A 477,902-nucleotide genomic window follows, 5' to 3' on the forward strand; every position below is an offset into this window, starting at 1 on the left:
GTTTCGTATTTCCGGTGACATTTCGATAAACACCTATATGCTAAGTCTATTTGGTTTATAAAGTGTAAATTATTGCAAGTGTCAATAAAAAGCCAGAATCAATAAAATTTATTTTTACATAAATAATAGATAAAAGATAAAATTTTTATTTATCCAAACAGTTTATTTTCAGTTTCATTAATATTAAACATTTTATATTGACTTTATGTCTTGACACATGCAACAAGAATTTTAACTATTGCAAAATAAAGATTATTTCCATATTCAATAAGGTTATCATTTGAGATATTAATTTTTACAGTTAATTCCACTTGTACTATTTAAATCGAAAAAAGAGGAAAAGTTAGCAATACTCATGTACGTATACATATTTATATTACTTTAATATAAAAACTACTATTTTTATTTATTTTATGATTATTAAAATAATTTGGAAGATTATTTTCGAATAATAAATATTTGTTTGTAGAAAGGAATTAATACATTGATATAGACGTTTGCGCTTCTTAATACCCCTTGCATTCAAATGCCTTCAGGTCTTTAATAGAAAACAGATATTACCTTTAAGACTAAGCGTATAGAGACTCGCTGAAATAGGCTGAAGTAAGTGACGGCCACCGTGGCGATCAGAGGGGTGGGAAGAGGACTCCGTAATTAACAATCCATTTTGTATTCGGCTCACCTGATCGCGTCGTGTGCGGTCCGTGACGTCATAATTCGGGGCCCCTTCGAGGCGTACCGCCCCCTTAATGCGGGCCCCGACACCTCTCGGCTCTGCGATCCAGCACGCACTTCCCTCTCTCTTCTGTCTTATTCTCTTTTGCCTGTACGAACAGATACGTGTAAAGGAAGAAGAGCCTCGAGAGATGAACGGCGAGAGAAGAAGAGAGGGAGAGAGAAAGAAAGTGCTTCTCCCTCACCCTCTTCGTTCTCGCGATGCCTGGAGATGCCTGGATAGTATATACACCTCGAAGGCGGTCAAGGGGGATATAATGGCTCGGCCGGACTTCACACGATGCCGACTGGTACCGGCCCGGAGGATGATACAGAGTCCAGTGAAGTCGCGTGAGGGATAGAGAGAGATAGAACGAGAGTGGACCTCCGAGAGAGGTTCTGAAGTCGCGGAAGAAGCTACCACCTCCTCCGATCTTCCCTCAATTCTTGCGGATCGTACTGATTCGGTCTTCCGGGAGATGTCGGCTGTGTTCTGATTTCTTAGTTGTTTACCAGTTAATTTCATCAGTGAAACTTTATACCACTGTCAAAGATTAATGATAAATAATGATAATAATATGTTCAAGATATTAAAAAGAGAGTTGGTTAATTACAGATGCGCCGATGCAACGAGAACGAGATAAATCGTAATAGTTTTATAACGATGTATTCGCTCTGTTTTTGTCATCTGTCAAGAATATCACGGTCGTATGTGTATCACGAATTGAAATAAAAAGAAGGAAAAAAAACGCGAGAGAGAGAGAGAGAGAGAGATTAGGCTGTTTGGAGGTGTCAGAGTGAAGGGGAGGGAGATGCAGCAGAATCGAAGGGTGGGCCCGTTACCCAGCTTTGTACGAAGGGCCCCTTGCCGCTGTCAGCCCGCGGGGGCCTTATTTCAAGACCGTACCGAATCAGGCACGACAATCGCCCTAATATCCACACGAATGCCGTGCCGGAGGCCCCCACGGTGCAACGGGGCCCGCCGATGAGGGAGGCAGCCGAGTCCTCGCGATGAGTAAGAGATCTTTCCGTTCTTTCTTCTTCCCTCGCTTTTCTTCCTATTCGTCGTTTTCTACCTTTAACCTCGCGTGTCTTGAAATGTTGCTGGATTTTGACTGTCTTTCGTGAAACTAACACGCTTCCATCTCAAAACAAATTGTGAATGCTTACGAAATATTTTCAGCTCCGGTCTGAAGTTTTTTGATCTTTTGCGGTGAAATATAAACCACATTCGCGTGTTTTCAACAATCACTTGGATCACGCAATTGCCTCTTTTTTCAACGAGTAACAATATTTAACATTCTTTTACTTTATTAAGACTTAGCGATCGATATAATGATCTCAAAAATCATTTCATATTTGTTTATATTTTAATTATTTTTAGTTGTGATTATATATATTTATCCTTTTATTATAAATAATAACACATCTTAAAATATCTTACAATAATTTGCTAATTAAATTCTTGTGTAAGAAATTATAATGACAGGTCAATGACTGAAATTTGTAATATATTGAAGATACGATATTTCAAGTTAACCCTGTGCCCGTTCAATATCGCTCACGATTAATACCTATCGTTATTGATCATTAATAATGTATGGAAGCCTCTCTCCTGACGCCTGCGTGGGGGGGGGGGGGGGACCTACGTCGGGCCGGCGGTGTAAAAACACGTTGTTGCTGACGCAACTATGTCCGTATTGTCCAGGGATGCAGCGCGTCATTAGTGGAAGCTTCAACGCTACCATCGCGCGCTTCACGTCGGCATTCAGCGATTCGCCTCGTAGATTCATTCGTGGCAGAGTTGAGCGAGTAGGTAGCTAGCTGCTAGCCGGTCCTCGGACCGGGGGAAAAGAAAAAAGGAATCGTTTAGAGGGGTAATGGGGCCCACGGGCCCACGGGTCCCGTGTTTCGGTTTACCGAACGCGCCCGCCACAAAGCCCCCAGCGAGGGAATAAACGTAGTCGTTACGGTGTTTGCACCAGCATTTAATTGTTTGCCTTTTTCTTTCAGACCGTATTTTTTATCTCCTCTGTGAGGACCTTTTTTCTCGTTCGACGCGATGTAACTCTCGGATTAGTTTGTAGCTAACTGTTCTTACTGTTGGATCAGGCGATGAAAGGAACTTATGTGAATTATTTACTGATTATAATATTTGTATACTTATTGCATACCATGAATATATCTTTCATAACTTTTTATTTTTGTAGATCATTAAAACCAGATGAATGTAAATGCTGTTAAAAAATGTATTAATTGTTGAATCATAAATGGGTAGTAATCCATTCATGATTCAACAATTAATATATACAATATAAGAGTCAAGCACGCTTATATAACATGAACAGTTTGAAAAAGAAAACTTGCTTACCAATTTCAATTTTATATTTCTTTTTTTTATTATATGTTTTTAATAATATAAAATATAATCTAAAAAAGATATGGAATAATAAGTGTATATAATCAAGTGTATAATTTACAGATAAAAAAATATTTTACTTATGATTTATTTAAATTATAAATCAGATATCTATGGATTATCTGTGTCATTGTAAAATTGCTCACAATTGGAAATTTATTTTCTTCGGCAATGTCGACTGCACAATCGGTGTAATCGTCGTCCCACCTTATTCTCGCCACTGAGTTCAGAGCCCCTTTTATCCGTTCCGATGAAAGCGAGTCGTGCATCACGGCGTAGCTGATAAACGGATTAAGAACTTTGAATCTAATTGGACCCCGCGATCCCGATTGTAAAAGAAACCCCTCGTCGGGCCTTACGGTCGGCCATGAGATTAAAATTCGTATAGTTCGTGTATATATATTTATCCTTCTGGAAAACTTATCTCTCTCCCATTGCCGGCCTCCAACCTGTCGTTGGAGAACCTGCCTGTATTTATCCACATTTCCCTCGAGTTTCCAATTGCTTTACGGTTCTAATCGTCGCTTCCGCATATTTCGTTTGCTATTGGTCGTGTCGTTATCAGCTCTGTTATCGAGACTAATACCCGTGACTCGCATCGCAGGAATTTTTAATAACGAACTACCTGTTGTATATCGCGTCTCTCTTTTCTCTCTACGTCTCCTTTACCATCCGAGAGAACAGTTTGCTGTTTCTTGGGCCAAATATATTGACGTAGGTTATCGTTGCAGCTGATCATTTGGAGATACACGTTTCTCTCTCGTGAATAGAAATGTTTCTAGTTTGCTTAGGTCAAGTACTTGCGCATTTCTCACATATTGTTAACGATTAAAGCTGCAATATCTCTTGTATTTATTATATTTTATAATTGGAAAAACAAAACATTCCAGATATCTTGATTTAACAAATGTAATTTATGCAATTTATTTACGTTATTATTTCTGTTTGCTTTGACATACCTATTGTTGCTTTAAACTTCGAAATTTGAAGTTGGTATCCATTCATAAATATTAAACTGTAAGTGTTAACTTAAACCTTAACAGATTTGTGTATTCAATTCTACTTGTGATTTATAAGCCATAAATTTCACGTAATTTATGTATTATCTAATTTTAACTCCTTTTATGAAAATTTGGTACACGTTTGATTGATTGAAGTCTCCTGCCATTATTTCGATTTTCGTAACTCGAAGATTGAAAACGGTATCCGCGCGAAATTCATAAACGTGGGATATTCAAAGAAATCGACGAAGTTGTTGCGAAGGAGGAAGGAAGGAGCGAGCATGGTGCCGCGGTACCGCGGCATAATAACAGAGCGCCGCACACAGGCCGAGCTAGCTGATGACTTCATTGAACTGGACCCGCTTGGGCCTCGGGCCCAGGACCTCCCTGAAACCGCCTCAAATTATAACGCCGGCTCGGGCCCAGGCCCGCTTTTGATGGGCTCGAGACACATTTTAAGCTTCTAGCACAAACAGGTTCGGCTTCGATTTCGCAGGACGCGAATGACAGGAATTTCCATGTTCCGCGTTAATCGTTCGCTAATATTAGCTGATTTGAAAATAGCTTTAATTTCGGACAAATGCGACGTACCTATTACACATATTAAAGACGTCACGTCAAAGAAATTGTTGTCAGAAGAACATTATACTGTAAAGGGATGCGATGATTAAATGTAACAGTAATTGAACATCTGCTTTTTTAATATTAATTGTCATAAGGAATTATATAATTTATTTAATTTTACTCTTTTGCTATGACACGCTTATTATCTTTGGAGAAATAATACAGATTGTTTTATATAAATTATTAGGTGTTGGAATTAATTCGTAGCGTTTTACAAGTGATGGGAAGTACTTTCATTAATGTATTTTTTAATGCTCATGTGAAATAAATAACATTCTTTCATTAAAAAACGCTACGAATTAATTCCAACACCTAATAGATATTTGAAAAATTATGATATAGGGAAACAAAGCACAAAAATATTTTATTAGAAAAATATTTTTCAAAGCTCTTCTTATAATGGATATGCAATTTATATTCTTTTGTGAAAATCACAGAAATGTTAATTTTTTTTAGATGTTGATAACTTATAAAATCTATAATATTAACTAATTAGTTGCACTATTTTTTCAATACTATTTCTACTAAAAATTATTTCAAAATTATATCCTTTTCATTTTTTGCAAATATATTGAACTAGTCTGTTTGATATGAATAGTATTTTCAATCGTAATGTTTTATTATTACTTTGTGACATTTGTGATATTCTTAATGATTTCATGAAATATGAAGCTTTCGAAAGTTTTGTATGCGACTGTTATATGCTGTCTCATGTTGTCTTTTCCGTGACTCGCGAAACATGTTCGCCTTTCGTTGTTAACATCGATATATCAATCGGTGATTTATTAAGTTATGGGAATAGTTGCGCTGGAGCACAAGTATGGGATCGCGATCAGTATTATGTAAATCATCATCCATCAATAAAAGCAACTAAACGCATTATGACATCACTCAATATTAAAAATCGTACGCGGTAGATCGCGCTGGATTTATTTTACTCGAGAAGTATAATATATACGAAATAGTCGCGATGTAGATGCGACGGTAGATACTTGACATAAAGACGATTAGTATGCATGTCGCATGCAGTATAAAATAGCCAAAAAATATCAACATCTGAAAATATTCTCACGCTTATAACATTACATGTCGTTGTTATTACATTACAAGCAGTTTTTTCTGATTTGATAAACAAGAAATCACGAAAAAAAAAAATAAAAGTTTTTTTCTATTTATGGTATAATTTAACAAAATTTTGAAATATTAATCTTTGTATGATTCGATTTTCATTATTTTTAAATAATATCACTTTATATCAAAACACAATATAAGTGTAATCTTTGACGAATATATATGTAATTTTAATTAAAGCATTTATTCAATTTGATAGCATTACAATCCTACTTGGCTTGTAGCCCTGTTTTAATTATTTTATTTTAAATATATACAGTTTTTTTAATTTAACGAATTGTTTAAAAATGAAATGATTAAATAATCGTAACTTGAGTTAATTTTACATAAAGAGAGAAATGTATATTTTTATTGATATCAAGATATTAAAATTCCATATTCCAAGCTAGTAAATTATTTACTATGATGTATTAGCTAGAATATGTAGATACATGAGAACTTGATCACGACAATAATGTCGCATAAAAAAGAGAGGAGATAGAGAAACAGATCAAAGCAACCACGGAATAAGTGAAGAACATGTTTGCATACACAAAGTGCATCTAACTCGATCGGGTCAACCGGATTATCATCTATCTCCCTGTTTCCTTCGAACTTTTACAGAGACAAAATGTATCTCTATGTTTGTTCGTAGGTGGGAGATTCTACGAGAAATAGAAAGCGAGGTATTCGCGATCGCGTTCAACTTTTGTGAAATTTACGAGCGAGCCGTCTCGTAATTACCATTGTGGAAACTGGCATCGAAAAAAAAGAAGAGAAAGAGAAATGGTGTACGAAAGTAGATGTGAAGAAGATTTCTGATTGTAAGGTAGAAAGAAATGGAGAAAGAGAAACGGAGAGACTACACCACGTAATATATCTTGCGAGAGCAGGCCTCGAGAGACGCGTAAGTGCCGTATAATTGCTACAGCGCGCTTACTCGGGCATCTGTTTACCCACTTTGATCGCAAAATGCGCCGAGCTGTAATAAACGCCCATTGGCGATCGCTTGAATCGGTTTCCATCTTGGTAAGAGCGTGCTTATTAACCGCAGAAATGGGCTGCCGATTGGTATCTACCGCGTATTAACGACGCTAGATGAATGTTATTTCGCAACTACATGCCACTGGTGGCCTTTGGTAATTAGGAAAAAACTTAGACGAGGCAGGTAATAGCTCCGACATTGTGCGAGAAAAGAGTGTCGATCTCCGGTAACATCTCGACTAGACTTTGTAACACACTTGATTGCGTTGACAACCTGAGTTAAATAACTTCGAGTGTAACATTGCGCGTGTTTTTCACTTTGAAAGATATCTCCAAAAAAGAATGTTAACTCGTACGTCTTAACGTGAATCGACGAGTGCAAAGATTCGAAAGGATATCGGAATGTAGATGATAGAGTGGAGCGCAATAAATCGGCAAGACGTCACGATGCAGAAAAACGGGCAGATTCACTTCGTCCCGCTCTTTCTTTGTCGTGGGACCGATGACACGCCATCGGTCCCAACCGTAGTTCTCGGGGAACCGTAGTTCCACTACTCGGTCACGAGCCCCAGTTCAACCGTCCGCGACGCAGCCTTACGAAATTCACAAAAAATGTCTACGGATCTCCCTTCACCATCTCTTCCTTATCCTCATTCTGATTTGCCTCGTTCGCCTTGTCGCTCATAGATTCGCATGATTAGGACCAAGAACTGCTTCCAAGATTTTACGGATGATTCTTTGATTGCTCAAAGTTGTGACATGTGAAATTAATATAAAAAATCTATGATCCCTGTGATCGTAGAATATATATTTTAAAAGTTTTTTTTCATGGAAGGAAGAAAGTAATTTGCATATAAGTATTTACATATATCTTAGGTATGAAGAGTAATTACATATGATCATTTCCTCAGACAAAATACCTAAATCATTTTTAATACTGTTAATACATTTTTAATGTTTCAAAAAGTTTAATATTTCAAAAACTTTTGTTGTATTTTTATCACGTATTAAGACTTATGTTTAGATATTTGAAGCATATATTTCAACAATCTGTTTCTTATTATTATTATTATATGCTGATGAATCTTCTTTTTACCATTGTCACCTAATTTCTATCATTTTCATTTATAATCACTTTTTTTTATTTTTGAAATCAAACTTGTGATTATAAGTGCAAGGAAAATATTAATTTTTTAGAGGACCTTTTTAGAGGTTTATTTCTAAAATATTTACAGCTTTTCCTTGTTTTCCTGAGTGAGATTTGTTATAATTGATTATTTCATTGTATTTCTTGTCTCAAAATATGACATTGTTTCAGTGCTACTGTAATGGCTTTTCTATCTTGTTTCTTGTTAAAATTATAATTAATTAAACCATTATAAACTTAGTCCAATAATATAGAAATTATCGGAATCGACACTAGCAAATGTAATATTTTCTTTCGAGAATTTAAGATCCGAGATCGTTGCTACGAAATCCATTCCGCAAAGTCATTAGTAGCTAGGCGAAAACTCTTGCCATTCTCGCGCAGTCAATTAGCCGAATTGATTACCAGACACCCGTGACTTCGGTCGTTATAATGATCCGTTCCTATTACTTGCCGCGAATGCCAGGAGTGCCATCGGTCGAATGGCATGCAGAACAGCGAGGATACCGAGAGGCAGGGCTGAAAAAAATCATGCCGTGGAACATTCTGCAGCTTTGTCGAGGCACGCTCATCGCGCGTGTACATTAGTGTGTCTCATCCTTTTTTCCGTGTCTCTTTCTCCCTTTCTCTCTTCTTTCCTCTATACTCTCGTCATAATAAAAGAATCTGTTCCTCCCTCTATAACGCTGCTCCGCCTCTACCGTTTCGACAAGCAACGGCAGCATGTTCGAGCAGGTTCTTAGGAATTCACGACTCATGCGGCGACCGGGTGTTCGGGTGAAACGGATAATGGCATTTAACGAGAAGGAATCGTTGCACTGGGTGCACCGAGTGCGGTTCAAATTGTCGGATCAGGTTAATGTACAAATGATGCCCGATGACGATCGTGGGTATTGTTCTAACACCTTTCTCTGCTCGTAATTCCCGTAAGAACGTGATCGTCCTTCTTCCATTATTCTAATTAGATCTGGGTCCCTAATTTCGTGAATTATCGTTTCTACTTCTATCGCTTCAATCTTTCGATAAATGGAATTACACTCGTATCATCGCAGTGATTCAAATTATGAAACTCAAATTGATTAATCTAATTTTATTGTGATCATTAAAGTAGAATATTATAGTACATTGAAATTCCTCCTCCCTTCCAAAATTGATATTTTTATTAGTTTAATTAAAAAACATTTACAATTTCACGAATACACACACACACACACACACACACATTAAAAAAATATATATTGTATACATAATATTTTTTTTGTACGTAAAGAAATATGTGGAAACATCAGATAGATTATTTTGCAGAATCGATGGATATAATTAGCACGCATGGACTAACCGCGGAATTAATATGCAAGTTCAAGCGCATAAACGCTCGCAGAGGGAATACAAGAGGTCCGACGGGCAAGGGGAACGAATTTGGATGATAGAGAAAGAGGATGAAAAAGGTGGCGGGATAAGAGAGGTGGCTCTCCTCGTCTCTGAAAACTGGTCTGGTGCAGTTGCGGTCTTAGGAACAGAGGAGAGTCGAAGGAGCTGCATTCCCCGGTAATTAGTCTCACCCATAAATTACTGGCTATTTCGCGTCTGTGTTGGTCACGAGTCGGTAACACCCGTTTCACCCTCCCGCCCCGGTATACGTTCCAACTTCCCTTTCTTCTCTTCCTACGCTTCTCCATATAGCGGTTGGTCACTCAAAATTTCTCCTTCATGTAAATGACAGATGTGAGGTGCGAAAACGCGAGAGCTTAGGATCTGTGAATAAGAACTGATTATTATGTTCCGTCAATATTTATATGCGTACTTTTTGTTATTTATTTTTTATATTGATCTTTTTTTTTTTTGGTATATCTTACAATTAGCTAAATATGAGTGGTTTTTCGGGAAACGAATTTACATAATGCAGAATTATGCAGAATTGCCTGTATCTTGATGAGTTAGATATTGTATCCTTTGTATGATATCGTGTCCGAATGAAGTATCTAAATGTGAAGAGATGTGCTACTTAGCGGTAGAAGGTTATAAGTGCCAGGAGGTCCGATTCTATGGGAACGAAACGGGCTCATCTTTGCCGTAGGTCCATGGACCTGTTCTGGACCGAGTGGATCTCTCAGGGCGCCGAAGAAAGGGGCACAGGACCCCGCTGCTAAATGAGCTGTAATACGGACCCCCGCTGAACTTCTTCTCTCCCCGTCTTGCCCTTCTTGAACCATACTCCAAGATATTCCCCTTCTCTTTCATCGCTGCTTAAAACCACTCACACTGCTTGGCCCGCAGGTTATGATATGACCACACGAGACGACTTCTTCTGCTGTCGACTCTTCCTGCAATATTTTTGCTTCTTGGCCGTCCTTTATTTTTTCCCCTCTTTCATCGCCGCTATTATCGCCTTCGTCTCTATCACTGAGATCCCATCAATGACTGCCTCATTCCTGGAGATTGTGCGGTCAGAAAAAGAAATCCTTACAGAGATAATAGGCAAAGAAAAGAATTACGGCGATATAATAGCATTAATTTTCTTCAAGAAATTTATTTGCTGAATAAAGATTTTTCTGATAGATAATTATTCATCGACATTAATGATATTTATAAAAGTTAGAAAGATAATTTATTTATATGCAAAGTTATTTTGTGATTTATTTGATTGTGAGTAATATTCGTTGTTCCTATACATATATACATATATACACTAATGTTACATTTAAAATACAAATACTATATTGTTATATTATTAATAATATAGTTGTATATTTTTGATACAGTAAAATCTATTTTAATTCTCATTATCAACGATTTCAATATAATTTTCTTCTATGAAGACACTATTATTGTCTGTTTGAGCGAACTAATTTGCAGTTTGTTATTCCAACTATTATTCTGAGAAATAATGGGAAATGGTCGTGACATCGAGAACTGTTGCTCGTAAAACTATTCGGTCAACGAAGTAATTGACCCGCGACTTCATGAACAAACTTTATTGAGCGACCGATCTAACAATTAGGCCAATCGTTTCGATCAATGCTATAACCTGTATGGTCGATGGTACGGAAATGATTAATTAAGGACTCTTAATTATAATTAAGCTTTTCTTAATTTCATTAAACGCACAAGTTTCTTAAGATTGATTATTATTTATTTTTAAGAATCATATATTTTAATCATATATTTTAATTATATAAATGATGATCCTAAGTTTAAATCAGCGAACTCTTCAATTCGACTTACCTATTAGCTAGATGTGATTGCTATTATTGCGGATGCGAGACTAGCTGCATAGATTATAAAATATCGTCATGTATAGCGCGGCTGTAAACATATTCCTGAGGGCTATAATTACTGTACGTTCCGCGTAATGACGACTGTTAAAAGGCTGAACGCTGCTACCGAAATAGAACGCTGTTAGCAGCAGAAGCTGCATCTATTACTAGGCCGTAGTCTGGTGTAATAGAATTCGGAGCACTCCGATACGCACTCTCTGAAACGACGAAATGCTCGGGAACCGGTAAAGGCTGCGGCCGCGAGCGCTCGCGGCTTTGTCGTGGCGGCGGAGATGAAAAGGATGTAGCGAGCCACACGCCGACAGCTTAAGCCCTCAATAGCCCTCTACGATGGTGCCCACAGCGTGTACCGAAGCCATGATATGGTGGGAGGAGGCGAGGAGCAGGTCGCTGGTCGAAAGGAGGAAGAAGCGAGGGAGAGACCAGTCGTGACGAGGTGGCGGGACGAAGGGAGACGAGGCATGAGACTGCTACCGAGCGGAGAGCTCGCCTTCACAAAGCATCAGAATGGGACTTACTGGGGCCCCGTTATTAGTCCTTACTTGCTTCGTATTCGTATTGGTAGGGCCACGAGGGGAGATCGGATCTCTCGCGTCGAGTCGCACACACGAGCCGCTCCCGTGTATCTCGTGAAGGTGAACGGCGACACGGAAAATGTCAGGATCATCACCGATACCTGCTTTTCTTGTGGCGCTTCTCAACCTGAAAATTCATCATCCGGTAAAAGAGTTTTCTTTGTCGCGCTACTATTGGCGAAGACCGATGAGAAGGAGATGGGATAGTGATACGTTGGGTAAAATTCACTTGACAGAGCGCAACAAACTTCTTATTATAGAAATGAGAGGATAGGGTAGTGGAAGTATAAGAGATATATTTAAGTATTAAGTCGATCTCCGGATAATCTTTCAATGAAGTCCTTTATTTTTGAGATAGTAAAATCATAGTACGTAGCAATTTCTCGCTTGAATTTTGTTACGCTATAAAACGATTAGCCTAGGAATTTTTAGTTTATTAGTGCAATTTTATTATAAAATAAAGTTTTTTTGTGTAAAATATTTCTATACAACACACATTTCTAAAGAATGTATCCTACAGACATTCGAAGGACTTTTTACGTTCCAAGGATGTTCCCAGGACGTCCCTTGAATGAAGCATGTAGGTTACTATAGACATTTCTAAAAATGTAATCGTCAATATTTAGACTATATCAATGAGATATTTTAATAAGAAATAATAAGGACTCTCAACAATTAAAATAGCTAATAGAGGAAAACAAAGAGTCGAGCATGGAAACTGATATATAATACTTATTTTACAAGAGCGTAAGCGTAGTTGTATGTGGTTGTAGTAAAAATTGATTAAGCACAATCGAATATTCTTTCCAAATTCGACGTGATGAAATTGGTCAATTCTTATAACTATGTTTACGCAATTACAGAATGGGTTTTAGATCAATGTATTAAAAGTACAAAAATAATATAAAAAATTATATTACATGTTTCAGCTCATTGTTGAATCGTCCTCAGATCGAGGTATTTTAGTACATTTCAATACAATTTCAGAATTGTGATTTTAATGATTCTTATTTCACTTCATCAAAATTCATAATATAAAGCGCTTTTTCTAGAAGTTTCAATCTCTAGATTCGATATATTTTATCATGCCATATAAAAATTTGTTATACGCGCAGCATACGCTGCATCATTTTTTAAAGTCCTAAAGGCCGTACTATCTCATTGCGACCTGTTAATGATTTCTGACCGCTATTATTCATCGCGCAGCATCGCGTCTATCACCTTGACATCGCGCGTTCGAGTCGAGACGTGGTCGCGCCTCCCTCCGTGGGATCCTAGGCAGCGCGGCGCGAGAGCAGAGAGGATCCGACGACCGGGCCTCCTCGTGTCGACGGGTTCCGTAGGCGAGTTAAAAGAGGAAAAGAGGGGTTCGGTTGCGTTTCGTTGCCGCCGAGCGGCGCTCACCTGCCTAGTCCGCAACAGTCTCGTACGGTTCGCTCCGGCCAGGAGCCTCGCCAGCGATCGCAGACGGCTGAACCTCGCTGTCTCCCCTACCATCTGGAGATTTTTCCACTTACGCCAGACTTTCTCACAGGTTTTCCACCCTCTTCCCCCCCCCTCCCCCTCTTGTCTCTATTATTTTTATCCTTCTGCTGGTTTCCCATTCTCTTATAATTCTGCACGTGTTACACGAAATTCGCGAATCTACTTTTTCTGATTGATCCGTCAATCTACTTGAAGAGTCTTCAATATCTTCGTGGGGGACGGTCCCTTTCACGAAGATCGACGTTTTTCGCGACGGCAAAGTCGAAGATGCACCCGTCGCGGGCGTCGGTGGCGATGGTCTCGCGACGACGGCGATGGTGATGGTTGTTGTGGTGGTGGTGCTGGTGCTGGTGAAGAAGAGGAAGAAGAAGAAGAGGAAGAAGAAAACGGAATATATTGGTGGGGGCAGCTCTTCTCTACTCCTCAGAACTCTATTGGTGGGGATAAGGCAACACTCAAAGATTGTGGTGACGTAGTTCTGGCAGGAACGCGATGCGTTTTTGCTCACGTATCAAGAAAAGAGGACTTTACTACGCTTCATCTGTACCTTATAAATAATTGACACTTTTGGGAAAGAGGAAGAAAAAGAATAGACGGAAGTAAAGAAAGAGAGGAGAAAGAAGAGAAACATCAGGTACTTTGACAGACAAAGAGGAGAAGGAAGAGGGAGCCAGCGGGTGCATGAGAAGGATAGAGGGTGGCTGGGGAGGGGGAAAAAGAGGGGAGCAAGTGGTCCAAGGGACCGGAAGTCAGTGCTCTTCTTCCGGGTCTTTCTTGAATCGCGAGCTCCTTTTTCACGGTCTTAAAGACATGTCTCTTCCAACGAAGGGTATCTCCGATCGCCCTCAAGCATTTTCAGTGCGATACGATCATGAAGATCAAGTGTTCACCGCGATCGTCATGGCTACGTAATCTCGGCATCTTCGCTTTGCAAAACGTGTCGAAAAACGCAACGTCAAGAATAATTCTTCGATGAACGATTAAGGACGAACAATTTTGCAAGTACAGATCAATGTTCATCAAGCAATGATCATCAATGTTTTTCAACGCTTCTGTATCGATCCTGAAGAAATATATTCCATGCAATCAGAAATGATCTGAATCAATAAGAGTTTCAAAAAGAATCAGCGGTTTTTGTGTGCGATGATCTACGTTGTAATGTCGAGTTTTACTGGACCACACGATAAGGGAGTTGCGCGGTAGAGGGGACAGTGCGTACAGTTTGCGTGCCAATCTTTGGCCACGAGGTGCATTCGGAACTGAAGAATACGTACTGGTGAACTCGCGGCGGTTCGCGGTTGACTCGCCTTTGCAGCCGGACACCGCACCGGTGCGCTCACACGAACACCGTCGCAATCGACTATTTCATCGATCGTCAGTGCGCAGAGCGGACAAAGGAAACGTAATCGGTGATCGATTCAAGGGTGTTATCAGATGCGAAGGGGATGGAGATGCGCCCCGTTCTCGTGGCGATCTGCCTCCTCCTCGTCACCCCCATCACCGGCTCTTTCTGGTGAGTGACAATTTTTCCCTGTGATCTTTCCTTGTTTTGCTATGAAAATGCATTGTTAAATTTTAACAAGATTGTTTACATTGGGTTTATATGAAGTTAATAATAGCGAAATCTACAGTGGATAGAATTAAGACTATGGCACAAAAAAAACGTAAGGTAGTAAATGAATAAGCCAATCATAATAGAGACGTAAGGCATTAACATGTAAGCAGTAACATGTTGATTTAAGTTGTTTTCTTCGTCTTTTAGTTCAAGATTTTTATTTACTCACTATCTTTTTAATTACTCTTTTGTTTAACAAAATAATTATTGCCATAATAGTAAATAAATAAATAAATAAATAAGTATAAATTGCGAATAAGTATAAATTTTTATATGTGCGAGAGAGAGAGAGAGAGAGAGTGTGTATTGTACTTGTCTAATTGAAGGTATCTATTATAAATAATATATTATAAGTAATCTTTCGATTAATATTCTCTTTCGAGAAATCATATTTAAATACAAGTAATATGTTACACAGACACACATTATGCACACATATAAGACACACACACACAGACACACACACACACACACACGAATAAGAATTTTACCACATCCGGTTCATAGACTTTTGTGAAATCCTCTAGAACTTATGAATTCGAAACATTTCTCCTCTAGTATTTTTAACGTAATTATCTTAATGATTATCTTAACCAGCAGTGACGGTTGTCTGCGATAGGAATAACAAACGCGTTTTCGCTTCCCTCGTCAAAGTTTCCCAAAAATGAGATAAAGAGAGACGAACTTGTCACGTCCTTGGCGCCGGTACACATGATGGTTATAAAAATGAGAGTTAAAAAGACATAGTAGTGCTCCTCATGTTTAAATAAGAAAATATAGAACAAATATTTTTTGCATAATTTAAATCTTACTTATTTCAATGAACACACACGAGCTGTTTTTGTGATTTCATTAGCATCATAGATTTATTCACTACAATTTTTTCTTCTTTACTCAACTAAGCTTCTGTATTCTGATGACTCTTCTTGACAAATTATCGTTCTTGTACTTGACGCTAATATTGATTGCTATATTCTCGATTGTATACTTGTATCTAATTATGACACAAGTGCTGCTATGATATTACGCTTATGGATACAAAATTGTCGCTTTGGTTGCATTTTAACGCCAATACTTGGTGAACGTGAAGAACTAACGACTGCTCCAGTTTCGAGGTGCGTCATCTGGGTTATCAATTACGTCGCGCGTTACACGCACGTAAGATGAGTAATGGCGCTATAAATCCTCCTTTGGTAGTTATCCGTGCTCTTATAAGCAAGCTCCGTCTTGAGATTTATGACTTCATTTTGTGCTACGTAAATCGCTCATTATTGACGATACAAAACGCTTCTTTAAATATATCTTTATTTCTGGCTTTACATTAAGAAAAATTTCTGGAAAATGAACGAACCAGTAGATTCTGATTATATCAATCAGCATTTCGGTTATATAATTGAACATCTGATTATCTCTACGACTAGAAATTTTGATTGATATGATAAGAAAGAATCTATTTTCAACCAGAAATTTTCCATTGCAAGAAAATTTATTTTTGCCACTTATTAAGCTATAATCTATTCTAATTTATTTTTAAATTACGCTGATAACGTCGGTTGATAGAAGAAATACTGAATAGAGGAATACTAAATAGAGGAAATACTAAAATATCGAACGTAATAATTATTGTAACACGAAATCACGACAACATTCAGTAGCTGCGGTTGAATCCTAATTATCTCGACGAGTAATAATAAATTACTCGGAAGCATGACATTTTGCTGTGTACTTCACTTTGTTATGTAAATGTTTGCATGGTGATAGAACGTTATCGTGCCCGTGTCACTCGGAATTACAGCATCCGGAGACGGACTATATCGTATCTATCTAGCATAGTGTGAACTTTATACATATATCAACAAGATGAAATTAATTAAATTATATACTGAAATACCCATTATAAAATTAATTACTAATTATAAAATTAATTACATAATTAACTTTGGTGCCAATCTTAATGTAATATCCGAGATTTTTTTTTTATTTTGCTATAACCTATTTATTAACGATATATGTTATTTGTTACTGTTATATTCCTTGATATCTGGTGTTTTGATTGAAACAAATTTATTATAATACATTTATTTTTACGCGATATTTTTTACAATACTCAGTCTGATACGTGAGAAAACAAGAGTAATATCGAAGGGTTAAGATTATTAAGCGATTATTAAATTAATCATATTATACATATATATTACTGATTAGATAAATTTTTTTTATAATTAAGAATGAAATACTTTTGTGAGTATACATTTATAACGGGACGAAGAAAGCTTTTTCGCAGGAATGAGGATAAAGTCCCTCTTGAGACTGGTTAAATATTTGTTTCCGATTTAAGGATTTCTGTATCCTGACGATACTGTGAGTCCGCACCTTGTTGCTTTCTGGCTCGCTTACCTGTCGCAGCCGTCGTTCACGGCGTGTTTGATAAATATATTAGGAGGATGACGGTTTGTGTTTCGATAACAGGTACTTAACGGTCAGACTGGAAACTCTTCGCTCTTTCTTTCTGCGTGCTTCGTTCATCATCTGCGAGTTAATCTGCGGCTACTATCGCGTATGAAGACACGTGTCGCACCGTTTTATCCACTTCAGTAGTTATCGCGGCGCATACCACTGCCACAAAATTCAATCTGTAAATCTTATAAATCTATTAGAGCAATATTATGCACTGGTTTGCAAGATTATATCTACAAGTTGGAAGATTTATTTCTTTGTCATGACATTTCGACATTATCAAAAATAACACCTATTGTATATTATATGTTTATTTCGATAATGAGTACTGCGAGGGTGCAATAAATTCTTTGTTATTTCAGAGTATCAATTAATACGCATTGCTTTGATATGAATTTATTAGCGTACTAACCACATTGACTTAAATTCTTTAAATTAAATGATGAAATCTATAAATATTTCTACAGAATCGACGAAATGTCATTTCTGCAATCCTTATTCCTACGGAATGTATGAATGTTATCCTTGCTCCAAAAATATTGCGGGTATCATAAATCAGTCGCTCGTACGACCGTTCGTCATCGAGTCGCGCATTACGTCCTTCTCGCGAATCCTCGTAGGGCCCGCGAGGACCCAGAGCTCCGATTATCCGATTGGAACCGGATTCCCTTTCGTCGATCGGCATTCCTCGGTTTTTTCGCGACGAATACTGCTCTATCTTCCTCTCGTTCCCTTCTACTCGCGCGTTACCGCGTCCTTTCGTCCTTCTCACGCGGTCCTCTGGGAACGAAGGGACTTGCGGAGGAACCGAAAGAGGATGGGCGATTCACGAAGGGACAAAGACGACCAAGTGGAGGAGTAAAGAGGTAAAGAAGTGAGCGAGGATGGACAATGGTCTCGCTCAAAGCGTCACCCGTAAATCTCGTTGAGAGCGTATAATTTGTAAGTCGGCAGGAGCTCCCTCGTCCTCTTCGTCTTCCGTCGCCCTCGTCGTCCTCCGGTAACCGTTGCCTGCGTTTCTTCCCTCTCAGGATATATACGGAGTTGATTCCACGTTCCTACCCAGCAATCGTATGTCCCTGGACGATTCGTGCACTTCTTCGAAGTACTGAACGCGATATACCCTCGATTTTCGTTACAATGTGAAAGAACAATACGGTGGATCGCAAAATTATCAGATAGTACTCTTCAGTTTCTGTGGTATCACTTAAGATGAAATTTATTGTAAGTTACGATAACGCTTTCCTCTTCAATTGTCAAACGTAAATACCGAAAGATGCGTGTCCTTTAACTGTTGCGCATACATGTGTCGTTTTATTCTGAAAAGGGAAGAGTGCGGGTTCTGTGCCAATGTGCATATAATAATTATTCCGTAAATATTAAAACTGTGTAGACGAGATCTATAAGATTGGTATACTATAAGTTTTTTTAATTTCAAGATGTAAGCCGATTGATCTTTTGTAATATATTTATAAAGAAAAAAACTAGCGTTTGGCATGAAAAGGCTAATTGTTACACCAATTGAGCGCAACGAAACATAATTTTTAATGGAATGTCTTTGCCTACGGCTGTTTTTTTTAACTCTCTATATTTTCAGATTAATATATTATAGTATTTCAGGTACATCGCTTATCTAGCCGATGATTGCGCAGTTTATTATAGTTTCACGATTTTTCCTCGCCGTTAATCTACGATCTCTGCACGAGTTCCGTTAAATTTTTACGGACTTTCCATGAAATTACCTTAGAGGATTACCATAATTACCAATTACGCCACGGACCATTCCGATTTTCATACGAGGTAGGCGTTACGCGTTTCGCATTAATAAGCACCCGCTCGGCTGCACACGCGCCTTCACGCGCTGCTCCACGCCGTGGCCGTCGCTTCGTCTCCGCGAGCGACGCGATCGAGCGGCGGATAGTCGCGCGCGATCGATCGCAGGTGCGTGGTACGCAGACAGGTTCGAGAACGCGCGCGATAGATCGGTCGGTCGCCGATGTATCGTAACGGCAAGTCTCGGCGATAATACGATAGCGGGCTCGCGAACCCGGCCAATGGGCCGAAGTGGGCAGTCCGCGGCTACCATCCCGCTGGTTGGACAACTCGATCCGCTCCCCCACGCTCCCACCTGGACCATTCTCTCTCGTTCTCTCTCACCTGCTGTATATTCATAATCATATAAGACCGCGCTCACCGCGTGCGTGAGCACGCATGCGCTTAGATCGTGTATGCATCGGCGATCGGCAAACTTACGAGCTGTAGATTGCAAACGGCAGGTGGATTTATTTATTTTTAAAAAAATCCAGTGTGTATGCAATTAGATAAGCTTGTATATCGACGATGACGAGCGGCAAGAAGCGACTAGCATTAGTTAAAGGAACTGATATATGTGTATATATACTTTAAATTACTGATATTTAGTAATACTTTTGAACTTCGTTTAAACTTTTAGAAAGACTTCAACTTTCAGATTTTTAAAGTGCAAATACGAAATAAATTGATTTTTACGTATTTAACATTAGAGTTTCTAATAAATGTATTTAATATAAAAAAATTGAGTAGGCCAGTGTTTTGTAAATATTTTTATTTTATTAATATACATATATTTATATATAATTTACGCACACATATGTGGATGTATGTACAGTGAGTGCAAAAAGTATTCGTATAGAGAAAATATAAAAAAAATTTAATTTTTAAAAAGTAAATATTATCCAGCGAGAAATGAGTCATCGAATTGATGTCGAATCGATATAAATATGATGATTTCAACATCAATTTGACGTCGATTCGATGTTTAATTGATCATTTCTTGTTAGATAATTAACAATTTATTTATAAACAATAAAATAGATTGTATGTTTGTTAAAATTATATATACCAAAAAGATGTGTATTTTTATACAAAATATAGATAATTATACAAAATACATCGTCTGAAAAATAAGCGAAAATTAAAAATTATATTGTTTGAATGGTCAAAAAGTATTTGTACAGACGAGAAAAATAGCTTTTAAAATCAGAAATATATGCGAAGCTCGTTTGTTTGAACAAAATGTTAGAACAAAATGTATTCATTGTATAAAATTGCTAATTAATGTTTATTTTCTACAAATTAGACTTATTTTTATAACAAACTTCCTTGTATGAATACTTTTTGCTCTCATTATATATATAAATAATATGAAGAATGTAAAATCATTTCTTAACATTCTGATAATAGTTCGGTAGCTCGCAACTAGTGATTTATCATTTGCCAATGTAGATTCGCGAACGTAGATGGAAATTAATAGTGTTGGAACTGTTAAATTAGATTAAATTAAAACAAATTTAATTACATATTCTTATATACTGTCTATAATAATTTACGGCGCATCTTGCGGAAAGGCATACTTTACGACGTGTTTCTAATACGAGTATTATTAGTTCAGATAGCGCGTAATAATTCTTGATTACTATAATTACATGATATATGCGGTTGATCGTGTCGATACGCGAGCAGTGACGCTGGCGCTAAAGCGGTCTTAATCATAGATACGAGTTTTATTCTCAGAACATGCCAAGAAGGATCTAAAATATCATAAACTGACGATATTTTTCATTTAATGTATTCGTAACTATTCAATTAAATATATAATTCCCCCTTCTAGATTAGCATATCTTCTTCTATCTCTAGATATGATATTTACATATTTTATTTGTAATAAATAAGAAATTTATAGAGCAAGGATATTTTGAACATTTATAGATATGCAATTGTGATTAATGAATGAAATATCGCAGATATTTTTTGCGAAATATTTTCTGTATGAATGATGAAATTCTCGATCATATTCGAAGAAGGTTCGTTGCAGTCATTCGGTGTCAACGTAAACAGTAAACACGCATAATTCATCCTCTTTTCATCTCCTTATTTCTCATATGCTTGATATGCGTTCGTCGCTGCAGCTATGAGATTTCTGCGAATTAAATGTAGTGCCTCGAACTTTTTCCAGTCACGAATACACTCAATCATTCGCGACCGAGACGGTTGCGTTCCGGTACTTGCAAGATGGAAATACGATAGGTGCATAACGCACGTATTCACGTGCGCTATGCATGCCAAATTAATACATGCATACACGTAGAATGACATTCCAACGAGAACTGCATTTTTCAGTAAGAGTGTTATTTGTTAACATTATAAATATAATACAGTTTATTTAATATGAACAAATTGATCTTTACCAATTGTTTTATTTATTGAGGTTAATATTAGTATTAAAAAAAAAAAGAACAATGACTTGTGTCACGAATATGTCTTTGTACAAAGGATTCGCTTCCAGGAGTGCCAAGCGGTCATTTAACGGTGGTTGTAATAAGCAAAACCGCTCGTCGGTTATCCTATAATTACGATCATTTCCGTCGGTTTATGGTGACACTCACCATAAATTCGTCGCAGTAAGATGAATCGTAAAACGTTCGCGGGTGATAATAGCGAGAATCTGGTACTCTAATTATGGTTTTGTCGACTCTTTAATAATACCGCAACGTTTCCAGTGATTTTAATTGAAACAGATGCAAATTTTTTTCGCAGCGGGAATTAAATTTGTGTCTTTTTCACTGCTGTTTAATCTCATTCTCATTAAGAACTGATAATTACTATCCAGTAGGTAGTATTTTGATTTTGACTTAAAATATTAATATAATATAAACTTATGGAATTGTATTTAGGATATTTTTAGGATATTTTTGCTTATTTACTGGGGCTTATTTACTGTTCTAAAATTTTCAGTATAATTTTTCTAAACATATATCTCTATATAGTATATCCCAGGATATATTCAGGTTCGCCCTAAGAATGATAATACCATCATAACAAATGTATTACAACAAATGTATCAGTTTAATATAATTAGTATAATACAATTAAAATATTATGGTATACGTTCTTAGCATATGTTAGAAAGTTTATAGGAAATAATTGACGTATTGCGATACTAAATATTAAAATATAATCAATGCATTGCAAACAAATTTCTATTAAGTCCACTTGTTTCAAAACAGTCTACAGTTTGCCTTTCGTAATGTCACAGATTCGATTTTTTTTTTTTTTGGCAAGCCGGCACGCTAAAGAAATGCTCGATTTGTCACGACACGGAGCGTGTCAATCATTGCTGGGTCAAAATACGGTGAGCATAATAACGGCAGTGAGCCGGCAATGACACGGATATCAGAAACGGGGTGGTTAACGACGGGTGTCCGCGGTTAGGAAATAAGGCCCCTCGCCCTCCAGCCTTCGTGCTTGCACACTGGCTCCTCTCTTTGCGCGAAATGCAGCATGGCGTGACGCAACAACACGCACCACGTGCGGGCCACGCACAATGCTCGTAATAATTTCTCTCCTTCTTTCGCGCTATCGCTTTTGTTTATTTCTACCATTTCTTTTTCTTTCTCTTCCTCTGTCGACGTCCTCTCTTTCTCTCCTCTCCCTCTCTCTCTCTCTCCTTCTCCCTCTCTCTCGTTGTATTCCTCGCTTTGACCTTCCCGAGCTTCCCTTGGTCCTGCTCTGTTACTGTCGTTCATATACTACCGTGCCTATAAATGATTTACCGGACGTTTCCCCTATAGAGTACCGGATTGGTCATGGTTTCGCTGCGCCAATAGTACGGTATTAATGTGACTTTATGTCGGGCGTGAATGAGTACGTGGCTCTTTTTCAATATATTTTAGCCCTCAGTCATTCTTTTCTCATTTATCATTATTTTCATTCATTTATTTATCGTATTGTCTTCGTAATTAACATATATTAGGTGTTGGAATTAATTCGTAGCGTTTTACAAGTGATGGGAAGTACTTTCATTAATGTATTTTTTAATGCTCATGTGAAATAAATAACATTCTTTCATTAAAAAACGCTACGAATTAATTCCAACACCTAATATAATTGAATAAAAATCATTATTAGATATTCAGAAGTTTTTGCTATACGATTCTACGTTTATGTATATTCTTTAGAGTATATTTTTTGGATCAAATAAACAATTTTTTAAAGGACAATTTTTTTATCGTTAATTAATTTCACAAAAGGTGCAGATTTTATTTAATTATTGACACGCTATATTTTCTCAATATTACATTTATTATTAATATTCGATCAATTCAAATGATGCAATTAATATTTCTGGAATATTTCTGTATATCTCTCGGACATATTTTTGTCATAATGTTGTCATGGGCCACGATTAATTTTGATGGAATGTTAGAGAGAAAGAGAGAGAGTGTGAGAGGGGGAGGGAAGCGTATCTCTGAATGCTCGGGCATGCCAGAAGAATTTGAAATTGTTTTAGTGGCGCGTGCAGGATGCATCTGCTATGTACGGAATTTTAAGACCTCGTCACTATCACAGATTGCTCGAACTTTATCGGTCAAATCCCAATATCGGTTTTATTAAGGCAAACGCATACCACGCATAATTCATTACGGTAGGCGCAAACTCGCGTATGAATTTCGAGTCCTCGAATCTGAAGAAGCTGATTAAAAATTCGCACAATGTAGTGGCGAGACCGCGGGTCTTTTTTCTTTTCTTTGGACGCTCGATCCAGCGTCCAGGCTTAAACGGAGCACGAATTCTTTGAGGTTCACCAAAAAAAAAAAAAACTATCAAAAATGTAACCTGGTCTCGATGACCCTTGCCATCAATTTGTTCGGGACATTCTCAGGCGGAATCAACTTGCTCCTTTTTCCATCCGTGAATCCTCGTTGGATTCACGATTCCATACTACTATATGGTTCTAACTCTTATTTCTTTGGCTCTTCTTCATCTACAATTATTGTAAATTTAACATGTCATATATTACTGTAATAAAATAGTATTCATATCAAGGATCTAATCGATATAATTTAATTATGAGGAAAATTTATTATAGCGAAAGAAGAGTAGAGTATATAACGTTGTTTGTAGCAAATAAGGAAAATTGAGACAAAATATGCTAACTTGCATAAACAAAATAAGAAACAATTTTATCTTGCAAGCTTTATAGCACCTTTTTGACAGACTGCATAATTTGTGAACATTACTTATAAAGAAAATTTATGGTGGTAGTAGATAAATGATTAAATAGATTTAATGAATTCTTTTAGAAAAGTGAAAAAAAAATCTTATCCTTATAGAACATCATATGCTTATAAGAGACTCAAAAAATATATACAATGTATATATTAACTTTTTATAGATATATTTGCTTAATTTAAATTGATTTTTTTCCAAATATTTGAAGAATGTCGTAACTTTTTTTTGGCACAAAATTTAAGCTTAAAAATATATGTATCGCTAAGTTGAATTTCTTAGCGGACATTTTTTGATCGACAAGGTGACGATCGCGATAAAAATGAGTTAAAGTCGAGAGAACGGAATGAAACGAGAATGTAAAATGAGCACGCGCCAGGAACGACTTTGGCATATATAAGCTCAGTGATAGAGTGGCTTCGTTCCGTCGTAGTCCTTTTCGTCATCTACATGGCCCGATGCCGCTGTCTGCTTCACGTCGTCGAGCAACAAGACGATGATTTAGATTGAATGCGCATATTTAGCAACCGAGTTGTTGTGACTTTCTACTTCCGCTCGCTATTAATTCTTTCATAAATTGTTGTCCTTCTCCCAGCTGCTGCATCTCGTTTCAGATATGTTTTTAATATATTTATCGAAGATGCTTGCGATAGAATTTACTCCATTTTTTGCGTGGAGAAAATGATTTTTATCTATAATCTTATTTAAATGATTTCAAGTCGAAATTCTTCCTTCAAATATACTGACTTATATGAGTAACATCTCTTGCGATTGAGTGAAAAAGGTCGGAATAAAGCTCTGTTTCTTCTCCTACCTCAAACTACTGCATAAGATAGATGAAGGCTATAATAATGTTCGCGAGATTTCCAATTTTCTTTATAGCATCTTCCTATTTCATACATATACTTTCATTTGAACTCTGCAAAGTATTCAAGGAATCTGCCAGTGGGCCTATCAACTCGTTTTCTCTTTCATTCCTCTTCTCTTGCTTCTTTACGCGGACTTTCTCGTTGAAGCGATCTCTCTTCTTCTCTATAAGACGTTTCTCTCTTTCTCTCGCGAATCCTTTATTTCTCCGCCTGCCTCTCCATTCGTCGCTCGTTCTGCAAACCGGCCGGCCGAAAGAGGCCAGCAACGTTGCTCTCTCGTCACTGTCTATCTGAGCAGACAGCGTGGAGCTGCCTTCGAGCAAAGTGAGGGCGTCTAATGAGGCAATAAATAAGTCGACCGCCCTAACCGGCCTCTCCACGCTTTTCGTTCGCGACGACGTGTCCATCCTCAAGTTCTTTTCTTGCCTCCGCGTACATGAGGTGGGACCGATCTTCTCGATTCTAGTCGAGAGATCCTCTTCTCCTCCACCCCTCGAACGTTCCGCTGGCTCGATTGTCGTCGATTAAACCGAGTCTTCCCTCGTTTTTTCGTCTAGTAGCAGATCCCGAGATGCCTTTTTGCGAGGGCTGCCTTGCAAGAAAAGAAGCACAAGCGAGTGACGGGACTGTTAAAGATCGTTGCGCATATCTTCGGTACGTTGAATTTTGTTAATTTAAAAAATGATGAGTTAGCGATGTGCTCGTCTAAATGCGATCACTATTCCGTGACGATGCATTATACTGCTGCGTAATGAGTTCTCATAATTAGATATTTATGTGCATCGATATCGAAATAGTTTAGTTAAAAAATTTATATTTACATAGAAATACTTAAAAGCTATTTAAAACTTTTAGAATGAATCTCATTCTGAAGTATAAAATCTCACTTTTAAAAATTGAAAGAATGAAAATTGAGCCACTTTTTTTTAAATTAGCTCAATTTTCATTCTTTAGAGTCAGATTTCACTCCAAAGAATTTAGAATATAGAAAATAATTTTTTTACACTATCAAAATAATTATGTAGAACGTTCAAACTGATTGCTAGAATGTCAAAACTTTTTGCGATATTGTTTATCATGCTTGAATTCCCTGCATAATTATTTTATGGTTTAGTAAAATTATTTTCAGATCTGCATTTATCTACAATACATTTTTAGATACTTTAGCAAAATCGTTCTTTATAATTGTTAGCTATACGATATATACATACTACATTGATTTATTACTCGTCTAATTAGAGGATATAACATTTTTTTAAATCTTTGATATTTTTGTTTCATATTTTTTATTAATATATTTAATTTATTTAAAATAATTCATATTTCACTAACTTCTCTCCATCTCGAATGATGCGAATAAAATTGGCATATGTTAGTCTGTAGTGGAAAGTTACGAAATCGCAATCGACAGATGGAAGACGAATGGTAACGTTAGTTCCTGACCACTCCAATTCCCATTAACTTGCCTCTGGCGATATTAATAGACGTGAGTGCGAAATGTTCGCATAAGCGGCGCTCGTCAAAAGCGTGTTTGCAATAACGCCATAACTTTATTATCCGCCTCGGGGATTGGTCTTTTAGTATCGACGCACAGCGGTTCTACCGTTTATTTGACTAACGGGGTGAGATGCGCGTGGCCACTAGGAAACGGTCTTTGAAGTCAAAAGGTCGGATAAACTCCGGGAAGTTGCCTTTATTTGAACGTGACGTTTTTCCGACGAAAACTATCAATACGAATTATAGACGCAATGAGAATAGAATAAATCATGATGAATTAGCGAAACGCATTGGATATTATTTTAACTTATAGTGTGTTTTGATTCAATTCAACGAATACTATTATTAAATTCTTTAAATCACACGTTGCGACAGGAATCTCATAATTAATTACCGTAATAGCCTATAAAAAATTTACGGTAATATAATTTATAGCTGCGTAGTAAAATCTTGGAATATGAATATTACATCATTAAAAGTCAGAGATTTAACTTATATTTACGATATGAAATCTATAAAGTATATTACTGCTAGAAATAAAATACGTACAATTTTCGAGATTTACATAAGACACGATAATCTGATAATTTATTTGAATACCCGCGTATAAAGTTACGCATAAATGTTTACTATCTTTCCGACAGGCATATTCATTTCCTCTCTCTCATAAAATTTACACAATGTAAGACATTTGAACCGCGACAATAACCCACACTTAATACAATGTTTAACTTCTCATGTAGTTTCGCATACTGCAACTTCTCGGAATATAGCTATATCTATGTCGCTCGTCTATTATCTTGTGCCTAGCGGTTTCGTTGCATTCTCGTGTAGATTGATGTCCCAGTCGAGAAATAGTACATGCGTTAATTCCAGGAAGATTTCGCAGTTGGTCATGATCTAAGAGAACTAGGAAATATGTGTAACGTCCCGTCTTCCAATCCTTCTTCTTTTAATCGATAATTAACCTGAAAAATATTTGAGATTGTACGACAAAAAATTAGGAAGATATTCGAGGGAAGGAAAATGCAAAATATAATATTTTAATAGAGATATAGAATATATTAATAGTAATATTTGATAAATCGAGAAATACCCCTTATTGAGAACATCCTGCTCGATCCTATATAATGCAATATGTTTTATACGAACGGCGTTTTCGTTACGAAGGCAGAATACCGTTTTCTTCGGAGAACCCTCGTAACAGATTGAAGAAGCTTCGGCGCTTGTCGTCCGTCAGACTCTATCGGGACCAAGGGCCTTAACAGGAATATCGACGAATCGAAGTTCCTGCGGCTTGTACTCTGTCAGTGGACCTGATCGTCCCGCGAGACATTACATGCGCCATATTTTGCTCCAACGAGAGCGATGCTGCTCTCCTTTTTTTTTCTCTTTTCTTTCTCTACCCCGTTCATATCTCTTACTACTTCTCTGTTTCACTCACGCGCGAAATCATTCCACGATCTCTCGATCGAGGGATTTCTCGTGAATTCCCGTCCGCGTATCATCTCGCGTATCATCTTCGTTCTTGTCGTCGTCATTCTCGGTTATAGTCGCCACTCGAGGTGGAATCCTCCTCGCCCAAATGACGATGTCACTCTCGTGCACGACTCTCCATGTCGTACTACCTTCGGCTTCTTATTCCTGTTCGTGCAGAACGAAAAGCGGAGAAGAGCAAAGAGGGAGAAGAGGGCACATCGGGAACGCCGTGGCGATGTACATGGGCGCGCGAGCAACCGTCCTTAACGGAATTATTGCCATTAAGGTCGTTGCATTCCCGAGAGGCCGTCGTGTACGCGCCCTGGCATCCTACCGACGCAGAACTAATGATCTTAATTAACGTTTCGTAACGAAGGTCGCCCGGACTGTCCTCTTTCTTCTTCTTCTTCTCCATTTCTCCCTCTTCCCTCCCTAACCCTTCCTGGGCCCCTATCGTTTCTCTTTTTACCTTTCCGTCTTCGTGCCCTTCGCGAGTCCGCGTTTCTTTCACTTCGTCCTTTTCCCCTTCGTCCTTCTGCTGGTACCTTTCTGCCTCCGAGTCGTCTTTCTCAACTTCGTAGTTCCCACCGCTCGTAGTTCACTCAGAATCCATTTCGCTTTATTCTTCTTTTTTTTCTACCCTCGGCGCAATCATCAACCTGTCTCTTCTCTGCTCTTTCTCTCTCCTCTCTCTTTACACCCTCTTGGCATACTCGTTCGTTCTTTCTACAGGGTCCTCCTGTAGCTCCATAACATTTATTTCTTCTTGCTGTATGTCTTTCTTTTTCATTCGTTGGATTACGTCGCCACGAGTTTAATACGCCAGAGCTTTAATTATTGTAATGGTGTTAGCGTGTTCAGATTCGATTGTCATATCTACTATCTGTGTCTACTATACTTTTTCTTTTTTCTCATCTCTCGTCATCTTCTTCGACGATTTTTTGTTATTCTCTAATGGCGCGGTATCGCAAATCTCATTTTCTGGTCTCTCACAAAATTCCACCATAGCTTCATGAGATATCATTCTGATCTTGGCTTATTCTTTGTCACCTTTACGTCATTCCATACGATCATTTAATTACTGATTTTTTGTAATGAAGTTTTGTGCGTTCATTAAATGTCAGAGACGTTTAGTATATACTTGAAGTATATACTTGAAGAGAAAAAGAGAAGAGAAATAGTAACTTTCATTGGCATAATAATCTCACGTCGTGTCGACCGCAATTGCACGGCATCAATACAATTACTATAATTCACTCGTCGTTAGTAAATTACGTGTAATAAGGCTGACACCGCCACTTTTAGTAGCTACAATCGAATGAAACGTGTGCAGATCTTTAGCGCTTTTTCCTTGTTAATTTATTGCTCTATTATATAATTCATTGCATAGTGCGATCTGGTTATTCGCGTAGCGAACACGAAAAATTAGTAGTATTAAAGAATTCGTTGAGAATGACAAATCTTCCGTGTTCAGACGATGTTAATGGGGTAAATCCGAATTCTCTGTAAATAGCGAAGCTCCGACTGATTTATGAGGCACGACGGTGTGCTTAAGGAGAAATAAATTCTGATCCAAACACGAGCGATTAATCGTGAGGATCAGGGCTGCGTCGAGACACAACACTTGTGCTTATAGAGATTCTACGGGTTTTAGAAGGAATGGATAAGCATCACGGAAAAGGAGAGCTGCCGTTTAATCTCACGCGAGAGCGTTCCTTTTTCCACATTGCGCGCGGAAAGATATTGCGTAGCTAAATAACCAGCAACTCGGCCGCAGGATTTGTAGCTTCCGTAAATTATTCTGACCGTTTTCCTCTCTAGCGCGTGTCGTGTCTTGAGGGAACGTTGCTTCGAGTTCCTCGCGGTTCGCGATTATATCATTACTTTGAGTATATTGAGTGCAGATAAGTTAATTAAATACGGAAGCGTTTAGGTTACTGTTATTTTTTTTATTATTTAAGAATAAGTACGCATAACATGTATAATTATGTATAATTAAGGTCGAAACGTTTATTTAATTATTATTCAATTAAAATATAAAATATTAGCTTCCAACATTTTGCATTGTGGTGTATGCCATTGAGAAATTCGTTTAAAAATTTTACCACGTATTGACTTTGATTGTTAATTGCGTATAAATTTTTTATTTATATCAGTATTTGTCTAATCTTATCGCTAAAAAATTATTCAATTAGTTTGAACGATGCAAGAGATATATATGTACATGTGCATTTATAACAGTATTCTCATTTACTGATAATTTTTACTCTTTGAATCCTTTGGAGTAAAATTTTATTCTAAAGAGTGAAATGAATTCAGCCAATCTTGAAAAAGAGTAGTTCAATTTTCAATCTTTAAGAGCGAGATTTCATTCTTTAGAATAATAATTCATTCTAAAAGTTTTAAAGAGTAGGTATATAACAAGGTACATTAAATATATTTAATATGTAATATATTTAATAAGTAAAATATGTATAATAATAAATTTAATATGTTTAATATGACATATTTAATCGCGTATTTTAATTTTTGATTTTACAGGACTGTAGGAAGCCAGCTGGTGATGGATCCGATGTTGGTCTGTAAGAAAACAAGACGTCTGAAAGGAAAGTTAGCTGATATTTGTCGTAAGGAGCCATCTTTGTTGAAAGAAATCGCGAAGGGTGTTCAAGTAGGTACTAGGGAATGTCAATACCAATTTCGAAATCGAAGGTGGAACTGTACGACCGTCAGGAGGTCTCTCAAGAAGATTCTGCTCCGTGGTAAGTTTCATCGATATATATATATGTATATAAATCAGTAATAATTAACTTTAGAGATTATTAAAGATTGAGGTTGAATAATTATTACTCTAGTTTATTATGTGATACGTTTAATATATAATGGACTGTTTCAACATACTGGATCATTTAATGATTTTTTTCCATGTTCAAATGGATTTAAATTAAGAAAGTAAAATAAGTAATTTTTTTATAATTTTATAATTAACGAAAAATATTTAAAGACCCGAACGAGGCCTTTGCCTCAGGCACTCGATCCCGTAAATTCGTGAATCCGGTCGCATTATTCGCGAATCATGGTCGCAAGGTCGAGCAAACGCTATTCCGGGCCCTGGTCTCGCTCTCTTTTCGAGAAAGGGATCTCCGGTCCTATGATGCCCCTTTCAGGAGCGAGAAGGGGACCCGCGCACGACAATGCACACGCTAGCAGCAGATTACAGGGCGCTACTCGTTCGACATTAGGCGAACCGGATGTCGATTACACACTCCCCTACGGGGCCTGAGGGCGATTCGTTACGATTAAATGCCGGTGCCCGATCGGCACACCTCCAGAATGGGCTACCCCTTTAGGACCTTTAAGGATCTTTCTACGTGCGGGGCCTTTAAAAAATCTCTCCGCATGTGGAGCATGACGTTGACCACTCTATACCGATACGAGTATATTAATCGATCGTAAAACATGATGTATAACAATAGTATTTTTATGTTTTCATTTAGGATAATTGATTATCATTCAATGAAAAATTATATCAATAAATTATAAATTATTATATAAATTATTAAACTTTTTTTCTTATATTGTTTTGCGCTTACATATCTCTAAATTATATTTACATAAAGTTTATTGGGATAAAAAGAATATATAAAAAAGAATGCAGTTTAAGTTAGAATTTATTTAAAAAAAAAAGAGAGGTGTCGATTTTTTTATTTGATTTTTTATCTATTCTTTATATAACATATATTTTTTATTCAAATATTTTATGATGCAATTTTATTTTATTGTATTTATAACTTGGACAGGTCATGGCTTTTTTTATATATTACTTTAAGTATGCCTTTTTCGAGTTAGGACACATTACGGACGAATAAATAATTATTTTTAAATTAACCTTAATGAGATATTCTAGATATATATGTATAGTGTTTCGATGGCTAGAAAAAAGGTAATAACTACTCTCTTTAATGTTGAGATCACTTCGACGCGTATACAACTATAAAGTCAAACTGCAAGGTACCATAGCAAATAGTAGCGTGTAGTAATATGATAATAATGATAATTCCACCGTTATTGCCAAGAATACTTAACTGATCGGAATGTTGAGAAATCGAATTTCCACGAACTATATTATTATAGGTCGTTCATGTCATATCCGCGTTTGTGTTATTATTACCTATTAAAAAATTGCTTCTTTTTAACTTTCTTAATTCTTCATCAGCAATTTGCACAAAAAAATCTAGCATAATTATTGAAATAAAAAAAAGAAGTTTATCTTGTTGAAAGTTATTCTGTATAATCTCGATACAGCGTTTTATAATATATTTTATGAGATTCCAATATTTTATTGAATTATTTTCAATAAAAATAATAGAATATTTAATAGAATATTTTAAAATAAAAATAATATGATAAACGAGAAAATATCTTCGTATTCTTCGTCGAGATGTTAGATTTCTTCATTTTCAGTTATATGATATATTAGGATTATTAGCAAGTTTATATAGTTATTTTCATTTTTAAAGCATTACAAAAAATTTTATATTTCTTATTTTTTTAAAGTTTTTTGCTTCGGTAAAAATTCACTAGAGCGCTTTTCATAGAAGAGTAATGTATTATTATCGTATATCTAAAATAGTATCTATATATTATCATATATAGAAAAAAGTACTTCAAAAATATTTAATTTCGAAAGAATTTATTTTTAATATTTTTTATAAATTTAGTGCAAAAATATATTAACAAAATTTTGCCAATTTTCATATTTTATTTTTATAATTAATATTATATAATTATTATCAATGAATAGCATTTATTTATTGATCTTGCATAAACATAGATGCGTTTATCTCATCGTGGATAGTAGAGAATTTGTAAACAAGCGTGGACGAATTCCATCTTGAATACGTTACACAGTCGATCGTTTAGTTTTCACACATAATCGAATTTGGACCTTCTTTCTCTGTGCGCGGTAAATCTGAATCCGATGAAAGATGAAACTGTCCGCGTGGTTCGCTCAGTTAGCCATCCGATATATTAATTTCGGATGATTGGTTACGACAACCAAATCGAAGACGTGTTCAATAGTCTGTGCTGGTCTTCAACGCCCGATCAGATCGGTGTCCTATGGTAGCCTGACAGATTGACACTGTCCGTCGGATATTAGTGGCAATATGTTCCTTTAATTAAAGCCTTTCTGCTACGACGAACCGCGGCTAAGTCTTTCCATTTTGTCTCCCACTTTCACTCTTTTCTTTCCTTTACTCGCTCTCTCGCGATCTAAAGATCGCCGTCAATCCTATCGATCGTGATTTGATACAGGATCGTCTCTCAGGTAAGACGCTAAATGCGGACGCGCGTGGAATCCACGCCTGGCGATCGATGATCGTATTAAGCACGACACCGTCGGGGATGCCTGACGATCGGCATTCACTCGTGAGAGATGCGGGAGATAGTATATTATTAACGAGACAGCTCGTCGGCCCGAATAAATAAAGCGATAGTTTAATTAAGCGAATAGGCACCGCGCTCGGTACTTTCATTTATTTTTCGATATTTCGGAAATCTAAACATTCTACAGTATTTAGATATAGTCATTTACTTTCACAAAAAGATATGTGTAAATAATATGTGATATGACAAATTTATTATACAGAATATTACCTCAATAATTGATTGTCATATTAAATACAAAGCAGAGGCAATCATTCGACATGCAATCCTACTTTCTGTAACACAGAATTTGAGGACGACTCTTTTTTTCGTAATTGTTTTTTTTTTTTTAATTTCTTGAGTTTTATTTCTTGAGATGCATACATTCGTATTATATTTAATTTCAGAAATAGTTATTTCTAAATTGAATAAAAATTTAATTATAATTATTTTTTACGAACATTATATAGAAATATCTGTAAATTTCTGGATGAATATTTGACATCTTTCTTTAATGTAACAAATATGGCTTTTAATTTTTATATTTTAATTCTTAAGAGAATCATTACAAATATGGTTTGAATCACAATATCAGCAAGTTAATTTGCATTTTATTTGTCATTTATGGTCTTGCCTCACTTCATAAAAATGATATTGCTGTATAAGTTGATAAAGTCCAATTATACGTTTTATCAAGTAATTGTAAAATTCGTTATGTTGGGTTGTAATGAATTTGTAATTGTTGTTTCTGCAGAGTGTCCCGAATTTAAATGGCTAAAGCGTGTAAGGAATCGATAAACTAAAAAAAAGATTCCCTATATATTCCCGAAGTTTAGCCATTTAAATTCGGGACGTTCTGTATAATAAGTTTTTATTCTATGTATAGTATATCTACGCGTCTTCGTATTTGTTGTATTATTATTTCGTATTATTATGACGTTCGCTTACCATTATCAGATAGAACTACAGTTCTTTTTATGTCTTTTAGCTTCAAGATATGTACATAAATACATAAAAATTATGAAACTAATAATAATAATAATAATAACATTGATAATAGAAATAAGAAAGGTAGACGACAAATCAGTTTGTCAAATAAATATCGCTTTGTGTTGCGAAGCATTCGTAGAGTCAGAAGTTACACTCAAAAAATGGTAGGCCTCTGTCGAGAAAAGGTTGGACAGCAGGTACATAAATCTCGTCTACAAAATGCATTATTGGACGGTGCGGATCGATGACAGGGGCGGCAATGTGTTAACCGGTCGTTCCGGGTGACAATTCTCGCCGTCATCATTTATCTGTGACTCCGTTCGCGGACAGCTTACCTTAAGAAGTCCCATGTAACCGTTATACCGTTTTTATTGGGCTGCTTTGTAGCGACTCTATGTATTTCTATATACTTCCGTATTATATTCTTATTGAATTGTTGTTAGGGAATAAAATTGTTATTACATTTAATAGTTTAATTGTTATTTAAATTACTGTTATTAAAGTATTATAATTATCTACTTTTCATCGTTATTTCTTAAATTGATTATTTGAATTAAAAATCAAAATTTGTCGGATCTTTTTTTTAAAACTACATTCTTATCTCTTAGATAAAAAATTTTAAACTCATAATTGTTAATTCTTTTTGTCTTAAATATATATGAATCGTAATGTCGTATTTTAAACAAATCTATAAATGCATGCGAAGATTATATCTACTGTAAAAAAAAGAATAAATTATTATTAATCCGTCGTTTTGATGTAACACATACTATTTCTTAGAAATCTAGCTTTTGCGACATCGTAAATAGGATCTATTGATACATGTGACTATTATCTGTTACAAGCTGAAGACAGATCGCGGTTAGGTATCTAGGCGGAAGAAATATATGACTTTCTAGGCCACCCGTTTTGTCCAAAAAGATTTTAAGGAACACGTGGAGTTTGGCTACCGAATCCTATTCGAGTTATTCTTTTCTCTTTGGAAGTTTAAAATAGATAAGTTATGTATAAGAAATAAATACTTTGTTTTTTTATCAAGGAATAACAAAAATAATGGAAGCTCTGGTGGAAACTTTCAGCTTCTCACTGTTTTTATTTGAATTAAACAATTGAAGAAATAATAAGCAATAAGATGTAGTATCTAATTGTAATATTAGGTGTTGGAATTAATTCGTAGCGTTTTACAAGTGATTAGGAAGTACTTTCATTAATGTATTTTTTAATGCTCATGTGAAATAAATAACATTCTTTCATTAAAAAACGCTACGAATTAATTCCAACACCTAATATAAATAAAGTATTGAAGTATTTTAATAAAATGAATATTATTAAAATAATAACATACTATAGAAATAATTTTTATTTATATTTTGCAAGTCTTTGTCTATAAAAGTAAATACAGAATTAAAATAAAAATTCTAAATATAGAATTATAAATAAGGAAACCGGATGAAGTAACATTTTTTGCAATAAATTATTTATAGTTTTTAAGATGCTTATTAGTATCAAATTATTATATGTATAGCTTTCTAAGATGTTTATTCGCAATAATATTAAATTGACAAGCAGTTTAATATTATTGTACAAATATTACTATTCCAGCTTCGGTTTAGAACTATTTTAAGATCACCAAATAATTGGCACACATTTTACTTACTTAAATTGGTGTGTACTTATAAAGAATTATTTCACTTGAAAAACTTTCCTAAAACTGATGAAATTGCCCGATTATGTCACGTATTTCAGATTAAGTATGATCATTCGATAATGTCTAGTAATGATACACTCGCAGAGAGACAGATGCTTGTAAGTTTTTTTCCAAACCGAAAATTCGACTGATGATACATCAGAGACTTGCTTATCTATCGTCCATTCTCGGATGCATCTCTGGGGAAAAATTCCTAACGGGTGGGTTAGGGGGAGGGAAAAAGCGTATGAGGATCCATGCTACCGGCGGCGCCTATCTTAATTCCCGATTGACGTTTATTTATCTGGCGACGTTTAATTTTTATGGGCGCGATTCGGCCGATAGTTTAGGCCCAGCAGGTAGCTCCCGCTGTGTGGTCCCGGGGACCCCGGGGGCCCCCGGAGCCTGGTATAACATTCGTGGACGAGCAGCACCTCTTAATTGAGGGGTGCCGCGTGTCGCGATAAGACGAACACGGGCGTCAAAAACCCGTAGAAAGAGCTACCTCTGGAGTAAAGGGAAGCGGAGGAGGAAGGAATTTATTGTGTTGCCCCGCGCAGAGTTCTCCTCCGGCAGGTACGATCGTCGAATCGATGGGTTTCGACTAAATTAAGAGAGTGGTTTTCTTCATTCATCCCGAGATTCCACAGAATTCACGGAGTGACGAAGCAAACGGTCGTCTAAGTGGCCGCCTCCTCCAAATCAACAAATTGTCCTCTCTCTTTTCCTTCTCTTCTTTTCTCTCTGAGAGTGGAAGGAGAAGAGGGGTAGCCAGAGTCATAACGTAATGATTTTATTCTTTCATTGAGAAGAAGTCCGAGGTTAACAGGCTGCGCATTATGGCTTTCCCGAAAGAACTTTCTCGCAGCCATTATAAGTCGCAGATTTGAAGATAGAGGCAATTAGCTACATCACGTTGATTCATCGTTACAATTAGATTGATCGCTCTCATGGCAACTTTGTCTTATCGCGATTGATCATATGCTTTGCCATCTTGGGACTACTTTAGAGATACTTCTTTTCTTTGTGGTTTCCCAACTCTCTAACGAGGATGCTCACCTTGGAGCATTAATAAACTCGAGTTTAGTCGTGCCTTTGTCTGTTCGCGATGCTTTCCTTCCGTGAGAGCGGTCGCAAAATAATTTGTTTTCTGCAAATTGAAATTTCTCAGAACACATGTATGTTTTTCAATAGCGTAGTGAAAATCGTTTACCTGAAAAATGATTTTGCACATTATTTATTTTTGTCGTTGGAATGCAATACTTACAATTATTGTTATTTATACATAATAATCTTAATGTATAATAATTATAGCTTCTCTCGAGCGCTGTAAATTATTAAAATATATATATAAATTATTGAGAAAATGAAGAGAAGAATAAGAAAAGATGAACGAATCTCTTGATCCGTTAACTTTTGATGAAAATAAAAAGGACAGTTTACGCGTAATAAAAAAATGTTACCGCAGTTTCTCCACGACGGTGGTCCGGCAGTCGTTTTTCGAATGGTTCTCAACAGGGTTGGCTGAGGTTATTCCTAATAGGATAGAGGGGCAGCAAGTTTAGTGGAACCTCTATTAAATCGGGGACTAATTATTCGACAGTGAGGGTGCCGGCGATCCCGCTAATATCGCTCGTAAAATCTTCGGCTCATCCTATTTTACGATCTTTGGATGACTCTTTATAGAACACAGAAATGTGTGAAGCACGAGGAAACGCGGAGGGCGTGAAATATCAAATCTGAGGAATTCAATGCCAAGTTCCACGAAGATGATGCTTCTTTAACATTGTAAATATTAATTTTTATTCAGTCATTTTTTAAATATTTTATGCAGCCTTTGATTATGCTTCCCGTTTGATTGATGGTAATTAATATTTCTACGCGAATATTGTTGAGCGTTTTAACGATTCGTGGCCCTGACTTGTCCCTTAAACGGGTTAAGACCGTGCGTTGAAATTCACGCGAACACGAAGCAGCGATAATCAGAAGGACTGAAACGGATTTAGCGGCATAACGCTAAGTGTTTTCGTCGCCTCGCGAATGCGGCGCTAACTAATGCGCTCCATATAGGATTCCCAGCCCGTTTTCGCGCCTCTCCTGTTTCCCATCTCGCACGTACGGAAATTAAATAACGTCACGTGTACGTGTCAAACATCTACTAAAAGGCCTTTAAAAGATATTTGTCCTTTGCGTCGTTCGGGCTTCGCGAGTTTGTTTCGTACCTTGTGAATCTTTACTCGTTCATGTCGATATTTGTCGATCATTAATAAATGGGTGAACGTTTAACAATAAATGTGTGAAAAATTGATAAAATTTATTTTCGAGAATTGAGAAAAATTGTTTGATAAATTTTATTGTGAAAAAAATCTTATGTAACAGCTTTAATGATTCTTATAATAATAATAATAATTACAAATATTAAATATGGTATAAAATCAAGAAATATATTGTATTATATACACAAATGATCAAATTTATTTGAACTTTAACGAATGCAGAATATAAAAATAATTTCTTATTCTTAATTAATATTCTTAATTAAATACTAATAATGAAATATCGAGATACATTAATTTATCCAAAATATTGTGAATTTTGAAATAATTACAGATATTATCTGTCAAATATTTCATATGTATTTTGATTCTATCTGAACTTAAAGGAATGTCTCATAAATCAAAATTTGGAAAGATTTATATAAACCGTTTTAAAAACGAGCTGTAATCGCGTTAGGGCAGTACACTGACCTTGCTTCTCTAATTCTAAGCAAGGTCAGTGAAGCAAAAGCAATTGACGTGACTACAAGCTATATCTGTCGAGAGCACTTTGCTCACAGTACCCATCACCCGTGGTGCTACTTCTCAGGAATATGTCGCCATGGGGGGGTTTTCCTTGCCTCTGGCTTTCACACAATATTGCCAAAGATGTGCACGAAATATTATTAGCACAGCCGGATGCTGGCCCGTAGCGAGTTGGCCCACATGAATCATTCATAAAGCATGGTATAGCAGTGGCACTCTCGTGACAAGAGGAACAATGGCGCAACCATGAGCGTCGATCATGGAAGCGTGTTGTACGAAGGAAAAGCCTGATTTTTCTCGCTTCCAACGGTCGTAGAAACCGGTAGGAAGGAAATTATCCATGACTAAAGAGATACCTCATACGACCGGTCCTGACAGGCATCATATCGCGATATCCCAAGAGAAATAAATACAAAAAGAGAGAAGAAGTCTTGACTTCTTTCTTTCGTTCCTTAGTGAGAGGACGAAAACCTACGTCATATTATTAACACTATTAGCTTCGATGTTAACCGCATGTGAACTGTGTGCACTCCTGGCGAAACTATAAACAGCGAACAAAATACACGAGGCGCGACTGCATGCGCATAAAAAAAGTCCCATCAATTAACATATATTTCACAGTACAATTTATCTCTATTGATTGAAATTAATCTTTATAATCGATATAAATAGGGGAAATAATTAATTTAACTGACATTTATAGAAATAGCGATAATTGTACGAGTTGCATTTATTCACTGATCGCGAATTTTTTATTTTGTAACTATATATCAATGAATGTAGAAGCAAGAATGAATTTTCTGCGCGATTACGCTTTATAAGAACTGTACTTTGAAAGAGCAAATGGGCTCCCTGCACCGCGAGAACGTCTGGGCCGGTGTCGTCTCCACAAAGGATTGACAACAGCAAACAGTTTAGTGTCCCGTACGTTTATTGTATCTCGACTACCGTACGTTTAACTTCGTTCCGGATGCGCGGGAGGGTAGAAGACGGAGATAGCAGAACAGAAGAGAACCGACGAAAAAAAGTACGCCTCGGGACCAGGACAGATCTGTTACTCCGTTAGACTTCTTCGGCCTGACATTTGAATGCTTCGTCGATTCCACGTCGAGAGGAGAACGAGTAGAAACCGAGGAAGGAGAACTCACCACTGCTGTTGTCGTCTTTATATTGCCTTCCTCTCGTCGTATCTTATGGGTTTTTGTCAAACTTCGGTGCATTCCTTCGCGAGTTTTACCGACGAGATGACGATAATGTTTCTCCCCGCACAATTCTCTCGCGTTATAGTTATAAATCACGTCTGCGACATATGATATGTAAATTTTCATACTTTATCGAACATCCTCGATACGCAAAACTTGATTGTAATTTAATTAATAGGAAACTTTAACTGTTCCTTAAAAAAAAAAAAAGAAAGAAAAAAAATAGTTTGATTAATTGAAATATGCAAAGGACAATCAAACTTTACGTATGATCGATAAAAAATGTGTGTAAAAAGCGTACAATTCGAATAGTTCTGTTCTTATTATGCGAAAAGGGAGATGATAGATGAAATAATAGTGCGATCCAGCGTCGTTTTTCTCGATTCACTCCTGATATCTCGTAATTACCGCGATATCTCGTGCGACGATGAGGCGTGCTTGGTACGCCACGGCGAATGGAACTTAGAATGCTTGACGAGAACGGTGAGTGTAGGAAAGAGAAGGAGCGAGAGAAATTCCTGCAAGAGCAGAGAATCACCAGCGGTGATATGGTGCGGCAGTTCTCAAAAATCCGCTGGAATCTCGGGGAAAAGGTGAACGCGCCTGAGGAGCTCCCGCCGCAATTGGTCATTCGGCGATTTTTGCTGGCATTCATGCGTCCGTTCCTCGCGGTATTTATTGGAAAGATTTTCTCCCCTACGATCTCGGAGAGTCGAAGAGCGGGCCAGCGAAGATCTGGTACTCGCGCGAGCGCCGCTTCTCCATCCTCTTGTCCTCTTATCCTCCACCTCGCTGCAAGTGCACTCAGCTTGCAGCCCTATATGCGCGCTATCTTCTTCTCTCATTGAATATTCTCAACTTTATTTACGGATGCCCGTCGAGATTTATCGCCGTTCGCGCTGCTCTTTTCGCTTTAACCTGCTTCGTCTTGCTGTAACGTCGTCTGTCCTTTCCTTTCCCGTGTTCGCCTACATCCTGCGCGTCTAATGTTATTTCCTTTCCTTCCTCTGTCCTTTTCTTTTTCTTCTTCTGCATTGCTCTCTGGTACATCGTACTTTTACGATATTATGCGGTACAAAAATGATGCACACATGTAGGAAATATGGCAAGCTATTTTATAAAGAAAGAGATCATAAATAAGAATATTCTACATGAACATTGTGTTAAAATAACACGCCATATTTTTTTTGTCTAGCGACATCTCTAATGTTTAAATATATATTAGATAATCAAATAAAATAAATAGATATAGTAATGCAAGATATAATATTTTTATTAGTTGCCAATATTTTTAAAAAATCCTTTATAACTTTATCAACTTATGTGTTCCCCAAATATTTTTTAAATTAATTTATTTCATCATAATAAGAGTGAAAAATTACGATAAATGTGTTAAGGACAAATTGTAGTATTGTAAGTAAGAAAGGCGAGGAGAGACGTATTCTTAAACGCGAAGATCAATACTAAGTACGATCTACTGCGCATGAATCGGTGCATGAATCGGCCCGATAGATTGTCTCATTGCTAAACAAATCACCCCGTTGTAGCATTGAGAACGATCGATAGCATCTACGTGCGTCGATCGAGTACAACGGCGACGTAATTCCTACAATGGCGGTCCGACGCATCGCCGCAAATTGCTTGCATAATCCAACCGATTAATCACCGCGAGATTTACGAGGGATTTGTTAACCCTATGCAAAAATGCACGTGCTTAGCTATATATGCAATTACTTTCGCATACTTTTGCATATTCTATAAATATATATTAGATATTGATAACGTGTGCATTAATACAGCATTATAAAGAATATATTATTATAGATATGTTATTTTTAATTTTAAGACTATAAAAGATATATTAAAAAATTCAATTTTTTAAGTTACGATACGATTATAAAGTACAAATTAAAATATTAGATTATTTTCTAATGGGAAATTAATTTTTATTTAATTACAAAGTATTTGTAATTAAATGTCGGCAAAGTATTTGTAATTTAAATTATATTTAAGTTTTCTAGGATTTTTCTTGGAAAATTAGCATGTTTACTCATACAGGAAAAAAATAAGTGAAAAAAAATGTATAACCTTTAGAGAGCATTTATTTTAAAAATCTTACAGCTTCTCTCTCTCTCTCTCTCTTGAGTAAAATACGTTATAATTCGTTTTTTTTATTGTACAATATTTCATGCAAAAGCTATTGTAGGTATTCCTCAAAATACATCATTTTAACGCCATTATTGTGGCTTTCCCTTCCTATAAAAATTAATTTTGCATCTTGTAATACGTTCCATTGTCGAATTATAATTCATTTTAGCATAATATCTATCTAGATATTATTACTATTAATTTATTCGTTCTTTCAAGATTTATTACTTACTGCGCCACATATTGAAATCCTGCATAAATATAAGTATAAAAACACTCAGTGCATAAGACAGTATACCAGGGCATTACACGATCATGTGATCCACGACCGACGTTATATAATAATTTACGAGAAAATGTATTACGATCATTTCAACGGCACGACATGTATATGTCCGCGGTAAATGGAACGTTCATTCGCGACATTCCTCGCTTTGATGCAGTAATATTGAAAGAACGCCGAACGCTGATACACCGTGTATATTTATGCATACGTCAAGTGGCAACGCTGATGCAACGCGTGTCACGGGACAAGCGATGTAATTTCTTTTTACCCATAAACGGGATCTCTGTACGTCGTCTTGATCCCTCATTAAGAAGTTCGGATAATATGCCCGACATTATTAACATTACGAGAGGTTCATAAAACTGGAAAGTGCATGCCGACCATTACGTCTTGCGCGAATGCTTGACCCTCAGCGATCTTTCTGGATACTCAATGAGTATTACACATTGCACTTGTTGAAGTTAATGTTTGAAAGACAATGTTCACATATTGTTGTCGCGATATTACTTGCAAATAAAGAACAAAATTAACATAATTATTTGTATATTTTAAATTTTATATAATACTATATTAAATTACTAGTATTTAATTTCTTTCGATTAAACAAAATATTAAAATATTAATTTGAAATTATAAGTCGCATAAATGATTATGCTTCATTTATTACTACGTTTATTACTTTGTGACGTTACTCGTGCTACTATCTTTACTTTTTTACGAAACCAACGTGATATGAGTAAATTAAAAATAATTATACGTTTTAAGAAAACAGCGAAAATTCGCGAAAAAATATTCTTCGGGTTCAGGAAATAAAATGATCCTCTATACGGTTGCATTTTATTGTCGGCTGAGTTATTCTCTCATCTGGAATGATGAGAACGAGAGAAGAAGAGAATATTGCGAGCGGGAGATGAAGAAGACGCGAAAGGGTTGAAAAAGAAGAAGATGATCACTTGCAATTAAACACAGCGTAAGTCCCGCTCTGAGGATAATGCCCTGGAATGCTGATAATTGGCTGAACCGTCCGGACGACCCGAGACGAAGGGCCCACAGGTGCAGCTGGCGGCATCGCGAGATCATCGGCTTGCGATGCCTCGTGTTTAATTGATTCGAAGTGATTTATATTATGTGTCGTTCCTCTGCACCTCCAGCATTCTCCGAGCACCGAAGCGATCATCAAAATACTCAGACGAATTGTCATTCGAGAATGAAAAATATTACAAGATGTGAAATTGAACGGCCTTTGACCGTACGATTGTATTTCCACAAAAAATTTTTGTTTAATATAAATATGTCTGACGTGAGGTCTGCTTCAGTCCAAATATTAAAATCATTATATATATAAAGATAAAATATGGTTACATATTAGATTATTCGGCAAAGATAACTGGTAATAGTATAAAACAAATATTTTTGAGGTTGTGATTGTTGAAAATGAAAAAATTGAAAGTTTATTATTAGAATTAAAAGATCTTTCTTTCTATCTTTTTTTTTTCTTCTCCCTCGCGAGAAGAATTGAAGGTTTACTGCAACAGTTGTAAAAACTATGGATCTTCTCACTGTGGATTAATCTACTTCCCATCTTTTTAACTTTAAAGTTATTTCCTCCGTTTTTACGGAAAATGTGGATTAGCTCACTGTTGCAGTAAGCTCTCCAATTTTATAAATGTTATTCAGAAATATAGATCTAAAGTATTAACGTGCGGTAATTTAATAAATTAAAATAATTTTCCTGATATTTTAAAGATAAATAATTTAGACTGTCAGTCATGATTTTGAAAACTTCCTAAGTATTTTTTTTTTTTTTCGAGAGTCATCCAGATTCAGAATTGATCTTAACGGTGCCTCTAGAGGAGCGGAGGAGGCTGCGAAAAAAAGAGCAGTTCACGAGACTCTCGTAAACGATCCGGCCGCGTGAGCTCGAAAGAGTTCGATGCTTCCGTCATGTTAAAGGGCCGATGCGTCGATTCGAGCGAAGGTTGGAGTCGGAGACAGAGCGAGCGATCGATCTCCGCTCGTGAACGAAGAAGCGGTGAATACGGCCACGCCGGGAGCCAAGAGAGGAGAGCTAGCCGGACCTCTCTCCCGCTCTCAAAGTCCCGATATCAGATCGCTCGTATAAAACTATCGTATCGTTTAAATACGCACTGAAAGGTGAGGCGATGCATCAGAAGATATCGCGAGCGATGGCAGGCAGGCCTCCTCTCTTTCCTTGGCCTGCGTCCTCCTGTTCCGTCCACGCTGTCGATCCGCGCTGAAGATACCCGCCTGGAATCCATGGGAACCACAGAGAACCGGGCTTAAACGCGTATAACCCCTCCCTGGCGTCACAGTGGGGCCCACTACCCGGACCTCTTGTACCTCATCTCCGCGTTTCCCTCCGGCTTTCTACCCTCGATACATATATGCTCATTCTTCCTTTTTCGTTCGAATTTCTTTTCTTATTTTATTGTTCCATGACAATATTGATTTATAAAGCGCGCGTATCATTTGGTTTAGAAATCTATAGATTATGTGAGAAATTTTTATTAGATTAATGTAAATTTATAAAATATATGATAAAAGTGCACAAGGTAATAAAAGTAAGAGGTAAAAATAAAATAGTAAAAACGATAACAATATATTGTTATTCTCTGGCGGCACAACGACCGATATTATCGACATCGCTGTTTATATTAGGATAATTGACAGAAGATCGCGTATCAAGTTTCTGAAAAGGAGATGCGATCGCGGCACTATTCTGCATTGCCGATGCTTCGGTGCTCGATATTCACGATAGCTACCGATTCCGTTCTTCCCCTTTTCGTTGGAATCCGTAATTGGGCGGGCATTCCACGTTATGAGTTAATTCCGGCGTGTCGGTATCGGCAGAGATCATATCGACGCGAAGATCAACACGAGACGATCTTGGCTTGGTTTTCTCGATCGGCATTTCGCAATAAGATAAAATGAAAGGCGATATCGTCAGTTTAACGAGGAGACGGATCCCTTTTGGATTTTGCCTTAGACTTGTATTATATGTATATTAATGTTCATTTATTGATATATAATTAAAAATTTTAAAAATTAAAAATGATTTTGTCAGGCCTTAATGATTTGCAGTATATTATAAAATTATATGAAGAGAGTAAGAATCTTATTGGATCGTATACATGTAAATACACAACCAATAGGAAATGATGGAGCTAAAGATCCAGCTTTGACCGTTATGGGCTTTATTTCTTATTTTTTTTCTTGGTTGTGTATTTATGTGAAGACATTGGGTGTACCATATAGAACTGAATGTTATAATATATTATTATGTTTCAGAATATAATTAATGAGCAATCTGTACATTCACTCGTTTAATCAAGATAAAATAAATTAATCTTTAAACACATATAATATGCACACATTAATGTAATATGTTGTAATATATTAATATACATATATGTGTAAATAATACACTATTAATTAAATATGTATAATTTATACAAATACCTTAATTTTTTAAATAAATAAATAAATAAATATGTATAGGGGAAAGGCCCCTATTATGAGATCAAGTTCATTTTGGATAAATGCTATAAGTCTATGGGCAGAATTTAAAAAACAATAGGTCATTTTGAAGGGAATTTAATAAGCTTTAAGATAATGTCAATTATATTATAAAATTTAATTCAAATTTCATTTTTTTTTTAAATTAAAGAAATATAAAAAGTGAGCAAATCTCATAGTCAAAAAATTGTGCTCCTAATGAGATGCCCTGAAATATCGATAGTAAAACGCAAGATATATCAGTATTGCAATTAAAAAACTTTATTTAATGTTTCTTAAATACAAACCAACACAGCCAGAGTGCGCGAAAAATAAATATGCGATACATTATTTCCAGAACTCGTCTTCAGATAGTTGAAATCAAGTATCGCAGAAATAGGCATTCGACGTTCATTCCAGTTTTCCTTTTTATTATTGTATAATAACATTTATACTTTAGCAACGATTTTCACTATGCATGGGAGCATGGCTTATTTCATATTAGAAATACCTTGGCATATCGTATTACGATTTCCATGCCTTATGGTTTTGCGACCATCAAATCTATTTCTGTAATTAAACAATTCAACACATATCCCGTATTTTTCTATTAGTACGACATTACTCAATCACTACATGAAGAATTTATTACCAAATATTCATTAAATAATAAACAATGTTTAAAGGCTCATCTCAATGAAACTTGAAGATATCCAAATTCTAAAATCTTTTTTTATGATAATTACAGGCATGATCTAATAATGAATTTTCTACTAAATTTAATAAACAATTTTCAATCCAAAAGCAATAAATTCGTGATGGAACCAATAGCGTCTATTAGTTTAGCAGAAACACCGCTATCTCATATTAGGCGCCTATCTCACAATAGGAAGCTGTCCTCTACATGTTATAATATGTAGTCTACATATTATACACACATAAATATAATATATAGTAAAAATAGTAATATTTAGAATAGTTTACAAGATTATTTTTTTAAGAATTAAAGAAATAAAATGCATTTGGAGAGAATATGGAAAGAGAAATGTATATGTATATGCAATCTCCGGTTTTGCAAAAAACCGGATGTTCGTGAAGACTATATATAAGAGACAATGGCCAGGGGCGGTGGCGATCTTCCGTTTTGAAAAGAGGTGAAATTCGGCGTTGTATGCATTGTCTGCTTAATGATTGAGTGGAGACATGACAAGTGAAACCGAATACACACACACATCACGAGGAATTGCATCGGACGACCCGGGCGTGAGTCTCCGTCGTACACCTATTGCAATCAGACAAGCGTGAGCTCCGATTATGGGACCGATGGGCGTTTGCTTCTAAGGCCTTCAACGATACCCCTTTTATACTGGCGAGCTGATCTTTTCGTATGGCCCATTGGCGATCGGTACCACCCACATCTCACAGAACTACCAGATAGAATTTGCAATTCGATATCTTTAAATAAGGGTTATGTACGAATTCAAGGTGAAATGATTGAAAGAAGCTTTGAATATTTGTTCTACGTATATATATATATATATATATATATATAGAACAAATATAGGATGTTCTAGAATTCCTAATTTGAATTTTATGAAGACAAATTTTTTAATAAATTTAAAATAAAAATTTTTTTCTTAGACAGGATATATCGAGGGAAATTTTTCTTAGACAGGATATATCGGTTATATTATACTTTTTATAGCGCAATGTTAAATTTAATCAAAATATGTTTTAAACGCTGATTAAAAAGGTATAATATAATAATTTTAATATATATGTATTAAAATTATTATACTATGTTTTTTAACCAGTATAATATTATTATAGTTTTTTAACTATTATATGTAAAACCAAACAATTTCAACTTTAGAGCTAGATGATTTTTTAATTGTTTACGTAATCATTCGAAATCTGGTGAAATCCATGACATTATTGAAATATGTAAATGTTCGCAGTTGCGAATAGTAATTTCTTATATCCAAAAAAAAATTAAAGAAGCGATAATTGTGTATCATTATATCGATTAATTGACACGTACTGACTTTCTAGACGCTATATAAGTAATTACTGCATGCATACTGTATCTGATGTCAAATTATACCTTCTGTCGCTAGTCCATTCTATATTTGACACTCAGATAACGATGTACAAGGATCTAGCAACTATATGAATTGACGGTTTTCGATCTACATAGCTTATTCGCGATTGAATACTGTTGTAATTATAGATCTGCCTTCACAAATTAAGTGGCCTAGATTATTCAACCAACTAGATTATTCAACCTCTACAAGACGTGTTTATTAAGATATCACTAAAAGTTTCTAAAACCGAAGTCTAATCGGGAAGTTATACGCTAAGTAATAATTTAGATTATACACCATTCTATCACTTATTTATACTGCATGTATTAGGAAATAAATGAATAACAATTAAATAAAAATATTATTGCAAATATATATATTTTTTACTAGTATATATAAAAATTCAGGTGTATATTATATTATGAAAATTGTATAAAGAAGCGATAAATTTTATCAGAAGATTGTTACGAAAGATTGTTTTTTTATCGAGTCAAGTATTTTTGGCAGATCTTATTTAGAACGATATCATTAATTAATGTATTCCAAGAGTCTGGCACGCACATATGTAAGGAGATTCTAAATTGTCTTATTCGCCGGCTGACGCGTAATCCGATTTGTTTCTCGGGCAATCTGATTGCGCGCGACCTTCTTCAACTTTCCTCGCCTAACCCTTGCCGACGTTATCTTCCGACATCCTCCTTCGTTTGAGACTCTCTGCGACCGGGAAGATTCTTGCTGATTTTTTTATTACCACTCGTTTACCGCGCACATATGCGCGCCGGGCGCGCCTCTTCTTGTTTCGCGATCGGTGATTTACGTTGCGGACCACGCTACCACGGTAATAGTCCATTAATTGATCTCGGATTCCCCTCCATGTGCTTGCAGATACGCGAGAGACGGGTTTCGTGAACGCCATCACCGCCGCTGGAGTTACTTATGCGGTTACCAGAGCCTGCACTATGGGTGACCTCGTGGAATGCTCCTGCGATAAGATGACGTCGAAGGGTAAAAGCTTACTCTTTCAGTCTTTCTTTGTGATTTAATTCGCATATCGATTTCTCATTAATTTCTCATCGGAATTTATAGTAATTTACAGGCTTTTAAAAATCCATTATAAATACTGAAATTATTATTACTTTTTTACATAAATTAAAAGGGTACATTTATATCTACTTTGAGAAAAATCGTAACACTAGCGTAACATTATTTGCGTAAGTTTTTTTAAAATTGAAATAGAAATATCAATAAACTTTTTCTTTATAATTTTAAACGTCAAACATTTCGGATTATATCATTTTCCTCACGATTAATATTTTAAAAAATAGGAAAAAATTACAATTTCCGCAGGTAATCGTCTGGCTAAATTTGCTCGTACGGTTGAAGCGAAGAAAAGTTTGCCGACAGAAGGAGACTGGGAATGGGGAGGATGTGGCGATAACGTAAACTTTGGCTTTAAAAAATCCCGGGAATTCATGGATGCACCATATCGTAAAAGAAGCGATATTAAAACGTTGGTAAAGCTTCATAATAACGACGCCGGTCGTCTGGTAAGTTATTTTTATATTTATTCTCCATATATACTTCTAATTTTTTATACATGCATGCGCTTTTATTTAATTGATTTTGTTGTCATTTTTTCATCATATACGTAATAATATAATTAAAATCAATTTTGTAATCAATTTTACGCACAATTGTCCAACGGAAGAATCATGTTCTATTATAAGATAATCTTCGAAATATTTTGCATTTTGCATTTTAAATCCGAACTAATTAGCTTCCAATTTTCTTGATAATGTTTATTTTCAAGACTCTAGCAAACATTATTTTAACAAAAAATTAAAAGATATGTTTTAATATCATTATATAGTTAATAGGCTTTATCTTAACGAGGATCTTACAGTCGTTACTTCTTTTAATTATTGAGTCTTTAATATATTTGGGTTTAATTTTTATATATCATTGTTAGAATTTAAAAATCGTTAGCCTTTGTTAGAAAGAAAAAATAGGTATATATGTTCCTACCCGACGTGCTATGTACATTCGCTCCTCAGGCCGTACGCAACTTCATGAGGACCGAATGCAAGTGCCATGGGCTGTCTGGTTCCTGCACGGTGCGCACTTGTTGGCGCAAGATGCCACCGTTTCGGGAAGTTGGCAACCGTTTGAAGGAATCCTTTGATGGCGCGGCCAAAGTCATTCCTAGCAACGACGGCCATAGTTTCATTACTGAGGGTCCCACGATTAAGCCGCCCGGTAGATTCGACTTGATCTACAGCGAAGATTCGCCAGATTTCTGCAAACCGAATAGGAAGACTGGTTCCTTAGGGACGACAGGTCGTCAATGTAATTCGACTAGTCCTGGAGTCGAGGGCTGTGAGCTCCTCTGCTGCGGTAGAGGCTACGACACCAGAATCGTCAAGGAGAAGGTCAATTGTCAGTGTAGGTTCCGGTGGTGTTGCGAGGTTACGTGCAATACGTGTCTTGTCAAGAAGACTGTCAACACTTGTCGCTAGTCGACGTAAGTGACAAACTTGTATCGATATATGATAGTGTTGAGAATCGTGTTGATGCGATAGTTTGTCCTGCATGTATTAGTGGAAGATTAGAGTGAAGTTGAGGAGACAATGCCGAGAGGAATGATTTATATTTTTTGCGCAAGTCCTATTGACGTGTGCCATAACGATGGACTAGAAAACTATATAATTGAAGAGTTTCGTAGAGTTTTAAAAGTTCTATAGAGTTTTGCAGAGAACACTGCGGTGTTAAAATATATTTTTGTAATAATGGGAAGAATATTAGGTTATCGAGCTTTCTCCCACTTATTTTTTAATAATTAGTTGCCGAAAAACATAAACGAATTAGCTTTTATTAGCATTCAGTGTGTTCTGAGATTGTTCAGTGTTAATGTTTAGCGCGATTGAAACTTTTCGACTTCTATCGTTGCCATTGATTCAATCGTCTCTTTCTCACGTTCGTGATATACGCCCTATTACGTAATAGCATTTGTAATATATCAATTTCTAGAATATGACTTGATCGTGAATATTCATTGACGAATATTCAGACGATATGTGATTTACAATTTATCATGATCACACAGGGCTGGATTAAATCTAGGTTAGCGAGAAATACGTATGTAAGATTTCTGAAGAGATTTATTGTGCGTAAATACATGTGTAAATGCGAGAAGTGGGATTATATAGGGACGTCAGTAGTGCATGCGCGAGCCAAGTCAGACGCGAGTCGCAAATGTAGCTAGGCGCGATTTATCGTGTTTTAAAGAATGAAAGAATATATATCTTTGACTATATATCTATGAATTGCTGATGATCATAAAACTGAAAATTTTGAATACAGACTCGAATATTTATTTTTATATTTGGTACAAAGCGTAGCAATTATCAATGCTGGCGATATAGATTGTGGTCAAAGATTTTTATTGTTATATAATCAGGACCAGTTCTATATAGATTCTTGTTGCCTTCTAGACTTTTATTATGCGCGATATAAGATTGCTACTTTTTTCGATGGTAAAATAATACAAAAAATTGACGTTATATTATTAATAAATGTTTTTCTTAACAAAATATCATTTTGATAACAAAATAAAAATTTTGTTATCAAATTATCTTAACAATAAAACTAATTTAAATTATCTTAACAATAAATATTGTTGAGAAAAATATAATAATAGAAATCTGTTTTTCATGCAACTTTGTACATCTTTTGATAAAAACACGTCGCTCTGACAAAGCCTGATGGATTTTCTGTAGAATCGATTCCATATATAGCTGTTATTAACATCGCCTACGCTTTCTCTCTGCGCAAGGCGATCATGTTTCGGGCTTTCCACGTATCTCCAGTGCTCGTAATATATATTAAGACACACACACATATATATATACATATATAATATATATATAAGATAACGTAATGAATTTAATATCCGTCATGATGCATATCCATTAAAGTATCGCACCATTATTCATATACGCCTAGTGAATCGCTTTTCTGCTTAAAATCGCTACGACATTGAGCGAAGTCCCAAGTGACAATTCGATTTTAGTGACATCGGAAATAATTCAATAATATTGAATTTTTGTACAAACTTTTTTTTATTATATTCAAGAAAGAACTCGGGACTTTGCTTTCGTTTGACGCGTATCATAATTACACTGCTTTCCCTTCGCGTGACCTAAGCTTTGTGCCATACGTTACGATTCGATCGATCAATGTTTACGCGTCTACCAACGAGATATACGCATTTTCTCGATTTTTGGATAAACACTCCTTATCAATTCTTAAACTATACCTCGTTACTTATTTTTCTTAGCTTATTTTTCTTGTTTGTGTATATAAGACTGATCTATTAGGTACGGATAAAATTACACTCACGGATGAATCTCGTTTGTTATTATTAAGATTGATCAATTTATCTGCAGTGACGATTTATCTTAGGATGAAAAAGAACAAATATATAAACAATTGTATTTTAAATTCCAGTTTATTCAATCCAAGTTTATTTCAAATAAATTATCTCTTTTATATTACTGAGATAAGGTAAGTAATAGTACTATATATTTTTTTATTTGAGAATAATATATGATAATAATACATAATGATTCCAATACCTATATGTATAAAATGTCTGACAAACATCTATATATTTTAATTTAAATGTATAGAAGATAATTTGCAAAAATAATAAAAGTGTGTAAAGATCTGAGCCATATAAAATTTATCTGTTTGCACATTAGTTTTATTGTTGTCCTTAGAATTTAAGCCCGTTAACAATCTTCAGTTTATTGTTGACGTTAGATATTCACTTGGTTTACTTTTCTTTCATTCTTTTTTATTCTAATGGTATTTGAATTGTTATTTGAACAGGATACTTCAAAATCTTTTGTCAAACTTAGAATAAAAAAGAGTGCTAAAAGATTAATCTCGAAAGATGTTTGACACGTTCTCGCACGACGAGGAATTTTTTGTCCCTTCGTGCTTGGAGATGTGATAATAGGGATAAATTAAGGAAACACCGAGAATTAGGAGGTCTCGTATATCAAGGCGCCGTGTAGAACATGGGCTTTTACCTGTAATTCAGGTTTATACACGACAGTCACACGGGCAGTAAAAAGGACTACTGCCATTTTTTGTAAAATAGTTTTACGGCCACCATCAAGAGGAATTTCGCATAACCATAAATGTTGCCGAAGGCTCGCGCCATATCGCGTGCATCCATCGTTTCATGGCGATAGCGGAAGCCATAAACTGAAAAAATTTCTTTCCCTTGTTTTATTTTTACATTTTCCAGTCTGCTGGCAGGACAGTTTGTTCAATTGTAAACTTTTGAGAACTAACAGATCTCATATATTTATATATATTGTTACTTTGATAAATGTGTATTATTGAAGAATACCAGCGATTAATATTGAGTTAAATTAATAAGCATTAAATATTAATAATAATTTTCTTTTCGATGTTTATTTTAATTTTATGTTTAAAACAATAAATAATTTTAGAAAGAAACATAACTTATGAAACTCATGGACTTATTTTTCAAAGAACATTTTATTTAATTTTTTTTTATTTCAATTAAAGTTTTTATGACGTATATTTTTCGTTTTTATTAAAACGTATATTTTTTTATGCATTATACATATTTGTCCATCCCAAGATAGACATATTATAAAATAAGTAAAGAGGCGTAGTGCAATAATTAAACATTAAATAGCTGCAACATTTTTTAAATCACAATCTAACTGAGAATATTTACAGGACGTTTCCTGCATATAATATCACGAATGTCTGAGATTACTTGATCAACGGCGATTTACTACCAACGGTTTCATACATTCCCACACAAGCTACCCTTCCCTCCCCTCCTCCCCCAAAAAACTCTCCTTAAAGAAAAGACTCTTAGAGAGGCGAGCTTACACCCTCCAATTTAATACGTGACGCGGCACGGCGCGGCGTGCGAGCGCGTCCGGATAAAAGTCTCTTAATAGAGAGGTCGACCTCTCGGAGGTACGAAAGTGGTGAGGCGCAATTAGCCCCACCAAGGGAGACTGTCTGGACTCGATTAGCCCATGGCCAGGAGATTGGTCTGCCGCGGGACGACTGGGTGGTCCGAGCGGGGTAATTTTCGGCTGCCGTCGACGTTCCCCTTCGGGGGAAAAATGGCCCCTCGAAATTGGCCCTGGAGTTACCGTGTGCCGTCGGTCCGCGACGCCATTTTTAGAATCTCCACCTTGCCCTCACCTCATCCCTCCTCTCGTCCCCTCCTTCCGTATTTCTGATCCTTGTCTCCCCAGGGCCGAGAAGCGGAGACTCCTCCAGAGAGAGGAGAGGCTTCCCGGTAATTCAATTTTGGGAAAAAAACGCGGTACACCGGTTATTACGCGCTGATGAAAACATTGGATCATCAGGAACGGTGTGAGAATGCGGTTTCGGTCTTGGTTTTACCATTAGCTATCAGAGAGAACAAAATGAAATGATATAATTTTATTGATTTATTGAATAAATCAGACATTAAGAAAATAAGGATAATTATAATATAGAGAGGAGTTGATATATAAAAATTATTTTATCTATCTTTTAGGAGATATTTCATAGTTAATATTTTTACGTTAGGATTATTGCTTTTAAATTAAGATGAAATCGTGAGACGTTTAAAATCGTGCTAATTAAAATCCGGATTAATTAAGTCTAATCTAATATTCTTTACTTATCGTTTTCTTTGCTATTCTACCTGATGTAGACAGAGAAAATCAGAAAACAAATATATTAAGTTGAAGTTGTAGCTCTTAAGTGAACCGGACTCGAGACCGGCACTTCAGATGGAGTGTGGAGGATGGACTCTTGCAAAATGCACATACGAGGATCCGCGCGCGCGCGAGTTTTTTTACGTACGACGGGAACTCTCCCACGACGTACGACACTGTCCGACACCGTTCCCGGAACGATTAGGCGCGGAACAATGGAGCCCGCGGAACGCACGTGGGTCGTGACGCGCGACAAAACCGCAAAATGCGACCGTGATTAATCGGCCCTGGCCGCCCTCTTCGGCCGCGCAAGAACACGTCATACCACGGGAACACGCCGTGACTCTATTTTCTTCTCTTCCGAAGCCTCATGCCTCACTCGCGCAACCCTCCCGCGTGCGCTTAATGCGCGAGTACTCGCCCGTTCTACGTCTCGTGGAAGCTGATGATAAATTTCCACGACAACGAGCGTCCGTTTGTACCCTTTCTCGCGCGTCTCGGATAGGTACAGCAACCCCCGTCGCATTTTTCGCGAATGTTCGTATACTGGCTGTAATACGGGAGCAACATTAGGACTTGCGACGCGAAATCAATGGTTATATGGTTCAAAACTATATAATATTTTTATATGTATTTACCGTATATATACTTCTTTAATTTTGATTTTAATTTTAATATGGAAATAAAACATGCACAAAAATTACATTACATAAAAAAAAATCATAATACTATCATTATTGTTATATTAAAAAAAACTTGTTTGATCTAATTTTAAACCGCCTATTTAGGACTTTAAAATGAAGATAATATATTACAATTGTGCATTATAAACATATTATGTAATACATAGAAACAATGAAATTCAGATGTATGTGTAGATTTTACTTGAAATTTGCATATAAATTTTTTAAATTGGAGTAACCTTTGCATAAAGCATAAGCACTGAAAAAAATGCCCGATTGAATTAATTAGAATTCTAGTTAAAAATAGATGAATCAGAATTTTCTGATTAACTCTATTAGAATTCTAGTTGAGATAACTAGATTTCTGATTGATATATCAGAATCTTCTAGTTTGTTCATTTTCAACCACACATTTTAGTGAAAAAATCGAATCAATCAGAAAGGAAGGAAATAAGACACTTTGATTAATTTATTTTCTTATTATATGCTCAAGTCGATCTGTGCTCTTGTCCTTAGAAATAAATTTATAGATATAGAAGAATAAAGACGGAGTGTATATTGGACGGACTCTGATTTTAGCATCTCCATTAAAAAGAATGTGCTTCATTAGAAAGAATCGAGTATATAACATCTCTTTTTAATTCGATACTTTAAAAACAGCGAGTGTTTCAAGCAATCTCACTCTTTCTAAACTGAGGTGGTAACTTCAGGAATGCGCAATCTATTCTTATTATGTCTATGAATAGATCTTATTGTTGGATGCTTCGTCACATATCCGATAATTTTACGATCCGGTGCATCTCTGATAAAAATCCTGGTAGAAATGTATGCAGCTTTCCTAGACACCTATCTAGTTACTATCTAATATTACTGTATTCTGCCAATACTGTAGATACAACTAATGAGAAATTGGACAAGAACGTTTTGGTCTGCCCATTTCATGAGCAGTTGGCTTGCTTGTTAATGAATTTAATATCTATTACTTGTTGTGTTTCTATTCAATAATGGATTCAGATTTTGCGCAACTTTCGTATGCAGTAACTGCAAACAAAGCGTTACATCCTCATTGGGATCCTAAGTAGTTTTTCTTCTCAGTTATTAGACAGAAGTTGGTACAACTGCTCAAAGAAATGCATGAAATTTCTATCAGAAGATTATGAAGATTATGAATATCTATATCGATATGAAAAAAACAACATTATCATGTTTTAAATAGCTTTCTTTCAATTGAATGATACAATAAAGGAACAAAACTTTAAAAAGTTTTAATAATTAGAAATCTGATATTAAAAAAAATTTCTATTAAAAAATTATATGATTCAATTTTTGAAATTAAAAAAGCGTGTATACCCAAGAGCGAATATTCCCGCGATCGATTAAGTGTTTGCGTGCTCACGCGAAGCAAACAGAATGCACTTGTGGAGGACGAGGGTCCGATAAGGATACCATCGAGCGTGTACCATCGCGACACAGCAAATGATCATTAGTCCCAGGACTAATATACCCGGACCCGAGGCGCCCATCGCGAAACGCATACACGCATACTACACACACGCGAACGAATCGAATCGGACGTTGTACGCGAGATTACACGTGCAAGTCGCAAACTGCAAGTATACGGGAGCAAAGATACCGAGGCGCCGGAGGTGGTCGTCAGCCGTTTCGAACCGGGCGCGCTGCTCCGATGCCAATATTAATTAAACGATCCCATAAGCGCCTAACAAACTGGCCGTACGTTAGGCGGTTTATTGGGGTCCCCGAGCGGGACGTTAAAATGTTCCAATCTTAATTAGGTAGGTGTTTACAGGAGGATAATTCCACGGGCCTTAAGTCGCTGCGCCGTTTCTACCGAGTGCGGGCCACCGGGCACGTCGCGCGGGGCCCTCCTTCTCGCGACGAGTCTTGCTGGTCTTGCGTCCTCTCTCCTTGTGTGGATCCACCTTCCTCCGCTCTGCTGTGTCGTTGGTTTCACTCCGATACGATATTACAGCGTCCTTTGCCGCTGCGCTTCTTCGTTTTTGCTCTCCCCAGGGAGAGATGATCTTCCGATGTTTCTACTTCGTATCCTTCCTCTCCTTCGCATTTTTCGCATCTCTCCTTCCTTTTCCTTCCTGCTTCTTCGAAGAGTGCCAGAAGCACACTTCGAAGGACGCGGAATACTGATTATGGTGGAGGAGGTCATTGAAATCTTTATGGTTTCTTTAGCTTCTCGGAATTTTCGACGTCACCGATATATACTGATCTTGCGTAATTATCTGCCTGCGTTTTTTTCTTCCTTTCTTTCTCTATCTTTGGATGAATCCACGAAGAAGAAAGAAACGAGTGACGCAGTGAGAGAGAAGCTGCAGCGGTTCGACAGGGCGAGTAATTTTCCTTTATTGTACGATAAGATTTTTTGCAAAAAGGATTTGCAAATTAAACGGCAATGTACGTTATATACAATATGTATACACATTTCTCTACATCACAGTAATTGAGAAAGAAATTGTATGGTAGAATCTGATAGCCAGAAATACAGATAAATGGGTTTTACTCGATTGAATATATTATATGATATGAAGGTTTTATTTTAGACATTATTATAGGTACTACACTAAAAAATAAGTGTTTATTTTAAGATATTAAAATGTTTTATTCCTATCTCCATTTTGTAAACACTTAAAGATGTTTTAATTTCAAATTTTTTTCAATAAACAAAGTACTATATGTTCGGACTTAAAACATTAAACGTTTAAGATTAAAATATTTTTTATTAATTAAATAAAACATTTATTTTGCAACGATGTTAATGTTTAAAGGTAAACATTTTAAACATACACTACACTTTTTAATGTAATATAATGAGATGATATTATTTTGATATTATTTTGAAAATATTTATTAAACAGTGTAATGCCTCTCTTATAAGACGTTTACTTTCGATGCACAAGAGTCTTGGTATTTTGTATGCAGCTATGCCACGCAGCACTGCTGCGTAAACAGCAATTTGCGCTCGTTAGAGTAGCGTTTAGAAGCACTTAGCGCTTCCTCCAGGCGACCTTCCGCGTTCTCCAGACAGATTAGGCTAATTCTCGTAGTAGGACGGTGCACCCGCGACTGCGGAAGTGCAAAGAATGATAATGCTGTGATAACGCCTATCGTATCATCGATCTTAAAGCATTAAAAGTCGAGCCTTCGGCTTATAAAAACAGAACTGTTATTATGTTTTTATTTAATGAATGTAAAATCATAATTAGAGTTTTATACGTATACTGTCTCAATAATATATAAATAGTAGATTGCGAGATAAAAAAATATCTACGAAATAAAGATACAGCGATTATTAAATTTTCTATACGTCGGAGATGGGTTATGTTTACAAATAATTGCTAAAATTAATACTTTTAACTAATATCAACAATTTTTATCAACTCTAAGATTAATTTTTAAATAAATAATCAATTAGACAATAAGTCAGTAAAAGATGGAGGAAGAGGAAAAGAGAGTGCCGTTTTTTGATTTCTACGAAATCAGAAATGATTTAATAGAATATCTATTTTAAAATAAATTCAGGTTAGTGAAAGTATATAATTGATGGTAGATAAATGTACTATTAGTGTTTTATTTTAAAACGTAACTAGCAGATAAATTCTTATTTTGAGATAATAACATTTTTCAATTAGCTCAAGGAGAGCCGCAAAGTTGCAAGGCATATAATATTATATACTTTACATTTGTAAAAATCCTAGTGTCGTGGATCGGGAATGCCATTTTATCGTATAGCACTCCTGTAAAATCGTTACGCGAAGGTAAGCAGCGATCTTAAAGTTAGAGTCATGCTTAAGTGCACCTGCATAGCTTATATGAATCGGCGTTGAATCTGCTAGAAATACAGCTTCTTATAGGATATAGGTGAATTAACCAATACATTTTCCTTTCAAGCAATTACTTTATCAATATTTGTAATAAATTATAATGCGATATAAATTATTATATTATTTATAAATATAACTTGACATAGCTTGATAACATATAATTTATATTATAAGATAATATTCACAACCAGACTGGTTATTTATTTATCGATTATATAGTTAAATTATACGTTTTATAATACATAATATATACAATTTAGTACGTTTTATATACAAATTGATTCTTGTTCGACAACATGTAATCGTTACTTGTTCTTCCTTTATATTAGCGAGTTGTATCAAATTATGCAACGCAAAAGATTTTAAACTTTGTCTTAATATTTTATTTAGGCAATATTCAGATAGAGGAACGCACGGATTAAAATTGCTTCTACGCTTAATAGCCACGTTCTAATAACCGAAAGATCGCTAAACACGACTTAATGTTCTCTTAGCGAGTAGTAAACCGATACGACGCAATACGTTCTACGAACATTAAATGTACCCTGCTATCAGTATCCCGCGTATGTTACGCTAATTGGACCCGACACACGTGCGAGATTTTCTATTTTACTCGGCAGCCGGAGCCTCTGCTAGACTGGTCGAACACGCCGCTTCCATGCCCCATCCGGGAATCGTTAATTAAGGCCCTCAATATCCGCGAGGTACGCAGCTACATAACGTAAAAGTCGAGCGTAAGGTATCGTTCTTTGTGACGAGATTGCGTCGCGTCTTTTGAATACCTGGGTCTTTTAACGTGAGGCCCCTTCACGTAGATAATTAGCGAGATTTCGGGATAATCATGAACCTGTCGAAAATGACATACGCGAAACCGTCAGCGACGAAGCTAGAGATCCTCCTTTTTAACAAAGTATCGCCATAATCTCATATTACGACCGATACACCTTTGGGACACCGCGCACATTGAATACGTCCTTATGTGCTGGAGGATGGATTATATACTCAGATCTCTTTTTGCTTGTCTGTTGTTAAGTTTTTATATTTTTGTCTTAATAGGATTGGTTGTCTGATGATGAAAAATCAACTTTTATTATTTTCGAACTTGCTGTTTAAATAGCGAATTCGGTTGGACGCACTTGGTACCGGTACATATTAAAGTTACTTACTAGCACTGATCTAATCTGAGTAAAAGTGAAATATCTCGAATGATAAAATGCCCAATACATATTTTATTAAACAGCATAATAAAATGTATTGAGGATTATGCAATTTAAAACTTTAAAACACAATTTATATACGTACTTTTATTTAAATACATTTTACGTCGATTTATGCACGACAGTTTTAAAGTGCACCAGTGCGCATTAGAGTTCAAACGAATTTGTTTTACGTAAATTATTTAGAAATTTTCGATACATTCATTTCATGCACATTCAGATTTTTCGTCTTTTAATTTCGAATAATTTTTAATTTATCATTAAGTATCTTATTGCATATTTCAAAATAAATTTTATTAATTATATCTTGAAGATTTAAATTGAAGATTAAATCTAAAAGTTAAGTTGAAATGGACGTAAATTTTGATCGAATTTCGATGGTGAAGAATAAGGTGTTTCATTACTTATTCTTTGTTAGTAAAGTTTAAATTGCGAAAGAGCTTATACCTTTTTATTTTTTTTCAATCGCTTGGAAACTGTTTTGAAACCTGGGTCGACAATGTCCACTGTATGGTCTTTGAGACGCCGCGTGAGATGTTCGTAAGGGGTGTTTAAAAAAGAAGCGACTCAAGAGCGAGGCGAGTCGGCACGACGCGTCTCCGGCGCGTATACGCGAAGCAGGACGATAAATATCTTTATGCGCTGCACGTTGCAAGCGCGCACGACATTGTGGGCAATGGTCGTAAACCGACATGTTCGTGCCCCTCTTCCGCGCCCTCATGTCGCGCCCCCCTTGACCCTTCTCGTGTACCCGATGCCAGATTATACGCGCTGGACCGCGATACAGACAACTTCATCCGCAGGGCGCCTCTGATTTATCCTTATTAATAAAACTTTAAAGTCCTGTTAACATGTCCTGGAGTGGGTGGGAAGAGAGACGGGGTTGCCCGAGGGAATGCATGATAGGGTGGGAACGTGGGCGGAGAGAATTCGTCATGACAGCAAAACTATTGCTGCTCGAAATTATTGATGTACTCTTAATCGATGTGTGTACTTACAAAAATAATTAACGTAATCTTATGATGTAAGAGAAACTGCATAGATATCAGATGTTTTAATAGAAATATAATAGAACAAGGTGATACGATATCGAACATGATACAATGCTGAGGAAAATAAGATTTGAAGGTTGAAGTTTAGTTATTCTAATTTCATTGTGTAAAGGATACTAAAAAGTACTATTAAATAGGAAAAAATCAAACTTGAATCTCGAAAATTGGATTCAAATTTTATTTCATTCAGAATTGTACGATGTTTCAAATTGTGTCCCTTTTAAGATGGTACAATTTTGAATATGATAATATTCTGAATCTAAGTATATTTTTTTATTTTAATCATACAAGTTCACATACTTGAATTAATTGTTTATATATTTATTATACAAATTATGTAATATTCTATTTATAATTAATTATGATAAATTTACCATTTGTAATTATTCAGAGTCATTATAGAGAGTTAGCTCTCTAAGAGCGAATTATTACTCTAAAGAATGAAATCTCACTTTTAAAGAATAGATCTGTTCGCGTTGCTTGCACTTTTTGCACTCAACATCTTTGCTTTTTCTCTTTTCAATGCTCAAATATCTATCTCATTTTAAGTTCAAAAATATTTGGGGATTTCGAGCAATGTGAACAGACTTATTAAAAATTGAGCCACTCTTTTTCAAAACTAACTCAATTTTCAGTCTTTAGAGTTGAAACTCCAAATTTAGAGAAAGTATATAACAATCTACAAATATGTACTCTAGTCTACGTGATATTACTGCTATAATAATATTCTACGTGATAATTGACGCCATGCGTGTTTTTTCAAACGTGCTAAGTAAGATATAAATGCGAAAGAGAGGAACGCCGTAATCGCGAGACAATATCGATTCTTCGTTCGCACGGGCCCAAAGTTTCTCGATCCGGTCTGTATTACGACCACACATCGACTCGCAGCGGGGTGCACGATGCAGCACCGGGGGATGCATCGCGGAGGGGGCGGTGCGGGTGAGTGAGCAGCGTCTATCCACGAGATATCAGGCATTATTAAAAGTACATAAACACCGCGAGGTAAAACGCGAGTTATGGCCCAGCTTGGCTGTGAATTAAGGTGGGGCGACGACGGAACGATGCGAGCATGAGATAAAGAGAGCTATCGAGGCCTCTAGGTCCCGCGTCTCTCCTCTTTTCTTCTCTTTCCTTTTTTCCTTCCGTCTCTTCCCTTTCCTTTATCTTTCTCTCATATACCATTCGCGCGCTTTGGTCTTGGGGAAATTATGTCATTTCTTCGCGCTCGGCTACTGCTCGTTCGATGGCTTCATTTCCTTATACGTTTCCACGTATACTTCTCTGTTTTTTCGTAATTCAGGAGATATAGATCATGTAGATATGGATATCTATATAATAGAGAAGTATAAAACAATTAAATTTTATTTATTGTACTGATATTAGTATAATAGAAACACGCACATACATTCGCATTCAACAGCATTACATATTTCTTTGTAATGCTTTTTTGTTTTAATATTGTGCGTCGTACGATAATGTTACAATGTATAATAATAATTTAAGGAGTTGAAATATGTATATACTTATAAAATTTAATGAGGCAATTCAAGCAGAATCGTTCATAATTTGTCAAATATTTGTAATATTTACGATTTCTCATAAATTTTATGATTAACGAGAAACTATCTATAAAGATATTGTATAAAGTTAAGCATTCCAGTCATAAGTTTTTATAAACCTTACGAGAGTAACAACAACAAGTTACGAGTCTTACGATTTTGTTTAGAATTATCTCAAAAGTTTTAATTCTTTTAAGAATTTCATAAAATATGATTTTATATATATAAGTTTCCAAACGCATCATAAATAACTATTACATAACATATATAGTTATTTATATTACGAGATAAAACGAACTTTTAATCTTCATGCGATATGTATTTGTAAATTAATTACATATATACTTCATCTTACATTATATTATCATATAATATAATTTGAAATGTTATGTTTTTTAAACTTTAATATAAATTTAACACGATCACGAAACAAATATAAATTATTAGACTGCTTATCCATGAGGACTTTAAAGATATTGTATCGAAGCGAAAAATATTCTGTCCGGCATTATATCACTCGCTACCATCATCATTTTTTAAGACAGCATGAGTCGATACATTCGTTGTGCAACGTTCACGTGACATTTGCTAACGCGAGTACAATCAGTCGACAGTAACGAGAGAGTAGTGGACATCCTTGCGTGGGGCATCCGAAAGATGCTGAGCCCTAATGAAGCCGTTTTGGTGAACGGGCCCACCATCGTCCCGTCGGTGGCTGAGGGGGAAAGATCGATCTCTTATCGGTAAGACTCGATCTGAGATCGGCGTTTAGGCTCGCGATCGGCTATCGATCCTCGAGAACTTCGTCTCGATGAAACTCGAACGTAATTCACGATCCCCTATTGTCTCTTATTCTTTCTTTTTCTCTCCTTCTCTTTCTTTCTTTCTTTCTTTCTCCTATCTTAGATTATCCGATCGCATTTGGTTGTCTTTCTGATTGAGTCGCTCGTCGGAGTTGACTATGCACCCCCGCAGATTGTACACGCACGACGATCAATGAGCCTGATAGCAGTTTCTCGTGATCGTCATTAACCATTTATCAACCGCGATGTCTCTATGTCATGACGATGCGGGATGATAGTAACAGACATTAATATGAGAATAATTACAATGAGCACTTCTATATGAGATGAACGCGCATGGACAGTGCCGCCAAGTCCGATGACAATCTCTTCGATTTTTTGGTATTCACTTTGCTTATTTATATGACTTTATATGATTCCTTTGTGAAGTTGAAGACTCAATATGTTGTAACATTTGTAAATGTAAATTCAGAAATAGTTACGATATATTTTAGTAGATTTTCAATAATTTTGTTTAACAGAGTATTACTACTCACTTCTTAAAAAAAATCTTAATTTCGAAGAAATATTTCTTTTAATATTTCTATTTTTTTTTTTAGTGTATAATATGGGAGAGCGTTATTTTTTATAAACTCGCAAGGTATTATATTTATAATTATAAAATACATACTAAAAGAATCTAAAAATTTAGCTAGATGCAAATCTGAAAAATAATTTAGTACCATCAAAACAATTAGGCAGGATGATAAAATTGGTTGCTAGAATCAAAACGTTTTGCAGCATTGCTCATCATGCTTAAGATTCCTGCAAAAATTATTCTGATGGTCTAATAAAATTATTTTCAGATCTAGTCAAATTTTTAGATTTTTCAGCAAAATTGTTCTTTCAATGGCAGCATTGATATTACAAGATGAGCTCGACTTTAGCGCTGCATTAGAACTGTTGAGTGTTACTGAAAATGTTCACCTTGTAGAAATTATCGTTCCTCGTTCAACATGCCGAGGGCAGCAACGACAGTCCGAGACGACAGCTCAATCCCGCGGAATGCAATATTAATTAACCCCTTCATCTCGTTCCTTAAACGGTCGTTTCATGAGGGTCGACAAGGATGGGCGCGGCATGCCCTGCACTTGTCCCGTCGTCCTCTCGCTCATGTCGCGCGTCCACCCACGATGGCCGCGATATGGATGCGAGCATTTAGCCGACGGGACGCTGCGCAGGAAGGTCCTGAATCATCGCGCTGCTACGGAATGGCTGCGTCGCCATTACATACGCGGACAGTAACATAATGTAACATACGCACGCGCGCACATAGTCAACTACCACCCACGTAGTGGGACGATCTCGCCATAGCGTGGTTCCGCAGATGAAAGTCGATTGGGGAGTTAAATCTCGGCGATTTAAATCTCACAAGGCGACTTATTACGACGTATTGTTAATTAATGAGTACATTGAAAAACATTGTCATCTTTGTGCCAAATTTATTGGACGTGTGCGTCTTACTTTCTCTGTTTCAAGAATAAATTTTTTATATGATTCTTTCAACATGAAGAGAGATTTTGCTGAAGTATTTAAAAATTTAGTTAGATATAGATTCGAAAATAACTTTGTTTAGATTATCAAAATAATAATGTAGGACGATCAAACTCGTTGCTAGAATGTTAACATTTTTGCAGCATTCAATGACTTTTGAATATACTACATAATTATTTTGATGATTCAATAATATTAAAATAATATTTAAAATTTGGCTAAATTTTTAGACACTTCAGCAAAACCGTTTTTTTCTTGTATATCGAAAAGTATACTTAAATGTCTTTATTTCAATAAATTTTTATTGATAATATATATATATCCCAAATTTCAATTAAATATAAAATTTCTAAGAAAATATATACAGCAATTTCATTATTTTAAAATTTTATTAAAACAATTAAGTACAAAATAAAGCTCCAATACTACTGTTATTTTAAATTGTAAAAAAATAGAATTAAATTTCATAGTTGATTATATCATAAAACTGTTTATAGAAATCCTTTGAGATTAAAGAAACTCTATCTAGATATAACTAAAGTCAGAAAAAGCGAAAGCGGAAGAAGTTCGAAATAGCAAAAGGGTATTTGTAGTTATAATTGGCGCTAATTAACCGTAGACAGTGATCTCAATGATATACGACATAATATCCTAGTAATGATATTTCCTTACTTATGATATTTCCTTAAGGATTCACGAGTGGATTATTAATAGCCGGATCGATCGGCTCGAATCTTGGAATCTCGGTATATTTATTGCGGATTCTCGATGTACATATGATATAATCTATGTTTTAGAGATCAAGATGTTAAATCCAATAACGAATCAGTGGCAAGCTTCATTAATTACGAGAGTAGAAAATCATCGTAGAATTTAATCTTCGAGATGCTTATCGTAGTTTAAGAAAATAAGCAGTATATAGTTATATCTGTGACTTCAATTGCACGTAGTTTACCTGCGAATGTAGCTTATCTGATTATGAAATCTTTATTTAATCCTAACAGTAACTTTTTTTTTATTTTTATATCTTCACTTACAAAATACAACAAAACAAAAATCAGGAATATTTTATGTCCAATGTTAAAATCGAATTTTGAGGTAAACATCTGTCAGTTATTAACAAATTGATAAGTGAATACATATAATGTGTATTATAACAGAAGAAATTATACGTGAGAGATCGTAACATATTGTTATTATTCTCTATGAAATTAATGTGAAAAGTGGATTTTCTTCTTCGTATTGTTCTTATACATTTACAGAATGCATGCATCATTGAACACAATGACGTATCGTCGATGCGTGCTAAGTGAGCGGTTAGTTAGCTGCGGCAATTAGCATCAGTGTCGCCAGTCGACGGTTGCTGATGCTTCTGTCGATGTTGCTGTCGCCATCGCTGACGCTTCTCAATTGCGGGACACGCTCGACTGCGGAAAAACGACTTTAAAGACTGTTAAAACTGTGCGTCAATAACCGATCTCTGTTAGCATTGTACACCGAACTTACTGGTGACTCAGTCGTCAAATCGACTAAAATTCGGTAAAATTATTTATCATGAGTCTTCGAACGAATCAGTAACAGTTTCGTCATTAGACTAGATTTTTGATTATATAAATTGTGGATCACATTTTTATAGGTATTTAATTAAATATATATAAAAGGTGTCTACAGTTAAAATTATGTTACATGTGTAAACAAAGAGAACTCATAAATATTTTCTATTGAGATACGAGTAATTTCACTTATAACTTTATAAAAGCAGTGCTATTTTATACTCACAGCGATTTTATCAGAATATACTTTCTGTTTCTCTTTTCCATCTCCATTTAATTCTATCGAATTAACTTTCAGCAGATTCGATGCATCCTGTTAGCATGCAAATTGCAACTCGCCGTTCGTAAATTTTTCCCATCGATTCCAATACTGTAAATTCATTTGCATTCACGCCCCAATCTCGCTGCTTGCCCTTCGTCAGACGTGAAACGATTCGAAACCTGAGGCTAGGATCTCTTTCATGAGGAAGGCTCAACCGGGTTCGCCATGAGGCCGGAACGGAGGCGAGGAAAAAATCCCTTGTGGTCGCAAAACAAAATGTCACGTAATTATCGCGGTAGGTGTTCCATCGCGGCCCTTCGTCCCCTTCATCCTCTGTGCTCCCCTCTTATACGGATAACCTTCCGCAAGACCCGGCATAGAGCAAAAAGCGCAGCGAAAAACCACCGGGAGGATCGTAAAACGGGCCCGTTTATGAGCACCAACGCGTTCGAGAGGAGAGAGGGCGTTTCCACCGGCTGCTATAATAAACATTCCCTATCGGCCGACTAGAGGCGTAGAGGAAGCACCTGCGGTTTCTCATCGATGCGGCGGTTTTCTCATCGATACGTCGCTATTCTCTCGCCGTAGAATACTACCTGAAATTTCATGGTTAATTCTAAATGATGTAAACAGGACAAATTCGTCTTAATATTTTGGGATTTAAAAATCTCTTTTGATGTCAAAAGTAAATATTGGTGTTAAAACTAATGTTGTTTTTGATATCCAAACAAATTTTTGTTGTGTCCCATGAAATTGAACGGTAAACGTGCACAAAAAAAGCGTTTTGTTAAAGTATCTAAAAAGGATCCCGTACAAAATTATGGGTTTTTGGGAATGGACTTAAATTGTAGTATGTATAGTGTTTAACTTACTGATCGAAAGTTTTCTTAGGCGAAACTATAAAAAATAAACAGATTTTGCTGTAGTACTATTTGAAAATTGCTATTTTCCAGTTCTAATTATACTAAACAGTATCTTTATTTACTAAACTTTACATTTTTTCATAACTGTATCTTATACCTTTATACACAGAATAATGAGATGAATCAACTGACGTAAAGAAAACACACGTGGTTTTGCCTAAGGAAATTTTTGATCAGTAAGTCAAAAATTATAACATACTACAATTTAAATTAATTTTACCGTTTAAAAACCCTCTATAATTTTGTGCAGGATTTTTGAGATAGAGATTTGAAAAGAAATTTTGTTAGATTTTTTTATCTGTCTTGACAACATAAAATATATCTTTTTGTTATAATTAAAGAGATTATTTATGCATGAGAGAAATGTTTGCTAGAAAGATTTAAAGGCGAAATTATCAGATTAATTGTCGAAGATATTTTGAGATACGTGTTTTACGTCGCGTGCGCAATGCGAGAGCAGACGGAAATAAAGAAAAAAACGACGAGAAGGGCAGCAACAGAAAAAGAAAGAAGAAGTCGGATAAGAAGGAGAAGAAGAAGAAAGGTGAATGAAGAGAGCAAAGGGGCTGGATGGCGGTCTCTAACGTTCGGACACCGTTAAATTATCGTTATTGATTCGTAATTATCGGGAAATAACTCAATAAAGGTTCTGTGGATTATGGTACGGACCATCAATAAAATATCAATTTCGATAATGGCCGCCAGGCCGAAGGATCACGAGGCCGAGCGAGAAGGGCGAGGGAAAGGAGAGAGGACCGTAGGGCGATTTTGACGCCTCTCTTTCGCGGCGGCCTTGCCGCGTAATTACGAGCCTCGCGGAACACGGCGGTGGGTCCAACCAGGCCCTTAAGCTTCGCCCTGTCTCTCGCTTCTTCTTCTCACCTCCCTTCTCTTCTTCTTCCGCTATCGTCTTCTTTCTTCTCGTGTCTTCGCTGCCTTTCATATCTCGCGTCTCTGTGCGCATCTCTGTTATCAATTCGCAATAACGTATTGTTTTCTTACAGTTTAGCCAATATTTTCAATAAAAATGATTAAAAAAGACTAGTATTTAATATATATGTACATTAAATACTAGAATTGTTATCAATTATATTATATTTTATTTATATTATATTATATTATATTATATTTTTTCTTATTTCTCTTTTTCTTAATTTAAATTAATAATTAAAAATATATTTATATATTTCATGAACGGACACATTGCTTTTGAGTATTTGTTATAACGTATGCAATTCTTTTAATTTTTCTCTACGCTACAATTGTATCAATATACGTACAGGTTTTTTAAGATTTAAAATTGTAGAAATAAGATTTTAAAGAAATTTATTAAGTGTATTTCTAATTTATAAATTATATGATTCCATGATTTTAAAAAAGAAAATATATGCAAAATATTATATATCTCTTATACAGAAAATAAGTAAATAGATAGTTATAATAGATAGTTTTGTAAGTTTCATAATTAAAAAGATTTTAACTTTGTCGAAAATATATAGTCCGATCATTAATTTTAATATCGTCTTCGTTGACTGAATATAGAATTTAAAGAATTCTCTTTTAATCTGTGTGTGTGTGTGTGTGTGTGTGTATGTGTGTGTGTGTGTGGTAATTCGAAAATTGTCACACGTAAGCTTTAATTTTTTTTGGGTGAATTATTCGTGAATAGGCAGTGATACTGTTCAGGAATTTGCTTCCTAAAGCGTATCTAAATATTTTCTTGCCTCGGTGAACCTTTTAACTATATACTTATAAAAGTTGTAGTATTTGCTATTCATAAGAAAATCTGTTTCAAAGTCTACATCGCAATAAGTCCACGCAGTAATCCGTTTGTGATATTAAGAAATGAAGTTAACGATTATAAATAACAGCTCTAAGAGAAATGAAATTAATAACGATAACTAATATTGTAAAACGCGATTATGCAAATTGCTCGTTATATATCGATACATCTAATTGCGTGCGTTCAATCACAGGACGATTACCAGTCTCTCCGCAGAAATGATGTTGCGAAAGGCAGCCGCTTATTACGGATAAATCTTGCGTTGTGGCGCGCGTAAAAGTGATAACAATAATCGCGAATAAACTGCTGTTACCCGTTATTTATCTCTATTTCCGTTGTACTTGTTTATCTGATAGTATCGAAATGCCTCGCGATTCAAGGACGCCAAGGCTGCGGGCAACGCAATTCGTAAGACAGTGTAATGGACTTTAGGATTTATAAAGTGGTATTCTATTTTATGCGAAATAACGTCTAAATTATTGACTCTACATATTTCCGGTGAAATCGACGATAAATTGCTCTTTTAAAACTCGTCTCTCACTTTCCGCTCGAGCGATCGAGGGGCATCTTATAACAAAAATCTCAGACACCAAGGGCGTTAGCCCGTGTATATAAATTACGAACATAATCTTTCGCCCAAAGCGTAAAGAGAGAAAGCGAGACAGAAATATATAAAGAAAAAGAGAGAGAATGGAGGGGGGGGGGGTAGGGGGAAAGAATGATAGAGGAGCAAGGAGCCAGCAACGGCGATATGGGTGTTCCTACGAGCCGATGGCTTCCTGGAGAGAGTTGCTACTCATGCCGCGTAATGCAGCCGTGCACCGTAATTTTTCGTTACCCGCGACGTTGAATCCCGTCTTCTAATGCACGACAGTTGCAGCATGCCACCTGTTGGAACGTTCGCCGGCGACGGAACCGTTCGTCGATATGGCGATATAAGTATTATCACGATTTGCAATCTGTCGTATGAGATCTCTGAGAGAAAACGTCAACTGTTATATACTGTATTAAATATTGTATTGATTTACAGCTCGTGATGCTTTGTATTTTTTTTGTATTTTGTATTTCGTATATATAGATTATTATTGTGAGATTAGTTTATAATTTTTTTGAAAATCATATAAATATAATATAATAATGTAAGTAATTGTGTTAACGGAATTATAAAACAGGACATGACAGAAGTGACAATGAAGGACTCCGATTGAAGCTACTGATCCGCGCAGTATATGCTAATTTACCAGGAGAATTGGTTTCTTTCTTCTTTTTCGATACAAGACGTCGACACAAGAATGAATCGAGTCCTCGAATTACTAGGTGGTCTGTTTCTCATACCCGATTTCTTTGCCATTGTTGATTCTGTTTAGAAATCTTTCGAAAATTGTTAAAGTTTAGTAAAAATGATTTTATGCATATTTTATAAATTTTCTTACATATTTTTTTTATTTACTAAATATAACTAATAAATAAATAAAATGATTACTTCATGGTTATTTCATATTATTTATTTATAACAACATACAATAAATGAAATTTTATTGAACGAGTAATATGAAAGAATTATTTTATTTATTTTATCAGTTCTATTTCGTAGATCCGAAAAATACGTATTAAAAGAGAGGAAGGTCGTAAAAACTTTAGTATCGTGCAATAATAATTATGACTTATTTCAAGTTTTATGTGATCATTAATGATAGATAATCAAGAGAATTAAGTTCTTACGTGGTTAGTACGTACTTTAATCGCTTGAAATGTGTAACGATATTGTTATTCTTACGTTAACCGAGTCCGATGCTCAAAGGCGCGTACCGATAAAGCAAATACTGCGATGCAGAGCGAATTGATAATTCTCGACAGAGAAATAGCGAGCTCGAAAATCGCGCAGAAAAAGTCGGATATCGACGAATCACGGTGCGGCCCACCATCAGCAGCAGTAACCGCGTCTTTGTTTTGACGCCTGGATAGATTCTGCTCGACTGAATACGAGACATTTCCAATATCGTAAAACCATTAATTATCATCCTGGTCCTGGTGTCAGTATATCCGATCCGTCGGATCCTTCCGCCCCCGACTACTTAGGTGGCCGATGGCGCCTGGATGATGTATTTCGGTGTTTTTGTCCGACATTAATAACGACGTCGCTCTTCTTTCTCTCTCTCTCTCTCTCTCTCTCTCCGGCGGTTCTCAAATAAAAGGACACATCGTTTCCATTACAGATATATATATTTTATGTGTGTGTGTTTTTATGTATGTATATTTATATATGAATCTTTGATGGTGATTCCTCCTCCTCCCTTCACTTCGCGGGCGTTGATACTGGGTCTGGTGACCGTTATAATTTCGGGGGAACTAATTTTCGAAGCCGAAGTCGCGCGAAAATCAATCCCGAGTCACTCATTACGTATAATAGCTGCCGGAGGGGCTCGCTAATAAAATCATGTCGAACGATGTAATTTTTGAAAGACATAATTCGTAGGCTAATAAAAGTCGGCAATTACGCTATCAAAGGAAGGTAACAGTGAGATTTTAGATTGGCGCTGCTATATTATATACCAAGTCTCAACGAGTCCCGTGTTTGGGTATAATTTCGGAAGGATCAATTTTTGATAATATATATTTCAGTGGGAATACACAATTATTTTCTCTTATAAATTTTATGTAATAGTCCCTTTAAAAATAAGACATCAATTTACTTATTTTAAGATAAAAAATACATATGTTAATTAACGTGCAATAATATATTGTATAATATTGACATCGCATTATTATACTTTTTATCATTATTCTTTATACGAGTATTAATTATATATTAAACACAGGCGATTATGTTTGTAAAATTGAACTTGTTGAAATGATAACAGTTTCAATCTCAACTCACTCGTCACTGTCATTTGTGGATCTATGGAAATCGGCACGAATCTGAGAAGACAAGTGTCGTGGCAGTCGCGAGAAAGATATTCAGAAAAAGGCGAATCAGCCGAGCGGAGAACAGAGCAGAACGCGGTGTGTGTTTTTCGAATTAAAGGGAGGCCAATTGTTGATTTTCCCGGGCGGTACCTCAGTGATTCGTCACGCCACTCATGGCGTCATCTACGCTTCTCGATCTTACGAAAGAGAACACGGCCACTGGACACGTATTACGCGCTTCGATCTTCTTCTTCCTCACCTTCTTCCTCGCCCTTGTACTCCGTGTTCTCCACTGATATCCACGCCGTAGCAACTTTCTGTCTCTATCTCCAGAGAATTAAGTCATTCACATCGTGCGCCGAGTTAGAAAAAAGTAATGAAGCTTTCGTAGGATCCACGAACGGAGTATCGTCCCCGGAATCCGTAACGAACGCGATACGTAAATCTACCCGGTGGTACCCGAAGGATTATCCACGGAATCGCGTCCAGGGTGGTCCGGTATATTTTTTGAGTTCTTCAATGACTTACTTACTTGCTACGACCGTCACGGATGAAAGAGCAAGGATAGCGTTAGATTTCTTGCACGTTGAGATTGTCACCTCTTTAGAATTACTTCGTAAAATATTAAAATTGCTGCGAATAATATTTTCTTTTTGTCGAATTGATTAGCCTTATCGTTAAGCTAATTTAAAAATCGATATTGCTTCTATATTTTCTTGTCATTTAAATATTTAATATTATATTACAAGTACCTATTAATTAATGAAAATTTATATAATTTTCAAATAAATTTAAGCATAAAATATTGAAACACACATACACACACGAATGAAAATTCAGCCCATCTTTCTTGTGCCCTATCGTATCGAAATCATTTTTAAATGTTAGAGCGATTACTCCAAATTATAGACTATAGAGATACTAAACTTTGCTGGAATTTTTGAATTTTCGAAAATAATTGAACAAAGTACGAGAGAATCAAAGATAAGAATATCGACAGCAATTGAAAGAAAGAAAGAAAGAAAGAAAAAAAGAGATAGAGAGAAAGAAAAGAACTTCTCTTGAAAGTTTTACGAACGAAAGGCCGGAGGATTCGAAAGGAATCCGGGTGTCGACCGACACGTTGATACACGCTGGTTCCAAGCAGCGGCCGATTCGCGATTTCGTTCCCACAGTCGTCGGAGACGCGGATTCCGCTGGAGATTCTCTTTACTGGTTCCGTGGAGGGCGGTCGGAGGAGGAATGATCGAGGAAGCGAAATGAGAAGCCAGGACGGGGTAGGAGGTGCGCTTTGGGGCTTTATAACATGCCAAAACGCCGATAATTCGACGGTGTGGTCTCGAATGTCAGCCGATATTCTTTCCCACGAATAGCTACGACGACGAGCTCCAGGTCCCGCCAAAAGAGATTCCAGCCATTCCTATATCCCGGCGACGATGTGGACCAGGATGACGACGTGAACCACAATCATGGACTACCTATTTTTGGCTTACGCGATCACAAAAACGATAAATTAGTTGATTTACGTGTGCATACATATTTTTTTTTTATTTGAAATGATTTGAAGATGGGCGAGAACTGTGTAAGATAATGAACAAAGTTTTGAAATTTTCCTAAACATATCATACTAACACTTTCCATCGCACTTTTCGTTTTTATTCGCTTAATTGAAACAAGTTGGAAATTATTTAAAAATTCTAGTACTTATAAAAGTCTTCAATTTAATGTATTATACGTGTATTTAATTAAAAAATTATGAAAAATTATAAATTTATAAAATATTGTATTATTTTTAAAGTAACACAAAAAATTTGAAAGCAATCTGGATTAAAAATTATTTTAATAAGAAGCAGACATGTTATTAAAATAAAGTGAAAAAAATTTTTTATTTAAACTATGAAACTGTATTGTTAAATACAAATACTGATCTTATTGAACTCTTTCATATGTTTGTAAAATATTCACTTTTTTGTTACAAAAAAATTTAAGTTTTCAATTCCAATGATTTTTAGCACAGACTATACATCCAATTCTTAATACTTATAAATTAAATACTGAATAGTAATTAATTACTTATTTTGGATATTAAAAGCACTTAAGAACAACAGTACTTTTAATATTCAAAATAAATAATTAATCACTACCTACTATTATTTCATTTATATATAAGGGAAGTTTTTAAACGTCGGCAGAGATATTATGAATTTAAAAATGAAAAGAAAAATATGGCATTTTTTTTAGTTCTCGTAGGTAATAATGATCCATTGTGAAGAATCCTCTGTATCAGCGCTTGCATCCGATTTACGTTTCACGAATACGAAATGCACAGCACGAGAATGACAATCGAGTGCCTCCGCGTGCGGAGCGAAGAGGAGCCCATCAGGATGCCACGCGCGTGTGTTCGTGCACGACACGCCGCGTGTCGTTCCGCCCGCCTGGCTGCCCCGATTTTATCGTTCCGGGGGGCTCTTATAACCTCTAAATGTTTTCGTCGCCTCTATCAGATCGCAGCGTCGGGGACAGGGATCGCTCTTCTCTTCGCCGGCGAGGGAACCATGCAAAAGATTCAAATAACGATAGAGGCGGCGAAAGAAGCGTTGGTAAAAAGTGTCGATGACACGACGGCGCACTTTATTTCCAATTAGCTTGAGCTACCATCATCGTTTTTATTCGCAAGCGGTATACATAAATAAATGAAACAAAAAAATCGATCTTACCAGCGGTGGAACGTCTACTTTAACGAATAAAATGTTTGTAGTAAAATTATTTATAATTTAATTTATATATCAAAGTTTTAATATATCGAAGTTAATAATATTTAATTTAGTATCGCTTCTCTTTTATAATCAAATTACTGAAACTTGAATAATACTCAAGTAAAGAATTCCAAAGGAAAAGTTTTTCCTTTGTTTTTAAAACGTAGGCTAAATCTTTAGGGTATAAAAAATAATAATGTTAATTTTTTTTTTAAATTTAAGTAGACTTCTACCGCGTGTATTTATATAGAATTTGTGAATTGCAAGAAGAACTTGCGAAATGAAATTGGCACGCGCTACTTTCCATGTTGGCCAGGATTCAAGAGCTACAGAGGGGTCTCTTAACGACATGTCGTATTTATCCGCGACTCTCCGCCTCCCAGACATCCGTTCCATTAAGCCGGCGCATCTACCAAGCGCCTCGACGGGATCGCCGGGATCCAGGATCGCATTCCCCGAGCTGAAACGAACCGCACGCGTGACGGTATGCGTAATAATAGTAAAACTGAATGAATCTACCTCAGTCGCCTCCAAGACGCGCTCGTGCTTTTCGAGAATGCGAGGATGGTGGCCAAGAGGTAGAGTGGCGAAAAGGGAGGGTTGGCTGCCGCTCAACGTCGAGTTGGCCCGGGGTAAAAACCCGAACTCGCGAGGACGGGGAAAGGAAGGGCTGGAGAGGCTGCTGGTGTCCGTTGGTCGAGGTAGGGGACCGAGGGGGTGGGTGGGTCAGGTAAGATCAAAGAGACCGCCGTGAGAAGTGGTCCGGCTGCCCGAGATTCTTGTCTGCCGGGACGCTGGACGTTCTTTTTCTCTCTCCCTCTCCCTTTTCTTCTCTCTCTCTCTCTCTCTCTCTCTCTCTCTCTCTCTCTCTCTCTTCCTCTCTTTCTCTCTCTCTCCTCTGCTCGCTCACTCGCAAGAATTTTACTATCGTGATATCCCTCTGAGTTGCATCGCTGAATGTGGATCTCAATGTGATGGACGATATAAGGAATTCGATGGCGGAAGTTGATTGGCCATTATGCAATGAGATAGACGTAAATGCTGAATCTGTGTTACATAACTTGAATTTATGTTTGATTCATTCTGAACTTTATTACTACAAACTTTGGATATATCAGTTATGTATATAATAGATAAAATTTCATATTATAAAAAAAAAGTAACATACTCAGCGAAAAATAATTTGCTTAGAATTGCCCAGACATATTATTTAGGTATTAGAATTATTATATTTATAGTGGTATTTCGAATTGGATGATAATTTCTCTTAGCTTGGTTTATAATGTATAGACAGTAATTTATTAAAGTATTTGATGTTAAGATCTTAAATTTGCTGTCATAAACTGACGAACATTTTATTAAGTAAATCATTAAGTCATAAATTGCTTTTCTTCTAATGAAAAAATTGTATTTTATTTCTTTAGTTTATTCACACGACAATTCTCTATATTAATTTATCATATATTATAATTTTTCACTAATTAATCTAAAAAGAACGTAGTATTTTTGATTCAACATTAATAGATCAATTTTTAAGCTCTTAGATACTCTCTCATTCTCTCTCTCTCACGCTTTTCCTCTCTCTCTTTCTCTTTCTCTTACAAATCTAAAAAGAAATACTTATTATTCGTGAGCATGAACGGCAGATAAAAGAACTGGTGGTCCAACGATAGAGAAAGAGAGACCCGCAACAGAAGGAGGAAGCGGCAGCAGAAGGTAGATCGAGAGAAGGAGCATGTGGAAAAAAAGGTGAAAAGGGGCGGGAAAGAGAGGGAAAGAAAGCCGGTAGGTCGGCGAGTGTTGGTACCATTAGCGCGGATGCCTGTTCGTATGCGGTCAGAGTCCTTTTATCCCGCACGGAGATTCCTGCGGGATTCCTGCGTTCGTTATCATCGCGTGCAGCATTCGCTGAAACGGTGGAAGGCAGAGATGCAGGAAGAAAGAACGCGATGAGAAAAAGGAGGAGAGGCAAGAAGGGGGGAGGAGAGGAGGGGAGAGAGAGAGAGAGAGAGAGAGAGAGAGAAGGAAAGAAGAGGAGGATGAGGAGAGCCGAACGAGTCCTCCTCGGGGCATGGGCCTCCCACGACATTTACTCGGCGCAGAAATTATGAAGTCGTCCAGTTGGGGAACCAGTTGGCTATATTTCGCGGGAGTACGTCGACGGCGGCGCGCATCGTGTAATGGGAAAATATTGAATAGTCTTGCGACACGGCACAGCGGCGCGGCACATTGACCGTAGGGCCGAAGTTCGAGGGATTGCTCGTACATTTTATCCACGGAGATCCGCGAAAGAGGTTTCAGCGTTCGAATATAGACCTCGCATTTATGAGAATTTTAGTTCCTATAAAATCAATTTATCAATTTATTCTTCCGAACGTATATTATGACAGAAAGCTATTAATCATTGCATTTAAGAATTATATCAATTTATTATTTTATTTTTAAATAATAAGCAAAGTATACTTACTCTTGTGTTGTGATTTTTATATTTCGATTAAATGTTAAATATAATATAAAGTATCGTTTAATAGATTATTGACGAAAGTAATAGACGATAGATCGATGCAATCACTTGTTTAAAATTAATGAAAGTATTTTTATAATTTATTGGGAGAGAAACAGATAGGATATAAAAGTAACAGTTTATTTAATCTTCTTATATGTTTATTTATATAAATTACGGGCAATAATTAATACATCTATTATGCACAACATTGGAATTAGCTTATTTATTAAAATTTTCTCATTCGAAGAGTAATCTTTCTATCAAGCATTGACAAAAGGTATTTCTAAATCCGTGGGATTCTCGATATCCCAGCGCTCGATAAAGAAAGAAGTGAAAAAAGAGCGGAATATGAAAAAGTTATAAAAATAATTTACCACTCCCCTTTAGGGCTTCACCTTCATCGCGTGTGTGTAAATCTGCTTGTATTTACAATAGTTTCTTACGAAGGAATATATTGGCCATCGATTGGCTCGCATTGCTGCAAAATATATCGCTATAATTTATTTATATACAAGTTTGCGATCTGTATACGAGATTGCTTGTTTCCCCGAGGGAGCGAGTGTCTAAAATGCAAAAAGAATACTATTAAAATAAATAATGCTTTCACGAGACCACGATGCTCGCGTTATAGCCAATGTCAATCATCACCAATGTGAACATCACTTAAAACGAAGACCTCATGCAGTAGGATAAAATAATTGAAGGCTTCTTCGTGCATCAGCTTACTTATCGTGATCAATAAGCCTCTATAGCGGAGAAGCAAGCTCTAATCCAATGTGATTAATAGATGAAAAGATGTAATGAATTGAATTAGAATATTATCAGCGGAGACAACAATTTTATCGAATGTCTTCGATGAGTAATGGTCGGATGAGACGTGCGAATAGCAGCAGCCTTAAATTATTTTTTTCTACCGTATAACATTGTCACAGCTGAGATGTCAGAATCTTTTATTTATGGGAGCAGTGATGGATCAATCTGATCCTCATCAGTGAATAGCGAGTTAGTGAACCGACGTTACGCAAATATTTTACGCTGGTATTTACATCGCCCTTCTACCGCATCCCATACAATCTTCCTACCTTAAAGCCTTAAAAATCTACGATCGTACGAACGCTTCTCACCATTTCAGTCTTTAATACGCGCGCGACGCAGCATAATAAATATATGTAGTTCCGTTCGTTTCGCGTAATACTGAAGACGAGGAGGTCCCGCGGGTTCACGCGGAAGACTCCACGACGACTTCGACTCCATCCGGCAAGACCTATGACAGGATCTCTCGAAACAGACCGTCGCGACAGTTTACGAGAGATTATCTCAGACTCTCCTTTAAATTAAAAGAAATAGTCTCATCCTTTGAATTCAACGTATATCGTTATACAAGGAAGTATCGCGAAAACAGGAAAAGTTCGAACTTTGATCGTTTAACCCTGTACGAAGGTTGTATCGAAGATGATCAAGATTACGAGATATCTTACGATCGAGTTTCTTTTCACAGACATGTGTGTACCGTCTTTTTCGTCCTGCACAGCTGACACTTGACTTCGCAGCACCAGTGGAAAGTGCAGGAGCACCTCTCGATTACTGTCACCTCCTGAGTCTTGTGACCCCTACCGCAGCACATCAGGTCGCAGCCATCAACGCCGATGCTCGTGTCGTTGCACTGTCGCCCGTGAGTGCCCAAGATGCCGAGTTTAGGATTCTTCTCGCAGAATGGCGGTGACGGCTCCACGTAGACCAGATCCTTCTGCCCGGGCGGCTTATGCTCCGGATTGTATGGCTTCAGCTGGAAATTGTAGCGCTGCCGACGTCCGAGACCATCACGATGCTGATGCACGGAGTTGCTCGCCGAGTTGCTGGTGATGGCATTGTTGGTAACGCGCACTCGGTCTGAGTTACTGACCATTACCCGAGAAGCCCCGTCGAAACGATCCTTCAAGTTATCGCCGACCACACGGAAATTCGGCAGCCGCATCCAGCAGGTCTTTACTGTGCACGAGCCGGACATACCGTGACACTTGCATTCCTGACGCATCTCCGAAGTCACGTGCTGTAATGAGAGAGGCGAAGTCCTGTAATTTTTCTCTCTCTTTGCAATTAAAATTAATATTCATGGTGATCTTATCTTTCTCATCTCGCGATGAATGGCTTATTGCAGGTTAATTATTTTGTTCAACACAAATATGCCAACACATAAAATAGCAAGCTGTTAATGAATTTCGAATATTCAGATTAAATATGAATATTTCGTTTTTATCTGAATTTAAATCACAAATGAAATAAATAAATATTATTTAGAAGAGTAACTTTAACATTTTCATTCTTTATATATATATATATATATATATATATATATTTAAATAAAACGAAATTGAGGAAAAGCTTACTGCTCTGCCAGCCTCATTGTTATGTAGATTCATCTTCTCACGGAGATTTCGGCCACGTTCACCAGTATCGACGAATTCGCGAGAGAATTTGAAGCCATATCCAATGTTATCCGAGCAACCACCCCATTCCCAATCTCGAACGGCAGATGATACGCGTGACTGGTGAGTGTAATCACAGGAGCACGACTGAATGCTGCCTTCGCTACATGCCCTAGCGATACTGTGAGTCACTGCTGCACTCGTGATGGCGTAGATGAAAGCAGTCTCTCGACATCCTGCAAGAAAATCACGGAAAATTCACGATGCGCGACGTGTTGTGAAACTAAATTCCTCCTTCAGCGCATGAAAAATGTGAAAACAGAGAAAACGCAGATTCAAATTCTATTAAAATAAACTATTACACGTATTATTGCTTTTATTGTAAATATTGCATCGTTAAATCTTTCAGTTTTTAGTTTTATTTGTTCAGTTGTATAATATTCTTGAATATTTCTGATAAAAATAAACCCTCAGTAATTATTTTTCTATTAGAAGCGTGACGAATTTTTGATAAAATGTTAATTTTCTTCTTGATAATTATTAATATTTTTCTACTGGCTGGGAGTGCTGACAAAACTTTCACGGTGTTTGGTCGTGTAGGAGGTGAGTGGTGACGTCAGGCAACGTCTCAATCCTCCGCGAGAGACTACCTGCGCGAGAAGTTCTCGCAGGTGGAAGCGAGGGAGAATAAGAGAATAAGGAGTGTGCATAAGAGAGAGCGACAAGAAGAACGACAGAGGAAGAGACGGAGAAAGATAGAGCGAGAGGTAAAAGACGGTACGTGACCTTAACCCTGAGTGGGCTGACCTGAAGCACCTCAACCTTATCTGCATAAGGTGCAGGTGCGTGCCGGCTCCTTTTGTGTCGGTGAAGATATCGTGCGAGAGAAGAGCGGACGAAACAATTTCATAAATTGTGAGCTCGCACCATTCCGAGACAGTGTTGCATTGTCCCATTAGTGAAAAAATATTACGTGGTGTTCTATATTTTTAAGTTAAATTTTATGAAGTTAATTATTTTAATTAATTTTTGTTATTTATAAGTATCTTTTTATTAAAATATAATAATGCATTTAGAGAAAGAGAGGAAGAGAGAAACAGAGAGAAATACACATTATCTTATGTAATTTTTAATAATAATATAATAATATATTATATATAATACAATGATTTATTAGGTAAATTTCTATATATATGGCATTTTTACAAAATAATAATTATATCACATCTGACGCAAATTATTGAATGTTGTATAGAGAGGTAAGCCAAGGAGATTAGAAAGTTTGTAGCATTTTCTATTTAAGCTGCCTATTCTAAACTACTTCTTCAGAGTGATCGACTACAAGTCGATGGGAAACTTTCCTCGGCCGATTAAATACGCGTGCGTATCGAAATGATAGAATCCGTAAAATTGAACAAGAATAAGACGTTAAACGATTCAACGACGGATCAATGGTGGCATGATGGTATCGTCCGTAACGAACCATCCTGGGTTCGAAATTCTAGATTCGTTACGAGTCTTTTGCGTTATGACAGTGACATCTCGAACTCTCTTCTTAACAGTAGTGAACATTGAGAACAGATAGAACGTGGTCGAACAAAATCATAGAAGAAAGAGAAGAAGGAGAAAAATGAGCAACGATTTTCTTTAATATTAATGCAGAGTTGGCGTTGGCGGAAGTGGGAAGACAGGTGCGTTGAAGAAAAGTAGAAAAAAGATTTATGCCGTTACACAACTCGTTGTTACGGTGAATTCTTGCCCTATTTCCTCTCTCATCCCAAATTCGATCAGTTCCAGATATTATTTATCATAATGTCAGACTACCATGACTGAATGGATTACACCGTTAGTAATCGTGTTGCCTTCTAGTCGAGACGTTCTCGCGCAATTCTAAAGACTAACAACGAGAGAGCATGAAAGTGTCACAAATTCGTTTAACAAAGACAGCTGAGGAGATCAATTTGTCGAGTAGACAGGAAGAGATATGGCTACGTGTTGTAACATAGAATTTGTTAATTATTTAACAAAACTATTCAATTTCAAAAAATTTTCCGTTATTTTTGAGACACAAAAAATTGCACATTTATTTTCTTGCAGTTTTCTTTGCTTGAAGAAAATAAATTCTGTCATTCTGTTATGTAATCTTTGCTGTTGATGTTTCATGGTATTTATTTGTATCGTATATGCATTCTTTTATTTGAGAAAAAAAAACTGAGAAAAGAAGAAGAATGAAGGGATAGAAAAAATTTACTGCAGAATAAAATAGATTTGTCACTCTTTTCTTTGGACTGAAATGTCACTTTAAAAAGTTCTTTAAATCGATTTAGTCCTGAAAAAAGTTTAATTTTCAAAGCGAAATTTCTTTAAAAGTGAAAGTTCTTTCTTCAGAGACAGTTCATTTTCTCATCATCAGTTTTTAAAAATTTTATTAGAGAGTTTCTGTTTTTTTCCTTTCCTATTTCTTTTTTTTCCGGTTCTTTAAATATATGAAGTCGTGGTGTTCGTTGAATCATGTCTTAAGAACGTGGGTTAACCATTTGCAACAAACGCCCTCGATAAACTCATTGCCTCGTCATAGATTTTGTGATTCGTGGAAACCAATCCGTTCGATTTTTCTTGGTTTCTACAGGATTTATGATTTTCAAACAATCGGACTGTCTCACTCGTAGATAAGCAAGTCGCGGTCTTGTTTCTTGAAGGCACGGAAATATACTGTTATCGGCATGCGCGAGGTCATAGAAGAACGAAACGAAGAATGTGTGAGAAGTGAGAGAAAGAATGCGACGCGGTGAAAGACACAGTACGAGGAAAGTTCAGATGAAGGATAAAAAGCGCGACTCGATAATCTCCCGGTACAGCAATTGTTTGCCGTCAACGAAGCGAGTACATCATTCTCGCTTGTTCCGCGTACGATAAATAGTTCGACGGCGGTTTTATCGACTCGTTCAAATAGCAAGTTGGAGGTGCAGTCAGAATGTATCCGTAGGGTAAACACGCGCGCACACATCGAGTTCCTTAAGTTGTACTCGCGTACTGCTTTGGAATCTGTCTCTTCAACCCGGCAGTTGGGACAGATTTAGAAACGATAAGTTTTATTATGAAACAGATTCGAAATATTTTGAGTCCAGACCCTTTTATGTAGTTTTGCGAAAACTTGCGGAAAATAAAATAGATGGGACACTTTTTTTCTAGCTAGATATGTCAATTATACATCGCTATATTTTCAATTGCAATGATATATTTTTTATTAATGTTTTATTAATAAAAAGGAATTAATTTATCTAAGTTCTTATATTAAATTCTTATTTAAAATGATTTCTTTAAATTGACGAATACAAATGACGACAATCCTATTATCTATTAAATTATTGCAAGAAATCGTTATAAGACTACAATGTATGCTTTCCAAACATTTTAGAGTGACTCTCACTCTTAAAGATCGAAAATTGAGCTACTCTTTTTCAAAGAAAAAGAGCAGCTGGCCGAATTTTTACTCCTTAAAATAAGATTTTACTTCAAAGAATTTATAAAGTACGTATTTATAAAAAGTATTCTAGATTTTATAATAAATCAAGTTTACAGACCACTTGATAATTCCGATTCGAAAAAATTAGTATCAATACTAGGGTATAAGTTTTATTATGAAACAGTTCGTCGGACGAACGGTTGGCCTTTCGATGTAGATCCTCGATGAAGCATATAGAGCAAAAAGCTGCGATCTCCACGACCACATCGTTTTCGAGATTGTCCTAAGCGGCATCGTCGCGCATCTTTACGAGGGACATTTGCGTCTCGGCTAAAATTCCACAGAGATAAAATCGTTAGGAATTATTGCTACTGTCGCGACCCGAGTATCTGTCAGGAGACAGAACGAGTTATGGTGTAACCACCTACACGTGGAATCTAAAACGACATACTGGCGATGGTGGTCCCCGACGACGATATCGGCGACGTGATGATTTATGTAGATGTGTATCGTAATACAGCCATTAGACATAAGATGGTAGTCCATGATGTCAAGTGGTAGGCTGGATGTAAAATCGCTTACAATGATTCATTACAAATGTTATAAAGAACAGAAAGATGGATTTATTACTTGTGCTGAGACAGAGATTGCCATTTCAGCAACTTAAGATGTCAATGTAAAGAAAAATGAGGGTTTAAAAGAGCGTTTGGCTTTCACTCTTAATAGACATACAGAAATTAGAAAATTAAATTGCTCATTCAAGAACAATTGCGATTTATATAAACGAGAGTAATATTAACATTTTGTCACTGTGTATTATTTTTAAAAGTTTCAATAATTTAACATCTTTAGACATTACATTCAAAATATTACAAAATTTATATCATATGTCTAAAAAGTATATATTTTTAAATTTTATCTTTAATACATTTGTGAACGATGTTTCTTGATATACGGTGACGAAGTATCTCCGACGACCTTACGAATCGTGGCGACAACTCAGCTAGGCTCGAAAATAAGAAAGGCAAAGAGTAGCGAAGAACAGGCAGAACAGTCCTGAGGAACTCGAAGATCGCGAAATAACACGGAGCGCCATATAGACTCGCAGGAACGAGTGTGGGCTTGCAGGACCTCGTGGAAGCAAACAAGATGTAAAAATCGCGAGGCCCATTGGGTCGCGGCTCACGTTTTCGCAAGAAACCGTGGCGTGCCGTCGACACATGTAGCTCATCATAGGCCGCGATTTATGGTCGTGGCAAAAAGCGCCTGACGTCGCCATATAAGACGCGTCCTGCACGCACCGGACAGATATTGATTGAATTTATCCTATAAATGGATTACGTCGATATTACGACTTATGGTGAAGATATTCGGAACGTGTCGCGACCTCATATAGTCTAAATTTATGATGAAGATTACAAATGTGTGTCCGTTAGAGAAAGATCCTTAGAGAAAGACCTTAGAGAATATCTGCACAATTAAGAGTGTGCGAATTTATTAATTCGTTGTCAAAAAGGATGGCACCGATTTTAACGTTGTGTAATGTGTGGCTCTCAGGAATAACGTGATTAATTGGTAAAAAGAGTTTGAAATTTGTTACGGATTTCCGCTCTGTATCATAAAAGTTCTTTGTGGCTCTTCCTTTTCTCGCGCTTTACAATTTGCCTTCTGTTGAAACTCGTGCTATAATAGAATCATGAAGGCGAAATGCAAACCGCGCAGAGCTGCAACGTCATTTCGTGGGATAGGGTACAGGTCCGTAACTAATCGCGAACTTCTTTCGCTGATTGGTTGCCTTATTGATAGAGCACAGTCGGGAAGAATGATGATTATTTGCATATTATGTGTTGATCAAGATTGAAACCATTCTTATATTCGTCATTCTATTGGTTACATACCAAATTTTATTAGGTATACATACGGAACAATTTTATTAAAGTATCTAAAAATTTAAATAAATCTCATTTAAGCAGATCTAAAAATAGCGGATCATCAAAATAATTGTAAACGTAAGAAATTCAAGCATGATAAGCAACGTTACATAAAATTTTGACCAATCGTAACATAATTATTGATCGTACATAATTATTTATTTTTACATCATTATTTTAACTATCTAATTAAATTTTTTAATACTTTAGCAAAATTGTTATTTCTATGTATATTTTTTAAACTGTTATTCTCTAATTTTATTTTCATTCTCTGAGTTTTTAATTAAATTAAAAACTATTGTACATGAATGAGTTTATCTGTCACTAACAACGCGATTTTTTTTTTCTCGCGATTCGAATCAAACGATTTCGGTTGTTATAATCAAAAATAATCTGGGAGAGGAAGAAACAGTGTTATGCCCGATACGGCAGAGTCTTCGCAGTTTACCGAGCAATTAGGCTGCGAGGCTTGCTTTTGCGAGCCACGATGTGTGCCGAAGAGAAGGAAGATGCGGAGGTACGAGTGAAAACCGCGAGAGAAAGGAGCAGGAGAGGAGTTGGATGAAACGAGATGAAGAATGGTGGAAGGCAAGGGTACCAATGCGGTAGGTGGCTCTTGGCGGCGAAATGATTACAGGCCGCGAACGCACTCACTACCAGCTATAATATCGAGTACAAACGCAACCAAAAGTATCGGAGTCGAGTCTCCGAAAATCTTCTCTCGTGCACAGATCCTCTGCTCAACATTAATTCCCTTTACTTTTTTATATACGCAATGATTACATATTATTTAAATTCAAATGCCGTATATATATTTAATTCTCGTGTTATTCGATGTCGACAAAAGTCGAAGATCGTATACATGTTAATCGACATCGTGTTTTTTATCAAATCGTTAATCGTGCGTTTCCACACTGACCCATGAATACATTAAGACCGTCTTACTCGCTCATTATTAAAAATTCCAGTCTGGATTGACAACTTATTCTGTACTTAATAATTATTCGTGTCGAGTAAATTAACGTCCATACAGAGTACCTTACATCCTCTAATTTAGTACTTATATTTCTCAATTAACAGTTTAAAACGCGCGTACATAAATTTTTAAAAAAAACTAAATATAAAACGAGAATCTCTACATGACTTTCTTTTTCTTATCACAATAATATGTATATTTGCGACGAAATGTCACGCAACACCCGGTAATATTAACGTGAGACCAATACGACGTAATAGATTCGTGTTATCCCGCTTGGAAATCTGTATGTCGCCATTCTACTCTCACAGCTTATATTTCCGACATGACTGTAGACAGTTTGTGCATGGTGATAATCCGGAAACGACCGTTTAAGCCGGTGTTCGACTACGAGTTCTTTCCGGACCCTCTTTTCGATCTCCTCGAATGCGACAAGTACGTGAGTGAATTACCGGTAGTAGATAGCGATCTGCGTTTCCCTTATGCCAGTGAAGATCAAATCTCGAGAGGATCCGTACGAGGACAAAGAAGATGTATATAAGAAGCGAGAGCGGCAGTGAGAAGAGCGGAGAAAACTGGTCCGTGCTCATACGGGGCGATGAAGACGAAAAGGTGAAAGGTCGAGGGCCCGGTCTCGTGGAAGTTGCGAGCGATCCTGCAGATTGTTACGGAAAACGGAAAAAGGCAAAATATACCGAAATTTATCCGCGGTAATCTATTACAAAATAAGTTAAGTTTCGTTACTTTTGAGTGCAAAAATAAAATCAATCAATTATCACGCGTTTATATACATATTTGCTTATGTAGATCTCTACGGTATATTTTATATAGGATATAAAGAAAAAGCACTGTTTTCCTTCTTCAATAATTTTTGCATAAATTTACGGTTAAATTCCATTTATTCATTTTTATCAATGTAGATTAACTTTGATCTCTCAGTTTAATTTATTTTTTATCCTTTTCTAGTTTTAAGAATTAAAAAAGATAAAGAGTACATTAAACTGAGAAATCTGTTGATAGAAATGGGTATTATTCTCATAAATTTTCTATAGTATCTATTAAACTTTATCTAATTTGCGCAATAGATTGGTGAACGTAATCATGACAGGTTTTTCGCGCGCATCAAATTAATATCTCTCACAATGGTTATTTAATCTCAACAGGAATAACATTACGATCGATCTTTAAACCGCGTGACGCGCTTTTGTATCTCACGATTTATACGTAATCATTTTCTACCCGCTCCTGACAGAACAATGTATCATAGAAGTGCGAAGCGAATGTAAAAATGGATTCTCGTCCCCACCGGCGTTATTATCCGTGAATGGCTTTCTCGGGACTTGATTAACACGTCAAGCGTTATGGATGCCACATGGCGCTCTCACTTTTTCGTTTACAGGTGTCATATAAATGCCGCACGTTACCGTGACGCGTCTGTTCAATTTACGGAATTTCTAATAGCTCCTGCGCCTCGTCTTTATCCCCTAATGGTCGCGAAGTAAAGTAATAACGCATGAGATTGTATAACTCTTTAAATAATATTTTTGATGCGTATGCAAAAAAGTGCGCATTATGCACCGAATTAATACATCAGCTTTTTTACGAACGCTTTCGGTTAGAAACTCGCAAAATACTTCGAAACGATCGTGGATTTCATAAATTCTATTATACTCAATAACATCCCATCAAGAAGATACTTAAACTTTCGAAACTGAAGCCCAAAATTTGTAACATATTTACTGATACTGATGTCTTACAGACTCGTTTAATTTACTCATTTAATTTATGTTAATTAAAAGGCACTAATTAATTTCAAGGAATTAAAATGACATAACTCGTATAAAAATGAATATTAAGTATATTTCAATTAATTCAAATTTGTACATGAAATATAACGTAATAAAATATAAAGACATATATATCATAGAGAAAAAAAAACATAAAAAAGATATACTTAAGAAAGAAAGATGAAACATAAAAAAATTGAATTTGACATTTTTGAAAAGATTTATAATTGAGTAGTTCCAATAGATTCACCGTTAGTTTTGGAAAGTTAAAAAGCAACAAGGTCAGGAAGCTTGTAATATTGCGCTATAAAGGTAACCTCAAAGTATTCTCATATAGAATAGTTAATCATTTTTAGTACGTTGGCGACAAATGCATTGTAATAACGAGTGAATACAATAGGAGGGTGAATTGGAAATAAGGGTATTAGTATATACGGAAGATACGAATCTATCTGCAACTAGATACCGGTGTTAGTCGCAGACACAGAGGGAACATCTCGTATTAACCGCTAAATCCTCGTCACCCCATTGCGACGTTACGATCGTTTCGTGTTGCAATGTTGCAATGAAACATGTCTCTGGGCGTCGAAGCGTACATGTTACAGACTCATGAAAATAACGCGCAAGCTACTCTTTCGCTCTCTACCCCTTTCCTCTCTTTTTCCCTTTCTCTCTCTCTCTCTCTCTCTCTCTCTCTCTCTCTCTCTTTCTCTCTTTGCGCCGTGTACTTCTTTTAGTTTTACTAAGTGGCCATATGGGGACATTCGACATAATGGGGTGGGAGCGGCTCGAGCGAAAAAGCTCGGCTTACAATCGCCTCGACGAGATCTAAAAGAGCCGCAGGGGAGCCAGAACTGGTACGAGAAGGTCCATTATCAGGTTGCAAAACATACATCTGGCCGGTGAGGGCACGTGCCCGGGGCCTTCGGACGAAGGGCACGCCTCCTAAAGCCCCCCTTGCCCTCTCTTCACTCCTCACCGAGGCATCATCGTGCCCTCGTCCTTCTAACCCCACGACGACTTCGAGTCTTCGCGCTCTATGGACTCGATCTATGCGATCGCGCGTTCGCATTCGAACGAGGTGTTAATGCGCCTTGTCGACAGCACCGCGGGTGTCCGATCATGTTTTAAATAGAATAATATCAGCGAATACAATTATTTATTGTATACTCAATAGAGTACTTCATATATGTATACAAATTCTATATAGAAAGTATAAATACATATAATAAAATAGATCACACATTTATGTAACAGATATTATCAAATTTTATTTTGTTTTTTAATTACAATTTAGATACGTTGAAATTATTAATTTTGTGCAATTTTATTATAATTTATGTATTATCTTTAATAAAGTTTATATAAAATTGATATAAATTTATAAGTATAATAAGTAAATTTAAGCGTTATTGTATGGTTGTGTATAATTGAGATAAAGTAAAGTTAAGAGAAGTATGATCCATTCGAAGTAATACGTATATGTTTTTCGGCCAGATAAGAGGCCAATGATGTCGTTTTAAATTAGCTGTACATCCGCTGAAAAGTCTATGGCTTATCTCGAAGGTGTCGTTTGCTTAGCGATGACGCATTGCGATGACGAGATGACGACCTTATTACTTAATCTACCGAGTGTTACGAGACGTCTCTCGAGCTTGTGTTAACTTAAGCAAATCGACAGATTTGTCACTGGCAATCTTAACGACCATGATCGGACCTCTCTCTCTTTCTCTCTCTCTCTCTTGTTACTTATGTTTCTCATTTCTTCCTCTGAAACTCGTTCCCAATGAATCTCTCTATTGGGAACATTGATTATATTATAATACGTATTATCTTTTGAAACGCAGATTAAATACGTCTTAAGTTTATGTATATATATATGTCATCTAACTGCGATTTTTTGCGCGAAAATGTTTTGCAAGAAACTTATTCCTTACTACTTCTTTAATAAATTTTATTTTAATAATTTAATCTTAGAACTAGCATCAATATTGATACAGTATTACTATATATATTGATACGTAAATTTTACATCCGAGTAAATTATTTCTAATATGATATAAAATTTTCATATTTTTATTGATAAAATATTTATCTATCTTATTATTTTTATCTAGATATTTATAAATTTAAATAACCTAGTAACTTAAAAGAAAAGAAAAATTAAGCAGATTATTAAATTTAATTCTGCTAATCGTTGAAAGCGTAGCTTGACGCTCAATGATTTCGCTCATTTACACAAATTTACATACAATAGCGCCCTAGGGTAAAACATTGCTTTTTATAAAAATATTCAGTGGAATTAACTATTAGTTCTTGGATATAGTCATATTAAATAGCATAATCGAGTAGGCAAATTATAATACTTTCGTAATGATTAATATGATATAATAATAATTCTCATTATTATTAGCTGATAATTAATTCTTCATAGCACATATTATTAAACTTGATCTTTCCTTACCTCTGTCGACGATCTTGCCGAAAAGATTTTTCCCTCTTAGAAAATTTTTCGTCGAGCAATTCCATCGCCTGTTGCGAAACTGATGTTGACATTCGGCGATAGCTTGGTTCGCACCCCTTGACACTGCCATCAGTACTCCTGGATTCTCTCTAGCGAGCCTCCTCTGTTTTCTTCTTAGGGTGGCGTAGACCGGTTCCATGTGTATGGAACCTGCTGACATCGGTAAAAAATTGTTGGGTTCGCCTGCTTTTGCAATACCCCTAAAAAAATTTAAAAAAAACGATATATTATTTTTTATATTCTTCACATTTTTTTAATAAAATAATACTTGCGACAAGAAACACATTATACTAACAAAAATGGAAGTAATATATTATGTATAATATAAATAACAAATAATTAACAAATTATTTAAATATATAACAATAAATAATAAATAATTAACACAATAAATAACAAATAATTTAAATAACAAATAAAATAAAAAGTAAATTTCGCAGAAATATGGCAAGACATAGAGACAAGAAAAAGAAGAAAGCGGAACATACTTGTATAAACAGAAAGATTTATTGAGAAAACCAATTCTTTATAATTTGTTAAAAAGAAGCAGCCAAAAATGACTTTGAGTGCAACTATTGAAGTCTGTATTCATCTTGAACATACAATTCCTCGGAGTTTTGTTAAAGGACGAAGTAGATCTGGCTAGCATCGATGGAAGCAGATTTCGATGGCATCAGGTATACGCGGAGCGTTAAGGACGTGTTTTCAAACAGGGATCGTGTTAATGAAGAGCCTTTGAGTAAAATTACTCCCGTGATCCAACGGTACGTGGTGCTCCCTTCGTCTCCCTCGGGGGAGACGTAATCCCGATCGTATATCCTCGACACAAGCGTTAAAGTGCACATAGTATGCGTGCTTTCGTGAAATTATCAATTTATATGCAGCTGCGTTTGGCCGTGCTTAAGCTAGCCCCGGCCCCGAGTAAAGAGCTTAATGCAATGCGATCGCCGGTAAATTCCCTTAATGAGCCTCTGTGTATTCGTTCTGGCGAGCGCCGTGCGCGTCGTTATCGTGTTTGTCGCGTATTACATGACCGTCGTAATGTAACACACAAGGTATCGGGCCATATCGCGCGAATAAATTTTAATTACGCGGCAATTCTGAGAATGATAATGCGCACCGTCATCCGCCGCGATTGCATTTGTCCTATCCGATCCACAGCGCGACAGGTGCGATCGATCTGGTAGAGAAACAACTTCCAATTTGCGCTAAATAGAGTTTTTATAATCAATATTCAATCCTTACTTATAAATCTCTCTCTCTCACACACACACACACACACACACACATACACACGTATACATATGTCTCATATATCTCTTATATATCTTCAAATTCTTCAATTATTTATTTCCGAGTGCAATTGCAGTTTTAAATAAATCTTTTTGAACCCTGCATTTATTTGCTTAGAATTGTCGATATGGAAAAATTGAAAAAATGTTCAATTCGTAGAATGGATGCTCTTTATCTTCTTAGAGAATTATAATCTTGAAGTAATAATATCTATTCTGTGCGATTTTGTGTGATTGTTTTAGAAACAGAGTTTAATATTTTTAAGTGTTCTTGATTTACAAGAACAAAAAAAAAGCTCAAATTGTCCTTTACTAAAACTTTAAAATGCAATTCTAAAAGATTGCATTTGACCCATTCGAGAAATTGTTTGCGGAACGTTTGAATAGATGTATAACTTATGGAGGTATTTAAGCGTGCGATTTAAACAGTAGTCGTCACCACGAAACGCCAATTTCGAGCGCAAAAAAGTGCGCTTTCTAGAAAGAACGGGCAGTGCGAGAAAGAATGGGGAGCGACGAAGGTGGATTAGCACGAAAGACGAAACTGGTTCGGCAGTTTCGATCAACGGTAGCTCGTCGTGTGTATAGGGTGTATCTGTGTCCATGGATTTATTATAAATTCCTTGATCAAATTTAAAGTTGAATTTTGGTCATAAAAATGTATAACAAAATGTTAACTAATAAAGAATTCATGTCTACCCTATAAAATATTTCCGCAACTTTCTCTATTCGTAATTTAAGATCAGAATTCTTTTTAAATAAAACTTTGAAATAAAATGCAATTTTTTATATTCGTAAGACATTAAAATTGTCTAATATTAATTACTTATATTGAAAAATTATTAATTAATAATAGGTTAATAATCACTTTAAATATATATATATATATATATATATATATTTTTTTAATAATATATCTGTTTTATATTCGACAAAATCTGAGTAGTTATGTTTGGACGGCGTAGTTCGGAGAAAGTATCCATCTTCTGATACACCCTATATATATATAAATCAAGCTGCCGCGCGAGTCCAGCCTGTGAAAGAATTCGCATCTCGATCGATCGAACATCGCGCAGAAAAACGTTTAAATGCGTTCACGGTGTGCCCTTCGTGGGAAGAGGGATGCGAGGATCCCCGAAGAAATGCTGGACCGCGCAAAATGCATACCGATCAGATGCGATAAGAAACGTTGTAACTCGTTCGGACACGAAATAATCAGAAAGTTGATCGTAATTCGCAATTAAAGATGATTTAACTAGACATTGATTTAAAACTGTATTTATATTTTTATCAGAAATATGATTATTACTGAACTGGGGCATAGTGATCCTAAGAATAATTTTATAAATAATACTTTTTGAAAAAACTTTGAATGTTTATATCTAACAAGATTTAAAAGTGATAAATTCTGTCAATAATATTGCATAATTAGATTTATTCTTATATCGGTCCAATTTTTTATTATAATAACATTTTATTTGTGCTTTTTGAACAAGCTTATCTACAAATTAAGAACGTACATAATTAAACTTGAAAAAATTCCTAAAGAAAATAAAACAAAAAAATTTTAATAGGACCTGAAGATTTATATATTCCTTTACGCCACAAAAAAATATATCTATATAAATAATGTATTTCTGTTATTAATTATATATCATTTAAAATATTATAGATATTTTAATCTTATAACATAATTCTCAAATAAAACTAGATTAGCAAAACAATTTAGCAAATAGTACGAACACAATGATATTTAAGATGATACAATTACAAGAAAATGTTAACATAATTAACAAAATGTTAATATAAAGTGTCATAAGCTTTTCCTAGAAAGAACTCCAAATAAGATCGTAAACGTCTGATTTGACCGCGTGAAAAAGCACCAAATGTGTCGGATATTTGTTGTTCTTTGGAAACCGGGCGGGGGATGCTCATGTGACTTTTATTTAAAATAGCTCGTGTGTTCTAGGATCGAATCAGTCATCGTCCGGCATAATAAACAGGTAATCACTGTCGCCGTGACTCCGTCGACGCTTCGTGGTTTGAACGGAAATTGAGGCCCTGACAGAAACCGGGCTGCATGGCGCCCACCGCGAAATGACTGTCATCCATCCGCCACCGAGATCTCTCGTTGACACTTCCGAGCGGGTTAAACAAACTTTCGTCGGAGTAAGAGGTGGCAAACACGTGGCCCGATAAAAGAAGACACTGAATTGTTCCTTGACATTGAATCAGGAAATAGTGCATACTGATTTACAACGACGTACTATACGAAATTTAGAGCGATGCAAGTACAACGCGATAATAAAGGAGACGTGAAACAATGCTTGGTGAGTCCGAATGAACGAAAGGGATATGTCACTTGGTTTATAAACGAGTCGGTATGCGACGGTATCAAATACGTGGCTCAGAAAAGGAAAATGGAGAACGTAACGTCCCGGAAGATCACTTTCTCGTATTCACTTTAGGGCAAGAGATACAAAAACAAGAGCACGGTAACGTACGAGAATCTCAGCACTGGAATTCTGTAAGTTTTAACGACGGTGTCGGTTACATTACATCGTTACATTACATAGATTATTATATATGATAAAAGAGCGGATGAGTAATACCACCGATACGTTATTAAAATTATAGAATCCCGATATAGGAAGCGTAACGCGTTAAAACGCGAGACGGTAGTCGATTAAACGAGATTATTATTGCGCGTATTGCGCGAATAAAAGAGAGAGGATAATAAACCTAGAATTTAACGGTGCGACGTGCTTTCGACGAGCATCGCGAGCCCCGGTGGACGTCCGGAATGCACGCGGAACTCATGCATGGCGGTCCTTCGATTCGTCACGCGCGATCCGCGAGCTCGCACGGCCGATGCGACGTAATGCACTCCACGCAACATCGGCGACGGTGCAGCACACGATGCGCTCGCATACGATGCATTCAATAAGCGATGTCCATAAATAAGCCGCGCCGCGGACCGGTTAGGATATATCTATTGCTTGTAATTTACGTCGGGGGCTTGAAAAGCTTCAGGGACGACTCCTCCATCTCCTCCACCTTCATACACTTTCTACCGCCAGACGATGGCCGAGACGAAAATAATTTATCGCCCCGGGACGGGAGAGGGACGGGAACGGAAAGAGAAGGGCGAAGGGCAATAACGATCCTCCCAACGTCACGCGCTCGTAGTGACAAAAGAGTATATTAAATTCGCGCCGTTATCACAAAGTATCTGCGATATATCACGTGCGTTTTAATGACCCATCGTGTCTTCTTCAAAATCATACGAGATCTATATCAGAAGATTCGTCGTAAAGATCTGTATCGGAATTCTTTGTAAAGAAAAATCAATTTAACTGCGCTTAACGTTAATATTACTCGCGTGGTTCTTTTTTTAAACGTAATTAATCACGCGGGATGTTTCTATCTTACATATTATCTTAACATTGTACGTCATTATTCTCTTTAATGATTTACAATTAAATAGAGATTGATAATATTCTATACTTCCTTTAAATAAAATTAATGCAATTCTTTTTAATTGTATGGAATTTGTGCTAATATAAATGGCATTCACATATGTAACGAACTTATAAAATAAAAATGTCTTGAACGAGTAATGAAGGGTTAACTATATATTTATTAGAATAGTTACATAGATTCACGTGTAATTAATTTGAGTACTAAAATCTTATTCTTTGCTGTCATACTCACACTGTCAGAATCACCCAGTCAAATAATCTCATCAAATGACAAACTGTTGTTTATTTTCTATCAATTGTGATGTAATTTATGGGGTCTCATTGTTTATCTTAGACGAGCTCACGCTCACAACACGATGACGCTATTTCAGTCTTATCCTTCGTGCATGTGCTCGCAGCTCTCAGATGAACAAACGCAGTTGCGTATTTAGAACTAAATTTATAAACTCACGCGATAAGATCCAAGAGACGAAAACGAGCAAAATTTATATATGACATTCTGACGGACTAATTAAAGCGTGCGCATAGTAAAAAAATAATAGCTAATTGTAAATGATTTCATTAATATTTCATTAATATAGTATTTCATTTCATGTTGAGAAATAAATGCTCGATGTGCCTTAGACCTGTAATGTTCTTGTTTGGTCCAAGCTCTAAGTGAACGCCTTTCCTCGCGTGTATCAACGTCCATTTCCAGATCCCGACGTATGTCATTTCTAACGTAAACCCATCCATATCCAGAACGACAGCGCCGTGAATCAGGTCGAGATATCATGAATCACGACAGAGATGTCGCGTTTCCGATCGCGGAGCCCGACGACGTCTTTTTCATTCGGTCGACCGACTTCTCGTCTTTCTCATCGTATTTCTATACATGTATATCCAAACAGAATAACAAGTCATTATGATATCAAGATGATGTCAAAATGACTCCAAAATAATCATTAAAAGTCATTTTTCAATCATTTCCGATTCATTTTAATGTCATTTTAATGTTCGTGGCTTGTTGTTTTGCTTGGATATTTCTCATACATGCATTTTGTGGTATCTAATTTCACATTTAACAGCTTTCTTTATTCATTATTATCTATCATATGTTGTACTTAATACTGTGTTTCTTTGTACTTGTGCTTTCTCACCATTTCCTGTAATTAATCAACAGTTTTATTATACAGCTATTAAATGAAAAAGAAACTGTTTTCATGAAAATTTTTTCATTACAAAAAACAGATAGACACTGATAAAATCAGTAGTAATTTACTTCATGATGGTTATTTTTATTATGGACTTAGGTTTTTCATTTTCTGGTTAATTTGTGATTAATTTGATATTTTATCTAATAGGCTTCATTAATGGAGGCTTTCTATTTGAATAATTTGATGCAAATTAATACAAATCGACACAAATGTCGTCCTATCTTTATTAGATTTTAAATGTCAAGAAAGATAGAAGAAAGATGTTTGTGTCAAATTTTGTCACCAAATGGAAAGTAATCTATGATGATGTCATGAGTGAAGCCCATTAGTGAAACATCAAGCTAAGATATCTACAAGTTAATCCCATTGGGCGAGTTTAAAACGGCAAAGCAGCTAGGCATGCTTATGATTGTAGCGATTGTATATGATTGGTTGGATCTATAAGTAACAACCAATTACGTTAATTTGCTCGGCGAGCGGGCTAGTCGCTTTGCCAACTTGAATGCGCCCATTGAAACGCTCTTTTAATTTGTATCACGCGCACGCTAATTTTATTATCGACTCGATCTCGAAACTGTGGGATTTATTCGTCAATCGCAATCTACGTACAAGCTTCGCTGCACATGAAGAGTACGATCACGTGGCATCAGAAATAGCGGAATGGAATAAAAACGGAAGAGACCATTGGTATGGATTAACTTAATAAGAACCTAGTTAATCGATTAGGGCCTCTAGTCTTGAAAAAAAAAAAATATAATTTCATTGCTTTTGAGATACGGGGGATAAACTGAATGTGGGAGGGATAAACTGAATAATTACCTGAAAAACTATACTATAGTGTACGTTACATACCACAGTATATCTCTTAGTCTTTTGTATGCTTTTCTTTTCAGGAATAGGCCCAGAATCTTTTCCGTTTTTGTTTTTGTTTCTGACTCTATGTGACATCGTACCATAATTCGACGTCGTGTATGACGATTTTTGCAGATACTTATTTCATTAAATCATCGTCGCCTACAACTTCAGAAGTGGGACAATGATTAGTGAATGAAAGGACGATCTTTCTCACCTGGAAATTGTCAATAGGCTGTACTCTAGATAGGGCTTTATCACTTCTGTATTGGTTCGTAGCAGACGAGAGACGCCATATTTTCTCGTTTACTTGAGCTTCGTTTTTACCGAGTCGTAACCCGCTCGAGTCTGTCATTTGATTCACGCGGGAAATGTTCTGGACACGCGGGAAATTGGCAATCTATAGAGTGAGTGGCGTCAATTAACCGGAAGTCATATTTAGCAGTATATTTATGACGCAATTCCTTGTCTTAACTTCTTCTTTATTAACGTTGTTTTCTTCTAAACTGAACTTCTAAACTAAACAAAAATGTCGGATTTTGTACCAAAAAAAGAACATTTGCGGGAAGCATTACTTTTCTGTTTTAATCTCAAGAAATCTGCTACTGAAAGTTATCGTTTGCTGGCTTATGGCGAGCATGTTCTATCTGAAACAACTTGCACAAATTTAAAAGATTCAAAAACAACGATTTTAACGTGAATGACAAGAACCTTGGTGAATCGAAAAAGTTTGAAAATGAAGAATTGAAGGCATTACTTCAAGAAGATTTACGTCAGAAGCTCATAGAGTTATCGGAAACATTAAATGTCGATGAGTCAATCACCGTTAGCAAACGTTTAAAAGCAATGGGAATGATCCAGAAGCTGGGAAACTGGGTCCCATGTGAATAAAAGAGACACGATCGTGTACTTCTCGCTCCTGATTCCTGTTCCTGCGGACCGCATCGATAAATCGACCACACTTGAGATTACCGGTTCGCGATAGATAATATTGTAATGATCGGAGAGAATCATGATTGCGCGTAAGATATTCATTTGAAATATGAAATGTGAATGATTAATAACGAAGCTTTGAACCCGTTTAGTATCTCATTTGTAGGACATAACACTTTGTTTAATGAAGATATGGAGTTCTTATCACGCTCTTGTTAACAATATGGATGATCGCTTTAAGACAAGTTATATTTAAATATAATATGTAAAAATTACAAATTTCTTTTTTTTTACATGAATTGCACAATAAATTAGATCTGTTCGCATCAAGTCGTTTAAAAATATGTGAATACAGAAAAGTTATTTGTAAAAATTACAAATTTCTATTTTCCATATGCAAATATACAATAAATTAGGCCTGTTGTGTCAAAATGTATTAGGTGTTGGAATTAATTCGTAGCGTTTTACAAGTGATGGGAAGTACTTTCATTAATGTATTTTTTAATGCTCATGTGAAATAAATAACATTCTTTCATTAAAAAACGCTACGAATTAATTCCAACACCTAATACATTTAAGAAGACTCTAAAAATATATATATATACGTTTATTTTATTTACATAAAGTAAATTTTGCATCACATGCCTTATATAATGATAAACAATCTTCAAGATCTGTCAACATTGAGAAAGGAGAAATTTATATATTTTAATTTTGATGTTCACGGAAAACCTGTTATCAATAACTATTTATACAATCTGTTTTCAAGGCAGCGAAACGATGTTGTCTGACAATACGCGCCAACAAACAATGAAAATATCACGGATATCGTTTATAACAAAATTCGAACATGTCTTCGCGGAGATGGAAAAATGCGTTTAATTAACGACAGTAAAAGTAATAATTTGCCACGCTCGCACGAATTTTAAAAATACGGAAAATCTCCATGCAAGCGCGCACTTTATGTCGTCACAAGGTGTAATTATTATCCATGTCTACAGTTAATCGTCACTATTAATACTAGATACGACCACCCACAATGCATGGTAAACCGAATCACGTGTATCGACTCTTAGCCGATCTACCGATCGTCTTAGTTGTACCTGCTAATCGATTGATTTCTACATATCTCGAACCGATATGGATAAATTCGTGATATTCTCGATGTTTTCCTTCTTACACTACTAATGTCTATTTCTTAAATCTTGGTTTAATCTTGGATTAAATCTTGATTTAATTTACTCTTTCTAATTTAATCCTTTTCTAATTCTTAGAACCAGAAAAAGATAAAAAGTAAATTAAATCAAGATTAAAGTTAATTTATATTGATAGGAACAAATATAATTTATCTATCTTTCAATCTGTGATACTATTTGACCATTTTTTTTTTCGTATAAAATATCTGTTTATGTACGCTGCTTTCTTTTAAATTAACCTGCTGTTATAACGAATTTAGTTGAATGCACTAATGCCGTCGGACATGTGTCTTTAATAAATATAGGAACAAGTTAAACCGCATAATCTTTGATATACTTTATTGTGCTGTTTGATAAAATATGTATTTTATAATAAAAAAATATTGCATTTTACATTCAGATTAAATTAGTGTATAATGGTTTTAATATGCATCAATGCGTTCAACCAAATTCGTTATTAATCTTTGATTACTAATGTTTCTAATTACAATTAACGTATCGCGAATCTAAAGAAGAAAAGGACTATTGATTTATTACCACAGATTTTTAAAATTAAATAGTTGTAAAAAATTTTCAAGTTCTGCTTGTTAAAGAACTACAAGATTTTGCTTTCTACTGTTTCAATAACGTGTATCTTCAGTAATGATCGAATGACATATATTTCACTTAACAATCTTCAATTGAAATTAATCACAGAAGGGCATTGATCGAAACATCAAGTTCCACGCGATATACAATTATGGCAAAATCGAGAACAAACATGTTTCTATTTAATTGCTGGTAATGCTGAACAATACGTCACAGTTTGAACTAACTCGATCGTCGTGAGCAACGTGCGATCCGTCGGATCGTGTCGATGTATTTAATTTAGCGATAACGAACAAATTGTCAAGCCATCGTGCAAGGTTTATGCGGAAATATATGAGTTCATGGCTGATATATCGTCGACAATTTATGTTATAGGTGGATATTCGCCGTAATTATCTCGCAGAATAGCATGCGAACACAAGCTCTCGATCGCGTTATTTATGATCGGACTAATGAAGTTAGTCATTATCTAACACATATCGTGTGCAAGAAATCGCGAATCGAAACGTGGAGTTAGAATTATGATTAATGAATTAATAACGACATGGTGGTCACGCGCGTAAACAACGTTGCTCCCGCGATTAGCGCGATAAATGCAGGGGCAGACAGGTGTTAATGCGTGCGTGCACGAGCGCACGCCGTAGTAATTAACGCACGAAGGTCAATTCGATTCATGCGGAGAATTACATTTTAATTGGAGGAAACTACGTCGAATACAGCGGTGAAGGAAAAAGTGCGAGAAACGACAATGGTCCTGCGAGACATCTCTTCATGATGTATTTCTGTACATGCTATCGTTTCTCTGGGAAATGTTAGACGTGTGCAGAAGAAAGCATAGATGTAAAGTAGAAAAAGTATTTTATATGTTAAAATATATATTTGATTAAAGTATAATTTTGATTACTTTTAGAAAGATATAAAGTTCTATAAAAGGCTTTGATGAATTGAGAGAGATTATTGTATATAATTGAAAGATTATATTTATATTTTAAATAAGTATGTATTTTATATAAAATTCCTTCTGATATTTTTTTGTTACTTCTATTACAGAATTGTTCAAAGTAAAAAAGTAACATCGTATATTTCTACCGTTTCTTTTCATTTTTACTGTGCATATAATTGAATTTTTTTATTTAAGTCGACAAATAAATTCTCAATCTTTTTTTATCGAGAGATTAATCAATAAAAGCAGTTGATGAAGAGCGAAAACAAGCGAAAGAGCTTTCGATTTCCATACTGATGCAAACTGGTCGAAGATCAAGGACAGGAATGTGGAACTGATTCCTCCAATGCGATTTTTATTTCCGATGATTCAGCGATTGCATTAATGATCTTAATTAACGCTTGAATCATTAGCTATGACGTTAGCGTTTATGAGCGAAAGAGTCTTCAAGATCCAGTAATAGAACCATAAGAAAATTTTTTCTTATTATTTATTAAAAATACCAGGTCAAGTTTATCCCTTTACGTATAATGTGCATGCATTTCAATTCGAATCATGTAAATTGTCCGTAACCATTAAGTATTGTCATTAGCTATAACAAAAAGAATAATATAAATGAATAATGTGATTTGAATGGATTAGTGAGAAAATGAGACTTTCTGTCAAGGAAAATTGAGTATTTTATAGATTTTCATTCCTTGAAAATAATTATTTTAACATATATTAAATTCAATATTTTTATTGATAATTTATGCAACAAATAATAAGAAATTAAGGAAATTTCTATAATATAAAATATGCATGTAATTCTAACACATATATTGTCCTTCTTCAGTCCCTCCGATTATTTAAGTCCATTCAATGACTTTGTCAACAGGTCTATTAACCGTTCAGTGCAACCATAATTTATTTCAAAAAACTTCGCGCGCTAATGCCGGCGATAAAATATTTTACGACGCAGTGTATTTACAAGCGTGCATTTGTGAAGAGAAAGGACAGGACGAGACGGGAATTCGACTATATACTGAAGGTGTATTAAAATAAAACTCTAAGCAACCAAAGCTCGCTCCCTGAGACTCACCACCACGTGGATCCCCTGCCGCGATTTTTGTTCCTGGTGATCTCCTCCAACGACGCGTGCACCGTCACCGAGAGCACGGTGAGAACCATCCAGAGCCTCATCTTCCGGCGTGTGTCTCGCGTGTCTCGTAATCGCAGAATGTCCCAGCGTGCAAATCCGCTCTTGTCGTTTCTTATCGTTGATCAAGGGCTAACACCGTGCACTATCACTGAACGAACATCTTCTCGCGATACTCACGTTCTTGATACTTGGTCGACGCGAACTCGGATCCTTCTCGAATCGCACTCACAGGGTCATGTGCATGACCCCGATGCTAATCGCTTGATAAGATCGTCCTGAGATTTAAGCGCGATCCTTCCGGGGTGTTTCGATAACGGTCACTGATCACCGCATCACCCTCATGAAATCGACGTTCGGCGAACCGTATCGGAGCTGATATTCGAGCGAAGAAATGTAACCATCTATTTCTCTGCAACTACTTCCGTGCACTGATCTGGAAAGCTATCTCCTTATCTGTGTTTTGCGTTAGGTCGAGTGTTCCTTATAGACTTATCAAAATGTCCGTTACATCTGGCAAACACCGTGACGTTTAGTTGACGATCCTGTTGCTGACTGTGACTGCAGGGCAATGTGAACCGCACCACGAAAATTCACCCCTCCCGAAAGGCCCTTCTCGAAGGGTGGGTGTCACCCTTCGAGAGCGTGCGACCGAGCGATTAGGTCGGTTGGTGGGAGAAAGAGACGAACGACGATCGGGCACAAAATGGCTCGAAAAGTCTTATACCTGCCAACCCTCTGGATGCTGTGTATGTCGGATCGCCAACCGTTTGCTTAGGATCAGGTAAAGCACCCAGATTCGGAAACGCCACCGAACCCGGCGTCTTTTGGGGCCTTCTCGCCTAATCTCTCTCAGGGGTGATGTATACGCGTGCCGGTGCTCTGCTCTTTCGTTCATCCGTCGACCGTCCGTGCCAACTCTTTGCTTCTTCGATGGGGAGGTCCTTCGAGTGGTAACGTGCGGCAGTGACGGCGACGGTGGCGGTGGCGGTGGCGGTGGCGGTGGCGGTGGCGGTGGCGGTGGCGGTGACGGTGGCGGTGGCGGTGGCGGTGGCGGTGACGTACGCGCGTGCATGCGTGCCTGCCGCGGGCGTGCGTGCACGCGTGCTCGTGTTGGGATACAACGATGTAAGGCGATGAAGGGGAGAGATGTTCTATTCGCCCTTTTCTGTTTTGCACCCTCTCCTTTTCTCCGTCTTCTTTCTGTCTTTTTCCCTGTCTTTCTTATTTTTTCCGTTTCTTTTCCTCGCCCTCTTTCTCTCCCTCTCTCACTCTCTCTCTCCCTCTCTCTTTCTCTGTTTGTTAGTTTGACGTTGCTCTCGTGCTGCTTGGGGGGTATGGTACAACGAGTCGGAGAACCAATACCCTTCGACGGGCAAGTATAGGCCTCGGCTAGCGACTGCACGCGCTCCTCCGCGGAAGAGCCGATCTCTCTTCAGAGAGAGAACGGAACGTTTTCCCTTCCCCCCTGATGCGGTGGAGACCACTGGACCCCCCCAAGACCGATTAAATCTTGCCCCGCCTCTCTCAGCCTGATTCCCGCCTCTTGTCTCCCTCCGTTCTCTTCCTCCACCAGTGTAAGCTACGATCTCTTCGATTTCTTCCATCCCGCTGTGCTCCTCGTCTTCTGCTTCTTTCTCTTCCTCGTCAGCGACATCATTTTCTTATCTCACGTAGTATTCGCTAATGATTATTTTTCTCATTTCCGCTTCTCTTTCCAGTTCTCCTTCATGCTTTCATCTACCTTTTGAAATGAAAGGTGGAAGTTTAATCAACTTCCATTGTTGAAGAACAGATTCCTCGTGCTGCTTGCAAGGGAGATAAAAGTAACTATTTAAATTGATTTATAAATATAAAATTTAGAATAAAAAATGTGGATTATGCAATATAAGATGCAAAAAATTGTTTCAGATTTAGAATCATAAATCATATTAATAAGCACACTTAATTTTAAAACTTTATAATTTTATAACAAGATATAATTTACTTTATAATTTATTATAACATATAAATTACTTTATAATTTATTATAAGGTATATTACAAACTTCTTCTCTCTCTCTCTCTCTCTTTCTTTTATAAATTTAACTTTCTATCGATATTTTGAAACGAATTTATACATATAATTCAGTTCTGATCCTGAAGGCATCTTTGATAATGATACCTTTTCCCGACAGGGTTATTGCAATCGCCGACTGTTAGCGAACGCAAGGATTGCACCTATTTCATCACCACACGTTCTCGTTCTCTCATAGCACGAAGCTAGCAGTTTCTGACATCTCTTATGCCTAAATTGTCTGGCAGACGTGGAGAGCACGTGGTTCTCAAAGGGAGATGGTAGGCGGGCTTTACTAAGGCTACGCCCAACGAGACTCCCACTACGGATCCTTATATTCCTTGCGCAAGGAATATCTCTACCAGAGTTCCCCACTCTCGTTTACTCTTCCGTTTTGTCTCCCTTCCATCCTCGAGCGTGCTCACCCGGTCCCTCTACCTTTTTTCTTCTCCTTTTTTCATTCACTCTTCCCTCACTACGGCCTAAGTAGTTTTCTCCTTTTCTCGTCCGCCGTGCGTCGTCGGCCAGCTCTCTTTCGTTGGGAATGCGTGAATCGAAAGGCGGAGGTGTGCACGCGCGCGCGTATGTGTGGGAAACACATCGCGGAATGCGGGACAGCGTAGCTATGGAACTATACTAGCGGGGCTTTTTTTCCTCCACCTTGATTTCTGGAGGATTCTAACGTAATGTCGTCCATGTCGAAAATTTTTTCATTCTCCACAGGATTTTTATTGCATAAGAAAGAGATTCGTTCAATGCAATACACGTATATCGATTGATCCGATTCAGAAATTTGCAAGCAAAAGTACAAGCAACCTTTCTTATAGGAAGCTGAAGGTGTGTGTGTGTATATATATATAAAACAAACGATTTTTAATTTCAAACAAATATTGTTTGTACAGAAAATGTTTTAGAATAAAATATTTTGTTTTTAATAAAATGTTTTAATAGAAAGTCACGCAATTCAATGATACTCTTGAATAAAAATAAAATTAAAAACGTTACAACATTAAAATTAAATTAAATTGATATATAAGTTATCATATAAACAATACCAAAAGATAAAAGTTAAGTTATATGATATAATGTATTATAACGTATTGACTTTATGCATTCTTCACGAAAATTATTGTCGTTATTGTTGCTGCGTAAATGTTGACGCACCACAATGTTAAACAGATCAAACATTTGTCAACCTACGTTAACAAATTTATTTATCTCGATGAGATAACCCGAAGGGAAGGAAAATGACCTGTGCTGGCCGTATCGTTTTCGCACCTATTGACGATAAGAATGAAAGCGAGGAAGCGCGCGCGCGTAGTAAATGCATTCTCTCTCGTAATGACAAATGCGATGAAAATCACCGGCAATATGTATGTTTGCCCTTTCATCAAATAACGTGTAATTTGAGTAGCTTAAGAGGCGAATCATTGATATGTCCATCCTAGTAATACAAATAACGAGGTCAGAAGAGATTGATGAAACCGAAATGAGCTGCGCGCGCTGATGCATCTAATTTGGTGCAACAATTTTAATTAATTTTTTGTCGGAACTGTACGTTTGACGAGTTGTTGACAGAGAAGAGAAGGCTGAATATTCGCAGGATTTTATCATTAATTATATACTATAAATCTGAGACACACAAATTATATGTCGTAAATATACTTCAACATTTGTAAATTTTACTTTTTTAAGGCATCGAAATTTTTATGTTTGAAAAAAATTGGGATACAGATCGATATTTAATTCAGCATCAAAGCTGTTCGAATTTAAATTGAGAAGATGTGTAAAATATGTGATTGCACTGATCAGAGAAAGACATATCGGTAGTAAAAATTAAAGAAATAAGGTTGACAGCTATGTATGTAAGTTTTATTATATATTTAGAGTTAATGTACACTCTAAATTTCTTCAGTAAAATCTCATTTCAAGAAAGTAAAAATGCGTTCACTCTTGAAAAAAAAATGAAAATATTTCACTTCTTGAAAAAAAAAGTAATAATCTTCACTTTTTTCAGAGTGAAATCTCTTTTTTTGGATTGAGATTTCACTCCTTTGAAGTGAAAATTCACTTTTAAAAGAATAAAAATTGTCACTCTTTTTCAAGAAGTAAAATTTTCAATTTTTTTCGAGAGTGATTGTATTTTCATTTTCTTAGAGTGAGATTTCATTGTAAGAAATTTAGAGTGTACACTCGTTGTTGAGTAAACTTATTGTATATAGTTATTGCAATTATAAAATATAATTTATTCAATTGTATATGAATTCTACATGTAAATCTTGTATATGTTATCTTCATAGTTCCTACTACAATATTTTTCTCTAAGTATACGTATTTTCCGTGTACGATTGAGAAAACGAAGATTAAAAATACTCAACATTTATATAACTAAAAATGCTATTTTATAAAATTCTTGTGAAATATTTGTATTTTTGGGAATTTCATTTAAGTCAATTAAATTCTGCGATTTAAATAGCTATTTCATCACGATGTCAAGTAGACTCAAAGAGTAATCATAGTGTGTTTGCGTTATTCAGAGATGAGAAAATCAAGATCGAAAAACGCGTATTATATAACTTCCTTATATTGATTGCGAGGGGAGGAAATTTTCTTGTTCGCTTTAAGGACGGCTTTCGTGTTGATTTAAAGACAGACGATGCTAATCCGTTGCTCTATGTTTCCGCGGTAACGAGGAAAGGAGCGCCATTATTTGCCGAGGAGGGAAGGCGAGGCAGTTTATCGTTAGCCAGCAAAATCCGAGGTAATTACGCGTGGAATGTTCAGCTGCACTGTCGAGAAGACACGATTGCATGTTTCGCCTGAAGCTCGAAGTTCACGATTGCGTATCTCGTTTTTTTCTTATTATCATCATTGAATGATTGTTGAGACGTATTTTAAGATTCTCATGTTTATTTAAAATATAATCTGCACGTATATACCGCCCCGTTATCTCTAATAACAAATATTTGTTGGCAATTCACTCATTCTCTTCGTGTCAAACATGGAGTGAGAAGCGTATGGCTCAATGCGTTCACCGCAAAGAAACTCGTCGCTGTAAAAAGAAAAATCGCCGTTCGCCTAGAGTCCAACCCTAATCTCGTCGCGGATGATTCGCACGATCGTGTTGTTGCTGATGCCTACCTTGCGTCGTGCAAGTTTTCCTCGCACCTCCGCGCGCGAGCGTAAGCAGAAATAATCGTTCCCGCCTGTAAGTCACGGACGAGTGAGTCGTTACTATGTATGATCGCCGAGAGCGAGGACGTGGACTCGCGTGATGGACAGCCTGTCTGTACCGTACTTAAGCCGACGCTTATGATAATTACTTAATGCCGCTCTCTAAGAGTTGCACGCACGTATAAATGCGCGCAAATGCGCCGCGCGGCTTCTACGAATCCACGGCCGATACGCCGCGCCACGCCGCCACTTTTACTGGCGACTAAACGAAGCGTCTGAATAAACGGTGTCTGGTCTGGTATTAATGTTACATACATTCGTGCCATATTTATTGTACGGAGATACATCCTGCACTCGTGGCGGCGACTTAAAATAGAATCGTGCTCGTTACGTGTTTTAAACAAAAAAAAACTCTATTCAGCACGATTTGTAATGCTTTCTCTTATTTTTTATGATAAATCCGAAGATTTATATAATCAGAATTTTTTATATACTATTAATATAATTTCTTTCGTCTTTTTATATCGAAAGTCGCTCTCGCAATAATACTCTCTAAAACTTTTAAAGTGAGTGTCACTCTAAAGAACGAAATTTCATTCTTAAAGATTGAAAATTGAGTCAGTTTGTTTCAAGGCTGACTCAATTTTCATTCTTTAAACTGAGATTCCATTCTAAAAGAATTTAGTTCGTGTATCTTTCTTATATGTAGCACGTAATTAAATGCTGCCAGGAATAAATATTATGAAGACCATTTTATAGTTTTATACAAACAGATATAGCACATGGCATTTTTTAAACAGAGATAATTCGTATCAATTTAAAGTCAGCAATTTGAAACAATATGAAAGAACACGACAATGCTGAATATTTTAAATACGCACTATTTCATGATTTTCACTGGGGTTCTAATTACACGGTGTACTTTTCTGGATACTAATTTTGCTGCCATATATTTATATTATATATGCATACAGCATAGATTATTCAGCGTTTCAACAATATCGCAATAATATTGAGAATGTTGTAGCAATGTCGCTGCAAACTTTTGTGTTGCATGGGTGGAATGATAACAATATAATTAACATATGTTTGCATAAAATAGTGTCCTTTTTCTTTAAATAAATTTTTAAATATTCATGTCTAAAATAACAGGATACTTAATATACATATGTGTCTGACGTACAAGACTTATAGGATAGATAAAATTTTTTGTTGGATAAAGTTGTTGTGAAGATCTTTTTTTCCAAGATTTTTGTGTTAGGCGAAAATGTGTGTCACGAGAGTACAACGTTGAGAATTCTTCGGGATTTAATGGAGGTATAAAAAGAAAGATACAGAAGCGATAGTTTCTTTTTTTCTCTGAGGCCTAAGGTGATGAGGTCCACGCGGCAGTTGTGAAATACTAATGGCGGTAACGGGCATTTTCCTCTCTTCGAGAACGAGGATCTTTCCTTTTCTCGTCTCTTCACCCGCCTCTTCCCGTTCCCTTTTCACAGACTGTCGACGGTTACGTACAACGTCCCGGACAGCGTAACGAATTTTATGAAAGACCCGTTATGGGCCACCATGATCACATCGAAACTTCCGTGACATTCGTCTATAATGACTAAAACCCTTCGAAGACTGGCGATTTCTAGTTAAATTAAATTTTGTGGGCTTGTTTTAATTTATATGATCTTCGAACGTTTTCATAATTATTTTTAAAAGTTACTACATAGTACATTTTTAATATATATAATATATATTTAATATATGTTAAAAATACATAATTTTCTAAACTTTATACATACCTGAATAAGTAATTTACTGAACACAATTACGTATGTATAATAATATATAGCTAAAATACTTTTATTACAATCATGGCAGCCACAATTTCAACAAGAATCAAATCACCAGCGGTCAATGGGAAGTCAGTTTGCACACGTTGTGACGGCACGACGTGTGTATTATCGTGCTCCTTTTTGGAAGCCGATTCAAAGTGAGAGAGGGAAAGAAAGAGGAAGAGAGGTGAGACCTGGTTGCTCGTAAATCTAAAGGCCACATGTTCAAGAGGGAGGCTCTGAATAGGTGTAAATGAAGTTGCGGCCTGCCGCAAACTCAGTCAGACCACCCCATATATTTTGTCTCCTGTACATGCTGCGGACCCGCCTCTGTTCCTCTTGGCCACCGCCATCTCGACAAAATAAATAGTCCCACGCGCACGGTGGGCCTACCTATGGTCTTGATAACAATGTCGACCCCCTTCTGACTTCTGACTACTCCTTTCCGATCTGTCGGGATCTTTGCACCACGCCTACCATAAGGAAAGAACAAGATATATAGACTGCTAAAAGATAAAAATGCAAACTATGACAGTGCTTTGAATTTCACCGAGATGTGAGATGCCTCAGAAAAATTTTATATGCATATACAATCTTTAATTTGGAATTGTTTAATACCTCTATAGTTATAAAAATTTATTATATATTTATGGATATATATATATATATATACATATAAAATTAATAAATAATGAAATCAATTCTTTTATTTACAACAGCGTTTTTATAATGAAATAAAAAAGATCGAGTCTTTCGCGTTCATTGTTACGATAAAGTCAACGATAACGTCAGTCAACAGATTAGAGGAGATAGGACGAAAATCACTCTCTTTACAGAAATTTTCTTTCAAAAAAGGATTTATCTTTCATTTCTTGCGTGCCTCCTCGTTCATTTGATGCATAATCTAATGTAAAATCTAAGTTTCTTGTGACAAAAGAATTTTGAAATAGATTCAAAAGTTTCCATTACAATGGAGAAGAATGAGTTTAAGAGGTTATTGAGCTAGACTTCCGAAATTTTAAGGAAAAACTTCTTTGTTGTCGGTTTACATTCAGTTAGTTAATGAGGATCAATGTTAAACTGTATTAAGATAATCCAGGATTTATCCCTTAAGGAATGTATTCCTGGCGCTTCCTACCGTTATGTGCTTTTGAATTACTCTTTCTCAAACTCCATTGTTTAGAACTCCATTGAGATTTACCTATCGGAGATCTTTGAATCGCTATCAATTCATGATATTGAAATGCTAGTTTTCTATTTTATTTTAATCTTTAAGATTAAAAAAATTTTTAAGTGGCATATTCCTAAAAAGCATCACAGTATCCCTCTCTCGTTATTATCTGACTTTTAACTTTTATACTGATCTCTCTGACTCGATTCTTCACTTCTGGCGCTAATACAAAAACTTTCGACAATTATACTTGTAATAAATCTGTTCTTCTTGAATTTATATTATTTTATTATTTTATTAACTTTCTTCATTAACTAAGTACTTAACTTATATATATGTATTATTAATTAATCCTTATCATACCAGCTACAATTTGGTGCTTCATTCATACAAACGAGGGAGGGAGGGGGGAGAGCATTAGAATCCGTTTTTTTCACCTATTCGGAATGATTAAAAAAATCTGTAAAAATTCCCCAACACTTTCAACTTTCTAGAACAAATATTGACACTTTATTTTGAAAAATGATAAAATGTAGTATAATTTATAATTACCAAAAGCTTCAAAGAAACTTGCAATAGGAATCGCTCGGTCATTAGTGACCCTCTCTTGTACGATAAGAGTTAACTTTGCTAATTCATTAACGTTCATACTTATTAAACCTTGTTAGCGTTTTATAATACTCTTTTTTACGTTGCAATTTTTTTCTTTTCTCTTTTTTTCTCTTTAATTGCAATTTAAATTAAGGAATATTTATTTATCCATATAATTTGCGATCCATATTATTAGTGTTCGAAATAGATCCGGAAAATATATTTAAGTTATTGACATAAGATGGCATATGTTAAGCGGTAATCTTTCTACTTCTTACGATAATATAAAATAATATGTGATCCTTAAATGATTTCGTGAAGTAACATGACATTTCTTATTTCCAAAATATCAATTCTCGCACGTTGCGCATCATTAATCTTGAAGTTTTAGTGATTGAATGATTATTTCGAGTTTTCACGTTTACAAGAGAGCAGGTATCTTTCTCACGTACTCCCAGGACTCGCGTGACTTTCTACGGCCACCCGGGACACCTATGTAAGATCTTTGGGCGGGGTGCGAACACGTCGGGGGACATCAAAGGACCCGTGAGAGGTAATTATTGTTTCTCGATGCCGGACTGAGAGCGGAACCGTGAGCACGGTGGCGCCTGCACGATAGGCGCTGCCGCGCGCGCGCGTTCTCACCCTGTCCCTTTTACCTCCGAGAAGGCTCATTTCTTGTTGAGGCAAGAGATGAACGCGATGAGAGGGGAAAAGAGAGAGAGAAAAATAGAGAGAGAGAGAGAGAGAGAGAGAGAGAGAGAGAGAGAGAGAGAGAGAGAGAGACAGGGCGATCCTGGGGCGCTCCTCCCAGGACACCCTTAATTAAGAGAACGCCATTCGGCCCGCGACCGATTCCTCGCAGTCCCGCATTCCGAGTTTCTACAAGCCGCAGCAAGGTCGACTTGACGATTCCACAGCCGAGTCTCAAGGACGGCGTCGATGACTAGGCTCGATCTCTCGGCGTCATTGTAAGAAGCTTTAACTGAAGTGTCGATCTTCGAACGATGGAGATATAGGTAGAATTAAAGGACAGGCGTAATCGAAACATGTCAAAGTCTATTTTCTCGGTTAGATACTAATCGACAGTTCGACTTATTTCTTAATTAATAATTTTATCGGCGATTTCGTTTTGTCGTTCAAAATAAAAGTAAAAGGAAACATATATGCAAATATATATATATATATATATATATATATATATATATATATATATATATATATACGTCGAACACTCGTTTGTCGATATAACATAACTTGATTTCTAAGATATTAAATTATCATCGTTATTACGTCATTTTATTTATAAAATTACTGGAATTTATTATCAATTATTTTTTTATTTATCTTTATATAACTTTGGAAATTAGATCACATAAAGATCTTTAAATTAGTATTTTTTACATAATTTTTAAAAACTATATAGAATCATTTTATATTAAAAGATTTATGAATATAATATTTTTATTTAAATAATCAAAAATTTATATTAAGATACACTTCTTTCAGAAATTCGGAAACGTTTGCAATTTTCTTGCATTTCACAAAAACTTAAGTATCTCAATGAACAGAAATCGAGACAAATTTTTGAAAATATCTTTCAAAGAGAAAAGGTGGTTCTATATTACATAAAAATGATAACTGATATTTTTTCAATACTTCTGTTATTCTTTGAAAAAAGCGCGCTACCTGAACAGAACATTATCAGAATAAAATTTAACAGACAAGCATTTTAAAATACACTAAGCTTAAAAATAATTTTTGAAAAAATATCAATTTAATTTTATGTAATTTAGGAACAAAATATCTTAGAGACAAAATTCAAATGCCAATTTGAAACTCTATTTTCCCTCTTTATAATGCATTTTTTAAAAACTTTTCTATGATTTCTTTTCATTGAGTTACTTAAAGTTTCTGTGAAATGTGAAATAATTGCAAGCATTCTCAAATTTATAAACGGTAATGTAAATATTTTAATACTATAAAACTTATGAAATTTCACACGTTGCATGGCTATTTTAAATAGCAAAAATGACTTCTTAGATTAAATTATCAAAGTAAAATTTTTTTTTGGTTTTTAATATTTTTTTATTTATATAAAAGATTAGGAAATAAAATTATTATTATAAATAAATATTTATAGGTATTAATGTCAATATTTTTAAATATATATTTCTAGGTCTCACGAATTGCTTTTCATTAATTTTAGAATTTTAATAAGTTAAAAATAAAAAGAAATAAAAGAAAGAAGGTAAATTAAAAGTGATAAGAAAATCAAGAAACGCATCTAATATCTTTATTTAACCGAAATATGTACATCTTTAATTTATTCAGATAGTGAATTTATTTTTTATAAGTCACATGATTTGTATGCTTTAATATTATTAGGTGTTGGAATTAATTCGTAGCGTTTTACAAGTGATGGGAAGTACTTTCATTAATGTATTTTTTAATGCTCATGTGAAATAAATAACATTCTTTCATTAAAAAACGCTACGAATTAATTCCAACACCTAATATAAAAAATATTGTGGTCAAACATCAGGTTTCTGATGGCGAAAGAGTAATGTAAAATAAATACAGAATTTATAATTTTTATTTAGAAAACGTTATAACTCATAGAAAACATTAATTTATGACGTTCTTGAATAAAGAAAAATAATATATGATAAGAGGATAAAAAAAGAAAACAAGTTTCTAAACTCGTTTTATAGCAGCCCTTTGTTTCTTCGTTCATTTTTTATTTCACCTTTTCAATATTTTATGTTGTTTTTTCTAATTTATTTGTGAGAAGAGGAGCACCAAAACGTTATAAAATTAAACATCGTAAATATCAAAATGGAAAAAATTTGTTTTATGACAATGAGAATTATAGTTATGACAGTTTGGCAGCATTCTTTTGCTGAGTATTTTCTTTCAGAATTAATAACGCTTTTTAGGATGTTGTAAAATTTCATGGGAAAAAAAATGTTACTCCTGACATTCCGAGACAATACATAATTGCTATGTATTCAGTTTTCGAATATTCCGTTTTAAAATAATCCATATTCAATTTTTTTTTTATTCATTTATCATTTATTAAGTAAGAAAAAATATCTTCGGGACTGACCATAAAATTAATTACTTTAAAAAAAATGCATATTAAAGAAAAAAATTTATATAAATTCTATTATAATTTATATAATTGTAAAGCGTCCGGTTCTGATTTCATTGAATTTTTAGAATTTTTTTCTTTCTTGCGTTTAAACTTATTTTTCTTTAGTATTAAAAAGTATCAGCATCTTCATTATTATATCTTCTAATTTTTTAAATAATAAATCTGTGAAACCACACATAAATCTGAAACTATCTGTTAAAATATTCTGTTTTTTCAATTTACTTAAATGGAGAAAGCAGAATATTATCATGTCTGTTTACAATTTATTTAATTTTTCATTTTGAAATGAAAATATATTTTTGTTAAAGTTTTATTACGCAAGGTTTTAATGGAGGAAAAACTTTTGTACAATTATACTTCTTTTGAGAATAAGGTTTACCCTATTTATGATTTTTTTTTTATATCCGTTTCCTTTTTCCATTCTTTTTATAATTTAAGATTTCTAATGGATTATCTGTGTGGTTATTGTGTTAAAATTTGCAAAGTAATAATACAGATATAAACATGTTTTTCATACAAACGTAAAAGCAAGTCGATAAGTGAGTGGTCTAAACATTTTGAAAGCAATACAAGTAGCTTGTGAACTCATGTTTCCTTTTATTGTTCAGAAATATAGATATAATTTATTAAATATAAAAATATAAAAATTTATTAAATTAAATTATGTAAACAAAAGAAAACAAAGATGTCTGCATTGTTTCTACTTCGTTGTGGTTATAAATTTAATAATACAATATGATTGAGTATAAATTATGACTTTTGAAAAATTAACACACCGTAATCCTAAAGTTAAATACATAATACAAAAATATATAATATAATCCAAATTAGTGAAAGAACATTTTTAAGATTAGTAGCTTAGAATCATCGAATTATGAATTCGGTACAATATAATTTTTCGTAATTAAAATTTTCCTACATACAGATTTGGAAAACAATCAGATTTTATTTTATCTGATGTGCATTTTATTTCTAAGTACCAATCATGCATTGTATATCCCAGACATGAAGAAAGTCAGACGGGGCGAATCGAAAGAAGAGGGGGGGGGGGGGAGAGGTAAGGGATTGTATATAGTCGGCCAGAAGGAACATAATGTTTTCATTAGGTCGCGATCATTATCTGGCCCAACTGAACAAACGAGCGAATGCCACGAGCGGCATAGCGCACACGTATTAAGACGAATGGCCGCGGCGATCTGGTAATTAATTACGGCCTCCCCAGTGTTACTAATATTAATTAATTCCGTGCGTCCTCGGGACCCACGCAGTGCGCGTGACCCCGCACTGACTGATGCGCGGGTCATCGCCTAGACGAAATCGTTGAGGATTGCGAGCCACCTGTTCGGGGAATCGTCTCTGGCGCTGCTTCTCACACACTTGAGTCATTAATTATCATACTCGGCGGTATATGTATTACATGTGTGTGTGTGTATGTGTGTGTATGTGTCTGTGCCTGCATGCGGTTCTTTGTAAATCGGTGCATGTATTTCCTTTCTACACACACACGTGTGTGTGTGTGTGTGTGTGTGTGTGTGTGTGTGTGTGTGTGTGTGTGTGTGTTAATGAGTACACCGAGAAAGAGGTCAGGTCGCTTTCAATCAAATTATCAATAGCGTTAATTCAAACAAATATCAAGCAATACTGCGTTATATATACAGCATGTACAGTAAATACATATAGAGATAGTAGACTGCTTGGTCGATTTCTTGAAAATGACCGGCATAAGACAGATATTGATTATTAGAATAAAATATGTTAGTTATAATATTGTATTATAGAATAATTTTTAGTTAGTTCCAGTCTTATATTTTATGCTGCAATATTTTATTATTTTTCTTAAGAAATATTTATATTGGAATTTCTTAGGCCCGATTTCACAATATATGGTTACCTAAAGATTAAAGGTAACCAAGAAATTCATGAATGAATTTCATTGATAAATTTGTTGGTATCCTTTAATCTTTAGGTAACCATATATTGTGAAAAAATGAACCTTAGTAACAGATCCATACAGCATGGCAAGCTTGTAGCAACATTGCTACAACGTGCAATACTAAAACATTGCAACGCTGCTGGAATAACCTATGTTATATATAACAAAATACACGTACATAATTATTAAATATACTCTTTTTTATTATAACGATAATTATCTTCTTTGATTCATGGTACTCATCTGATTCGTACAAATTTATTCCGAGTTTCAAAAACTATCGATGTGACCAGACAATAAAAAATTTTCTGAACGATAAATCCACAGCTCTTCTCACTCATCGGCGATGCAACGATCAGTGGAGCGATGATTCAAGAGAGTAACGGAGAGAAGGACCGCCGGCAAAAAGAAATAGAGACACGTCGACGCATTCTTTGTATGACAGGACGCGTTAATACGCATCCGTGCGATCTGACGAATCGATCCACCAAGAAATGACGTATCGTCGTACGCCGCGGGCTTGTCGATTCGCAAATGAAAAAACTTTTATGAGATGATGCCCTGCGGCTGATTCAACGTAACGTGTTTCTTGCGCGTGACCCTTATATTTGAGTCACTACGTGTGACCAACATGGTAGGTGATTCTATCGAATTGAATCTGGTTTCATCATATTTAATAAATTATAAACGATACAAAATTTTAATTCTTACATTTTATTTATTTTACATGACGCAACAAGAATAATAAAAACAATTATATTCATTTAAAGAAATTTGCGCATTAATTACCACACCGATTAATTTCACTTTTATATTTTGAAAATAACGCAAATTATACTGCTATATTTAAAGAATAAATTATTTTAAATTAAGAAGAAGTCTCGACAAAAAACAATTAAATTTTATCACTTTTATAATCGATAAATCAATCAGTTGATTTAATAAACCTTAATTTGTGTGTGTGTGTGTGTGTGTGTGTGTGTGTGTGTGTGTGTGTGTGTGTATGTAAAACAAATCAGATATTCCATTCATAAAGCGATCCTCACTTTTGGACCACCTCGTAGTGTTCGACCCGCGTGACTCGAAACCGATACAGAACCGATCGAGACCTCTTCCTCTTCTTCTGGAGGTGGTCTAAATGAAGAAAAAAGTAACGAATGCCGTGGGCTCGCATTAATAAATCGGCGAGGATGCATGGCGCGTAGATCATCGTGTCGCGAACCCACGATCCAAGGATCCATGCGATGTTCGAGATCGTGTGAGAGAGAAAGAGAAAGGGAGAGATCTTCAGGGAGAAAGAGGAGGAAGGAAGAGTGCGCGAAAGGTTTAGCAAGGAAGATTCTTCTCCTCTTAATTGCTCCGATTAATTAGCCACCACGATTTCGCTATGGCTAATGGGCGGTCGTACGTTTCCCCATGGCCCCGCGGACACGCGGATATATACGTTTTAATAACGTTTCGTTAATCACGCGACACGCGAGGCAAATCGGGACGCGAGCTCTCGCGCCGGAGATCCTCAAGGGGTCCTGTTTGCGCCAATACTTGTTTCACAAACCGAAGGCAGAGTTGACCATGCTGAAAAGATTTGTCTGCGATTAAATCTCAATCTGATTGAGCAGAGAAAGATGTCTTCTTAATTCTCTAATATTTTCATATTATTTCCTTTTATTTAATAAATTAAGATAATGCTTTTGAGGCTTCCACAGGTAGCCTCAAAAGCATTAATTACAATATCTTAATTTATTAAGTAAAGAGAAATAATATGAAAATATTAGAGAATTAAGAAGACATCTTTTTCTGTTCAATCAGATTGAGGTCTAGTTATAAAGATATCTTTTCACGAAGATATTTTTACAAAACGCACAGCTTCGGAATAAATTAAAATGTTACTTTATTTAATAAATTAAGATATTGTAAGAGGATTATACATATAATACGATTTTGTACATTTATATTGTATATATATATATATATATATATATATATATATATATATATATATATATGCTTGAAAAAGTTAGACTCTTTATATGTATCTTTTTGCTTTAGAATTCTCTGAGCAATTTAGAATTTTTTTTTAACAAAAAAACAATGACAATATTTATTTAAATTACAAATAAATGCAGAATAAGTTTTGTCTTCTAAGTAAAAACAAAACCGCGAATATAAAATAAAATTTAATATTTCGTAAAATGTTTTTTTATGTTAGCTTAGTGTAATATTAGCATAACAGAGTCTTTGTTATCTGACTTTTCACGCAATCTTTTCGCGACATAATACGCAAATGAATATGTTGATTTTCATCCGTTTTATATAACATACACACGCGCATACATAATATATCCATATAATGATATCCATTGCTCATTCTTTTCCTTCCGCGTTCGGTTCTTTTATCTGTCAAAATTCCTCCCGCGAAGCCTGCCGAATTAACTGCGCAGGAGGAAGAGCGCACGCACTTTGAAGGGAAGAAAAAGAAGACTACTGGTATATCTCGTGCCTTCATCTTCGCTCTCCTTCTTTTTTCGCGCGTCCACTCTTTAATTTGCTGAAGTTTCTTCGGCGGGCGGTAAGGCGGTCCCGCAAAAAAGACGATAAGGTTAAGAGCGGGAACATACCGAATGACTACCGCTCGCAATACAACCAGACGATTCGGTTCTATCTCTTAATCGATCATCGAATCGTTCTTCTCTTCCACGTTTTGGTTCCTCTCGTTTCTCTCTTTCCTTCTTGTAGACGGGATGCACTTACGCTCCGCATTCCGGTTTCTTACTTGGTTACAAACGGGACTCGTCCCGTATTTTCTTTCTTAGGAAGGAAGAAAGAAAGTTTCTTCATCCTCTTACCGCTTCTTCTTTCTTTGCTTCTTCATCGCCCGCGGGAGTCTGTCTCCTACCTCCCATCGAAATTTCTTCCGGACGAATGTGGAATCGCGCACGGGAAAGACCACCGCTACCAGCTGCGAGGAACCGGATCTTGACGGTTAATTAGTAGCTCCGATCATTCGAGAATGAATCGATCTACGTGACCCACCATGCTCACGATTCTCCTAGGTGGCGGATTACGAAAGAACGGCTAATGCCGTATACTTCCGAAATTTGTTCCTTTTATATATATCTGACGATTACTACGCAGTTCACTGTAAAAACAAATATGTTTTATTTTTGTCCTCATTTTTTAAACGCTCAAGTATTAGTTTTAAACTTTTTCAATAGACAAAACAAACTTCAATAGACAAAACACTACGTGTTTAGACTTAAAATCTATAGTGTTTTAAATCCAAACGCGTCGTGTTTTGTCTATTGAAAAAGTTTAAAACTAATACATCTTTAAGTGTTGAAAAAATGGAGACAAGAATAAAACATTTTAATATCTTAAAGTTAAACACTTCTTTTTTCAGTGTTATTTTATCAGTTAATTTTATTTTAAGTCTATAAACATTAGAATTATACAATGAGATCAAAACTCGTCATTATCGCAAATAATGATAAGCAAAAAGAATTCAGAAATTTGTTTACAATTTTAACGATAAGTTTTGTAATTATAATTTTGAGATGATGACATTGAAGAAACATTATTGCTTCAGAGAGAGATTTTATTAATGCTAAATGTGACGCATGATATGTGTATCTCTGTAAAACAATAAAGATTAGGTGTTTTAAACTTCAATGATAGAGGATGAGATTAGTCCCGTTTTCATTCTATAAAAACATCAAGAGGGATTCATGAGGGGTTGAAGGCCCGGCGGGAATTCCTAATATTGATGTGTGTGTGATGGCGTAAGATCCGTATCCTGCCGAGCGCTAATGGATTGATCCTGGGTGGCTCAAATCCACGTAATCACAATGACTATAGCTTGAATTCAAAGTCAAAATTTCATTGGATGCTTTTATATTCTCAATATGCTATACAATATATTATATCTATTATGTATATGTTATATGTATTTACAGATTGACTTTGAATTCTTTTAATTATTCTAATTCCAGTTATTAGATTGTAGGCTTGCAAGGGACAATTATATTTTTTATTACAATATGTTTAGAAATATTAAATTTTAACTTAATTTTAATACTATAATACTATAATACTTAATACTTTAATAACATTATAATTATAAATGCTAGTATTAAAATTTATTAAAATAATCATTATTTTTTTTCTCTGTTCAGAGAATAAAAAAATAAAGAAGACCATACATTTGTGTTTTTTATGATATATATTTAAAGTCTATATATATTAATGAATTAGAATTTAAGGCACAATGGCATTAAAATTGACAAAAAGCTAATCCTATACTCGATCTCATCGAAAATCGATGACGAGATAAGAATAAACCGTTTTCTACACAGGATGTGATTCATTTCTAAGAAACTTTTTACGGGACAGGTGAATCACCGTTTTCGCGGTTCCTATACCGTTTCCGGAAATCGTTTAGATACAGCCCGACCTCTTTACATTTAGAAGTTGACTTGTCGAGTCATCAAAATTGTAAAAAAGAAATCACTATATATTTTGGACTTATTATTATACATTTGCAAAGTTGAAGTCTTATATGTCTTCAATTTATACATGAATTAAATTGATCCATATTCCATACAGTTGATTGAAATTTATATTAAAATAAATTAATTTAATAAAGAATCACATAATGCAGTTTTAATTGAAGCCAAATTCTAATATGACGAATTAGTACAAAACTTAATTATTTAGATAGATATTTTACAGTTAAATATAATGTAATAAAAATGTTGAAGTTTTTAATATGTTAACATTGAAGTCATTTACATTCAAAATATCGAAAAAATATCGAACCATTGTGCAATCATATATATATCGGTTTCAACAAGTTACAATAGATAAAAAGCAAAAGGTAAAAACAGGTAAACAGGTATAAAAAGAATAATGAAATATTGAACTGTACGTTTACAAAGCACAATGATGAAGCATTATTACTGTGAAATTGTAGGAACGATGGACCATTTGATTATTTGTTGCCTGTACGTGAGAACGTATAGAAACGCGTGGAAAATTAGAAATACTTTATCTACGTGACATTTGAAAAATAAACAGGAACTATAGTAGATATTATAATGGTCCTGCTTCTTGACTTCCGACCATCTGTTATGGAAACACAGAAAGAAACAGAATTGTAAAAAAAAAAAGAAAAATCATTCAGAGTAATATGAATCTTTTATGTTTTTAATGACTTCGATGATCCTTTTACAGTTGATCGGTTTCCAGTATTATTATAAACTACAATAAAGCTTTTATAAATTGATCTTTCGGAAATATACTTTAAAACGAAATATTTTTTAGCTACATTCTATAGCGATTATCGCCCACGATCTTCGTGACCAACGAGACGGCTCGAGATGTTGGGTACGCACACATATTCGTATATATGTATTCGTGACTCGAGATAATAGCGGTATTTAAATTTTTATTTTTCTTTTATATAGATTTCTCGTATTGAGATAGTCAGTCGAACTCCTTACATTCTTTTCAATATAGATATTTAACTGCAATTATTTAGCTGCAATTATAATATTCATAATTAATTGTGTAACATCTAATTATAGCCCAAAAATTTAAACATATTCAATCGCCATGGAATAATTAAAAAGTGAGATAAACAAGAGACGGGAGAAGAAATATTTAGATGCTAGGGTGAAAAATAGGTGAGAAAAATATTTAGATGCTAGAAGAAGCAGAAAAAGTTCAGCAATAATGTGTCTCAAGAAGAAAAAGTCGTGGAGTTTGCTGCGAGATTCAATGTGTACAGACGTGTTATAATTGCCTTCAAATAATAAAACAGACATACGAAACAAGGAATGAAATCTCTTTTGCTCGACTACTCGATATCCTATTACTAAAATTTTTAATATACGATGACTGCGAAGATAATATGTTCATTTTTTTTTCATTTAACACATACATTTTTCATTTAATTTAAAATAATTTAAAATTTAAAGATTAAAAAATTTTTAATTGGAAAAATTATCAAATCAAAAGAAATATATATTAAATTGATATGAGAAAAGTGTAAAATATTTTTTCGTTCGCTTAATAATGTTTCTCCATGATCATCCACGTCGTTAACGGTTATAATGTGAAACCTTTTGTAATCATTTGTGTTGTGCCTGAGCGCAACGAATTAGTTAGACGTTGTGGTAGGTAAGATGCATGGTAATGCCAACGCCACCCAAGTTAAGACATCCTTTTTCGAGAGATAATTAAGCATCCTGTCGTAATTTTCGGTGCGAAGGAACGTGCAAAACGTCGCTCCACGGGCGGTTTTCCAGAGCCTCGAAAGGCGTGCGAAATCGTTAATAATTCCTGAATTCTTTGAAAAGGAAGAAATAACTGACGTTTTGAGTTGACTGAACAAAATGGAATTCAGCTGATAATATTATATTTAACAACATGTTCTAATTTTTAAATGCCATTATATATCGGATAATACCTTATCGAAATAATATTAGTTTCGGTAGTAGCTTTGGCGCCATGGACGCGATTTATATACTTTTTATATTATTGTATAATAGATTTTTAAATCAATTTGAACAATCTTTTAAATGTATAAATACATTAATTGCAATGTTAATAATTATTATTAACATTAATTTAATTAACCGTATATATAAAGCTTCTGCATCTAATTATAAACCAAAGAAGCTTTAAGTTTTAGCTGAAAGAATGTTAAAAACAAAACTAAGCAAGCAATATTTTATAAATTATGGCAAAAAATTTTAGCTTTTATTGGCGGATAATGATATCGCGTAATAATTTATCGTAATTATTTACTGTTTATTTGTCTTTTTTTTTCTCTGCCTTAAATAATAGTTTTTAAGACAAGCTAATTAATCCTATATCGTGTACAAAAGGTGAGATATAGATCTGGACCATAATATTCTCACATTTGTTATAAAAAGGTTGTATAGGTACAATGAGCGAATGACGGAGAACGGCAGATGCAAGAAATTTGTAGAAGAGATCGCATAGACCTCGTGCGAAATGTCTCTTCCAAAGCGGAACGGGCCAAATCGAAACCCAAATTCCGAATTAGCTATCCTTCGTGGCTTTCCATTGAAGTTACTTCCGCGACGACCGCGTCGTGCGCATCATTCTGTCCTTGGTGGACTAAACGACGAATTTTCTCGAATTTGTTATAGCCAGGTGAGAGTATCGAAGCGCGTTCTCTTTTTATCACATTTGACGGTCCGGATGCACGCTAGTTAGAATTCGGTCAAAGGGAAATCTTCCCTTCTTAAATTTAAACCAGCGACAGTAAACCACGGGATCCGTCGCCGAACCCCTGGAGGGGGGGTCTACCTGACTATGAATGGGCATAGTTGTCATCTTGTCGACACGATCATCTCGAAACTTTTATAGCGATACGGGTATTGACAATCTCCAAGTACCATAATCATCTTCGACCTCTCAATCACCTTCTTTCTCAAAAGCTTGGTGGTCACCACCGAAACGTTGTGGTTTTGTACAATATAAAGTCCAGACGTGTCGTTCTCTGCGCGGAAGCATATTTTAGCTTGCAACCATCCCTAATTATCAATTTCTGCGGCTAATATCACCAATAATAAAATATCTTAATGAAACTAATTTAATTTTTAATTAAACAAAACGATATTGACATGCAAATAAACAAAAATATATTTATAAACAGAAAATAAAATTATTTTGATCATGTATACTTTATATCATTTTGCATAAAATAAAATTAAGAAATCATATCTTTAGATTAATTTATTGCCTTATAAGAAAAATAAAAATATTCCGTATGAAAACGCTCCACACTGAAATATGAATATTATTTCACAAAAGTATATGTGATACTGAAAATAAAATTTGTTGCTTCTTTGCTGTAAATAACTCTTCAGCATATACAAGAATGAATAAGACGAGATTTGAAATAAATGGAATTTGAATAAAACATTATTCAAATTTTTAATCGCATATATGATATCTATATTGTTTCTATTCTGTTGTGCACAATCCGGGGACACTCGGTATCTAAAATACCAGCTAAGAAATTAATAATCCGTTAAATGATTGCTAGTGGACATAAATTTATCGCGCGACCGGTATTCCGAGTGTGGTCCGCTCGAGGGGAGCATCGTTCACTTTCAGCGCGACACGGCGATAAATTAATAGCGGATCGACATTGATGAGGGACGATAACGATCGACGCTTCGCCACCGCTATGCAAACGACTCGGTGGCAAGCGGTGGCGCAAAAAAAGGGACAAAGAGCGCGAACGTCCAACGGAATAATAAACGAAAGGAAGTGAGACAGATAGATAAGAGAGATGGTTAATCGAGGAGAAAAGGACTAAAAAGAAGGGAGGGAGAGAGGGAGGTGAGGGTGGGCAGAAGGAAAACGAGGAGAAGACAAACACACGAAGAGGAATACGACATTCCAGATGCGCTGTAACCAATTTGTGAGCCGGACGATAGTGACAAATACACGATATTGCCATAACGTATCGCCGAGGCATGACTATCGTCGGAATTAATAGTCAACGCTGCTGACTAATAGCCTCATTAATTAACGATCCGCGGGGCCAGATTAGGCTAATCCGGCTTAATTTAGTGATCGTGTCGTCGTTCTCCTATCCACCTACCTGTCTGCTCCATTCGGGAGGGCCAGCTTACCTCCGCGCGCAGGTAAATCTCGTCCTCTCACGACTCTCGCCCTCCACCGACCCCTCTGACTCCCTGGGCGTGATCGTTTGGACGATCGGGCTTTCATATTAATTGAAAAACACTCGAGGAATTTTCAACTTCTTGGTCCCGCACGCGATTTGTCGTCAACCCGCTTCCCGTTTCCAATTTCAGTTATTTTTAAGTAGCCGCAGATTTACTGTGCGTGTTCTGAAAGATTATTCTACCTGTCTAATTATACAGAAAATACTTTAAAAGTTAGTCATTGAAAAATCTATGTTTTCCACTAACACGAAAAGAAAGTAATTGAGATGAGATAGACGAAGAATGAGAAGTTATTAGCGCTCATGATGTCTACTTCATAGTTTGTGCTATGTGGAGATAAATTAAAATGTATTTTTTCACAATGTCGACAACTGTTTCTTTATATTATAGCATAGCTGCATGTTAAAAGACGGATTGTATATATTATTCAATATACACAATTCACTTATTACTAATTTATTGATTAATAGCGTTCTGAAGGTATTGAAGTGTACATTTGGGTATTACTAGGCATTACTGATTATTATTTAAGAGAATTATATATTAGAATAAACGGTATGAAGTTGGATTATTAGAGCATTAATGGGCATTAATAGACATTGGTGTACACAATTTCAGCGGTTTACCCCCCTCATAATATTTATCAAATTGTATAAAAAATTCTAAAACTTTAAAAGTAAACATTAACCAGAAATTCGAGTATTTAATAAAATTTATTGAAATTTATTGAGGTGAAAGCATGTATAAATCAATATATTAAATTAAATATTTGTTTATGTTTTTAATTAAAAAAGCGCAACAAGCTTCAATTATAAATTTGTGACTGCATACAGAAAGAATTAATAGGAGGAATTATATAAGAGAATTTTAAAGTTGTAAGTGATATCCAAGAAATATTTTTCATTGGATTATCAGTGTCTACAACATTTCTATACTTATCTTATAATATACTCATAACAAGAATTGGTTTTTTGAAATATATAGAAAAAATGTTACAGGTGTCCTTATAGGCATCGCATTACAGGTGTTTAACGACGCGTAAGAATAGAGAGAGGGTTTTATGGTAGCAGGTACACCAAAATAGCGGTCAGTTCTCCGAAGATCAAGACGCCTCCGGATCGGCGACAGTCCCGATATCTGTTTGCCTGCATGAAGTGCGTTCGAGCGCGTTACAACTCAAACCTTTTAGCCTTGTTTGCACGGCGCTTTGTATTCTATTTGTACAACCGCTTAAACAACTCGGCCTGGACATAAGCCGCATTGAAGCCCCCTCGAGCGAGTTGTGCGAACCCTCGAGCGGAGTCGAGGAGGTCACTTTCGTGATGAGCCGCATCGATGCTCACATCAATGCTTTTCCAATGCGTCTACAAGCTTAGTTCTTAGGTATTTCCTTCTTGACTTGAACGCGATCCTTCAAGTGTATCCGTGTCTTTTTGCTTTATTACTCTCCTCTTATTTGAATGTTCTGCAAAATTTATATCTTCTTTATTTCTTGATCCGTCGATTATTAACGTGATCCTTTAATGGATTAAAAATTGAATGGAAAATTAAAGAAGAATAAATAAAAATTTACGAATACAAGTAGTATTGGGATGCAAATGTAAATATCTCGATTAATTTTAAATTTAAACAATATGCAAATACTTTTACTTAAAACTTTTGTATAAGTAATTCTTTGTCTATATGACAATTTTCTTATGAAATATTGAAGAACATACATTGCATATGCGATAATTTGCAAAACACTAACAAGTTTATTCAGTTTTTAGAAATAAAACCATTTTATCGCGCGCGCGCCAGGAGTTTTCCGCTGATGCTTACACTAATCTCCAATATTCGACAAGCATTTGTCGACCGTTATCCCTGAAAGAATACCGTGGTACCGTGAGAAACTGACGAAACTCTATAGAGATGCCATAGTATATGTGGCATATTAATACAAATGGGAAACGATGGAACAAAGTCGAGGACGAGGGTAGACCGGGAGAGGTGAATTGGTAGCGATTAACTTTTACTTAAGAGGCACCTTCGCTTTGGCCAGCGTCATCTCGGAGATGTCGTGCAACAATGGGGCACTTAACCGCCGCGAAAGCTTAAGTCATCGTAACGACCAATCAGCAAGGCACTGCCTCCCCCCAATTATCTCAGGGCAAAACAATTAAACGCGACCTGCGGTTGCCTCCCGGGATCGCGCTAATGCCCGTCGCCACAAGCGGAGCTGGGATTCGGGACTGTGGCTTGTCCGGCAGGGACAAAGGGATGTGCATCTTCATCCAATTAGGCGATAATGGAACACGAACGCACGTTTTGCCACGGGGCGCGACGAAGATGATTCCCCAATCGTTCGGCGATCTCCTCTCCCGCGTGCCGAACGTTTTTGCACCGACTCGCTTTTATATACTCTGTATTATACTATGTATTTTGGTGCTGCAGGAATAATTTTTTTTTTTGCAACTATAATTTGCAACAGGCTCCGACATATCGTCTCTTGCATGTTGACTTTGACATGTCATTGATATTGGATTTTCGGAGAGAGAGAAAGTGGGACGCTTTTATGATTAATCTGTACTGAATATTCGGATATATATAGCTTGTGTTATAAAGATGCATTTGAAAAACATATATAGGAAATATAATTTTATATTGGGAATATTTTTGAGGTCTTAATTATAATAATAACTTGATTTAAAGAGGATAGTCCAGTTGTATTTTTTAAATATTTAATTCAGTGTATCAAACGCTCTAATTTAGGAATATAAATGATTAAAATTACATGCAAGTGAGATTTAATAATATTTTTTTTTTAAAATAAAAATCAAGTTATTTTGGAGTATAACTTAATATGAAAAGAAAAGAAGTATTCTCGCAATATTCTCATAGGGGAGTCAATACGTGAATCTTCTTGAAAATTCGAATAATCGATCGATCCGTAATGGCTCAACGATTAGGACGAATTAGTCGCACGAGATGTTGTGACAGAATTTCATAATCGCCCACCGTGATTCAAATTCTTCGATTAACTGTAGGAGCGTGAGATTGATTCGTATGGCTCGGCGCGCGTCAACTTCCAGTTTCATGTACTGTATAATATCACGATTACCACATGGAGACGTGTACCGTCATCGATCATTGGAATCTTTAACCTTTTAATAGTTCACTGATTCTGAAATGATATATCTCGCGATCATTCAGGTTAGGACATGAATAACTTGGACGTGAAACAAATTTATATGATTTTAGTTTTTTATTACAAATAATTTTTCTTATGAAAATATTTTTAATATTCTTTTATATTTTTAATTCCTTCTATATTTTTAATGTTGAAAATAATATATATTTAATAAAAAAAAGTAAAGGTTAAAGAAAAAAGCAAAATAAAAAAAATTTATTATTTAAGTATATAATTTGCTTATTCAACTAGTTTATTTATTTAACAATTGCTATATTACTAATTAAAATAGTTAGAAAGTATTATGTTTTCGAAAACGCTTTTACTAACATATAATTAGTTAAATATTTCATTTTCTTAGTTTTAATTATATTTACTATTAGTGGAATTATGTACTGTAATAATCTTTAAAAAAAGAAACTTATAACGTTCTAAAGAATTTTAATAAAAGTTATATTGTATTTATATATATTTTTAATTATCTTTTAAATTAAAAACAGAGAGAGAGAGAGAGAGAGAGAGAGAGAGAGAGAGAGAGAGAGAGAGAGAGAGAGAGAGAGAGAGAGAGAAATATAAGAATTCAATAAATTGCAATATACATATAACTGAAAAATGGATATATTAAAACAAATTTAAACACAGGAAAAAAAATTTTTATTTTCCTTCTTCACATTTTATGTACATACACCAGGTGTTTTTCTGATCCATTTAGTCATAACTACGTATTGCCATTAAAAGCAACAAAAATGCGTTTTTTATGAATAGGCTTCACCATTTGGATGCCACTGTAATAGTTTTTTATTGCAGGCTGACGGTTTCCGACACCGAAGATACATATACTCGCCCTTCGACCGCGAATGTCTTCGATTTGCCTAAGCAAACGGAAGGGCCATAAACGCGTGCTAGGCCCTTTCGACCCGACATTAGCATCGCTATCAAGGTACCATCAGTCCATGTGATTGCTTAATCCTGCGTAGCACAAACGTGCGTACCGGTTCTGGGAACGAAATTCGAGCTCTCAATTGCCGTTACCCTGTAATAAAAAGAAAAAGCCACTCTTGGAATGTTAAAATGATATACCGCAATTTTGATACCGTAGCACAATTTTAAAATTGTCACTTTTACAATTTGATAATTATCACAATTATTTTAATTTATAATTACATTAATTATAGTTTGTATGCATAAATTAATTTCTTTGATAAAATTATGTTTCAGATGTAACATAATCGCTATCGATAAATTAATTAATTATTATACTTTACTACTTTACTACTAATTATGCTTTACTGTTTTCTTGTTTTCTTGATAATTATAATAATAAATATAATAATAATCATAATAAATGTAATAAACTGTAATAAATATATAACTATATAAATTATAAATTATAGATTAAAAAATATATAAATTATAGATTTTTATTTTATTTTAATGTAAAAAATTATGCAGGAGTAGGATAGTAAAGTAAATATTGCCACAGTTTTTTAATTATGTTTTTATTTGATATATCTTAATGATAAATAATGATGCAGATGTATTTATTATTTACATTTTTAATCTACATGCGAAATCATTTTAATGCAATAAAACTTCGTTATTCTTAGGTAACATAGAAGATAGCGCACCATTAAAGGATCATCTCATTATGATCTCTGTTGATCTTAGAAGGTGCTTTAAATTCTAAGGTTATTTTGAACGTTGAGGCGCCGATTGCCCAGTGGAATTTAAAGAGGACTCTTTCACCTTCCAGCAAATATTTGCCAGCAACGTGACCGAGAAATCTATGGTGTGGTGCCCATCGATGTCATTCGAACCAGCCTCAAGCTTGCATCGTCACAAGTGCATTGCAAATACAGGACCTGTCTACACGAAGACATTGATTTTCACAAAAAGATCTAGCCTATATATTCCCAATCTTTTCCGAATATGAAGTTTGCCTCGTAGAAAAATTATCTCAAAATTTTAATTTGTGTATACACCTGTATTCTTTTAAACCCTTCAAATTCTTCGTGTATTTTATAAATCAAAATAAATTTTTAAGAATCAGAAAATGTATCACATAATAAACATATAATTGTTTCACATAATATTATTTCTATTTAATTGTTCAAAGAATTAAATAATTTAATTGAATTTATATTAAATTAATTTTTAATTACATTAGTACTTTTAATTTAAAATCCGAACATTTTTGCTTCTATTCGACTGAGCAGTTCTTTTGTCTGAGAGTTAAATAATTTCATCTTTTGATAGTTGATTATATAACCAGCAATCGTTGTTTTAATTTCGCGAAGATATAGATTAATTAAATAAATAATGATCAAAAAAGGGACAGACACTATATTATAGCAATTAAGAAAATAACAATTAAAAATTAACAGCTGTCAATTGAGGATTGATCATTTACTTTGTGGAAAACTTTATCAGTGCTTTAATCATCTTTTACAAAAAATCTAATTCAATACTGAAAATACTTATTTTGAGTATTAAAAGCACTGAACGACAGTACTTTTAATGCTCAGAATAAGTAATCAATCACAATCTTTCAGTATTAAATTTCTGTAAGGGAAGATTAGAATGGTTAGGCGGAAACTGCGGAGAGTTGAGGTGCTGATCTATAGGTTACTGGCAGGTGTCCGGAGTAAACTATGCGGATAAATACATATGTATACGCGCACCCGATAATATTTGACTCGAGAGTGAGAGAAAAGGAGGTGTGCCTGGTTTGTTCCTGTCCGTGCTCAAACATAGGACCTTCCACACACGGACCTTGTCTGGCCTTATCTCGATTCTTAAACAAAGGAAATGTCAATGGAAGAGCTACGCTTCCTTATCTGATTCTTTCTCATCGCTACGTCAAAACTGGCTATTCTCAATCTCGCTTCCGTGTTATTTTTTGGATTCATAACTATCTTGATTTAAGATTTCCATTCATTGCCGCTCAATTTTGCCATAGCTTTCCGCATTAGCTATGAGGCGAGAAACTCGAACACGATTGTTTTCTTAAGATGGTGAGATGATCGAACCCTTAGACCTGTCAGAGAGAATGCGTGTTTAACAGCTTAACTGCTTTAGCCAATTTTCGAGGATACCGATCTTCAGAATGAAGACGACGCTAAATCTATTGTAACGCTTGTCAAATCAAGTATTCTATTGAATGACAAGCGTTTAATTTGTTTAAAATAGCATTTTTGAAGTAGCAGAATGTTTATAAAGTATTCAAAATGTACATTCAAAGAGTTTATATATTTTCTTATATATCATTTTTTTGTGTATATTTATTATTTATTTATTATATATTATTACTGTATTTATGTTTGAGTTATACGCGTATCATGGAAGATAAATAATATTATTTACTCATGCAGTAGTAAAAAAACTATTTGCATTTTTTTCTAAAATAATTTCCAGCGTACAATAAAAAAATATTTGTGCAATGTATTTCTGCAATGTATTAGAACATAACTATTCTATACCGTTTTCATTTAAATTAAACAATTATTTTGTGTAATATTTTTTGATTTTTTGCTAAAAATTTTTCTAAAAAATAGGATATATAAATATTTATTATTATATATATATTGTAAGAAATCAAAAGATACATATGTATCTGTAGATATATATGTATATATATATATATGTATAAAATATATAAATAAATTACCAAAGAAAATATACAATATATAAATTTAAAAAATTAAACAAAATATATAAAATTTATTATTCTATTCTATTGCTATATATTGTATACCTTATATTATACATTTTTTAACTGTGTAAATTTCTCTTATACAATAATTTGATTACAATGAAAATTATTTTTTTTTCATTGTCATTTGTCAGTATGACACTACCATCTACTGGAGTTATTGAAAATTTAATCGGTGAAGCCTATTATAGTTAAAATGCGAATAAAAACATGATAAAAAGACAAAAATGTAAATTAATAACTAAATTTCATAATAAATAAAGAATAATTTTTAATTAATGTAAAAATTTACAACATGAAAACAAATTAATTTAATATACATTACATCTAGAACAACTGAACATCACTGTGCAGGAATCTGCTATATCGATACATCAAAAAGTCTCAAATGGATAAGTTATCAACATTCGGTTACTGTGATACGAGAAATTTATACTACAGATTGAAAATTCTTATCTCAAATACAGGAAAAAGCAATGTTAACTGTTGGTCATTTACTTATTATACTTTATATAATACATATATCAATGTGTGAGATACACAATTATAATTCTATAATGTGGATTATATTTTAGATTGTTTATATCTATAAAATAATTACATATAAGGAGAACATGTATACACATAATTTACAATTTTTTGAATATTTATTGTGTACTAAATTTATATTTTCTTTTAGTTTAAAATTTGTTCTTTTATATTTGTAATTAATAGCAGATATATACATTATATATATAATATAAATGAGATTCATAGAAACAAAGAATATTATAAATAAGTATGCAACGAGTAAGAAGTTAGCAGCATGTGCAGTTATTTACCAATCAATTTGATCAGTATATTGCAGCAAATTGGTTTGACTGCATTAAACTATGTCCTACGTAGAATCTATATTGAGGCAATTTCATGACAGAAATCGAGCAAATCAGGCATCATGAATGCAGGCTTACTAGAATATATAGTTTAAGATTGATAACAGCAATCTGTTGTGTAAATCTATAATAAAGCGAAATAAAAATTAAATCATATTAAATTAATATTAATTTATTTAATTTTTTCTCTATTAATTCCTTAATTTTTTTCTCGATTATAGCAATATAATTTTTAAAGAAACTTTTAAAAATTTAGTTTACTATTTTAGAATTCCTTTTGATGCTACTAATTGGGAACAGTGAAATTAATTCATAAATAAAGCACGGGTCAACACTATTTATAATCATGCATTGGATCGATGTAATCTACAACTTTCATCATTTTCTTCACAAAGAGAATATTTAGGAAGAGCACTTGAGTGAATCTGAACTAGTTTTCAACATAATAGACTCATTTCTTGATGGACATCAAGTAATAACCAATTCGATCTTAAACGCTTCTTCGCGAGTATTATATATCATGTCAGGAATTGAAGAACGGTTTGCATTATAGGAAGTAGAATTTTCTATCTTTCGTTCAATCCTAACTTTTGAAAGCAGCTTCAAGTTAAATTTTCGTTATCCTATATCGTACTAGATATATAATATACTTTTCTATTAGAAGAATTGTTTTTGTCAAAATTAACTTTCTTCACTTTCTTTATTTTTGGAATTAGAGAAGTTTACTCATATAAAAAAGTATTCAACAAAAGAGAGAAAATTCCTTATAATCTAATAATACAAAACATTTGTACCATTTCTTATCGTCATCTTGAGCAATAGTTTGAAGCATAATAAACGTATTTTATTGTTTATTACATAAATATTTAACATTATTGTTACATTAATAATATAAAGAATTATTTATTTAGCATAGTTGAGATAATTAAAATTAATTTTTTAGATATAATATAATGTTTTAATTTAAAAATGTTGTAATTTTAAAATGTATTTTTTAAAATTTATATTTGATAATATACTTATTCCAAATAATATATTAATATACATTTTAACACAGAGAAATATTAAAACTATCGTTTCTTTAAGAATATAACTTTTTTATGTATCTACATATTTTCAACAGATATTTTTATATAAACAGATTCCATATTTTTAATATAATTAATATATTTATAATATAATTTTTTTAATTTGCTTACAATCGTAAACAGTCTATTAAACGTCTATTAAACTTTAACACAAAAGATTAACGCAATTAGCTTTTAGTCGGGAGTTTGTCTTTCTCTTTCGGGGCAATGAACGACCTTCAGACATCCTTTCTCCCTGCCGTGCCAGCATCCTGTCGAGCCACCCCTAAACATAGACTTTAAAGGTAATCTTTATCCGTACTGTTTGTTTTGAATACTTTATGATGTAAATAGGTAGATCTGTATACACGTAGGAAAACAATTTAAATTTTGACAATAAGAAACCTTCAAAATTGCGTATTGAGAGTGTTTTCAGAATATAACTGCCATTTGGATGCTAGAAGCCATTTACAGCTGAATCAGCATTCAATAGCTAAAATCAATACTCATAAGAAGAAAGAAAAGATTGATCTTGGAAGAAAAATTTTCTCTGCATGTATATAATATTTATATAAAAGCAATTATTAATAATGCCCCTAATCTCTTTATTAATAAACATTACATGAAATTACAAAAGAGAATAATAATAACGTCATATTATAAATATTTATGTTCAGCAGAAAAATATAAAATATTGAATATTAAATTTATGTAATATGACATTAAATATTAATAAATATAATAAACACGATATGTAATTTTTGTAATAAATAATTATAATATAATCACAGATTATAAAGAAATCAAATAATTAAATAATAAAAAAATAATAAAATAACTAAATTGAAAAAAAAATGAGGATTGAAAGGTATTAAAGATAAATAAGATTTCTTTAATTTTGAAGTTTATGTATTTTATGTTTAAGCATCTCATTAATTTTATTTCCGTACTATGTATGAAAGCATTTATATTTTACGCGTATGCGACTACTGCAGCTGCATTAATCGGTCATTCACTGCTTGGTCAACTCGCGTCCACAAGCTCATCTAATCGTTTCATAAATAAACCTTCTTCATCCAACCGTATCAATGACAATTATCGACCTGTCAAGAAAATCTCAATGGATCTAAGCAGGTAGATCGAACAATGAATCAACGGGACTTCGGAGGCAGTAGATCACCGATGGACGCTAACGTTAAGAGACGGCGGGGCTGGTCGAACGAACGAGGAGGAGTGTCGTCCACGTGGATCAATACCGAAGAGCGTGGAGGCGCCTCCACCTTTTGCGAGAAGCAGTACTCTCGCGTCGCGGACACGCGCCGCACGCTCTCCACCGTTGATCCTTCGTGCAAAGGCCCGAAGGTTAGCACGGGGTCGCCGTCGTTATCCGCCTGCGTTCTCCTTCGTCCTCACCTTGAGGAAGGATGCGAGTCACCTGCCGACCGGGAAAGAAGGATCGTTAGATCTCGTGCGCGACGTGCCTTACTCGCTCCCGCTTGCCTGATGCACTTTTCTTTCATCTTCGTTCCGTGACACATCCGGATATACACGAGAGGTACTCTTCCATTTGCCCGCTTCCGTGTGGAAAAATCTTGTGTGTATTATCTTTGATCTCGCGTCTCACTTTTCTTGTATATTATATTTTTATATTTTTATTCCCATCTTTTCTTCCCCTCTCTATGGTATAATATGTGTTTACTTGGTTTATCGCACTAACAATAATTTTTGTTTAGTTTTGGTTTAGTTATTTACAAATAAGCTTAAACGTTAAGTTCTTTATTTTACGGCTAATGATTTGATTTTAGAAAAAGACGAAGAAACAATTATATTTCCGATAACTTCATTCAATAACTTATCAAGTCATTGAATATAAATGAATTAGATTTCTTCACATCACAAATGCAAAAATTGTTTTTGTCTCATTGCACTCCACTTCTTTGAGATATTCTTCTTTCTTTTTTAATAATTAATCGATAATGAACAAAAAATTAATCTATTGCATTTTCTTTATTCATACAAAATATATCTTTATAATGTATTGCAATTTTATTTGATAATTATATTTAAATATGTATTTATTTAATGAATATTTTATCACTAAATGCATATTTTTAATTCTTTTTGGTTTTTTTATTAGAAAATTTAATTTAATAATTTTGATTTACAAAAAATATCTCTTTTTTAGTGTACCTTTAGATAATATATATTTGTAAATATTTTTCATGGATCAATTAAAGCAGATAACAGAAAGTAAATATCATTATAATTTACAATAATAGAGGAAATATTATTGCTTTTTGTCATTTTTTTTTTAGATACAAGTAGAATTCTTATACTTCCTAGATCTGATATTTTTAATTACTAATTTTCCTCATCATTTGATTCTCTCATTTGCTATCATATAATTTGATTGAATATGAAATCAGTGATTTTTATATTGTCACATTTCAAATATTAATATAATAATTTTTATAATATCTATTGTGCTCTTATCCGATGATACTTCATCATAATCACTTATCAGTACAATCATTATATAATAGTATAATCATTTATTTAGAAATAATCTAATTCAATTTCAAACTTCATCGTTACTTTGAGAGAAGCGATGTAGATATATTTAAAATTTTTTCCGAAAAAAGATTTATATCTCTTTTTCTAAAAGCCAAAGTTTTCCGCGCGTCACATTGTTATTAAGTTGTCGGACGACACGTGCACAGCATTAACAATACACTTCAAAGAGATTATAATGAGGCTGAATATTTTTAATATCTCTAATTGAAAAGTGTACAAAAGAAGTATTCCTTTGATACTTGAAGTGATTTTAAGCAAGAAAATTCTTGAAACTTTATTATATTTTGTTATATAATTAAGATTGCATAAACTGTTTCAGAAATTATTTCTCTTGGATTTGAAAAATTAAATAATTTTAAGAAAAAACTTTGAGATTCTCTTTTATGAATAAATGAGAAGATTACATAATATAATCGAAAAATGAAACATTTTTATATATTCAAAGTTTAACGTTTCTCAATTTTACCATGTTTTGCTCAATTTTTACCTTTATGTGCTAAAAGTTCTAGAATAAAAATAAAAATAAGATAGAAGAAAAATTCTAGATAAAAATAATACACGGATATATGTATCACGAGCACGCGTTTGTGAATATAAAACAAAGTATTATAACATCGTTGAATACGTACATCTTGACAACTCGACATTATCGACATCTGATTCCATTGTTGTCATTGTGTTAATTTTCGAAAAATTTATCGCGTACATCTTTGTCGTCGTATTTCAAATCATTGACGTCTTATTTTACTGATCTGTCACGCAGCCGGACATGAAAATAATTTACAGGTTGTATTGTGTTCTCTGTCTGTCACGCCGCGTTCCAGCATGAAGCAGCTGTGCACGCGACTTACTAAGAGTGCACTAAACTTTCCCAGTGATAAGTGCCGCTGAACTCGTTATAGGCGAGATTTTTTGCTCATCACTTAGTACGCGATTTTAATGGCCATACGTTTTAATTCTTTTGTACGATTTTACTTTGTATTTATTTTACTTTGTATGTATTTTATTTTTTTAATTCTTTTGTTTGTTAAGATTACACGATGATTACGATGTTGACAAAAGGGGAAAAAAGTACAAAGGAAAAACAGAGAATGTTTGAAATATTCACGTATATTTTATGAATATTGTAAACAAATTTCTTTTTGTATCTTCAAAAGGCAACAGCTTGAAATTCAATGTTGACAGATTTTCTTTCTCGCAAACAACTGTCACAGACTTCTAACAATACACAGAAAAAAGACGATTCTTAAATCAACCATAATATACTCATATGTAAGCAAAAATATTGTAATCTTGCTTCAAAGATATTAGTTTTGATTTGATTAAATTTGTTTTGATGCAAGTATTACTTTGCACTCAATTCAAGACTTGTTCAATTAAAAATCTCTTATATCAATACAAATTCGATCAAATCATGATTAAAATCTTTAAAGCAAGGTTACAATATTTTTGCTTATATATGAGTGCATTATAATTAATTCAAGAATAGTCTTTTTTGTGTATACATGCACATACAAACATAAATAAAAAAAATATGTATATTTGTAACATAATCAAGCTTAATTTTATATCAAGACTTGTCTATAGTAAGATTAAAAATATTTAAATGTAATAATGTATCAATGCTTTCGTTCATTTAAATATTATAAGTGTCATTTATAATGTTTGTAAAAAGCTTATAGTTTATAATGATGAAAAAGCTTCTATGATCAATTAATAATAAAAAGAATAAGCAATTAATCTATATCATTAAGTGTAGTAAAGGATATAGCAAAATTATTGATAACAAGAAGCTATTATCACTTTTATTTGATCGCTTAAGTGTATCAATATTACTCTGATTTTCTGCTAGCATTAGAGTTAGAGGTAGATTATTGGTCCTAAGAACAATCTATAAAAATTTAGTGCGTCAAAAAAATATATGATGTTAATAATTTAAATTACTAAATAAAAATTTACAAGTAAGTTTATTTATAAAATACAAAATGTCAAAATTGAGCCAAATTTCTAGGTCAAACCATCTATATTTTCCAATTATCGGGTTACATCGCAAGTATCTTTAGACAGAAACTGAAGCGAAAGTCATTGTTGCTGCTCGGTGACAGGGCGAAGGGCGGTTCGCGTTCGATCGCTCCATTCGTGGTAGTTGTGAGCGACAGGGCGGAGGTAGTGAAGGTTGCATGAATTTGTAACGACGGCTTTTTATAGACAGCATTTATCCTTGCAATTCGCCGTCGTCAGGTCAAGGCGACGCAACGTTAAACTCATGAATCGACGGTTCGCATGTTTAAAGTTACCATCTTTTAATTCTATTCAAATCCCTCGTTATTCCCCCAAGAGACCGCTATCGACTTTGTTGTAGGAATTAGCTTCAATAAATTTAACTTTTTATAATTGTAACATTTCTTACAAAATTGATAACTTAGTATTAGATTGAACAAAATTTAATACTAGATTGAACTAAAGACAATCTCAGATTGAATTATATTTTTTGATTCTAAAATTTAATTTTAGAGAAGTTTCTCTGCATAATTTTTTTGTGATGAGGGTACAAACACAGCATCTTTGTAAATTCTACATTTGATTCTCTCTTATATTTCTCCTTTAGTCAAGAAAGTAACAAGCTCGTTTAAAACAACAAGATATGCTCTCCAATTTTTTCCTTCATCTTCCAACATAATTAGACCAACGTTGGATCCAACATAAAAAATTTTTGAAATGTCGCGCACGAGAAAATTGTGATAAAATATTTTAATAAGAGAATATTAAAACTTTCGTCATTGAAATCCAGTTGTCGATTTTATTTATCGAGTACGAAATATGATGTCTTTCTTTTTTTCTTTCCTATAGTTATGCCAGCTGTTTGATAGAACGTGATCGACTCGGAGGAAAGGAAGTTACAATTAGGGTGCATTCAAGACTGCTAGTAAATCAGGAGGTAAGTCCGTACATATCTATATTATTATAAATAAAAATTAAATATCTTTTTAATAAAGACTGTTTGCAAAAAGTATTTTGAATATTATAAATGCGAATGTCGCTAATTAAATCGCGTATATGAAGTGAATATGTTTAACAAATTCGATATTGAGCTTATAATATTTTAAACTTTTTGCAACAGTAAGTCATGAATTGATCAGTGTTAGATACACATTTCAATACTTACTGAACAATATATTGATAAATATAGCTTTTCTAACAATAATACAAATGAATCATCTTTCTAAATTCTTTATGAATTAGCTTAATTTATTTATAATGGATTAAAAAAATGCTATAGAGTCACAAGTAGTACGCCATTAGACACAGTGGAGTTTTATTTCTCGTGTAAAATCATATTTACAAACAATTTATTTCGAATCCATTACATTAATTCAAAGAATTTAGTAAAATAAACCCCTACATTTGTAATGATCACCTGTGCTATCTAGGTAAGCATATTATTAGATAATTATTATAAATTATTAATTTATTATCGATTTAATCATAATAGTTACTAAAGTAATAGTATTCGAAATATCGCAATAGTTTTTATTATTTTAAATTAGCTTCATGAAAACAATTAGTCACTAAACAACATTAAAAAGTATATTGATATTCTACTTTTAGACCTATTGTTTAATACAATAAAAATTGGATAATTAAATATAAAAAATATATGAGAAATAACGATATTAGATCAGAGTGTACTTCAAATTGAGTTCAGGCTAGATTCCATGCAGCATTTGAAGTATATCTTTGAAAATTCAATTGAGAGGGTCTATCATATAATAGAATAGATATGAAATTGTCGCACTCAATTTAATCTATTAGTATCATGTTACAAAATTTGCATTACTTTAAATACGTAAGAATGTATAATAAAACAGGTATGGTAATTAGAGTGCAATAATAAATTAATAATAAATTAGTTTAATAACATAAAATAATAAAGTTTAAAAACATAAAATAATAAATAAATTAGATATTTCTGCTATCAGCAGAATTCTGCTTTTTCAGCGTATTAATTTAAATATGTAAATAAACTAATAGATGTGTAACAAATATTTGCTATTAAGCATATGAATTTATATATTCTAGACAGTTATATGTAAAACAGAATAAATAATTTGTATCGTGATATTTTTTTGTTATTATATAGAAAGAGAGAGGAAGGATACATTCACTGATTCATAGATTATTCAAAACGAGAATATTCCTGAATAAATGATGCGTGATATAGAGTTGTTCGCCATATATTATGAGTCACGTATACCAGTTATCGAAAGATTCTACCGGTTTTAACTGATCGACTTACGTGTCACTATAATGAGGCTGACAATCGGGCATTATCATTTCGTCACGTGCTTGTACGAGATATACATTAAATTGGACTCATGTACGTTTGATTTAACGTACGCTGGTCCTATACTGTCTAATTTACTAGACAACAAGGACGAATCGAGAGATAACGAGGAAAATGATGAGACGTCGGTGACAGGATACTATTTACGAGTCTTTAGTGCGTACTGATTGGTTCTAAAAAGACTCGCGGTATCTAAACAGACGTTAATTGAGAGCAGTTTAACGCAAGGGGAGCTGTAAAGAATGAAAACTCGCTTCATGTACGTTGCGTAAGTCATGGTAGATAAATATTTAAGAATTAATTAATTTCCTTTTAATGGAAATTTTATGTAGTTTAATTATTTTCAATGTGTTTTTTAACACATGAACAATTTTCTTGAGTTAAATGCTGGTTATGGGTAGTTAAATCTGGTTTTTGGATCTGACCTAACAAAACTTTCACTAAGAAACTTATTGGGAACATATTAATATTAAAAATTAAAATTTTAAGTCGAAATTAAGTTTCGATTTAACTATGAAAGTGAACTTTTCACGATTTAAAATTCTCTTTAATAAAAATATCTTATATAACATATTATTAAATGTTTTGTCAAATAATACAGAAATGCTCTATATATTTATAGTTACAGATTTCTTTCCTCATTTTCCGACACGCGCAAACATAAGCACTAAATGTGATGCAAATAGTATAATGACGCAAAATGTGACTATTTCTTTGGATGAAAAAATCAGAAGAAAAATCGCGTATTGTATGTATCTAATAGTTAGAAAGATACGAACGTAACTCCGACGCACATTGTATACCGCGACAATGCTGCATATGCGAAAGTTTGCATTATTCAGATTCTCTGCTAGACTGCGTGTCGTGTCTCTCATCAAGCATCGCAACAATGATAACAGATCATTTCTTCAATTGACAGAACTATCTTCCATTACTTGATAACGAAACTCGTGATAATACGCAATATTATTACGCTTTGAGTACTTTTTTTCACTTTTATCTGGCGCGTGTGAAAGTGTCTGTGCCTTCAAATTAGTATTAACTCGCTATCTCTGGTTCTCAGCGGATTTCACCGCCGGTCGTCATCATAAAAATGCGATCACGCTCACGCTGTAGAGATTTAGAGATTTACATTTGTATTTAAATGAGCGAATGCTTAACAATGAGGAAAAAAATTGAATAAACTCTTTTGAAGATGCCAAATTCTTCAATCGATTTAATATCGATTTTATCATGATAATATGCATATATTAATTTAATTTTTTAAATAGAGGACACGTATTATGGAATATTTGGATTCGTTTGACATCGTTACGTTTTTATATCTTCAATCAGAATTCAATTCTAGGTACGTATATTATCGAACTGTTTGGAATGGATACCAAGTGAAATTATTTTGATTTCCTTAGAAAATAATAGAAATCTAGGAAATGAGTGAACAATTCTGATCAGAATCCATTCACAGTTCCATAATACGTTCCTAGAGTCAAATTCTTGGAGACATAAGAATGTAAAATAAAATGTAATAAAATGAATGGAAAGACTATATTGGTGTTATTATATTGAGGATATTTAGAGATTATATTAATTATTCTATGTATAACATATTCAAAAAATCAATGATATAATGAATAAAATGTATTTCTTTCAAGAATTTTTTCTAACCATTCTTCGTAACAGTTCAATTGTACAGGTATTAAAAAGTAATTCAATAGTTAATTACTAATTAAGCTCATAAATATGTAGCACATAGATTTTCTGGGTATATAACGCACGGTTAAACAAATTGATTGTACTCTCCTGGGAGTGTGACTATAAATGTAATATATGCAATATTCATTCGCGTAATTAATTAATTATTTATGATATATGCGCTACTTGTCACTCCACATGCGTTAAAGCGGTAACCAAGATTCTATTGGGATCAATTGTTTGAACAGTATTACTGCATAGAATTATTTCCTAACAGGCTACGTTTATTCTCAACAATGGCCATTACATTTGAGCAAAACTCCTATTAGAGTTTCAATAGACTCTCAAATAAAGGAAGTAATATTAATTTTATTACATAATTAAATAATTAAATAATTATTGTGCAAAATTATTTTAATGTTTTTAAAATTTTCATTATAACGAAATAGATATGCAACACTAATACTAACAAAATTAATACTTATTAATTATAAATGTAAGATAAAATTTAAAGATTAATATATTATCGACAAATACGACGAAACGAAGAATTTGTACAAGTTGAAAACAACAAGTACAAAGCATATTTCTAATGCGACACATCATAGCATGCAAATCTCTCCCTTCTTCGGAACTAATCATAAATGCCACTGCTGTGCCCACGTGTATGGTTGTACAAGGCAATTCTGCATTCGCATCTGTACGTCAAACCTATTATTGCAAAAGTATTATAATGATTTCCAATGGACTAACACTAGCTATCTATAAATAATTCGTATAATCAAAGACGTATATTTAGTGTGTGTGCGTGCACGCGCGCGATGTAGACTGATGAATGTAATCGACATACGATGGACGATCTGATTATACTTTGAATCACTATCATTTCTGCGCACAAATGACTTCTTAAACAAGAAAACATTATCACTTTTATCATGAAATTATCGTATTATTCGCTCAATATCGCATAGATAGTTTTTTTACAAATACCATTGAATTACTTTATCTCTTATCATCCCACTATATTATTTTTTCAAGATTTTTATGTTTGATAAATTGTATGTGTGTGTGTGTGTGTGCGCGTGTGTGTGTGTGTGTGTGTGTGTGTGTGTGTGTGTGTGCTCCAAATTACCATGTATATAATACTAATAATTTTAAAATTATATAAACATTTTTATAACAATATAAAAAGTCAGTAAATGTAAAATAAATACGAAAGCCGAAGAGTTATCAACAGCCACTGTTCAATCAAATAGATCCGTCTTATGTGGAAAGCCAGAACTGGTGTTATAACGATCGAAATGTTTACACACCGTGAAACAATATTATTCACTTTACGTTGTTTAATTTCAAAGCGATGGTAATTGAATAGGATCATTAAGAATTTGACGGAAAAAAAATATCTTTTTAAATATCACGTATTCCATTCAGCTTTTATTTATTACTTGTTTATTCGTAGCTCGCTATTTTTCTCTCTCCGAATATTGATGCTTAACATTCTGTAATATGTGACAGCAAATTAAAAAATCAACTTCGTAGATTGCGAATTGATTCAACATTCAAATTTCGAGAAATTCAGGACATATCGTCATATTGATGCCTTTATACACCTTCACTAGTAGAAGCTTTATTTTTCCTATACTCATCTATGGGAAATCTCGGCAAGAGCGTATTACAATGACGTATAACTTCTTTGAAATTACGGGCTAGTCTTTGGACCTGACATCATTTACTCGACGATTGTCACATCGCTAATTTCGAAATGAGAATAATACCCCTTCCTGATAGCCTGACCGGATTCCCAAGTATATCTCAGCACTATCTGGGCGGAGTTTCCTTATCAGAATCACTGGATAACTGTCTCCACACTGCTGCCGGTCACCAACTGGTTGCTGCGAGTGGCCGATTGCTCGTCACCGGCACCGAGGAGTGTGCGTTCAGAAGCTATCATCTGGCTGTCAGCCGATGGTAAACAGTTCTCCGGTATACACCGCGGTGCGCAGACGTGCGTACGTACGTAGTGCAACGTATGCACGTGTGCATACGCGTGTATATGTGGGCGAGCCTATAGAGAAAGAGAGAGAGAGAGAGGGGTAGAAATAATTGAATACACATCCTCGTCTGTCCACGCGCGCTTTATTTACTCGTGAAGCGGGACGACTCCGACATGAGGACCACCATCTGACATTGCAGCCAAAAGCGCATTCACTATCGTGCTTGTCATCACGGTGACGGATCTCTTCAGGTGCAATCATTGGAGCTCCGAGGACATATGCAATTGGACAAGTAGGGTTTTTATAAACAGTGATATGTGTAATTAATCTGTTCATTTGAAGATTAAATTCTCTCTTTTAAATTATATTTATATTACTTAGTCATTTTGTATAATAAATGGTAACCGACGATAGCAATAGCGCTTGTTGCCGAATTGTTTATAGTAAATTAAATACTAATTAAATACTAATTAAGTACTAATTAAAATTATTTTCTGATAACAAATTCTGTTGTATGAGTAACATATAGCTATTCAGATTATATGAATAGCCGCCATAATGATTAAGACTGATCTATTCTAAGTTGATCGACTCTGCAAGCTGAGAAAGCAACAGATGTTGGTACAAAATTTGCGCTCGCCTCTCTACCATATTATTTTAAATCACGGTTTGTTTTTTTTAATTTTCGATGTATTTGATATCGACACTTTCGGATGATCACTGTAAAAATAGAAGATTGAAACGTGCTAGCAATAATGATAACAAGTAAAATGTGTTAATTAATTTCGGTGTATTTTGATATTCGTCAATAAAATTTAATAATAGAAAGATTTTTTAAAGAAAACATACATATGATATTTAATATACATTTATGTTTAAAAACATTGTTATCATATTACGGAAAAAATAATTTACATTTTTTTAAATTACAATTTAATAAAATTTCTATTTAAAATGTTAGGAAAATTTTATTTATACAGAAAGATCTTTTAATTGGTATTATGCTCATTCTAATACTGATATAATACTAATAAATGTCAGTAAATGTGATGTTTTAGGAAAATTTAGTCAATAAAATATTTGTGTTATATATACAAATTTGAACCAAGTTATTCAAATATAAAATTGATACCCAAGACACGTCTGATGACTAAAAATTGAACAATCGACCAACTTATAATTGATTGTATTAATCATGCAATCATACATTGCACGAAACATATTTAATTCCAGTGCCTTATATCCTTGAATTAGATTCACCTTGCAACATGAAACGTGAATAGAGTTAGCCAACCATTTAAAATCTTTTTTTCATGCTTATGTACACTGCGTTTGCAAAAATCATGGAGGAATAATTATTTCACAATATCTAACCGTTGATCACGTGCTGACCCGCACTTTGACCCAAGTAACGTCACGACACATGGATTCTCTTATCAAAGTTATATGTGCTCGATTCTACATATAATGATTATTGTTATCGGAACAGCGGAGCTGAAAAAAATATCAGCTCGTTGAGACAGAATTGATAATCGATGTGCGACATGCAAATTTATCCAATTTCAATTGCATTTGTAAGTTATCTATATATTATGCAGTACGCGGAAAAATATCCGGAAACAAATATCAGCGATATTGTGTAATAATTTCTACTTATACTGAGAACCGAGGAATATATAAATTTTTATAAATCTTAGTAAATATAATAATATTATCTAAAATGTATGTCAAAATAAATAAACATACAAGGAAAAAATAAGTATATTTTACAAAAAATTATTTTTTAAAAAACGTTATGAACGTTAGATAAAATTAATTTATAAGAAAATAAATCGAAAAATTACAGAAAATATTGTATACCTTTGTTATTGTTATGAACAAGAATATAATTAGAAAGACAATTAGAATTAGAGAGAATAATATAAACGGCAAATATTAAACTATAAATGTTTCTTCATTAGAATATAATATGATTTAAAATATAATATAATATGATTCTTCATAAAAATATAATATGATTTAGCAAAAAATTTACACACTGACGCAATTTAAGAGTTATTTTAGAGCAATTCTTTTAGAAAGCTATTTTAAAGAAGAAAAAGAACTAGGTTGTTAGAAAGTAGCAGTTTATTCAGGGATAATTAACCTTTGACCTCTCTTATATTAAAGATGCATAAAATTCTTATTGGTATTTAGAGTGATAATCGATTGCTTTTTCCACTCCTTCTTCTTTCATCGACGAGATCTTTATTTTACAACTTTTCTCTTAAGATAGGATAACCTTTTTCTCCATTTATGTGCTGCTTTATAAAATTGCTTTGGACAAGTTTGCATGCCCCATATAAATGATTTACGTAATGCGAAATAATGTAAAAATTCACAAGTTACGCCAACGCGTTTTGATGTTTAATGCTTGATCAATGAATTTCTTATCGATGCGTGCGTTGTATAGTCATACTGTTGAAAATAAAAAATTATTTAATCTTAACTTAAAGACGCGTATAGTGGACTTTCTGAGACATACAAAAAATGTTAAAATTAATATTTTTTTGTAAAAAAATGTCAATTTGTCTCGAAAAGTTCACTATACGTCTTTAAGTTAAAATTAACATTTTATTTTTATCAGTGTATGAATTATAAAAATGCATGTTGAAAAAATAATTAAAGATGAAAAATACATATATAATAATACATAAAATAATTCCAGAAATTATAACATTGTAATATTTTACATATAAAAATTATAAAATTATAAAATTTTACTTTGCAATAGTGATTCGTAAATTTTATAGAAAGTTTCTATCTATATTTATTATATTTTATAATATTATATTTATATGTTATTACGCACGTGAACTTTGACATGCAATACTCTAAGATCATCTTTATTAGTTATAAAATTATAAGATTTTCGATCATGAGAACCTTTTATATCAGCCATAACCATTATATTTTATTATTCAAAGTTAGCACAGTATGTCAAATCAGTCTCTCTCTCAATATTCTCTCTACATATGTAAACATTTGTCTTTCTTTCTTGGAAAATGCAATGACTTTTTTAATTTAAGGCCACTTTATGTTTGCTTTTCCTTATTTTAATCGAAGCTATGTCAATGTAAAAATAATTTTTGCATGATAGGAACGTATAATAAAGATAAGAAAATCACATTAAATATTTAAAGAACAACATGGTAGAAACCTCTAATAAATCAATTTGCTGTTTTCGGTACTTATAATTAGTACTATTTTTTAAAGCTGTAAATGAATCAATCTTAAACATGTTATTCATGTCTATTCCTTGTGATTCATATTAATAACTAACAATATCCACTAATAAAGCTGATGTTATCATTAGTCTTCTGAAATTTATTAAGTACCATTTACATTTTACAAGTATGAAATTACGTGCTGATAGATAAACGTAATCTTGTTAAGGAGATGATTACGATGGAATTATCATTTTGAGTCATGACTATTAATCTTATCTGACATATATAATCTTTGATTATTTTTATCGTCGTTCTAATTTCCGCGCTGTTTTCGCTTCAATTCTCAAATCTAAAAATAAATATCATTGATACATGTATACATATTTGCGAGACAGTACTATTTACGAAGTTTGTATTCATTTTTTATGAATTTCGTTACATAAAAATTATTGAGTTAATTAGTACGTTAACATGTCGCTTCTAGTCAAGAAAATATATTATTCAATATTACGTTAAATTCACTATTATTCATTACCATTAGTTTAAATTTTATTATTAATTACATTGCATAAATAATGTATCTACTAACTAAAAGAATTAATAATTATTTAAGTACAATATTTTAACATTTATGTAAATAATATATATATCAAATCTCGATTATAAATTCTTTAACAACATAATTATCTTGTTGAAATAAGAGATATAAAATGAATATATCTCATCCATTCTCACATTATTATGAATTGAATTGAAAAAATAGTACTTTAATGAAATTATTATATATAATAAATTATAAAAATTTGATTTCTTAAAAATAAAACTGAAAAAAAAGTGATGCAAATATTCATAAAAAATTGCCAACTCGTAGTTATATTAAAATGACGTTAGTTATATTAATAAATTATTGCTATCATGTATTATAATCAAATTCAATATTCAAATAAATTTTAAATAATATTTTAATTTTCTTGAATTAAAATTAAAAAAAAACGTAATTATTTTTTATGTAATTTTTCTTTCTTCAAAAGTATTTATGCGAATGTTCATAAATGATAATTCGTTTTGAACACACTTCTCTAGAAACCTCTATCGCGGTTTCTTAAAGGTGAACATGAATATTTAATTGTTTATTTAATGACAAGACAAGTGTTAAATTTTTTATTTTTATATCAAAATATCTTGTAGAGAATTTTTCATGCTGTTGAAGTTTCATGCCTTTTTAAACTTTTATTTATTAATCTTCATTCGCGAGAAATGAAAAATGTATCTTCGATACGATACATTTACAAATCGAGACTCACGTGTCGAACACTCTTTTCATGAAATTATTGTTATCGAATATTTGAAAAGATGCACAAACAAAACAAAATGCAAAAATTCCATGAAGTGCTAACAGAAAACTATATAAAATACAAGTGCTTGAAAATTTCTCTTTCGTGATCTGTAATTAATATATTGAAAATATGTATAATAAACCAAGGCATTTTTAACAAAAACATTTCTTTTAAATTAAATACATACTTTAATAAATTTTTCAATACTTATTCTTGCTATCGATATTTGAATTACTATATTTATGAAAGAGATTTCAATGTTTTAACATTATATCAGAAACTGTTATATCATTTTGCTCTTAACACACTTGAAATTAGCAATTAATACGTGAATTTGAAGAGCGTTTTTGATAGTTGCTATTATCCATTACAGTAATTGATGAGTGTAATAGACATTGATTGTCCTTAGATTCGAGTTATCTGTCAATTATATAATTAATACGCTGACGAACGAATTACCTTCGATGATGCTGTGTATCGCGGTACTTGTACTCCATATCGAAACGATTTGCAATTATTTTCATTATTAAGCTGTCAATTATCGCTGCATGTCCGCAGAAAAGTATTATATTACAAGGACCTTTTCATTTGACGTTGTTGTCGCTCATTAATGGTCTCATTGGCCTGTCCGCCGACCTCGGCGCTTGATCATCCCGAGCATTGTCCGCTTCCTCGTCCGAATTTGCTTGCTTTAAAACCGGAAGTATAGCACAATGCACTACGTAGTGCTTGGAGTTTCTTTCCTTGTAATTTATACACTTTCCACTTTGCGTTAAATATCATATTTTAAATCTTATCATCGATAATTTTTTTTTCACTTTGTCTTATCATACTTAAATATTAATTTTACAGTGTTTTTTTGTTTGATGATCAACAGAATCAAAAATTTTCTTAGTTATTAAACTAAATTAGTTTCATATCGATTACTGATATTAATTATAAATCTGTATAAATATCATATCTATCTATTGTAAGTTAAGATACGAGGCATGATGTGATAAAAAGAAAAGCAAATTAATGACTTACTTGTTAATTAAGAAGATAACAATGGATTACGCGACACTATGTAACTGTCATTGACTTATTCGATAATAAATTATTACAAATTGTATCTCGTTCGTCATCTTTTAAATAAAAGTACCGAGATAATGCCTAAATCACTTCAAAATATAAACTATATATCCAAGAGCAACTTGTGAGAAACATTGAAGGGGCAAGAAGTATTTCTGAAAACTTTTTTTTTTCATAAGTAACACACTGACCATATAAAATCTTTTCCTTTTTTTCCCACTGCAATGCAACGCAGTTGCACATTTCCAACTTACGTTTCGATTTATGAATTCATTTGTGACTTCATTTGCACCTAATTTCATTGTTTCTTCTTCGTGTATAAAATGCTTACAGAATTTAACCTACGTCATAATACTGCACAAATAAGTTACTGATCTCTTAAAAGAAGAAAATATACGTTCGGTTGTACACGTCGTGACAGGAATTGTTAACATTAATTTTATAAGCTTCACTAACTCCGGCAGCAAATCTGCTACATGTCATTTCTCCTGTAGCAAACTAACTATTGCAGCAAAACTATTCATTGATTCGCCCAATATCTTACAAGTCTCTTCTGCTATACAACTTCTGCTGTCTTGCAACATATTGTGATGCAGAATTAGTCATTCCCTGTTTACGTCCGAGTCAAAATGCTCTACAATAATATCTTAAAACTTATCATCTTTCTACAGATACCTTCCTATTTTCTACAAAAATGTACTTACCTCTGTATCGAACCTTTTTTTCAAACAATTTACTAAATTATCGATTACTTTATATAATACAGTTTCCTATATTATCTACTTATTTTCTACACTTATACAATAATCTTTTGAATTGTTTCCCGAGTTGTCCAATTTTTTGGGTATCTTTTTTTGCGTTCCAACTTTGGCAAATCTATTTTGAACATTTTCTTTTTCTCAGTAACTAAACCCCAGAATTCTTCGAATTGCTCTCTAAAATTTTTTATAGTAGTAAAGTTTCAATTACTAATTTTACATTTTCGAAATGAAATTATTTTTTTTTTAATAGCAGTATTTAATAGCCACATCTAAATGACAGAACACTTTCTTTAATAGAAGTGTCATAAAAAAATCAAACGATTTCATATTCTTTAGAAAATCATTTGCTTTTGCAGCTGCGTCAGATGTATCAGATGAAGAACAAACACTGAAAAAAATCTCTTAATGTTGTAATTTTCACAAATTGAATGTAGATATTCGTATCGTTTGGTCCAGTGAGTAGGACAAAATGGTTTTAAATTCGCCTTTTTGTTTGACATTTCTTCTTTTATACTACTGTGCATTAAAATAACAACAGTATAATAAAATTTTTCGGTAATACATATATGTATATAATTATGATATTAAATAAACGAAAATCATGAAAACAATTCGGTTTGTTTTAAATATTCTTCCGCCTGTGGCACTTGTTATGCCTGTTTACCAACGAATATCATTAACACGATAACGCCTGATAAAACAGATGTGCATAAATACAAATTGACGGAGTAATTTATAATCACCAAATGGGAAATTTAGAGACATAACGGATGCTACAAACGGAACAATATGTCTTTAAAAATTGTTAGTCTCTTGGACGAATTTTTTACAAAATTTATTAAATACTCTGTAATATTCAACGTTGCAGTATTCCCGATATTGTGTTATGAACTTCACTGAATTTTAAACAACTAAATTCAAGTTATGCGTAATGACAAAAACAGCCTTTTTTTCAACCTTCAAAATTTTTGCTTGTACTCTATTAAAAGTATCAGACATATTCACTGCACCGCAAAATTGATACATTTAATTAGCAAAAATCTATAATTATGTGTCATAATCATAGTATTAAATAGATGCAGGCTTAATAAATCTAAGGCCCCCTATTCTTTCTGTAACATTTAACAAGTGACAGTAATGATATCGTTACACTATCGTTGCGCAACTTTTTTATTATCTAAAAAAAAATCTGCGATAATGGAACGGTATCATTACTGTCACTAAGAATTATAAAATAGGAGTCTAATATTTTATATAAGTCAAGATTATTATACTGTAATAACAGCTATAAATCTGAGCATAAAAATAAGTTTTTTTTTCAATTTTGTTAAAATAAATTTCCCCTTTGGTCAAATTTTTTATTAATAAGTATTTTAATGCACTCACGTAATTTATTAGAAAATAGAAAATATATAAATTTAATTAAATAAAATAATTTTTTATTTTTAATATAAAATAATTTTTTACATAATATTGAATAATTAGCACTATATCGTACAAATTATTCACACTTGTATGCATCAATTAATTGCTCAGTTTATGCAATCTAATGTTCATAAAATCAAATGTAAAATGCAGAATTACATCGTGATCATGATTTAATACTTCAGGTAAGTTATTATTTTTTATAATTAACCAAGTTGATAGTTATTAATTTCCGTATATTATCATAGTTCTGTATTTATATATAGTTTACAACTTTACTGTATTTAGTTAATTTTTCTTTTACGACATTTATATCAATTTAAAAAAACTCTTTGTAAATAGATATAAACACGGTTATAAGCATATCAAATATACGCATAAATTGTAATTTTTTTGGATTTTCGTTATTTTAAATTATGGATTCTAATCCATTTACTAAATATTGTAGAGATAAGTAGATAAGTAGATAAATCAATTGTTTGAAAAATAGTTTTTTGTGCATTCTTATGTTAATGAATATATCAATATGTTAATAAACTTATAAAAATAATTGAATTACTTCATTTTTAATTTTTCTAATATTCTTTTTTGAAAAAGAGGAAAACATATAGATTTTAGGTCATATTGAATACCCAGTGTACGACTCAAATACTATTTTTTTTTAAATCTTTATTATACATACAAATATTTGAAAATGTTTTATATTTTCAATTAATATTCAGAAATGTTTTCTCTTTTGAATCTAACTATCAGTTTCAATTTTGGATTCAGCAAAAAATTAAAAAAAATCGCAAAGCTTATGACTTGGATCATATTGGATATGATTATATTATATTTTTGACATAAGTAAACTCGATGATATTTGAATATGATCGAGAAGTTTTTGAATATAATTTTTATATTTTACATTTAAAGTAATTATTTTATGAGATTATTAAATTTTAATTTCGCTTTGAGTTTTTGTATTAATTAATAGCATTATTTTATATTTAATAGCTTTTTGTACAGAGATTATCTATTTGATAAATTATTCCAACATAAATAAATATAATAATAAAATAATAAGTTTAGTAAAAAAAAGAGTTTTATTCATATTTTTTTTAAGATTTCAAAGATTTTTTAATTCATAAATTGTAAGCAAATCTTCTAATAATTAAATACTGCTTTCATTTTCTCTTTCTTTTTCCTCGTATATTAAATTTTTCATTCTTATTAGATTCTTATTAGAAAGATAACTTGAATAAATCGTTCATTATGTAGACATTATACAGATATGAACTTGGGTAATCATGTTGTGATAATTATCCATGATATTGACGACTCGTAATCGGTAGTTGACAATTCAATGACGACAATGTAATCTTGACATTCTGCGAATGAATGCCGCAGATCACGAATAGTCTAAAAAATTCAATCGATAAAAGCTGCATAGGTCATGATTATCTCCATCATAACAATTTTTCTATGAAAATAATAATCACCGAAGAGTAAATCAAATTTTCAAATATCATTATCTCATTCATTTAACACTTTTAATATACAAACTTTCTGATCTTTGTATTAACAAATATATCTCAATTTTACACCAAACCTACATTGAGAAAAATGTCTAATTGGATTAAATGGAATTTCGATTAAAAATGAATCAGATTTTTTTGCTTATGCTAGAATCTAGTTAAGATAATCAGAATTGTGATTGTAATCAGAATCTTCTAATTCATTTTCAATCCGACATTTTTCTCAGTGTAATATAAGATAATTAACATAATTAATGTAATATAATTAAGAAGCATGTAAGATGCAAATTTTCAAATAGCATTGAGGATGCATAACGCCGGACCGCGGCATCAATGTTATTCTACTGTCTGTCTTCGCGAAGCACTGAAACGGAGGCGACCCTGACAGCACGTGCATACGTCGTTCCGCGTTTATATCGAGCTCAATGCAATAGCGTTTGTAGAGAACTGCACCTGGCAGCGCCCACGAAAAAGCAGATAAACGATCCGTCTTTCCCGCATCGCCTGTAACTGATTTGCATCGTGTAAAGTTCGTCTTGCACCATGCGCCAGTTGCATCTGCGACGAGATGCATGTGCGGTGCGTTTGACTGCTTCCCGCCACGTGTCGTCCGGGAAGGAGCTATAAGAAATGTTGTGCACTCTCGATGAACGTCAAACGTCGTCTATGTCGTGTGATTGAACATCGTCGGCATTTGAAGCTGTCGGTGAGACCAGGAATAAAAGAATAAATTTTATCACTTCGGCAATAAGGTAGCAAAATTTTAAACAAAAGAAGCTAATATTTTAATTTATTATAATTCTTTTTGCACTTGTCATTAATTATTTATTTTATTCAGCGTCGAATAACTGACTATATTTACGGCCGAATAAACAGCAAAATAAGTAGTAAAGAGAATGAAAAGAGATCTTTACAGTTAAAAATATATATAAATCTCAAGTATTGAATGAAAACAAGCAATAAAAAGTTTCAAGTTACAGAAGATCATTATGAAAAGATTATTATAATTTCCACGCACATTTAATGCAGGTAATTTAGTCTTTGTTGTAAGATGACAAAATGCGCTTGTATAAAACGCATGTCAAAATTAACATCTTCAGCGTAGGTAGATAATCATAGTGTAACATATCTTTTTATATGTTCGTTTATATCATGACGCATAGTCTGAAATGAAGAACTGTACCATGACGGTGCAGTGCATTACACTTTATTCACTTGCATGTCGTTCTTGTTAATTAAATATATTACTGATATTATATCGACATTTTATTAGTAATTTATAAAAATAAATATTATATAATATTTCAACAAATTCCGTTAGAATTACATTTTTTCACAATATAAATAATCATAATAATTATTGGATTTAAACCAACATTTTGTTGAATGAAATGCATTTTTTCGAAAAAAGTTTTAACTAATTATACTTTTACAAAATAATTCTCTTAACTTTTACGTAATCGTAAACAGAAAAAATAGGCACGTGCGAAACTGTAAATTATTCTCTGAATTTGTTGCTCATATCAAAATTAAATCGATTATATGTGATAATTTATCACTTCTACAAGGGTGAACAAAGAAACGTAACCGTGACAGTTACATAGTCAATATATAAGCGTAAATGTATATGAGAATCATACTTCAGCGTATATATATCTCTGTTATTCTAAGAAACTTACATTCTAGAATAATAATACTGACATTAAACTTTTGTTTGCAAAGTAAGTACATTATTTATGCATGATCTGCTATTCGTTCAATTTTTATCTATTCATTAATTTCAGGAAATCGTAGATTTTGAAGACAATTAAAAGATAAACACTCTGCACACTGACATAAGTGGAAAATTAATGACTAGATGTATTACTATTTGATTCTCAGACTTTCAAGTTGAATATTTTCTTTTTTTATCAAAATTAAATTTTGACTAATTATTATATATTTTATTATATTATTTTATATTATTATATATATTATTATATATTGATTATTAACAAACATTTTTATTATGTTTTGTTATAATATTACATATTTATAACATTAAAGTTACTTTAATAAGCGTGAGAACAGAGAACTTAAGAATGTCGCAAAAGGAAATTAGTAAATGTCTCAGAGGAAGAAGATGATTACACGGGACAAGATGAAGATATTGTAATAGACAATTATATTATTACACTTATTTCTCCTGCGAAAAACAGCAGAAAGTACTTTTAATTAGAAGAAAAGAAGATTCTCTAAAATCTCAGAAGCTTAAAGATTAAGCAGAAATGATTGTCTATTAAGCTAAAGAATTTGTAATATTATAAAGCAATCAAGTCCATTGGAATTAATGTTTAATTATGTGCCTAATACATTTCCAGAAATATACATAATTATACGGACTATTTCAGAAGCATTCAGAAAGATATTTTTATAGATTCCTGTGTTGAATTTGTTGTAATACATAAAAATGATATATTATAATATATACATAATATTAAATGTCATGAATTTATATTTTTGAGATAATGTTTCACATTTTAATATGCACGTATTTATAATTTCTAATTTAAATTTATAATTCATAATTCAATATTTCAGAAAATAAATTGATGTTGTTTATCACCATTCTAACGTTAAATTTATTTCCTGTGATTGCTTCAAAATAATGTAGAAATAACACTTGAACAACATTTGAACAAAGCAAAATGTTACCTAACCAAAATGTTAGCTTTTACGTGGGTTAAATTCAATTTTGCATTTCTAGTTTATTCTGTTGAAAGAATATCATGTTTAGATTACTCGTATTCTCATCCACGTTCTTGCTCCTTTTTTAATTTTGTAATCAATCCGCAATCTCTATCTCATATTTGATCAAATACAAAAATTCTTTTGACATTTGTCTCTTTTTCATTTCTTTCACTTTCTGCATTTTTGCACGGATTCATGAAAAGATTCTTAAAAGACTTGTTAGTTGTCAACTACACTTATCGAATAAAACGATTTAATGCATTAATTCGGTTGCGCTGCACTGAAAGAAATTGGTTGGGCTTCCTATGTAGTATAAGAGTGGACAGAATGTGTAATACGTGAATACGTCAGAATGAAATGATATTTACTATAAATTCTAGTACTATAAGTTAAATAGAAAATAATCGGTCGATTGAACGGATCCTGATAAGATAAGTGTAGTTCAAATAAAGCACACTTCAGTTAAACATAAACAAAAATAAATAAAGCAATATGAATATTAAAAAAAATATTTAGATAATTTTAACTGAAAAATTTATTTTTTTGTACAAATTATCACATTATTGAATACTATACTGCATATTTTTTATATACTTTTTATTAATTATTATTTAAGTATAATGAGCATTGTTAATGTTATATATTGTATATGTCATCTTATTAATTCACTAAATATAAAATTTAAATTATTGTAGATATAAATTTATATAAATCTCGTAAGCGAAATGTTTTTATTAATATGTTTTTATTATCTCTATTAATTTTTTATTAAGCATTTGTGCTGCGCGTTAATTAATATTTAAATTGTTTTTAATTTATTATTTTACGATATATTCATTGTTATAATATGTATAAAGGAGACATGAAATAACTATTAAAGTACACCAATCTAACTTATAATTTGTAAAAAATATAATTTTCTTTTATTCTATTCAGAAATATGATCTTTTTATTTTTAGAAGATCAATTATGAAATCTTTGATATGAATAAAATCGTCGTCGAGCTAACCACAGAATGTGCTAAATTCATCTTCGTTACCGAGCGAAAGCTCAACGAAAACGTTGAAATTTATATATCTCTTGCAAAGACAGTAAATTACATAAAAGCTAGCTCGCGATAATTTGCAAACGGGAGACAAATACAATGTCAGGAATACAAGATGCAAATGTATATATGATATATTTAGTATTATTGTGCCAGAGAATTATTTAAGCACAAGATTAATTATGCAAAATTGCAGATAGTCATGTAATGTACGTAAGAATTATACATACAATTTCTAATTTAATTATCAAGATAAATTTTTATTAAGGAAGAAAGAGAAAATTGATTTATAACTGATCGAAAAGACTGCATATTTTAATATATTATAATTATTATATATATATATATGCACCTACATATAATACCTTATTTTTATTTCTTTTAATAATGATAAATCAAAAATATTCATGTTTTTAAAAATACATAAAGTAGAAATATAAACTACATTAATCAATTAAATAGAAGGAATGAGAAAGATTGAAATGAATAATGAAATGAAATTTAATAGCATGGAAACGGAAGGAGAAAGATGAGGAGGAAGCAGTTGCGTGCAAAGTGACTCTGACGATGGAAGCTTAATTATTATTAACTGGTGTCAGTAGTTGCGGCCGGTTGTGGACAGACACCTACGAAATAATTTGCGTTGAAGTACGGTCATGTGCACACATTTGGCATCATCGTCCAAATGAATAAAGCAATTTTCAATGTGCATCTATCGAATGGACCTATAAGTTAACAACAAAATTCGTATTGACCTTTATTAATAAAATACTGGTTGGGTGTTCACTAAAGGAAAATTTACGTCTCAGAAGTGTTTCTCGGAAAGAGAACAAAATCACGGATAAACGAACCTGATGATATTTCTGCCGGTTGGGAACTCGTTAATGCTCTAATAATAGAAATTGCGTCCGCGTTGATGTAGCAGATGCATACAGAGTCGTCGCCATTGGCATTGCGATAATTAAATAGAACATTCAATTAATTTTCATAGGCCGTGGATGCAGCCGAGAGCCGGCAGTGGCGGGGCCCATCCGGGCGGGACAGGTGACGATGAGGCCCCGAAAGACCCGGGCGCGCGGATTACCCATCAGTCTTACACGGAAAAAGATTATGAAGGTAAGAAATGTTTATGTATTTCTCAATTTTTTAAAACTAATGAGAGTTAATCAGTATAAACATAATTACTAAACTTTGTATTACATTTAACTCCATTGAAAAGCTGTAAACAAATAAGAAATTATTCTGAAATAATTTAATTTAATTTAAATTAATTAAATAAGACGTTTCATAATTTAACTTTTTTTTTATCGTTGTACACAAGTACAACGATTCTGTTTGAAAATATAATTTTATAATTAAAATAAATACTACTTCATGATTTATTAAAATATCTTTTTAATCAATATCATACTTATTTAAATCTTATACTTATTTTTATTTCTATAATACATTTTTAATAATATATAATTATAATATTTATTAAAACATTCTTTAATTATATTTAGATTAACTATTAAATAATTTGAGTTATAGCTAAATAATTAAATGTAGCATTCGAAATAGAATTATTTCTTGTGCTGGATAGGTTTAAATTTAAAAAGTATGTATAGAAAGGTGGATTAAAGGTGATAAGTCGAAATTATTTAGTAAAATAGAACGGTCGATTCACTGATATTGAGAACTGCGGTTATGTTTGACTTATCAATTCCACATCTTATTTTTAGAAAGTATTATAAGTATGTGTAAGAAATTTGATAAATTTTCCTTCTATTATTTAAATTTCGATGAAAAGCTTTAATTGTAGATCTTTTACTAAAAATATAGGTATATCTTATAATATTTATGCAATCGACAATAAAATGATATAAATTTAACTGACAGAAACTGACGCGAAAAATATCAATATGAGAATAACTATTCTGACAATTCTTGATATCAATTCACATAAAATTTTTACGATCGCGAATATTTTATAAGCAAATGGATACCGTAATGAGCTTTTGCTAAAACATCAAGCATTGTCTACAGCAGGTAATAACGCCTGCATCTGCTTTAGGTCAGTCTGATACGAATCTGGCTTCAGTGTTTGCTCACATGACGAACCTCGCGCGTGTAGGTGCTTCGAAAATCGTTACTTCGTCAAACAACATTGTCTATGGATGGATATGGGCTTGCGAGGTCACTTCATATCGATAACGAAACCTGCGAATAGAGGCCATACATGTGTGGTCTTGTATCGTAAATGCTGAACTATCCAGCGAAACAAATTGATCGTCCAATCTAAAGGTGTTCATCTCCTATGATTGACGCGATATGAAAAACGTCAAGTTGCTCTGAAAAATAAAATTTTTATGTTAAATATTTGATTCACTCGATCTCTTTATATAAATATAAATTCATATTATAAAAAAATGTCTAAATTTTCGAGATATATGTATTTAATATACATATATAAATATATTTTAAATTAATGTTATTTATAGACTATAGTATTGATATTCAATTATGTTTATCTGTCTGTAAATCACGTGTTTTTAATGATCCTAAATAGCATAATAAACTATCTGTCCACTTAGCTATCATATATCTTTTGTAATATTCTCAATTTGACAGGTGTAATAATGTAGACGACACAATTAGCTAATAAAAGTAGCTAAAAATGCGTAGATTTCTTATATTTATAGGACGTAATAATTATCCTTGTAAATTCTATAATATTAGAAAAGTTAATGGTGCGTCAATAATACAATGTATGTCATCCGCATGAAATCCAACTATTCATGTCTATTGTTACAAACTCGGCACGAATATTTTGACCTTTTAGTTTGCATGAATTCATCTTAGCACCTGACCTTTCATTCGAATTATAGCCAATGCGTAAATGAATCTCATCAAACACAACGATGTTTCACTTCTGTAGGATCTACTTGTTTCACGCGAACATTTTCACAAATAGGATTACGCGATTAAATGACGCTGACCTAATTTTCTTTTGTAACGAAAGAAAAGTTCGTGTGTCGCGTGCACTTTCATATCAGGGAGAATCGCTCTAAATCCGCGCATCTTCTCCATGGTGTGAGTTGCGAGGCACTGTATATGACGGGGCATCCCTTTCATCTGCTTCCAGGTCACAGAGCGCACACGGTGTATGTGGGCGTGCATTTACCAGGGGAAAGGAGACATCGTCGACACCATAAACATCACCATTCACAACGGCAGCCGTACCCCTGTGGTAAGGAGGATGCCGACAACGATAGACCAAGTAAGTCTCGAGCTTCATTTCGTTTCTTCTTTTGTGCTCCACAAAGTTGTGCGACTCTTGTCAATAATGATGTTGCGTTGTGCAATACTTCGACCTTGTTCAATCAGTGACAAAGTATAATGACATATCGGTACTATACATAAATCTGTATAATGACGAACGTACAAAATAATACTGTGCGGATGTGGTGATTATGAAATAGATGTTTAATTCCTTTTGTAGATTACTAATGTTAATTCAGTTATCCTTCAACGTTAGGGAATTAATTCAATAGGATGTACTTATATAATACTTCATCAAAAATGAATTTTGTACTTTACATCTATTTCTAACAAACACTACCTAATAATAACATAATTGTTAGTTACAAATTCTTATAATTTCTTACTCAAAAATATAACTGTTACGTGCAACATGTATTACTGTTTAAAGATTATGCGTTTTGCAGATTTTCTCCATGTCCAGATCCATTCTTGGAATGCCAACGTTTTGGAATGCCAATAGAATGTATTATTGTTATATTATTGAGTAAGAAATTATAATTAACAATTATTGTTAGTTGATGTTTGTTGAGATTGATACATGTTTCTCTATTGTTAAATTATACGTAACTTATTTGTATATTCTATACACAAAACATTTATACATTGTTTCATATAATAACTATTTCGATATATCATTTGATTAGATACTATCGTATCCAACATTCCTATCAATAAACGGATGTTTCAAATACTGTAGCTTAATAGAATGTTGCGGTAGAAAGGAGAATTTACACGTAAGCATGCGAAACGTTAATTACGTATGCAATATAACTTGGCTTTTACCGAAATCATATGAAAATGCAAAAGAATAAGTTCTTATATTATATATAATGAATAAAGGATAGTATAGGACTTTTTGTAAGCAGCCAAAATCGAATAATAATGGATGTTACAAAATAAAAACAATAAATAAAATTTATTCTGTGAGAAAATATCAAAATAATATTTCAACTTTACTAAATCTTCATCAGAGGGATAGGAAGGTTTTTTTAATCCATCCAAATTGATGGAGATTAAGTAGAGTTGAAACGTTTTTTGTTTTGATATTTTCTCAAAGAATAAATTTGATTAGTATTCTTATTTTGTGACATAATTGCTCGATTTTGGCCATTATCTCCATCTCTTATGTTAATAAAATCACAAGAATCTTCATAATTGTACTAAGAATTTACAAGATTAGATGAAAATTAATATCCTAATCATTCAGCTTGAAAGTTAATTTAATGCACTTGCAATATAATGAAATAGTCAAATCTTATAATATCGTACTCATCCCACGATATTTATACTATTTTCAATTCTTAGAATTTGGCATCAATACGTACTACGTTCTTTCAAAAACGATACATAAGTATTTCTAATATACGTAAAATTAATTTTTCAATTTATTTACAACTTGAATACTATATATTTTATAATTGTTTTACACATGTAAAAAAAATATTACATAAATTAAAGAGATATACAAAATAATTTTATAATTATTATCGATATGTTTTCATTTTAATAATAATTAATTTATAAGTTACAAGTTGTTTTTATATGCAAAATATTATATATTTTTTAAAAACAGAAACAATTCTTTTAATCCCATATAAATTTCTTATTTATTTAATATTACATTTAATACATAGTTTCTAAAAAAGTATTATTTAATTAAATATAATGTCTATAAATATAAAGTATCTAATTTATATCAATCAAATTTCAGTTATGTGATATACATTTTCTGCTTTTGTTTAGAACAGACAGTTGGTAAATTTAACAAAAGAAGACTGTGCCAGTCTAAAAATGAAATGAGACTCGCAGCCTTGCATTTTGTAGCGGCGTGAATTTCATACTTCGTTGACAGTGCTATATTATTTCGTCCACTTAAATTGAATCTCATTTCAAAAATAGCGGTCATTGCATGGAATTATTACACTGATTGTTCTAAAAATTTACAACTACTTTATCATACTAAAACCAGTTCAGAAATGCTGAAATGTCTAATATGCACTTTTGCGGCAGTATCGAACCGAATGGCAGCGCGCCAACCACTTGTCGAGACTTATCCGGATATTCACCCTACTTCCGATACCTCGAATATAAGAAGACAGTCGATACTGAAATACTGTAGTAGTCCTTCAATATACGGGAATGATTTTATGTGCACCAAGATGAAAAAAAAAAATATTACTTGAGAAGTGAATCCTATTTGATATACAAAATATTATCCAAATTGTTGCTATCCGACATATTATATTAGCACAAGCAATTTTTAATCATACATTCAAGGAAGTTATCTAATCTATAACAGTAAAACTTCTTTCTTTATATTTGGACAATTAATTTTTGAAATTAATAGTACCGTAAGCGTGCAAGAACTATTAACTTCTGAACAATTGAAAAAAAACATTTTATTGTTATAGTGTATGATTTTACAGTGTATGATTTTTAGTTAATTCCGTATTTTAACATATACAAGATGTTATATAATTGCTTTTGTTATAATTATTTTATTCGAATAACACTTTAAAGGTAGCCGCATTTAAGAGCGTATCGTCTGTTATTTTGTTATTAATTTATTTATATAGTTTTTAACTATATATATATATAGCTAAGATTTAGCTTGATTCATCAATAATAATTTATTATCTTTAATAAAAAAAGTCTTATGAGAAAGAAATAATATCTTTGTATTTTATGTTAAAATAACAATAATATAAACATAAGACATAAATAGTAATTTCAGTCAATTTTTATAAAATTAGTACACAAATTATGCAAAAAAAATTGTTATTGTAGAGTTGATAAAAATTTTTTTTTGATAAAAATTTGTTTTTATCTCATAAAATTTGGCTTTTCATTATTAAGTATTTTATTTTAAATAATCAAGTTAATATTGTTTCAAATAAAATATGTTTGTATATTAATTTACAGTTTTATTTTTTTCTATAACTCTTTAACTTGATACATCAAAAAATCTTTGTGTAATTTAATTAGCACATTAAAAGACTCTTTAACGGAAACTTCTGGATAAAGTAAAGTATGCTCAAAATCGAATAAAATCAGGACGATTTGTCGTGAAGTACATTTTAGTGAAAAATTAAAAGACGTTAAAATAATTGATCAAATTAACGGTTGTAATGAGTAAAACACAATAAAGATGAGGAACTTCTTGGAAAATATTGATCGCCAGATTTCCAAGGCGCAACTTTTCTCTCAAGTCAAATTTTTGAACGTTTCTATTAAGTGAAATGAAAACATATTGCTTTTTCACATACTCAAAAGAGTTTTCAATTAATTAGATATATTTGTAAATAAATATTATTCAAATTATTTACAAATTAATCAAATTTCTATAAATTAAAAGAATAATCACATAAAAGAAATATATTTAAATTTTAATTCAAATATAATTTTGTATTGATATATTCGTTTTTCTTTAATACAACTCACCCAATTAAAAAGAACATGCACAAAAAATGGGATTGAACACATAAGAGAAGTATCTATTATTATGTTATCTATTTTACAAAGATATATCTATTTTGGTATACGATATATATTTCGTGTTATTTTGCTTGACAAGAGTCGATGAAACGAAACAAATCCTCATTACAACTACATCTTCAGAAAATGGATTTTTTGAGAAAGCACACAGATAAAACCCTCAATTGCAATTTCTTATCAGTTAATTATAGCACTATCCATTTAATTTCTGTTGCAACGAAGCATTCATGATTTGACCGCAATATCATTTTATTTACTTACAATATCTTTGTATCTACAATAGCTAATAAATTCTAAAGAATATACATTCAGTGCCAATAAATGAACAATCCTTAGAATGTATTAATCATTGCGATGCTAGTAATGGCATATCATTTTTTATATACTCAAACTTTAAAAACTGACAACAAAAAAGGAATGATAGTTAAAAAAATATTTTATAAAAAAAAATCGAAAATTTATTTCGAAAAACATAGAATATTAAAATTAAAACATAGAATATTAAAATTAAAATTGATGTAATTGAAATATATTAAATAGATTTGAAGTATTAAATATTATATTATTCATTTATTAAAAATTTTGTTCCTATTAGATTTAAATATTTTCCTGAAAATGCTGAAATATATAATTTCTATTTCTCAGTTCATATATTAATTTCTACCACTGCAGACTGAATCAATTAATATTAGATCTCAAGTCACTTGATTTCTTTTATAGATAGCTACAACTTATTTTATATAATATCGAAGTATCTTCATAACTTTATAGAATCTTGTTATATTAATTACTAACTCATTTATACTTTAGTTAGTTTAGCGATAGATTTTAAATTTTAATTAAACGTAAAAATTTGACGGATCTTTAAAAATTTTTTTGCGCAAAATTAAAAAGTCGATTTATATTAATCAAATCATAAATAATAGATTTAAATTCTACATAGAATATCAAATCATAGAATCAATCATTTAATTCTACATAAAATAATCAATTATTTAATTCACTTATTAATCAATATTAAAAAAATATTTAGAAAAAAAGTCACATCATATAAATAAAGATCATAAATTTAATAAATTTTAATAACAGATAATAATAGGGGAAAAATGAAATGATGTCAAACAAAAATTCCTTTGTCCATTATTTAATTATTGTGATAAAAAAAAATTATGTTTTATCTATTATTAACATAAGTAATTTAAAATATAAAGTTTTATATATCGTATATTAAAAAATTACTTATATATATATATGTATTATGTAATAAAATACAAATCGCGAAAAACACAGCTTTTAAAAGTCTAATGTATTTCTTCCTGTTTGTGCTGTAAATGCCACTTATTAGAACATTGAGAGAGCTATTAAGTATGGAAGTTTAGCGAAGCGTTATACGGTTTTGACGTAAATTATAATAGTTATCAAATCAAAGTAAATAAATTGAATTCCTTTATGTGCACATATGATCAATGAGAAATATTCAAGATACACTTAATCAATTTGTCAACACTTTTCATCGCAATATCCAATTATATCTTTAATAAACATCGTGTATATGTTGAGACAAGTGATTAAAATATTCTTCATCAAGAACAGCTATAAGCTAAATCAATACCGCAATTCTCGTGCTTACATTCGTGATTCTCTCTAATTGAGAACACAAATGATAGACCAACAATGTTTTACTATATCAAATAATATCTAATTATAAAAAGAATTAAATAATTTTCTCTGCAGAAAGACGAATTTTTGTTTTTCGTAATTAAATTGGAATTATTTAGTTTAATCCGCTCATCTTGTATGTCAATAATCTAAAAAGATTCGACGCAAATTCTCTCGAAAATCAATATTCCTTTAGTCCGAATGACACGGTATCGCCGTTGACATTGCAGGACAATTTTTGATGGCGCGCAGGGGTCGTCTCGCTAGCATCTGCGACCCCGCCGGCGAGATGATATGTAAGCCACCCTTATGCATACATACGAGGCTCCTTTATGTGATGCAAATACTTTACGCGAGATCGTTCGTGTATCCCGCAACGCAATACGATCCTTCAAGTTTTCTCGTTGAATAATCTCACGTCTTCACTATTATGCCACTATTTGCGCACGAGGTATCAACGAGCCATTGGTTGCTGATGACGCTTTCATCAAGATCATGTTCCGCGAAAAATAACAATCTTGATTAGATTTTAAACCTAACATAATGTTTCAGATGTCTGCGATAATCGCGTCACGTGCATCAACGTTTATCAGACACAAGTAGCTTGTATATCACACAGACATCGTTTTGATTCGTTCATTACTGTTATATAAACGTGATTGTATTTGATGTTATCGAACGCATTTGTACCATAAGTGCCTCGCCATGCGTTGCAACGCGCGTGGGTTTATTAATTCTGCAGGTGTCCGGTGCAAATTATGATAGGTATAATGATTCGATTACGCAATGCGCAGGTTAAAAATAAATATTCATAGTCTTGTGGGATGTACGAACGGTACCGAAATTTTGACGACGCACGACACAACACATATATAATTTCAGAGGAGGGTAAGACCGCTATTTCCACATTTGCGGGAAATAAACACTGTCGAGTGTTAATTTTTGTGTTGTTAACGTTACTATGCTACAATAAATGAGTAAATACATCGCTCGTGATAATTGGGTATTAAAAAAATTTTGTCATTACGTATTATTGAGTACGAGATATAATAGAGTTGCTTAGGAGATTTATAATTTATAATAGTTATTATAATTGAATAAATTTATTTTCTCATTTTAAAATTAAAGTACAAAATAATTAAGTTATTCACGAATATTAATTTTATTACTAAAATAAAAATATAACATTTAAAAATATAATATATTATGAAAAATATTTGTATATATAGATAACGCTTTAAATAATCTTATGATAAGATCTTATAGGTCAGTATATAATAATTGATTGACCTTAAAGTCTTTCTTTACATCGGCGATAGTTATAGAACAGGTCGGGGCTATGCAATAGCTTTTTCCCTTGCCATCTATTTTATAAAATAGTATTTTACCCAACTCTAGTTATATTGACTTACATTACACAACAGGTTACACAATTGTTTTAATCAGAAGATTTCTATCTTTTCATTCTGCTTTCTATGTGTCTTTTAAAAAAATCTCTCTAATGTGCATGCGTCATCTATCATGGCGTATACATACGTTCATACACATAATACGTCTATACATTTTACGCTATTTGCCGATCGATCGATCAACGTCAACTTCCTTTCATTCCGCTTTGAATTTGACGTGACCGTACTCAAAAGATGTTTCAAAAACGGAATTCTGTCCCTTTTTTCTGTTATTTAAGTTTCATTGACATCAAGTAATGTCAGATACTTAAATTTTGTGGTGACATCTCTTAGTCCTCGCCAAACCTTGTTTCTTCATCTGAATATTTTGTTCCACAATTTTTTTACAATTCTTTTAGACATATAAGAATTTATCTTATCTCTGTTGATATTTTATTAGACAAATAGTTTCTCTTTTATATAAATATTTATGTAACGTTTTTTTCTGAACATTACATTCATTCGCTGAGATGCGCAAAGAATAAAATGGAACATGGCATGGAAATTGATAGTTTACTTGCTTGCATACTGTTCTGCACGCAAATAAGAATAACCGATTTTTCTTAATAATTCGTTGTTATCTCTGATTAACGTGCAAGTCCTCGTAAAAGTTGTCACTCTATTTGATAAATAATGTAAATAATACAAAATTGAGATCAGTATGTCTGCTGTTATAATATTATAATATTGTATGTATTTTGCATTTGTCAACTTTTAAATCACATTTAGCTGAACATTTCGTAAACGATGTCATTTAAAACAAATTTCTCATTTGTTATATCTTGTTATACTTGGCATATATATTCTGATATAAATGTATGTCCTCTCTGTTTGAATATTGTATATATTCTCGCATACCTTTGTTAGCGATTATGACTTTGAAATTGGTAATTCACGCCTTATCGCACAATTGTTTAGTCACTCCACCAGCCCAGAGAGTGCAGTTTATCCTTGGCGAGGAAGTCGGTGATGATGCACACGAATCACATCCGTTGTTCTCGGAAATGGAGGAGCTCGTCAAGGATGGCGATGAAATGGAATGGAAGGAAACAGCAAGGTAAAAGTCGAATTACAACTCCACTTTGTCGATTTTAACCTTTTGAAATGCGAGAATATGTTTATGCATTGAAATCATCCGTTCCACAATAGTAAATATTCATAAAATAATATCTAATTTATTCGGTTCTGCGTATGTAGAACAGTCATATAACAAAATACGTATAATACAAAACACATAATTGTACCTAATTCTTTGAGTATGTCAAAATAAATAAATATTAATAATACACACGAGTAAAAGTTTTTATACATAAAATACTGTAATAATAATTCTTTGAAAGTACAAATCAAAGCGTTTTGAATTTATACATATTTCAACTTTCAACTTTCAACTCAAAAAAAGACTAAAAGAGCTGAAAGTTTTATTTTCATCTTTAAAATAAAATACGAAATATTTTTATAAAGAAATATCGCAAATATTATACGTACATATACAAATAATGTACGTACAAATATAATATACACAGATGGATCAAGTTCGAGGAAGATGTCGAAGAAGGTGGCAATAGGTGGAGCAAACCTCATGTTGCCACTTTATCACTGCACTCACTCTTTGAATTAAGGAGCCTGCTTTTAAACGGGACTGTTATGCTCGATATGGAAGCAGGCAGCTTAGAACAAATAGCTGATCTTGTTCTCGATAACATGATTAATAAAGGAGTATTGTTAGTCGAATTGCGAGAGAAGGTAAGAATATAGTCATGTACGCGCGTGAGAAAAAAATCATTCAAACACCTGTCCTATTGAAGTGGAAAGTTTTACGATATCCTTAAATAGATCACAAATACATTTATAATCCTCACATTCGCTATTGATATAACGCATATATATAAAATTCATTCATATCTCGTTAAGACAGGAACTAAATTATTGATTACACAAAAAGTAACGTTACCGCTAATGGGAAATAATGTCACCCTTTATTGATTTAAGAGAACTAAAAGATTTATGATTTATCTATACTTATTACTTATATTTTTGATCTGTAAATCAATACTTTGGCACGTCAGGCACACGTGCACCTCTAATAAATCGACTAGACAGACTATAATATCATTTTAGGTGAGAGAAGCCCTTCTTGTCCGACATCGGCATCAACACGAAAGACGTAAAGACAATAACATGTCGAAGTTACCGATCATAAGATCGTTAGCTGAGATAGGACGTAATCATTCCTCCTCAAAGAGTAAGTTTCACGTTACTTCTTCCTCTCACAGTATCGATAAATTATTTTTCGACAGGTTGCCGATGGTTCTACACAAATAATGTACATACATGTGTTTTTAATATCAGGCACATGGCGCTCAGAAAAACACAGATTGTTTCAGCGTTTAGCACCATCCCTCAGCGTTTACCTATCTAACATATCCTTCTTCACATGCGCTTTTCTTTTTTTATTTTATATTTATATTTAATTTACCATTTCTTCTAAATTGTATTTTGTTTTTTATTTAATAATAAATAAATTTTGTTTAATAAATTTATTATGTGATAAATGGTGTAATAAACACTATAATTATTAATTCATAAACAAGATAATATATTTCTATAACCTGTCATAATTTTTATTATTTAAATTAATATATATATTTAATTATTATTTTATAGGCTCATAATGATCCGAAATAATGTTTAAATGAATATATAATAATAATAAATTTTTTAATTTGAGGCTGAATTAAAGGCTCAATTTTTTTATTTCTTAATTTTTATTTTACAAATTAATTTTCTTTCATCTTTGATATTTCAGGTCATTAAGAGTTTGATTTAATTTAATTTCTCTTAATTTCTAATCCAATTTTGTTTTTATTTTTACCTGCATTTTCGTTGAAGACCACCCTGATGACGGTGGCGAGACGAAAGAGTCGGGTCCAAGGGTCCTAGAGTGTGCTAACTTTGTTAAAACACGTACGACACAATCGACATTTTCAGATAGCGACTGTTCATGTGGTATGCATGCGTTGTTGACGTCAGATTTGCAGGAGCGTCGTGATCCAAAGGATACTTACGTACCGTCCGTGGCTCGCAGCAGCAGCTGTCCGAACTCGAACATGGCTCCGCTGTCGAAAGAGGCGAAAGACCTCAAAGGGCCGTACCTTCTGGTTCCAGGTACAACTTAGGCCAGTTCATCCGCTAAGCAGCCTTGGATTGCGGTGCTTTCGTCGCTTTTTTAACCACACCCCAATGGAACAATCCACTAACAATTACAACATGCGTGTATCGATTGCTTCGCAAATGCTAGGATGTTTTTATTGCGAAATTAAAAGCATTGGCAAGTCTAGTTCTGCAACTTCGATCCTGAGAGATTCGTGATTTGATAAACTGAATAGGCTTACATTCTGATATGCCAATAAGGAATAATGTAATTCTTGAAAAGTTTATTTTAATTAAATACGCTAAGGACAAAATTTTAAAATTTTAGAATGATAATCTATGATTATACGAATTTGGGAGGCAAGCGATACTTTTAGCTATAACTTGGTATCATTGGATTGTGTGTCTTAGTGCGTGCCGATCAAGCGAGGATCAAGACAATCTCGATTGTCGCTGGATCCGTCCGCGATCCATTGGATTTACAAGCCATCATGGTCATTCCCCAACTGCCTGATGTTTCTTGGTGATTGTCTTGCTAATTGATTGTCAATGTGAAATAATTGGCGTCATCAAGACTGCTCATCGCCTTCATCGAGTCACCCTCTTCGTGCTCCGGAGCTCAAGCCGGTCGAAAATTTGTAACTTACCATCGTTTCTTTTCTTTTGTCAGACGAATTTGGCATACCCCACGTGGTGGGATTCACGACGTGGTTCGCGATGTGTCCGCTAAAAGGTTAGCTTGCCAGATGGTTTATTCTCGATTCTACGAATCTGCACAAAATTCTACTTCTCACTTATCTTCCGTTTATACTAAAATCTCTTTTCTGTCATCTTTCGTGTCTTATCACGTGTCTTATCATATAAGCTCGTGATCGACGCGCGACGAAATTCATCATTTCGGTTTCTTGTCAATCCTGTCTCCTATTATTTTAACTATGTCGATGGAATTGTAATTATTTTTATTGTAATGCACAAGAGTTTCAACTATAAGGACACAACATTCTCTTGCGCGAAACGAGAATTCCGAGTAATCTGGCAAAATAGATGTCGCACAGATTCAAAATTTCGTAACAGTTTGATAGTTTTTTTTACATGTCATTGATTCGAACAGTCAGATATTAATCCACGAGAAAATACCACTTCTACAAATTATACGTGTCCTTATCGACAAGAGTATAAATGTCAACTACACTGTAGATACGCGTCTGACCTATTCTAGCCACAACTACTGTGTTCAATTCTACCTCTCAAATATTAGACACATCTTGATCATTCGCAATACACATTGAAATTGATTATGTGGTTGCTAATGCGGTTACAGCAATACGAGAAATGGATTGTGGTCACCCGTAATCTGTATTCTCACTGGCATTAAATGTGGCTGTCTAATTACCATTTTCTATTGATATTGACTGATATCACCCTTCAGTTTAAACAAATAAGATCAGACAACGATATTAAATGTATGATGAGAATATAGAGGATTGTAATATATTTGCGAATGACGGGTTTACTTCCTATCATACGTGACGTTACTATAATTTACTGTTCGCGGTCTCATTATCCATTGATCAACATGCACGTTCCTTCGTTGATAATGTAGGCCAACATTTATAATTCCAATCATGAGGCATGGATCTTTCTATGTGATCTTACTAAGTGCACGTAATTCGATGTAAACCCTGTCTACTATACATTCATTATTGTGCATTTATAGTTCTCAGTGTTATAATCGACTAATCTCTTTTCAGTATCCTTTTCAGTAACATTAATCCATTCTCCTTATAACCTGCGAAGAAGCGAAAATAAATACGATTTTTTTAATGTTATATTTTGAGACGCATATATTTCATAGAACGAAAGAAAATAAATATTGAATTATGGCAAAAAGTAAATTATTGTGAATTATTGCAAAAATGTAATAATTTTTCGGTTTGTTATATATTTTAAGTTATATATAGTTTTAGACTCTAAAATATTAAAGCGATTTACGATAAGTGCAATATATAGCATTGAACGCATTCAATGGACCGTGATTCAATGAAATATTACGTTATTGTGTTCTTTGTTAATTAATGAAGCGTTTCGTTGTTTATGTATATCTTCTAAATGTCGAGGGTTCGTGAGCCATTTTGAGCTTCGCGACTGCCGCGAAATTTACTGACGAATATATGCAAATGAAACGACGTTAAAGCATCAACAATGCGATGAAACGTGCGGTAAAGTCGCACAAAGAGATTTTGTAACGTATTTACCACTGCCACGCCCTGGTATTATGCGTATATTTTCTATATAAAAATAGAAACAATTGCATGTATAATTTTCTCCCCACGATAATATTGCAATCAGCACGTGTACTCATGTACATGGAATATTCCGGAACCAGGCTGTTTGTTTGCACGCAACAATCTTTTCTCAGATTAAATTTCCAGATTGAGTTTAAATCTCTGGTGTATACTAACGAAACTATTTTTAATTTCGACTAACGATTTATCCTGTATCCTGAAGGATTATTTTCGCGATGAGAAATACGATGAAAAACGAACGATATATATTCAAATCATTTTATTATACATTTTAAGTAACTTTGAGATCAAAGCGATCGCGAGTTATTATGGTGGCGAATCCTTTGTTCCTTCTCGCACCTTCCTTTGTAAATAAAAGACAATCCTGGTGTTGTGTTTCATGCTCATTTTTAGTGGAGGAATCGAATTCCGCTCCGGCGATCGCCGGCGCAACAAGTCAGGGCAGTGGAGCAGCGCTGAATGCTGGTAGCCGCTTCCTTGCGATACCCGGCAATCCCGGTAAACCGCTTTTCTGTGCTTGCTTTCTACTCATACACACCTTTATACTCGCGAGCTGCATTAATCCGTAGTGAAGTTCCATACGTATAAGTAGATTAATCTGCAGTAGCAATTATCCACGCTGTGCTCGACAAATGAGAAACCATTGTGAGATCGAAATGGATTGTTATTGGAACTCCGGAAGATTTAACAAACTTTGTCGTTTGTTAGAAAGATCAAAGTATCTTTATCATATTCCATAATGGTGGCCGATTTACAAATTGCGCTAAATGTTATTATGCCTCTTGCCAATTTTTGAAATTACTCGTAGAAAGAAGATTCGACGTAGAAATGAATGATAGAAATATTAATTATTATACATTTATTAAAAATAATCTAAGGATTTTTTGAATTTAAATAACTGTAAGAATATAACAGATTAATTAAATATCACAAATCTAGAAATGTTTGAACAGATATTGTGTTTCCAAGCGATCTTCTGTTCAATTGAAAATACAATATCTAAAAAATTATAGAGGAATATCAAATTACAAAGTAGAGTTTGTATTATTTTAATATGATAAGGTTTCAGGTTTAAAAAAATTTATAATAAGGTTATCCTTATAAAGAATCACTAGTGATCGTCACTAACATTTGATGCAAAGGTCAAGTGCTACTTTAAGTATAGTAGGTTTCGATCAAACGTTCATTTGATTTGCATAATCGAATAAATCGAGCGATATATCGATCATGCATGCTAATATTTAAAAAAACGATTTAGAATTATAAATAAATTAATGTGATTTTTGATTATCGCGCAATCAATATCGGTTTAATAATCTTAAAATCCGTCTGTATTTTATAACTGATAACATCTCTTTTCGATGACGCTTAAATTCTGTCAAATATTAAACAGATATTTATACGTAAAAGATTTAACTCTCTTTTTGATGAGAATTTGAGATAATCTGTTTCGCAAAATAGCATATTTAATTGATAAAACTCAAAGATAATATAAAATTGCAACATAATGCTGCAAATAAGACAAAACCGTGAATATTGAATTATTATTTGTGATTGTAAATATACAGAAATCAATATCATTTTATTTCGCGGTTAAAAATCATTAATATCTATGAATTGTTAAAAACTATATCTTTAATAAACATTTTTACATTCATTTACATTTTTTTTTTAAATGCTTTTATTTCGTGATTTTTTTAAAAGATAAATCTTGAACAGTTTTGTTCAAACAAAACGTTTTTACCTACAGTTTGATGTGTTTAATAAATATTATAAATTGTACATTTAATATTACAATGTTATTATTACCGTATCTTAATTTAATAAAGTTCTGGTATATTCTAAGCTCACATGTTAATTCTTTACCAAAGTAAAGTTTTGATTTGAATTTATGAGCAAATTTCACGCTTGTGTATAAAAGGAACAATTTAAAAAAAATTTTTTTCAAGCTCTAAGCCGATTTCTTGTTATTTTGCAAACATGTAGCTTGAATTAACCAAAAAAAATCATAAGTCTCCGCGGAGATTTGATGAATGATTATGTTGTTAACGTGTTTGCTCTTTTCTATCCTGTGACAGATTGTCTTAAAGCGGAACGCAGAGGTAAATTCGTGCGAATGACGTGGCGCGTGAAATTCGAGCTGTACAAATTGTAATCTGTCTCGCGCGCACATTTTGGAGGATTAATGACACATAGGCGGATGAAAGCCATCATTTTCCTCATTGCATGCTATTGACAGGGATTATTATTCAAACTATGTGTAAAAATGTAGGTAGTAAGCTAGATCTCTTTCAGGCCAAGAACCAGGAAGCAACGGCATGGATCGGAGTCCCAGCAGCGTGTCTATCAGCAGAAATCACAGCTCCTCCGCTTTAGAAAACGGAGACGTTAATCACAAGGTTCGTAAATATATTATTCACGTAATCAGATCCTTGAGAAATTAAATCTTCCTAACTTAGCGTAATCTCACTATGATAGTTATGTATTATAATATGATGAAAATTTTATAATAAAAAATATTTAAATTATTATATTAATAATCTTTAAATTATTGTAAAATATTGAATTAAATATTGTATAATTAAAAGTTGTAAATCTGTACGATATTCGTACATGTAATGTATTTAGCCTTGTGCACGTAAAGGCTTAGTATAATTATCATAAGCGACGTTCGGTTTTAACACTCACGTTATGTAAGCTTTATTTTATCTTTCTGTCACATGTAATTAGTAATAAAGATACAGCTCACAGTTTATGACCGTTCAAACCAAATGTAGCCATAATAATTAGCCAATTACCTTTCATTATTTTAAATATCCGACAAACACTTAATCAAAGAATCGCTTAATTTTTTTAGCAATCCTTTAAAAAGGCTTTATTCTAATCTTTCCCCTTTAATGTTAAGATTGATTTTTCATATCGCGAGCAGTTTAATCCAAGAAACTTCAATTCCACTTTTTCATTAGGGTAATACGCACTTTATGAGGAAGATACCAGCCGGCGCTGAGGCAAGCAACATACTCGTAGGTGAAGTTGATTTTCTCGACAAGACTTTGTCCGCATTCATCCGGTTAAGCCAAGCTGGAATAATGGGGGACCTGACAGAAGTTCCTGTTCCGACAAGATTCATTTTTGTCCTCTTGGGACCCATGGTAAGAACGCTATTATCGTTACTATCGCGACTTATATATAGAGATAAGATTAAATGTAAGAATGAAAAGCGAGAGAGTTATGATCTCGATCTACTTTAAGCATCATTTCTTGCGCATCAGCTAGATTTATAATTGCTGTGATGAAAAGTGATTTTACTATATGATATACTTTATTTAAGCTGCACATCTCATATAAAATAGATTAAATAGATAAATTAAAAATCACATTTCTTAATTCCAATAAAATCTTTTAATAAATAAACAATCATTAATATATATGTATAAGATAAGTATTGATATTTTTAGTCGAAGCAATTTTACTATTAATAAATTAATAAATTTTGTGAATTTTGTATATTGTTTATATATACTTCGTGTTCTCCCTTTTAAAGCATATGCTGATTACTATTTTATCTTAAAACACAGTTTTATCAAAATCTGAAAATGTAGAATCACGTTATCAAATTAATAATCAAAATAATATTATTGATGTTAATACTTATCTCATCTATAAGGAATTTATTCGAGAAATATTTTCAATAATAATAGATCTAAGTTCGAACTTTGGCTGGGATAATATTAAATATAAGATTTTGTTCAAACCGACCAAAAATTAATATTTATTTATCTTATATATAAATCTTTTCTTCTTGATTTTTCCACTAAAATACTTTTCTTACGAATATATTAGGTGTTGGAATTAATTCGTAGCGTTTTACAAGTGATGGGAAGTACTTTCATTAATGTATTTTTTAATGCTCATGTGAAATAAATAACATTCTTTCATTAAAAAACGCTACGAATTAATTCCAACACCTAATATATATATATATATATATATATATATATTAGGTGTTGGAATTAATTCGTAGCGTTTTACAAGTGATGGGAAGTACTTTCATTAATGTATTTTTTAATGCTCATGTGAAATAAATAACATTCTTTCATTAAAAAACGCTACGAATTAATTCCAACACCTAATATATATATATATATATATATATATATATTAGGTGTTGGAATTAATTCGTAGCGTTTTACAAGTGATGGGAAGTACTTTCATTAATGTATTTTTTAATGCTCATGTGAAATAAATAACATTCTTTCATTAAAAAACGCTACGAATTAATTCCAACACCTAATAATACAATCATTATATATTATGAATATAACCTGTTTTCTTTCTTTTTATTTAAACAATGGTAAAAACAATTTTTCATAGACCTCTCGATATTCAAAATAATATTACAATAAAACCGGGTAAATTAGAGCTACATTAATTCTAATTTGTTTGATTTTATTGTAATCTTATTTTTATTTAAGATATACAAATTGAAACGCGTCGTATAAACTAAATAGCAATTGAAGTTCGTAAGAGAAATAGCTTTCTACAACAACAAAAAATTATTGCTATTTTTAAAACTCTAACTTATTTACTTCGGAACGTTATACATTTGAAAGTATCAGGTAATCTCCTTGGAGATTACTATGTTCAAAAGAAGTTCGGACGTATAGTACACGCGAGTCTGAAACTTTATGTTTGAAATATTAAAATATATTAACGTAAAATATATCAACGTAACATATAAATAAATTATGTAATGTAAATATAATTCCCAGATGTAGGGCTATCAAATAAAATTGCTGTATATTCAAATTCGTTATACAACGTTATGTTGTATATTCAAAATCATTAACGAATTCTCTGACTTTGTCTTAAATCGTCGATTGTCTGCACGAATCAATATCTCTACTCGGCTATTATAGTTATATCAATGGCTTATCACAGGCAATCATCTTCCACCACATTCAATCTCGAATAGGTGAGACCTAAAAACGAACAAGCTAGTCCAAACTGCGCAACTTCTCACTTTATGTGAATACTATATATGCACACCTAAATGTCAATTTGAAACACGAGAAGGTCGTCTTTTGCCATAGCGGAGTAATTAAATCTTTAATAAGCAGTGCTTGCACTAACAATAGCATGCAAATACGCAATAGTATATTTAAATCACATTTACGTGAAAAATAACTTACTTCATACGTATAGATTCCTGAAAGATAATCGGCGGACGTATGCTGCTTGCGTCCGCTGGTTATTATCTCGAGAGATCTATATGTAAAGTAATTTATTTTTCACGTAAATGCGATTTACATAAGCCATTGTGATCTTAACATGTTTTATAAACTACAATATTTTTACATGTAGCAATATTAGTCTCTGAAAACGATTTTTTCCATTAGCCATGTTTGGTTCAAATTAAAATTTTATTTTTTTAATAATAAATATAAGAAATGTCAATCACTTTATTAAAAAATTTTCAAAAATTTATAGTAAAAAAATATATAAAAAATGTAAAAATTCTCAAGTAAAATATTAATTAATATTATCAAAAATTTAAATGATATTAAATAACGTTAAATAACATTAAATATAAAAATAATTTAAATTAAAGTAATATCATTCTCTTGATAATAATCTTGTAATTATAGAATAACTCCAGTATATACGCGGTGTACTTATCAAACACTTAATTTATTAAGTATTATTTACTATGTTTAAAATAAACGAACTACATCAGTAAAAACTTTGTATTGTCTACTATAAAAAAAAGTATTAAAAATCCGAAATATTTATTTTTCGTATTAAAAAATGAACTTTTTGTAACCCTAGCATTTTTGCCGCATATACATATCTCCCCCCTCTCCCTATAGCCATATAGGATGGGATATATGGCTATAGGGAGAGGGGGAGGTATGTACAGCTCACAAAAAATTTGCAAATAATGCATAAAAATGAGACGTAAAATGACACAATAACTTATAAAATGCATTTAAAGTTTTATTAAGGAGTAAGAATGAAAAATATGTGTATGAAGTAATAAATAATAATTATAATCTTTCTTCATATATTACAAGTGTCATGATATGAAGTACATATTTCATGTAACGCGTTTATTGCATTTAGTGCACTGAATTCAATCTGGGCATAAATCTCGCCCGCTAAAAATGCCGTACAGGTGAGATATATCCCAAACAGGTGAGATATACAAGACAATAAACTAAACAAAGAATACAAAAACAAAGCATTGGTATTTTGCTATACAACATGCTTTATTGTTCTTCTACACATCAATTGTTCTTCTATGCATCACGAAATAATCACTAAGTCTTTTATACGCTCTACATTAATCATTCATTTATGTAGATTATAATTTATGATGGCGCTACTTATTACAGTGACAAATCGATTCAACTCATAATAATTTCATTAATATTAACAGTAAGAAGCTGAAATTATAATTCAATATTAATATATAACATAAAGGCAAACACAGAATAACAGAGTAGTTACGGGACAATTACCCCCACTCCTTCTATTTTTTCTGACTTCTGCGACGTAAATCCCAGCGCGGTGTATTTGCCGGAGTTATCCTATGAATTATTTATATCATTTTTGCACACATAGAATAGATATGAGAGGCTATTCTATGTTTTAGTAATAAACCTGAAAGCATTAAATCAAATTTTGATGACGTCTTCCTTTCTTGAATAAAATTGAATTTACGTCATATCAGTTCTTAGATTGTATGGGTATAATATCTTTGTGATAAAAATTATTTATCGATAAACAGAGTTATTTTTGCGCATTACACGCGACTGATAATCTTCACAGGTTCTTATAAACCCCCTAACGTTTCACCTCGCCTCATCTTATTTTGTATTAAGTAATTGTTCGCGATAAGTTATGCAATAATTATTAATCGTGTTAATGCGCTATTTTTTATAATGGTATTTTATAATAAATTATTAAAGTATAATAAAAAGAGTAGAAAAAATATATAACAATATTACAATTACATTAAACAATACACGAAATATATATATCTATAAGAATTTATAAAATTTACTACTTTTTAAATAAAGCTGGGTCACTTTTAGGGTGGGATTTCGGGTTTCCACGAAATTGGTCGAGCTATGGCGACCTTGATGTCCGACGAAGTCTTCCACGACGTGGCTTACAAGGCAAAAAATAGAAATCATCTCTTGGCTGGTATTGACGAGTTCTTAGATGCTGTGACGGTATTACCACCTGGTGAGTGGGATCCAGCAATCAGAATAGAACCGCCAGCCGCTATACCATCGCAGGTGAGAATAGTCTTGTCAGGAATAAGAAGTGATATAATCTTTATGAGTTCAGATCTCAATATTACATAATTAAACGCATAAAAATAATATCTTTATCGGTGATAGAAGCATGTGACAAGAAAAATTCTTTCTTGCGTGTGTCTATAATATTAAAATTGAAACAATCAAAATTATATCAATTTTGATATTTTTTTAAAAATACAAGTCTATGGAAAGTATTCATCACTTCAATCGCAGTTTGATTTTACGTTCTCAGGAAGTCAGAAAGAGACCCAAAGAGGAAAAACCTAAGGAAGAGTTCGACGAGGAAGCTGATGAACAAAAGCTAAGGGAGGAATCCGGCCTTTCGAGAACCGGTAGACTGTTCGGCGGTCTGATTAACGACATTAAAAGAAAAGGTCCATTTTACTTTTCCGATTTCAAGGATGCCCTTGCACTTCAATGCGTCGCGTCTTTTATTTTCTTATATTTCGCCTGCTTGTCACCCATCATTACTTTCGGTGGCCTCCTCAGCGAAGCTACTGGAAAAAACATGGCTGCTATGGAATCGCTAGTTTCCGGTTTCGTCTGCGGCATTGGATATGGCTTCTTCTCTGGTCAGCCATTGACTATACTTGGTTCCACCGGTCCAGTTCTAGTTTTCGAGACGATTGTCTACGAATTCTGCAAGTGAGTCTTGATAAACAATTTATCTACATTTCAATTAATTCTACAAAAATTTTTACTACTTTATATAACTAATTAGCATTTGATTATATTGTAACTTCAAAAGATACAGTCATTGAACGCGTAAAATAAAAAATCTTATTTATTAACATCTTCTTTCTCCAAAATAATCTGATCAGATCATTATTTTTGCAGAAAAGTCGACTGGAGTTACATGTCTTTCCGTTTTTGGATCGGTACATGGATCTCCATAATTTTGATGATTCTCGTGGCTCTTGACGCAAGTGCTTGCGTTTGTTATATCACTCGATTTACGGAGGAAAATTTTGCCACTCTCATCGCTTTCATTTTTATCTATAAGGTAAAAATATTCGTATTACTTATCCAGTATAAGCTAGATACATTAATTTATTAAATTTTTTATCGATTCTTTTTATATTCTTCGATATTAAAAGCGTTTTAAAAAACGCATTATTTAGTCATAAAAAAATTAATGTTATGCATTCGATTATTTAAGCGAAAGTTGCGTTTATATTTTTTATATAATTATCTGTTTAATATCTTATATGTATTAAGTGTATCAGTACATTCTAGGCAATCGAAAACGTGCTTTCAATCGGCAAGAAATATCCCTTAAACACCTATTCCAGCGAAACAATGGACTATGATTGCTTGTGTAAACCACCGAATACCAGTCTGCCATCCAGTTATAACAGTATGAATTGGACGATGTTAGATAAAACAGCTTGCGAGGTAATTTCAAAATAATATAAAAGTCAGTATGAGAAGTTAAGCACGCGACAATTCATTCATTGTTAAAAACACTTTTCCATATACATCTTGAAATCTGAATTTCATTAAAGCACATTAATACGACTATATCGGAGTGTTCCATATTTGATTACGTTACGATTAACTATACTCATTCACAGCGACTGATACTTGAAATTTTTCTATTAAACCAAAAAAGATCAGAAAATTTTATATTAAGTTAGCCAGTTAGCGACGCAAACAATCGGGTCTCACACACACAAAAAAAACTCCCATTGTGTTACAAAATTATCAAAACAATTTTTATCTTGGTTATTTATGTAACCTCATGTCATAATAAAAAATGCAAATTTTATTTAAATATCAGCTCACTTGATAACTTTACTTGATATCTCGCTTGAATGATAAAAAAAAACATCCAAACAAACGTCTCGTTACGCTCAATCGCAACAGTCAAACGCGTATGCTTCTTATATTTTCTTGAGAAATTACAAGTTTCTATGTGCAAAGTAGTAGATTACTAGGTGTTTTTGAATTTACGAGAAAATAGGATCTTTCAAGCAATCTAATTCGTTTCTGCTTTGATGTCATGTTCGTTAATGCTTCTTTCAGAATTACAATGGCACTATGATGGGCGATGGCTGCAACATACCACATTATGTACCCGACGTGTTCCTTATGTCAATTATCCTATTCATGGGCACGTTCTTACTATCAATAGAGCTCAAGGATTTCAAGAATGCTTTATTTTTTCCCTCAAAGGTAAAAACATGCTTTAATTGAAGAAGAAGATACAAGATCAGCTTTATTTTTTCTGAAAATAAATATTAAAGAAGTTATAAGACTAGAGTTCTAAAATTATTACTTATCCTATAAAAATATAAAAATATATTATAAGCATATCTTTATTTTTATTAAAAACTCAATAATTTATCTTATTTTCGTCACATTTACCATGCTTTCTTTTTTGGCATTTTTATGTTGCTTTAGGTGAGGCAAGTGGTGAGCGATTTTGCAGTAATAATAGCGATATTCTCTATGAGCTCATTGGATCATTTCGTGGGCATTCCAACACCGAAATTGGAAGTGCCAACGGAATTCAAACCAACATTGGAAGGACGAGGATGGATAATCTGGCCTTTTCAAGGGAATCCGTGGTGGAGTGCTATCGGGGCATTCCTCCCTGCTTTGTTGGGTACTATATTGATCTTCATGGATCAGCAAATCACGGCCGTTATTGTTAATAGAAAAGAGAATAAATTAAAGGTAAGCAATTATGCCTCTATCTATTCTCGTTAATAGATGTCACTTGAAAAGAATGCAAAAAAAAAAGAATACATTGAATAATTAACAATAGTAACAATAATACAGCAATAATAAACTCTATCAAAGATCTTATTAATGCTTTTTCAGAAAGGATGCGGGTACCATCTGGATCTTTTTGTCCTGTCGATCTTGATCGAGATATGCTCGGTAATGGGACTTCCATGGTTTGTCGCAGCGACAGTCCTCTCTATAAACCATGTAAACTCATTAAAATTGGAATCCGAATGCGCCGCCCCGGGCGAGAAGCCGCAGTTTTTAGGTGTCCGTGAACAAAGAGTTACTCACATACTGATATTCCTGATGATCGGGTGCTCGGTGCTCCTAACACCGATGCTAAGAAACATACCGATGCCGGTGCTGTTCGGCGTCTTCCTATACATGGGTGTCGCGTCGCTAAAAGGTCTTCAATTCTTCGACAGAATTCTTATAATGCTGATGCCTGTTAAGTATCAACCAGACTACATGTTCCTTCGCCAGGTAAGTGAATAGTTCCGACGTTTGGATATCTTTAAAATAGCTTGAAACGCATTCATTATAAATTTCTTTTAGGATATATTTTCTTTAATAAAATATTAACTTTAATAAAATATTTCAAAACTTTTAACATTTTTTATAATTCCTATTGATCTGATTAATGCATTATTCAACACTATTTTTCAACAAGATAGTGAATAGTTATTTCTTTTATATAATATTTTTATCTATTAAACACTAATTCTTTAGTCAAAATTGGCTATCACATTACAATTTTGAGAAAAATACCATCAGAGACAAAAAATAACAATTTTAAAAACATTTTTATTTGTACACATTTGTTGACATTGTAGCTTTGTCAAAAAATTTTTTTCGATATATGAAAGAGATGTAAAATACGATTATATTATGTAAAAGTATGAATTTTTGCTTTAAAAATGTATTTCGTTTTGTTTCAGTATAATTTTCTGTTTTCAAGATAATTCAATTTGAAAATAGTTCCTTTTTCCATATAATATAAAAACATGAAAAAAGCATTTTATTCCATTTTAATTAATGCATTAGGTAAAAAATATAAATATTTTTTGTACTAATATAATATAATCGGATCATGTCAAAAAATATAAAATTAACAAAATACAATATAAATATATTAGGCAGGAAGATTATTAATTTCCATGATTTAAAATTACAATCTTCCTATCACATTATATTTTGTCAATTTTTATCAATTGCTTTTTTATTTAACACGATCCAATATTATACGTTACATTTATTATAATTTAACATAGTTAATAATAACACTTAATTTTTACATAGTGCAGTATTAAGATGAAATAAAATGCCTTAATGTATTATCTAGAAAAGAGCTATTTTCAAATTGCTATATTCTGAAAATAAAATAATATCGACACAAAATAAAATTTATTTTGAAACTAAAAACTAATATTTTCGTGTGGCATTAATGAAATTTAGAAAAAGAATTGGCTATAAAATTGTTTTTAGCCTTTTTATTCCATTTTGCTTAAAATGAATAGCCAATGGATTTGTGTTGAGCTTGCAAAAATATATGATAAATGACTATTTATATTCGTATTGCAAAGAAAAATCAAATTTTATCAGATAGTTATCTAAAATTAAATATTTCCAACATTTGAATTCCAAATATATGTTTTTAGGTTCCATTAAAACGTGTACATATGTTCACTGCGATTCAACTTGCTTGCCTCACTTGTCTGTGGCTTATAAAATCCTTCAGTCATACTTCTATTTTGTTTCCTTTAATGGTAAGTGATTACTCCAAGGATTAATAAGTCATTCGTAATTTAATAATATTTGTACCTTTTATGAATTATTAATCCAGATTTAATAAACAGAAAAATTTAAATAAAAATATATCTATTATTCTTCTTATTTACGGAAGGACTACTACAAAAAAATCAATTAATCATCTTATTTATTAATAAATTATTTTACAAAGTAAATTAAATTGTTGGTCTTTGAAAATTATCATTTTATTAAGAAAGTCAGGTATATATACACACATCTCGATAAAATTATCTCGTCACATATATCCACATCTAATATTAGACTCTCTGTAGCGATCATAAAGTTAAAAATTTCAATCTTAGAATTGACATGTTTTGTGCAAACACACAAGTGACACATTTTCAAGGACATAATTCCTAATATAAATGTTTATAGCTTTGTAATCTATAATGTAAATATTTACAGCTCGTGGTAATGATTGGCATACGCAAATCCCTGGATTTAATGTTTACGCAACGCGAGCTGAAAATCCTCGACGACATAATGCCGGAAACAACCAAGAAACACGCCGACGATCTTCGTAAGCTGGAGAACGGCGAGGTTAGCACCGCGACACGAATATTAAACGCCATCACCTGTCGCAAATAGCATACAGAAGGTGATCGCGTGGCGAACGCTCGCCCCGTGGTCACCATAACTCTCTCCGACTTTGGAGAATCCGCCCTTTGTAAAAGAAATGATGTATACTACGATGAATGATCGGACGAATGTCATCTAAAACGAATTAGTTTTTCGTCGTTGCGCGGAACAAATTCGAGTAAAAATTTAGGATCTCCGAATATATGGGGCTAGAATATAATTTAATTTAAAGCGCATAATTATATATACGCCGGATAATTTAAGAGTGCCAAACTTGGCCTTTAATAATTTAAAAGAAAAGTACGGACGGACCAATAATTTTTACGCAAAACGCACACTTTTTACTATTTCGTCGAAACAACACTTTCCTCCTTTTTGCGATCAAGATTTTTTTTTTATTTTCGCAAATAACATTTTTCACCGCCTGAAACAGGATGACGAGAATGGTACCATAAAAAAAAAAAACGTTCCGAAAATGCGCACATGGACTGTTTTCAGTCTGTAGAAATTTTTTGAAACACGACTTGAAATTTACCCATTTTATGAAAATACATAATATATTGTTGCTTCGAGCATTTATGCGGCAAATTTTTATATTTTTTTAATGAACCAAATCTCGGCCTTGAAAGCCATCCTCTCGTCTTCCATTTTGGAACACGTGCCAAACAACCTTTACCCTCAAATCCAGGTGGTGTACTGATCGACCAGTATTAAAGTAAATATTATGATATATAATCGTTGTTGAATTTTTGAATGCGGTAGACCTTTGGATACCGCAATCTTAAACGTTTTTATCGATAGCATCGTTGTTGTAGCGAAATTAGAGTAATGTGTTGAGTGTTGATCGTTTTTGCGAGCGCTTCGAACACGTCGGCGACTACCCGAAATTTTATTTTTTGTGCAATAATTCGCTCCAAGTTTCCAGATTATTCTTCAATGGTGAACCGCGCGCGATGAATTTTTATCGATGTCTTCATTGATGTGTGATGTCTTTGATGGAATTATACATAATTATCTTTGTTTATATATACATATATTGGTTATATAATCTTAGGCGAATTTAAGATAGAGATAAGTAAATGCAATTTTCGTTATTACGCCGTAATATAATTAAATAATAATTGAATAATAATACTCTTACGAGTATAATAGTTACAAGCATAGTTGCGCGTATCAAGCACGACATTGCAAACTATTAACGGTAGTTAAGGAAAATTATTGTTGCAAGGTAAGCAATATTGTACCGTTTTTGTTCATACATTCGAATAAATTAATGTAGCACTTCTTCTATAATTTATACATTCCAACATTACAACAAACAAAGGGCTGTTTGAAATAAAATCATGATCAGTTCACCATGGGAGAGTACACGTTCGCAGCATTGCGAATTTTTTAATATATTGTTAGTTAATTGATTAAACGGAAAGCGGGTCCTATCATCGAAATGATATCAACGAAGATATTTATTGAATAGCGATCGACACATCGCAATTGATATTCGCGACTTGGCGAAACAAAGTGTTGTTGCATTTAATATATTATCGTGTCGCTAATATCCTTTTCTGTGAACCATTCGAGACTCTTATATCGATTTAATGCGCCGTCGTTCATGCAGTTCACGTATCTTATTATGTAAAAATACATTATTGTTTTTTTCGAAACACACGAAACCTCTTTATAATTCCAGTATCTCCTAACACAATTAATGACTCATGTATAATAATTTACAGTTCGTCTGCTTGAGAGCTTCTACTTATCTCTCGCAATAGTCAAATATAAAAATTTTTTATTGCAAAAAGAATGCAAATATTATGCCTAAAGAATGCAAATATTATGTTAGTGATATAAAATAATAAAATGAGTTTCGTGTAATTAACACTTAATTTACTTGTTATAAAATTGATCTTATTTTTAATATATTGTTCTGCTTTTTGGATTGCACATTTCATTTTATTTTTAATTTAAATATACAAACTAAATTTACATATGTAAAAATTGCAATCTTTTAATAGCTAAACTGCAAAAGTACTGTTACATATTTATTATACTTAAACTTTATTATTAAAAAAGATTCCCGTTTAACTGTCATTTTAATTTTTAATTTCTTTTTTATTTTGGTTTAAAAATTAATGACAACGAAGAAACAATATTTTTTACCGTAATCTTACGAAGACAAAACTAATCTAAAATTAGATACGCATAAAACAGTATAATCATTATGTGTAATTTTTCGTATGATACGGTACGGTAATAATATCAGTAAAAGGAATACAATATTTTTGAAATTATCTTAACGCGAGCGAGTGATTAAGTGAAGCGTTGCACCGTGTAACAGCCAATTGCGTGCGTTCGTTGTTAACAATACAATTAAAGACAGAATAACTGAACGGAAGCACACCATGACTCACGGAGGAGAGTGACGATTCAGCGAGAGAAAATGAGAGAGCGACTGAAAGAAATCACACGAGCCGGACAAACACGGAGATATCAATACGGAAATCGCAAACGAAAAAAAACGCCAGTCGAATCCTCCGCCTGTCATCGGTACGTCACCATAAGTGCACGTCCGTAGTTTCGTCGCATATAGTCGACATGTTCTTTTCGCAAATAAATTATTCAGCGAACATCCTACGTCCGTTTGTAATCAAAGAAATTTTTCGGTAAATGAACGTGACGATGCACATTGCGATATATGCGTTTCAATAGTAATCATGCGCCACTAAATTGAATACAATAACAGCATGTTATGAATTTTCTGCAAATTACATGGCAAGGATATATTACAGTTTATACTTATAATTAAGAATTAAAACAATATCATAATTGCACGATATTCAATCATCAAACTATGAAAAAAATATTGACAAATGTTAAAATATCAAAATGTGCCTTTACATATTTATATTATACTTGTTTCTAATTTGGTATTATAAATATCGGTATTGTAGTTCCTCACAAAATATAAATATCAATGTCAATTATTATTAATTGATATACCGTTATGCACGGATAAAATAATACAAAATATTGATAGAAATTATGATCGTAACTCTCAAGGTGAACAGAATCGTTATTTATTAAAATTATTTCCTCTCCTCGAAAAAGAGAAAGAAACAACTAATATAATTCTATCATCACAAATTCGTCGCACTGATTTTTCTATTGTGCATTCTTCTCTTTGTTAGACTTATCTACACGCCAAGTCACACCCTTGTAAATTTATTCATAGTGTTACGTGACGTCCCTGACTGATCGTTATTACTTCCTCGTATAATTATCGTATAATTGATCGACTGAAAAATATGCTGGCAAGCAACGTATTTCACCTGCTTCCCAGCAGTTCGAAGGCAACGCAAAGTTCGCTTGAATTTATGCATGGCCTGATAGAAATTTATCGCACATATCAAGATTGAGATTCAAACTATTGTTTCATTCGTACTGCAGGAACACAACGAAACGATGGGATATGGACCTCCTGCAGGGAACATTCAGATCTCTTTAGCTAATGGGAACATCATGAAGATTCCTTTGGCGAGTATCAATATCAGCGAGGAAGTGAATAAAACTGGTATCTGGCAACAAGTCAATGAAGGCAACGAAAAAACGAAACAGTCAAAATCACTAATCAAGTAAGTATTGAATTTCAAATGATTTTATGCATTTTTTGGAGAGATTATATAAAAATATAAGACATGGAATGAAATAACTGAAATTGTCAATTATATAAAACTTTCAAGCAATTTCTGATTAATGAAATTAATCTAATTATTTTTAATTAATTTTTCAAATTATTTATTTCATCTTTATTTAAATATTATTAAATATGTTTTCTGTCTTACTATTCATATTTTATTTTATTTATAATAATGATACTCTTTAACGACATTATATATTTTATTGATATATTATTTTTTAAATTTTATTATATATTTGTATATCATATTTTTCTAAAATATAAGAAATTTTTACGAGGAAGCTTTTTTAAATTTAACGATTCATCATCTTGCTTATATATTTATAGAATAAAACAAAGAATATAAATAAATAGCGCTCGAAATTTGCACAACAAAACAATTCAAATATAAATTAATAATTGACATGGAATTTTTTTCAATTTGCAACATTAGTCAAGCAAAATAGATAGGTTTATTTAATAATATTGAAAAAGACTGTAAAAATTGAAACGTCTATTCTTATATTCTTATTATTGGTGTGTTAAATTAAATATTTTTAATAAAACATCTTATATTTGCTCGTTTATTTAATCATTTGTAATTGAATATTTATAGAAGCTCATCATAAATTCCATTCAAGTAAGATATTGTAATGATTGTATAAAATCAAAACGTTACGACAACTGAAAACAAATAGACAATCGTTAAACTGTAATCAAATTGTTTCTCAATTAATTTAGTTGAAGAACTTGAACATAATTTAAAATTGACATAATTATTTTCAATAAAAGCATGATCATACACTTATAGAATTTGATTTTTTTAACACAGATTTTAATATTGTCTTTAATAATGAATTAATATTTGTTATAAAAAATATAAAAGCAATAAAGTTAAGATATATTCTATCGTAATTTCAATTTTTTTTTATAATAATGATTCTATAATATTGTTAATTTTCGAGTAAAAAGAGAAAAAAATATAAGTATCAACATCAAACTGTTATCATCTAATTTTTAATACTGATTAAGTTCGCGTAATTGTCTGACGTAGTGTGGGAAAGCAAAAGAAGCATCCAAAGAAGAACAACTCGTTGATAGCTGACGAAACAACGAGACTGACGACAATGACCGAAGAGGACGAAGATGACAGTGGGATCTCGATCAAGGTGACACACGTAAATGACTCTAAATTCTAACTACCATCACCATCACCAAAAAACCGACATTCATATGGCAAGATACACAGCAAGAGCACCAATATACCGGCATGCAACATATCCCATGCACCGCCGCTGTGAGTAAATTTACAAACGAGGATGGCATGACAATCCTCGTCGAGTCGACGTAAAAAACAAATTCAGACGCGGACGACTCATTGTAGAAAATATGGATTTTCATAGACGACAGAAATTTTTATTTTTCATAATGACAAAAATTAAACGTATATAAAATGATAATATTAACGTATTAAAATATTTACGAATAAAGAGTACAGAATTTCATGACAGATTTTATTCTTTTACTTCCTCGTAAATTTACACCATTGTATTTATGCGAAATCAGTGAAATATTCAAGAAAATATAAATTAAGAAACGTTTTTTAAATTTATTATTGTTATAAGAATCTGTTTATCATCTACAATTATATAATTAATTATGTTTTGCCTTTTTCATAACGTAATAGTCTATGAGATTCAATTTTGCAACTCTTGCTTATGCTCTTAGAGATACATATGTTAGCTCATTATTAATGGGAACAACGATATGGGAAGACGTTAGCTATGATTTATTTCATTTATTTGTATTTCACGTTATTATTATTATATGTAGTTTTTCAAATAAAAATAATAACTATGCAGCTTATTGTTAATGATTGATGATGAAAAAAATACAAAGCACAATATACAAATTTACGAAGAAACATTTTCTCATTTCGTAAAATGAGATATAAACGTCTCTCTTCCTCTCTCTCTCTCTCTCTCTCTCTCTCTCTCTCTCTCTCTCTCTCTCTTTCTTTCTCTCTAATCGCATGTTCCTTTCTTTTATTGCTTTTAGTCTTAGTCGCTTTTTGCATGAACATAAAAATTTTATCTCGTCGTTATATTGACAAGATGCATATATAAAAAATTTATTATTGTAAATTTATTAAAGTAAAATTTTCATTAAAATTAGTCCATTATCGGTTATAAAAAAGAAAAAGATGTTATTTATTATAAGTAAATTTAAATATTATAAGTAAAAGATAATTTTCAAAAAATGTAACATATAGGTACATGCATTTATAATACTGTATATTATACAGTATTATTGTAAATACAGTTTAGCTATATAATATTTTAATGTATGTATCTTTTATATATGTATTTGTTTATTTCTTTATACGTAATATACACAAAGGGTCCAACTTAATGCGATCATCCCTTATTGCGTTTAATAAATTGTTTTTTGAAAATCAATTGTGTTTTCATGACACCGATTGATTTGTTATCATTATTCTACACATAAGAGTACTCAGCCAGAAATGATAATGGAATCCACGTCGATTCCACGTCAATTTGATAATTTCGATATTGAATCGATGTCGATTTGATGTCAATTTGATAATTTAACGACATTTAATCGACGTCAATTCTATTATCATTTCTGGCTGAGCATTAAGATACGAGTGTCAAAAAATTAATAGTTTATTAAGATATTTATATTTTATATCAAAATATGCTGGAATAAAATACGAAATATCTTGTAAACCATTGATTTTTGAGATTCTTTAATATCTCTACTTTTCTATCTTTACCTTTACATTTAGAATAATTAGAAAAAATATTGTACAAAAAAAATTATGTAATTCCATTTAAAAAATTGTCATAACTTCCAACTAATAATGAAAAATCTATTTTATATTTATTTTGTGCCCAATAAGTCATTCAACCTTTATCTAAACATTTTTCATTTAAAGATATAAAAAATAGTCATATAAAATCGATGACAGACGATATTTTTTTTCCTGCTGGATTGTTAGCTGGATTTGCGTACTTGCTATCGTATTAGCTGCGATGCTGACACAATACGATAATAAATACACAAAAATGGTGTGCTACCGTCTTTAAATGGAACAATCTGTGTATATATCTAGTTCAAATCTAGTATATATAATGTATACATGTGTTACATATAAAATATTTGTATCTCTTTCTAATTATATGACGTCTAATATGAAAATTTTATAAATTAAACTCTTAGATAATTTATGAAATCATAATTAATCAATAAACGCAATTCAATATTTTACATATTACTCACTTTTTTTAGGAAAAGCATATAAGGAAGATTATTGAAAAAAGTTTATTAAAAGAAGTCGTAAGGATTAACTTAAAAAATTAATATATATTTTAATTCGATATTTCAGGTAGATTTAATACGATCCAAGGAAAGCATCAGTCCTTTAAAAGCAAATGGTACCACCTCAGCCGAAACTTCCGTTTAACAAGAGCAAAAATAAACAAATGCTAATGTAATGTATTAGTTTCTTTATTTGATCGTTTCAAAACTTTCATCTTTAGAGTTTTTACTCTGCAATGAATCTCTTTCTGAATTGCCATTTAACCGACATAACATATAAGATGAAAGTTATAGATCATACTATTTAATTCTCATGAATTTGTACTCTTCTACAAATGTCCTATCATTTATCTATTACGTTTAATTGAATATTTGTATTATATATGTACCGAACAATGCGCGTCGCTCTTCGCGAGTACACTGCAATTTGTACACAACTGTAAATGAGATCCATTCATAGTCTCAACATGTTTGTACATAAAATTCAATCATTCAAAGATTCATCAATAGTTAAAGTCATTTAATAAATTCAATAGTCATTCAATAAATTCAATTGTGATTTTATGAAAAATTTATTTCTCATCCTCGATAAAGCAGTATATATTATTACAAAACAGTCTATTTTAGTAATTACTTATGTAACAATCAATTCCACTTCATTAATATTACATGTGAATTGCAAAGATACGTGAAAGAAAACGAAAAATGAGAAAAAAATTGGAAAAAATTCCAAATAATTGGAAAAACGTTAATAATAGCGTATAGATGTTTTTACGTTTAGTGTAACAATGGCAAATAAAATATGATAAAATCTAAAAAGATCTCTTATACTGCTATGCATCTTCTTTAGATAATATGATCTAGAATTCTAGATTGACGACAATTATTGATCTATGAGTTAATAAAAATTATGCTAGAAAGTTGTGAAAAACGCACATTTTTCCAAATTGTGATATGATTCTAAACGAATACATACGTGGCATTTATAAAACATGCGAATTGCAAAGTAAAATTAGAATTTTCACGGAAAATCACTCTTTCTGGCGAATTATTCAAACTCCAACGCATTCAAATATTCGAATGATTAATATCGATAATTTTCACTCTTATAAATATGAATGAAATAAATAATAATATAATACTGAAATAAATAATAGTATAATAATAGTAGCATAGTGTTGCGCAGATGTCTAATACCATGAGCCGAATAATGTATGTATGTGTGTATGAAGTAATTATTCGAATATTTGAATATTAACAACTATAATTTTAAGTTTAACATATATGTCAAATTCTATTTATATTATATAAATCATAAAAATTAAGCAAGAATATTGTGTCATGCAATAATATATGATCCTGCATATAGCGATTAAGTAGTTCAATTAAGTAGTTCTTTGTAATAGTACTGTGTATATATGCCAAAAAAAACCCCACAATTTGCAATATGAATACGTATACTTCTTTCGAGGGATATCTCTTACATTATTGCAAGCTGATAGTGCACTTTAAAAAGAAAAAAATTTTTTATTGTAATATCTTTTATGAGGAAAATTATGCTTGAATATTTTTTATTCACTTTCTCTAATAATATTATAATAATACAATACCTTGAGAGCCGATAAAAACTGTGGAAACTATTTGAAAAACAAAAAACAGAAAAAGAAATATATATAAATTTGTTCTTTATCCCCAAATTACAGAATAATATTACAGAATAATATGTATAAATTTGTTCTTTATTATCCAAATTACAGAATAATATACCTTTTCTGGTTTAAAAAAATACAATTATCTTGCAACTTTTACAAGAGGCTTTTTAATGAAGAACTATGGAACAATTCTCTTCGAAACATTCATAAAATAATCTTTTCTTATAAAAATAATTGAAACTAACTTGAAAGAAATGATTTCTTATTGATACTCTACTAGGTTAGATACATTTTTCTCAAACATATTTATTAAAAGATACATAGCAGATTTCTGTTACTTCTTAAAATTTTAATCTAGCCAAGATTTTGCGCGTTGAATTTCAAAATTTTCTATTATCATAGCTTTTTCAATATTTGGGCATATACAATTGTGACAATATTAAAAAGATTTTAATTATAGTGAAATTAATTTCTTTATCGCAAGATTTTTTAAAAAAACTTTACGTGTTATAAAGATATACATGCGATGTATAGAGTGATAAAAACAGTCCCTTGAAGGATATCTATTATTGTTCGTAATTAAAGAAAAAAGATACCATCAATCTCTGTACAGTCTACGATACATAATATTTATTAGGTGATTATTTAATCATAAACTATTTCCTAAATAGCAATGAAGATATTCTGTTAAATAAAGTAAACAGTTGTTAACATTTGTTAATTAAGAGTAAATTTGTTATTTAAATTAATTAAATGAAAATTCTTATAAGTGTATGCTATTTTTAAAAGAAATATTTTTCAATGTAGTTTATAGCAAAAAATAATTTATTAAATTATAATCCATTTTTATATTAAACTTACAAAACATAACAGAGATAAACAATTTTGAAGTTTTCGATCGAATATTTGCATTAACAAGTAATTTATACGAATCCAGAATGTAAATAGAAAAAATCTTTTCTCAAACAATCTGCGATAGATATGTTGATGATTAAGGATTTTATTAGTAAAAATTTGACTTCTCAATTCGGTTAAATATCAAAATGCAATCATTTATCGCGTAAATATTCATACAAAATTTTTAGAAAACTGATTAGGCAAAATATTCGTGATATATCTTTTTATATATTTTTTTGTTAACAGATAGTTTGAGAAAATATATTTTAACGCCATGAAATAAAAAAGATTACGTTTTTACAATATATGTATTTAACTCGTAGGCAGACACAAGGAAACCTAGAATTTAAACCAGGGATAGGAAATAAGGCGTTACTTGTAATGCCGTTACTTTTATCTCTTTACTTTTCCTATAATAAAAATTTAATAATAATTTTACAATTTTTCATGATGATAATGATAACGTCAGTGTTGGACAAGTCATTTATAAAAAGTAACTTGTTACTAATAATAATTACGTGACGACTTATAGTAATGCGTTATTTTTATGCGAAGTGTGAAATAATAAGTTAATTTTTTAATCAGTAACGCGTAATGGTAACAAGTTACTCTTCAAATGTGACTTTCTTTAGCGTTATATAGTTACTGTCATGTAAAAAAAATTGTAAAGTGAATATAAAATTGTTATTATAAAAAATAACGATAATGCGAGATCTACAATAAGAGTCGTAGACGATCTTGGAATCTTAAATCGTAGAAAATTGATTAATCAGAGTCAAATACGAGTAGAATAATCGACTATGATTGGTCAATTTTCTATGACTTCAGACCCCACAATCGTCTACGATTCCTATAGTAGAACCAGCCACGTGTTACTTCCCATCCTTGGTTAAAACAACATGATACATTTACATCGTATTGGAAAATAATGTTGCGCATACTTTTAAGTATATTTTTACGTAAAGAATGCATAAACTTGCGTATATGAGTCATTTAAAATCATACAATATATTCATTAAGCGGAGATTATACAATATTAACTCTCTATGAAGTAATATTTGGAACACTGAGTATTGTATCGTAATGAGATAAATACGACAGAGAAGGGAAGGCATGCCGCAATCTCATGCAAAAAAAAACGTGCAAATAATAAAATTCATGAATATAATGTATAATATAAGAGTAATCTAATAAAAAATGTATGATATGTGTGCTAATGCGTTTCAACGGTGATCTTCAATGGGTTAGGAGAAATATAATCTCTCCCAGTGATCTTATAAGATTTCATGCGTATCGCAGCGAAATTCACGATGGTGGATAGGCTATACTCGCCGATGTAGTATTAAATGGTTGTGATTAGATAGAAAAGACTGCGTCTCGGAAATTAGTTTCCGAGTTGATAAGGAAAGTAGCTAATGCCTGTCATTATGTCTTTAATCATGCTGTGTTACTTTAAATAAATAATGTGCAATTAAAACTGAAAGATTTACTGTTTCCTATTACAAAATATATTGCAAAATGTGTGCCTATACACAGTCCCAGAATAATCGTTAAATATTTCATGTGCTGCATAGAGAGGGTCAAATTGAGTCGAAAAGTCTTCTACCATTTTGCAATTTTCGTAATAGTTAATAAGATATTAATTACTAAAAATCGTCAAATATTTTCTCTCAATAATTTTTTACTTAAGTAAAATTAATATTATTAATTGATTTATTCTATCAAGTCTTATTCAATTTAATTGTTAAATAAATTAATTAACAATATTAATTCAGATACAATATATATATTTACAATTTTTGTTTTCTAATTTTACAAATCAAAACTGATTGTATGTATTAAGAAATTATAATAAGAAATTTCAGAATTGCAATTCTGTGTTTATTAATTGCATTTAATTGGATTTTAAATTCCAATTTAAGAAGTTCCGATATTACTCATTATATTTTTTTCTTATCTTTAATTTATTATTCCGCTTTTTAAATTTTTCCCTGTATTGTTACATTGCTGTGATCGATGAACGCGAGCTTACCATTTGAAATTGCACAAATATTATCAAATATATCACCACTGTACCAGTTAGCTAAGAGAAATAAAACTATTAATTAAAAAATTTGGTTTATATTAAATTACTTAAAGGAGATTCTAAATATTCTCACCGAATGCAGAAAAGTATTATCGAGCGTAAAGTATCCGTTAGCTGTAAACTGTATTTTGCGATGTAACAATTGAAGTGAAAATTTCTTGAGCTGTAACATATCTATGATAAATGTCGTTATGATGAATACCGTTTCTGAGAAAGTTTCATTTGACTTTATTTTTTACCTCTGCTTTTGTCTCTTTCCCGACTACACAGTTTAAAAGATCATGCACTATATTGCTCGTTTTCTTCATCTATACAACAAATTTATAATTTAAATAATTAGTAAAAAATTTGGGTTTTTATTTACTGATAAAAATATTTTGTTTTATCAATTAAAATAATCTGATTAAAATACTATCTTATTATATTGATTATTCTACCTCGATTAAAATTTTGGTAATTTTATTGGTGAGAAGAAAGATGGGATAAATCAGAAATATTATCCAGATGATGGTATTACTAAGAGTCTCATATTCTATGATATCATCAGTTATCAACAGAATCCAGAAAAGAAAGTAACCATTATATATGAGTGTCAGAAAGAGAAAAACGATTCCGAATAGTACTGGTAGTGAATAGAAATTCGACATATCTTTAGAAATTTCACAGAGACGACAATGCACATCTCGCAGTTGCAATAGTTGATGAACGGTCGAATTGTTGACTATCATACGACGCGTTTGATAGAGAGACTGCAGTCGATCAGGTGTATTGATTCTGGTGAGGTTTTGTATCGCTCGATTCACATCAACGAAATCTGTCTGAATGACCATCACCAACAGGAAGTACTGTATCAGTAGCCAACCCACGTAAAATGTCGGCACAATGTCTGTCAGCCATGAGACTAAGGTCGAACCCAAGGCTAGGTTATCATTGAACAGAAGAAGCATCAGCAGGCAAATCTTCAAAATGCAAATGATGATCATAGTGCAGAAAGTACGCTGTCGTCGTAGCGGATGATATAGATCATACAGACGATCTATCTCGTGTTCGATAGTGATTAATCGATTGGCGATCTGCACCAAGGACTTCTGTTTGATGCAGTAGCTAATCAAAATTACGCAGATCGCCAGGGTACCAAGTACAGTTTGAAGAACCGCGATAACTATAGTCAAATTTGTCTTGATCTTGTACTCCCAAGTAAGTCTCAACGGTATAGATATATAGTTCGAAGCTATCATTAAGCTACTCAGCACAACATTGTAAACGATTCCTAATTTGGAATATTGAAATATGTATGACGTTCTCTTTTTGTGTATGACGATTCGGTAGGCGAATGTAGCGAGACCGATAAACTTGAAAAACATTATTAATATTCTGAATGTCCAAAATAAATTGTGATGTAGCTCTGATTTTATTTTGTTCACTTTCTGTTCACTATTTTTTTCCACAATTGAATTTTCTTTAATTATATTTCTAATGGAATTGGAGGTTTTATTGACATTCATGAAAGTTGAATTCTTAATCGAAGACATTTTTGCAATGATTATCTTCTTCCTTAATTTTTTAAATCTAAGTTAATATCTACTTCTTTTCTTCATTAGGTCTTCTCAATTTATTTATTTCTTTCTATTTCACGATTTATAAATATTTTCTTTAGGAAACTTTCAGTTCAATCTTCTTAATATTTTTTTTTTCAAGACATTTGTATATAAAGATTTTTTTAATTTGTATACTTTAAATCTTCTTTACTAAAAACATTTCATACATATATCATTCATAAATCGATAATTTAAGAGACCGTTTTATCTTTGATCTGTCCAATTGCTCTGAATTAAAATTAATTCGTGTATTCTAATTGACGTTGTGCTTTATAATTCTTACGAAGTAACACTGAGCATGTAGCGATCGCAAAAATATCTTTTCGCAAACATCACGCCTGCAAAACATTATTAAATATTAAATTTGTAAAAGTTATAAACGTGTGATAAGGAACATAAAATCAATAATTTAGCTCTGTTTCAGTCGATACAGATCCTGTGATGGAAATAGCCGATTGTTACGGTATTACTGTTAAAATGATATTCACTGAAATATTTATCATCTGTGTATATGACATGATATATATACACAATAATACCTTCTTCGTAATTTCTCCAACTGTAATGCTAATTAATAATAGCGCGAATTTATGACTCAAAATAATAGTTCTGCATAATTGCATTGTAGTATAGTTATCAATATCAATATTATATAATCATCAATGTCAACATTATTACCATCATTTGGAGTTCTTATGAGTTATATAAAAACATTTTAGCATTAAATTAACTTCTGCGCTTTAGCAAACTTCTTTTAAAATGAGAGTATAAATTTTATGCACGGTTCGCAATCACATAAAATATTTCTTTTACGTCAAAAAGAACTTTATATTACTTCAAGTTTATTCATCTAAAGTCATAGCTATATAAACATATAGACTTAAAAATCTTTCAAATATAATTGATAATGCTAATGTAATTTATGTAAGTTTTTAATAATATTAAGTGTCTCTAAGCATTCGTAAAATTTAAATTTTGAATCAGAGGAATATTTTTGCGATAATTTTCAATTTAAAGCTGATTAGTTTTTCTCTATTATATACTTTTTTTTCGTGATTTATGTAGAAAAATTTTTTTCTGAATATTCATATTTTAATTATAGAATATAATAATTTTACAACTATTCTTCTAGATTATCCATTAAAATTACAGTAACAAAGCAAAATATATGCAAGTTCAGATTATATGTTAGGTGTTGGAATTAATTCGTAGCGTTTTTTAATGAAAGAATGTTATTTATTTCACATGAGCATTAAAAAATACATTAATGAAAGTACTTCCCATCACTTGTAAAACGCTACGAATTAATTCCAACACCTAATATATATATATATATATATATATATAGGATGTTTAATAAGTAACAATAAAACTTTTGCATAGGGGTAGAGTGGACTAAACTGAGTTAAAGAGTCTGGTATCATTTTACAATTTTCGTAGTTAACAAGATATTAATTACTAAATATCGCCGAATATTGGTTTTCAAATTTTTTCTCCAATACTATCAACTTTACAAAAAAACATCAAATGACAAAAATTGTTTATTTTATTTTCGAGTTCTTTCTCTCGAGAATTTTTTCAGAATTTTATAGTACCATATTTTCTCATGTTGGTTGAAACAGTTACAAAAAGAAACAGTTGCCAATATGCATATATATAAGAAAATGCATGTATTAAAAAGTTGACAAAGAATTCTTAGATCTCTGTGAGAAAAAAATAAATAATTTTTGTCTCTTGCTGTTTTCTTGCAAAGTTGATAGTACTTGAGTAAAAAATTATTAAAAACCAATATTCGGTGATTTTTAGTAATTGATGTTTGTTATTGCGAAAATTTCAAAATGATAGAGTACTTTTCGACTCAGTTTAATCCTAATACGTCCAAACCCTTGGAAGTTTAAATTTAAGATTCGATTGGAGAGAGAAGGAATGAAAATGATAAGAGTATTAGAAAGGACGCTTAGATTCTCGCAGGTATCCGCATAGAGGTGAGTACCCCCAATCAAACGCATTTTTGTCGCTTCGGAATATGCGTCCACGTCTCACCGAGACGCTATAACACTTGTTTCCAACGAGCAATGCGATACTCGTTTTTATATACAAAAGATTCTTGACCCGCATTTAGATTTGCTAAAATCAATTGTGGACGCATTAGGATTCCTGATTCGTATTTAGATTTGTTAAAACCATTTAAACAGGATTTTCTCTACATGATTTGTAATCTTGTCATAAAAATTTTGAAATGGTTGCATTTGCCTACAGTATCATTTGCCTACATCACTTTTACGTACAATTCGATTACCTACATGTATTATTGCGTACAGCTCGATTGCCTACAAGCACTTTTGCGCACAAATAAAAATTTTAGAAACAGAATTACATCTTTAAAAAACTTTATGAAGTTATATATTTAAAAAGAAGGAAAGGATAAAAAGAATGACTCATTGTGAATACTCTAAGAGTAAATACTATTATATTATAATAAAAAAATAATATTCATAATAAAAACGAACATGGTTTGTAAATCAAAACTTATGAAAAGAAGAGCATAAAAACCAAGATATTGCACAAAATATTGTTTGTGATATTTAATTATCACTACATTAATAAAACATTAAAATATTATAATAAAAATAATATTGTTTGTAATCTGCATTATAAACATATATTTAATTTGTGAGATATGATACAAAAAAAAATTTTATTTTAAGAAATTAAATATATTGTAAAGATTATATCACATAATTTTTTTTCCACAAGGATATTTATTGACATAGAATCTCACGTGTCTCTCATCACCACATGTTATACATAGAAAATTAATTTATGTATACGTATGATCTGTGAATACAATGAAAAAAAGCCGTTGTGATCGCGTGATTTAGACAGCCAATCAGATCAGTTAATATTTCATTTCTGTTTTCTAGAGTTATAGTTACAACTAAACTTTTACGTAGTTAGAAATATAGTAACGATAAAAGTAACTAGTGAAATTGTTACCGTTATCCCAAAAATGTAATTGCGTTATCATGAACGTTACTCACAAGAGAAGTTTCACAACTATCCGGAAACGATTTAATTCTCCATGAAATATATTGTAAAACACGAAAATCTAGAGACACATAATTTTTTTACACATGCGCTAACTCATGTTTAAAACACTCCTTCGAAAAAAAAAACAGTATCTTTCATTCGAAACGAATATTAAGAAGTTTAAAAGATAAACAAAATTTTTTAAACAAAAGTTGTATGGTTTTATACAATCATAAATGTGATGATTCAATAAAATATCAAAACGTTATGACAAATGAAAACAAATAGACAATCGTTAAACTGCAATGAAATCATTCCTCAGTCAATTTAGTTGAAGAACTGGAACATAATTTAAAATTGACATAATTATTTTTAATAAAAACATGATTACACATTTGTAGAATTTGGCTTTTTAATATAGATTTTATTATCTTTAATAATAAACTAATATTTCTTATAAAATATAAAAGCAATAAAGTTAAGATACTCTATTATAATGTATAAGATATTCTATCATAACGTCAAATTTTTTTTATGACAACGATAATGATCCTATAATATTGATAATTTTCGAACAAAAAAAGGAAAGAATAATGTAAAAATCAAATTGTTATCATGTAATTTTTAAAATCCAAAAAAGGACAACTCGCTGAGACATCCAAAAAAGGACAACCGACGAGACGAGACTAACAACAGTGACCGAAGAGGAGGAAGATGACAGTGGGATCTCGATCAAGGTGACACATGCAAATGACATTCTAAATTCGAACTACTATCCCGTTCTCCGAAAAACCGACAATTTATATAGCAAGATATTTCCTTCCCCCCTCTCTCCCTCTCTAAAATATAAAAAATCTTTTTTCAAACAATCTGGGATAGATATATCGATGATTAAGGATTTTATTCGTAAAAATTTGACTACTCAATTCGGTTAATTATCAAACTGAAATCATTTATTGTGATTTATAATTATTTAAATATTTATGGAATTTTTAGGAAACTATAATAATTAGGCAAAATATTCGTGATATATATTTTTATATAGCCATTTTTTTGCTAACAGGTAGTTTCAAAAAATATATTTTAATGCCATGGAATAAAAGAGATTACGTTTTATAGTATATATATTAATTGTATTTAACTTGTAGGAAGGCTCAAGCGAAAAAACCTTAACAATTTAAACCAGGGATGCGAAATAAAGCATTACTTGTAATGCCTTTATTTTTCTTATAATAATAATTTGACAATGATTTTACAATTTTTCATAATGGTAATAATAACGTCAGAGTTGGACAAGTATGAAAAGTAACTCGTTACTAATGAGTTACGTGATGACTTAAAGTAATGCATTACTTTTATGCATGTGAAGTGTGAAGTAGTTAATTTTGAAGTAGTAAGTTAATTTTTTTTCAGAAACGCGTAATGGTTTAACAAGTTATTCTTCAAAAGTGACTTTCTTTAGTGTTATCGTTACTGTCATGGAAAAAAAATTGTAAAATGAATATAAAATTGTTATTATAAAAATAACGATAATGCGAAAATTACAATAAGAGTCGTAGCCGATCTTGGAGTCTTAAGTCGTAGGAAATTGATCAATCAAAAGTTAAATATGAATAGAATAATTGATAAATTTTCTATGACTTCAGATCCCACAACCATCTACGATTCCTACAGTAGAACCGGCTACATTACGTGTTACTTCCCATCCTAATGCCTGTCATTATGTCTTTAATCATGTGTTACTTTAAATAAATAATGTGCAACTAAAACTGAAAGATTTACTGTTTCCCATTACAAAATGCATACATCGCAAAATGTGTGCCTACAGGGTATTCCAAAATAAACACCAAATATTTCATGTATTGATAAACAGGACCAAATTAAGTCAAAAAGTCCGAAATTAAGTCCAAAATTATTTTGCAATTTTCGTATTAGTTAATAACATATTAATTAATTAAAAATCGCCGAATATTGGTTTACAATAATTTTTTACTTAACTAAAATTAATAATATTAATTTTATTGATTTATTCTGTCGCATCTTATTCAATTTAATTGTTAAATAAATTAATTAATAATATTAATTCAGATACAATATATACATTTACATTTTTTGTTTTTTAATTTTACAAATCAGAACTGCAATTGTATGTATAATATTAGGAAGTTAGATAGATAAGAAGTTTCAGAACTGCAATTCTATATATTTATTAATTGGATTTCTCAATTAAACGCAATTAATAATTCCAATTTAAGAAGTGCCAATTTAAGAAGCTCCGATATTACTCATTATATTTTTTCTTATCTTTAATTTATTATTCCGCTTCTTATTTTAAATCTCTCCCTGTAGAGTTACAATACTGTTTATCTGATGAAAAACTTGCCATTTGAAATTGCACAAGTATTATCAAATATGTCACCACTGTGCCAATCAGCTGAAAGAGATAATCAAAATTATTAATTTAAAAAAGTCAGTTTATATTAAATTACTTACATCATATTTTAAATATTCTCACCGAATGAAGAAAAGTGTTATCGAGCGTAAAATATCCGTTAGCTGTAAACTGTATTTTGCGATGTAGTAATTGAAGCGAAAATTTCTTGAGCTATAACATATCTATGATAAATATCATTGATAGATATACGATGAGTACCATTTTTGAGAAAGTTTTATCTAACTTTGTTTTTTACCTCTGCTTTTGTCTCTTTCCCGATTGCACAGTTCAAAAAATCATGCACTATATTGCCTGTTGTTTCAATCTATACAATAAATTTATTATTGAAATATTTTGTAAAATATTTGAGATTTAATATACTGATAAAAATATTTTGTTGCATTAATTAAAACGATCTGATTAAAATATGATCTTATTTTATTGATTATCCTACCTCAATTAAAATCCTGGTAATTCTATTGGTGAGGAGAGAGATGGGATAAATCAGAAATATTATCCAGATGATAGTATTACTAGATAGTATTAGAAGAATCTTATAACCTAAGTCTTCAAACATCAACAGAGGTGAGAGAAGATAGTAACCATTATGTACGAGCATCAAAAAGAAAAAAATTATGGCGAATAGTACTGGTAGTGAATAGAAACTTGACACATCCTCAGATATTTCACAGAGATGACAATGCACATCTCGCAGTTGCAACAGTTGATGAACGGTTGAATTGTTGACTACAATACGACGCGTTTGATAGAGAGACTGCAGTCGAAGATCAGGTGCATTGATCTTGGTGAGACTTTGTATCGCTCGATTTACATCAGCAAAATCTGTCTGAATGACCATCACCAACAGGAAGTACTGTATCAGTAGCCAACCCACGTAAAATGTTGGCAGAACATCTGTCAACCATGAGACTGGGCCCGTATGGAAGGCCAGGTTCTCAGTAAACAGAAGAAGTATCAGTAGACAAATCTTCAAAATGCAAACGATGATTGTAATGTAGAAGATATGCTGTCGTCGTAGCGGATAATACAGACGATCTATCTCTTGCTCGATGATGATTAATCGATTGGCGATCCGCACCAAGAACTTCTGATCAATGCAGTAGCTAATGAAAATCGCGCAGGTCACCAGGGCACCAAGTACAGTTTGCAGAAGCTCGATGCTTACAGTCAATTTCGTCTTCGCATAGTAGTCATCATTAAGTACGTCTGGTATAGACATATAGTTCGAAACTATCATTAAGCTACTTAGCACAACATTGTAAACGATTCCTAATTTGGAATATTGAAATGTGTATGACATTCTCTTTTTGTATATAACGATTCGGTGGGTGAATGTAGCGAGACCGATAAGCTTGAAGAACATTATCAGTATTCTGAACGTCCAAAATAAATCTTGATGTAGCTCTGATTTCACTTTCTGTTCATTATTTTTTTTTGCAAAAGAATTTTCTTTATTTATATTTCCAAAGAAATTGGAGGTTATATTGACATTCATGAAAGTTGGATTCTTAATCGAAGACATTTTGCAATGAATATCATCTTCCATAATTTTTGAATTCTAAGTTAATATCTATTTCTCTTTATTAGATCTTATCAATTTATCCAAATTGCCTTGTGTTTCATGATTTATAAATATATTCTTTAGGAAACTTTCAGTTCAATGCTTCTTAATATTTTTTTTCAAGACATTTATATATAAAGATTTTTTTTAATTTGTGTATTTTAAGTCTTCTTACTAAAACGTTTCACGCATACATCGTTCATAAATTGATAATTTTAGAGACATTCGTTTTATTTTATTGATATCTGTCTTTCCAATTGCTCTAAATCCAAAGTAATTACGACCGTTTGAATCTCGTATATAATTAATTATGAGTTCGATAAATATTCATGTGTATTCTAATTGACGTTGCGCTTTATAATTCGTACGAAGTAGCACTGAGCATGTAGCGATGCTTCCGCAAATACCTTTCTCGCAAGCATCACGTATGCAAAACATTATTAAATATTAAATTTGAAAGTTTTAAACACATGATAATGAATATAATATCAATAATTTAGCTCTCTTCAGTCGATTCTGCGATGGAAACAGCCAATTTTTATGGTATTATTATTAGAATGATAGCAATTGAAATATTTATCATCTGTACATATGATATACACACACGTATACACACATACACGATAATACGTGTTCTTTGTAATTTCTCCAATGCTAGAATCTAGCTGTAATGCTAGATGATCATAGTAGGCTATTATTATTTGTGGTTATCTTCTCGGCTATAACATGATCTGTAAAATCTTGTCACGCTGTATTTCTGGACTGAATACGTATTTCTTAATTCAAAACGTGAAATTTATATCTCAAAGTCAGACAATGACAGATCAATGTGAATCAAATAAATAATATTCTATTATCAATTATGAATTCGGTTAATTATCAAAATGGAATCATTTATCGCGTAAATATTCATATGAAATTTTTAGGAAACTGAATAATTAGGCAAAATATTTTATGATATATAATTTTATACAGCCATTTTTTTGCCAACAGGTAGTTTGAGAAAATATATTTTAATGCTATGAGATATAACGATTACATTTTACAATATATATATTTAACTCGTAGGAAGTCTCAAGAGAAGATCTACGATTTAAATCAGGGATAGGAAATAAAGCGTTACTTGTAATGTCGTTACTGTTACTTTTCTTGTAATAACAATTTGATAATAATTTTACATTTTTTCATGATGGTAATAATAACGTTAGAGTTGAACAAGTTGTATGGAAACTAACTCATTAGTAATGAGTTACGCGACAACTTAAAATTAATACGTTACTTTTATGCATGTAAAATGTGAAGTAATAAGTTAATTTTTTAATCAGAAACGCGTAATGGTAACAAGTTATTCTTCACACATGACTTTCTTTAGCGTTATCGTTACTGTCATGGAAAAGAAGTTGTAAAGTAAATACAAAATTATTGCTATAAAAAATAACGATAATGCGAGATCTACAATAAAAGTAGTCATAGACAATCATTTTAAGTCGTAGAAAATTGATCAATCACAGTCAAATATGAGGAGAATAATCGATTATGATTGGTCAATTTTCTATAACTTCAGATCCCACAACTATCTACGATTCCTGTAATAGAACTGGTTGCATAACGTGTTACTTCCCATTGGTTAAAACAGTATGAAACATATCGCATTGGAAAATATTATTGTACATACTTTTAAATATATTTTTAAAGAATGCGTAACCCTGCGTATATGAGTTACTTAAAATCATATATAAAACATATTATTAAGCAGAGATTACATAATATTACAATTCTGTATGAAGTATTTGGAACCCAGAATATTGTATGTAATGAGATAAATATGATAAAGAAGAAAAGACATACCGCAAGCTTAGGTGCAAAAATAAACGTGCAAATAATTTAAATTTAAAATTTGTGAATATAATATATAGCAGAGAAAATTGGCGGAATTGTGCACAGCGGGTAATTGTGTGTATCCTGATTTGATGCTTTTCCAGTAAATGAAGACATCACCGTGGTGAAATTTTTACGCAAGAGATCGTTCTCGTAAGATATAACTACAAAAGATATAACATAAATATTGCTAGCCAGAGAAATATAAAAAAATGAAATCACATCTTTTGTGTTTATTTTAGCATTCAGAAAATAAGGTGGTAGGTCCGTATTTTTAATTTATTTATTTAAAGTTGCATATTAAAGTACGTTATTATGTGCATCTTTTGAGCTGTTAATTATTAGGTTTGATTAGGAATTGTTGAAGTAATCGTATTTCATGCCGAGTCAAGTCGCGATGGGCAAGAGCGGCGAAGTAAAATTTTTCAGTGTATGGAGTTCCCAAAGATAGATTAAGAGAGAGAGGAGAAAAAGGAGGGATAAATATATTTCCTCATACATATATTTTCTACATAACAAAAGTAGTCACTCTAATTTTATATTTTTTAATAAAATTATTTATGAGCTCCTCCTTATTTAACTTATCGACTATTTCTCGATAAATGTACAATGTCGCAATACGATTTAAACATTTTTGTTTCAATGTCGATCGAAGACAACGTCTTAAATAAGAAAATGATCTTTTATTCGAACAAGTTGTAAGAATTATTGAAAGAACGCGAATAAATTTTACATATGCTAGTGCAAGATTTCTGATCTCGGGATTGTCTTGTAAAAATTATATTACATCCTTCAAGCAAGGCAGTTTTCGTATGTTTATAATTTCTAAAAACATCTCACGATGTAATTTAAGCTTTTGTTCATCAAAACAATTTTCTGATTTTGCGTCAGACTTTGGTGTAAAATTATAAAATCTAGTTATTTCTTGAACTGTAACATTATTTTTGGCTATCGCAAAATTTTCAAATGAATTTAAAAGCATAGTTTCTGAATCGATCATTCATTGACATCATGACATGCATCTAATGTGTAATGGATATGAGTCAAGTAGGTGCTGTTATTTTTATTTTTTATTTCTATTTTCTGGAATATTTTCATGTTTATCATTTATTTTGGGGGAAAAATAATTTGAGTAATGGCATTAGAATATTACTTAAATCAGTTTTTGTTTAGCAACTTCGTATTCGTCTTTAAATATGAAAAAGGCAGCCAGATTTTCCGCGACTAAAACAATGTCATCGACATAAAAAGTACTACTATTTTATTCCGCTTTCTGGAGAAAAGAAACTATTGGTTAAGAAATATTCTAATGCCACTACTCAAATTAGTTTCTCCCGAAAATAAATGATAAAATATAAAAATATTTCAGAAAATAGAAATAAAAAATAAACATAAAAACAACAAAAAATAACAAAAATATAAAAATAACAAAAAACTAAAAAAATAAAAAAATAAAATCAAACAGTCTCAACTCTGTTAAACGCAGAGCAATTGTTTTTAAACTCATGTACATGTACAAAAATATCATTGAGGCCTGACAGCGACTGGGCTAAGCGTGATGGCGCGTCCAGGGTAACGGAACGACATTGCCTCATTTTCCGAGCTCTTATTCCCAAACAAATGCGTGTCCCATTATGTCTTTTTACAGTAACAAAATAGAGACCTGGAATTACATTTTGAACTATATTAAAAGAAAATTGAAACTGGCCTTTTAGTCGCGCCGCCATTTAAAAAATTTAAAAACGATCAGAAATCGGAAAAAAACTGTTTGATCGAAAAACCATATTTTCATATGAAAGAGCGTTCAATTTTCTTTAAGAAAATGTCAATATTTCATTTTCAAATTTGCTTTTCATACCCATTACATCAACGACAAGCGAAAAGAGTACTGCAATGAGAAGAACTAAAAATTGACGGCCCTACCGTTCGGCAATCAGTTAACCTACGGGTCTATTATTCGGCATAAAATCTTTATTCATCAAACTGTTTAAGCTCAAGCAATATAAACGAAATCCATGAAATTTTGTTAAATAGATAGTTGGCTTGGCATGGAATGCACCATATGACTAGAACTAATTTTTTCGTTTCTTCTAATTATTTTATTTTGCCATTTCATTTTGTCAAAGTCTATGTGCATTATTATTATATTAGTTTTGTATTTTTTCTTAATATATATAATGTATATTTAAAATATATTTAAGAAAATTGGTTTACAATAATTTTTTACTTAAGTAAAATTAATAATATTAATTGATTTATTCTGTCGAACCTTATTTAATTGTTAAATAAATTAAATAACAATATTAATTTAAATACAGTATATTTACATTTTTTGTTTTTTAGTTCTACAAATCAGAATTGATTGTATTAGGAAGTTACAATAAGAAGTTTCAGAACTACAATCCTGCATGCACATTAATTGCATTTAATTGGATTTTAGATTCCAATTTAAGAGGCTACTTCTCATTATGTTTTTCCTCATCTTCAATTTATTATTCCGCTTCTTATTCTAAATCTCTCCCTGTATAGTTACATTGTTGTCTGATCGATGAACGCGAACTTCCCATTTGAAATTGCACAAGTATTACCAAATATGTCACCACTGTGCCAATTAGCTGAGAGAGATAATCAAAATTATTAATTTAAAAATTTTAATTTATTGAATTACTTACATGATATTTTCAATATTCTCACCGAATGAAGAAAAGTATTATCGAGCGTAAAATATCCGTTAGCTGTAAATTGTATTTTGCGATGTAGCAACTGAAGCGAAAATTTCTTGAGCTGTAACATATCTATGATAAATGTCGTTACGATGAATACCGTTCCTAAAAAAGTTTTATCTAACTTTGTTTTTTACCTCTGCTTTTGTCTCTTTTCTGACTGCACAATTTAAAAGATCATGCACTATATTGCCCGTTTTCTTCATCTGTAATAAATTTGTAATTGAATTATATAGTAAAATATTTGGAATTTATTTACTGACAAAAATATTTTGTTTCATTGATTAAAACGATCTAATTAAAATGCGATCTTATTATATTGATTATCTTACCTCGATTAAAATTGTGGTAATTCTATTGGTGAGGAAAAAAATGGGATAAATAAGAACTATTATCCAGACGATGTTATTAATAATACTATAAGAATAATTTAAGATATTTTCAGTCATCGATAGAAACGAGAGAAAATAGCCATTATATATGAGTGACAGAAAGATAAAAACGATGCCGAATAGTACTGGTAGTGAATAGAAACTCGACACATCCTCAGAGATTTCACAGAGATGACAATGCACATCTCGCAATTGCAACAGTTGATAAACGGTCGAATTGTTAATTATAATATGATGCGTTTGACAGAGAGACTGCAGTTGAAGATCAGGTGCATTGATTCTGGTTAAGCTTTGTATCGCTCGATTCACATCAGCGAAATCTGTCTGAATAATCATCACCAACAGGAAATACTGTATTAGTAGCCAACCCACGTGAAATGTCGGCAGAACGTCTGTCGACCATGAAATTGCATTTGTCTGACCGACCAGGATCTCAGTGAACAGGACAAATATCAAAAGGCAAATCTTCAAGATGCAAACGATGATTACAGTGCAGAAGATACGCTGTCGTCGTAGTGGATGATATAAATCATACAAACGATCTATCTCGTGCTCGATGATGATTAATCGATTAGCGATTCGCACCAAGGACTTCTGATTGATGCAGTAGCTAATCAAAATCACACAGATCACCAGGGTACCAAGTATAGTTTGTAGAACCGCGATGTTTACAGTCAAATTTGTCTTGATTTTGTAGTTCCAATTAAGTCTGAATGGTATAGACAAATAATTCGAAGCTATCATTAAGCTACTTAGCACAACATTGTAAACGATTCCTAATTTGGAATATTGAAATGTGTATGACGTTTTCTTTTTGTATACGATGATTCGATGGGCGAATGTAGCGAGACCAATAAGCTTGAAGAACATTATCAATACTCTGAACGTCCAAAATAAATCTTGATGTAGCTTTGATTTTATTTTATTCATTTTCTGTTCATTATTTTTTTTCACAAAAGAATTTATTTTATTTGTATTTCCAAAGAAATTGGAGGTTTTATTGACGTTCATGAAAGTTGAATTCTTAATCGAAGACATTTTTGTAATAAATATCTTCTTCCATAATTTTTGAATTCAATGTTAATGTCTATTTCTTCTCTTCATTAGGTCTTGTCAATTTGTCCATGTTGCCTTGTATGTCATGATTTATAAATATTTTTTTTAGGAAACTTTCAGTTCAATTCTTCTTAATATATTTTTTTTCAAGATATTTGTATATAAAGTTTTTTTTAATTTGTATACTTTTTACTAAAAAAAACGTTTCATGTATATATATAATTCATAAATTGAATAATTTAAAAGTTCGTTTTATTTTATTGATATCTGTCTTTCCAATTGTTATAAATCCAAATTAAATACGACTGTTTGAATATCAACGTATATAACTAATTGTGAGTAAATATTCACGTGTATTCTAATTGACGTTGCGCTTTATAATTCTTACGAAGTAGCACTGAGCATGCTTCCGCAAATACCTTTCATGCAAGCATCACGTATGCAAAACATTATTAAATATTAAATTTGAAAGTTTTAAACACATGATAATGAACATAATATCAATAATTTAGCTCTCTTCAGTCGATTCTGCGATGGAAACAGCCGATTTTTATGGTATTATTATTAGAATGATAGCAATTGAAATATTTATCATCTGTACATATAATGTACACACACATATACACACATACACGATAATACGTGTTCTTTGTAATTTCTCCAATGCTAGAATCTAGCTGTAATGCTAGATGATCATAGTAGGCTATTATTATTTGTGGTTATCTTCTCGGCTATAACATGGTCTGTAAAATCTTGGAACTTTGTCACGCTGTATTTCTGGACTGAATACGTATTTCTTAATTCAAAACGTAAAATTTATATCTCAAAGTCAGACAATGACAGATCAATGTGAATCAAATAAATAATATTCTATTATCAATTATGAATTCGGTTAATTAAAAATATCTTTTCGCAAACATCACGCCTGCAAAACATTATTAAATATTAAATTTGTGAAAGTTATAAACGCGTGATAAAGAACATTAAATCAATAATTTAGCTCTTTTTCAGTCGACATGGATACTGCGATAGAAATAGTCGATTTTTACAGTGTTATTATTAGAATGATATCAACTGGAATATTTGACATGATATACACACACATTCTTTGTAATTTCTTTAATTGTAATGCTAATATAGCATTAAATAATTATAGCAGGCTATTATTATTTTTGTTACCTTCCCGACTACAGCAGAATCTGTAAAACCCTGCAACTTTGTCATCTCTGATCTGAATACGTATTTTTTAGCTCAAAATATGTGAAATTTATATTTCCAAATCAGACAAAGACAAATCAATATGAGAATTAAATAAATAATCTTTTATTATCAATTAATTACAATCCTTCAAAAAATTTTATTGGAAAAATTCGCGAAAAATAACTACTTTGGGTAAAAAATTTTCAAATTTTTAAATTTAATGTTCAAGCAAAAACCCATAAGATTTTTTTAGTTGACCCTTTGAACTAACAAAAAAAATAGTGAATCGCTCAAAAAAGTATAATTATTTGAACTATCGAAAATCAGTACATGAAAAATCTACATATTATAAGTTTATAATTAATAAATAAAATTTTATTATTTAAACAATAAAAAATAATAAATAAAGAATTGTACATGTATAAATATTATTGTATAGTATATACTGTATATATTGTATAGTATATAATTAAGTTTATTAGGATTTAATTTAGAGGATATGTAACACTCGCTCTATAGCAATACATTCGGCCAGAATTTTGTAAAAAACATTTAATAAATATGTACGATTATTAGTTACACTTGTGTTAGTGATTGTGCACCTCTGCATTCATACGGATAAGGCTGATACCGAGTTACAGAGACGCAGCGACAGCGCATTATATTTGATTGGTCACTCGACGGCACGAGCACAGTGATAATTCCCCCCGTTGCTAGAATGGAAGAAAGGAAAAACCGATTTCTATTTTGGTACGAGGACACATCAGCTGTACTTTCTCTGTTATATAGATCAACAGAGTAGCGATCATTAAGTAATAATTTATTTTAATCGTGACAGATGTTCCGGTCACAACTTAATCATGACCCTACCCCCGACCTAATCACGACCCTACCACCGATTTAATCATGATCCTATCACAGATTTAATAATAAATCTACCATCGACCCAACCACGACTCTACCCCCGACCCAAACATGACTCTACCACCGACTTAATCATGATCCTATCTACGATTCAACCACGACCCCACTTACGACTCTATCCACGACCTAACCACGACTCTACTCCCGACTTAACCACGACCCAATTCTCGACATAATTATGACCCTACCACTGACCTAACCACAATCCTATCCCCGACCTTACCCGACCTACATTATTGTCTACAGCTCGATTGCCTACATGTATTATAGTCTACAGCTGGATTGCCTACAAGTACTTTTGCGCACAAATATAAAATTAAAGTTAAGTTAAATAAGAAAATATTTTGTATTCGTTAATATTGACAACAAGCAGCTCTGTTCACAAGAATAAATATTCATGGTACTTTCGAGTATCAAAGAATGTGCATCAATACAATTATGGAAGTTGTGTGCCCCTTTGCAAGGTGAGAGATGGAGTGAGAGTCGCTTCGCGTAGAAACAGAGGAAAATATAAAATAGTATTTAATGGCATATAAAATGCATGTAAACAATAGAGCTATAGGCAATAATACATATAGGCAATCGAGTTGTAGGCAATAATACTTGTAGGCAATAATATTTGTAGGCAAAAGTTACTCCGTTTCTAAAATTTTTATTTGTGCACAAATGCTTGTAGGCAATTGACCTGTAGGCAATAATACGTGTAAGCAATCGAACTGCAGGCAAACGATACTGTAGACAATAGATTTGTAAGCAAACGGGATCTCACCATTAACTTTATTGCCGCGGATCAGGTGATTCTGACTATCTATGTATTTGCTTATTTTACCAATATCGCTGGTAAGGTTTCTAACGATACTTTAAGTATTGTCACGTTCACCGATCAATGACCGTTAACATTCGAGTTTTGGTTCGTGCTTTGCCCTAAAGATTATTTTGTCGAACGTTTGCGAAACGAAGAAATCGTGGAGTCCATTGGACGTAAGAGCAGATTTTTGCGGTAAATGTGAAAAAGATGTCAAAATTCTATTTTTTAGTAAAGGAATAGAGCTTAAAAAATATATATTTATAATAAACATTGTGCGTTATTTTCATGAATGAAGTAGATATGTCATATTACATAATATACACTGCATTTTTTGTAATTTTTATACTTAAATAAATTTATTTTTTGTTACTTTTAATATCTTAGAATATCTTTAAATTACACGTTTAACTCTTAATACATATACAATTTTTTTTTACTGTGCATGATGAGTCGTTTGTATGTGGGTTAATTTCTCTAATTTGTGCAAATATACAAAAATTATGAATAAATTCTTATATATAATATTTTAACATCTTTAAAAAATATTTTGTTGAATTGAAGTTGTATATTTTAAAAAGAAGGAAAGGACAGAAAGAATTATTTGGTCAGGTATTTTGAAGAAAAATAACAAGATCCGAATGACTCATCTAAGTGAATACTCTAATGATAAAATTATACTATAATAAAAAAATAATATTGTTTGTAATCTGTATTATATATATATATATATATATTTAATTTGTAATATGACACAGAAAAAATTTTATTTTAAGAAATTAAATACTGTAAAGATTATATCATATAATCTTTTTTCCATAAGGGTATTTATTTTTGTCGGCGAGCGCCATTAAATTAAAAGAAGAAAAAGAAGAGATTTACACCGAAGTTACAAGTAGCATATTTCAGATCAAATCACCAAAAATCAAAACTTGATCTACAGCCAAGTCAGGTCATTTCTCATCAAATATTTACATCAACGGACCTAAATAATTTAGGTCGAATTTGGGATATTGACCGTAAAGTTCAAATTCACGATAAACCAGTGTAAACGTAGCCATTAATACAACGTAGCCATTAATCAACATTACAACTTTCTTCTCACTGATATGTATATCATAAGTTTAATTGATTCAGAGATTAATACATAAGACGATAGTCATAGTTAGTTCTTATTTCAAAACTGTCTTAAAATAATAAATAATAATCCTCTGATTGATTCTTAAAAATGTACTTAAGACGATCTTAAATATGTATAAGAACTGACTCTGAACTACTGACTATAGACTTCTCTTTATCAACTTCACATTTACTAAGAAGAATCCAAAATCGAATCGAAACGTTATATATTTTCGATTTATGTGGCGATATATTGTTAATAATAAAACGATCGATATTACACGCGAATATCTGGTGCCCAAGGAATAAAGCAAATCAAGAAAAAATCAAAATGATGATTTTTGGTTACAAAATTTGACTGTTTATTAATTTTAAGTGTCAAAATAAAGTCATTATGATTTTTTTGTTGATTTATTTGTACATTCCTTGGATGTTGATAATTCTTATATTGGCATTATAATATTAATTCCATCGAGCCTTATTCAATTTAATTATTAAATTAATTAATTAATAATATTAATTTAAATACAATATATATATTTACATTTTTGTTTTCTAGTTTTACAAATCAGAACTGATTGTATATATGTATATTATAAGTTATAATAAAAAGTTTTAGAACTGCTATTCTGTGTATTTAATGGCATTTAATTGGATCTTAGATCTTAAAAAACATCTAAGATATTTTTCATTATATTCATAAGATATTTCTCATTATATTCTCTCTTATTTTTAATATTCCGCTTCTTATTTTAAATCTCTCCCTGTATAGTTACATTGTTGTCTGATCGATGAACGCGAACTTCCCATTTGAAATTGCACAAGTATTACTAAATATGTCACCACTGTGCCAATTAGCTGAGAGAGATAATCAAAATTATTAATTTAAAAAATTTAATTTATTGAATTACTTACATGATATTTTAAATATTCTCACCGAATGAAGAAAAGTATTATCGAGCGTAAAATATCCGTTAGCTGTAAATTGTATTTTGCGATGTAGCAACTGAAGCGAAAATTTCTTGAGCTGTAACATATCTATGATAAATGTCGTTACGATGAATACCGTTCCTAAAAAAGTTTTATCTAACTTTGTTTTTTACCTCTACTTTTGTCTCTTTCCCGATTGTACAGTTTAAAAGATCATGCACTATATTACCCGTTTTCTTCATCTATAATAAATTTGTAATTGAAATATTTCGTAAAATATTTGGGATTTAATGTACTGATAAAAATATTTTGTTTCATTAATTGAAACGATCTGATTAAAATGTGATCTTATTTTATCCTACCTCGATTAAAATCTTGGTAATTCTATTGGTGAGGAGAAAGATGGGATAAATCAGAAATATTATCCAGATGATAGTATTACTAAGAGTCTCATATTCTAAGATATCATCAGTCATCAACAGAGGCGAGAGAAGATAGTAACCATTATATATGAGTGTCAGAAAGAGAAAAACAATTCCGAATAGTACTGGTAGTGAATAGAAACTCGACACATCTTCAGAAATTTCACAGAGACGACAATGCACATCTCGCAATTGCAACAGTTGATGAACGATCGAATTGTTGACTACCATACGACGCGTTTGATAGAGAGACTGCAGTCGAAGATCAGATATATTAATTCTGGTGAGGTTTTGTATCGCTCGATTCACATCAGCGAAATCTGTTTGAATAACCGTCACCAATAGGAAGTACTGTATCAATAGCCAACCCACATGAAATGTCGGCAAAACGTCTGTCAGCCATGAGACTGGGCCCGTATGGAAGGCCAGGTTCTCAGTGAACAGGAGAAGTATCAGCAAACAAATCTTCAAGATGCAAACGATGGTCATAATGCAAAAGATACGTTGTCGTCGTAACGGATAATATAGATTATACAGACGATTTATCTCGTGCTCGATGATGATTAATCGATTAGCGATCCGCACCAAGGACTTCTGATCGATGCAGTAACTAATCAAAATTGCGTAGATCACTAGAGCACCAAATACAGTTTGCAGAACCTCGATGCTTACAGTCAAATTCGTCTTGTTTTCATAGTTCAAATTAAGTCTGAATGGTATAGATATATAGTTTGAGGCTATCATTAAGCTACTCAGCACAACGTTGTAAGCGATTCCTAATTTACAATATTGAAATGAATATGACGTTCTCTTGTTGTATGTGACAATTCGGTGGGTGAATGTAGCGAGACCGATAAACTTGAAGAACATTATCAATATTCTGAATTTCCAAAATAAATCTTGATGTAGCTCTGATTTTATTTTGTTCACTTTCTGTTCACTATTTTTTTCCGCGATAGAATTTTCTTTATTTATATTTCTAAAGAAATTGGAGATTTTATTGACGTTCATGAAAGTTGATGAATTCTTAACCGAATCAAAAACATTTTTGCAATTACTGTCTTCTTCCATAATTTTTTAATACTAAATTAATATCTACTTCTTTTCTTTATTACGTCTTGTCGATTTATCCATATTGTCTTGTGTTTCATGATCTATAAATATTTTCTTTGTTTCAGTTTAATCTTCTTAATATTTATCTTTTCAAGATATTTGTATGTAAAGATTTTTTTAAATTTATATACTTTAAGTCTTCTTTACTAAAACATTTCATGCGTAATATCATATCATTCATAAGAATAATTTAAGAGGCGTCCGTTTTATTTTATGGATATCTGTCTTTCCAATTGTTCTGAATCCAAATTAATTGTGATCGTTTGAACGTCAAACACAACTAATTGCGAGTCCAGTGAATATTCACGTGTATTCTAATTGGCGTTGCGCTTTATAATTTTTACGAAATAGCACTGAGCATGTAGCGATGCTTCCTCAAATACCTTTCTCGCAAGCATCGCGTATGCAAAACATTATTAAATATTAAATTTGTGAAAGTCATAAATGCATAAGGAACATAAAGTCGATAATTTAGCTCTGTATCAGTAGACACGAATCTATGATGAAAATATCTGATTGTTACGTATTATTAGAGTGACATCCATTGGAATATTTATCATCTGTACATATAACATGATATACTCACACGATAATACGTTCTTCGTAATTTCTCCAACTGTATGCTTGTTAGTTATAACGCGAATTTATGACTCAAAATAATAGTTCTGCATAATTGCATTGTAGTATAGTCATCAATGTTAATATTATATGATCACCAATGTCAACATTATTATCATCATTTGGAATTCTTATGGATTATGCAGACATTTTAGCATTAAATTAACTTCTGCCGTTTTAGCAAACTTCTTTTAAAATAATGAGAACATACATTTTGTGCACGGCTCGCAGTTACATAAAATATTTTTTTTATGTCAAAAAGAACTTTATATTACTTCAAAAAAATACTTATTCAATTAAAAAATGACTTATTGAATTAAAATATGAATATATTCATATTTTAATTATAGAATATAATAATTTTACAACTATTCTTCTAGACTATCCTCAAACTATCAAAATTGTAACAAAGCAAAATATATTCAAATTCAAATTATATATATATATATATATATACACATATATATATATACATATACGTATATATACACACACACACACACACATATATATATATATATATATATATATATATATATATATATATATATATATATATACAGAGTGTTTAAGTATCGATAAAACTCTCGCAAGAATAGAGTGAACTAAACTAAATCGAATCAGTGGATGTCACTCTAATAATAATACGTAACAATTAAATATTTAGGATTTGTATCTACTGATACAGAGCTAAATTATCGACTTTATGTTTTTTATGCGTTTATGACTTTCACAAATTTAATATTTAATAATGTTTTGCATATGCGATGCTTGCGAATCTTGTACCATTTTATAATTTTCGCAATAGTTAATAAGATATTAATTACTAAAAATCACTATATATAGAATATTGGTTTGAATAATTTTTTACTCGAATACTAACAACTTTATAAAAAAACAGCAAGTGGCAAAAATAGTTTATTTTTTCCTCGAATTCTTCCTCTCGAGAATTTTTTCAGAATTTTTAATACCACATTTTTTCTCATGTTACTAAAAATAATTGCCAATATACATATATATAAGAAAATGCGGTACTAAAAATTTGACGAAAAATTCTGGAAAAATTCTTAGAGCTCTATGAGAAGAAAATAAATAATTTTTCTCTCGCTGTTTTTCTGTAAAGTTGATAGTACTTAAATAAAAAATGAAAAACCAATATTCGATGATTTTTTTAGAAATTGATCTAAGAAATTGATCTTGTTTATTGTATAAAATTACAAAATGGACGATTTTTCAACTCAGTCCGTTCTACTTCTTTGCGAGAATTTCATCGTTACTTATCAAACATCCTGTATATATTCGTGGATTATCTATTCTAATTATCTATTTAATGCAAGTACATATAAATCATATATTTGCATTAGACTTTCTAGTAATGTTTTTATAAATATAATTTCTCAAAATATATCTCTTGAAAATTATCGAGGTTTATAAAATGATAGCTAGAAATTCGCATTATTGTTCTATATTAATTAATAATTATATAATAATTATATAATAATTAAATATTATTAAATATATGTGTGCTAAGTTGTTCAACAAATATAAATTAAGGTAGAATTATATTCTTATTTTTAATAAAAATAAAATAAAATAAAATCATTTTACATATCGTTTTCTTTTTAAAAAATATGTATAATAAATTTTGATATTACTTTTTAATATTACATAACGATTTTTTTTATCCATTCTTACAAATTGCTAATCAGATATAATACGAGGCGCGTCCATTATAATAATGTTCTCATAAATTAACAAATAACTCAAGTATTTTAAAGGCCTAAAAATTTATCAATATAAGCCTATTTAAAACACATAGCGAGTCATTCAAAAGCTCTTGTATAGCACATGCATTTATTACAACTCAACATTTATTATAATAAGTAGTACGTCAGTTTTCAATAATATAACTATATATATCATTGTTGATTAACTGAACGAATTAATTGCAGTCGTGTGATAATATAAGCAATTATTGCACATAATATACGAACTATAAAAATTAGCAACTGCTTATAAGGTACGACATACATCGAGATGATCATGAGTGATTATCACAGTGTGCAGCATATCCTTCTTTTTCATTAGAATTTTCCATAAGAATAATAATTACATCTAAAACAAATATTGACTTCATAGTTCTTTCTTAAAAGTAAATTTATCGTTCGATTCGATATTTCACTTGTCTCAATAAATTTCAAAAAATTACTGTAATTTATAATAGATATATATATTAGGTGTTGGAATTCGTAGCGTTTTTTAATGAAAGAATGTTATTTATTTCACATGAGCATTAAAAAATACATTAATGAAAGTACTTTCCATCACTTGTAAAACGCTACGAATTAATTCCAACACCTAATATATATATATATATATATATATATATATATATATATATACACACACACACACACATATACACACGTATAATATAATATAATTACACGTGTATAATTATATTATGAATCAAGTAATTTTCGTAAAGTTTGTAAAAACATTTATCTTATGTCAAACAACATCGATAACAATAATAAAATATAAATTTAGTCCTATAAAATATTAATCAAATATTTCAAATGTAATTGGAAACAAATATATTTAGAGAATTTTTTTAGAAATAAATGAAAAATGCAATAAAAATAATAAAATATTTCATTATAAAAATCATAAATTTAAATTTTGCAATTTTATGAATAAGATTACCTTTAGAAATTTGCATTTATCAATGAAGGATTATAAAATATAATTATGATGTGTTTATTAAATATACACATTTGAATATAATTTTCCTAAAATTCAATATAATTAAAATATCTGTTTTATATTTTTATGGAAATTAATTTATTTATGTGTGACTAGCAGGAAATAAAATCATAAAATCATAAATTCAAACCTAGGTAGATTGTACTCTTCATTAAAAATAAAATGTTAACATTGATAAAAGGGAACAGCAGAAATGCAGTTTTATTTAATTATGCATGATAAGGAGAAAAAAAGGAGACACAATCACTTCTCTTCTGGAAATGAAATGCGCATTATTTTCTCTCTCTTACTCTCCTTCTTATATTTTTAACTATGTATATATTTTTGTTTTTCAATGTTATCATTAGTTGTCGCACATGAATACGCAGTCTATCTACATAAATCTATGGATAAAATATATTCAACACCATAACTTCTTTGCTACAATAATTTATTTTAATTTTCGACAAGAAAATTTCAATACAAAAATTACATTATTACTAATTTTCTGTTCTTTTTTGTAATATATTGGATATGTACTATTAATTACAAAATAAGATTTAATACTTACCAATCATGAAATGTTTATAGTAATTGCCATTGAAATCATCAATGACCCATGTTGCCCATGTCAAAGATGTGATAATGTCCGAAAATGTCTGTTACTCTAATTTGTACAATTTCACAAGCATTTTATACAACTGTATTATAATCATTGTAATAGTAATGACTTTTTAATGAAGACAATAATAATTCAATTACACAGAATAGAAGATTGATATATAAATTGAATAATATTTTACGAACAATTATATGTTTATTTATATCATAAATATTTTTAAAGAAACATTAGCATGCAGTAATATAATACATATTTTTATCTTTAGAATGTAATGAATATGAGTAATGTTTTCATTTGATAAAGAAAATTAAAGATAAAATTGGAAAACTTACGTTAAATTGAGATGCAAATACTAAAAATTGTATCTATCATTCATTGCGCTGTAATTCTTATGTATTTATTTTGCTACATCAATTATAATAACTAAATAAGTAAGTTTTGCGTGAGAGTAACAATGTTCTGAGTGCTCTTTACAAATTTTTTTCATGGCACTGGCTGAATATACAAAGATTAGTATCTCGATACATGACATCACAATATTACTGTCAAGTAAAAATACTATGTGTCTTATCTAATTTTATCCACTACATCAGCCATTTGTATTCGATAATATCTGACAGTGAAGATTTACCTGATATTGTCCAGTTAGTGATTGCAGATATTGCATCAAGTAATCATGTGGGTATATTGCAATCATATTATGCAAATATGTGATCATAAATTCATGAAATAAAATACAATAGAACTAATTCATAAGATTAATTTTCACGTACGTAAAAATGATATCGATCGCATTCTCACAGAATTGTTTTAAGATTCTTTTATGATTCTTAATTCTTCATTTGATATTATTATTACCAACGTTATTGTAAGAACTATTTGCATGATTTATATATGTAAGAGTTAATTTTTGTTTTATATTCCCAAGGTTGGTAAAAAAAACGTGATTTAAATGTGTTTTAATAGTTCAAAATTATGCTTAATTGTTTTCATATATTTTAAATGTTTTGTATAACTATTCAAAGCATATTTGAAGCATTAAAAACATATTTAAAAAGAAACACAATATTTTATTCTTAAAAAAAAAGAGAGAGAGAGAAAGTATTAGTCTTTACCAACCTTGTATATTTCTATTAAAAGTAATGCAAATAGAGGAACAATAAATATATGTAATAAACTCGTATAAATATATAACGAAAGTCAACTGTTTAGTTAAATTTCAATACACTTCTTACATAATTGCATATGTAAGCATTATATTGTATTCAACGTAGATAATAAGGAAGATAATATGAGATAAAGTATGTTAGTTACTTTTCACTAAAAAAAAGTTAAATTTTATCGAATTTTATCATTCTTCCCATAATTATTGCAGAAATTACATCTATAAGAACGCATTTTTAAACAATATTTTGCCACATATGAAACAGAAAAAGAATCATAAAAAATTATTAGCCAAAACTTTTTATGAATGCGCCCGATGTATTCCAATTATAATATCTTCTTTTTTTATAGTACCGTAATGATATACAAAAAAAATAAGCAGAAGTTTATATTATTAGATAAAAAAAGTTTTACATATGTTACTTTGCTGTTTCATCTTTAGGACTCTCAGTTCTAGTAGGCACTTCTGCTTCTGCTTCTACTTCCCTTTCAGCAATCTCCGATTCTGACTCTGCTTCCGCTGTTGTTTGTGTTGTTGGTTCGGTTTCTGTATTTGTTTTTGGTTCCGTTTCCGCTTCGGTTTCAGTTTCATACTGTGCCTCTCGTTCCAGTATTGGCTCTGATTGAATCACATCTGAATCCAATTGATTACCACTGTCATCTGCAGGTAAATCTTCCGATATACTTGTATCTACACATCAATATTTAATAATACATATCGCATATATAATAATACATATTAATAAATACATATCACAAAATACATTTTTTTTAATCTCAATATATAATTTCTAATTATTTTAGAACTATTTTAAAGAAACTATTTTTAAAAGCCTTATGAATCTACACTACTCATTATTCATTTAATATAAAATAACAAAATTACCTGAACAAGAAGGGTCAGACATCAATGAAAATACCTTTTCTTCAGGCATATCTTTTGTTAATTTTTTGAAATGAACCACTTGATCGGAAAATGATTGCCAAAATGATTGACCTTCAGGTATCGTAAACATAGCCTATATGTTTTTCAGTTGATAAATATAGAGTAAAAATTGATAAATATAGAGTATAAATTTAAATAAGTATATTTCCGATTTTTTTTACATATGATATACTACCTTATATTTGTTATATATATGTTCAGCTTTTTGTCTAATCTGTTCAGCTTTTTGCTTGAAAATAGCCTACAAAGCATGTTACATTTATTATCGCAGAGTAGAAGTAATATAGCATAACCGTATTCAGTAAAATATTTATATTGAAATTGTTGGACATTTTTTCGCGTTAATTGACTTTATACTTTTAGACAATATTAAATCTTATAGGATCGTATATGTGAGAAACATAAGCTATAGAAATCAATGCCTTAAATGATCTAGCTAGATCTTAAATGCTTGTATAATATTATGTGAATTTATATACTATGTATGTAGTCCTTTAAAAATATGCGCTGAAATGATTTTTCGGTCTTTGAAACGCAAATTCTACTAAACTTCCACAGCAATATCAAAAGAATTAATTATTTACAGATTTTAATATGTCACTCAGTATTATTAAGATCATTCTAAGATGTGGAAAAAGCATTAAATTGTTAAATCGCCAATCAACTTGTGATATTACTGCGGTAGTGGAGTTTGCATTTCAAAGATCAAAAAATCATTTCGACACGCATTTTTAAAGGACAATATACGCAGCATATAAATTCACACAGTATTATATACAAACATTTAAGATTCAACTAGACTATTTAAGGCATTGATTTTTATACTTTTAAATGTATAAAAGATAAACAGTCTTCTCTTATCTCAGCGAAAAAAAGTTCCAATTGTAAAATAAGCATTCTGCTAAACGGCTAGCTATTGTATATGAACAAATTATGAGATTATGCATTCCGTTTCGTATGATGTGTATCACATTATTTTAACCTTTTTTAACACTCGGTAAACAACAAAAATAAAATGGGATACACGCATTCTTTAATATAAAGACATATATTACTCCTCTTTAATATAAAGACATACGCTATTTTATACATACCCCTTCTTCTTCACTTAATTTCCACTCTCCTAAATTTCCAATATATCGTCGTAGCTACATATATATATATATATAATGAAAGTAAAAACAAAATTACTATAATTTAATATTATAAAGTTATTAAAAAATTCGATGTATTACTTACCCTTTTCACTGTTTCAACAATATGAGGATGTTTCTTTAACATTAAAGGATCAATTGAAAGAGACAAAATTTCATCCATCGCTTGTAAGCATTTGTCTGTATTGGCTCGATCCAGTCCAAGATTAGATTTTATTTGAGCATCTAATTGTAAGAGTTGAGCCTCTATACGAAGCCATCTAAAAAATAACATATAATAAATGTAAATACTTAGTAAAAATCAACACTGACAACACAAAAAAAGCTACACTTTAAGCTAAACAGCGAAAAATATCTCATCAAACCTCAATTTATATGTTTTGCGATGAACAGCTCCATCCTTTGTCAAAAGTCGTTTTTCATCTTCTGGGACGGGTACATTAAAATCTAGAGAATCTTTCACTCGTTCTGGTAACATTTCGCCACTCTCTAATTGTGCTTTGAGTTTCATAGCTTTTGTAGCAGTTGACCAATCCCATTGTGCTCGAGCTTTTTCACTTTCGAAAGATGTCGGCCTATCTATATCTAACTTAATACCCACATATTCACCAGCAAATGTACGAGCCAAGAGAACTCGGTTTGATGTATCAGAAGACGTACCACTCGATACTACAGTTCCATCAAATAAGGAGCTTTCATTATTTCTTTCTATAAATTAAATAAATGATGTTTTTAAAGATGTAACTAATTAAAAAAATGTTTTAAAGTAAAAAACTATCTACACAAATGCGTACTTTCAATAGCCGCTCTTTTTTTATGCGTCACAGGTGTCATTTGATGCTCATTAGAATCTTCGTTTTTCGTTTTACGACCTCGACCAGTATGTTCTAAACAGAATAACATTTACAATTGCATTATACTATAATTTTAAATACAAATATATAAAAAAATAACCGACTTTTTTTTAAATAAACTTTGATAAACATAAATATATTTTTCCCCAAGATAAAAATTAAGTTGTTAAAAAAGAGAATTCAGTAGAACTATTATATAAAAGTAGGGACATAAATAGATAAACAGTATTAAAAAAACAAATATTGAAAATTTTATTAATTAAAAATGATGTAGGAATTGTACAGAAAAAATTTACAGGTTTACATTTACAGATAAAAATTTAGATTTCTGTATACGAATTAATGACAGCTGTTCCAAAAGAACTAATCTTTTTAATTCTTTTGTAGATAAATTCCGAGTTTCATTGGGTTCCTTAAGTCTTGAATATTTTTCAGATATTTCTGATGAAAAAGTCTGGGTTTCTTCATCCACCATTAAATGTGATATAGGTGTCTTTACTGTGCTCCTACCTTTAAATATTAGTTATTATCAGGGAAATTGATTTTAACTTTTGCAAACAATAACAGTGTATTGTGATATCGATAAACTACATTTCACAATTGAAATGTGATTAATATTTGAACTCAATGCGTTATTAAAAACACATTGTGCATTGAATTGAAAACAAGAGCTAATAAAAAGTCGATTATTTAATCATTTATATTTGAATATTTTTTATCCATAAAGTTGTAGAATAAATTCTTTGAAAAACGTATATCGTAATAAAAGATGTTATAAACACAAGTTCATACCTATATTAGTTTCGGTTTCATCTGAACTCGAAAAATCTGCAAAGCGTTTTGGTTTGATCTTGCGTCCACTGCGACTAACTACCTCTTTTGGTGATTCCTCACCTTGTGAATCTAAAGCACCTTCTGCCACCCTTGATGTATCACTTGAAGCTTTTCCTCTACCACGTTTTTTCTTTATTTCTGGAGTATCTTGCTGCATTATTACATATATTTATTAGATATAAACTGATATATGTATTTAATTTTATATTCATTTATATATATGTATGAATATATAATATATGTATAAAAGTATAAGGAACAATCGCACAAATTATTTAAACTTTAAAAATATTTGTCGGCAGTTCCTAAATTTTTTTTTTGGAGTATATTTAACCAATAACTATTTTCTTACACAGTATTGTAAAATATATGATACTCCAAAATATTACTTTGTATAAATAACAAAAGATAAATATTGCTTACAGCAGGATTGGGTGTAGATGTAAGAACTTTCCTCTTTATTGATTTCTTTTTTTCTCCTTCGTCAATTACCAAGGAACCAGCTTCTATGTCACTATCCGTAGCGCTGACAGTTGGTTCTGTTGCTTCAGCACCTATCAAAGTATTATTTATAATAATCAATTTAATTAAAAAATATTTAATCTATTTGAATTTTATTGTCAATAATGATAATTACTTTTAATAGCATCAATATCTGCCAAAGGTTTATTTCTGTCATTTTTAAGTTCTTGTTCAAGTTGCTGTATACCTTCATGAAAGAATTTTCGACGACTAGGTTTGCCGAATTTTTCTTTGTTTTCAACATAGGTATACAACTCGTCAACTTTGCAAACAGCTCTGAAAGATTTAATATAATATTTCATAAAAAAATATCCTTTAATAATATTCATAATAGAGAACTAGAATTATTTTTTATATTATAAATTACTTACGTTTCTCCTGTACCATAAAAATAAACACAATATTTAGCATTCTTGGAATTTGGATCATTGACTTTTTCGACCTGCAAACAGATGAAGTGAGATGCAAAACAGATGAAGCAGCATGTATTAAATTTTAATATGACAAACAGGGACTATCATGGAACATATCAGAATGAATTCCGATCAGAATTATTTCGTTTTCCCTAGAAAACACAATAGAAATCTAGAAAGTAATTAAATAATTCCAATCGGACTTATTCCATAACAGGTACCCAGAATTGACATATGTTCCTTCATGGAAAATACATTAAGCCTATTCTAGAATGTGCTTTTTGTTTCCTATTTCTTGTTTTTTTACTTTTTGCTTTTAACTTCTTTGTAACCGCTTTATCGACAATTGTATTTCTTGTTTCTTTCGTTAATTCTTATCTCAGGCGATATAAAACAAAAAACCAAATAAGAAGCAAACAGAAAAGATGTAAAAAGCAACTGGAAACAAAAAGCACATTGTAGAACAGGCTTTATGATGCATGTCGAAATATAATTTCCAAGAATACATATATAACTGATAAATATAGTGAAATGTTGATAGAAATATAACTTACGACGCGCGTTTATTAGCGTAATTGGTAACGTGCCACTTGACGGATTATCGTTAATGTTATCTCGCATTCTGCATGGATCCCGCGTTTTTCTCGCTCCTAAGCGAAAACCACGGTCATCCAAGACGCAGCCGCGAGTAACAAACACGATCTGAGCCGCAACTTTTGAATAATTTACGTCACCACACCCCGCAACATCCCTATTAGTCATTCTTGGGGGATGATGAAATAACCTACGTCTAACATAGCGGCCACCGGGACATTCGTCCAGGTAGCATCGTGTCTCGATACGAACTTACCTTGGCTGGCCATGGCGGATAACCTCGAACTTTGGCGAATACCTTGTCACCGGCCAAGAATCTTTTTAGTAGCTTCACCATGACTACGAATAATTCGCTATTGCGGCACCGATCCGCTTTATCGTATGTTTTCGATCGTTAAATGTTACAATAACGATGTGGCGTAGTTAATTTTGCAGACGCATCGCACAAAACACCGCAACAACCGCCATTTGCACGACAAATATCGAAAACACGCAGAAAAGATACGACGCTCAGCTCGGATTGGCGGGATTGGCCGTGGCGTCAACGAGTGGCTGATCTACCGCGCAAAGTCGAGCAAAGCAGTGTTGCCAGTCGTAAGGATTTAATAGTTGATCTAAAAGTTGATTAGCAGTTCTCTGAAAGAAACCAAATATTATATATTAAAAATTTAAATGAATATTATCTAAAGGGCCGGTTGCTCCATCTTTTGGTAAATTTTACCTGTGAGGTAAATATGGTAATCCGCGCATGTAATTGGATAATTTTGCTACTTACCCAACAGGTAAAATTTATCAAAAGAACCAACCCTAAAGTCTTGTGTCCTCGGATGAAGAAAGAATTGACCAATCGCAATAGTCAAATCAAATTGTTCAAATGTGATTAGTTAATTTTTTTCTCTGTTCAAGATCTCGGACCAATTTCTAGCATCGGGTTTAAGAGATCAGAAAATGTCGTTATTATAAGAATTTCAACCTGTCAGAAATCATATTGGGTCATCTAAAAAGTATCCGCGGTACTTTGTCACTAGATATATGACCATCAACACACATCTAGTGACAAAAAACCGCGGATACTTTTTAGATGACCCAATATATTGTGGAATACACAGTTTCTAATAGATTGAAATTTTTATTCTCTGTTCTCTGTTCCTTTTATTATGCGGAATTCCTTATTCCCAATAACAAAAGGTTTATTAACTTTTTACAAATAGATCATAACGTATATTATTAAAAAAAAATTGCAAAAATTGCAATATGGTATGCAAAGGACTTTTTGACTCAGTTATTTTACTAATATTATAAGATATTGTATTATTATTCATAATATATTTAAATATAAAAATATGAGAATAACAGACTACTTTTAAATATAGTGAAAGACACAGGTCAAAAACTTTTAATTTCGAATTAGTGTCGTTCCGTTTCACGCATGGTGCGTATCATGCATTATTTATCCTTGTTTAACATTTGATGAATAACAAGGATAAATAATGCAGCATGCGCGAAATGGAACGCAACCTCTGAGACCGAGCATCGTACGTTACAAAACAACAATGCAATAAGGAGTACGAACGGTAATAGGTGTAAAAACACCGACACATTTTCGATTTCAAAACATCGACCTTGAATAGCTCTGAATCGTAATACATCATTTAAATCATTTTCTTATCACATTAAATTAAAAGTGTTTATCAAGTTTTGAAAATATAATAAAATGAATTTTTTTAGACTATTATGGATTCACAAATTAAGCATTTTAGCATTTTTTCTTGGCTGCACTATCGCCCACTAATGCAACACTCAGATAGTGTACCGTGTTTCCACGGCTAGTGATAATCGAACACTGGCTGCGTTCAGCGGACTCAATAGTTGAGTGAACGCTCGTTGTTATTGATGTATTCTTTTAGATCATCCAAACATTTTAGATCTGGAAAAATACATCAATAGCAACGAGCGCGCATTCAACTGTTGAATCTGCTGAATGCAGTCAAAGTAGCATATTCTTTTTATTTGAGCCGAAATGCTGATAGTCGTTCTATTGGCTATTTCGACCGCCATTTCGATTTAGTTGTCTGTAGTCCAATAAGCGCTTAGTATTATTGAATCATTCGTCAATTTTGATCGCTATGTGATCCTTTTTGTTGTTAAAACAGGAAACAGCCGGTTTGAGTAGTTCGTGAAAATTTACCTTAAGTGCCAAAAGTGTACACTAGTGTTATTAGGGATCGATTCCGTATCTTGAAATGAGGTAAAAATTATAAAAAATGAGCGAAATTACTAGAATACTGATTATTTCATTGGTCAACACCTAGTAACCTTGCTCGCTTTTGTAATTTTCACCTTCTTTGAATAGACCCCCTAGTGGTTTTCTGTTCCTGCACTAGACTACACTAGAAATCTAGTCTCTTTCTCGCTTTCGACAAATATCAAACAATATATCTACAATATTTCATTTCAAGTTCCAAAAGTGTGTATACACTGATTCAGCTACAGAAAACACCTTAGTTCAGCCCGTTCAGCCACAGAAGATAGGTCTATATATAATTATTTCTCAGCTGTGAAACTATGCATCATACTTTTAATTTTCCAATATATGCAGATAAACAAACAAATTGGTTTCAAAGCATTGATCGTAATATCAATGCTTACATGCGTGCACGAATTTGCAACGACCATTTTACGGAAAATGATTATAATAATAATAAAAAAAATAAATAAAGAAAACTGCAGTTTCATCTATTTTTATGCAAAAGTAATAATATTTTGTAATAAGATATTTTGTTTTATAATGACAATATTTTATAAATATATATATAAATAATACATAAAACAGCTGATATAAATAAATATTTTTCTAATATGTATTTTTATGTATAATAGATTTTGTGAAAATGTAAAAAAAGATGACTTGATAATTGAAACACAACATGACAAATGACTCGACAAGCAGTATTCAATATGACGATCAAAATAAATCAACAATAGACATTTATAAATCTATGATGGATACTCAACGTGATAATCAAAATGAATTAATGGACATCCTACATGAATTTCCAATGGATATTCAAAATGAAGTTATAGTTTTTAATGAACCAACACATGTCACAAGTCAAGAAAGATAAATACGAAAAGGCATTTTAATTTATTTTAATTTGTAAATATTATAAATAAACTTTTTATTTCAGAAAACGATTTAAAATTAATAAAACAGAAAAGATGTTTTTTAAGAACTGGTAAATATAATATAGAATGCTTTAAAAAAATTGAGTTTTCTGAGCAATCATGGTTTAAATTTACAAGATACATTCATTATAATAAACTTAAACAGACTTTTAGTAGCAGAAAACAAACGTTTACAAGAGAACATTTTAGAAATGCAATCTATAATACAAACATTTACAAATACAAATTCATTAACAAATAATTTCATTTATATTCCACAAGACGACGACGACATTGTATTACTTAATATTATATTATCTGATGAATATGTGAGAAATGAGCAAAAACTTAATGAGCAGCAAAAAGCAAAAGTTGAAGCAAAACAAGATTCTGTAAATGTTTATATGGATCATGATTATTTTATACGAATTAATTGGTACTTGACTGAATATGTTGAAATAGTAATTACATATATATCTGACTATATAGTTTCAACTGTTATAAAAAAAATTAATTGCCTTTTTTGTAAACAATTGCTCATTTCAAGAAAGGCACATAAAGAATCAAATACATTTATTGACAAGCCGTATCAAGCATCATGTGATGTAATTGAAATATGCAAGACAGCAGAAAAGATTTTAAGACATAATCAAGACAAATTATTTAAAACTGATAATATATTATCTGATTTAATATGTCAATCTTTACGCACACTTCCTTCAAATATATTTAATATGAGTAAACATATTGAATATACTGTTACGTCATTTGATCATCGAAGTCAATTAATACAACTAATTTTGAAAAATTTTTTAAATGTGCGCCTTAAGCATGAAATTACATTTGCAAATTTCACTTAAAGAATTTCACTTAAAGAATACGAATGAGAAATAACAATTTCTTAATCTAATAAAATGGAAATTGTATTCATGTAAAAAAATCTTAAAAAGTTTTTTCTAGTATTATTTACTATTGATTATATCAAGATGTATCTTAAATAACCCATTAATAATTGTATAGCGTTATTACTGTTAAAAAATTGAGTAAAAAATCAGTCATTTTCCTTAGTCATTTTTTTCTACGCTCAAATTCGAAGCAGTTATTACCAGAGTAAAGTTAGTAATCCAATTGGTGCTTCTTTCCAATTGGTGCTTCAATTATTCAGACAGACGCACATCCGTCACAATAATTGCTTTACTCTGTAATAACCAGGGTTGGCAAAGACTAATGTGTTTTTTTTTAAATAAATCTTTTTTTCTCAAATATGTTTTTAATGCTCCTAATATGCTTTAAACAGCTGTAAAATAAAAAAACATATTTTTCACCAACCTTGATAATAACTTTTATTTTATAACTTTTATTTATTTTGCATTGTAGAAACAAAATAGCTCAGGACTCTTTGTTTTAATTTTTGATGAGAAATAGCGCTATATGTATATGATTAGTGGGCGGTATTTAAGAAACACCTTTTGTAGTACTATTAAATATATTATACAGAGCATCTGCAGATAACACAATGCTCGTATGCAAATAAAGTGGACTAATGACTCCTGCACACAGTGGCAACGCTTTCCGCGCGACGGAAGTTGACTAATCAGTTTATCGTTTTTCCATAAAAACGGACGGTTTTTCCATAAAGATATAAAATGATTTTCTGCTGTGCTAACTTCCGCAAGTGTTGCCGCGTTCTGTATAGTTCACCTCTGTGTAGTTTTGCACCAGCAGCCATAGTACAATTTAAGAATATCTGTTTTAATATGTAAATCTACCTTAATTTATCGAAATAAGTAAATTTAGTAAATTTAATGTTCTTGGCTACGAGAGAGAAAGCCTATATTAGACTAAGCTAGTCTGTAAGTTCTTTGAAAAGATACAATATGATATATATGCAAGTACATAATATAATGTATATTATTGTATGTTTATTGTAGTAATTCAAGATCGAATTATTTAAAAGCAATGAAGATCCAGCTTTGACCGTAATAGGCATTTGAAATTTTTAGTATTCAATTTTTGTTTATTGGAATTTAAAAATTGTATACTGTTGAATTACTACAATAAACATACTTTTAAAAAAATGATGATGAGCGGTCCTATCTCGCCACACACTTGTACTTGGCAGTGTTATTCAGCGATCTTTAGTCATTAATAACTCGTTAACAAGCATACGAGCATTGTGTCAATAGTATTAGACACTTTGTATATTTAAATGACGTGGAGAAAGATCTTCCCGTAATATTTTTACCAAAAATGTTATTTTTTTTCTTAAACGGCCTAGCTGAATTAAGTAATTATATTTCTATATTTCTCACATACGGTCCTATAAGATATGAGTGTTTCTCATGTACAATCCTAAGATATAATATTGTTATCTTTTCGTCATGGCTGTAAAAAGACCTAGCTTGGCGTATTTAAGGCTGTGAATAAAGGACTGAGATTATGACAAAGCGAAATAAACAGTTTCAACAATTTACGATTGGTTTATAAATTATCCTTTACTCGGCATTCGGATACTTTTTTGTTCGAAATCTAACGGTCGAATCTCTCTTCTCTTTGTTCTCTCGTTCTCAATACTTTTCGACATCTTTCTAAAATAATCAAAATATTATATCCACAAGTCATTGTTATTTATCGTGGTTTACATTTATAATTTTAAATAGAGATGTTTAAGCTCCCGAAACAATTATTTAACTATAAAAATTATGAAATTTATACATTTATTTTAACTGAGCAATACACTATGCAGAAGAAGATACTCGCGACGTGTCAACAGAACTGCAAAAATAGAAAATGTGTTTAAATGTTTATTGTCTTTGCAAAACAGAGTCAGTCAATGTACAAGTAATATAATGTATAACTGCGTGTGAAGTATATATAATACAATATGTATACGAGAGTCCGTGTCTATATATTATTACTAAGAACTATCAATTTTGATGATTGTAACAATGTAATAATAATCGCCACATCAGTGTTAATAAAAATAACAAAGAAAACACTTTTTATTATATAGTCAAAACTAATCTTCAAAGGCATATGTATTCTTTATATGATCAGCAACTAAAAGGTTGCAATACTTTTTTTTTAATAAGTTTCGGAATCAATCTACTTTTATGGATCTATAAATAAGAACCAATCACTCAATAAGTAAGCTGAATTTTGTTAAAAACTTATTAAAAAAAAGTGTTGCAACTTTTAATTACTGATTGTATACATAATCTAATCTATCTAATTTCGATCTGAAAAATTCGGCCGCATTTGAAAGGTAATTGATGTATTCATTTAGATCATTCGATCAGTATTTTAGATCTGGAAGAATACATCAATGGCTGCGTTCAGCATAACATTTATTTTGCAACTGTTGCAAATTTTCTTCGCGCTGATTGGGTTAGATCAAGAGAAATGCTCCTATCTCAGCAGACAATAAAAAAATGGTTGCAAAATTGTAGTGTTCTGCTGAACGCAGTCAATAACGCTCACTCAACTGTTGACTCATTTGCTGTTATTGATGTATTCTTTTAGATCATCTGATCAGTATTTTAAATCTGGAAGAATATATCAATAGCAGCAAGCTCAACTGAGTGTAATCCGCTAAACGCAGCTATTGCTCCAAGATCTCGGATGAGAAAGAATTGAACAATTTGTGAAATACTCCAAATGTTTAATATTGGGTCATCTAAAAAGTATCCGCGGTACTTTGTCACTAGATATATGACCATTAACACACATCTAGTGACAAAAAACCGCGGATACTTTTTAGATGACCCAATATATTTATTTTTTTTCTCTGAGCTCTCCGAGCGATTCCTAGCATCAGCTGTGTTCCCAAATTTACTGCCTATACTGAAAATCTATAGTGTACGTGATGTAAACTATAGATTTTCAATACTGGCAGTAAATTGTGGAATACAGCCATCGTCAATACGAGGCTTAAAATTTCGCGCCATACGAGCGGCAATCGTACGATAAGCAGCTGTGTCGCCATCGATGCGTTTGTGGACGCGCAATTAGGACGCGACTCAATGGACACCGACACGGGTTGCCTGTCATACACGGGATTCACGCGACGCTTCTTTCGAGTGAGCTTGGCGGCGTTCTGAGGACATGGTGCGATGTCGCATCCGACGGTGGCCACAATAACGCGCGTGAACCACATTGAACTTCCACGAGGACCGCCGAGCAGAATGTAAGTGTATGCCGCTTCATTTGTAATGCACATCGCGCGCCCTGTACGCGCGATGTTTCCCCTTTTTTAATCTCGCGAATTTCCCATGGGATGCGTGTCCCAGGAAATCCCGACGTGCGACGTGTTAACATGCTCCCATTCGCGTCGTTAAAAATATATCATTCTTCCTTTGATATCGTGCGATCGTCTCCCGTTCGATATTGCGTTCGCCTGACCATGTAAAGAACTCTGATTAATCAGTCATGTCACAGATGAGATCTCGCATTACTTTCTGGTCGTTAGATTTGCGTGACACGATACCACGGAATAGCTTAAACGTCTGCGAAAATTACTGCGTATAATAGTGGAAATTGGATTAAAAATGTAACAGGTATATTGTAAAAAGGAGTAGAGTGTGTTCATTGAATATATATTATGTACATTATATATACGTATATTTGTGTTGATAAACTCGAAAAAAAATTGACAGTATATTGCAAAAAAGAGTTGAACATATATACTATATTTGTGTTGATAAAGTTTAAAAAAATTGATATATTACAAGCAGAAAGTGAGTGTGATATGTATATTGAATGTTCTATGTATATTCATATTATGATAAAGTTTAAAAAAACGATCGATTTTGCGTAATATGATTAATATAAGTTATTTAATTTCTGATATGAAGATCAATATTATTCGAAATTCAGAAAGAATATATTTTATGCATGATAGCTTTAAATGCAAAATTCAAGTTGTATATAATTTCGTTGTCTTTAAATATCACACAAAGACTAATAATATTTCTGATATAGTCTCCTATTTTTTATATAATCTCTTATTTTTAAAAGCAGAAATACCAATAAGATGAGAAACTGTAATATATAATCTTTTAATTCAATTTTATTAATTAATTATATTAATCTTTTTTTTTTGCATTATATTATGAGCAGATGAACTCAGAATCTCAACGGCAGCATTATGTATTACTACGATGAAAGATGCTAATTCTTAAGGAGCTCTGCTTCTGTTGAAGTGGTTTTGGTTCAAGAGGCCTGCTAAAGCACAATGAGAGCCATTGTATCAATCGTGCTGATCACACTGCTGTGTGGCATAAGCTTAGCTCCTATTAATGCCATTAGGAAATGTGCCAGTAGAAAGAAAAATGTTGAAAATCTTTCTTTGAAACAGAATTCAGCAGGTGTATCTGAAGTTACATCCAATGATCACAATGTACGTTTTTTTCATAATAAGTGCTTTTTGAAAATGATGATTCTAAAATTATATAATATAAACAATATGTTCACACTAATAAAATATTTAAAATATATATCTGACTTTTAGATAAATGAAGATGTTAAATTTGAAATATGTAATAATTTCTGTCATGCCTTATGGCAAGAAGATAAAACGGCAAATGGCACTGAAATAACTATTTTGTCTCAAGGTATATATCATGTAGGAGTTATGCATAAATAATCATTGTTAGGTATAAAATATTATATTATTATTGTTTTGATATGAATTAGGTTGTTGGAAACAGTCTGGTGAACAAAAATGTGAAAATACAGAATGTGTTGCACTTCAGAGATCTACAAAAGCTTTGAACAACACAAAGTTTTGTTGCTGTCACGGAGATTTTTGTAATCTTAATATTACAAGTTCTAATCTTGCAGATCCGGACAACAAAATATTTAATCCTCTTTCGTCGCAAAAGAGTCAGCCAAGTAAGATAACAGCAACTATTAATTATTATATAGTAGAATATTTTATATTTATTTTTAGCTTGATATTTCATAGAAACGATAACCAGAAAATATTTTTTTTAAATACATTATTTTGTAATATTTTTCAGCTACAGAATATCTTGAACAGTCAAACTATGAACGATTGTTGCTTATTATAGTAACCTGCGTAGCATGTACATCGCTAGTAATATGTACTATATCCATGATTATATTCAAATTCTCTCATAACGATATTTTAATAAGATTAGGAAAGTCATCTTACAATGATCAGTTCATGGATAGCACAGCATTAAGAACTGGTACTTACACTGTTGATCATTTGAAACTCGCAAATATTGTAGGTATGTTCTTTTTGATCAAATTAATCAATAACCCTTATTTATATTTAATATTACAATGAATAAATGCTTAATTCCGTTTATTATAATGTATTATAAATACAGGTCAAGGACGATACGGATCAGTTTGGCAGGGCAGTATGGGAGACCAAGATGTTGCAGTTAAAATATATCCATCACATTATCGCAATTATTTTCAGAATGAAAGAGATACTTATTGTCTACCTTTTATGGAACATCCATCATTATTAAGCTATTATGGTTGGCATTTTTTATTGAATTTAAAACAAATTATAAAAACCAGCGATATAATATGAAAACATTTTCTTTTTTTAATATTTGATTATTTAATAATAGAATATAAAAAAATTAATTAATATTTAATTTATATTTCCGTTTTAGGTGTGGATGAAAGAATAAGCATGGAAGGTAGTATTGAATATCTTTTGGTACTCAGTTTTGCTCCGGGTGGTAGTTTAACAGAATTTTTACGAACTCACACTATTGATTGGAACACATTCTGCAAAATGAGTCTTTCCATTGTTAAAGGACTTGCGTATTTACATACGGATATACGCAAAGGTGGTATGTATTGCATTACTTGTTCAAAAAGTGTGGAAATATTCTTAAAATATTTAAAATATTCTTGATTACTGTTTTCCGTTAAAGTAAAATATAATTAGATAATTCTAATATTAATATTTATATAAATATTAATTTTTAGACAAATTTAAGCCATGCATTGCACATAGAGATATAAATTCAAGAAACATATTAATTAAAGCTGATGGTTCTTGCTATATTTGTGATTTGGGATTAGCAGTTCAAATCTCTGGATCGAAATATTATTCTAATGGAGAGGAGCAGCATGCTGAACTAAAATCAATTAATGACGTGAGTATCAAAATATAAGATGTATATTTTACAATTCAATCTCTATCAAAATCTATTATACTAGGTGGGCACTTTGAGATACATGGCGCCAGAAGTGTTGGATGGCGCTGTTAATTTACGGGATTGTGAAAGTTCTTTAAAACAAATAGATGTTTATGCAATGGGTTTAGTTCTTTGGGAACTGATTACAAGATGTTCTGACATTTATATTCCTGGATCAGACGTACCGCAATATAAACAACCATATGAAAATGAAATAGGTTTGTGTATAAAAAATATTTTTCAAAATCGTGATGAATTTATATCTTATTTAAGTTATTTATGAAATATTTTTATTTATATACTTTTTAGGTCTTCATCCAACGTTTGAACAAATGCAAGTCTTAGTATCACGTAATAAAGCAAGACCACTTTTAGAAGGTAACTTAGTAGATAGACCAGGAGTGCGTTTGATTAAGGAAACTATAGAAGATTGTTGGGATGCTGATGCTGAAGCTCGTTTAACTGCTTTGTGTATAGAAGAACGACTTTCAGAATTGCAATCTCATCGTGGTAATGCATTTATCATTATTTAGCAAACTATGATTTTTACATTTTCTAAAAAAAAAAATAAATTGCAGTAACGATGCACTTTACTGATGGAAGTCCAATGGTGAATTCTCACTGCACCTTAGTGCCTTCAACGACAAACAGTCTTTATAGTGAGTCCTCGCATCATGATAATGTACATGTTGTTCAACTTGCATTGAACATGGTGCAAGATAGTAATACTAATGACAATGCAATAGCTGAAAACTTAGTTACATTATCACCATCTGACAGCGTTGCTCATGAACACAGTTGTAAGTAATTAATAATATTCATTTATTTTAGTTATTACACAACGACAAACTAAAAAAAATGAAGTTTTCCTGAAAATGAGTTTATATAAATATTTTGAATCATTAAAATTTTGTAATATTAATTTTTAAATATGTACTTTTGATTTTGTAATAATTGATTGTAGAAGAATAAAAGGTTGTGATCCGATTCACGCTCGCAATATTCATGAGCATCATTTAGCCTTGTTTAACATTCAATAAACAAATGATTCCAAGAGTGCAGCCAGAGTATGTTCTTTTAATGTTTAGATGTAATATCTTACAGATACATATTTGTCATGCCGCGATTTAATCGTAATGTTACTATTCTTGTATTTTTCATGTTTACTCATATATCAAAATTAATTTATTTCTGTTTATTATTTGTAAATTCAAATTGATCATATGTCTATTTCTTGCTTCAAATTATTTTTTGTTTCTTGTATACAAGTTATTTTTATTTTTATTTTGTAAGACTGTAAATAAAAAGACTGTATAAAAAAAGTTTAAAAACTAAATAAAAAAAGATTAAAATAAAACGTTAACTTATTGATTAAAAATACCTTGAGTCTGAGAAAAAAGAAAGTTAAAAAACTCCTAGATTTTCGTAAAATTTTTAGTATTGTACCAAATTAAATAGCTGGGCATGTATTTGAAATATTTTTATCTAAAATACAGTATTTGCAATATAAATATATTTTTACAAAATACACTTACAAATACTGTTTTTCAAGTAAAAGTATTTCAAATACATGCCCAGCCCAGAAATTAAATTTTTCATAAGTTGTTTTTTTATAATCAAGAAGTCCTAAAATTAATTTTGAGTAACAAACATAAATCTTATTATTATCTACAAAATCTTATTATTATTAGACAAATTATTAATCAAGGATTCGGAAAAATCTCGGTTCGGATGGTTCGAGACTAAATTTCAACTTTTGCTTAACTTTGACTTCCAGTTCTTTTATCATAACAATTTGGATTTTGGTTTCGGTTATTACATATTTAATGGTTACTGTTATTATAAAAGAACTAGAACTGATACCGAAACCGAAATTTGGATAGCCTCGAACCATACTCATAATCAAGCCGAAATTTTAATCCATAATGTAATTTCGGTCCGAGTCCCTGGTTATTAACAGAATACATCTCTGAGATATATATTTACGTTTTTTATTAGATTCTCGTTTTTCTTTTTGCAAGCAATTCAAATGACAATTTTTTTAGTTATGTCGTTGTGTAGTATATATGAATATGATATTCAATATCTATTACACCATCATTTTACATTTCTATAATTTCATTTTTCACACACAATTATTTTTAACATATATAATAATTTCGTTTCAGTCAAAAATTCAAACGAAATAGCGACATATAATCATACTCAAACGCTTCAGCCGTATCAGGGCAGAAATCCGTGTATGGAAAGAAATTTAATGTTACAATCAGATTCGTTAGAAGACTTAAGCTGTAACGGTAATGTTCTCGTCGATAAATCACTGAAGCATGCGTGTAATGATCAATATAAAACTGGAACAGAAGCACAAGGCTTAGTTTCGCACGATTATTTAAGTCAACATACTACTCAATTAACACAACTTAGGCCGGCAACGCCTATACCATATGTTCAAAATGTGATTTCTGATGAAGGATCATCTTCTTATGGTAAGAGAAAGCAGACAAATGTACAGGACACATCTCTTCAAGAAAGCCCACGGAAAAAATTATTTGCCTGGCCCAATTTAAAGAAATTGCTCATCAATAAGAAAATGTATCCATATAGCAGATACCAAATAGATAGAGAAGATTCTAAGTCAAATTTATTATCAAAGCAAAATGTCCAGATTAAAACTGTAGAAACGAACGTAACAATTTCGCCTGGCGGAAAGTATGTAAATGGTATTATTGGTAAGACTTCTACTTCGGCGATGCCAGTAGAGAAGAATGACAAAAATATCGCACAAACGGGGAAGCAAAAACAGTATGAGAATGATAATGCGATGTCTAACGCGCGTCCTTCCACTTTGCCTCTCGTAAATTTAAGAAATAAAAAACGAGAAAATAATCTAAGCAGGCAAGAAAGCATAGATAAATTTAATGAAGTTTTTAATGTGGGTTCGAATGTAAACAACGCACTGAAGGATCCACATATGAGAATAAAAACACCCGGTGATTTGCCGCCGTCTGTTAGGAAAGTTCGCGGTCGAGCGCAATCAACGGCGCGATTTTCGCTTTACGATGATCGCATGATGTGCAATATTTTGAACGAAGAGGACGATCAAAGTGACAAAGCCATTTGGAATTCTGTGCCATTTGGTATGGATCTCGGTGATAATGATGGAAAACATTCACCAACGAAACTTGGTACCAAAAATGTTACGTGCTTTTAATCAGATATAATATTAATGTATTTGTAAAGTCTTTATGTCTATAATATATAGAGTCAAGAAAAAAAGGAATGCTGTAAGGTATCTTCAGCTTCGATTTATGTACAGAATTTGTGTATAAGAATAAGTAAGATTTTATACTCGATGCAAAATATATTACTACGATACAGATTTAAATAATGAAATTTAAAAACAATTAGAAATATAATCAGAAGCTCGTGCTATTAAATTGATTTGTCATGTTATATTGATAGCATACTTTGGACGTAATGAATGCTTTTGATGAAGTAGATGATTGGGTATGACAAGTGCACATAATAATTACGGATAAAAAATAGAAAATCAAATGGACGTAATCTATATGCGCTGAAATGTGAGAAATGAGTTTATTATGAAACTGATTTCATATATACGATATTTGTGATTTATTATTATATTCTCAATCTTTTCGATTTAATAGAATTGATGATTTCAGTGTAATTGATAAACATGGACAATCAATATTAACATTTACATCACATTATAAGATATTAACATCTCAATGTATAATTGTTTTTTACTTTTTTCACAGCATTTAAAGACATAATCTCTGTGTAATGTAAAACAATTTCTTAATGTCAATATTTACAGAATATTCTCCATCTGATATTATTAGCTCAAAAACTTGTGAAATTGTGGACGAAAGTATGTAAAGGCTTTTATTATCGATTTTGTATACTTTTTCTTCACGAGAGGAGACTGTATTTCCTTCCTTCTATATATATATAATTATATATAAAATGTAATTTAAGTTTAAAACAAATCGTGCAACAAGTTTGTTCATTAATATGCAACGATATATATTTATCAGATATATATAAATCTACTATTAATGCAAAGCCATGGATATTAATATAGGTGATTGTAATTATAAAAGTAGAAATAGTAAAAAGATATATTTGAGCACAAAGTATAATTGTATCGGGTTATATGAAAATTATTTTTCCTGATCCCGTAAGCTCACTGTAAATACCTATAGTATAAAAAAATTATTCAAATGCGTTAAACATATTTGTTATGTTATGTTATGTTGAAGATATCGTAAAATCTTATGTTATACATTTTGCGATACTTTATCTTATGACATGTTATTATTGACAAAATTAAGATAAATATGATTATTCGTAATAAAGTATGTCTTCTGTCAACAATTTTCGTTCTTTTATTTAAATTCTAAATAAACATTTACATATAATAATGTAGAATGTTTGACATAAATTAGAATAATTTTTCTAAAAATATTTCAATATTTTTTAGATGAAATAAAAATCCATTTAAATTGTTCAATTTCCTATATATTTTTAAATTCTTGTATAAATGTTAAAAAGATTAACGTTTATTTTATTTAATAAATTACATTTTTTAGTGTACTTATTATTAAATATTCTTAATTTTTTTTTTCATTAAAAACGCGATTTACTTATATTTTTAAATAATAAACATTATAATAATAACATTATAACAATTTGTCATTAATAACATAACAATTCATTAGATAAAATTGCGTGTATCATAATATGTATATGTGTAATTTATATATACACAAATAAGTTCTTTTTTAATTTAATTAACTTTGCGCATCACGTCTTACATCACTGAAAATTTTGATTACACTATTTACACTTTGGGTAACATGATCGACACTTGCGAATGACTTGGGTTAGACGCTGTGAACAGTGAGTACTTGGGTACTTCACGTGGAATTGTATTAATAAAGTTTACATTTGTAAAAAAGTCTTTGATATTAAAACAAATTGATAATCATGACTATCGTAACTCTTTTAAGTCGCAACATCAATTTGAGTCAGTTATCGAAGCTGCGACCGTGTATTTACGGAGTAAGATTTTTACCTTTACTAAATTTTTAGGTTATGAATTTCAATCGCTTTTGCATAATTCAATAACGTAGAAATTTCAGTATGATTTACTATGCTGCGTAACTTTTCTTTCAAGCAAAATGTGCGATTTTTTGTATCGCCCGTTAAATTTGCTGAACACAAACCGTTGGAGAAGCTCAGGAACATTGGTATATCGGCACACATCGATTCCGGAAAAACTACTTTAACCGAACGTATCTTATATTATACTGGTAGAATATCCGAGATGCACGAGGTAAATTTAAAATTACACGTGTCTTTGTAAATGAATTAATTGTTTGTTTCTATAATGTGTTTCTGATTACAATGTTCTAATTCAGAAAAAAATTAAAAAAATATTGTATTGAAAAATTGATAATTTGGAGTCGTGCTATCAATTTAGCATACACACACACACACACACACACACAGGATGATTTATATAAAGTGACTGATTTAATTATTAGCAAAATTTATATGAAAAAATAGTTCATATCAACGTGTTCAGTATAAAGGGGAACATTATATAGTAGAAACAATTATTTTATGGAGGTGTTCGAGACATTCAAAGTTAATTTTTTTTTAATGAAATGCTGTATTTTTTATTTCATTATACGAAAGTGAACATTGTCGTACAATGAAATAAAAAATTCACAAGTTGTGGATATTTTGATAACTTTTAGTAAATATGTATAACTTTTAGTAAGATGTATAACTGAAACCTGCAAGAGTACCAAATGAATGCCATAGGTGATGGTGCAGATGTTCTTAAAGTCACATAACTTTTGTCTGAAACTTTTCAATCCCATATCATCTTTTCGAAATATTTTAGCATTATTAAAAAATGAAACAATCTGTATATATAAATTATATATAATAACATTAAATTTTTGCTATTAGGTAAAGGGAAAAGATAATATAGGTGCAACTATGGACAGTATGGAATTGGAAAGGCAAAGAGGCATCACTATTCAATCTGCTGCCACATACACATTATGGAAAGATCATAATATCAATATCATTGATACACCAGGACATGTGGATTTTACAGTGGAAGTCGAAAGAGCTCTGCGTGTTTTGGATGGTGCTATCCTCGTCCTATGCGCTGTAGGTGGTGTCCAGTCACAGACTCTAACTGTGAATCGACAGATGAAGAGATACAGCGTACCCTGTTTAGCATTTATCAATAAACTGGATAGAATGGGTGCAAATCCAGAAAGAGTTTTACAACAGATGAGGAGCAAACTGCATCACAACGCTGCATTCATACAGTTGCCAATTGGTTTGGAAAGTAATACAAAAGGTATAGTTGATATAATTGCGCAAAAAGCAATTTATTTTGAAGGAAATTTCGGAGAAATTGTGAGGGAGGATGAAATTCCAAAGGACATGAACGCAGGTATAAAATAATTAAGTTCAAGATACATTTACATTCTATAAAGTTTTAAAATTTATAAATTTACTAAATTTGAATTATGTCAATTAGAGGTAAATAAAAGAAGACAAGAATTAATCGAGCACTTAAGCAATGCAGACGATACATTTGGTGAATTATACTTGAATGATACAAAAATAACTGAAAAAGATATTATGGATGCCATACGCAGAAGTTGTATAAAAAGAAAATTTACACCTGTGTTGGTTGGTACTGCATTAAAGAATAAGGGAGTTCAACCATTATTAGATGCGGTAATAAACTTCTTACCAAATCCAGGAGAAATAAAGAATTACGCTCTTCGAGAAAACTCTGAGTAAGCTTTTTATATTATTATGATTTGCTTGATATATACGTAATAATCTATGAACAAATTTTAGTGGTGAATCTACCAAAATTTTATTGGATTCTACTCGTAATGACAAAAACCCTTTCGTTGGATTGGCATTCAAATTGGAAGCTGGAAGATTCGGTCAATTAACGTATTTTCGTTGTTATCAAGGAATGTTAAAAAAATCGGAAAATTTATATAATACAAGAACACAAAAGAAGGTAATTATGTATATAAACATACAATATTCTCATTACAATTATCACTAAAAAATATTTTTTAAAAATATATTTTTTATATTTCAGGTACGAGCACAAAAATTAGTTAGACTTCATGCAAAACAAATGGAAGATGTTACAGAAGTTTATGCGGGAGATATATTTGCTTTATTTGGAATAGATTGTGCTTCTGGTGATACTTTTGTCAAAGATTCTAAGCTAGATTTGTCAATGGAATCGATTTATGTTCCCGATTCCGTGGTATCTATGTCTATACAAACAAAACATTCGAAAGATCGAGATAATTTCGCTAAAGGTATTGGCCGATTTACTAAAGAAGACCCAACCTTACGTTTTCACTATGACACAGATAACAAGGTAATATTTTTTACATCACTTTTAATAAAGATCACTTTTATCTTTGAGATTTATGTTGTTTTAACTCATATCTTTTAGGAAAGTATAATTTCTGGTATGGGCGAATTGCATTTGGAAATTTATGCACAAAGGTTAGAACGTGAATATAATTGTCCGGTCGTTCTTGGAAAGCCAAAAGTTTCTTTCCGCGAGACTTTAACTGAACCGTGTGAATTTGACTATCTTCATAAGAAACAATCTGGTGGTGCTGGCCAATATGCTCGCGTGACTGGAATTATAGAGGTATAAATTTAATAGATTTGTATCATTAATGTTTATATTATTTATCGATATCGCATTTTGAAATTTTTTTATTTTTCAATATTTTTTTTATGAAGACAAATTTGTTTTTTCAGCCCTTGCCACCTACGAAAAATACAATCATCGAATTTTCGGATGAAACTGTAGGAACCAATGTCCCGAAACAATTCATTCCAGGTGTAGAAAGAGGTTTCAGAGCAATGTGTGAAAAAGGTTTGCTCAGTGGTCACAAACTCGCTGGTATTAAGTTCAGATTACTCGATGGCATGCATCACTGTGTCGATTCTTCGGAATTTGCCTTCTTCCATGCCGCGCAAGGTGCTGTTAAAGATGTTTTCGAAACTGGTATCTGGCGAGTTTTGGAGCCGATCATGATGGTTGAAGTAGTTGGTCCGCAGGAATTTCAGGTGCAATAATATTGCCTATATTTTGCATTTATATCTTACTACTTTCCAGAGTACACACAATTCTTCACGTGTTTGTTTATAGGGTTCAATATTAGGACAACTCACTAAGAGAAAAGGAATCATAAACTTTACGGAAGTAATAGATGAATGGTTCACAATCACGGCGGAAGTGCCACTTAACGAGATGTTTGGTTACTCCGCTGAATTGAGATCGAGTACCCAAGGCAAAGGAGAGTTTACTATGGAATATGCAAGATACAGTCCTTGCTTACTGGAAGTACAGGAACAACTTGTTAGACAATATCAAGAATCACTGGGAATAGTAATAGAGAAATCTCAAAAATCGAAAAATTAACTATAGAACAAATAAATACTTTTTGTTTTTTTAGTGAAATTGCGCAATATTATCATGAATGCTATAAACGCATTATGTTAATATACGCATTGTTTATACTTACATATTTAATATACTCGACGTAAATCGATAAGTAAGTTATTAGTAATGTATATAATTAATGAAAGGTAAAAAAATTAAATATGCAATACTTAAACGTGTACAAATGTCTCAAGTTGTAAATATTAGTCCACATTCAAAAATATGTGATATAAAATACGAAAAAAATATATAGAAAATAATTTTTATCTCCGTATACGTGAAAAATTGTTTTATTTTACCATTTAGATAATATTTATTTATTTTACCTTTTAGATAATATTTATCTTAATGTGTTATGTATATACATAACATTCTTAATATTAGAATAAAAGTAACCAAAATGACAGGATCATACATTTTTTTAAATTCTAATTTATAATCATTTTCTGAGATCTCATGATTTGTTGTAATATGTTAATATTATTATAATAACCCTTCTCTGTTTATTATTATTAATTTATTTATTATAAATAATTAATTTATTTTCTTCAAAATGTTATTTCTTTTTTTAAAATGTGTATATATATATATATATACACACACATAACACACACACGTAATATATATAGATATAAATTGTTGATAGTGTCCTAGTATTAATTCTAACAACAAAAAAAAAGTTATAATTCATTTATGTTCTTTCTAGCTACACTTTATGTAATTAGAAGCTATGTACTTTCTTCTAATTATCATCTTTCTTACAATACTTAATTATGCTTATTGTAGAAATGCGAAAAATGCAATGTTGGATAGTACAAAAGATCTACTGAAACCAATATCAAATTACGCAGCATAGATTGAAGATCGCAAGTTAAAAATTAGAATGTGACCAATTGGTACAAATTTAATTGTTCGATACCTATTTTTCAATTCGCAATCTTCGCAATCTTCGATTCTTGATTGTTTCATACGAGCTTAAAATTTGAATGACGCTCCCTCGGTTGTCATAACGACGGTGCCTCGCCCGACGTCAGGTAGCGTGGCGATCGCTCACAGAATGCGATGAACGCGACGCCGTGCTCGCCATGTAGCCGACACCGAAACCGATTACCGAGTCGGTGCGCGATCAGTAGCGGCACTGACATTCGAGGGAGTGGACGGCGTGGTACCCGTGTACTCCTCTGTCGCGTTCCCGTAACACGAGCGGATCGGAGCGCGCGTCGCGCGCGGGTGCTACACCAGGAAGGCCGCTTCCGCCTTTCCGGTCGCGCATCGTCGGGGCCGCTGCATTGGCTGCGGACCGCGTCGCGTGTGCTCGTGTCCGAAAAATGTAATATGGCGATGGTTGCGTCGAACATGAGCGGCCACATACAGAAGCAGCTCACCAGGAGCCTCGAGCGGATCCTGGAGGAGGCGCACCTGAGCGGCGAGCTTAAGCTGAGCGGCCGTAAGCTCAAAGACTTCCCGAAAGTCGGAAAAGCCGGCGTAGTTAAATACAATCTGCAAGATACCGTAATCGCCGGTGAGTCAGTCATTATTTTTTCCCGGGGTTTTTCGGAATCATCCCCTTTTTTTTTCTTTCCGCTTTCTCGTCGAGCGCTCGAAACACGAGAGAAGCAGGAATCACTGGTTGAAATATCGATTTTTGCGTTTTGTAAAATTTTGTTTATGTTCTCTAATTTTGTTTGCTGCGCTTCTTTACGATGCCGCCGCGCGTCTTATGTCACGGTGAACCCGCGTGTGTTCAATGCTCGATGGATTGACGGCGTCGTGTTGATGCACGCGCTATTGTAGCTCCGAAATTTTCAATGAGCGCGTGAACGTTTCATAAATGGCATTTATCAGGGTGTTTACTGTCTGGGAAAACGTAGAAACTTGGAATTTTCGGGGGATTTTTTTATCCTTGAAAATCAAAGATTTTTTTTTCATGAAATTTTATCGAGACATTTTAGATAAATTTTGGAAATTTTACTTTTAAATTTAAATTATGTTTCTTTCTGAAAACAACGTTTCTTTAATCATTTTTTCTTAATAACGCAAAATGTCAGTTAAGAATAAGAATAACATATACATTCGTATATTTATATACGGTTCTTGTGTGTTTCGCGTATTTTTTTTATACAAATATCAAGGTAACATTGAAAGACAATGAATCGATAAAGTAATAATTTTCCTTATTTTATACATTTTGTGACTAATTGTAGAAAATGATAAATATAATCTCGTTGAATTCTTATCTTCTATTAATTTTTAATATATGGTTTGTGCTTGACTTTGGGTTGTGCTTGACTTCAATTTATTTTGAAGTTGCATTAAGAGATTTTCTAATCTTAATCTGACATTTTGAACAAAAATACTTTCGAAATATGAGAATTCTTTTATAAGATTTCAGAAAACACTCTGATTATGCAGAGAGGTGTGATCCAAGTTATTCCGCGATCACTCTTGTTATTTTTAAAAATCTGTATCTAAATATAATTATTTATTTTCGGTAAATATGTTCGAAAGTCTTTTCGGCGAAAATACAAGAGTTTTAGAAAAATTTCGATACTTCTGATAACGCTTGCATAAAAATATTGATCTAAATTTAGTCTCTTTATTTTTATTTGCACTTTAAATATATTCGTAAACATACGAAACTTTAGAAAAACATCGATACTTGTATTAAATAAATATTTTTAATATTTATTTGTGTATCCTCGAATAAGGTTATTCGTTATCTCGATGGATTTGAATCAATGTTGTATGTATTATAAATGGAAATCGAGAATTTATAAATTTTTGGTGATTTTTCGCGATTTGTAATTAGTATTTTTATCTATTGCATTGAAATGTGTATTTCTAATATATATCGAGCTTTTATAATATTTTAGAGATTAGTAGCTATATATTTAGTAGCTAATCGAAAACCGAGAATATACTATTCAACAAAAATATCTGTTCCAATTCTCAGCAACATAAAAATCTCTATACTTTCTCTGATGGAAATAATTAAAAAATTCCTTCAAAAAATTAGGTTTCTTCTTTGAATCTTCACATCTGCAAGATTTTAATCTGCAAGTTAAAATGTGTAATATTCGCTCAGTGTTTATCAGAGTAGCTCAATTAAAAATAAAATATATAAAAGTTTTCTTCGAATTATCGGTAGTTATTATAAAAAAAATTTATATTCATAAGGGAGAATTATTTCTTGGTGATGAATAATATTTCATCGGGATACTGCAGTTAATTCCCTTGGATCATTCAAGGAGCGAATACATAGTACCGTTTGTGCCAAGTGCAATGACCAAAGAAACCTTTAAGCATTACCTAACGCATGTGCACCTGCCAAGTTCGACATCTGGCGTGCATTACTCATCGGTAATTGCAACTGATTGCAAGGACTTTGTAGCAAACATAGGACTGGCAGATTTATTAAACATTCTGCTAAGCACTCAGACGGCACTTTGAAAACATTACAACGAATTAGATTCGCATTCTCATCGCATTGCATTTGTGCTTAATGTCTATTCGTCGAGTTTCATTTCATTTTTAATCCAATCTGAAATATGAGTATATTTATATTTTGACTATTTTGCGATTATAAATAGTTAAGTCTGAGTTAATAACGAGTTAACGGTAAATCATTGGGCTAAAAATAAGAAATATAATAAATAATGGTTGATGTATAAATAGTATTTAATTTATGTTAACAATTTATATTAACAGATTGCGAAGAGATTCTATTTTTTACGCCAGATTGCGAAGAGATTTTATTTTTTTCACTTTGTAAAAGATAATAAAAAATCACATTTGTTATTGAAATATTAAAAAAATAATCAATTAAAATAGATATCTCATTATATTATTTATGTAATCAAACATGATATATATACATTTTTATAAATATATCTAAATTTAATATAGTATCGTAGTGTATAATTTTATTTTAAAACTAAATATACATTAAGAGAAACAAGAATCTCGTGGCTCGATTTATTTTACTCGGTATAATCCCTGCACTGCAGACATTAAAATTCTTTTTTTTGACTGCGCTATTTACTCCCGCACGTATCCCTTGGCTTCGCACATAAAAATGCTCATAAAATTCATGCCACAGGCTCCCGGGAATCAAACTCATATCTCTGAAGTTACTATTAATTCTTTGTATACCGATTAGCAATAGAAAAAATACTGAAAGTACTGGAAATTCTGGAAATACTGGAAATACTGGAAATTGTTGAAGCTTAGATAAAGTTTATAGCAAAAGTATATGGAATTCACTACACTGACGTATCATTATCATAAAGAGACATGTCTGTACAAGATGAACACAAACGGCGTGACAAACCGGATTAGGGAAATGTAAACTCGTGGGATCTCTTCATAATGAAATTACACAAATAACGCAGATAACACACATGTATATACATATTCTTTTTTTTCAACTACGAGGCGAAATAATATTTAATTTATCACATACGATATGCTCCATGTTAACAAGATGTAATTATTGTTATGATGACACTGCTTCGTCCGTTTGAAAGTCTAACGCGAGTATCAAAGATGCAATATTTCATTATATCTTATTATTTTCAACGTACATACGTTGCTAATTTAGTAAACTATTTTGACAAAAAATTATTGTAGATAATAAACAGATAATTAATAGATACTAAAAAAAATCTAAAAAAAAATATTCGGTATCTACGAATTGTTTTAGCATTTCTACCCTTCATAATATTTTTTTTCCTTATTGTTCCACTTTCTGCAATGGTAAAATCACGTCGGCGAAATTCTCGAGACGAGTGAAACGATGAGAAATAAGGAAAAAGAAAATCAAGCGCCGAAGTTATGCATCCGTGGGCTTATTTCTGTCGCGTCGCATAAACGCCGTGTGCGCGACCATGCAATCGTGTCCGTAACTCTTTAACTCGTCGAGCACAAAAGACTTTCCGCGTTATAATTTTCGCGCCCGATAGATCGACGTCCTGCTTCTCCTTTTATCACCGTAGTTCGGCCTGAATGTAAAACGCGGCATGGCCGTGCGGCGACCGCGGAAAATCAGCCGCGGGATTACGTTATCGCGGCGCGCCTATTATTTCCTGTTGTCGTAATAAGTACATGCTTGACAGCCGATAATTCCAAGAGTAACGAGAATTATGCGCCTAAGTATTTAGAGCTCGCATGTCAAAAGTTTTGATATTATCATTGTCAGTACTTCGACAGCAGCTCGTCGAAATTTATGAAGTATCGACAAACACTTTTTGTGTCTTGTTATCATTCAACTATTCTATTAAGATGATATTAGTATCCACAAAATATTATTTATTCTAGACGGTGCCATTTTAATTCTTTTTATTCTATGTGCATCTGTATAGATACACATAATACACACACGCGTGCGCGCGCACACACACACGCACACACACAGATGGACTGACAATATAAATAAGATTGTATCTGTACTTCCCTCTGTAGAAAAATCCGGAAACGCGCATTTTTTAACATATATTAACGTACTAGATGTTTTTTATTGAGGTTATTTCTCTCTACGAAATATTACAAAATTTTATTTTGCGTACTTTTTTAATTATTTTTTCATATATATTTTCGAAGAGAAGAACCTTATTTTGTACTCCGCTATATTTTGTCGCTTTTAATTTTGACATAATATTAACGCGCAGTGAAAAACGTTTTGTGTTAAAATCGGTCCACTCAAGTTCTTGTTAAAATTTTGTGTTGAATTTTTAACATATCCGAGTGTCAGTTTAACATAATGTGATTGTTATTTGAATATTTTGTATTTTACATTAATATTCAAAATTTGTTCAAATAATACAATTTATAAATACTAACGAAAGACATAAAAATAATATTTGTAAAAATGTAAATTCTAACATAAATGAATAAAATATAATACATTAATTTAACATATCATAAATGTTAATTTTACTAATGAAATGTGCTTCCAATTTACTTACAAATTATGTCAGTATTACACTTTTTGTATTATCTAATTTTTTTATATAATATTTGTGTTACTTTCTAACATATTCATCTTATATTAAATTAACGTATAAAGTGAATCGTAAAACATATGAAATGTATACTTATCGAAAATTTTTCAAATGAGTACGTTTAACTAATATGTGATTTTCGGATATTTTGAGAAAGAGAAGTATCTGAAAAGTATATTTCTCTTTCTAATCTCCAGACACTTCTCTTATGCGGAAATTATCAGTCTATGTCTATAAAGTGCGTCTACAATGAGATTTTAAAGTGTATAAAACTTACGCCTTAAGTCGTAAGAAATTAATCAATCACAGTCGAAAGAAAAATAATTGACTATGAATGATTAATTTCTTACGACTTAAGATTTATAAAGCTTAAATTTTATGCCTCAAAATCTCATTAGTCATTACAGACGCCGTTTACGGTTTGTAATTACACTCGATTAAGTCAATTAATGTTGATCTCGTCACAGCCCTAAGAATTTCGTCATGATAACTAAAACTTATTCAGTATTCTTATGTATGTGTTAATCCACGTGTGTAGAATTCTGCAAAAGTAAATGTATGTATCGGACGGTGATTTGAATCGACACGCTGCAGCATTGAGGCCGATAAATTACGGGTTATTCTGCGGCGCCGGGAAAGAATCTAACCGATTCTAATTCGCGGCCAGTAATTTCACGTATTGAATTCACTATTATGTTCTGTTAGATTTTACACTGCTGATTCATAATTCTTAAGCGAAACGCAGGATATTCGCGGTCTGGTTTCGTCGGCGCATTCACGCTTTTTTCTTACGCATGTAATTCACTCACTTACATGGTATTCACTCATCCAACATAATGCCTAACGTGTCAGGAATGCGAGATAATATTGCGCGTGAGATTTTTTTTACAGTCGCTATTTGCGAGTTTCAATTAGCAGCATACATGGACTATACGGCACGCTAATAATATTCTTACTTTCATGTTCGAGCCCAGAGTTTTCCCGCAGACACATTGCCCTATATTTTCACCGCATAGTTGTAATTAATGCTAAAGCGACGCTAGTTGAATGATAATCAACGGCAAGAGTTTGCATTACTTGGTAACTGCCACCCAGAGAAAGTAAAAACACTTTCTTACTTATTTCTTATCCATACTTTCTTTAAAAAGTAATTATAAGGAGATAACTCAAGTAGCCATTCATCATATGCGTCTTAGTCTAAAATTGAACACAGTTCATATTATACAAAAATAATATGATATGTATCTGCATATATTCGTTGAATTCTTTGGCCAGATCGAATAACAGACTTATCGAATTTCGATGACGTTCGTTGGGAGATGGACGGGGAACGAAATCGCGAATTGGCGTCCCTGGAGGATGCATCGGTGGTCCAGAGATAGGGGACCATCCTGCATCCTTCTCCGTTTTTATGTTACTACTTTCCCAATTGTTATCGAACCTGCCGCTTGCCTGTCCATCGTATGATGAGTCCCGCGACATTCCAAAGGGGACGTAACTTCATTAACGAGATCCCCCAGGTCTCTACAGTTCGCTTGATGAGAGATCTGACAGCTTATTCCCACATCAGACCCTCCCATGAAACATGCACGCACGCCAGTTAACGTTACATTTTTCCTCTTCTTTTCTAGGAAGTTCTTTTCATAACAGATCTCATATTGTCAGTTCTAATTTGGCAATAGTTGTAAAGAGAGATGTTTCGTAAAATATACATACTTTTATTAATTTTTTCATTAAGTTTCATTTGGAAAATTAAATTAATTAAAAAATTTTAATTTTATTAATTATTTTAAGTGACTTTTGCGTGCGCGCATTATTTAATTAACATTTTTTTTTTATGGAACATTGAAATATATAATTTTATACCATTTTTATACCATATTTCTAATATTATTTCTTATCTAGAATTTTGGACAAAAATACTTTCAAATAAACTGAGAATCCTCCCCTCCTCCCCTTCGAAACCTTTAAAAAAATACTGAGAATTGTCAAAAAATTCAGTTCACAAGATTTCAGTAAACGCCCTGTAATATTTCACAATTTAATACATTTTTTTGGTTTAATACATTTCTCAATGCACAAACAAATAATTCATTCATCTCCTCGTTCATCTCCTCGTTCATCTCCTCGTTCATCTCCGTTGGCACCCCATTATTCTTCGATATTACTGGGTCTCTTTATTCATCTCGCGTCGACTTTCTTTTTACATAAAGCGTCAGAACTGTTATCGATTATGTCACGGTATACCACGCGCATTCTTCACAGAGTGTAAGGAAGAAGGGTGTGACACCCCTTTCTGCGCCATCCTTTTCTATGCACCATTACTCCATTTACTCCAGGCCGGTAATTCAGTCAGCGGGGGATATGCAACATCTGTGTTATATCCGTAGATTTTAAAATCAGTGTTTACAGATGAGACTCACGCTTTGGCGGTTTGCGCGAGTTTCTCTGCCAAGTGCAATTTCAATGCGATTGCATAGATACATAAATCCGTACGTGTACATCACACGTTGTTGCAAGAACTCGAATGTATTCATTTCGAGCGAGCTTCGGGCTGTATCTAATTTTCACAAATATTACCGTCCTTCGTTTTAAGAATGTACACATGTGTACATATATACAGGGTGTCCGTGAATTGATAGTACAACTGGCAAGAAGGTGATTCTTATACATGAAAAAAATTAATCGAAAACATAGAATACAATTTTTTCACATGAGGCTTTGTTCTCGAGAAAATCGGCTTTAAATATTCGTCCGGATTTAATATTGGTGAATTAAAGTATCAAAACACGTTAGAAAGTGTTCATAAAAATTTAGAGCAGAACGTGTATTCGACAAAATGAGCAACATCTCAACAATTATAAGATAATAAAATTTATCGTGCGTGGATATACTGTTTTTATTGTATGTTCTTACTAGTACAATAAACACAAACATGAATAGAAATAATAATTTGCAGAAAGATATATTAAATCGAGACATAGTTAAGTGCACACGTAGGATAAAAAATCGATTTTTAAAATTGATTTTCTCGCAAAGAAATTAAGCCTCATAAGAAGAAGAAAATTTATTCTACGTTTTCAACTTATTTTTTCATGTAGAACTATTCTCTTCCCGATTGTGTACTAATTGTATCACGAACACCCTATATATATATATATATATATATATAATCTGGAAGATTAAAAAACATATGGCACTATGTTTAACGAAGTTTCACCTTAGCGAAATTGTTGACTCGTTTCTTTTAACGATTTACACATTTTCGTACGCATTGCGGAAAACTGATATGTGAATGTTTCTTGTGCTGGTCATTATGATTCTGCTGAATGGTGCACACTGCAACGTGGACGAATAAAAGAAATGACATTCTGTTTTACATTTGTTTAGGACATGGTGCTATTTCTCCTAATTGCCTTCTAGTAGTTCCAGTTTTCTTTAGTGTCTTTGTTACAATTCTGTCTGTCATAAATTCTCAAGGATTAAATGTACTATCAATCATCTATGAATTTACTATTCAACGAATGAGACAATGTACCCTCGATGTACAGTCGCATCGATCCACTATCGATCGAAGGAATCCGAGAGCAGTAGTGCGTAAAATAAAGCTTGCGACTTCGTCGACCAGTCGTAGTATCTCAACCATCTAATTTGTCGAGCATGAATTTATCGGACGTTTATCATACGTTGCTTACATATGGTATATACATATGAGTTATCGCACAATAACTTATCAGAGACTTAGTAACTAGCGGTCGCAAAGTTGCAAATAGGCGACCGCTATTCTTCAGTGCCAGCAACTATCTCGTTCCAAGAACTTCTGAACATTCATTCTCCGTTTTATTATGTGATACTCATAATTTCTTTACGAAATTGTTTTAAAAAGACGGAGAAAGATGAAAAGAAAAACACGAGTACACTGATCGTGCTCCACCTTTCAGCGGATCACTTCGCCTTTATTTTGTTTGTTTTCATTTTCTCTCTCTCTCTCTCTCTCTCTCTCTCTTTCTTTCTCTTTTTTTCCCACTCATTCTCTAACATCTGTCGCGCTACGAAGGATTGACCAACCACTGCAACGAAAAGTGTTTCCTTCCTGAATCACTTTAGAACGATCTCTATAATACTCGAGCGTATTAAAGAATTCCGATTCGATCCGCCGAGAATGGAGAATCACGTCCGGGCACCGTTCATGATGATTTCACAGTGATTAAAATTATTTGTAAACTGCAGTATTTTCTTATGACGCATCAAATTTTAAAAATTAATTTGGCGAAAATTGATGGAAACTTTATTGCACTATTAAACTTATAATATCAATTACAATTATTTTTAATCATTTCTAGGTATATAGTTGCCACTGTTCCTATTCAACATATCATTAATTTAATAATTTAACTCAAGAAAATATATTAAATTTGACTCAAATTTAGTTTATGATTTGCTAAATACGTTAATATGGATGATCACTTTGAAACCGTAAAAATGGATTAATTTACATTTGACACATTTGAAAGTTAAAAATAACAAAATGTTATTTAATTTAATTTTTGAGATAAATTTCTAGTTGAAAATGAATGAACTAGAAAATTCTGATCAATCAAAATTCTGGTTATCTCAACTAAAATTATAACAGATTTAATTAGAAAACTTTGATTTGTTTATTTTCAACTAGAATTTCAATTAATATAACTAGACTTTTTTCAGTGCTTAATTTATATAATAGATAGAAATCTTCTCTAAAGTGATCTTCATCCGCTAAATAATGTAAAAAAAAATCTTACTCAAGAAAAAACCATGTAAGCTTTATCGGAAAAAAAAAACACGAATGGCATTTCCGGTTTCGACGAAGAGAAAGTCATGAATTCTTTACAATTGTTCTCTCCGGTGATCAATAATCTCGAACGGAAAGTCCCTTTTTGCCACCGATCGACATTGTTCTCATCGTACCACGAAAATCCGAACGGTATATAGAATTTACTGCCAGGGGTGGTAACGACCCTCCGAATTATCTCCAGCGATATCGAAACGCCACGTCCGTCCGGTTTGTGAGGGTGAGAAGCGCCGTGTTTTTACAGGGGTGGAGCAGCATGCATGCAACTTGCGCGCGTGCCGTGCTGTACCATGAATATAAGAGAGACATTCGTGTACGAGCGTCCGAAGAGCTAAAGATAGAGACACCGCAGCTGCAGAGACAGGGGTGCCAAAAGGTCGATACTCCACAATGTGTTATATTGTGGAGTCCGTGGCGCCTTTACTCTCGGGTTTTGTTTATCAGCGTCGGAAGTGTTCGGCTTACTGCCACCCCCAAAGCAAGTTGAAGTACGGCACTATATCTTCTGCCAGAGTAAGCTGATGCGAAACAAGAAAACGTGGCTATGGTACATCTAGATATGTCAAAGTGCATCAGATTAACTCTAGAACACGTATGAGATAATACAGTTTTAGCTGTGATATCAGAAGATTAGATTATATTATATATCGTCTTGCTGGGAATAAAACTGATAATACTAATTGTTAGTGGTAGTTGATATCGATTACTGATTATTATCATTTATTTGATGTGATTTTCATTGATAATAATTGAGAATGTATCAATGAAAATTTGAAGTACGTATTATCTTAGCATTATTGATATAAATGATTCAAAATTACGTCAGAAAGAGTAATAAATAAATACAATTTTTTTCCTCATAATCTAACAATAAGATAGAAGTATACATAAGTCTACATATATCTTATTTTTCAATATATTGAATGGAAGGGTAATCCTAGTAATTAATCGATGCAATCGTAAAAGAAAATTTAAAGAGCTATTTTAGAGCGTGCCGTAAAGCAACTTTTGTCAACGTAATCCGATCCTGTCGTTTATCTACAACACTCGTCCCTGCTAAAGGAATACTCTGGCGAGACGAAATCTCTTGCATGCTTTAAGAAGAAACTCGACGAATTCTATTTGCGAATATATTGTACATATGTATAATATAAAATGTCTCGATTCATTTGGCTACCGCGATATTTTGATGTCATCTCAATCGAAAATATACCGACTCAAGAATATCGCAAGCGATATTTTCTTTTCTACTAGAATAATATTAGGAGTGTTTATTATTATTCTATGAAATATTTCTAAATTTTTATATGTATTCTTGTACATACATATAAAATATCTACTTGTATATATACTATATAAAACTTATAGTAATATAAATATCGTATTTCTCTCTCCCCGAATCTCTCGTCTGCTCTTTCTTCCATAAAATACTAAATATTTTTTATTGTGTACACACACACACACACACACACACACACACGCACACACACCAAAGATAAACTATTTACTAATTGTAAGTAATATATATGCACTAGACATATTTATATACACATTTATATCCTCGTTAACCTCGGTAACCTTTGGAGGTTATTCATCTTCCGGTAATTTACGTTTATCAAGATTAATCTGTTTGATGTTAATTTTTTGAAAAATTTCAAAAGGAATATTATGTTCAAAAGAAGTATTTTTGTAATTAAATAGATCAGCGAGGCATTAAGAGGTTTCTTTAATCGGTTTATTTTCGATTGATACAATAAAAGTAGTAGTGGCTTTGCGAATATCATCCACACACTATCTAATCGTTCTATAATCCGACAAATACATGCAATATGCATGTGAATGAAAATCATTGACAAAGCATTTACATTGACAAAGCATTCACGGTTTACCTTTACGCAGATAATTCAGGAATGCCGGAACACGCTAATTCACATTGTTATCGAAGCGCAAAATAGTCGACTAGTAATCTTCTAGACTAAATTTACAGGTATATTATGTAAAGCGCATTCTTCCGATTGCATGAATATAAATCATTCATAATAAACTGTCGCGCTAATGCATCGATCGTTTCATGTAGACCTTACCATAAAAAAGCAAATAGAAATAGATATACTTTTATATGAGTAATTTAACGTTATTTTATTCTTTTATCCTTATACATTTTAAAGTTTATTTATTATTATACATTAATTATTTTATCTAAATAGTACATAAAATTATAAATTTTATGTTACACATTGCATCTAATCTCATTTATTATTAATTTTTATGCAATGGAAGTGAAGTAGGCATTTAACATTTTTTATTTTTTAAATATAACTCTAGAATTATTTTAGATAAAAGTCAGAATCTTCAACTATATCGAAATATTAAAAATACTAATTTTATAGAAACGTTATTTAATCATGATTTTTTTATACATTTATGTGTTAATCATTACATGATTTAGTAATGAATATATGAAGACGAGTTTAGACATTTAACTTAAAGGGATTAATCGCTATTTTCATAAGACATTTTGCGCGTCATGAATGATTAATTTCTTTCCGACTCCAGCTGCGAAGGCGAGCATGACCTTTCTCAGCCCTTATCCCTAATTTGTACTATGACGAATATGAATGAAAACAAGGAGGTCTCGTGCCAAATGTGGTGCGACACTTCTACGTAATGAGACAGTCTGGAGGTTCTCTATGCTTGCCACATTTTGTGAGATCTATGCCTTGAACATAACACACGTGCACCAACTAGTCACCAAATGAATGTGCCCGATATGGCGTTGTGCTGGCGTCTCTCGCATGCCTTCGGACAGCTATGCGTTTATTGTCCTTTGTCTGTGCATATATAATGCACACCGGCGAGTAACAATAAGAGAAATATCAGCCACTTCCTCTGGTATTGGCAATACACGCTTTAATTAGGTTCATTGGACGGGAGTCTGAACTACCTTGACACGGCTAGAACATTTCTAAACAAGCTTTATATATTGCCATTGAATAGCTGTGATAACGTAATGTATTAGGAAGAATAATATCTATTTTAAAATTAAATAAAGGATAAAAATGTAAATATATCATTGAAAACTATTATATATATATCCACCTTGAAATTAAACAAGTTAATTATTTATTGATATAAATAAATACAATAAAATAGTACAATAAATAAGTACAATAAAATTATATTATTAGATAAGTAATATTCCAAATTAGCAAGCAATGCAAAAGAATTATTAAATTTGAATTAGAAATAATAAGAAAATATTCCTTGGATGTTTTAAATTATATGAACAGACTTAATGTGTTTTATTATGCAATATTTATGATATAAAATTAATCCTCTTCCATTTTTTTATGCTAAAATTCGTGATGCCAAGAATGGAAAACACAAAAGGGAAAAATAGGTCGAGATCGATTTCCATTGCTCTGGAGATTATACGCGAGCATGATGTACCATCGTGCGCTTAATAATAATAATGATTCGCGGTTAATTAACTAGAATAATGTAATGTGTATTTTATCATACGCGTTCGTAGATCATACAAATCGGTCGCGGTTATTCCACAGCTTTCAGCTGATTCAGACGCCTTCCAAACACGAATGTATCGCCTTTGCGAATTAGTGCCGCACGCGAGAGCAAGCACGCGAACTTATAGCGGCTTCTTGATGAGGCGTATTAATTCAACACCTTCGCGTCCAGGCTCTAATTATCGCACGATGGATAAAACATAAGATTATAGCGGAAAAATTAATGGAAGCGCTGGAATATAGCGTAGTTCCGAAAGTCCCGTAAGATTTACTCTTGGTAAAAACTTCACGAGCGAAATCTGTTTTACATTAAATTGTTTTTTATACATCCAGTTTGATATATGTCTAATCAGTTTTTTACCATAATTTTAATGTATTTTCTATACTGAGCAACTCTTCGCCGTTTTTCCCTCGTTGTTGCAAAAGCGTTTAACTTTTTATTCAGTAAATGAGTTTTTCAGTAATCGTCTAACACTGACCTTGATGCGAGGTAATCGCTATTCGTCCTATAAAATAGCGTATCGCGACAAGGTTGATTTTTTTTTTATATGCTTTTCGCTATTCGCAGCGGTTTATTCGTCATTTACGTATAACGCGTGTCACCGTATCATATGCGCCACCATTCCTCGTGTATATCGCATATGCAAGGCAACATGGTGGTTTCGTTGCCGAGTTATAATTAACTCTATCGCAGGGCCGCACATAATATCATCTCTGCTCGGTTCTATATCACAATTTCGTGCAACTGGTACTTATTATATGGTGAAAAAGTACAGTAATTGCCGAATACGTCGCAATAGCTCTTCATAAAAATTGTATGAAAGGCAATTTTATTAACGAAGAGACAGTGTTCACGCAATCTTCCTGCAGTCTATTCCTGTAAATGTTGATTAAAAGTTAATTAAAATTTTATAGATTCTCTCTCTCTCTCTCTCTCTCTCTCTCTCTCTATAGTAATGGAACTATAAATTAATTGAACTTATTTATTTTAGTTAACTGCAATGTTATGCGAATTATTATACGATCTTTTTTTCATTTAATTACATTAATTTTGATTACTGAATTCTGTTCATTTTTCAGTTCATTATACAAGTTTAGATATTATTAATCGCCATTAATTAATTCAAGTTTCTTGTTAACAAGATGCTTATCTAAACCGCGGAAGTTTTCGAAAATTGCTAATCCAAAAGAAATATTCACGGTCTATAACTTAGAAGCCTTTGTAAAGAAGCTGCATTAACTCTCGCTCCGATGCATCCGTTGTTCGAAGATAAAGCATCTTCCGCAGGTTATCGATGGCTTAGAGGAAAGCTGTGAGCCATGGCTTAACTTTTTTCCTTTTCAATACTGGTAATCGTGATACGCCGATTGTAATATTTGCTTTTATCACTGCAATTATCACTTATTTCTTAGATACATCGAATGTGGACAAATAAAAAAGAACATTTTATTAAATAAATATTTTATAAATAGAGCAAATTTTTCTTTGTAATATATACGTACTCAGTAAAAAAAATGTGTATATTTGTGTTGGAAATGGTCCACTCATGTTTGTGTTAACAGTTTGTGTTGAATTTTTTAATATATTCGAGTGTTAATTTAACATAATGATTATGTTGTTTAAACATTTTTTTGTGAAATTGATATTCAATGTTTTTTTAGTCTCAAAATGACACAATTTATGGGTAAGTGAACAAGTAACATCAAAATAATGTGTTTTAAAAATAAATTCTAAAACAAATGAATAAAATCCCTGTTAATTTAACATATTCTAAAAGTTAATTTTCTGACAAAAAATATGCTTTCACAGTTTGGTTTACAAACTGTGTCGATGTTATCTTTCTTTGTATTTATTCTCTTACATATTTAATATTTATATTACCTTCTACATATTCATTTTGTATAAAATTAACTCAAAAATTTGACTGGACACGCGATTTGGAACATGCGATTTATGTTTAAATTCAACACTTTTTTTCTAACTGTGTATATAATAGTTTACATAAACAAATTAATAAAATACAAAACTATTTAGACAATTAGTATCAGTATATCTAAATAATATATCTAATTTCTAGAAAAATATGCATATTTTCTAAATAATATTAAATATTGAGTGGTAAATTTGCGAAAGAGGGAGGATGAAAAAAATAATGAAAAGTATATAGATTCTTAAGAAAATGCGACGCTGTATACTCTAAAAAATATTGGTGTGGATTTAACCCATATGATATAATTTTCATTGTGTTGGTGTTAACATCAACATTGTATTTCAAACTTCTAGTGTTTATATCAACACCATCATTGTGTGGATTTAAAGTTCATGATGTTAAATCTACATATTGGTATTAATATTAATATCAACATAGTGAGAATTATATAGTCATTGCTATTTTTAAGAGTGAAGTATTGCACGTGCCATCTTGTACAACTCAACTTTAGATAGAAATGGGACACGTTGTTTGTATCATTTATACTAAGTGTATTTTAAGACTTGAAAATATGAAAACTTGAGAAAATATGCAAAAAGAAAATCAGGACGACGGATCCTCTATTTAGCATTCAACGTATTTTAAATGTCATTGTGTATATACACCGCAAAGGAGAATTTTTGCTTAGATCATTGTAAATAATGGAGACTGATTTCCGTTGTGATTGAGTTTTCATTTCAATCGTGTGCATATAAATTGACAATTCATTATTCGAAATTCTCTGATTTCGTTATAAAGTATAACTATAGGATTAACTTTTGGATGGATTAAAAATATCTAAAGCAAAAACTAAATATTATCAACCTAAATATTGTCATTAGTTGTAAACATCATTGGCATATTAGATAAGTTCTGAAACTTATTAGGTGTAAATCTAAAGAAATTAATCAATCACATAATCGAATATGAGAAGAATCAACTATAATTTCTTAAGGCCTAAAGTTTGCTACTCCAATTGTGTTTTTAGAACCAAAATATCTCCTGATATTTTTTATTTTCTGTAAAATTGAGATTTAATATTTCTTTAATTTCATAATCATATATCACGTCAGTTATCGATCATCCGATTAGTTGTTTTTATTGCCATTAGTGATAATATACGCTGGTATCTAAACTATTACGCTTCGATATGGAAAGTAGTGAACGTTAAGATGCTTATAACGTTTAGTATACACAATCCATCGCGTGTATCATTATGGGTATGACCCATATATCGATTCATCGACTGCAAAGTCGACTCTTCGGCGGTGTTATCTAAAGATACATTGCCGCGATGGAACGTCAACAGCCGCCGATGCCGATGCACGCTTATGTGCGCGCAGTTACGCACTTGCGTTTGTTACACACGACGCTGATTGACTGGCCATCCTTCGTATTTACGAGCGCCATAAAGACCGATTCATTACTATTATTGTCGAGTGTTTAATCCAAGTGAGTAGTCATCCTACAAGCGTTTCGCTCGAATCGAAAATTGTTTTCTTTCAACACGGGTTATCCTACAGATTTCTTGGTTAATTTGCTATTCTCAATCTTTACCATTTTCAGAAAGGAAATGATCGCAGGAAAGACCACTTACAGATTTCTCGGTTAATTTGCTATTCTCAATCTTTACCATTTTCAGAAAGGAAATGATCGCGTTAAGAAATATGTCTTTTGAAACTGATCATCATTATGCATGGTTTCAATGCAACCATAATCAAATGATATTAAGCTTCGGATATATCCTTTCATGCCTCAGGCATATAGACGTTTATGCATTCATAGAAATTCCTGAAGACTTTTCAAGATTTATCTAACAATAGACGCATCCAATATTCTTTTTTTTTGTAAGATATGTATATTCGACTTCAATCATTTGACCTATTCTTTTCAATTGTATATTACGTTTTCTTCTACTTCCTTCCTCTTTCTCCAAAAGTCTGAGCGCACAACTGTGTTATTTGAAATGCAGAAAGTGTCAGAATAATTGAAAAGAACAGGCTTTAACCCTATCTTTAACTTTCCGATGTATACACGGAAGTGAGTTACTTCAATCCTTTGTCCTCCAGTCACGTAGCTATTAGCATAATTTGTTAAACTTAATTTTACACCTAAATTTTACTTGTATTCACTTTATATTGCCATTTTTATTTTATTTGACAAATACGATAAAAAATTTTCTAAATGCTAATTACTTCTATTGGATATTGGGAAAGGAGTAATTCTCCATTTTCATTTTAAAACAATTGCAGCACTGTTAATAAAAATGAACAATCCATCTATCTCTCGGCTACAACAAAAATTTAATTTCACAGCCACGCATGGTTTCACAGTTCATGTACTGCTTCATGTACTGCTCTATATTTTTCGTTTGTACAATTTTAATCGCATGTTTGTGGCGTATTTAGGTCGTGATGTGCAATTTCTCGCGGACTTTGCAAAATTTCGAAACTCGAAAATTCTTTTTTAATATTTTATACGTTCCATTATTTCTGAATGAAATTTAATTCTTTTGAGATATGAGCAGATTGTGTGAAAATATTTTTCAGCAATAAATTACCTCATTTTTCATATGAAAACAATTTTAAATATTATATTTAAAAAAGGGGGACAACAAAAGAAATTTTTATATTGTAATGTGAGCTAATTTTTTCTATATAATTGATTTGATTATTGTACGTCTAATTTGCTAAGAATCGTCAATGTCTATCGCATGTATCGCCAAAAATGTTATCTCCATTGGTTGGCTTTCATTGTTATACTCGTAAAATATCGCTTCTTCCGATCGTTCATTGTTCGAACTCGCCATAGTACTCCCATTGCGCGAAATTTATCTGACAAGATAAAAGGATGAAGTTATCAGTGCAACCAATCTGCGATATATTCTTGCTAACGTAATTCGCGATTTACGAGATTACGAGGTTTCAAGACTAATAATACAAAAACCAGTAAATTTATTTTCTAGTCTCTAGAAGATTATAAATTTTCGGAGTTAGAATTGATGCAAATGAGTTTCAACTAATTCTTAAGTCCTATTCTCAAGTTATTAATTAAAATTCTTGAATTTAAGCTAATTTAATTTTCAATACACACTTTATATCTTTAAAAGAGTGGATTTTATTATTATTATTGATGTTTTAATTCGCAATTGCATTTGAATAAAACATAACGTACATTTTTCTTTTTTAATATGTAATTTTTGATTATGTAATATATAAATATTGAACTCTGATAAATAAAAAATTAAGCTAAATCTTGCCTTGATTTGATTTAATTTGCAATTATAACAATGACAATAATAAATATTGTGTCTTTCGTGTCTTTAGTCCCTCAATTCATACAGTAATTTCTCTGTAGTTGCGGGTGACATGTCTCAGCTTGTCGAGAGTGAATACTAACGATCGAAAGATCAAAGCTATTTTCTGTTAGATGCATTTGATGCGTATACGCGCGATCCTGTACATGATCGAAACATTTGCGCGCGAATCCTACTTGAATGTACTCGCTAATGTGCGATATGAGTGAAAATGCGTGAATATAGAGACTGAGATGACTTACGTGCATCTCTCATGTTCCTTTCGCCAAGTGCCATATCTGCGCCTGAAAATATACAGCCTCCATTTGTAAGCTGCACTCTTTAGCTCAAAGCATTATCGAAAGTGGAATAATGTATCACGAATGACGAATGAAAGTCGCGATAGCCAAATGCGAACAGCTCATGCATAGAAAATATATGAGGCGATTCACTTCATAGCTTTTCATCATTATTCTATGAAGATTCTCTGTATAAATGAATTGGAGAAATTTCTTAACTGCAGTTTTTAAATTGAAAAGCGGTTTCGTGAATAATATCAAATTATGCAAATAATAAATGAAAAACTTTATATTTGTTGTATATTTACATATTTATTGATGATATTATTGATCATAAAGTCGCTTATTATAAAATTTATAATAAATTATAAATTTTATCTACACATAGGTCAAAGTCTCATTACATGGAGAGAATTTTTTCTTAGAGTTTACCCTGAAAATATGATAGTCATGGGACAATATTGCATTTCGAAGAATTTTAATATAAATCTTTCTCATTCATTAATAAAATTACAATAAAGTATAAAATAAGTTTGATTAATTTTACTGAAGTGCATGGTAAAAATATTTAAAATATTGTGTTGCACCATAACTATCATATTTTCAGGGTAAATTTTAAAAGAAAATTTTCTCCGTATATAAATGTTTTGAAACATTTAATTGATGAAATTAAAGCATGTTTTGCTAAATCGGAAGAAAGACTTCTACTAACTGACCAATTAAAAAATGCTTCAAAGTATTTACAGCATCACATTGATCGTATTCATAATTATCTCTAATAGGAATATAATTATAAGTTTTTTTTCATAAATATATTTATTTGCATGTCTCGAGACATCAGGCATATCAATCGTTCTTTCTCTTCCACGGCGTCATCTACACAATCGCTCGATAGCACGTCAGTGATTGGTAATTTGTAGGCCGCCTCATCATTAAGGCTAACTCAATTTACGAAAGCGCGACTCTTGGCTTCGCTGGCTTGGAATTGGAAGATGCGACCACGTGTGAATAATACGCGTGGGGACCGATGAATTCGTTTCCACGATTATCTCAAGTCGTCATTTGTTAAGCATAAATGACGATGAACAGAGGCGTCTTTTAAGCCCTTCGCAGTCGCATCTCAAACTGATTCATACGAGATCGCGATAACAGAAACGGTACAGTGATAGAAGAGATGTAATCTCAAAGAAGTCTGTCATACATGTTGCATACATGTTGCAATTAATAATGTTTTTGTAACATTTATTAATATTTTTTATAACACTATCTGTGATACAAGATGTAGATAATTGTTAAGACTCCTGCGTATAGTCATCACAGCCATATTGAATCGTTATGTCAGAAACGATAAATGACACGTTAATTTTTATTGCATGCCATTTATATATAAAAATATAAAGACTGCAATTTCAAACCAAATGATGAGATTGCTTTATAACATTTGTAAATAAAAATGGATGAAAATTATGCTTATCTCTTCTGACATTCAATAAATAATCGTAAAAAGTGATAAAAGACATGAAGAGCGCGTAGCTTTTCATTTACACGTGTCTTTTATCACTTTTTACGATTATTTGCTGACTATCAGGAGGAATAAGCATAATTTTCGTTCATTTTTACAAATGTTTTAAAGCGATTTCATAATTTTATTTTATCCAAATTATCTTTATTTACAAATGGCACATAACAAAAATTAATGCGTCATTTTTCGCTTCTGATTCAATTTGACTGTAATGACTGCAAGAGTCTTAACTGCGATCTAATGACATATATATAATACGTATAATAATTACACTTTGATTTCTCAACATATGCCTAAACTAAATTACGATCTTTAATAACTACGCAAATACACAATTATAACAAATTTATAATATGATAAACTTAACTTTATACGTCAGAGTATAAATAAAATTCATTTTTTGTAATTCTATTTTTACGTCGCGCGTCGTAATGAAATTTTCACGTTTAGCCTTGCGCTTGATTGCGCTTCCATCGGATATTATCTTTTCTCGAGCTTTTCTCTCCAGCATAAATTCCCATTTTCCAGCATATTGCTTGTTTCCTTTTGCATTAAGTATAACAACATGGTAGGATGTATAAAATGAAAACATGCTTGACGTTCATTATAAAGCAAGAAAAAGGAAGATTTTCCTATTATAATTAAAAGAACGCTGTAAAAATATTATTTGAGACTCCGTTGCAGGCTGAGTATAGAACCTACACGGAAATAAGTGAATATATAATCAGCAACGGAAATACTGAGTGAAACCGCGAGTATTCTTGAAATATATTTCTTATACGCGTATCCAATATATATTCTCTAATCTTAATGATGAATTTATTCTTTGCTTACATTATTTAATTCATAAAAATGCCTTTTATACATTATTATATTACATTTATATTATTATATTACATTTATATAATAGAAAAATTATTGATGCTTCAATACTTCTGTTAAGAAGTAGTTGATTAAGCATATAAATTTTAATCAAAGAACCGGTTGGCAAAATAAAAATTGATGCGGCTGAGACACCCTGTATATCGGCACCAGCGTAAAATCGAAACATTCTCGACGGGGAAAAAAAACGTCTCCTTTGTTGCCGTGCATGTTCGTGCATATACACTGGCACGTTTACCAAATGTACGTACATCTATAATCACGCACGGTCGAACGCGTGGCCAGAGACTGCTGCGTCCACAATACAACGCACTGTTCGACATGCATCAGCCATCTCGTTCACGTACAAACCGGATCGTGAAAACGTGAAATTCAGAAATATCATCGTCTCTCCCATTTACGAACTTTTTCAACCGAAATTTGAAACAGGTTCTGTTAGGATTGTATATTTATTTCTTAACTAGCGATTTCTTTTTTTTTCTTTCAACACCCAGAGAAAGGTTTCTTCGATTTTAAAGAAATGTTTCTTTGCTATACAGTTAAAGAAAGAAATTTCTTTGATTTGAACATTATTTTTTGAAATCAAATAAAAATATTCATTTGATTTAAAGAATCATTTTATATTCAAATCAAAGAAATGCCTCGGCTGTTACTGTTTTTATTGCTACGTAATTTAATTCTCTGCAAGTTTCTATTGCTACGTAATTCATGTCTGGTCGAATCGTCGTGTACCAGATGGTCAACGATTCGCTGTCGTGGAAATTATCTCTGACGGTCGGCTTAGACGGAATCCAAACACCGTCCATCAGAACGCGCATACGAGATTTCCAGGCGTTACAGAGTCGGCGAATTCAATTTTGTTAAAAGCATGAAAATGTTCCGACAAAATATTAGCTTTAAACGTGCAGATTCGGCTGTGTGATATCACAGAGGATTCTATTTTATTTCATATAAATGCAAATAACTAAACTTTTAAAAATAACAACTCCGTCTATCAATATTAGTTTAACGATACTTTACTATTTTGATACACAGCCTTTGTCAAAAATGTTAGGCGTCTGTATTTTTTTATTTATCTGCAGGAATTCTTTTACCCGTATTGATATTATATTTACATATTATATTTAAATTAAACCAGTGATGCACAATCTAGCTTTTTAAGAAAGGCCATTTTTTAAAATAGATAAAATATTTCGGGTCGCATAATGTTTATTTCATTTCCAAAATAGAAAATATGATTTTATATTTTTAATATAATTATATGAACTGGCAGGCTATACAAAATTTACAGGTGAGTCGCAAGTTGCACATTATTGATTTAAGGATTCTCGAAACAAAGAATAATTCACAACAAATACTAAAAATAAATTTGTGAGCTAAAATATTAAATAATAGTTAATAATACAATTTATTTCAGCTTATATTGTCAATTATCCATTCTGTAACTTATGCCTTTATACAAAATAACAAAACTATTTATATTTTTCTAGCTATTACTGTACCCTAAGTCTACTATTATCACAAAAAAGGACCAAGTTTATATAAACAATAATGGTTAATAAGATGTCTAATTTTGATGTCTATTTTTGACCAAATCTGTATATATCTACATAGAAAAATAATTGAAATAAAAGTATACCTGAATAATTCTTATAATCGAAATTATTGAAAAAATGTAGCTTAGTGTGTAATTTGATTAAAAAATTCTTAAAAATTTATTAAGCATTATTATTAGTCACTAATGGCCACTGCGATAAATAACGTCAGCTGGTGAATGTCGCCGAGTTTCGCTGATGGCTCTTGAATTCCGCATGGTATTCGATCGAGTATGCGAGTCTCGTCCGTACTTGCGTCCGTGCGTCGCCGGAAGTTGTGGCGGTCCTTACAAAAGCGATGAAAGAGAACGAAAGAGAGAGAGAGAGAGAGAGCTCCCTCCTTGTTCCCGCGCGATTCTCTACCTCCTATACCTCTTCGTCTTTGACGCGATCTCACCCGCCAATGACACGACAATCGCGATGCGGTTCAAGGACATCACGCGACAACGAAGAAACGTTCTCAAGTTGTCGGACGGATGCACCATGAACTTCTTCTCTCTCTGTGTGCACAATTCTTCTCTTTCCCCGCTTCTTCTCTCACCGGTGCTGTCTCCCGCGATGTCGTTTTTCTTCTGGCCTCCACGGCGACGTCATATGTCGCCACCGTGACGATGATGGCGAAAGTCAATTATGTGAGAGAATCGCGCTCTACTAGACATGCGAAGTGTGCGATGACTTTTGCGAATTCTCAAAAGAGTGCTTTTGCTTTGCCAGAGAAGGATTTGTTGATTTTTTGCTCTCCCGCTGGTTTGTCCGGTAACTCTGCGTCATACGGAACTCACGAAGTTTGCGCTACGTCACAATGACAATGTCAAACACGATCTAGAGGCTTGAACTATGTTTCCTCGTTCTTATATTTATTTGAGGATCTCTTAAACAGCTCTTAGACGCTCAATATTATTGTATAATTTTAAGTTTAAAAACATTAATAGTAATATTGTATAATTATAATAATATTGTACAAAATAATTATACACATAAAATGTTTATTAATGTCCCCTTTAAACAACTTAAAATTGTATATGTTCAGTCACGTCATAATAATGTTCAGCGTCTGAGATTTGTTTAAGATCTTCATTAATATATTAATACCTACTTCAAATAAATTAAAACAAATAGTTTAGAGACTCAATATCACCTTTAGACAATTAATAATATTGTATAATCGAATATTGTGCAACAATGTTGATTATCTAGAGGCAGCTTCTTTATCTTACTTTAAGAAGATACATAATATTACATTTGAAATCGAATGAACATAGACATCATAGTCATGTTACGAATTCAAATAATAAAAGAGATACAGTGTTATAATTACAGTATTAAATGATCGCCTTCTAAATAGCTATTTTGTTTCGGAGAAAATAATGAAATAATTATATTGAAGGAACGTTCGTTGATTAAATATCACATAATAGTATATAATTTCAATTATAATTATTCAGAAAAGAGACACATAAAGACATTACGATCTCTGAGAGGTTGAAGAATTGACACTTAAAGTAGAAAAAACTGTTTAGTGATATTTCTGTATTCTATTTTCTATGCAAACAGCTTTCGCTGCAAGTGCAACTGGCGCATTCTCGTACGGTGCATTTTGCAGAAAGTTTCCGGCCAGTCTCCCGCAGAGGTAACTCGGTCAAATTTCACGCTGATAAGACCGTGAATATTTCACTTTGTCTCGGAGCAGAATGCACGCCGGAGTGAGCAACGCGCACGCGGAGCACCTTGCGTACTTGACTGCGGCAACCCCATAGGCAATATTTGCCACCATGGGGCCGTTATCGATCGTCCCTTCTGTTACCACGGTTTCAAGGCGGCCCTTATGTAGACTCTTACGGCCCCGCACGTATCCTGGAGCAAGATAAATTAACGACGTAAAGTCACGCTTCTTCTTGAACGTGTGCCAGCGACGGATCTCTTTTTTCCAATCACACTTCTGCGTTTGCAAGTACCTGACGACAGTAAGAAAAATCTAAAACTTTGTGTTCACGATGCTAGAAATCACTCCGAAATCTCGGACGGAGAAACATGGAAAGAAAAATTTAGATATAGGTCTGAAAATAAATTTTGTTGGACTATCAAAATAGTTATGTAAGACATTTAAGCTGATTGCTAGAATATGCAAATATTTTGCAGCGTTGCTCATCACGCTTGAGTTTTCTGTATAAATATTTTGACCAATTTATCTTCAAATCTGTATCTAGCTAAATTTTTAGATAAATTTTCAGAAAAATCGTTCTTTCCATGCGTGAATAGTAGAAGACAACACTTGAACACATATTTATGATTTTTTTCTCTCCTCTGTTTCCATTATTAAAAGATATACTAAAAGATTTTCTCATGTTGTCATGAATTATCATGTTAGTTCGCTTATATACATAGTTGATAGAAACTAACATGATGATTACGGCGCCGGATATACTTATCGCTGGCGTAATATTTATCACCGATTGAATCGTAACGAGCAAAACCGGCCAACGGAATTGATATTATATTACGTTGTTGCAAACAGTTATCGTGGCAAACAGGGTCTGTCATTCGACAGAAATACATTCCTGTGTTGGCAAACATGTACTAACTGTGTAACATCTACTGCCAAAAGAAATTCTCAAATAAAATAAATTAAACATACAAACAAAGAGTAACTTTCGAGAATGTCAAAATAAATTAAAATAAAATAAAAAAAATACAATAAAAGAACATGAAAAATAACCAAAATTTCTTTTGATTATGACTGAAAAATGTTATGTGATACTGTCATATATAAAGTCCGAAAAATTTATCGAACTTTTTTTATCTGTAATGTTTTACCCTTATATTTTCTAAAACAAGCCATCGCGTCGCTACGTTATGTCTATTTTTAGACGGGTATTGCACAATAACATCTTTGATAATGTCGAGCGATCAATACAGCCAATTTCCGCCTTCAAAGTTTGCATTTTCCTACGTTGGAGAAGAAATCCCCGACGTCGGTGCGTGACACGTTCCAATTAACGAGAAGTCAATTTTACCTGCAGCTCATGGCCGACGACGTGTCACGGAGACGCGACTTTTTCACGCGAGACACACCCAGAAACCGAAGGAATTCGTGCTTCGTGTATCGGGGTTTATATTCATACTCAAAGGCAAGGCACATACGAGCTCGTAGATACATCAATGTTGCACGCGTAACAACCCGATCTATCTTATACATGAATGAACTTAAGTGATTTCACTAGTTTAACCATATAATTCAATTATAAACAGCTAATTCTGCGTTGTGGCTTAAATTAAGTCTTGTAATTGTATAATATTCTTTGTTGAGAGGGGCATAATTTTATATCTTATACATATTTTTTTTTATTTTGCAACATAATTTTTAAACATAACGTGCATCAATGTTGATCGCGATTTTTATTGTCCCAAAATTCGCGATCAACAACATTGACGCACTTTGCATACAATATGTTAAATTACAGATATAATGTATATTGTCAGTTTCCTTACTTCTTAAATGAAACAATATAAAGTTAAAAAAATATTGAATTTTTGAGTATTTTTAAGTAATGTGAATATCTATAAAATCTTATGAAACTCATATTTTGTAAGAAATATGAATTTATTTTATGCTTACAGCCGACATGTAAGAAAGAAATTTGAAAGAAATAACTTTGCTTATAAAAGAAAGTAAACTGCTTCTCTGCAAGGATGGAGCAAGTGTTTCGAGTTTGATCTTTAAGTCGAAATATATTCACGGTCCCTTCTACAGGTATTCAAAAGAACCGCTTCGTTCTTAACTACTACCACTTCGTCTACTAGTTTTGTCGTGCGTCATCCTCAGGTGGTAGGGACGCGGTAAACCGGCTCTCTAAGCCTAAACAAACTCCTCTATCCATTCAATAACGCCGTTGAGTAGTCTATCTCGCCCCAGGGAAATATATATACTCGCTCTATATCACGTATCCTAATCACTATCTGGATTCATATTTGTAATTGAATTCTACATTTTGCATATACGTATCAGTCTCGTACACTGATACACGCGAATAAACTTGAGGTTTTATTAGTATAACTATAATTCAATTACAAATTATTGATTCAAAAGTATATGATTATTTGAATTCTACATTAGTTCAATAAGATATAATTAAATCTTGTAGTTATATTTTCTATGATATCAGAATAACATTTACATCTTATATTACACAGAATGATGTATTAACAGCATGAGTCTAATTGGAAATAATTTTATTAACTCAATATGGTGTGCTCTTGTTTTAATAAAACAAGTATTTATTTTGTTAATATTTTTATTAAATTAATAAGATTATTTCCGATTAAATTTAATACTATAGTATCATTTTTCCCGTGTATTTTCTCTTATTTTATTTTAACATAAATTTTAAAGAGGTAACATTTTTATTTTTATCCCGTGAGATTCATAGAAATGAATTATACATGCATTTATATTCCTTGCATAAATCCAAATGTGTAAAAAGTGACTTTAATATATATGCATCTAATTAATTTTTCGTGTAAAAATAATGCACTGCACTGCATACAAAAATTTAAACATGTAATATAATGTCATTTTTACATGAAAAACTAAATCACACACACATATATTGAAGTCATTTTTTAACACTTGGATTTGTAGTGTATTTCTTATTAAATTTCGACACAGTTTTTTCTCATTCGACCAGTGATTGTTTGTTCGTTGCACTATGGCGGAATCGACTAGTTAAGATACGAGGAAATGACTAGACTCAGCCTTCAAGGTTATCTGTTACGATAGTGTACGTTTCCCACTGGTCGCATACTTAGATGGAAACCTGAACGAGAGAAAGAAACGGTGGGCAGAGTCGCAACCAGACAAGCGTCAAAGAGCGACTGTCTCGCCTAGCCGCACGTTTATCCGGGCCGTTGGCCTCGTGTGCTTCAGCATGTGGAAATTAATGTTGAAATTGCGAAGTAGACGTTTTCCAATTTTGCTTTCTATAAAAGCAAAGCTTGTCCTTTTTCGCGTGAAATCCGTTAAATAAACAAGTCCCTTTCATCATCTTTACAAGTTGCGACTATCTCTGATTTGTACATCTAATATGAAATTTTTTTCATTTTTAATAATCCATGATTCTCGTCGAGCGTAAATAAAGATTCTATATATTCAAATTGAATTTTTATGTCAACCAAATTCGGCACTATGTTATTTTAAAATTTAATATATGCTAATCTCAATGATCAATAACTCAGTATTATTGCAACTTGCAATAATAGTGAGTCATTTCGATAGAAATGAGCACTTTACAGATAAATGTATACAGTATTTGTGTTTTAAAAAATTAGCTGTTGATCCCTCAAGTATGATAAAAATAATATTTTTATCTAGTAAATAAGATAAATAGTTATTTATTTCTTAATTGATCATTTATTAATACATTTATCTTAAGTGAGATAAATAAAAAAATAATAAAATATGTACGCGCGAATTTAGAAAACTGCCACGCCCTTTATCAGCAAATAATGTCACTGTATGGGCGTCACGCAATTGCGTATCGATCCTCAACGGTAGAACCTCGACCTTGGTCCTTGAAATGTCCCGGTCTATCGACCCTTTCTGAAACATCCTGTACAACTACCGCCAAGGGCACGGCTGCGATATTTATCGTGTTCGTCTGACCGTTAGGAACGGAAATGTAGATATATTTATAGAGAGTCTTTTGCTTGCAGTCGTTTCGCTTGATTTTTATCGGCCATTCCTAAATTTGAAATCGGCATGACTAACTTCCGTATGTTGATATAACGCGTCTAGAAAGATAAAATCTCTCTTTTATAAATTACAGAGAATAATATTACTTCGTAATGTAACTTAATAATTCAGTATAGAAGGTAAAACTGTATTAACGATTTTAATTAGAGCAGCTTTTTAGATTATAATATCCACATTATACTTATCTATTTTATATTCTAATTGCTATTAATATTGTATTATATTTATCTTTGTCCTATCTTATTACTAAATGCCATCATACACGTTAAATACAGAAAGTTATATATATATATATATATATATATATATATATATAAAAATATATATACCTATGGATAATATTACTATACTGACTATACTAATATGTATAACTATATATAAGGTAAATATAATACAATATTAACAGCAATTAAATTTCAATTGTAAAACGTGAAATACCATATTTATTTAATTACAAAGTTATGCGATTTGAACAGAAAAATCTAATGATATACTTATCTTCTTTTTATCTAAATATATATATTTTTTCTTTTTATCTATATATACACTCTATAAATACCTTGAAAAATAAAACAGCAATAAAAAGCTATCTTTCTTTAGATAAAAAGAAGATAAGTATATCATTAGATTTTTTTCTTCAAATTGCATAGCTTTGTAATTAAATAAATATGATATATCACGTTTTACAATTGAAATTTAATTATTTGATAGAGGAAAGTCGCTGATACTGAAATAGATTTCTAAAGAGCCTCTTTATTTCTTGGAAACTAACTATTGTACTTTATTAATACTGATAAAGACATAGAGAGAGTTTGCATATATAATTAAAGAAGTAAAAACTCATAATTCATATATTTGTGACTTGTTTTTGTACAAAATCAATTAAAAGAAATTCTACGAGAAATGCGAAAATAAAATTCTTACGATTTTTTTTGCAAATTGCATAGTTTAAATAATAGTAGCTCCTACTATATATTAATATTACATTATTTTATATATTTGTAGTTTCCTAAATCAGTTTTATTTATGTATTTTTTATTTTTTTTAGTAATATATTTTTGAAATAAGAGTGCATATATATAAAATAGGAGTGCAACGTAAATCGGCATATCTGTCTGTAAGATAAAATAATTTAATCTTCACAGTCTTGTATTATAATAATCCTATTAGAGCTGAAGGCAATCATATATTTGTAGAAAAACTTTCAAAAAAAGGAACTGTCGCGTTACATATTTGCGTCTTGCAGAACAGCATAAAGTATGCATATAAATCAACAAAATACGTTTTATATTGAAGTGAAAAGATTCTAAAAAATCTTACATTCATTCACTTATATTTTATAAGTGACTTCTATGAAAGAAAAAAAAACAGAAATATATAATTTACTACCTACTGTGTTAATTTTGGAGCCCATTTTATCAGACGCTCATTTTCTCTTAGCTTATAACGAAGTTTATTATTATTAACTTTAGCAAAATTAGAAACGGTATTATAAAAACTGCTATATTATCTGATAATAGACACTTTCTAGTTTGTATTTTGTTCCTGAAGTTTTATTTTTAGCTTTTGTTTAAAAAATATTGTCTAAAAACAAAGTAGTCATTGTCCGTGACTTTTCTTCAAATAATACTTTTAAAAAATGTAAGTAAAACTTGAAGAATAAAAGCACAGATTTTTTGCCGACTTCTAGCGCATTAACGAACATCAAAGAATACATCATTTCAGAGATGAGAATCCTTGCCTACTGCCTGCCATGCTTTCACCGATACAATTTTGTCTCGCGAAAGGGAGAACTAGAGAAAAAGGAACATACATCTCTAAATCTATATATGAATTATGACATGTTATACGTTGTTGGAATGGATTCTACAAAGGAGGACCACCTATATCTATATGTCGATGACGCGACTGTTCGCCGCAAAATTTTGCCACTTTGCACAAAGAGACAATGTCGAGAGAGAATTCAATATTGCGTGGGAGTTGCTCATGGGGTTGGCAAGGGGTTCTAACCCCGTCTTCGTCCGACAGGCCGACGCCCTTGCGCCATGGACATCGACCGTATTCTACCAGACTTAGAAATGACCAAACTTTTTTCATTAGATAAAAAATATTTATTTTTCAACAAATTGTAGTAATACTGCAAGTATTTAATTAAAAAAAAATTTTTTTTTAAATATTTTTAGTATTGAAAATTTTTTCAATACAATTTCTTCACTAATAATCGAAAGGAAAGTCGACTTTACAATAATAAATTCCCGAAAATAAATAAAAATAACATATATATATTATCTACTCTTACATAATAATTATTTTATTTATTTAATAATGTCCAACATTTCGATTGTGTCGATATTTTTTATTAAAATATCGATTTGCAGCATTGAGCGTCGAATAAAAAAAATAAAGAGTCAAATATTTTGCCATGAGATGAAGGTGTTGTAAGCATCCTTATTCATGCATCCCCATTCACGCCTCGAATTTCTTCCCCATCTAAATTGCTCCGGTTTCAATACGCTTAGTTCGCACAGCGTGTAAGAATCGAGATCGATTAACGAAGTTACGCTCGTCAAGACACACCCTCGGGTTGTAACCGCGTAAATTGCTATATTTTTCGACGAATGAAGACGAATTGTCTTATGCTATAGTGAATTACGAGCGCGATTCGCAAGATTGAGTTATTCCAGTCTGCGATTCCACTAATTACGTATATATCAACAAGAAAGAAATGATAGAGAAGAAAGACAGAAAATTTAAAAATAAATAGACATAATATTATCAATTTGTATGAATGAATATATTGTTCTACTTATTATTATTATAATTATTGAATATTTTATTTTATATAAATGTAGAAGTAATTATTACTTGAATTGATATTTTTGAATGTAATTCACGAAATAATAAATTTATAAATAAAAATTTATGTGAACAAATGCTCTTTATTTATTTCGCAAGAATGACGAATGACGAAAATTGCTGAACTTAATTCTCGATGTCGTCAGAGGAAATCGCGTATCTTTCGCACGCGATGATTGCCAATTTCCGTTGATCGTTCGACGAATTCGATGGAATCTAATTTTCTCCTTCCAAGCTCGGATATATTTGGAAAATTTCCGTAAATTAATCTCCCCGATATACTACCATAGAGAAAAAGAACAAAGATGCGTAGAACAAATTGTATAGTATTATACAAGTATAATACTAAATGTCTTCACAAAACATTGTCTGTTGTATCGTTTCAATTAGTCTGTTGACATCGTATATTAAGATCAAGGCTTTTGTATTTTAAGACTATTAGAAGACCTTTAACTATTATGACCGTCATTTAAATGTCAAGTACATGCAGGAGTGTCGTAATAACCGCGCCCTTCAATCTACATTGATGATAAAAATATATATGCCTAAGAAAAAATATTTAAAATTAAGGAAAGATTAAATTTAATATTTTATGTCAAATTTTAATAAACAAGAATTTTATATATAGAAGGAGTAACAATTATTATATAGTTACCAAATAATCTAGGCAAAATATCAATTTCGTAACATCTTATATGACTACGTGCGTAATTAAAACACGCTTGCGACATTTTTATACGTGCTGTCTGGATTAAAAGAACAATAGCTGTTTCGGAACTATTCGACATGTGAACTGGCTACGTCTTTCGCGAACGGTTCCGTAAGTCTCGAGGACGGCTGTTATTGATCAGAAAGAAGGTTTGAAGCCAGGAATAGCTGAGTTACCCTTGTCTTTTTCCTGGGTTTCGAGCCTGCGTTTCGCGCACGTGGCCGTCGCGCCCCATTCATAACAACCCCCAGCAACACCCTAAGATCACCCTAGTCGAGGTATACAGCTGTTGCCATGGGAGACATATCGGTACCTTATTAAGACAGTTCGATAATACCTATACTCCTCAACGTTTTATCGGCCGATCGTACAATATAGGGACCGTTTATTGCTTGAGCGATGCTGTTACGATGCGGTGAACTGTTTTAATGAGAATGCGGAGTTTGATGTCGAACGACAGCTCTTAATTGCAAATCAGTTTTCAGTAGCGTGAGATCTGCTTTTTTCTCATTTATGTATTTATAATGCATTCTAATTTCCTGTTGAAATTACGCGACGCCTGTTGATGTTACATTCGTTTTAATAGCGGAAGTTGCGACGATCATGTCTTTATCGTCTAGCACATCATAAAGATGAGTATCTGCTTTCTGTTACAGACCTTTCGAAGAATCGTTTCAGTGAGTTACCGGAGGAAGTCACAGAATTTTCATTCCTCGAAAAGCTGCATCTTTATCATAATGCCATAAGAATAATCCCGGAAACCGTCGTAATGCTCCAATCCTTGAACTACCTCGATCTTAGGTTGGTACATAAAACACACACACACACACACACACATTACATATTGAACTACGCGATACAGTATCGCAGGCATCCTATATGATATGACGTTGATAACGTTAAGCTCCTGCTAGACTGCGCGCAGCATAGTATAATTAAAAATTTAAAACACTTTGAAAGTTATTGGAAGAATAATTGATTAACTACGTATAATTGTATAACTAATTATTGAGAGAGTGTACTATAATTATTCATTAAATAATTCTTTCGATTTAAAAAAATTTCAATGAAAGAGACACATTTCGAATAATTTTTGATAAGTTATATCTATTATAAAAAATTAATTCCATTTCTGAAATATTCTACAAATTGTTCATAATTGTTAAAATAATTTATTAAAATTAAGCAATTGATGTTTCTATAATTGATTATCCGTTTGAAAAAAGTTTCAACTTGCGAATATAATTTTAACGAGAATTTATTTAAAAAAGATATTATAATTCACAGTCGAAACCAATTGACGTCGCTACCTCGAGAGATATGCAGGCTACCCCTTCAGACATTGCTAGTCGCACACAACAGATTAGCATCTTTGCCAGATGAGTTGGGCAGGATGACAGTATTGGCAGAACTGGACGCAGGTTGTAACGAAATCACGAGTCTTCCACCTCGAATGGGCGACCTTGCGCAACTCCGGTCTCTAGACTTGAGGAGCAACTTGCTGGTGCACCTGCCTATAGGTAGGACCACCTTTTTGACGCGATCGCGATGTATGTGCAACAGATATTTATGACGCTCGAATAAATTCACTGCTTTAATCGCGATTAAGAAATAATTGAATCCATCTGTGTATATTGAATCAATCTGTTCAATAAGTATTTGCGAAATAGATCTTGCCAAAAATCTACTGGGAATTTCAAAGTTACTCTAAGTAAATTAATTTTAACAAAGCCAACGCTCGCGAAAGAGAGAAAGTCAATTTTTATAAATTAATTCTAAATGAATCTTTTTATTTATTCGTTAAGCAAAATAAAAAAAAGTTAATTAAAAAAAAAATGAAAAGAGATTTGAAAGAAATTATTAAAGATATTAGTTATGATTGGTCTGTCAAAGAGATTAATATCTCAGGATTGATGATCAAGTGCGGAAAATTAAGTTTTTTAATTATATTTTTATATAGAACTGACGTACCTGAGACTCGTGAAGCTGGATATTAGCGGTAATCGAATATCTGTGCTTCCAAACGAGATGAGGAAGATGAAGAGCTTGGTGGATTTCAAATTGTCCGACAATCCGCTCACCTCGCCGCCTGCCTCGGTGAGCATTAACGATCATGATTCGTCCGTGTTTTTCGCTCAAATCTCCTTTCCGCAATACATATTCCTACGCTCTTTCCTCAACGGATTCTTTCTAAAACTATATGCGATGTTACTTCAATTGAACTGCCGTTTCACAATCATAGACTGCCTACGGAACTGCTTGCAAAACCGATGCCTTTCGCTTCGTACTTCATTCGAGACTTTATTTAAATTCATGAATCAGTATCTCACCGTTTGAAAACGTTTAATATCATTCTGTACATTGCCGGAAGGCAACAAGATACAAAGGAAACGCGAGACGTCTTTCTTTCGAGAATACCAGTCTCATATGCTAAAGTTCTTACTGCCGGTTTCAGCTATGCATTCGCGGGCGAACGCACATTTTCAAGTACTTGGAGAGGCAGGCAGCGAAACACGAGAGGGCCAGAGGCGGTCGAACGCGACGGACACCTCTGGATGCAAGAGGTCATGCGACGTTGGACACGAGGTCGCATCGACGACACAACGTCGACAGTGGCTACAGCACCAGCGACGGTGTCGACAAGCGTTGGTCCCAAGAGATCCACAGCGCGGTTAGTTTCACCGTCGCTCTCGTGGCCTTTTCGCTATCACTACATCTCCTGCACACACTCTACAGCTACTTCTTCGCGAAGCTATTCGGCGAGTCCGCCGCCGAATTGCCCATGGATCTCTGATCCAGTGCGGTTATATGAATAAATCAAAACACAAGCGTTTCCGCTTTTACTTTTTCGAAGGAAATTTTGAAGAATATAAATGAACATATTGTATTATATACAATTCAAATGGAATAAATGCTTTTAACTCTTTCATTAACGCAGAAAATGCTGTAAGAAATAAATAAGGATATTACAGCATTTGCTTATGCACATAGTTGAACATAGTTACTTATTTGTGTAAATAAAGAATTAGATATTAGTAGAGGTATCTATTAAAATATAACAATATATAACAGTATAATAAAATAATAGCATTGTAGAATATACTTTTGATTCATATTTTTAAAATGCTTTAGAACAAATGCTTTTGCTTATCTAGGTATTTCTTTTTTAGAAATTTAATTCTTTTATTCATATGAGTTTTTAGAATTGTGTTAGAGAAATTATTATATAATCTTGACCATAAATATAAAGTATACTCGTAAATATTTATTTTCATAACAATTTTAATACTTTGTTAGTCTTTCTCGTTAGTCTTCCTTTTATTACCATTTTTTCCAAAAAAATGCAATAAATTGAAGGTGCTTTATATCATAGTCAAGGCTGTGCACTTTTCTGTAAATTTTTATGCAATTTTTGTACATAAATTATATTGTATATAAAAAACAAATTTGTCTGAGAAATGCGAGCGACTTCGCGTTTGATTTTTAATATAAATCATTGTATAAAGTGCATGAATAAACTACTTGTGCGCAAGATGCACACAATCCACGATTTTACATGCCTCCTGTTGACCACCGTTTGCAGGTACACGATGGCGAAGTTCGCAGCTTGTGGCGGCAGGAATGTTCACCGCTCTCGATAACGCTACCGCACGAGGTAGGCGTGAACGGATCTTGTAGTGGCACGTCGACACCCAGCACGATTTCACCCGGGGAGCACACGTCCCTGGAGGATGAGTTGGGCAAGGTAGGCTAATATACATAAGATTCTCACAAAAACAAATTAGCATTATCGCTATTCTGATTATTTCAAGAAAAAAGGTATTTAAGTTATCAAGAAAATATTGAAGTACAATTTCTTAAATTTTATTAATAATAATATTGTTTTTTTATATTTTCATTTCTTCGATTGCTGTATTTGTTGATTTGTATTCATACGAATTATATAATGAAAATTAGTACATTATATACGATTATATAATGTTCGAATTTAAAACTAGAAACTGTAATATCTCAAAGTAATTAACTTTTATAGCAATTGGAGAAGTCAGGTTTCTATAAAAGATAGGAGTATAGACTGATAAAGTTCTGATAATTGATTAAGATAACGGAAAAATATATTTGTTATTATTATCAAGAGCTAATCGCACGATTTAGATTTCTGTCTAAAATAAGTGTTTGAGCAATAAACTGTAGTACAGAATTTAAAGGATGACATAGTCGCTATATTTAGCTGCCGAATAGATCTCAAGTCGAGCTACGATAATGATAATAGTCGACAAACCGTTGTTGGCTGTCGCTCAAATCTCGTTACAAAGTCTTGACCCAATAAAACATCATTTTTCAACGACGATGTTTCAAAATTATGAATGCATGCTACATCAATAGTAAATGTTCGTATATACTTAATGTATAGCGAAATCGCTTTCTCATATTTACTGTTTCTTTTATACATTGAAGATTGAGCTTCCTTTAACAAGAATTCATTTTGAAATCTATAATTAAAATCTATAATTAAAGTGATTGACAAAATATAATTTTGTGATAAAATGTAACGTTAATTAAGAGCGCTAATTGAAAACATTATTTCTTATCTAAAGATAAAGATTTTGAAGATGTTAAGATAAAAAAATAAAAAGACAAAGTTAAATTAATATTAAACTTAAAACTATTCTTGTTTAATTATTAAAATGATCTTATGAAATATCAAAAATTATAATTCACGTTCTCATGCGAAATCTCTTGCAGGCGATGGTACTGCACGATCAACTGGAAAAGAGGAGATTAGAGAGAAGCACCTCGGAGAATGGGGCAGATATTAGAAGACCAATGATCTCCGGCCTTCATCACACATCGATTACGCCACCTGGGTGAGTGAAGCCTCTCGCTAAGATGATCAATAGGTCAATTATCCAATTCGCGTGCTTTCCCTCGAAACAAACGAGCGCGTTCCCTCGATGTTTGCAATTGATATTGTGATACAAATTGTCAAGGTAGTTTACATACATATATATATATATATATATATATATATATATATATATACATATATTTTTGCATGCGTGCATGTGCATTATCGTGGCTGGCAATCCCTTTTTACAGCCATCTGGAATCCACGCATTTGACGAGTCAGTCGCAGCAGATATCATCCGCACAGCAATCAGTACATCCGCTCCAAACTGCAACGGGTACCGCTGCAATGGTGAACGGCGACGATAAGAGGCCGTTCAATCATATACAGACGTACAGGTAACTTCGCTTTGAACCGTACCAACAAAAGCCCTTGTCCGTCCGAATTTATCTCATGTTATCACGTTTGCGTTACTCATTTACTCATTCGTATGACTATGGTAGGCGCGTCTGGTATGCTGTGACGTATTACATGCGTTGAACAACTACGATTGACCTTATCGTATCAATCCTCTTCAGAATCCAAATGACGGGCATTTGTGATTGTAATTAAATATTTAACTCTTCGGTATCACTCTCATTATGGCACACTCGAGAGGTTTCTTTCAATTTATATGTTATAACTTTTTTATTAATAAAGATATATACATTTGTTTGCTATCATTATATTTCTTAATGTCTGAATTTCTTAATGTCGTTTTAATTGAAAAAAAATTTATTACATGTTTACTTTTATGCAATATTTTTACTCAGTATCTATCTGGTAAGTATATGATAAAATGATATAGAGTGGCAACGAAGGTTTAAGAAAAAAGAATGTGTATATAAAATGTACATGCTGCATTTACATATAGATATATAAATTATGATATAATAAATATAATTAATCGTCTTTTGAGGAATATTTAGTTAATAAAAATTATTTCTAAAGTATTACAAATTAGAGGATTAATACATTGTGAGAGAGAGAGAGAGAGAGAGAGAGAGAGAGAGAGAGAGAGAGAAAGAGAGAGAGAGAAAGATTGTAATAATGCTTTCGGTATTTTATACATTGTCTTGCTTTACCATTCATACTCGCCAAGGATCATCAAATAACATTCGTGAAAGTTTCATATCATGTTCTTACGCAATCTACGACAGTGTTCGCTTTGATATAAACTATTTTATTCTTAGGGAGTACAAAGAAGCTCTGAAGCAGCAGAGGGCTAACGAAGGTCTAAGCGTATATAGACCTCGCGAGCAAGTGACGCCTCCAGGTAACGAGACGCAAAACGAAACCGACATGGGCAACAATAAAGAAACCATTGCTCTAACTGGCAAGCAAATTTTCAACGAAGATAACGCATTAAAGAGGCCAGTGCAGAAAGTTACCCCGTCGCGAATAAACTACCAAAGCACACCAATTATCAACGGTAGTAATAACGATTACAACAATAAGAACGGAAAATATCTTGAGCAACCTTATAAAAAACCTAGCTCGCCTATTAAAACTTCGAGTAGTATTCTCTCCACGAATACGAGTCCAGCGCATGCGCCCAGACTGGTGAAAACCGCTGTTGGTTACGTTGAAGGTAATCAATTAAATTAAACAAAATCAAAAAGAAAATTGTAAATTTGTTTGTAGATAGATACACTTGCAGTTGATGTATAAGAGCAATTTTACATTTTACAAAAAATTCTCTTATACATTTTATGCAATGTAAGAGAGAACTTTGATTACACAATATGCTTATAGTATGCGTATGTTTATTAGGCAACAACAGTCCCAGTAGAAACGGCGGCAGTCCGAAATCCCCGCGATCCGTCACATGGAATAGTAATGTGCCTGAAAAGTATTCCTTTACTATGAGGAGAGAGTTTGAACGTGCCAAAGAAGAGGCTGATCTTATCGAACAACTACGAAATGTAAGCATCATAACGAATAACAACTGTAATTACTTGTGAAAAGCAACTTTGTAATATAATCAAGAATATATTTATAATAGCACATAGAGACGAGATTGAAGATGGCACTGCCAGAGGACCTCGCACCAGCGTTAACAGATGGTGTTGTTCTTTGTCATCTGGCGAACCACGTTAGACCGCGATCAGTTGCTAGTATACATGTTCCTTCTCCCGCTGTAGTGAGTATTTTTTCGCCATTTTGTGATATATTCCATGTATCAATAGACTGATTTAATTTTTTTTTTTGTAGCCTAAGCTGACAATGGCACGATGCAGGCGTAACGTTGACAACTTCCTCGAGGCGTGTCGGAAGATTGGCGTTGATGAGGTAAGAAACATTCTTCTTGTTAAATAGTTTCAAAGAAATTTGTGCTTCTCTTTCGCTCAGAGTATACTACACATGCATGAGACGCGCTGTCATCATTAGTGTACAACATCATATTAATAGGGTGGATACTTCCATACCGAATAAATTAATCCGATGTGTTTCTAATTTTTCTTTAACAAATGGTGATGTGGCAAGAGAATCATGATAGTAATTGATCGACCGTGCGTGCTTCGTTGAAGAATAGAATGTAAAACTGGTTACGAGACTCAGTGCGAAAACTTAACTCTTTACGAAGCACAGTTACCAGATATTCTCATCGAGCGTTATCCTTAAACCAGATCTATCGAATATACTTGGTGAACAGTCGGGCGGAAAAATTTATCGCACATTATTCGTAATCGAATGTGTACATCGTGACTAACGCTTCGGCAATCTAGCCGTCACTTCTCGATGACACTTTCAACGACTACTAGTCAGTCCCCGAATTCGAACTGATTTTGAGCGAATTGTAAACTGAAAACATACGGTATAGTTATAAAAATATAAGTGCAGGAAAGAAGAAAAATGAATTAGCGAAGAAGCTTTAGTTGCATGTGCCTATAGATTTCAGTTCGCTTTTGTGTTGCTTCTTCGGGGAATAGTCTGTACTTCGGGTTCTCACCTTTCCTGCCATCATCCGAATATCTTACCGATTAATATCCATGGACTAACTATCCTAAACTATACAAACAATCCAAATAATTCTTCATTAATCATTATATAAAATATTACTATGTTACTGTTGCTTTTTCCTATCCATTCTTCCTTCCTTGATTGTTTTCTAGATGGAACTTTTGATCATTAAGGAACGAATAAATTGATTACAATCAATTTTAACAAGCATTATTACAAAGTAAAACTTCATTAAAGAAAATCAGAATCAAATAAATCAACTCTATCAAAAGTTCTTTTGCGAAGACAAATGATTTCCTTTTATCACATAGTGATAGGTCGGAGTGTAACAGAACGGCTATCCCCCGAGGAACGCTTCTTTTCTCATTGGTACAAAAGTAGGGCCTTCCTCGGAGAGGACAGAGATATGCGTTTTAAGGCCACGTGAGAAATGTTCTCGCAGTGCGGTAAAATAGAAACTGGGACTGAGTAGTATCGTTGTTGGTGTTGCAGGAGGTGTTATTGGACGCGGACGCAATCATGGACGTGGGTTACATGGACGCGTACGGGCTGGAGGCTTTGGCGCGTCTCGTCACTGCTCTTCTCCTTGTTCGCGATGAGGGAGAGAGTGGCACCGAAGAGCCGGCCGCAGATTCACTCCGTACGATTCAAGACCACGTTCTATCCGCGATGCTTTTTGCCACATTCCTATCTGCCCTAGTTCTGCTCTATCTATTCCCAATCCCCGATTAGTGAGACAATATTGCGAAAAAGAAGGATCTACGAATTAAAAAAGGAGAAAGAGTGCCAGGATGGAAACTACGGTGTCTTGAGACGGCAATTCTCAGAGTCTCCTTTTTTTAAATTTTGTTTTTGATACAAAATCTGGGAATAACCGTCTCGTTCGAACAACGATACACACGACACTTTCAATGTTCGTTTCACACTTTATCTTTAGGGCTACATATTATTTTCATGAACTTTATTCATACTTGTATTCATTAAATTCAAAAAAGTGTCGTGTCGAATTTGACTTTGATGTCGAAAATTCTCAATGGTGTTCATCAAATTAAATGAAGAAAAAATGTGCATTAATATTCGATAGATGCGGCACGTTTCTTTTCTAAGAAGACAGTTTAAATGTTTACGTAACATGAACAGAACACTATAGGGTCGTCATTGACATCAAAGTATTCTGTAATTTTTTAAAGTGTCTTTCGAAGAGGATACAGATTAAAAAACGGTTCGCTATCGCCGCATCTAGACGCTTTAAAGAATATCAGAACATATCTTTTGTCGCATATGAAATTGTTGCCAGGGGCAAAGTATTTAGTTTTCAAGAACCTATTCATCACAATAGTAGCTTTAACAAGATTGTTCGCTTTTTTTGACCTATGCTTACGTAACTTTCCTCGCTCGAGCATGTAAGCGAGGAATTTTGCAGTCAGCGAAGAATTTTCGGAGGTAGTTTTTAAGTGTTGATAGGCAGCTCGCTGGAATGTTTAATCGGCTAAATATTATGTGCCTTTTTTGTTTCAAAAAATCTTCATTCTTTATCGACAATTGCAAGCGGGAATATCAGCGAAAGTTTACGTAATAAAGTCCCCTGCAAAACACGAAGTTTTATTGTATTCTATATGCTCGTTAGTTTTTTCCGAGCTTATTAGGAAGCTTATTAACATAAAATCAAAGAGCGCAATCAAAGTGGAAGGCGCTCGCATATCACGTTTAGTTGTGAATGTACCTTACAGAATGAACCAGCTATATGATCGCCGCTTGTAATCGTACGAGTCGGCTGTCGTCGGCTAGACCGATGAAATGATATTTTGATAAAAAAAAAATGAAAGGTTAATGGAAATCAAAAGTTGATGCGCAATACTCGTTCCAGAATTGTATAAGTCGTATATCCCGTTTGACTTTCCGAATTCTCGGAAAGTATTCATTGCCTTGTATACGATGAAAACCTCAAAGAATCCCAATTAATTGGTATTGCGACATCATCTTTTTCATCTGGGTCTGCGATTGTCCCTCAGGAAGAGAAGAAAGAGTGAAGGGAAGGATAGCTACGATGCCTTTGACGGCAATATTTTTTTAAGATTCGACCAATAAACTGCCTGCGGCTTTTTTAAGATTGGTGGGTCTGTGATAGGTAGCCTGCGAGCGTTACAGGATTCACGAAAAGGTGCTAAGGGAATCTCTTTCAGTTCTAGAATTTTCTATTTTGGTAATGTAAGGTATAACAAAGGAGGGTTTAAAGATGGTGGTGAAGTTTACATTCATCCGTAAATTATTGCTTCCCTTCGCATATAATTTCATAAGTAATTCGATTGTCTTCTTTGTCAATTTGTCCAGCACAAGAAACAACGTTTTCGTTTCGGGATGAAAGAAACAAGACAGAGCAGTCTTTGATACTTTATCAACCAAACTGTTTGGTTGTAGTTTAAAAAAGTTACTTATTTTAGATTAATGTTACTTTGATCTCGGCATTAATTTTACTCGAGTTCCAATGCTTTTGGAAGATAAGGAATGTGAATTTTGGAATTTGAAAGAAAATACGAATATGAAAAATATATTTTACACCGAGATTTCAAAATCACGGTTAAACGTAAGACTCAATCTATACTAATCTATACGTATCTATACTAATTATAGTAGTTATTCGATCTGATTCTATTGTAATTGTAATATCAAAATTTAACTGATTGACTGAAATTAAACTGACAAAAACTGTATGGATACTTCAACTTTTCAACAAAAAGTACGTCGACTTAAACTTTGAGATAGTTATTTCCTATAGTATCTAATTAGCCATAGCTGTAAAAATAGTACGAAAAAGCAACCAATCGAGATCAAAGTGACAGCGATATACGATGGTAGAGACACGGTGCCTGCTATCTGCTAATTTATTTTCATAAAAACTTGATAGAAACGTAGAGGGCATAATATCATCTATAATATGTGTAAGCGTATAACTTATACTTTAATATTAAGAAAACATCCTTCAGATTTGTAAGACGGGATCTCTGTCGGAAAAAAAAAACAGATACCTACAATTACATCACATCTAGTTTATTGATAGACAGTGGGCTTTTTTAAATAATAATTTTGATACTAATCACCACAGTACTTAAGATAGTGCCAAACTTCTCAACATGTTCCATTGAATGCGGCATTACTTCATTTTTCCGACAAGATCCATGGTCGTTGAAAAGATCTTGATGTGAAATAACACTAATCTTATGAATTACCGGAACGCTTAAGTTGAGTGTTCTGGAAATTTTTGATAACTGCGGAAAGAAGGATTTTGCAAAAGATTAAAAAATTAATTAAATACAGATCTGAAAATTTTGTTGAATTATGGAAATTGTTATGTATAAAACTCAAACATAGACAAAAAATTTTGACATATTAACAACAAACTGAAGCATTCTATATAATTATTTCAATAATGTAATAAATATTTTCGGATCTGTATTTAGTTAAATTTTTAGATATTTTAGCAGAATCATTCTTTTTGTGTGAAAGATCTTTCAGAGAAGGACTGGAAGATTTTTCATAAAACAAAGAAATGTAGGATTCTTTTTGTAACATATTTCATAAGTGGACCTTATAATGACCACTAATATTTCAACAGACTATCATACAAGCATAATATTTACACGTGTATCGTTGCGAGTCGACACGTGCATTATTCTATGCAGCATGCCAGTGTAGTTTTTTAAGGGGTTGCAAGGGTGAGCCGTATCTTCCATGATTTCTTACGACTACTCGGATTCAGTTCGCGATCTTGCCGGGAGATGCATGCTTAAGCGGCATTGCATTTTCGCGTTTGTAATCAAGTAGGTTTTGCACTTTCTAGTCTACAACAATAGTATCGTTAGTTATAAGTCAAACTATCTCCGTTCTAGTCAGATTATTTTCTCCCCTTGCATTTCTTTTCTTTTCTGCGACAGCAATTTGTTGTGGTTTCTACGTATTTCATTTGCAACTGATGATTTCGTAGCTACTACTCATTACTTAACCGCAATAATCAGTTTAGTCAATTTAAAGGAATGTTGTATTTACTGGAACGCCCGGCGTTCATTTTCTACCTTCCTTAATTTATATCTTATTAACATCATTTCTTGCGTATAATTTATTTGTATAGAATATTGTCATATATAATTAATCTTTCGAACGATTCCTTTTTTAACCTTATTCGCTTTAATATTACTTCGCTACATTTATTTATTGAACACTAATAATTATCGAGAGAGGAATTTGCGTTTCTTTTTCTGTGAAACAAATTTTCTGTGAAAAATTAACACACAATCCATGTTACTCTAATAATATATAAAAATAACGATACGCAGTCAAATGATTAACGATAGTATCTATAGTAATGCCTCTTTAAAAAAAAAAAGACGAGAATGTCAGAAGCTTTCAACTGCAATTGTCGACCGTAAGTTAAATTGCACCGTCAGTGGACAAATTATTATCTCCGGGCGTTCCGAATCTTAAACGCATAATTAGGCGGTCCGCTAATAACTTCCGCGCTTACATCCAACGAGCGAATCGTCCATTATGGAATAATGAATGAACGGCCGGACGATGACAAGTCATCATTCGGATATTCCATTACGTTTAATCATCGATCATTACGACGGATGCCTAATGATCCTTTGCGGGGACGCGAATACGAATGGTCGCCACGTCACGTCAGTATTATTCTCATTAGAATTGGACGAGATGTCGAGGTATTGGGATAGTATTCTCAACAATTTAAGACTGGATTCGAATTTAGCACATACCATTTTATATCATTAGTTGCTTAGCACAACGGTCCACGATTGATGTATGTAATTGCTTTAGAGAGATATGCTAAATCTTATCTTTGCAAATGGACCGGCACAATGATTTTGTAATGCTATTAATAGCTATTATAGAAATTATTAAGAGTGGCCAGTTAAAAATCGATCGTTAGATTAAAATCAACATTTTATATGTATACAGTAAAATTTCTATATTGAATTTCAATTGGATCCAGTCGTACTAGTCGAGGATCAGTTTCGTAGATCGTAACAGTGAAATTCTATCAACAGCTTTCGCTTTTGCAAGAGGCTATATCGCTATTAAGCATATTCACGAAACAAAAAAGAAAGAGAAATACTTAAGAAGGGAGAAAAATACGAAATCATTCCGTTTGCGTTTAGCTTATGTGTATAATTTTTGTAAAGAAGAGAGAAAGCTTATATATGCAGAAATATATATATATAGAGATAGATATATTATATGAAAACAGATATATAGTTCGTTGAAACTAATTCTTTTACGTCGTTTCTGACCTTTTTTTCCATTTTTTTTTTAATGTTAACGTATGTAAGTCAATTAAATTATTCGCTAGCTCGATAAATCCACTTGGTGCTTGGTGTATTTTCGTCCATTGTTGTTTCCGTAAGCTTTTAAAGTTTCTCTTGTCTATTTATATACATATCTATATTTATTCCGTTTATTCTCTTTAAACGTTTCGTATTTGCACGATCGATCATACCTGCTCACTGAGCTGAAGACAATAATTCCTTTCTGAATAGATATGTGGCCTAAGCGGGGTCAGAAACGAGTCTAGCATGATCGACTTATTTCAATTCAATCTTTGCATATTAGGCGACAACTGATCTCGAAAAACGCACAACATATTTATATTGTTTCAAATTTAATTTCCATTACATCTATTAGAAATTATTTATTAGCATTTAATTAAAGAGAAAAAATATTTTTTAATCAAAATATTAGTAGATATTTGTAAAATATTAGTAAATATTTGAAAATTGTTCTGAAGTGAATTATCAAATCTTGTTTAAATACGTCCATTAATTTTTCGCTTTGACTTCTAAGTTCCTAAATTTGTTTCTTTCAAGAAATTTGGAAATAATTTTCAATCGAAAACATACATCTATATATAAAATATAAATATATATTGTTAATTTAAAGAATTTAAATTAACTACTATTAGTAATTATTATTTAATATCCTATTACTTTCAAATTAATCTATAAATTTTTGATTGTAAGTTTACTTTTGTTGCATTATACAATAAATACGTGTATAACAGTAAACGACAATCCAATGACTCTAGAATGAATTAAATTTTTAAATAAAATATTGTACTTAACGTACTCAGAAAATACGTACGTTTATTAATCGAATACTGCCTAGATATAATTTTAACGAGTACAATTATTTGACCCGAAGCAACGCCGTCAACAATTACGATCGAACCACCGATGTATCTGCAGGTAGACCGATATATTGCAGATATCATGTCTCGCAGTGTGTTTTGTTTTTCTGTCTTTCATATTTAATTTATTTATAAATTACTTATATACGACACTCGTCCGCCATCCCTAACGTTTTGTTATTAGAGAGAATGATCCTAGTGGCGAAATGTATAATGCGAAGAGACAATCATCGCATATTTTCTTTGATTTCCGTCGAATCGATCGACCAAAAATCTCTTAACTTGTTTCGCCACTTGGATACCATTGACCTTGTTTTTCTCCTTTGAAGTATTCTCTGTAACATTGATTGTATGGATAAAAAACATAATGATTGTAATACTATAGCCATTTATAATAAAACATCCTTTTCTTAAACTACTACGTTCATTCAATAATAGAACATAATTAATCGGAAAAATTGTGAACTCGATATCATCTTTTTCACTTTATTGCATGTTGCAAACATTTTTATAACAATTTTTGCAAAATAATCCTTATTTTAAAATTTAACGCACTTTAAACTATTATTATTTTTACCGATTTTTTAAATATTTTCAAAAAGCTTTTGTACATCTCGTTAGAGAGAAAGTTTCCTTACCTGAGTTTGAACTTGCATTTTTTTTAGATGTATTCTGTTATCTAAATTCACTTTTATCTCTCTCGATTCATACATTTATATATTCGCTTATTATTCAAACATTTTCTTGTAAGTAAAAAATCAAGTTTCATCATCTGATTTCTGATATCGTCTAAACACTTGATAAGAGCATTTTCGAAATTTATATTGATCATGGATAAGAGATTCGTAGTATTTTATTCTATATTTTTATTTGTAATACATATATTTAATCGAAATAAAGAGAAATACCCTAGGAGATATTTCTCATCTAGAATATTTCAATATAAGTACAGTTGTCTATAAAGGCAATAAAGTTACTTAAAAATGAAAATGTATAATTTAAAGCTTTTTTCATATACACTACCGTCAGAAAGTTTAGGACCAATGTGATATAATCTTAAAACACATAATTTATGTTAAAATTAATTAATGATATAATTTATGATAAAACAAGTATAATAGAGTAATAAAACTATAAAACAAATTAAATAGTAATTGTTTTTTTATTTAATTTATCTTCAGGGTCATATAATGTTATGAAAAAAAAATTGGACTTGCATATTTATATTTTAAATAAAAAGAACACAAAATTAAATCTTTAAAACGCTTGGTCTTAAACTGTGGACGGAAAGGTATCTTTTAAATATTTCTTTTTCCTTTAGATGTATTTTCGTCATGTTGTTTTTAGATTATAATTTAAATCAATCGCGCATTTTTATTTGAGACAGATGAAAATATTTGCGCAACAAGAGGTGCTAAAGACGCGTACGTGCTTCTTGCTAATTTTTCAGAATCTCGTATGCTGTGCCAGCGACGTCTTGGAGGGAGGTCGCGGGGTCGTACGTGTCGCAGTCACTGTGTCCGAACTGTTGAGGTTTCACCAAACACGTTCACCCCTACAGACGTCCTTGAGTATGCCGAACCACGTGCCTGCTTAGCGCCAGACTATCTAATTTGCGGGATCGCCTGGCGAGAGAGTTCGGAGTTCGGGAGAGAGTTCTCCCTCCCGGGAGAGAGTTCTCTCTCCCGAGTATGGAGAGGGAAAGAGGTGAGGATGAATTGCGAACGAGGTGACAGCGACGGATGTGCTCGAAATGCACTCAGGATGCGCTCCTAGACAGAGACAGATGAGGAGCCCGACGTAACTCCTCTCTTCTTCGAATCGTAAGGACTGAACTGGAATTTGTTCGGTCGCTTCGGTTTCAGCGTAAACGATACCTTCGCAGGTCAGCAATTTGACACGCGAGCTGATTAGTCAATCCTTAACTGATCTGACTATATAATTTTACTGATTATATATGAAATTTTTTTAAATTTGATTTAAAAAGCGTTCAATCTTATCAAATAGTTAAAAGAGAATAGAATTTTTAACCGAATTAGAAATTTCAAATAATTTCATGTATAAATTTTGTATAACAGATTATGTAGATATCTCTAATACTCTCCCCCATCCTTCTCAGTTAAGGATTAAAATCAAAACTCGGAAGAAAACTAGGATTTAGGTTTAATAGCGATACTTAATTATTAAATATTAAACAAATAAAGACTTTTCAGATGATATACGCAGCTGAAAGACATAAAGACGTCAGAAAAAGATACCAATCTTTTAGACTTCCATTAGATATCTAAAAGACGATCTTTCATCTTAGGTATCTAAAAAGCACTTTCTGATCCATAAAATGTCCTTTAAATGTCTGAAAGATGCTCATATTTTTCGAATATCTAGGGGACATTTTGGGATTTTTGCGATATCCAGATTATCTCGAAACTAGTTCGAGAATCATTCTTAGAAATACAAGTTTCTGAAGTGATTCTTTATCAAACCGACAATAAGTCGCTTTGTCGTCACGTCTGTACGAACGCTCCGACGAATCGCTTTCGAAATCGCCACGAAGAGCGATTCGTCGAACGGTCGATCGTGCACCAAGCTAATCTATGTGAAGGAAACTCTTGTTTTGTATCCTTTCGCACGATAAGCAACTTTCCGATGTTAATATCAAGCGACGGATTTCTTTCTTATCAAAATCGCTACGCGAATCTTAGATACGCACGAATTCGCGTACTTAACGTAACTGCGATCAACCATGACACATTTAATTAGATATAACGAATTTTATATCGAAAAAACGAACACGATAATGCTTATTTTTGCTCGTAGTTGCAGCCGGGTCCTTCGAAATCTCGGGATGAAAACGGGGCGAATATTTTATAGAACAGCTAGACGGAATTTGGAGATATTGGAAGGACCTATCGAGATCCTTAGGTTGTATATCCATTTACAATTTTCAAATATCGTTTAATTATGTAATATTATCGTAAAACATAAAATTAAACGATTCAATTTTACAAATCAAGAATATGTAATTAAATCCTGGTCAAAGAGGCAAAGAGAGTCTAATGGACATTCAGTCTTAAGGATCTATTTCGCTAGGCTGCTAAAAATGTCGGAGCTTTCGAATAGTGTAGTCCTGTATATCCGTGATCCAATATCTCGCATGCATGCGTCGCTACAAGCTGAATTTATAGACTAGGCTGGCAACTCGTAAATACGAGCACTCCAAAGAAGAAATATATCTGCGTTACACGAATCTTTTATTTCGATCGCTTCATAATTATCGTTACTCGCCCTAAACGGAAATAATAAATATACGTAAATGAATTCATTCATTTTGAGATATTATATTTTGTATCGAACCCTCAAGTATATCCTGCTGACTGTAGATCCTGTACTTAATTGAATTTAGAACAAGTGAAGGATTTAATCTAAGAGTGGAGCTATTTCTAATGAAAAATCTTGACTTTATCTTGGACAATTGAACTGTGTATGAGTTTAAAGTATTTTTAAACAATATATTTTTATATACTAATTTTCTTATTGTGACTATATTATATAATAATTTTTTAAATCAACTTACTCTTAGAAAATATTTCCCAATGTACGTGAAAGAAATTGTTCATTTGATTGACCAAGATAATTAATAAATTAGCTAATCGGATATTGTCTGAATAAATTAACTAGAAAAAAAAATTAATTATATTTGAATAATTACATATAATTAAAAAATTAATATATTAATAATCATTTAAATTATTAATTGCTATAATATTGTAAAGGATATCCTTGTATTATTTAATATACGTTTTTACATAATAAACCTAAGAATAAAAATTGTTATATAAAAATATATGTACTTATAAAAAATATGTACTTGAGGGTTGATATTCGATACTTGTAATTCGCAAAAGCGATGTCTCATTCCCTTCCAAAGAAATGTCGCGTCAAAAGATAGGTAAGCCTCTGCACGAGCAGAAGATTAGTTAGGAACTTTCAAATTAGCAAATGATAATTGCTAACGATCGCTAACGATCACGAGACATGGGCATCGTTAATAATTGCCGATGTCGATGGTGAACCGCGACTGGTTACCGATAAGTGTCAAGTACGTTATTAAAGGCACGAGTAAGGGCCTAAGTACCAAGATAGTCTTATTGTTAGTCATAAAAAGTAAATCGTAGTTGTAAGTCAACGCACAATGATTAGTGTTAAATGTATACCGTATCAATCGTATAATATTAGACTTGTAACCAGTGATCACTTGAAATGCTATGTATGATCGATACGAAATATTTAATTAATTAATTAATTAAAACGCAAATTATTGTGTATTAACCTACGATCATGATTTATTATTATGATTAAATATACGATTATCTTTGTACTTAGACCTTAAGGCCTAGGTGTTCAAGCTGGTATACATAAGCGTCTCATGATTTCAGGGTGAATTGCACCAAGGGAACTTTCGATTTTTCACAAAAATTTTCTCAACATATTGTAAATTGTTTTACAGATAGAAATTGGAAACCATAAATATTAATGACATTAAAACAAGATATTTTTAATCAGATTCAGCTAAATCCGATTAAAAATATTTTTGTCTCTTGATACTTCCTTCTATAATTTTTTTTTATCTCGTTTAGTAAGCGTCGGTGCAATGCATTCTGAATCTTTTAAATCCTATGATTTTCTTCGTAGTCAATGCGCTATGAATCGGCGAGACAATTTTTCTAGGCCAAGCAGGAAGGATTTCTGTACTTTACTTTGCGTTATCGAAATTTCCGAATAGTTAATTGCGAACCGTTAATTGCGAATAACCCCATTAGGTGCTAAGTCTAATATCATTAATTATATTATTATCTACGTTACGATGATCTTTTAATTTCGATCGATGTGATCATTTCATATCAGCGTGAAGGAACGTGAAAGATCTCAAGTGTCGTGGCTCGAAGAAGCAAAAGAAAGAATTAAGAGGCCCGACCAGTGCGACAACTGCATAGCATTAGCCGACACGCGGATAACTGTAACGTTCATATTTATTGTGCCAAAGATGTCTTTTCTCACATTTACGTTCGAGGACGAATTTCATTTAAATAATCTTCGCCAGCGAGATTAAAGCAGGAATTATTATTAAATTAATATTATAACGAAGAACGCTTTCTTTGCATTTCTCTTTACATGTGCATTTTAGAATCTCCGTTAAACTTTTGTTAAAGCGCTGCACAGTCTTTTTGCCAAAGTCTATATACGAGAATCTCATTTTAATTTTTAGTTTTCCGTTGAAATTTCGGACTCGTCGGTGGTTCCGATAAACGACGAATTTTTTGTTATTCAAATGCCGATGATGTGCTGATCTGTATTTATTATGACAGTCTGAGATTTACTTATCCGTTTTCGTCGTGCTGTGCTGTGACTGCCTATTTTGCATTAAGGCAATTCAAATCACATTGGGAACTCAGTCAATCTCTCTATTGATAATGCCAATTTATTTGATACTTTGCTTTTAATCTTCTTTCTTTCTCCACTTATTTCTTTATTATTCTTTCACGTATTTATTTGAGAGCAGCATTTTGTTGTTTACGTCGTAATAGACGATGGCATACGCGCAAAAGACATGCCTTCGATTTCACAGTGATTGAAACTTACATGATCGAGATTGCGTCATAAAAAAATAGCACAAAGTTGCGATAACACGACGACATTGGATCACGTCGAGTTCCCATTTTAGTTTTTAATTTACGTTAGTTACCAATCTGAACTGTATAATATTTCGTAAATAAAATATGAATTTGTTAGAGTGTATTTCAGATAATTTCGCGCTATTCTGTGCACAGAATTCTATATCATAATTCATAAATTCTATATCTTATTTTTACGGGAAAATATACATATAAAATATACGCATATTTTGAATATTTACGTATGAATTTTTATATGAATGAAACAAACAAATTGCTTTTTTGTTTAAAATATTCTTTTTGAATTTATATTCATACTAAAAGCGAAATGGAGTTGATTACTTTTACATTAGTTATTGCGTGAAAATTATATTTATTTAATTTTTTAAATCTCTTTTCGCATCGGCAGAGTTTTATTTAGATATCACGAAGAATAGATATTATATAATTTTACGAATATAATTTTATGCGATTAAAAGTACGAAATTACGACTTCGTTACAAAATGTACAGCTCGTCCTCGAACTCCCGTTAGATGTTACATTTACGCATTTGCGATACACAATGGAAGCGCAACGTCCTTTTTCCGTATTCCGATTCATTCGAAATTCTTTTGCGTTGATCGTAGTCATGTAGGAATTTATAAAGCGACGTGTCACTGCGGAATTGTATACTTATATTCGCCCAAATTAATTGTGTTCGTCGGATTGTGCAGGACAATGTCTGTTGTCAAAATTCAGCGATGCGAAGCGCCTCAAAGGGCGATATTATTAGTGGAACTGTATCGAATGTGATCTCTTTCAGAATTGCGTTTTTATTACTTTTATCTTTACTTCCTTGCGATTTTCAACTTGTCATTGCGACCTACGTAAGTCGCTGTATATCATACACGGTTGAAAAGTAGATAATTCATTAAATTACGAAAAATCGTAATTACTTTCTGTATTAGTAATAAGTAGAATAAGTATTATTTTTACGCAAATTAAACAATGCACGAAAAATCAAATTATATTTAATTGCGATGACTTTTTGTAAATAATAGGCTTGAAAGAATTGAACTCATGCATCACGTATTGCGGAATTTTCTTGTATAAAAGCGTTTGTCATAATCAAAAACCTGTCATTTTGCAATCTTCTGCCGTTCGAGGTGCTTCTAATGGCTGGCTATTATGGCGAATTATTAAACGCACTACGTATTGTATTAAAAATCAATGAACATTACATATGAAATAAACCGAAGAGAATTACTTATCGAACTCGTTCACTTGTGCAAATACCCTCTACCGCAATGTTTTCCAATTTTCAAAGTTAATCTTAAAGTCCTTTTCCTTTTTTTTTGTCAAATACAAAACTTTCTGAGTTATTTTAAAGCTTTAAGGAGAAAAAGTCTGAAATAATATACAATAAATAAATATAGAAGAAAAGATGATAAAGACTCCTGATTCTAATGTGATTTCCATTCAAAATTTTGTTACAATTCAAACATCTCTTACAAAAAATCTTTAATTTGTTCTTAGAGTTCTTGTTCTAAGTATCGAAATTGTAAAACAATTGGCATCACATTGACGAAACTTTTGCATTGATAATTAATGTTTATCTATTACAAGATATAATATATCAAAGTTTTTTCGTATCATTTTCAATATAACAATAACAATAAAGGGATGCGCAAAAAATAATATAAAATATGAATTGATTGCTCCATCAATGGAGTAATTAATTTATATTTTACATTATAACAATTGCACACCCCCTCCTGCGCTGACTCTCAGTAGCCTTAAATTAGCTGTCATTGTTATTTTAAAGAGAGAGAGAGTCCTAGCTAAACATATTTATTTACTTTTTTAATCAATCTAACAAATTTAACATGATTTAAACAGAAAACTAGGACATTTCCGTTTTGTTATATCCAAAAATAGGATCACATGATTAAATTGATTTTAACATTTAGTGTAGAATATAAATATATCTTAGATATACGTAGATACAAATAAAAAATCACTTTTTTCACATTTCCAATTCATATTCTTTTTCTTCTTTTTCTTCTTCTTACGTTAGGCCTCGGGTCTGTGTTACACCTCTCTCATATGGTGCACACGCTAATTATTTAAAATCACGATAGCAGCATATTGGACCTACAGTTTCCACGCTGATTCCAAATGGCAGAGTTTTCGAGAGATATTTCTGTGAGCAAGGATACTCTCGGGAGGTTGCTATTTCCGAGAGGAGACACGAGCGTAAATATTTTGGTTCCTACCGGGACTTTTGGCATAGATCAGTGCGCTGTCTGTCATGCCACGCTAGCACTCGCCAATTCATATTCATGCTTTTAATACTACCTTTAATAGTTCAATGAGATTTGACAATAATCAAACTTTCTTAAACTCTTGCATATTTAAAAATATAAAATAAAAATAAACAACCTTCGTTTCTTTTTTAAAAAAAGTCTTAGAATCTTACGTTAAAAAGATTCAAAATCTTCCATAGATCACTATCACAACATTATCAAACCACCTTTATCATTTAAATTTGAAGCAGTCGAAAATTGACTCGATGAGATAAATAATTTCTTTTTACGGCAAAATCATCGAAACCGAGGCACTCGTTCGAGATTCACGTCCAAGCGCACGCGAAGCGAGGCAACCGTTATCTCTTCTCGTCAGAGGAAACAGCCTCCGGAAGAGAAGATTCGGCCAACCCTTCTCGCGGTCGTGGGTGGATCCCGATGGGCGGGCTCTCAACCTGTGTCCAACTCCATTTTGTAGCACGAAGGCGGTCCGCAGGTTCTCCACACCTTCCCCTCTACTACCTGGTATCACCTTGGGCAGCGCAAGCGATCGACCTCCTCGAAGTGGAGGGAACGCGACGGCGCACATTCGGCCAGGAGTTCGCGATACGCGTGTGTGCCGCGCGCCTACGGCTTCGTTCTCTCGAACGGTCTCTCGTTCCGTCATGACGGAACTGTCAAGTCTGCTTTCGAGCCGGCTATCCGACCGCGTTCTGGGTGAATGTCGATGACTTGATCGCTGTTCGTTATGGAGAATGTGCCCGAAGGCACGCCGCTCGGACTCGGAAAATTAGAAAAGTGTACGTGATGCAAATCTCAATGAATAATAAATTCAATAGGAAAGGTATTCTAATTGGATACGGCACTTATGTGTATATCTGTAAATTAATTATGTTTATACTGGAAACCGCACAAATATAGTTAGGGAAAAATTTTTAAGTGATGAGAGGTGTCAATCTTCTATGTTAATGTTACTTTGAGAAGTTAAACAAATGTGCTGATGGACATCGTGGCGCAAATAATCGGCCCAATGAAGAATTATTGTGTTTTACGTGGATATGACTTTTACACGAACTTATGGAACAATAGTTACGAATTTTACAATATCTCGGAAGAGACAATATTGAGTATATGTATATACGTAGAAAAAAAAAGTGATATACCACTCTTTTATTTATAAATATTAGAGCCTACGTTGCGAGAAGGTTTTAGATAAACAGCCATACCGAGGAAGAGTTCCTCGACTTTATTAGAAAAAGTGATATTTTCTCTATATCGAGGAATTTGATAATATATTAAGATTGACCATTAATTTCTTAAAGACTGACTCCAAACGTTGCAAATCGAGTTTGCAATTAGCAATTTGTATGATAAAATATTCACGCGCTCTATTCATTTGTAATGTTTATATAATTACAATCATAATTGTTGAATAGAGTTATATTTAGTGATTTCAATGTGTTTCCTTAAAAAAATCTTAAGATTGGTAAAACTGTCACTCCGCACAGAGCTGAGCTGCACAAGATCTCCATCGTCCTATTGTCATTACGTCTTACTGTCACGAGTGTCAGTTCGAAAATCGAAAATAATCGCGTGAGGAGCTATTTATTTAATAAACGGCGAAGATTGAGAATCTCCTTTCGCTCCGTGACTGGACCTTAAACTGGTGATTTTACGAAAACAGAAGGAAGATTGGATCAGGCGTTGTGATTCGTAAACACAAGGACGACCGAAAGTTGGATCACGTGAACCGTGAAAGAGTTCATCGATCCTCCCAGGTGCGTGTCTGTGCGTGAGCTTGTTTACAGGCCCGGCAGAAATAACTTTTCCGCGACGTCAGACCACGATTGCTATAACGCGCTTCTGATAACAATTAATGTGATAAAACGCTTCCGGTCAGAGTTGATAATAAGCAACTCGATGATCCGTCCGGAGGTATCGTCGAATAACGAGAACGGTTGTCTTCGCCTGAAAACGGAAAAGTAGAATCGGAAAACTAGATTCCAATATGGAATGAAAGGCTCATGAAAGAAAGATTTTCTAGATCATAAGGAAACGATTCATCGCGTGGTAGAGCGAATCACGGGGAACATCAGTGCAACGTCAGAAGACTGATCATCAAACACTCGAAGCTAATCGATCTCCGAGATCACGAAAAAAAGTGCAATCGATAACGTGTGATATGTGATCATTGTATCCGCTATTAGAAAAAAACTGTTCAGTTAGAAACCAAGTTATCATTGAATTCTTCTAGAGATATCGTGGCTTGACGACTTAACTAACGACGGTCTGTTATCTAGGTGCAACATATCCGCAATTGTTAGGAGTGATTCAAATGAAAAGACACGCGGCGGATAAACGAGCAGCTCTTTTTTAAAAATAAGCGAAGCTGAGCTCGCGTGACAGATTCGAATAAAGTTATCGAAGCTGAAGTTTGACAGGAAGTTGTCAATGAGATTAAGTTGTCATTAAGTTGACATTGGAGGAAGAAGGAATAAATAAGAACGCTGTAGTATAAAAATGTAAATGCAAAACGACATATTAAAGTGGCCTACGATTTTGTTATCGAGTCTGTCCAATTGAAGCTGTAAATTACTCTTTCGAGTATTACGCATTGAATATCGTCGAACTCGACAATCGGTAAAATTGAAAAGACTGATAGGTGTAAAGAAACTGAAGCTTTTCTCGCGGACAATATTCATTTGTTATTTGTTAATGAAGTCACGAGGTCGAAGATGCAGACGACAACGTCGACGACGGAGACGACATGATCTCGATGTGTACGGTGAGAGGACGTGAAATGCCAATTCCTTTCCCCGTTCATTCCTATTCACGAAAATAGTGCGACTATCAACGATGGATCTCAGCACGACGCCTAGAAGGACTGTGGAAGGCGTCGGTGAGCTACAGAAGACCAGAGTAGCGAAGAGCGTCTTCAGCATCCGCAGTCTTGTTGATGTCGAGGAAACGGAGCTTCCCACGCAGGATGATGAGCGTCCGCAAAGTGAGTCTTTAGATAGTCTACTTAAATTCATCATTCATCGTGCGACGATCAAAACAATTATAATGTCATAAATTCGTCTTCCGAAGAGGCTGAGCTATATTGAGATATATACAGGGTTGGCCATATTCGACGGAAAGATCTGGCAATGACAGAGATGTTAGATCGAGTAGGAAAAAAAATGTGTTTTTTTCCCATGATTGAAAAAAAAAACATCTTTCCGTCGAATATGGCCAACCCTGTATACTTGCTTCTTACATTTATCTCAAATAAATAGATATATTTACATCCAGTACACTTTTATTATGAAATACATAACATAAAGATCATCAAGATACGTTTTCATAAATCCTTATAGTATCTACAATATTAAAAGTTGATCTTGAAATTATATTAACTTAAATTTCTACTTAATCAATTAATTAATTAAATTTTATTACAAAATTTTATTACAAATTTTTGTAATAATGTTTTTTACATCTTTTAATCTTTTTTCCGTTTTTTTTACGCATAATTACCCTGAGATACAAACAAGAAAATTAACAATCGTAACATTGCCTTATAATAGTTCTAACTTAAATCCGTATTATTAAAAAAATTTGTATATCTATAAATAATAGTAATTTTGGAAAATATTATATAAAATTGAATAATCGTATATAAAAATATATATAAATATATGACAGATAAACCAAGAACTTTGCTTCTCTTATAGGATAAATAGAAATAAACGACTATATTTATAATAGGTGACAGGTATATATCATATTCTAAGGCTATATGGTGGACAAGTTAATTATTGAGTTGATTAAGTTGAAAGTGTAATTATTAGTAGATCTATGTAATTTGTCATCGTATAAAAAATCCATTCTGCGTGTTGATTATATGGTGCTATGGAATCCTTAATTATAGCGATATATAGAAATAATTTGAGTGATAGTTTCTTGTATGTATTTGCACACAAATCGAATGTGACGCTTGTGATTGGGAAAAAATTCGCGACACGTTTCGTGCAGATCTAAAAAAGACATGCAAATTAATTCTCGTACTCATAAAATTATTAATTTCAATAGATATCTAAACGCGGCATTTTTAATAGACAAAGAGTAATATGAGATAAACAAAAATGTATGTAACATGACAGATTGAAAGTGCTTATATATCAATCCGTTTATGACTTATGAAACATTATTCCTGAGACGATTGCAGATATTTTCGCATATAATAACAGCCTAAAAATTAGTTCAAGGAAACGTGCAAATGTTTTCATTAAATCCGCGGAAAGAAACATTGGAGAAACAAATGATCGATCATGTCACTGAGATTTCGGAGGAGACGATCAGTTACCTCTTCTATCAAAGCCGCACGACATTCCGGGGCTTGAGAAACTGCGGTTCCAGGATTTACTTTTTCCCGGCGAGTGCCTTTTGTGCCAGAGATTCAGCAAAAACCGACCGCCCTTATAAGAGCGGCGGAGTTAATTAAGGCGCATTTAAAGTCGGTAGATCGCGATAAGACAGCGATTAACTCGAAATTAGTCCGCCCATGGATCTAGCAAAAACTGTATCGCTGTCGTTATTGCCGACACGTATCGACGGTGTAGATAAATACGTGATTGAAACGATGCCCAATTAGAGTTCTAGAGCGAATTATTACATCACTCTCGTAAGCCCTTCTCTGCCAGAAAAGTTATTCCTAAACAAAAAATTTTTGAAAACGATAATTCACATTCTTATCGCTCCTTTACTTTAATCCTACTTCTTTCACAATTAGTACACGGAAAGAACGATTTTTCTGAAGGTTCTAAAATTTTGTTGGCTGCAGAATGAAGAAAATAATTTGGTTATACCTTCAAAATAATTTTATTGGAAACTTAAACTGATTACTCTAGAGTCAAATTTTTTTGGTGCCCAAAAAAATTATTTTCAGACTTGTATTTAGTAAAATTCTAAATTATTCAGTAAAATTGTGTTTTCTCCCTCCAAGTAATCTTATTATGTTACTAGATAAATGAATTGTTTGAATTGTTAGAGATTTCTTGTAAAATAATTTCAAAGCACACAGCTTTATCCAGTATCATGGCATTACGATAAAAAACTGGATTTCAAAGACAATTACATATTCAAATATAATAAAAACATAACAATTAAATGTCTAATTTCCGAATAGTTGAAGTAATTCGAAATAATTTTCGAGCGTTACGCAACTGATACGTCTGTAAATAAACGATTACGCCTTTCCTGCGGATTTAAAGGTACAGTCCAAATTGATATATATGATTTCGATATTTCGTCACTGGACGAATTCCGCAGCATCCGCACAACTAGAATGCAGTCGCGGGAGAAGCGATACGAGCGTGGAATAACGGAAAAAATACTGCCACACGCTGCACCGCATCGCGGCCGAGTTTCTAGTTGGCCGATATGCAAAATACCTGCCTGGCTACGATAACGCGCATTACTCGACTTTCTTGCGACGAATAAATAGCGAATTACCATTTAGTCGTCAGCCGATAAAGCGAAACGAGCTCGCACGATAACGGAATCTCATTCTTCCAGCAACTCTATAAACTATCGGCTTGTTATCGGATAATTAACAAGATAGCGCGTTGATTAACAAATTAACATTACGCGCACACGCAACGTAATGGAACGCAGACGCGCGGAATATCAATTATCAGGGGAGGCGACAAGTATCATATCTAGTCGGTGCAGTCGAAAAATTATACATAATAATGCAAAGACTTTATTTGGTTAGTAATAAATAAAAATACGGTATACTCATGTCTTTGTTATTTATTATCGCACGTGATAAGCGTGTGTCATGTTTATCGCATTATTCTTTAAATTCTTCCTTTATCCGAAACAGTGGAATGCGTCCCATCTCACGTTTGGTCTCACTTGTCTTACGCTATACTTACCGATACGTAAAACGAATTACGTTGCATATAGATAAGCACGAAAAAAATAAGAATTGCTAATCTAATAGAGTTGCGATGCACTAAGAAGTTAACGAATTCTGCTCGACAGAAAACAGATACGTGAAAATTGTATCTTAAAAGATAATCGTTATTATTCAAGAGAAACATTGCTATCATTGTTATCCAGCTTAAGCGCTTAGATTATTTATGTATAAATGATGTTTAAATTTTTATAGTAAAAACAAATATATAATATATTAATTTCTATAAAATAAAAATGAAGCACATTCCCACTCAGTTATTATTACTTAAAAACATTTTCTGTACACAATTGTAAATTTTTTTTCAGTTTACTTTGTCATCGACGTTCCGAAAGAGGACAGAACCGTATAATTATCGCCACATTAATGCCGCACGGGTATTATTAGCGTACTCTCTTGCGTACTTTGTAAGTAAATATTTAAAAATGGGTATAAATAATTACCCACTGTACAGACGCATAGATAAGCGAGCTCAAGTAGTTGGCTTAACAATACCGCGGTACAGCGAATAAAAATGTTTTAAAAAGTTACCTTTACCGCGGTAATTACTGTCAGAGTTGATAAAAGAATATTTATTTCAACTTGAAAGTTTGAATCCGATTGGTTGATGATATTATTTTGACATGTTAGAAATTTGTCAAAATATTTATCGCCATATTAATGCCACGCAATTTTATTTTTTTACAATATTATATAGTTCATTAAAACTTTTTCTAATTAACCGATGCAATATTATGAAGTTCACCATAATTATAATTAAAACGCAGTAATATCTTGATCAAATTTATTATTAAATTTCTCGTTAAATTTAGAACATCAATTAATTTTTTTCGTTGTTTTATTTCTTCCAGATAATTAACAAAAAATACAAAGTGAAATTGAAAGAAATGTAATTTAAGATATTTAGAATACTCTTGCATCTGCGATTACCTCGAAACTGCAAATGCTGACTTTTCTATTTAACGATAGAAATATCTTGGGGGTGAGATGGCATGTGCATGGCTCAACCGGAGGGTTTATCGCCGCCATATTACGATCCGGTCTGGTCGATTAAACGCTATAAATGGCCATGACAGAAGGTGTAATAGAATTGGAGTAACTCCGAGCCAATGGCGCTCCGCGATTAGGGTGGTTGTTCGTGCTCGATTGGCTTTCACGAGCGAGGGTTGATGTTCCCCGCGGGTAAGCTATGTCTTTATATCCTCCCATCGGTTCCCGTTATCCCATTACAGAAACGACCCACCCTCGCGTTTAAAATTTCATCGTTCTGGAAACGTTACAGCCCCGTGCTCACAAATTCTTCATTCAAATTAGTGATTGTAGTATAATTGCATAAAATTACGAAACTTTTATCGTATGAAATCAGCCGTTTAAGACATATTTATGAGAATTTCTTTCTTAGTAATTTTCAGTACAAATCTCTTTTTTCGTCAAAATGAGGTTATGTCATTATTTTATTATATTCATTAGTGTCTAGTTAAAAAGCAACATTTTCAAAAATTTTCAATAAAATGTTTATAATTGCAAGAAAAACGTAATAGAATTATCTATTAAATGGAAAAGCAACTAAAAAATAATGACTTGTTACTTCGTGTTAAGAATAATAAATAAAAATAATATTCTGTGCTATTAGAAATATTCATTCAACGCTGCACGATTGACAGCATCGCTAAAGATATAATCATCGAACATGGTTTATAAGTGCACGACAAGCCGTAATCTATGGCGCACGAATTAAATTTGTAGATCGATCAACCGGACTATTAATCGAGGCTTGTAATCTCACAAAATCATCGCACTACATCTCGTAATTAATGTATAATTGAATGTAAACGTTATAGGAAAAATGATTTGCGTAATACGTATCATAATTTCTTTCATGCATTTTTAAAATAAATGGAGCAATTATATTAAATCATTTTAAACACGTTACCAAACAATTGACACTCTTTCCTTTAAACATATACGTTTCCAGAGAAGAAATTTAATTTTTTTTTTCTTTTCGAGTAAATAATTAAATCGTCTTATCATATAAAATATAAATTATTTCAAATTTCTTCCCAACTATTTCTTTCGTAAAAGATGAATGATAAATATTATAACATTTTAAACTTTTCAAAGAGAATGGAATAAATTGAATAAAAAATTTTAATAATTAGTATGAATTAGTGTTATCGTAAAAATGTGTTTATCGTAAAAATTGCTTAGCTTCCTTATTATTATGAAAGATACATCGAGCTCATGATAACTTACAATTGGATATCCTCAGATTCTAAAAGCTAGACAAGTCCAAGAAGTGTTCTCCAAGAACTCTCAAAGCGGCTGTCAAAAATTTCAACGTCAACTTCAACGGGTTCCTGCAACACCGCGCTGCTAATTGCAAAAAACAAAGAGAAACCCTGCCAATAATACGCGTCGGGCGGGCTGTAAATAATGCCGCACAGGTTTTACACGTGCGTATATAGTGCCGCGTCGACCGCTGATTGGTCGGTCCGCTAATTGTGTTTTATTAGCGTTCGCCCTTTACTCCTCCGCTCTTTCTCTGTCCCTTCCTGCTCAAACGCCGAACATCTGCAGTCTTAGCTAACTAACCTACCGCCCATGTACTAACTGCGAGCGACATTGTTATTAAGGGTTCCTACAGTGCATCTGAAACCCACACACGCACTCGCGTAGGTCCGCATGTGCGACGACACGAGGATATCGTGCCTTTGATCCTCGTTAAGGAGCTGTTAGGATACTGCGAGAGAACCTGCGAGAATCTGCGCTTTCGTCGGTTACCGAAGAAAGAAAGGAATAATTCGAACTGCAACATCACTATTTCTCTTAAAATCACATGTATTTTACAAATTGTTAAATTAACTTTGTAAAAATAATTCGGAGATTAAGAAAAAGAAAATTGGTTTGAAAAATATTAATCCTCACCTTGTAATTTTTGTATTTAATATTGACATTGAACTGTACTAAAGATTACAATTTATCGTTAGCTTTGTCTCAGACGTATTAGATTCTCATACATTTCTCTCAATATTGAAATAAAAATTATATCAATATGAAATCGATATTGATTATTAATACATCAATACACGTGATCAATTACAACAATAAACGTAACGAGAGTCGACGTATCAAGCTAAGCAATATTTGTAATTATGAAAAAAATACAAAAATGACCAGCGTAAAATTAATGTACCAGTGAGATGTAGAATAATATTGATATCTATCAATTATTACTCACGAGATTAACGTTAATTCGCTATCTCTATTTCATTTTTTTTAATAGATTTTATTTTAGACAAATGATTGCGGTCAAGACTTACGAGTTTCGAATTTACTAATTAATCGCACCAAGCTGTTTGCGAGTCGAGTAAACAGCGTTCGCGCGCGATGCGATCTCAAGGATGCAACTCGAAATTATATCGAAGATCGAACGCGGGCGGGCATTTCTTTACTTTCTTGGCGGTGGGAGTTGGGCCCAGGCTGCAGGTAGGGCAGAGACGAGTCTTATTACGACGAGGAGAGCCGGGCTTGCTGGTGCAATCAAATAAATTAGTCGGAATTACGCGGGCCGCGGAGCCAGCCGGTGGTGGTGCAGGCGTTCACCACCGCTCGTCCTCGCCACCAATTAGCAGAGCTTTTATCCCGCGCCGAGTCTTCTACATACACATACACGTACGTGTGTATATATTTCACGTAGGCTGGATATATTCCGAGAAATTCGCGGCCGCTTCTCTCGCGGACGCCGCCGTGGTACCACGAGTCTTTCGAGCGTCGCGCAACCCTCCGCTGAACGCGCGAGACCCGAGATGATTTGCGAAGTATTGAGAGAATTTATTAGACTGGCGGATAAACGAAGAGCGACGGTACGAATTTTTAACGTATGATCACGTGGCGATCGTTTGTCTCGGTTATTTATTAAATGGCGGCTCGTAAGACCAATTATCGGGGTACAGGCTGCGTGGGGAGTCGCGGACATCTCGCGCAAACTTCCAGCCTGCGATTCTATATCTCAATGCTTGGATGTTTGACCGTGGCGTAAATCTGACGAGCCATTTTGTAGAAATTTTTGAATCATTCACTAAGTATTGAGCACTATAATAAAACAATAAATTGAATATATATGTAATTGGATACGTATTGAACAAGAATACTTTCATTGAGGAAATAAAATTATCGCAATGAGAAGAAATGTATTAAATTTTAATAAATATTATATTTGAATAGTTTAATTATAGTAAATAAATATTTGCTCAATAAAAAGATATGATTGTTAAATCAAATTAATGGTTCTTATGCCAAATAAATATATCTTTATATTTAGTAAATATATGTATTTATAGTTGGTAATATTCGAACAAATTAAAATTTGAATATTAAAATTTTGAATATTCTTTTCAGTACGTTAGATTGCGATGTAATTTTGACAAGTTTTTCATTATTAATTTATTAACATTGCTTGCTATACATATTTTACTTTAAATAGGTAAACATTTATAAGAATTAATAATAGAAATATATTAGATTCTCTTTATAATAATGATGTGTGAAAGACATTTTTATGTGAAGAATTTACCTACCGTAAGCACATTATTTAGTCGCGCAAATATATCGCTTTCGCGATATTTTTCGAGGAAAATATTTGTTAATCGTTGCGCAATTGACCATGGAAAGTGGATTAACACGCGCTCGCCATTTTGACTCCGCTCTCTAAACTGCTCCCTGCATAATGTACCCGCGGGAGAGAATGTCGTAATCTGCTAACGAGCCCACGATCCTCGTGGGAGTTGGCGACGTTGAGGGCCAACAACCGGTACGAACCGGGAAAGAGAGAGAAAGAACGGCAATAACAGCAACATAGTATCGTACAACGCAAACGGCAACGCGATGCAAACGGTTACCGCGTATTCTTGCGTGACGCGTTATTAGCCGATTGGCTCATTAATCGCTCCGTCGGTCCGAAACAAGCCGAAGCCTCAAAGCCTCCTTCCCTCCTACCTATCCGTTCGCATAGGAAGTAATTGCTAATCGCTAATTGCGAGCGCAAACACTCCATCCAATTAACCCCTTCCTTTCTGCGGCTCGTCCATAGCTGGAGCGGTGCAGCCACCCTCTCGGTACTAACTTACTTCAAATTCGAACAACTTATATCTCACCTGCAATAGATATGCTTCCTGCGGCTCGAATGAGTTAAAGACGATTGGGCTTTATTAGGGGATCGTCGTGCACCAAGAAAGGTCACCTAATTACCAATCTAATTGGTAATCTTGCTCTAACGTGGATCAAAATGTTGATATTTCACGAACGAAATGATATTTACTTGCACGTGTTATTGTTTTATTGACGCTATAACAGATTTTCTATGTCATACTATCTATTTTTCACGGAAATTTCACTACAGCGTGATTCGTGAAAATCTTTTGATACTTTAAAAACATTTTAAGGACTTTTCTACATATTATTATTATTATAAATATAATGTTTTGCATTGTAAAATTATTATGTATAATAACATACAATTTTTTTCTAACTTTTGATAAATCCAATTAAAATATTTCAAGGATGTTATAATTTTGCAAGCTGTTATTGTATTTATGATAAGTTTTATCATCGACTGCAATAAATGAAAGATACTCGCACATGTTATCTAGAAATTTTTCAAAATATGTTATTTGTATAAATTTTTATAACCATTATATAACATTATATAAAACTAAATATTAAAAATAAGAAACTAATATATATTCACAAATATAAAATATTGCAATAATATCTGTTTTTATATAATTTATAAAATGTAGTTGTACAATAAGAATAAAAATCTATCTCATTGAAAGGATTATACGTACATTTAATAAAATTTTCTATTAAAATAGTAAGTATTGTTCTAAAAATTTTTTGTAGCTCTTTCAATTCACTTTGTATAGATGCTGTTGTTAAAAGATATCTTGTACACATGCAGTTAATTAAGGTAGGAAAATTATTACTAAGGAATTCCCTCACCCTTCTGTTAATCGGATATTTTCCACCGAACCGGTGTTCCCCTTGGTTTATCTCGAGATGGGGTAAAACAGATCGGTCACGGGTGATCTCCGCAGGTATCACCTGTTAACTCGCCGCCGGTCCTAATCGTTATGAAGGCGCCAGCGTCATATGCTGCACGGTGAAAAGAACGGCTCATTTCCTCGCCCCGTCGTATCTTACACCCTTCTTCCCCTCTTCCTCGCTGCAACCTAATGAAATTTCGTCTCGGACAAAAATGCGAACCGGCTCGCGCGAGGCGGATAGAAAGATGGAAAAGAGGAAGACGGAAAGGGAATACGCGAGGGTGGGAGAGACTCCTTTCGATCAATTAAGGCTAATAAATGGCGTCGGCGGTGGGGTTGTTGATGGCGAACGGCCATAGGGTCAGGGGGGGCGGGGGAGGGGGGAGAAATGAAAGGAGTGGAAAGGGGAGCGGAAAGGAGAGGAAAGCGTTGCCATAAGTGAGCCGACCGGGGCTCTGTGGGTTTATGTTATTAAAAATGTAAATATCTGCCGGCGGCTCGTTATCGGATGTAAATATGGCGGCGGGTGCGTCCGGGGCCCGGTGCTGGGACCAGATGGGCGGGGTGGGCCTTGCAGCTCCTTTGTTTCGTTATTTATTGGAATGCATGGCCGCGCATGCCGCACCGAAACCCACGCTCCCCTTTGAAGCGGGCGAGTGCAACGATCATCTTCTCGATTCAGTTTCATCCGCATCCACTCTCGTCTCGTTTTTCGAACTGGCTCTTTCGCGCGCGTTCGAGACATTTTCATCTCAAACGCGATCATATGGCGAGGAATCACGAAAATTGGACACGCGTCCTCGCTACCTTTCGTCTAAGAGGAAAATGCTACATCATAGACGACCTCTAAATGAAACCTCTTAATTAAATAATATGTAATGTTAAAAATTTATCTAAATGCAGACATTGAGAAAAGATAAGATGATAAAATAAACACAAGCAAATAAAATATTAATAATAAATTTTAAAAATAAGAAAAAATATATAATTTTCAATTTTATTTTAAACTCTGAGAGGAGGATAACTAACTTTTGTTTCAACTAAATTCAGAAAAAAATTAATTAATATTCTAAGAACTCTATATCTTATTTATTATCATAAATTCTCCTAATTAAAATTTGTTAATAAAACTGAATAATGTAACATATAAATATGTTATATAAGTAAAATATCTCAATCAAAATTATATAAAAAGTGCACACTTTCTGCTCTAATTAATATGTTATTAATAGCTACGTGCAAACCGTTAACTCACGAATGAAATATCCAAATAGAAAGTTCCGCAAAATTAAACAATGATAAATGATCCGGCAAGTATTATCAATTCAATCAGAAATTTAAAGCAGACTCGCCGACAGCTCGGGTAGAAAAAACGCGACAAACTCCCGAGCTTACGAAGGCGAGAACTTCGTCAGTTGATTCGAACGTGAGCGCCAGTCTTCCTACTCCTCTCACTTTTTCAGGGCCCGAAGCTTTGATATATGACTCAATAAAATCAGACCCAAGGCGGGCCCGAAGTAAATATCAAACGTAAAATGTTCGCCTCGTTAACTTGTTCCGCAGAATCGCTATAATAGAGAAGGGAGGAGGGACGAAGAGACACGCGCATTCGGACGAAGTGTCAATTAAGAATTCTGCTAATTGATATAGAGCAAATCGATGCAATAGAAGAATAAAAAAGAATAGATATAGTTGTCTGTCCAGATTGTAAAGAAAAAACACACTCGTTAAACATATTATTCTTTAATATCCAATCTTATGCAGATAAATTGTTGGATGTTTCTGTCTCGACAAATTTTATTTACATCCAGACCTTTATAAATACAAATTACAATTAAAAAAATAATTAACTGTCTCAATTATTACTTTTGTATAGCGAATATTTATTCTGAGTATTGTTTAAACAATATTTGCATTTTATTAAAAGCAATTATATCTCGCTTGAAAAATATTGTAATATTTTTCAAATAATTACATTGTGATTTAGGACGCAATGCTTATTCATTTCGATTTAAAGTGTTAATATTTTAACATGTCACGTATAACTTATATACATTATTATATAAATAAAAAAAATTGATAACATTCTAATACATTTTCAAAGTATTAGCAACTTTACTATTTTGAAAATTACAATAATTAATAATTAATTATTATTATGTGTTAATAATAATAATTATCAATTGTTACTTAACATAATGGAAATATCGACCGTAATAAACAATAAAATTTCTGTAATTATATATATAATATTTAGCTACTTAGAGTCAGCCTGCAATTATACACGATTCGTTAACGAACAGAAGAATAACTGGATTTCTCATTTAAAATATCATTAAGTGCCTCAGCGACGCGTTATTACGAATAACAGTAATATTACTAACGTATCAGATCTAGCTATACCAAGAGATTACTTAGATTATTGGCAGGTGTGTATCTTAATGACCGGCGAAATTACAGCCGAAATTACCTTCCGTCCTGAGAAAACACGAGGAAACATAATGAAGAACCCGGCGTAACACAATTGGTATCGTCGAGATAGAATGTAAAGATATCCATTGCGATATCGTTTCCAAATTTCGGCATTGTTTTGATACGATACGCATGCGAAGCGGAGATTCTAAATTGAGATGGCAGGCGTGAAACTGCTATTCCGGGATACAAATTATTATTGTCCCACTAATCGCGTGAGATACGTAATTTAAGATACAATCAATATACAATGTAACATAAAAAATTAATTTTTCTCATTCTAATGGAAGTAATAGAAGAGAGAGTGTGTTAAAAATTCAAGTAATACATCTTTTTTATTGTTCTTAAACGCAGGCAAGAGAAGATATCGATTGTATTTATTTATGTATTTGCAACTTTTATCGATTTTATTCCCGGATCTTCTATCGTTTCTTCTTACATCGTCGATCCGCTTCGATGAATCGGACAGCCATTTCTTTTCTGCTTGTAAATCGATCGATTCGGCAGATCGTTTCAATTGCAATTGATCGCTTCTTCTCTTCGTCGAAGAGAACTTATTCTTTTTATTTGTCCACGTGATCGTTTCGCCTGTTCGACGGGTGTTTGTTTTCGTGTTCCGTCGGCTTTATTTTACTCATTCAGAAGGAGAAGATATTTATGACCGCACAAGTTTGCCAGGCATGATCGTAATTCACCAAGAACGATCGTGTTGGATTGTAATATCCGCAGATTAAAAAAGAAGTCTTAGTATGATTAAGTAAAAAATAATAGAAAGCTATCTATCAAAATTAATATCTTGAATAATAATGAAAAGAATATTTTATTTTAAACATGAATCATAAGAAATTTAAAAGTTTAACAAATTTTCAATTTTTAATCAAACGGTTAAATGTACAAACACACGTTACATTACAATCAAAAAAGTAATGAAATAATATTAGATTATTTAATTCATTCTGATAAGAATCATTTATTCTAATTATTAATTTTTAACCAATTGTAATTGAATCAAAATATGAATCCATTAGGATTTATATTAAATAACTTTAAATAACTTTAAATTTGATTAAAAATATCAAACAATTCAATTTTCTTTATGTTATGTCTGTAAATGTGAATTATTCTTATAAAATATGGTTTACAATTATATTACTATATTATATGTATCGTAATGTACGTTTGTAATCATTTAATTAAAAATTGACAATTAAAAATTAAACTCTTAAATTAATACCTTAATTAAAAATTAATATAATAGTAAAATAATAGTATTTGTTTTCTTTATATTAGTTACAGTTCTTAAAATTAATTAATATGTTTTAATTAATATAAATTGAAAAGGTCTTACATATCCAGCATCAATAACTGTGTTATAAATTTTGGAGAATTAAAATAGAGTTTTATGTTATCCTATAGCTATGTATACATTTCTCTTTTAATCGTACGTATATTAATTTATTTTTACGATACGACAATTAAGGAAATGTTAGACATTGCTGGAATAACTAAATTCGACATTACAGTCGTATAAAAATCTCTGAATTGACTGAACGGAATTAATTCACTGAATAGAATAAAAAATTCTTTTACAGGATTAAAGTAGACGCAAAATTATAGGACGTCGTGTAGTAGATTACACTAAAATTGAAAAAAAGTTAAAAACTTACTTAATTTTTTTCGATTTAGTATAAAGTCTATTACACTACTTCCTATAATTCTGCATCTACTTTAATTCTGTAAAAAGATTTTTTATTCTGTTCAGTAAATTCGGAGATTTTTATACGACTGTAATGTTGATAATTTGGTCATTCCGGCATTCTCTTGACTGGAACGATAGTTTTCTCTCCTATTAAAAGTTTCAATCTCTCGCAACCTGTCTCTCCACTAATCATCCACGACGAACACAGGTGTCACATCGCTGGTAGACAGTACACCGCGACGATTCATTTTATCGGGTCGCCGTGATCCTCGTCGCAACTTGACTGCGCGGCGATCTCTATCCTCGAAGGCGGCACTGAAAGTTCTTTGTCGCTGTTGTCATCGTCTTTCGTTACTACGGTATCACCATTAGTTCCGCGTCAGGAACACAGAATGAGGAGCGGGGCTATACGAGACCACACCAGAAACGATGACGAAGAACGGCGAGTAAGATCAACAAACCGCGCTCGCAATAACATTTTCCATGCGAAGCGTGAATGGAACAATCCCTATAACATTCCCTATAACTCACAGAAAAATATCATTCTGTTGCTAAAAATTAAAAGTGATTATTCAATTTACTTTCTTTCAACTAAGGGTTATCTTTAACAAAGAATATTTTTTTGATGATAATCTTAAGATATACTTATTACAAATTTTGGAAAAATTCATTATTACTTAAAATAAGAATTTATTTTTTTTTTTTTAAGAATATTGTAAAATTGATCGAAGAAGTGACGACAAGCAAATTGAATTTGTTTTAACTTAATATTCTTGATTGAAGTATTAAACTTACTAGGATTCAGAATATACATTTTGAATAAATTTAATATTTGTGATAAACTTATGATAGATTTGCGGATATATAAAACTTTTGAAATATTTGACACAAGTAATTATTATTTGCATACAGTATATATTTTTCTCTGTGTAACTATTATCTAGTAAAAGTTCGACTTCAAACAAAGAAATAATTCGCATAAGCTGATTTTTCACGTAAAGAAATTTTTTTATTTAATTCATAGCTATATAGATAGTTTCTTTATCAAAATTTTATGATAACAATATTGTGTCGAGATGGTAACGAGGTCGTGAGATTTATTATTGACATTTACGTGATAAGATATTATTATCCTTGCAGTGAACTAAATACATTTTATCAGGCAATAAATATACATACATCACACAATAACATTATGATGGTACAATTAATTCAAACCAAATATGTTACGGACTATCACGGTACCAAATCGAATTGCAGAACAAAGTGCATTACGTAAGGATAATTCAATCTCGCTCACGTCGTGAATCAGAGGAGCGAGAAGGAAAGGGCAGACCACAGGTACGGGACCCGAGTGATTGGAGACGATCATGACGCGATTCCGAGAATCCATTAGGAAACACGAGTTTAACACGCTCGTGGAGTTACGGCTTAAAGTTGCAAGTTCCGAAGGAAGGAGAGAGAAAGAGAGAAAGGATGCCAGAAATGCCGATCATTTGCCGGTGGCAAGACAAGGATTCTTGGCGACGGTGGCCTCCGGACTGAGTGTTTTCCGTAAATTTAGTTAAGATAGAGAGGCCTACCACGAAGTCATCCTACTACTTTTTTCTAATAACAGCCCCGTCCCTGATAAGAACGTCAGAGATGCTTAGATATTGTATACAATTTGCGTGTACTTGTAACGAAGTTGTTAACCTAAATATATATGGCAGTGTTTCATTCTTCATTTTAAGAAGTAAACAATTAATTCGAGAGTACTTACTACAGAATCCCAATTGTTTTCAATTTAACTGTTTACTTTTCAAGGTTAAAGGAAAATTTTTATTTAAGCCGTACTAAAATAATTAAAAAATTGATATAGATAGGCAAAAAATTCTTCAATTATGAACGTTTCGTAATGATGATGCAATATTTAAAATAGGAAATTACACATTGTAAAGAAAAAAAAAATTAGATTGATTTTTTTAAAGAAATTATATTAAAATATAAAATTAACATATTTTCATATCATTATGACACAAATATTTCAACTGAATTTATTTAATACCTTAAGCACTTTTTTTGAAATAATGATATTAAATTGTTATATCTAAAAGATTTTCTCAATTTACTTACTTGTAGATAAAAAAAGTAATGAAATTAGTACGTTTATAATGGTTTATATTATACATGCGTATATAAAATCTTAAATTAAATATTTTAGAAACTTTCTTGCTAGTCATCTGACCTAAACAGAGCGATTTCATTCATATTCAAATGTTACAGTTATCGCAATACGGAAATTTGTCATTTCGAAGCATTGCACGATATTTTGATTATTTATGCGTAATTAATGCTAAGATAATCCAAAACCAATAGTTTTAGTCAAAGAAGCTGCTTATCTGTTTACTGCTATTTAAATCAAATAACAACAGAGATATTTAAACAACAGAGAAATAAATCCTTTATCGAAGACAAGTTGCTTTAAATGATTCCATATGCATACGGACATATGTTATGTATACAGCTAGATAGCACATCAAAAAATGTTATGTTCAATGTTTTAGCAAGTTTAGTTTATGTCATGTTTTGACATTTTTGTGCATTACGTAAGTGATTTAATAAAAACAAAACACTTGCTTTTTAGGACAACCTGTCACTTCTAATAAATTTTTTTTATTATGTTTCAAAATGCGTAAAAATAATTATGTTGTATGACCAGAAATGGCTATACAAAAAAAACAAAAATTATCTTTATGACATTAATAATACTAATAATGCACACTAATAATGCGTTTAAATAATTGCATTGACTTCTAGCTATCCGATATGACAACACAGTTATTTAACTTTCTAATCTAAATATTGTAGTATTGACTATAAATTGCATTCATGAAATAATGCTATACTATCATGTTCTTATTTAAAATTTTTTACTGTACAAGTATTAAATTTTGCATGAACGATTTAGCACTCAGATAAAAATCTAGTTATCTACCATACGAAATTTAATTGACTGCACGGCATTTATAGAATAATATTAAAGTCATATTTGTAGAATGTTTTTATATCGACTGGTATGTCAGTTTAATTTATTACTTCTAGATAGTTTTACTTTATATGCTATCTGTATTTGGAAGTCTAACTATTATGTCAATATCATAAGTACTTATGATTATGCATTATATTTTAAGTGAATGCTATTTTTAAATATATAGCTTAAATATATAGCTTACTTAAATATATTATTGTTTAAATATGTAGATTGTACCAAAATAAGTTTCACTTAACGACACTAACAATATGTTAGGCATTGCATTCGTTCTTTTGACTTTTTCAATTCTTCCTACAACTGAATTAACTAATAATAAAACTCTTTGTTATTATTAATACACCATCTTTAAATGTAGTCTGTATTTTTATTTTTCAATGCATGCTCTATTAAAGTAAATAATTCTAAACCACGAAATGTTAATCGGATAACTTAGTATTCATATAAAACGGTGAGTCAAAAGCCATCAGAATTTGTACCTGTTCTTTATCTTTTCTTTTGTATTCGACTATTTATCAGATGGCACACATCAGCAATGAAGAGGCGTTTATAATTGAATTGTTAGAAGATCCATTTATAATATACAAGTGACGATAATCTACTACTTATAAGTCGTCATTACTCATAAATAGACAATAACAAGATCTCTTTTGTTCAAAAATTTCTTCCTAAGAATTTAAACAGATAACGAAATGATATGTTTTGTGTTCAAAACAATTTTTCTATCTTTTGTTATGTTCCTTTCCATAAAAAATATTTCAAAATTATGAGATTACTTTGCAAATTACGAATATTTAAATGGATACTTCGAAAGTTAAAGCGTAAATGGAAAATTATTGAAATGTTGCGATAAACAAACAGAATCAGGAAAAATATTCTTCTGAACTTAAAGACTGACAAGAAAGCGGAAAAGCAAGAAACTAAAAATCGCAGAATTTATTAACGCATTAGTCACGAACAGTTCGACTTCTAATTGCCTCGTAAACGCTAATTTTAACACTAAAAATTCCTGCTGAAGTGATCTAAAAAAGTATAACATACTACTTCTCTCATTGCAATGGAAAATTACTTCCATGGCAAAAGGAACGCATGTGATAATACCCACTGTTAAAATCCGTTCGAATAAAGAATAGAATAATTCTAACGCGTATATTTTTTACGAAGAAATGAAAACAGATGTTAATGTATTCCTATTTTGTTAACAAAATGTACATATTATATTGCATTGGAACATTTGCGTTGCCGATCTAATTCCGATACATAATCTTACATTTAAGCAAGATATTTAAAACAAATTACTAAAAGTAAATTAGGTTTAAAACCTTAAATCTTACGTGAAAAACTTTTATTTAATAATAAATGATTTATTATTATAAAATGTACAGATCAATTTTATAAGAAAAATTTATAAAACATTTTATAAAATAAAATATAAATCATATCATAGGAAATCAAATAAAAAATAATATAGGAACAGTAAAATTATTATCTCTCGGTTATTTGTTAACAATTCTCATTAATAATCCTGTTCATTTCGTTAACAAAATGACTTGACGTTCTGATTGGGTAAATAAGGTGCATTTTTAAAACGAAATTCGAGTTTTTCTCCAGCGATGTGGATAAAACAATTAAGACAATGGTTAACTGTTAATGTAAACATTGACAAAGCAGTATTTCGCGTAAACTTAGAATAGCGCAAACGGAGGCGATTGTCGATTGCAGATAGCAATTACTGCGAGCAAACGGACGCAATTAATCACTTCATGTTAATCATACAACTTAAAAACTACGTGTTTTCGAGTTTTAATTCTACGATATAAACCGAGCGAATCGTGAATTGCAGCACTGTTATAAGAAATTACTGCTGTAAGAAATAATTTACCTTGATTTAATTTTCAGTATGTAAATATTACGACCTCCATATCTTGAAACTATTCTGTCAGAATTGAAATATGAATTCAGAATACTTTAATAAGTAATAAACTGAAGATATATTTATATATACTTCGAGTCGTGATATTTTAAGATGTAAAAAATTGGAAAACAATTATTTCAGATGTAAAAAAACTTATGCTTGCATAATAATAAAAGTATAAAATAAATACGTTGACTGTTCAACAATCATTCAGGACTGATTTTTTATTTGCCATACCGCCATATCATGTATACAATACAACATCTTATCTAATTCCACTATGGTGTAGATTATGCGGTATAAATACCACATATGTAATGTTAACCGCATCCATGCTTTTATATAGAATACATAAGACACTCACATCTAAATATAAATATATCTGCAGCATTTAATCGTGCAATTTTTAATGCTTACGCAATAATTGAAATAAATAGACAATATTAAGTAAAAGTGAAAATTGGAATAAATATCTTGTATGAGAATTACACGAAATTAGAATAAATAAGATTATCCTGATACAAAATCCAATTTACTATTTCTACGTCTTATATCTACAAATTAATATTTTTTGATCACTAACGAATGATGCCAGAAAGTGAAAAATAATTCGTTCGCACTTCCATTTGCTTTAGGGGGAAAAAAAAACAATGGGTGGTCTTGATTTAGCCTCATTTCGGGGGATGCCCAATCGCACTTGATGAGTGCCATACCACGAGACCCCCGTGTTAAGATTCTTAATGACGATATCGGCCAATATGGTTATGTCCTGCCGGGTCGCCGAACTCGGCCTTAATGGATTCCCCGAACTTGGTTCGCATGATTAATTTCGCATCGATGGCGCGAGGACGAAATGGAGAAACAACACCGCGGTTGCTCGTCCGATTTGGATTTCCGAGGCACTCATCGGATGCACTTATCGTAATGTCTCGGCGCGGTGTCGCCTTGTTAATAATGAATATCTCTTCAATATCCTTCGCGACCTTGATGGTCGACTAGTCGTTTCTTATCTCGGTGTTCTGGGTGATCTCGACGACGCGCGATTCTTCCACGAATTCTGAGTCAAGGATGCCACACTCGCAGAATTTAAAGAAAATCTCTCTTTTGTGTAAAAAAGATTCTTTCAAAAATTGCACAGTCAATGTTTAAAATTAATAGTATCTATGGTAATTTTAAATTATTTTGTTAATATTGCTTATTAAATTCTAAGATTTACAAAAGATTCCTTTAATTAAAGCTTTAAATTTGAATCTTTCCTTAATATCTTGTAATGATAGTGCAGTCATCTAATAATCTTAAGCGCCGAATGAAACAGAATTTGATAGACAACATATATCTAATTTTTTACGTGACGAGAGAAATATATTTATCGATCATTTTTATAGACATTTGATAATCGATTACGATAAATTTTCTCTCTGCAAAGTGTGTTTCAGATGAGAGCGGCAAATGAGGATAAATATCGAAATGAAAAAGCGCGAATTAGCAACAAAAAAGAGAGGGGAGAAGGGAAACAGAGAGAGAGAGAGAGAGAGAGAGAGAGAGAGAGAGAGAGAGAGAGAGAGAGAGAGAGAGAGAGAACGATGAAAGAGGGGGCGGACGTGTATCGCGTGCGGGATAATCAACGCGGTGCAACATTAATTATCGTTATCGGAGTCCTCAGTCTGAAGCGTTGTGTAACGAGACGCGGTGCGCGGCGTGTGCGCTGCGTAGAATACCAGCTACACGAGTTACGCACGCAGGGGGGTTCAAAGAGGCCGATCGCAGCGGCCCCGCCCGCGCGATGTATGCGTGCACGCGCGCGTGCGATGCGTGCATCCGCGCCCGTGCTCGCGCGCGCATAGTGCACGTGAGATGCAGCGTGCGATATGCTTCGCTGCTTACGAATCTATTTGCCGCTGGCAGCACGCAGGGTGCGCATTGCGCGTCATGGGCGGACACGAATATCGATTATTGGGCGTGAGAGACGCGCATTGACAGCAATTTTGGATCGTAACATTATTATGCGAAGTCTTCAATGTAAAATATTATATCTCTCGTTGTTAGTCAACGGAATGTTCAACTGAAAGGTTCAAGCATATGGTACCTTGCTCTCTAAATATATGTAAAGGATTATCGAAGAAAAGTATTTCCAATGATACAAAATTCATATTTTCTTTTTAACTGGTTAAAAGCTTTTTAAAAGGTAAAGGTTATTTTTAAAGAATTATAATATCTGATAATTTTTAAAAATAAAATTTAATAAAGTAAGGTGATATAATTTCGAACAATTCTGAACGAAATAATGAATCCAATTTCAAGTTGTGTACAATAAAGGATACTAAAGGGTACGAATAAACAAAAAAAAAATATCGAACTTAAACTTCAACAAATGGATTCAAATTTTTTATTTCTTTATCTCGTTTAAAGAATTGTATCATGTTCGAAATTTTATCACTTTATCTTTAATATCCTATATCTGTGTGAAATTGAAAAAATAAACAAAAGAACAACGTCAATTTGATTTCACGGGCATTTTGGATCTTGAAAGCTAATGAGAAACATTGTTTTAATAATTGAACTATATGATTGGTCCGTCAAGTACTATAATTTTATTCTTAGTAATATATTGTATGCAAGAATATATTCTTCTTGGAAACAATAACAGTACTAAAAAACAACAAAAAGTGCTCGATCAATCTATAACATGATTGACAGTATGTAATTATCGGATCGGCTTAGCAAAGCAATTAAAAGTTAATCTAAATTGTATTTCATTTGCATCATCACCGTTTCGTTTGACACTGGCGTTCAGAGTTTGCCTCATCATTTGGCAATTTGTTTCAGGCGTTCTCGCTTTTGTCAGTCGCTATTTGTTACGGTTGAAAATTCTTTCATTGTATCTTAACGCAGCGAAACAAAAATCATTTTCACAAAATCATTATCACAAAATAATAAGATAAAGAAATTAGAGAGGAGTATAACATAATCCAAGTCTAATATACATAAAATGGAATTAATTATATTAAAACAATTTTGTGAAGAAACAATTTTTTCTAACCGTGCTAAGCCGTTAATATAAGACATGATTGTTTTTTAGAAAATTGCTAATAAGAGAAAAAAACACTTTTATTTATTTATACTCGTTTATGTTTTATCTCGCAAGAGGATTAAAGGCAATCGGAGGCATTTGTTTCGAATGATAAAGTTACGATCGGACAGTCCTTCGGTTGTTATAAGAAAAAGACCAGAATCTGTTGGTTCATCTGTTGTGGATCGCGCTAAGACGCGATGACCACTTAAATACCCAAATGGACTCTTTGTGTAGAGACTTTATGTAGAGATAATTTCATAATGATTTACTGGCTGTTCCCTCGAAAAAGCTCGTATTCCAATGAACACGCTGCTTTCTTTCGATAAAAATGCACCTTGATGTACCATGTGTCACGGTGACGAGACACTAATTAGTCTATCAAGGAATGCTAAACTGTTAACTGCCCGTTTTACAATACGTTGTCAGAAAGATGTTTTGAACAACAATGACGTTGTCACTTTCACTGATATGCAGAGAAATAGTTTCATAAATTTCGTGAAAATATAAAAAATTTTTAAAATCAGACTTGATATATATATATATATATATATATATATATCAAGTCTGATTTTAAAAATTTTATATATATATATCATATAGGCTTAATATAATTAAAATAATGTATATATCACGTTATTAATTTTGATTAAACACACACATATGTTGATAAAAACTTGTTTAGCTATTTTAATATTTTATTACGTGCAAAGAAGGATATATAGATTATTTTGAAATTTATTTATTTATTTTATTGATTAAATATCTTTAATGTTGATTGAATTTTTATGAGAGATTATCAAATATAATAATTTCTTTTTAATCTCGTATATATACGCTATTAATTTTTCTTGTTCGTATTTCTGAAAACCGTAACAAAAGTCGCATCACCTTACCGATGTAAAATATCAATTTATGATTATAAGTACGGCCAATGAATTGTCTACAGTCAATTAATCGAATATTCGCAAAATTCTCATTTCCATTGTAAGATTTAATTGAAAATACCAATCGATTTTGAGATAACCTTTTAGTACAATATAAAGACTTGTAACTTAATTTGTGACTTGGTCAGATTTTTTTTGTCAATAGAATAATTAATGTATTTTGTATGTGTTTCACTATACGTGAAACTTCTCTCATGAGTAAGAAATGTAAACGTCATTCCTGCGATCAATAAAAGTGAAAGAAATGTACATTGAAACAGCTGATTAAAATCTTGATTCCTTGCACTTCAGCAAAACTTTCTTACTTCAATGATTTCATGTACCTATTGTTTGAAAATAAACGTCATGCCAATGATTTTCCAAGTTTTTAAAAGGATAAAATTTACTTATACAGAAAATAATTTTTAATGAATCTTTTGTTTTTATTTACGTCTTAATATCTCGTCTGTTTTTGGCAATAAAAGGACATTACAATGATAAAAACTATGATAACAATCATGATAGAATTTTTCGAGATTAATAGAAACACGAGATTAATAGAAGCTAATGAAACGAGGTAAAAATTTAGTGTAGTTAATAAATGTAGCTACACTACAAATAAAAATCAAGGAATCTGAAGTATCAATTTTAATCAAATAGATGTATCTTTTAAGAACGACATATTCTCTTTTACACGCGAACAAGTTGATTTCGAAAGTCCCTTTCGTGAGTGTTGGACGAAATAAGATATACTGACGCGTCTCGTTAGACGTTCGTTCATTATCAATTCTCTTCGCATTAGCATAAGTCCAACGAATGACCGCAGCGCATTTATCTGAAACGGGAAGAATTTATTCGCGATTTCGATTATAACAAATTATTCGCAAAATTAAGATAACGCGTTTTCCTTTGCCATTTATCGTTTTGCCTATCTCCAGCAGAGTTTCGCAAATAAATAGTGCCATTTGTAAAAATCCATTTGTAAAAATCAATTTCGTTTTTCGTAACGGTAAAGTCAACGTGCGTTATCGCTCCGTCGTCACGTTGCCTGCAAGGTGATGAAACTGTACTGCCTTTATTAAAAGAATGTAAAAAAGAATAACGGCTGCTCGTCATCGTGTCTAATTGTCTGCGGTAATGACTAGGTGCAGCGACCGGCGTAGTGCACTAAAACCTATCCGTCCGTTAAATGGAACTGTGTAAAACGGCAACAAAACGGGATGAAAAGTTATTTCTGGTCGATGGCAGCCCAATTCCATGACGAATTTCCTCCACTCAAAAATGTGTCTCAAAAGAGTGCCATTGTGTCTTTGTAGCGTTAAAATGTGTGACTAATCTTACATAATAGACCTTCTGGTCACTTTATTGTATTTTTTTTATCAGAGATACCTGAAAGATAATACAGATAATTGTGCATAATGCACAATATCTAAAATAAAAAATAAATGTTCTTATGTTAACACTTTCTGTTATGTGTGAGAAAAAATTAACTAGTCAAAGAAGTCGTTTCAATTAAACGTTCGATAAAAATATTTTATACACGAGTAATTCCATAAACACTTGTGAACTCTTGAAAAATTTAAATATAAAATAAATAAAGATACATGTACAAGTAGCTTTATAATGTAATCTTAAATGTTTATCTGAAAAATCATTATCAAATCGATAATCAATTTAATTGTGATATTATCATTTCAGCTTCAGTTTATTGCGTTTCAAGTCCAACAGTAAGCATATAATTAAAAGATGTAGAAAAAATTTAGAATTTATATATAAAAATATTACTATGTAGATACGAAGATCCAGCCTGGACCATACTGGTCCTTTTCTTATTTATTTGATTTATCTAAAAGAATTCCGAGCGATTTGAAGAAATCCTAAATAGCTGCGTTCAGAAGGTAAAATTGCTTGGTGATTCTTTATTATTACGATCTAGCAAAGAACTAAAAAGACAAGAATCAAATCCTATTAAAGAATCACTGAGCAACTTTGTCTTCTTAATGCAGAGATACTATTATACTTTATAGCAATTATTTTTATTATGTTTTATATAGATATGATGTTGCTCGGTATATAAGTCTGATTATTGTATGTTTTCTTAATGCGCGACTGGCACGAACGTGCGTAGTAACGCAAAAATGTCGATGAAGTATGCGATAACCAGCAGAAATAATTCCATCGAGTGAATAAATTTAATCGTACCGTCGCTCGTAATTAAGAATATTATTATAAAAGTTTGCTGCACGCGAACCATTGCAAAAAAACGATGCATTTGTACTAATTAATCACGTCTTCATCCAAGAACACGTTTTAATTTGACGTTATGCCGTGCAATTTTGTGCACTCGTGAAAGTTACGCTCGAAAATCTGATCACAATTTTTTTTTGACGATCGTCGCAATCAATAATTATATACGCATTTTTCTCGTGCCACCCACGTGGCTAATTTAATCGGTTGCATAATGGACATTTTAATAAAGTTAAACGGTTTTTGAATTTATGTAGATATAATTAAAGCTGATTGTATGCGAATGTTGTGATAACGATTATTGTTTCCTATCATGTAACAAGCAATTTTATCTCGGAATATTTACTCCTCTTAACTCTATATTAGTATAGAACGGTTAACCGGTGGAGTATTTAAGACAGTATCTAAAATAATATCTAAAACACATTCGTGTAACGTTAATTATTCTTCAAGTAATGATTGCGAGTGCATTTTTTTGAACTTCCACATTGAAATGTTAGCATTCGCGTAGATTAATAATCCTCTCGTACACACCGCTATCGGCGGACAACGGCGCGCAATATCTTTTCTCTCCCTTCGTAAAATATCATTTTAGAACTCGCGCCGGTAATTTGTTTCTTTCAACAAACGCTTTCCCCGATTTCGCGTAGTCTGGCACGCGAAGATATACAGTACGCGCCGCACATACACACGCACAAGGATTCGTAAACGTTCACGGTCGCGCGTATACGTGCGCGTGCATCCGCGCGAGCTGTCTCGGAACGGCGGTATAATTCAATTCCAGGTGGAACTACCTGCCTGACTAGGTACAGCCGTTGCGGCTCGAACAAGTGGAGGCAAATGAGATCCAGTTAAATTTGAGTTTAGTAAGTTAGCGCAAAGTTGGCGCAACTCCGTGGCTCGTCACGCGGAGCACCGAGCACCGGCCTGATAGCGTACACGCGGTGTAATTGCAATTAGCATATATCACAGTGGCGTACTCAGTTTCACGAACTTGCCGGCACGCAATCTCACTGGCGTAGCCAACCTCGAATGTTGAAACAGTCGGCTTTTGCGCGATCGTCTCTTTCAGCGTTTGAGATTTATGAAAAGGATATCTCTGATTATTTGCTTTGCAACCTTTTATTCCAGAAATTATAATTTTTTTTTTCTTTTTTACGGATAAGTGTATAAGAAAGTTTAGTGAAATAGTATTATATAAAAGTGAAATAATATTTCAGAAGTGAAATATCATTCTTAAAAAGTGAATATTCTATACCATTCTTGAAGTGTGTCAGAATTTTCATTCTTTTGGAGTAAAAATTCACTTCAAAGAAAAAATTTAGAGAGCATGAAAAAATTTGTAGTAAATTATACAAAAAGTGAGTATTCGATTTATGAAAGAGAAAAATACTATTGCTTGTTTAAGTTATGTTGATGCGTTTAAGCTATATTTTAATTAAAAGAATGAGATAACAAAGCTAAATTTAAAAAAGACATCATTTTCTTTTTTTTTTTGTACTGCTTTTAATATCATTATCCTACTTTAAGATAGCTTGCATATAAATAGATTCCGAACTCTTCGTATGGGAGTAATTATAAGCATCTTAAGCCGAGTGTGCAATCTCGTTTCGGGATAAGCACAAGTATCGACTCGAGAATGCTCCGGAATTGCGTGGACGCAATAAAATCTCGATGCTGTTATTACATTGTAAAAAAACAAATCCTTACGCGCGTCAGCGCGTACCGTATGTTGCGCGAATTCGAGGGACGCAAGTGCGATTTCGCAATGCAGATCGTGGTCCATCCCGGTCCGAGGAGAGACGTAAAAATGGCGCACTAACGAAGTAATTACGGTGAGAGCCGTGGCGAATTGGCCGGGCACTCTAACGACGGGCAATTTGTTGGCAGGAGGAAAACGTTTCCGTGGAAGTTTTAATGAAATGTTTTAATCAGACCCGGTCCGATAATATAAACGCAACGTAATCGTAATTAGCACGCATCGCGCGGTCTTATCGGCGAACGCACTGGCGTAAGCGCTAACAATTCGCTCGCGATTTTTGCGCGAAACCTGTTCATTCGATCGCGATCGAACTCGCGCGATGCCATTGTAGCTTAAGAACAGAAAACACCGCCTTCGGGAATGACAGGAGACACTCCTGCAATTGGAATTCTCCGCAAATACTTTATCTAGCATTTTTGTATCATCGAAAATCATTTCGTACGTTTACATCATCTTATCAATACGTATTGAATATAAATTAAGAACATCGGATAAATTAACACAGGTAAAATAATCTGTATTAAATCGTGATTTTATGCTGTTATGAAAGTGCAATTTAAATTTTAAGCGACTATCGTAAACATAATTGTTTTGAATTATTAAATTGTAGTTCTATTTTTGTAATATATTATCTTTACATTTTCTATTTAATGAACTGAATACTTTTTGTAAGCCGTTATGTCACTATCTATTTTCTCGCTATCTAATTTCAAGCGACTATCGTAAACATGATTATTTTAAATTATTAAAGTGTAGTTCTATTTCTGTTGATATATTATCTGTACATTTTCTCTGTCAATGAATTAAATACCTTTTGTATCATTTATCTCGTTATCAAGTGGATAACAATAATTAAATAACTTACGTTATAATATAAATAAAAATGATTATGTAAAAAAATATTCCATAAAAAATAATAAATTGCTTCTCTTTATGAAATAATTACAAAAAAGTTTTTTAACTTGATACTCTCTAGTGATAATAAATTTTAATTGGTTTTGATCCAATGTCAAGACGAATTCCTTTTATGTCTTGGGATTACAACGTCAAATCTGTTAATCTGATAGTGATTTTTTTCTTGGACATGGAAGTTTGATATTTTGAAATTGTATTACTGAGGATGGTTCCAAAGTGAACTGGAACGTGTTATTTTTTGGAATAAAGATTTAAGATTGCGTATTAACTACCACGCTGACTCTCATTCCCTGATTTTTTTTTGAATTTTTGTTGTTGTTGTTGAATTTGGGAGAATTCGTAAGAAGATTACATTATTATTATTTGTAATATAAAAGTCTATGATTACAAAAAAATACACATAATTTATCTTGTCTAAAATTCTGAATTAATTTCCGCTTAAATACCAAAATATTTTAGTATAATAAACGAAATGTGATAAATGATGGTTTTAATAAGAAAATTTCCAAAATTGACATCAATGGAGTGAAGAACAAATAAAGAAATATTACTTTCTTATTTAACCGTTGTATAATCTGAATTATCAAACAGTTATCTTCTAAACCTATAACGAAATTTGTAACCAAGAAATTCCATGAACTTCACGCGTATGACTATGCATTTTCATACCCAGAGCATGCGTTTCGCTCTAGTACCTTCAACAATCTAATAAGTGTCAAGCTACGGCTGTATATCGCCGGTGCTTTGTCTAGAGAGTTCTTTATGTGGTTGCAATACAATTTCGTCTACAAAGTAGTTCAGTTGTTTATAGAACACGTTGTTAACGATTAACGGTTTATTGACTTATTATTTAGTTTTTACTTCACTTTTTAACACTATTCGTTCACAAATATCTTACTTCTATACTACATATATGCATTATTTGTGTCTTTTCTTTAAATGTTTATAATTTAAAACGATAATTAAATTTTTATATTCATTGTGCGGGTGTATCTGATAGCAGAATAAAAATGTTAATAAATTAATATCATTAAAAAGGATATTCAAATTAATGTTCTAATTTATATAGTTAATCTTATAAAATATAATAATACTTATTCTATTTCAAAAATTTTTTCAGATAATATTAGAATATACAAAGGGAATTTGCAGTATTTAAATATATAGTGTTTCAAAGTATTCTTTAATTCAATCATGCTCACTTTCTTAAGAATAAAGGTGCATTTGATATGCCAAGGTTAGGTTAACACGATATTGCATTTCACGCTTTCCCGATTCTCGTTGATCCGTAAATATTACAACTTATGCGTCCATTGAGAGATCTGACTATTATTGCAAGCGGGGAAAATTAGTCGCCGTGACTAATTCGTAATAACGAGCCGCGAAACTTGAAGCTTGCCAATTTAATCGAACGGTTGAAGCGCAACGTGAATTGCACGAGCTTTTTCCAGAAAATATCGAAATTACGAGCAAGAAACGATCATTGGTTATCGTACAAATTATAACAGATAAATATGATAAACGATTCGTAATACAAAATACTTAAGAGCATAATAAAACGTTAAAATTACAATAAAACAATAATTTATATACTTTTTATTAAACAATACTTTATAACAGAAATATACTCAAACGAAATATGTAAAATTATATTATTTTTCTATTAATATAAAATAATATGCAATAGTGAATGCATGAAAATAATACAAAATAATCAGGAAATAAATTTTCCATGTTTAAAAGAGAGAAAAAAAGGATATAATTATTATAGCAACTGATACTGTAGAGATCGGCGTCCGATTAAAACTTTCAAATGTACTGTCATCGTTCTACTTCACAGTTCTAATTTCGAGCTGCGTGAATTAATTTACAGCGATGTGCCTCTATTAAAATTATCGTCGTCTGGTTTCCCGATATGCGAGATAAAACGTCTAGTTTGCATTTAACGATTGGTGATAGCAGCCGATCCTTAAAAAAGATCTATTCGCCGCGTAGTAAAATTATCCTTGCGATCAATTTATAACGGCGCGATTTGATTAGAGCAAAATCTCACGAGACACCGCAAAATTTGCTCGAGACGTCGTAAACGTCGACGTTTACGAGTTCGGTAATATCCTTCGCGGACATGTTCGAAATCGCTTTTCTAGCTTATGGAGCTAGTATTTTCTTTTGAGTCAACAATATAATGCAAACATGGTAATTAAATATTACGAATTAAGAGAGATAAAATTTGTAAAATTCATATATTCTAATAAAACTTTGTATTTGGTATGTCATTTTCGCATTCGGCGAAAATGACATACCAAATACAAAGTTTTATTAGAATTTTTAAAATAGTTCTTTGATAAATATAAATGAAATTGTTAATTATTAACTATATGTACAGAGAAAAAAATGATTTCGTTGAAAATTTAGCTAGATACAAAAAATACCTTGTTTTGCTATCAATATAATTATACACTCAAACTGATTGCTAGAATATCAAAATATTTTGCAGCATTGCTCGAGCTACGTAATTATTTTGATGATTTAAAAATTATTTTTAGATCTACAACTAATTTTTAGATATTTCAGTAAAATTGTTTTTTCCGTGTAAATTCTTTAAAAGTGAATGAATATTTTACTTACAATTAGATAAGAATTTTACCCGTAATATTTCATTTCCATCACTTAAATGTTTCTTAATTTAGTATTTATTTAAGTCTATTTTTTATGTTATTATATTTATCATTTCCTTTTCATTTATGTATAAATCTTGCATCGCCCTATCTTTCCATTTCTAATTGACAACTTATGAATTATGAGGCTCGTTTGGTTGATGATCAGCAACGCGTTGAGCATGATACCGAGCTAATTACTCAAATCTATATTGCGAATATCCTGAATGTCGAATATCGCAAAAAAAAAAGAAGCACGATAAGCGATTTACGTTTTCGCTGTATCAGCCGCAAGCGTGGAGGACCGTCTTATCGCAAACGGTAATACTATGTATGCTAAACCGGCGCGGCACCGCCATGTTCGACGGCCGGCAATTACAATTAACAGCAAAACGGGGATGTCGTAAAATGCAATTAAACATTATTACCTCTCGTCTAATGGTCGTCGCGGCCGTGAGCGCACGCACACATAAATACACGGAAATAATGCGCGGACGCGATGCGAGCACGACGCATTGCATGCTTACTTTGTTAGTATCACTCGACGTTGCGCAGTCAATAAAATCGTCAATGTGCGATGCCGTAATTGCGGCATCCGCATATATCCCGAGGCGTAAATTATGATTTTTAGTTCGCGACGCGCGCGGTCAAGCATACGCACTTGACGTGCAGGTTCTTTAATTAAAGACTAAGAATTTACGGCAAAGAGAAAGCGAAAGAGAGAGAGAGAGAGAGAGAGAGAGAGAGAGAGAGAGAAACAATTTCTTTTCGTTACAAATGAAGCGAACACGGGCGGCATCACGATTGGCGATGAATACAAATTTAACTATCGGTATTATTACTGCGCGATACGCGATTCGCCGTCCTAGCAGTAAAACCAAATGTTTGTATTTCATTAAATATCGTTTTATATCCACTTACAACCACAAACTCTACGTAATTCCGCAAAAATGGATTTTAATTAAAAGACATTCAAGACATTCAATTGTTAGAAGTTATGCCGCCTACATCTTTATAGGTATTGTATAGCAATTTTATTTCATCGGCTGTAATCGCTCTGTGCCTGTCTTCTTTTTTTTTCTTTTTTTTTTTTCTTACGTCCCGACTTGCCTCAAGAGAGAGGTCAGATTCTGAGATTATACCGCATTTCCGTGGACCACTCTGCGAAACATGCTCCGTAAAACGGCGCGTCCGTGTTTTACGATATTCTCTGTATAATACGAATTCGACGCGGATCGATCGGACATTATTGAGTTCACATGGCTTTCATTCGGTTATATCGTTACTGAAGCGTTTCGGCGATCGGCTTAAAAATAGAGACGTTAACAAAATGAGACGCGTTGGCAGCTCGACGATAGTTTTTGCCGGGTCCGCGAGCGCCACAATGGCGTTCACGAAGGAACGCTTGGAGGACAATGGTCAGTTGATGGTTTTCGTGACCTAGCCCGTCTCCTCTCACCTCCCCGTTCCGTGCACCATCGAAACGAGATATCGGAGACGCCTATCAAGCTATTACGCGTTGAAGAATTAACGCCATTAGTGACTCGACTTTTCTCGGTGGCCCAATCTTTTTTCGAACCGGCTACTCCGTCGCAGAACGAGTCAGATTTCTCGACTCACGAATATATATTATGGCCGTTGTAAAGTGGATAAAGTCGTTTATGTAATTTTTTCCGTCGAAAAGTTTCCCCCTTGCCACGCAAAAAATTAATAATTTTCAATACAATGCTCGCACGTGAGCGGTAACCTAATTCAAAGAAATATAAAAATACAGAAAGTAAAATTGCAGAAGATAAATGATCCTAAATACATATTTTCAAGTTTGACAACGAAGTTACTGTCACACGTTATTGCGCGTATTCATCGTTATTTTTCAAAGTTGTATCAAATACAATCGCTCGTGTTAAAATCACCCTTTTCGTACTGCTTGTAATAAACTGAATAAAGTATTGCCCTGAGTTTCCCCCTCGGTTAGTAGACGCGATAAAAGTTATCGTTGGTTTACAAGGCGCGCGGTTACATTATAATGCACGAAAAAAGGCAATCAACGGTTGTCTCGTTATTGGATTATGATTATTATCCGCTTAGACAAGCAATCAAGAATAAATCTACAGATATAAAAAGCTACGATCGATTGTGCGATATTGCGATCCAGTTGGTGATTATTAAATTGAGATTGAAGCAAAATAATATACGATTTTAAACATAAATGTAAATTATAAACATTAAAGAGAAAATATGGTTAATTATAAAGTTGAGATAGCGATACATAAACTGCGTTTCTCATGAAATTTAACGTAAAAAAATTATAACGATAATAAATGAAATAATGTAAACAAGAAATTTGAACTTTTTCCCGAAGAAAATAAAAATCACTGTATCTTTCCGTACCTCAAATTTCTTTCTTCTTCTATCTTTTCTTTTGTTTGCTTTTCTAACGGTTGTACTTAAAATTCTTAAATGTTCCTTTCTCAATCTTTAAAACTAAATTATCTCGTAAATTAGGTTTAAAAGTTAAATTTTTAAAGAACTTCGATATCGTCGCATGCACGTAAAAATTATATTGTCTATTTCTCCGATAACTTTGTGTCCCACTCGACCTTTACATTCTATTTGGAGGATTGGCAATTTCCGGTACCGCTTTTGTTCTAATGCCGTGTCCAGCGAACGAGACGAAAAAACGACACGCGCTTCTTTCCCTACCTCTGCATTTCCTCTCCCTTCGCACTGCGAGAGAAGTTGCACGGCAGTCGGGAAGAGAAGGAGACGCTGAAAAGGCAAGAGATGCTGAACAGTGCTCATTGGACGGTTGCATCTTATGCGTTGGTCCGGCCCCTCCTGTAATTGGTCGCCACTCAATTGCCGCTCATTAGGTAACTGCCTGTTTTTTGCGCCAACTTTGCGACTACGGTCTCGGAGAGCGATGCGGAGAGATGAAAAAAAAATAAAAGCTCGCTATCCCCGCTTCTCGCGTCCTCTTCCTGCGCCTTTACGTCGGTACGTAATAGAACACCCTGACGCAAAGTACAATGGGCAAATCGCTATGTGGCGACTATTAACCAAAAATGAATTTCTACCAAAAATGAAGTTTAATTTTAATCTCGGTTCAACTAATTCTTCATCTTTTTTTGTAGTTCTAAAAATTAGAAAAAGATAAAGAGTAAGTTGAACCGAAATTGAAGTTAATCATTGCCTGATAAAAATAGGTATATGTCGTATAATAAAATAAAACGAGAGAAATATTATACGAAAGTAAAAACATTTAAGGAAAATGAATTGTTTCAAAACTAGACAGATGATAATGGCATTATATACACGCAGTGTTTAGTTCGTTAAATTGTCGTTAAGCGAAAGAGTAATTTTTGTCATAGAGAAAGTACAATTTACTTTTTGTAAAGGGAACGTTCCGTTTGATTCAGCATTGATACTTTCTAAATACATAAAGCCTTGAGACTCGAATGATATGAAAATAATTGCAAGATGGTATTTTTATAATAAAATACGTTCATTTATGTTTGATCGACAATATAATGTCAAAACAACAATATAATGTTTTTCAGACCCTCGAATGTAAGACCAGAACCGATTTTCTCGTCTCTCCTCGACACTCTTCAATGAGTCCGCACTCACACCGAGGAACATTAGATTAGTGGCGGATGACAGGTTGGCTGTTCTTTGTCTACGTTGGGTAGACTAACTCCGGCCTTCTTTTTATATCGTAAAATTAGTTGGCCGCGGTTTCCGGTCCCGGTTTCTTCGTCGTGCGTCCTCAACCATCATTAGCCAGCCAGGGGACCAAATTTGCGACCTTGCCAGAACGCCTCCGCAATCTTGGACCTGCGAACAGTCTCGTAAATCATTCGCTATGTATACCGAGCAAAATGTTTGTTCTATATTACTGTCGAAGTGTTTAATGTTTAAGTTTGAAATTGATGATTGATATTATCTCACTGGATGTCCCGATAAAAATTTCGGAATATTAGTTTGGAACAAGAGATAATTAATATAGTCAGTAAAAAAAAATTAAGTGCGGAGGAAAAGTTATACGATATAAGAATTTAAATTTTCTAATTTAAAAGAAATTATAAAAAAAATAATAATAATTTAAATGTCATTTAAAGAATTTAAAAAAAAATTTTGTCTACAAAAATGAAATGATCAGAAGAGATTCATATTTGTAGGAAAGTTTGTAAAATTATATATATGTTAGAAAGAGAAAATACTATTTTTTTTATAAGAATATTAGTTTCTAGCAATTTATTCTTGTGTACAATTTCCCGTATACTAACTTATGATATGTTAGCTAGAAAGAGAAGATATTACTTTTCATTAGATTATTTTAGTTTCTGATTTATTCTAATATACAATTTACTATAATACAAAAGTTTCTTATTACTGCATAAGACAAGTAATGTGATGGTATGGCTAACAGCGAAACGAATGTTCAAACGGTATGTGCAACAACTTAAAATGAATAAACAAACACGTAAATCCATCCGCGAATTTGCATAAATGCATATGCATCTAAAACGCATTTGAATAAATATATCACGTCGTATTTTATATTTTACAGATCACCCTCTTATGTTCTCCGTCAACGGAGGAGAGTACATTATCATATTTAAACGGTTATTTGGCGCCTCAAGAGTTTCGCACACGTTTGCGAAAGTTCGAAACCTGTTTTGAGAAATTTGTTATTATATGCGCGCAGATCGAACGACGTACGGGATGTATGCAGGAATCGATATCCCGTGTAACTTCAAATTATGTGTTTATACGTTAGCGGTTTCCTGAGTATACGGAGTATCGGGATATAGCGGCGGATTATAAATGTTGCTTGACCCAACGGGACTTGGAATGCACAGACTGATGCATGAATAAGATTCCATGAAATACAATAATACTGAATAATATTGATTTAGTAAGAGAAATAAGCACAATAATAATTTTAGGGCTGATAATAGATATCTTAGATTGATAATAAATTATCAAATAATATAATAATAATATAATTAAATCAGTAATAAAATAATAATATTAATAATAACTTTCAAATTTATAATCAAGTGTTCGTGAAAAATTGATATTTTAAAAATATTGTCCATATAAAGTATATTTTTGCAGATGTTTCCTTTTTTTATCAACGTGTTACTGTTCCATTCACATCCTTTTGTATGATATAATACGAAACATTTCACATATCTTTTTTTTTTCTCTAATTTGGGCTTTATCTTCTTTTATATTATATTTTAATTCTTGTACCGCTCAATTTTATTCTGCATCTTTATGTAGCCTTTGTGAGTTAAAAGTCTACATTCTCAGCCTAAATGATATTACAAATATATGTCATGTTTTACCTTTAATCACCTCAATATCTCATGTTAAAGACAGAAACGAAGAAGCCTTATCATGGACAAATGCTTATAGATTACGACGAGAGTCTCGTTAATAATCACAGTACCACTTAGAAACCGTTCATATCCGTTGAATTCCGTGAACATTTACAAGGTAATGCAGTCGACCATAATGACGGTGTTTCACTGATGAAACGTATCGGAGCTTACGAAGAGGTTTGCATGTGACGAATTTATCGCCTTTATTATCATCTACTTTACGCTGCACTGAACAGGGAGTTTTCGTTGACACGAGTGAATTAATCGTCAGCAAAGCTCGTTAACGTGCGTGCTTTTCTCGCGAGTGTCACCGTTCACCAATGAGCTCGTAACAGACCTTAACGCAATCTTGATTGGTCGTAAACGATCATTATTGCAGATGAAATTACGCGTCAGCCGCCTGGCAACGTAACATTGAGTATTTATTGTCGGCGCAAAATCAACCGAAGTGTCTTTACGATCCTAAAATTTATTCAGTAATGTTTTATCAGAAGTTTCGCACCAAATGTTCTCTAATCGCATAAATCATCGGCTGTATACTATTTTGTTCAGTTTGTTTATGCGGTTATCATTTTCTTGTTTTCTCTTCTTTCATAAATTGTTTTTCATTTATACCAAAACTCGAATAATTCTCATTTGTGACATTATAACCCAATTACATAAATTTCCTTCTCATTCTAATAAGAGATTCAACTAAATTTTTATCAACAATCTGTACATACAAGCTCAAAACCGTGTGCTTTACTGCGTCTTGTTAACATTAAAAGTGAAGTTACAAACCTGTGCTGTTATGCGATAACTTTATCACTAAAGTAAGCAAATATAAAATATCTACTCACGTAACTTAAACTCAGGTATCATTCGCATAAAAATGGAAAGCAATTTTTACTTTAAGAAACAAAAAGTGGTCCCCCCAGATAAGCATCATGTCACCTGATACAAGATACAAGATTTTGAACTATTGTTATTTTTGGGTATGCGCTAAAAATGACCAACGGACGGATAAAAAATAATTTAAATAGTTAAAAAAGTCATTATAGAGATTAAATAAGAATACTACATCCCAGGAATCGTTATCGAGTATTTTTATACCTCAGTGACGGAAAAATGTGAATGTTGTAAAATATTATGCGGCACGTGCACGCGTTCTTTCTCTTTGCGCGAAACAGTACTTTTAATTTTGTATAATTATTGTTTAACATATTTTTTTAATAACTAATTTACGAATCTTTAGATAGGCAATTACATCAAAAACCTGTAATAAAAAAAAATGAATTAAAAGCTTTATTTAAGTTATTTAACATGAATATTCCGTTTAACATTTTTACAACAATTTTGTTGCTTTTTTAAGAAAATTATTATAAGATAAAATCCATGTATCCTTAATATTCTCGAATAAATACAAAAACAATCATTAACACGTAATAGTTATTAATAATAGTGACTTTAATAAGACTATATAAAAAAAACATATCAAGTGATCGTTTACATGTAAAAAAAATAAGGTGATTACTCCAAGGTTAAAAAGATGAAGATATTTTTTGCTGAAAGAAAATTGTTTACGGATCTACGAAAGAGCATCTACAGGCGGAAGGAAATGCGTCAAGAGTCTGGAGGAATTTTATATAAATTTGTCCCGTATATGTTCGAGCTGCGACTCGAACGATACAGGTGGATATCATACGGCGAGGGTGTAGTTCGTTTCCTTTCACACGATTAGACACACGTGCGTTAAGAAAACATTGCAATATAGCAGATGTTTTCCCGCAAGTACCGATCGTTCTTCCTGCGCATGGTCTTTCGTTATATGTCGTGATACCATCCGCCTCTTTCCATCCGGGCGGGAAGATCGGACCTATCGATATATACTTCGTTGCAACTACCTATATATATATATATATATATATACACATAATGTGAAAAGAGTCAATATGTTAATATATATATATATATATATATATATATATAAATTAAATCTGTAGCCGGAACATTCGCATCCACATGTCGGTCCAGTTTTCTAATCGAAAATATCAGATGAGCCGAGAGTGAGATGAATGTTTTAAACACGACATTGCGAAGGCAATGTCCCGCAAGCGTAGTGAAGTAGAACGATAAAAGTGCACTGAGAAAGAGAGAGAGAGAGAGAGAGAGAGAGAGAGAGAGAGAGAGAGAGAGAGAGAGAGAGAGAGAGAGAGAGAGAGAGAGAGAGAGAGAGAGAGGTGAAAAACGTCAGGTCCCTGTTAATAACCGTTATGGACGAGATGTATAGCGAGCTACATAATTACAGGTTTGGATACATTGCTTACTAGTCGGTGCACCCGAGCACGCCCTCTGTTCTCCTTCATTAAGACCGCCGTAGACGGTAGCCGCCTGTTACTCCTCCAGCAACATCCACCTTAGTCTTCCTTCTCGTTTCCTCAGATATTCCCGAGAGACTCACAAAGTCTTTCGTCCTTCGGTATCGACGGGTCTCGCATAGTAAGCGAAGAGGTGCAAAAATTGCGGAAACCGATCATTTTCTTATACATTTTCGCAATTAACGCACCATGAACGAAGGTTCTTTTCTTCATAGTGCGATGAACGAGGCAATTTATACTCTCTTCGAATGGAGATGTGTCATGGGATTTCTGTAATTGTTAAACGATAGCAATTTACGAAGGCGAAGACAACGTGGTGAGGGAAGAAAGAAGAAGGGAGATTCCTAGGGCCGGAACTCGCCGCCGGTCGTAGACTAAAGGGCGACGTTTAGTTCCAGGGATGTGATGATACGAGACCGTCCAAGAACCGAAAAGGAAGCGGCTGCCTATTAATAAGAAACCCGCGTATCTCAACGTCGTTTTCCATGTGGATCCGATCGATTACCGATCTGGCCTGAGGAGGTTACGAGGAGGAAACCAGCCATTCTCTCTCTCTCCCTCCGTCCGCCCGATCCTCATTCCTACCCTTCTTATTCCCCCCATTCGCGGGACTATCATTTGTTAAGCTGGACAACTTAGTCCCGTCATTACGAGCAATCACACTTGATTATTTTTGTCTACAGAGCTGTGCGCCATCCTATACATATTCTCTAGAGATGATCGGGGTCGAGCTCGAGAAAGAGAACAATGCGTGAGGGAGGGCAGGGAGAGCAAGAGAGATACGAGAGAGAGGAATATCGCAACAAGAAGAGGAAGGAATTGCAGAGAGATCGGACGATTGAGCGTCCATTTCCGCTTGATTGCTAGGATGTGTGCCGGGAGAGCCAAAGGGTGATTTCGTGCGCATGCTCGCGCAAATTCAAATTGGGGAATTAGGCGTCGAAAATGATTCGGCAAAAGAATCGTCGATCGGCGAAGAGACCGCTCGAGAGAGAGATGTGGGAGAACGATACTCTCGATATAAAAATCGCCGATGGGATGCCCGCGTCTACCGGGTGCGACCTTCGACCGCGGCCTCACTAATCATAACCCGCATGTATTGAAAGAAAAATATTATGAGTTTTAATAAATATTTATTTTAATAGTACCTACTAAACATTTACAGTAAATAAATATTTGCTCAACAAAAAGAAATGAGAGTCAAATCAAATAAATGATTCTTGTTTTAAATAAAAATATCATCTAAATATAATAAATATTTAGTTGGCACTGTTCAAATAAATGATTTATTAAAATTTAATTTTTTTTCAATATAAGCTCTTGCCCGGTTAAGAAATTTTATTTATCTATTTTCGATAATATTAGACAATGTTCAGCGTTACGGTTCTCAGGCACAATTTCTCAGACACTTAAACGACAGTTAAAAGAAAAAGTTAAACAAAAGTTAAATATTCATCTTTTATACAGAGTACAACATGCGATAAGAAAATTTTATTTTTCATAAAAAAATCAAAGTCATCTTAAATTTTTTTAAGTAGCAATACAATTTTTTTTATAATATTATAGGAATCTTCAAGATAAATTCCAATCACTGTCAAAATGTCATTTTTATTAATGTTTTATTGATTTTATTGATACTTAATATCGAGTTTGTAACATTATTTATAATAGCAGTACTTACAACCTCTGACTAGAGTACAGAACATAAACACAGACATACACAGGTGTACTTATTTAATAAAATATTTAATAAAATCAAAGAACATCAATAAAAGTGACATATCGACAGTGATTTAAATTCGTTTTGAAGATTCTCATAATATTATGGAAAGAAATTGTATGGTGCTACTTAAAACAATTTTAAATGATTTTGATTTCCTTATGAAAAAAAATTTTTTTCAATTTTTTTATTGCATGATATAACCTGTATAAAATAAATAAATACTCACCTTTCAATCTTTTTTTTTTAATCATCGAAAGTATCTGAAAAATCGTGCGGATCGTTACGCTGAACACCCTGTATATTTTAATGCGAGTACCTGTTATATTTGCAGTTCTAACATAAAGCGAAGGAAATAAAGAGAGAGAGAGACCTTGTTTTTCAGCCTTTGTTGTACAGCCTTGCGTCGGAGGTATGTTTTAATAAACTACTTCTAATGAAATACCTTTGTAATATGCGATGAGTCAACCAGCCAATATTCATAACATGAAACTGAAGTAAACTTTTTAAAATATCTCATTAGTTATATCATGTGTTTCAATATCTATTACGTTTTAACTTTGTATTTTCGACTTATTCCCATTAAAGACACTTCGTATTTCTAACGTCGTAAAAATAAAAATAAATAGCGCACTTAAAGTTTGCTGTAAAAATAGAAATATATTACACGTGTAGATAAGGATCAATTAAACGGGATCACACTTAAACCAATTGACAGCAATTACATATGAAAAAAAAAACGGCAATAACGGCAAAGATCCATTATACCAGTTAAGTAATCGAACGTAACGAGATAATTACAATGTTGCTTTAAATAAAGAATACAGCGAAGAAAGCACTCGCATACTTGGCCACGAACAAGGCATTAACTTTTACGCGCATGATAATCTCATAATAGCGAGCCGACAAGCCTTATGCGTTACGATAAGTATGAAAAAAATGTCGGGGGACTCTAGCTTGCGATCAAACGTTCGCGAGCGCGCGCGCGCACCCGGTTTCGCGTAATTATCACGTCGTTAAACATAATTAACGTTATCGGGCTGCGAGATACGCATAATGCAGGCGTCGTTCGAACGAGTCTTAAAGCGAATACGCACGTGTGAATTTTCGAACAAATCGCACGATACGGAAGAAATGTAAAGAATCCATGCAAGAAGAACCGTTTCGATTCAACATTCAAATGTTGAAACTTTACACGTACAGTTCCGTATTAAATTATTATATAAACTGATGAACCGTATAATTTCTGAGCGGAAGACGTCAATTATTTGAAATCCTTCCTCGAAAGTAGATCGTGTGAATTCGGCTTTAGCGTGAAATGCAACAAACGCAAGTTAAATTCTTGATGTGAGAGCTTCGAAGAATTCTCGCGCTTTTTTCGAGATCAGTAGGAGATAAGATTGCTAGCAAATGCAGTAGTTAATACCGTAGAATTCGCGAGATTATCATGACCGTTCAAACGGTAATCGGCGAATTCGACTCTACTTTACGAATACCTAGAATGAGAAACGCATTTATATATCAGAAATGTTATAGAAATCGAAGCGTTAAGATAATTCAATTAATTATCACAATATTATTCGAGTTGCACTTCGTGTAACAAGGCTATTCAATTACGAAGTGGATTACGTTTCGCGGATTTACATTAGTATACAAAATAATCAACGAAAAATGATGATGACTGGTTTTCAGCGCAGCAGCTGAATCAAAAAAACTGTTCTTTTTCTAAAGTTCTTTTTCTCAAGTTCTAAACTGGTGCACACTGATGCATAAGAGTGAGACAGCTATAGAGAGTTCGTTTCTCTCTAACTTAGTGCACTAATTCAGAACTAGTCCAAAATTCTTCGAAAAAGAACAGATCTAGAGAGTTGTCGAGTTGTTGAAGACGTTCCAAGAGCTGCAGCCGCGTGCGGCTCTGAGGCCTAATGAGATCGTTCGTTACCAAACGAGAACACAAATGATTCTTCTTTTCGTTTCGTGGGCTCGGATCGAAAGTTACGTTACTTGCAGGAAGAAAAGCCGCACGTATCGCCTACGGGCACGAAATGAACTTATTAAAAATACAAATAAGCGTGACCGCGCGCCAGGCCCGAGCCAGCGATGCGACACGCATCGTGCGTAATGCGTATTATACGAGGTGGATAAAACATTGTCCTACCGTGGTGGCGGTTAACCTGCCGTGAAATTGGTAGGAGAGGAAAGTCGGACTGACGGCGGCCGAATCCGCATCGTCATCATCGGTTCGTCTCCGTTGCGAGATAAACGCCCACTAACACACAGCCGTGCACGTGCACTTGAAGAATGCACTGAGAATGCATCTATGCAATGTGCCTATAAAGGATCCGACGTATCGGTCGCCCGCGTGTTTGTTCAGGATCCTCGCCGATCTCTCTTTTTAGAGCACGCTACTTGAAAGTCATATCGCGATCGCGACTTTTTGCGCTATTATGTTTTATTAGCTTTCGCTAAGACGAGCTGGGAACTCAATTCTCTCGAACTATTAAGAATAATCGCGAGATTTTGCGACTTATAAGAGTATTTAAGAATCACAGTGCAACAAAAAATAAATGAACACGAAGTTACATTAACTATTTCAGTTTTTTTTTTGTTTTTGTTAAGTAACATTATTTTCGTATTTACTTCTCAGGTATTAATTAGAAGGCGTTGTATAACAGTAAATCAGTGGATATCGGTGCAGATTATCAGTCCTAAGTAACACTGGTGTGTGAGTAATCAGTGAAATTCATTTTCTAAAAAAGAAAGGAAGTTTCAAGTATTATATAATTAAAATATTTGCACGTCAATTCCAATATCGTATATACTTTAATTAATTTAATTTATATACTAAAGCAAGATTAGCTAGATTAGAGTTCACGTTTTATTGATTTTTTAGTTGAATTTCACTATAAATTTATTGATTATCAATAGCATACTTGGAGCTAATTAATGATTATCCACTGATTCAGAGAGTAAGTAACTTAAATGTAAATTGCCGGCTGGAAAAACTTAAATTTAAAGTTTCATATTACCGATAGCTAACGTAATATTTTGTAATTTTGTTCATTAATTTCTTTTAACATGATACTATTAAAAGTGATATAAGACTGTAATGTGGATACGCAATAAGTAATGAAAAGGCTTTATCGATCTAAACTGGAACTTAATACTTAAATAATATTTCGGTGTGAATGCATATCCAGTTCTATATATAATCCAAAATCATTTTCAGTCTTTAAACGTAATCTTAATTCGAACTGGGATAGTAATGTTATAAATTAACTATAATAAACCTCCTAAAAAGCTGTATATAATGTGCACCTTGAAAAGCTGCAAATAATTTATTGTAAAAAATAATATTGTTCTACATTAAAATTCAAAATTTATGAATTACGATTTACAAGAAGAATAAAATTTAAAATTAGTAACTCAGTGTATAAATAAATCAAACCGGATCTTTTATATTACAGGTACAATGTTCTCTTGAAGTACGCGATTGGTAGATTCAAACTTCCGCTCGGTAGTTTCCTTGAAAACTAGGAAAGGAACGTTCTGAAGGGAAACGAACGGTTATTATTTCCGAGATCTTTATTACGACAATCGAGAGCCTACCTGTAGGCCATTTCGACCATAATTTTCTTCCGCGTCTTTCCCTATGGTCGCAACGATGTCTGAAAACCCATGTTTATTTCCCATTCCTTGCCATGTCACATAAATTTTCTAATTTGTAAATGTGTATATACTGTGAAAACTCGATGAACTCGAGAAACTCAATATTCTATGAAATTATGTAATCCTAATCTTCGGTAAAATCCTAATCAAAGATTAGCAATTTATTTTGAATTTCGCTATTTCTGTATAGCAGAATTTAACTTTCTAAATACGAACTTGAAGCCTCTTAGAATTCTATTATTTGTAAAATGTTTGATTATTTCAGTATAATAAATCTTTGGTAATAAATTCATAAATGAATTACATTTATTTATAGACATACTTCATTGAGAAGTGTTGCAAAAAATTATTACCAAAAAAATTTCGATTTTGTAAACAATCTATTAAAGTTTTATGTTTGTTATAATACAAATTGTACATAGCAAAGTAAGATTTTTCCAATAAAATTTTATGATTAGTTTTGAATGATTACAAGTATTTAATTACAAAATGATGTACAGAAAGAAAAAGTCAATATAAAATTTTATATATTTTAAATTCGTGTTCTCGGGTATTTACGGTAAGATTAATTTAATTTTGGCTAATATTCTTTAATCGATGCTTAAAAAACAAACGACGTCAAGACGATATTTTCATCATAATACACGTTAAGTTGAAACGGGGGAAATTCTATTTTATTATTTCTTGCATAGAGCTGTTACAAATTTGACAGACTGTTGTACTCGAATGGTGGGTCGTTTACGTGGGCATTCGTTCAATTTGTCAGAAGCAGAAGAACCGCAAAGCGGATTCGGCGTCGCTTCCTGTCGCCTGCGCCGACCGCAACCGCTTCCCAAGAGCAATAAAGACCACAAATCCCGGTTTCTACGGAATTCCCGCTCTGGTTTCCGCGCCTTTCTGTCAATCCTATTATTAAGGGACATCAAGGAAGTTAGAGAACTCGCGTGGGTGGCCTGCGCGCGAAACAAACGAAAAATTGAACCGCGACGGAAAAATCGCTTGAGATATCCGTAGGTATATAACGGCTTTCATAGAAAAAGCTTTCATAGAAAATGCTTCCTATCATAAAAAAAATTGCTCTATATCATTTCCTGAATAATGTAAGTAATTAAACATAAAGAAATTAGTAAATCTTAAAATAAAACTTTTATCTGTATATTAAATTATGTTGTTATTGTTTATGTAGGTATATGTTATTTCGTCATCTGTTCATTAGTAAATAGTTGAGAATATAAAAAGAACATTGAATGATTTTAATATCTTGCTCAGTTAATTACTCACAAAAAAGGGACCCAATTGTTCCCCTCCGATTTTAATGAGTTTTTAATATGTTATTCTCCAGACAAAAATAAGCGACACGTATTTTTTTATATGTGCCCATACGCACTTTTAAGGGCTAAAATACTTCTTGGAAAAAATTGATTTTTTTCTTTCGAAGCAAATATCGCCGGAACAGTAAGAGATAGAAAAAAAATTTCTGAATGAAAATTGAATGGCACTAAGAGTACTTTAGAACAATAATAAAAAATTGTTTTCTTTATAAATAAATAATTTAAAAAAATTTTTTTTTATTATAATTCTAAAATACTCTTGAAGCCATTCAATTTTCATTTTGAAAATTTTTTTCTATCTCTTACAATTCCGGCGATATTCGCTTCGAGAGAGAAAAACCGATTTTTTTCTAAAGGGTGTTTCCCCTAAAAGTGCGTATGGATACGTATAAAAAAATACGTACCGTTTATTTTTGTCTGGAGAATAACACTGACTTAAAAGCTGATTAAAATAAGAAGAGAACAGTTGGGTCCCTTTCTTCAGTTAGTTTCTAAAAAAGAAATTTTATGAGAAGATATTAATTTTAGAAAATAAAAATATTACAGAAAAAGTTAAAACAAACTGATTGTATTATATTTTTTTTATCTCAACATTCAGTTATGAAGATAGAAATTGAATTATAACATTTAAAAGTTTCAGAAAATTTTTCATAAAAATTTATATCAATAACATAAAATTTTACAAGTATTTCTATAATATACGATTTGTTGCTAGTCTAAAAAAAAGTTCAAAAATTTATAACTAATTATATCGATCGCAAGACGTGTTTTTCTATAAGTTTCATCAGTATTCGTAGCGATTGGACTAGTAATTTGTTTAAAATGTTAAGTGTCGCTTGTGTTACGTTAATTCGTTACGTAAATAATACTGCTAAAGAAGTACGTGAAACACATATACATACACGCGGAAATGTCCGCTAACCGCTCTCGTCCGGTAAAGTCATCGATCGACTACGTGTGCCAGTCAGTCACGTGTTACGAGTTACGTTGATTCGTGGAATTGAACGCCGGAATTAATTCGGTTTGCAAGTTGATAGCCGCGAGATAGGGATAGCGAGGGTGGAGGAAGAGAGAAAGAGGAAAAGAGAACTTAGTACGAGCGATTGGGCAATCAGAATCGAAGAAGAGAATCGAGAGGAGATTGTAGGCCGTAATTCATTCGAGACACGGGGCACAAACCGAAATGGAAGTCGTGGTTCAAATGATATCGTGTTTTACATCTGTTTGATATTTAATTGAGAAGTCTGGCGATAATGATTTAGCGTCATATTTTTACATTATTAACAAAACGATATTTGATCGAGTATAGCAGCGAAGTTTAGCGAAACTTATTGAACGTAATAAAAAGTGTTAGAAGAGAGAATCTGTTCTGAAATTTCTTTTAAAAACTACAGATTAAGGGTTAAATTAAAAATTAAAATTCTCATAAAAGTGAAGTCAGCTAAAAATTAATCGTAGAATAATTTATGCTTATAAAGGGAAAGATAATTTTTTTATATATGATTGTAATCTACGGTAGTAAATAAATTATAACTGCTATCGATATTAACGCTGCCAGATTCAGAAGCATTATATATTCTTTTTTACTTATATTTTCTAAGGACATTTTATATACGTATGCATTTCTGCATATAATTTTATAAAAATCATCCAAATTTTTTTGAAAACTTAATAAAAAGAACGATCTTGCTGATTTAAAAATTTAACTATATAAACACAGTTCTAAAAATCATTTTGTTAGATCAACAAAATAATTATATAGGACATTCAAGCTAGAATGTCCAAACTTTTTGCAGCATTACTTATCGTGCTTGGGTTTCCTGCACAATTATTCCAATAATCTAACAAAATTATTTTTCCAAATCAGTATCTACGTATTAAAATTTTTTAATATTTTATCAAAACTTTTCCATGTGTATGCATGTTGCTGTAACATTATTCGACATTATTCGAATTGCAGATCCACCGATTAACATCGCACCGAGCAATAAAGATCTTCTCCTTCCTTCAAGTTATCTTTAAACCGTCTTCAAATTACGTTTATCGCTACGTCGCACTCGCATTTGTATGAATAATGATATCTCCATTTACGAAGCGCGTTCGGTGCATCATCGAAGGGAGATGCAAATCAATGTATTATGCCCAACAACTGTTCGTGCGTTTTCCATCCAGCGCATTATGTACGATGCGTGCCGATATCGTCTTCAGTTACGTTACGTCGAGAATATCCCGGTTGCGGGTCTATCATGTACGTTTCGATCCCTATTACCTCTGGCACACCAGAGCTACGCCCATCAATTTGCATTTCCATTCGCGGACTCAGTAACGTTATCGAGCCGGGCGTCGGCGTCGTCGGCGGGCCCGATGATCATCGTCGATCAAGCGGAATCGCATCTCGCGCCTCTAGAAACGTTTTGACCACAAGCGGACTGTTCTATCGGTTTGCTAAACGCCACATCGTGACTTTTGATCGTTCATACGTGTATCGTGCATGCGTGCTGCACATTGCACGTGTGCGAGTGTATCTGTATGTTGATACGCGACGGCAGGGTCGGGTTAGCTTCAGATATATTCAAATATTATATATATCGCTATATTATTCGCTATATTATTTTATATTATTCTCTATATCTCGATTTCTATTTGCTCACGTTTTCTCGATTTACGAATAAAATATATAGCAACATTTTCAGTATATTGTTATTTTTTACGATGCATTTAGATGCTATTCATGGTGAATCAATGCCACACGTAAATTATTTTTTATGTATTGACGTGATAAAATTTTTTATACGTAATTATTTCAATTTTATCTGCGCCGCTAAAGTAACACTTCGTGCTAATTTTGCGTTAGCTTGAGTCGTCAGACGTCAGACTTGAATTCTTTAGCCGACCCTGCGGTGCAGCAGCATGTGCAGGTGTGCGGGCCGAGGTCCGATGAATGTCCGGGTGGGTGTGCATGAATGCGAGAACGCGAGGAGAGTGTCGATCGTTGTGTTTCGTTGCTGCGGGTCGCGCCATCGAGGCCGGGATAATAATCTGCGCTTGCGGTTTCGCTCGGCGATCCGAATCGCTCTTGCACGATGCCAGGCACTGGCGCATGATCTTGTTGGTTTAGGGATATTATCGATAATTTGACAATCGACCGCCAGATACAACGCCCCTCTCGCCACCATTAACCGCCATGTATTGCCATTACGGGCAACACTCGAGAGTTGTACTCGCACTTCCAGCAGAACCAGCATAACAGTGGAGTGCAAATCAGCATTGTATAAAAGAGGCAATATTAGTTTCGATGGAACTGCGAACCCACCCTCTGTAAACGTTCGCATTACATAAAACCACGATATTTATCGCGTCGAAAAAATGCTGCTGGATGGAGAGAACAACGTTATTATCTGCACTTTCTATCGTAAAATGCGGAACAATGAATACATAATGTAGTAAAATTTGAAAATAGCAAAAGAAAAATAATTGTTGATTTTTAGATACCAATCTATTTATATAGTGAAGTATATTGTATGTTACTATGTATGCTATTATACAGAGTGTCTCAAAACTGACGATAAATATTTTTAAAAAAAGTCTAATACAAAAATGCCAAGACTATATAGTTTTCAAATAGAAAGAGTTTGAAAATTACGAATAACAGAAATAGAATTTCGTGCGTTTAGGGATGGCGAGATAATTAATATGAAAGTGCTGAATTTTGTTATTTTCAAAGGCATGAGCAAAATTCTAACTCTATTATTTGTAATTTTTAAACTCTTTCCATTTAAAAACTATCTTAGCCTCGGGATTTTTGTATTAAACTTTTCGTCTTAAAATATTACAAAGAATCTGATTTTACAATTTATCGTCAGTTTTGAGATTCTCTTTATAATATATATCATTAACGTAAATATCATTAACATAAATTTTTCAGCGAAAATCTTTATGATGTCCTTTTACATTTTTTAAAAATCTATGACATAGACGCAGAAATCATTATGCATGCTAGCTGTGATACACGAAATGACTACATACGAATATAATTTGCAAAAGGCATTATAAAGTATGTTACGTTTTTAAAGGCTTGTTTAATTCTGTATCTTTCCCGATCTGTCGCGTGCATCCTTTTTCCCATCTTTTCATCGCTTCGCGATCGCCAATTTTGCCGCGGCACAAATGGAAATCGATAAAAACGGGAAGATCGGCAGGAAGCAGCTGCACAGCCGGTCGGGTTGTCGGACTTCTTCCTGTTAAACAAACAGGGAGCGAGCGTGGCCAGTTTCTTTGGGAAAAACCGCAGACTACTTCCCTCGACTCGTTAACGAGATCCTCGGTGCTCGATCATGCAAGCTCTCGCGCCAATTCCTCGGCTTCGACTTCTTCCCCGAAACTCGACCGCAGGTTTCGCGCCGCGAGACCGCGAAGAAAAACGAATCTGGCGTGGCGAGCCGCAAAAACGAACGGAACAAACGCTTAAGAACACACAATGAGATACGAAAAATAAATCAAAATGCACGGGATCACATTTGCTTTGCATTAAAGGAAGAATCATTTTCGGATCGTTTGTCGTGCAAAAAATTAATAACCCGTTTGCGTTGAAGTAACATGTGGCGACTGCAACACTTAACTCATTATGCGTTACAGATATTTTTACAGCCAATCTTTATACTTTTTGCCAATCTTATAAATTCACGGTTTATAAAAACTGTGTTATTGACTAAAGATTTTTGTAACTTTTGAAAATAAATTGTATGTAAAACGGAACGGTAAAAGTAACATATTACTACTACTTAACCCATTATGGATTGTAGATACCTTACAGTTAATTTTTACAATCCCGTTTTATGACTTGATATGAAAACTATGGTCTTAACTTAACTTTTTATGACTTTTTAAAATAAAATATATGCGTAAAATGGGAACAACACACGATAAGTAATAGTACATAATTAACAAAAATAGTAGAAAGCTATTCTTCCAATTTTCTATATCTTGAGTAATTATTTAGCTATTTAGTCATTTAGAAAAATTTAAAATACCTCGAGTTATACGTCATTTACTATATGTTATTCATTGTGTTCTTTTTTATTTTTAACGCTTTTTAAAATATAAGGAAAACTTTAAAAATGCCAATAAGTTTTCCAGTATAATTTAATTTCCATTCCGTATAATATAAAAATGTCTTTGCAAAGTCGAGTACAGCTGCGAATCTTAAGTTTTTATTTGCAGTTATCACGATCGATGATAAAATTTCATCGAGATCTTTCATCTTCCTATGTAACTCACGTTTTCCAACGCAACTGGCGGATGGATACTAAGTATGATGTGGAAGCGTACGGTTATATCTTTCTTTTTCATGCGAGACCGCTACCTAGTCGACCGGAAGACGCAGGTTAAAACCTTCTTCCTTTCAATCTAGGCGGTGCAACCGGCAAGAAAGAAATCCAGGATATGCACTTAGCCGAGGCGGAAATGCGGCTTGTCTAATTTACGGAAACATTAAATCATCGAATGAAAGAACGCAATGAAGAAAAATTATTTTAAAGTGAGAAGCCCTTATGAAACAAATGTAAGGAATAAATTAACAGTAATATCATTTGAAGTTATTACTATAAAACGAGTGTCAACTTAGAATTTAAAAATTATATATTTTGCATATATAGCTATGAGCAATTGATAATATACTGTTTCTCTATATATTGATTGATTTTATAAGATCAGCTGATGCCTCATCATTTGTATATTTACATATTTTTGCATATTTCAATGTAATTATAATATATAGATATTATAATACTAAAATATAATTAATTACTAAAATTCTAAATGAAAACAATATTTCTTATATATATACTTAAATTATAACATCTATAATAATAGTCATTTTTTTAATAAATTGAAATCAAACTATTTGCCTCTTCTATCCACTTTCTTGGAATTCTTTCAATTCCACACATTCCCAAGGTATAAACGAATTTCAAAATGCTATTGTCGTCAAACTCGCATTTTGTTAGACTACTTCTTTAGTTCAGTTTTTCTTACTTCTTGTTTTTTTTTTATTTCATTCCCGAATAAAATGCAGAAGAAGATACAGCAAGAATCCGGAAATTATCGAGATATCGTCTCATTGGCTTCACGTCGGCCGCGAAGATTAACCAATCAAACGGATGTTGCCATCACACAATAGCAGACTTAATGAGTGTTAGCCGGGTCGCTTATCGATCGTTCAAGCCGATCGATGATCCCCTTTCTTCCGCCACTTTCCACGTCATTCCCGGGGCTCCTTTTGCTGCCCGATTTCTCTTCTCCCTTTTTCATCGCCTTCGCGGCACAATGCCTCCGCCGCCTGGTAGCACGATATCTATATCTTCGTCGGTCTCAGTCGGGCTCCCGAGAATCACAGTGGCCAAGGGAAAAAAGGGATTGGGGATCGATGATTGAGAAAGGAGAATAATGTTCCCGATGGCGCGTAACGAGTCCGGGGAACAATCAGGATGGATCTTCGCGACATCAAAGACGTTCTCAAGAGCGAATACAGAGTGGACCGATATGTAATGAAGTATAAAGATAGAACCAATAATATACGATAAGTAACAGAATATAACATTCATTATCAATGAATAATAAAATAACGAACACAAGAAGCGATCACAAAGATCGAAGATGGTATCATAGTTGCACCAGTTCTTGTTCTTTGATAAACGTTCTACCTATGCAATTTGAATGTACACGAGCTATTATCAATAGTAGTTTTAGAACTTCACTTTCTAAGATTTTAATTTTCTAAATCTGGATCAGCGAATAATCATTGATATCAGTCTCAAATGTATCATTAAATAATAAGTGAAATTTAACTGAAAAAGAAAGGGAGTTTGAGCATTATGTAATTAAAATATTTGGATTTCAATGTCATATGTATTGCACTAAAGTAAGGTTAGCTAGATTATAAATTCCAAGGAATTCATTGATTTTTTGAATTTCACTGTGAATGATTACCCAGTGACATACTTGGGACTGACATCAGTGATTATCAGATTTAGAAAGGAACAAAGCTGTACTTAATTATTCTACGCTGTATGTATTGTGTGATTTTATTTACGCGCTACCAATCACTGGTACCGTTTGTTAAGAATCATAATTTTCTAAGAAACAAATAGTTACAAGCTCTAGCCTCGTTAACCGAACACGAGTGACCCTCGGGGTCAATAAATCCTCTATCGCTTGCTCGTGTATATATTTCGCTAAATTATGATCTTACCGGTATTATAATAACGAATTGAAAGGGGGCGAGGTTCGCATGAGTTGGGTACCGAATGCATAAAAAGCCTCATTTAATTAAGCACTAGCTCATAAAGGTCAGCGGGTATCGGCGAGCGTATACTATTATACATAGCCGGAGGTCCTCGAATTAACTCTTACACTTTGAGAGTGATGCGCACGATCGATTCCTGATCGACGACGTTACCAGGCCCAGCTGGCCCCCTGCCCTCCTCCCTCAATTGGGTCTCTTTGATCTCATCCAATGATTCGGCGTAATGGGGTAGCGCCGTAGGGAGCGTACAGCTACGACTAATGACATCATCGTGACGCAATCGTTTTCTTTTAGTGATTGTCGTGTAGCGAGAGAAGAGAGAAAAGAGAGACGGTGAGACAACATCGTGGTGAACGAGATCATAATGGACGGGCGACGCGGTTAGTTATTTATCATGATCTCTCGACCGATCGCCGATGGAATCAACAATCGTGAGACTCCAAATCCGGATTTCGAAGTAACGCAGAATTCTAAGGATCGAAAAAGTAGGCGACTACCACCGTTTAATCTATGAAATAATCATATCTCTCTCCCGTAAGAATAAAAAACTGGAATGAGGAAGGAGAGATACGGTAGCATTTAACGGTGTTCGATATAAGCGACGAAGTTTTCCTCGGCTCGTAATTATGGTAAGGTTCGACGTACCGCAACTTCATCAGACGCGATGACCGCTTTTATCTCCATAACGACATGCATGTGTCTTATCACAGCCTTTTACCGCGTGTAATTTAGTAAATGCGCAGTATTTTTGAAATAAGTATCAATTAATTATGTCGTAGAGTTGTATCGAGAGGCATTGATGTAATTTCCTGTAATGTAATTTTCTCTATCACTGATGGTGCGTTCTCAATGACTATCGTGATGTAAAAATCATCAAAGATAAAAGCAGAGTTTTTAACTTTAAAAAGAATATTTTACGATCTATTTATTTTATAGTATCTATATAATAATGTAACGTGTTTCCGAACTAAAGAAACTTTAGAACTCTTTAAACATCGACTAAGCATATACGTATTTAAATAAAAATTAACAGTTTTAATTAATTATTTGACCTTTCTATTTGCATTTAATATACAATGAGTAATCAGTGTGTTGAGAATCTGCGAAAATAATTTTACACGAGGAAATAATTTATGTAAAATGTTAGAATAATAATGTCGATCCCTCTCCTTCCTCTATAAATCTAATATAATAACATTTAAACGCAGGCTCGATGCTTGCTCGCGCGCGCGTTAAATATAATAATTTCCTGAGCAGAGCATAGAATTAAGAAACACCCGGCGCGCAGGATTAAGAAATTACGTAAATCTGGAGCGTAGAGAAAGCGGCGCTCCGGATGAAAAGCGATCGGTGAAATTACAGCTTCGGTATGCGTCACCTGCCCTTAATTTATATGTTTGCTGGCGGTATACGTCACCGATAATTTATTGTTTAAGCGATTGAGAGATAGCCATGAGTACGTAGCAGTCCGGGACTCCTCGGAGTCCGGGCGGTTAGAAAATCGCGCGCGAGGGCGGGATCGAAAGTAGCGCGGGGATAATTATTTGTAGCCGCGGTTTAAACGTACGTAATTTCGAAAGTCGGTAGCGGCAATCGATCATCGAGATCAGATACAAACGGGCCTCGGAGGATAAGCGACGGGGCCCCCGCGAATGCGGCGGGACGAGGGAACAAGGAGCGTCGGGACCCCGAAGATAAGCTCACGGCATGGGGTACTCGTAATTATCGAGACATGAACGGTCGATGATCCTCTCGAGAGCTACTTATTTCGCCACATCATCGATATCGCCCGTACGCCTCTAATCGCTGATCGGTCATGCACGTTTAACGTTGTACTGCGTAACGACGAACAATGTTAATGCTGAAACGCTCACGAGAGGAACGATCTGTACGATTTTAACCAACTATAATGATTATCAATTAAAATTCCCGGCTACCAGAACAAAGAGGATATCGTTTTGTACTTAGTCAACCAAGTCTGAAGTTGAAAATAAAAATGAATTTTGTCAAATGCTTGCTACAAATTTTATCAACAAAGAGGCAGGAAGTTTGATGCGAATTCTGTTATATTTAATGTTAGTGGCAAATATATATAACAAAATTCGCTGATAAAACATAACAGCAAATTGTAATTCGATAAACTTGCTGACAATCTGATAGCAAATTTACTGACAGAAAAAAAAATAGTTGTGGCAATTATAAAATACAATTCTAAAATTTAAATACTTGCAACTAAATTTAAAAAGTAATAAGAACTAAAGTAATATCGAATACTATAAAAATTAGATGCAAGTACTTAAATTATTAGAGTTGTTAATTTAGTAGTTATCAAAACTATATTTTTCTCTGAGTGTTGATGGTAAGAACTAACTAAAGCCAAAACCGATCAAAACTTTGCTTGATATTTGCTGGCAATTTGTTCTTATATTACAACACTGTTAGACATGAAAGGAGCAACGGTAATCAGTTAAATAACATTTTGTAATTTTTTTCTTCGTGTGTGTCAAAATATTAATTAATCTATTTCTGTGGTTAGTTTTAAGTAAACATCATCCATATTAACGTTTGTATGTAGTAAATGATAAACTTGAATCAAATTGAATACATTTTCTTGAGTTAATTTGTTAGATTAATTCAACTGTTTTAATCAAATTAACGACATATTGGGTAGGAACAGTGGCGAAATTCCACCTTAGAAATGATTAAAAATAACTCAAATTGAGCATAATTATGAATTTAACAGTATATCAGCAAGTTTTGTTGGCAAAATACAAGTTTAATGCGGATACAGTTGATGCCAATTTGGTGAATATTTTGAAAGAATTTGCCAGCAATTTGTAGGCAAATTGTGAAAATTTTGCTGGGTAATTATCGCTCTGATAACACAGAAATACCTGTTTAGATGGAATCTCCTCGGGCCAGGATCCGCGAGATTCATTCTAAAATCTCGGGTTCGCGGATAAAAAATGAAGAAAAAAAATTGCCTGCACCTGGGAGGACTTGCGTATAGTGGCGGTGCTACGTATACACTGCACGGCACGAGAACGAATTCCCGCTAACTGGATTTTCTGCGATAAATCAGCTTAACCGAGTGCGCGTTCGCCGGGCCGAGGCGTGGCTAATGAAGCATCCGCGAGCGAGCGGGACGTGTCGATGATCGGCAGTTTCGACGGCGGCCCGAGTTTCTCACCGATTCTTCTTCCTTCCTTCCCCCGACTTCCTTGCCGAAGCACCGCGTTAACGGATCCACACGAACGTGGCAGGCTCGTTTATAACTCTCTGCCTCTTTCGCATGGTGAAAAAAAATCGCGACGCGGCCTGCGTCCGTATCGTTTATCAATCGGCCGCGCCGTCGGGCCCCGTCACTCGTTACCGTCCAGGAATTTCAGTACTTAAGCCAACGCTCGCCAATTTAGTATATTGTCGATCTATCCGATTTCAATCTTGCCGAGAACGAGGGATGCACAGAGAATGAGAGCATCGCATCCGACGTTGCATTCTCCCCGCGCTCTTTCGCTCCAGATAGGAGAATGATGTAACGGACATTCTCTGGTACACGCGATAAATTCCTGTAATTTTTATCGAGATACTTATCAACGTGGTATACGTATCATGTTGGTCCAGAGAAGGTACAATGTTTACAGATCATTAAGACTATTTAATAAAGTGTCTATCGCGAAGATGAATAATATTCTCAATAAAACTGCCTTACTTCTCGTTCAGATTATTTGCAAATGTTGCGTATACATTTACGTGAGATACGTATCTAGACTCCCTGTGCTTCAGCTTCTTCTTTCAGTTCCTTTGCACTCTTAAGGTATATAAATTTATACTTTCTAAATTCCTCGTGGAATGAAATCTCATTCTAGAGTGAAAATTCAATCAGTCTTGAAAAAGCAAAATTCCATTTTCTTTATCGATAATATTTATGAGTGAGATTTTAGAATAAGAATTCACTCTAAGGCCTTTTTTCATAATATATGATTATCTGAAGGTTAAAGAAAATTATCAAGAAATTTATGAATAAATTTCATTGATAAATTTCTTCGTAATCTTTAATTTTTAGATGACAATACATATTGTGAAAATGGACCTAAGAGTTTCAGAAAGTATGAATTGTCCATACTATATTTCCAATAAAATAGCATATATTTGTACATATCGTTACATACAAAGTAAAGATCTTTCAATCAGAGTGGCCATGAGATAGCAACCTATGATATATTGGTCCGACATTTTTTGTCAAATTTGCTTTAGTCTATAAAGCGAGATAGATATATCTTTGAATGTATCTATTTTTGAATATATCTCTTTTATCTCATATCATTACAGAGCAAGATAAAACATGTCTTTGTTTGATGATTTTGACGGAAAATGTTGGACCTGTGATTATAGTTAGACTTTTACTAGATAGTCTCTAATACAAAATATTTACTTTGTATTATATCTCCTAAATTCTTCGATAATTAATTTTTCGGAGCTGACTTGACCGGAGCTAAACATTACAGATGCTGAGTCCGTAAGACTTACTTAATTTATGTTAATTAAATGGGACTAATTAAATTTAAACAAATAACATAATTCATATAAAAAAAGAATAATTATATGCATTTATATTATCTATATATATATTTAATAAGAGGAAATGTATTAAATTTTAATAAATAATTGTTTGAACAGTATCAATGTAACATTTATTTTCGTAAAATAAATATTTGTTAAATAGAAGAATATAACAAATCAAATTATTAATTCTTATATCAAATAAATATGTATGTATATATATATATATTTATTGTACATTTAGTAAATATTCAACTGATACTATTCAATTAAATATTTATTAAAATTTAGTACATTTTTCTCCTTGTGCAAGTGTTTTATTTTAACAAAAATAATTCAAATTTTCAGATATGACATAAAAAAATTAAATTAATATTTTGATAAAGACATTATAACCTTGATTATAACTAAGTTTTATGATAAAATAGATCCAATAAATTCATCATCAGCTCCGGAGGGTTAAAAATCATAATTCTTTCTAAATAAAAGTATGTACAAATTATTTATTTTAAATATATTAGATACAAAGCATTACTTAAGTCTTTAATTTGTAAGGAATCTTGTTTCAACAGTAATTTAATTTGAGATTAAATCGCTGAGATATCTGATATATCGATAAATGATATTGAAAAGTCGTATGACAAATGACGTTATATAGATAACCGACACACTCAGTTGTTTTATAAAATGACTTAAACGTTACTGGCTAGCTCAAGAAGCGATTACACAAATGTATCTTATCTTTAACAGTCCTATCTGCAGAACGAATATACATTGCAGACAATTCAGTAGCTCGTAAAATCTCATCTCCTTTATCGTGTCACTCATATTGTCCGCTCTAATCTTCTTTACTTCCATGTCCACAAGCATTTCTTATCACGTCTAACATGGTTACCAGCGCGATCGCTATCGCTCATAAAATCGCGAGAACCACCTCGCTTGTCGAGGCACCCGAGTTGCCATTTTAAGCAACCGATGTTATTCCACCCTTCGCCCTGCATCTCCCCCCTCACACGCAATTGCGCGTTGATACTCTGTATACACTGTGGAATCGTATCACTCTGCCTCTCATCCATCGTTCTCTCTCTCTCTCTCTCTCTCTTTCTCTCTTTCTTATTCTGCTCCTTGTCGAGTCTCTCATCATCTTCCACGGCAAAAGAAGCGAAGAGAACGCGAAACCGTTTTGGATTGGCGGTTTTACCGGACTCCTCCATTGGCGGGCGTTCCGTGTTCGAGGCGGACCGACCGACGAGGGCGGATCCCGGCCTCGACCGGAGAAGCCGGACACGATCAAGCCGTCTCCACCAAGACGGCAAACAGCCGCGCGCACCATTCGAAAGTACTCTCGGTGGGGAAAGGAATTGCCTCTCGTAGCTCTTCCGTCCCGGCCGGTGGAAACGGCCCCACACACCGGTTCGCGCAGCCGCGGCGTACGCCTCTCGCTCGTTCCCGGCTTAAGAAACGACGACGCGACGCGACGCGACGCGACGCGACGCGGCGCGAACGAACGAGACCGCGATTTTTCTTCTTATTTCTCTCCTCCAGGATATCTCTCCCTCTCCCCCTATCTCTCATCTTTTCTCCCTCTCCCCGGCCCTTCTTGGTTTCGGTATACACGTACGGGGTACGCGAGTTCTCGCCCGGGGAGCAGGCAGGTACACGGGGGGAGAAACCGATCGGCCACGCGGGTGATCCCTTGTTAAACGGACGTGAGGAGCAGATAAGGTGCGAGAGGTGTCAGGGGAATCCCGCGGAAGTAAGCCCGGAGCCGAAAGGCGGAGTTGTGAAAGAGAACGAAGGGACATCACTCGAAGTAAACCTGTCGACGCACCAAGGTCAGTTTCCCGACTTTCTGGATACATGAAACGATGAAACGAGAATGCTTTGAGTGCTGGGCAAGTGATTTATTTATTTATTTTTTTTTTTTACAAAATATGTGGTCGGATATAACGTGCGTCTGACGTATCGCTTCGAAATTCTCGAAATTCTCGAAATGACACTTTGCCTCGCTTTCGAGCCTTTCACGTGTAACTTTCTGATCGAGAAGTGTAAGTAATATTGATATGGAATATATTATATGTCACAAATGTTTTATTATTACTGCTCGCTTCATTAATTAATGTATCGAAATGAATTTTTTTAGTTCGAGTGTTTCACGTGATGAGAATTAGATCGTGTAATTAAGGTTGGCTTCCTCAGAGTGTAAAATATTTCTTTAATTTTAGTGTATAATCGTGGATTATTATAAGGATGATACATTCACTAACTTCTACGGTTATTTTTCATAAATTTCATAATTCATGTCGCTAACGATGTTAAAAATGTCAAATTACTTTCGAACAAAAATGATTACAACTAATTAGACTTTAAACGAACAAATATATTGTAATCTTCAATTTAATTTTCAACGTAGGCGCATGTACGTAAGCATTTCCGTTCAAAAACAGAGTTTCATGCGTAATTATCCACGTAATTGAAAGTCAACAGACAAATACGTCTTTTATTTACATAAAAATGTCTTTTACATACTTTCAACTTTCTCCTTATGAATCATTCTTGAAGGCAAAGTTACGTCGAAGATAAAAGCAACCATTGGACACTGCCTAATCTCTCTGACATCTCTCTTTTTTTTATTTCATGAAAAGAAAGCAGCTTTTCGAAAGTGTCAAAAAAATCTTTTCATTGCAACGTAAAATACAAAGCAGCACATATAAATACCTTTCTCACGATACGGTATACTTTCTTCGTCTTTCGCGAATTAACATATAGCGGCTTCAAGCGCCGGTCATCGCGATCAGAATAGACCTATCGTCATGTAGCCGATTACCAATGCTAACAATGTTGAAAGGGTTAAACGACTTTGACGATGCGTAAGCGATTCGATCGCTATACGCGTTTGTGCGTGCGTGACGCGTCAGCGTTGATGAACGACCCGATCCCAGAGATACAACCCTATTACGTCTCTATAAAGGCGAAGGTCTGGGCGGCGTGGAAGGAGCGCGACGTCGACGTTATTACATAGTTACGTACGGGATCGAGCGTCGGAAGTTTTCATCGATAAAAACTCGATTAATCATCGCGTTCCCCGCGACAAACGCCTCCTCGCCTCGCCACGGCTCGAGCTCGACTCGCGAAGAAGGAGAAACAAAGAGGTCGAGGGAACCACTTTGTTGTGCTGATCGGAGCAACAAACGCAACGACGAGAGTCCGGCATTCACGTCCCGCTGATTTACGATCCGGCCGCGCGATTATTCGGGATTTCTTGCCTGCAATAAACGTCCGTCACGTCGCGGCGGCGGCAGCGGGTTTAATTTGACTGCGTTTATAACAAGGTATCGCGCGTAATGGAGCACTAGCCCGCCGACAGGCTCCATTACAATCAGGATTTTCCTTCCGGGCCTGAGGGCAGGTTCTCCCGCCTTAATTGGATTTTATTTGCTTAACCCTCGCTCTCGCGCAGCTCGCAGACGTCTCCGTCGTCGACGACGACGGCGATGTTGGATTGAACGACTCTGACTTACCGTCGTTGCCTCCAGGAAGAGTCTTTTTCTTTTTCTCTTTCTCTCTCTCTCTCTCTCTCTCTCCCTTTCCTCCAATGCTTCTCATTTGCATATAAATAATCATAATGATCCAGCTGCCACAGTCGGCAGAATGTCGGAATAGTAGCGTTGTAATAGCGATCGAGTGAGGCAGTCCTTTGAATCAGTCCACGAGCGTTTAAATACGATTAAACTCAATTTTCATGTACGTGTACTTGATTAGAAATGTGTCTGATATGAAGGATTTATAAAGTTACCGTTTCCCATAGCTTATGAAAACGTACAAATACGTGACTGATGATGACAAATGACTTAAAGGGCCGTTCTGGGTGGGCTATACGTAAAGAAATTTCAGTATTAGTTGTATCTTGTGTCATTACGTCACCGACGCTGATTTAATCACATAATTGCAGTCAGAAAGGACGATAACCTTGAGCAATATCTTTGTCTTACATTAGTACATTTATTAAAGGACTTCGTACTAACTATATGGAATATTGAGAAATAAATTAATTTTTTCACGTAATATAGTTTATAATGTGGTAAACAGAAAAAGTTAGACACAAGATTTAACAATGGATATAGTTTTTAAGCTATGATATATCAAAAGTACTCTGAGAGCACAAGTTCTATATTTTTAATAAAATTCTTGTCATGGCTTAAAAACTATTCATTCTTGAGTCTTATGTCTGTGACATTTGTTTTATTCACCACATTATAAGTAACATTATGTGTGAATTAAAACTAAATTCTTTACAAGACTTTAAGTGTGCTATATAATAGCGCAAATTAAATTAAATTAACAAGAACAAAGACTCTTAATATTAAAAAAACAATGTAAATACTCGAAAGGGTATTTAAGAGTCAATTATAAAAGTCATAAAATATGAAAAATCAAAGCGTAAAAAATATATTACACTCTGTAATTTTTTTTTTTTTAGATTTAAACGATATAATTCATAATATTATATATAATATGAAAATTAACTCACACATTTAACCGGGACTCAATTTTCTATGATTGGTGCGAGATTCTTTGTAATTTTGCGCTCAATTTTTTATATTTATCCAAAAAGAATAGAATAATTTAGTAGCTTCAATTGAGTGCGTTCAATCGCGTCTGCACGTTACGTTTCCTGGAATTAGCCTTCGTCAGAAATAAATTTTCCGCGAGGTGCATCCCACGTCAGCATTCGGCGTACGACGTTTCATTACGAGGGAGTAATTAGAGAATTGTGCCGAACGCCGCGCGCGGAACGCGAAGTCGCTCGCCGCGACTTAATTAATTTCGCAGGAGAGATGAGGAACAATTTGCGATTATGCTGCACATCGCGCGTACGTGATGTTTAATCACGTACGGATAATTAAACAATTATTCGTAACCTTAGATGGTAATCGGCGCAACTTAATTACGCATGAGGAGGCGGTATATCGCGCCGCGATATGCTACACGGCTATACGAGATCATGCCATGCGAATACAAGATTTAATCGAGAGGAAATAATCACAAAATTACCTTCCGCAACAGTGAATTTAGGACGGGCATTCAATACGGTGTAATTGCTTTTGTACAAGTAATTCTTTGGATCCCGTCCCGTAATGCCGTATTCGTATCTTGGCTTACTTTGCAATTTAGATGCATATTATTTGTTAAGGAACTACGCGAACATAATAGACTGATTAGATCTCCAACTGCATTTCTCTAAATTCTCTAACTGCACTTTCTTCGTGACTATACTTAAAGCTTAATGAAAGATATCTGATATTTGTTTTTTTTTTTTTTTTAACATGATACGTGAATGGGCACGTAAATGTAGCAGATACGTGAACTTTATTGTTTAACGAACATTTATACGCAAACTTATTGCTATTACGTAACCTGTTTATCTACCGTTTTTTCATTTGCAGTTTCCCGACTTGATTTAAAAATGTATTGTAATTTGTATGCAAGACGCATTTCTCATTTTATTGTTTCCTAAGACTGTAAGTAATTTAATTAACGGTTTATTAATAATTTTACCCGTCATTAAAAGGGTGCCAATTATTTCTTTCCGATGCAGCATTTAATTGAAAAATCCTCAATAAACATGCGTATGCGAATCACTCAGTTACTCATGAGGAATCGCAACGTAGCTGCCGACGGCAGTCAATCTACGGACTAACGCTTTTACCGTCGGCAACAGAGTAGAAAATTGCGAATCCATATAAGTAACGATGTAAATAACGATATACTCACGTATAGCTAGAAGTAACATTTTTCTGGCGCTACATTCATCGATTCTACAACAAAGGCCAAGCCGCAAGTATACATAACAGTATGATAAAAGATAAACTACAGTTACAACAATGCTTGAAAAGAACAAGTACGAAAGTTTGTAGTTGCACTAAGAACTAAGCTAAAAAAAAAAAAATCCGCTAATAAATCTCAATCTTTCCGACGTTACTTTCGTTCCTTACAATAATTTAACACGTTATCGCTTTTACAAAGGCCTTTCTTTTGTCGTTCCTCTGTCTGCGTCGCAGGAAAAGCGGCGTATTAGTTGTGATGGTAAAGTAATCGCGCGTTTTGCACGGTTAGCTTACGTTCGCCTTGGTGATTCTGGTCGCACTGCGAATCACCGGCTAACGACAGTAAGTACGATAATTGCGCGGACGAATCGTGTTTTTCTACAACAAATAAAATTGACGTAGAGACGCGCGTTAGGTGCGGAAGGAGGAAGGGCAAAGGTGGGAACAACACTCTTAATTGCAACTCAATAAGCATTAATGATAGCGAGCGCCAATTACTCAGAGGACGGATGTCCAGGCAGATAAAACGAACACGGGAACGCTCTCCTTTTCGCCGTAGGAAAAATCTAATTGATCGAGCAATGTAAATCTTCCGGACTGTGAGTCGAGTATCGAAGTTCTTTTCGCAGACTCTTCTAATTCTAGAATATAACGAGACATATCGGATATCTAACTGAATTCATTCTCTTAAGACGCTTTGAAATAGACGTTCAGAATAATTAGATCTATCAAAGTAATTAGATCTATCTACGTATGAAAGAACAGTTTTGTTGAAATGTCTAAAATAATTATGGGGAACACTCAAACTAGTTGCTAAAATTTTTACAGCATTGATTTATATTTGAAGTTCCTACACAATTATTTTGATGATTTAACAAAATTATTTTCATATGATATTCTAGCAAAATCATTCGTGAATAGAAATAACACACACACACACACACACACACACACACACACACACACACACACACACACACACAAGTGAAAATTTTTGATAAAATTATGATTATGATTAAACTGATTTTTTAATTAATATTTTTTAAATAATTATCTACTTTTTATGTGTATACTGCACGTTTAAAGAAGATTGTAGGGCTCAATTCCGATTTTTGATTCTTTCTTTTCTTCTCGAGAACTAAAAGAGGTTTGTCTCAGAATATACAAACGCGAGAGTGTTTCGTGAAGTTAGAGCTTCCGCGCAAGGATTAACATTGCAAATAAGAGGGTCTCCGATAAAGTCGGAGAGTGGTCCACCGAGCATCGGGTAAAGACCGAGAGAAATAATTGGGCTGCGGCTTTTTTCGCGGGATCAGCTCTTCGCCCTTCGGTGAGATTATGAGTAATGCGTTCTTCGCCACGTCCTCCGCGCCAAAGTCGTGCTTTCTTTCTTCTTTTCTCGCGCGAGGAAGCTTCCATCTCGCCTGATCCTCATTTACCGCTCGTTCCTTCCTGCACGCTGATAGAGACCGGCTCTCTCTCTTCGTTCTCGATCGTCCCATTAGCGTAATGGCTCTCGCGGTATAGTCTTTGCATTTAACCCACCCGAATTCTCCTCCGTTTCTTGTTTCAAAGCGCCAGGAACATTATTCTCGTATTCGAAGCGCTCTTGTTTGCACAAATCACGTCCAGAGTCGTTTATTACTTCACTACTTTGTACGTCTTGTATACTTGAACGTCTGTATTTTTTTTATGTTATTCAATTTGCTTTAAATATATGTCTTTATGTGATTTATAATCTAATAAATATTATTCCGCTCATAATCAATCTTCTTCAAAAGCCGATTACATAATTCTAATCACTCTTTTCTACTTTTCTCAGGATTCGTTATGTAAAATCTCATTAAATAGAAGTTTAAAATATATTCAGTTTGCATAAAAAATGACACAATCGTGATTTTGACAAATGTAGATGAAAAAATTCGTCTTTCTATAGTACAAATAAAAAGTGATTATAAGATTTGATAATTTTAGTACACTACGTGTTCTCGCATATTTCTATCAATGTGATGAGATCAAAATGAGTTCCTCTGTTTAGAATATGCGAGTATATATATATCGAAACGATGCGCAGCAATTTCGAGCAAATCTCATCTAAATTGGTTTTTAATTGAGATAATTAACGCGCCGAACACATGTTGCTGACATAACGAGCATATTACAATAATAATGATTACATAATACGTATGACGTAATGCCATCACATCACGCTTCAACCTCTAATATTAATCTTCTTGTCTCATCGCAATATATCTATGCTGAAGTTTTATAACAAAAACTTCGTTAGATAATACATAATCAAAAATAAAAATGTAAGATTCCGACTGTCCCAAACAAATTAATGAGAATCACTAATAAGAGGCATAATAAAGTTGACGGATCTAAACATATTTTCGAATGAAAAATAATATTTAAAATAATTCATAATGTGTTTGCTTTTAGGAAGTTTTGTTCAAATAAAACAATTTACTAAAAACTTTAGTTATCAAAAAATTGAAATGGCGTTTTCCGGGAAATAATATTCATCTCTTTATTATAATCTCAATTATAATCTCCTTTAATATTATATTTGAAAGAAAAACACTTATTTTATACACGAATAAGAAAATCAAATTCTCATAGTTACTCTCATAGTAAGAATTTAAAAAAAGGCTATATTTAACGTAACAAAAATGCGTATTTTTCTCTCGAGAAAATATGATTTATACGTGACCGAATTTTCTTTCTCTCGTTCGAAAGTCGAGAGTCGGCGTGAAAATTCGCGCTACTTCTACGAATGACTGTACCGCTTAGCCGTAGTGCTTGGTATAAATTCTGATAGGGAGGGCAGGTTTTAATAAGAGAAGGATTGAGAGCTCGACCGTGCCTGCACTACCACGAACCGGTGGGCTCTGTCCCTCTCGCAGGACGCCGAGATAGCAACAATAAATAACTTGTCCCCGTGCCGGCTAAAAGCATCCTACCGATCCTCCCGGTGACCGCCGTCGCGTTGCTTTAAACCGACGACAGTGAACTCACGATTTTGAATGCCAGTCATGGACGTTTCGAAACTGGAAAGATGCACTTGCAACCCTATACTTAAAGAGGAGTTAAGAATTTCTTTGATTTTCCAGTATATAATTTAAAAAGAAAAATATGCGATTATTTTTAATACACCCTAATATAATTTTAATTATTAAATTCATTTATATAAATATAATTTAATTAATAAATGAAATTTATGCAGCAATTATAATTAGAGAATATAACTCTTTCTTATTTGTACATACGTAATAAGATGACCAAAGAGATTTCTTCTTCTCTGATGTAAACCATAAATTTTTTATATACTAAGTAAATTATTAGCGTAGATGATGTTTCAGTGAAGAGTCAGAATGCTTCGTACAATGTTGAATTCGTAATGTCAAATTATATCCAGTCTAAGTTATTTTTAATTATTTCTATAGGTCGCACTGTTTCTATTCAATATATTAATTTAATTAAAACAATGGAGTTAACCAATTTAACTTAAGAAAATATATTAAATTTGATTCAAATTTAGTTTATTATTTACTAAATGCATACGTTAATATCAATGTTGTTTACTTTGAAACTATCCACAGAAATAAATTTACATTTGATGACACATATGAAAGTTAAAAGTATCAAAATGTTATTTGACTTAATCCTTTGTAATCACACTGGAGTCAAAATGACCCCAGAGCGCATTTAACTTTTTTTACTTTATAGAACGAATGCATTACGGAACTTTTAAGAAATGTGCCCACGAAGGATTAAGAGGCTGAATTGCCGTTGTTTCTTTTGATATCTAACGTTCTCTTCGCGAAACTATTTTTTAGATACGTTTAATTAATATTAAAAGCTAAATATCAGATAACAAATGTGTTTAATGTCAATACTCTGTCACTTTTAAAAAATTACAAGCAATTCTTATCAATAGCTAATGCTCGTTCACATCTTATCCGCAACGTGACGTCAAATACTCGTGGTTGGATCATTCGCACTTATCGACCTCGACTTTGATTTTTCGTCGTGCGAGAAATACTCTTGCGGCCTTGTCAGTACGTTATGCTCGGATAATTTTAATAATTCACGTCCTTCGTGGATACTCTACCTTTGTTGTCGTGGGTTTTAGCATGACGCGATTTTTCGCAAAACAATTCTTCTCACGAGACGCGAAACTCCGTGCATTTCCATTATTGAACGAAAGTTTCTCTTCGCAGATAGATTCCCATAGATGAATACAGGGATTTTCATGATTGCATCCAATCGTATGTGCGTGTAAAAGATATATTACGAAAAGTAATTCCATTGAAATTATAATGCATCAAGGATTATCGACTCTCCAGCATTTCAAGTGAAAGAACCGGTCAATGAAAATTCCCTCAATGAAAATTTGGAAGAACTCGCCTATTTTATTCGCCTATTATTAAAGCGAACATCCGCGTCAGATTTATTCCGCTGCCGCCGCGCCACGCCGCGCCGCGCGGGGTATTCCCCCCGTACGGGGTATTCCCCGTACGGTCGCTCGTGTACGTGTAATTACACGAGGTTGCCGCACCGCCGTATTATCGTCACTCGTAATCGCATGGGATAAGCGGTAATGGCGATTATGAACGGATCCTCTATTGACGCGAGGCGCATCACAGTTGATTCCCGCATGCCGCCGCACTTCGAAATCCGCATCGCAATTTCTTACATCTCGCGCGGTACACTTCACCGTTTCACGATCTGCGAAACCCACAGCTGTAATACGTGCCGATACGCGTCTACGCGTCGATGTAAGGTGCGCATTATCGGCTGAAACTGAGCGGAAATCACGCTCGCGCCGCGCCGCATTCATCGTAGCGAATATCGAAGGAAATTGTTATCGAAGGTAAAAACACCAGAGTGAAGTTTAGTTCTCGCGCATGTGAGTTAAAACTTACGATATTGCATATTGATGTGTGCAATAAAGTAGTTGCGGATCTGGATAAATAGCTTTTTAACCGCCACAGATCGCGCCTGCATTCGTACATCAAGATTCTCGTGCTGTTTCTCACATACAGATTCTATCGTCCGCATATGTTACGCGAAAGAAAACGTATCTGATAAGTGGATTAAAAAATGAATTTAAAAACTGTAATGAATTCGATGAACGTAGTTACGTAAAGATAAATTATGTGAACGGACCGTTATTATCGATCTTTTATTATTGTTTCGTATTATTGATTCTACTGATTTATTTTTAATATTACTATATTTTCGCAAAATTAATCGCACAAAAATATTTTTATTTGGTTTCACATAAAGTCTATTCTGCAATTATTGTATAAGTGTAGAAGTGATTGTAGTTGTAAGAGAATTGAGAAATCACAATCAAATATTCATACTCAACTGTGATTTGTCAACAACTACAATTACTTACAACTATACTTACGCAATTATAGAATAGGTTTTAGAGTTAAAAACGTGTTCGTTTCAAAATACAAGTGTTTGACGCAAAGCATAATCGAAAATTGACGCAACGGCTAATGAACTATCGTGGCCAGTGTCGCAATAGCGCTTCGAAAATCTTATACAAGACGATTCGCGACGCGTATCAAATTATTGGCGGTAATTAATTGGATGAGGAAACGCACACATCGCGCGCATGTATTCGTAACGCAATCGCGGACGCGTTATCTCAAGCGTTTTATTCGTGGTTAATCTACCGTTTCCGTCATTTCGAAATCTTGTTCTCTCTAGAGTCGCTCGATCGTGTCGCGACTCTCTCACGCCATACGCAATTATTTGTGGTAACGCAAAAACGACCGTTGCAAATCTCTTTAATTATCCGCAGGGCTGCTCATTCCAGGACTTAATGACGGCAACGATCGGCATCAAAAAGAACGATCGCGCGTACGAAAAATCCGTATCTGCGGAAAAACGCCGCGACATATCGATTTGTCGAGGCAATGCCAACATAACGGATAATCTTTTATTATATTTTACAAGCAAATAAAATAAACGCGAAGGATAAACGCTGGCTGGGTAAACTGAATCATAACAAAACGGACCGTCTCACGGTATGTTAAATCAAAATCTTATACGATCTCGTTTATATCTTTACTTTATCGAGAATAATATCTTCTTTCGTTTAAAATCAAGCACTTTATAATCCTTAAGTGCTACACTGAGAAAAACAAGTTAACTTGACTAAATGCATTCAGTTCGTAGTGATATTATTTGTGCAAGTATTTATATATTTAGTTTTAAATATACGTGAGTCATATCAATAAAATCTTGTAATTTAAAACATGTTATTTGTTTGAATTAACAAATATTTGCTCGACATCCCATGACCATTGCAATTAGTTAAATCAACTAATTTTTTTTTTAAACAGCAACCTTTTCTCTCAGTATACATCACAAAAACAACCTACTTGAGCATAATTCAATTGCTTACTTTTATAAAAATGAAAATACAGCGTAAAATTTTTTTCAATTGAAACGCCAGACATTAAAGAATGTAACTAAGCAAATGTATTATTATTAAATAAAAAAATTGTAAATATAATAGAAAAAGGAATGGAAAAGCATTAGAAAAAGTCGGATACGCCATACTCAAAAAAACGTTTAAAGATTTACAATTCAATCGCAAATTAAATTTTATTAAAGTTTCATTTATATAATTTGGAAATAACACTATCATCATTACCTAGAACACCATTCTGTGGTTATTGAGACATAAAGAGTTTCAATTCTTACAAGTGAAGAATAAAAATCTGACGCGATTCGCGAGGAGAAAGCGGCGCGGGACGAAAGACTCGAAATAAAAGAATCTAACGAGAGTTGTAAAATTTTTACAGCTTCCGCCCTATTATTTGTGGGTGATATAACCCTCGAACTTGCCGTTCGACAGTTTTTGTTTCCTTTAGGGTTTGCCTCCTCCTCTCCGCTGACGCGGAGGTATATGCGTTAACTATGGGCTATCGATAACTGCCACTTATCCAACAGCATCACTTCCGGTTGTGAACTACCGTTTACGAGTTTACGGCCCATCGCTCGCATTTCGAAGCCTTCTTTGTTCGTGAATGGGCGCGTCGGATTGGGAATTGGCTTAACCGCGCGAATTCCCTCGGGGATCGCTTTTACGATGGTTTAGCGAACGAGTTCATTGCTATTGAATACGATTGTTGACAAAACGAATAAAATTAATCATCAAAATCTATTCATCTAACTATTTTATTCATCTATCTATTTATTTGATTTAACTAAATCAAAAATCTATTATAATAAGCGATATAATTTTATTTACGTTTTCTATGTAACACTACAATTAAGACGCAAATATGTTCTCTACAAATCTTTTTCCCACTCTCGTCATTGATTACTTGCTTTAAATTCAATTGTGCGTATTACATGTTTAATATAACGAGGCAATAATATACAAAAGTGTAACGTTAATTAATATTTAATTAATGACGCATTAAGAGCATAATCGGCGCCGTAAAATCGGCAATAATATGTGTATATTAGCATTAATCTAAATATTAAATATTGAAAATTATATAAACTGTTTGAAAACAGATTCCAAGAACACATTTGAAAATTATTAGCATTTAGATAAAAAATTTCCATACATATTCGAACGATCAATCATAATTGTACACGCGTGCAACTTAATTTGCTTTAATTATTAAATAGAAACACATAGTTTTGCTTCTATTTTAGTAATAATTGCACTGTAATAATCATCTTATTTATTATAACTAATCACATAAAATTTTTTCTTTTTTGCAGCAATTCCTCGAATCTAGCTATAATTAAAAGATTATGCCGATAATATTTGCGAACAATCTAGCTGCAATAATTTACTGCAGTCAATTTCTCAGGCAACTTGACTAACAGATTCTTTTCACAAAGTCCTCGTATTTCATCTTATTAAGTCATATTTCAATGTGCATACATGATCAATTAGGAAAATTGGAAAATTGAGATTGCAATAAATTGTCGTGTTGATTAACAAATCAATTAATTCATCGAATGATGTAGATATGTCAATCGTTAGTTATTCCCACACTTGAGATAATGTGATATATGAACTGTACACTAGCGTTAGTTTAATTCATTCTTGTGAACATTTTTTATCTTATTATTTATATTCCGCGCAATTATTCCAATCATCCCGCAATGTAAATTTGTTTTTTCACATTTTGAATTATGCAGATTTAAATGGCGTAATTGATATTCGAGATTGGGTTGTTTTTCTCTCATTGCAATCGCCTTGCACGCGCAACAATTTACTCTTTTATTTCGTATCAATATTTATCATTCATCTGAAGGTCGGAAAACGCGGACATTAATCCTTAAGAAATTATGACAAAGTAATACGGAATTCAACGATTTATTAATTGTATGAAATTAATCGTTATTAAACACAAATAAATCACTTAAAAAAATCAAACATGTTTAATGTGATTTATTTTTCTCCCAAGTTGGTTCAGTGAAAATATTTGTAGCGTTATTTTCTTACATTTATAAGTATAATTTTTTATCTTAATTTAATATATGTTTATATTTAATAATTTAAATATTTCGTTAGTACTCAAACAAATATTTAATAAAATTCAATAAACTTTTTTCTAATGATTCCGGACGATAGGCGGCAAGGATAATATACGTATGCGAGCGAAAGCGCGCGTTCAGTCAATTCGATTACCCAATTTTAATCAAAAGATTTTCTGCATTGTAATAAGGATGATTAATTGCGTAAACACTCGAGCGGAACATCAAAACCAAATCAAATCAACCGGTGAGCGAGCCGATATCGCAAATCGCTGTTAGAGCGGTGCGCTTTATTAGTTAGAATACCGCGTGTCAACCGACGATCGATGATGTATGACATATTGTTGCATTATCATCGCGGTTGCTCCGACTCTCTTTTTATTCGACATACAAACGCCGTTGTCCCGAGTCGATCGGAGCCCGCGGGGAGTTCGCGCGCAGATCAGAAAAACGGTGATCGCTCGACCATGGAAAACCGCGCGTTACATTCGCGCGAATTACGTACTCTCTCTTTCTGCACGCGGTGCAGTGCATGCGCTCTCCCGGCGGAGCATAAAATCTTCGGCTGCTTTTTGAGTGCCCGGTGACACCGGTAATTAGAGCGTAAACTTATTAAATTTAGCGGTTCTGGCGTTACAAAGTTTTGCGCGAATTCACAGTTGACTGTTAGTTAGTTCTTTCTCGTTCGGTTTAGGTTAGTATAATTCGAAAAAACTGAGGAAATGAACTTAAAATTATTGATGAAAGAATACAAAAGAAATATATCTATAATTATATATAATATGATTTATAAAATATTTGCAAAATGCAATTTCTCAAAAATAAGACATTTAGGAGATTAATTATAATTGAAAATTCTGAGGTAAAGATGTCGAAATAATGATATTGAGATTTAATTTTTGAATTATAAACGATTGATTAATTGACTAATGATATCGCGTAAATAAGTTTAGTAAAGTGTTTGTAATAAGGGTATCCATTTAGATTAATATTTATGAGGAGATAATAATAATCATTGCTATTTAACTGATTTTATGTAACTGATAGTAAAACAAGTACCATATCTGCAGCAATCACAATTGATATTGATAATAATCTGTTCAAAAAATCTAGTAGGACTCACAGCTAATTATTTTTTACTACTGAATTTTAATTCTGCTAAACTTCTGTATTTGTTTATTTTTATTTAAAAATATTCGCGATGGACTAATTAAATCATATAACTTATACAACTAAATATTTTAAGCAAAATAAATCAAGTTATTAATATTAATGAATAAATTATTAAAAAATAGAAAAATCGGCGTGTGAAATACAATTTAGTGCGTTTTGTTTTCATTAAATAAATTAAGTATACAATTAGTTTGTAGGGGATGATTGCGTTCCGAGGAATAATATGATGATACATGAAGAGTTGTTCGCTGCTATTCATATACAAATGATAGCGATCTCGCATAAACACAATGCGTACATCACAACAACAATCGCCAAGTAATACACTTTAAATATTCTGTTCCAATTAATTATTAATGATCAATGTACCTATGTCATAACTTTCTGTTCTTGAAATACGTTAATCGATTACGCATTCTGCGTTCTCGAATCGAAAGTGATAGGCAAACTGCATTTCGATTAGTAAATGATTCGACGTGAGATATGTTCGAATTTATGTATCGTTAGTGAAATAATTTTTATCGTTTGGAAATATAGGACAATGAAACGATAATTTATAATTCTCGTTTCCTATCGCTTCGACAATCGTTTTGAATAAATACCTATCTGCTTCGATAAACAAATATCAACTTTGATATATTTATGAGTTAAATTATGAATTATTGCACGAAGCGGATATCATTTAATTATTTGTAGAAAATGATCACCTTTGAAGTTTTTTTATACTCGTTGCGATCGCATTTTAACGAATATTAAAACGATATATATAGAGTGATCAATAACGTTATCTGTTCTTTTGATTTGAATCTCGCCTCGCCATTTATTATAAAACATGTATAGTAATACAGTAGGTACGCTGTACAAAATAATAAACAAAAGCTCGGTTAAGTTCCGAACAATTCGTCATATCTATACGAGAAATATATGTTTAATATATTATTAATTAAAAGCTACACAAATATTTATTCCTTATGTTTCAAATTATTAATCACATATTATCATTTAAAGAATGAAATTTGAATAAAAAAATATTAATATTAATTTTTCAGTATATTATTCCTCTATTATTACTTTTTGCGAAACTTCTTTATATTTCAAGAGCAATAAAATTATACAATTTCACTTTTCACATAAAATTTTGAAAAAAAATATAATATAAAATATAAATTTTATTTTCCCCACACAAAATGAACATAATTTTTATTTAAGAAATTTAAATTTAATATATATTTCCATGTGTTCAATGATTTTTTTAAGTGGTAGTAATTATTCATTTAAATTTTCATTGAAATTAAAAATTTTGTAAATATTTGCTGTTATATAATTAATTTATTAATATTGATTAATTATTATAATGTACATGATAACTGTAGGTACGTAAAAAATGACCAAATCAACTGAATAAAAAAAATTAATATCATTTTAGAAAATCGATGAATGAGGTACATATATCAGTAGGTATATATATGTATATAACCGTACTTATCCTGAATGCAGAATCATTAGCTCTAGTTTTGATTGCTTATAAATTTTACATTTATAAAACTATTGCAGTCTCGACACTTTTGACATATTGGAACTTTTATTTAATTTACAGAATATATACGCTATTAAATGGATTTAACGGTAACTGCAAGATATCTTGCAAATTACAGTCATAATAACTTCAATATCAATATGTCTCATCTGTATTTTATCATATAAATCTTAATTTGATTTTGAGTAAACTTTGACAAAGCCTTTTACAAGCCTTTCCATCGCATCGCCCAAAATTCCTTCGCTTTTTTATATAATGATGGTCCTTGGCATTAAAGCCTTTGGCATTAAAGTTCTTGCATCCATGTCAAATTAATCGTCAGGTATTTATATCTTATGCATAGCGAATGTGCTCAGGCAATCGCGTGCAAATTTATTCCGAATGCACGAGTGCTCCATTTCGAAATACACTCCATGCGTGAGTAAAGCCGTACGCACATCAGCACTCAAATAATATACTCAACGTAAATTGTTACTTCTAAAATAAATGAGCTCGCTTATTAAACAATATCCAAACATATTAAATTTAACAAATATATATGTATTGTAGCTATCAAAATCTAGATAACCTCAATAATTTCAGATTTCAATAATATAAAAAAGAATATCTGTATATTTACAACAATAGAGATAAATGACATATTTTTATCTATAGTATTAAAATAGATCTAAAAGTTTGTGTGCCACGTTGAATCGATATACATTAAATGTATTGATTAATATTAGATGTATTCAGCGGACTTAATGGTTAAGTGCTTACTGCTATTAGCGTATTCTTCTATCTAAAGATCTGATTGGATAATCTGAAAAACAATACACTAATAACGCTGCTGAATGCGCTCATTATAATACTTCGTATTGCGCTCATTATAAATCTTCAAATAAAATCAAACAATGAAGTAATCAACGAGAAATACGATAATCAGTTATTCTAATAGTTTAAACAAATTGAAGTAACTTTAAAACAAAATAACTTTAAAACTAAAAATACTACAAATAACTATTAGGTGTTGGAATTAATTCGTAGCGTTTTACAAGTGATGGGAAGTACTTTCGTTAATGTATTTTTTAATGCTCATGTGAAATAAATAACATTCTTTCATTAAAAACGCTACGAATTAATTCCAACACCTAATAATATAAATTTAAATAACTTTTAGATAATTTTAAGTAATATAATTGATATAATCGATATTCTTTTTTTTAATTTGCATTGCTTATTATTATTGTATTCCATGTATTGTATTTGAATATTTTTGAATTTAAAATATTTCTGTTTATAAACTCCATTTTATCTTCATCACTCATTGCTAGCGATGTGCACGCAGCTTATAACACACAGAATATTTTACATTCGTCTTTTTCTTTGTATGCATATCAATTATATGCTATTCACGTTTTCGAGATGCACTGCTAATAGCTCGCGAAATACATGAATTCATTTTTCGTTTAATAGCCTAATAATTACGTTAACGATTGGCTATAGTTTGCCTTTTAGTTATGTAAAAATATAATGACGAATTCTTGCAACATTTATGTCGCTTTAGGCGATTCACTCATGGGTCATAAATTTGCAGTTAATATTTTGCAATAGGTAGATAAGATTATTATTCAGCAATTGCCATAAGAATTATTGAGTATAATTGTCGGTATCAATATTTTTATTGGCCTATATTAAAACCAATTAATGAACTTATGTAAAAAAAGAGTTCATTAATATATATTAGTATATATATTAGGTGTTGGAATTAATTCGTAGCGTTTTACAAGAGATGGGAAGTACTTTCATTAATGTATTTTTTAATGCTCATGTGAAATAAATAACATTCTTTCATTAAAAAACGCTACGAATTAATTCCAACACCTAATATATATATATATATATATATATATATATATTACTCTTGAAATAATCCTGAAGAATACGCGAGTATACTAATTACGTTTACATCACCTGCTGAAACACATTAGCTATGAAGTTATTTCCTATACAGAAGTTAATTTAATATGATAATGTGCTATGATCATGCATCACGCATATTAACATTTATATCTAATCATCGTTCGTGTTTCGTACGATGTGTATCGTAAAACGCTGAATGAATATTAATAACAATGTTCGCTCCACTATAAGTATTTACATTTGGTAAAAAGATACGGGAACATTATATGTGTTGTCTTAAAATAAACTTAAATTGCGTCTCAATGATTCGAGTTATTTTAATGACCTGTGATGCAACGGCCACAAAAAACTCCCGATGATTCTGATAACGGCGCATAGTACAAGTACGTGTACCTCGATCCGCGATCAAACGCGCGACGGTTAACATCTCTCAGCTGTCAATTGCGCGGATTGCAATGTCGCGTATTCTCGACGTCCGGCCCGTAAAACACTCGGAATGCAATTACGTACGATTACAAGCGTTCGCGCATACAATGTGCGCTGTAACGTTTAGGTGGCATATCCTTAATGCGGCGAGGAAAAACAAGGGTCTCGATATCCGCCCCATTGGCCACCTGCGAAAATGCGACGTGCGAGGACATGCGGGTCCTATCTTCTTTTCACGAGGATAATGCTCATGTATACATCGGAATACTCAATTAGGCCGAACGCGTTCGTACCCTTACTCTGCGTAATTAATAGTGAACCGTTGGACGACGCACCTTCGATACACGATGATATACCAGCAGATTATAGGTTATTTTAGCGATCAGATGCGCTATCGCCGCATTGCATCTGCAACATCGTGATACGTAGTTGCATTCGGAAAAATTATATCTATGCAGAATATCAATACGTATGCAATTAATGCAACACATAATTCCTCCGTATTAATACGATTCTTATTTAAAAGATATCGGTGAATAAGTTGGTCGATAAATATCGAATTGAAAATAAAAATCAGACAATTGCAAGAAAAGAAAATTGTAAAGTGCGTTCCTACGTTAGAAAAAGATTGCATTAATCTGGTTGAAAATAGACAAATCAGAATTTTCTTGTTAAATTTTATTATTTTACATTAATTCAAAGTTGAGATAAGCAGAATTCTTATTTGTAATATATATCAGAATAATCTTTTCATTTTCAATCAGGAGCTGTTTTCAGTACAAAAATATCTTAAAATAATCGTGTGAAGATTTTGAGATTTTTGAGATCTTTATCGTATAATTATAATGCACATAAATCTAAATAATGTTTTCATTATCTAAAATATTATCTTGATATGAGAACTTCCGACAATTTATATTTACGGAAGATTGATAATCCGTTGTAGCATACATGGCTCGATACATATTGATATATAATCGACAAAAACTCTCTTTTTATATGACATTAAGTATGTTGTAATTGACGCTAGCAAATAATGGCATGATTTTAACTCATTAAAGGCAATTATTTACTTTCATCCATTTAATATCAGTGGCAGTTTCCTACAGTATATATTACTTTCATCACTTTAATGCCATACAGAATTTCCTTGGAAATAAATTACTTGCATCAACTTAATATCAAGTGCTCGCTTATTAAAGAATATTTATCAATCTTAAATAGTATACTCAAAAAGATTGCGTAACCCGCATTATGCAAAAATTTCACAAGCATAAATTACGCATCTATCAGGCATATTGACCATCCCGCATATTTCCGCGTTACTTTAATCATAACGGATTACGTTAATCGTAACGTTTGATGATTTAATCTTTCAATAAAAAAAGTATAACTTTTATAATTATTTAGTCAATTTCTAATAAATTGGTAAATTAAGTTCTTTGCAATCTTGGGTAACAATTTCGCCTTGATTACAAAATATGGAGCTTACGTATTATTATCTTTATTATTTTTACGAAACAAAAGCAGAATTAATTTTCTTACGGAATCACAGCGTTTATTTTCAATGTTCTTTTTGTTGATTGACCACATCCTAATATTCGTTCCGCGCAATTTAACGACATACCAGTGACAACTTGGACCGTGACGAGTGGCGTAAATTAAGGATAATTAAAGAAATTATTGCAATTGCCGCAGCCAATCCGCCACGTAGTACTTACACTTGCGTTGATATCTGATAAATAAAATCTTATTAAGCTTTATTAAAAAAGAAACGCAGTTGATAAAAAAATACATCACTGCATCATTGATTACATCTAATGATCAAGTATACCAATCATTGTTCTCTAATAAGGATGACAAGGTTAATAATAATTCTTAGATTTGTAGAAATTTTAGAGATAAATTACAGAATTTCTTCGAATTCTTAGGAATATAAACAACAGAACTTTTAATTTTTTTTTTACTTACAATTAAACTTGAAAGTAAATTTCTTATCTAAATGGAAATTTGAAATGGAAATTAGCAAAATATTAAAAAGTAAAATAGTATAATTTTTTTTAAAAGATATCAATTTGAGATAAATCATATATTGGGAAATACACTTGAAAGTGAGATATGAAAATGATAATCAAACGAGTATAAACGATTTTAAACGGAGTAAGACATGTAATTACGCTCATTGCCTTACGTGCCGAGTTGCTCTTTCCGTAATACAAGCAGCAGCTGTCGCTACAGTATCACTCACGACAATATTTGATTATTACATTAAACCCGTTTACCGGCCGTAATTGCCACAGTGCATCGTCACGATGAGCATTTACTGAGAAAAAAACTGATATGTAACTTTGACGGTCAGCATCTTTTCCGCTGAAGGATACTTATTGAAGGCATTCTGTGCGATGCGCGCGTCGCAAGAAGTTAATTTACTTATCAATATGATTACAAAGCAATATTTTCAGTTGAGGCAAAAATCATTTTAATTTTAATGAAGCACACTGTTCGCAGCAAATAACATCACCGTTATAATAGTTCGTAATACGATTTCTCGAGATTGTAAAAAGGCCAATTAATGAATCACGTAGTAAATCGTGCAGGTAAATGAAGCGAATCGATTTCGGTGTTAACTACATTTCGAAAGAAAAAGAATGTTCGCGTTGTTGATAAGATGTTGTACGTACGCGTTTAATAGTAGTATTAGATTAATTCCACAGAGTGGAATTATGATATGCTCTCTTGATTTCTTTGATTGAATAAGAACAGAAAAGTAAGAAGTTGAGCGACGAATTGCCTCAAGTGTCATTGAACGGCGTTCAATTTCAAAACGTAGTAAACTGGCACGTCGTAAAATAGCATTATTTAGAGGTTTAATTAATTTCATCCGGTCGAACGAGTCCTCTGGGCTTTCTCGTACAATTGCCACGAGAACACATCCGAAGTGAGACCGCACATTAAATTAAGTTTGTATATGTAAAAAAGAAAAACGATTTATATGGCTGAGATTGTAACATGGTTGCTAGTGATCATAAAATATGTAATTATACATGCAATGGCTAAGATTGTAACACGGTTGCTAACGATCGTAAAACACGTAAAATTCGTGTCACAACAAGCAAAAAATTTTCTTCGGGCTATTTGGAAAGTATACGAGAGAAAAAAGATCGTAAAGTTTCTTTTCGCTTAATTATCACTTATATATAAATGAAAAAATGAGCTTCAGCTTTCGCTATCCTCTACCTGCAACATATATATACGGCAGGAACGATTTTGCTGAAGTAAAATCTAAAAATCTGAAGTAATCTAAAAATTTGGCTAGATCTAAAAATAATTTTGTTGGATTGGAAAAATAATTATATACTAAGACACTCAAACTGGTTGCTAGAACATCAAAATTTTTTGCAGCATGCTTATCAGCATTGCTTATCATGCTTGAGTTTCCTACATAATTATTTTGATAGTTGTAAAATTCAAATCTGTATCTAATGAATTTTTTTAATACTTCAAAATCGTTCTTTTCGTGAGTCTCACTTTATTCTTATTTTTCTTGAATTCTTAGATTAATATCTCGTGTGTAGCTTTTTTCAAATTTTTTTCTCAATATTGCTCACAAAAAGATGTATATAATATGTACGTGAACGTTTGCAATGTATTGAGCTCAGATCCGTAAGTTTACTAAGTTCGAATAAAGTTTACTAAGTTCTAATAGATCAGTCATCACTACGAAGGATCGTGTTTCTTATTTTTCAAGGAACATAGTAATCTTCGTAATGTCTATAAGTATTAGTCTCGCGTGAAAGTATAAACTTCTGTAAATGTAATAAACTTTCGCCAAAAACTGCGAATTAATGGATCATAAACATGTACTAATGCATATGTAATACGTGCACTCTCGCAATAATAATAGGTCACACGCGTGATTAACTATGCACAAACGAACTAAACGGCTCGTACCGTTTACCGAAAAATGCGTATCGACATTCGAAAGCTACGCTCATTTCCGCGGCCGTTTTGCCTGCCGGACGCACGAAATTTCTCGAAATCGCCGCGAAGACGAAAACGCAAAACTCGATCGGAGTAAGGAGGATGGACGCGAGAGACGCGGCGGAGAGACAGCTGATATACATAGGATAGGCAGGGCAGAGCCGTGCACCAGGGGTTGTCATTAACTGGGAGCTCACTCGGGAGATAACTACTACCTGCCACCACGGCGGGGCTCATTTTCCTCGCTGACCTCCTCCTCTTCTCCCCCTCCCCCTCGCCCGCTCGGGGGAGTTCGCTTCGGCTCATTACAAAAAGCACGTGAGCCCGCTGCTGCTGGCTATTTATTTCCGAATGGTGCATATCACTTTTCGTAATGGGCCTCGCGAAATTAAAAGTATGCCCTCCGGCGCCGAATCGCGCGCACGCACACACGCGCCTATATCGCGATAAACTCACCGAACTCACCTCTCCTATCCCTCCGCGTCTTCAATCTCAACTTCGTGAGCCAGTCTCTGAAGCATCCTGTGTCCCCCCCCGTCCACCCTGGGCTATTAAGATCCATTCGTTGTATCTTTTTCTTTCCTTTCGCCACGCGAACATTGATAATGATTCTCAAAATTTACTTAAATGTCGTGCGTACGTCGCAAATATGTAAGTACCGTAACGCGTGGAAACACTCGTTAAAACAGAACGATGCTTCAGATATTTCAAGAGGTATCATCAGAATAATGATGCAATAAATATGAAATATCACGCTTTATCGCGAATTGTATAGAACGTATACTTTGAGGAAGAATATTAATTGGAAATAATTATGTATTATTTTTTTGTGACTGTGGGTAAGATAATATGCAAAATATCGCTTTTAATTATTCAGATATTAATAATTTATTATTATGTTGTATTACTATGTTCCGATCTATCCTTGGGAAATATGATTGCATTTCTATATTTTCATTTTCCTTGTAACGCGATTAAAATGAATATTTTGTTTCGTTGATATTCAAAATATTAATTTTTACGTAGCAATTTCAATTCTACGAGTCTTGTACGCCGTCAATCAGCCACGTTTATTATTTTCTTTTAATTACGAGACAGCATATGTTGAAGAAGGCTCGCAGAAGGGTCAAGGTTCATCGGACAGCTTCCTCCATGGACAGCTGTATTTCGGCCCATTAGCAACGTACTCGCGTACCAGGACGTGTTTGTCGAGCGTTTCTTCTTTCTTCTATTTTTTAATGCTTCTTATGCACGTGTTATGGCGGTGGTGGCGGCGGTGGCGAACAAGGGAAATGAAATTTCGTTTTCAGCTAATTGAGTTTAAGCATGCGAATGCCTTTCCCGACAGCGGTACAGGTGTTTTCGTGGGTTAATGCAACCTGGAAACGCCCGTTCGTAAAAACAAATAGGATATAGGTAATATCCTTAGTTCTCGCAGACACGCCCTCTCGATGCGTTTTAACGTTTTCTTTGTACCTACGCGTAATTATCCATAAATTCATCACGCGCGTCAGCGAACTGCCTTGGGATATAAGCTTTTTCTTTGACAGATCGAGTGTAATTTTCTCTAATTAATTCGTATAAATAATTAAAACGATTGCATTAGTACGATCTTGTTTCTTTTATTTTATTTTTAGGCATATATATTATGCTATATAAGAGAAATAATATGATATTTATATATAAATTAATATATAAGTATTTTATTTATGATAAAATTATAATTATGTATCTGTTTGCACTTCTGCCCGCAATACAAATATATACATATTTTAAATAGTCATTTTATTTTCAGACATTATCAAATAATTATTGAAAGAAAAATAATTTATCATATATCCGTGAATTTAATTATATCTCTTTGACATAGATTCTACCTGTGTGTTCTTTCGTATATTTCCGAAGCAAAAAGTTATTTTCTACATTATATATTATGTTATATGTTATATTAAATGTATTATGTATATGAGCAAAAGATAAAAACAAATTAGTATTGGCAATCGCCTTCGCCAGGAGATTAACGCATTATTTATGTTAATTCTATTAGCCTTGTGCAACAGTGGCATCCGATAATATCAATTCAGCCATTTCATGGCGCAACTTGCTGTGCTGATATGCCCTCTTTCCTCGGAGTGTTACGAGTAAGATTATAATTTCTAATGTTGAGCACCGACACACACGCATAGATAAATTATAGATACACAAGTAATTTTACTCTATTTGTGGAAACGCGCCATAGAACGCGCCATCGACCTAGAACACGAAGCAATTCACACGTGCCAGTTCGACGATTATTATCCTCGTAAATATATTAATTTACGAACTCGTCCGCAGACGAAAGTTGTAGTCATTTGCATAGATAATTATTCTAGTCAGCGAGAGGAAGGAATAGTGCACAAATCCTTTCTGATAAAAAAAAAATATATATATATATATATATATATATATATATATATATTTCTATGCACATATGTCATCTTTCATCTTCTTGAAATTTTATAACGCGTCATTTAATGAGATACCGAAGCGCTCAAATGTCTACTTTATCCTTTTAGGAAAACATAATTAGTAAGAATACTTGTGTATTTCTCTAACTTTATTGCGGTTATATAGCAACACGATCATTATAATTTAATGGAAGATTAATGGAGGTTAGCTCTTTTTGAAATAATATGCTTTGCAATAAACGCGATGACGAAAGGAAGATAAAATATGGATATTAGTCTATTATCGTTACTGTACTACTTTTTTGCTCTCTTGACAACTTATTAATAAAACTACACGAAAAGAGTTATTTTTGCTGAAGGATCTAAAATTTTGCTGAATACATATCTGAAAATATTTTATTGAAACTCAAACTGAATTGCTAGATATTAAAATTTTTTACAGTATTGTTCATCATTTTTTTTCAGCTTTCAACGTAATTATTTTAATGATTCAATTTGAATTTAATTATTTCAATGAACAAAATTATTTTCAGATCTTTTCCAGCAAAATTTTAGACCCTTCAGTGAAATCGTTATTTCTGTGTAATGTTAAGGGGAAGATACAATTAATGATAAGGGAGGTCTATATCAGTAGACCTTCACGATTTTTTTTCTATCAAAATAGAATTTCTTGTCGACCTTCGGTCTATACTATTCTCAGTATTCCATTTATATCCACGATGTACTGTACAAACAGGCCTTTACAGAGGCTCGTTTGTCGCGACAGATCGTTCGCGAACGATCGCCTGGACAAACAGGCCTGACGTGCGCGATACGAGAAGAACGTATGCAAGAACGAACATATAAAGCTTATCCGCGCATAGACCAGACATCGAGGAATCGCCGAGTAACGCGATTAAAGACGCTAGTCCTCGCTAATACTCGAACGTCTTCATCAAGCATGGGCTATCAAGCAATCGGGGAGGAAATATACTTTGCGTAGAAAAAGTAGACAAATCGATGAGGAATGGAGGTAAGAAAAAAAAAAAAGAGAGGGAGGGCAAGTGAAGAATAAGAAGCTTAATGGTACTTACAATGAGATACTAACGAGTCGCGAAGTATCGAAGAATAATTACCGCAAAACGACAATTGCTGCTCGTCGGAGTGGAATGTTGCAAATCGACAACCGGACGAGATCGGCGCAAGAACTCACGTCTGACGTGTCGTCGTCAATGGCGTGCGCCTCCCTCTTTAATTCATGAAGAGAGTTGGCATTGGCAGCCTCGATAATCTTTACGGATGCTTTCTTACCGGCGTGGTCGGGAAGAGCAGACTCGATCCTATAAGGGTCCACGACGAAGAAAAATGTTGCTCGGGTTCCGCGAAGGTCGCCGCGTTTAAAGCGAACACCTGTGCGGACTTTTATGGCGCACTTCTCGTCGGAAACGGATAGTCCGCGGAATATAAAAAGGGATCGTTAAGTTGCGCGAGTTAGATGATCTCTCCCGCGGATTCATCGACGTCGCGCTCTTCTTCGCGAACATGGATCTTAGGATATTTTACAAGACTCACAAATCGTGAAACATAACACGATAAAACGAGATAGAAGGGCAGTATAAAGAAATTTTTACGGTAATAAAATCTGAATGGTGTAAAATATAGGATCGTTTGCTACGCTTCATGTTTCATAATATCGAATAAATTGAATCGTCTATTTAATTATGATGAGAGTATCGTGATTTTTAAATTTCCTGTTTTTTGTATAGAATTTTCGAACAATTCTTGTTTACTCAGAATTTCATATTTCGGTACATTCGTATATAGTAAGTACGTTGCTATTAACTAGTTATTCAGTGACAGCAGCGTATAATGACGCGTTTAACATGTAATTAGATAAAAGAATGTAAAGGCAAAAAGTGTGTGTATGTAAGTAACAATGTTACTAATGATAATGACAATAGATATGCTAATGGATGGAAATTTTTATGCGTTGGTCATTCAGTTTCTAATTAGTATTGCAAAAAATAGAATATTTTCATGGCCAATAGCCCCATTTAATTCTATTTTTTGCGCACCTTTTTTAGTTGCTGATTATTAGTCATTACGAAGACTTGTATATAGACTTGCAAAGAGAGAGCGAGAGAGAGAGAGAGTGTCCGTTTTTATTTATAAAAATAAAAATTTGTTGAGTTACTCAAATCTAATTTAAATTATAATTTGAAAGGATATTGTTTCATACTAAGAAACCTAAATCGCATATACAATTTAAATGATTATTATATTTTATAATTTGTATTTAATAAAATTGCGCATGTGCACCTTAAACATTTTACTATTTAAAACTATTCTTGTGAATCTGATAACGTGAAATTTTCGATACTAAAATTTTTCTAACAAATGGGTTAGCAGCTATTGTACGTCATAATTCTTTTGTTTAGCAAAGATTCTATCTGTTTTTATCACGACGTGACTTGCGCACCTCCCCCCCCGATGACTTGAAGATTCCAACCCCGATACGAGCACTTCGGACACGTTGACAAACATACACGTACATACAAACATACTCGTACCGTTCGTGTGCATGTATGGCCGGATCTACGTTATAAAATGCAAGACAACGTTCGCTTTCGTCGGCGAACGTGTCACGGTCTTCATTACTTTCTTGCAACGCGTCGTCGGAATTCATCGATTAACCTGCTCTTCGAGGAGGCAATTAGCGCCACCGGGGCTTTAGCCGGTAGAGCTTGCCAGGATCCACCGACAGATCCTGTTCCAAGAAGACAAGAAGACCGCGCCAGGCCCGGTCCCGGGCGGGGAATGAGAAGCGCGGGGAAGGCAATCCATCGAGAGCTCGCATACCGCTGTCTAATCCATTTAACATAAAGCCGCCGTCCGCGTCCCCGTATCGTCGTCGACCTTCTTCCCTCTTTTTCTTGCGCGCCGGGAATTCGCGAGCGACGAGTCAATTCCGTGTAACCTGTCGGGAACGTTTCGATTCCTCGCGACGTCGGGAGGCGCGCCCGATGGGTGGCCCGCGAATTCCCCAGCTGCTCGTCCTGAAGAATGGCAGGACCTGGGGACGGGGACGAGTGTATTTCTTTCGAGCCAGGCAGAACCCGCCACGTTCTTGTATCGTACGATATCGTGCAGGCAAACAGACTCGGCTGTTCTGAGATTCTTCAACATTTCGTGTTTGCTTATGTCTTTGAGATGGAGAATATGTAAAATGTTGAAAAATACTAAAACTTAACTTTAACTTTGTAGACACATATATTTTTATTTACTTCGTAGATACTCTTTTTATCTAGCTCAATTTTTTTTTTTTTTACTATGTATGTGTTTCAGACTTTTAAAAAATCTATCTATAAAAATTCACGATTACTTTCCAACATTTCTGCTACATTGCCAAATAGTTATTTAACTCAAATATTAAAACTTTTATTCAATAAAAATTGATATTTGCGCCAAAGACTTGAGAGTGAAATTTTGCCTGCGTGAAAAAAGACTCAGTATCCCTATGAAATGTTAATCTACAATGTGTTCTTTGCTTCCTGTTTCTTGCTTTGTACTTTTTGATTTTTTTCCTCTTTGCTCGTTTTATCGACAATCGTGTTTCTAGTCACTTCTGAAGTTCGTCAACTTTTATCTCAAGCGACAGAAAACGATGACATAAGATAAGAGACAAGAAGTAAAAAGTGCAACGGCGAAAAGCAAGAAACAGGAAGGAAAAAGCACATTGTAGATTAAACTTAAGACTTGTTCGAGCTTAAACAGTTTTATAATTTAATGTTTCAGAAGCTACCGCGTGTGCTTTATTTTTAGAAATTCATACTAATTATATAAAAATGGTAAGACATTCTTAAAGAGAAAATCGATTTATTAATTACAAGTTGAAATCCCGCAAATTGACATTAGTAATTATCAATTCTCGATTGATATCACATGATATCAATCTAACCGGTCTAAACTTCGCTGTTACGACAGTCGTATTTCGCTCTTGTCGCTTTATTTGTGGATTTACCACCCGCCGTTACTACACGATTAATACACCGCAACGTAAATACTACGGCGACCAATTAAATGAGTCAACCTATTAACGTAGCGGGTTAATGAGCGGGTCGCAATGATGGTTGGTGGTCCCTCGGGAATTACAAAGTATCTTCTGCTCGCGTCGCGGCACGTGGCCGTGCAGACGGTCACTAATCCAAGATAAGATCTAAAAGGCTCTCGATCCTAATTTGAAGTGTCGACACTGCGAGTTCTTATTTGTATTTTCGTACCTGCGGCCGCATTCCTATGGCCACAGATAACATCCGATGATCCTGCAAGATACGAGATGACCGCGACAGGGACACCGCATGACGCTCGGCATGAGTATCCTTCTTTCTCGGGATTGCCACTGAAGGATTGGCACTATATTTGACCGAGGAAGAAAATGCTCGTTTTAGGTCTCTTTAATGCAGAGTACATACATTATAAGGAGATATAGGACTTTTAAATTCATGTTAAATTATACCCATTTAAGTTATCTTTAATCATATCTCTAGGTCGTCATTATTGCTACCTATGTCATTAATTTGACTAAAACACTAGAGTTTCAAGAAATTGTATTAAATTTGACTCAAATTTAATTTATTACTAAGTGCATTGAATGTTTATTTTAAAATTAACCATAGAAATAGATTGATTTACATTTTGACATAAATGGAAATTAAAAATAACAAAATGTTATTTAAGAGATTGGGTTATCATTATTGCTCTTTTGATATCTAACAGTAAGATTATTTCGTACATTAATAATAAATGCATTTTGTAGAAAAAAACTAAATAATATTATCTAAAACGTAGAAACACGTTTAACATCGATAAATAAATTCATATATGCAAAGTTTGTTATAAAAACCTATGCATTGTTATTTATTACGTGGATTATTATTAAATTATTATAGTATCTATAAGTAAAAAATTAATATTATCTTGAAATAATCGACTATTTGTTAAGATAATATGTAACTCTCTTTTCTTTCCTTATGAATGACGAGAAGTAAATTATTTTTTAAACAATTTTTTTAAAGAAAAAAATGTTGCTTATATCGTTAAACATAAAAAAATACTGTTTTCGTTATACATCGATTTTAGTGCAAGAAAACAGAAAAATTTTGGCGAGCTCGTTGCATTCTTTAACGGACTCGAAGAACTCATGCGTATCGTGGGTCCAGCGGCTCCGAGAGGACTCGGATTAATCGAAGACAAGGCAAGCACATTACCGTGGTCCGAGAGATAGTATAGTCCGAGGGATAGCGGCACGAAAACCACCGTGAAACTCCGAGAACCCGACACTCGGGTTCATTGGAAGTCCGCAGCTGCTCCTCTCCCGGTCGACCGGAAAAGAGAAGGGTATAGGATGCGCCACGAGAGAGGAACAGAGAGAGATAAATTACTTTCTGGACCTCCACCGAATCTGTGACGGGTTAATCCTCCCAGCTTCTAGGAAGCGGGAGAGAAGAAGTTGCCCGCGCGAGAAAACCGCGACCCGTATCGAAATCGGCGATTCTTAAGAATCGTCGGAATGCTGGCAAGTCTGATCGTCCGAGACACGAGTTATTTTTGTTGACAAGTCTTCGTCGAGGCGAATTATTAAGTTATACTGGTTTGTAATTGATGATCAATTTACCAGTCATTAATATCTCATAAAGAAAATCCTTACGTAATAAACATTTTATAATAGGTATTTCGTAAAAATAACGATAACTTTTACGAGCTAGAATATTTTATCGTGAACGAAATTAATTGGACATCTGTGCTATTTAATCTATTCGGAATTTTTTTAATCCTACATAAAAAAAAAATGAAATTGAGTTCTACGTGTATAATATTTATCGAAATATCTGAACACGATTAAAATTCGTGTGTTTCATCTGTTACGTGATTTTCATTCATATATGCATAATATAGAAAAAAAAAATGGCACGAGAGAAATTTTTTATCGCACTGTGCACTGCAGAAAAACTACCAATAGACAACAGGTACTCATAGAAAATTACTATCTGGGTAGTAAAGTTCGTCTGAATTCCATCAGTTCGCTCGCCGGGACAAAGGACATCCTGCGTGATGTATTTAACGCCGACTCACGGCTGCCCCAACTAATTATTCCGCGGTAGTTTACTCAGCACGTGGGGTCATACAGGGCGTCGGTTCGATGCGCTTCGCGGCTTTTCGGAACACGATTAAAGAACTGAAGGCAAACGCATGTCGCCATAACCGACCATGACCACGGCGACGATGGTTATCGCTATTTTGGCTGTATTTTGGAGTACTTCTAGAGATCCCGCTCGAAATTAGGATCATGTATAAGACTACTATCAACTCGACACCTAATAATTTACTACAGATAGTCAAAAAAGAAAAATTCACGCTCAATGATTTCCTTAATTTTACAACGTTAATTGTCATGTGCAATTTAGAGGCTTTCGACTCTCCCACTTTCACGTGTGAAAAATTTTAAGAATACGCTTCTCTCGCAATGTCGCATTAGCTAATAATTCCCTTCCTTGATATGCATCTAATCGTAAGAAATAAATGTTTTCCTCGAGTCTTGTGCAAATTACTCTTTTATGAAGATTCAGAAATACTATAATAATATACGTAATTTCAATTGTCGTCAATTGAGAGATTACTATCTTGTCCAGAAGAAGTTTGTATTCGCTTTTTCAAGCACCTACAGTGTGAGATACACATGTGTATTTTAATTATTACACATTCTTTTTTTAGGTAAAATAATTTTGAGAAATATACAATTTATTTTATTCTTTGTTACTAAATTGCTTAATATTTATTTGTTTAAACTTAAATTTTTTCACAAAGATTCTGTACGAATACTTTTTGCACTTACCGTATATCAAAGAATAATTATTATTTGTAAATGCATAGAATATTGTAAAGTAAAAAAGGTCCAAAGCCATCAGTTACAAGCTTATGACATTAGAGTAACGACATGTCACCACTGGTTGGTCGGTGAAAGATGCAGCTGCAGAAGCTCGCCGCGAAGAATGTCAAGGGTGCCTCGAGTCGCGGTACGAAATTGCGACTTCTTTCTATCTCTCACACTCAGTCACGGCGTATATGCAGCCGTCGCTAATGGGCTTTAATTGCGACCCCCTGCAATTCCGCGTCTCTCGTTCTCCAGCTTGCCGGCTTACACAGGCGAGCGCGCTCTCTCGCCACGGTTGTGACATCGGGTTATAAGATAAGCGCAGTTACGGAAATTGAATAATAATTGCAGGTCTCGGCAGGCGTCCACCGTTGCCACTACCACCATCGCTACTACCAACACTTCCACTCGCCGTTTACATCGCCGGGAAAAGTCTAATAACCCTCTAGCGCGCCGCTAGAACGCTCCCGCGCGGTGCTATCTGACAGATCTCCTTAATTAGAATTCCGTTGGAAAGGCGAAACAATGGGACCCGTTGAGTGGTACCATCGCGCCGGGTCGCGAGAAGGTCCAACAAGCTTCTCTCACCGTCACGGGCGCTCACGGGTGCGCGACAACGTTCGTCGACAGCTTGTCACGAAAACTGCCGCTAGGCTAGGCGCGAAATCGCGTGACTTTCGTTCTCTCTAGATATGAAAATATCCTAAAATATATCTTTATTCTTCATTGCCGCAACTTGCAATTTCTTGTTTATATAGTCTTACGTGTTTTTAATAGTATAAGATTAGCGTAAAGTACATAACATATTCTTTCGTAACGTATACCTAGTTGTTTTCTATACTGCCTTTTACAAAAATGACAGTGAGAAAATACTAAAAATAGGTATATTTATATGTTTAAAAATGTATACTTAGGAGTATATAAGTCTCTATATTACATTAATATAAGATAAAGTGGAGTAATTTAGATAGATTAATTTACCGTTTATCTTTTTTAATCTTAAAAATTAGAAAAAGATGAAGAATAAATTAAACTGAGATTAATTTTATTATACTGGAAATTATTAGAACTGGGTATCAGTCAATAAAAATATTGTCGGATAGGAACAATTTTCTTCCTGTCTCAAAAATATACAAAGTATTGCAGAAAAATAGGGTAAAGTGGGATAATTTAGGTTAACAAAAATTTTCAAATTGTTCAATATTTTGAAATATTCATATTTTCAAATAAAATATTCAGGTCACGTGTATTCAATCAAACATACAAAATTTGCGTATGTTTGATTGAATACAATATGCGACTTCAATTTTTTATACAATTTGAAAATTTCTGTTAAACCGAGACTAAAATTAATCTACAATGGTAGAAAAATGACATAAATCGAAGAAAATAATTTTCTATTCTACTGTCAGAGCTCCATTTAGTCAACTACAATGGGCTAATAATCGCGCTAAACCTCAATCGCGGCGATAGATTAGTCTTTTCTACGTTCTCTAAACGCGAGATTACTCCAGGATTAACCCCTCCGCAATGCGGATCAAATGAAACCCGCCGAGAAACTGGTGATCTTTCTATAAGCGTCGGTACAATTTCGTGAGGCGTTTTCTCACGGAATGCACGAGTACCGCCTTGCAGAAGTCTAATACTGACCAATACTGAAAAACATTAATTAATTACTCATTTTAAGAAAAAAAGCACCGTTTAATTAAGTTACTTTTAGTGCTCCAAATAAATAATTAATTATTATCTTTTAATAATAAATTCACTAGTATTAAATTAGTCAGTATTATATTTTTCTAAGGGATATCGAATACTGTGATTTACGTATGTCGCGCGATCACACGATACGCTGTAGCACGAGAGAGTGACTTCTTGCTGGTCGATGATTGATGACTAGATAAAGCCACGTGGAGGTAGAGTAATCGGCCCTTAAGCGTCGGGCATAAATCAAATGGCTCCGGGCGTCGCGAGAAAGAAACGCAGGCTCCCGTCGCGTCGACGACGGCATAGATGCGTAAGTGGATTTGGAAAACCGGTAGAAAACCTGATCTCTCCGTTTCGCTCACAAACGGCCGCGCTCTGACTAATGAAACGCCCTGCGTCGCGATGAGTATCCGTGCTTCGATCTGGTCAACGGCCACATAGTTAATTATTCCTGCAACTTTTTTTCTCCAGGATGCGTTCGCGCAACGCTGGATTTATTTGCTTTTAGAATTTATGTGCCAAGTTTACATAGGTTGCAAGTTAATGCATAGTTACATCAGCCCAGGGTACGGCCCCGGATGATTACTTGGCAGATTCTGGTAGATAGAGTTATCACAAGCGTAAATATTCAATAGCCGTTGTACTATACGATTAAGTTAATTGCTTCGAACAGAATTAAGAAAAACCGAATATTAGCTTTATTCGAGAATTAGAAATTTTGATGCATATGTTACCATAAATTTGAATCTAACGTTGCATTTATTGAAAATACATATTTTGTAGTTTTCATATTGTGCGCCTCTACTTTCAAATTATTTAAATAACAGATTAATATATCTTAATAATAATTTAAAAATTGTATAAAATTAAATATTGATATATATGTTTTAAGTATTTGTAATGTAATAGCAATGTATTTTAAATATACGCAGTGTAATAGCAAATGTAATTTTCCTTAATGAGTTTGTACTGCTACGTTTATTGAGAAAATATTTCTTGCAACTTTTAAATTAATCGAAAAGATAGAAAAAAAAGCTTTATTAACGTGAAAAAGAAACATCGTAAATATCAGAAATGAATGTAAATTGCAATATTTGCAATGTAATGGCACATTTAAATTGGTATAGTTATTGCAAACTAAGTATTCTATAGCTTATTATACGTTATAAGAAAAAAAAGAACATATTATTATTGCGTTCTTGACATAAACGCGCGATGCAAATTTATCCTGCACGCCACATATATATCGCGCATTAAGGCTGATAATAGAGTCAGCAATTTGAAGCTATTAGCGTTTCTGATAACGACGACTTAATTCGTTACGAAATACCTGGCACGATTATTTCTAAGTTCTTAATTACAACACCAACGATTAAGAGATCGAGATAACGACTAAGCGAGGATAACACGTGACCGAGAGAAAAATGGATTATTAATTCATTCGCCATTTATCTGGCTGTTGCGTTAACCGTAATGGCGATTTCAATGCTCATTACCTGTCGGCATTATCGACGATTATTCGGGTCCGGTTCGTTCGCCATAAATGAACGAATATTTAATTAATCGCGCAAGGTCGGCGCGTAATAAGGCCTATTGAAATTTTTGCCGCTGAACGATCTTGCGCTCGCGAATTTCCCTTTCGAAGGGACTCGAGCCCGAGTTAATGCTTAAGAACAACCTGCGAAGGGGCGGCATCGGGCTCTTACAAGGTGAAATTTGCCCAGCCGCTTCCAAAAAGCTGACTCATTTCTTGATTGCACCGACGGTATATTCTCCGACAATTATGCAAAATAGCTCTGCCCTTATTCGCGCCCGACGCATCGCCGCTATTATTATTCTTTCGCAACAATAAAAAAAAAACGCGAGGAACCAAATGCTTTCGTCGCTTCGATATTCGATATGTAGACGATTATAGAAATATAATCCATTTTTCATAATCGCATCTTTTCTTGATATTTTATAATAAATCTGTGAATTCATTACGCAATTATTTACAATTAATTTTATTTAATTATATATATTTTTAATTTCAAATATATCGTATAAACAAAGAAAATTAAGATAGAGATTTTATTTCAAAGTCATTTCACGCAAAATATACAGTATGCTAAAAGGGACCGCGATACTCGATAAAAACTCTTTCCCGTATGATTCTTATATTAATCACTGCCATCTTTAGAAACGGCCATCAAGTAGCCGGACGTAAGAGTGCGAGGGGTCGACGACGTACTTCCGTCGTCGTCGTCCTGTCCCGTCATCGTTGCCGTCGTCATCGTCGTCATCCTCCAGTGAATGAGGACGCAACGCGGCAATTCTTTACATGTTACGCAATGCCGTGTGCATGTGTGAGTACGCGTGTTCGGCTAATGCGATTAAAAAGGCATAACGATTACGTTCAATTATTAACAATTACAAGGACAGCAAAAACCGTAATTATCCGCCATTAATCAGAAAAGCCAGAGCGCGTTTCTCCATCGTTATATTATATTCGCGACGCGTTACTCGCGGAATGGCGAATACACGATACGGTGTCGTACCAGGACAGAGAGTAGGGCACGTATGAACGACCAGATTCGCACGAATTGCCACGTACGCTAAATCAAATTCCTGAATCCGTTGGACTGGACAAAAAGTAGCCGCGTAATCACGGAGCGCAGATTGCCGTGCGCAAGAAAGTAGCAAATAATTGCGTACGCGTAAAAAACCTACTACTCACTTTGCTCGTCCAAGGTAATCACGAACGTGTCGCATTAATGTTTTAAATTGTATATTAGATCGTTGTAATGAGATAAAAGGACAGCGACACTGTTGCGCCTTGATTGATTACTGTAACTGGACAATGTACTGGTAAAAATAATAATAATAACGGTACCAGAAATTTAAAAGAAGACTTAAAAAAACAAGAAATATCAAGTTAATTAATAACACGAATTTTTGTCGCATCGAGTTAAATTTGATTAATATTTGACTTTTCTCTTTAACTTTTATAAATGCTAAATTTATGCCGCTGACAAAAAATATGTCATAATAAAAAATATAATGATGTGTTCGTTAAAATGCTATTAAACATATGTAAAGATATCCTGTCAAATAAATATCTCTTCTTAATATCTTAAATACTTCGTTTTAAATTACTTTATTTTAAATACTTTATTTTAAATAAATTGTTTTAAATTTAAAAAAATTGTGCGACATATTTCCTCAAGATTTCATTTTTCGACACATATCAAGTACACAAATCGAGCTGGAAAAAATTTATGATACCTTCCATGCGACACACCGTGTAATTATTTGAGCGAGTAATGCACGATTATTAACGTTGTCATTCGCGATTTATATAATAACGTTGCGAGACGAAATTAATTGCCGGCGTCGCCGCTGATTATTCAGCTGGACGCGCAATTTTTCGCGCTGGATAAAGAGTGCATTCTGGATAAAATGTGCGTACCTTACCCGGCACAAAGACAAGGGACGTGATTTAATAATTGATAGCGACACCACCGGTAATTAACTGCCGTGGATAATTGTGATTGTATTTAAGACTTGCCGACTGACAGCCGGTACACACTTTTTCACAGGTAAAAGAGGACGAAAAAAGGGAAAGGAAAGAAGAAAATGCTGCGAACATCGTTATCGTTGTTCGTCGCTGTGTGTTCTCAGAATTGCCGCAAGGACAAGACTAATGCATCGCGACAACGATGCGTCGCGCATTCATGTGGCTGGGCCAAGCAACGTGCGAGATTTATGGTCCAGAATAAAGGCGACAACGACACACGTCGCGGCGTTGTCTCTTACAAGAAACGCGTTTACAACCAAATTTGTTAATCGTTGAGCGCCGCGAAATTTCACCGTTCACTTCTAGCAGGGGGTCCCAATAGGGAATCTACCTGCGACAATCGGGGATATAACGCCCTGAACATTAAACACAACTTTTAATTACTCGATGAGTGAGAGAAAGAGAAAGATTTTGTCATGTATTTAAAAAAATTCAGCTCAATTCAAGTAAATTCAACTTAAAAATTCTCAGCTTAATTAGTAAAATAAAATAATCCTTTTAACAGATCCTTCCATTCTCTTGTTTTCAAAATACGTGCATGTGCAAGATGTATCTTTGCATGCTCCGTACATTCTCCTCAGATTTCTACTGTGTTACGTAAATGTTGTTATATCAGTATTACAAACTGCTTGCTTAGAAACACCAGATTTGTATAATTTGCAACTCCACCCATTTCGCGCGAGTAAAAACGCGACAATATTAAGAATCTTTATTTTAGATCGCATTTGTGAGAAACACAATCAATACTAGAAAAATGCCTATGTTGAAGTTGGATCTTCATTGTTTTAAATAATTCAATCTTGAATCCAGCTTCGACCGTAATAGGCATTTTTCTAGTAAAAACGCGACCTCTAATTACGGATCATTGTGCGTTCCGAGTTCCGATTAAAACAAACGGCAAAAACAAATGGCGTGATTTGTGCGAGGGCAAAAACCTTCGATGCGCAGCTATGAATTTAGATGCAGATTGGAGCGCGGCCAATTACATTTTGCACATCGCAAAACTCCGCAACGGGAGGCGCGTGATTTATCACACGTGTGCTGACTATTTTGCCATATCTGTTCTTTTTTCGTCCAGAACGTCTAATGATCGTTCGCGAATAATCGCAATATATCGACGATCGACGGACGGCACATCTGCCTTAGACAACTATTATTAACAAACGTGCGCCCAGCTCGCATCGATCGACAGATCGGTCCGTCGAAAAAGAAAAAAATGGTTGCGAACAAAAGCTGTCGAAGAGATGAATCGAGAAGAGTATCTTGGTAAGCTCGGACTCCGATAATTTAGATAAATAGGTACGTGAAAATAATTTTTAGACTTATTCAAAAATGAAAATATTACAATTCATTATAAAGTATATTTCTTTGTTACAATAATGTTTGCAATAATAGACTTATAACTAATTGTTGTGAAGCAAAAAGAGAAAATCAGATTTATAAAATTTATATAGCGTTTATCAAGAAAATTTTTGTTATCGATCATCATTTGATATAGAATTATAATTTCGGCAGCTTCAATGTTATAACATTATCGATAACAAAAATTTTCTGTATAAATGCTATATAAATTTTACAAATTTGTTTTTCTCTTTTTGCTTCACAACAATTAACTATAAATTTATTATCATGGGGTTTGATACAGGTGCAGAAATTACTATAATCGAAAGTGATCAATAACATTATTATAGCCAGTAAAATCATTACGAGCGTGACGTAACATTCGATATTCAAGCATATATCTTTATCCGTCCATAGAAAACGGCACATTATTATATTAATAGAAATATGTACCTACACCCTATTACACATATTTATCAGCGTTTAATTAATCGGTGCGCGGAATTCCCATTTTACTGATCATTAATGATCGAAAGATCCCGTGGTGGTCAATTAAAGAAGTTTGAGCCGCATATATCTATCTTTGGGAAGATCTCTCTTCTCGCTCTCTCCTTCTCTTTTCTCTCTCGCGATAATCGATAATGTACACCGTTGCGGCTACTATATTGACAGACACCGCGTGTGCGCGTACATCAAAGTATCAAGGCACAGCGAAGTGTGTGCAAATACCGCCGGCGGCGGGCAACTTGGCATTCCCTGGCGATCATGTGTGCAGAAATCATTAACGATCGCTATCGAGGCGCGGACGTAGAACGAAACGATATATATGCGCCGTGACTTAAGCTGCTACCACGCAACGTCGGAATTAATTTTTATTTGCGAATCGGCACATCGTGGCGTGCCCCGCGTCTCTCTCTCTCGTCGATTCGTGATCAGCGCGAATGATCGATGATCGGCCGATATTCCGGATGCCGCGCAAATTACACTTGCCGCTATCTCTGCGATCATTAATTACTCACGTGTGCGTAAATCGTCGATGGATGCTTTCTCCGGATTGATAATAGACCAATTTGCAGATTGTAAACGAGAATCGCGCGCGAGAAGAGGGAACGTGATTCGGCATCGCATTTCGAGCACGATCGCGATATTCATGGGCGCCGTAAGGAGGTTCTGTTTTTTTTTCTTTTTTAAGCTCTTACATGCAATGAAAGAAGATTCATCTGTAATCCTCTCGGTATTCAACATTATATTAATAGTATAACTAAGGAGGATATTAAGACCGGACACACGAAATTTCTTCAATAACAGCGTATTAAATACAGAATATTTATTAAGTGCCACTTGGAAAGTTTAAAAGAGCTTTATTTTAGCATTTGATTTTTTGTAAAAAATGCAATTGATATTAATTACTTTATAAACAATACTAACGATACCTCGACTGATAACGTAAATAATATTGACTTAATATTAATTTTGACAACTGACCAAGTTGGATCCTTCATACAGGTCTCTTTATAATCGTATTTTTATTTAAACATAACTGATGGAAAATTAATGGGTCTTGAAGAAAAACCTTGTTCGACGCCTATGACGTTTAATCCTCGCCTTTCTCCGACTCCGCCGGGAGATAATGTTTCATCGGCGTTCACTGGTAGTTGCGTGCGTGTGTGGCTATGTGTGTACACGCGTACTAACGAGCACGCGTCCCAGTTTACACGATAATCTTTACAACGTAATAATCGGCGGATACGTGAGCGCCCGACGGGGTCGCGGGACGTTTCGCCGTCATAAATACGCAATCGCGATACTTCGCGCGGTTTGCGAGCCACGATCGAGAGAGTCGATCGCGCGTGTATAGTGGAACGGCGGGAATCGTTTTTACGGATCGTTTGCCAAGCGAAACAGATTCGTGCTAAATCATAAGAACGTCAATCGAAATCGTAAACATGCGAAAAAAAGGATATTACGCGATATGAAAGCCAAGTGCAATAGAAAAATAATAAGATCGTAAAATAATTTGATTGATAATCATATTTTTTATTATTATGACACCAGCACGAAAATTTATCGTGGCTTTTAACTCGTCGAGCTCTAACTAACTTGAGTCACTTCGATTTATCAAAAGTACACCGCGTTTACTGCTAAGAATGCGTGTATATATACTGCAAAAGTATTTGTCACATTTTTTTATTGCTGAATTAACATATATTATACTTTCAACGATCCGTTGCAAAAAAATATAACTATGTGCTCGAGCGGAAAATTTACTTATCTGTTTTACGAATGATTATTATCGACTATATTGGTATTACGCACTTACGTAAATCACCTGGGTCTGAGTCAATCTTTTTCTTTCATAATGGACCACGAGATATCGAAATTGATCTATTGATTGAATCACGTGGAATTACACGAATCAGTAGACCATCATAATCGGCCTACCAAGAAATCACTTTACAACATTCGTATACTTCATCACGGATTAATTACAAAGGTATTGCGTAATGAGATGAAATACGAGTTTTAAATTAGCGAGCATAAGAAATAGCTGCTGCACAAATGTGTTCTGTACAAAAAATAGAGTTTATGCAAACTTAATTAACTCGTGCAATATACTCATTTGAAATAATAAGTTTCTTATAATTGAAATAATAATCATAAATAGGTATAATATTTTTGTATAATCATGCATTTTCTTGAAATTAATTTACTTTATAATATAATTATTAGCCATTTGTTTTATAATATAAGTACTAGTAATTTGTAAAATAATTGTAACTTGTAATTTCTAGTAATTTGTAAAAAAAAAACATGTTATATAAAGTGCAGTAAAGAAATTTTACTGAACCAATTAAGCATTATACTGTTCCACCTTCAAAAATATTTTAATTTTTGCGTTTTTATATTTATCGTAATTTAACATTGATAACAGATGGACGCAAAATCCGATTTTTCCTCTTTGATAGCGGAGGAATTAAGGTTAATTGTCCCAAGAGCGGTAAAAACAGTCAAGGCGGCAGAATGAATAACGTAAAGGGTCAGAGGTTGCTCTCACACGTCCGGGACGTAGTCAGCTGTTTTCGTTCCATATCTCACAATCTTACCGCGCTCTTCGAGGCATTACGGGAGCAGGGGTTACGAGCGAATTCGTGGCGCATCGGATGCGCATTGCCCGTATCCGGAAGGTACATATATCCGGCGTTATCTGCGCCGTTATCGCGGCAGGAGCGAACAGACCAGAAGACTCGCCGATAATTCGTAATTGCTGCTTATTATCGCGCTCGAGGGATCGAACACAGCCAAGCGACGCCGGTTCGTGTCACAGGATGCATTGATGCGTCTATTAGCGCAAATTTGCAAGTATGATTCGATGTGGAAACATTTCTCTCGAATGTCGCTGGCCGAGGTGTCTGAAACGACATAAAAAGACGCTCGCGAAGAAACCATATTATCGAGTGTCGTTCGTATGAATTCTAGCGCTCTTATATCGTAATATGATGTAATTTTTCACACGTACGTTTTATATCAAGAATTAGTGTCGCCGCAGTAGACGCACAAAAATTCTTTCTCAGAATCCCTTGTGTTACATCAGAGACTTCAACTAATTTTAATTATAATTTAATATTATTGTAATTAATTTAGTCTTAAATATTAAATTATTTAAATATGTATAATTGAAATTATTAAAATTTTATATTTTACTATAATTATATGTGAATATCATTTTTTGTGTATAATATAAAAATATAAAAAAATCTAAAAATAAAAACTACTGAAATATTTTATTAAAATACAGTGTATTTTCTGTTATCATGAAATTAATATTGCAAAATCAAGTCTCGTGTAAACGATACTTTACGTATTTTCGAGTTTTGGTATCTGATACAGAATATCATCGAATTAGTATCGAATATCTCTCGCATATAATATGTATAATATAACTTATAAATCGTAATATACTTTGATCTCATGAAAACCTGTTTTACATATCGGTGAACTAAATAGATTTGATTTGAACTAGATCACCGCGAGTTAAAAATAGAAACTTTTTTCTCTGCATTTTCTTTTTGCACTATGAAATCTAAGTCCACTCTCCGTAACATTTTACTCGCTTCGAATTAGTTAAAAGAAATACGAGTTTCAAACTAATAATAAGCAATCGCAGTTACAAAACAAACACGATGATTAGACATAATAGGACGAATAAACAGAAGCGATAATTTTATATAATTCGCGCGATGAAACGCAGGAAATCTCATGGATGGAAAAATCATGGAAGAAACTTTAATTGGCACTTGCGGTACGGATTAGCGGGTAATTAACAGTCACCGTTTGTCGCCCGCCATGCGTACTGCGTACGCGTTCGCGTACGCGGCCACAATGACTTAGCTAATTGGTTGATTGCGACGCGCTAATTTGCATGGTCGTAAATCGCGCACACGCAACGTACGTACGTACGTACGTGTGCAAGCAGACGCTAACGGCGCGCAAATGTAGCAGAAACGATGCAGTTTTTCAAGCTGCTTTAGCGAGGGGAACGACAGTGAATGCATTTGCACTCTCCAAGATTCTGCACATTCACATCACATCGTTGACGCACAGCTAAGGAGCAAAGCAAATTTACTTAGATTTTTTCGTAACTAACTTACGGATTAAAACTTTTTGGTTGAGCCAAAGTCAAGATTGATGTTAAGTATAAAATAAGTTTTTGTTATTTACCTACTTGCGCATTACTTTGAAGCTTAATTTTCCAACAAAGTGTATTTTCAACCGTATACGAAAAATACGTAAAATAATAAAGGATTAAAAAAATGTCTTGTACTTATTTAAAAAAAAAAAAAAACTATATATATAATGAAAACTAATATAGGTACACGATTTTATTGGTCCTATTAGCAACATAATATCTCTCTGCGTTCCATACGAGATTAATCACTAGTTAGAACCCTGCAATTCGCTCTATCATTTCTAATCGAGCGTGACGTATCTAATTGAACATTCATGATATTGTCAAGGCGCGCGGAACAGCCGATGGAGAGAAATAAATGGGCATTCGCGAGATCGAACTCGCGGTAAATTAAGTAACGTCGATGCGATGTAAGTTACCACTCGTTTCGCGATGGAATCGCGTTAAAACACGTTCTCGCCGATGTTTATTACGACGTACACTTGCGACACATAAACCAGCTATCGTTCATTAATCCGCGCCGAGAATAACTTCAAGATAAGCATACGTAGTGATTGTGGTATACAGTCGATGATTTGTATAATTTTGCTGAAAACAATTTGCTGTATGACATTTATAAATTTGTGCTAATTAAAGATTTGCGTGTTCTCGACATTTTCATTTGCATATTGTCAATTTAAAGCTATTATATTGTCAATCAAAATTATTCTGCTATGTAATTGACATTAAAGTGATAACATTATTCCCTTGCAATTATCTTGCATGTATATGGAATAAAAAAAATTTCTATAAAGAGTATATATACATAGAAAAAAATAATTTTGTTGAAATATCTAAAAATTTAGCTATAGATACAGATTTGAAAATTATTTTGTTAAATTCAAAATAATTATGAAGAACGCTCAAGTATTATGAACAATACTGCAAAAAGTTTTGGTTTTCTAGTAACTTCTAGCTGTACCTATCCTATATAATTATTTTGATTGTTTAATAAAATGATTTTTAGACTCTCTCTCTCTCTCTCTCTCTCTCTCTCTCTCTCTCTCTCTCTCTAAATTTTTACACTCTAAAAAATGTCAATGTTGATTTAACACCAAGTTATGTTTATATAATTCTCACAGTGTTATATATAGTGTTAATATTAACATCAATAAGAAGATTTAACACCACGCATTTTAAATCATTACGATGGTGTTGGTATAAATATAGGGATTTTAAATCTACACCATGTTGATATTAATATTATTATTATTAATACATGATGAAAATTATACTCATGTTGTTAAATTCATATCGATATTTATTAGAGTGTAGATACTTTAGCAAAATTATTCTTTTCATGTGTGAGTGTGTAATAGAACTAATGCCATTGATTTCTGTAATGCAATTATGTTATAGAATATTTTTTGTAAATTATAATTGATCTATCCTGTAGAAAAAAACTCATTAAAAACTGCAATTAACTGTTATATATATCTGTGCGTTCCTTACGTTAATTTCATTATTTTTGCAAAATGAAGTTAACTCTCATCAATCGATGCAGAATAAATGGTACTAAAGATAAAAAAATCAGCACGATCGATACACAGATGCGTGATCTCGCGAGTGTATTTACCCGTTCGATCAAGCTAAAGAATTTAATGTGCCTTATCATATAAGGAAAGAATACGAGAGAGCGAGCGCTTAGAGAGCGACTCCTGATTCCTCGGCATGCGGTGAAATTATAGTATTTACGTGAATTAGATTTCGGTTTCGGTAATTTTCAGTTAATAACGACGAGGCGAATTGGCCGGCGAGTGAACGCTAAGTGCGGCCTCAGGCTCTATTAATGCTATTATAATGTAAAAGGCTTCCTACACGTCCCACTCTCTCTCTCTCTCTCTCTCTCTCTCTCTCTCGCTCTTTCTCTTTTTTTTCTAACTCCATGTCTCTTTTTCTTTCCTTCTTTCTCTCTTTCTCTACCTTCTCTCTTTGCGCGTCGATGAACTCGTAGTTGCACACATCGTGAGTATACGTGAACAAAAAGGAAAATCCGGCGAGGTTTAGGCCCGTTGTATATTATCGGCATTACGTCGAGGCTACCTGCATTATAAGCTCATTTCCGATAAATTGACTCGATTAAAAACTGCCGCTTAAGAACCGCGTAAACCACTTCGATCCTTCCCTCCTCCATCCCGCGCCCGTCTTTTCGACCCTCGCTTTCTATCGAACTGCCCGCTTCTAGAAATTTACTCGATCGGCTGCCGTTTTCTCTAAAGACTTCACATATGAGCGTATATCGAAGTACGTAAGAGTTATGTTTCACCGATATGCGCGAAACGTGACGGGATACTCGCAGTCGTTGCAAATTAAATTTCTTGCAAGATTTAAAATGATCTATGTAACTATCCAGACAAATAGAAAAGAAAGCAGTAATTCGAGAATAAATAAATACAATTTAAATATCATATAAAAAGACATTTTGACATATTTAATTTTATGATTTAGAGAAGTATATTTTAACTATCAATATATTTGTATTTACGCATTTCATAATAATTCTCTGTTTAATCAATAGAATATACTGCAAAATTATTCTTTTAAAAGTATTCAATAATTTAATTTAAATTAATATTAATTGTTCAATGACTATCTTTAATATTTTATCCTAGCAATTATTAGTCTTTTCATTCATGTTTTAGTTCAATAGTTACTTTGTAATCCGGCTTCAAAACCATTGGTTGATGGATATTTATTACCAACGATTCCGTTACAAGTTTACAAGCAATATCGAACGCCGTTACACGATGGCGAGATTGCGATCATGCCAAGGTGCGGGCTCGTAGAAATCATTAATTCCTACGAGGTGAAGTCGCGGTGAAAGGAGTGATACCTCTGCCGCACGCGCGCGTATGTCAACATTTATATTTAAAATTTATTTATTTTAATTCGCCTCTTTTTGATACACATATGTGATAATAAATCATACGTACATCCTTATATTTTCTATCTCGTCAGATCGCCTTATGTATTTAAAATTGATATTCATTTTAATATTATATTAAGTAGACATGTATCGTTATTACAGAAAATTAATTAACTCAGCTTTATGAAATAAGGGAGAACCTGATTTAAATACTGACAAAAAATTTCAACTTCGATGTATGCATGTAAGATTATTTAAAATCATTAGGTATAGCTAAAAATTTTTTTTAATTAATAATAGTTGTATCATTTCTATTTGAGAAGAAACTTTTACGCATCCTTTTTCAATGCAATGACTTCATTTAAATTGTTTACACTATACGCAATCATGTAATGACGGATGACATTGATATCGAGCGAATAACAATTTTTTTTTCATTTTTATCGCAAAAGCGATTTTGTCAGCATTTTTATCACGCTCTGCGCGAGTGTGTTGAATTATTCTTTTTCTAATAATTTTCTTAATCGTTGCAATGTGCGACAATTAACCGCGACAGGTTTGGAAGATGCAGGGGGGAAGCACGTGATTAAAAGGGTTGTGTTTGAAAATGAATAAGGGCTCGAGAGAAGTGATCATATCGTTTTGTTCAATTTATAATCTGCGCAATACGTATTTCTTTCATATTTTTTGAAAAGGGTAACTTGCACATAACTTACATCAGTATGATTTTTTTAGCATTCACAAAGACGTTCTCGAGACAACAAATATGATTTACACGCAGACTTATTTTGGATGTAGTATTTAAATTATTTTAATGTAATGCAACAAATTTTTTGTACAGTTAGATCATTTTAATTTTTGTATTAAAATATTCTATTCTCATTGTTGAAAATAATCTTGTTACGCAAGAAGTATTTTTATTTGTAAATATATTAATATTTTTTAATGTATACGATATACTTTTTTAAAAAGGTACCCCATTAAAAAGTTTTCATTAAACAAAAAAATATTTATCAGATTAAATTTAATTTCAATACAATTTACGAATTGAAATAACGAATTAAAATAATTTTAGTACAGATACTTTTATAATTATAAAAAAAAATACGAGTAATACTTGTGAAAAATGTATTTTCTTGATATGACAACAATTAATCGATAATATTATGTTGATACATCTCTCTTGTCATTGATTATAAAGAAGATACTCGGCATGCTAGAAAGAAATCATTCAAAGCTGGTTTTTATTTAGACATGTAAAACTTTTGGACTAACAGTCGCATTAAAGGTTAGCTTAATTATACAGCGGTAAATCTTTCCACCAAGGCGGAAATTTGAAGCGCGGAAATTCCAAATCTTGAAATAGTTTATAGTTTATGGTTGGTGCATCGAGTAGGCCGTCGTTTAAATCCACTCATAGCGGAAACTAGACCGCAACGATTTCCCTGACCATTCGTGGAATCTGATCGTTGCTGATAATAAGTTGTGGTCGCCGCTTCACGTGACAACTGATGAATCGTTTCACACTATAATACGTTCGCATTTCAGTCGCGAGCAGATGGTTTTAACAAGAGCATAGTTTTATCCTATTCATTCTATTTATCCAAGGTATCAATCGATTCATTAATGATATACACATATATCCTAGCTCTCTATAAATTTTTACCTTACAGACTCTTATAAGGCCTGGTTTTTCATTATCTGATTAATTTATCGTTAAGTTTAATTTGATGATAATGTAAAAATTGTATTTTTCTATCTATGATTAATCATCCAACTCATACTCTTTTGTAATGAATAACTCAAAGTTACCATTACAAAATTATTAAATTAGTGATTTTGTAATGGTAAAGTGATTAATCATAGTAGCTAGAAAAATTAAATTTTTACATTATCAAGTGAGATTACGTTTACACCACAAGTTAATTAGATAATGAAAATTTTACAGATTTTAGACTATATTTTAAACAATTGTTATGATATTGGAGTATTATAACATTTATAATAATATATGTACAAAAATCAAAGATTTAAAACATGTGTAAATGTATGAACTAACATCTGTGATTTCAACAAAATCTGTAAAATTCTTCATATGTGCGAATTATAATTTTAACAGATAGAACTTTAATGATCAAAGATTTTATTTCCAATCTTACTTAATTATCATTATTACTTAATGATATTGTTTTTATTTTTATTTCTGCAATATCATCCGAAAGCATTTAAAATTACCTATTCTGCACACATAAATAATCTACCGCGTTTTTTTTTTATAAAACAGACGAATCGCAATGATTATGACGGTGGGTGTAAAAATTATACACTAAAAAAGATTAAAATCCTAATATAATTTATAAAAAATTATAATCTAAGTTATATTATCATTTGATAAATCTCATAAATAATAGTCTTTTATTTATGAAGTAAATTTAAATTTACCAAAATTATGCTGAATTTCGTGATCCGAGCAGTTTATACAAGACCCGAATTGTGATATCCGTAATAATATTATATTTGTGTTAGTACACTGAGAAACCCATTTGAATCAACCAAGGATTTGTTTGTCCATATCCAAACAAGAAATTAATTGATGCAATAAAATAATTTAATTAAAGCAAAGCATTTGGTTATTACAACATTTCATTCGTTTCTGATAAATATTGACATCTGATAAAGTCGTTTACAATAACCTAATAGCTTCAACTAAATTATTTTATTGCATCAACCAAGGATTTGTTTGCCCATATCCAAACTAGAAATTAATTAATTCAACTAAATGGATTTCTTAAATGAGTATAAATGACAAAATTATACCTATGTTCAAGAGTAACGTATTTATTTGTCTATGCAGATCATTCGTCGCGAGGAGGCAGCGAGCAGGCCGTCCCGCAGACGAGTCCTGCAAGCAGCACGAGCAATTCGAGCCAGGTGACTCAGGTGAACCAGCAGGTGAGCCAGCAGTCTCACCCGCAGTCTCACCAGCAATCAGTGCTGGCGTCAACGACGACGACGACAACATCTCAGTCCACTCAAATGGGTATCTCTACCGAGGAGGTAAGGCCCGAGGAAGAGGGCACCCACCCGAGAGCGGCACCGACCAGCCCCGAAAGCGAAGCGGAGGCCGACGACTTTGCGCCCAAGAGAAAGCAACGTCGTTACAGAACGACTTTTACTAGCTTTCAGTTGGAAGAGCTTGAAAAGGCCTTCTCTAGGACGCATTATCCAGATGTGTTTACGAGGTGAGTCGATTGATCATCAAGCAATGTTCTAATAATCTCGAGCTTTATCTTAACTCAAATGGCCGGGGTGAGTTCATTTAGATGGAATTTTATTTGGAATTGAAAAGTTGGTATGCAAAGACTACAGGCGTCGTGATTTTAGTAAATCAAAATTTCTCCTAAATTAAATGCATATAGATAACACTGCAAATATCAGTCTTATATATAGATATATAATTTTACTAAAGTATTTAAAAATTTAGCTGATACACATCTGAAAATAATTTTATTGGGCCATCAAAATAATATCATGTAAAACACTTAAGTATTAATAATAATGTTAAAACGTTTTGACATTCAACCCGTTTGAGCGTTCTACATAATTATTTAGATGGTCTAAACAAAATATTTTCAGATCTATGTTTAATTTTTTAGATACTTCAATAAAATCGTTCTTTCCTTGTACAATATACAGCCACAATTAAAATACAATTAAAACACCAAATAAATAGTGACACAGAATAACATGAAATAATTCTCTATGTCAGAATAAAAAAATATTTTAAGACTTTTTTATTATATATGTTTATTAAAAATATATATGCTCGCTGTAGAATATTAATAGATGGTAATCTAGCATTAATAAATTAATAATCACTTAAAACTAAAACTCTACTTAAAAGTGCTGAGCCTTTCGATCTCGAATTAGTTTTTATTTTATTTTTTTACGAATATCTTAAATAATGTAACGAAAAATGCGTTTTTATTATAATTATTTTTATATTTGTTTTTATTAGGATTATTTGAATGTCATTATTATACAAGAAATACTATACAAGAAATGCATGAAATTAGAAAACGTGAGGCTAATTTGATTTTACAGTTATTCTATAATGTTTCACAAGAGAATTTGAACAAAGATCAATTATTACAAAGCTATTTTAGTTACGATCTGTCTTTCGAAGACAATCCTAGACGACTAAGAGCTTATGGTATATCTCGGTGACGGGATAGGAAGCTCGTGTACCTCCCGTGGATCCAGACGATAGGCAAGGTGTCTAGTCGCATTTATCAGGCTTTAGGGTCCACGTTCGGAAGAGTAACGGAATTTAGATACAATATAGAGACCGATTATCGGCTTCCACCCAAATATTTTGTTGTCTGACTCCTGTGCACTCTCCTGGCTATTGCCGATAACGTCGCTACGTACAAAATTCTTTTTCAAAAATGCTCTCCACCGGAAGATATTTACGATGGGTGCACAGGTAGTCCTTGAGCATGGTTATAAAAGAAATCTGGTTATCCTAAGTGTATATACTACCTGAGACAGTCTCGAAATAGTGATGACCGGGTGACGGCTGGGAGACAACGAGTAGGTATATAAGCATATCGTGTTTTAAAGATATCCTTAATGCGTGTTAACGCAGGACCTTAAATACTAAAGTTTTAAATGGGAAATAATCGAAAATCTTAAAAAAAATAATTAGTGTTTAGGCTCCAGCTTAGGCAGGAATGACTAATCTAACCTTCAGATAGCAGCAAAAAAGCGATTACTTGTCGAGTGCAACGATCGATAAGATTAATATATATCTTTTACTATAATTATCTTTTACTATAATTTTTTATCAGATTTTTGTATCTCTAACAAGAGTTTGAGAAATATTAAATTAATATTAAGAATATAAGATAATTAATATTTATTTTACTTAATAATATGGAACGTTCATTTAAATTTATCTCTTCTAGTTTGCTAATGTTTTTCTAGTGCTACACATTTATACAAATAATTCTGACATAAAAATATACATTTTATAGTACGTATTTTAGAAAAAGAAGGACGAAATTAAAGTTAACTCGAAAGTCTTGAAAACAAAACCCTTTGAAGCTCTTTTAAACGTAGTTTTGAATAATGATGTACGTTTCCTTCTTTAATCTGAATCCATGGTAGATTCTAAAATAAATCACCTATCCATCCATGCAAGTCTGCTAAATCCGAGTGTAAATTCGTGGAACGATACATCGATCATCGGGCCTTCCTGCAGCCAGACTGACGATCCTCATGCAAATTCCCATCTGTAGACGCAGAACGACGGTTTTGCATTATTAAGTCCCCTGCACACCCGGGTCCAGTTACATACGTACAGTATATCGCGCCGCCATTGGGCTGCAGCGCAATCTATCTGGGTAGCTTTTTCTTTCTTCTTGTTTTTTTTTTTTTTTTTTACTGCCTTCCTCCGCGCCGTGGAACACCCGGTAGGTAACTAATAGCGGTGTAATCGCTCGTAATAGGTCCGGTCCTGCGGCCACGGTATGGGTTCTCGTAATTAACGAAGATGGTAGGGAGTATGCAGAGAGAGGTGAAGCAGGTAGAGTGTCCGTGGTGTACGGTCAGGGTTGGAGATGTATTCGCGAGTATGGCGAGACAAGCTACACATTCATGCACGCGTGAAACTGCGACGAAGATAGCCTTAACGAGTAAAATACAAATCCCCTTCGTTTATCTAGCAAAATTAGAACCGAACCTCTCAGAAGAGGAGAACAAGGCGATTCCGAACGAGTTTTCCGTGTAATAAAAAAAGATTTTTAGAATAAATTTTTAGAAGAGAATTAATTGAAAATTTCTAATCTGTGATGAACAATATTGGGAAAGATACTTAATCTTTGTAGCTATGAGTTAAAAATTAGCGTGACGATTTCTAAGAAATCAATTTCAATTATACGAAGAATAATTAATGAATAAGAAAAGCACAGATAATTTTTGACTGTGGATTTGAAAGAGGCGAGAATTATTATTTTGCTGTTCGTTAAAATAGTGAAATGGACTTGTACGCATTTAAAAGCAATAAAGTTTCGTAATTTAATAGCGTTGCGAGTACTGACACCTGTCGGATTTTCAATCACCAAGTGTATTATTTTCGTAATAAACATGTACTTCCTTATAAAGCCGACACCTATTTATTTATAGCCATAAAAGTTCCTTTTATTCTTAAGAAAACAACCGGTAATTGACTTGATTGGTTTCTAATAACATTCGCGTCGCCCGTATTAATTTATTCCTTGTCCACTTATACGGGCTTCCTGCCTACGGAAAATTGCTCGACGTTTTCTGCTGTTTCGTAGGATAAATTGATCCCCCGTTTCTTCCGCTATTTCGCCGTGTGGTAGTATTAATTTCGCGCTAATTGGATTTTATGGTCGCTTAGTTTTATTGACTAGCCTGACGAGAATGAGAGGTAGAGAGAAAGGAAGAGAGAAAGAGAAGAGAGTAAAGTCGTGGAACACGACGCATATTCATTAAGCGTGCCTTTACATATAAGGGCAGACATGCGATTGGGACCTATCGAAATATATGTATATCGATGAGATCCTGAAGAAGATGCTAGTGCGGCCTTAACTTCCTGGACGTCGCGAATGAAAATTCATTCGCCAATAAAAGACACGTGTTCCCGCACGGCGGCGGACCGTGTACATCGAATTGGATATCGATAAACATTTCTCTTATATTCATCGTTTATTTTTCGATCAGCAAATCGGTCCGAGAGTAATCGAGCGAGCTCTCTTTTGGGTCCTTCGTGACTTTAACTTTTTGTAGACATTCTCTCACCCATAAATGGAATGCTTTTTTATATTTTCGTATTTTTACTTATTTATTTATCATTTCTTTTTACTATTTCATTAATAAAAATTCTTTTTCTTTGTGTAAATTAATCTCTTCCTCTCCTAATTATTTTTTTTATTAATTATAATTTTTCTTTCTATTCTTGTATTTTTACTTTTGTTCGCTTTCAATTTTTCCATTTCTCTATTTTTTCGTTACCGAAAGGGCCAATTTTGTCCACGATACTGACAAAGATTAGACGGAGATAGCCCCGAACAAGCTGTTGACGACAGGACAACATTTTGTGGAATGCCGTTTCCAAATGCGATAACAGATAAGTAAGGGCTTTTTGCGAGAACCGCGAATATAAGGTTCGAGTGGCATTTGCGAGGGAGCGCACGGATTACCAGATTCGTCCTGTTTATATAGCACTTAAAGCCGGCTTGCCACGTAGGCTCGCGAGAGAGCGTGGCCACTTGCCTTTACGGGCTCTTAAGATCTAATTTAGATTGGAGTGTTGCGGCTCGGGTCCATACTGCTACCGACGATGGACCGACGGCGACGGACTAATCGTTCGACCGTGAGCGGTCCAACCAGTCCAGATCTGTCCGTGTTGGTTTTAATTTTTTATCCCGGTTGTAAACTCCAGGAGAGAAAAAGAGAGAGAGAGAGAGAGAGAGACGAAGCGCGGTTAAAGTGATGAAACCTTGTCATCTTTTCAAATATCCAGCTACTTATTTTCTCTGGTGAACGACATAGCTAATTAATAACTTCATAAATGTTAACACGTATGACGTGTTTAAACGCGATTACTTCGAACGTGGCATTCAGTCAGTTTTCATATCAACGTCGATGTGATTGACAAAATTTAATCAGCGCTTCGTCTTGCTATTCGATTTTTTAAATACGTGTTCTATAATTAATGGTTGGAAATTTGTACGTTAAAGAAAAAAGTCAAGTTATTGCAGTATAATTATTTAAACTTATTTTTTTGAATGTCGAGGGATACCTTAGCTAATTATATAACAAAACTCTTTGATGATTTTCCATTTCTTAATTACTCCGACTAGCCGGGCGCCATTTCGTCCCGCATTCGCTTCGAAAACCTGACTCGGCGGAATATCGCGCGCGGCCACCCCCGTCGTGCGCGTTCTCAATCTATCCGCCCAGTGGATCCATAAAATTTATCGTCCGTTCGCGTCGCGTTTCGAGGGATCCACCTGTTCAAAGGGCCGCGCGACGCGCTTCTCGGTAAATCATTCCGAAGGATGCCTTTATATCCGCGGGGTGGGCCGGTGGTGAGTTTAATAAGGATGATTGTTTCCAGTGATCCATGGAACGGAACCAGTTCCACGGAGCGGTCTCTTCTTCTGTTCTCCTCTCTTGTTCTCTCCACCGCGATTCTAGGCCTCCTCTAGTCCCGGACTCTCCGCTGCGTCCAGGACCCGCAACTCCTCCTGTCATTAATCGACCGACGACGAGTCATGCTCCCGATTAGAAACGCCGCCGATCCGTTATTCGTTTCTCAACAAATAAGATTAGTGCCTTCCGGAGTTAATTAGTGAACGATGTTACCTCGTCCCACGGAAGCGGCATTGGATCTCCGTCACCGTTAAATGACATAAAGTCGGTATAAGCCTTCTTTTCATTGTTTTCAGTCGGTCATTGCTTCATTAGAAAGAGTAAATTAATAACATGGTGAATCACGGATAAAAATTTATACAGGATATTTATATTATACATTAAAGGCCAATAATAAAAGGTTTCTTTTTGTTAAAAAATTCGTAAAAGTTTTTTCCTTTTATTTACAGATAATATTTTGTTATTCCTTTTGGGATAATATATTAATAAAGAGATAAAATTTACAAAAAGAATATATTAAGCAACTACAGATATTGCTTTAATACAAATTTGCTGTTTATGATTTATTACATCTTATTATTTCGAATTTTAATTCCTTCATATTTTAATTCTCAGAATGGTGTTAAAATAAGATTCACGATATCAAAGTAAGAAGTTTGCGAGTCGAAGCTTCCAAAAATATAAATAGTGTACATAATAAATGTTTAAAAAAATCTCTTTTTTTATGAAACAATGAACTCTGAAGATATTTCTACTTGCTCTATGAACTGTCTGCATTCTAAGCAGACAGCATTTTATTATTGTCAATGATTCGAGTCTATGCTATCCTGCCTGTTCGGATTCCGTTCGGAGCGACGAAAAAGATTGTTGTAGACTGTCTCGAGACTCGGGATCGTCCCTCCTCGTTCCTCCTCGAAGACGGGCTGCATGGCCAAGCAGGACGAAGGGCTTCGTCTCGCAAAGTGCGAAGGAGATCGAAGAGTACAGGTTTACCGGGGTCCATCCCTCATCCGATTGGCGGTAGTGTGGCCAATCAGTAATTGGCTCTCCACGCCGTACGCGTATTAAGCGCGCATTACGCACGCATTACGCAGCCGGCTACCGGCTTCTCTCTTTCGCCTCGCTCCTCACAAAGGTAGCGGTCACGGCAGGTATGCGCGCACGGCCGCGAATCCTGCTCGAGAATAATGCGAGCGGCAAAAGCCGCTTGTCACCCCTCGTCAGTGCGAATTACTTGTCCGGCCGGCGCGATTCGTTATTAAACATTATCGATACCGCGCATAAGGAGGCGTCTTTCTGGATGACGTATAAGGAAGGAAGGCGAGAAGCTTCGGGCGTCGCTTATTATACCGAAGCTCGAATTTCGTCGACGAATTTTGTTGTCCTCTCTTTTTTACGTCACGTTACAGATTACGATCGTATGTGCGTAAACTCTGTTCACGATATTTCAATCGTAGGAATGTGTATTTTATTGAACATCTTATCAGTTTATGTCATCTTGATTATTTTTTAAGTTTAATTTTTTATTCTTTGCAATATTCCATTTTATTCTTTTTTTCCCCTGAGAATGTATATGATTGTTATGGAAAATTTGCTTAGCTAATTGTATCTATCAAATACTTTGTTTATATTTAGTATTGTTAATGTACCTTTTATTTGTTCTTTATCTATATAGTATTAATATGTCGGCGCGTATTTTATTTTATTCATATAAATTATGTATGTTAGCCACATCTCTAATTACAATGTGAAAGCTTTTATAACAAATAGTTTTTATAAGAAATATTTACTAGGATGTTGATAATAATCGACACTAATTACAAACGAAAACGTGGCTAATTTTTGTTTCATGATATCAATCACATGCTGATATCGCTACTACTTTGTAAATATAATTAACAAGTCTTTTGTTAGACCTTAAATTTATCAGAGAGTACATCGACTTACGCAAATACAAATTATGTAGAGATAATTACAATTTGTGATTTATGTCAAGATAAATAGCAAATTCCAAGACTTGTTTATTCAATGCAACCGTTACAATCCACATAGATGTAACGTGTCACACATTTGTTTGTGTGTTTAGATTTTATATATATAACTCGACACTAGCTCTCTCCTCTTAAAAGTTACATGCAATAAATAAATTGACTATGTGTGTGCATGATTTGCTTTTATTCTCTTTCGACGAAAATGTTCTATAGAAATTAACAATCTCGGAATATAAAAATTATAAAAGACTGCGATCAAATTTAACAACACAAAATGTTTTTACGACTAATAATTTTTAAAAATACTTTAAAAAATACAAGTATTGATACGATTAGTGTGACCTAACTTATCAATTAAGTTTAAGCAATTACCATTAATTTTAGAGAATCATTTAATACTTTATTCATCGTGTTACGAAAGAAATATTTTACGCAAAATTTAAATTAGAAAGAAACGTATCGCCTAAGGTGACTAAAAAATATTTCATCATTCAGACTGTCTCGGATGTGTCATGGCAAAATAATTACATCTTGTCATTAATAATAACTTAATGACAGCAGAATAATATCCAGTAACTCGCCATTAATCTGGAGAGAAGATAGAAGTAAAACCCCGGAACTCAACTTGGACCTAACTCTCGGGAAAAAAAAGTGTATAAGGCCTGCAGGTCGATTGGCGATCATGGGAAATGATTGCTTAGTATATAACGAGAATAATGAAAAAGAAAGAAAAAGTACAATAATACCGTGGCTTCCTCTCGAATGCATTTCTACGAATCGATTAGTCGCACAACAAATTGTGCCCACAATTATTTATAGTGATTAATAATACCAACATAGATGTGATTATATCAAAAACGCCTTTGGTATTTTTAATTCTTTTGAATTGATCATGTTATATTCGCGATATAAAAGATTTTCTAATAGTTAAATTACCTTTAAAAAAAAAATAAGATAAAAATAGAACTGCAGGTTTTTATTACCAACTCCGTGCAAAATTCTGCAAATTCAGATTTCTGTAAATTCAATGGTTGCTTTTGCTTTCATGCCGCGCGTGTTAAACAATAATAATTGTGATTGCGCCACGAGTGAGACAATCACGGCCGCCACGTCGCGGTAACTGGCGGCTGTTCCGACCTCCGGGGTTAATTAGATAATGTAATTGTGTGGTAATTACTCAAATTACTCGCGCGCCAAGCCTTTTGCTCATACCAGCAATGTCATTCACGCACCCGCGCGCATTCTCTGTCTCTCCTGTCTCGTTCACTCTTTTCCCCAGCGATCCGTCTTTTTTCGCCATCTCAATTCGATTCTCGTATTTTCTCGTAACGATAATGTAATCATCTTCGTAATACTCAAGATATGTATTTGAGATGCGAATCGTATATGTACTGTGGTCACCACAGCATGTGGATCGAACGAGAAAGAATCGATTTTAAATTGCATGGAAGCGAGAATTACACGGTAATTTATTGGTACGAGATCGAATTATATAATATTATATAATAACAAAAGAAGAGAATAATTTATTTACGGGTATTAGAAAGTTAATAAAGACAAATAATACTATAAATTATGCGCAATATGTATATATATGTGTATTACCTTGGACTATAATGTTTCTTTTTTTTCAATACTATTAAAAGCAACTTCTCTCTCTAATACTGCAGGAAGAAAAAAAATTTATGGAATATATGTCGTTTCTTTTCTTTAAATAACATTTTAAATAATATGTTTTCCACAAAAGAAAATTAATTAACCTTCACACGCATTAACGTGTGATTGCGAGTCGTGATTAATCACTATCATTTCGTCATCGAATTAAATTCCAAGCGCATTAAATTCAAATGTTGACGCAAACGATGCGAATAAATAAGCGCGCAAACACGATTAAACGTAAGTTAAGTAAATTATCTTCCTTCGTCCGTGACTTCTGACGAAGCGCGGTTGCAGCGAAGGACTTCTCGCGCCGAGGCAGGAGCAAATAAGAACGGCAGGATGCCGCGAACGGGAGTCGCAAAGGAAGAGAAGGCAGAGAAAGAAAGGGAAAGGGAGTGAGAAGGAAAACTAGACGAAGAAGATGACGAAGAAACTTGCCTTTAATCCACTTAGCGGCCTCTTTTGATGCCGGCCGTGGGTTCGCGCTATACTACCGTGCGGTTGTGAAATGGCAAATCCATTCGCGCCTCGCAGTCCGATTACTATGACTTCGCAATGTTGCGCAGGACAGGACAAGACGGGACAGGAAGGACTTCCTTTCAGCGAACGGCAATCGATTCTGAGAATGTATTTTGTTGCGGATTATTTGCGCGAGGCAATTTGTTCGCCAAATCTGTGAAAGTCGATCTCTCGCCCGAAGCTCGAGGAACTCGCGTAATACACCGCGGAATCGTATACAACCGGATACCAAAAGAATCTGATTATTATCATGTTGATGCAATTAATCGGCGATTAGTCATATTCTATTTTTCAACGCGTGTGAACGTAGCGGCTATACGTTAATTATAGATCAGGTGTGTTCCATAATGAGAAAGAAACGTGTTTTCTGTCATACATATAATGTCTTATGTGTATAATATTATAGCAGGATATTAATTCTTTTCTTCCTGATGTCACTTTAGCTATACATACCTTGTGTAAAGAGTAATCAATAATACTAGTCAGTAATAATAATAGATTACAATTTAAATTTGTATATTATTTCTGTGATTCTGACAAATGTGAGATTAATTTCTCTTCATAAAAAAATGTCAAGACTAATAAGTTCTGAGTTACAAAATTGAGAATTGAAAATGTAAGATCTCAACAACGTAAGATCTCGTTAGCTTCATCTAATAAGTGCCTTTTACATTGTGGTGGAATTTACGGATTAATCACAAAGGAATTTCAGATTGAATACTAGGACATGTAACGGAGACTTTGCTGATCTTTGCACGAGGTTTTCATCATGATCTCATATTTCCCATTAAGTCGCGAATGCGCGACTAATCTTTTGCGTACGTGCCTGTCAGAAGCGACTTTTCCGAAGCTCGCGCATTTCCCATGGCAAGGACACGCCGTGGACGAGGGAGTTAGGAGAGGGACACGTAATAATAATAATACGCGAATCGAGGGTAACTGAGAGTCTCGGTGAACGGCGGGTGTAATTAGGGACGCCCGTCTAACCGCGAAATTTCGTGATCTTATTAAATCCAGAAGGACGTTGGCGAACGCGCCTCGAGAAAGAGAGAGAGAGAAAAAGGGAAAGGCTAAATTATTATTACTCGCAGGCCCCAAGGTGCCTGAGCCTCGTCCACCTCTTCGATGGTGTGCGTTTTGTCCGCGCTCGCGCACCCGTGCGTGTAATGCACATATCTATAAAGATTATATCGTGCTCGAGTAGCCAGAAGTGACGCAAAGATTACGAGACAGATAATACATTTGAATCGTTAGGCGGAACAACGATATAAACCACTTTCCTCATCCTCGAAGGCACAATAGAAGTTTATCAAAGCGTCTAATATGAAATTTCCAACTGTTCTATTGTAGTACTTTTCTTTATGATTCTATATTTTATACTTGTTACTGGAAAAAATAAAATATAAAATTTTGTGTCACTTAAAATATCTGTATAGAAAGTTTCCGACATTGTCAAGTATCTAATTTGTGACTAGTAGAATATATGCTATAGTCTTGATTCATTCGTATTTGTGAGTCATAAAATCAGATGTAACGGGCAGAGAGAGAGAGAGAGAGAGAAAGAGAAATCACGTACTATACGTAATTTTATCGTTCACAGCGTAAGCCTGTTTTTCGTGAGAAGCAGCTGATAGGTGCGCGCTTTCATACTCGGCGTTTCATTGAAAACGAAGCCGAGCCGCCTGGTAGCAGGTACGAATTACCGTCTGCAACTATGTTCACCAGAGTAGTCATTAGCGCACGACAACGGGTAATCAGAGAGTACTGCAGCAGTATACGAACTCGCGTCTTCTAGTTACGTTTCCTCCATAAGTCGGTACGCGGGCCATCAAAAATGATTTGATGACGTGAATACGTTTTGCAATTACCGGTCGATATACGATGAGGATCGTTTTAGATGATTAATCAATGGATAAATTGTTCCATTATTTTGGTAATGATTACCTTCATCGAATAAACTTTTGATAAACTCAATTTGGCGAATTAAAGGAAGTTGTTAATTCTCCACTGTTATATTTATAATTAAACTATATCCAATTTCTAATTATTTCTGTAGTTATCATTGCTTTTAGGTCTCTTACTCAATAGGTCTGTTTTTAGTTGAATTTCTTGTGCACTTTCAATTTCTTGCTTATCTTTTCTCTTTTTTTTTTCTCTTGCGTGGAGAGAAAAGTAAAAAAGATAAACCATGGAAAAAATTCAGCTAAAAAAAATAGACTTAATATGTCATTAATTTTATTAATATAATGAAGTTAAAGAATTTGATTTAAGAAAATGTATTAAACTTGACTCAAATTTAGTTTATTATTTACTAATGTAAATGCATATATGTTAATATGAATGTTGTTAACCACAGAAATAAATTGATTTACACTTTGACGCACATAGAAGCTAAAAAACTATTATTTAATTCAAGAAATATATATTATTATTATTATTATTCTTTTAAGATTTAACAGTGTCCAGTGATATTCGCGGCACCAATGGTTTAATTTTCCAAAACTATTTAGCAACGATTTATTTACAACCAAACTCAATTTGAATACAACAAAAGTAAAGAAATGATAATTATTAATTATTATACATATTATGACACAGTTTTCACAGTAAAAATATTAATATAAAATTAAAAACGCGATTTAGATTGAAAAGATGTTTCTCGTGGGATCAATCGGAAGAACGGAAGGATTTCGGTTCGGATGCAGCCATCAGATTGAGCGAGCATCCGAGCGAACGATGATAAAATTGACGCGACGTGAATCAGACGAATCCGTGGACCACGGCCACAATCTTCGGACTCGTCCTGAAATCCCTGTAATTTCGGAAGCTACCGTCTGAAGGTTGAAATGCACCTAAACACGAGATCCAAGACGATCGGACGCAAGAGCTTCTGTGCGCGGCATAATCACCAAGATTTCCTCGCGATTTCGTGGAACATCTGGGCAATTTGCCTGCAAAATGAGAGACGCCCGACGGGGTGTCTCACTGACCGATTCATTCTTTCCTTCTTCTTTCTTTTTCTACCCGCCGCCGGATATACTCGATTGCATGATCGCCACCATTCGGTTCCTTTAACGCAACAACGGCGAAAATCGCTAATATTTCCGGAATGAATGAATTCTCAACGTGCGAGATGAATTATCGACACCCGTCATGATTCACGCCTGCTTCATAATAATTCCTTCGCGCCTTCAATTTGCCTCGTTCTCAGTTGAAAAAAATTGAGAATGCGTTCGCATAATTTCCGGTGAAATCATGCAAGTGGCGATTTATACGGGTTATTATCTTTACTGGAAACATCCTACGAGAGCAATTGCCTAACCAACGTAAATCAACCGAAAGGAATTTAATTATTAAAGTCGATGACTATTAATTTCCTCTGTTTCCTTGAACGTAGTTGTACTACTTTTCTTACAATCTACATCTAATCTACACTCTTAACGAATGTATTATAATTATGGGGTACATTTGTAACATACGCATCCTTTTGAACAAAAACAGAAAGTCTTCGTCACTTCATGCTCACAGCGTAACGCTTCGTAATTCCTAATGCATGTCCATGCACTCGTAATAAGTAGCTATATTATCATGATTTTAGATTACAAGTTATAGTTATAAATAATATTTTCTATACACAGAAAAATACTTGCTGCATGCAAATAATAATACTTTGAAATACTTGTTTCAAGTATTTCAAAAGTTCATAAGATAAGTGTACAAGTTAGGTGGACATAAACCAATTGTTGCATAAAACATTTCAAATATTAAATTTTTAATGATATGTTCAACTCTAACTAAACTCGTTTTAAATTTTAATTTTTATAAACAAATTTATCTAGAGTCGTACGTATCATTAAAAGCTTAATATTTAAAATTTTGTACACTTTATCCAACGAATTGGGTTATGTTCACTAACTATTTAATAAAACTAGACATTTACCTTATATCCGCAAATCTATCATAAATTCATCACAAGCATTTATTCAAGATATATTCTGAGTCCTAGATATAGTGAGTTTAATACTTCACGCAATCATGATTATTAAATTAAAATAAATTCAATTTGCTCATTATATAAAGTCGTTTCTTCGAACAATTTTTATAATAATTTTCAAAAGAAAATAAATTTTCCTTTTTAGTAATAATGAATTTTTTAGAAATTTTTTTGTAATATTTTAACGTTATTATCAAGAAAATATTCTTTGATAAAAATAATATAATTAAAAGAAAGAAAAGAAATTGAGTAATTTACTTTTCTTAATGATAGAATTATTCCAAATAGTAATAATGTAATCTTCTTACGGACTCTCCCAAATTCAACAACAAAAAATCCAAAAAAATCAGGGCGAATGAGAGTCAGCGTGGTAGTTAATATGCAATCTTAAATCTTTATTCCAGAAAATAGAATCTTTATTCCAAAAAATAGTATGTAAAAATAGTAATATTTCAGTTTACTTTGGAACCATTCTCAGTAATACAATTTCAAAATATCAATCCCTTCATACCCAAGAAAAAAATCACCATCAGATTAAGCTCGAACGAAACATGACTAATACTTTTAATATAATCTCAATTATATATTATGTCTCAGTTATATTAAATGTATTAGTCATGTTTCGTTCGAACTGCGATCAACATGCGTTTTTTAACTTGATACTCTTTAGTGATTATAAATTTTAATTGGTTTTGATCCAATGTCGAGACGAATTCCTTCTATGTCTTGGAATTATAACATCAAATCTGTTAATTTGATGGTGTTTTTTTTTTGGACATGAAGAGATTGATATTTTGAAATTGTATTGCTGAGGATGGTTCCAAAGTGAACTGAAACGTACTATTTTTTGGAATAAAGATTCTCTTTTCTGGAATAAAGATTTAAAATTGCGTATTAACTACCACGCTTTCATTCGCCCTGATTTTTTTGGATTTTTTATTGTTGAATAGAATTATTATTTTTCTGTGCGTTTCTCTCTTAATCAGTAACCTCCGGCGTTTGTGCGATTCAGATTTCTAGACAATAGGGCTAGGGGAGCGAATTTTAGGAGCTAATTTTACGCGAAGCAAGCGTCGTATGCGTTTGCAGAAAAGTGTCGTAATATACATGAGACTATACGCAGACTATTCGTGTTATATGCGCCCGCGAGCGAAGGATGCGAAATTCAATCGAGCGGAAAGGAAACGACTGGTACAGCGTATGACATGATCGACGTTATGTAAAATATCACGAGCTAATAATTATTCGTCATTACCGCTACGTTGGACCGATCAATTAGTTACGGATAATCGTATTCGTAATACGCCGTTGAGGAGCGCAGTCACCTATATAAAATGAGATTCTATCTGCTTGCCGGAGCCAAGACGGCGCGGTCGCCACAGATCCTGATCGTCTCGTAATAGATATTAATAGCTTTCGTCACAACGGCTCGTGCAAGTAGCAATCCAACGGAAAATCACACATAATGCCACGAGATACATAATGCAATTAATCCCCATCGTGCGTCGTTATGTCGGCTAATCTGCTTCGGATGCAAAACTAATTAAGATAATGAATGCGCGCGTTTTTACGAGACAGACTGACTATTTCGTAGAACGGTTTCTGCGATTTTCTCACGGATATGATACGAGGTCATATTGTAACCGCTATTCCTCAACGTTATTAAAAGACAACTAAATGATTTTTTTGAATTACGTATTCTTAAGTATAATAATAAATCGCGTCAAGGGAGATAATAATTACAGTTGCAATTATGTGCATTTACTTCGTTAACTGCCCAAACGTTTAGATATAAATTTGATTACGTAAAGTAAGAAAGAAAAGAGTAACAAAAAGATTCATTAATGTATTGTGAAGTTTATCTTTAACTTCTTGAGAGCGTATGCAATAATAGTTCAGTACAAAGTAACAGATTATTATTCAGAAATAATAACGACAATAAAGCAATTAAACAATTAAAGATAATTTTATGTAAAATTATTATCTCTAAGAAGATTAATGATATCTATCTAATACAATAATAAATAACATAATGAGAACTTTTTTAAGATTGAACGTGAATAAGTTCAAGTCGAGTTGTTACATCCATCCATTATGAAACAACGCAATGATTCTTCAATAAAATAATTAATTATTAAAGAGATGTATAATTATTAAATGCACATATTGTGTATGTATCATATTTAGAAAATCATTAAAATTGGCAAATATTATAATTTTATTAGTGCTTATAGTAGATACTGTTCGGGACTCGTAATATCGTTGGATAATAATTTCTGAACTGACGCCGAAGCTCACACTCCGTTAACTCGAGTTTATCGCAATAACAGAATCGGATAATTCGCACGCGCAAATAGGCCCGCGGCTACATACGGCCTTGGTTCCTTTTTCTTGTGTTAATGATTACCTTCCTTTTTGTTTTTAGGGAGGAGCTCGCCATGAAGATCGGGCTGACGGAGGCACGGATACAGGTCAGTGGAATCTCTTAACGTTGTTTTGCGTAAAACGAAATATTAAATAAGATGGCATAGATAAATTATAGACTCATTTCTGATACAGTGATTAAATGCAAGTAATAAAATTTATCTCTCTAATATATAATATAATGAGACACTTTTTTTCTTTGCAAGCTTTAATTTTTTCAATTAATTTTCCAAATGCATGACGTGAGAATCTATTTCATACAGTTTTAGGAATAATTAAAAAGTATTTAAAAATAAAAACGTCTTATAAGTTTATTCAAACGTAAAAAATGTTAAGATCTATTAAATCGTACATTTATATGAACGGATAAACCAATGCCTAATGAATCATTAAATAAAAATAAGAGCGTGTCAAATTAAAATTGATTAGTTATCTCTAATTATATATATATATTGACATATTATGGCGTAACTTCGAAATCATTTGAATAATAAGCAGCTGCGTACGTCAAAGTTTGTCTGTTTGGAAAAATGAGGCAATAATTGGCGGTAATAATGTGGTTAGGCGTCTTCTTTGGCGCGAAAGCGAAAATATCGCACATCTCTTGTGCAACAACAATTATCCCGTATCCTCTGACATTTCGTTTGGATAATAATTTTGAAGCCCGCGAGCGCGCGCGAAGAATTACTTAAGAATTATTTAAGTTCTCCACGCGGTCACGTATCCCCACCTGTAATTTGCCTACCCGTATGGCGAAATGTGATACCCTTCGAGCAACAAATATACAAATCGCCGATCATGAGTCTTTAATTATTTGCTCAACCCTTTTCAAAATGCCCGTTATCACTAAAAAATTATTGGACACGCGATTGATCTATTGGAACATTTAAACGATTACTGCGCTCATTGTTACTGAAAAATTTCTGATCTTGAATTTAATTATCCATCGGAATATTTATGAAACATTTACGTCACGGAAAAAATTATGTACGTATGAATATATAGATAACTATTTATAGTAAAACTATAATCTGATGTTATTACGCTTTGTATATCAACAATCTAATTCTAAACGTTGACGTCAGTAAATGTTAAATATTTATAATCAACATAATTATTCATTAATTATTAAATTTATAAAAAGAAGAACTCGTCAGCAATGTTATTGCATGAAATGAATTACGATAGATATCTATCAATAGTGTATATCGAATACAAGAAATAACCTTCTTGATATTCGACATTATTATATTTGAATAATATTGTAAATTGATCATTAAAAGCATTCGCAATTAATCAATGCACGGATATCATCCGCTATTAAACTTTAATAATATTTTTTCTGTTTGAACGCTAATCATACGATCCGAATACATTTGAATATTTAAATATTTAACATTAAATTATTGATCATTTCTTATCCATTTTTATTACATCTGATTACTGCTTCGTTCTACAAGATATTTTATTTTTTTTTGCATACGTATAATTATTATTATATGAAAACTCGAAAGCTGTATAAAAAAATGAAATAATCATATAGAACATGATCATTATATGTAAATAAATTTATATTATTATGTTTTATAAGTTTATGATGTAATCTTTCAAAATAACTAAAAAAATTAATGTGAATTTTGCAACTCTTCTTTAATAAATTGATCACATAATAGCTTGTTATGTCAGATTGAAATATATTATACACTATTGTTTGGAATATTATAAATTGCATACAACATTCAGAGTTCATTCCACAGTCTTCGAAGAAATATCATCTGGAATTCAACACTGGATGAAAAGTGTCTGATTACATTAATTGGAATTCTAGTTGAAGATACACAAATCAGAATTTTCTAGTTGAATCTATTATAATATACTTCTAATTGCGATAACCAAAATTCTGATTGATATAATCAGAATTTTCTACTTTATTAATTTTCAATCAGACATTTTTCTCAGTGTAATATTCAATAAAATGTATTTAACAAATCAATTTAACATAAAATGTTTAAATCTATCAAGTAATCTACAATTTCGATATCATGTTAGACATTCATTAGTGATAATATCAAATTTGATTTATGCATTCAATTTTTCTATTCTTCGTAGATATAACTTGCATTACATGTTTATTCAAAAGGACGTACGGATACACGTTTTCTGCGTGACGACGATGACTTCTTACCGAGGAGAGCGTGTCCCTATACCATCGTTGCGTGAACAGCTGGCTAATTTACTCAATTAGTTTAATTTATTCTCGGTACTTACTTACTTACTCTTTTTTCCTTCCTCCCCTCTACCGCCTTAAGCCCACGCGAATTTTTCTCTCGCTTCGTCCTTTCACTCTCCATCCCTTGCTAACTCCGGGCACACATACTCGCGCGCCCCTATACGATCTTCTTGTTATTTCCCCCGCGCATCGCGAGAGCACAATGCCTTTAACGTTAAGCCAGCACTTTTCATTATACTTGCAAATCCCGTCACCGTCCACCACAAATCGCCGATTTACTGACGGCCAAGAATTACTCGCAACGATGCGCACGCGATGAGAACCACTGTTCCGTCCAAGGAATGACACGCTTGCCGTAACTCCGCGCGGTGTCGTTAATAATTTTCAGGAATCCCTGAATCCTTGTACAGAGAGAGACCTTGCGCCATTCTCGTTCGACCGCGACGAGATGACCGGCTCCACGAAGCTGCATCCCTTTTCAATCGCGATATAGGTGTCAATTGCCCTCGCGGCCGTAATGGAGCACAATTATGCGTGTTGGTTTACAAAAACGTTTCGGGGAATTAGACGCACTTATTCAATCGTGTCTTTAACCCTTTAGCACGTAGCTGCCTCATAAGAGATACGATATTGAATAATTTCGAAGTCAATATTAAATGTTTGTTATTCACGTTTCAAATTCATTTTTTTGTTAATTACTTCCGTTCTAAACTTAACGTTTACCCATTTTATTATTTCTTTATATTTCAATTGATGCATTAGAAAAAGTCTGGTTGTATTAATTGCAATTCTGATTGAAATTGGACAAATCAGAATTTTCTGGTTGAATCTATTATAATTGCAGTTGAGAGAATGAAAATTTTGATTGATATAATCAGAACCTTCCGGTCATTTTCAATCACAAATGTTTCAGTGTAATATTAAATAATTGCGTAATTAAACTTTCTCATGTTTTTGTTGAAGGATAATAATACCGATAAATTCGTTAAATAATTTATTGGCGGATATTATAAACCCATTTATAAATTGTATGAGGAACGATTTAAGCGAACGCTACAAATTTCTCTCGCCTTAACGCGCGAAAATTAGATTGTCGGGCGATTCAGTCGCCGCTTGTCCATCAGCCGTCATTAATATGCATGACAAATACACCGTCGTGGAGAATGAGGTGCGATTTTTTTCGACGTTCGAAACTTCGCCTGTACGCATCAACGTACAAAAATTAGGATACATGACCTATCATCGGCGATCATTAATAATTCATGAAATACACAGTATCGTTTGAGGATAAAATGCCTTCTTATCGCAGAGACTTTAAAGACATTGATTCGTATTTATAAGGTGCATTATGTAATGTAAAACGTACCATAATATTAAATAAAAATAAGTAATAAATAAAAACCGCGAAAAATATTGAATCCATAATCAGAATCGATAAGGAGAGAGGAATTCTAATGACTTAATTAATTATTTAATATCAGCTAGGCAAACATGAAACAGAAACAATTTAAAAATTATTAAAATACTACTTGTAAAAAATATACTTTAATTACATAAAAGAATAAATTAGATTAAAGAATAATATCTAACCGAATAGTTGCGGATTACCGCTAACTTAATCACGTTGCGGATTCACCAGAAATAGAAATGTGCTGCGCGCCGCGTTTTATCAGCATTTTAACCAAGCTTGCTAATCTAAAATAAAACCTACTTCATGTATTTTTTATCGTGAATCGAGCGTTTGTTTTTAGATTTAAAAAATACTTTGTACCATGTTCATTTGAAAATTAAATGCTCGTTTATGTACGTGGAAATATATTTCTGCGACACACACGTCCATATGAGAAACGTTAATTTTCGAACAAATAAATTTTCAACTTTCGATTTGACTATCAATCGAACGTACGAGTTTTGTGCACAACTCAATGAATAATAAATCGTTCTTTCCCGCAGGCTCGTGTGTCGACGAAACCAGTCATTCGCATGAATAACAGATTGCTATTAAGCAAAGTGATTATCAGTTGTTACAACGTCGGCTATTAATTATTTTTACGATCTCCCCGAGTGTGACGAGATAATCGACAAGTCGCGAACTTCTGCTACGAGCGAGAAAATACTTGCGCAAGCAAAACTGGAATTGCGAATAAAAATATCACGGCGTTTCGTTCGACATCTGTCTTTTGAGATGTACACGCGAGACGTCACACTTCTCCGAATCGATTTCGCGGTAAATTCGGTGGCCAGCAAACGAAGGAAATAAACCTGTTTGTCACGTATGTTTATATTCGCAAGCTAATTCTTTTTACCTTTGAATCTTTTCTTTTGTCTCCCTTTTCTCTTTTTTTCCATCGAAATTGTTGGAAAGTTTGAAAACAATGTATGCATTTCGTGTTATACATATATATCTAAAATATTAAACCTATTTTACATATATTTATTTATTAAGATTTTAGATCGAAAAATTTGAAATCAAACAAATTTGCTTTAAAATTTGCTACGATAAATCAAGATCATGTTTATTCTTTTATATACGTATTTGCATAGATTAAATAATAACCGAACATCAAAATTACGTTATTATAATCCGGTGTACAATTATTGTAGAATTGTCGACAATATTATATATATATATATATATGATAAAATAATTATTGGACGTTACGTTGCGTCTTGGTTTCTTTTTTATTTATCTGATATGCTTTTTCAGTTTTTAACTTGAATTTTTATGCATTAGAGATATTCTTTCATTTATAGGGATACATATTTTATTTATAGGATTACATATAATATATATATATATATATTTTTTTTTTTTCATAGATCCGCGTAATTTCATATTGAACTAAAAGATAATTAATTGGTACTCACCGATACGAAGCGCAGCAGCGGAGTTGACGTAATTACGTTGTAGATACTGTAAAATAAAAATACCAATAGTCCAATTATAATAACGATTAAAATAATTAATATATCAAAAAGTAATTACACATTTTTTCGGCTTTTTCAAAACACTTAATAAAACAATGACACAATTCCCGAATATAACGGTATATAAATGAATTACCTCATAGTTGCTCCGCTGTCACCCGATGCCTCCTAGGCCTCCTCCTCCTCTCAAATTTTTTCGTTGTGAACACACACACATACACAAAATCACTCACTTGCGAAAACGATTGTGTACGATACTTTGTAAAGATATTTCCACCCGATAATCCAACGCGTAATATCCAAAACATTAGTAAGAAATAAACAACGTATCACGACTTTCCGTTACTTGAATCGTTTGAACCAATGACCCGTGTGTCACTACATAAATTAGCAACGTATAAATTTCAACCAATTTTAAAATCAAAACCACGAAAAATTCAAAGCACAATGTAAGATGTATGTGTCAACTAAAAGGTTGCAACACTTTTTCCGGTTTTTCGGAATGAAACCTGTTCATCGAATGATTCTCTTACTTATTATATCTAACGATTTCAATTCGATCGCTCTACGAGTAAGATTGAATTCTTTCGAAATCCATCGAAAAAAAAATGTTGCAACCTTTTAGTTGACGGGTATATCTACTCAATTTAAAGTATTATTAAAGAACACTCGTTCCAGAAAGTCGGGACGTCTAGATTCAAACTCTGGTTGATATTTTTCGTAATAAATTATTATATTATACTAAAATTGGCGATCAATATAATTTGAGATATTAATATTTTAGCTTTAACTTGTAATTGTTTCAAGTCCGACAAACCGAATCGTCGCGTAGATTAAAACTAAGAACTGTATTTACAAAAATTTACATATTATTAACCAATTAAACACTAACTGGAAAATTCACTTTGCCCGAAAGTAAAATTTCTCTTATTTCATTCTCATTGGTTTAATTTCGGACAATAATTATTATTAAAGGAATAATCACTTGTCCATATTACAACGAAGCGATATATTGTAATTCCTATTGCCCATAAATTCGATCCTAGCGTCACATTTAAACAACGATAAAATATCTGCTTTTATCATCTTTTTTGCAAAATGATTATCTCTGTGAATGATCATTTTAATCACATAGAAGTTAATTGATTACGCGGATGATCGATCAAGGGATACGGATCGTGGAAAACTATTTGCGCCGCTACCTGCTCACTCAAGTGACTGCGTAGGAATGATAACGCGGCGACCTTCTAGTACACAACACGCGCCGCAACGCAAAATACCAAGGCCACGTGCCAGCTTTGAATTGTTCCTCGAAATATACACCGAGAAAAACATTTCAAAATTTATTTTTGAGAAATATATTAATTTTTAAGTGTGAATATTTAAAAGTATCGGACAAGGTATCGAAGTGAGGTAATGTTCATATATTTCTTATAATAGAGTTCGAATGTTTCAACTCACTTCGAGTTATGTATATATTTTACTGAAATAAATCTTTATTTAAATACGGTGAAATAAAATTTTAATTTCCTAGCAAATAATCTATTTTACTTTTTACAATTAATGAGATATATTTTATAGAAATGTATATGTGTACATATTTTGTCATGATAATCGAATTCCGAAACAAACTCTGAGTTCTTCAATTAAATCATGATTACAAATCTAATATAACGAGCACTTAACTCGTATTTAATATCGTAGGATCTATTTATTAAATCGTATCATATCTCAAGATCATTTTCAGTTAAGTTCTTCAATAGATACGCGATCACAAGGACGATTATAAATCTGAAAGGGTTCGAAGATTCATCCAAGAAAAAAGTATCTATTATATACAGCGTATCGAACGCGCGGGAAAAACTTCTTCGTCAGTAAGAGAGAGTGAAAGAGAGGAAAAGATTGAAGTGGAGAAACAGGAGAAATGAACGTACTCGGCGTTCTTGTAATTAATGCGGCACGATTAAGCACGAAACGAGTAGGTTCTGGCGGCGATGTGGTTACGTTTTGTTTTAAAAGCGGAGAGTCGGAGATGTTTAGCGCCCTGCTGGGGGCAATCCTGTTCGCTGTGGGGGGTCCTGGCACCCGCGACCCCCCTTCCTCACTCAACCCTAACGATGCCAGGAGTCTCTAATCTCCTTGTGTGTCTAGGCGATTCCGAAGCGGGCGGCGATACACGCGGAACGCGTACATTTGGCTTGGAAGCCTCCACCTCGGACAACAAAAATCGAAATATAAATATGGGGATTGTAATCGATTATTGCGCAATCGTAAATCTCGCGTTTTAACCGCTCGTAGATTTCGCCCCTTGGCAGAATGATTGATTTAAATGATATTGTTGGGAACACTACGTCTAGTTCGAATCATTAAAATCGAGATATTAATTGTACACACACATGTACATAATATAATTAGATATAATATAATTATAATAAAATTGTTTTCTAAAATAAAAATGAGACTTAATATTATGCGAGAAAAAAGATGACTATAATATTTTATTGATTCTATATTTTTCAAAGTTTTTCAACTAATGTACTGCAAAGAGTCTCTCCAAGTGTATCGCAAAAATTTTTTTTAATATAAAAAGGTTTAATATAAAAAGAAATGAAAAAATTTAGAAATAAATAAAAAAAAACAAATAAAACACGAAGGCCTAAATATTTAAAAATTGTGAAAATTATATAAATTACATAAATTACATTGTGCTTATATTTTAATCAAAACGATATCCTCATTAAATAAAATTGTACTTTTAAAATGATGAAATAAAAAATAAGAATTTTAGAACTTTATTTTTTTATTCCTAAATGTCGCGTTAGCGATATCTGATAAAAGATATATGCTGAGGATTGCATCTAAATGTACCTTGAAACGCATTATTTAAATTTAAAAGGATGCTAGAGTTACCAACGGAATGTTATTTCGTATTTCTCAAACGATTTCGTTTTCCTTATACAGAATAAAAAATTCTTCTCCAGAATAAAAGAAAAAACGCAAATACCTTTGGAAAAATACAAACCGGTATGAAAATCCCTAAAAAATTGTAAATTACTGTTTTCTATTATCACACATATATAAATGCAAGAATATATCCAAAAAAATACTTTCCCATATTTGAATAATTTATAATAATTTATAATGAATATCATGAGACCTTCAAATTATGATTTTGAAGTTTATAAGAGAAATGGCATAAGAAGTACAATTTGAGTGTATATAACTTCGCATTTATGTGATATATAGGATATAAGAGCAAGAAATGTACGTAACGTTTTACTTAATGATTTTGCTTAATGTACGTAATGTTTTAATAAATGTATATAACGTTTTCTTGATGTAATATGATACGTAATATTTTATTTGAAATTAAAAATTTATTTTATCGACATCGATTAAATTCAGCCGTCACTTCAGCATCCCTTTAATGTGCTGCGAATAGAAAAAGATTGAAAATCGCTGTACCATACTAATATGATGCAATTAACTTTTGAACATTAATATGTATGAAAGATAAAATTACTGAACGAAAATAAGATTTTAAAATCACTAACAATATCTCAGATAATCCTATTTTTATTTCATTACGCTTTACTATTTCTTTTCGAGCGAAAATCGATCGATCGTGTAAACGATCTCAGATCCGAATATAAGATAGAACAGAATTACAGATAGAGCAATCGAAATCTTCTTTTCGACAACGAGCTACCAGGATGAGATCCACAGATCTCACGGAACACGTTCGCAATCGACGCCGCCACGTCATCGGTGAGCCAATGATCGGGCCGATCGTCAAATCGCAAAGTCATCCGGGCATATGTCTATCCTCGTCCGCACGATGACGAAGCCGCACCGTGACGAACCGTATTGGGAGTGTCTACATCACTCGGCGGTACTTTTGATTCCTAAATCCGTGATGCTGGAGCAGATCCGAGAGCCGGAGTCGCGGCAATGTGGAACGCGCAGTCGTACTGTTTCGACGCGAGAGTATTGCACGTCGATGGCAAAACGAGGCGAATTTCTCCTCGTATGTGGAAAAAGACAAGTGAGCCGTGTAAGGTTCTCCTCTGTTACGTGATCTTATAGTCGACGAAGAGAATGAAAAAGAGAAACGTCATTTTCTAATATCTGCGACGCAACGTGTCATTCTTTGATATGAAAGAATAAATCAGAAGGTCGAAAATGATGATAAATATAAAAATAAAATACAAATATTAAACAAAGTATCTTTTAAGACCGTAATATAAAAAAAATAGGAAATAAAAGTTCTAAACTGTCAAGCTGGATCTTTAATGCTTGAATAATTCAGTGTGAATTTATGCTGATGAATTTATACTATATTACTTGTATCGAATCTTGCAAACTATGCGCCGAATTTAATTTTCAGTCTTAAAATGTAATCCTAACAGAACTAGAGTAGTAATATCACTCAATTTAAATATTGATATATTTTTCGCAATCAAATTATTTACAGTTTTTGATATGCTTATTTACCAATTTAATTTGTGATATTACTAATCTAGTTCTGTTAGAATTGCGTTTCAAGACTAAAATTTGAAATATAGAAATTCATGTAGAAATGATCAGTCGAATAAAAAAAGAGTCTAATAACAATATTATTTCATCTTATTATATCCTAATTTGTATATATGTCTTTACGAATAATTAATGTTACAAGAGATTTATTCGATTTATTTAGAAATCAAAAGGCGAATGGATGCATCAAAAAATATGTATCGAATAATATGTTTAGAAGAATGAAGTCATGCAATAAACACAATGAATTGAAATTCAATCCAGAGTTCGTTGAAATAGCAGTTTGAGAACGAGGAAACTTTGCAGAAGATGGAGAACTATTCGCGCGATTACCTCGACGAGAATTCTCGCTGGAAGTATCTTGAGAGTCGCGCTTCTGAAGCGGTAACATGAAACATCTCCCTCACCGGAAACGATAAAAGACCCGGATAGTTTTCAGGATAGATGGCCGCTTCTCGAAAAGTTCTACTCGAACGTAACGAGCCACGCTCGGAATTCGCCGTTATTTACCGCGGAAAAAATGGATATACAAAAATCCGGAATCACAGCAGGTGCTCGCGCGCGGAGAGATTGGATAAGTTGAATTGTTGTTGTCCTAAGCCATTCGTCATTGCGATCAGTCACGAGACACGTCTCCTCTTTTTTTTTCTTTCTCTTGTGCGACCTGATATTAAAACGAAATCGGCGATACGTTATTTGCGTTCGGTCGGGACGCGCACGGCATAAAATCGACCCAACAACTAGAGATAGGACGGTGGAGGCATGAAAAAGTGACGGAAAAAGGGAAAAGAGAAGAAAGAGAGAGAGAGAGAGAGAGAGAGAGAGAATGGATTGATGAAGAAATGAGAAGGAACGAACTTCCGCTGAACTGATTAGAGCTCCGAGTCTTTTCGAAGAAGCCTTGCGTTGGAATAGAATGGAATGTGCTAGAACCTGGTGAACGCACATCACGAACGGCGATTCGTATTGGTTGTCCAATTTCTATTTACAAGTATTAGAATTCAATCTCCTTGGATTTAACGTCGACATCGAATTTTGACTTGTTCGCAGAGCATTTAAATCATAAAATAGAACAAGCGTTTTAAATCGTAAAAGTAAATAATGAGATTGTTACATTTATCACAATTAAGATTAGCAAAATGTAAAAGGTAAAAGTGTAATAAGGTATTTAAGATTTTAATTAGTTTAAAAATATTTTAAAAATATTTAAATTCTGAAAAAAGGAGAAATTAAAATTTCATATTAAATAATCATACGCACGATAATTAGTATATTCTTATTTATTCCCGCATTTATATTATTTTTAGCCCAACAGTATATTTACAAGAATTTTCTAGCTTCATTACCGCACAGTAATTGTTCAATTGCAACATTCAATAATTAATTGAATATTGCAGTTGAATAATTACTTTACTATTTGTACAGTAATCATGAAGCTAGAAAATTCTTGTATTATCACAGTATTATTAATAATATAATTTTCATGTGTTTGTATTACATCCTTTTCTCTAATAATAATACTTACTGCTAATAATATTTTATTTATAAATTATGTACATTGCGAATTTGACACGCAGTGATACCGCGATTCCGAGTATCTCGAGTTGCCAGAAACGAAAAATGGGCCAAGGAATCGCTAACCTAACGGTTTTACGACAACCGATATTTTGTTAATTTTCGAGGAGAAACGTAAAATTCAGGTAGAGAGACAGATGAAAGAAAAAAGAGAGAGGGAAGTAGAAGGGAAACGTGAACGGGCAGAGATGCCTCACAGCAGTATTCGGTTTTCTTGGAGCATCGACAGTAATGATACACTGTTCTCTACCTTCCTGAAAAAGAGGAGAATGCGTCACTGTAACCGGAATTCGAACTCTCACAGATCAACAACTTCTAAAGAAGAAAGTACCTATCGAATACCTTTCTGACCCGGAATCGAATGAACGACTTTCTTGAAACTTTTAAAGAGGATCTAAATCTTTACTTCTATTATTTGTTCGTTGCGATAATTATAAAAGCAATCAAGATTATAAGGTTTAAAACTCATAATAAGGAATCATTTTATAAATATTATCAAATATAATATTAAATATATAAGTATAATATATATAATATACTTATATATTTAATATTATATATAATATTATATAAGTATTTATATATAATATTATTTAAGTATATATATATAAGTATACATAAATATTAAATTATTCTTAGAAAAAGCGAAAACGAACACAGTATTAATTTTTTTCGTTATACAAAAAAATCGGTAAGAAAATTGCAAAATTTCTCGATCGGTTCGCGTTTAATTCTGTAAACACTCAGCTGATCACTAGTGGTACTGTTATTATTTGAAATATCGACTGCGTTTGCGGTTGCGTAATGCGAAGGATTCCGAAGGACGCAAAAAGAATCCTTCCGGGCTCTACCGTTATCGCGATTTAAGAGCCTTCCACGAACGACACGACGCCTAATCAGACCGCTCGTTCATCATGTGTTTCAGGTCTGGTTCCAGAACCGGCGGGCCAAGTGGCGTAAACAGGAGAAGGTCGGGCCCCAGGCACATCCGTACACTCCGTACCCACCACCGTCGGCGGTCGTGGCGCCGACCTTGCCGAACCCCTTCGCCCACCTGGTCAACTTCCCGCACAGGAAGCCCTTCGATGCCTTTCGCTATCCGCCGTTGGGTCATGGCCCGGTCCTCCCCGGTAGTTACGCCGCTCATCCCTATCATCGGGCCCCACCACCGCTGCTGCCGCCTGGCATGCCCCTGCCGTACTCGTCTCCCTTTCAGAATTTGCTGGCGAACATATCTGCAGCGCGGCCAAAGTTGGTGCGTGGTTCGCCACCCCCGCCCCCGCCACCTGCCTCCGCGATAACTCTGTCGCATCCCCCAGTGGCACCCCCACCCCCACCACCACCAACAGCCACTTCGCCACAGAGTTCACCTACGGGTAGCGTGGGTTTACCGGATATCGACAGGAGGACCAACAGCATCGCCTCGTTAAGACTTAAAGCCCGCGAGTATGAGATGCATCTGGAGATGTTACGTAAGAACGGCGATCTCATAAGTTGAAACGTTGCCGATCGAGTGTGGCAGACAACGAGCGCGAGTCTGTCTTGAATCAGTTCGGTAGGGTCATGGATCGATAAATTAGACAGACATTCTTTCACACGGAGAATGTCGGCAAGTTGAGTCAAGTGAATGAACTCGTGAAATTCTTAAACATTTAAATCATTGTTTGTCCAACGTGACGTAAGATCTTAAAATCTCAAATATCAAAATATTTTGTCGAATATTACAATATACAGCGATTGTGATATTTAACTATTTATGGCGATTTTAGATTGTGTAACGTCGTGTAATTGATCAGACTATGATTCGAGTGTTGTTGATCGATCCATTGATAACCACCGTGACGAACTTAGGAAAATGTGTGATCGAGTTTCGTGGCAAACTATATGTAGTAAATGCTAGCACGTTTGTTGAGCAGATTCTGTATCGGAAAGATGGAATGTGAAAGGGATGTGATAAGTTCCGTTTTCCATCAAATAGTCTATCATCAAATTCGTGATATGATTTTAATATGTTTACTTTCTGTATGTTTTGCACGGTAAAAAATCTCAAGAAAATTGAATAGACAATTGAACAAAATTCTTAGGAATACAATTTAATCATAGAATAATTTGAAATTTATAAAAAGTGGAAAAAAATGCTTTAGACTTTAGATTATTCTCTTTTAAAATTGACATTCAAAAATTAACAAAAAAATTTATTGCGACGCAATTTTTTCAATTTTCTTTTGTTTATCACTTGTTGTTATCCATGACATTCTACAACGTGAAACAAAAAGGAACGTGGAATGGCGTGAACGAGCAAGGAAGAGTAAAGCAAGGAAGAGTAAAATTACCGTTACTCATGTACACCGCACTGTGTATATAGTTTACAGTATTCCGTATGCGAGGGAATTAATAGAACTGCGCAAATCGAGGGACTTGCTCGCGCAAGTATATCGCGTGATACATCGTTTGAATCTGTTTCGCAAGCATCGAGAGGTAGATTTCTTAATTAGTTCACATAGTCGGTAATCACATCAGCTTCTATTAAGACTAATATCATACATGTTGTACATGTTATACAATGAACATGCATTAGCATTTTGATGTGGAAAGAAATTTTTTTTTTGTGAATTACTCGATATCGATTTATTGTAAGACATGTGAGATATTAATCTGACTTAATGCTGATTGTTAAATATGCGTGAAATAGATATTAATCTTAGCAGAATTAATTCGAAATAGATTGATTCGGTAGATTGCATTAAAATATTCTTTATTTTGTCAAATAATATAATAAATGTTAAATCAATAAACAAATATATATATAAATATATATATAAATATAATACAATTATAAATATATATACATTGTAATTTGTACATGGTATCTGATGATTATTAAAAAGTTCAACTCATAGAATCATAAAATTTTTTTACTTAATATTAAATTTAAAGTATAGATAAAAAACAAAGATTTTGAAACTTAATTCCAAAAAATTCCCATTTTGAAAAAAATTGATTTATAAATATCTACTTAAAATAAATTTTTTAAGTAGATATTTATAAAAATATTTCTAAAACTTTTACAGTTAATTGTCACTCTAAAGAGTAAAATCTCACTCTTAAAGATTGAAAATTAAGTCATTCTTTTCCCAAACTGATTCAATTTTCACTCTAAGTGAGATTCCACTCCAAAAAATTTTGAAAGTATATATATATATATATATATATACATAATATATTTTTCCATATACGAGATCTGTTTAAAAAATTCGTGAACTTTATTTTTAAAAAATTGCAAACTTTACTTACACTGATCTTTATCCCCTTCAAAGTAGTCTCCACCCCAACGAATACACTTGTCCTAACGATGTTTCCATTACTGGAAGCAATCCTGAAAGGACCTTTCTGAAATTGGTTTCAGTTTCCTCAACGAATTTTCCAGGACTGCTTCCATTAATGAAAACATCGTTGGGACAAGTATATTCGTTAGAGTGAAACTACTTTGAAGGGAATAAAAACCAGTAGTTGTAAGTAAAACCTGCAATTTTTTTTTAAATAAAGTTTATGAATTTTTTGAACAGACCTATAAACATTTTGATTTTTTATATCTTGAATCTGCTAGGATTAATTAAAAATCCATAAAGTGTTCTCTTTTTACTAGAGAACGATGATAGGAACTATTCACGATTTCAAAGTGAACCTATCTGAAGATCGAAGTGTCCGTCCATTTGGAGGTTATTCGGCACCGCGACGGAAAGTCGGAATTTTTGAGACGGAATTTTTATTAATTAAAATTTGAAATAGAAAAAAGGCGATCTTGTGAAACATATAAGGAATATGTATGTCCCGCTAGATCTCCGCTCCTTCCCGTCGTAATCGCAATAAAACCTCACATAGCGTTCATCAATGATCGCGTGAAATCCAAAATCGTGTTTATTTACTTTTATGTTATGTATATGTTTAGACAAAAGAAGAGAAAGAAAAAAGAGAGAGATACTATTTATATATATATATATATATATATATATATATATATATATATTATACATAAATCTATATACTTTATTTACAATCGAGATATTCTACGCTATTGCTATAGATTTTACGATTGTATAAGCATATTTAGCGCGTAAGCTATCTGTAAATAATAGTAACGATCTGCGTGTCATTTTTAATAATACTTTGCAATCACCTGTTTGCATAATATACGACACGTATACGTAATCGTACCGGCTACTTTTTGCTGGCATTTTCACTTAAAAATTCCTCGTTGAGGATTCATCTGATTGTAAGATCCTTAGAATGTTATCGATCTCGTAATTCAAGCAACAAACGTAACAATTGTCATATCTGGCATATCGAAAAAAAAATGCTAGAAAATGTTCAGCCACGTCTTTCCGTCTTTTACGATAATTGAATTATAATCAGGGTCGAAATCGAGATCGAAAATCCCTTTTTCTCAAATTGAACCAGCCACGTGTATTGTACTTAATCTTAATATTACCCCCTTATCCTTTCTTTACAATGAATAAATGATTACAATAAAAGAGAACACATTTTTTTATTAAGCAAACCTTTCATTACCAAAAATCGAAATTTAATAAGCTTGAATTTTCATTTAGCGACAATTTCTTTATGATTTTTATTTAATTTAGTGACAGTCTTTTTGTGATTGTATTTGAATCATTAGCAAATATATATATATATATATATATATATATATATATATATATATATATATATATACAAAGAAATTTAAATTAAATATTAGTTCTGGAACAATTGTTTTATTGTTATAATCAAATACTGAAATTATTTATGTGCACTTCTATAGTTTCAAATATCTAAAAATACACGGGTTTAATTTTGAGTGCAGCCATCACGCCGCAAGGAGATGTGCGTCGGATAGCGATATTAATTTACAGGCTCGTCAGCTTCCCGAAAATACCCCATTAACTCGCACATACATTAAATGCTCCTTCTCTCTCGAAAGGCTGCATTCGGGGAGTTCCCCAGAATTGACTTACGACGAGTAATTCGCGGTCAGACACGCCCGACCGACGAGTTATTTAAATATTTTACAGTTTAATGGAGTCCTGGACCATTAACGGGCGTCAGCTAATTAGTAACGTATCCCGACGTGTAACAACGGGCGAGAGTGCTTTCAGGAAGGTCCGCTAACGATCGGTCGATAAATCGAACATTCTGCAGCCGACAAATCGGCTCGTCGATCGAGTCTGACGTGCAGCAACGAATTTAAAACGTTTTTAAGTCTTCTAAGATAAAAGTACATGAATTGATTCTTTTCGACAGCTGATACGAAAAGACTTGCTGAAACTTAAGGATGTTCGATAGGCATATATGGCACATATAGATATTAATATTTATATACTTTAAACAAACTAATACATAGGTATGAAAGTTGTGTTCATAATATTCTGTTTTTATTAAATAATACATTTTTACAGTTTATTTACTTTATTTGTTATTATTTTTATTGTTATAAACTAAAATTTAAAAAATAGTAATAAAAATCTAAATATTTTTGTGTAAGTATTTTGTATTCAAAATAACTTATTCAAAGTTTCATCACGATTCACCGATTAATTACAAAAATTTAGAACAAATAAATAATTTGTTTGTTTACTGGACAACTAATTTCTGCATCATAATGTAACTTTACATTAATCTTGAATGCATAAAATACTTATATTAAAAAATTGAGATTTTTATCGTTTATTTTATAATACATTTCCATACCTTTAATATTAGAGCACAGATTAAAAAAATACTACTTCTTATTAAAATAATTTATGATCTAGATAATAAATAGTCACTAAAAAAGATTTGTTGTATTACTTTTAAGTGCTCTACTTATAATAATCTGTGTGACAATCATTTTTTCATAATTTTTTTATTATTTTGAAATATCTATCAAACATCCTTGATTTCCGCAAATTTTATTTTCTTTTGGGATTTTAATTCATAGTTCAATACTAAAACTACTGACGCGGTACGTGTATCTATTTTTATTATTTAAAAATATATATAATATTTTTAAAAGAGGGATAAAAGAAGAAACTTAATGGATTAATTTAATCACTCAAATATTATAACAAAATCACGAAAAAAGAAAAAAATTAATTAATTAATTTAATCATTTATACATTATAACAAAAATCACAAAAAATCTCAGAAAATATGTCGTTATGAATTTGATTAAAAATTACGAACTTCTCTAATTTATTTGAATTGTTTTAATAATTCTATTAAAGATATGTAAAATCTTCCCGAAAGAAAACGATTTCCGCCGAAGAAATTATTGTATTTAAACGAGATTTCGACTTTTTTTGCTAAATACGTATGCTCGATTCAGATAAAACTGTATGATAAACTGGAACGTGGACAAACACCGACCGCTATCAACGCTGAACTCGATTGCAACTAAACGCGCGGTGGACGGATTTTAATGATATGCCGTGAAACGATAACATACAATCAATTTCACGTTTCAATTTCCTGGAACCGTTAAAGCACTGAACGAATACCGGCACTTGATGCTCTCACACGGAATTTTATTGATCGTGATCATAAATTTGCCGGAAAATCATATTACAGTAATGGCTGATTGAGAAATAGTATTAGAAATCAGACGTTAATGCTTGGAATTATGCTTTTATCGTGATACATCTAGTTTGCGAACGTCGTATGTACCCGTTGTATGCGGAACATTATTACATACTTTACGATAATCTTAAATGAGTATCGAACTATACGTTTAAATTACATATTTTGACTGCAGCTACATCGTGTATCATAATTGTAACGGATGCAAGTTCTAAAGTATGTAATGGAATAAAAGGCTTGTTGGATTATTATGTATCTTACAAAATGCTTTTTTCTCCCTTCTATTAAATATAATAATACACTGAAAAAAAGAGTCTGGTAATAATTATCAAATGTTGAACGAAATAATTCGAATCAAATGTTCGATTAATGTAATCAAATAATAATTTATTTTTCTAAATATTTACAGTAAGTATTACCAAACGATTGATTATATTATATTATTATATTTGATAATACTAAATATTTAGAAAAATAAAATTATTTTTAATTATATCAACCGCATTTGATTGGAATTCACTCAATACTTGATAGTTATTACCAGATTTTTTTTTTACGGTGTACATAAATTATTGTGCTACTTCTCACGGATTTTATTATTTTATTTGATAAAGTTGATTTTATTTTCCTAGATTTCTTTCTATATTTAAATGATTTATTTATGATCGCATCAGACAAAATTGTATGATTACTCAGGCACATTATCAATTTTGTTATTAGAAAGAATAAGTGATAATTTTCCAAATGCATCTCTGAGGAAAGCTGAGTTACCAGACCATGCGATGCAAAACGATAGCAATTGCCGGTCACTAAATTCATTGTGATGTGAACGGTTATTAGATGGCTAGAGTCGGTGTAAAACGTCGCCATAATCACCGGTTACTAACTAACTGGCTGAACCTCCGTCCGCTGCCTCTTTCTACAGTTTTACGCGAGATGCACGCGCATATACGCGATTCGCTAATCGCCGCGGGCACCGTCGATACTGTTTACACCGTAGTAATTTGCTAATGGCCAGGTCGACACGATGAATTCGGGATCGAGTTAACTGCGTGGTCTGCATGCCGATCGCGCGGTGGGATCGACAACGCGGTCCGAGTGATCGAGAATCGATCACGCAGGAGGAAGAAGAGACACGCCTCCGCCGATCGATTTTGCCGTTCATCTGCGTATTACCGATCTATTCTGAACCGTAATTTGCGTCGATTATCCTTTCGTTTACTGTAGCCGCTTATCGCTCGAGTCGCTTTCGATGATAACCGAAGTGATGAAAGCAAGAACCCGTATCTATTTACGTCACGCTTATATGCATATCCCTTCCAAGTTCATTCCTTTAGAAATACAGAATGGAAGACGAAAATTGCACGTTTATATTCGATTAATGTCGGGAGCCAACTTATAAAAGAAATATTATTTATTCCACTATACGGATGCAGATAGCTATGTGATAAGCAATTAAAAATCTAAACATTTTTATTAATTATACTTAGAGAATGCGAATATCGTGCAAGTGCAACAAATTAATCGAATGTATTAGAAAGAAAAGGCCTTGAAATATTGGATAGACTAGATAAATCATGTGTGATTTATTTTTTATAGAATTTAAAAAATCATCTATTTTCTTTATTTGATTATTGTTTAAATAATGTATTTAAAAATTCGAAAAAACAGCATGATTCGTTCCATATTGTCTTATTCCTCATGATCCTTCACAAACTACACAGTAAAAAAATGTATGTATTTGTGTTGGAAATGGTCCACCGTTTGTGTTGACAGAGTGTGGTGAATTTTTTATCATATTCGAGTGTTAAATTAACATAATGTGATTATATTATTTAAAAATTTTTTGTGAAATTGATATTCAATGTTTTTTAGTGTCAAAATGATACAATTTATGAGTAAGTGAATAAGTAGCATAAAAATAATGTGTTTTAAATTCTAAAACAAATGAATAAAATGTTAATTTTATGTTAATTTAACATATCATAAATGTTAATTTTCTGACAAAAAATATGCTTTCACAGTTTGTTTACAAACTGTGTCGATGTTATCTTTCTTTGTATTTATTCTCTTACATAATAATATTTGTGTTACCTTCTAATATATTTATTTTTTGTAAAATTAACTTAAAAATTTAAGTGGACTGTTTGGAACATGTGATTTATATTAAATTCAATACATTTTTTCCAACTGTGTATTAACCGGTTCTGCTCATCAAGAATGCTGTATATGTCAGTTAATTCATCGGCGCTATGAAATATGTATTTAAGACGCAATAAAGTAAATGTTTTTATATTCTAAATTAATTTTGATGAAACGGTTATTATCTCATTCGTTTTTAACGTTTATTGGAAATGTGAAATTTATATTATATTTTTCTCAAACAAGTAATTTTATATAAATTAAATTAAATTTATTATTATTGCTTTTGGCTAATTATCATATGGTTTACAATATATAAATACATCAAGGAAATAGTTTCAATCATCTTTTAATGAAACTGGAGCAATTTATGTATAGGCAGATAAAATCTGAAACGATAAGCGAAATTATATTTTCGTTGCAATATTTATGATAAAACTATTTTTCTAACAATGCTTAAATCGCATACGAGTATATTTTATACCATGGTTCTAATTTTTCACAAATTTAAATGTAGACTTTCTACTACTTTTAAATTAAAATATCGTAAAATATACACGGATTAACAAATCAAGTACAGAAAGATGTGCAAATCGAAATATGCAATAGTCTATTAGTAACTGATTAGGAAACACACATGAGGAGCAGAATGATTCGCGGAGTGATTTTATTGTTTAAAATTAACGTTATTTTAAAATTTATAAAATGTTAGAATATTTCTTATTCAGTTGCAGGTCTAGATGTTTGTTGTTATGTCACTTGTTGTGCTCATACAAGATTGACGCTCTATCATTCAATTCGAGTATGCAGATAGCGAGACGAGCCACTTTCCGTAATGTCACGAGATGCAATCACAACAAATATAACAGCAAGAAAAAATGTGATTGTTTCTTAATATTAATGATACTAAACCCATGTTTAAAACTTTTATGATAATAAATGTATCTAATTGTAAACAGTATTATTATTACAAACAGATATTTCATATAATTTATTTGTTTTAAGTATGAATATCGAAGTAATAAGAATTACAATAATTACAAATTATTTTTTCATAATATTTCGAGCGATATGTGACATAATAATTGCTATAAAATTACAAGTAATATCGGGAATATCACGTAAGTTATCGTGCGATCGATTTCTGGTAATTAATGCGCGAGATAGTAATTAACTGTGTTTTCACGAGTGAGTGCCTTGAATGAATAAAGAGGACCAGAAAACTGAGAGGAGAAGGTGGCCTGGGAGGCATCGGAAACCGGTGGAGCAATCACGAGGTGTGAATAAATTATTATTTTATATGTTACTTGCAAATTTAATTATTTGTGTTTAACTATTTTATGTTCAGGCAACAATTATTCTTCTATTAATTGTTCTACATATATAATTTACATACAATATATTTCTCTTTATAATTTCAATCAAGCCACAATTTCGCCGTTGCACAACGTTCGGATGAGTGATATTCTTTATTTTATTTTATTAAGATAATAATGATAAATTTATGAAAAAATGTATTATTATATAACATCTATATACATAAATATGCATATTTATAACAAGATAAAAATGCATATTTGTAACAAGATAAAAATATAAAAATATAAATCAAATATTTCATATAATTATCTATTATTTTAGAATGGATAGTCTCTAGGACAGATTTTAATTAAAATATTTGATATATTTATGTTTGAAATATTTGATATACAATATATTTGATATACGGACTATAAGCAAAAGTATCAAGAAACTTTAATTAAGAACATTTGAAGATATAGAAGATATAGACAATTATATTGATGATTCGATTTAATCAATTTTTATTATAAATATAATTTTTATAATGAGTGGATTATAGATTTAATTTCCTATTTAGTTAATTGGTTATTTAATTAATAAAAAACAAAAAGGAAAAAAGAAATAAAGTAAATGCTCTCTCTTTCTCTCTCCCCCCCCCCTCCTCTTCTCTCTTCCTCTGTTTTCAGCTCTCTCGTATTCTCGCGCGCAGCACGCGCAAGATTTTATCCGGTTAACAATCCCTAATTACGGGGTTCCTCATAACTAACTCGGTTAACGTGAAAGGCGCCCCCGCTATCCTCTCCTCTGCAAGCCACTCAGTGCTCGCCTATCATCGCGATGGATGCAGATTAACCGGTCGTCTGATCTCTCGGGGCCTTCGCTTTAACTTCCCGGCACCGGCTTCCTTCGTTCAACGGCACTCGATTTCATGTATCCTGCCATACCGCCTTTCGAGATAGACCGCCAAGTTTTAATAACTTGTTACGAAATTTGTTAAACCGAGGCGAATACAAGATATTCCAGACACTGCCATGAGGCAAAAAACGAACTAAAGATTTAATTTCACAATATTCGCCTTGACACCGTAGATCTGCAATCTTATGCGTGAACCCTGCATTTTCTTTCTACCATAATGAAGTTTGTCAATATGGAAAAGAATTGCAAATTATTCTAAATTTATTTCGCATATTTGTATTGTACAGCGAGACAGAAATTGATTATAAAATAATGCTTGACTATAAAATAGTGAAAACAAAAACCAATAGCACATTATACACCACAGTTACTATATTTTTAAAATAATGACAAATTAATTAATGCAGAAAAAAGCCGTTTCAAATAATGTATTTTTCAATGATGTATTCATAGTCACATCTTATATTTAAGACCGTCTTAAGATAACATGAACTAATCATAGGTCAGTATTCATAGTCGGTTCTTATATTCAAGACCGTCTTAAGTTCAATCTTGACATGTCGTGAATCAATTAGAGGACCGCATTAACGTCTTAAGATATTACTTAAGACGGTCTTAAAATAAGAACGTATTATGAATACCGCCCAGAGAGCCGTATTAGCATCTTAAAATATTACTTAAGACGGTCTTAAAATAAGAACGGACTATGAATATCGCCTTTAGGCCGGTATTCATAATCGGTTCTTATTTTAAGACCGTCTTAAGTACAGTCTTAAAATGCCATGAATCAATCAGAGTAATGTCGCATTTAGCGACATTACTTAGAGTGGAGAAAACAAAAACCAATAGCACATTATACACCACAGTTACTACATTTTTAAAATAATGACAAATTAATTAATGCAGAAAAAAGCCGTTTCAAATAATGTGCCGAGATGACAAATGAGAAATATAATCTAATTAACGTTTTACAATATTATTCGCATTTGATCAAATTTGGAATTAACTTCATAAATGGATTATCGAAGCATAACTGATAGTAATTTTATAACGACAGTAATTTTATATGAAGAATTTTACTCTATTTCAATGTATCAATTTTTCCTTAAGTCTGACGTTTTAATGATTATTTTCGATTTTTACGAAGAAAAACACGAGAAAACGTAGAAATAAAACGATCCCCGAGCGATAGCGAAACTCTCGAAAATATTTCTACTCTCCTCTTCATCTTTAATCATAAAAACGTCGATGAATATCGATGAAAGTACTGCGAAGCGCGAAAACGTATCTATAGATTTAATTCAATACTTGCGTTATCGTAAGAGTTGATTTCTCGACATGTTTATGAATACATCGCGTCTCTAATCGAAACTCTCGAAACGCCGCGCTTATCTCATAATAAGGCTCGCGATGTACATTCCCCTGCTTCGCGAAATCGACATCTGGGACCAAGATGTGGCGCGGCGGCAGGGGGAGGCAGTACAGTGCCGGGAGAAGCCGAAGACTTTGAGATGAGGGATGTACGGCGTGACGGTCTAATTGAGGCCCTCTTGATTGCATTTACACCGCCGCGCGGCCTCCCGTATCCCCGGATGTATCCACGGTTTGTAACTTTGTATCCACCTTCCCCCCGGCGCAGCCACCTTCCCTCGCGGAGGCCGTATCTGGGCCTTATTCTGGTCGTGAACGCCTGAACGCCTGAACGCCTGAACGCCTGAACGCCACTTTCTATCTTCCTTCCTTTATCCTCCTCCTTCGTCATCCTCCTTCCTCCCCGCGTTATAACTTTTCTCCTTCCTCATCACGACTCGCATCGCGTACCTTTCGTTTGCACTCGATGCAGGATCAGCATCGTTCGCACTATCTCTCACGAACTACGACTCTCTCGCTCACTCTGTCTCCCGTCTCGGTCTCTCTTCGGAGAGCTCCCCGAAGAGAGATCGTTCCTCCTTTTTCACCGGAGCAAACCGCTGCGCCATTATATAAACGCGCTCATCGGCGTCGTCGCTTCGAGACCTTGGGGATGAGGAGGGAAGAGCGAGCGAGCAAGAAGTAGAGAGAAAAAGAGAAAGAGAGAAGAGAAGAGAACGTAGACGATGAGAGGGAGAACCGCGTATCACGGGGATAATTTGTCCACCTGCGCGTGCAACAATCTCACCTGATCCGCCCGCTATCTCACGATCTTCCTCCATGTTTCTCCCCTTCTGCATCCGCCTTGTCCGTCGCTCTCGCATCATTGAACATCGTTTACTACGACTCGACAACGATGACAAGATGTTCGATAAGCTCTCGCATCGATCATCGGACTAAACAGAGTTAACGGTCCATTTTTTCGCCGACCGAACGCGAATACCCGACCGCACAAACAACGCGACGCGATGCGACTACCACTCGCGTGAAGTGAGCGCCAATTCGGCAGACAGCGACGCAGCGATATTAGACGGCGCGCGCAGTGGCGGGCGGTTGATAATTTGAAAAAGGTGTATCTTAAGGTGTATACTCAACGATCTCGATTCTTTCCCTCGGAAATTTTTGCAAATTGATAAATGACACATTTTTCTACAGTGTTTATTTGTCTACAATGTTCATAATCCGTGCGCGATTAACGACACGATTAAATCTTGCAACTAAATTTGACATAAAGACGAAATAACTTAAATTTAACTTAGTTTAATATCACATTTTTAGCAATGTTTCTTATACAGAAGAGGTCTTTTCTAAATCTTTTAAAATTCTTTTTCCTAGAAAATTATTATGAATATTTTGTATGTAATAATAATAAAAATAATAATAATAATAGCAATATAATTAAAGAACTACGCATTTTGTTTATAATAATTGTATTTTTTGCTTTCCTGCAGAAAAAAAAATAAAAGTTATAATTTATAAAACATAATATTTTACAAAATCAGGAACGAAAAGGAGATATTTTAAGCTTTAAAACATCTAGGAAAAGCAATTTATTAATGTTAAAAATTGCTATTTATGGGATATCAAAATTTTCTTTTCTAAAAAAAAATCCTGGATACGACTATTGGAAGATAAAATGAAGCTTAGAGCGCCAAATAATTTTATGTTTGTTTAACATTGACAAACAACGAGATATAATGATTACTATGTTACATATAATGATTACTATGTTACATTGTGTCATTTCATTAGAAAATACAAATTTCCATGGAGTCACAGCACGCACTCGTTTGTAGCCCAATCGAAAATTCCTTCTAGATTCTAAACATGATATATTGTTGCACTAACATCATTGCCATTATAATTAGGATTATTACATTTATATTTGTTTTTTATTTGTACAATATATAATAATCTCTAGTTCGTCGAGGTCAAAAATAATCTATAGATTTGTCCGCATTACTTGCACTTTTTTGCATTCAAAAGCTTTGCTCTATTTCTTTGTTTTCAACTTGCGAATATATATATATATATATATATATGTATGTATATTTTGTTTTAAATACAAAAATTTTAGGAGATTTTGAGCAATACGAACAGACTTAATTACTTCTGGTTAGGATAAAAAAATTTTTGAATCATCAATCTGCTGATACTATTGCTATTATACGCAACGTCATCTTGCTTTTTATTACATTGTGATCACGTCGGTAATTTACGAGACAAGAGTACATGTTACGACTTTAACGAGAATCCGTTTTTCTCTCCCTATCCACCATCATTTTCGTAAATTATGAATCGCAGATACGATCGACTTGATCAAGGCGCGATTATCTTGTCGCGCGTCGCAGCACGTCGTAAATCACGTGGGACTGTCAAAATTCTGAGTAAGAACTAAGAACGGCGCAAAACCTAATCGCGGCAGCGTGGTGATAATTAAAAAGATGGACGGTGTTACGATGATTTAAGAGACGGCAATGTCTTTTAACGAGAATTCGTCTTTCATCTCCATCATTTTCGTAAATCATGGATTTGGGATTCAATCTGGAGCCAAGCATCGTGAGGCTTCCGCATTGAGGTAAGCAAAAAGATTATTATTGGATCATCATTACCGTCGTGTATTGCTTTTCACCGATCGTCTATAGCTCTCCTCGAGGCTATCATCGTCACGTCGTAAATTGCACGTAATCTTAACCTCTAACTTTCTTCGTGATTGTATGTACGAAGGGAGATCGAATTTATGTAATATGCGCTTTCGTGAATATATCCCACAATTTAAATGTGATAATTTTACATATCAATATAACGTCAATGTCACACGTTGACATGAAACATGATATGCAAAGTTATCATAATTTTAATAATATATTTATTAATACTCCTGCTCATCCATCACTACTATCACAAATCATTCTGTCAAAAACTAGAAAACACCCAATAAAATTTCTTGCAAAGTATAATAATATGGAAATATGTTTTAATAAAACAACACTTATAATTGAAGAACCGATTTGTAAAATATATGTACTGAAAACTCTTCTTTCGTTGATTAATAAATAATTATATATCTGAAAATAAGTTATGCATAACAAAAAACAAAATAAGATGTTAAACTGTCAAATTAATAATGTAAGAATATGTAGAAATAAATATAATTTAATTTCTCTCCAAAACAAAAAAATAATTTTTAGTATGTTTTATGCATCAATTTATTCTATCGATTGCAAATGTTGTTTTATTGAATATTTCTATTTCATATATAATTAGCAGAATATAATTAGAAAATATAATTAACAGAAATTTTTAGGCCACGGTTCGATTTATAACATTCGCGAACATTATTTGTCCTTGTTTAACATTTGATAAATGAGAGATTGAAATATGATTCGTAAGCATTATGAATTGATCGTGGCCTTAATGAGTATTTTCTTGTTTTTGACGTTACAATTTGAAATAATAGTGAACAGAAACTCTAAAAAAACAAAAGTCTTGAATCATTTTTATTTATTAGATTTCGTATTGTATTTTTAAAATATTCTCTCAAAACTAACTTTCAATAGAGTTCATCGTTTCCATTAAAAAATTAAACGGATTCCTTGAAACGAATTATCTCTGTAACTTTGATTATTTTAAGGATAATTTATTTTAAAATTAGTCTATTTACTCAAAAATTATCTTTAATTTGCAAAAAAAAAAATTTTTTTAATTAAGATCCGTAAGGCAATCCAATATTTTTTGGCAAAACTATGCTTAATCTTATTATAAGAATAACAATTCAATGAGAAATTATTTTCTTATACTTTAGAACTCTAGACAATCATACTTTTGTTATGTAAGATTTTATTATAATCATGCCTTTATTAGTTGTAAATATGTAAAAAAATTTACTTATACTGGACTACGACAGCCGAATCAACGTATCATTCCGATATTTGTGCGTATTCGATTTTGAAAGAAAAGTATTTTATTCCGTTTCAAATAAAAATTCCATTCAGCTGATTTTCGGAACTGATTGGTATACGACTGCATTAATTCTCGTCGGAAAGAGGCTTGATTCGATTCGTTCATTCGCTCGTGCGCGCGAGATCGTGGCGAGACATTAATCGAGAAAAGGTGGCCCAGCCAACCGGGAGTTTTGGGACCCTCGTGCAGATCCGTTCGGGCCCTCTTGCTCTCCGGACATGGCATAAAACGCGCAAACGCCGCCATTAGTTACTAGCACGGTCGCGGAATGCCATCCGGCCGAAGCCTTATTAAGCCCATTACGTCTTAATTTATTTCCTTATTTAAAAAAAAGCGCGATCGCGACTACGGTCGGGCCCCGAACGAGTAATGATATAATTCTGCCGAGGCGTCTCGCACCATTTGCATTCGGTCGTATTGGTGGATACGTAATCCCACTACACGTATGCACATATATATGACAAAGCTTGCATATGAACGTAGGGATCTTTAGTTTTCTCTTTCTCTTTCTCTTTCTCTCGCTCTCTCCCTCTCTCGGCAAATAACGAACGCCCACAGTCGTTCCATGAGCCCTCTCATTCGGGAAGAGAGGCGGCATCGTCTTTAAATTCGACCTCCTTTGCAACTTGCTGCTCTAGCGAGCATTAAAAGTCATTCCTGCTCGAGAGATGCTTAACCTCTTGCACTTGGAATGTTTGTCATCGTGATATTAGCTGGCGTTGCATTATTTCAAAGGAGAAAAATTTATGCAGGGATTTCAAGCCAAATTGGATTTCCAGTCGCATGAATAATTAATGCGATTTTATAATTTTATGTAAATTTACAATAAGATGCAATAAAGGCGGGATTGGACGATAAATTGTAAGCGCGAATCGCAACGTCAGATCAAATTGTCGCTCGTAATATTCATTCACTTTTATATGTGAAAAATAATATTGTATCCTCAAAATGTCGATACGACTTAAAAATCAATATTTTACGTACAAAGGAGGAGAATAAGTAATAAATGTTTGTGTGAAAGAAATTACTCTCTTTATTATGTTTCTCTCCCTTTGACAAACTGAACTCAGGCTATTTCTTGAATAATAGGACAGGCATTGGCGGATCTTCAGAGGGACCATGGCTTCACTTGATGTATTTTCTTTTAAAAATATTTATGCAAAATTTTATATATTTTTAATATTTCTGAAATGCTTAATCATAATTTTGATTCTAAAAACATTATTTTATTATAGTATAATAATATTATTTTATAATTTAAGAAATTCGTATAAACATAATTTTAAATAAAACGTTTTATAAATATGTATTTAAATAATACCTTTTCAATGTAATGCCAATAATAATTTAAATATTCCATCTTTTCATATTTGACTTAAAAAAATTGGCTTGCAACCAATGAGGCCTCCCTTTGACAAGTTTCTGGATTCGCCAATAGGATAGGATCTTCGAATGTGCAGAATGCAAACGCACCGTCAAAGTTTTATGCAATCGCGCAGAGAAACATCCCCGTGTCCGCAGTGTCGTTCACACCTGCGGTTTACGCCCTCGGTGGGAAAGGTTGCACCTCCCACCGAGGTTCCTGTTTGGCGTCCTTGTTTGCAATTCGCCGCGTAGCGTTGCCGTTATTAGCGTAAACCTAAAGTTAGCCGCAATTGCGCTGGTAATTTGCGCGTTTGCCCGTCAGTGCCGCCGAGTGGAATTGCGGTGTCGCGTTACCCTGCACGATAATGCGCGACGCACCGTAAAAGATTCACCGACGCTCCTCTACACGCGCGTGTTTGTCCGCCGCACGAAAAATCGTGGTAATAACGTGAGAGAATCGGATATACGTGTACGTCAGCGCATCACCGCGAAACGGGGTGCAAAAAGATTTAAGCGTCCACGATTGCGTCCACCTTGAGAGCTTCAGTCATTTGTAAATGCCCAGCTATCTCGTTGACGATGGTTAAACCAAACGATTCTCGCTTAAGAACATAAAAGAGGACGTTAAAAAAGAATTGGTTTTGCTTAAAAAGATATAAATAAAAGATACAGCATTTTTTGTAAATTTTGATCTTCTGGATACGATAAGATTATTAAAAAGTGTGTAGAATTTGGAAAATACTTCGAAAATATTGAGCACGAATTTTTCGATAGTTTAGAGCTTGAAATTGAATTTTGCTTTTCGTTCCTGGTTTTGGATGAGAAAAATATTTAATTTTGTAAATCATACTTGTTACTTTTTTTCTGAAAAAAATTGACAAAATATACCGTGACAAAAATTTCGGAAGAAGAGAGTTGCGCCCCTAAATTTCTCCTATAGATATGCATATATGTAATATTGAGCAAAATAGTTCGATAATTATCATAATAAGTCCAAAAATAATACAACTATTAATTCTTTATAATTTTTGATCAGTTTATAAAATTATGATGGTAACAAGAATGGTAATAAGAATAGTATTGTATAATTTATATTGCTATGCTAACATAAATAAAAATTTATTAACAATTGTCGATATTTTTAACTATGGTAACCGTGCCAAACTGGTCGAGACATGCTTTCAAGGTCAAATAATTTCGAGCTTGAACGATTTGGAGTCATTCATCACGGTGACGAGTGATCCGCGACGCCTTCGAATCGGGAAGCCAGTCTAATTTGAGCATTGTCCGCCGGTGGCTTCTTGAAATTAAGCGTCATTGTTTAAGAGTGAATTCATCTTGATTGTCGATGACTAATGTCTCGCGGCAGCCACGCTGAGTGCCGCAAGGATGGATCGAGGGTGTCCAGAAGTCGTGGCTGGAATAGCAGTGGGCAACAGGGGGATAGAAGGCAAAAGGGACGGGAGGGCACACCAAAGACGGCGGAGACGAAGAAGAAGTACCCACCGCCACGTGAGAGAGCTCTTTAACGAGCATCATCAATAACACGTACCGACGTTGAAGAGAAAACAAAAAAGACCTTGGAGAGTCACGCTCTCTGGACAGCGCGTCGCTCGCTATAGATACCGGTAAATGGTGTTAATTAGTAAATTTGATTTAAACCCAAATGGAGCGACCGAATAGGCGGACAAGTGTTGCGCGATGATGTACGATCTCTGCGAAAAGTTCAGTCAGTTCAGTCGAGGCGCCTTTGTGATCATATCCTTTGATGGGGATTGAGAAGTTCGTGAAGGATAACACTATATCACTATCCATTTCATTCTTCTTCGCTCGAATCTTCTCGCTATACATTTACATAGAAATTTCACCCAACTGCTTAAACCAAATTACATTGATTTTATTCTCTAAACTTTTGGAGGAAAATCTCACTCTAAAGAGTGAAAATTAAACCAGCCTTAGAAAAGATTGACTCAATTTTCAATCTTTAAGGGATTCACTCTAAAAGTTTTAGAGAGTAAGAGAATAAAATATATGTAACTTCTTTAATTATTTCTATTGTCAGTTTTCTGTCAAAAAGAATAATACAAATTTTCATAACAATGACTTGATGCAATATCCTTGCATGAAATTTTCTTTCGATTTTGAAAAACGATTTTATTCCGAATTTTTATAGCTACAAAATTCCATTGGATTACAGAAGATAAATGTGAATTAAGTTAAACGCTCGTGTATTAATTTCTTGCGTATGCGTCAGCACAATGAAACGCGTGCAAAGTTCAAAGCTTCACGGCATCGTGTATGTAATACGCGCATGCATTGATACACCTGCAGAAAATTGAACTGCTGGTTTTTATTTCGCAGTGATCTTTCGTGGGACGGGTTTGAATTTCGGTAATGACCCGTTTGCTACCGTAGGAGAAGGTGGAGATACGGACGAAGGGAAGGTGGAAGCGGCGGAGGAGGAAAGGCTTGAAGGGTATAAGAATGAAGGGAAGAAAATAGGAGGAGGAGAAGCGAGGAGATCAAGTCGACACCGACGGGGGCAGGAAAGGCGAGGGCCCATTAATCGGAGGGCATTATCTCAATCACGTAAAACGGCAAAATTGCATTTACCTTTTTAAATGAATATTTGGCGGGAGACGCGCCGCGCCGCTCACCGGCGCGCTGCAGCCGCCCGCTAAGTTAATTTACCGAGGAATGCCGGGTAACGCCCTGTTCAACCTACTGGCAGCTGGACAAGTATTGTCCCGCCCCTGTGCAACCATAAGCGCGAGATACGCGTCGGCGGCGATGTGGAAAAAAAGCGATTCGTCGGATGCTGCGCGAATTGTGGTTGGCAAACAATATCCGCGGATCGGCATTCGCTTCATCTTTTAACGGGAGTTTGCATGTAATTTTCGGCCTGAATAGATTCGACAATGATAATTTAGATTCGGAAACAATTTACTAACGGATACAAAAAGAGTCATTTCTGAATTAGTGCAAGAAACTTGTAATACTCTTGAATAAATATTTGTATCTTTACTACGCGTTCATATTTGTATACAAAATTATTATTTACTGAGTTTTTTGCTATCATCTACTAAGAACGTAGTACACAAAACAGATAACAGTCTTATTGATTAACGCGCATAGTTATAAAATGTGACTCTTAGCGCTTTTAGTGCGGCATATCTGTAGTTTTTTTTTGGTATAACTTTTGTATTAATAAAAATATTAACATATATTTTCTTGCTATTACAGTTATATTCCTCACTGTCTGGCGTTTTAATTACAAAAGTTTGTTATAATATGTTCATTTTATGCGATATTTTTTATAATAGCCAATATGGTAGGTACGTGACGAAACGGTATAGAATGAGAAAGATTAATCATGTATTCATAGTACGAAATCGCCAACGTTCCATTTTTAAGGATTCATTATTGTTCTTAGTATAATTCAGATGAGGCAGGAAAGCTGTCGTTTCAGTCGTGTGTATTCTTGATCGAATATCATCAATGAATACTACAGAGATCTCTTGAGCGACACGGTTTAATTTACGGACGTATTACAACATATCCCATGCTCCAAGTAATTGACACTTTCTCTTAGCGGTTATACCAATCTCTTGGAGCAATCGAGATCGACGTAGCCGTTCGTCGGGAATGACGGGCCCGAATGTAAACCGGACCCGTCGGCAGATCGTCGCCGCTAACAGATTCCCGGGGCCCGATTGTGATACCCCTGCCTTCTTCCCCTCCACGCTTCTATCTCTGCATCTGATAATTGGAGCGGTAATTACGTGGTGATTAACAGAGATGGCTCCCGCGCATCGTACGAAGCCTCTGTCTTCTTTCTCCTCCTCTTTCTCCTCCCTTCTCAGTTGTTCATTGCCTCTACTATTGCGTCCTCCTGCACAGATAGCCTCTTCTTCCCGTTCATCCCTTGGATCCCCCAGTTAGGAAGATCAAAGATCAAAGATAGCTCCGTGCGCGAGCACGTTGAGTTATCTCTTCTTTTTTTCTTGGTAACTTTGCCGCACTTCTCGTTTCTGCTTTCTGATCCATTCGATCCAACCCGTGCTCTTTTGCTCTCTCCGCTTTCGCTATCTCTTTCTCATTATGATACACTATGCAATGTTAAGCCGTAATCACACTACGAATTGCCAGTTGCGGTTTTTGGTTGATGATTCCATTTTAGCCAATTGCGATGTAGCTAGTCCATACTTGTTGTATTGTGATTGGCTAAAATAGAACCATCAATCAGCATTTGTAGTGATAACAGCTTCACATGTGATAAAGAATGCGATAAAAGTTTCATTACAAATATATGCTTTAAAAAAACATTTAATTCTAACTAATCAGAAGAAAAAATTTTATAAATTAACCAATTACAGAATGCTTCAAAATATATGTAGCATTACATATTTAGTTTCTGTATCCAATAATAGAATCCGATCGAAATCAATATTTAGCAATATGAAAGAAATCTTTTTCTAATTTATTTGAAAGCAAAAATAGTTTATAAAAATCTAACTTTATTGAAACTAAAAAAAAAAAACAAAATATCTTGAGATCAAAGTAGAATCTTTGTATCATTGTATTTTGTTACGCAGCAGGAAAAAAATGAAAACATCATTCAACTATAATAGCTTCAATTTAATAATTTATCCCTTTTTTGCTACATTGCCGCTACAATGTTATTCTGTCAAATAGTTTTTTTCTCGGATTCTTCTCAGTAGAGATGTTTGAAAGGAGAAAATGTTTGACGATCAACCATCCCGCCGGCGCGTTTACGAAACAGGGGTGGTAGTTGGCCCCACAAAGTATTCGAACTAGCTGCGCCAGGTAAAAACGGAATTGCTTAACCAAACGGGCGTGGCCGTAACTTGACCAGTCGAGTAACCCCTAAACGTCCAGTTAATTAGAGCTCGACCCTCTCGCATCTCTCTTCCTCGGGCTCGTTGTTCTCTCCCCTCGCTTCTCGCCGCACCCTCCCACGATCGCGGGGCCTCCTAATAACGCGGGCTAGCCGTAATGAGGAGTAAACTAATTATTGGATGCTAGTTGGGCAGGACGATATTTCACGTTCTCGCTGACAGCAAAGCAGGAGCAACAAGGATACGGTGCGCGTGTTCCCGCGTGGAAAGAGAAGGAAATAGAGAAAGGGAGAAGGAGACCGAGAGAGAGAGAGAGAGCCTCGCGCTCGTAAACAGGTTAAAATGATGCCTAGGCGTTTTAGCAATTTCGAGAGTGAGAGAGGAAACAGCGGATTCCTGTACGACGGTGTCTATCTCGCGGACATGAACACTAAGCGCACGATGCAACGGCGTAACTGAGTGAGAGTGAGTTTGATTCAATATTTCAATGCACTTTCTATATAGCTTCTTTATACAAATCTTTCTTCCTTTCTTCCTTTGAGATAACTCTTTTACTTTGTTATAAGTGGATTCATAATTTCGCAAAATTATTAAATATTTTCAACATTAAGAAATTTTCTCGAGAAATTTTCCACTTTCCGGTTACGCCAGTGTCCAAAAGGTATAATGCGTAAATAGTTGTGCGAGTACGTCATAAATACAGAAATAAATCGCTGTATTGACGATCGCTATTCGGAAGCTAATTTTTCTATACTTCGCAGGTTAATGATTTCTTCGCTTACGACATATAGCTTACGAGATATATCTTCTCTGCACGACATTATTGTACTCGTAGTTGGTCTATACTTCGAGTTTGTACGTTTCTTAGGTATAATAACATTGCAGGGGCGGATTCGCAATGGGGGTCATAGGAGCCTTGGCTTCTTTCTTAAAAATATTTACAGCAAGATGTTATATAATATTTTTAGTATTTCTAATCACAATTTTGATATTTCAAAAATATTTTTTAATTTAAAATTCTAGATTCTTACGGCTTAAGACTTACTGCTCTGTTGTAAACATCGCAACGTTATGCAAAAGTCTATGCTGCGACTTTTATTTTCTGCCCGTCGCAAGCCAGAAAAAATTTCGCTTGCAATGCGTAAATTAAAAAAAATAAGGATGGAAAAATATGTAAACTGTGGAAATTTTCCTTTTTTTTTTATTGTTATTGATTACATGGTGTTGGAGAAACCCAATAGCATACGAATCCGCTACTGGCCCCATCTTGAGAGAGAGAAGTTCCTGGATCCGTCCCTATAATAACATATTTTATATTTTTACAAATCTTCCCTATGGCAAACAGTTACAAAACTTTAAATGGTTTTGTACGGAACTTGCATAGGTCAATGATTACCCGTGATCCGTATCATGCACGAATGTATAATATACATAAAATGTGTCTTACTAGAACTATTACTTTAGCTAAGAATTCTTTGATTACTTTGATACAAACTTTTATTGGGCAAAAATTCAATTAAATGTCATTTTAAATAATAACATATTTTAACATAATACTATATATATCTTTTTTTTTAATTATTATCTATTAAAGCAGTTGCTTTAATTTTTTTAATTTGGAAATCTATTAAAAAAATTGTTGATTGAAAGAGAAAGAGAGAGAGAGAGAGAAATGGAAAATTATTTTAAAAGTGAAAAAATTACTAAGTTTTTTAAACGCTTGCAATTCAGAAGCTATCACGTAACGCATGATTAAATGAGAAGATATTTCTCGTAATTTCTCATGTATTATAATATATTTCTCTAGAACTTTTTATTATAATATTCCTAAGACTTCCATTCATTCAGCCGTAAAACTTACAGTCATTTTAATTTATGGCCATGAATTTTTACTGCCTAATCTCCTTTACAGAAGATCATCCTCCATAAAAGTCACCGGCAGTGACGCCGTACTTATAACAATCTGTCCTGACGAAAGCACGCGATTTAATAAATTAATTTTATCATGGCTCACGTTCTCTCCTCTCCAAAAGTTTTCTTTCCTTTCTTACACCCATAATCCTATTTCTCGAACAGCTGAAGATATAACGTCACCGGTATAGTACGGGCAATACGACCGGCTTCGACGAGACCGAAGTAGGAATGCGTCGAACGACTCGGGTCCAAGTTCGAGATGAAATATCGCGCGGAACGGACCCAATAGGTCGGTCTAATAGGAATAAACAATGTTATGAATTTAAATGGCCCAGCTTGGCGCCACTATAACCCTATATTATCAAATTACGGGGGCCCTGTGTATCGGGCCTCGCGAGGTGCACGCCTCGCGCGACCAGGATGCGCCATAAAGTCGGATGTTAACGGTAGGAACCCACGTCCCGCCACTCCCGTCGTTCTTTTAGAACCTATTCGCGATGCTCTACGGGGGGGCCTCACTTCGTTCCAGCCCGGGGCCCAATAATGACGATAAAGAGAGTTACACTTTTCATAGGTATGCATTGAACGTGAAATAACGGAAATTTCGACAGAAGTAATCGCCGCGAATTATTCGTAATTATCGCGAACAGTTTTCGCGACGTGATGTTATAACGTTCCGCTGGCATTGAAATATTGTATATTGAAATATACGGTATTATAACAATAGGATATTTTAATTTTAATATAACTGAATATTCTTCTGAAAGGAATTAATCTAAATTTTCATAGAACTTTTAAATGATATATGTATGTATTATATAATTATATAAAATTTATTAGATTTACACTATACATAGATACAATATTAACAATGATTTATATATATTAATTAAAAGATTGTAAAAATTGCATATTAATATTACAATAAACACTAAGAATTAATCGGAAATAAGATTATTTCTCTTAATTTATATTAATTAAGTTGTAGTCGACATATTATATACATATATTTTAAACAAAAATTAAACAAGTAATTCAATAGGGAATACAAATGTTCGAATATTTTCTAGCATTTTTAATTCTGTTAATATGAATTGCAAATCAAAAATAAATACCTATTCTTCCGTAATTAATTACAATGTCTGTTCTGTCATCATAAACATATATTCTGCTAACATTTTATATTATACAGCTGTGTTAATTATCATATGAATCGCATGCATTTATGCTCACATTCGATCCTCCCAAATCAAATCATATGTATCTCACGGTAATTAATTTGAAAGGGTTAGTACGAAACTTTTCAGGGACCATCAAGCGACAACGAGGATATTGAGAGGATGGAATATTAAGAGGCATTTAGAGGGTCCATCGCTTTATGAATATCGAATGAGAGCGCACGAGAGACTATCGCGGGAAAAGCTTTCGATTTCATAATAAATTGGGACCGGAAAAAGAAAAACGAAAGAGTTCTTCGAAAAGCAAGAGAAGGAGGAGAAAGAGAAGAAAGAGGATGCGATCTGTTCGGTGAAACAGTCGACTGGCTGCCGATCGTTAACGAGTAAAGAATGGTAATATTATGCTTGGTGGATGCGAGAGGATCGGGGATTTCGTACACCCCAAATCAGCTACTCAAGGGCGGGGACAACACAAATCAGGACGGGACAGTCGGATCTTCGTGGATGGATTAATTATTGGTTATGAGACCTCGTTTGTCGTTATCCTCTTCATCAGAGACTGCTAAAATTTTATAAATAATTTTAACTGAGTCATAAACGCGCAAAAAGGCCTTTATGCAAGATGAGGCATTTAAAACGTGATAAATTAATATATTTCCAAAAAGCACTTAAAACAGGACGTTTCGAAACGTTTGCAAAATTTAATAAAAAATATTTAGTAACATGTATATATAAACTGATATTTTGCTATACATATATAAATGTATATAATTTATTTTATTATTACAGGTAATTCTAATATAGTTTATATATCTAGAAAAAGCAATCATGAAATAATTATTATTTCTTAGCACTTGTGCCTATATCAATTCCTACATTTTCAAAAATATAATAGTAATGGACTTCAACTCGATAGTACATACATACTCAATTTATACATATTTAGCTTGTGATTTGATTAGCTTATATGATTCTCGTCGGTTTTCTATTTCTCGAGATCGAATTGCCAGGAGTCAGTTCGTCAAGTTGGGTCGGATGGTCGATTCCTTCAGACACGCCCCGAGAAAGAGATCGCGTTGCGGGGCTCGATGGGAATTTTAATTTAATTAAGACAGACCCGTTATTAAGAGGCACGTCTGGCTAGTTGATTAGAATTCCTACGAGGCCGTCCGGGATCGTAAGTCACTCGCGGATTAGTAATAGACAGCTTGCAGGAAGGCACGAAAGTTAATCTATGCTCAGATGTGAAATTAAGATGGAATCTATTTTCCATAATCGTTACACGTGACATTATTATGATTTCATTATCGCGCGAAAATCATGTTTAATATAATGAAAATGTATTATATTATACTTGTTACATTATATGAAACTGATAAGCAGAAATAAAGATGCTATATTAATAAAATTAATTTATAGTCTTTACTTTTATTTATAATTTCATATTCTTGCTAAAAAACATTTTTCAGTTATACATAGAAAAATATAAAAACTTATAATTTAATACACTTGCGCAAAAAATATACATATTATAGAAAAATAGGAATTAATATACATATATGTATATTCATTTTCAACTAACTGTCTGATTTAAAATTCGAGTTACTTGATTTATCTATTTTTTTAAGATTCCGCAATTTTTTTTAAGATTCCTTTTTTTCATCCTTTTCATTCTTATTGATAACTGTAGGAATCTTTTACATTCATCAAGTCATTACGGATCGTAATTTATCTGAGATCCGATTTGAGATAGATTTAAATCAATCTTAGATCTAAATCTTCTCAAATCATTTAATTTTCAAATCATTTAATAAATCCATTGATTCAAAACTTTGATTCAAACCTAGTTCTGAAATGATCAATTGTGAATCAATCTACTTCATGAATACGGATCAACGAGTAACTAAAAGTTCCGCAAAAGATGCTCCAAAACTTCGAATAATTGTGATGTCAGTTGTTAGAAATTAGAAACAAATAACGCCGAGTTTGTAAATCAATTAACAAATTACTATATCTTTATTGCAATATGAAAATGTTACCTTCTTTCAAATTTAATTTATATTACTTTTTTATTTATCATTTTAAATCATTCTTATTAATCAATATTTTCTTGCCTTTCATTTTATACAAATCATTGAAGGGTGAATTAAGAAAATGTTATCGATAAAATTAAGAAAATTTAGTTACTAATATCAATATATTGATATTAGTAACTATTTATTTAAGTTTATGCAAAATTTGTATATCTGAGATAAAGTATTAATGATACCTTTCGAGTGAGTACCCATCAAACGCTCCATAAAGTAATAACATTGCAAGCGCAGAATTTTAAAAATAAATCTTGTAACATATTTCCTACAAATAAATGTCTTTTAGGGTCACCTTTTAGAACCACCACTATTTTCACGTGCGTGGTTAATCGATTCCGTTACCTTGTTGGACCACAAAGCTTCATGTAAAACGGAAAGTAGAAAAAGAAAGAACAAGACAGGCAGATACAGAATCAGCCGCGCGGCGTGACGGGAAGCGAAGATTCCAAATAATTTTATCCAATTATACTTTAACGACCAGTTCTCTCCATTGACTGGTCCGACAAAATCCCAATGTCCCGTGGCAAAATAGTAGAGAGAAAGAAAGAGGGAAAGAGAGAAGAGAACGTACAATTAGCATAACAACAAGCACGATACTTAAATAATTCTCACTCTGTCCGAAACACGCGCTTCAACGAACAATAACACGCGCACTCGGGGGACTCTCGTTTTATTTATGTGTTTGGTGAGGCGACACGGCGTGTGGGTGTCGAAGCCCGGTGAGCACCACAGGAGCTCGCAGCGGCAACGCGCAGCGCGCGTTCGTAGTTCGTGGACGAGTATCATGAACCGAATTCGCGTCGAGAGATTGTTAGTACAGCTAGCTTGTGTAGATATTGATCAACTTTCAGTTAATGATGTAACAAAACATAATGATCGTATAATAAAATTATAATAAGATCATGTATGTATAAGATGTATTTGACGTTTTAACACTTTCAACCTCAGATTGGTCAGCGTATCTTGATAAAGTCGTTATCTTCAAAGCTGGATTTTTGAAATAAAAACTATATCGAGATATTTTTACATTTGTACCTATCAATAAAAAAAATGAATCAAAAGAGTTTGCTTTGAGATGTAAAATTAGGATAGAAATTCCCTTTATTCGCTTACTTTGTGTAATTAATTTGTCAATTGGAAAATATGTTCAATTGTTATTCGATAGGTATAAAAATACCTGTAAAAGAAGCCGACGTACAAGATCAGTCATGAAATGTTATACGCGCTACAAAGAAACGAATGTATATGGTCGCGCTTGTCTCGTCGAACATCACCTGTCGTACGACGACTTCCTTTATGACCGGGGTTTTTCTACGGATGGTCCTTCGAGGAGGTATCGTTGGACCGTGAATCATACTTTGGATTTGTTAGAGCCATCACCTCCGGTTTGCAGAGGCGTGCATTTGAATAGGAACGACAATCGTGTATCGGAAAGGTGAAGTCGTAGGAAGAGTGAAGTGAGAGAAAGAGAGAGAGAGAGAGAGAGAGAGAGAGGATGGTAAGAGAACGGGGAGATCTGACTGGCGTCGTAACGCGAGGTATCACTGTCCCCTTTATATCCAGGAACATAATCTTACAAAATTATTGGCCCATTCGGACCTCCTGCCTCTACGAGGCACCGGCTCGTTTCTCATTCATATGTCTGACGATGTTACTTTGCGCCCTCTAGTCCTCCTTCTCCTCGCACCCTTCAACGCGTTGGACAAACCTCCTCGGAATACGATTCAGTTTTAGATTCCCCTTGTTCCTTCCAATTTATTTTTTTTGTGTGTGTTCTCGCACAAGTTTATGGTACCGCTACATTTGAGTCGTTGCAAAAAATTACAAATGGATACGAAAAACAATAACCAAGAAATGAAGAAGTTGCAGAACGTTTTCAAATTATATTTAATAGCTACATGTGTGCAATTATTCTCGAAATTAAAAATTTAGTTATTAAATTATTTAAAGTTTTTATCCATTCACTATTACTATCTTAGATTGTGTGACATTAGAAGAGAAAAAATACTCAACAAAAATTCTTGCAAATTATATTTGAATAAAAATATTATTTAATAAAATCGATAGAATAGGTTTATATATTGAAATCTTTTTATTTTGGGACAAAATTAAATTATATTTATTTCTATATACTTTTAATTTGACAGTTTTACAGCTATGAATATAACTTATTTCGTTTTTTATATCATATTTTAATTACAAAAATGTATTTTCTATATATAATTATTTATTAATTAACAAAAGAAGAATTTTCAGTGTATTTTACAAGTTGATTCTATCGATTCCAGTGTTTTATTGAAACATCTTTCTACAATATATTAATTTATATATTTAGCAAGAACTGCTGTGTATTTTCATTTCTGATGTCACAATTCACAAATTGAGATAGCAGTGATAAGTGCAGAGGAATCTTAATTGCCTAAGTTCTAAAGCATGCTATTTTTAAAAAATAATAATTTATTTAAAAATTTATTAAATAAATAGAAGAGTGAAAAACTTATATCAATACTTACTAATTTATATAAAAACATAAATAATCAACAATTTTCGCAATGCACATCGACTACGATCCTCCAAATTTGCACGCATGTTTGCGTTTGCGCTTATCAATAAACAATCTGGCACCCCGCCGCTCACTTTGAAACTGTTTCGCGCGTGTACTAAAGCGCTCTCGCGATAACGATCACGCGATAACGGTGGTGCTATCGAGAGCACGCAATCGTGTTCTCGAAATCCCGCGACTTTCAAGATGATATCCTCGATCGCACAATTATGACGGTCGCGAGAGAACAGTCCAAACGCACGTTCGGATTCCCGCTGAGCGTTTAAAATCAATTTCGTACTTTGCACCCGTGGAGTATTCACCGATCATCCCTCCTCACCCTCGTTTCTGTCGTCAAGTTAAAACATTTCCTACATGTTAAAGCCACATTATCCTCAAATGGGATTCTTGTAGGAAACACAAATAATCTTGTTGATATTTAGAGACGTTTTACGTAAACGATTAAGAAGCCAATGAGCATAGTTGATAATTTTCATTATTTTTTTATTATTAATGATATTTATGAATCTTATCTATTGTATTCAACAATCATTTTCTGTATATTTTTTATCATTACAATATTTTATTCATTTCAGATTCCTTAATTAAAACTTGCATTAACCATTACGTAATAATAATATGAAAAAATGAAATAGAATGTCACTTTTTTTAAACCTATGAACTTGACTGCATTAATCAGTCTACTAAAGTAATGTTAAAAGAAAGCAATGGTAAAGTAGGTCGCAATTCATCTTCCTAATATTAATATTTGATTCGCTCCCTTCACGAAGTTTTAATTTAAAGAATTTATTAGATCTATAATAAAACTAAGTCTATAATAAAACTTTTCATTTTCTATCATAGTGATGTAAGTCATAATTAAGTGATTTATATAAAACATAAGTGACTTACATAAGTGACTTATGGCTTTTATTTCTTCACATATTTTAATAAATTTCTAAACAAAATTACATTAATACAAAATTAGTTAATATAAATATTTTCTCATTAAATAAAGTTTAAATTAGCTTAGCGTTGCTTATAACAGTATTGCTGCTATTCATATTTTGCGAATATGCCGCCGGCGCAGCGTTGGCTACCGAATGACGGGAGAAATTAATCAAAACAATCATCCTCGAGTCCCGGGGCGGCCACCGAAGCCTGTCATTTACTCCCTCAAAACTTTTTCCTTCTATAGTCCTTTCGCACACTCGTCGTGCATGGTCGCTGCTATCCGGTAGCCGGCCGAAACGTCCTACGGGCTTTCAAGGAGGAGCCCGCCGTAGCCTCGAGGATGAGACACGAGAATGGATTTCAAATTAAGGGATCGGCCGTGCCTACCGTGGGCGAAATTTCGGTTGGAATAGCCATTCTTTTTACAACGAAGAAAGGATTGATGCAAAGGAAAAAGTATGGATTTCAACGCGCATCTAAAAATTAATGAAAAATGAAAATTTAATTAACCGTTATTTAGAATTTCTTTATTTAATTATAATAAACTTGGGAAACATTATTATATTAAAAGAAATTAAACTACGATTATTAATTAAAATTCTTTTTTATTAATTATTTTTTTCTCTTTAGAAGTGCATTAATATTTTAAAATAAATTATATGTTTTGTAATTCGCCTTAGTTATCTATCAAACGTCAGCAAGCAGTTTTATCACTATTTACGATGTATCATTATTTGTTATTATTTATCGAACAGCATTTTTATGAGAGATCTCGCTGCTGGTTGGCAACAACGGTGTTCGTCATTCCGAGAGAAATTGCGCGGACCGATCATCCCGCGGCTGGATAATTCGGTCTAATTCCGCGGCTGCCCGGCGATTTCGGCTATCTGGCCGTAATCGGTTGGGTCCGCCTTGCGCGGCAAGGAACCAAACCCGTAATGGGATGGAATTAAGAGGAGACGTGCTCTTCGCTAATCTATTAATACCTACACGCGAGATCACCGCCGGGCATCGAGGGAAACGAGTTTTCGCGAGACTGGTCGCGGGCTGTATCCTGTCTCTCATTTCTGTGTTCCATCTATATATTATTTGTTATCTAATCTGGAATGTATTACATTTTTTAATCGAGATGTCCAAACTCTCAAATTATAATTCATCGGTTATAAAAGATTTTTTTGCAAATAAATAATTTTTTATGCAAATAAATTATAATGCTATAAAAATATTATTCTTTATTTAACTTCAAATTATATTTTTATATTAACATAATTTTATCTTTTAGAAATTTATTAAAATATATCATTATTACGTAATAATCAATATAAGTTTGATTAAAGAATTTAAAGAGAATAAATGGAAGGTTTTATTTCATAATTGTGCAATAACTTTTTTTTTTGATTGAAGACTGCGCTTGATATTCTTTTTTTATCTTTTTGTAAAAAAGTAATTTTATAATATAGCAATTACTCGATATTTTTCGCAGTATTTTAAGTTCGCAAAATTTATTTTCCACTTTATTTATTAGTAATGTTTTTATTCTTTATTTTTATGACATACCAAAAAATAGCACGTTCTGATATAATAAAAGAAAATAAGCACATATATTTTAATAATAAGATTTGAATTCCTTTCACATACACACACACTCTCTCTCTCTCTCTCTCTCTCTCTCTCTCTCTCTCTCTCTCTCTCTCTCTCTCTCTCTTACAAAAAATCTTGAATTTTAAGCCTCTAAATATCTAATCCAATAATTCAAAATTATCAGTAAAAGAAAGAAATGCTATTATTTTGATTTTTTTTTTTGGAACTCTCACTATTCTTCGCGTTAAGATTTCGTAAGTGAGTACATCAACAAAATTCTTGAGGTACTCTTAGTATCAACTTAGTTTAGTTACGATTATAGCTTAGGTATCTTTCCTGACGTTTTATGTCTATAACCCAACAACTTCTAAAGGCTTTCGTAAGAAGAATGAATAAGTCATTAACTCATTGGAGGAATGTGGGCAGATACGTGAACTAAGTTTCTTATCAAGGTTCTTATTCAAAAAGACTGAACATTTGTCTCCTGATTATTGCTGCTACCTATAATAGCTCTTTTATCTTGCGTTACAATGAATGAACTCATTTTCATTCTATCTAAAAACTAAAAACATAGAAAAAAACTAAAAACACAAGAACACAGATAACACGAAAAGCGAGATAGTCTTTGCTCTTCAGTTAAAGACCTGGATGGAAAATCTTTGTTAATAACTTAAATAGGAGTCGAACTTTTTTTTAATATAATAAAAATGTATTATATTAGATGTTGGAATTAATTCGTAGCGTTTTACAAGTGATGGGAAGTACTTTCATTAATGTATTTTTTAATGCTCATGTGAAATAAATAACATTCTTTCATTAAAAAACGCTACGAATTAATTCCAACACCTAATATAAAAAGATAATTATATCCAATACGATTTAGTACTTAATACGGCTTATTTGTATAGGTAGTTACATGAATAGTTAAATTCTCATTGTACTCATATAAATATCGAAAATGTTTTAATTAGTTTAGAAATATTTCTTATTTTTAACCTAATTATCAATTTTCAATGTTGGATTCAGCAAAAATTACTTAAGTAAGCTATATGAATACAATTATTTTTTCAGAATGTAAAAATTTATGATGTAAATAAAGAATTATATAATAAAAGTAAATAATCAAACATTATTTTTTATATTAAATTAGAGAATTTTATGTTAATGTAGTAAATTTAGTTCATATTAAAAATATTAATTTATAGTACATATGTAATACTAGTTTATTACATATAAAATGTTGTTTATGAATAAATAAAATTTATTGTACAAATAAATTTGATGTTAGAATGTAATCTATATTAAAAAATTATATCTTTTTAATTTGTTTGTTGAAATCAACGCGAAAGATTCATGATATAATTTAAGTAAACATATACTCTAATGTACATACATATATTCTTGTTCGCATCAATCAATAATTACTATTAATAATAGTAACACCAATCAAATTTCCAACAACTTTTGAAGTTCTTGTGCCATTATCTCTCAAATATGTGTGTTGCCTAACTATATTGCTTAACTAATTTATTTTTTCGTGCAAACCAGTACACAAAGCGAAGATGACCAATTCAACGATAATTTATTTTGTATTGCATTTCGAAAAGTATTTGCAACGTTAATGAATCGCACTAAAATCTGTGGTGTTATTGGTGCGAATCATCGCTAACGTCTCACCGCAAGCTATTATTACGCCTTGTTACCCGGCCTGCACGATTTTGTTTATCGCCGTTTATCAGACGTGCGTACTTATTCGGGGAACAATAAAAGCGAGACCGGTGGAATCGCACTACACGTCGAAGACACTAAAGACTCGAACTGATTAAGTATTATGGCGCGTTAATCTTTTACGTGAACCGCAGACTGGAATTTCGAGAATCTGGCTACAAAAGCAATTGGAAAATAAACAAAGTCTAATCAGGCATTTAGGTGCCTCGTTATAAATTTTTGAAAAGTGCTTTATACTTTTCCATGAATGAAAGGCTCTTTTGGAAAACAAATATAGAAGAATGCATTCTCTAATGGAAAATAATGCAACTCAAGTGCGTCACACATGCACACAATTAAGTTTAAGATTAAGTTATTAAGATTGAAATGCAAACTTGAAATGCATTTTAACACATATTTCCCAAAAGTCTTAATTCTAATATTTACAAACAAATTCCTTGGCAGCGAGATTTACTTTCTGTAAAAAAAAAAAAAAAAAAAAACTGGATCTATAATTCTGAAAATGTAAAATTTATTCAAATTTAAACAAGTAAGGGAAAAAAGTAGTAATTTGAACTCCTGCTCCTCACTAGAAATTTTGTTATAATTAATATCATCTCTTCTTTTGAACTTATTCTTAGAAATGTTAATGTTGTAAAACAACTGCCACCATAGCTGACGAGACTTTTTTGTTATGTGTGTTTTATATTAAATTTAAGATAGTAAATTATTGTTTGTAATATTATTGACTCGAATATGACTAAAATATAAAAAGTTACACAAAAACAAAATAAGAGATCCATATTACTACTTTTTCTCTCTAATCATATCTTTTTCTTTATTTCATTTCAAAATTATTGCTCTGACATTTCTTCTTCATTTTTGATTTCTTATAATTTGAAAATTACTATTGTCATAAATCATATTTTTGATCAAGAAAAAAGCTATTATAGTAATATTTTAGTTAAATCTTATATTGAATGTCTCAACTCGTTATTAGATCTTTAGATTCTATTTAAATTAAACTATGGCAGTTAATCATTAAAGGTTAATCGTACATGGCACAGTCGACGAAGGCAAATGCCAAGAAACACGTCGGTGTTTCTCAACAACGTTCTGCACGAATATCGACCCAGGCAAGCCTCATGCTTATGCAGAAACACGCTCGCGTAAGTAAAATTGCTCACATTTTTCAGACGCGAAACGAGCGGTGGGTAAGAAGCAACGGAGACGGGCAGGAGGGGACATGGTGGAATCCGGGAGGGGGGGAAGGAGGGGAGGTTAGAGTATTTTCTTTTTCGAGCCTGACGAGCATCAAGCTCTCTCTCCGAGGCCCTTGAAGAGCAGCAATGCCGGAGAACGGACAACGGATCCGGCGCTGACGCTCATTACGATGATTGGCAGATTCAATTAACGGCCGACCGGGCTCCACCGCGGTGGGGTCGCCTCGGCTTAACCCCGGCTAAATATTATTAATAATAATCAGCTCATTACCGGCTCCATTAATTATCCGTGCCGAGTATACGCGGGTAGCGCACCTCCAGGAGCGCACCAGATTCGAGAGCCGCGCGCGTTTGTCGATATCCGGCTGAAATAAAACTCACCGGTGGTCCGGAGCACACTCGGACATTAGCCCTTGCATCATCTTGATGTTATGTCGGTATATACAGAGCAGTACTGATAATTCGGTTTTTATTAAGGCGCAGCTGTTACCGTAGATACATATAACCGCATGACTATATAACGTATGACATCCAAATCAGGATTGGATAGTGTTAAGTTAAAAAGATAAAAATTAATTTAAAAAGTTAAAAAGTTAATTAATTTTAACTTAACTTAGTTACATTTTAGACTCTTAACTTTTTAACTTTATTTAGTTACATTTTTTATCCGTAACTATCAATTTTTTATTTAATTCTTTGAAGTTAAGTCTCAGACATAATACGCGGCAATAGCGATAACTAAGGCAATAGCGATAAAATGAGGTGAGGGTTGCAGAAGTGAAAAATTTACTAGGTATTGACCAATGAAATTATAAATATTTTAGTGAATTTTCTCACTTTTGTAATTTTCACTTCATTTCAAATTACACAATCGATCCTCAGATTTCAGTCAGAAACCATGTATTTCGATGTATCTAGTTTTTGATGGATTGAAATCTATTATTCCTTATTATTCTTGCTACTCCCTCGTATTGTGTCTGAAATTTTAGTCATACCATAGGTCAATATTCATAGTCGAATCTTATATATTAAACAATATATATAAATAAAACATGTAAATAAAATATAGTATTTTCTAAACGAAGTATATATTTGTCATTTTCATTATTTGTAAGATTGAAACCCTGAAATCATAAATAAAAAAAATAAAAAAAACAAATTTAACTTTTAACTTTTCAATTACATGTTTTTATTAACTTAACTTTTAATTCAATTAATTTCATTATAAATTAACTTGTATCTTAACTAAATTAAATTTTCAAGGTTGTTAACTTTAACTTAACTTAATTAAAAACAAAAAGTTAACTTACCCAATTCTGATCCAAATAAATTCCACCAAGTTTCCTTAATATGATAAACAAGAATCACGAGATATAAAAAAATCTATTTCCGTTGAACTAGTGTATATTTTTAGAACTTAAAATAAAACAGATATATGTTTGATATTCAGTGAAAGAAAGTGCAGTCTAATGCAGAAATAAAAAACGGACCTTATATCGTCATCATAAACCATCGGTATAATAACTTTTTTCCGAATCTGCTTTTCTCGATTCAAGATAAAAATGATAAAAATTAGTATTATTAATATTATTATTGTATTAAAGTAAAAGCGAAATATTTGAAGTTAATTGATCTATATACGGAGAACTAAAATTGGTTCAATTATTTCTTTTGCAACGTGTGGCTGTAGTACTACTCTACGGCTGTAGTACTATAGGAGCTGCAGTGAAATATGAAAATCTCTTGTTGATCTCTCGCGGTGATCTCTAGAATGGTACCACCGAAGTCACCCTTGCGATGGCTCTCGTAAAACGGTGATGAACGAAGAGCGAGCGGGAGAGCAGGCTACGATGGAGGGGAGGGAGACGGGTAGGGCGTGCAATATTAATCCATTTAACAAACTCATTATCGATGAGATATACCGAGCGTTTACTGTGCGCGGCGGCGGCGCGAACGCGCTCCACCTATCCCGGGGGAACCCCGGTTATATTAGCGGCTTGGCACCCCTGCGGCTTGATTTACGGGCGCGCGCTAACGAGCCTCGGCCTGCATCAGCCACGAAGGAGGTGGTGCAGGACGATGCAGCAGCACTCGGGCGCTACGGTTACGACGCAGCGCGAGGGTCATGGGCGTCGCTAAAAATTTATCCGTCGGAATGGCGAAGAAGAAAAAGCAAGGAAGAGTGATCTTGGCGCGATCGACAGTGGCTAAAATACTGCTCGACTTCGCGCGGAGTGCAGCAATCAAACGAAGAACAATGCTTTGAAATGGAAGAAATTCGTACTAGAACTTTTCGAATGAATTGTGACTCTGAAGAGTGAAATCTTACCCTTAGATTGATTGAATTTTCACACTTTAGAGGGAGATTCCATTCCAAAGAATTTAGAGAGT

At 33.2% G+C, this 477,902-nt stretch overlaps 11 protein-coding genes, 2 long non-coding RNA genes, 1 other non-coding gene and 1 pseudogene across 32 annotated transcripts; 6 read left to right on the plus strand and 9 right to left on the minus strand.

Moving 5' to 3' along the window:
- The first annotated feature begins 13,269 nt into the window (after window positions 1-13,269).
- Window positions 13,270-52,942, plus strand: LOC105150855 (protein Wnt-6). The gene is made up of 5 exons (XM_011064203.2): window positions 13,270-14,850; window positions 30,843-31,063; window positions 49,328-49,447; window positions 49,790-49,989; window positions 50,497-52,942. The coding sequence occupies exons 1-5, from the start codon at window positions 14,783-14,785 to the stop codon at window positions 50,956-50,958; spliced, it is 1,071 nt and encodes a 356-aa protein (XP_011062505.1). The 5' UTR covers window positions 13,270-14,782; the 3' UTR covers window positions 50,959-52,942.
- A 25,794-nt stretch (window positions 52,943-78,736) lies between these two features.
- wg (Wnt family member 1 wingless) lies at window positions 78,737-104,299 on the minus strand. The gene is made up of 4 exons (XM_011064210.2): window positions 103,274-104,299; window positions 91,651-91,910; window positions 80,988-81,262; window positions 78,737-80,650 (listed from the first exon to the last, which is right to left on the minus strand). The coding sequence occupies exons 1-4, from the start codon at window positions 103,372-103,374 to the stop codon at window positions 80,093-80,095; spliced, it is 1,194 nt and encodes a 397-aa protein (XP_011062512.1). The 5' UTR covers window positions 103,375-104,299; the 3' UTR covers window positions 78,737-80,092.
- Window positions 104,300-129,327: 25,028 nt separating this feature from the next.
- LOC147910425 (uncharacterized) lies at window positions 129,328-140,198 on the minus strand (annotated as a pseudogene).
- Window positions 136,317-197,337, plus strand: Ndae1 (Na[+]-driven anion exchanger 1). Of its 13 annotated transcripts, XM_087403661.1 has the most exons (24): window positions 136,317-136,335; window positions 140,205-140,292; window positions 159,472-159,596; window positions 161,608-161,742; window positions 167,171-167,236; window positions 169,307-169,445; window positions 169,915-170,134; window positions 170,510-170,633; window positions 171,380-171,556; window positions 174,241-174,345; window positions 176,143-176,246; window positions 176,814-176,999; window positions 180,945-181,151; window positions 181,408-181,820; window positions 182,013-182,178; window positions 182,412-182,570; window positions 183,201-183,350; window positions 183,579-183,854; window positions 184,002-184,391; window positions 185,567-185,674; window positions 186,123-186,257; window positions 189,741-189,925; window positions 191,024-191,147; window positions 193,379-197,337. In XM_087403661.1, the coding sequence occupies exons 3-24, from the start codon at window positions 159,479-159,481 to the stop codon at window positions 193,454-193,456; spliced, it is 3,765 nt and encodes a 1,254-aa protein (XP_087259787.1). In that variant the 5' UTR covers window positions 136,317-136,335; window positions 140,205-140,292; window positions 159,472-159,478; the 3' UTR covers window positions 193,457-197,337. The 13 variants fall into 13 exon arrangements, 12 of the variants coding, with proteins under 12 accessions (XP_087259787.1, XP_087259786.1, XP_087259789.1 ...); XR_015544300.1 differs by lacking the exons at window positions 136,317-136,335; window positions 140,205-140,292 and adding an exon at window positions 145,390-145,677 and having other exon boundaries at window positions 191,024-191,266; XM_087403660.1 differs by lacking the exons at window positions 136,317-136,335; window positions 140,205-140,292 and adding an exon at window positions 145,390-145,677.
- Window positions 143,655-145,295, minus strand: LOC147910426 (uncharacterized). Its single transcript, XR_015544302.1, has 2 exons — window positions 145,167-145,295; window positions 143,655-144,102 (listed from the first exon to the last, which is right to left on the minus strand). It is a non-coding gene; the product is annotated as an uncharacterized LOC147910426 (long non-coding RNA).
- A 149-nt stretch (window positions 197,338-197,486) lies between the features above and the next one.
- LOC105154362 (uncharacterized) lies at window positions 197,487-199,486 on the minus strand. Its single transcript, XR_015544301.1, has 3 exons — window positions 198,384-199,486; window positions 198,020-198,254; window positions 197,487-197,943 (listed from the first exon to the last, which is right to left on the minus strand). It is a non-coding gene; the product is annotated as an uncharacterized LOC105154362 (transcript).
- Window positions 199,487-203,674: 4,188 nt separating this feature from the next.
- Window positions 203,675-210,137, minus strand: LOC105154361 (putative gustatory receptor 28b). Its single transcript, XM_087403115.1, has 4 exons — window positions 205,463-210,137; window positions 205,265-205,333; window positions 205,090-205,179; window positions 203,675-205,008 (listed from the first exon to the last, which is right to left on the minus strand). Exons 1-4 carry the CDS (start codon window positions 206,573-206,575, stop codon window positions 204,901-204,903), a joined length of 1,380 nt encoding a protein of 459 aa, XP_087259241.1. The 5' UTR covers window positions 206,576-210,137; the 3' UTR covers window positions 203,675-204,900.
- A 491-nt stretch (window positions 210,138-210,628) lies between these two features.
- On the minus strand, window positions 210,629-214,286 carry LOC105154347 (putative gustatory receptor 28b). Of its 2 annotated transcripts, none has more exons than XM_087402893.1 (4): window positions 211,524-214,286; window positions 211,329-211,397; window positions 211,141-211,252; window positions 210,629-211,083 (listed from the first exon to the last, which is right to left on the minus strand). In XM_087402893.1, the coding sequence occupies exons 1-4, from the start codon at window positions 212,619-212,621 to the stop codon at window positions 210,998-211,000; spliced, it is 1,365 nt and encodes a 454-aa protein (XP_087259019.1). In that variant the 5' UTR covers window positions 212,622-214,286; the 3' UTR covers window positions 210,629-210,997. The 2 variants fall into 2 exon arrangements, with proteins under 2 accessions (XP_087259019.1, XP_011068127.2); XM_011069825.2 differs by having other exon boundaries at window positions 211,163-211,252; window positions 211,524-214,284.
- A 1,522-nt stretch (window positions 214,287-215,808) lies between these two features.
- On the minus strand, window positions 215,809-220,011 carry LOC105154360 (uncharacterized). 3 transcript variants are annotated; one of them, XM_087402891.1, is made up of 4 exons: window positions 217,980-220,011; window positions 217,791-217,859; window positions 217,603-217,714; window positions 215,809-217,545 (listed from the first exon to the last, which is right to left on the minus strand). In XM_087402891.1, the coding sequence occupies exons 1-4, from the start codon at window positions 219,108-219,110 to the stop codon at window positions 217,460-217,462; spliced, it is 1,398 nt and encodes a 465-aa protein (XP_087259017.1). In that variant the 5' UTR covers window positions 219,111-220,011; the 3' UTR covers window positions 215,809-217,459. The 3 variants fall into 3 exon arrangements, with proteins under 3 accessions (XP_087259017.1, XP_011068140.2, XP_087259018.1); XM_011069838.2 differs by having other exon boundaries at window positions 217,625-217,714; window positions 217,980-219,999; XM_087402892.1 differs by having other exon boundaries at window positions 217,449-217,545; window positions 217,625-217,725.
- A 2,938-nt stretch (window positions 220,012-222,949) lies between these two features.
- Jasper (JIL-1 anchoring and stabilizing protein) lies at window positions 222,950-230,127 on the minus strand. Of its 2 annotated transcripts, none has more exons than XM_011069824.2 (12): window positions 229,875-230,127; window positions 228,983-229,053; window positions 228,727-228,887; window positions 228,513-228,643; window positions 228,048-228,240; window positions 227,196-227,288; window positions 226,767-227,109; window positions 226,487-226,661; window positions 226,342-226,395; window positions 225,423-225,488; window positions 225,188-225,320; window positions 222,950-224,962 (listed from the first exon to the last, which is right to left on the minus strand). In XM_011069824.2, exons 1-12 carry the CDS (start codon window positions 229,953-229,955, stop codon window positions 224,721-224,723), a joined length of 1,743 nt encoding a protein of 580 aa, XP_011068126.1. In that variant the 5' UTR covers window positions 229,956-230,127; the 3' UTR covers window positions 222,950-224,720. The 2 variants fall into 2 exon arrangements, with proteins under 2 accessions (XP_011068126.1, XP_011068124.1); XM_011069822.2 differs by having other exon boundaries at window positions 222,950-224,992.
- Window positions 229,881-433,870, minus strand: LOC147910427 (uncharacterized). The gene is made up of 3 exons (XR_015544163.1): window positions 433,780-433,870; window positions 433,584-433,629; window positions 229,881-230,254 (listed from the first exon to the last, which is right to left on the minus strand). It is a non-coding gene; the product is annotated as an uncharacterized LOC147910427 (long non-coding RNA).
- On the plus strand, window positions 236,768-244,368 carry wit (kinase protein wishful thinking). The gene is made up of 12 exons (XM_011069821.2): window positions 236,768-236,969; window positions 237,902-238,181; window positions 238,293-238,395; window positions 238,478-238,675; window positions 238,804-239,037; window positions 239,140-239,295; window positions 239,437-239,619; window positions 239,759-239,928; window positions 239,993-240,188; window positions 240,280-240,480; window positions 240,549-240,770; window positions 242,139-244,368. The coding sequence occupies exons 2-12, from the start codon at window positions 238,017-238,019 to the stop codon at window positions 243,179-243,181; spliced, it is 2,871 nt and encodes a 956-aa protein (XP_011068123.1). The 5' UTR covers window positions 236,768-236,969; window positions 237,902-238,016; the 3' UTR covers window positions 243,182-244,368.
- mEFG1 (mitochondrial translation elongation factor G 1) lies at window positions 244,846-248,803 on the plus strand. Its single transcript, XM_011069820.2, has 9 exons — window positions 244,846-245,055; window positions 245,171-245,329; window positions 245,974-246,472; window positions 246,560-246,824; window positions 246,889-247,060; window positions 247,145-247,435; window positions 247,514-247,717; window positions 247,831-248,142; window positions 248,225-248,803. Exons 1-9 carry the CDS (start codon window positions 244,981-244,983, stop codon window positions 248,495-248,497), a joined length of 2,250 nt encoding a protein of 749 aa, XP_011068122.1. The 5' UTR covers window positions 244,846-244,980; the 3' UTR covers window positions 248,498-248,803.
- On the plus strand, window positions 249,566-302,724 carry Lrch (Leucine-rich-repeats and calponin homology domain protein). Of its 3 annotated transcripts, none has more exons than XM_087403114.1 (13): window positions 249,566-250,040; window positions 282,406-282,550; window positions 283,037-283,269; window positions 283,710-283,846; window positions 284,205-284,420; window positions 285,333-285,494; window positions 286,496-286,617; window positions 286,850-286,996; window positions 287,831-288,228; window positions 288,393-288,562; window positions 288,643-288,780; window positions 288,852-288,929; window positions 297,248-302,724. In XM_087403114.1, the coding sequence occupies exons 1-13, from the start codon at window positions 249,581-249,583 to the stop codon at window positions 297,392-297,394; spliced, it is 2,553 nt and encodes an 850-aa protein (XP_087259240.1). In that variant the 5' UTR covers window positions 249,566-249,580; the 3' UTR covers window positions 297,395-302,724. The 3 variants fall into 3 exon arrangements, with proteins under 3 accessions (XP_087259240.1, XP_087259239.1, XP_011068118.1); XM_087403113.1 differs by lacking the exon at window positions 297,248-302,724 and adding an exon at window positions 290,094-296,215; XM_011069816.2 differs by lacking the exon at window positions 297,248-302,724 and adding an exon at window positions 290,094-296,215 and having other exon boundaries at window positions 288,411-288,562.
- Window positions 302,829-444,291, plus strand: LOC105154358 (aristaless-related homeobox protein A). Its single transcript, XM_011069836.2, has 4 exons — window positions 302,829-306,759; window positions 412,572-412,959; window positions 428,487-428,532; window positions 440,680-444,291. The coding sequence occupies exons 1-4, from the start codon at window positions 306,612-306,614 to the stop codon at window positions 441,250-441,252; spliced, it is 1,155 nt and encodes a 384-aa protein (XP_011068138.2). The 5' UTR covers window positions 302,829-306,611; the 3' UTR covers window positions 441,253-444,291.
- The last annotated feature ends 33,611 nt before the right edge of the window (window positions 444,292-477,902 follow it).

The sequence above is a fragment of the Acromyrmex echinatior genome, chromosome 2 (genome assembly GCF_024713525.1).
Source record: "Acromyrmex echinatior isolate Ae372 chromosome 2, ASM2471352v2, whole genome shotgun sequence".
Classification (NCBI taxonomy): domain Eukaryota; kingdom Metazoa; phylum Arthropoda; class Insecta; order Hymenoptera; family Formicidae; genus Acromyrmex; species Acromyrmex echinatior.

Bases quoted from the DNA above. Each gene is read 5' to 3' on its own strand.
- LOC105154361 (XM_087403115.1), bottom strand. From the start codon at position 206,575: ATGGAAGATGATATTCATTGCAAAATGTCTTCGATTAAGAATCCAACT. The intron at 205,180-205,264 runs GTAAAAAACAAA...GATATGTTATAG, and splicing joins GGAAAGAGACAAAAGCAGAG to CTCAAGAAATTTTCGCTTCA. The intron at 205,009-205,089 runs GTGAGAATATTT...TATCTCTTTCAG, and splicing joins ATAACACTTTTCTTCATTCG to CTGATTGGCACAGTGGTGAC.
- LOC105150855 (XM_011064203.2), top strand. From the start codon at position 14,783: ATGGAGATGCGCCCCGTTCTCGTGGCGATCTGCCTCCTCCTCGTCACC. The intron at 14,851-30,842 runs GTGAGTGACAAT...TTGATTTTACAG, and splicing joins CCCATCACCGGCTCTTTCTG to GACTGTAGGAAGCCAGCTGG. The intron at 49,990-50,496 runs GTAAGTTATTTT...TTCGCTCCTCAG, and splicing joins ATAACGACGCCGGTCGTCTG to GCCGTACGCAACTTCATGAG.
- Lrch (XM_087403113.1), top strand. From the start codon at position 249,581: ATGAACGCGACGCCGTGCTCGCCATGTAGCCGACACCGAAACCGATTA. The intron at 286,618-286,849 runs GTGAGTGAAGCC...CCCTTTTTACAG, and splicing joins ACATCGATTACGCCACCTGG to CCATCTGGAATCCACGCATT. The intron at 288,930-290,093 runs GTAAGAAACATT...TTGGTGTTGCAG, and splicing joins GGAAGATTGGCGTTGATGAG to GAGGTGTTATTGGACGCGGA.
- LOC105154358 (XM_011069836.2), top strand. From the start codon at position 306,612: ATGGATCTCAGCACGACGCCTAGAAGGACTGTGGAAGGCGTCGGTGAG. The intron at 412,960-428,486 runs GTGAGTCGATTG...TTTTGTTTTTAG, and splicing joins TATCCAGATGTGTTTACGAG to GGAGGAGCTCGCCATGAAGA. The intron at 428,533-440,679 runs GTCAGTGGAATC...CATGTGTTTCAG, and splicing joins TGACGGAGGCACGGATACAG to GTCTGGTTCCAGAACCGGCG.
- LOC105154360 (XM_011069838.2), bottom strand. From the start codon at position 219,110: ATGGAAGAAGACAGTAATTGCAAAAATGTTTTTGATTCGGTTAAGAAT. The intron at 217,860-217,979 runs GTAGGATAAAAT...AATTTATTATAG, and splicing joins TTACCAAGATTTTAATCGAG to ATGAAGAAAACGGGTAATAT. The intron at 217,715-217,790 runs GTAAAAAACAAA...GATATGTTACAG, and splicing joins GGAAAGAGACAAAAGTAGAG to CTCAAGAAATTTTCGCTTCA.
- Jasper (XM_011069822.2), bottom strand. From the start codon at position 229,955: ATGGTGAAGCTACTAAAAAGATTCTTGGCCGGTGACAAGGTATTCGCC. The intron at 228,644-228,726 runs GTAATTATCATT...ATACTTTGATAG, and splicing joins AGATATTGATGCTATTAAAA to GTGCTGAAGCAACAGAACCA. The intron at 227,110-227,195 runs GTACGCATTTGT...TTTAATTTATAG, and splicing joins AAAAAGAGCGGCTATTGAAA to AAAGAAATAATGAAAGCTCC.
- wg (XM_011064210.2), bottom strand. From the start codon at position 103,374: ATGAGGCTCTGGATGGTTCTCACCGTGCTCTCGGTGACGGTGCACGCG. The intron at 91,911-103,273 runs GTGAGTCTCAGG...AAATTTTTTTAG, and splicing joins GGCAGGGGATCCACGTGGTG to GGGTATTGCAAAAGCAGGCG. The intron at 80,651-80,987 runs GTAAGCTTTTCC...CTCTCATTACAG, and splicing joins ACAATGAGGCTGGCAGAGCA to CACGTGACTTCGGAGATGCG.
- mEFG1 (XM_011069820.2), top strand. From the start codon at position 244,981: ATGACTATCGTAACTCTTTTAAGTCGCAACATCAATTTGAGTCAGTTA. The intron at 245,056-245,170 runs GTAAGATTTTTA...TTTTCTTTCAAG, and splicing joins TGCGACCGTGTATTTACGGA to CAAAATGTGCGATTTTTTGT. The intron at 248,143-248,224 runs GTGCAATAATAT...GTTTGTTTATAG, and splicing joins TTGGTCCGCAGGAATTTCAG to GGTTCAATATTAGGACAACT.
- LOC105154347 (XM_011069825.2), bottom strand. From the start codon at position 212,621: ATGTCTTCGATTAAGAATTCAACTTTCATGAACGTCAATAAAACCTCC. The intron at 211,398-211,523 runs GTAAGATAATCA...AATTTATTACAG, and splicing joins TTACCACAATTTTAATCGAG to ATGAAGAAAACGGGCAATAT. The intron at 211,084-211,162 runs GTGAGAATATTG...TATCTCTCTCAG, and splicing joins ATAATACTTTTCTTCATTCG to CTAATTGGCACAGTGGTGAC.
- wit (XM_011069821.2), top strand. From the start codon at position 238,017: ATGAGAGCCATTGTATCAATCGTGCTGATCACACTGCTGTGTGGCATA. The intron at 239,620-239,758 runs GTATGTATTGCA...ATTAATTTTTAG, and splicing joins TACGGATATACGCAAAGGTG to ACAAATTTAAGCCATGCATT. The intron at 240,771-242,138 runs GTAAGTAATTAA...ATTTCGTTTCAG, and splicing joins CGTTGCTCATGAACACAGTT to TCAAAAATTCAAACGAAATA.
- Ndae1 (XM_087403660.1), top strand. The intron at 171,557-174,240 runs GTACAACTTAGG...GCTCATTTTTAG, and splicing joins GCCGTACCTTCTGGTTCCAG to TGGAGGAATCGAATTCCGCT. The intron at 189,926-191,023 runs GTAAGTATTGAA...TGTCTGACGTAG, and splicing joins CAGTCAAAATCACTAATCAA to TGTGGGAAAGCAAAAGAAGC.